A 575000-nucleotide genomic window follows, 5' to 3' on the forward strand; every position below is an offset into this window, starting at 1 on the left:
AATGCCAAAGTGGTTGGCACATGAATCGCTAATTGGGCTTTGTTCAACTTTTGTGACCGCTGTCGCGAGCCCTCCTAAATCCATCTGGACCAACGCCTTCACAATAACACGCCGGCCACAAAAACAGTTCCATCTCTCAAAACGGCTACTACACTCACCAGGAAAGTACAGGTCGCTACACAAACGACGCCGCGCTCCAAGACCATACAACTGAAATTTATATTACTAATTATCACTTCGTTGCAACATCTGACGCATCCACATCAACGTGAATCGCATTTGCACCATTCACTGACTTTGAATACAATGATTCTGTTTGCATTTATCGAATGAATTGATAATGAAGCCACACCCAACCATCAGTAGACGCCTTAGTTGTAAGATATCTAGTGCAGAATCTGTTTATTCAAGGTAAAGCTAGTCGTACAATCAGTTTGAATACAAACTATATGATTATTTTCAAAAATATGCTAGAGATCAACATCAGATAAGCTTACTGGCACGCCAAATGTTCCCTCGGTAATAGTAAATATTTTTAGAGGCTTTTAACGATGCAACTAGTTACACCTTTGGCTATCTATTGATAGATTATAAAACCACAACCCCGATATATTTTAAGACTCAGAACCGGCTCTGATATCCCCACAGCAGGTTGTATAACGTTCCTAGAAAAAGGTGTAATAATGTCAAACCGAATGGAGAGGAATTTTACATTGTTAGACATGCTACATAAGGCATCACCCCGAGAGCGAGGTGTCATTGTGAGCAACGCTAGTCCAGACTTTATTAATGCCCTTTGGGTGAAATATCTTTGAATGTCTTACAAGGTCACATACCGTTGTCTAATATTCAGTACAAGCTGTTAAAGAAAAAAGAAGAAAGTTATTAGACTGATAGCTGATAAAAAAAGTTAAACATTATAAAAAAAAGACAATCAATCAAACAGGAGGGTTTCTACTGCCTCTACTGGGGCTGCTATCCCATTCATAGCAAGTCTTATCAACAGGAGTTGAGATGGAACACACTCAGAAAATGTTTTGGTTCCACAAAATCAATTAGCAGCATTACAGCATCCTCAAACATCGGACTCCTCAAATGTATCTCTGCGACAGTCTGTACAAAGTGAATTGGACCGAGCCATGAGTGATATATTGAAACAGCAGGACATTGATGTATATGAAAAAGCTAAAAGATATTCAAGTATTCTACAGAGGTACCTGGTCATGATAAAACAGGGTGAACGCGAGAAACGTGTGATTACATTATCAATGCCTGAAGTTGATTCAAAGGATTCAAAAGATGAAGAAGAAAATATGTTAAAAACAGAAGTGTTGAAACATATGCCTATAAGAAACAAAAGAAGTGCGGAATACATATTGGATTCATTATCCCGACACAATGACCAGATATCTTGGACAGATCAAGGGGAAATAGTTGTTGGAAATAAGAATGTGCCAGGTAGTCATCTGTATGATCTGCTGAAAAGTGTCACAGCCCATAATAATGTTGCAGACCGTCTCTAGACCAAAAGGGTGGGGAAACATATTTTTTAAAAACGTTAGCTAGTTTAAATGTGCCAATATCCGTAATCCCAAACACAAGGGTACGCCGTTCTATTGAGGCTTTTAAAACAGATACATCATCTGGAAGTAATACACAAACGCCTATGATGGCTTTACGATCCCCGCGCACTCCTAGAGCATTAAGAATGGCCCCTGTATTTAATACACAAACGGCATCTGATTTACGCGCAACTAGTACTCCTAGAACCTTTAGTATTACACCATCCATTACTAAGACCTCGGTTGGGGTATTTTTAATCTTTTCTATTATTACACTAATTTTTATATTTTACTCTTTTAAACCTATTTTTATTATTTTTTATTATTACACTAATTTTTATATTTTACTTTTTAAACCTATTTTTATTATTATTTTTCTATTGAGATGTGTTTTCTATTGAGGTGTGTTTTCTTTATTCAACTATGCGAAAAGTCAGTGTTGTATGTAAACTGGTGACATTAAATGAATGTTTTACATAAATTTATTTTTATTTTTAAATCTGTTTTTATTATTATTTTTTCTATTCAGGTGTTTTTTTCTTTATTCAACTATGTGAAAATGCTGTGTTGTATGTTAACTTGTGACATACATTTTATATTTTTTTATTAAATTTTTTTTTCCATTGAGTGGGTAATTTCTTCAGGCATATGAAAATGCTGTGTTGTATGTAAACCTGTGACATTAAAATGAATGTTTTACATTAATTTTATCTATTGAATGCATTTTTCCTGTATAATTTGTTTTAAAAAATAAAAAAGGAATGCAAAAATTGAGACATCGTAAGACATGTATATTCCACATTCTTTATTTTTTGAAAAAAAAAAAAACATCATTACACCATTTTTACACAATTTTTTACCTATAGGTGGCGCATGAACATTGTACACATTTAAATTTCTGATCATGACACACATCTGGATGTATTCTGCTAACAAAATGACTAACCATTGTATCGTTGCATACAAGATTGGCCCCATACATGCTCAATACTTTTGTATAAGGAATCTTTTTCTGAATGTGACATAAAAAGAAAACACAGTGCTGTCCACATGTTGTAGAATAATTATTTTGAACTTGTTTTGCTGGAATGGCACATCTCCACACTGTTTTTAAAGAGGAAATTGCTAATTTCCTGAGGAAAAAAGGTAGGTGGATGTCCAAAGCTATCAAAGAACAAACCATGCTTGTTCTCTGTAATGTAAATACCTAGCCAGTGTTCACCGGGCATATTACTGGGTTATGTATTACACAACTAATAAAGCGTGTAATTTACAAAACTCACGGTTTTTGGGAGATGATCACATGGCATTACTCCCTAAGAAATTTGTGTCTCTATTCATTCTTTTTCTGAGTACGCTAGTGAGTTCTATCGTATTCATCTTTAGTAATGATCCAATAGGACTTGCCTTCTGTTAGATATTTCGATTACAGAATCAAAAACGGAATAGCAGATAAGGGTCACAGTCCTCGGAAGGGGTTTCTGAACCGCGTTTCCGCTTAACGTTGCCGTTCTTAATCAGTGAAACGTTTCCCGACCAACCACCGTCGGGTTCCAAATTAAAACAAAATAGCGATAACCAGACCCAAAATCAGATCGTGTTATGGCTAGGGATCGGCCTTTTATGAATTGCGTCGCCTGTTGATTCAATCAGTTGATAATATTCCGTGCATATTGTCCTCTTTGAAAAAAGGGCTGAAAAGGACGGGCTGGGTGAGGCTGTCCATCTGCATAAAGGCTAATAAATTCTGTATTATAGTTTCCAAAATTAAAGGGGGTTACGGGCATACGATCCTGTGTATGCTTCATTATCTACGAAAGCTATGACTACAAATTTAGGAATCTGTCCTATGAACAGGTTTTCTTGGTTGCAAACACGTGTGCCTGTAGGTATTGAGAAGGTTTTAGAGATACTCTGTCAATAGCATATTTTGCATTAGTATGCTGTAAGGCACGACTATGAGCTAGTCTTACAGTTGGTGCCACTGTTATTTTCTTGACAAATAGACTAGCAGACATTATTTTCACAGCGAATTGGACATTCCCAGGGGTCATTAGTACAAAGTCGTCTTTTGAACGGATGAATTTCAAAGACATGTCAACACCATTTAGCAATAGTTTTTCTTGAAAAAACAAATCTGCATGTACTGGTGCTATTAATTCCACAATATGGCTTTCGGATGTGTATTCACCCCTTTGTGCCAACCCCTCATTATCGCCTGTGATAGATGTCTCATCCATTTTGCCAGCTGTGTCCTTACAAAATAGCCCTGTGCTAAATTGCGTAGCCAACGTGTCCTCTCCATAATTCAGAAGACATTCTATAAGGGCTCTATAAGGATACGTATTTGAAGACTGTGTGATCAGTCTATCACCCAACATTATATCTACTTGTGAAAAAAGACTGCATCCAGGATAGTTTATAAAACCTACATCAGCTGCGTTAGCCAACAATGTGCCATCAGGGTTTGTAATCCTTACACGTGTATACAAGTATGAATCGTTAAGGTCTAGATAATCCTCTCCGCTAGCCGAAATGAAAAATTCAATAGGACCGGCGTCCGTTAGAGCTGACATTGGGGGGATTTCTACAAATGTTGATTTTTCGATAGATGTTTGTGTGTACGGTACTGTAAACAGATCCAATTCTGTCTTCACACACTCTTCGGACTGATTATGAATAAACGCCATGATTGATTCTGTAAAATTAAAATATGTCTTTTGTCAGGGCCAGAGAGCGACGGTTCGGAGCTCTACGCCTGCTGACAGATGCCTTCTTTTTGACAATCCTTCGTTTTTTGGTGGCGTTTTTATGCTTTTTGTTCACAATCCGGTTACGCCCACATCCTGGTGGGGCTCTTTTTAATGCTTTGCGTCTGTACACCATTAGCCCATTTCCCTGTTGTCTGGATGCCACGGCATTCCTGACATTAGTCACAACATCACCAATAAAACCACTTGCTGCTGTTTTCAGATGAGGTTTGGCTATATTAAACCCCTTTTTTAAAAGGGGGACAGCCATTCGAAATAAATTTCTGAATATCCCCCCTAATCCATGTCCGTATTGTGTGCTGGAGCCTATGAATCCCGGCAACTCTCCACCAGCTTGATTCATGTAATGGTGCATATATCTTCCATCATCGGATGTATACGCTTTCCTCATCATTTCAATGCTGTTTCACAGGTCTAAAATGTAGTTTGACAATTACTTTTCCGTATGAGAAAGGGATGTGTTGGTTCTGATCGTCTCGTAGTTCTATTTGAATATCAGTAATACTCGAGTGCCAACGATGTGTAGTGAGGACTGTCGTAACTGTAGGGTGGGCATACGTTTGCTCTCATCAGAGATATTTATAAACGGAGTAGGGGTACATGACTATCACCGACTAGCTGGTAGTCCACAATGTCACTATAAATAAATATATTATAACGACCCCCATGAATGTCTTCCGGGTGTGGAGCTGCACATTTTAAATGAGGGCCAATGTGAATTCCGAACACAGAGTCTGGAATGGACCCCAAGAATTTCGGCCAGACGCCCTTAAACACAATATTCCAACCGTCTCCTCCCGTGAAAAGAATCTTATTAGTGATAGGATTGTGTGTCATAGTTATGTGGGCTAGGGTTGGGTTAGCAGCACATTTCATATTATATTCTTTAACAATGCTGTCGTCGTATTATAAGAACCAACTGTTAGCCTTAGCTTGTTGAACATTTTCGTTTTCGTTCGATGAAATCAACCTTGGCATCATTCTCAGTGAAACTATTCCAGACCCTGGGGTATTGAATTTCAATAAGACCAACTTCATACGGCTCTTGTAATATGAGTGGTTTAGCCAGTTTTGTTCTGAATTGCCAAATCTTATTATTTGGATAAACTAATTGTGAGGCATTACTAGGCAGCGTAACAAAAATCCGTTCTTATTCATAGCTCCAATACCTTTCACTAACAAAACACAATGACTAATATTGACTGGTACAGCTTTTATCTTACATCAACTATGTCTTTTTCAGAGAGCCATGAATTGAATTTCTGAGGCCATCCTAACCATTTCACAAGTACAAGCTTTTTCGTCCTGTTTTCTTTCGAGCCAGCACTTTCTCAATTTTAAACACTTTGTTTTTGTCTACAATTACAGACTGTAACTTCGGCTCGTAAAGGTACCTGTCACCGGCTCCCCACTATTGTCTTTCAGTATATAAACAGGAGGAGTTCTACCTATACGTTTTGATATTGTAAAAACTCATCTGTAAACGTCTGTTCGTAACCTTTACAACGCCTCTGTGCTTTGATATCCTAACGGTGTCCCCCATCTGAAATTTAAACAGCACTGTTCCATGTGGTTTCAGTTTGTACAGAGTGTTAAAGACAGTTTTCTCATTGTCTTTACATACGGAGGACGGAGCCATTTTTATTGACCTATGGTATGCAGAGTTGGAAAACCGCAACCATATCTTGTACTACCTCAATATAGCGGCGAGTTAACAGCCGTTAAATATCTCCACATTCTGGTTTTGAAAGTCCTATTGAAACGCTCAACAACACTTGCTTTTGTTTTGGTTCGATGTGGAAAAATGGTGAATTTTATATTGTGTCATCAATTTTTGAAAAACCTTATTATAAAATTCTTTTCCAGAGTCTGTTTGAAGCTTCTGGGGTATCGTCCTTGTTCCAATATTTCCTTAAAGGCACTTGTCACGCTAGGCCCCGATTTGTTTTAAGACATATTACCCAGGCATATTTAGAAAACACATCAATACATGTCAATAAATACCAGCATTATCGTTTTCCGTTGAATATTCAGACATATCGACCAAATCAGCCTGAAATTGCTTATCGATACCATTAACAATCACTCTGTTTCTTGGGAAGTGTTTCAATGCAGGGGCGTGCAGTGTATATGCATCCTGCCTCAGCAGAAACTTTTTAACCGTGGGGATAGTTGGAGACAAGCCGGTACATTCTTTGGCGGAATCCGGAGCCTCTGTACACCTCCTAACCCTCCTGGGTTGGACGGATCATAGTATATTTTGTGCATAACCTTCTCCATGATTCATTTAAAACACAAGTGAACACATTAGAGTTATGTCATTCTTTTTATTTTTACAAAACACACTCACACAGTCCTACATATGACAGTTATGAAGACAGTGAAACCTATTCTATCATAGATAGCATATTGGCTAATCGGATACATTGCTTTTACTGATTATGAATATATGCAGTTTTTGCAAATCCTGTAAGACATCGGTATACTGTTTTTCTTGCACATACAAACTCACGGTGTCTACAAGCATTGTATACATAGTAAGCAGGTGATAAACTTTCAGCATCTTAAAATTACGTGTAATGTTGGCTATGACATCACAAAATGTTTCCACTATGCTCTCACGTGTCATTAACATTGATAATAACATCTGCAACAGATCCTCCCAAGAGGAGGGTGCTATGTTGTCTTCTTACAATCACCATCAGTTTTTCTAACCTACTCACAACTGTAGATCTACATCGACACTCTTACATTGGTATTTTTCAACATCGTTCACATTATTAGCAATGGCTTGATCTAAAATACCAGATAAATGCGATACGTGGTATCGCTCACTGATATGGTTATACATTACACATAAACAATTCCCCATATTTTCACCCTGTTAGTTTTTTCTAGCATATAAATCTCTCCAATAGTCACCAATCTCTCTAATTTCGGCTATTTTGACAAGATCATTCCCTATCATAGAGTCATACATAGCACTGATTTTAGTCGTAACATCTTCAGACGTTTTCAACTCGTACAAAACTGTTTCAGATACTCCCCTGATTCTACCCTCATCAGCCGTGAGATGTTTCAAGGACAGAAAACGTTGCACGACACCAATGAATTTATCAGTCAGTAGTCTTTTCATAAGCTGTTCAAAGTGGACAGTGTAGAAGTGTTCTGGTAGCCCCTGTAAACAGGCATGCTGTTTCTGGCTTGGATGATTGATCTGACACCCCGAACAAAGCTCTTCCAAATACTTGTAAAGAACTATGTTAAGAAGATGTAGAGAAGCTGTTTTAACGCTATCTATAAACAAAGATGACACCACACCATCAGTCTGATCAGGCGCCTCTGTGTCCGAACAATCAGCAACACCTCCCTGTTGTAATACAGCAGTTGTTGAGGGTATAGCTTGATATGCACATGTCTGAGGGGGAAGTGCCCCAAACAATAGAGATGGTGGCAGAGGAGGTGTAGGTGGGGGCGGCAGGAAGTGTTCCGGCGATAGAGGTGGCGATGATGACAATGATGAAAGGGGTTGAGGAGATCCGGATGCCGTTAGGGGTGCAAATAGACCAGGGGTGTTAGGAGGAGTACCTGAGGGGGTTGAATGAAACCACTCCAGATCCTCTGGGAAGAAAAAAATAACACATTACAATCACAGTAGCATGAAAAAAGAAAGAAAAGAAAAGCATTTTAACTATTTTGGCAAATAATTAGCATATACAAATTAGACCCACCGTTTTGCTAGTCTTTGTGTCTGATGATTTTAGGTTTGTATAGGTTCCGTGGCATGGGCAGAGACTGTTGGTCAGTGTCCCCAAATATCAATCTTTTTCTTATGTTCTCATAAGAACTCCTTATTTTGTCTCTTCTGATGACATAGTCGATGGTGTCAAACTGTTTCTTCAAAATCTCCCAGTCACACCATTGTATAAAGAACACATTTTTAAACCATTTGTTGTATTCCTCGTTAGATACAGGATACGGTTTTAACTTCCATTCTTCATGACCGCGGGTAGCAACTAACTTCTCCCTTTCACTGCATACGCTAAGGAAAATAAAATCCTCTGCAGGCCTAGTGAAACGGTCTGCTTCCACACGATAGATACTAGAGCCATCACGACTGTCCCATTGAGACACATACACCAGCTCAGGCAAGCCAGGATTATCAAGGTCCAGAGAGACAACATCACGAAAAAGGCCCCAGTCTTTCACAGAAATTGTACAGGCTGTTTTGGCTTTGCTAGATAGTTCTACAGCAACACTAGTGTAAACAGCTAATGTTACGTATCCTGCACTGTATTGAATTGAATAACGGTATCCATTGACACCGACATATTCCAGATCAGATGTACATGGCTCAGTCATGCTTGTAGGAAAGATCTCCGAACGGAATCGCTTCTTTCGAGGGGCCTGACTCAAACTGCATGTTGTTCCAGTATCAGTCTCACCGCATCCCCATAGCTCTTTTTGGCGGGTTAGTTCGCATACCAAATGTAGTGGCTCCGTTCTAGATGTCTCACCTTCTTCAACAAAAGATGATCCAGATTGTTGTCCAAATGCGGGGAAAGCCATGGCTGAAAAACGATTCCTCTTTGCTTTTCCCAAAAAAAAGAATTAAAAAAGTGAAAACTCCAGAGTACTTTGAGGAAGTCTGAGAAAACGAGGCAGCAAGCGAGCTAGCAGAACAGCTAAAAATGGTGGATAAAAAAAGTGAGCAGACAGCCTTGAAACAAGGGGTTTTAAACACCACAAACCCCACCTGTAGGGCGTTTTAAAATCAAACCAATAGCAAACCCATTCTTAACAGCTAACCATTGGTCTATCAGACGTATTAACACCTTTTTTTTACAAAATGTAAATGATGCCTCACCCCCACGTAAACCATGACGACACGCAACCGACGTCATCACATCCGCTAGATGCGTTGCAGCTTCGACGATTAGATGCACTAACATATTCGGCCACTAGATGGCGCCGCGGGTGCCGACGTTCGATCCGACGCTATCACATCCGCTAGATGCGGCGCGCAGCTTCGACGATTAGATGCACTAACATATTCGGCCACTAGGATGCCGAAAACTAACGCGCTCGATCCGCGACGTCATCACGCACGCTCATATCATCAGTTGGCATGGCAGGTTTGCGTGTGCGTGTGAGATGACGTCACACATGCACGCGCAAAACCGCCATCTTTATACTACTGATGTTCATTATTGCAGTGGACCAGATCATCGTTCCAGATTATGTTCTGCTCGAATTACCTGCACAACGTTGACTATCCTTTGGAACTTTCAGCTACACTAGAGTTTTAACAGAGGTAATTATTCAGTATTGCTTTAAGATGTGGTAGAGTGTAATGCCTTGAAGGTCATTTAGACATTATTTTTTATCCCTGCTTGTAAAGGGGACTGTTAGGATGGCAATGTCAGTTTAATTTATTTCAAAGTTAAACTTGATATTTTATATTTAGATCATTTTCATTCTAGTGGCGGCCATGCACTGAATGTAAATAATTTTTGTTTTTAGATAGTGGGTCATAAGTGATGATTGAGAGGGATTACTTTTGCATCAGTCTTTACATTGTTTTCTCAATCAATTCACAATTGTGTCTGTATTTAAGTTAAACTTTATCTATTTCATTATATATTTGATCTCAATGTTGAATTGTTACACAGCTCTGTTACATGTTACACTTTATTATAGTAGATCTTTACTTGTGTATTTATTTATACTTGTTTTTATTTCGCAATACCCTTTTTAATTAAATTGGGAGAGACAGATGGACAGAGAGAGGAAAAGACAGACAGACAATCAGACAGACAGAGTCAGACGCAAAGAGAACAAACAAAACAGAGACACTGTGGGAGACTACCTTACCACAGTAACAAATACATAATATAGTAACCGTATTCACTGACAAATAGCTTAAATTGTACACACACAAGCTCTCTGTCTCTTATTCTCTCTCTAACGCTCACTCATTTAAAGTGATGGTTCAGAGTAATTTACCCTAGGGTCCTTTGCACCATGACCTCGAGCCAAACACCCCCCCGGAAGCTTTTTTCACCTGGGTCTAACATTGGGCGAGTTAGCGTAGAGTAGCGTTAGCCGCTGAATAGCTTAGCGCGGGGCTAATGGACCCACGTTTGTATCTCTTAAATGACCCCACTAATAATGCCCGAAATGATACCAAAGGTCTACACTAGTATATATAGGTTATGCACTCATAAAACGATGGATTGGAAAGTTTGTAAGTACACCAGAAGTTTATGACCACTTGCCTGCTCTCTTCTGCTCTCTGTTGCTGCTGCTGCTACCTGCAGTTAGACGAGTGCTTAGGGCTGTCTACAAATTACTACACCGAAAAGAGATACAACAAAAATATGTATTAATTTAATGATTAAATAAGGTAATGTCTCCAAACTTACCTCAATTATTACTTGTCTCCTGCTAGTTATATTACAGCACTTACTTTAAAAAATAAGTTAAATTAAAAAATATTTTTGTTGCATCTCTTTTCGGTGTTATAATTTGTAGACGTTCCTAAGCACTCGTCTCACAGCAGCAACAACAACAACAGCAGAGAGCAGAAGCCAGCAGGCAAGTGTTATTTACATAAACTTCTGGTGTACTTACAAACTTTCCAATCCATTGTTTTATGAGTGCATAACCTATATATACTAGTGTAGACCTTTGGTATCATTTCGGGCATTATTAGTGGGGTCATTTAAGAGATACAAACGTGGGTCCATTAGCCCCGCGCTAAGCTATTCAGCGGCTAACGCTACTCTACGCTAACTCGCCCAATGTTAGACCCAGGTGAAAAAAGCTTCTGGGGGGGGGTTTGGCTCAAGGTCATGGTGCAAAGGACCCTAGGGTAAATTACTCCGAACCATCACTTTAAGTTATACACACATGTTATTACTCAAAGGAGTTCGCTACTTGTTAATCCACATATCTTAGTTTAAAAAAACCTTCCCACATGCTTAGAACCAGCGGGCGCCTGCCGGCGTTACATAAAAGCCGATAGCAGCACCATTTGTTCAGTTCCTCTGTCCTTTATTAGTTTACAGAACAATAGTAAACCAAGGTGCAGATTTAAATGCTGCTTGAATGCGCTGTAAAATGCATTCAAGGAGTCCTTGGCAGAAAGAACCTCTCCCCCCTTTCCTGTTGAAAACTATCCTATCAATTAAAGGCCATTAAAGACCAAAAAATTATCTAAAAATAAATAAAATAATGCATCCTTTTCTTTAACATCTTCCGTACTCATATTTTGGAATACCATTTTTGCAGTTAGCAATACAAACAAAGAAAAAAAGGATTTCTTTTGTTTTTTCATCTAGAGCATGTCCTCTGCCTATCCGGAAGCAGATTGTATTTTTAACTTTGATAGAGATAAATTTGAAATTTGGCAACTGATGATTGATTGTTTGATTGATTGACATAAACTAAAGCAATTTTCTTCACCTACTACTACAAGTGTATTGCTTGTGTACGTCTCAGGGATGACTTCTACTAAATCATGTATTGGCATTGATAAAATGTTGAAAAACACGTATACCTATACACTTATACTTGATATAAACACCTGTTTCTGTATAGGAAAGAAACAACAATTTTAAAATGGTGGTGGAATCAAATTCAGTTGTTTCTTCTCTTTCCTTACAGATATCTGATATTTGAAATGGATCCATATCTGAATACCTCATCAAGTATTTGGTTGAAATCCAAAGTTATGTATTGGTAGGTCTTCCCTTTTTTGGAGGGATTGGTTGGAAAAGGGAATTGTTACGCTGGGGGATCTGTATCTTGGTGGCATTTTGAAATCCATGAGGATGTGTTGCAGCAATTTAGAGTACCTAGGTCTCAATTTTTCAGATATTTGCAACTTCACTATCTATTAGTGGGGATTTTTGAATCCAGTTCTTCATCCTCAGCAGCACCAGAATGTTTGATAAGGTGTTGTTGAAATATGGAAAGGGTCATGAGGCTCCTGGGTATTATTCTATGCTTGTGCAGAACCTGGGAAATGGAGCCCGGTCAACTCTCAAGAAAAAATGGGAAAGGAATGAGTATTACACTGGATGATGAGGAGTGGCACAGAACACACGCACATTTTTGTAAATGTAAGACCGAGGACGGCCAATTACTTCATGTCCGATGATCCTGTGATAAGGTCCAGGAATTTTGGACCGGATGGAGTAATGAAGGGGTGCCGTCAATCCAAGAGTGTGCTTTTGAGATGGCTAGGGTGAGAGCATTTTGAAAAGATTTCATAAAAACGGTTTGCCAGATTGGATGTCTACACTAGAAAATGGGGAAAGTACCTGAGATTTCTGGAGGGCTCCTAAGAAACTTTGTGCTGGTGTTGGGAATAGGTAAGGTACAGGGGTACGCGAGCTGCCACCAGGGGGTGTGCAAGAGGAAAAATGTAATGGCGGTCTGTTTTTTTAAGTGGGATTTTTCCATACAATAAAAAAACATGAACAGTAAACATTTCCTTTGTAATTGCTTTTATTTTAAATAAAAAAACTATAATTTATTAGTTTTTGATAGAAACGTAGAAGAAGACAGCTGCTGCTTAACTGGCTGAAATCAGGGAAACTGTCAAGTGGGAGGTCTTATGATAAAGTTGTTAGTCACGAAGGAGGAGAGGGACCAAGAGAGAGGATTTGGAGGCAACAGAGACGGAGAGAATAGAGAAAGAAAATGAGCGGGAGTCAGAAGATGCGCCGGAGGAAACCGAAGAGGAGGGAAGGAGATGGCAAAAAAGAGGTGATGAGGGTGAACACCAGATGGGGAAAAAAAGAAGGAAATATGATGACAATTATCTGGGTCTGGGCTTCACTTGGATCGGCGATACAGATTGCCCGAAGCCTCAGTGCGTGTTGTGCAGTGAAGTTCTAGCAAACAGCTGTCTGAAGCCGTCTTATCTCTGTCGTCACCTGCACACGAAACATGGCAATTTAAGTCAAAAGCACCTTACATTTTTTAAAGCAAAGTTGGAGGAGTTGCAGGAAAAGCCCCAAAAAAATGCAGTTTCATTCATGTGTTGGGTCTACGAAAGACGCATTACGGGCTTCATATCTGCTCAGTTACAGAGTAGGGAGAAAGGGGCTGCCACACACAATTGCCGAAGACATGTGTTTGCCAGCGGCCAAAGAGATGGTGCCGTGTATGATTGGAGAGAAAGAGGCAAAAAAGTTGGACATGATTCCTGTGTCCAATAACACTGTGTCGCGCGGCATTGATGCCATGCCTGAAGACATCCTGGCTACACTAGTCAGCCGTGTGAAGAAAAGTGAGTTTTACTCTCTGCAAGTAGACGAGTCTACAGATGTTGCAAATCTGGCCAATCTTCTTCTGTATGTCCGTTACCTTTTTGAAGGAACGGTACAAGAAGATTTTTTGTTCTGTCGGCCCCTTGCTACCCGAACAAAAGGACAGGAAGTCTTCAATTTAATTGACGTTTTTATGAGGACCAATGGGATCGACTGGGAGCGCTGTGTGGGAATTTGCACAGACGGGGCAAAATCAATGATGGGGAAACACACGGGGCTTATAGCTCATAATAGGAGAGTCTGCCCATCCATCAGCTGGTTACACTGCAGTATTCACAGAGAGGCCCTCGCAGCCAAAAACTTGCCAGCTGATCTACTTGCAGTGCTGAACGATGCAGTCAAACTGGTGAACTTCATTAAAGCTCGTCCGCTAAATTCACGAATATTCACACTGTTATGTAATGAGATGGGCAGCGAATACAAATCACTGCTGCTGCACACAGAGGTGCGTTGGCTGTCCCGCGGCAAAGTGCTGACAAGGCTCTTTGAACTCCGGCACGAATTGCAGCAGTTTTTTGAGGAGAATCCGTTTCATTTGGCCTCCAGTATGCATGCACGGCAAGATTTTCTGAAAAGGCTCGCCTATCTAGCGGACATCTTCTCAGCTCTGAATGAACTCAATCTAAGTCTGCAGGGAGTCAGTGTAACTGTGTTCAACACACAAGACAGGATTGAGGCCATGATAAAGAAGCTACGGTTCTGGGCGAGTTGTGTGAGTGGAACACACACCTGTGTTTCCCTACGCTTCACGAGTTCTTGGGGGAAAATGACGTGGACCTGGGTGAGCATGTAAAAAGTCTCATAATTGAACAGCTCAACCAACTCGCCGAGCAGCTATGGAAACACTTCCACCTATGGACACATCTCACGCTTGGATTCGCAATCCATTTGAAGTTTCCCTGCCCGTCCCAGCTGTCATTTCACGAGCAGGAGCAGCTGATCGAGCTGTCATCTGATGGAGCACTGCGGTTACAGTTCAAACGAAAGCCACTTGTGAATTTTTGGGCCGAGTCACTGACATCATACACAGTCTTGGCAAAGCAAGCCTTGAGAGTTTTCATGCCCTTTGCCACAACTTATCTCTGCGAGGCTGGTTTCTCTGCTATGGCAGCAGTTAAAACTAAACATCGGCAAAAACTGGATGCTGTTGAGAAGGAATTGAGGCTTCCCAGCACCTTGACATCAATTTGACATCAACAAATAGTCAAAATTTTGACATGATGTATGACATGCATGAATATGCATATTTTCATTATATTTTGTAATTATTTCCTTGTGGTTGTAAAGAGGCCCAACAAAGGTATCAATCAGACATGTTTTTTCTGGTCCCTACATCTCAGGTCAATATTATTGACATTAAATCGATGTTGATTTGATGTCAGGAAAATAGACGTCAAATTGATGTGAAATTTATGTCAAAACAATGTCTGAAAAAGTATATTTATTACTCATTGTAAATCAATGCGACTCATTTTCAACATCTAAAAGACCTAGCCTGAATGATCTTGAAAGTTGTAGGCCTAGGTCTATGTATTTTGCATGTGTGTTTTTATTTATTTAAATCCTAGCATGTTTACATTTACTTCACATTTAAAATGACAGCAGACACTGTAATTGCATATACGGTAAATTAAATCTGATATTGAGCTGATTTTTTAAAATAATCATCATGGACTACAAATTTACTACAAAAAGACGTCACATCCTGGCCATATCGCGCGGAAAAGTAGCAGATCTGCATAACCGCTCTCACACTGTCTGCTCAACTGCCGGAGATCTTCAATTTCAATTTCGAAATTAAAAATTAAAAATCCTTCACTTCCAAATCCTGGTAAGTAACCAACTAGCATGCTATTGTTGTTATTATGTTAATATACCATATTATACACAGGCTACTTAATTTTAATGGGTGTAATTTTCCGAATTATGTCGAAGAATTTCACAGCCATGTATGCCTTTACCTGAGCTAGCTAGCTAGCTAACTTAACCTGAGGTTAGCTTAACTGTAACGTTTACATTCCGGTATGATGGAAGAAGTGTCTTTGTATACTGTCTGCCATCGTATGATTTTAACAATGTGTCTCGTGTGTGTGTGTGTGTGTGTGTGTGTGTGTCAGTGAATCGTAACGGTCTGCGTCTGCATAATCTGTGCAGCCAGCGTTACTAGCGCTGGGTGGAAATGTTCGCGCATTTTCAAAAGCAGGGAGATTCCGTTCAAAAATGTAGCTAGCTAGGTCTCCTTTGTCAGTTTGCCATGTCTCTACCGGGCACAAATGCTCCCGTTGAGCGGATCCTTTTGCTCATGAACAACACTGCATGACCAATCCCACCTTAACCTTTAGCTAACACTGTTTGTTGCTACCCCCCTTAATTTACTGTTCGCGGTCAAATTTGACGTGTGTGTGTCTGTTTGTGTGTGGATGTGTTTCTGTGCGTGCATGCGTGTGTGTGTGTGTGTGTGGTTCACATTAGTGACACAGGAATCAATTGTCGCTCCCATCCCATCCCGAGTGTAAAAATAAATATAATTTTAAATATAGCCGTCCTCTCTCTCCCGCTGCAACGTGAAGCTCGGGTCACGGCACCAATGTAACCATACTCAGTCGCACTTCTATGACTGGCTGGTTTGAGCAAACCCCTCGAATCTGCGTTGTGTGTAGAGTGATGAATGACGAGCGGGAGGCTAGTGGCTCTTTACGCCGCGATGGGCCCGTTTATTATCTGAGTAGGAACAGAGTATGTAAGTCATACAGTTGGCTCATAGTAGCTTACACGCAGCACACTCTGGCACGTCTCTCATAACTGGCCATGAATACACAACAGCCAGTGGCATTTAACTACAAATACAAACAAATACAATAATGTGAAAATATGTACCCATATAGCACACCATTCCTCACTGTCAACTTGTCCCAATCTCTCAGTAGCTTGATGGATCCAACTGCTTCCCTAACACGTTCTCTTCTTGAAGGTCTCCGTCCTCTCTCCACAAAGAAGATCACTCTACTGAGAACATTGTCACATCGCTGCTTCTCCATCAATACATCATGTGAGAGCACTTCCGAGCCAATACGCTCTGTTGTCAGCACAGTCTGAGAAAATTGGGGTAACAAAAGTGCATGCGGGCACACCCTGGAGTCCTGCAGGTTCTGTGCCTGGAAAACGGCTGCCACCTCATGTGATGTGATCGTTCCAGCCAGTGTAACTGAGAGATGATGGGACGGCTGTCTGTTGGGGCCTCACCGAATGAGCGTGCAGACCAGCGGAAAGCCTCCTGCACTCCATGTGCGCACAGTGCTGTAGCTTCAGCCAGTAGTTCCTCATAAGGGACTCTCGTCAGTCGATGGAATGTGCTGGGCTGCACAAAGGGCTCCCTACTCAATGTGTCAGCCACCACGTTTCTGGAACCAGGAATGTACTTAATGTCAAAGTGAAAAGGTGCTAACTTTGCCACCCACCTCTGCTCACATGCATCTAGTCGGGCCTTAGACAAAATATAGGTCAAGGGATTATTGTCCGTCCACACGGTGAACTGGTGACCCCTCAGCCAATGGTGGAACTTGTCACACGTCGCCCACTTCAATGCAAAAAACTCCAGCCTGTGTGCAGGGTATTTGGACTGTGCAAAACTGAGCGACTTACTTGCAAAGGCGATTGGCCTGGCAGTCGATCCACCAGCAGGAACCTGGGACAGCACAGCACCAAGACCATTACTGGAAGCATCCACTGAAAGCAAAAAGGGCTCGCTAAAGTTTGGATGAGCCAAAACGACTTGGTCCATTAGAGCTTGCTTCAGCTGCTGGAAAGCTTGTCTGCACTCATCTGTCCAGTCATCAGCACTTAGCTTCCTCTGAGCATGTTGTCCCTTCCATCCCTTCCCACGGGGACCTTTGTTGCCTGTCGTAAGCCCAAACAGAGGTCTAGCTATTGAAGAAGAGCTCTCAATAAACTGCTGGTAGAACACTACCATTCCAAGGAATGATCGAATCTTCTGCTGGGAGGGTACATTTGTACCTGGTTCCATAAGGTCTGACTCTGTCAAAGAAGTGATGGATGCCACCTTATCTGGATCGGACATTATACCATCAGCACTAACAACATGTCCCAAAAACCTCACTGACCTCTGCAGGAAGTGGCACTTCTTTGGAGCGAGCTTGAGATTACAAGCCTTGAGCCGCTGAAAGACCATCTCCAGTCGTTCCAATGCCAAGTCCTCTGTAGGAGCGAAGACCAGCACATCATCCTCATGAAAGTTGCTGGACTGTTGCACAGTCCCTGGGGCATTCGATTGTACTCGTACAAATGGGGATGTAAAAGCAGTGTATTTCCTGTCGTCCTCGTGCACTTCGACATTGTAGTACCCAGGGGTGAGGTCCATTGTGGAGAAAAAGGCGTTACCCCCAAGAGCAGCCAGAGCATCAGCCGGATGGGGAAGAGGATGAGCGTCCTTTATTGTTCGAGCATTGAGCCAGCGGAAATCATTACAGATTCTCATATCACCCGACTTCTTCTAGACGAGCACTAAAGGTGATGCATACTCACTGCTGGACTTCCTAATGATTTCCCTCTCCTCCATCTCATCCAAAACTTGCTTGAGTTTTCATAGTGAGTGGGTGGCATACGTCGACATGGCAAACCCGAAAGGGTTTTTCATCAACTACTCGAATCCGGTGGAGGCAACCTGTAGCCCTGCCACAATCCAACTTGCCCCTGGAGAAGATGGACTGATACTCAGCTATGAGATTGACTAGACTCTCTTTGCCAGCCGATGAGGCTTCACAGGAGTCTATGTCTATGTCAGACAATCCCATTTCATGCAACACTGAATGGAGTTGATCAGTCTGACCACTTGGTTTCTTCGGCAAGGGATGGTCAGGTAGACTGGAGACCTCTGTAGTTAGGCTCTGTTCCTCATGGCAACAGACGGAGCTGGCTGTCGGCAGCTGTACAGTTTGCTGCATGCTTAGTTTAGGGTTGCTAGCCACCATGGGACTGCTAAAACTGTCCAGCCCCACACATTGATACACGTCGGCCAGCTTAGCGTTCCGTTTAAGAGTGATGGACTTGGCAGAGGGGTTTATCACTTTTAGCGGCAGCCACCCATCACCACTCAGCAATGCCACAGTTCTTCCGACTATGACTGATCTTGGCCTTGCTCTTGCGCTTGTAGGCTCCATCATAACTGTGCTGCCTGCTGTCACGCCACCAACTCGCTGCAGCTTGCCCCAAACCAAGTGCTCAGTCATAGGCTCTAGGGTGATAGCTCTCTTTATTTTGACAGTGCCAACCTTGTCAGGGACGTCCGCTTCACACTCGACTCCAGCCATCAAACTCAACAATTGCTTCCGTTGGTCAGTTTCGCTACTGGGTGTGGTGGGCCGGTATTCCAGCAAACCCCTTTCCAGCTTCAGGTTATGGATGAGATATCTCAACAGGTTGCTCCCAATGATAAGGTTGTCACTCTGGCCCTCAACCACTAGCGTAGGCACGATGACCTTACAACCACAGACTTCCACTTCTAGGTCACACAGACCTAATGGTATTGTCTTTGAGCCACCACATCCTATTAGAACGACATCGGTGGGTCTCAAGGTGGGATTCATTAACACTGCTTGCTGCAACAACTGTGGCATGACATTCGAACTCAGCGTGCAGGCCATTGACCCACTGTCAAGCATAGCCTTGACTGACACTTTCCCCGCCAAGATCACATCTTCATAGAACAGTTCATCATGTGGTTTCAGTCTGTGTATGTTTTGGAGGATAGGTCTGCGTCCCAGTTGTCTCTCCTCACACACACTCAGGTAGACAGACTCCAAGTCCTCGTTATCATCAATTACAGGGGGATCCCACACAGGCCTAGCATTTGCCCCCACCACATGCAGGCCATCTAGTTTTCCTCTTGCTGAGATGCGGGTCTGGGGCCGCTGAACTTGGCAGCTCCAGCTCTAGGACACTGGATACGTGTATGGTCAGGTGCATAGCAGACAAAGCATAGGCGATTGGCTCTACAGTGGTAATGTGTAGTATGTCCGACATCCCCACAAATGCAACAGGGCTCAGAAGGTTTGATTTTGCCCATCTGATTCTGGCGAGCACGCACATCACCCCTGCTGAACAACCCTGCTTGTTGCGGCCGCTGCTCCAGAACACGCTCCAGCATAGCTATTATGTGATCGAGGCGATCAGCGGACCGCTCAGCCTGCTGCCCTGGTGATGGTGCGGAGACTGGAGCTGGTGATGCTACAACACGCTGATCATCAGGCACCACATGAGGCACAGAGGAGTCCACACCCTGTTGCTGCGAAGTAATGGCAGTGGTCAATCTCACCCTCGGTGCAAGGTTTTTGATCTCTGCTGTGTTCAACAAGTTTCTCGTGCACATCAGTGACTGTCCATTGTTGCAGTGGCTTGCACTTGAAAATGAGGGACAACTCTGGGTCGGGGCAGTGACGTATGAACATGGCAGTCAGGTCACGCGACAGATTATCAAAGGTCTTATTCTGCGTCTTAAGCCAGTCTTCAGTCACCTCCATAGCTCTGTTCGACCTCAGCCAGTAGTCAAAGGGGTGTTCACCTGAGCAGGGCATTGTGGCATAGAAATCAGCTAGTGGCATACCAGAAGAGACTGTGTCACTAAAGTGCTGCTTTAATATTTCAAAGATGGGGTCTGGGCCTCCCGACAGGGACAGTGATGGCTTGCTACGTATGCCCACTCTAACAACCTCACGTGCCCTCCCCCCGAGCTTACTTAGCACCTCCTCAGCTTGTTCTCCTACAGGAATCCCCCTCTTTTTCATATACGACACCATTACAGACTCCCACTCCTGAACTGTATGTGTGTCATGACCATCCCCTTTAAAACTTGCAGGTTCTCTAACTTCCGACCTGACAACTACATTTAACAGTGAAGGATCCGCTAACGCATTGCCCACAGTCCCAACCACACTAGGCCCCACCCCTAAACATGACTCAATGCAAGATGCTATGCTTTCACCTATGGAGAGCCCAATTTGCGACGCAATACCTGCCAAAGAATTGTAGAGCCTGAACTACTGTGAGGGCGTCCATTAGTGGTGTCACCCTCAGTCACAAACTCATCAAAACTAGGTTTAGGAGTAGAAGAATCTGGGGCCAACAAAAATCCAGGCCTATCCCTGTCAGATCTGGGTACCGGAGTGAATGTCAGCGAACCCCTCCCCCTCCCAAAGTTAGTACCACTCGCCATGGCTCAATCACCAAACGACTACTGAGGCCCTGTTACCACAATATGAGTACTAAACAGGAGAAGAAAAAGAATGGGCAAAAAAAGAATGGGCAAAAAAAAATAAAAACACAAACAATGACGATGAGCTGTCAATCAAAAATAATAATAGCCTAAACCCAATGCTCCATTAACAAGGCCTGGAGGAAAATTCTATGAGCCGGACAAGTCCACCAAACAGTACCCAACCTAACCTCCACAGATATTAACCCAACCAAAATCACATAAAAAAAAAGAATAAAAGAAAAACAATTAACTACTCTCTGGACATCAGCTCCACACAGAGATTAAGCCTAATTCACACACCCGGTTTAATCACAGTTTCACATAACAACACTGCCACCTAGTGGCTAAATGTCCTACTGTAGCAGAAGATGATCCGCTAAGCACATGGAAAGACTCCGCACAGCTCCACGACCATGTCCAATCCGAAGCCTCCGGGAAATTGCCGTCCTCTCTCTCCCGCTGCAACGTGAAGCTCGGGTCACGGCACCAATGTAACCATACTCAGTCGCACTTCTATGACTGGCTGGTTTGAGCAAACCCCTCGAATCTGCGTTGTGTGTAGAGTGATGAATGACGAGCGGGAGGCTAGTGGCTCTTTACGCCGCGATGGGCCCGTTTATTATCTGAGTAGGAACAGAGTATGTACTGGTCAGTCATACAGTTGGCTCATAGTAGCTTACACGCAGCACACTCGGGCACGTCTCTCATAACTGGCCATGAATACACAACAGCCAGTGGCATTTAACTACAAATACAAACAAATACAATAATGTGAAAATATGTACCTGAGTAGGAACAGAGTATGTACTGGTCAGTCATACAGTTGGCTCATAGTAGCTTACACGCAGCACACTACAAAAGAATAACAGCGCGGTGAAGTTGGCTGGACGTTTGATATTCACTTGATATTCGATTTTAACTTCCTGTTCTGTTGTTAGGTTCTGTCTAAGGGGCCGTCTACAAATTACCATTTTGGTAGATTGCAAAGAATTTTCTCAGACATATATTCACCAAAAATCAATGAAAGGGACTTTTCTCATTCTGATTGCTGTAGTAGCTGCCAATAGTAAGCCTTTACTTACTACAGGTCATAGTTGTCTCATACGTCACATGATGGTGAAACAGTATGCAATTAAAAGTTTAAAATATTCACCAAAAATCAACCAAAAGACATTTTCTCATTCTGATTGCTGTAGTAGCTGCCAATAGTAAGCATTTACTTACTACAGGTCATATTTGTCTCATATGTCACATGATGGTGAAACAGTATGCAATTAAAAGTTTAAATTATTCACCAAAAATCAATGAAAGGGACTTTTCTCATTCCGATTGCTGTAGTAGCTGCCAATAGTAAGCCTTTGCTTACTACAGGTCATAGTTGTCTCATACGTCACATGATGGTGAAACAGTATGCAATTAAAAGTTTAAAATATTCACCAAAAATCAACCAAAAAGCACATTTTCTCATTCCGATTGCTGTAGGAGCTGCCAATAGTAAGCCTTTACTACATACTACACGTCATAGTTGTCTCATACGTCCCACATGATGGTGAAACAGTATGCAATTAAAAGTTTAAAATATTCACCAAAAATCAACCAAAAGACATTTTCTCATTCTGATTGCTGTAGTAGCTGCCAATAGTAAGCCTTTACTTACTACAGGTCATAGTTGTCTCATATGTCACATGATGGTGAAACAGTATGCAATTAAATGTTTAAAATATTCACCAAAAATCAATGAAAGGGACTTTTCTCATTCCGATTGCTGTAGTAGCTGCCAATAGTAAGCCTTTACTTACATCTGATGGAATACAGTCTTCAACTTCAGCATTAGTTTTGCTTTCCTGTCTATGCACCCTGTCTCTAAGACCCCTCCTGTTGCTGCTCCATATTACCCACAACCAGTGTTTTTTGGAATAGTTTTTAATTCCAAAAAGTGAAATGGACAATTCTGACCATAGATCTGAACTGTAAGTGGCACCTCTCAAGTTAACTTTTGAAAATTCCCTCACAACAGCCTCCAGTCCTCCTGCTTCCTCCCATAAATCTTTCTGGGATCCTCTCTTTCCCTTTCTCAGTTTTGGCATTTTCCTAAACAAATTCAAAGGACAATTTAAAATGTAATAGTTGATGAAAACGTAATACTCAAAGACACAAACAGTATTTTTTATAGATAGACACCAGTAAAATGCTCTTGAAGGTGGTTCTGTCTGTGATGTTTTTTTTTTACCACAAAAGTTGCTTTGTTAGTGATTAATTTATTCTTTGTTATTGCAAACATAAAACTAGGCCTAGACTTTGTCTCACTATAATAATTATAAAGTAATATATAATATATTAAAGTAATTAAACATGATAAGTTAGTGTTCTATCATCCTGTCTTTTGTCAAGCTCTTGAATGAAGCACATAGACCTAAACCCCCATCTCAAACCGCTGTAAATTTTGATATAATTTGACCACAATTAAATGTAGCTCACCCAATATTTAAGCCCACCTTAATATACCAGACCACCTTAAAGTGCTTATATTGTGCTTTTTGGCTTTTCCCCTTTCCTTTATTGTGTTATATATCTTTTTGTCCACGCTATAGGTTTACAAAGTGAAAAGCCCAAAGTCCCCCCAAAGGGCCCTTACCATCTCCAACAGAAAACACTGTTCACAAACTGCTCCAAACAGCTCTATTGTAGTCCAGCCTTTACTTCAGAGACAAATTGCGTCACTTTGAAACACCGTTATAATGCTCGGCCTAGCTGCAAGCGTGGCACCGTGCCATACTCTGCAACTGACAAGCTAGCAGTACTTACTGAGCATGTGCAACTCCCAACAAAGATTGTACAGAATTGAGATGTCTCACTCTGTAGCTAAAACTGAAAGCTCAACACACAGGGTGAAAAGAGGAGCTGCAGCAATGTCCACTACAACAAATATATGGTGTTTTCTGAAAATTAAACCACATAAACCTATTCTGCTACAACCTCAAAATACTATTATGAACCTGAAAATGAGCAGAATATGAGCACTTTAATGTCTCCCCCTCCAATGTATCAATCACTCTGCTCTACTGTCCCTAATGCCGCTCTCCCCCCGATACCCCAGTTTCTTGCAACATTATCAAATTTTCCCACAGTGAAATGAGTGCCAGCCTCACTAAACACAATAAAGTAATAGTCCTAAACTGTTTTTGCATTTTAACATGCTTGCAAATACAACTTTAGGTATCACATGATAAAAAACATGTTTTCCCTTCCCTACAATGCACTGCGCACCAAGCATTTACTTCATAAAAACTCAATAAAATATGTTTAAAATTTGACATGTTTACACTATTCATCAGTAACCTATTGTTGTATTTTACCTTACCTTAAAGCCAAAACCTTCGAATAATTCCATATATTTGAGGAGATAACTGCATTTGCATGTGCATGTGTGTTTCTGTCTGCATCACAATCTTCAGAATAAACCCTGCCCCCACCAAGCACATGTATATGTAACACTTATTTTGTTCCTCTAGAAACAAGAATTCTAACTTTGATTCCTTTGACCAAAATAGAGGAGGCAAGAACAAGGCCTGTAAATAGATGCTGTTTACAAACATGGTGTTTCACTATCATGTGACATATGAGACATATAGGACCTGTAGTAAGTAAAGGCTTACTATTGGCAGCTACTACAGCAATCGGAATGAGAAAAGTCCCTTTCATTGATTTTTGGTGAATATTTTAAACTTTTAATTGCATACTGTTTCACCATCATGTGACATATGAGACAAATATGACCTGTAGTAAGTAAAGGCTTACTATTGGCAGCTACTACAGCAATCAGAATGAGAAAATGTCTTTTGGTTGATTTTTGGTGAATATTTTAAACTTTTAATTGCATACTGTTTCACCATCATGTGACATATGAGACAAATATGACCTGTAGTAAGTAGGACGCTTACTATTGGCAGCTACTACAGCAATCGTCGGATGAGAAAATGTCTTTTGGTTGATTTTTGGTGAATATTTTAAACTTTTAATTGCATACTGTTTCACCATCATGTGACATATGAGACAAATATGACCTGTAGTAAGCAAAGGCTTACTATTGGCAGCTACTACAGCAATCGGAATGAGAAAAGTCCCTTTCATTGATTTTTGGTGAATATTTTAAACTTTTAATTGCATACTGTTTCACCATCATGTGACATATGAGACAAATATGACCTGTAGTAAGTAAAGGCTTACTATTGGCAGCTACTACAGCAATCAGAATGAGAAAATGTCTTTTGGTTGATTTTTGGTGAATATTTTAAACTTTTAATTGCATACTGTTTCACCATCATGTGACATATGAGACAAATATGACCTGTAGTAAGTAAAGGCTTACTATTGGCAGCTACTACAGCAATCGGAATGAGAAAATGTCTTTTGGTTGATTTTTGGTGAATATTTTAAACTTTTAATTGCATACTGTTTCACCATCATGTGACATATGAGACAAATATGACCTGTAGTAAGTAAAGGCTTACTATTGGCAGCTACTACAGCAATCAGAATGAGAAAATGTCTTTTGGTTGATTTTTGGTGAATATTTTAAACTTTTAATTGCATACTGTTTCACCATCATGTGACATATGAGACAAATATGACCTGTAGTAAGTAAAGGCTTACTATTGGCAGCTACTACAGCAATCGGAATGAGAAAAGTCCCTTTCATTGATTTTTGGTGAATATTTTAAACTTTTAATTGCATACTGTTTCACCATCATGTGACATATGAGACAAATATGACCTGTAGTAAGTAAAGGCTTACTATTGGCAGCTACTACAGCAATCGGAATGAGAAAAGTCCCTTTCATTGATTTTTGGTGAATAATTTAAACTTTTAATTGCATACTGTTTCACCATCATGTGACGTATGAGACAAATATGACCTGTAGTAAGTAAAGGCTTACTATTGGCAGCTACTACAGCAATCGGAATGAAAAAAATGTCTTTTGGTTGATTTTTGGTGAATATTTTAAACTTTTAATTGCATACAGTTTCACCATCATGTGACATATGAGACAAATATGACCTGTAGTAAGTAAAGGCTTACTATTGGCAGCTACTACAGCAATCAGAATGAGAAAATGTCTTTTGGTTGATTTTTGGTGAATATTTTAAACTTTTAATTGCATACTGTTTCACCATCATGTGACATATGAGACAAATATGACCTGTAGTAAGTAAAGGCTTACTATTGGCAACTACTACAGCAATCGGAATGAGAAAAGTCCCTTTCATTGATTTTTGGTGAATATATGTCTGAGAAAATTCTTTGCAATCTACCAAAACGGTAATTTGTAGACGGCCCCTTAGACAGAACCTAACAACAGAACAGGAAGTTAAAATCGAATATCAAGTGAATATCAAACGTCCAGCCAACTTCACCGCGCTAAGAAAAACATGTTATGTTAGCACAGAGGCTAGCTAGAAAGTGCATTATGCCGCTATTTTAACATTCTGGCACTTGAAAAAGGTACAACAATCCACTTGTAACTCTTATTATTGATCTGGTCATAAATCACAGTGCACATGTTCATACAATGAATATGCGGACATAAATACACAATATCTGTACTCCGTGCTGCTCTCAGCAACTCACCTCGGGCACGTCTCTCATAACTGGCAATGAATACACAACAGCCAGTGGCATTAAACTACTGCAGAGAGGGGGCGCCCTTGAGCCAATAATTCAGAATTACTATTAAATACAATAATGGCAAGTGGAATGGCATAATACGTAAACCCTGTTACACGAGCCCACGAAAATACACCGTTTCGTTCCCTACGTTGTTTGTAAAGTTATCAATCTGTTGCTGACACGCGCTTCACACCGCGAGCAGGCTCACGTGCCACTCGGCGGAGAAGAGAGAAAGAAAAAGAGACGCTGTGGACGTGTGTGTGTGTGTGTGTGTGTGTGTGTGTGTGTGTGTGTGTGTGTGTGTGTGTGTGTGTGTTTGTATGCGCGCGCGCGCGCACACACACACACACACACACGTCCACAGCGTCTCTTTTTCTTTCTCTCTTAGAATGGGCACACAAGCACAGGAAAGTTGTAGGAGTGTGTGTATGGAGATGTCTTTCCCATTCATTTCCTGTGGCAGTCATTTTTTACGTAAACTAAAGAAGTGACCAAGTTGAATAAATCACTCAAAATTCAAAGAAAGTAGTCACAATTAATTGTATGTGTTAAAATGCCTTTTGTGAAGGATATCATAAGGTCGTGAGGCAATCTGATGAAAAATGCGATATTTTATTTTATTAAATTGTGTCTAATCTGTCCGTGTCTATGTCTGACGTAATAAAATATCCATATTATGACTAATAACACTTGAATTGTACAATTTTGTAAGAATTGTTTATTTTAATAAGGAGTTAACAAATTAACAATGATTGAATGTAAAATTATTTCCTAAGCATGTGCAATATTTTCAATTGTTTTCAGCGTACCAGCACCGGAAGCTGTCACAGATTTGAATAATAGGTAAGTTGCAATGGCAGCCATCCATATACTATCCCATGACATTTTACATATTCCTTTCCTTGTTCTACAACAACCAAATAACATCATCATGCTGATAGCTTTTGCTCTTCCCAAATACAAGTAGCCAGGTGAGATGTTTGCAACTACATGATTTTTATCAATCCAGTTGCAATAGGCCAAGTTCCAAACCATGAACTGTTTAATGAATGAATTAATGAACTGCCCTATTTGTGATTTTAGAGGTTTTATACCGATCACTGCATGAAAAGTAGGATTTTCGTCAGTATGCGGCACTGTAGATTGTCGTGGAACTTCAGGTTTACGGCTGTACACGGCAATTTACAGGCAACATCGAAAACTGCCGAAAATTGTCGGAAATTGACGTGGGCCTTGCTTGGCAGTTGTCCCCCCATGACCCCCCCTCCCTCTAATTCTAGGGGAGGCTTTCACATGTAAATGAAAATGCTGCTATACAAATGCAAATCAGGGTAGCAGGGGGAGTTTTACCCCAGGTGACATTTTTCTAAAAGGTATTAACTTAATTTTAAGAAAATCTCTTAAAATAGATCAGACTCAGTATAGCCTAATTGTAGACTCTTCAATTTTAGCTTGAATTGATTTATTTAATGGAAGTATGCTAGATTAATTACTTTGTATGTCATTAGCAATGACCAATGTTATGTAAAAAAGATACACAAAATAATTTATTTCAACAATTAGTTTTAATCAGGTTTGCCACAAAGGTAAAATGTGCATTCCATGATTCATTCACAGTCTCCTCGAGCTCAACCACTGAGCATAGTGACATGACTACAGTATTTGGTCTTGCTCATCCAACATTGTCTGGTGGAATGGAGACAGAGCCTCCACTGTACAGTTTTCTAAGAGAAGTCTTTCTGCTGACACCAAAACACTGTGCTTCACATAAAGCATATCAGCTTTGTCATTGCATGACAAGGTCCCAACCATTTCTCTTCTTAAAATACTGGCAAATTCAGCACCATATTCACATGTCCATGGCATATGAAGCGGTTGGCTCTGCTGAAATGGCCTCATAATCCAGACTTCAATTGTGCTTTTATTAACATTTCCCAGTAATCCATTATAACTCACTGTAATTCACCTCCACACCAGTGTGTGCGCTGTTCGCGCCCTGCTGGTTAATCTGCTCCACGGTCTCTCTCTATCACTCTGCCCCGCCCTCTACCCCCGCCCTCACTGCTTCCATTTGAAAAAATCGGCGGGACATGGGAGATGAGTCTGAGAGTTGGAGCAAAAACTTCTGAAATATGGGAATATTTCAGGCCAACTGGTAAAAGAGTTGTCGGTACACTCTCCAAAGATGCGCTCACAGAAAAGAAGAAGACAACGTAAGTATATGATTATTAATGAAACGGCGAGCTAGTCTGTACTGTTTATTAACTCTTGATCGTACAATGACTGTCTTTGGATGTTAAACAGGCTACTTAAACTTGGCAGTAATGTTTTAAACCCCACCAAGTTTAAACGCGAGCAGCACAGAGCTGTGGCTGCTTTCAGCGCCATTCATTACATAGCTAAGCTGGTGATGTTGTTTTATAAAAGTGTATTTTTTTTATCTCGTAATTTACAGGAAGCAGTCCGCCGTCTTCACAACTCTGAGATAAACCGTAGCAGACACTACGAACCGGAGCAAGGGTAAGATTTAAAGAATATGCTTTCATTGAATGAATTTCATTAACTCTTCTGTATAAGGACATAGATACGTTAATAGATACCGATCTTAACCATAGTTTTTATTTTTTTTTACAGACTAACCTCGCCTCATAACGAGGCTGTGACCTATATTTGCTCGGAGCTGTCTGCAAGTCCAGATTACATGACGCTGATAATGACGCCATTGTGTGTAAGTAATTTTTTTCATCTTTCCTTGTTTAATTTTACTGTGACTTATGTTTTTTATTCATGCCACTCTCATCTAATTGTTTTCCAGCTGCCTGTAAGACATATTACGAGACAGCACGCAGGAGCTTCAGCTAGAAACAACCAGATGTGGCATCGCGGGCAGAAGCTGTGAAGAGCTCAGCTCGGAGTCGGTCGAGAAGAAAAGAGGGTAAGACTAGATCCGTTTGGTTAATGTGAATATTTTTCAGGTGCATTCATAGATGTGTTGTGTCCATACGCAGTGCATTGCGCAGTACTGACTGTCTTTATTGATTGATTTTACAGCTGCTGGAAGCGAGACAGAGTATGCTGGCTTCGGGTGAGGTGGGCATTTGGAAGTGCGCCACATAGACATCCAGGACAACGCACCACAGACGTCTGCTAAATAGACAGAATGCTGCCGGTTACCTACAGCTCCGAGGCAGCCGCGAGTTAGGTGTGGACGGTGCTGCTTCTCGTGAGCGAGGGATATTTGTTGTGTGTGCTGTGTGTCTCCTATGCTTTGTACGCAGTTTTTTTTCTGTCTGTGTTTTGTGTCAAAGCTCTATCTTTGAATAAACAGCACGTTCCTGGCAAATAATTTTAACTATGATAATCATGACATGAATATACAACATAGCATATATGAAATAAATATATATATATATATATATATATATAAAATTTTATTATTATAATAATGATGGCCCAGGTTGACCAATAGCCTAACCCGTGACAGACCTGTGAACCAATCACGAGAGATTTTTCTTGTTTAAAAGTAGTGGTTTCATCCAATAGCAAGTGGGGAAATTCCAGCCAGGCCAGACGTTCTCTGGCCTGGCGCCTATTCATATTCTAATTAGATCCATTAACACCTCCGCGGGGGCTCTCCACATACGTCATGGTTCGTTTCCGACAATATGTGGCACAGACGAACGTGACGTTCACAGCCTGTAAATTGTCGATAACTGCCGAAAATTGTTAGCCTAGCTGTTAGCCACACACATGTGCGCACACAGGCATGTACCTCTGGACATTATTTCACATTTCTTGCTGTACAGCATGTATAACTTGTTTGTTTATTCCCATTTTTATTGACAGAGTGCTCACAAATAACCTCGTGTCCATAATGAACATGGATGTGACAAGCTGCCATTCAAAAGAATGGAACTTTATAAGGTCATGATAGGTAATTATATTTTCTATTTGTGCACCTACAACACCTATAGCTCTATTCTCTACATGATTTTTATTTTGATCAGTATGTGCAAGATAAATGGCAACTGCTGTTAAATTTAGGTGCCATCCAGAAGTCACAACCCGGCATCACAGAAGCTTCCATTGGTAGCCTGATGGCCAACCATTTGCGCGCTGCACCGGACAGAAGAAGGGGCACTGGGTGCTGGAAGGTAGGAGCTGCTGCAAACAACAATGTAGATTTAGGGCCCTATCTTGCACTCAGCGCAATTGACTTTGTACACCGACACATGTATCATTCCTATTTTGCACCTGACGCACAGCGGACTTTTCCCTCCACAGACACACGTCGGTAAATTAGGGAATGTATTTTGCGCTCCCGGGGGCGGTTCAGCGAAAAGAGGAGGCGTGTTCAGGCGCAAACGTTCCCTGGTGCTATTTTGCAGTTTCAGAAAACAATTCCGCCACTGACCAGGAAAAACCTGGTCTAAAGTCAGTGGTGCTAGTCTAAAGTCAGTGGCGCATAATTCCGATGCTATTTTAGGGGCACATGCTTGGCCATAATGTAGCGTGCGCAGGCAAATCCGCCGTCATAATAGCAATCCGCCATGGAATAAGCGCGCCTTCTCTTAAAGGGAATGTGAGATGACGCTCTGATTGGGTATTTTCACGTTACGCCCAAACCACACCTAGCTACTTCAGACCAACCCATTTTAGATTTGCGTCGGGCGCAAGACTCACTTATCCCGCCAGTATAATAGCAACAGCGCCAGAGATCCGCCCACAAAGCTACTTGCATTCTGCGTTTCATACTTGCGTTTCAGATCGTTAAAATAGGGCCTTTAGGCCCAATCTCATTTCTCTGTTTTTATCCTTCCCCTTCAAAATGTGGACTGATTACTATCAGTAATATGAGATCCTGACATATGACACTATTAACAGATATTAACAAAGGGTTTGACTCAATCCTTTTTCATATATTAGTACACATCTGCACCTCTCACAACTGCATGTGATTAGGCTATAATGTGGGTTATGTTTTAGTTGTCTATATACTGTAGAGTAGCCTACTACTGATGGGTACTAAGCGTGAGTTATGTTAATGGACAGGGCCCATTTTAATATTTGCTTTCTTGTTCTCTTGTTCCCTTTTATAGGCACTTGAAATCTCTGGAAGTGTGAATGCATAGCGCCCCCACTGTATTACACTGCTCAAAAAAATTAAATAAAAACATATCAGATCTCAAAATATGTGTATGTTGTCAGTCATTGTACATTTAGGTTGAAATTGAGTGATGCTTGACATTGAAATGATATCAAAATATGTCAATACATTTTGATGTAATTTTGACATCAATGTTTGATGTCACATTTATGTTGAATTGATATCGAAGCTTGATATTGAATGATATCAAAATAGCATTAAAATGACATCAACATCATGACATCCTGACGTCAAATAGATGTAGAATTGACATCAAATGCTAACAAAGATTGACATTGTAATGACATCAACATCATGACATCTTGAGGTCAAATAAATGTTGAATTGACATCAAATGCCAACAAAGCATGACATCAAAATAACATCAAAATGACATCAGCAGAGGTCAAAGTATTGACATCAAATTGACGTCAACACTTTGACGTCAGTTTGACTTTCATTTTTGACCTATTTCGTGACGTAATTTTGACGTCAATGTTTGATGTCATATTGATGTTAAATTGACATCAAATGCCCACTGGGTTAAACTGTCTTCCATTGTGCCAAACTTCGGAGGAGCTTTGTGCCAAGATGCAAGCCCACCCGTCGCATTAATATGGGTAAGTATTTGATATTATTGCTACACATATAGGCCTACTGGGAACACATCCTCCTCCCCATTTCCCACCCCCCTCCTTCTCTCTCTCTCTCTCTCTCGCTGCAGGCTGAGCGACTTTTGCGCTGCACTTGAAAAGTTCAAGATGGATCCTCTTTTATCCTCTTAATTTATTTTATGTTTTAGCCTATGCTCTTTGTTACTTAATTATGTTGTGGATCGTGTGTAGGCTAATTTTATTGTCGCACTTGAAAAGTTTCAGATTGATCCTCGTTTTTATTTATTTGATCTATTTCGGAGCCTATTCTCTTTAATGTTGTGGATCGTTTGTAACTTCATTGCAATTTAATTCAATGTACTGCCGTTCTAATTTCCATAACCGTTGTGTTATGATGATGATGATGCTAGATGCTAGGTCATTTAATAGGCCTAGCCTATTGCTGCAATGTTTCTTTTACGCGGCTGAAAATAACTGTGCTTTCTGTTACTGAGCCTGTGTCTGTCACTCGTCCTCTTAAAAGTGGAAGCTTGTGCGTAGCTTTGTTGCATTATATTGAAACTTTGTTGATGTTGTTATTGTCATGCGTGTTCTGGTTATTTGCACATTATTAAAGGGGTGATAGAATGCAAAACCGATTTTACCCTGTCATAGTTGAATAACGACAGTTCGGTGGGTAAATAGGACATACATAGAAGCTCAAAGTCCCACTGACACCCCTTTACTATGAAAATCTCATATTTTGAAACTGCCGCTGAAAACGGGCGAATCCCAACAAAGCTGAGTTGCTTACGCAAGCATCTCAAAATCCGGAACCTTAAGAGTCACGCCCCAACATTTACATAGGCTACACAACTGACCTGAGATCAGGTAGTCTTCTGAATCTAGCTAGGTCAGCACGAACCTCTGCTATTCCATTACAAAATTCACTTCTGAAACTTTTTTATGCGCGAATCAACCATATAAAGCTCAAATATGGGCCGTTTACGCGAAAATGGATGGCATAAGTACAATTTTCTCCGACTGTGTGTCGGAGTTTAGTGCCGGTGTTGGTGCTGCCTGGGTTGCTACATCGCCGCCCTGACCGCAGTGTCAGCGAGCTTGTTACGCCCGCAATCTTTTACCGCAGCCCGCAGGTTCCAGTAAATCTTATAATGGGTATGTGTGTTGAGTTATTTAAACAAACAATCGGGGAAATAAAGCCTCTTTGGCTGCGAGTCTCATTGTTAGAGCCGCGGTGAGATGGAGTCCATCAATGAGAGCTAGCTAGCCTCCTCCTAACTCTGACATTCACAAAAATACATTCAATTGAAATCAGAAATCGGACAAGTGTTAGCTAAGCTTTGTAAGACCTTGAGGAACCTGTAATTTTCATGCCGTGACGAAATTCAAACTGTAAATATACTTTAGTTATGCGAAAGTGTGCAAGCTGCAATATTTCCCCATTGTAATGAATGGGACATATAGCAAGCAGCTGCTCGTCCTACAAAGACGCCTTGCGTTCATAAAAATGCCTTAAAATCAAATCGGACACAACGGTTAGCTTTATAAGACATTGGGGAATGATGTAATATAAGAGGCGTGACGAAATTCAAACTGTAAATATAATTTAGTTATGGCGACAGTGTAGCTAGCTAGCTGCGGTATTTCCCCATTGTAATGAATGGGACATATAGCAAACAGCTGCTGGTCCTACAAAGACGCCTCGCGTTCATAAAAATGCCTTAAAATCAAATCGGACACAACGGTTAGCTTTATAAGACATTGAGGAATGATGTTATATAAGTGGCGTGACGAAATTCAAACTGTAAATATAATTTAGTTATGGCGACAGTGTAGCTAGCTAGCTGCGGTATTTCCCCATTGTAATGAATTGGACATATAGCAAGCAGCTGTTGATCCTACAAAGACGGCTCGCGTTCATAAAAATGCCTTAAAATCAAATCGGACTCAACGGGTAGCTTTATAAGACATTGGGGAATTATGTTATATAAGTGGCGTGACGAAATTCAAACTGTAAATATAATTTAGTTATGGCGACAGTGTAGCTAGCTAGCTGCGGTATCTCCCCATTGTAATGAATGGGACATATTGCAAGCAGCTGCTCGTCCTACAAAGACGCCTCACGTTCATAAAAATGCCTTAAAATCAAAGTTGCGTGACGAAATTCAAACCGTAAATATATTATAGTTATGGCCGGCAGCGGGCGGCGGAGCCCGTAGTGCAGTATCCACAAAGGGTGACTTTGGCCTGGGTATGGAGCCCAGCAGGCTGCCGCTTCTCGTCGAACTGTGTGGAGCTCCTAAAGTCCGACACGTCTTACCAAATTTGCAATTAGCCATCAAATTTTGTAAAACGGCCCATATTTCAGCTTTATATAGTTGATTTCTCGCTTAAAAAGTCTCAGAAGTGAATTTGGTAATGAAACATTGCAGTGTCTGGAATATGAGATTCTGTCGCTTCTCTAATGTATGTGTATTGGGGATTCGCTCAACCAATCAGCGCGCGTCTCTAATATGTGCGTATGGCAAGTCGCTCAACCAATCAGCGCGCAGCTCATCTAAATATTCATGACCATACCATATTTGGAAGAAAAGCTCTTGTTACAAATAGGGCCAAAACACATGGATGCATAAGGGCCAATAAAATATCAATCAGGCCATTTTCAGCCCAACCAATGTTACATACCCCATTAGGAGACCATAAGGAACAGTGTGAAATACCCTATATAATCATTCTATCACCCCTTTAAACAAAGCTTTGGGAACCACTGTTTTTTAAAGGAACAAAGGCAAGGGTGAATCCAAGCACAGACCTGTTTAACCAGCTTGTTATTACAATAGATACACAAATAATCACAACAACTGCTATTTAAAGTATAGTAGAATGTATTTAACTTCAAAATTATCAATGGCCGATCAATAATTCTTCAATCATCAAAACCTATATACCTTTTACAATCTACAACCAAAAGCAACAAACAACAGACATGTAGCAGGCATGTGTGTGTGGGTCTGTGAGTGAGTGAGTTTGTTTGTTTGTTTGTTTGTGTGTGGTGTGTGTGTGTGTGTGTGTGGGTGTGTGTGTGTGTGAGTGTATGAGGTGGAGGGGGGTGTGATGAAACCGGGTGGTTGCTAGGCTACGCCTGAAATTAGCCGTTAGTTTGTTCAAGCTAGGCTATGTGCTAGCCAATTAGCTTATCTGTGAATGACTGTGGAAGGCTAGCTGCTAAAGCTAACGTTTATGAAACTTTGTAGCAGCGCCACGTGTGGCTAGGGTTCTAGCTGTTTAGTTAGTGTGAAACACAAAAGAACACACTACGGAGCACAGTTGTGAAGCTGTGTTACGCTCTCACGTCACTATGTTGGCTGGCGAGGCCAGCTGTACAAAATGCCGTGCGTATGTGTGTGTTCGGTTAGTGTGTAAAAGATGAGAGAAGACACTTTGGATTTTGATTATCGATAATGACTCGATAGGACTAATGTGAAGTTAGGGCAGACTCTGAGATTTTTGTCTGAACAAGGGGACGTTCATTATACACACTCTGGTGAGCTAAAACAGCTGATTCTTTGTGGAGATAAACATGGCTCCGTCGGTCTACACAGGACCGCGGGGTCTCATCACCATCTTTAGCCAGATGGACCAACGGAGCTTATTCTCTCACTGAACAGTAACTAAACTCCTCCGCAGTGGAAGAAGCAATGTAGCATTTACAGTTTCACAAGGTATAGTATTCAATACAAAATCATCATATCCCATAATCTAGGACTTTCACAGAAATAGATTTGACTCGGTGGTCACAATCACAGATTAATAATTAAGGCGCACCGGTAGAGCTAATTAATCAAATCACATTAATATCATGACACAGTTGCAGCATTAGCGGTCATTACATCTCGTCAGGGGTGTGTGGAAAAGCTTGTTGACCCCAGGGCAGCGGAGAATAGGGCTGGGCGATAAAACGATAACGATATGTATCGCGATAGACACGTAATCAATATCAATAGAAAATGCGTTCGATAAAACGTTCGATAACTTGTTTTTCTTCTTCGGAAGAAACCAGAAGTTGCGAAGCAAGTTTGGTTGCATGAACAAAGGCACTCACTCTCTGGTAACCTAGCAACGTAGGGAGTGACACTCTGACAGCCAATCATGTAACAGTATCAAGTTTGGTTGCGCCACATCGCTGTCTCGTGTTGGATTCTACAATAACAGAACCGGCGGCGTGGAGCAATAAGTGGAAAGTGAGTGCCGCAGCGAGCGAGGAAATTGTTGATAAAACAGGAAAAGTCAGTATGGCAGTTTTTGGGATTTTATAAGTCTGACCGTCGTCCCCACCAACACTACCGCAAACTTGTTTTACCATCTTAGCCGCGCTCAAACTTTGGAGCACAGCCGTATTCGCCATCAACGTCCAACAACATCTGCAGCTGCTACACCGCACAAGCAGCAGACCGCCATGGAGAGGTACTCTGCATCAGCGCCTTACTAAACGCTACAAAGAAATAATGGAGGCAGACGTGCTGAGCACTGTCCAGAAGCCAGGTTACCAACCTAGCCATAAACCTGCAGAAAATAGTTCTTCTCAGGTTTCAGGTTTCTCTATGTTTATATTTAACACTTTGCACCATTTTATTACACCTTATTAAGCAATTCTTACTTATTCTTTCTGTGTGGTTTCCATGGTTGTGTTGACATTTCTGCTTTTATAACTGAGGGGATTATAATCAGAGGAAGGTTAAGTTTAAAATAAAAATGTTTAAATTTAATATATTTTTCTCCTGGTCCTTATTTTAAATAGGTCATAAAAAATATCAATAATTATCGATATCGACCGATATGAAACACTTATATCGTGATACAGTTTTCAGCCATATCGCCCAGCCCTAGCGGAGAACAAGCTAGATTCGACTTTGAAGAAACAACAGTTGTCCGATTTTCTTCTAGAGAAACTCCAGGGGCGTTTAGGAGTTGCCAGCGAATGGGAACTCAGAGTGTTCTTGAAGGTGTTAGAACTACAAGCCTGTAGTTCTTAGACTTCCGGTCATTGTGAGGCTCTTTCCCTCGTGACTCAGACTTTTTTTTTTTACATAGTAGTGTGACTTTTGTGGGCTTTTGGGTTGACTGAAGGTCCAGCTCTTTGTCTGAGAAGGCCATGTGGTGGCCTTCTGTGCCCTCTTTGTCTTTGTCACAGTTCCTTTGTTCAAGATCAGTTTAATTCTTACTTTCCTCTGTCCCAACACTGGGGAGATACTTGTGGATACTCAGACCCCAGGTACGCCACACACTAGACCCACTACAGTTTGCATACCAGGAGAAGGTCGGCGTGGACGATGCCATCACATATCTACTGCACAGGATACATTCTCATCTGGACAAGGGGAAAAGTGCTGTGAGAATCATGTTCTTTGACTTCTCCAGTGCTTTTTACGACCATCCAACCCCTCAGACTGGGAGACAAGCTTCTGCAGATGGGTGTGGACACTTACCTGGTATCCTGGATTACAGACTACCTGACAGAACGGCCACAGTTCGTCAGGCTGAAGAACTGTCTTTCTGACACTGTGATCAGTAGCACTGGAGCTCCACAGGGAACTGTGCTCTCCCCAGTCCTGTTTACCCTGTACACGTCTGACTTCTGCTACAACACAGACTCATGTCACATGCAGAAGTTTTCGGACTATACTGCAATTGTGGGGTGTATTCGGGATGGACAGGAGGAGGAGTATAGGAGCCTGGTGGATTTCCGTAGGTCTAAGCCCGCTCTGCTGCCCGTCTGCCCGTCAATGTGGAGGTGGTTAACACTTACAAGTATCTGGGAATACACCTGGACAATAAACTGGACTGGTCAGCCAACACTGAATCACTCTACAAGAAAGGGCAGATCTGGCTGTACTTTCTGAGGAGGCTGCAGCCCTTTAATGTCTGCAGCAAGCTCCTCTGGATGTTTTACCAGTCTGTTGTTGCCAGCATCCTCTTCTATGCTGTGGTATTCTAGGGAGGAAGCACTAAGAAGAGGGATGCTGGGCGACTGGACAGGCTGGTAAGGAAAGCTGGCTCTGCCGTGGGCGCTGAACTGGAGTGCATCACTTCAGTATCAGATAAAAGGACCCTGAATAAACTGCTCAACATTTTGGACAATGACATGACAATGTCATCCACTCCACAGCACTTTCACAAAGCAGAAGAGCATGATCAACTCAAGACTACGCACACTGCCATGCACAACTGACAGACTGAGAAAGTCATTTGTCCCCAGAGCCATACAACTCTACAATGCTTCACAAAAAGGAAGAGGAGAGAGAGACTTCTCTGCATAGTCTGTCTGCCTCTCCTCCCTCTCCACCACTTCCACTACCTCTTATAAAAACAGTTATGTACTGACTGTCCACTGGCCCACTGTTTATGGCTTACACTGTTTACACTGTTTACTGGCTATATTAGCCCATATGCACAACCCCTCCCTCCCTCCTTCCCCCAGCATGGACTGAGGTCTAACTTAATATTTGAACAATGCCTGTAACTTCAAACTTCAAACCTCTAATATTGACTGTTGATTTGTGTCTATCCTACTGTCTACTTTATTCCCTTATAATGCCCATATTTAATGCTTATCATCATCATCATCATCATCATCATCATATTCTTTATTCAGGACACACACAAATGGTCCATAGCACAATACAAAAACATAGCAAAATACAAACAGATACAAGATAAAACACATACAATAAGAAATGTCTACAACAGTCAAAATTCCACAATACACAAAAAAGTGTTCAGATATTAGCATATAGATTAAAACGCCAGTGGTTCCACAATCTTGAAGTGAACCTAACTGCACTCAATGCAGGGTTCACTAGTGTTGCAATGATGCTGTTGTATGACTCCATTAGTCTACACATACATCTGAACATGAGATTCCTGAGTACAGCAGGACAGGTGAATACATTAACACTTACAAACATTTGGCTTGCACTGCTCCATCGTGGCATTTTACGCAGCAGCCTCATGCCATCATTATATGCCACATTGAGTTTCTGCATACTGCTTTTTTTATAGCGCCACAAAATGGGCAGTATACATTGGAGTACAAAAAGCTTTAAAAAGCGTGGTCTTCACAGACAGTGAACACATGCTAAATTTGCGATTCAGCATATTAGCTTGTGCATACAACATGCAATATTGTCTATGAATGTCCCTATCATCAGACAGGTCATCAGTTATATAGTGCCCTAAGTATTTGACCTCAACACACACTTTAAGGACAGTACCAGAGAGAGAGAAATGCTTATAATGCCCATATTTAATGCTGTCTTTTGTAAACTTTATCCTTGCACTGCTATAGTTTTTATATTACTATGTTTACAGTATTCTCTTATATTGTCCATATTTAATGCTGGTCTCTAGACTTTATCCTTGCACTATTGGAACTATTTGCACTACCACCATGACACACACTCATACTGAATCACAGGGTCAGTTCCTGCCTTGTCACTGCAAGTGTCTCATGCTTATACATCCCTTAGTACATTCATGTGGGTTTCTTTATTTTATTTAGCATTTTTTATTTTATTGTCCATGCTATTCATGTGGATTTGCTTTTGTATCATCCTGTTTGTGATGTATGTGAATGTTCTGTGTGGTCTTAAGCTACTGGGACCTTGAATTTCCCCCTGGGGATCAATGAAGTATCTATCTATCCATCCATCCATCCATCCATCCATCCATCCATCCATCTATCTATCTATCTATCTATCTATCTGATGGGTTTATGGAGTTGTCATTATACATATTTTTATTTGTTTAGTGATCTGTTACTCTGCAGCCAAGGACAAGGGCATACTGCAGCGTATCATCCTCTCTGCTAACCCCGGATTGGAAAAGGCGGCGTAGTCATTAGGTTTCCATTAAAATCAATGTGTGTATTTCCACTGGCTGCATAACGGCTGCGTTCCGACTCCAACACAGCTCCGGCGGTCCGCAGCCCTCCGGAGCAGATACGCTGAGGTTCTATTTTTGCCGGAAATAAATACAAAGCAGTACTTTGAAACTGGGCAAAACAACCAGCACAACTTGTATTTATAAAGAGCAAGATAATACAAGATTCAAGTTACAAACATAATAAGATAGTGATTCTCACTGAGTTTTTTTAACTCACAACAACAGAGTAACTTTGTTTAACTGTAGTGTTATTTTTTTTTTCCTGTCTTCATTTAACTCGTACCTTGGGCATGAAACAAATTGCACCCACAACCAGTACTACTTTAAAACTTGAGATTATGCAAAATAATCTTTTACCAGAAGTCTAGCATGGCTAAACTAAATGATTCAGTATGGTAATCAAATTTAGATAGGCCAATTAGGGTGACCCAATGTACTCAAACCACAAATTAAATATCAAAAACCCAACAAAGAAAATAAAAAAAATATAAAACCAAATTAACCAAAAACTGAGATCTCTTATTTCATAGCGATAACCAGGGGAATACTAAATCAGTCTTTGTTTGTTCAACCCTGTTTCATTAGTTTGAGTGCACTCAAGTTCCTACCACCACCCTTAGCAGGTAAAACTGTCCATCCTGGCTCCTCAGAGAATAGAGTAGGGAAACGACGGGAAAATCCTGTGAGTAGTGGAGATGATGATGGCGAAGATCTAGTGAGCGGTAAGAAGATGGTAATAATGAAGATGAAACCCAGGAGGCAGTATGACGGCGGTGACTTGAGCAGCACAGTTCTGTCTCTAGTAGAGTCTCACCAAAAAAACAGCCTGCACAAAACGTGCAGAATAATCACTCAGTTGTCCATAATAACAGTTCACTTGTGTTTCTCCTCAAGATACAACATATTCTTACATACTACACATTTTAACCACATTTCACTTAAACATTTTAGCTTAAACTCAATGTTATTTGTCCATCTTAATTGACTAGCTTACAGAAAACATAGCAGTCACAACTAAAGGACGGAAAATACATACGTGTCTAGCTGAATTAACCAACAGCTAAGTTAACATTTTCCTAAATGTACAATGACAACAATTTCAATATTAACCATACCCTTTTATCAGGTTCATCAGGTTAGCAGCTAATTCCGACTGGCTTTAAAACACAAATCAAGCAACAATTCTCAAGGTTAACAACACCGATAGTAGTAATTTGCTGTTAGCTAGCTAGCAGCTAAGATAACTCACCGGAATATTCAATTCACACGCCGTTTGGATGGGGTCGGCAGCTCCACAACGTTGTATAACTTCTCTTTCACTCTTTCAAGAATCTCTCCTTGTTTATTGTTGCTAGTTTTCTACTTTAATCAAAGTGGTTATACCATTTCAACAACACAAGAGCTACCTGCTGGCGCTACTATTGTGTCCACGTTCTCTCTCCAGTAGCGGCCAGTGGAAGAGTTGAATGACAGGTGTTGAGAACCTATCCGATTGGATAAAATAACATGTCTCCAATTCTGATTCGCCAGGGACGCAGCGAGGTACGTCCGGAGGAGAATCTTTAAGAAACCAATTAGAGACCAGCTTCAGGTCACATGCTGGCCGAAAGTTTAAGGACTCACATACACATCCATTTGGCCGGTGTCCCCATAGATATATATAAAGGCTCGTCTCGTCCGCACCTGGCGGCCATCTTGCCACAGTCAGCTCGCTCACTCGTAACATTGTGTTTTAATGGTGCATGTACTTTTTAAATAACCATAACTTGATCAATTTTCTACCAATTTTCAAACTGTTTGGTTTGCTATAAACATCAGAGAGGTAGTTATGACACTGCATAGGCCTAATTAGCCTTTCACCAAGCCCCGACCCCCTTAGTTACTGTTGCTACGTCCGACAAACAAATGGTCAAACACGACCAGCGCGACAGATTGCCATGACGGGAAGAGGTATACCCGTGCGTGTCAGTGACCTTTTTTGGAGCAATACCTCTGCGATATCCTCCAGATCGAGGCAAAAGGGGTTACAGTATGCAGTGGAGGGATGTATTCAAATGTTTGACTTTGTTGTAAACTGACGAAAAATAAAGTTGGGGAGCTCAAAGACCCAACACAACAGCAGCTAATGTAGCTAGCGTTAGCTAACATGTTAACTAATGTTGGCTAAAGCTAAAGGGCTCGTTAAACTTAGCTTAGAGAGGAGGTTAACATTCTGGCAATGATATCCATGGTAATCATAACTTTGGTCCAATTTGTGTTCTTGCCTCTAGTTAGTAGATCTAGACAACATGGTAACTAGTTAGCTGTTAGCCTTACCTTTGAGCAGACGTATTTATGCTTCGTAATGTTCAACACATTTAACTGGGAGTGGGGCCGTCCACACTGTTTTATCCACTGTAGGCACCGCTCACGTTGGCCCTCATTTATGAAACGTTTTCTCTTGAACGTGAACGATTTATTTGTACCATTGACCGAGTTATTTCGGCTTGTTTTTCCAGCCCCTCTGCTGTCAGAAGACAGGGTCCAGCACGGGGGGCGGAGGACACGAGCTCTCCCTCAGCTGTTGCCTCGTTCTGACTCATGAAAAAAACACGAGTAAAATAAAAGACACTGCATAAACTCAGCTACTGTGTGTTTATTTAAATATAAGTACACCTACATGTAGGCCTAAGAGATTGCAATATAAGCCTGTATATTACTATTAGGACTATAGAATATATGTGTCAAGGATGTAGGCTATAAACTTCAGCTGGAGTCCGATTTACTACGGCAACACTGTTGACCGCATGATCTCTTTTCATTCCGCATTCTTTCTACAGCCTTTAATAACAGTTTCCAGGCTGCCAAATAGTAAACACGTTAGTGCAAATGAATCCTCCAGACAATCGGGGTATCTAGTGTCCGATTTACAAACGCCGTGGGCGCACCGCTTCACCATCTTGCTTGTAGTCAGTGTTTGTCGGACCTGCTCACATAGTAACGGTTGCTACGATGTGTGATTAGACAATTGCCGTTTTGGGGGAGGGGCCGGCGAGAGGTCAATTATAACCATGGACTTCCATATGAAAATAACATTAAACATAACAGATAGGTGCAATGAATGTACACACGCACAAGGTATTTATGTTAAATCAATATATAGGCAACTAAAACTCAGTGTACAGAATGGCAACATGATATATATATATATCTTATGAATTTTGAAATATATATATATATATATATATTTTCAAAATTCATAAGAATAACTCTGAGGACATTACCAGACAAAATTGACTCAAAGTCATAGCGCCCCCTAGTGGCAACAGGAAGTAGGCCTAAAAGTCAAGGTGCTATACTTTAACGAATCCGGTGGACTTCAAATTTGGTCTGTGCCATCTCAACACCTTAAAGATGAAAAATTCTTAAAAGAAAAACTTTTCGTCAAACGGTGTGGGCGTGGCGGCCATTTTTAGTGTTTAGCAATGAACGTGAAAGTGGCTGTAACTACAGTGTACATTTAGCCTGTTTGACAACAGACCCTTCTCAGTTGTAACTGAGAGTGGGTCTGGGAAAGGTTCATTGACAGTTAATTTCCAAAGGGGCGTCACCAACGGACGCCGCTCAAATGCCTCTGGGCGCATTGGATAGTCCTTCAACCAATCAGACCAAGGATCCGAATCTGAGCTTCGTTAGCCATCATGTTGAATGTAAACAAAAAGCTGCGTGCCGTCGCCGCGCTATCGTCGTCACGTAAAGCCTGCCTCAACGGTTGTGATTGGTGCCTCGATTTTGGGGACATTGTAAATGGGTTTGAATGCGCTCTTCGCCAGACGCACCTGTTTGCCATCCCATCATCACCTCTCTCCAATTCACCATGTTCGCTTGATCGTTGTCTCAGCCACACTGTCATCTTCCACCTTCCCGTCTCCAGTCAGCTGGCTCCACCATCCAGTCCCCCCTCACGGCTCCCTGCTCCATTCCACCTCCAACTTCGCTTCCAGCTCCTCTGCTCCCTGGATTCCAGTGCCTCTTCCTCGGTTTCCCCGCGCTCCCCTGTGTTCCCTCGCCATCCTACCCTGACTATCAGTCCCTCCCCATCCCTCGCCATCCTATCTTGACTATCAGTCCCTCACCATCCTACCTCTGCCCTCCTGCCCTAGCACCTGTCCCTGGCATCTGCCTCTCCATTTCCTTTTTTTTTAATTTCATTCCGATCAAACGTTGTTTTGAGAAGCCTTGCACTTGGGTCCGTTCTGTCCCTGTGATAACAGAACGATCAAGCCAACATGGACCCAGCAGGCTCCCCTCACTCCTCCGCCTCAAGATCTATCATTCGCTGTGGCCTCCCAGGGAGCGTTGCTCGGCCAGCATGCCTCGGCCATTCAGAACATGGTGGAGGCGCTTCACTCCCTGGCCGAGGAGGTCAGGCAGATCGGTTCTCAGTCTTGTCGCCCCGACCCTCTCGATTCCTCCGGTAATGTTCCTCTGCCTGCTTCCCCACCTCATACTTCCGCAACCAATTGTTAATTGCTGGTGTTGCCCCCTCTTCCCTTGAGTCTCCTGCACCCCGCATTTTGGCCGCTAGATCGGGCTGGAAAAGTCCGGCTCTCCAATGCGCGTTCCTGGCCGGCCTCAGTGAGCGGACGAAAGACCTATTAGCCACCAGGGACGTGCCGGAGGATCTCAATGACCTCATTGAGACAGTCATTGATCTACATAATCGAGAGAGAGCACACGCCCCGCGACTCCTCTTCATCCCGGTCCTGCCCTCCGCCATCGTGGGCCTCTGCTCCCCCGTGTCCCCAGTTACGGTCAGTAATTCCCCCGGCTCCATCTGAGCCCATGCAATTAGGCTGTGCTCGCCTATCCGCCGAAGAATGCGAACGCCGCTGTCTTGCGGGCGTTTGTATATATTGCGGCAACCCCGGTCACTTTACCTCTAAATGCCCTGTTCGCCCAAAAGATCCAAAAAACTCTCCCCTTCCCCGCCTCCTGCTGGAGGTCGTCTTGTCATGGCAGGAGGTGACACTTCTCCTGGGAACGTTGGTCAACTCCGGGGCTGATGAAAACTTTTTGGACACTGAAATTGCCCACCAACTCTCCATTCCCCAGATTCCCCTGGACACCCCCCCTCCATGACACCAGTCTCAATGGCCAACCCCTCACCACCGTTACTCACTGCACCCCTCCACTCCACCTCCTCACCTCCGCCAACCATCATCAGTCAATCTCTTTTCATCGCATTTCCTCTCCTGCGTCCCCCATTGTCCTCGGTCTCCCCTGGCTCACTACCCACCATCCCAACGTGGACTGGGCACGGGGGAAGATCCGGAATTAGAGCAACCATTGTCATGCGTCCTGTCTGTTGTCTGCGCCTGCCCCTGGTAAGCCCCTCCCGTTCCCCCTGATTTGACTTCCATTCCCGCTGAATACCACGACCTTGCCCTGGTGTTCCGCAAAGATCAGGCTCTGTCCTTACCCCCCCCCCCACTCCATAGCCCTCCTCCCCAACGCGCCCCTCCCGTCCAGCCAGCTGTTTAATCTGTCGCGTCCGCAGAGAGAGGCTATGGAGCAGTACATGAAAGACTCTCTTGCCTCCTGCATAATTTGCCCCTCCTCGTCATCTCTAAGTGCGGGTTTCTTCTTCGTGACCAAAAAAGACAAATACCTTCGTCTGTGCATAGATTACTGGGGCTCAACGCCATAACCATAAAAAAATAAGTATCTGCTCCCTCTTATGGATTCCATGTTCGAGTCCCTCTCCCGGTCCACCATTTTTACGAAGTTAGACCTTCGTAATGCCTGGTGCGAATCCCGGAGGGTGACAAGTGGAAAACAGCCTTTAATACTCCGTTGGGCCACTATGAGTACCTGGTGATGCCTTTTGGTCTCACAAACGCTCCTACTGTTTTTCAGGCCCTGGTAAATGACGTCCTTTTGCACCACTTCATTTTTGTCTACCTGGACGACATAGTCCAACACACCGAGTTGGATTAGTGCTGCAGCGGCTCCTGGAGAACAGACTGTTTCTTAAGGCAGAGAAATGTGAGTTTCACGTTTCATCCATACGGTTTCTGAGTTTCATTATTGAGAGTGGGCGGGCTCAGGGCAGACCTGGCCAAGATCCAAGCCGTAGTAGACTGGCTCACCCCTACTTCAGTTAAACAGCTGCAGCGCTTTTTGGGTTTTGCCAACTTTTACCCCTGGTTTATTTGCAATTACAGCTCCCTGGCCGCCCCTCTTACCCGCCTCACTTCCACCGTCGGTCCCCTTTGTCTGGTCTCCGGAGGCCGCTGCAGCCTTACCCCTCCTCAAGTCCCGGTTCACTTCCGCCCCCATTCTCACCAACCCTGATCCCTCACTTCAGTTCGTGGTGGAGGTGGACGTCAAACCAGATGCCCTGTCCCATCTCCATTCCTCTGATGACCCGGTTGACCTACCAGACACCATTCTTCCCCGTTCTGTCCCCGTCATTACATCTTTCTTTTAAAGATTATGTTATTGGGCCTTTTTAGGCCTTTATTTATAGAGGACAGCTAACATAAAGACATGAAAGGGGAGAGAGAGGGGGAATGACATGCAGCAAAGGGCGTCGAGGAGTAAACCTCTATATATGGGCACCTGCTCTACAACGTGAGCTACCCAGGCGCCACTGTTTACCATTTTTGCACACCTGCAGAAAACCAGACAGCCTTCTTCTCCTTTCTTATACATAATTAGTGTCTTACATCTTCTTGACTGTTGCAATACTTTGCTTTATTGTTTGTTTCCTTTTAATGTTTATTGTATGCAGCAAACACACCAAGGATAATTCCTTGCAAGTGAAAACTTTGGCAATAAATCTAATTCTTAGGTTCCGAACCATATTGGAAACCTGGCTGCTGTTTGATACAGTTGAGGCGTGGTGTGAATGGCCAATGTACATTACATTCTCCCATTCTCATGTTGGTTGAAAAAAGTCTGATTGTGAGTGACACACTCACTCACAATGCTAACACCCACTTTCTTATAAAGCTTGTTTGTAAAGTCAGTTTATATTGTAATATATAATAACACCACAATGTTTTTTGCCAGATTTTCTCACAAAACTAGTAGCTACTTGCCATATAGTCTGCTGCACTGTGGCCTTTTTAAACACCTGACCATAACTGTGACCCATCCACCATCCCAATCTGCCTCTTTACACGGAATTAGGCGCTCTTATACTTTTTAACTTTATATTCATCCTTTGCCACGGCGATAATTACTACGCCGCCTTACAACAAATATTAATAAGGGTCGTTATAAGCTACTTGTGAAATGGACCTAAATGGGCGTTTTCTGCATGAGGACAGTCTGTTCATATCACATATTTTCATGCATCAATCAGAATTAAGCAACATTCAAATCAAATCAGATAACAGTTGGGGTTGTTTGCTCATGTTGCTAGGCCACAGTCAATCAAATGGGATCGAACCACATCCACACAGTCCTGATGAAGCAGATTAGCAGAACATGGATGAATCAGACAGAGCGTGTTTGCAGGTTGCACTGCTAGGCAACCACAGAATAAGCCATCATAGTTATTTTGCTGTGAAGTTTTTTCAATTTGAAGCGTTCAAGGTGCTTCTAAAAAAAAAAAAGAGGCGCATACAGCAGAAAAACGTTCAAGCAAGCAAAAGCAACGAGCAAAGCGCTTTCCTTTTTTTTCAAACAATTACAAAAAGCGCCCCAGGCTGCTAAAACACACTCTATCTGACCAGGGCCTTGCCTGGTACAGACGACAGGATAATTAGGCCGATTTTAGCCCCGATTCACCCCTCCCGACAATCTTAAGGATGCTCCGATTATCGTAAAATAATCTGATCAGATATTCCTGCCGTGTGTTGGGGGGTTAAGACTGCTCTCGTCTGCTCGGAAGGACGTCGGGACCGCTCCGATCTCAAATCGGGGATATCCAACATGTTGGATTTATTTGGCCCGATTTCTCCTCGTGTGTGGTGTCCCCCGGGGACAAACGAGCACGCAGCTTGTGTAAAATAAATAAAGTTGATGGGCATAACTACATCCACAACTGCAGTCCACCAGAGTACATGGAAACGAATATATGAACGTTTATTAATCTGTGTAATAACGACATTTCTATGAGAAAAAAACAAATCACCTCCATATCATGATGTAGCAAGTATAGTCCATGCTCGCGTTGTCTTCTTTGACCATCGCCTTTTCTTTTGATAACGTTTCTTTTCAGTTAAAAACACACTAAAAACTATCGCCACTGCATCCTCTTCGTCCGCAATGATTGTTTACTCTGAAGTCACGTTTGATCTCGAGGGATTTTGCGAGATTTCCCGTCTGACCTGGGAATGCTCGGGAGTCAAATCGGTTCGTGTGTGATGTGTTGATTTTTCCGTGAGCTGCGCACCACACACTGTACGACCAAAACTGTTAGACCCGTGATTTTTTATCACCGTGTGTGGGGTCTCTCAGGATTGGAAAATTGGCGACAATTTTAAAATCGTCCCGTGTGAACCAGGCTTTAGTCATTCATACTTATTTTTTAAAAATAAACTTTAAAGCTAGCCTCATTTTCTCTCTCCTGCTGAGTCAAATGCTGCTTTTCCATTGCATGGTACAGCACGGCTCTACTCAACTTGACTAATCCTTCTTTTGGTTTTTCAATAACAAAGGTTGTGTATAGCACCTGAGACCTGGTACATATTTTGGTATCACCTCCGTGGAGCTTCCAGGCAAGCCACTAGAAGGTGGAGTTTAAGCACTGCAGACCACTGATTGGTCAGAGAGAACCATCATTAGTGCTGCACAGGACATCATGCACCACGCTGTACAGTTGACGAAGTACAGACATTGTTGCCGATGAAAAAAGAGCCAGTCGCGTTGAAGATGATGTCACGGCAGTCTTACGCGGTGTTGCATGGTTATCAGCTGAGAAGCCCGCCTACACTCGAGCTAAACCATGTAGTGGAATGCAGACTAAATTATTCTATGGTGGAAATTAGGGCAAATGTTAAAGTGGTACAGTATTGCCATGAGTAATTGCATAACTGGATTTATCCAAGGACTACAATATAACTTCAAAGAAAGAATGTTTTATTTGTTATCAAACTGATGAAAAAAAGGTTATGAAAAGTAACAATTTTAACACAAAAATATGAATTTCAGGCAAGAAGACTGCACCTCCACATCATTAAATGACAATGGCAGATAATGGAAACATAAATGGACAGTAAAAAATTGGTAATTAATGATAAAACGGTGACAAGACAATGATTTGAGGTGACCAGTCCCACTTTAAAAACAAAACACGCCATTTTAGCTCTTGAACTGTGAACCCCCATCCATTATAACCTCTTTGTCTTTCTGTATTTGTCATAACTTTGACTTTATTCTTTCAAAAAGAAATATCACTAGTGTAACCCAGAACAAGAAAGCCATGATACAGAAGGAAGGGCACCTTGTATTTGTTGGACAACTGCAAGTAGTTAAATATTCATGCAACTTTAGAAACATCTCTGGTTAGATCTCTAGGCTAACAATACATTTTATTCTTTATGAAATATTAATATAATTCTCCACATTCCCATTAAAGTTTTTCTCCATGTAAATTAACAGTTAACAGATTCTGTCATGAAATACGCTGATAAACCATATGTTCAGTCTGTACAATAGAGGTACTAAAAATTACAACTGTCATGGTATATGTACAATTTCCTACCTACAAAGTACAACAGCTAGCATGTAATAAAATATGTAAACAAATTTCTTGTTTCTTGACACAGTTGACTGTGACAGCAGATAGAATTCACACTTTCAACATTTGATTTATTTCTTTATACACATTTGTTAACAGTGTTGTAGTACTGCATTTGTCTTCCTCCTGACACCTCCATAGAAAAAGAGAACAACAGGCAATGAACCAACAAACAGTTTTGCAAAAAGATAAAACCACCACTAGCTGTGCATCAATAACAGACCTTTTTTTTTTTTTTTTTTTTTAAAAGACTGTTTTTTTCATGGTTAACATTTTTGAGAGGAGTTCTGATCTGATATGAACAACTGTTTGGCATTAATTAAGAGAACATGGTCCAAGTTGAACACTGTATACTTGACTTTTACTGTACTGAACTTTACTGTAGAATTAGGATGGCATGCATTTTACAATCAGTTGCTTTTTACCTAGAGAGTGGCCACTTCTTCCCACAAAGTGGGTCACTCTTTCTGTCAAACAATGAAAATAGTTGTGGTGAATCGGATGCCAGAGCAAACAGATTTTAGGAGATCTTGCCCCTGGCAAGTTCCTTACTTGGAATCATTTTATACACAGAAATAGTTTTCTTTTCTTACTGTTCTTTTTGTCATTTTTTCCCTTTTGCTTAAAGCAAATATAAGTTAGACACCACACTTGTATTATGTATAAAACATAAAAATGTGTCATACTCTGATACAGCAAGAGTCCTTTTTTACTTCTACAATGATGGTGTGCCTGACCCTCTTGTTAAGCACTACATGTTGCTTACATGCTGAAAATGTATAAGATTATGAGCCTTTTGTAATTAACAATTTTACAAAAAAGTTTTTGTTTAATGCTAAGGATCACATAGCTCTAAAAGTCACTTGGGAGAATGATGTAGCTGTGAAATATTTCTATACTGATAACGTCTCTGACCAGATAGAAGAGTAAGGTCTCTAAAGTTGCTATTTAGCCTTGTTGTTATGCTTACAATAGTAAGTGTGCTTTATATTACAGTACATATCATCAGTTCAACTACTCAGCACAGTATAAGATTATTCAAGTTCCATGTTATACCATCATTTGTCATAGCTCCTTGCAAGGAAACTGATAAGTCAATGTTCTCTTAGTGCTTTCTTTCTTCACTCTCTCGTGTTCACGAAAGTCTCACAGTCACACATAATACTCCTTATCCTTATTTTTCTGCTTCTTGTTGCTGCCTTTCGAACTCTGCTGTTTGTCCTTAATGACAGCGCCGTTGCTTTGCACAGCTGAGTTGGTTATGTAGTTCCTGCTTTCGTCCACCTGGTAGGAGCCTTCATCCCTGTTCCTGTACTTATACATGGCATACAGAAGGATGAGGATGCACAGGGCAGCGGCCGCCACTATTCCGATGACCATCCCGGTGGTGCTGCTAGATTCACGGACCACTTCCGAGGGCCCTGGAACTCGCCTGACGCCCGGCTCTGTGGGGAGTGCTGTGGGTATATTACGGAACATTGGGGAGGTTATTAATGGGCCCCTCAGCTTGCTGCTGTCTACCTCAAAAGTTGTGGGCAATGGAAGCAACACTAGGTCGGGCTGGGGTTTTAGCTCGCGGTTATTCATTATGCCAGCCGGCTGTTTGGCCGGAGCATTGTGGAGGGTTGCGGTGGAGGCAGAGGTGGCGGTGGTGGGGCTCTGGTCGGCGGTTAGTATGGCGGTAGTGGTAGTCCTACTGCGTCTGGAGATTGAAGGTTTGTTAGGTCTAAAAGTCTCGTAGCCACCTTCAAAGCCTGACGTGGATAAGGTCTTAGCTGTTACCAAGGAGAAGGTCGTGTAAAAATCTTCATCACCAGTAGGGGGCAGGTTAGACTTGAACGCTTCCCCAGAGCCAGACCCCGATATCACCAAGCCATCATCATCACAATCATCGCTGCCTCGGTCCGACAAGCAAGGTACCCCCGCCTCAGTGGCCTTGGACAGGGACTCTTTGGTGGTCTCAATAATGGTCAGGAGTGGGTGGTGGGTTGAGGGAGTGGGAATGAAGGGTGCACAAGTAGCTACGAGGGGTGCGCTAATGGATCCTGAAGTACTGGGATGACTAACTCAGCTCCTGGGGTTGGAGACAGACAGGCAGTCATGTTAGAGGACAGCTTTAGGGTTTTATGAAATATACTAAGTTACTGTACATACATCTGGACAGAATACCAAAGCAGACAACCAAAACCAACCAAAACTTGGCATATCAATTCAAGACTGCTAGATTAAGGAAAGGAAAATTGGCATATTTTATATATTTCAAAAGGCTTAAGAGGTGTACAAGGATGAGCCAGAAATATCAAGCAAAGTTTGCTTCAAATTCAATGTGCTTGCTATAGTTAAGTATACTTGATTCTTCCTCAATATAATTCAAGCAAAGAGCAATCTGTAAAAAATGTAAACTAATAAACTTTATTTGCTGAATACAAATAAATGAAAACCTATTCATAGTTAAAATCAAAATATACTATAGTTGTTGTTACCCCCCCCCCATATTAAATAAGAAGGAAAACATCTAATATTAAAAATTACTTTAATTTCACATCATCACAACATATACAGTAACATGAATTTGGTTAAGATAAAATGTATTATCCAAACTACAGATTGCTGTTATAATATAAATAACAGCAATGTTTACAGCTCAATGGCTCTCCAATCATCTTAAACCTTTTGCCTTATTTTGCTAATACAGAAAACTATAGTTACAGTTCTACAAACATTTCTCGGATACAGAGCTGCTCTGGATGTAAAGGGGATCTCAATCTTAAAGTTAAATTACAGTGAGAGGAAACAAACAACAAGTTTGTGTAGCCACTTGAATAGTGAAGGTGGAGCTGTTTGTAAAAAATTAGATAAATCCTCAATCAATGAATTCATGCAAATAAATGATTTCTTTATACTCACTTTGGTTAATCAGGACTGATATTAAACTGGATGCACATTCCAAGCATTTGTCATGTGCAAACCATTGGAATATCGTTACTTAGAGTTCACTACCAACAAATGTGTGCATATTAGTTGTATCAATTTGTTTTCACAAACTTTTCTAACTATATACAGACTGTATCAACAAGCCAGAAGCTAACGTGCTATTTCCATGAAAGATATTCCAGATAGTGGAAGGTTAACCCTTGTCTTAGCCTCGGGTCAAATTGGACCCGTTTTTAAAGTTGTTTTTATATCAGAAATACATTTCTTTCAATGAAATAAAAAAATAACATGGGTGCACGTTGTATTGAACCACAACGTTGCATGTAAAATTAATGATTACTTCCATTGAATTTTCGGTGTGTAATTCAAATTTATAGCATTTGAAAAATAAAATGTTTAAATGGCTACATGGTTTACAGAGAGGTTTTGTCAGTTTATTATAATGTCATTCAAATGTTGATTGCTTTTTTCTGTACTGTGTCTTGACAAGATTTAAAAGAAAAAAGTTTGTTATGGCTCATTAATATTTTATTCAACAAGTGACAATGATCTGTTTTAAGAGCAGCTCTGTGATACCAAGAAAACACTGTTGAACTATAATATATCTTAGTTCCTACCATGTCAATGGCAGAGTAAAGTCACCTGAATGCTCACCCTTTGTGGAATACTAGCCTGAGTAAAAGATGTCATGCCGTGAACTCTCCTTTATTAAGTGTTTAACAGCTTCATTTTACAGTTAGCCTCTTGCTCACCAGAAGAACAGGAGACCAGGTCCTCTAACAAATCTATTTCAATATATAGGCTACATGCTCATTATACTACTTTATACTACAATAAAAAATGTGAAATATAAAATCAGACCAATTCTTTGCAAATTTGTCTGAACTCAAATCTAAGCTTGATGAATCTGCCACAATGGAAAGCTACAACTGTCTGTTGAACTTTTTGCTTATCACTTTCAGTTGGGTACGCTAATAATAAGGCTTTCTAGAGATGTGCGCACCATAACATTTGAAATGTTCTTCCATGATAAATAAGAGCAAGAAACAGTTTTGGTAAATTGAGTTATTATTGAAGATGCAGTTAGTAAACCTGCTGTACACAACACAACAATATCAGTTGGTACTCCCTAACAACCGACAATTGGCAAAGCATTCAAACTGTATGATGAAAAACTGTATAACTGCTTGTTAAACCAAAGTCTGGTTGTCTTTTGCTGTATTTGTTAAAAACCGAGGCTGTAACATGGACGCGTGGCTCTTTGACAGAGCTTGGCTTAGGAACTTAGCCCACACTGCATTTCAGTAACAACAATAGGCTTCAAACTATAACATTGCTTACCCTCTAATAATGTTGCTCTCTATTTTTCCAAGCTAAATCCTCATGGCAGATTATTTATGACTTGTTGATCAACTTCAGTTCTAATCTGTGACATCTGCATTATTACCTTCAATGTTGATCCACACATTTATGCAAAAAATAAACAAAAAACAGTAGTACAAATTTTTAAGGAGAAGTGCAAAGAGTTAGATTTATTCTTAATGTAAATGTGATCTCAAGCAGGAGTGAACATTCAAAGTGCCATTGACATGGAAAGTATCCACTGCCATCAAGCGTGGGCATACTGAATCTTAAAAGCACATTGTATATCAATAAAGCAAACTGTTGTGTAACTCACAAATGATCACAAACACAAACATTCACAAGCACACAAGTCTGTAGATCAATGCAAATGTATTCTATCATTTCAAACAATAAAACATTGTTAAAGACTCATTCAGTTGTCCACAGCTTGATCGGAGATGCAGTTTGTAGTGCATGTTGTGTTCATATCGAGTAGGACTCAATAATGAATAGTGAGTCAACCTACACCATGGGATTGAATTGTGTACCTTAACATAGGATCTGGGAGTTGCTTATGATTCTACATGTAGCACCTACCATATTCATTACGTCACTTTGCTTTCATTGTGACATACACAAGAATGACATTTTAGTCCATTCCTTCATATTCTACAAACTGCATCTTCAAAAAAACAAAAACAAGAGTGTAAACATATTGTGTATTGTCAACTTACATCAACAAATTGCCCACGTGATTTAGGCATGAAGAAAAGAATTTACAAAGGAAAAGTCGTGTAAGAATGTTGGATAGCCACTTGGTACCGTTAAAGATCATTTTATCCACTGTAGATTGTGTTCTATCTTAAAACACGACGGTACAGGGAGGCAACAACACATACATCCACAACACATAACATAAAAAATAAACACCATAATTCTGTTTTTTATGTTTTGTTTTTTCCTGGTAAATAATTTGTTTTTACAAAAGAATGTGTATCTACATAGTTTTCATTGCAATAGACTTCAATAGAATCTAAATCTATCCATGTTACAGTTTTTGCTTGAATTGTAATTTGATCTTTAGTGTAGAATGGATGGATGACTCTATACTTTAATATCTCTAAAGACAAGGGAGACAGTGAAGAAGGGCTGGGACCTATGAACATACTACAGAGGAAATGAGGGTGATGAGGGTGACAGTGTAAGTCAGTTGCCATGTCCATGTAAAGGCAGTACGAAGCGGTCGGGCGGCATTAGAGCTTTTGGCTGTAAGGAAGGGATGGGGATATACAAACAATGAGCAATATACATGCCCATCTACAGAAAAGAACAGAAGAACTCTAACACTGACAAGTCTGACAAACCCTAAACTGCAACTTCTTAACCATGCAATTCATTTGTTTTTTGTCTTACAAAAATATTCAGCAAAGATCAATTTGTATGTCAATTGATCTGGAACTGCTTCACCTACTAATCTGTGGGCTTCTGCATACGTTTACAAAAATGCCTGAAGTTGAGTTGATTGTTCAGCTGTTGTTGTTTTGAACATTTACTTCTTTTTTTATTCAATATTTGCCAGAAAAGCATACTGCAGGAAATATAACACACAAGTTAATCACTAAAGTAGTTCCAAATCCACAAAAAAAGTCTAAATATATCAAAATATTATTTCACACTGTGATTTAAATGTTATCTGATTGACAAAAAAACAAACTAAACATACTTCATAAGCCAAAAACCATAATTAGAACCAAAATGCCAGTGATCAATTGGATCAATACAAAGAAATATGAGCAGTTAAAACCAAATCAAATGAAAAATGTTAGGATGAAAGAACAAAGCCAAAATTTTGCACACACTACAACCAGATGCACACAATACAAAACAGACAGTGTTGAGAGAGGCACTCGACTGGAGGCCGGGCTCCTCTCTCTTGTGTTCCAAATCTATAAGTATTTAAACATGAAGCAGCCGTGCATTCTGGGTGTACATCAGAGAGAGAGACGCTACTGACTGACAATGGGTTATTTTGATTATTTTCTGGCTATGTTTTCGTTGTACTGGAGGATGTTGATGCATGCTTAAAGTAAGTTGCATTTAGGGAAAGTATAAAATAAACCACACAGCAAACTGGGAGCAGGTAAGACTGACCAATGTTGGACAAATAGGAGACAGACACTGTGTCCCAATCCCTTACTATATGCGAATAGTGAAATTAAGTAATGAAACAGTTTGTACTGCAAAAAAACAACATGTGATACTTATGATATACATGTGTGCAGGCAGATGTCAGGCAAACGGCAACTTTGTTAAAAGCTCGAACAATTCTCCTCCATTTCTGTTAAATGCACCACTCAACATCAAGTGAATTCTGTTTGCAAATTGACATGTTTGAGTAGTCATCATTTTGCCACTTTTCCACTGTAACCCCCCCCCAAAAAAAACAAATTTGTGTGTAGTATGCAATTGGGACACAGCTCGAGTTTAACTAATAACAGTGGGGAAGAGAAAGAAAAAAAAACACAAAACATACATAAATAATATTTTGTCATGGACTATATGTGAAATGCAATTTGTTCAATATTGAAATATGATATGATAAAGAGTCAAAAGACAAGCTTAAAGCTGATATCATTAACATTGTGCATGTTGTCGTCTGTGCAGTGGTGGAAGATGAAAGTGGCAGCTGCAGTTTATCTAAACCTGCCAAAGCAAAACTAAGGACATTAGATTGTTGGCACTATCCACCATGACAGGTGTGAACCAACCAGCTAACCTATATTTAGTTAGTAGTTTAAAGAGTGTCCAAGAATGCTTTCACACTGGCATTTAAGTTCAAATTTTAAGGAGTGTGGCAACACATTTTGTACCAGAAACAAATTTTGAAAATAAATGGGGACTGTGATCTGTCTCCCTTGAACTGTGGAATGGTTTGTGTATCTTCGGAACGCCATCAATTTTCCCACTATAGGAGGATTAGTAAAATGACGTAAAAGCTAAGAATAACTCCCCAGCCCCAACCTGATACTACACAATGTTTTTTTTTTGTGTTTTTTACCTAGGCACAGCACCACTGTCAGGGGAGGGGGTCAAAGTGTACAGATGGCCCGGCCCAAAGCCCAGGGGGGCCATGCAAAGCCTCAAGTACCCTGTCAAACCTCAGCTGTGGTTTGTATGTTTTACAATAACTCCACCACCCCGAAGGTTATATAAACACAGATACCAGCTTTAACCCCATAGGGTCTTTTGACATATAATTTAATATTTTGCCTAATGTAACCCACATGGTTTTTCAATGTAGATAAAAATGTAATCGGAGAGGAATTCCATAAGATGGCAAATGTCTGACTAGTGTTATTATGGATCCCACGCAACTTCTAGGCAAGTACCGCCCTTCGAAGCAGCCTGATTGGTTGGGGTTAGGCATTGACCTCAAGTAGTTAAGGTTAGGATAGCCGACTGGTCAGGGGATAGGACAAATCAGCATGAGCATGGACACCTAGCCAATAGTAGCGTGTGAATGCTATTGAAGGGCAGGTCTTGCATAGATGTTGCGTGAGATCCATAATAACGCGTCTGACTAGTCTGTGCTCAAAGGAAATTAAATGGAGACCAGTGGTTGCCTCGAGGCCAGAAAATGTATTTTAAAAACATCAAATCAAGATCATTTCAAGTGTGCTTTGTGATAAATTGCAGATCCTTTAGTCTTTAAAAGGCCAATACTTGCTGTTGTTTGTGTTACACGGCAACATGTAGCCTATCTACAACCAAGCAGCAGGAAAGAGTTGCAGATACACGGCTGAGGTCAGATTCTTATTATATTATTATTATTATATATATCTTATTCTTATTATATATATATATATATATATAATTATGTCGTCTAACTTAAGATCTATATGTTCTATACAAAGTGCAAGTAAAACTGCTACTCCCTACCATTGTCATTCTTCATATTACGTCATCTTACAGTGCGGATTGGTGATCCAATTTCCCAATAGATGATCGTTGCCTACTTTTTACAACTAGGAGGTAGTGTAGGGCCATACTGCATCATATGTATGATAGTGATAACAACACCCATTCAATTGGATGATAACATTTAAAGTGGGTGGTCTGCTCCACCAAATGTTTCAATGATTTCTACCATTTCTAACACTCAATAAAATATAACTAGTTTATCAGACTTGAATGAAAAACAGAACTGAATTCAAATATTTGAAACTTTTCAAAAATTATATGGGCCCGCGTTTATTAGGCTGGAGGCACGAAGCTGTGAGCTGTGAGTCACGAAGCTGTGAGAAATGAGCTGAAAACTTCAAAGATGTCAAATAATGTTCAGTTGTGGTCAGCCTGCAGTTTATAGACTAGCGGCATCCTGCTTCATGATGCACCCATTTGGAAGTGTGCCATTTTATTTTTTTATTTCTTCATGGTCATCTCAGTGCTATGAGGCAAATGTTCAGTTGTGCCGATTTAAATTTGTGCCCGACTATCAATTGGACTATGAGACACTGATAAAGTGAGTTCCATGACAAAGTGGGAAAACTCACATTGATATTGTCTCCTAATGTTTCCTCAACCATTGCATCCAACATGCTTGGTTATGTGATCTAAGGGGCCTTTCACACCTAACTCGTTCTGGTCTGTTTGATCCGAACCAAAATTACAGGTGTCAGTTTGTTTTGAATAAACGCTGTAACTCGGCAAAACCAAAGTAAAGTTCCTTTGTCTTGCTTCTCAACAGAGCATCAAAACAAAAAGAACCACGGTAGCACGGGGAGAGCATGAGTCAGAAAAACTTCTGACACCAGAGAGAGAATACGAGAGGATGGGGAAGCCCGACGTGGCTCACATATGTGATGACAACAGAACGTAGTTATGTCATGTAGAGTTCTTAAGTGCGCTTTCATATCTGCAGTGTGAAATCCAAACTAACCAGATCAAATGTATACAATATCTTGGAGCTAGCGTGCAGCAGATATACGTTACGTTAGTGTTAGGTGTAGGTTATAGATTATGGTCAGCTCACCAGACATTTCTTAAAAATAAAGATTGTTTACAAGTCCCGCATCTCAAGTCTGAGTCGAGTCTGAAGTCTTTTGAGGACAAGTCTCAAACTCGAGTCCCCATCTCTTATACAATGCAACAAAAACATGAACCTGGGATCTGACTTTTAGGTGTGAAAAGGCACTAAATGGTTTATGATGGACATTCAGGTATCTGATCTCATTCAGCTACAGTGGTACCCCTTTGCATGTTACACACAGCTGTCTCTCTTTTGCATGTCAGCAAGCACGGAACAGATGGTATTAACATGTGTTTTGATATATAATGGTGCACCTCTTGGAACAGCTGTTTGGAGTAAACAACGCTTGGCCTTTTGTTATTAGTTTAGGCCATTGACATAATGGGGGAGGGTATTGCATTCAACATGACATTGACAGTGACAGTACTCAGGTTAATCTGTAAAGCTGTACTACTTTACACATTATGGGAATATTTTGTATTACTAATCATTGGCCATGGGGTGTTTTTGTACCAATATCATATTGTATGTATCAGAATATTTAGTGTCTCCACAAGAAAAATAAATAGAACCTGTCTACTTGGTCATCAAATATCAGTTTACAGTATGAGCTATTCAAGAACCATTGCCATCTTATGAAATTAATTGAAAGGAGAACACAACAGATTTACAACAGAGAACAGAATCACTTGATAACTTCTCCAAACTGACCAGAAAGACAACAGCCACATGGCAAAATAAAGACGGTGTGGGGTAAGATAGACGGCATTCGATGGTGCGACCGCAAAAATGGTTTCCAACTTAAACACAATTGCAAAAAAAGCAACCAAGTTAGTCTAAATATGGGGGCATGGAGTCAAGACTCAATCAAAAAACATGCAAATAAATTATCAAAGTTCACCCTGCTTAAAGTGAAACTTTATTTTCTTCAATTTTCAATCAGCTCTGTATCACCCCACACAGTGTGATGAACACTGTTCATCTGCATATACTACCTACACTGCAATGAAACAAAGCTGATTGAAAAACAGAAAAGTATCCCTTCAAGAGAAATAATAAAGTGGAAAATACTAGAATTTGTGGCAAAACAGTTTTATGCCATCTACACTAAAATAGGTTAAAATGCATTGCAAATGCATTTAGTCATTGAGCAAATACATCATTAGGTGGAAGTTGGCAGGGGAAGGAAAGGGACTGGAAGACTGACTAAAGAATTAGAAGGGTACACTTTTCAAATACAAGTGCCAACAGTTATGTAACTTTTCGTATTCAAGATGAAAAAAAGTTGAAGGGAAGAAAATATTTTTTCTTGCCTTTTGATTTGCTTTGAAAACCAAGAGAGGGATCTTTTCAGTAAAAGCTGCATGGTACAAAGCTGCATGGAACCCCGAATATATGTGGAAATAAATATCACCCACCAACGCGTCATGCCACAAATGTGTTTTTTTGTTGGTTGGCGAATAGACGAGAATGATGTCTCAATAACAAAACTTAGAAAAGACAAAACAAAACAGGAAATAGCATTGACTCCGGAAATAATACAACAAAGGAAATTTCAAATAAAAAGCATGCCACTGTCAAAGTGATGTTAGGGTTAGAATGGTGTGAATTTCTGTGTAAACACATGATTGGATGACTGGGGCCCTGTCTTTGTCTTTCTTCATAAATCCCCATAAATCTCAGGCTACACATCACATCTGTTAACCCATTTAGACCACAACCTTTCACATACTCTGAAAAAATTTGGGAATGACCTTTAAAAGGGAGAACCTACTGGTCTGAATTTCTGGATGTTACCAGTAGGCATTAGACTATACATATTTCACAATCTGATGTTTATATATATGACATAAAGCAAAATATTTATTTTCTTATGAAATGTCATGGAGTACAACTTAGCAGTATAGTTCAGCATTGTTTTAGACGCAATTGTTCTTGAGCTAAAAGTCCGGTTGTATGGTGAATAGGGCCTTAATAGAAAAATATAATGGTTTCCTGACTAGGCATTATAAGCAAACTGGTCAATTAGTTATTCACCGTTTTATTTTTAATTTGTATAATATATAATAATAATATAATAATAATATGTCCTAGTGTTTTATATCATCTGTAAGTGACAGGAGTGGAGTGTGTGAAATTTACTGTAGCAGGAAGGTTTGTACAGGACAGCTTGTCTTTATTGCCAACATGAACAAAATACTGATGCTGACATGTCATTTACACCAACAGCAATACTTAAAAGGTGTTCTGTTTGCTGTCTGGGTACATATCATCAATGAAATTATGTCTGAGAGTATTCAAATAAGCATTGTATTTAAAAGGTGATGTATTGTTTAATGGTACAGCTATAAACAAAAAAACATGAACATGTTCAGCCTAAAAAATCTTTTAAAAAAAGAGATCTGTCATGCCCTTCAGAAAGGTGTGTGACAGTTTGATTATTTAGTAAAGAAGTGACAACACGTCTGTTTGCTGTATCCTACAAAATAAATGTTGCTGAAATATGGAAATTCCCAAATTCTTTCAAACTGATTCTCTAAGTTATCACAAGGCTTGAACATTTTAGAATTTTTAATATTTAGATACAAAAAAGACAGAATAACATGTACATCTAAAAGTAAAAGTATGACCCAAAAAAAGAAAAGAAAAACTTGTACACAGAAATTCAATGATATCTGTTCTCTATTACATGTAAGCGAATATGGAAAAAACAAACTAAAACAAAACAACACTGTTATCTAGACAACACTGACTTTTAGCTGAAAAGAAATTTAAAAACAAAGACTGTCAAAATGTATTGTTACAAAATGGAAATTGGCAGAGCAGTGAATGGCAGGAGCAGTGGACTCAAACACGATGTGATACATTTTGCAGCATCAGTGCAGAGAACATCGTTCACCATCATACAAATTTTGCACATTTGTGATGACATGTACTAACCCTTATTATTCCTCTCAGAAAACAGAATTTGTATGAATATTGGTGACCATGTTAACTACTTTGGTAGACCCCATGTGCAAGTGTAGCTCATTATAGTAATGGTTTCTGGGTAACTGAATGGAACTGTCTGTTCTGGTTTCTTTTTTCAATTTGAATTCTCAATTTGCATTAAATAATCCAACTTTTCTTTTAACTGGGCAATGTGCAAGTAAGCTATGCTTACTTTTACTACATTGGCTGTTTTATGAAGTTACACTTTGTTTAACCATGGGGGTGTGATGCTTTGAGGATACCTTGATCCTCTGGTGCAGATGAGTGAAAGCACAAAAAAGCAAGCAAATGCAAACTAACCTAGCCCACCTGCATGGATAGTTTCACACTCCTCCAGGTCTTCGTCATCACTCGAACACTCTGCAGATGACACAATTTCATCTGCCGTATGCTTCATGGGCAGAACGTTGGTCATCAGAGGTCACAGCCACAGCAAAGATACCCAAAATACAAAGAGCCAACAGCAAAAAACAAAGAAGACACACAAAGACAAGTAAAAATATACTAAATGAGTTAGAAGATGAGCATGAAAGTTTTTTTTTTTGACCTTGGAAACAGTAGTGTGACAAAAACAACTAACTCAAGGTTCACTTTTTTCAGAGCTTTCAACTGGATCTCACAGTCTCCCTCATTTTATGTGAGTTGGCTTAGTTTTCATATAGATGGCTCAGTTGCTGTCATGTGACCTAAGTATCGATCAAATGACAACAGGTGGTCACATACGGGTGGAGATGGTAATCCCTGTCTCTGTTTAGAGATGGTGTCTGATGTGAATGTCCTACTTGATGTTTCTCCTGTTGTCCGCTGACATCTGGTCTATGATTTTTGACCCCTTCCCAGTGGATGCTGTGAGTAGTTTTAAACCTACTAACTTTATGTGGTTGGTATCAAGACATCACTGCCTGATGGCTTTCTGATTGCTTTGCCCATGTAGTTCAGTGTAGTGCAAAGTAATTGTCTCATATCAGTCTTGAAATGGTGTATGCTGGGTTTTCTTGTGGAACATTTGGATTTATGGATATAAAACTTGCTAAGTAAAATATTAATATAAAGTATAAAAACATCACTTTAGTCCATATAATTTAATGTATATTTTCTCTAAATTAATCCTAGTTCCGCACATTGTATATACATGCTTTAAAAAGCCTATACAATGTTATATTCCTGTGCAGGTATTGTAAAACCATTTTTTTTATTTACCAATTGTGATAATATTTTATGTGTGATCTTTTATGTTGTTAGTGGTGGTTAGAGTTCACACTGAGCTACTAGTTTGTTTGAGTGGGTTTCCTTCACACTGTGGTCTTTAGCCTATGCTCAAACCCACACAAACACAGGTGTCTGAGAAAGACCACGGTTGAAAGCTCGAGGAAAAGCTAGTAATTGGACCTTGAGTTACGATTTCTTTGTCAAAAAACCTGATAAGTAAAACGTAATGCATGACAAACAAACTTTGAACAATAGCAATTCTACCAAAGAATGCATTTTCTAAAGCCTCCAATTTGTTTGCCACTGGAAAGCTTTTAAAGTGAAACAGCAGCTGTTCAGTTTGTATTAGCAATTAACAACTCCAGTACAGCTGTGAGAGCAATCAGTAAAAGTACTGTAATTAGACTGATATCTGGAAGTATGTGAGCCCTGTCCCTGTCACTCCTGAACCAATCTCACTGTCACTCAAGAGACTGTAAAATCTAAATAATATGAACAGACATATAATAACAATAAAATAACCAAATTGGAAGATTTTGGGAATATGATTACCATGCCATTGTATAGCCTGGGCACCAGTCCACATCTTCATCTTTACTTAATGTGGTACAGTTATAAGGGAGACACCATCAGTGGGAATTACAGGGCAGGTTCCCTTTTTCAAGTGTGTCTTTTAAACAATAGTCAATGCCCATATGTACGTTGAAACAGATTTTGCTTGCTGTACTAATTCCTACTGTTCACACTGGCCATTAAAAGATTCCCTCTTAAAGGGTAACTACTGATTTTTTCAACCTGGGCTATTTTCCTATGTTTTTGTGTCTAAGTGACTGATGGGAACAACAATCTTTGACATTGGTCCAGTATTAAGCAAGAACGCTGCAGTCGGCAGCGGCGAAACAAGCTACAATATAAGTTAATAAGGCAACATTATGGAAAGGATCCATTCAGAGATAGACCTTTAAAACCTCTTTGAGACCTTTTTTGTTTAACCAGAAACAGCTCTGAAGTCGCTAGCGCAAAACCCACCAGACTCCATTTAAAAAAGCAATACTTTTAGTGTGTGAGCCAACATATTTTCACATGTAAATCAGTAAACTATGTGTTTATTTCAACCAAAACTAAAGTTTTGATGGTTGGAAAAGTGGAAAGACGACCCAAAATGGCTTTTTATAGTTTTCAGTCAGTCAGACACTTAGAATATTAATCTGAGCCTGTCAGTGGCAAAACGAGTACTTTTGCGAAGGTAAATACAAGCTATACAATTGCCCCATAACTTACATTGTTTCGCCGATGCCGAATCCAGCGATCTTGCTTAATACTGGACCAATGTCAAAGATTGTAAATAGGAGGAAAAAAAGGAAATTACCCTTTAAAGGACAAATCCAGCACAAAATGAACCTTATGGTTAATAACACATGTCCCTTTCTCTAGGATACGTTTTCATGCTAATCGAATGTGACCAGTTTTATCGCAAACTGCTAATTACCTTCCGGAAATGACGAGCGGAATGAGGTGACTACAGTCTCTCAAAATCTGATGAAAATCTTTTAAACTGACCTTTGTTGAGCTGAAATGAAGACAGATTCAGCAACTGCATGGCCTATTTCTCGCTTAAAATATTTTCAGAAACACATTTCAGTGAACTATTTTAGTACAATATGAGATCGTATTCTGAACGGCCGCCATGACAGTCTGGCTCTGAATTTCCGGAGAAAACAAACCCATGTGACGTGTTCGTCCAATCAGCTGCCGGTTTTCATTTCTTGGGCAACATTACACATTAGCGCCGCCTGCTGTTATAGAGATATATTATGTCTCGTCTTTTTGGTCTGTTCTGTGGCAGTTTTTTGGACCTCGGGGACGCGACTGATCATATCGACGGGGTTTTCTGTCAACAGTCGCCCGTTATATGGGTCTACACCATTAATACAATTTTAAAAAAAAAAACTGATGACGGCTCTAGGGAATAACAGCCTGTAAGCTTGGTTCACTGGTGGAATTACGGAAGAAGTATGGAAAATTGGAGTAATTCGCTTTTGTAACCGATGACTAAGAAAGACAAACTTTTGTACTCGTTGCCAAGGGCTGGCAAGCCACAAGACTCTCTTGACGGACACTGGTGAGTGGCCGTGCGCCATCTTGGTTTGAAAGAGCCTGCATCCAGGCAGTCTGGTGGTGGGTCTGTGGCACAGGGTGGGTGTGATTAAAGGCGCCGATCACTATAAGCTGAAATAAATGATCGGAGTAAGGTAATCAGGGTAAATGCCGATCCCAGAGAAGTTAAAAATGCCAATATCGGCTCTGATCCGATACTTGCGATTGGGATCGGGACATCCCTATATGGGATACATTCTGTATGTTGCCAGTAGTATCAAAGAATCCAATAGAGAAAAGCGAGGTGTGTTCAAAGAAAGGTTGAAGGGAAGAACAAACTCCCTGGAAACTGGGCTGACTTTTTATGTGATCCAACCAACAAATAGGTTTGCATTCTTGACTAACAAAATGAGCTCTGTGAATTGCCAATGAATCATCACAAAATCATCATCACATCTGATGTCACTGCTTTTATTTGAGGAAGAAATCGATACATGTCACCACGGTATCACAAGGAAGCAGATAAAAGGCGGCTCTTTCACATGCAGAATGCCCTTTTGAATGGCTGTACCAACTGTTGCGTGTGCACTGTTGACACTGATGTTGTGGTGATCCTAATTGGCAAGTTCCATCACATGGTCCCCCTGTGCCAAGATGTGAACGTCTGGGTTGATTTCTGGGTTGCTTTCAGTACAGGCAAGAGCTAACCCTAACCCTTATCACCAAATCAATGCCATCTACAAAGCCCTGGGTAGAGAGAAATCACTAGCTTCCACAATTCCACAGGTAACCTCTAAACCTCACAAAAAAGGAACTATGAACTTGGAAATCTACTCTTAACTATTCGATGAATACATTAATATGGTTTTAACAACGTGAAGGGAAAAATGTTTCTGTCAGGAACTTAGTTTGTGTTGTTATTGATGAGCACATGGTTGTTAACGTAAACAACAACAACAACAAACCTCTTTAAACTTTTTATGTAGTGTGTGAGCCACTAGCTCTAGTTATTTGTCGCCATCTGCTGGGTGTATCAAAGTACTGACACTAATGAGCCTAAATCATCAAATTTTAAGCTAGTAAAAACAGAGCACAAAGGAATGTCATATGCTGAAGCTGTTTAAAGAATGGAGGGAAACGTATTGCCATGGTTATAACTTGTTCTGTTTAAATACAGGAAAAGTCTGAGAAGATTAATATTGTGCTGGACCCTTCCAGATGATTTTTGAATAAGGAAGACGTAACTGGAGAAGAGCTGGACACTACGCTGAGAAAGGGATTTGCACCAACTTGGACAACGTGGTCTGGGTTACAGAGTGGGCAACACCGATGATGGAATCACTTTAGGTGGGCAATGTGTAGTTTGAACTGTGAAACTGTTACAATCACAGGGCCCTATTTTAACAATCTGAAAATGCAAGTATCAAACGCCAAACGCAAGTAGCTTTGTGGGCAGATCTCGGACGCTGTTGCTATTATACCGGCGGGATAAATGACTCTTGCGCCCGACGCACATCTAAAATGGCTTGGTCTGAAGTAGCTACATTACTAATAGGTGTGGTTTCGGCGTAACGTGCAATAAACCAGTCAGAGCGTTATCTCACATTCCCTTTAAAAGCAGGCGCGCTTGTTCCATGGCGGATTGGTATTATAATGGCGGATTTGCTAGGCGCACGCTCTTAATACATCTATGGGCGCACACCAGGAGCGGTTCACAGCCGAGGAGACCGACGTTTGCTATTGATTTTTCTTTTTGACAAAATGTAAATAAAGAAATGTCACATAAACATACTTTCCGATGTTTTGGACTCACTCTCACTGAATCACGAGGTTATGAATGCATGGTGATATTTTTGCAATGTAGTCTAATATTAGACTGGGATTACCTCACTATAGATGATACAGCTCTTCTGTCTCTCCTCTCCCGTGCTGCTGCTGGGGCATTTAGGTTAAGTGGCATCGGCACATGCAGTTCAACATCACATCTCCTTAAGTCCTCTAATATTTCCTTATTTATGTCATGATTCATGGAAATGTTGTGTAAAACAAGGTCATATTTGTCCTTGTATTTATGTATGGTTTGCAAAAATGGGAACTGCTGGGTCCGTGAGATGAGAGAAGCAAAGTGTACGCACGGTGTGCACACTCTACATTACGGCCAAGCATGCCCCTTAAAATAGCATCTGAATAACGCACCACTGACTTTAGACTAGGTTTTTCCTGGTCAGTGGCGGAATTGTTTTCTGAAAGTGCAAAATAGCACTAGGGAACGTTTGCGCCGGAACACGTCTCCTCTTTTTGCTGAACCGCCCCCGGGAGTGCAAGTTCATTCCCTAAAAGGACTCAATGTTGAATGACCAATTTGGGGCATTCATGCCAGAGTTTCCTCAGTGCAGGTGAGGAGTGTTTGAGGCAACCTATCGGTGGTCTATGAGCACTGTCCTCTAGCCATGCAATCACTGTAGTGAGACATTCATACTCACTTTGCTGTTCTTGCAGTTTTCCCAAGTCAATTGACAGTGTGTGGCTGGTTTAATACTGACCTATCTGATTTGTTAAAGGAAAGTAACAAAGCCTGGTCCCTTGCTAGAGGCTGTTGAAGTAATTCCAATTGGACTGTTTTAGACAACTCAGAAACAGATGTGCATCTATGGTAAGGAAAGCCAAATCTGAGTACTTTCTGGACTCAAACACTGCAAATTTTTGGAAGGCTGTAAATTCTATGTGAAATTTTCTTCTGTGAAATGTAAAATCAAAGCCACTCAACCTTCTATCTATCACCACTTTTCTTGGCTCCGAGATTGAGTCTGTTTCTCAATACAAATATCTAGGTATTATAATTGATGATTCTGTCTCTTTTAAGCCTCACATTCAGCAATTGGTTTAACATTGGTTTATTTTAGGAAAAAGTATTGTTTTCATTTGAGGCCAAAAGGAGACTTGTTGCTGCCACCTTCATGTCTGTGCTGGACATGAAGGTGTTGATGTTACATACCTGCATGCATCCATACAAAGTCTACATGCGTTGGATACTGTTACCATGAAGCATTGAGGTTTGTTTTAAAACTTTTTAAAATCCTTAATCACCATTGTCCCTCCTAGTGTGCTTCCATCTTACCTACAGCTCTATATCCATAAGAAAAAACAGGAAGTTATTGTCTTCGTTCCCAGATCTTATTCCGGTTATCTGTCCCTAAAGGCCGCACTGAATTGGGTAAAGGGGCCTTCAAATATGCTGCTCCCTCTGTGTGGAAGAATTTGCAAAATTGCCTGAACCTTCGTGAATTGGTATCATTAGATGTAATTTTTTAACTGACATGGAGGCAGGCATCTGGCTGTAAATGGTTTTTACTGATTGATCTGTTTGATCTCTGATGTAGATAACTTCTGACGAACAATGATGAATATTTCCATATTTTATGATCCAGTAATTTATTATGTATTTCCATTGTGAATTAATATATGTTTTATGTCTGCAACTCTGTTAAATGTGCTGCTACCTGTCTTGGCCAGGACACTCTTGTAAAAGAGATTCTTAATCTCAATGAGTCTTTTCCTGGTTAAATAAAGGTTTAATAAATAAAAATAAACTTGACTTCAGTCCAAAATGGCAGCAACTCGGTTCGGCGACCTCGCAGAGATGTTGTATTGGCTACCCAATGGAGTTTTTATTATTATAACCTCTTTGACTCTGCCTTGAGATTCATAACCGGTCATGTCAATGGTACACATCATTGTATTTTATAAGAAAGTGTTGGGTGGTCTTCTCTCTGAGAGTAGTATCTATAAGGCTCTTATTGGAAAACTACCAAACCTCCTTACAGAGCTTCTCTGTTACTCAGAGGGACATTATCAGACTCGCTCTGCTGAATGGCTTTTGCTTCATGTTCCACAAGCTCGGTCTGAACTTGCTTTTCACTTTAGTTCCCCTGACCCCTGGAACAAATTACAGCACTTTATTAAAAGCAACTTACTTGCACCTTTTGGACACTTTATAAATCTGGTTTTAAAATTACAATCTTCTACTTGTAATTGCTTTACATACTGTACTTGTACTTTCTTTTGTATCCGTAGTATCCCAATTTACTTATCAAATTTAATTTTTCAAATCTTTAATTCAGATACTTTTATTGTCTTTTTATCTTTATGATGGTGTATTCTTTTCTATGTTACTGTTTTGTTGTTGTCTTTGTAATTACTCAATGTCACTGTAAATGAGGGCCGCCCCTCAATGATCTCTCGAATTTAAATAAAAGTTGAATTAATAAATATCAAGTGTTATGTGTGCAGCATTTGAGTCCAAGGCAAATATCCGGCAGTAAAATAAAATACGCTATAGTGTATCTCCGAGCCGTCTCCAATGTAAAAACTAAAACTTAAAACAAACACATTGTTGGAAAGGTCTCAACCGTGGAGAGTAACATCACTCAACTGAAATATTGACCTCTGAACCTTCAACCCAATACATGTTTTAAGGCTTGTCATTTAGCAACAGGAGGTGTTACGGACATAGGACCAGCTGTTATGGAAAGCTGAGGAGTCACGTGACCTAATAGCTGTATAGACTCTTGGAAAGACTGCTCTGTTTTGCACTGATACATTTATCCTTTTAGAGATAAATAGCCAAAAATGTGTCACCTGTGAAGATATTAACAACTAAATGCAGTGCAATCGCTTCAGAGCTAAGAGGGCAAAGATACACAACATGCTGATATTGTGACGCCGGCAGACATTGGTAAAGTATTTGCAGCACTGGAGAAGATTTTGGCCGATCTGGAGGGTCGGAAGGAAATCTGTTGCTCCATCCTTTCAATGGAGTCAAAATTCTCCACCCTAATCACCAGAATGGATGCAGTTGAGAATCACGTGGAAAGTCTTGTGACAGCCGAGAAGGAAAGACAGGATAATCCAGCAGCTAGCAAGAGAGAGGTGCATATGCTATGGGAAATGTCTTAAATTTTGTGGGCATTCCCGAGGGCAAAGAAGGAAGAGATGCATTCAAGTTTTGGGGGAGCTGATTCGGGAATTGCTGGAGATTGAGGAAAAATATTAGACTGAATGTGCACATAGAAACGGCCCCAGGCAGGAGACAGACCCAAAACAATTCTAGGAAGATTTCTGAGCTCATCGGTGAGGGACTGGTGTTGCGAGGAGCAAGGGCAAGCTGAATTGGCAGAATAAAAACATAATGCTTTTCCCGGATTACTCCAAAGCCACACAGATGAAGCGTGACAAATTCATGGAGTGTAAGAAGAAGCTTCATGAGCAAGAGGTGAGATTCAGAATCCTCCATCCTGCCAAACTGAAAATAGACACCAACGATGGCGTGAAGACATTTGAATGCAGTGATTCATTCGCAAGGGAGCTATAATGATGGCTCAACATGGAATTTGCTATTATGTGCTGCTTGCTGCCTCCGTTTAAATTTTTTGGCTTTATCCTGGGAAGGCACATATAATATAGGATATAATAATATAGGACACTGGCTACGACTCTGGTTGAACACATGTTTTTATTTTTATATTAATGTGAGATGTTCGAGTCAACCTGTTCTCACTCCCGCTTGGTCAGTGGCTCTCAGGTTCACATGCTAACGCAAAGTCTGGCACATGGGACTTCTATGATTGGTTGAAGTCGCGGGAAACTCTGATTATTGGTCAAATTTGCGGAAAAGTTGCGGTGATTTAGAAAATTGCGAGTCACACTGAATTCATGGTGATTGGTTGAATTCACGTGAATTGTTGCCATCGCGACATCGCGAAATCCTGGAGGGACTGACTATGTATTTGTTATGGGCCATCAGACGATGGCTGTGATATTTTAATATATAGTTATGTCGTCTTAAACTGACTCCGCCGGATGGATTGCTTCGCTCGGCATATATATCTGGGAACTTTGGGGAGATGTATTTACAGAAACTGCAGCTATTAATAACATAAACAATGTTACAGTGATCTCTATAGGTCCTTTACTCTACTGATGAAGAAATGTGTTCCTTCATGGATTAGGACTTCCCAAACGAAGAGCAAAGAGAACTCCTTGATGCAGATTCAACTATAGAGGAAATAAAGAGGTAATGGGGGACCTGCCTGCAGTAAGGCCCCAGGGCCCGAAGGCTTCAAAGCAAAATTCTTTAAGAGTTTTGCAACTGAACTGGCTCCACTTCTGTTAGAGGTATATAGAGAGGCACTGGAGAAGGTCACACAGCCATCAACATTTAGGTGGGTTTCGATAACTTTGGTTCCTTAAAAAGGTAAAGTCCGAGGAGACTGTAAGAGACTGTAAGCCCAATTTCCTTAATGCAGTTAGATATTTTTTGGGCAAATAGATTAAATAAGGTTATTAGTTCTTGTTATTTACGGTCATAGCTTGTCAGATAATATTAGGTTTCTCATTAATATTGCATGGTCTGTAGCTGATAGACAATCCCCAATAGCTGCTATTTCCCTCAGTGCCGAAAAGGCATTGTTGCCTTTGGCTGAAAGAGGCTATATGTTCACAATTCTGGAAATGTATGGGTTTGGCAGGATTTTTATAAAGTGGATTAGGTTGCTGTTAAGCACCTAGCGGCTGCGGTGCAAACTGGTAATTTCAGAATATTTTGCTCTTGGAAGCGGAACAAGTCAGGGCTCACCTTTTTCTCCTTTATTGTTTTGTTTAGCCATAGACTCTTTGGCAGCAGCAATAAGGGGGGAGACTAACTTTCCAGGTGTTATGGTAGGTGGGGTGATGCACAAACTTATGCTTTATGTCGATGATATATTACTTTTTGTGTCCTAACCTAGCAGATCAATACCCTGTCTACTCGGGACAATTGACTCTCAAAATTTTCAAATTATATGGTAAATTGGTCTAAGACAGAAGCGTCACCTTTAACAGCTCAGTGTCCCGTAACAGCCTTCCAATCAGGTACATTTCAGTTGCACAAGCAAGGTATCGTATATCTGGGTATCTTATTGCCTCCCAGTTAAAAGACCTAGTTTAAGTAAATTTGGATCCATTATTGAATAAAATATCTTGTGGTGTTAAAAGATGGGTGACTCTCAATAGCTGGGAAGGTCATTGTTATAAAATGGCTTGTGTTCCCAAGCCATCACTTCCTCTGGATGTTCCTTTGTCACATTGGAAATGGTTTGACGGGATAAGAAAGACATTTTAATACATATATACACACATACATACATATATATATATATATATACTAAAATGTAGCCGGTTGGAGCCAGATGAATGAACGCCCTGTTGCGACATTACACCAACCCAACCACACTGATCCTGGCTGAATCAAGGCTAGTTGCCCACCTACTTCTGAAAATCCACTCTGCCACAACGGAGAAGTAAGGGGGCTCTGCTCACCAAGTTAGTAAAAAACTGAACTGGTAAAGCCACGGCCTAACCTTGCAGGGGTTAAAGTACAAGCAAAAGACATGCTGCACACCACATCCGTTTTCACTAGTACTGTCGTTCCAGCAAGCACAGACCCTGAAAAAGAAGCTTGCCATGTCCAAGAAATGGAATCGTATAAATGGACAGGGCGTAGACCATTACACTGCCGTACATAAGTCCTCAACATTCACCCCACCAAACACAGCCGCCAACACTGCCAAGCCATGTGTGGAGTGTGCACAGACCAAAGTGGGAGGTCGTCTTCCAGCCTGCGTGTAGGCTGTGGAGATGCACTCACAAAGTGTAAGGCACTTTTTGGACAAGGCTACCGACCACACCATTCCCGAAGCACACGCACAGCCGTGTCTGATTCACGGCCCAATCAGACACTGATTGGGCCGTGTGTTAAGCATAACGTTCCAACGTATAAGCTGGGCAAAGCAGATGCAATGTTGCTGACATGAACCCTGCATGGGCTGGACAATAAAAACCATCTAACTCATTAACTCTCAACCTGAATTCACTTCTCAAGTTCTTGGAAACAAAGGACGGATTAGCCACGCTGCGGTCACCATGGAGAAACAAGCAAACAGGGTGCACCGACATGGCTGTCAGTACACACACCCTATTAGCCGAATGACAATGCCTTCAGAGAGGAGAAGGCTCTACCTAACACACCATCCTAAAAGCAAAAAAACAGCCTTTCCACATAACGTGCCAACGCAGGAGCTGGGTAAAGCAGATGCAATACGTATTTGCAGAATAGCACAGTCTGTCCATACATTCCATTAATAAACAGTTGCTCTGCCACTTGCCGTAAAACTGTGTTAGGGTATGAGCAGGCAGCTGCAGAGCGGCAGCTAAACAGCTGTGATATCCTAGCTCTGCCCTTGAAATGCTGTTGTCTTCTTCATCTGCAAACAAAGCCGCTGACTCAATGCAGATTACCACAGGCAGCGTTGGGGTGTCCTCGGTTGGAGCGGCGGTCTGGACGTCGGTCTCAGACTCCGGCCCGCTCACATCGCACACAACAGACAAAAAAGGCATATAGACACAACACCAGATCTTCACAAGGTCAGCAAGATGGTTTGTTCAGCAGTGCTATGGCAGAAGGGACAAAACTTCTGCCAAAGCGAGTCCTTCTACACCTCACAGTTCTGTATCTACGGCCAGATGGCAGCAGTGTGAAGTGTGGATATAGAGGGTGATTGGTGTCATTGACAATGGTGAGGGCAAGGCAAGTATTACCCATAGAGTCCAGTAGAGGGCGGAGCCTTTGAGATAGAACTGTAGAAAGCGGTGTTTTGTCCAGTGTACTGACAATGGCTGACCATTTACAAAACTCAATAAGTTAGGACGCATGGGGATGCAATTGTATGCAGAACTATCCAAAGGCCTATACTTACAGACACTCCTTGGGAAGGCTCCATGCAAGGTTGATCTAGACGCTGTTTGCATTGAGCATTGAACTAAGCAAGAAATCAACTTCAAGCAGGCCAGTTTAAAATTCCCACTGCCATATTAGATTCTCTGTAGCACTAATAAGAATTATCTCAAACCATCCATTTTACATGCGTCTTACAGGTTACTGAAAATGTACTGAATTGAGTAAACTTGTATGACATGTACTACATGGCTCAAAGTATGTACTGTACATTGCTGGGATAAAGCCTGACATAACACGCGTGATGTTCCTCTCCTATTGCTATCTTCGCTATCGGGCATAGCGCCGCCCAGAATGGTTGTGATTTGTTTAAAGAAATACAAACAAGCCAGAGTGTTTCTTCCCCTATTCCAGAATAGATAGGAGGTGTAGCCAAACTATACTCCAGCGCTGACACAGAGCTTTGGAGATGGTCTGGCAATGTGAGACTATGTCTTTATCAACCTTTTGGGTTGCAATAATTATTGATGCAAATTTTTTGAGTATGTCTTATGTTCCCTATATGTATAGTTATTATAGAAGTATATCCATACCTGTACAGTTGAGGAGGATCTGTGTTTCCGTGTGGTAGTGGTAGACATCATGGTTGTAGTCTCAATGAAGGTAGTGGACATTTCTGGAGACATGGCCGTGGTCCGGGCTGAGCCTGCCACACTGGGAACATCACCTACCAACCTCACACTTCCATTAATCTTGATGTTGGGGTTGCCCTCAGCAGCCATGTTCAACACTTTGAGGCCATTGTAATAAAGGCCAGACAGTTGACCCTGAAAGGGCCTGCCATAATCACTACCGCCAATTCCGACTGTTGCTTGAGTGTTGAAAATGGTTAGCTGCCGTCCTAGAGGAGACATCAAGATGTAAGATATTGTCAACAGAGAAAAGTACATTTCATTATACCTTTTTAGCTGCACTATTAATTTACATCAAGACCAAGGGCCTTATTTTTGTGGCGGCGGAACGACCAGCGCAAGCAGTATTTCAACAGTTGGGTATTTTCCTAATGAAATTTGTCTTGACCATCTGTGTGGTATTTTGGGTATTTTGAGGGTGGGAGGAGAGGCGCAGACACATGGTTGGTACAATGGTTGGCAATCATGGAAATTAGGTCTTAAGTGATTTTCCCCATGGAGGTTTTTAATGCTTATATGAAGAGTTTTAGGCCTGGAACTAAGGCAACCAGCTACAAGATAAGATAATAATACATTTGATATGATGCAAAATACTGTACAATACTGTACAACAGGTTCCAACAATCTTTGCTGTTACGCTTATGATTGTGGGTAGTGTAGTACTCTACGGTATTGCAAATAAAACATGTTTTTCTTCTGGTAGATATCATACAGACTTTTGCTTCTACAGGAGCAGAAACCTTTGTTGGTCAGTCTACCCTGGATGGTTTAGACGGTCGGATGGTTAATAATCAAAATGAATGAGATTTTCACTTCCTGAACCACACTGTCTATTACACACAGCCATCCACCGTGTGCCTTAATTAAATCACCAGCAAATGACACTAGGCTGCATCAAAATAATGACAGACACCCCTGCACAATAGACCATATATAAAGATGGATAACACATCTCCACTTCCCCCCCATGTACAAATGTAAAGCCACAATATCCAGAGACTGCCAGCTGTCCAACATGATGTTTGACCCCGTTTTTATAGCATCAAATAACAAATAAAAACCAAACTGATCAGAAAAATCAACACTTGAACAAACATCAGCATGATCAGGATGGCAGAAACCATCTTTAGGAAAAAAAATATTGTTGTTGTACTGTACTTACTAAGATGGAGGGGGTGGACTTATGACCTATACTGCAGCCGGCAAGGGGCCATCCAGATGTTTTGGCTTCACATAGGCTTTCACTACATCAACCCCTGGTCTACACACATGGAACTGGTCAGTTAGAACTCAGTATTCTGACGGTTAATGTTGAAATTATCAGATTATATAGGCTCATCAATCCTGTGCAACTTTATTTTAAGCGAAAGTAGAGGTTTGACCCCACATTATCTACATCTGATTCCATGCAACCACAACCATATGATTTCCTGGAAGGATCTCTCCATTTGTTGAGTCATACTTCACTGTGACAGCTTGGCTTAGCTCTTTCAGAGCTATAACAACAGTAATTTGTGACTGGCTGAGAGCATCTTAATTACACCACATTGAGCTTTTTTGCACATTGCGTTGCTGAACATACATGAACCAAAATAGCAGGTAAGCTTTAAAATGCCCACAATCTTTGCGCTGGTCGTTGCACTTGCACGATTAAAATAGACCCTCAGTCTACAGCCATGCCAGTGGCTACATGAAAATTCCATAAAAATGAGAGATTTCTCATTACTATAACTCATTCACATGTAGTATATATTTAATTATTTTACTATTTATTGGCTTATTTATTTACAGTTATTTAGTTTAGTAGTTAGAAATGGAAAAATATTTTGGTCTGACAACTTCAAAAGAAAGTTGGTATGACTTACATTATTGTGGTATCTTCAGGGACAAAGTAAGTATTTTGGAGTACTTAAATCAAATACAGCATTGTTTTTGAGACTCAATCACATAATTCATTTAAGCCTTAAACGTATAATATGTAATTTTCTGCTGCTAAGGGTCTCTCAATCAAAACCATAGATTTAAACTAGGGCTGCACGATTTGGAGAAAAAGTCATATTGCGATTTACAATACTGCGATTGTGATTGGGATATAATGGTATCATGAATCTACTGTACTTGCTTGATTATTAAGGAAAATGCACAAAATACAAACATTTTGAAATGTGTATTTCTCAACTTGAACATACAAAGTGAAACGAGAATAAGAATAAATAAAATAAATAATACTTATAATAAAATAAATAAAAATCTTTTCAAAATAGACATTTTTGCTTTGCTCAACCGTACAAATGAAATCAATAGAACAATTGATAGCAACAATACTTATTATTTTTAATAAAATAATATAATAATTTTGTACACCCTTATAAACAATGACATTTTAGATGGGTGTAATATAATAACTAGTGATAAAGTTAGAAAATATACTTTGTTAAAGTCTGCATGCTCTGAAACCCCTTTACACTTCTGATACTCACTGGACCATACATGACACACGCGCTACTGCCTAAACAGAGACTATGACAAAAGATATATTTTTTGGATGTTGTTACGAGGGTAGTGCTTAATACATGGGGTAGCGTAATTCAGAAGGCAGATTCAACAAAGATTCAACACAGAACCATAAATCGGGCATTAGTGAGAGCGAGAAAGGCAGGTGCTGAGTGAGTGACATCGATGTTTGAGTGGTAAAACAGTGGCCTCATCTGTTGTTAATACTGTTGGTAAAGTGAAAGGTGTTCCAATGTGGAGACTGCAGTGCACACTAGAGTGTCACACACACAGCACACCTCTGTGTGCGGTTATGTAATCGCACACATTGGGATTGTGATAACATTAATCGTGCAGCCCTAGTTTAAACACAGACTTTAAACACGTCCTGAAGTTGCGTGCGAGTGGTTTCCTTCATTGTTAACCTCCATTGCATTAAAATGCATCTTTTCACAGACAAGTTAATCTATTAGTTTTATTCAGGTTAGGGTTACAAACGTTTATTCATGTCATTCTAATGAAATCGCCGCTGTTTTTACCACATAATTACTTAGATTTGTGGTTGTAGCTGATCACTTAGCAAGCAAGCTAACATTAGCCAGCATCTAAAACCACAATATCACGTACGGTTTAGCCACCAATTATTAGCATGTCAGTGGATTAAGTCTCTGCTGTATTACTGTGTTGCAAAGTGGCATGTAATTCATGAAAAAAAAGATGCTGTGTGGCAGAAGAAAAAAATCTGTATTACTGTTGCTTAGCATAATTCTTTGACATTGTTTGATTTACAAATATGCTCTGATCCATGAATCATCTGTTTTCTGTGTTTGAACAGAAGTTAGCAGCTAGAGGGGTCAAAGCGTATCTGGCGCCAACGAAAGGCGACCAAGTAACATGCTGTGTCATCGATAAATATTACAGATTTCTCTCTCTTTAACATTGTTAGAAACTTTTGAGATAGTACACAACTATAGCTAAGGTAAAGTCGTTTTAGACATTTTAATGCAGAAATATTACATATTATATCTTTAAATAGAGACAATGAGCATTCATTTAATCTTTTATGTGCAGATGAGTTTTTCACATATCAGGATAGTAAAAACATACTGTAAGCATAGAAACATTTTTTAAATAATTACCTTTCTCTTGTAGCCACTCTTCTACTGGTCTGGCGTATTTGAAAGGAATTTTCTTATTGGCCATTTGATAGCGTTCAATGTCACTGTTCCCTTTAAAGTTTAAAAAGACATTTATAAAGACATTTATTGAGCATCAGCATCATATCACCAGGAGAAAATATCTACATTTACTATGGTTTAAATGATTTTAGCTGATTTAGAATACATTTTTAGAAATAAAAAAAATGTAATTACAGCATAACTAATGTTACTTTCTTAATGTCCCTATTTGTGAACAAAGATAGATACAAGATATAACACTGTTATTATTTAATACATGAAGCAAATCAAATGTAATATGTCACCATTCCACATATCATAACAAATAGTTTTGCATCATTCCATAACCCCACAAAATGACTGGTTTCACTATCAGAATATGATACATTCGGTCCAGCTGAGCCCGTACACAAACACGGACATAGGACTGAAGCGGGAAAAACAGAGGACAACAACAACAACAGAGTTAACAACTAGCGGACTATTAACAGAGGACAACAACAACAGAGTTAACAACTAGCGGACTATTAACAGAGGACTACAGAGTTAACAACTAGTGGACTATTAATAGAGGACAACAACAACAGAGTTAACAACTAGCGGACTATTAACAGAGGACTACAGAGTTAACAACTAGTGGACTATTAACAGAGGACTACAGAGTTAACAACTAGTGGACTATTAATAGAGGACAACAACAACAGAGTTAACAACTAGCGGACTATTAACAGAGGACTACAGAGTTAACAACTAGTGGACTATTAATAGAGGACAACAACAACAGAGTTAACAACTAGTGGACTATTAACAGAGGACAACAACAGAGTTAACAACTAGCGGACTATTAACAGAGGACTAGAGAGTTAACAACTAGCGGTCTACGGAGAACAACAGAGTTTACAATCAACTACTACAGAGTTAACAGCTAGCAAGATAGCAAAGCTAAATGACAAAGCAAAAGGTTTGGGCGTCAGTAAATTGGTCTACACTTTTACAGAGCTATATTTATTTATGATTATATAATGTATATTCATATCAATGTTCTCTGTATCTTTGAAGCTTAGCCAGCTGCAGCTCAAAAATCTTTACTTCTGTCTTCCAGTAACATGACTGGAGGACAGAAGAACTACAAGGTACTTCAGCGGTGGTAGCCGGTGGCGCAATTAGGGTGACCAGACATCCCGGTTTGACCGGGACAGTCCCGATTTTCAATTGTTTGTCCCGAGTCCCGACAAAAGCCTGTCGGGATGCTAAAATGTCCCGGTTTACAGCAGGAGCGGAGTCAGCCGATTTTGCCGGGTCTTCAGCCCCGAATTTTTTGAGTTTAGCCCCGAATGTAACTTTGTCCAGTTTATTTTTAGGCGAATAGAACGGGCAGCTACCTGCGGGGTCTGACCATGCTGTTATTTGTTGCTATCACTTAGCAACCGTCTCTCCGTGAGGAAAGCTGGGTGAAGTTTTGGGAGGAATCATAGCCAAATCAGTGTAATACATTGATGCCATCAACACAAAGTTTAGGAGCGCAATGCTAATGATTTAGTTTGAAGTTCCTGTGACGTGACTTTTCCAGTCTACTGTTCAGACTCAGACACACGGAGCTCTGAAGCAGACCTGCTTGTGTCCACTCTCTGTATAATGCAGCGCAGCTTCAGGTTTATGGACGCGCTCAGCTGTGGACATGCTGCGGTAGATGTGTTGCGTTTGTGCTCCGTGTATTTCTGTAGTTTCCGTTTTCCACCTCCGATGTAGAGCAGCGTTCAGTTACTTCTCTAGCTAAACTATTTGTCTCATTCAGAGACCAGCGACCCAAACGGGGCTCTGTGTCTGTCAGAAGGTCTGAGATCTACCGTATCAGCAGAGCAATCACGTAATGCACAGCAGACTATGGTGCAGGTATAGATTAGTTTCTGAAATATAGTGACTTGACCAACAGAGGTCAACAGAGTTCAAATATAACACAATAACCCATTAGACCAGGGGTCTTCAATGTTTTTTCAGCCAAGGACCCCTTAGCTATATAAAATTAAGTTGCATATTAAACTGGGCCTACAATAAAGTGTGGGCGGCCTAAAGCATATATACATACCTTTCAGGTGCATAGAATACTAAGCTATTAAAATAATAATTGTTGGCATAATTTTATAAATCATGTTTTAATGCTAAACATTGAATTGAAAGTACAGTGAATCCTTAGGACTAACTGTATATGTAGATCTGTGGATGGCTACCTTAGCGACTGGGCCAGTAAGCCATCATTCATGTTTTTTTTTCACAAATAGGCTGATTTAAATTTGCTTATATATATAATATATATATATATATATATATATATATATATATATATATATATATATATATATATATAATATATATAATATGTTGGATTCATGTTAAGAAATTTAAATATTTTGAAAACAACTCAACAATAAATTAATTAACAATAAATTGGTGCCCCCCCCTGCCTTAACTCTGAGGACCCCGAATTTAAGAGCTCTGTGTTAGACAGTTAATTTAATGCAAATTTAGTGGGATTGGTTGGACATTGGCTGTATGGACAGGGTTTTTTTGTGGGTGTTTTACTCCTTCAATCTTTTACTGCACTGACAGATATACTCCATCATGTGTTCACTCAAAGAATTTTAAAGCACTGTTTAAATGCTTAAAAGCTCTAGTTACACACAAGGTGAAAACAAAAGCAGGACTCAATGAATAATGAATAATGTTACTCTTCTGTTGGAAGCAGATGCTGCCCAGTGACCTTCTCAACTGTTTCATAATGACATGATCCTATTACCTTTTTTACCCATATTGTTATACTTTCAGTAGTAGGTTTTCATTGTTAACTGATACTGTCAGATTTGCAACAATTATGATTGCCAACATATTTCTACAGTAAAAATGTAAAATAAAGATTAGTTTCAGATTAGATTGATTGATTAATAGATGTTGTACCTGTTGGAAAGTGTTCATTGATCGCCCAGTTATCCACCTGCAGTGTAGCATTGCCACCATTCCTTGTGAAGCGAACAACATGATACTTCCCATCATTCACTGGGGTACTGCTCTCCTGCACACTGATATCCACTGTGCCAATGTTAAATGTCACTCCAATTTTGCCTTGTTCCTGAAATGATAAAACACAATTATTAATTTATATCAATCAAACTTACATTTGAACTTCAGCCAAACACACTTGCTACAGTCCTTTGTATTCATTTGGTTGAAGTGGTTGAAGCATCTGCAGTGTGTTATGGTGTGTATTATTGAACTATGATCACTGTGTGGATATCTAAAGTTTTTACATCACAGATCATTATTGTGACTATAATTGCCACTGTTCATCACACCCCCAACCGGCACCGTCAGATACCGCCTACCAAGAAGAACCTGGGTCTGTCCCAGGTTTCTCCCTAAAAGGAAGTTTTCCTCACCACTCAAGGTTTCTGCCTAAAAGGGAGTTTTTCCTCGCCACTGTCGCACTAAATGCTTGCTCTTGGGGGAATTACTGGAATTGTTGGGTCTTTGTAAATTATAGAGTGTGGTCTAGACCTACTCTATCTGTAAAGTGTCTTGAGATAACTCTTGTTATGATTTGATACTATAAATAAAATTGAATTGAATTATCATGGTAGATGCCAGTAAAGGCATTCAAATATGAGGGTGGTATGGGTGCTCTGCTGCTGACCTGGACTGTAATGTAACTGTAAGATAAATTAATAAAAATACATTTATCACAATGTTGATTACTTAAAAAAGAAAAAGAAATCTATGTAATGCTTATAACTGTTTTATGAAGAGCTGTTTGTGAGTCACCAAAACAAATATGTAGTAATACTGTAACTTTCTTATTGCATTCTCTTTCTTATATTTAAAATGTATTTTTTATGTAAAGATGTTTGTATGCACAGTTATGTACCAAGTAAGTAGCTTTTGAATGATTTCTGAATGTTTGATGCAATTCAATAAAAAATAGATGAGTATATCTCAGTGGCAAATTGAAATCCTTTGAGGATGTGGTACAGCAATTTGGAATCCCTAGGTCTCAAGTCTCTGGGAACCATCACCTTATCGTGGTGGAGAAGTTTGTGTGTCTCTATGAACCTGAGGGCTGGGTTGTCTGGAGCTTTGTGCTCCTGGTAGGGTCTCCCAAGGTAAAGTGGTCTCAGGTGAGGGGCCAGACAAAGAATGGTTCAAAAACCCTATGAGTGAACGAGGTAGAGATGGAGTGACCCTGCCCGGAGGAAGCCCATGGCCCCCGTCTGGATCCAGGCCCAGATGGCGGGCTTGTCAGCCCGAAAAAGCTACGTGGCTCCCACCTCTCCAGCCCATGGGCCCACCACCTGTGGGAGGAACCGCTGGGGTCGGGTGTGCTGCCACATGGGTGGCAGTGAAGGTCAGGGGCCTCGACGGACCAGACCCGTGCAGCAGACGCTGGTTCTGGGGACGTGGAACGTCACCTCTCTGTGGGTGAAAGAGCCGGAACTGGTGTGAGAGGTGGAGCACTACCAGTTAGATCTGGTGGGGCTTATCTCTACGCACAGTCTCGGTTCTGGAACCATACTCCTGGATATGGGTTGGACTCTTTTCTTCTCCGGAGTTGCCCAGGGTGTGAGGTGCCGGGCAGGTGTGGGGATACTCACAAGCCCCCAGCTGAGCGCCGCTACGTTGGAGTTTACCCCGGTGGACGAGAGGGTCGCCTCCCTGCGCCTGCGGGTTGTGGGGGGGGAAACTCTGACTGTTGTTTGTGCATGTGCACCAAACAGGAGTTCAGAGTATTCGGCCTTCTTGGAGAAACACCATGTTCGAACATAGGGATGCTCATAAGTGTACTTGGTACCAGAGCACCCTAGGCCAAAGGTCAATGATCGATTTTATAATCGTTTCATCTGATCTGAGGCCGTATGTTTTAGACACTCGGGTGAAGAGAGGGGCGGAGCTGTCAACCGATCACCATCTGGTGGTGAGTTGGGTCAGGGGGTGTGGGAAGACTCTGGACAGACCTGGTAAGCCCAAACGGGTAGTGCGGGTAAATTGTGTGGAGGCTGGGGGCATTGAACCCGAGTGGACAATGTTCAAAGTTTCCATTGCTGAAGCTGTGGTCTTAGGGTCTTAGGTGCCTCAAGGGGCGGTAACCCACGAACACTGTGGTGGGCACCGGTGGTCAGGGAAGCCGTCTGACTGAAGAAGAGTCTTTCCAGGATATGTTATCCCAGAGGACTCTGGAGGCAGTTGCAGGGTACCAAAGGGCCCAAAGGGCTGCAGCCTCTGCCATGAAGGAGGCAAAGCAGCGGGTGTGGGAGAAGTTTGGAGAAGACATGGAGAAGGACTTTCGGTCGGCACCAAGGTGCTTCTGGAAAACTGTTCACCACCTCAGGAGGGGGAAGCGGGGAACCATCCAAGCTGTGTACAGTAAGGATGGGACACTGTTGACCTCAACTGGTAATGGAGGTAATAGAGCGGTGGAAGGAGCCCTTTGAGGAAGTCCTGAATCCGACTAATACGCCCTCTATGTTAGAGGCAGAGCTGGAGGATGATCGGGGATCGTTGTCAATTTCCCAGGCGGAAGTCACTGATGTAGTCAAACAACTCCACAGTGGCAAAGCCCCTGGGATAGATGAGATCCATCCAGAAATGCTCAAGGATCTGGGTGTGGAGGGGCTGTCCTGGTTGACACGCCTCTTCAACATTGCGTGGAAGTCTGGGACAGTGCCAAAGGAGTGGCAGACCGGGGTGGTGGCTCCCCTTTTTAAAAAGGGGGACCAGAGGGTGTGTGCCAATTACAGGGTTATCACACTTCTCAGCCTCCCTGGTAAAGTCTACTCCAAGGTGCTGGAAAGGAGGGTTCGGCCGATAGTCGAACCTCGGGTTGAAGAGGAACAATGCGGATTCCGCCCTGGTCGTGGAACAACGGACCAGCTCTTCACTCTCGCAAGGGAGTTGGGAGTATGCCCAACCGGTCTATATGTGTTTTGTGCATCTGGAAAAGGTGCATCTGGGAGGTGCTGCGGGAGTATGGGGTGAGGGGGTCTCTTCACAGGGCCATCCAATCTCTGTACGACCAAAGTGAGAGCGGTGTCCGGGTTCTCGGCAGTAAGTCGGACTCGTTTCAGGTGAGGGTTGGCCTCCGCCAGGGCTGCGCTCTGTCACCAATCCTGTTTGTAATATTTATGGACAGGATATCAAGGCATAGTCGAGGTGAGGGGACAATGGGGCGAGAGATTGGTCGGAGAATCGGCGCAGCGGGTGCGGTATTACATTCAATTTATCGCACTGTTGTGACGAAAAGAGAGCTGAGCCAGAAGGCAAAGCTCTCGATCTACCAGTCAATTTTCATTCCTACCCTCACCTATGGTCATGAAGGCTGGGTCATGACCGAAAGAACGAGATCCAGGGTACAAGCGGCCGAAATGGGAAAAAAATTTCCTCAGGAGGGTGGCTGGCGTCTCCCTTAGAGATAGGGTGAGAAGCTCAGTCATCCGTGAGGAGCTCGGAGTAGAGTCGCTGCTCCTTCGCGTCGAAAGGAGCCAGTTGAGGTGGTTCGGGCATCTGGTAAGGATGCCCCCTGGGCGCCTCCCTAGGGAGGTGTTCCAGGCACGTCCAGCTGGGAGGAGGCCTCGGGGAAGACCCAGGACTAGGTGGACGGATTATATCTCCAACCTGGCCTGGGAACGCCTCGGGATCCCCCAGTCGGAGCTGGTTAATGTGGCTCGGGAAAGGGAAGTTTGGGGTCCCCTGCTGGAGCTGCTCCCCCCACGACCCGACACCGGATAAGCGGACGAAGATGGATGGATGGATGGATAGGTCTCAAGTTTTCAGATATTTGCAACATCTGTTACTGGGGATTTGTGGATTTAGTTCTTCGGCCCCGACGGCACCAGAATGTATAGATATGTGTTGTTGAAATATGGGAAAGTAGCGATGGGAATTATATCGGTTTATACGGTATACTGGTATTTATTTCCTATATGATATGAATTTTTCACACAATAGTAATAGTATAGTAGTAATACCCCAGAGTAGCATTGCTGCGGAGAGCGCTACGGCTGAAGTTACAACAGACCCCTGTTAACGGCCTACCTTTCTCACTCATGGTACTAATTTTGAAACACAACAATTCTAAGGTATCTTAAGTTATAACTATTTTGTTTTGAAAAGGAAGCGATGTTAAAGTTGTTGATATGTGTACATATTTGATTTAAGTTTATTTTACTGCTTTGTAGTTTGCACAATAAAAATAGTTTAGATTCTGTAATTGTTTCATGCATTCTCCTTCATATAGCATTATTATTTAGTAATCAAAGCCTTTAGTAAACTTTTTTTTAATATATTTTATGTACTCCTGACAGTAGCATGAGCCATTATAAACCAAATAAAGGCCCAGTCACGCAAAAGAAAATAAATACCATGATAAACCGTGAAACCGCCAGAATCTTAAAAAGTACCATGATACAAATTCCCAGCACTATGGGAAAGATCACGAGGCTTCTGTTTATTAGTCTATGCTTATGCAGAACCTGGTGGATGGAGCCTGGTCAGCCCTCAAGAAGACATGGGAAAGGGATCTGAATACACTAGATGATGAGGAGTGGGAAATAGAGATGGCCCGATACCATTTTTTGCTTCCCGATACCGATTCCGATACCTGAACTTGCGTATCGGCCGATACCGAGTACCGATCCGATACCAGTGTGTCATATATTTTATTATGTTTTAACAACTGTATAATACTATCCCTGTATGGATGTGATATGATTTCTATCTTTGTTGTCGGTCTGGCTCAGGTTAAACTCTTTGTGAAACATGAATAAACACAAACAGTGAATGCCACAGAACTTTCTTTTATAGTTATAACGGAAAAAGAACATAAATAAACTACTTTAACATAGATTTTCTTTAGGACTTTATTATGCGGTATCGGATCGGTGCATAAACTCCAGTACTTCCCGATAACGATACCAACGTTTTAGGCAGTATCGGAGCCGATACCGATACATTTCTAGTGGGAAATAAGGAAAAGCTGAGATATTACCAACATAAATGAGAAAAACTGTGTGTGTGTGTGTGTGTGTGTGTGAACTTACTATGTGCAGCATAAGATAGTCCCCCAGACCTGGTGCACTGTCAATCCTGACCAGGATGCCATCTTTCAGGGAGGTGCTGAAGCCGACAGTCAGCCTGTCCGTCCTGGTGCTCGGTCTCTCATTGGCTGGCCACTTGAATGTAATAAGGCCTCCTCCTTTGCCAAAGATGTACGTTGTCCCAGCTGAACAGAGCAGGAGGAGGACATATTAATAATAAGCTTAACTCTGAACTGATATCATGTAGTGGTAAGGTGCTGTATAGGGCTGCACAATATCGTTTCAGCATCGAACATTGCGATGTGTGCATGTGCAACGGTCATTTCCCAGGACGTGCAAAGTTACAACTTTTTTGCTGCTTGATACAAAATTAAAACTAACGGCTTTAAAAGTAGGTATGACAGTACCTAGTGACATACCGTAATTCCTCAAATAAAAAACGGTAGTCAATTAAACACCGGGATAGTTGCCGGGGGTCGAGGTCAACACGTGTGGCTAACATTAGTGTGGATAAGTGCCTTTCATATAATATTAAGTCAAAATAAAATTCATGTTCATCGTAATGTACATTTCTACCAATTTAATGTATTCATGCTTTTTTCTGGATTATGGTACTCATGTAAAGTATTATTGTCCTACCGGTATTTTAGTCAATGCGGCTGTATGTGTTACTCAGCCAAGTGCAGTTTGTAGTAACATACAGGTGCCAATAGATGGCAGTAGCTACATTGGATGTATCATTTAGTGTGAAAACGAACTTGAGGAGCATGGCACCCAGACGAGAATTTGATTTAACGACGGTGGTTAACAACTAGTTCAGTCAACCCAGAGTTTCCCAACGCAACGACGTGCAAGTTCACATAAAAGAGGCATTGTTTGCACAGCATGACCAACCCCAAACATTTACCAGAGCTGCATATTTTAAATAGGAAGTGCAAACTATAATTCTAGATAAATATGAAGAACACAGACACGGTTTTATAGGCAAAATGCAATACAGTCGCTGCTTCCTAAAACAGGAAGGAAAGCTGGCAAAAAAATAGCCAACGCTGTAAATGCGTAAATCACAATGCTTATCAATATCGCTGCCCCATCAGTCAGGCACAAGATCTGACCATAATTACACTTGATCCATAAACTGTTGTTGCTTTAGCCTATTATTTCAGTTGCAACCCTGGCAGTGGTAAGCGATCGTGAGAGCAAATAAAAAAATATAAAGACATAATTCTAACCAACGTGCGCATTGGCAGCACACGGCTCAAGAAGCCAACAAATAGCCGATATGTAATTACCTCTGCTGAAAATCTATATCTTTCATAAAAATAACCAAAGTGTTGGGGTTGTCGTCTCTAAATATTTTAACTTTTATGAGCGCACCTTTCTCTCTCTCCGCACACCGAGCTCCACCTGATCTTCTAAGAACGGTGACGCCGTTATCAATCAAGTATTAATTGGTCAGTAGGTGGTACTTTAACACCGGTTCATCTCTAATCTCCAATATAAGATGCTCCTGAGCAGGTTAGGTGTTCAGCATAAGTTACTAGGGGTGTCACGATACTAACAATTCAGTAGTCGGTGCCAATGCCAGTAAAATAACACGATTCTCGATGCAGATTTCGATACAACGATAAAAAAAGAAGGATTTTCTAAGATTCCATGTACTTTAACTTGAAACATGAACTTCTTTATTAAAATATTTGAAAAAATCAATATCAAAATGTCATAACAAAACATACAAAACATGTGCAATAGAGCATAGAACAACATAATAAAGTGCAATTAATGGTCATAGTGCAACAACTAGTGTCCCCAGACACATTCCAGACTTACAGGCATCTTTTCAAAAGGTACTGTGCAAAAACAACAGTGCAGAACAAGACAGACTTTCTAACAGTTGCATGACCAGAGACGTTACAAACCCCGGGAAAATATTGGAGATGTATTTGAAAGATGGAGACAGCTTAGAGCCCAAAAGGAAGCCGAGTTGGCTAATTTCCTCCTGAACAGGTAGCTAAGCATTAGCTTCAGGCTAATTTCACAGCTACAAGGGACGGGCATTTTATGTCATTTCAACATTTGTGTACTCACATTGAATTATATAGCTATATTGAGTACCCGAGTTGGTTACTCACAAAAACAACTGAGACACAGCCAGTAAAGTGATCTTGACTGGTCCTAGCTAACCGTGGCTAACGCCGCCATGCTAACTGCTAGCTAACGTTACCGGCAGGCAAGCGGCCACGGCTGTTTACAACGTGTAGCCTGTTCAGCGGCTGTAGGCGACAATGGGAGTTATTTGAAGCCAAGAGAGGTAATGTGTAATCTGTAAATATAAAACACATTCCACAAATAGAATATATAAAATATTTAGCAAGTTATAAAAATGGATTTACAAATACAGAAACAAGTTCCACAAATCCCCCCAAAAATCTGTATCACACACATCTATAAATAAAGAAAAAGCATTTGAACATTTGTACTTCAACTTTCTAAGAGGCTTTTGTGAATCCATGTTTTATGTGTGAATTGAAAAGGCATTTGTGGATCTCAATTATTTGCATGTGGATCTGCATTTTACACATACCCAGTTCTGAGACAGACTTTCCGCCAGTCTGAAGGAAAATGTAATGTCCAACTATGTTGGACATGGGGTGTCGCAGGATGGTATAGCAACTAACCCATCCACGATAGAGGCTGTCAGGCCTAACAAAATTAATTGTTTGGTTCCGATTTCCGACCGACCCTGTCAATTAATGTGCGACCCAAATTTATTTTATGAGATTGGGGAAGAAATTATACTAATTAAATAAATACACAAATAAAAAGTTTAAGGCGAACTATAATTACATTTTTGTACAGCACTCTTGCGATGCAAGATGCCCGTTTTCCTCCAGCAATGCTGGAAGAGGACCCGATGTCGCCGCAGCGGCACTTAACGTTGCCGTGTCCAGTTTTATTACGGCAGCAGCAGCGTGAGGACGGCGCCTTCAAGCAGCCCTCACCGGCCACGGCGGCCAGCTACAGCGCTACTGCGCCGCCGGGGAGCTTCAACACGTTAAACAGGGCCGATGAAACCACTCATGAACAATATGTTGTGTTTAATGTTGTTCAAGAGGATGGCAACGCAGCAAGCAAACACGATCAAATGAAAGGTAGACACCCTTTAGAGTGCTCTAACGTTACAGTAAGTTCCGTGGCTCAATGGAGGTGGCTAACAGCAGTGAAGCTAATGACAACTTCACAACACAATTCATTTGGATACAAGCGTTGCATTATGGAAGATAGACGGGATTGTGAACAGCGATGCACGCACACACACGCACACCCACACACACAGCAGAGCCGAGGTGTGTGCGTTACTTCACGCAGCACATGCAACTGGCTGGAAACGATATCTACAGCTTATACATTATTTACTTCCGCTGGCGCAGATGAATTAACGCTACACTCGTTAACTGTAAGAAGCCTAGCCTACAATAAACCCTCCATGATTAAAGAGTCAATATTCAATACCCACCTACCTGTTCTACAGGCAAATTTAAACTTGTAGAAACCGATATTTCAGTCTGCTCTGCATGCGCTGTCCACTCTTGTCCACCGCGCTGTGCAAACAAAGCTCTACTCTGCAAATAGCGACTTTACAACAAGCTAAAATGAAAGATGTCAGTTTGTAGTCTAACTGTTTCTTAGTTTGCAACGAATCTTGATTTTTGGACAAACTCTTGTAAACGTAGCTGCTTTCTAAACGAACCATCCTCTCCGCTGGAGCGGTAAACCTGTGGCTGTATTATAAGACCAAAACAAATACATGTGGCTACTTAATATGCACGTGAATTACATGTTTTCAATTTATTAAGCGACAACTGTACATGTAGTAACAGGTAGGCTATGTTATGAAAATATTGAGTATCCATCGCTACTGTAAAGGCAAAAAAAATCCTACCTATCCCTTGCTGCCGCTGGGGAAAATAAAAAATAAAAAATTCCCTATCGACCCATGACCTCAACTGACAACAAACCGGAACCAAACAATTTTTTTTTTTTATGCCTCATCTCTTGGCCGAGACCCCAAACTGTGACAGAGCTCAGATCCTTCCTCGGATTTTGTAGCTACTATCGCCGTTTTGTGAAAGACTTCTCCAAGCTCTGCCGCCCATTCAATGGACTTCTCCAAGGGTATCCTTCCCGCTCCCACTCATAAGTGAGTACAAATGCAAAGCCACCTCACAAGACTTACTTCAAGCCTTCTGAACCCTTTGGCTCTCGGTGGACTGAGGAATGTGGGAAAAGTACTTCATTCACTACGGCCTTCCAAATCACACACATTCTGACCAAGGCCGAGACTTTGAGAGTCAGTTGGTGAAAGAGATGTTGACCATGTTGGGTGTGAGAAAATCAAGAACTTCACCATACCACCCACAAGGTGACCCTCAACCTGAAAGGTTCAATATAACTCTTTTGAACATGTTAGGAACACTTGAACCCAGTCAAAAGTCAAAAGAGTCAGCACATCGCTTATCTTGTGCATGCATACAACTGTACACCCAATGAAGCCACCGGGTTTTCACCCTACCTTTTAATGTTTGGAAGGGTAGCCCGACTTCCTGTGGACGTTTGCTTTGGTGTGTCAGCTGATGGAACTTTGACAACTTCCTACATGAAATATGTGTCCACCATGAAAAAAGAACTACAAGCAGCTTATCAGTTGGCTCAAGCTACTTCTACCAAGTTGACCAAGGTAATAAAGAGAGATATCACCAGAAAGTGCGTTAACATTGCTTGAAACCTGGAGATAAAGTCCTTATTCGAAACCTTGGCCTGAAAAGAAAGCAAAAGCTTGCCGATCGCTGGAGTACAACCCCCTGTGGTTGAGAGTCAAATGTCTGATCTTCTAGTCTATAGCCTTATGCGTGCAAGTGGTTCAGGACCCATTAAAGTTATGCACCGTAATCATCTTTTGACCTTAGGACAAGATGTTAGACTAAGCCCTGAGGATGACCTCAAACCTCCTTTCTCTCCAGGAGCCCTCAAGCGCAGAAAAGCTAAGGGGAGGAAGCAAACTCCCAATGTTGACAAAAATGATCCCCCAGTTGATGTGCCTTTGGGAGAGCAGTACTCTACAGACTCCGAGTCTGAGTATGGGCATTACCTTGAAAACCTGATAACAGACAAGTCAGAGCAAACCTGTGCTCAGCCAGAAGTAGATGTAAGGCCTACAGAGTCCAACACTCCTCCACACATGCCAGAAGTTGTTGTGAGTCTACCACCTTGGTGGTGTAACTCTTTTGCTCAGTACAAGTCACTAAGTAACTAAGAAATCACTTGTTTCACCCGCTATCATACCAGTTGTCACACTGTCAGGGCCCATTTATGGTGTAGAGCCCAGGGATTAAAATGACTGAACTTTTTTTCAGGCCAAGTCATAAGCTGTTCACATCTAGCTATACAGAAAGCACACCTTTTGCGATCGCGCACTATTGGTTTTAAATGTACAACAACATGTAAACAGCAAAGTAAAGGGAGTATTGCGTGTGTTCTCTTTTCCTGATGAACAAAACAACATTTCAATACATCCCACAACTAACCATTGCTGTTCTTTTCTACTGCAGCAATCATATTGTAGAAAGGCTTTACCTTACGCTCTAATTACTTCAGGCCAAAAGTGTTTAAAGGGAGATTTTTTTTGTTACTATGCAATTCAACACCAAGTCAAATCTATAAAATTAAGTTTGCAAGACTTCACTGTTTTTATTCAAGGGCTACTAATAATGAAACACATATAACTTTTCAGTGAAAGCTTTTTTTTTATTATTTAAAGGTACTCTAAGCGATGTCACATGTTTTTTTAGGCTACAACATTTTTTGTCAAATACAGCAAACATCTCCTCACTAGCCGCGAGCTGCCTGTCCCCTGAACACACTGTAAAAATACGCGGTCTCTGTAGACAGCCCAGGGTCCACAAACGCCAACAAAAACAAAGTGGCCAACCTGGACCACAAAAACATAACAAACCATGTTCCAGCGTTCAGCCAATAACTGACAAGAAGGATTTGGGGTGGGGTTCGCTGAAGCACGGAAAGGAGGGGAAGGGGATGGGATGAGGAGAAGGGAGGGACGAGCTAGTCTCGTTTTGTTTGAAAATACTTTGAACGTCAACAAGAATAACATCTCCCAACATCGCTTAGAGCACCTTTAAATCCAAACTAAAAAAGTTTTGTACAATAACAACAAATAAACACTGTTTTATCTATCTCTGACACGTCTGTGCCTTCCTTTAGCAACAACGCATCCATGACGGCTAGTGGCCTTGCCAAATAGTTTGGTTACCAAATCACACAAAAAAAAGGTGTTTGGTAAAAAAAAAAATATTTTAAAAAAAAAAAAAATTTAATATAATAATTTTATTTCAACTTATACAGTCATAACCTACGGTCATTAAAAGTGAAACCAAAATAGGCTATAAGGCTGTCTGTGCGTCATAGCACAAACACAATTGACCCGCTTACACAACGGTTTGCGATAATGACAAATAGTCTATTGCATGATTGTATTATTATTATTATTATTATTATTATTATACGTTAACACGCTTATTCAAAACCTTCCGTTGCAAATTATTAAAGATTGTGGACATGTCTTAACAGACGGGATAATAAATTGCATTCGGTACAGTTTATACAGGGTACCCCCAGGATTCTTCAAGTTAAATGTAAGACTTTTTCAGACCTTTATAATACCACCTAGGATGGAATTTAATGCCAACTTCACAGCCATATGATGAAAAATCTGTGTGGATTTTAGGCCTGAGAAAAGAATGATTTACCAGGTAATGACATTTTATTATAATACTCAACAATCATATTTAGTTCACAATAGCTTTGTAAGGCGTGTTTGTAATCTAATAACATCAAATAATAAAGTATTTGTTGCATGAATCGCTCTTATGCTATGAAACTTAACAAACCAAAATAAATAGGATGATAAAAAATAAAATGTGTGCATTATAGACCGTCACAATTAGTTCCACCTTGGCTAGATAAGACAATATGTAATGTAATATAATATGCCAAAGTAAATGCCAATTACTTCAGTGATTGTTTCATCCTGTTCTACTTGCGTCTAAAGGCTACTGCGTCTAAAGGCTGCTGCAGCTGGAATAAAGAGTTGGGCTCAGGTTTTTTTTTCTCACCCCGGTGTTCTGGGTGATACCATCAAATGTGCGTTAGCATGTTGGCTGCGTTTCAAACATACCCTAGGTGGAGCACTGCCAACATTGTCATCGTCTTATTAACAACCCTCTCTCCATTGCTAGCTGATCAGGAACCGGCAGGCTTGTCTTCCAGCTCCCCCGTTTCATTAGCAGTACACTGACTTGCACGCCGATCCGCTTGTTGTGCTAACCTCAGCCACATTGCTCAGCCTCGTCCGACAGCCGGTCCACATCTTCAGACCTTCAGACACTTGCCCATTCTAACCGACGAGCTAACGTTAGCTTGTTAGTAGCACGGTGCGAGACGTTTTGTTTTCTTTCTTGAAAACTGACTGATATGCGCCCGAGCTTGGATGTTTAGAGCCAGAGCTTTCTCACCATGTCCACGGATTTAAGATAAAACACCATGTTACTGATTATTATTTTTTTTAAATAAACTTAGCACAAAAAGTAATGAAATTTGTGTTTGGTAGATTATTTCTCTGTGGTAACAATGTTTTTTGGCAATAAATCTTATACCGTCGGAAAGCCTCTTTAGTTCCCTTTCAAATGGTGCCCCATTTGTAAGGAAAATGCATTAGTGGGATGAGCAGCAGCGCTGAGTATGTGGGTTGCACCCATGAAAAATTTGCCAAATCTTCTCTGCCAATGCCAAACAGCTTATTCTGCCATTGACTCATTTGGTGTTTGGTGGATTGGATGATTGAAGTTTCAAGAAACAAGACATACTGGCAACAGCCTGGCACCTCCTCCTCATGCTGGTCACCAGCCTGGTCGCACACTGCTGTGTGATGGCATCCCATTCTTCAACCAGCATTTGTTGCAGGTCAGCCAAAGTGGTTGTGTTGGTCAATCTGGCACGAACAGCACACCCAAGCTGATCCCACAAGTGTTCAATGGGGTTGAGTTCAGGACTTCTGGCAGGCCATTCCATCCTCTCCACTCCCACATTCTGGAGGTAATCTCTGATAAACCCCGCCCTGTGGGGGGCAAGCGTTGTCATCATGGAGGATAGAGTTCAGTCCCAGACTGTGAAGATATGGGATTGCCACTGGTTGCAGAATCTCATCTCTATATCTTTCTGTACTGAGATTTTTCCAGTGAGGGAGATGCTGCCCCACACCATCACATTGCCTCCACCAATAGGTGTTACTCTATCGGTGCAGCAATCAGCATAGCATTCTACGCGTCTTCTCCACACTGACCCTACAATCCAACTGCCGTAGTCAGAATCTGGACTCATCACTGAACATAATGTTCCTCCACATGTTCAGGTTCCACTGCACGTGTTGCCGACACCAGCGCAAATGGGCCTGACGGTGAAGGGCAGTCATGGCAGGACTCCTGGCAGCCCTATGAGACCGGAGATTGACTGCGTGCAGTCTGTTCCGGATTGTCTGGGCAGAGAGCCGTCGGCCATATCGCAGCACCTGGGGGTACCAGAAGCTCAAAACAAGTGTCAATAGCAACAGCAAAATAACCTGTTTGGCAATGGCAGAGAAGATTTGGCACATTTTTCATGGGCGCAACCCACAAATGCATGTTCCTTACAAATGGGGCACCATTTGAAAGGGAACTAAACAGGCTTTCAAATGGTATAAGATTTAGTGCCAAAAAAGCATTGTTACCACAGAGAAATAATCTACCAAACACAAATTTCCTTACTTTTTGTGCTAAGTTTATTTCATGTTAAAGTGAACTGTTTAATATTTGATAAGCAAACATCATTTGAAGCATTAGTTAACTCTGGTGTGTTTTTTTGAGAGAAAGAAAAGAGTTTATTTCATTTTAAAGGGTACCTACGTGAATTCTAAGTCTACTATACTGTAGTTTCATACTTAAGTGAAAAGGGTTAAAGGACATTTGCTTGAAACTATTGGTAGCTATTACTTTCTTTAAAGGATTTCAAGTGCATTGGCACAGGTTTCAATTTTTTTTAGAGACTACTCAATATGCAAAGTGGGAGTTATTTCAGTCCAAGGTTCCCAAAGGACCCACTCATTTTCTGAATTACCAACGTGAGGTGACTTCTTTGATACAAAGTCGTAGGTACAAGCCAAAGCCAACGACAACTAAAAAACACATCAAATCACAGAGCTTAAAGGTCCAATATGTAATATATTTATTGTATTAAATCAAAAAATGACCACAATAAGTCATCAGATTTAAGGAAGCATGCTAAGTTAAAATAATATCGACATTTGTTGTGATTATGGTGCGTTCTTTTTGTCCACCGAAGTCGTTTTACGAGTTGTTTTCCGGAGTTACGACCCGGAAGTTGCAAAAAGAACGCCCCCAAGGTCGTATTTACGACTCGTCAAGTCGTCTGAACTCAGAGGACCCCGAGCTCACTTTCAAAGATGGCTACGTCGTGCATCACACGTAGTAAACATTGTGGTTATCTACAATTTTAAGCACTTTTGTCTTTGTTGTAAAATGAAGAAGTCGTACACATAGCACTGTATACTGCTACCTATAGGCATGTCGCTACAGTCTTATTATGAGTTAAATACCGCCTAATTAGTTATTTTGTAGCTTGTGCAGCTGAAATTGGCTAGAGACACTCGGATGCTATATGACAACAATGGCTTTAAGCCGAGTCTTGAGCAGAAAGCAGAGCAGTAGCCTAACGTTAACGTTAATCAAAACGTAATTTTCATGTATCAAACTGTGAAATATATGTGTGTAATATGTCAATAACTGGGTGAATAGAATCCTAAATGTTACTAAAAATGTTACAAAAATCCATCTTTTCTCCGACTCGTAGTATTGTGTGACAAAAAGAATGCAACAACCCGCGGTTATTCGTTTTTCGACACGGATGTGACGTCACGCTCGAGCTACTAGTCGCGATTACAAGACAAAAAGAACGCACCATTACTTACCTTGATCCAGATCCAGTCAGAGCAGTAGTCAGTAAATTTAGATTTTTAGGCTACTTATGCATTCAGTCGGTCCGTGATCGTCAGCCTCGCTTTCGCTCGCTGTTTCATTACAGCGGCCGTGTTTTTTTTCTTTTTATACAAATAATGTGTTTCACATCTTAATACTTCCACAGGAAGCTGCTGCTCCCTCTGTATAAAGTATCTACAATGCGTATTCTCCATTTTGGCATCAGTAAATCTGGGATCGACCTTGCGGTCTTTTGAGGAAAGCCGTGGACGCACATCTATCTGAATTACTTCAGCCTGGCTCGACCTAGTCACTCCTCCTCAGCCTGGCTTGGCCTTCGTGAAACGCACCAAGCCAGGGTGCACAGATTAGACTAGGTCAAGCCTCGCTTTATCAGTTATCCTGGATTTATATATTCTGCTTTTGTGAAACAGGCCCCAGGACAGAATGTCTGTTTTTGTTTTGGCCTGTGTATTGTTTCAACTGCTCATTTTGACACCGGGTTGCCAGACATGAAACGCAGACACGTAAAAACATCGGTCTGCAGCCATGGTAGATGCAACTGTATTAAAAGAGTTAGATTTATTCTACCCGATCTTTCTAAACAGCTGCATAACCGGAGACGTGGTAAAACATGAGTAAAGTATGGAGATGCATTTAAAAGATGGAAACAACTTAGAGCCCAAAGCCGTAAATTTAACCTGAGAAAGCATGGCTGTCAGTCGGGTATAGAGCTCCACGAGAGCACAGGCTTTTACGACAGTCAGCATAGCCAGCATCTTATGTTAGCTACTCCGCTGCACTGTGGAGTAATGTCTGGCAATGTGAGACTAGCATCTAGCTAATATTGACATTGTGGGATGCTGCATTCTCAACCTGGCAACCTCCGTCAACTAAGAGTCTGGGGAGGAGGGGCCAGAGGAGACAACGCTCTCCAGTGTTTTGAATTTGGATTGCAGTTACCATTTTATACACTAGCTGTCAGTATTAAATATTGCAGCTTTAATATTCTGTTGTGTGTGCCACTGACAGTGATCAGAGGTTAATAATTGCACTGTGTAGCAAACTTGAACTGTTTAAATAAGTTAACTTTAAAATTTTAAAATTCAGTTTTGAATGGCAACATGTTTTGTTTTCAATTGCATTGTCAAAGCTGAACATGGACTGGCTTGCACTCCGATACCCAGTGCTTAATTTGTAAAGTGGGAGGTCCCGGAGCGCAGAGGGGGGGTGGATCCGACGACTCAAAACGGGGTTTGGAGGTAACAAAAAAAAAATATTAATTACACTGCCTACGTAGCTGACTAAAAAAACCTAAACAACGCTGTGTGTACATCAGGGCAATGTTTATTTTTATTTCAGAACACGCACTGCATCGGTGCAAAATGTAAAAAAAGAAAAAAAAATACACTGCAACAATCGTTTTCACAAGCAGCAATTATCCATTGGTGATCGGACTATTAAATTAACCAAAAAACCCACCGTGGTCTGCACATTCTTGATCGGCAGAAACATTTTTTGCTTGTTTGGGATCCGACTGGCCATCGTATTTGAAAAAGTTAAGCAAACTTTGTTGTCTTTTTGACATTTTTCCCTTGACTGAAACGAGGCTATAACAGCAATCTCAAGCAGCACAAGTGCTTGTGTCACTAGAAGTGCAGCGCCGTGCTGTTGAAGTGTCTCCCCTCCCTCCGTCTTACCCTGAAAATTCACCCCAAAACGCATCACAAATGCAAACACAAGATTTTTGTGGAACTTCAATGGGGAATAAAGACTAACAAGACAGATAACAACATTGAACACTACACAAACAGTAGTTTATTTTTTTAATTTAGGCGATTCATTTTTCGTTGTGACACACGAGGTGCCGGATCAAATAAAAAAGGTTCCGGATCCAACTTCACTCAAATTAAGCCCTGCCGATACCTCGATAATAGTAACAATACTTAAAACTGATGATCATAACATAAATCATAACATAATCAACTGGAGATTCCTGTGTTTCCGTGTCGATGAACAGAAAACTTTGAAAAATTTACAGTGGGAAAAAAATCCTTCTGGTTTGCTTAAATTAGTTTGTTAGTATGCCTGGTAAAAACTTTGCTGTTTATTAAATGTATACCACTAATTCATGTCTGTTCATTTTTGTCAATTTTTCTCTCTTCTGGTTAATTCTAGCAAGGCTAAACCGAGTACAGCGGTTGTTACCTGTCCCCTTGAATACGTGCCATTTTTTTTAGCTTAAGACAGTGTGACCCAGGGCTTGTTATTAGGACAGAGTCTGACCTGTTTAGTTGGAATGACTCTGCCAGCGCAAAACTACATGTATGAGCAGATGGAGTCATTGCGTGTTGCCCAGTCAGTGAGCTGGGGGTGGCAGAAGCTCAGTCTGTACACTTGGCTTGGGACCAGAGGATCACCAGTTCAAGTCCCCGTGCAGACCAATTACAGAGTGTGGACTTGTAGTTGGAGAGGTGCCAGTTCATCTCCTGGGCACTGCCAAGGTGCAAGGCACTGAAACCAGAGTCGATTAAAAGTCATTACATGTTAGTCAAAATGTTTGTTTTGTTTTTAGCAAAAAGGTCTATCTCTGTATCTCTGTTTCCATTATGTCATCAGTCACTTAGAATAATAAGCTGAGCCTGTTAGTGGCAAAAACAAACTGATGGTAAACATTTTTCCTGTAGGGTTCATTGCAGCCCAGCTCTTTTTATAACGTAGTTCAGTGTTCTAACTACGGAAGCTCCAATGACACCACGTCTGTCAGTGACAGACAGGTCGAACTGTGCTTGGACCACGCACCCTCATATAATCACAGTCGACCAGCTCCTTACAAATCGTTCTGGCTTTTTTCCTGTTAAAAACTGTACTAAGTTCCCTCAGCGCTTCTAGGCTAGCTGCTAAACATTTCACAGACAAACCATTAAAGACTACATCGCCTAATGCAGTTCCCAACCCAGTCTGGATTTGCTGAGTAAGTACTTCACAAGAAGTTTTACCTTGTTGTTATGCAGTTTTAAAGCAGTGTCAGCGTCAAGGCAAGCTGATCATCTGGCTGGTTGATTTTTGTTTAGCGGTAGCGTTAGCTATGTAACTTTTACCTTCTGTGTAACTTTTAACACATTACGGCGAGCCTTCCTGGGTTCAGTTAGCATTTGTTTGTTAGCCGGGCCAAGTACCTGGAGTGAGCTACTGTGTTATGACGAGCAAACTCTTTCGGTACACTGTTAGCTTGGGCTAAACCCCTTGTGCTAACGCATCTTGCAGATGGGCTAACGTTTCACGACGTGCCTGCTAAATTTATGTGGCGGAATGCTGGGCTACGCCTCACACTTTTGTGAAGTTTTACAGGCTGGATTATTCTGGCCCATCCTTGGCACTAGCTGTGCTGGAGGCAAATGCGCCGGGGTCAGTGTGACTCTAGGCTCGATATGATTTATGGCTTTGGGAGATTCATGCAATCCGGGAGTGGTCTACATCTCCCATAGTGAAAAACCGTATGAAGAACTTTGGGTTCCTAACGTAATCTCCGGTTCTTTGATAAGAGTGAGGTGTTTCACCAACTTTTACCTCCTTGCAGAGATATGGAAAGAAACCGGTCTAGAATGATTTGTAAGGAGCTGGGAGTTCAAAGACCAATGGTTGACCAACGCACACTGTACCACTTAACTAAACTCCCAGCCAATTCTGAACAGGCAAAGAAAATAACTAGATCAATCGGATATTTTATTTTAAAAGACCAGAGTCCATACAGCACTTTTGACAATGAAGGCTTTAGATTCATTATCTGATAAGCCAAAGTATACATACCGTTATACATACTTTTTTTTTTACTGAGAAAGCAATACCAGCTTTACCAAGAGACAAAGGTAAGATCGGGGAAGCCTTGACCAAGGCTTCAGAGTAGCTCTTACTTGTGATGCTTGGACATCAAAAGCAACCCATGTCATTCATCACATTTCCCGCACAGTACATCATGGATGCCTGGCAGCTCAAGTCTTGTGTTTTACAAACTAGGGTGATGCACGAAAGCCATGAACGCGATGTTCCACTCTGTCGCAGATGAATGGAAGCTAACAATCGTGGATTTAGTGATTGTTACAGATACTGCGAACATGCTTGCTGCTGCCTAGAGCTGTAACAGTTCCACATTTTGTTATATAATTATTTGGTCAATTTAAAAAAAAAAAATTAAAAATTATTATTATTATTATGACTTTTTCAAATAAATTAAAGTTTTGAATGATTCCCAGGATATATATTTTGGTTATACCACTTGTATGTGTTTATGTAATAACACAGCCTATGAAGTGAGCTTGACAATACAACATTCATTTGGCATATCTAAACAAAGTCAACATTTACCATCAACAGTCATACCCCTTAGGACAGTGATCTTCAACAGGGGGTCCGGGACCCCTAGGGGGTCCTCAGAGTCACTGCAGGGGGGCCTCAAAATTATTGTTAATTTTTGAAATTGTTTTCAATTAAAGTCTTAACATGATTCCAACATATTATTAGCAAATATCCACAGATACAGTTCATCCCAAAGGATTGACTGTTTCACATTTGTTTCACATTTAAGGGTTAACATTAAAACATGATTTATAAAATAATGCCAACAATTATTAGGCTATTTGAATAGCTTAGTATTATGCAAAAAAGTTATCTATAAACGCTTTAGGCTGCCCTAAAAGTTATTGTAGGACCAGATTAATATGCAACTTCATTTTATACAATATATGTAGTAGGGGGTCCCTGATCCGTCTCTCTTTCAGTTAAGGGGTCCTTGGCTTAAAAAAACGCCTTAGGACCTTAACAAATGTTAGCAAAATAGTTGTAATATACAAATTTGAAAAGTTAGAGCCCTAATCCCCTGGGAAGTACGCTAGCATAATGTTAATTAATGTTTCTGGTACAGCGTCGTCATTTACAGAAACGTTATTAATTTAACAAAGCAAAATAGTAGATTAAACAATAGACTGACTAACTACCTAAAACACGAATAAAGGTGCTTTGGTAGATATTTTACACTTGAAAGCCGACTTGACTTGCAACTGCGGGTGGGGCCTTTGGTAGGAATCCATAGGATCATATGCTCTTTGGTACTACAACAGGCATGTGGGTACTGTAAATGTGAAATGTAAAAATTTAACCGCGTTTAATTGCAATTAAACAAAGAAACCACGATTCTGTAAAAGAATTGCGGTCATACAATGATGTAGTAATTGTTACAGGCCTACTGCTGCAAGTTGGGCAGGCAAGACGCTCCACTTCTGGGAGGCATGGCGCGTGGCGGAGGACGGAACAAAGCCGCGGTGCAACCGGAACGCAGCGCAGGAGCACCTAGTGTAAAATAGGGGTAACTTTTAAATGCTGTAGCTGAAGTTATTGTTGCTCATACAATTTATTTCTCCCTCTGAAACAGTGAAAGCATGTAAACCACCTAAAAATATACGAACAGCTGACATCAACAAAGAGAAAAAGGGCTCCAGAGACTCCCCCCACCACTTCCATCCACCATCAGGCAGACCACATTGGTGAACACCAGGACTGTGTCTCAGGGGTCCATTGAAAAAGCTATCTATATATGTGGTTCAAGGACTTCTGCCATTCCATGTTGTTGAACAACAACCATTTCAAGATTTTCTAAAGACTCTGCAGCCTAATGCAAGAATTATGTCACGGCTGACCCTGCGCTCCATGATTGATGATGCCTCCAGGGGAATGAAGAGGGCATTGACTGAGGCCCTGAGGGGAATTGACTATATTGCCACCACTACTGACAGCTGGTCTGCCAGAAGGCGGAGCTTCACTGGAGTCATTGCCCTTTGGATTGACCCTGACAGTCTCAAACAATGCTCAGCAGCCCTAGCATGTAAACAGCTGAGAGGTTCACACACATTTGATGTTTTGGCAAGTGCCCTGAGTGACATCCACTCTGAGTTTGAAATTTGGGGGAAGATTGTGTAAACAACAGAATTCTTCTCTGCCAGCAGTCAAAACGCATGATGGCACCAAACAACTGGATAGGTATTTGGCTTGTTCAGTAGATCACATTGGACTCACAGAATCTTTTCCCAGCAGTGTGCAAGCTTTCCGTGAAGCTGAACACTCCTCTACCTGCGATCAGGCACAAGGAGAGAGAGACTGGACAGACACACACACACACACACACACACACATATTCACGAGGGAGAGTGAGAGAGAGAGAGAGAGAGAGAGAGAGAGAGAGAGAGAGTTCTTAGAGTGGAGAGGAGAAAGATCGCTTTGAAATATTTTGAGTTTAAGGAGAGAGACCAGGCTGAGAAGAAAGCATATTAAAGACCATGTTAATGCCAAGCTCTACAGCTTGCGAGAAAAACAACAACTGAATTATTACTTTTTTATTAGTTATTTTAGGCAAAGCATCCCAATCTAAGAAATAATATGTTTTTTTGTCTTCCACGATAAAACAAAAGCCCAACTTCCACTGTCAAAAATCTAGAAATTGTATTCTTTTTATTTGGTAAAGAAAGTTGGTTGGTCTGGAATTGACCACACAAACAGAATGATTCTTGGTTATGTCAACACACATAATTAGAGAATAATAAACGTAATTATAATTATAAGAGAAATAATCAGAGGACGTCCTCTTCTATAAAAATGAGTTCCTTCAGGGCCCAGTCTAAATCTCTGGGGTGGCTGTTGATACCAACACAGTTTTATCAAAGCAAAATTAAGCACCAAGACGGCGCCACAGCAGATATAAACAGCAAGGCCTGTCACACATGCTCTTCAGAAATGACTAGCCTCTTTACTCTCAGGAATTGGTTAAATGACCTATCCAGTGTGATGCATGGCAAACTCCCCCCACCATTTACTCTTTAGTTCTTGCTGTCTTGCTTTTTTTTTACCTCTTGCACTCAATTAATGCAAGGCGGAACAGTGAGGCGCAAAGCTTACACAAACAAAGACCAAGGCAGACGGGCAAGGTGAAGGTCAACAAACACATTATCCTCCAATTATCAACAGTGTATTAACACAGAGGCAAACCAGGTCCCATCATCCTCTCTTATCTGCACCAACCAGGGAAAAAATAAAAAGCTAAAAATATAAAAAATATAAAATTATATTAAGCTTTATATCCTGCCCCTTTTCAAACTGCTGCTATCCTGCCACTCTCAGACCCATCCCATCATCAGGTCAGGATTAAAGTTGGGGCTGCTGTGCATAAAGACTATAGACTTTATAAAATATGGACGTAGTCTCCCTGAATGAAGCTGAGAGTGGGAGGCTGCCATCCTGGCAGTGCCTGACGTTGCCTAACTCACAGCTAATCTAAAAATGGGCAGGAGGTGGGGCATAAGTGGAGCTGAGGCAGAATTGTTTTTTGGCACTTCCACATTGATTGATTTTTCAGCACCGGAGATTGTCACTTGATAAAGACACAGCTCAATGGCATGCACTTGGTGCTGATGGTTGGGGTAGGGGAGTGAAGGTTGGGGGATCGATGGGAATGATCTAGCATGCAGCAGGGCAAATATAGAGACCAGTGAAGGAGAAAATGGACTCCCTGTCACACCACCAATTGCTCTGATTGCTTGCCAGCCTGCTCCCTTGTGACCAGAAGGCCCACCCCCATCAATGCTCAGCAAATACATCTAAGACCTTCTGTAAGACCCCCCCCCACACAGTAAACAAACAGTTATACCCTATTTAGACACCATACACCTAAATTATGCCGTAATTAGTACATTAGTAAGATGTAATAAGCCTTACTTTGTATCAAATTAGATGAAAAACTTAAAACTTAACCTGAGAATGGTTATACCGTAATTACAGTAGACACCATACACCTAAATGATTATGTAATCAGAAACTAAGGATGCACCGATACTACTTTTTTAAGACCAAGTAAAAATACTTACATTTGGGTTATCGCCAAAAGTACCTATACTTAATAATCCCTCATGGGTCCGAGGGTGTTTTCACACACACAGGCCTGCTCTGATATTTAACTTTACAACAAACCCCTTTTCCCCTGGTGCTGAAAACATCCCAAAGGTGACACTGACATCTGAAATATATTGTGATATTGGGGTTTTAGCGGCTAGCTAATGTTAGCTTGCTGCTCGCTAACTGGTCAGCTAAACAAATCTTTTCGCTTTTAGTGGGTGTGATTTTATCCACTCTCTGTCATACATGTGTGAAATTAGATATTTAATTAATATATTAATAGATCAGTACTCACGGTCATTGCACTGTGTACCAGTGTACGAGGTCATGGAGCAGTCACAGGTGTAGTTCTCCCACTGCTGGATACAAATCCCCATGTTGGCACAGGAGTCCTCCTGACAGGTGGTGCTGGGACCTGTGGAAATCCAGCCATCCACACACACACACACACACACACACACACACACACACACACACACACACACACACACACACACACACACACACACACACACACACACTGGAGGCTTAACCATAGTCAGTACATGACTAAACTGAACCAGAGATGGTTTAGAACCAAGACGAGTGACTTCCTGTTTCTGTGTCATGGGGGGTCCGCCATTGCCATGCCTCTTTAGGAGACTGGCGACAGGTCCTGAGTGGATCAATTCCAATGGGAGAAGTGAACAGATTCTGAGCGATCCCATAGTCACCAAAGTAAATATCTAATGTTAGCAAAAGAAAATATTGATGAATTATACAAATATACCTTTTCGTCCATCCATAAAATGTTCACTACATTTTCAAACAAGGCTATGCCCATTTAGGAGACAGGAAGTGTGTACTGTTTCATACCACTAGTTAGAGAGAATCTTTGACTGAACCCAGAGCCTTCTGGTTTAGAACTCTGATTGCACTAGTTTCACCCACACCCACCACCTCTTGACTATATTACGACATGGTAGGGCCATTGTAAGTACCAAATTAAATCAAATTAAGGAGCAGTGGTACCATGGGGGAATAGTCCATAAAATGTTGGTTTTCATTTACATAGGGTGGAAGTAGCTCGTTCCATCGGGGCTTAGCTTGGGAACCTGCGGGTTGCTGGTTCAGGTCCCTGCATACACCACCTGGAGAGGTGCCAGTTCACCTCCTGGGTACTGTTGAGGTTCCTTTGAGCAAGGCACAGAACCCCCAACTGCTATATGAGGCAGCCCCCTCGTTCTGTCATATTTCCGTGCATGTCTGTGCGTGTGTGTGTGTTAAAGCTTAGATCGGACCCAAAAAATCAAGCCCGACCCTACCCGTCATATTAACTGTAATTATGAACCCAACAATTTTTTAATACGTGGGCCGTTATAACTGATGTTCTCAATTACAATTCCTTTTACCTGTGGGTAACAGATCAAGGCAGCAACATAATCAAAGCCCTGGAACCATGTAGGAGACTTTCTTGTCTTGATCTGCCTAATTAATACTGTCCTTCGCCACGGTCTGCATGCCGACGCACTGGCCGACATTGCACTGGATATAGGATCATATCTGCTGCTAAAGGACTTGTGAGATATCTGAAACAATCTGGCTTGGTTGCGCAATTATCGAAGATAGTGCTACAGTTTACCTCCCACTCAAGTCAGTGCAGGACATACAGTATACCCAGAGCTACGGGAGAAGCTGGGGAGGCATAGCTTTCTCCCCACCCAATTAGGCTAATAAAGTAATGATTAAAAAAATACAAATGCTTGATGAAGGGCCCGGCGGGACATATTGGCCCCGCGGGTCGGATCGAGTTCGAGCTCGGGCACGGGCACGGGCAGAGTATCTAAACTCTAGTGTGTGTGTGTCCACAGAACGATTACACCTTGTTTTTTATCATCCTCCCAAAACACATTTTCTCCCTCATTGCTACTGGGATGTAGCCTAGAAATCTAGACGCACCCTAGCGGCAGCAAATTTAATTTGCAGCGAGGGGGTCTAGGCACACTCTAGTCAGGCCAATCACATCTTGTATAGAGTCGGTGGGCGGGCTTGATGTGGGTCTGGCTTGTCAGACTAACTGGGATGCATAAAAACAAGTCCATGCATTCGTTACTTCGAGGCTGGACTATTGTAATTCCTTATTTTCAGGTTGATCAAACAAGTCCCTTAAGACTCTCCAGTTGATCCAGAATGCTGCAGCGCGTGTACTGACAAGAACTAGGAAAGGAGATAATATTTCCTCAGTATTAACTTTAAAACAAACAAACTCTTATTCTTAATTGTCAACTACATTGACAATGTTGTGTAATCCCAACCTGCATTAGATTATTTTTTTGGGCTTTTCCACCTTTAATTTTTGACAGGACAGCTAGGTGAGAAAGGGGGAAGACATGCAGGAAATTGTCACAGGTTGGATTCGAACCCTTGACCTCTGCGTTGAGGCATAAACCTCTCAGTATACAGTATGTGTGCCTGCTCTACCACTGTTCCAATCCGGCCACCATTTAACCCCTTCTTAATATTAGTAGCAGTGGACAACTACACATACAGCATCCGGGGAGCAACTTGGTGTTCAGAGTCTTGCTGAAGGACACTTTGACATGTGGCCGGAGGTGGCTGGGAACAACCCCCAATCTTGTGGTTGAGGGCCGACTCTCTCTATATTCTGAGCCATATGCCCCCCGCCAACTTCTCTGCATTGGCTTCCTGTAAAATCCAGGATTGAATTTAAAATCCTTCCTCTGACCTACAAAGCTCTTAATAGTCAGGCACCATCATATTATATTAAAGAGCTCATAGTACGCTATTGCACCACCAGAGCACTGCGCAGGGTTACTTGTGGTTTGAGTCTCCAAACATAGAATGGGAGCCAGGGCCTTTAGCTATCAGGCTCCTCTCCTATGGAACCAGCACCCAGTCTGGGTTTGGGAGGCAGACATCGTCTCCACGTTTAAGAGTAAGCCTTAAGGCTCAAAAAAAAAAAAACACACCGAAGCGACACCGACTTCAACGTACGTTCTGCGCGTGCGCGAGACGTAATACGTCTTCAGGCAGCGCTAATCTGTATTGTCGGCCAAAAAATTTAAACCGGAAATGAGTGAACATCTCTCTAGACCTAGTAACACAGAGCATGCTGTCATCAGTCATTGTTTTCATCAGAGAGTGTTGATAGTAGTCAAGAAGGATCATTGTTGTCATTACTCGCTGAGAGAAAGAAAATACGATGGCTATTAATAAGAAGATACTGGGGGTGTCAGCTCCGGTTTTCTCATGCACTGATTCGCTAGTCAAGGGTTAGCACTCCACCAATCAGATTGGTCATTGAGTCCAACTGCCCACTAGCCGATTCAACAAGTCAAATCGGCCAAAATGAACGCCGACGGCTCCTCCGACTGACAACGGCCCGGAACAAACCGAACAGACTCCAGTCACCGACCTCGCCATACTGTCCAACGGCCGATAATCGGGTTGGTGTGTCAGCGCCTTTAAACTCTCCTCTTTGATAAAGCTTATAGTTAGGGCTGGTCAGGTTTGCCTTGGACCAGCTCTTAGTTTTTATGCTATAGTTTTACACTGCCAGGAGACTTCTTATTACCTTGGATTGTGGTGGCACCTGGATCATGGTTGCAGCTGCTGTAGTGGTCCTGCTCGACACCCTGCTACGCCCTGCACTGCTGCTACTTTTAATAATAGTAATAGTTACATTATCTTTAGTGAAGACAGTGCTTAAGCAATCAGAAAAAAACACTGTACATTTTATTTGTAATGTATTAAATGATGATAATGAAGGCCATAAGTTGAAATATGTAGTTAAAACAAAGTAGTTCAGCATACTACAAATGGAGTTTTTTTTTTGGCAGACTTTTTCCCTTCTCCGTGCACCTTGGAAGTAGGTGAAGTTGTATCGTTAATCCCATCTCTGGCTCTATAATTATGATTATGAGATATATCTGCTTTAATGTACATTAATCTTCACAACAGCATGTGGACTGTCAGCCTGTGAGCACTCATCTAACTCTAACCGGCTCAGTGTGTTGACTGGAGACTTACCTGGTAATCTGATGCAAGCTGCTCTGTTAAAGGAGCTGTTCAGGTGAATTGAAGAGTTGGAGGAGGGAACTAACAGTGACCTATAATGCAGGAATATCCTGCAGTTGATCCACTTATCTGGTTCAGGATTTAATGTATGATGTACCTACAGTGAAAAACCTATTCATGTTACTTCTGCTTTTTACTGTTCTGTTACAGTAAATGTCTGCCACAGAAAAGACAGCATCACCATCTAGCGACAGTACAAGGTGTTGCCGACTCAATACTCATTGATTGGCTTGTATAAGGGCTCACTGGCTTAATAAACACAAATCGATTTTATGTGATGAAGGCTTGTAATGAAAAGCAGGCGTTACATGGCATCATAGCTTAAATGACTAATCAACTGATCATGATACATCAGCAAAACAAACAAAAAAATCACACAAGCACACATACAAATGAGACAGAATGCCATAGACAAGACCAACAAACTGTGATTGATGAGATTTTATTTGGAAAAAAATAAGTCAAGCATAACTTTCTCTCAGTACATACAGTACAGTTAAAAAACAGTGTTATCAAACCCCATTCAGATTGTCACAGCGAGAGGAAACAACAGTTACAATGTTGTTGTCTGTTTTGATTCAAATGAAGCATTAACTAACACATGTATTTGTCTAATGGGGCTCTGTTAGTTGATGTTAAAAGCAACAACGTATAGTACACTCAATGTCCAACTGAATGATATGGCAGGAATCAGAGAAAACAGCTGTACAGAAAATGATTTCCATGCAACAGGTTGTGGGAGTACAGAATCATAAGAAGATGACAAAAACAAAGAATGCACAACTTGCACAGGAAGATGGAAACATTTTGTCCATTGTGACATATCCTAGCTCCTGCAAAATGTTTCAACAGCCCATTTTGATGTAGCTACAAAATATGTATGACGGTTGGACATCAACACAAAACAAATTAAACACTGATACACACAAACGGTATGGACTGGAATTGCGGGATGGCTTCATATCGATTTCCAATGTAACTGCACTTCCACATTCATAGACCTTTTGTGACGCTACAAGTTTGTTATAGGATTTACATTGGGTTTTCTTTTTCCACCCCTTTAAGTGGCCGTTTGCTAAACCCCTATCCCAAACAATGATTGTCCAATCATTGCTAAGCAAACATAACTAAGCGCTGCTTAGTACCTAGCGTAAGAGATATATAAACAGAGATGTGAGATGTGTCTTTGCCGCAGCCATCTGACCGTTCTGTATGGAGGAAATATTTATTCATAATTCAAATTGAAAGTCCAAAGAGAAATTGAAAGTCCAAAGAGAAAACAAAGCGAGATCAAATTAAAAATGTTATTATATTTTTTAAATTTTCCATTTGGCTTTGGCTTTTGAATTTAATATTTGGCTTTTGAATTTCAATTTAACATTGGCTTTTAATTTTCATTTAATATTTGGCTTTTGAATTTCAATTTAACATTGGATTTTAATTTTCTTTTAATATTTGCCTTTTGAATTTCAATTTAACATTGGATTTTCATTTGGATTTAATATTTGGCTTTTGAATTTCCATTTAACATTGCCTTTTTGTTTGGACTTGACACATGTCAATGTAAATGAGGAGGCGTGGCCCAAAGGCTGGTGGGAGGGTCTGAAATGAAAGGGGTGCAGAGGCACCTTATGAGCAGCAGGGGGAGCAGACCGCTGAGGAGCGTCTGTCTGCAGCTTCTCGCTGGCTGGCCTCTTGTTTCACATGATAGAAAATGATGATGTAGGCGAAACACAAACAACATTTCATGCAACAACAGTGAAGTTTTCATGTAGTTACTTTAATTGGGCCCGTGTTAGTGAGGACTAGATTAGGACTGTATTTAAAGCTGATTCTGGTTCCCAACTTCGCCCCACCTGTGTCGGTTTAAAACACGACTCAGACAACTTCTCTCTTTTGATGTTATATTTAATTAAGCAACAGTAGAAACATGGGTGTGGGTAGCTCTGCTTACGTGTGTTTGTGTGTGGTCAGATCTCGAGGACACACACACACACAACCACACACACACACACACACAATCTCAACCGGATAGTTATCGTCCGAACTGCGACCTCTCCTTTTTATTTCTCTCACTTTTTTCTCCGGGTGTGAGGTGCGTGTCCGCGCTATTCTCCAACATGTAGCCTACTGACAACAATCACTCCTGATTGACAGCCTTTTGTACAGCCCGTGTAGGCTACTTTTTCAGACTTCCAGCTAACAGCGGTGTCTGTGAGCATCACTGGCCGGCCAGCAGGGAGGCGATCCCGGCCTGAAGCTTCTGACAACATCGGAGAAAATGTGCAGTTGGCCATCAACGTTTGTCAAACTGCCCATATTCAAACTCTACACAGTTAATTTATCGCATAAAAAAGTCTCAATATTGAATTTAGTGGTGAAATAGCAGATGAAAATTGTAAAAAGTTTCCAGCTATTTGCTGCTACTACTACGGCAAACTCCCGATCTAGATTATAGAATTGATTGCTTTTTTATAATTTCCATCTGCTATTTCACCACTAAATTCAATATTGAGACTTTTTTATGCGATAAATTAACTGTGTAGAGTTTGAATATGGGCAGTTTTACAAACATTGATGGCCAACTGCACATTTTCTCCGATGTTGTCAAGCTTCAGTCTGACGGGACAGCCAGCTGGTGGTGGCCGGATCGCTCCCTGCTGGCCGGCAAGTGATGCTTACAGACACCGCTGTTATGTAATACAAAGCTAAACACGGTTTCTGAATAGGATGGCTGTTGTCAGTAGGCTACATGTTGGAGAAGCTGAGACACGCCGCCACCTCACACAGCCCGGAGAAAAAGTGTGAGAAATAAAAAGGAGAGGTCGCAGTTCGGACGATGACTATCCGGTTGAGATTGTGTGTGTGTGTGTGTGTGTCCTCGAGATCTGACCACACACAAACACACGTAAGCAGAGCTACCCACACCCATGTTTCTACTGTTGCTTAATTAAATATAAAATCAAAAGAGAGAAGTTATCTGAGTCGTGTTTTAAACAGACACACGTGGGGCAAAGTTGGGAACCAGAATCAGCTTTGAATACAGTCCTAATCTAGTCCTCACTAACACGGGCCCAATTATAGTAACTACATGAAAACTTCACTGTTGTTGCATGAAATGTCGTTTGTGTTTAGCCTACATCATCATTTTCTATCATGTGAAACAAGAGGCTAGCCAGCCTGAAGCTGCAGACAGATGCTCCTCAGCGGTCTGCTCCCCCTGCTGCTCATAAGGTGCCTCTGCACCCCTTTCGTTTCAGACCCTCCCACCAGCCTTTGTCCAAACGAAAAGGCAATGTTAAATGGAAATTCAAAAGCCAAATATTAAATCCAAATGAAAAGGCAATGTTAAATTGAAATTCAAAGGCAAATATTAAATGAAAATTAAAATCCAATGTTAAATTGAAATTCAAAAGCCAAATATTAAATGAAAATTAAAAGCCAATGTTAAATTGAAATTCAAAAGCCAAATATTAAATGAAAATTAAAAGCCAATGTTAAATTGAAATTCAAAAGCCAAATATTAAATGAAAATTAAAAGCCAATGTTAAATTGAAATATAAAAGCCAAATATTAAATTCTAAAGCCAAAGCCAAATGGAAAATAAAAAAAAATATATATATATATATTTTTAATTTGATCTCGCTTTGTTTTCTCTTTGGACTTTCAATTTCTCTTTGGACTTTCAATTTAAATTATGAATAAATATTTCCTCCATAGTTCTGACCATAAATACTTAGAGAAAAAATATTTTGTGCTGCTTTTGGAGGATGTTTTCATGTGAAAGAGATGCCAAACTTAACTAAATGGAATAACATTTCACAGGTGAAAAATGTGTTTTACAATATTTTAGGCCTACTGTTAGCAACCTGTTGAATTTAACGTTAATCCTTCTTTTTAACATAAAGTTAAGGTACTGTCCTGATATTGAATCAAGCTAATTCTAGCTTTTTTTTTGTCGTGTGTGTTATTGAACTGCAGTTTCTCAAGTCAATCCCCATAGACCCCCATTTTAAAAAATCAGAAATTCTCAGCAGAAATAAACATGTTTAAAGCCTGGTTAAGATCTCTAAGTGTTTAAATTATATTAAGGCTTAAGCCTACAGTTACTATCTATAAGGAATTTTGATATGAAACCCTGCATTTAAAATTTTAAAGTATCTTTTATCATAAATACATGTCTGGCATTTGTAGCAAAGCAAACCGCTTGAAAGTAGGTAAATAATTCAGCCTGAAATGTTAATGTTATTGTGGATAGACCTCCTGCCTCAATAGACATGCATTAGGAAGCATGCACTTGTCCATCCCAAAATGGCGGCCGCATCGTTGTATTGCTCCAGTGGATAGCAGCGGCCAATGAGGAATCTACGGATATATCTATGACCTAGAGTAGTCAACCAGAGTCAGTTCCAAGGCCAAAGGTTAAGGCTTTAGGTAAGGCGTTCCAGTATGTGTAAGTGTGACCCATAGTGTATATGAACCTTTTAAGTCTATTTTTAATGGAAGGCCATTCAAACAAATAACATATATTTCGTGTTAAGAACATTAACACATTAAAATGTGCCTTAATACAGTTTGTTTGTGTTAACACGCTTCATTTTTACACGTTAACACAACAAAACTTTTGAGTGCCTGTAGTTACCTTCATAATGATGACGCGCTGTTAGCCCATTCAATTTCAATATCAATTAACAGTCATATCCTAATCTGTGTCTTCTTGTACTGTTACCAGTCCTACTACTAGGCATCACTATGCACATTCACATGTCTGTGCCATCAATGAATCAGGATAAGTGACCAGCAAGTATGAGCACCATGCATAATGCTGTTTGCCTGATCTTTTATTTTATTTATAAAGATCTTTTTTTGGATAGGACAGCGATATGAAAGGTGAGAGAGAGGGGGGAAGACATGCAGGAAACCATCACAGGTCAAACTCGAACCCTGGACCTACGTCAAGGAATAACCCTCTACATATGTACACCCACTCTACCAACTGAGCTAACCTGGCCACGCCTGATCTTTAACATGGAATTCATTAAACATGGAATTTGGGGAAGTTTACCTGAGACGACTTTGCCAAACTCATAGGTAGGTCCTCATCCTCAAAGCCTTTTATCATGTAAAGTGAAACATATTGCCTGACAATACTCAACACATAAAAGTAACTTATCACTTATTTCTACTGTAAACATTCAAGATTATTTGTCACATGTTCATGAATAGTGTTACGTTACAAAGAGGCAGTGTTTCTTAAAATACTGCACTTTAATACAGGACGAACAAGCTACCCTGTAATACAAGATCAGTCCTATATTCCCATCTCATCATGCATCATGCATCATTAACTGGTAATTATGCAGATGTTATTTGCCTGGGACCTATTAGCATTAGCATTAGCATTAAGTGTTTTTGCATCATTATATGGCACTGAGTTAACATGACATAAACATAGCCATCAAATGCATATTTCTGATACTGATAATACTTAATGCAGTACTGGAATGGAAAGCTTGACAAGCATAGTAACAATAACTAAGGGGTGCGAGGCTTACTGAATAGTCAATTAAATATGTAATAGTTTTTTTTTATTTACTGGAGTATTTTACATTTTTGAGAAACTGGAGATTTGAACTGGAAAATATTTGTATCTTCAATAGGGGGACCCTGCAGAAAATGTTTGGGAACCACTGTCTTATATGACATTATTGATTAAGACTCAGAAATTCAGAAATAAAACCTTGAAACTTTACAAAAATAAGAGATAAAAATGGCAGCATTTTCTGTCACTGCACTGGCAACAACTGCTCTGATGGTGATCGCAACAGCACTGGAAGTGGGCGACCAATGTGGCCGATAACATGTGGTGTTGTATGTAGGTGTAGGAGATTTTTGGCCTGACTCTAGCAGTGGGTAAGTGAGGCAACAAGTACAGTTAATATAATGGATGGGCTTCCATATGGATGCAGGACTGTGGAGCTACTGTTTGCATTGAGCAGGAAGAAAGGGCTGCTTGAGTTGGAATTGGTGTTGAATTGTGTGTTGTAGTAGTCTAAATCAGGCTCGGATTTGAGGGACGGTGTACCTTCACATCCACGCTCAATCTGCCCGCTGCGAAACAAAGCGTCATTGAGGAGATCTGGCAGGCGACCGTTGAGGTCTACCGATGCCAAACAGCCCTGGTAGCCCTCTCTGGAAGCCACCAGTTTAGGCAGGCTGCCATACATCCCTGGACCAAGTCCTGCGATGAACAGATCACCTGGGATGTAGAGATAGATAGATAGATAGATAGATAGATAGATAGATAGATAGATAGATAGATAGATAGATAGATAGATAGATAGATAGATAGATAGATAGATAGATAGAAGATTTACAACATATATGACAGGCTGATCACAATGACAGACTCCATACAAGATATTTAAAAATTGTTGTAGCCTTAGGGCTTAACAACAATGCTAAAGCCAGTATTTTCTCCTTTGAAATTTTCATTCCATGACGGAATGTCTGTATTTGTTTTGGCCTGTGTGTTACTGTCAACTTCCCATCTTGACACCCAGGTTGCCAGACATAAATCGCCAAAAAAATGGGGTGCAGTGATAGTAGTAGCAACCAAACAAACTGTATAAGATAGATTCATTCTACACAACCTAGAAAAAACTTGGCATCTTTCTGAACAGTTGCATAACCAGAGATGTGGTAAAATTGGAGATGCATGTAAAAAATGGAGACAGCTACAGCCCAAAAGGACGTTAAGTTGGCTAATTTCCTCCCAAACAGGTAAGCATTAAGCTTCATTAATTTCTATCATGCTTAATGTAGTAGGTATGGTCATTTTCATTAATTTCCACATTAAATTATGTAGAGTTCCCAAATTAGTTACTCCAAAAAAAAATTGAGACACAGCCGGTGAAGTGATCCCAACTTGTGCTAACGCCGCCATGCTAACATGCAGGGGCGGTGAGTTCATTAGGGCGACATGGGCGACGCATTGCCAAACGAGAAAAGGAAGGAAGGGATTTTTTTCTAAACAATTCTATCAGTGTTCTAATCTAGATGTCTGATCTGCCACTAAATGTCCAATCAGGCTAAAGTCGTGCTTCAAATGGCCCCACCCCTTTTGGGGCGATTTCAGTCAGGTTGAAAATCGCCCCAGAAGTCTCTCATAGACTCTCATGTAAAATAATTTTTTTTTCAAATATCAGAGCTTTCAATACAATCTCTATGGGTTCCAGGAGGGCTTGCACTTACACGCTTTTGTCATACGTAACGTAACCATGAACATAACTAAGAAAAGAGCGGGTAGGAGCGTCAATCAATTTACTTACTACTGTCAAGATGGCTAGCGTTCAGTGCAACTTGATTGTCTCTTTGAAAGAAGTTCCTTTTAGTCGGCGAACAAATCAAGATAAATTGAGACAATTAAGACCTCCCAGACCAAATGTAATCATTCAACAGGTTTCTACCAAAACGGGAACGTCCTACACCCGAGGATTTTACAAAAATTGGTACGAACGAAAAACCTGGCTAGCAGGCTGCGACGTAGCCAATGCAGTCTTCTGCTAACCCTGCCTACTCTTTCACCCTGAAGGCGGCACGGCAGACAGCACTACTTGGACAGCGACTGGTGTATCTTTCAGAAAAGATAAAGAAACATGAGCTGTCAAAGACCCACATGGATAGCTGTTTGAGATTGTCTGCTTTGGGGAGAGTGAACATTGCCACTCAACTGGATGAGGGATACAGGTTAGCTGTCCGTCGCCACAACGATGAGGTTAGCAAGAACCGCTACATCCTCAACCGGCTAATCCAGTGTGTGAAGTTTTGCGGAGTGTTTGAGTTAGCTTTGCGAGGCAAAGATGAAACTGAGGGCTCCACCAACCCTCGTATTTTTCTTGGACTGGTCAACTTTGTGGCACAGTTAGATGAGGTGTTTGATTGAAGTTTTCAAGGGCACATCAAAGACATTTCAAAACGAGCTATGGAGTGTATGCTTATGAGGGAACATATTGTGGAAGAGGTGAAGTCGGCGAACTTCGTAGCCATCCAAGCTGACGAGACCATGGACGTTTCTACACAGACACAGCTGGTGCTTGTGCTGAGGTACATCGATAGCAACCATAAACGCTTTTTTGAGTTTCTTCCCATCTCGGAATCAACCTCAATCTCAGTCGCCAGTGTGCTTTTGGAGAGACTGAACGGTCTTTTTGCCGACGATGAGAAAGTCAAACTCATTGCGCAAGCTTACGATGGAGCCAGTGTGATGAGGGGAGAGAGGGTTGGTGTGCAGCAAAAGCTGCATGAGCATTTCAAGAATGCCCATTATGTGCATTGCTAGGCGCATCAGCTGAATTTGATCATGCAGCAAGCTACTTCTCGCATCAAAAAAGTGAATATTTTCTTTTCCGATCTGGGCGGCAACTTTCTTTTCCCGGTCACCCAGTCACCAGCATTCTTGACTAGACTGTTGCACAAAGACTGCCCAGAGCTTCATCCACACGGTGGAACTTCAACAGCAGAGTCGTAAACACTGTCTACGAGAATCCAGATGACCTTGTACAATGTTTTGAGGCCATCAGGACAGGCCAGTGGTGTAATCTAGCTTACTTTATATACTGTGTATACTGTGCTGAACATCCAGGCTAGGTGAGACACAAAGGCTAACTTAAACACTAAACTTTATGCATCCCTGCCCATTTTAAGTGGAACTGAAATATTTGTACTATACGTGGATAAATTGCATATACCTGTGCATCACATAGACTACAGTACTGTACATAGCCTAACAAACACATTGGTCTGTTTGCCTTCAAGTAGCAACAGGAGCCAAAAGACCCAGAATGGCTTTGAGAGAAGAGGAGAAGCAGAGGCTGTCTGAAGAGGTCTGTGACACCATCCTGGATCACACCAAAGCAAGGTTCTCTTTCACTGGCCACCTTGTGAGTGCTACCTTACTGCAAGCAGATATGTTTGAAAGGTACTGCCATTAATTTCCTGATGAGGCTATGAATGCCACTACCCCATGCTGAACAAGGCAAAGCTCAAGACAGAACTCTCTGATCTATGAGAATCCTGAATTCAAGGGCTGCTGTGGTGCACTGGCACTGTACCAGGTTCTCATGAGCTACAACCTCCAGGAGAAATTCTCTGAGACTCTGTTGAACATCCTCATAACTACTTCCATGACAACAGCTGAAGCTGAGAGATGTTTCTCAACTTTGACACGAGTTAAGACATTCCTGCAAAATTCAATGGGCCAGGAACGTTTGAATGCACTGGCCATGCTTTCCATGGAGAGGGAACTAGTCCTCAACATGCCTGATCTCAATGAGAAAGTCATTGACCGCTTTGCTGCATTGAAAGAGAGAACAGCATAGTTTCAGTACAAGTAATGTAATCTATCTCTCACTCTGTCCCTCTCTCTCTCTCTCTCTCTCTCTCTCTCTCTCTCCCTGTCTCTCTTTAACACACACACACACACACACCCCAAATCAGTTCACAGTTGATGTTGTTTCAAATAGTTATTTTTCATTAATTAAAAAAAAAAAGTAAAAAAAAAACCAAATCTATACAATTGGCCAGAATATGGTTGCTCATTTTTACAAATCTATACAATTGGCCAAAATATGGTTGTTCATATTTACAAAGCCATACAAATAGCTGTGTTTACCTTTCTAGAAATTATTTTCAAATGCTGTTTTCAGGCAAAATGTCTATCACTGTTCATGTTCATTTTCACAAATCTATACAAGAGAGCAGAATATGGAAGTCTATACAAATTGCTTACTACCAATAACTTGCATCAATGTTTTCAGTAGCCTCTATCAAAAGCTCCTGCTCACTTGTTGTGAATTATGCTCTGGTGCTTCGGTGTACTTTTTGAAGTAAGTAATTAATTAAGAATTCTTCAGTTAAAGTGCCCATATTATGAAAAAAACACTTTTTCTGGGATTTGGGATGTTCTTTTGTGTCTCTGGTGCTTCCACACACATACAAACTTTGAAAAAAATCCATCCATGCTGTTTTGAGTGAGATACAGGTTTCTGAATGTGTCCTGCTTTCAGTCTCCTAGTGAGCTGTTCAAAATCGGCCTCGGACTGTGACGTCACAGTCCGAAATGAGCTGGCTAACCACAACGTCGTAAGCGTAGCGCGTTAGCGCTTAGCCGGCTAACGCTAGCATGCTACGTTGTTCTCAATAGCAAAGCACTGCTACAACACACACAAGTTCACCATAATCTACAAAAGAACTACTTACATGTGCGCCCTCATTTAGAAGTCTCCCAGCTAATCCTGCCTTGTAACTGACCAAAGTTGAAGAAACAGCTTTCTTTTACTGTCTCTAGAGTTAGCTAGCTGACATGCTCTACATCTGAGCTACTGCGCATGTGCGAGTGCAATCAAAGATAGTAGTGAAGAAGAAGATGAAAAGAGGTCTCACTCTGTAGCTCAAACAGAAACCAGGTGAAAAGAGGATCTGCAGCAGTGAGAGAGAGCTGTGCAGTACAACAACAATATGGTGTTTTTTGAAAATTAAACCATGTAAACCTATTCTGATACAACATTAAAATACAGTTATGAACCTGAAAATGAGCATAATATGGGCGCTTTAAACTTCACCTAAACTAAACCTCACCATTCTGGTTTGGTCTTCAATGTGTAAAGCCAAGATGCACAGACCACACTAGGTCAAGCCTCACTTGTTCATTCACTTATTTGGGATGTTACTTTGCTTTTATTAAATAGCACTTTGGTGATATCCTACTTTCCAGAAAATGTAGTTCTAAAGATCCACTTCTCTCAACAATTTGTCTAATATTAATGCTGTTACTATTTATTGTTTAAAGTGTGTACTTCCCTTTACTCTAAAAGATTATTAGGCTGCACTACCTTTGAATATTGTATATTCTTTGCAAATGTTGCACTCAACCCAGTGTTTCCAATACATAGGTTCTATTTGGGCGCCGCACCCAGGTAGATTAAGACCCGCCGTTAGATAAAATCCGAATTACATTTTTTCCCCAATCAACAATGTATTTTTTACAGCGCACCCAGACCAGGGGCATACAGCCCCTCCCCCTCGTGAAGTCGCGTGTTCATTAGACATCGTCATCATTCACTTCAGGCTCAGAGGCTTTATGTTAGTAGTAGCACCATGCAGCTAGTGTTGTTGTGGCTTTCCGGATTATTTCTACTGATTAACTGTAAAATCATTCACAATAGTTGTGTACAAGCATGATTCTATGGTAAATAAAGATTGGCCTTCATCTTAGTAAAATGTAAAAAGAATGCATGACTCATGCTGTAAAATAGACATATAGTAATGCACAATACCAGTTATTGCAAGTTTTTTAGTAGTTCAACAATTTACTAGACATGAGGAGCTGTAAACATCTAACAGGTGTCAGGTCCTTTACATACCTTTCAGGTCCAGGTTCTTGGCCCCGTTGATACTCTGACTGGTGGCTGTAGCATCTACCTTCAGTGTGTGGGTGTTGCTGTTGTCCCGGGTGATGGCCACATTGTGCCACTGGTTGTCATTCAATGCCCTGTCACTTTTGCCCTTGATGAGGTTGGGCCCATTTCCCAGGTCGAAAACATAGTGGATGTATCTGCAAGAGAAATGTTATTGAGAGTGTATACATAAATACAGCTATGTATTCTAATTAAGGCGCAACAGAGCATGTACAGTGGAGCACGGTGCAATCTATATCAGCATGTTAGAAACTTGTGCAATAGGGCGATGTGCAATAACACTAGCACTCTAGCACAAATATTGGTTTGTTGTCTGTTTGTTTATTGTACTGTTTTACTGTTATTTTTCTTATTGATTTCATTGTGTTGAAAATTAACATCAACACGGGCTATAATCTTGCATATTTACAAAATGTTCATCAATATGCACTTTCCCTATTTTAAATAAATAAATCTAAAATCTCAGTTACAGCTTTCTGCCTTTGAAGCTGTTCCCTCTCTTCTCTGTAGCTTGCTCCACCATATACCATGCTCGCCGGCGCTTGTTAAACCTCCATCTAATACTCTGCCATTTTGACCAGTTGACAGTTTGTAAGATAGAAATAATGTGTAATGAATCTGGGGATGTTAAATGTCTGATTTTTCATGGAACTACCTGTTTTCTCCCAATAAGTCAATACACAGCCTATTATGATATAAATATCAACATATTGCTGTAAATAAAAATGTAAAGAGAAAGAAGCTTTTAATAAAGGGTGAGGCTATTTGCACCCCTGGCACAATTAGAAGAGCTATTCGTACCCTGTGGCAATTAGAAATGAATGCTATTTGTACCCTGCCGGTGCACACAGCAATGTGTTCTATTAATACCCCGTCTGGTACAAATATCAATGTATGCTATTTGCACCCTGTGCATTTACAGTACCATGGCATATATTTACACACAGTTATCCATACTACTCATGTATTACACCTTTTTCGAATATCAACTTACCCTAACCATAACCAATCCCACTTCTCTTGCCTAAACCTAACCAACCCAACCAGAGCAGGCATATTCATGAGTCTTCCCGTACCACACTGCAAAAAAACAATTCGCGTTCGCGGGCCCTGACTTGCGCAATTGCGCGCAAATTATCCAATCCAAAATGAAAAAAACTAAATCACCTCTCTAGGAAATTGAACTCCAGACTCCCAGACCAAAGCTCAGTGTTCTAACCACTCACCTAGCAATTCTTACAGAATGATGGACAACTGTTTACCACTTGGTGTCTTCAAGCCTCGGTTGCTAGGTAACCATACTGTATACAAAAATATGTACTAACTAACAAACTAACGGTTGTATGCTTTCACTGAAGACAGAAAGCGCAACTGTGGTATCCATTTTCCACTAGGAATTCAATTGTTATAAACTTTAGAGACAAAACTTTCCTAATATGCCAGTTTCTGCGGTGCTTTTTGTTGTTACATCACAGGGTGTGAATAGCTCAGCTGTGTGGCCGAGGCTATTCGTACCAGGGGTGCAAATAGACACTCCGTTTAATAAATCTTTTTAAAGTGCGTGAATAAATCCAACCGCCCCATGACAGATTTAAGATCACCATTCCTGACTCGTGACCAATGGTTTGAATCCTTTGTTGCATGGTGTCCCCCAATGTCTTCAAGCTATCCTGTCAATTAAAGGCCATAACCAACCACTTGGGGGGCAGTAGAAACAATCATCCTTAATAGTTAATATGGCCAACATGTTAGCAAAAGGTTGCTTATTTATACATCCAGCAGTTGAAGAGCAACATGATCATTCATTTGTATTGGTGTTTGTGTCCACCAAGATGCCAATGGAGTGGAGAGAGTGAACCGAAACAGTAAGGTTTCAGAGAGTTAAACGATGAGCTGAAACTCACTTTATAGCGCCTCAAAGTTGAGAGGAGCTGCATATTCAGCTGATCATTTACTGTAGGTTCATCACTATGAGCGACTCCTTTCACATTATCATTATTTGGTAGACAAATAGTGCCAGGTTTCAGTTTCCAAAAGGGTATCAAAACATCAAAACAAAACTTACCCTTTAACAAGTTCTACAGCGATAAAATCATTGCCATCTCCAGAGTTGAAGATTATGAAGCCGTCTGGGGAGGTGGTCTTGAACTGGAAGAAGAGGTGCATGGATGTGTAGGCCTGTAGGGTGGCCAGGCTCAGATAGCTGCTCTTGGATTTAAAGGTGACAGGGTCGGCAATAATAGAACGAATCCCAAAGCGGGCATTGAGCTCGCAATAATCAATGTCACCATTCTTGCACAGGTCGATGTAGAGCATGCCGTTAAATCTGAGGAAATGACAGGAACAGGCACTTGATATGATTGTGTTAAAACATAAAGTCTTACTTGTTCTTTAAAGTCTGAAAAACATACATTAGTCAAGAATAATTGTAAGTAAAGACTATAATGTTTGAATATGGGAGACCCTTAGCATCTACAGTTAATGCATTTTTTGTTTTGTCATTTGGGGGCAACTCCAATTCCAGCTAGCAAACACACTGCCTGATGAATCATTTCTTACAAATATTTCATTATCTGAATTAACTTATTCAACTGACACAGAGAAACAGTAGCATTAATTTCGTGTTGTGTTTAATTCCGCTGGACGAACTTAAGTCCAACAATAACTTTACAATCTGGTTTGGTCTCCACCAACTCCTGAGGAAAATATTTGGCTCTTAAGTTACTAAATATTCTTTACCAGCTACTCACTAAATTTGCCTTCTATACATGGGGAGAGTGCTGAGACTGGACCAAACAGTAAATGTGCTGTAAAACCAAAATAATTACCTAAAAGAAGCAAAATAATTCTGTAGCGCTACAGAATTTTGGTGACAACCCTCTTTGGATTTGTTACCTTGTAATGTGATTTATTGCTAAAATGAAAGCAATTACTGTAAGACGTTAAACATACATCTACATTTCAAAAGTGAATTAAAAGTAAGCACTTGAGTACCTAAGGCTCTGCAGATGACCAATGAAGCTGGACGGGATGCTGGAAACAAATCGACGCTCTGTCATGGTGCCTGTTTCGATGTTGTGGAACTCCAGGCGAGTGTGGTCGCCCACCATTTGGCCTGCAGACGGGGAGGGTGGAGGGGATGGGTTGAAAAGAAAGACAAAAACAAAAAGAAAAGAGAACACTGTCTGACACTAACACAAAAGGGCTGATTTAAGGAGAAAATTACATTAACATTAGATGAATGCAAACTGTCACTAAAGGTAACATATCATGCTTTCTTTGTAGCAGAATTACATACTGATCAATCTCTATGGCAACACACCACAGCATGGTGTAATACAAGGCACCACTAAGAACATTTCTTCAAGCATGAACCGAGTTAATGCAGGTAAGTACCTTCTGCTACATCATCGTCAACAGTTAGCTTGTAGGTTTTGCCGCGACGCACCACTCGCACTGTATGCCATTCATTATCATTAAGCTTTTGCCCGGCATACAGGGTCTCCGGTCCCTTGCCTGAGAACAATAGTCAATCACAAAGTTAAAGACATCCTGAGCCTAAAACCAAACCTTTGTTTTCCCACCTGTCAACCATTGAATCATTGGCAGAAATCCTACAAGCAGCTTAGTAGCTTGACATTTTTAATTAAATTGCCTTAAAGTTTAGTTTTCAAACTAGAACGTATACCTTTGGGAAACAAAGGTTTGGTTTAGTCAGTGAAATACACAGAGAAAAAATATTTCAAATTTCAAATACACCTGACCACAATGCTGCAGAACAGAGTCATGGCTCTCAAATAGTTTGAACTGAGAAAGGGCAACTACAGTAGAAAAATTGCTTTTACTCATTAAGGCTTAAAGAAATCTTTTCCTTTCCCTTGTTCCTTTACTTCCCTAATCAAAGGGAAGCTTAAAGAACTCTGAGGTGAGATATTAAAATGGCTTATGCAACCATGTCCGCGTTGTTACAAAATCTTGGAGTTGCGCAGCTCGGCGCTTAGACCATCTGCGCACAGTTGCCCAGGCTGCGTTTGCGTCATATCGCTGTCCGCACCGCGCCGACCGCACTGAAGGCAAGAAGCATGAAACAGCTTAAGTCAGAATCCAAACAGCTCTTCAGTGCCCTATAAAACCCATAATGATTTCCTTCTTTCACACTTTTACCCACATAAATGTTTTCTCATCTGATGCCTCTATTGGCAGGGGGACATTGTTTGTCAGTTCCTTCTAAAACCGTTTTAGGGTTTAGGCACAATAACTACTTGTTAAAAGTTAAAGAAACAATCATGTTCAAAAGAAACAACTTTGACTGTTGGTACAAGGTGCAACAGGACTATGGTGTCGAAGTCAGTTTAGAAAAATCATTCATTTACAATAAGAGAATATGTTACAGATGCATGTGTTGCATACGGTACCTTAGCCTACTTTGGAGCTAAACCGGGTATTACTTTCACTGTATCACAAGCCAAAGCATTAAGAGTTTGTTGTAGCAACCAATTTAATAATAACTTAGATTAATCTAGTGCATTTCATGAAACCCAAGGGCCCTTTCCACATGTACAGGGGGACAAGGGAAAAGAAAATAGTTGGCCAACACAAACGTCGGCTCCTGGCGTACAACCACATCTGGCATTGTAAAGTTATTTTATGAATGAAATAGACATACAACATACCTGAGGGCCAATTCAGATTGGTTTTGAATCATTTACAATCCCATAATTGTCTCCATCTGTTTTCGCCTGTTGTCTGTTACTTTCCCTTTTATCCCTTTATTCCTGTGATAGCCTTGCCCCAGTATCAGCCATAACTACAACAGATAACTTTTAAAATAAAATGTAAATACAATTAGCCCTATATAAAGACATTTCCTTCTGAATATTTTCTGTAGGCTATATTTTGAATAATATTAATTTAGTTGCTTAGCATGTTTTTCATGTGCAAAATGTCTTCTTATGCCATTTAAAGCCACAGTACAGTATAGTTCAATTTGATGATATTCTCATGCTTTTCAATGGTTCTCCTGTTTTAATTTGCAGCACCACCTGCTAAATTGCCTTTCAAGCTGTCTGAGAGTTGCCACTATGGCTACGGATAAAAAGTGTTCCAGTGCTGGAAATTTAGAAAACATTTCATACAAAAATCTAAGAAGGGTTCAAACATAACAATAAGAATGTTTGCCGGCAGTCCAAATTATATTGACGTAGTTTTGTCCAGTAGCTTATATTTAATCGCCATAGTGTGATATTTGTTTTTTTATTGTTGTGATTTTAAATCTGTGACCTCAGAATGATCTCATATTAAAAAAGAGGTGCCGAAGTCAGACTTTGGACTGGCTGTCAAAATTAAATTATTATTATGTTAATGCATGTGATGAAAGAAAATGATAACAGTTGAAAATATTGATAAGATATTTAGAAAAGTAATAACAAAAAGTAATTAAATTGAATAAGTTACATTACTTTGATAAAGTAATTGAAATAATTACATTACTATAACATTTTATATAGGGTAACTTGAAATCGGTATCCTATACCATTTCCAAAAGTAAACTTCCCAACACTGTGAATAAAGCATTCAGTTGCTATATTCCACTAATGTAGCAGCTTGCTAATGCCCCTATGTTTCATACTATATTGGTTACCACCACAAAGAGAAAACACTGTGGCTCATTCATTACAATGAAATTACATAAAGTGAATAAATGTTCATGCCAGATAGATTTTAATTGGCAATAACTCCCACGATTCCACACTACTTCACCACAGTGTCTTTTTTTTTTTTTTTTTTTTTCACCGTGGGTCCTGGTGTTGGAAATAGCTCTGATCCTGAAACTACTGTGTCAGGATCAGTCAGGATCAAATGGTAATTAATGTTAAGTATTTGTTCTATACATCTGACAGGTAGGATATTACATACAGTTTTCAGGTATATCCAGTTAAATAAAGCAGCAGTTCTCAGGATGATTCCTGAGTTCCATCAGATAATTTTTACTTCCAGTGGCTAAAAGTCCAAAAAATTTTCCTCTGGGGGAGGCAATGCTCTCCTTTAAAGTTTATCATTACAGTTTTCAGTTTTTCTGCTTAAATGTATTGCCTAAAGCTGCATTTTATCTACTTTCCAACCCTACTGGCTCCAAAAAGAAGTCTGTTTCTATAGAAGTCTATGGCAAAATGACCCTCAATGGCTAGTTTCAAGTCTTCTTCGATACAGCATGATGTTCATTTTGTAAGTTATGATCCAATTTATTTTAAAGTGCTCATATTATGCTCATTTTCAGGTTCATAATTGTATTTAGAGGTTGTACCAGAATAGGTTTATGTGGTTTAATTTTCAGAAAACACCATATATTTGTTGTACTGCACATTGCTGCAGCTCCTATTTTCACCCTGTGTGTTGAGTTCTCTGTTTTAGCTACAGAGTGAGGCATCTCACTTCTGTACCATCTTTGTTGGGAGTCGCACATGCACAATAAGTACTGCTAGCTAGTCTAAGGGAGTGCCATGCTAGCAGCTAGGCGAGTATTATTACGTGTGTTACAAGGTGACGCACATTCGTCACGGAAGTAAAGACTGGACTACAATAGAGCTGTTTGGAGCAGTTTGTGAACAGTGTTTTCTGTTGGAGATGGTGAGTCCCTTCGGGGTTTACTTTGGGCTTTTTCACTTTGTAACCCTATAATGTGCACATAAACACATATAACACTATAAAGGAAAGGGGAAAAGCCAAAAAGCATAATATGAGCACTTTAAAATAGACCATCAAGCAGGGGATGCTTTAGTATTGTCAATCAGGACAGGCTTGGCAAAGTGTATCCATGGCAACTGTATACATTAAAATAGACCTTAACTCCCATCTAGCGGTGAAATTGTATTTTGCATTCAAACGAATAGTGCTCTAATTGCTTTTTTGGCAACGAGGATTCCTTCTCCTGTGGCTCGGCATAAGTATGATCCTCCATTATGAACTAAAGTGCAGTGCAGGCTTTCAAATTTGCCAGGGCAGTGACAAACGCCTCTCACTGATCTCCTTCTATGTTTCAGCTGGTTTCAGTCATGGGACGCTGGCTCTGAACGAAAACATGTTGTGGATTAGCTAGACAGGTATAGTGCTTTATGTCCCTCTCAGCGATTATAGTTTTTCAAAATGGCGGAATGACATGGAAGCCTCCTTCAGCTTGCCCGTCCAATGTAAATACAGATAAGAAATTCTTTTCTTACAAGGATAATTCAGACATTTGGCAGAGGTAATTTTATACCAATGAGGACATATTTATGAATGAAGACTACTGATTTTAGCTAATAAAATATTTAAAACACTACACAGTGTACATTTAAACTTTGACCCCTTTACTGTGTGTGACCAAGATGTGTGACCAACATTTTCCAGTCAAATTTGATTGGAACATGATTGGAACATTTTGGCCGCCTAAAAATGTTGTGTTTAGTGTTCTGTAGCACCTTGCTAACCAAAGAAAGCTAGCTAGCCCTAGCGGTGGTAATTCAAGTGGAAGTCTGACGATTTTCAACCAGTTTTTTCAACCTGCGTACTGCAGTAGCCTACATACAGATGAACGGCACCACTACCCGGAGGTCCCTGTTGACGCGCCGACAAAACTCCGTTGGATGACTCGCGTCGGTTGGTTAAAACTCTGCAACTTTCCCTGTTTAGCATTTAGCTTAGGGCAGCGCTATTGTAACCATACAAGACACGTGCCATCCTCCCAGCACCTCTTTTTCAAATATAGTAAAAATAGCAGTCCGCACATAAATGGGTGACGTCCTGACCAGCACAGTCTCACTCCCAGTCTCATCAAAAAAGGACACTTGGGCAGGTGCTTTTGGCGTTAGCTACTGATGCCAAAAGTGTCCTTTAGCGTCTCAGTCAGACGCTTTCAGGGGGCTTTCAACTAATTTCATTGTAATCCTATCCGCGACGATAATTGACGCTCTGGGTACCCTTTGCATCATTTTTCATTCATACTACTCGGTACCATTGTTGCTCTCCACACTACGTCATCCTACAGAACCGCGGATGCTCAGTGGGTCCCATACAGACACTAAAGGATGCCTTTTGCGTCGGTATCTGACAAAGAGCCACTGACCAAGCCTCAATTTTTTACGAGTTTCGAGTGAGAGCGAGTTGTACTAATGTTACGTTCATTATTTATACAGTCTACTGTATTGTCTCACATAGCAGTAGCGGCATGGAAGTGTAATAACATGTCTGTGAAGTAATCACAGACATTTGCCTCGTTCATGGACTCATTGCTGTAGACGGCGATGTGTCTCTTCATTATTAAGGTTATATGGTTAAGTTGTTCAGTTCCAAACAGGCTTAGTGGCTTGACGATTATAAAGTAATGTTAAAGCATGGATTTAATTAGCGAAGGTGTTTAGCTGGGGGTAATGTTATTAGTGTTATAAGTTATGGCAAACAGTGTCGTCACCACTAGAAACTCGCTTAGTTTTTTCAACCTATATTGTGTGTTTGCTTAGTTCATATTTACTTCCGTTTGTCAGTATGCTGTGTGAGCGTTTTATTCCTTAGTGTGCGGTTCAGGCAGAAGGACGGACTGTCTGACAGCTGCCAGACGGACACAAATTCCTTCCTTTTATATACATTAAAATAACAGATTTTAAGGCAAAGATCTCCATGGCCTCATTATGGGTAAAAGCAATCTGTAGTTATTCATGAAAGCCTGACAACTGCTACGCAACTGAGACACTATAAACAACTTTATTAAGCAGCAGACACACTTGTATTTGCATACAGAATCACCATTCCTAAACTTAGAATGTGTAGAAAGTAACTTGACAAATTTTTCTTGCAACTATCTTGTATATTCTGCATATTTCTGGAGTCCAATTTTGATAATAAGTTTTTTCTGACCTAACTAACTAACTTTTTTCCTATGTTTTTGTGTCTAAGTGACTGATGGGAACAACAATCTTTGACATTGGTCCAATATTAAGCAAGATCACTGCAGTCTGCAGCAGCGAAACAAGCTACAATATAAGTTAATAGGGCAAATGTCCAGCTTGTGTTTACCTTCACAAAACTGCTTGTTTTGCCACTGACAGGCTCACATTAATATTGTGTCTCACAACATTATGGAAAGGATCCCTTCAGAGATAACCTCTTTGAGACCTTTTTTGTTTAATCAGAAACAGCTCTGAAGTCGCTAGCGCTGAACCCACCAGACTCCATTTAAAAAAGCAATACTTTTAACGTGTTTAGATCGTATTTTCACATGTAAAAACTTTGAATGAAGTGTATTTTATGATGCTAAAATTACTGTTTATTTACATGGATTCTGGTGGGATTAGCAAACACGATTTCACGGATGTTTTTAGGTTTAAAAAAGGATCTTACTCTTTAACAGAAAGGTCAACCTCCTGACAAATTAGAACATTAATCTAAGCCTTTCAATGGTAAAAAGAGCACTCTTGTGAAGGTAAATACAAGCTTGACAAATGCCCCATAACTTACATTGTAGCTTGTTTCGCCGCTGCCAACTGCAGCGAATTGTTGTTCCCATCAGTCACTTAGACATACAAAGGAAAATAGTCTCCAGGTTACCCTTTAAGCCGCCTACACGTGATCTACTGTAAAACTGCTCTGCGCTGGCCGTTCCGTTGTTTTGGGAGAGTGGTGCCGCCCGACTAGGCTACCCTTGGCGTTGCGCACCACCGGGAATTGCCGCCATGAGGTTCGCTTTGCCTTTCTGCTCTGCGCCTTACCTCGCGGTTTTGCCGCGGATTATGTGTAGGTGGCTTTAAGCCATGTTAATACTGTATGATGCCTTTTCTTCTAAATAACAGCTGTCTAAACAACTGCATTGTGGTAGATATTTTGGTTGAATGGAGTGGCTTCTAGTGGTTGATTACTTGAAGGGTTCTTGAAGCATGAAGCAAGTACTGTTGCATGAACTACTTGCCAATTTTTATTGGTGTGCTTTATTAAATTCATACCAATTATAAATTCTTTATAAATAACTACTAAATGAAAGGAATTATGTTACACATTCATGTTAGAAAAGGGGGGTTCTAGAGGATTACAAATGGGGTCAGGGTTAAGGTTATTTGGCCTGTGGAGGTCCAACAAATAGGTGGACAGTGCTGAACATCTACAGTAGTAAAAGTATTAATAGAATTTTTAAACTAATTGTGTCAATTACTAGGACCAAAGGTGTTTGTGTATAAAATACATTTGATTAGAGTCACTCTCTCTCTCTTTTTGTACTTGTAGAAAAAAAGGAATCACCACTCATTCCATTTGACTGAGGATATTTCTCTTGGTTTCCGTTGAACTCTGGGTAGTCAAACCAACTGAGCAAACCCATCCTCTCATTGGTAGGCTTAAGAGAAAGTGGAGGGCGGTGCAGGACTCACATTTTAGAATACATTTCCTTTTTAAAAAACAACATCCATCAACATAGAAAGCAAAATGAAACTTGAGTGTTAACTTACTGGAGTTACAGATTATCCTGATACAGTCTAGATGGGGAAGAATAAATGACAGATGAAATTGCATCCTTCAAGGTTACTGCTGCAGACATCCAAAAACAAAAAGTCCACCCTTCCGGGGACGTACACATGCAGGAAGGCAGCCATTTTATTCATTTTGTATTTATAGTTAACTTAGCTAAATTACCTTAAAATAAATGAGGTATCTTAAAGATTTCCCAAAACATGATTTAATAGTAAATAAGATAATAATGGACTTCTCATAGAAATGTGCTCGTTGCAAAAAACTGCTTTTCTAGAGCTTGTGCTCTTTTTTTAACCCATAGTACCAGAATTCAAATTTACTAATTGTTTAGGCACAGTATTTACAGTAAAATGGCCACTTGTAGTACCAGCTACATGAGTTTTCCAACCCAACAATGCTGTTCCACTTTAGGTTTGAATATTCAGATTAGAGAAGTCAAAGTCTCTGGCTCCAAAGCCTCTGCACCAACAAGGTGGTAGCAGCCATCCATTTTAGAGCCACGGATCTTTGAAAAGCAAATTTGATTTGCTATTAAAACAGCATAAAAGCTTTACATTTGTAAGACAGTGGTGTGTTGGAATTTGTAGTAGAAAATCTAAAGTATGTGAACAGTCACATTGAGGCCAGAATAACTGCTGTATGCAGCTGTGAAGACAGTGAGGGTTGGTCAACATGTGGCTGGTGGTTTCATGTGTCGTCAACCGCAACAGAAAAGTGGGAGCAAACAGCCACGATCCAATCAGCACCAGCACCATACAGAGGCACAGGAACCCCAACCATCTGATCTGGAGAACTATCTTATGAATACATGTGTCACTAAGCTAGATCAGAGGCTACTGTAGATCTACAACATTTTAAAAATGTTCTGTAGAAAATCACACAGATTATCATAGACTAAGAATTCATAAGAGCTCTGACCAATTAGAGATGCACAACATGAACATGTTGACTGAAATATGGGATCAAATCAGTGAATGAATTATCTGAATGTGCCTAGAATGACCAGCTATCGTCTGCTTATATTGCCATTACTCTTACATTTTATGATTTTTACTATTCATACTGTATATACAAGATATCACTTGAGGTGTGACTCGTTTTTCCTACTTCCTACAAATTATTATTGGGAGTGTTTGGAGGTATTTGGGGTTGCAGCCAGCTGTAGGTTTTGCTGGGCTCTGTTCTCGGGCTGTTTGCCTGACGGGCCGCAGGCTAAAGGCCTTTGAAGGGGTGAATACCATCTTTTGACAAAGCATGATGGAAAATGGAGTTGACAGGTAAACATAAAAACAAAACACAAAAAAGCATTGACTTCCAGAAAAGACATCATCAATAGCAAAGAAAACAACCACCTAGAAGAATAGGAAGGTGACAGAGAAACGACTTGATGTCAGACACAAAAATGAGGTTAGTGAGAAAGACAAGAAAAATTCCTTCTAATGTCCTGTTGAATGACAGACTGAAGATCAGTGGGCATACTTGGTGGAAGTAACCTCCTAGAAAGTCTCAGCACACTTAGTTCTTTAAAAATACTTTGTTAGAGACCAGACTTTAAAACCCAGTATCTCTACGTCATAATGTATATTCTGCTTATTGTGCTGTGACTATCTCAAAAGTTCCGTAAACAATAATATGGATATGGTTTGTTTCATAGATGGGCCAAACATGTTTACCATTATAATAATATAAGTTATGATGTGTAAGCCTAATATGTTATCCAGTAAAAAGTTGAATTCAGTAAGCAGTCCATGGTTATCTGTGTGCACAAAACCGCATTAACACCCATGCAAAAAGAGATAACCACTCACTTCTCTATTTTTTAAATCTGGAAGAAACCTTTAAGGGATCATAGTGATGTGTAACTGATGAAAAGATAGAAGTGAAAGGAGAGGTCACCGCTCAATGGTGAACCGTCTCACAGTGAAGGTGGTGGTGTGGAGGCAGATGGGGGGGGCCATACGATACCTAGGTTGACCGTGAGTTTGACGCGACCCCCATCCAACTCCAGCCTGAGTGTGTCGGCTGAGTCTCGGGAGGTGGTGGCCATGAGGAGGCCATAGGCCCGCTGCGAGCGAAAACGCAGGGAGACATCCTCAGCTTCAGTGTGCATGATGGTTGGCATCACCACCTTCATATACATGCTGCCATCATAGGAGAGGATGGACGCCTCTGTGTGATAAAGTCAGGAGCATGGAGAGATGTTAGCCATATTTCATGTCAATATTATCAGCTGGGACATGATACTTTGTGCAAATATTAACTTTTTACTTTACTCTTTTAAGATTATTTTTGGGCATTTTGACCTTTAATTGATAGGATGCGATCGATAGGATTGCAATCGAACCCTGGGCTGCTGCGGTAAGAACTGAGCCTTGGTACACAGCGCACGCTCTACCTGGTGAGCTATCAGGGCACCCCAAATATAAAATTTTTCATGCAAATGGCTCTACGGCTGACGGCTGACACTGTTCATGTCATTCCATCATACCCACTGTCACTGTGAGTATTATAAGTCATACTGTATAATTATTTTAACCCTCTCTCTCTCTCTCCCTCCCCCCAACCGGTCGAGGCAGATGGCTGCGAACCAAGAGCCAGGTTCTGTCTGTAAAGAGTCCTAAGTTAACATCTATTATGATTTGATACTATACATACAATTGAATTGAATACAGTACTATGTGGTCCTAGGTTTGCTGTGTGGTAATTTAGACACTTTGAAATCCATAACAGCTAGGTTTTAAAGCCTAAAAACAGAGTCAAAAGAAGGAGCAGAAGTCTAGTTTTCTCTACACTTAAATTATAACATGCTAAAAGGCTAGAATGGCATTTTTACCCAACGGCGCCAAAAATATACTGCCTACCACAGCTTTAATGTCCAACACTGCTTTGTGCAATCACTCTGTGGGATCTAGTGACCATGTTTGCCAACAGTGTTGAATTGTAATTAGGGCTGTCAATAGATTAAAATATTTAATAGGATTAATCGCATGATTGTCCATAGTGAAGTTAAATGCAAATTAAAGCTATAATTAAATGCAAATTAATCACACATTCTCTATCTGTTCTAAATGTTCTTCAAAAGGGATATTGGCGAGGGTTCTCTGCATCAGCCCTATGTTTGGCCAGCAAGTGGTGTTTGTGACTCAACATACTACAGTGGTTACTCAGTTTACATCGAGAGTACATGTAGACACGCCCGCCGATAGGGGGGGACAAACGGGTCTGTTGTCCCGGGCCCACAGTAGGGGGGGGGCCCAGAACTGGGGGCCCAGAACTGGGCCCTCATTAAATTATGGAATAATTGAAAAACATTTTTTAAATAGGCCTATTTGTGGAAAAAAAATATGTAATATTTGAGTTACATAAAAGCTTTTTATTTGTTTCTTCTTCCTAATTGTCCTTGAAATAGTGGTCAAGAACCCCCACCCCCAACAAAAAAATGGTTTGGCAACTTATCAAAAGTTGATGTTGTTTTCAGTAGATTTGAAGTTCAGTATGCTCAAAATGTACGGTCCGTCACATATCCGGTGCTCAGAAAAGAGAAAAGAGAAGAAGAAAATAGAGGCCGTAGAGATTTTCTAAAACAAATATATTTTTAAAAAAAGGTGGCGGGTGAAGCTGGAACCGTCGAACGCAGAGGTAAGAAACAAGGCAGCCAACGTTTACGAGCCATGTAACGTAAGCTAACAGGCCAGCTCTCATGTTAACGTCCATTAGCTTGTGTAAAAGCCTGAGACAACACGTTCTCTTTTACAGAAATAGTTGAGTTTGGTAGCTCCATCAGTAAGGATGAGACAGAGAGGAGAGAGATCCAGCTGCTGTCAGGTGACAGAGAGAGTGATGCGGGAGGGGCCCGCTGCCTCGCAACGGAGGGACAGAGTCAGGCTACCGCTGAGAGAGAGAGAGAGAGAGAGAGAGAGAGAGAGAGAGAGATGGGAGGGGCCCGCTGCCCTGTCGGAGAGTCTGAGCAGGATGGATCAGAGACTGATCACATTAATTTCAGTGAGAGATGTGAGGAGAGGAGAGGAAGATCAGATTAGAGGAAGATCAGAGGAGAGGAAGAGCATAGGAGAGGAAGAGCATAGGAGAGGAGCAGGAGAGGAAGAGGATAGGAGAGGACCAGGAGAGGAAGAGCAGGGGAGAGGAAGAGCAAGGAAAAAGGAGAGATCTGGGCGCGGGGGGCCATCTAAGCTTATCTCGTCCCGGGCCCAGGCAAGACTGTCAGCTGGCCTGCATGTAGATTACTTTAGTCTTGTGGAGAGAACCATCTGCAAGGTCTTTGAAACTCAACTTGGCATTCAAAAGACAATTTTCTTTATCAATTTTCTGTTTATGCTAGCCATCCACAACTTTACTGCTGCATCCCTTACTGATTTCACAAACTACGGAGCGGCCCGAGGCCCAAATCACAATTTTTAATTGTGCAAACAAAATAAATCAGTGGCTTTAAAATGAATTTCTGCTAAACTTGTTATTGTCGCGTTAAAGCTATACTCGTAGTTTCTGTCGCCCCCGCAGAAAGTGCCACAATTCTTAGCCTAGTTTCCCAGGCAAGGGAGATCTGGTTTGCTGCAGTCATACATCACATTAAAGGTCACATTCAGACCTTTACATTGATACCAAATATGTTGATTTTAGAACAACCAGGCTGCTCATAATCTAACATCTAGTGTGGTCAACACTGGGTGGTTTACAGGCGTAGCATGGCTATGAATTCAGGACTGAAATGGCCTTCATTTGCATGGCTGTCTTGAAGCCACCTTAAAACCAATCCCAGCATGTGATACACCAGATTAAAGTTCAGGATTTTCAGTTTCCAGTGAATGTCACATGTTTCAACATCTAGCAGGTCCTGAGAAACACGTTGTAATAATGTCATTGTTTGGAGATGTGACAATCATTCATGAGTGGAAGGAAATCTCCAGATGTTTTGCCAAAACAGTGTTGCACATGTGGTGCTGGTCAAATGATTTGGTGTTAGGTCTAGGGGATTTAAATACTGCTAAGGCTGTACCAGTGGCCATCACTGTCTAATCAAAAAGTCTTTATTTGCTGTCCGCCACTGTCATCCGTCCATATCTCTACTCTCCTTCCTCTGGCGTCTGCCTTCATCAGGTAAGACCTAGTCCGAGTCAACGACAGTACATTTCCACGATAATGACAATACAAACAGAGCAGTGCTAGAACAGCTACAGCATTTATGGTGTGTGTATGTGACCAGTGCCTTTAAAGTCATGCAGGGTTGCAAACACAACTGTGTTGAGGTAGTATTGACAGAAAGAGTGAGGTCCTATTACACAGAGGCTGCTCCCACCGCCCAACAGCTGATCCCTGCCAAAACATGAAGTTGTACAGCGCACACCTCATTTATTTGGCTGCAGGAGTTACACATTAACCATCCCGCATGACTCTTTTTAGTCTGTGTCCTCATCTGACTGCAAACTGTCGACACACTTCCCTGTTAGAGCATGCTGTGGTTGGGTGCTGATTTTACACTCAGTGTGAGATAGAGTTATCATAGACATGTGGATATGTTGATCATGGTGATTGCAAGGAAATCATAGAGCGCTCAAACTCATACACACTCAAAGAACATACACACATATACAAAGAACACACAGAGTGTAACATCAGGACTTAATTTGAGCCGGAACATGTGCACCTCCGACGTTGGATCCGGAACCTTTTTTATTGGATCCGGCACCTCCTGTCTCACCAGAAAAAATGAATCGCCTAAATGAAAAAAATAAACTACTGTTTGTGTGGTGTTCAATGTTGTTATCTGTCTTGTTAGTCTTTATTTCCCATTGAAGTTCCACAAAAATCTTGTGTTTGCATTTTCGATGCGTTTTGAGGTGAATTTTCAGGGTAAGACGGAGGGGGGAGAGGGACGGAGGGAGGGGAGACACTTCAACAGCGCGGCACTGCAGTGACACAAGCGCTTGTGCTGGTTGAGATTGCTGTTATAGCCTCGTTTCACTCAGGGGAAAAATGTCAAAAAGACAACAAAGTTTGCTTAACTTGTTCAAATACCAACCAGTCGGATCCCAAACAAGCAAAACCCGTTTCTGCTGATCAACAATGTGGAGACCACGGTGGGTTTCTTGGTTAATTTAATAGTCCGATGGATAATTGCTGCTTGTGAAAACGATTGTTGCAGTGTATTTTTTTTTTTACATTTCGCACCGATGCAGTGCATGTTCTGAAATAGAAATAAACATTGCCCTGATGTAGGCTACACACAGCGTTGTTTAGGATTTCTTTGTTGTTCCGTTACCTCCAACCTCCGTTTTGAGTCGCTGGATCCATCCCACTTTACAAATTAAGCACTGTGTAACATGTTTTTGTGTTTGATATCCCAAAAGCTAAAAGTACCCTTACCACATTGTAGAAATACTCTTTCCTGCATTTACATTTTTTTAAAGTATATATATATATATATATATATATATATATATATAATTTATTATAACTACTTGCATCAAAATATGCTTTTGATGCAAGTCTGGGTAAAGCAAAATCAGTGATTTCTTTCCAAACACATTATACAGAAAATATATTTAAAGAGACTGTAAACTGTCGTATTGATGGAGTTAGACAGTTGCCTGATTTTAACCATTTCTGTTACCAGGAGTTTTGATTGAGATGTTGAGATGTGGTGAAAAGCAGCACAGAGACAGCTGTGCGACACATACACAGATGTGTGATGCAGCCATACATATGGATATGAAAACATACATACAGAAATTATGCGTGTTCACATTTCTGCATTCAAATACTGTAGGATTCCACAAAAATTAACTGAGCATTTAATATGGGTAAGCTGCATATAGGAGAGAAGCATATACAATTATATAAAATAATAGTAAACAATAGCACTTTATATTTTGTTCACACACACACACACACACACACACACACACACACACACACACACATGTTTATATTAATGATAAGGTGTCAACATCAATATTAGTGTGTGTTCTTTGTTCACCTGTACATGTGTCTGGGTCCGTGCTCAACTGTACATGAAATAAATGGCTGTGAGATCACAGGGATGCTTAGGACTGATGTGTAATTGACAAGGTGTCAGATTACAGCATGGTTTGATATACACAATTTCAGTTCTCATTACAGCTCCGGGCTGGGCTGTCAGATTAACTCTGACATGTTATATTTCTTGGACATAAGTGTGTGTGTTAGTGTGTGTGACATGCATGTGAGATGGTTTTAATAAAGTGTGTCCAAAGGATTGATACACTTTTAACTGACTGACCTTGCCACGTTAAAGAAGACCTTAATGCGTTGTATGAAGATACTGCATCTCTGACCAGTTAACTTTCCTTATCTTATTTTTATTTTACATTGGACACTGTTCAGCTCAGTGACATAGCAGGAAGAATGAATTCTTTGTTTTCAACTGCACAATGAGGATCAGGTAAAATTGTTGTCATAAAACCTGCAATATGACAAAAACTCACTGTGTCGCACTTCAATAATGCTGCTGAGAGGAGCAGGGAAATAATAAATACTGTATTGGCTCGAAGATGAAATTGTCACATTTATATCTAACTATAAATCATTCTGTGTGTACAAAAGACGTCACACGCAGCACGCTGTTGTACGAGCCTCTGCAGTGCTGCCAACTTAGCCACTTTGTTAATAGACTTACGCCAGGAACAAACCACACGCTGAAGCACCGTGAATAGCTGTGAAGCGTAGATTCGTGCCTGATCGTGCGCCTGGCTGTTCATACAGTCGGTAACAAAGCCATCCTTCTCTTCTCCACACAGCTCTCTCTATCTCTCTCTCCCAGTGTGTGTGTGCGTGTGTGTGTGTGTGTCTCTCTGGGCCGAGTACCGTTACTTCTTACTGTTACTTCTTACCATTACTTCTTTTCGTTACTTCTTACTGCGTACCACCACCTCCTGTGGTGAGTAGGTACGGTAGGGTCCGGTAGATAGACAAATTGCTAACTCTGGTTCTACTAAGGAGCTGTGCATTCTACCTGTCAAATAAATACATTTAAAATAATAAAACATTTCCTGCAATGTTCTAAAGTTGTTTTATCTCGTCGACACCTCAAGTCAAAGGTGTGTCTACATTATTTAAGAAGCAGACACTTCTCTCATGTATGAATCTGCGGTAATTAAACCAGGCTCATGAGACCTAAAGGAAAATGTAAAATAAATATATAAATATATAAATATATAAAGAAATGAAAAATATATTATGCAATCCTGATATGGCTCCTGGTGATGATAGGCCTATTGCAATATTTCAATAGATTGTCTTGCAAATAATTCAGGGTGAAATGTACACCCCATATCAGATTGAACCACTGATGTCCTACAACTTTTCATTTCCAAAGTAAAAAATGAGATTTAGAGGAAATGACCATGGCCCACTGGATGAATAAAGAGAAAAACTGATAAAGATACAGAGATATTATCAGTAAGCTGTTATTTGATATGTTAAAATTAGTAGGAGCAATTTGCGAGGGGTGATGATGTTTTAATTGGTGTCCAACTCTGATCAGTCTTTATTAAACTGTCACAAACTGCACACCATAATGGAAAACCAGTCAGAAGTGAAATTTTCTCTGTACGACAGCTGCGTATTTGTGAAGATGGGCGATGTGGTAGGAGAACCTAAACCTGAACTCTACCCTTACTATGCATTCTACAGTCAAGTTTACCAGACTTGGCCGCAATATCTTGGAAGTAAAATCAGAATCAGAAAGGGATTTATTGCCAAGAAAGTAACACAAGGAATTTGCCAGTACTGGCTGAAATCAGCACAGAGTTGGGACAGATGTGCTTTCATCCCAGGACTTCTGTCAACATCAGTAGTGGCAAGATGGACACCAAGCAGTGGGGCACAGCTCCCATCTCCATCCTTACATTTCCTCTCCCATCATTTTACCTTCTTTATGAATCCATTCACTTTGTCATACATGTTAAGGATATGTGAGTCCTTGCCTTGAAGTAATAGCTTGAGGTCCTTTAGTTGAGTGAACACGAGCAAGATATGCCAGAGGTGCAACCCAATCTGCATCCTCAAACACTGCAAAAAGGGGGTGCAATTGCTCTTTCAGGAAAACAAACGCCTCAGTGCAAAGTCATGTTTTGCCATGAGACAGCCAGCAAATGTCAGAAATAAGCAGTAGAAGCAGTAGCTGCTTATGACCCGCTGTCATGACAAAGATTTTGAAACAGCCTATGATTCATTGGCCTGGACTGAATGAAATGACTCACGATGAATCACTTTAACTGCATGATCCAAAACATGTCCAAAGATATTCAAGATATTCACCTTAAAGCAAGCCTCCAGTTTTCACAGGCAGACTTATCCAACTTGCAAGCGAAGCCAAGCATGCAGCACTGGAAAGATCCAAGTTATCTCTAACAGCCTTGCTGATTATCAAACATCCATAAATAATCAGTTTACAAAAATGCATTATTTGGACAATCAGTCAAGAAGAAACAACTTGCTGATAGATGAAGTGCCCGATTAAAAATCTGAAAACTGGAGTGAGACATAGATCAAGGCAAAGACAACACTATCTAAAATAGACTCCAAGCATATAAAAATTACAAGATCTCATCAGACTGAAAAATATGGCCACGCTGGACGTCACAGAACCACTGTGGTAAAACTGCTTCTTCGATACAAAGACAAAGAATAAATCTGAAGAGAACCAAATCCCTTAAAGGCACCAACATCTTCATTAATGAGACACAGATAATATTTGCATGGAACGCGAGGAACTGCTACCAAACAGAGAGGACAGAAGGAAGGGGAACATTGCCTTCTTGAAATATGATCAGTATGATCACTAGTTCGTGCACCATCCCTGTTTCAGCTGAATGTCCCCTAGTTAACACTGATTTATCTGGCTAAAGGTACAAATGTTCTAAAAACTTTTCATCGGAAACATTTGCAGTTTACCAAAATCTAACCCTACATTTGTCATATTTAAATCACAGATTTTCGGTGCTCAATGATGATATAGTGTCTCTTATCTCAAAATGTTATAATTAGTTGCATTTATTGTCCTGATGTTAGTATGTTTCATGTTTCTGTTTTCTACTGTGGAGCTGATAAGTAATAAGGGAAAAGTATTCATTATCCTTGGTCTTCTCAAATGTGACTCCAAATGAGTTCCTCAATATTCTCTATGCATCTTACCTTTATCTTCTCATCTACAAGCCAACTAGGAAAACAAATACGTCTGCAACTTTAAATGACAATTTATTTACAAATAATTTTAAGCATCTCATATTAATTCTAGTTCATTGCTTACTGATACCTCTGATGCTTTTTCAATATTTCAGATCTTAACCAAAACTGTTCCACAAAATAAATCTGATGAGAGGATAAAATGCCATAAGTTCTCTAATACCCCTTTTCCACCAACAAGAACCAGGTGCTGGTTCAGAGCTAGTGCTAATGCTGGTTCGGAGTTGGTTCAACTGACGAGCCTCCAAAGAACCGGTTTGCTTTTCCACAGGCTAAGGAGATGGCACAGAGCCAGGTCTTACGTCACTGTATACGTCTCATCTTTCCCAGCAACATTAGCGTGGCACCGCCAAACACAAACACACCATCAACAATGGCGGACGTTGCTTTCCTATGATACATCGGCATCCAAATTTGGCGGATCCAACGTGTTCGCGCGGCTCGCCTTTATAGTGCAAGAAAGCAGCTTGTTTCCTCCTCTGTCCACTGTCCTCTGTGCTATTGTTGTTTAAGGTCACTAACAATAACTTTAAAGATCTCATAAATCATAGTGTCAGTGATGTAAGTCTGTTGAACAGGTGAGGCGAACATAACGTTGTTGGTCGACTAACAGTTACAACCAGGCTCGGTAGTGAACTACTGGCTGATTCAGTATCTTTAGCTGAGCTGCACCACAGAAGTTTGCTGGAAGTGATGTAATGTAGAGTTTTATGTGGAATGAGCACTGCGCCGGACGTTTAAAGAATAGCCTTTTAAATGCTAAATTGCTCATATGGAAATAACGAGAGTAACACATGAACCAGCTTTAAAAGTGAAGTATTCCCTCCCCCCTTTTCTAGGACTGGAACGTTTTATTTAAAAATACCAATGATTGGGAACCACTGCTGTAGGCCACCACTGCCTCACGATGTTATTGTACAGAACAACTGCACTGTAGCTACAACAAGCATGACACTGACTGCTAGAAAGTCCCATATATACTGACAATATCAAGCACTAAACATTGCAAGGGAAAATTGTGTGTGTGCGTGTGTCCTCTCTGTCTTTTTCTCTGTCTCTTTACCAACTGCAACTGCAGTCTGTGTGTGTGTGTGTGTGTGTGTGTGTGTGTGTGTGTGTGTGTGTGTGTGTGTGTGTGTGTGTGTGTGTGTGTGTGTGTGTGTTTGTCATCATGGCAAAATGTGTATAGGAGACACATACTGTAGTTGAAACTACCACTAAAGCAGATTTAAGTACTTTGTCTGCATGATACACCTGTTTGAATTTGACCTCCAACAGTTAAAAAAATACTGCCAAAGAATCAAAATGCTCAATCCACAGAGAAATGCACACAGCCAGTATTCAGAAACAGTGCCTTTCCGTGCGTTCATGGACAATGGAAAAACGTTTTTCTGAATGAAAACGTCACCATTCACGTAATGTCCTGTGGGAATCAGAGGTGGGAAACTCGGGCTGGATTTTGATAACCTAGTTCCCCAGTTGGTGACGCGTTGTTGACAACTGACGTTTGATGGAGGCGACTTTGGTTCACTGAACATATTTTAATGACAATAAACTGTTTATTGTGGACAAATGCCTCTGCCAAGAAACATACACAGACATAACATGTTTCAAATTATTCATAAATAGGCCTATGTATAAAAAAACAACACATTATCCGTGTCTTTTCCCGTTCGTTGTCCTCCAGATAACACAAACAAACACCTGGCGATGTGCTGTTTGGATGCTCGTATAAGAAAACTTATGTAAATCTTTTGTTACTGTGGCCTCCATGTTTTCACACACCTGATGCTCTCGGCTACGGCCAACCGTTGGTGGCAGTCATGCAAAAAGTTGTTATGCCAAACGCCAATATAACAGAAGAAGAAGAACACGCATCCCGACCATGTCGGAAAAACAACGTAACCAGGGGGGCGGTGCCTGTTATTCCGAGGTAGCATGAACGCAGCATTTAAACGAGCCACAGGACTTCCGACTTCTGTAGGTCTGAATCAGCTCAACCGATTGATTATTCATTTCAGATTATTCATTTCATTTTAAAGCTATTATCTGGTAAAGTGCATCAACTGTCATGGCCCTCTAAGATGTTACAAGTTGCCAAGGTAAAGGCAAACAGCCCACTTAGTCACAGCCAACTGGGGATGTGTGAAGAAAGACTCAGTGCACAAGCAGTAGTTTAATAATAAGTAAGTAGTTTAATAATCACGAGTTGGGCACATGTATTACCCAGGGAAAGGTTTCTGTGGGACACCCTGACAGCTGATAGCTAATTAATTAAGATCTTTCTCAAGATCTAGTCAACACAATGTCAGCCACTGTCAGCTCAGCAGTAAGCACAGACCTTTGTACCTCTTCTTAATATTGGTACAGCAATATGATGAAGAGGTACAAGGGCAATTCATTGCTGAGGCACTTTTCTGTTCATGTCACATAGGACTATATTGTATCAGTCATTTTCGTATCTGTAACCTTGAATAATATGTAGGAGTGACATACTGCCCAACTTTTCATACTGCCGGTCTCGTTTCAGGGGCCACCTTATTCATATACTGCATTTCAAGACTGGATAAGACATAACATATCATCAAGACAGGAAGAGGAAGTGCGCCAGGCTTTAAAACCAATTTGACATAGGGGCCAAACAGTGGAATAATAACTTGTGTGTCTGTCAGGTGATGCCATTGGGCCCAAAAAGACTTACATGGTGAAAGACATGTGAGTAAATCAGTTGATACATTTCTTTTGAGTGTCACAACCCTCATGAAGTGACATGTTTCACTATCAGAATTTAATCCCCATTCATTTTAGTGAAGTGCTAAACCGGAAGTAGCCAGTTGGGCCGGCGGAGGTCTCTAGTGCACATGGTCTATGGGTCATGCCCAGCGGCGCCGATCATCCAGGTCATTTTATACACAGAAGTTGAACTTTTTTGTCTTCATGTGCCACTGAGCAACTCTCATAGTAATAAATGGAAGTTTTTTTTTATACATCCATGGTTGTAAAGACTTGTCTAAATGCGGATCAAATATGGCCTTCTTCTGTCCACATTTGGTGAACACATATACTCACATTCTTTGTGGTTCTGAATATCCCCAAATCTACTATACACCAGGAGATTTTTGGGATTTGTTCTCTGTGGTGGGGCAATTGGATTTAGTATCTGTCTCCCACTACTACAGTTAGTCTGCAAGTAGGACTTCCTTTACCAGTGTTGTGATTACTGTTTCTCCCTTGCTTCTCCAGTCCTCAAGTCTCTCTGTTGTTTTAGACCCCATTGCTTCTGCCTTGGAGAAAGTATCAGTATGTTCTAAGATTTATGCAAATTAAAAAAGCATTTACCTCTTTCACAGGTGCGTGACCAGAAGCCAGTGCCAGTGCAGTCGCAGATGAATCGATTCCAGCCTTCTTTGCAGACACCTCGGTTCTTGCACGGGTAGCTCTCACACTGCTTGCCTGGTTGCTTGTTGCAAGAGGGTTTGATGCCAGCGCCATTTTGTGCCTCAGCAATCTGACGGATGTCTTTGCTTCGACCGTCAATGAAAAGGTCACGGATACAGCCCACATATCCATAGTTGAGCATCGCCGTCCAGAGCTCGGTGGGCAGGATGAGGTTGGTGCGGTCATTGGGAAGTCCCCCTAAGTACATGTCGCCCTCTAAGTCCAGAATCTCGCTCTCACCACTGGCTGTGAACGGGGTCCTTCTGCTGTTTACGGAGATGGTCCCTGTGGTGGGGATGGAGGGAGTAGGGATCAGGTACAGGTAGGGGTGGGAATCACCAGAGGTCTCACGATACGATATCATCACGATACTTTTTCTTAATTGATTTTGAACATATTGCAATATTCTGCGATATACTGCAATTTATTACCTTTTTTCCAACTTCAAATTCTTCCCAATTACAAATGATGTCCCCAAAGGAAAATGTTGTCAACATCTGTTTTATCTAAAAAGATAAATTTCTCTTTTTGTTCATCTCACTTCAATTTTATTGCTGCAAAATGGGATTGTCAAGCAGACAAACTGACCAACACATCTATCATAAAAGATCGATACTTGGCGTCTGTGTATTATTATACAGTATTGCCACGAATAATATTGCGATACTATGCTGTATCGATTTTTTCCCCCACCCCTAGGTACAGGGCTGAATTGGTCTTTGTAAATGATAGTGTGGTCTAGACCTAGTGTCCTGAGATAACTCCTGTTATAATTTGACACTAGAAATAAAACTGAATTGAATTGAATACTATTATTCATCATGAACTTTCTAAGACATTTGTTGTACTGTATCATGTATTTTAGAATGAAATCAAATTGAATTCATTCAAGTTTATGTTTTTTAAGGAAAGGCAACAAATCTTCGGCAACAACTTCTTAAAGGTCCCATGGCATGAAAATTTCACTTTATGAGGTTTTTTAACATTAATATGCGTTCCCCCACGACCAAAGTGGCAGTTGGTCAAGGCCACACCCCCACCCTCCACCTTGCCCGCCCCCCCTCTCCTCCTCAATAGCTACAGACACAGAAATGGCACGTCCTAAGGAAAACTCATTGTGGGACTGGCTCTAGTGGCTGTAATTCTGCAACAAGGCTGAATTTAGGGAAAGAGACTTCAGATACAGTATTAGGGGACCACTAAGGTCTATATAAAAGAGACTTCAGATACAGTATTAGGGGATAATATAGTATAATAGTAGTAGTAGTAGTAGTAGTAGTAGTAGTAGTAGTAGTAATAGTATAATTCATGAAAAGTAAAGCTTTTGGTTTACTTTTGTATTTTGTTAGGACAATTGTAGATCTACTGGAGTTCATGAAAATGTGATTTCTTTTAAATGTATATACTTCAAATAGGGTTTTTTATAGAATTTGTTTATTTAAATTCCAGGGAGCTCATTCCCTGGAGTCCGTATATTTTCTCGCCTTGCAGTTTTCTTTGGATTAGGGTGGCACCTAAATTGTGGTTTCAGCTGCCGCTGTGGTCCTGCTCGGCACCCTGCTACGCCCGGCTATGCCCTGCTACATCCTGCAGTGCCTTCTACGCCCTGAACTACTACAACTATTATTTCTAGTCATAGTTGCATTATCTTTATTGTTACTATAATTGACACTGTTCATCATAACCCCAACCGGCACAGGCAGACACCAGCCTGAAGGTCTGTCCAAGGTTTCAGCCTAAAAGAAAGGTTTTCCTCACCACTGTTTGAATTACTGGAATTGTTGGAATTGTAAATTATAGTTTGTGTGTTTGTGAGTGTGGTCTAGACCTACTCTAGCTGTAAAGTGTCTTGAGATAACTTGTTATGATTTGATACTATAAATAAAATTGAATTGAATTAAATTAAAATGTTTCATGATTCACCAAAGCAACTGACCTGAGCGTCCATCTCTCTGGATGTCCACGTGAAACCAGGCACCATCATTGACCTTTGTCTGCGTGGCCTTCACCTTGATAGTCCCTGAGCCCATGTCCAACAGAAGGTACAAGCTGCCATCCAGCAGCTCCACTGCAAAGAAGTCCACCTGCAAAAGGTCAAAAGAACACATCAACAGATCAATCAACCTGCCTTCTCTGAAAAAAGGAATGCAAGATGTGGTTCTTGAAGTGGCATGTCTATTGAGAAAAGGCAGGACATGTGACAAATACACAATTAGAGAACTAATGTTTTCTACTTGAATCCCTCATTGTACAGTAGGCTCTCTGCAGCATGCAGTTCAAACTGCTGGCTGCAGAAACCGAGCAGAGAGAGAGCAAGAGCAATCTGTCGGTATGATAAATAAAGCTTATGTTATGATTGTTTCACAGCAATTACGGTCTAAAGCGCAAATAAATAGCCATCAAACATGCCTCAAAACAAATTATAATGATGTATTTTGCATGTGAAGGTCATGCAGGTCATAGAATAAGTATCAAGTCAAATGCAACTGATTTAGCCTTTTTCTCTTCAAGACTTCCAAACAGCAAGTATGGTTTCATTTGACCTAATATTTGCAGACTTCTTAAAGCAGAGTTGAAATGAGAAAGTGATCTTTGGGATTATGGACTGACCTTGGTGTTCTTCTGGCTGCGGGCAGTGTCTTTGCGCTCCTGAGGTTTGCCATGGGTGAAGAGGATTAGGCCGTTGGGCTCAGTTGTGCGGAAATCGAAAGAGATGGATCCCATCCGCTTGGTGTTCCACTTTGGGAGGCTGATGTAGGCCTCGGGAGTCTCGAAAGAAATGGGGTCCAGAGTGGCTACATTTTCACACTTGTAGGCCACTTCACCCTGGATTTTCATCTTAGGGTCCACAATGCGAGCCAACCGGGACAACTCAAGACGGATGTCATTGTTCTTATACACCACCTGTGATAGGGCAAGGATAGCATTATGATTATTCTTCTATTTTGCTATTGTCAAAGATAGATATCTTTCCTCTTGTCACTTAACCAAGTACCTCTGGTAACACTTGAGAACAAATGAGGATAAACATTGGTTAATACATCAAGTGGCTATGTAATTTTTCTTACCAAACCAGAAAAAGACCTTAAAATGAATTAAAGTGGATATGAATTTTGACTCAAACTCATATATTTCCAAGCCTGTCAATTGAGACTGAAATGTCCTGTATGATGATTAAAAAAGGAATCAAGCTTTAAAGAGAGTGCTCAACTTATTTAGATATTAACATATGATGAATGTGTCGGATTGATTCTAACACAATCCTTTCTGAGCTACTTATCTCCAGCTGGCTAGCCGGTTTCTCTCTGGGACATCAATGACTAAACAAAGTTGTTTAATGCAGTGTTGAGGAAGACGAAACAGCACTGTCCGCCTGACGCTGGTTACTTGCCGATTCAACTGCAATTGAGTATCCACATTCACATCCAGATTTGTATTTCCCTGCACAGCCAGGAATGGAACATTTAACCTACAGCAACAGTATGAAAGCAGTGAGAGTGAACCAAAACAGGAAAGTTGTGTGCCGGACAGCCAAACAATAAGCTGGAGCACACTATAAAGCTCCTTAACGCCGAGCAGAGCTGCGGATTCAGATGATAATTCTCCGTCTGTTCATCACTACCAGATACACCTTTCATATTACACATTGTTTCCACATTGCCATTTAATACATTGTTGTTATAAAGAATGTTGATTGTCCTCGCTTTAAAGGACCAGTGTGGGCAGAAATGCAATATAATATTCATAATTATGTTTGTATTAGTGTATAATCACCTGAAACTATTAACTGTTTTTGTCAGCTTAGAATGAGCCCTTCATAACTACATAGGGAGAGCGTTCTCTTCCACATGGCCTGCCATATTGCACCGCCATGTTTCTACAGTAGCCCAAAACTGATAACCCAAACACTGGCTTTAAAGAGGCCTTTCAGAGTTTCTACATTACCTGAAGTCCACTATAGGTTCTACTACACACTTAGAAAGGGAAGGGTGATGCAAGGGGTTGGTTCAGTTGGTTGCATTCTGCAACCTCACCGCTAGATGTCACTAAATCCTTCACACTGCTCCTTTAAGTGCACAAAGCACATGATGAATCCAAACACTCTACAGAAGCACAATCTGGGCAGATAAATCTCGGTAAGGCAGACTTTGTGTTAATAAAGCTCAAATGAAAACCTACACAAACTGCAAGTAGTAGTAGTAGAGTGTGAAGCTATTCTGTGAGCTGACATGGTCTGACATGGCTCAACAACACACACACATACACACACACACACACACACACATACACACACGCATACAAACAGCAATGGTGCTTGGCTTTATTTATCTAATAAATCAGGTAGCCTCTGTATGTGTGTGTGTGTGTGTGTGTGTGTGTGTGTGTGTGTGTGTGTGTGTGTGTGTGTGTGTTGTGTGGTCTGTCTTTGAAATATCTCATAACCCGTTCATCCAATCTACTTCACACTTGGTTTCCTGGGTACCCAATGAACTTGGGGTTTGGATTTTGGAGCATTTGAAGCAATCTGGACAGCATTGGATATTGGATATTAAAAAACTGTGAATAAAACTGAACGGACGAACAATAAAGGTTGAGGAAAAAATTGACGTTTAAAAAAAAAAAAAGACAAAAAACTGCTGACGCAGCATGCAGCACGCAGCACGCAGCGCTGTACAGCAGCGGGTGTGGGGGAGGTTTACCGGCTTTGACTGCGGTTCACTTTTTGATGCTTCCAACGTTACATGATTGCTGGATATAGGTTACCAAGCAAACTTTTCTTCACTTTCCTGTTCAGCAGATAGCTGACAGGAACATTGCAACTGTTTGCTGAACCCTGCAGCTTCCCGCTACATCCAGTCACTGTTCCATTATTAATGTGACTACTATCGCCACTGTTCATCACACTCCCAACCGGCTCGTCAGACACCGCCTACCAAGAGCCTGGGTCTGTCCGAGGTTTCTTCCCAAGAGGGAGTTTTTCCTCGCCACTGTCGCACTGCTTGCTCTTGAGGGAATTACTGGAATTGTTGGAATTGTTGGGGCTTTGTAAATTATAGAGTGTGGTCTAGACCTACTCTATCTGTAAAGTGTCTCGAGATAACTTATGTTATGATTTGATACTATAAATAAAATTGAATTGAAATTGAATTGAATTGAATTGTATTGAAAAAGGTTGGAAAAAATCCGTTACCATAACGCTTGCTTATCCGTCTCTACTCTTCACAATAAAAGCCCAGCTTAACTTCACTCAGAGCAATAAGCTAAATATATGAGGTAAATAAACTCAATAAAAAGCCATTTGGTCCCTGGTCACTACACTTTGCATTTACCTTTATTCTGGACTATACATCTGCCCATTGCACATGCTATTCTTTGCAATTCTGCACTCAACCCATTCAGCCTCTTTTTGTTATTTTGTATGTATTCTTTTTGTATATTGTTTATTTCTTATTAAGGTTTAATATGTTTGTTTGTTTATGTATGCACCAATCACCAAGGCAAATTCCCCATAAACCTTTTCTGATCCTGACAAAACAAGGAACAGCTGATGCAGCAGTGCTGCATGCCATATTTAATTGACGTAGCTTTCAAATGACACATTTGAGGCAAAGATAACTCATGTTTGTTAAATGTCTGTTGCCTCGACTCCTCTCTCCTCGAGTCATTTCCTAGACTCCTCGGCTCCAATCTGTCCAAAATAGGAATTTGGAAAGGGCTTTTGTTAGTCCTACTAAGGGCTACTACTTTCCCCAGTGTTCACTTTATCCTTATGAGTGCTAGCTTTAGCATTAGCATGGTAAGCTAGCGTTGCATCAGTTTAACTTGCTTCATTGTAAACATGAATCACAACCAGTTGGAAGAAATATCAGAAAGGTCCAGTTAGGCTCTGAAGAGCAACACAGGTGTTTCCAGTTCATCAGGGTGATTAGACAGTAGAGACTGGGATTAAATGACATCTTCCTGATGCCAGGATGTGCCGGTGAAGTGCTGTGAAGCGTACATTCACAAAGCATCTCTCGCCTCTCTCTCTCTCTCTCTCTCTCCTCCTGTGAGTGTTTGGTTGTGTGTGCATGTGCATGTGTGTGTTTGTGTGTCTGTCTGTCAGTCTCTCTTTGTGTGATTGATCGTGTCTAGCTGTAGACACAGCTGAGAAGTTCAAGACAGCCAAAATCACCATAAACCTGGGTGTTTTATTTTGAAATTTGTTTTATTTCGTTAAGTATTCGGCTGCACTGTGGCCTTCCTGTATGTTATACCAACCTGGCATGACATATTCGCTCACAGAAGAAATAGAGGAGAGCCGAAACGATTGCTGCAGCGCGCAGGCCAGCGTGGCCGCTCCGCGCCTGATTGCAGCCGGTATGAACTGACAGATTAGATAACATACAAATAGCTTCGCATCACGGCGCTTCCGCGTCCTGTGTGTTTTTGGCTTAAGTTAAGGCTTAAGTGTTGACTTTCTTTACTTATTATTATTATAAGAATGTCAGAGGTAGTATTTTGTAAAATATATATGTAGAGTGTGGATTTGATATGGCAAGAAGGTTTGGAAAGGAATTATACAGCCACTTTCCATGTCCTACATTGACGTGAACAAAATAAGTTCAACTGCAGTTTGGAACCAACAGCAGCCCTTTACAGTTAGGGTTTAAACTTATGTATATATACTTATTTAAAGCCACATATTAAAATCATGTTAACTGTAATCCTGTTGTATTATTAACAATAACAAACACATATATTATTGCCATTTATTTTCATTTTTACATATTTTTCATTACTGTATATATTATGTTTATGCTGTATCATACACATAGGTAACTGTAACTTCTCATATACTGGCTCCTACCAAACCCAAATTAATAAATAATAATAAAAAACAATGAATAAAGAAATGACTGACACTATTATTATAGAATTGGATCCCCGGTCCGGGCAGGGCCTTTCTGTGTGGAGTCTGCATGTTCCCCCCATGTTTGTGTGGGTTTCCTCCCACCATGAAGACTTGCATGCTAGGTGACTACAGTTGAAAATTAGCCAGCTGGCTAACACTGGCACATTTACAGAAATGTTGATTAATGTGCACTTTCCTCATCAATAAATACATTATTTGTTTATCAAAGTTGTTCTCCGCTTATCGATTCAACACTACAGTTTATTGGCATTAGGCAAAAACATGGAATAAATGTTGAGGTTGCATTAACAGCAAATTAAAACAGGAACATATAAAAAAAACAGGAAGGCTTCTCATTAAAATGTATATTCACGCCTGTTGTATATACTTAAAAAACACAAAATTAGTTTAAAAAAATGTCTGTCTCTAACATAAGCCTGGCTGGGTCGCTCTGGAGATGATGTAAATAAAACACTATATGATCATCTTTAAAACAAAAGTAAAGTGTAAAGGGTTGGATGGCTTTTCAAAAGATTTTGGCAATTCTATTTTCAAAAATGTGATGGTGCTCCTGCTCTATCCAAAAAAGATATGTTATAAAAAATGTAGTATCAGCCACCGTCTTTATTCTCCTAGCTACTGAATTAGTCTGTGCTTCATCCAAACCCAGATACACAGTTTACATCCTCGCCATAAAGCTGCTTTGTATGAGACACTGTCCTGTATGAGCAAGTGTCCTGCCAGTGATGGAAAACAAATGAATGAAAACACTAAGTGGCCAATCTTTTATCACAGCCGCCCTAAATGCTATCAATAACAACGGGAGGATGGAGTCACGAAGGGGATGTGTGTGTAAATTGAAATCTGCTCAAGTGGAAAATTGAAGGCCTTTTTTTTCTCTAATTCTCTGGGCAGAGAAAAGCCCTCTGTCTGCCTATATGGCCATATATATATATATATATTAGGGCTGGGCAAGTTAACGCATTATTATCGCGTTAACTCATTAATTAATTAACGCTGCATTAACGCGCACGCCGTTTTTATTATTTCTTTTATTATTGTAAAAGCCCGTTGCTCCCAGGCTTTTATTTTGTAAGTGTCTGTGCTGACTGCTGCCGTGCTTACAGGAACCGGAAAAGAAAAACAAAAGATAAACAAACCAACAAACATGGAGAATGGGTACGGACCTTTGTATGGCCATTTTCATTTTAAAGTTCTTCCAGACGGCGCAGTCGACAGAACCAAAATTATTTGTAACCACTGCAAAGTTGAATTTTCTTATCACCGGATTACTTCCAGTCTGAAATATCACCTAAACGCAATACACACCGTTGATACCAGCAAATCATTCAACGAAACAAACAGTGGCGCGAGGCTTCTGCAGACTACGATAGATGCAGCGTGTGGGAGAAGTATAGATAAACAAAGGCAAGAGAAGCTAACAAATGCCATAGCGAAGTGGATAGCTACAGACTGCAGGCCCATTAGTGTTGTGGAGGACGTCGGTCTGAGAAACATTCTGAGAATCGCAACAAATGATGACAGGTATGAGATTCCCTCAAGATGCACCATCACAGGAAGAATACACAAGTTGTATGAAAAGGAGAGGACTGCAAAAGCGACAACTTTACAACGTGTTCCTCTCATTGGGGACTCTGGACATCACTGGGTAACCAGAATTACCCCGGAGTTACAGTGCATTATATTGATGAACAGTGGGCGCTGCATTCACATGCTCTGACTGTAATGAAAACAGAGGAGAGACATTATGCTGAAACGTTTGTGCTTCACCTCACTCTAACAGGGACGTTTGGTACTAAACATAGACTGGTTATGCTTCTCCCTGATAAAAGTAAAAAAATGTTTCTGCTGTTATCTCAGAAATTGCCTGTTCTAATGTTATGATTGTGCCTCAGGATTTTTTGGGCAGTTTTATTTTATATATAACAAACAGGATAACATGAATGCCCTAGCAGTGGCAATAAGCTTTAATTTTGTATTTGCTTTGATTACATTGTTTAAGTTGAGACTAAATATTTTATTTAAAGTGATGGTTCGGAGTAATTCACCCTAGGGTCCTTTGCACCATGACCTCGAGCCAAACACCCCCCCAGAAGCTTTTTTCACCTGGGTCTAACACTGGGCGAGTTAGCGTAGAGTAGCGTTAGCCGCTGAGTAGCTTAGCAAAGGACCCTAGGGTGAATTACTCCGAACCATCACTTTAACTGCTACTGTATAAACAAAATGCTGATGTTAAAGGTGTTCTAAGTGATGTGACGTGTTTTTTAGGCTACAACACATACAGCAAACATCTCCTCACTATCCACCAGCTGCCTGTCCCCTGAACACACTGTAAAAAAACGCGGTCTCTGAAGACAGCTCAGGCTCCACAAACGCCAACAAAAACAAACTGCGCCAACCAACTCCTTCTTGTCGGTTATTGGCTGGAACACTGTTTGTTATGGTTCGTTGTGCAGGTTGGTGCAGTTTGTTTTTGTTGCCGTTTGTGGAGCCTGAGCTGTCTTCAGAGACCGGGTTTTTTTAGTTTATTCAGGGGACAGGCAGCTAGCGGATAGTGAGGAGATGTTTGCTGTATGTGACAAAAAATGTGTCACATCACTTAGAGCCTCTCCGGGAACCATCACCTTATCGTGGTGGAGAGGTTTGTGTGTCTCTATGACCCTGAGGGCTGTGTTGTCTGGAGCTTTGTGCTCCTGGTAGGGTCTCCCAAGGCAAAGTGGTCTCAGGTGAGGGGCCAGACAAAGAATGGTTCAAAAACCCTATGACACAACGAGGTAGCGATGGAGTGACCCTGCCCGGAGGAAGCCCGGGGCCCCCGTCTGGAGCCAGGCCCAGACGGAGGGCTCGTCAGCGAGCGTCTGGTGGCCGGGTTTGCCACGGAGCCCGGTCGTGCACAGCCCGAAAAAGCTACGTGGCTCCCATCTCTCCAGCCCATGGGCCCACCACCTGTGGGAGGAACCGCTGGGCCGGGTGGCGCTGCCAAATGGGTGGCAGTGAAGGTCAGCCTCGGCCGGACCAGACCCGGGCGGCAGACGCTGGCTCTGGGGACGTGGAACGTCACCTCTCTGTGGGGGAAGGAACCGGAACTGGTGCGGGAGGTGGAGCGCTACCGGTTAGATCTGGTGGCGCTTACCTCTACGCACAGTCTCGGTTCTGGAACCATACTCCTGGATAGGGGTTGGACTCTTTTCTTCTCCGGAGTTGCCCAGGGTGTAAGGCGCCAGGCGGGTGTGGGGATACTCACAAGCCCCCGGCTGGCCGCCGCTATGTTGGAGTTTACCCCGGTGGACGAGAGGGTCGCCTCCCTACGCCTGCAGGTTGTGGGGGGGAAAACTCTGACTGTTGTTTGTGCATATGCAGCAAACAAGAGTTCGGAGTATTCGGCCTTCTTGGAGACCTTGACTGGAGTCCTGCATGGGGCTCCAGTGGGGGACTCCATTGTTCTGCTGGGGACTTCAACGCGTGCGGGCAATGATGGAGACACATGGAGAGGCGTGATTGGGAGGAACGGCCTCCCTGATCTAAACCAGAGTGGTTGTTTGTTGTTGGACTTCTGTGCTAGTCATGGATTGTCTATAACAAACACCATGTTCGAACATAGGGATGCTCATAAGTGTACGTGGTACCAGAGCACCCTAGGCCAAAGGTCAATGATCGATTTTATAATCGTTTCATCTGATCTGAGGCCGTATGTTTTGGACACTCGGGTGAAGAGAGGGGCGGAGCTGTCAACTGATCACCATCTGGTGGTGAGTTGGGCCAGGGGGTGGGGGAAGACTCTGGACAGACCTGGTAAGCCCAAACGGGTAGTGCGGGAAAGCCTGGGGCCCTGCCCGGAGGAAGCCCGGGGCCCCGTCTGGAGCCAGGCCCAGACGGAGGGCTCGTCAGCGAGCGTCTGGTGGCCGGGTTTGCCACGGAGCCCGGTCGTGCACAGTCCGAAAAAGCTACGTGGCTCCCATCTCTCCAGCCCATGGGCCCACCACCTGTGGGAGGAACCGCTGGGGTCGGGTGCGCTGCCACACGGGTGGCAGTGAAGGTCAGGGGCCTCGATGGACCAGACCCGGGCAGCAGACGCTGGCTCTGGGGACGTGGAATGTCCTCTCTGTGGGGGAAGGAGCCGGAACTAGTGCGGGAGGTGGAGTGCTACCGGTTAGATCTGTAGTATCGGTAGTGCGGGTAAATTGGGAACGTCTGGAGGAGGCCCCTGTCTGACAGACTTTCAACTCACACCCCCGGTGGAGCTTTTCGTGCATCCCTGTGGAGGCTGGGGGCATTGAACCCGAGTGGACAATGTTCAAAGTTTCCATTGCTGAAGCTGCGGTGAGGAGCTGTGGTCTTAGGGTCTTAGGTGCCTCAAGGGGCGGTAACCCACGAACACCGTGGTGGACACCGGTGGTCAGGGAAGCCGTCCGACTGAAGAAGGAGTCTTTCCGGGATATGTTATCCCAGAGGACTCCGGAGGCAGTTGCAGGGTACCGAACGGCCCGAAGGGCTGCAGCCTCTGCCGTGAAAGAGGCAAAGCAGCGGGTGTGGGAGAAGTTTGGAGAAGACATGGAGAAGGACTTTCGGTCGGCACCAAAGTGCTTCTGGAAAACTGTTCGCCACCTCAGGAGGGGGAAGCGGGGAACCATCCAAGCTGTGTACAGTAAGGATGGGACACTGTTGACCTCAACTGAGGAGGTAATAGGGCGGTGGAAGGAGCACTTTGAGGAACTCCTGAATCCGACTAATACGCCCGTTATGTTAGAGGCAGAGCTGGAGGATGATGGGGATCATTGTCAATTTCCCAGGCGGAAGTCACTGATGTAGTCAAACAACTCCACAGTGGCGACAAAATAACGCCAACATGTTCCTATTTCCATGTTGTGAAGAATATAGTACTTGGGCGGAGTGATATGCTCGCAGCAAGCCTGTCTGAGAATATAGTTCCCGGTTTGTTTACGGATAGAAGATGGCTGTGTCTCATGTTACATTGTTTTTTGTACATGCTGTGACTCTACAAATCACAACATGTAAATAGGAACATGTTGGCGTTATTTTGTCACTTTTGTCACAATTCGGAGCAGTAGGCTAGTTGGAACCAGTTACCTGCAGGATCTGTGCTTGGCTAAGCTAATGCTGGAGCCGTCAGACAGCGTTACAGCACGCACGGAGATGAGAAGGGTATGTATCAACTTGTCTTACTCTGGGGGTTACGGTGAATAAGCTAAATTCCCAATAAGTCGGTGTGTTCCTTTAAGTATATACAGGTGAGAAGTTATCTTACGAAACATCTAGAAGAGGATATATAAATTTAAAAAAATACTTATTTCATGATTGAAAATAAAAGTAAAGTGAAAGAAAAGCTTTCAAATATCTACAAAATATTGCAACAGCTCACCATTGTAATTGTAAAAAATAAATGGGAAAAAATAATTACAAATGTATCAGCAGAAGATTGGTCCCAAAGAGTCCCTAACTGGAACCTTTCAGACATCACAATCAAAATTCTGGAGGGAATTTGCCTGAAAAGTGAAAATGAGATATTTGTATGATGCCTTATAAGCATGGAAAATGTTCCCCCTTAGCAGGGACTAGTTGCTGGACAGGGTGTGGAGAACAAGTAGCAAATTATACACACACATCCTTTACATGTGTAATATTAATATCCTTTTTGGGAAGAGGCTGACCAAACCCTAAAGTAATTTTTTTTTTTATTTAAAGAGCCTCTGAAACTAGAAAATATTTTGGGTATTAATCTAGTAGGAAAGATAAAACCAGTGGACATGCATCTTTTTAATATGTATGGGTGACAGCTATAAAGCAGGTGACAAGGAAACAGCCAAATCCACCAAAATGAAATTCATGTCTATCAACAATAGAACAAATGTTGGACTCTCTAAATCCAGACAGCTAGGTAGACTATCTGTCTAATCTGAGTTGTCTTTTTTTTTTTTATTATTATAATTTTTTGGGCTTTTCCGCCTTTATTTGATAGGACAGCTAGGTGAGAAAGGGGAAAGAGAGGGGTAATAGGAACAACCCGAGCCCCCTTCGGGGGGGGGGGGAGAAAGGGGGGGGCAGCCCGCCCCCCCCCCTTTCCTTCCCCTCCTTCTACTTTTTTTCCCTCTTTATCTATCTACTAATTAGGGATGTCCCAATACCAAAAATCTAGTAGTCGGTACCGATACCACCAAAAGTACACGATAGTCGATACCACAGTCGATTCCACTGTGTGTAAAAGAAGAAAGAAAAAAAGACTAATACGTATACATTAATTCAATTTATTTAAACATTTGAACATTATAAAAATAACACAACAATGGTGGCAACTACACATATTGCATGATACTAGAAATGTAATCATCGATACCAATACCAGTGAAATTTCATAATTCTTAATACCTAATTTGATACCATAGTAAAAAGCAAAACAATAAATCCCCAATCCCCACACAGTACAAGTCAAAAGTTTGTATTATAGGATAACACTTGAGGGGAGGGTTCAGTGTCAGTTTTGTATTTTTATTCGTTACTGTTTTGGTGTGGAGTGGAAGTGTTTGAGTAGAGGGGGCAAGGAGAGCGTGATTTACATGTAATCTGGAGAAAACACCAGTCTTCTGGACCCACAGCCTGCTGCTCTGATGCCTGGCATCACTGCACAGCCAGCGTACGGTAACATCTTCCATGAGTTCACCCGGAACTCCCAGACAGCAAGCATGTTTAGTTACGTCTGTTTCTCTCTGCCGTTGTGGTTTTTCACATAGAACTGGCTGGTTAAAGTTAACTTAACTGACGTTATAGAGGTCCCCCAAACACAAGCACTAAAGGTAGCTAAATGTCAGCTATCGTAGCTAACGTTAGGCTGTGACAGCCAACGGCAGAGAGAAACAGACTTACTTTCTGATTGGGAGCTCCAGGTGAAGTCGTGAAAGCCGTTGCTGTATATGTAACGTTACAGTAAAGCCGTGCATGGAGATAGGCGCTCTGTTTTTCTGTGCTGGTCAGCATTCATTTTCTGCCCCCGTCAGGTCCGGAAGAGGCGCAGCACCGATGCTAACACTGGCATCGGTGCTTACGGTGCTTCAAAAAAATTGGCATCGTCGGTTTTAGAATCTAAAGGTATAGCAAGTATCAGTTCTTGTGACATCCATACTACTAATTTAAATTTACATCCCTCTCACTCGCAGGGCGGTTCAGCGAAAAGTGGAGGCGTGTTCCGGCGCACACGTTCCCTAGTGCTATTTTGCAGTTTCAGAAAACAATTCCGCCACTGACCAGGAAAAACCTAGTCTAAAGTCAGTGGCGCTACTCTAAAGTCAGTAGCGCGTTATTCAGATGCTATTTTAGGGGCGCATGCTTGGCCATAATGTAGCGTGTGCACAACGCGCATACACTTCTCTCATCTAAACAGACGCAGCAGTTCCCATTTTTGCTAACCATACATAATTACAAAGGAAATTAAAGCTGCGAGCAGCGATGGACGGGCCCTCGCGCCTCTGCGCGCGTCGGGGTTACCGGCGGACGCCGCTCCTTGCGACCGTGCATTCGTGCGGCACTCAGATGCCGCAAATCGTCAATGAAAAGGGAACTCCCTGCCGAGTTCAACGATAGCTCACACAAGACTCTACGTCATACGGTTCATTAGCTGTGAAAAGGGGCGTGGCAAAAGCGTAGGGGGTGGGTCAAACCATCACCAATTAAAAAGGAAGTCTGTGCTGAGTTCAATGATACCTCACATAAGACTCTACCTTAAACGGGTCAAAAGTTATGAAAGGGGGCGTGGCTTAACCATAGGGGGCGGGTCAAACCATCACCAATTAAAAAGGAACTCTCTGCTGAATTCAAATTATACCTCACACAAGACTCTACCTTAGATGGGTAAGGTTTTATGAAAGGGGGGGTGGCTTAAGCATAGGGGTGGGCCAAACCATCACCAATGAAGAAGGAACTCTCTGCTGAGTTCATTGATACCTCACACAAGGGTCAACCTTAAATGATTCAAATGTTATGAAAGGGGGCGTGGCTTAAGCTTAGGGAGCGGGTCAAACCATCACCAATTAAAAAGGAAATCTGTGCTGAGTTCAATGATACCTCACACAAGGGTATACCTTAAAAAGTTCAAATTTTATGAAACGGGGCGGGGCTTAAGCATAGGGGGCGGGTCAAACCTTGACCAATTAAAAACGAAGTCTATGCTGAGTTCAATGATACCTCACACAAGGGTATACCTTAAAAAGTTCAAATTTTATGAAACGGGGCGGGGCTTAAGCATAGGGGGCGGGTCAAACCATGACCAATTAAAAACGAAGTCTCTGCTGAGTTCAATGATACCTCACAGAAGGGTATACCTTAAAAAGTTCAAATTTTATGAAACGGGGCGGGGCTTAAGCATAGGGGGCGGGTCAAACCATGACCAATTAAAAACGAAGTCTCTGCTGAGTTCAATGACACCTCACACGAGACTCTACCTTAAATGGTTCAAATGTTATGAAAGGGGGCGTGGCCTGAGTAAGTGGGCGTGGTCATATTATAGGGGGCGGCTCAGTATCACATGTAGACCACACATTCTAAGTTTCATGTAAATCGGATGATGTTTGTCATATAAGGCGCATTTCCTGTGGCCAGCGGGGGGCGCTATGACCAAAAGTCAATTTTGGCCTGTAGGTGTCCTCAGGCCTGGACCCTTGTCCATCGTGAGAAATTTCGGGCAGATACGACAACGTATTAAAATAGGGCCCTATAGCTTTAACATGAACAGTCTTTTCTTTGAATGTAATATTGCCCACTTCCACAATTTATTTTGGTGGCCCCTGTACATAGTTTTTGTTTGATGTTTGTTTGTTTTAATCTTAATTATTTATTTCACAAAGTTGATAAAAAAAAAAAATTCAAGCTGAAATTCAAATTCAGCTGAAGGCTGTGTACCATTTGAAAATAAATCATCAGTATCTTGCAAAACTCTTACAAAAGACAGTTACAGAAATGATTAATACAACAGTTTATACAGATAGTTTCTATATATATAGTTAAGGTATGGTTACATTTAGGCAAAAGTCCTCCTGGTTAAGCTAATGTTGTTTATTGCTAGGGTGCGCAGGGTTGTGCGGGGGATGGAGTGTCACTGATACGGCCCATTTGTGGGACGTCCTGTTGTGTTTTTTAACCCCACAAATGTCGCATAAGTAGACTTTACTTTTTTCCCTCAGATCATTTATAGATCTCGACGTTACTGACCACACTCGAAGGCAGTTTCATTTCAGGTAGAAAGAGAGAAGAAAAGAGATGGAATGACTGTGCTTCGTGCTTTGCAGAAAACAGCTTGATTCACAAACTCCTGGGCAGTTCAGTGCATTAGTGTTTGGTGTTTTAAAACTTTCTTATGGCAACGATAAAGTTAGTGATGTTTCCTGTTTACTATACGGGACTCTCACACCGCCTCAAAACACTGACTAGTCTAATCCGCGTACACATGACTGAATGAATCCCTCTCAACTTTTCATTGCAGGACGCTGTGGTGGTTTTTCGGCTCCCCCCTGCAGCCGCCACCGCCCAAGTGGTTAGGAAAACTTCCTTTGAGGGAGAAACCTTGGATAGACCCAGGCTCTTAGTAGGCAGTGTCTGACGGTGCCGGTTGGGGGTGTGATGAACAGTGGCAATTATAGTCACAATAAAGGTAATAGAACTATGACTAGAAATAGTAGTTGTAGTAGTTCATGGTGTAGCAGGGTACTGCAGGGTGTTACAGGGTGCAGCAGGGCGTAGCAGGGCACTGCAGGGCGTAGCAGGGCATGGCAGGGCACTGCACGGCATAGCAGGACGTAGCAAGGCGTAGCAGGGCATAGCCGGGTGCAGAGCAGGACCACGGCGACAGCTGCGGCCATGATTTAGATGCCACCCTAATGCATTATCCACTCAGACTTTGCATTTACAATACTTAGTTCACCCCCCTCTCTTTTTCCCCAGCATTTAAACACAATGCATTTATGGATCAGAACCTACACACGTGTAACTCAATCCAAATGTGTCAGGCAATCCTGCACACACATTTAACAATCATGTAGATCATGAAACAAAACCTCTCCGGGAACCATCACCTTATCGTGTTGGAGAGGTTTGTGTGTCTCTATGAACCTGAGGGCTGTGTTGTCTGGAGCTTTGTGCTCCTGGTAGGGTCTGCCAAGGCAAAGTGGTCTCAGGTGAGGGGCCAGACAAAGAATGGTTCAAAAGCCCTATGAGTGACCGAGGTAGAGATGGAGTGACCGTGCCCGGAGGAAGTCCAGGGCCCCCATCTGGAGCCAGGCCCAGATGGCGGCTCGTCAGCGATCGTCTGGTGGCCGGGTTTGCCACGGAGCCTGGTCGGGCACAGCCCGAAAAAGCTACGTGGCCCCCATCTCTCCATCCCATGGGCCCACCGCCTGTGGGAGGAACCGCTGGGGTCGGGTGCGCTGCCACACGGGTGGCAGTGAAGGTCAGGGGCCTCGACGGACCAGACCCGGGCAGCAGACGCTGGCTCTGGGGACGTGGAATGTCCTCTCTGTGGGGGAAGGAGCCGGAACTAGTGCGGGAGGTGGAGCGCTACCGGTTAGATCTGTAGTATCGGTAGTGCGGGTAAATTGGGAACGTCTGGAGGAGGCCCCTGTCTGACAGACTTTCAACTCACACCTCTGGCGGAGCTTTTCGTGCATCCCTGTCGAGGCTGGGTGCATTGAACCCGATTGGACAATGTTCAAAGTTTCCATTGCTGAAGCTGCGGCGAGGAGCTGTGGTCTTAGGGTCTTAGGTGCCTCAAGGGGCGGTAACCCACGAACACCATGGTGGACACCGGTGGTCAGGGAAGCCATCCGACTGAAGAAGGAGTCTTTCCGGGATATGTTATCCCAGAGGACTCGGAGGTACGTAGGTACCGGGGCTGCAGCCTCTGCTGTGAAAGAGGCAAAGCAGCGGGTGTGGGAGAAGTTTGGAGAAGACATGGAGAAGGACTTTCAGTTGGCACCAAGGTGCTTCTGGAAAACTGTTCGCCACCTCAGGAGGGGGAAGCAGGGAACCATCCAAGCTGTGTACAGTTAGGATGGGACACTGTTGACCTCAACTGAGGAGGTAATAGGGCGGTGGAAGGAGCACTTTGCGGAACTTCTGAATCTGACCGCCCTCTATGTTAGAGGCAGAGCTGGAGGATGATGGGGATCGTTGTCTATTTCCCAGACGGAAGTCACTGATGTAGTCAAACAACTCCACAGCGGCAAAGCCCCAGGGATTGATGAGATCCGTCCAGAAATGCTCAAGGCTCTGGGTGTGGAGGGGCTGTCCTAGTTGACACGCCTCTTCAACATTGCGTGGAAGTCTGGGACAGTGCCAAAGGAGTGGCAGACTGGGGTGGTGGTTCCCCTTTTCAAAAAGGGGGACCAGAGGGTGTGTGCCAATTACAGGGCTATCACACTTCTCAGCCTCCCTGGTAAAGTCTACTCCAAGGTGCTGGAAAGGAAGGTTCGGCCGAGAAGAACAATGTGGATTCCGTCCTGGTTGTGGAACAATGGACCAGATCTTCACTCTCGCAAGGATCCTGGAAGGAGCCTGGGAGTATGCCCAGCCGGTCTACGCGTGTTTCGTGGATTTGGAGAAGGCATATGACCGGGTTCCCCGGGAGATACTGTGGGAGGTGCTGCGGGAGTATGGGGTGAGGGGGTCTCTTCTCAGGGCCATCCAATCTCTGTACAACCAAAGTGAGAGCTGTGCCCGGGTTCTCGGCAGTAAGTCGGACTCGTTTCAGGTGAACGTTGGCCTCCACCAGGGCTGCGCTTTGTCACCAATCCTGTTTGTAATATTTATGGACAGGATATCAAGGCGTAGTCGGGGTGGGGAGGGGTTGCAGTTCAGTGGGCTGGGGATCTCATTGCTGCTCTTTGCAGATGATGTGGTCCTCACCTGTGACCTTCAGCATTCACTGTGCGGTTCGTGCGCGCGCGTGTGCAGGGCCGCCTCTACAAATCTGCAGGCCATGGTGGCTGCCCACGCCAGGTGGCGGAATGCGTTCCTACCCCGAAAGTGAAGGAGTTCAAGTACCTTGGGGTTTTGTTCGCGAGTGAGGGGACAATGGAGTGGGAGATTGGTCAAAGAATCGGCGCAGCGGGTGCGGTATTACATTCAATTTATCGCACCGTTGTGACGAAAAGTGAGCTGAGCCAGAAGGCAAAGCTCTTGATCTACCGGTCAGTTTTCATTCCTACCCTCACCTATGGTCATGAAGGCTGGGTCATGACCGAAAAAACGAGATCAGGGACACACCGATCCGACTTTTTCAGTCCCGATACCGATACCGATGCCAGGGCTTTGTGTATCTGTCGATACCCGATACCGATCCGATACGTTGCTGAATTAATAATAAACTGTATACCTTCCACATAATACCTTCCTTCCACCATGTGGGAGACACTAAAGGCACCAGACCTTCCTAACTAAACATTACTTTCCTAACTAAGACAAAATAACATAGATGTAATGTATTGAATTCTTATTTATTTGTTATTTAAAAAACAATTGTGCATTCAAATCGAAAAAATAATGTAATCAAACTTCTTAAAATAAATTTAAATACATAATAATGGGCCATCAATAATGGGTCACCTTTATATAGGTTTATAATGGCTTATTCTACTGTCAGGAGTACATAGAATATCACAAAAACATGTTAATGTCATCATGTTTACTTAAAGCTTTGATTAAGAGTTTGCTTGGCTCCACGACATTATACAATAACTTTGTATGAAGGGGAATCCATGAATCAGTTACAGAAGCTAAACTATTTGTATTGTGCAAACTGCAAAGTAGTAAAATAAACTCAAATCGAATGAATAGCCTACACTTACAAACAACTTTAACACTGTTTCCCTTTCAAAACTAAATAGTTGTAAGCTAGTACTGTACATAGACTGTTAATGGTACTGTATAACCACTACCTTGGCCACAGGTAAGTTAGGTTGTAGTGTGGTTGTAGTGTGGGACTGAACGTAGCTCCGCTGTCAGCCTCCTTCGCTGTTTGAATAACGTTATTAGGTTGGCGGACGTATTTCAGTGAGGCAAGACATCTTAAATCCAGAGTTTTAGTCATTGCTCTGAACCCGTCTTTCTCAACGGTCTGTAGTGGGACCGGAGGTGGATTGCGTTCATAACGTTGCTCCGCTGCATGCTTGAAGTGACAGGTCTTTAACGTTAGCACAGTAACGTTAGCACGGCCGAGTAACATTAGAGCGACGGGCAACAACAGTGGCTAAATTATGTCCGATTTGTTAGAAAGAAAAAACTTGGGAACAACAGACGGCTCCTCTCTTGAGCACACGTTGTTCTGGTGTATCTCCGGTCTTTCTTCATCCTCTAGCTAACTTTCTTCTCGGTTCTTGTGCAGTAGCGACCGTAGCCTCTCCCAGCTTAACAGACTGTTATGCTACCTGGCTAGCTAGGTTAGCAGCTGTAATGTTACCCAGCATGCCATTCGGCGGTGTAGCTACATTTGTAAATGTAAAATTATTAGTGTTAGAAACTGTTTAAGTCTCAAATTGTTATGTGCTTTGGAGTTTTATCCTTTTAAGAGAGTTAGTTGTTTGTTATTAATTGTTGTGTTATAAAGTTACAACCATGAGTGAGAAGGGTACGCAGTTAACAGGGGCCCCGGTCCTGCGACGGAGTGTAAAAAAAAAAAAAACTGGATCGGCCCGTAGATCTGTTAATTTTTCCGATCCAGCTATTTTTGCAATATCGGGGCCGATATCCGATCCTAATATCGGATCGGTGCACCCCTAAACGAGATCCAGGGTACAAGCGGCCGAAATGGGTTTCCTCAGGAGGGTGGCTGGCGTCTCCCTTAGAGATAGGGTGAGAAGCTCAGTCATCCGTGAGGAGCTCGGAGTAGAGCCGCTGCTCCTTTGCGTCGAAAGGAGCCAGTTGAGGTGGTTCGGGCATCTGGTAAGGATGCCCCCTGGGCGCCTCCCTAGGGAGGTGTTCCAGGCACGTCCAGCTGGGAGGAGGCCTCGGGGAAGACCCAGGACTAGGTGGAGGGATTATATCTCCAACCTGGCCTGGGAACGCCTCGGGATCCCCCAGTCGGAGCTGGTTAATGTGGCTCGGGAAAGGGAAGTTTGGGGTCCCCTGCTGGAGCTGCTCCTCCCATGACCCGACACTGGATAAGCGGACGAAGATGGATGAAACATGCATTTGTTGTTGTTGTCATACTAAGACTAATTTCTCTCCACAGTCCTCGTCTTCAGTGATAGACTCTGCTGGGGGAAAAACGCGGATACATGGATTCCGAAGAGGTTTTTATATTAAGATAAAGGTTACCAAATCCTTAGCCCAACCCTGCCCGAAATATATAATTCCCAAAAAACTGAGGCAAAAACTGAACAGGAATGATGAGGATTTCATGGTGTTTTTTTTTTTAACATTTAGTATTGTTACCAAAAACAGGATGGTGCCTTTTGTGGGATATGACAATGAGAATATGCTGCATGGACACAAACACACACACACACACACACACACACACACACACACACACACACACACACACACACACACACACACACACACACACACACACACACAGACAGAAGCATTTGATGTGGTTACTGTACACATTTGCTTCTGTTACATGCTTGCTGAAAAAAGAGGGCATAAATCATATGAAATGTGGCTTTAGACATGAAGGGGAAGGGGGTATGGCAGGGAGGTGGCGGTGGTAACGGCAGGTGTAGCTGACAATTTGACAAGTCACTTTCAGGTCCCTGCTACCTCTGAACAATAAAAGCAAAATGGCCTTTCAACATGCAAAGGGAGCTTTATCAGCAGGCTGCAGATGCAGGCTGCAGGTTAACATGAGAATGAAGCATTAGCAGAGACTGATAGCAGGCTGAAGGATACCCAACACACACACGCACGCACACACACACACACACACAGTATACATACATACACACAAACTGTATAGAAGTATGTGAGTATCTGTGTGTTGGTGTGTGAGTGAGTGAGAGTTTGAGTAACAGAAAGCAATTGAAAATGTCTGACAATGGCCAGATGATAGAAATCCATCACTGCATTATCTCCTCAACCAGGCCTCTAGGACACACACCATTACACACACCATTACACACACACACACACACACACACACACACACACACACACACACACACACACACACACCCACACACACACACACACACACACACTCTTATCAGTGTGTGAGAATGAGCACAATACGACTCAGGCTTGAAATTACCTTTTTAGATTGCCAGCCAATATAGCTAGCAGATTTTTTATGTCACTACTCCCTACAACAGAATCATACTGATTTAGCCCAACATAATACTAAAGCATTGGACCTAAGGAAAAACATTTGTATTCTTAGAGCCTAAAAAGGTGCTACACATATTTCATTGTGGACTGTCCATTGTAATTACTTGTGAGGAAGTGGGAATTTTTATATGGTATATATATATTGTGTGTGTGTGTGTGTGTGTGTGTGTGTGTGTGTGTGTGTGTGTTTGTAGGCACTGAGGGACACAAACATTTATTATGCCTAGATATCTGCCTTGCCCATAAATCTCTGGCAACTGACAATGTATAGAGGGTGTGTGTGTGTGTGTGTGTGTGTGTGTGTGTGTGTGTGTGTGTCACATGGTCTTGCCATGAGACACTCATTGGATTTTGCAGTGTGTGGTTTTGCCCACAGGGTGGCATCATTTCCTTTGCAGAAACCCAAAATGTACTGGGATTCTCCTAAGTCAGTGTAGTTAACTATATATGAAGGCTGTTGGTTCTTTCATACAATGATTGATTAGATAAAGACAAGCTTTATAGCTTAGTTATAAATTCATGACAAGACGTGCTTTACTGTGTTACAAATAAAAAGTTGGGCGTGGAATTTGCATGTTTTAATACAGTACAGACCATTCCTGATGTGAGGGAAGTATATAGTACACAGTATACGTTGGTCCAAAGGAGACCAGAGGCCCGTTTCAGAAAGCAGGTTTAGTGAAAACTCTGAGTTATTTAACCCTGAGATGAGGGAAACTCTGGGTTTTCTGTTTCAGAAAGGGAGGTTAAGCCTGTGAACCTAACCTGGTCAGGAGTAGGTTTTCTTCAATAAACCTTGAGTTTCTCTCAGTCTCCTCCCAATGACACAGAGCTCTTTCATTTCCTCATTCATTTATTCAGTCTGTATCAGGCGCATTTTAGTGCAGTTTGTTATCTGCATGAATAAAAAAACAGGGTTGGTTTATTACTGTAACTGTGTTAGGCAGACTATAAAACTTTTTTTTCTCAAAACATGGCATTTTCTTTTGTCGATGATCCCGTTGATTACTTTGCAGGGAGTTAAACATACTTCAGGAGGTGATATTGAGGCCCCGACTATAGATGCATTTCATTTCCAGATACTAGCCTACCTATTTGAGTGATATCATTTTTCTTCCCGGTCTATCAGTTATGTAACCTACATAACCTTATCCGTCCTCATATCACTAACGTCACCCATCGTGGACGTGCTCTTACATCCCAGCAGATTCTTTGTGTCACATTAAAATTTTTTGCAAACGGCAGTTTTCTTTACAACACTGGTGATGCGGAGCATATTAGTAAAGCCACTCTATAGCAAAGCGCCGTCAGAAGAATGTGACTCGCTCTGAAACGTTTCTTAAATGTTTTTGTAGTGTTCCCTGGACACAAACCAGCAAGAGCCTTTAAAAAGATGTTCCACATTATTGCAGGTGAATGATGTAAACCCTTTGAAATCAAAGATTATGAATTATAATTCTGTTAATAACATGGTGCTGCAGCCTCAGAATGGGTTTAGTAGGCCTAGGACTTTTTCACCCACAGGATTGCACCTAAATGAAATAGATTATAGGTTCAATACCATTTCACCAGTAATATTATACTCATGATTAAATATGAAATTAAAACACTATATTGTAACTTATGCATTTACTCTTGCAGCAATTTTCTCCCACGCAAATTCTCTCTCTTTTGCAGCAGCCACTGTGTTACTTTTTTATCAAAATATATGTTCAAACTCACTGTATGTGCACAGTTCCGCTGACCAGTTTGTTTGTGGTTGTTACCATGGTGAATCGTAGTATCATTGCTCCATTCATGCTGCTTTTTTATAGTGGTGATGCACACGCTTATCTCTGAGTGAACCTACTCTGAGTTGATTGAACCAACTCAAATCAGCTGTTCTGGAACCAAAAACTCTGAGTTTCCCATCTCAGGGTAAATCAACTCAGAGTTCAGGGTTAGACTCAGAGGGCTAGATTTACTAACACTAGCGCAGTTTGCGCTGCGTCCGTTTATGCGAGTTCGGTAATAGCGCACGCTATGCTTCCACATTTTGCGTAGTATTTATCAACCCTGACACCCATCAGGCAATCAGCGTCTTTCTCCGCCCACTATAACCGTAAATTGTGCTGTAGCAAAGCGGTACTTGTGCTATGATATGGCTGAGTGCAGACTGCGATATTCCCACTGCTGATGCTATGACTGTTTGAAATGATCCTGATGCCAATATTTGTAATGTAGGGAGGAGTTTAACAACTGCTGGAATGGGATGTGAACGCTGAGTGGGAGATTCAATTTCATCTTTGATTTCTTCCAGTAACTCTAATATTGCATGGCTGCTTGATCCGTAACGCTAAATGATGTTGTGTTCACTGACAAAGTGTGATTCTTGTGTTTAAAAATATTTTCAGCCTTGCCTATGTCTTCGTCTTGCTCAAATTACTGTTGCCATTTCACCAGCGGCATAAAGGTCTACGAGGAAACTCGATTGCAGCTGGTTTAAACCTGCTTTTAAGAGGCGGAGAATTTTCTCCGCAGAATAGAGGCGCGCTCTTACTGACAGTCTTTGTAAATACCACGGAATATATAATTAGGGGCACTTTGCGCTTATCTTTCCACCTTTTTGGGTGGAACTCCCACTTTCCCCACGACCCTCCCACGAACGCATATTGAAAGCGCAACTTGTCTCTTCTCGCTCATGTGGCAGACAATCTGCGATTTTACCCAAGTGCGCCCTGTTTGTAAATAGCCCGCATCGGTTACGTCCGTCTTTGCGACCAATTAGCGCCTGGAAACAGGCGCAAACGGCTTGATAAATCTAGCCCAGAGTTTGTTAAACCTCCTTCCTGAAATGGGTTCCCAGATGCTTTGATAGGTGGGGATTCTGTCATTATTCTGCAATGCTAAGATGATAATGATAGCTAATGATTGGTTATGATTTTAAAAAGTAACAGAACTATAAAGAAGTAAGTTGGGTTTAGGTTAAGAAAAAACAGTATAATAACTAGGAGCACTTTAGAATGATGCATATGCAACATAGACATTTATGCAACAGTGTGCTTTATTCAGAGCTTTAAGGAAAAAACACAACTAGTGCATGATAATTGCTTACTTATAATAGCTTCCGGGGTAACCAAGTATGAAGGAAATAATTTAAATAATCCATAAAATGCAGTTAAAAGGCCCCACTGTTATATAATTCAATTCTCCAAATGTTTATACAGTAAACTTCTAGCACAAAAAAATGGATATGTAAAAAAGCCCATTATAGAAACAACATAGCATACTGTCAGATAAATATCAAGTTGTGAAATGTGTAATGTGAAATGTGTCGCTTATTATGACGAACCCAAAAACAAAAGCTTTTTAGCCTCTTTTAACTCCATGTTCTGGCCTGCCACCTCACAACATCAACCTCATTTCCAACAGCTGACAGCTGTTTTCAGTGGAAAACGCTCTAATCAATCAGAAAACATTATTGCTCATTGCAAGGTGATGGACATGTGTCTTTAAGTATTGATTCCTTCATTGCTAAACCCACTGTTCTCTACCTGCTCAGCAGCAAACAGCAGACTGTCACAGTTAGAGACTAGCTATTAAATAGATATATTAACACAGTAGCATGTGATGGTTGGGGTCGGCTGGCTGTGAGTTTGTTTTATTTTCTCTGCATTTCCTCTGTTTTTTTTCTCCTTCCCCTCCTACCTGCTACTGCAAGCTTACTACACACACCTGGTCATCGTTCCATCATCCCCCCTCCTGCCGCGCTCACCTGCTAGTCATCTACTCCAATCAAGCTCTGCATTTAAACCCCAGATCCACTCACTGTCTTTGCTGGATTGTTGTTTCTGTCTTCCTTGGTGATACATGCTACAGCTCCTCTTAGATTAAGCATTGCTTGTAAACCCTGTCAGTGCTGTGTCTAATTTCTCTCTGTGTCTGCCCTCTGTAGTTATCATCACCTCATCTCTGTACCCAGTCAGCTGGCCTCGCCATCCGGTCCCCTCCTTGCGGCTCTCAGTCCAGCCTGCCTCCAACCGCTCCTCCAGCCTTCCCCCGGCGTCCTCTCTGCTCCCAGAGTCCCTCTTCCCCAGACTCCCCATTTCGCCCTCTCGGCTCCCAGAGTTCCAGTGCCTTTCCCCTGGCTTCTCATTCCCAGCTTCCTCTTTATTTTCCAGCCCCTTTCGTTACTTCCCTCCTTTTTTTTCTTCCCTAATAAAAAAACCTTTTTTCCCTATGTCTCACTTTTGGGTCTGTTCTGTTACCAGTGTCACAGTAGCAGCTTATGAGACAGATACTTTTCTCAAAGGTTGGTGGTGACCAAACTAGAGTTAAAAAAGAGTGAATATTGGACTTTTGGAGATTTATCAAGTTGACAAAAACGTGTCTTTGATGGGATGACAATGTAAACAAGGTGAGATAAAAAAAAATAGTGCATGTTTCACTAAACCTCTAGAGGCATGGGTAAGAAAAAAGGAACATCTTCTAATGCATGATATCTGTGTCTCCCATAATAGCTGCTCATCGAGTTTGACACCAAGCAAATTTTCCTCTTGAGCCTGTTCAGAATTCATATCATTCTTTACGTAATGGGCACAGTTGATTATTATTATTAATGGCATGCCTTGCCCTAAACATAACATTTTTGGTCTGTTCTCACATATCCAGTCAAGTCAAATAGTTGCAATTCATGTTAAAGCGTTCCTAAATTCAGTTATTTTAGTTATAGTTAGTATAAATATATAGTCGTATCATCTGCAAAGAGATTAGCACTGCACCTACAAATCCTAAAAGTGGCCCAAGGAAACTTCCCTGGGGCATGCCACACTGGTTAGGAAAAACTACCATTAAAAAATACAGACTGCTTCCTACTGGGCGATTGTGGTTCAGGTGGTAGAGTGGCCTTCTACCAATCGGAAGGTCGTTGGTTTGAGCCCTGACCCCTGCAGTCTACATGTCGAAGTGTCCTTGGGCAAAACACTGAACCCCGAATTGCTCCTGATGCTGCTCCATTGGTGTGTGAATGAAGGTTTATCTGATGAGCAGGTGGCACCTTGTATGACAGCTTCGGCCAACAGTGTATGAATGTGTGTTAATGGTGAATGGTACCTGTACTGTGCAAAGCGCTTTGAGTGGTCGTTAAGAATAGAAAAATGCTATTTAATGCAGTCCATTTATTGGTTAAATAGCTGATTTTGGACTTAACTCATATGCAGTTAGTTGTGTTAATTATAAACTGGTCTAAAAAAAAATGGTCTACAATATTAAATACTGCGCTAAAATCAAGTAAACAGTTCCAACCATAATTTTCTTGTCAATATAAAACAACTATTTATCTGTCATATTTGTCAGTACTAATATCCATGCTGGAAATAGGCATGCTGGAAATCAGAGTTTTAAAAAACTAAATATTATGTATGACCTCTTATACACTACTTTAGGCCCAGCTTTGGGGGTGTGTTTTATTCTTACCATAGTGGGATTGCTACATCTATAACTACTGCCTTCTTCTGCTGTTTGTCAACCACCATGATGTCCAGTTGGTTAGCCATCACCATTTTATCAGTCTGGATGTTGACGTTCCACAGGATCTTAGCTCTGTCATTCTCAGCCACCTTTTGAGGTGCCTTCCACTTTGACCTTGGGACTCGGCACAGATGTTCCTGTATACTATGCCAGCCACTTGGTTATAGCGTTCTATTTATGCTGTACTTGCCTGCATCTTACACCCCGCTGTAATGCACTGGACAGTCTCAGGGGCATCTTTACACAGCCTGCATCTGGGGTCCTGGTAGACTCTGGCCTCTATTGATCTTATAGTTAGCGCCTGCTTTTAGCACCAGCCTTTTCCAGCCACTGGCATGATTTCTCGATATCAGCAACTTCTGTCGGTGGTACATGCCATGCAGGGGCTTGTCCTTCTATGATGGTCCCTCCTCCCCACTTGCCTCCTCATCATCAGATTTTCACTTAGCAGGTAATCTATTGGGGCCATCTTTCTGATGTACTCCTGGATCTTTGTTGTTTCATCCTGGATAGTGTCTTTGACGCTCACTAGTCCTTGGCCAACCTCCTTCCGATTAGTTTGTAGTCTCAGGGGTTGGACTTGCGTTGTCTTAAAATCAATAGCCTTTATCTCTTCCTTTGGCCAGGTTAATATACCAACCAAGTATCAGTTGGCCGGCAGTGCGTATGTGTTGATGGTTCTGACCTTGTTTCTCCCATTCAGTTGACTCTTCAGGACATGCCTTACTCTGTATTGGTACTTGGCTGCGCCCACCTTCCTTGCGGCTTCCTTGTGATTTCCAGTTGCTTGTGTGATTCCAAGATATTCTTCATTCTTATTCACTCTTACTGATGATCTGACTGAGGGGTTCAGCCCTATGCAGAACAACAGTTAGGACAGTAAATATGGTATATGCCCTACTTGATGTTAACCTGTGCGTTTGGATTTGAGTTGGCCTCTAGAGTCGTCTTCCACAGTCCCATTGAGTTCTTGCTTGTAGTGTCCTGTTGATGATGTACAGTTCCAAGCATTCCAGTATCCATGAGTGCGGCATCGAGTCATAGGCTTTTTTGTCTTGCTTTCTTGATGATCCAGGCAGTGCAGTCTGTTTGTTCTGACAGTCTCAATGACTGCTCTGCCAACCAGTAGCTGGTGTTTGGCTACCCTGGTGATTACGCCAATTAACTTGGTAACTCAATTTATATTGACAGTACTTGCATTGTTCAGAGACCATCTGGATGGGCTTTGAAACTAAACTTGCCATTTAAAAGATGCTTTTCTTTATCCATTTCTGCTCAAGGAGGTTTGTTTTACAGCGTACGCCTTCCTGATTTCCCAAACTACTGGAGCAAAAGCACAGAATGCACATGCATTGATCGCACGTCAAAAAATGATTGCCGTTAAAAGGAATATGCGTTAATTTGTTACTATAAATTAAATTTTTCCTAAAGAGATATATATATATATAATATATATATATATAAACTTAGCACAAAAAGTAAGGAAATTTGTGTTTGGTAGATTATTTCTCTGTGGTAACAATGCTTTTTGGCAATAAGTCTCATACCGTTGGAAAGCCTGTTTAGTTCCCTTTCAAATGGTGCCCCATTTGTAAGGAACATGCATTTGTGGGATGAGCAACAGAGCTGAGTATGTGGGTTTGCCACATCTTCTCTGCCAATGCCAAACAGCTTATTCTACCATTGACTCATTTGGTGGATTGGATGATTGAAGTTTGAAGAAATAATACATATTGGCAATTTAACAATGTATTCATTTCACAAACAGGAGCCTCAGTAGCGTGTGGAAGAACCATACACAGCCACAACAGCCTGGCACCTCCTCCTCATGCTGGACACCAGCCTGGTCACACACTGCTGTGTGATGGCATCCCATTCTTCAACCAGCATTTGTTGCAAGTCAGCCAACGTGGTTGTGTTGGTCACTCTGGCACGAACAGCACGCCCAAGCTGATCCCACAAGTGTTCAATGGGGTTGAGGTCAGGACTGCTAGCAGGCCATTCCATCCTCTCCACTCCCAAACTCTGGAGATGGTCTCTGATAAACCCTGTTCTGTGGGGACGAGCATTGTCATCTTGGAGGATAGAGTTTGGTCCCAGACTGTGGAGACATGGGATTGCCACTGGTTGCAGAATCAGGGGGTACCAGAAGCTCAAAACAAGAGTCAATAGCAACAGCAAAGAAAATGGGCGCAACCCACATACTCAGCTCTGCTGCTCATCCCATAAATGCATGTTTGTTACAAATGGGGCACCATTTGAAAGGGAACTAAACAGGCTTTCCAACAATATGAGACTTATTGCCAAAAAGCATTGTTACCACAGAGAAATAATCTACCAAACACAAATTTCCTTACTTTTTGTGCTAAGTTTAGTTAACTTGCGATAAATCGCACAATTTTTAATTGTTATAAAAGGGATATTTTTTACGTTTTTAATGCTCATTTCAACAAGGGAGTGGACAAATATGCTTGCTATATGCAAATGTTTATTATTATAACTCAATTCACATCGACAGAACATGCAAATAACTTTATTTTGTCAAGAGAACCATATGGAAGGGCTTTGAAACTGAACTTGCCTTTTAAAAGACCCTTTTCTTTATCCATTTATGCTCAAGGAGCTTTTTTTCTACTAGCCACAAGACGTTACTGCTGCATCGCTTCCTGACTTCGCACACTAGCCCGAGGCCCAAATCCCAGAATGTGTGTGCGTTGATCGTGAATCAAAAAAATGTGTGGTGTTAAAAGGACTTTGCGTTTTCTCGTTATTATCGCGTTCATTTTGACAGCCCTTATATATAGAGTATCAAAAATCGTGGAATTTCACTGGCATTGGTATCGACTACTACATTTCTGGTTTTGTGACATCCCCAGAATGACCGCAGCAGAATGCTAGTATTATATTGCTGGATTATTTTTACTGATTTGTGATTGCGTTTAACTGTATTAAAGCTACATTTACCTGTTTATTAACACTAATTACATATACTGTTAAGGAGTTTAATCTATAACAATGCATCCTATTTTATGATCTATTTTATTTTGTATATAAAATTGTAAACAAAGTTTTTTAATCATACATTGTAAAAAATAAGTTACAGATACTGTAAAATAGATATAATGGATTAAAAAGCACACTATTATGAAGTAGAACGTTTTTTAAATGTAGTGGAAGAGAAATCAGACAGAATAATACTCATTAGTGGTACAAATGCTATACAAATATTTAATTACAGTAACAAAGTACTGTTACTACCAGAGGAAACTGAGAGAATTACTCAATGCTGTTAAGCTCATCCTCATTGTTCAGTCTGTGAACTCATCATTTATGTTTCTTTGTTGGCTACAGTCATATAGGCACAGCCAGAAGTCTCCATATGAGTGGTTGATGGAGGTGTAATGACAATGACAATGATAGCAATTATGTGTTATTGTAGGCCATTATGTATTTTGTAGGGTTTTGAGATGTAGGCTTTCTCTGTAATTGCTGGCTTATAAAAGGCATAATAAGCATGGGGCAGCCAGCCATGGGGGCTACCAATGGCGACCAGTACCTGGTGCCATGGTAACAAAACATTTATCATAACGCTGCTCTGTGGATGGTGAGGACAAGAGCATTGGCAGCAGGCAAATTAGCCCTAATGGCAGGAAGTGGAGGACGCGAGGGTGCTGGACAGCAGACAGATGGAGAGCTGGTGGGTGCTATGTATGTGTGGGTAGGTGGGTTTAGATTAGGAGGTGGGCAGAATGTGTGTGACTTAATGACTGTGTTTGTGACCAGTGTGCATAAATGAATGCCTGGGTATCTGTGTATTATTTTGTTCTGTGGGGAATGAAAGGCAGTCCGTTTTCTGACTTTGAAGCTTTGATAACAATGGCTTTGCAATAACTAACTAGTGTGTGACAGGATGATATGAATGTGAACAGATAATGCTTTCTGAACAGAATTGTTCCCACTTATTCGTCAACTGATTGACACAATTGGAAAACTCTTATTCCCAGAGTCTATTGTATCTATATCCATCCAGGATGAATTCCCTAGTCCTGCTTAGAAATTAAATATATAAAGCACTTTAGATCTTGCCACCGTCAATCAGAATTAAAAAAGAGCTGTTCATAGCGAGGTTTGCTAGTCGCGGGTGAACGAGCTGCAAGAAGTCTGATGAATTGATTCAAGAGATGTCACACCTGAGTTGCATTGTGGGTAGTCCGGATCAACGACAGTTCATTTACCAAATAATCGCTGGAATCGCCATTTCCTCACCTTGCAAATCTCCGTTCATTTCAGTAAACAACAAATTTTGAGCTAGCAAACTACACGTTGAAAATGTCAAGTTTTGTAGAAAATGTGGATCACTGTGGACAAAGTAACGTTAAAAAGTGCAATACACTGGTAAGAGCAAATGATGTTTAACCATGTATCTAGCTAATTTAAATAGGTCATGTTACTGTATTGTGTAAACAGTTAACTTCATTTAATATTGTATGTGGCGTTTTCTTTTGTGGAGTGCAAAGGTTCCACCAAAAAAAAAGTTCTTTCCCGAGACTATTTTACAGATCCACTGTGCTGCGTCTGCAGATTAGCGGCGCCCGAGATGATTGTGATTGGTTTAAAGAAATGCAAACAACCCAGAGCATTTATTTATGTGTTGAGGAGCCAGATGTTCCTCAGCAGCGCTGTGGAGTAAGGTTTGGCAATGCGAGACAACATTGTGGGTAATGTAGATATGAGGTTTTGACATGAAAGATGAATGTTTGGAATAAAAAAGACAATATCCCTGATTTGGCTGCATCTGTCTTTATCCCTTTTTTTGTTTTTGCGGTCTATTGTGAGTCTGACAGTTAAAGGAGTGCACTGTTAAATCGGCGAAGTACTCATTTAAGAACTAATGATGACAAAAAAACCTTTATGCAGCTATAATAATTGACTAACAATTTAAAGGTCTTTAAAGGTGAAAGGTAAAAATGTATTCCCAATTAAGTCAAAGCAAAGTATGAACTACTAAATCCTCTTTATTTACATACAAACAATTTACACATGTCCACTGTTGTATGTATGTGATATTCATATATGAGGGCTCTTTTATCAATATGGTTTAAGATAATTTACTAGTGTGCTACATTATTTTGGTAGCAAACATGCATTTATTTGAAAATGATGAATGCATATGTGACATATGCTGCAGCCTGTTTTCATATCCCTGTGCTGCTTGATTTGCAGATTACTGAATTCATAAATCAACATTGTAACTGAAGTTTTATTAAGGAACTGTGTGAGTCAAGGTTATTATAGTTTTGAATTTTCAATTACCATATTGGCCCGAATATAAGATAACCCTGATCATAAGACGACTATTTTTCAAGACTAAATTTTTTGAAAAATACATTTCGGATACCAAATCTTGTTTTAAGAAAATTATTTTATTTTTAAATAATGATAATAAAAACACATTGAATAAATCACGGTAGGCTGGTGATTTAACATTTTGAATCATGTTTTAGAATTTTTTAGATGAAATTGTCACATGTAAATAAAATAAATTGTAATCACATTTAAGTAAATAAATTACCGTGAGTACCATAAAAATGAAAATTAACTGTAGGAATCTCTGGAATGACAAGGCCAGTAGCTTCTCTCTGTGGCTGCACACCTCCATGGCTGTTAATTCACTAATAAAACCACCAGCAGTTGTTATCACATCCATTTTATCCCCCCAAGATGGTGCACTGTCACCATGGTTACATAGCATTCTCTTTAAGGGAAAGACTGTGAGAAATATAGATATAAAACCATAGATGTGACATTATGTCATAACTACTGGGATAACCGAAATGTACAACTACATTATTATATAGGTAAACTACAGAAAGGTCAGTCAACTATGTAATTTTAGCATTAGCTACCATCGGACCAGCTGAGTTATAAGTCAAAGTTGTTGCTGATTGCCAACATTAGCTCTCAACAGCATTGCTCTGTTAAACAGATCATTTATGACCAGCAAAGATTGCTATGCTAACTTAGCTCAAAGGTACGCTTATTAACTTAAACGTTATGGCATAGTTAATAATATTACTATAAACATTTGATTCCACTCAATCAGGTGTAAACATACCGTGTGTGTAACAACAAGGAGAAGTGCTCGTCTTCACTCCTAAAGCGTGATTTATGGTTCTGCAGAGGCTCCATGCAGAGCTTTCGCCGTAGCCTCTCCATGCAGAGCTTTCGCCGTAGCCTACGTAAGTGGCCTGAAGTTTATACTTGTGCGTTGGTGTGAGCATCGATATTTCTTTAAGAGAAATAAGAGAATAGCAGGGCCGGCATGTATGTGTGGTAGAGAGAGTGAGAGTGACGGAGATTAATTTTGGAGCGAGTAGCGACTCTAGAGTCTTAGTGAGAGAAACAAAGTGTCTCCCCTGTTCTTTCTGACCACGGTGGGAAATCTGTAGCAGGAAAAGTTAACCCTCTCCTTGATTTCATGTTGTTTATGGAGAAGGAGAACCAGGAAATGAGTCGGGGGAACTACAATGCTATCAAGCCACGGCCGAGAGACGTGCGTCGCCACGACATGAAGTTACATTTTATTGAGAGGTGACGTCAGCCTACGCCATAGGATTCATGCCTCCACGTACCTTCGTACGTAGCCATGGCATAGATTTAACGCAAAAGCATAAATTATAATTGATTTTCATTATATAATCTATCTCAAGACCCAATCCAGCCAGCTGCGTTACCCAACAGTAACGTTAACGACATCACAACAACACGGAACACTAACCGACCACACAATTATCTGAGAACTCGCACTAAACGTTATGTTGACCACATCTAGCTGACCCAAAATTAGCTGCCTTCTGCAATCAGTCATCAGTTATTAACATTGACACATGGACAGAAATAGGCGTTTACCTCCCGAGCCGCACTCTAGACAGCGTAACACAAACTCAGTGCTTCACTTTACAATACCTGCTCGGGCCGGGTTTTGGACATTAAAAGCAGAATGTGTGTCGCGTTGTGGTCGGGCTCAGTCGGAGTGAAGAAATACGGTTCACTGTCACTGTCGTCACACACATTAGACGTATTTCCTGGGAAAGAAACCCATCTTATATTAAGTTACAGCTTTACAAAAATGTTTAGTTTTTATAGTTTTATTTATATATTTATTATTATTTATTTATAGTTTTACAGTAGTTTGTTTTTGTTAGGGCCAGATTTAATGTTTCAGAAGTGTGTAGCTATATATACATACAAAATACATAGTTGGAGAATGGCCTTAAAGGAGATCTATTATGCTTTTCTGCATTTTCTGTAATATCTATAATGATACACTGTCGGTGCCCCAAGGTTATAATAGGTTTTACATTTTCAATGATTTTTTTAAATTTTATTTAAATTTTGAATATTTCATTTTAGTTAGAGTAGAGAGTTAGAGTATTTCTTTTTTTTATATATATTTACCTTTACAGTAGTTTTAGTTAGTTATGTATCAAAAGTATGTAAAACAAATACATACATACAAAATATATGGTTGGAGAATGGCCGTGATCTTTAATTTGAAATCTTTGCGCTACTTAGATCACTTTCTGTGGTTCAATGTCACAAGAATTTACGTAAATTGACGCTGTCTTCTTTTTGTCAGTAGTGATATATTATAGCTAAAAAACTAAAACTGAAATGATTCATGTTCATTTTTATTTTATCTTTATTAGTTTTTATAACCTGGCAATAGAGTAGATTCAGTTTAGTTTCTTGAAGGATTTAGTTTTTATTCCGTTTCAGTTTACTAAAAATATTTCTCCCTGCTTATTTTCGTTTTAGTTTACTTTGTAAATCTTTACAATAATTCCCCGAAAGAACAAAGCAGGCCTACTTTGTTGCAAACATTTTCTTCCAAATTTGACATGTTTAGCATGTTGCTAGCTCGAAGTTTGTAGTTGTTTCTTCGAAACAAAGAGAATTTGAGAACGGTAACGCACAAATGGCAGAAGGGGAGGGGCTTTATCCCAGCAATGTACTTCCATTGACTCATAATATTTTCTCCCCAATTTCAGATCAGATTCCTGCTGGAACATGTCCGGTTGTATAGTTTTTGGTTTGGATACGGTGATTTTTTATGGTAGAAAGTGCTGCTCTACTTCATTACAGTCCACTGCTAACTAGCTACATGCTAACCCCAGGGAAAGCTTTAATTCTGGCTGCTGATGTTAATTTCTCCCCGATTTTGGATCAGATTCCTTCTGGTACGTATAACCTCTTACCTCGTTTCCACTAAGAACGCGGCCGGCCCGGTCAATACCCACTAGGTCCGGATTTGTTGCGGCACGGCTGCGGCCATGACTGACAGCTGTAGTCACGAGTCGCGAATTCAGGTAGAATAGAACCACAAAACCAACAACAGTTTGTTTCCATCCAGAGGAGTAGAAGGGAAACTTCTCTGTGCTGCGTTTTCAAGGTGTAGTGCAGGGAAATATGATCCGCCGTGTATTTTATTTTGAAAATTAACCGGATGTTTATTTAGTTTCTGTGCTCGACTTCCTGACCCGGCACTATCAGCCGTGTGCTGAATTGCTGCGGGGCTCTCCGGCGTCCGTTACACAGCCGTTACGCAGCCGGTGGAAATTGGGGGTAATATTTGGTTTTGAAGCCTTTATGGGTGATTTTTCCACGGTATAAATTCCTGCTGTATACTCTGTTGCAGTCAGTCTCAGGCTGCAACGGACTGTACAGAAGCAGCGACACTACTTCTAGTGTCCCATTTTTATATAGTTCCAGTTTACTAAAAGCATTTTACACTGCTTATTTTCTATTTTACTATAATAACCCTGGTGTGAGTGTGTGCAAAACACCACAAGGAAATGTGTTTGTGTGTCTCTTCTATTTGTTATGTGACACCACGTTTATCCCTCATATCTCTGTGTCGTGATGAGGAAATAAAGGACTCCAACCTAATGTGGATGCTTAGGTGTGCGTTTTTCTGTGTGTGTGTGTGGGGAGTACAGGGAATCGCAAACCTGCCCAGCATGGCACAGAGCAGGAAGTAGGCCAGAGGGGGATTAAATGGCTACTGCACCACTTCCTCCTTCTCCTTGATGCTGTGTTTTCTGTGTGCTCTGTGTCTGTGTGTGTACTCTGTGTGTGTGTGTGTGTGTGTGTGTGTGTGTGTGTGTGTGTGTGTGTGTGTGTGTGTGTGTGTGTGTGTGTGTGAGTGAGTGTGTCAAAGTGTGTGGCGTACCCCTGTGGGGCGCAGAGGCATTACAGGTGGGGTGCGAGTGACCAGAGGGGAAATGTGATGTGGAACTAATGTTTTGAGGTTGGAATGTTTTTCACAGCAGAACAGTAGTGTTAGTGTTGTGCAGGAAACATTCATATAATATATAAAAAATGAACATACATTGTCTTCATCCAAAGGGGGGAATGGTAGAAAAAGTTTGAGAACCACTGGGTTAAGTCGCGAAAAGAGACCATATCAGATCCCAGGCACCTGAGTCAGAACAGCGGCTATCCGTACATCTCATAACGTTACCGGTGTTTGCGCCGAAAATTTCCTCCCTACCGAAAATCTCCTCCCCCTTCGTGTTAGCTTTCTTCACAGTATATTTAGTCAATAAAAAGTTTAAACACCAAAACGACTGATTAAGGTTACAAAATAGTAAAGGGGGAGATTATTCCAGGCAGCTGGGATATCTTCTGCACAATATCAGCCATTGGACAGGCTCTTAATGACATGTAGATTCATCATATGGTTGAATGCCACTGCTTTCATCAGTCCCACTTTCAGACACTGCAGCAAACAAGCTCTGATAAGCCCCCTGTACACTACCTACCCGGCACCAAACAGTACACAGGCAATGTTAAGTCACTAGCTGGTAAAGAATGTGGAACATCTAGCAGCTAAACAGCCAGATATATTTCTCAGAGACAGCATGGACAAATGAGCTGTTTAGCAAGTAATGATCAGGCCAGTGCCACATTTCACGCCAACAAACAGTAAACAATGAATCAGGTACCGTACCTCCTTGAGACAGCCCATGAAGTTGTTGCTGACTGGAGATCCAGGCAGGTCAGCGGTGCTGGGACTGCCACCCACATAGAAGAAGTCATCAGAGCCCAACATGGTGTAGTCTTCCTGGGTGTAACCCGTAGTGGTCAGAATCCCATCCACGGATATTGTCACCTGACATTAAGGGATGAATAGTGAATGTAGAAATAAAACGTATACTTGGATTTCCAGGATAGAAGGTGGCCTAGTTTTCTCACTCACTCAGGTCTGTGTGATTATTAATCTCAGACCTGGTGATGTGTTTATTGTGTTATGGATCAGAGAGAACAAATAGTAATTCTGACAGCCCATCATTTTCTTTATTTTTTATGTACGCTAGTAGATGCTAATTGTGGGAGTTGAAACTGTTGATAGGTATGAAGAGTTAGTAAAATGTCAACAGAAAGATGAAAACTGGGTAAATTTAGTCACAGACACTGACACTAAGGCCTAGTCCACACGTACACAGGTATTTTTTTTAAACACTTTGGCCTTTCTTCCACACGCAAAAAGCCTTTTAGGTCACTGAAAACAGAGCTTTTGGAAAACTCTGGCCAGGGTGAAGATTTTTAGAAACTTTGTTTTGGTGTTGTCGTGTAGACAGGCGAAACAGAGATTGTGACTTGTAACGTCAGAGTGTGCGCCGTTATCCTGTGACACGTCACAAATGAGGCAACATTTTTTGCAATAGAAGACGTGGCCAAAATAGTGCTGGTGACAGGCTTGCTAGTAGGACTTTTTACATGTTTATACATAAATGTACAGTTACTCTTCCATTGTGTTGTGGAACGGTGGCATCAGAATGCGCTACGGACATCACTGCTACATAATCCAACACTGCCACTACAAAGCCAACGTCTTTGTCTTCTCCGAGAACAGCTTTTTTTCAGGCTTCTGATTAGCATCTTTTTCTTCAGGGTTTATATTGCTCCTGATTATGTATGCTCTTGACAGCCCCTCAATTGTGTTTTTGCATTCTCATATGGGTGGAGACTTTTCTTAACACTGCATGTGTGGATGAGATTTTTCTGAGAACGAAGGAGGGAAAAAAACAAGTTTTCAAAGTGACCAGCGTACATGTGGACTAGGCCTAACAAACATGCACTGATTTTCATCTTCATGTAGTACTCATAATGCACAAACCAAGTGGTTTGCTTCTTTTTTTATCTCCTTTTTTGTTTTAAATATGTGAGGGAGGAAAGAAACTAATAAATATAACAGAAGTAACATGCAGGAGCTGAAAAAAACACAAATCAAAGATGAGGAGGGAGGATTTAGTATGACACCACACAAAATTGAATGCAAACATGAAGGACACAAAATGGCAGAGTACACAACCACACTGCCATGTAGTAAAAACCTCCAATCTTTGACAAGCTTTTTATTGGAAGTGAAAGTCTTACCAGCAGAGGTGGAAAGTAACTAAGTACATTGATTCAAGTACTGTACTTTACTACAATATTCAGGTACTTCTACTGAACTTGAGTATTTCATGTTATGCTTCTATATATTTCTTCACTACTACATGTATTTAACCAGTTACTCTACAAAAACATAATGATTCATTTATAAGATATGAAACATTGTTATAGCTTAAACTACCCTAGTCTCTATGTAATTACAATAAAGAGTACAAATTTGCCCAATCTAACCTCAACTTAAAAATAGTTTCTCACATATTGCAACAGTAATAATTAAATCTCGCATTTAAGCAATAATTCAAATTTTTATTCCCAAATATACATTTTGGTGCTGGTAATTTTAAAAGTGCATGCACGAAGAAAAAAGTATTTTGAGCCCTGGTAGAATAGGTATCCAGTGTTCTACTGCAATGTGGGTTGCCTTGTATTTTTACTTGTTCAGGAGTGTGAATGAAGATGAGAGTCTGGTGCAAGGACGATTCAGTCCATTTCAGACCATACACATAGTGCACAGGACACAATTGTCCAGTGTGTCTTTATCTTTGTCTTTAATATGAGTCTGGCAATGTCCACAATATCATCACCAAAAACATTTAACAGGAAAATCTGAAATCTGGAAGCAGATTTAGTAAAACCCCAAAGAAACAAAAGTTGTTTGACAAAAAAAGAGGAAGAAAAAAGCAGAAAAGCAACACAAGTGGATGAACCAGGTGAATAATAGAAGGATAGGAAAAGTGAAGCCAACGTGAAAGCTACAAAATCCATTCTTTTTTGGGAATGGGATCTTGATGTACTGAAGTCCAAAAAGATAGAAAGGGGAGAAGTACACAGCAAACCAAAAAATGACAATAAAAATTATATCTACCATAAGATGGAGTATGTTTACCATAGCACGTCCCATGCTTTTTTGCTTTGCAGAAAGGTGGGGTAGGTAAGAAATGAAAGCAGTGGGTTTGTTAATACATTAAAGTATATAAAATTAAAAACAAAAAAGTTGAATGAAAAGTTAGGGAGTTAGTACACACATTAGTGAACAATGGTTCATTTTATTCCTTCAGTCACTACTTACTTACAGACTATAGTAGAGGTTAACAGGTGGAAACTGTTTTAACGGATGGGAAAAGAAATCAGGGCAAATTTGGCCTTTGTTTCAAAAGGGCATCCAAAGGTAAAGATGTTTGTGATGGCCATCTTACCGAGGTTCAAACATTTGTGGTGACTTTCTCAAAAGTGTGTCTGTTGTAGAGAGCTCCCAAGCCGACCAAGGTATAAATATATTTCATGGATTTGTACCGGGTGAAATAAATGTAACTGTGTTTTGTCCACTACAATCTGAAAATGTTGGATAGCTGCTCTTTTTGAAAAAGAGCTGGCCTCTACAGTGCAGCATTTAACTCACATATGAGTTAAAATCAGAGTATGTAAATGTCAACAAGTATTTGGGCCCACAATGTGCAAGTGACTGTGTTCTGACACCTGGAATGGCAAAATACTGATTTTGCACATCCATTATACAATCTTTACACTGTTGATCTTTGAAGGAATGGGCTGAAGAGTCCAAAATGAAGGAACCTAGTGGCAGTTAGCAATTTAACTGACAATTAGCAAGCCAGCAAGCTTAGCAGGCTGTTGTTGCTGGCTAACAGCATGGTACTGGCTAGCTAGCATGTTACAACTCAACTGCTATACTTTACCATCACAACACATTCTCACTCTCAAATCACGTAAAATTGGGACATTTAGTCATATGCGTTTGGCGTTTGTTATCCATGCTAAAAGTCTGCTTTAGCGTCAGGACTCTTGGCGTCACTTTTGACGCTCTGGGTTGGGATGTACTGACTGACAAGTGGCACAAGAACGGGACAGGTTTAGGAAAAGATCGTGGCCGGGGTTATAAAATGTACATTTCTGTGACACGTGGTACAAGAACGTAACAGTTAAGTTTAGGAAAAGACGGTGGGTGGGGTTATAAAATGTATGTTTCTGTGACACACGGGACAAGAACGGGACACAAACCCCGGTCTCCATGGTGAAAAAGTCCTGTGTTGTTTGACCCATCCACCCCCCCAACCAACCTCCTTATGCGGCATTTCGATCTTTCATACTACTCGCTACAGTTGTCGCTCTTAATCCTACGCCATCTTACAGTGCTGGGGTCGTGCTGTTGCTCTGCCCGGTGCGTTCCATACGTACGCTGAAGGGGGCTTTTTGCGTCGTAGCTGCGTCGACGCTGAGAGCCACTGCCCAAGCGTCCGTATTTTTTGAGATGGGAGTGAGAATGGATTGATCATCAAAACCAAGCTTTAAGAAAGCTTTACACATCCACCTTTGTGCCTTACCTGCCGGAGGTTGCGGGTCACTTTGACATCATGCCACGAGTTGTCGTTAAACTTCCCATTGACTGGCTCCACAATGGCCTCAAAGGCTCCGGAGCCCAGGTTGATAACGAGGGAGACAGCGCCGTCCTTCAGTGCCAGGTTGACGTAGTCAGCTGACTTGCCGGTATGAAGGATAAGGCCGTTGCGCTGCCACGTCTTGAAGGAGAGCGTAATCTCGTCGCTGCTGCTCTGGATGGGGTTCTGGGAAAGATCGTAGCAGAAGTACTCCGAGCCACGGAAAGTGGCCACATTCTCTTCCCTCGCTGTGGTGAGAAGAAAAAAAGTGGAAAGGTGTAAGAATATTTTCAGTCATCAGACAGCATGACAGATTCAAATTAGGCCCAAGACCTACTATATCTGTTATATGTTTATTTATTGAACAGTACAGTAATAAATACAGCTGTTTGTATTTTAATATTTTCGTCAGCATTATGGCTTCATATAAATGCAGAAAAAGAGCTATTCTTGAATGGTGTTGGTGAAAGTCCAGGTTTAGACTCAAATGCTGTTGAGTCTTTGAGGGCAAGTCCAAGTCAAGTCACAAGTCTTTATAAAACAATTGCAAGTCAGTAGCCTATGTCTTTTAGGTCTGTGAAAGTTTCATTATTAAAACGACATGGCATTTAAACATGTTTCATCATTTAATTCGTGGGTGGACATTAAAAGAGAAAAAATCAGGTTTGTGAGTTTAAGACCACTTATTATTAAAAATGAACATGAATCAAGTAATAATCACCATGCTATTTAGGGCATTTCCGACTGACAAATAAACAGCCACACTGTCCACAAAAGAGCCTTCAGAAATATTCAACACGTGACGGAGAGGAATGCAGGCAATGGGAGAAATAAAAGGAGCCGCAGATAGCTATCATCTTACAACATCAAAGGCCTAATCTTATGAGAGAAATTGCCATTTTTCTGTCAAAAAGCCACCTTGTGACACAGTGGTGATGCTTGTGATGAGACAGAGAGAAGCAAAGATGGGAGGGACGCCACAGAGAAAAGCCAGGATAGGGTGCACTGACTGTATTTGTGATCCTATTAAAAGAAGCACAAGAAAGAAACAGTGATGTGCTGAAATGGGCCCAGCAGAGCTGAGGGATAACACAGATAAATGGTCCAGTCAGGAGTGGTTATCTGTGAGATCATCTTCAATTAACTCACTGTGGTTTAAGCAAAAATACTAGACTGTGGGCTCAGTCACAACACAGCAATCTATCAGCCACCAAGACACTACAATGTCCTCTGCAACAAGCCCCCCCAACAACCCCCTTGCCCACCCACCACCCCACACTGAACAAGACTACATTGAAACCTAGTATATGGCTGGATTGTGTATTGTCACTCAGCTGAATTGTGGCCATTGTAGCATATTACATTACATGGTTAAGCTACGTTCAAGTCAAATAATTGAGGACTGCTTTCATTTAATAAATTCAACAATATAATAATGCTATTGATGCTATTAATGCTAAATGTGTTGTATCTCGATTTTTTATATAAAGTGTTATTGTCCTATTTCATTCACATATTATTTCTGCAAGATCCAGTAAGAGTCAACCTCATGCTTTCACCTTGCCTTTTCTTGTTGTTACTAACATTACAAATGAGGAAACATACCTCTTTAAAAGTATGACATAGGCCAAAGTTAGAGACTAGTAAGCAGGGCTGGACTGGCCATCTGGCATACCGGGCATTTTCCCGGTGGGCCGACGGACTTTTGGGCCGAATCGCCGATATAAATAGGCCTTTTTTTATTTTTTGGCCGGGCCGGCCCATAAAGAACTCACAGCGGCCCATTGGTTAATTTTCTTTATTGGCACTGGCCTGACCCAATGAAATCCAGGAACCCCCTTCCCCACTCCGGGCCGCAAATTTACGAATCCCACTCTGGCCACGCCTCCCGGCCCTGAGACGTGAGCTGTAATAGTTATGCTGGAAGTTTAGCATTTACGTTAAAATGGACAAACGACCACCAAGTGCAAGGGAGGGGCAAATAAATTAGAGGAGAAAAAGATTAAGAATCTACAGGCGGAGTCCTCAAAAATTTCGGACATGTTTGGGTCTGTAGTAGCTGCTTCAACATCAGCATTACCTGAAGTAGAGGAGGAGAGGTGGCTGGCTATAGAAGCAGAAACAACGATGTCAGGGAAGAAGGCGAGGAGGAGGCGAGTGAGGAAAAGATGGAAGAGAGAGTAGATGACGATGTGGTAAGGAGTAGGCAAATTAACACAGACTCTCAGGAAGGGAAGGAGGCTGTGTGTGTGTGTGTGTGTGTGTGTGTGTGTGTGTGTGTGTTCGTGTGCGCTCACGCGCGCTCACGCGCGAGTGTGTCACGTCATAACGACAACAAGCAGTTTGGCTGTAACATTAAAGTTAGTGGCTGTCAGGTAACCTAACAGCTTAAGCTTACATTGAAAATGCTAGCGGTTGGCCTGTTGGGTAGCTGAAAAGTCTGTGGATCTATAAAATCAGTGATGATATAAGCATCAGTGTTCCTTGAATAGCTTAATTAGCTTCTCTTGTATTGGTGCTCTTTTCCAGGGCATATACTACTCTCAGCTTTATTGTAGCTTTTAGGAAGGGTTATAGTTATGGTTATTGTATTTAGCAGACACTTGTGTCCAAAGCGACAAAATATGAATCTTACAATAGTTAAAATTAACAGTAAACTGATTTTAAAGTTGCTAAGCCAATATTAAGCAAAATAGTAATAATAAAAATAATGACAATACAATATCAAATATCAATAATAAAAAATTATAAAAATACCATAAATATACAAATCATAACTCTAAGAATGAATGAATTATTTAAGTGTAAGATCAACAGATAAGTCTTGAGTCCCCTCTTGAAGGATCCAAAATGATCACATGAACGCTGAACACTAGGCAACTCATTTAATGGAACGCACGCATATTTTAAGAGTACTGTCTGCAGGGAATTTGTCTGACCAATCATGGTGGGTGTGGGCCGCCTGGCCCAAAAATGCCAGGGCCGATTTTTTGTCCCAGTCCAGCCCTGCTAGTAAGCTGTTAGCTTACATTATAAACTGGGAAATACACTTAGTGAATAAGCTGTGTCCACATTGGCTGCACAGGTGGGGGTGTTGGGGGAGTACCAGCTGTATGGTCAGATGTACTATACGTACTGCAGCTATTGTGCTTTTTTTTCCAAGAGAGGATAATTATGTCCTTATTGAACCTAATTGAGGAAAATACGTCTAAAGCCTTGAGCCTCTGGGTTTCCTTTGGCCAAAATGGAACGAGTTATCTGACCCACCCCTACAAGCTAATTAATTCATTCTTTTTTAGTTTCAGATGTGGCTAAATGACCACCTACTCTATATAAGGAGTCATGTGTCCTTAGCACTCAGAGTAACATGCAGAGTGCATTAATCACAGGGTAAGCTACTGTTGTCTGGCCACTAGGTTCAAACCAGCAAGCAGTCTGTTAATATCAGTTTGGCTGTTAAAATTGAAGTAATACATATTACAGCACCAGCATTGTCAGACAGGCGAAATAATCCAAACCCACTGAACAAGATATGGTGCTGCAGAACAAAATAAAATTGTCTTCCCAAAGTAACATTTTCCAGTTTCCTCTCATCTACCTTTTGGGCTAGCAAAGTCAAACTGCATCTTGTCTCCAGCATGGCCCCCCTAAGATGAGAGAACATTCCTGCCTCTCTCTTCATCTACAACCCACTGCAAGGAAAAACACTGCTTAATCTGTGTGCCAGTGGAACCATGCTAGTTCATCCATTAGGGAGTTTACCTGCAGGGCTGGTATGAGAACACTGCCCTGCTTCAGATGGCAAACACACATGCAAAAGAAAAGCTGAGGAAAGGCAGAAGTTTACTAGAAAAATAAATCAATATTGGCAGGTTTCAAATGATTTTGTTATGCTCTATAAACACCCGGATCCAAACATACAATATATGACTATAATACTTATGTTTTATATGATAGTGGTGATATACAGAAACGCCAGATTACAGCCACCCAAAGAGATAGTCATAGCGGTTTTGCTAAAATATGGACTGAAATGAGGATGATGTGAGGAGACTGTTAACAGCCCATAATGGTTTGAATGGCATCCATATGCCATTCCATTTGGAGCCTGTATTTGATGAATGAGCTTGGATAAGTCCTGCAAGAGGTCATCCATAAAAATGTCACAAGGAGAAGTGGCATCAGGAAAAGTTATGGCCACAGTAAATCTCTCTTATATTTGTAAGGTAAGGGGACGCTGTATGTTCCAGGTGGCAAAGATCGGAATTTGTGCCTTTTTCTCCAACTTTTCAGCAAAATCTGCTATTAAATATGACATAGTTTATTCTCTGTAAAACTGAGCTTCTGGTTTGGTTAATCAGTTTCTTTTTTTTTGCAGACAGAATATGTTGATTGTTAATGACTCCCACAACAACGGCGATCATTTTAAACACGTGACCATAACACGTGACCGTAACACTTGACTGCGGTGGCAGTTTTATTCATGTGGCTGATCAATTTTACCTAATGTTCGCAGTTTTAAAAACATAGTTACATCGTGAAATGGAACTTAGTGTTTCCCATACATAGGTTCTACTTGGGCGCCCCGCCCAGGTAGATTTATACCTTCCCAGATAGATGAAATCCAAATTACATTTCTTTTCCAATCAACAATGTATTGTACACAAACCAGTGGCCTCCAGCACCACCCCCTTGTGAAGTTGCAGAAGCATGCTGCTTGTGGTTTCCCGTGGGATTTACTTTACTGATAAACCGTAGAAACACCGCTGTGAAAGCGCCACGAACTTCATTTATTAGAGTCTGGTTGTTCACCCTCACCGCGGCAGTGTGTTGGGCTTGAGCTGATCTATATTTGGAGTTAACTGGAGCTTACCAGAGCAAACCGCTAACTGGAGCTAATTGTTGTTAAGCCTTCAGTTCTCATTCTCTCTGTGCCCGTACCCATCAACTGTAACATGTAGTCATTCATTTCAATAAATAGTTCTTTCTTTGACTAGTTTATTACTGAACCCAGCCATCACACGCCGCAGCGTCACATCCTGCGAATACTGGCAACAGTGACGTAACTGCATCAAGGAAGTAACTCCGTCAAGGACAACACAAATTTCGGGCTCCTGAGTAAAAGTTCTGTGTTTATTTGACCCATTCACCAGCCCAACCCACCTCCTTACACGGAATTTGGCGCCCTTATACTATGTCACCTCTCTTCCTCGTTTGCTCCCACGATAACTATTACAGTCATGGGAGGTCGCCGCCTAACAACAAACGTAAATATGGGACGTTATAAGATGCTTGCACAATCAACCAATATGGCCGTTTTCTTTTTCTTTAAAGATTATTTTATGGGCATTTTTAGGCCTTTATTGACAGCTGAAGAAATGAAAGGGGAGAGAGACGGGGAATGACATGCAGCAAAGGGCCGCAGGTTGGAGTCGAACCCGGGCCCGCTGCGTCAAGGAGTAAACCTCTATATGCGCTGGCTCTACCAACCGAGCTATCCGGGCGCCCTATAGAGAGCCGAAGTCACGCCCTTTCCGGTGGACCTCATGGGACCTTAATTCGGAAAAAAATATGAACAGTAGTGAACGGGGAGAGGCAAATTATCTTTTCATCCCGTTTGAATTGAGCCATGGATTACACATATGATGTTCGTCAATTTAAAAGAAAAATTTTCAGCCAAAGAAAGTCTCAGTTAGCCGTAGGTTTGTCATATGACCACTTAGTTTTGTGTGAAACCGCCCAGTGAACTACATCTCTCGTCTCACACAATTTACGTCACCTAGCTTGATGCTCAACTTGCTCGCTAGCTTAGCTCTGTTCCACAACACATGTAATGTTATCTTACCTGATGTGTTTTATCCAGTAAAGTGTTTTCAGCAGATAAGCAAAAGAACAAGCAAGATCCTCTGCTCATTTGAGTAACATTACATCCCCGGTACCATACACACAGACATCGTAGCTTCAGCGAGACGTAATCCATGCAACTTTGAAGTGTGTAGTCTTTATTTAATATAAAGTCTTTAATTACGTATTTTCACAGTCTTATACTTCAACAGTTTAACAATAAACTGAGACTTTCTTTGGTTGAAAAATTATCTTTTAAATTGACGAACATCATATTTGTAATCCATTGCTCAATTCAAATGGGATCAAAAAGTAATAATTATCTCTCCATTGACCCTCGTTCATAATTTTGCCGGAAGTAGAAGGGCTTGTGACTTTGGCTCTCTATATGGCCGTTTTCTGTGAGAGGACAGTCTGGTCAGTGCTACATAACTAGAACAGGTACTTTCAAAATACAACTATAATCCAGCTAAATAGTTTGTAATGAGTGTGAGAATTTAAGAAATGTATAGTCAGATTTCTTGTCATTTTCTTGGCAGGCTTTTTCAAAGTTGGCTAATATTTTCTGATTTTGTGAGCTTGTACTACATACTCACTTTAGAAATCTACATAACCTCTGACAAATGAATAATATGGATTGTTTTGTATAAATCATTAATATTACGACAGACCTCAGTGGCACCAGGCTAATAGTGAATATAAATCTGCAATAAATAAGTCATTGGCTCATACATAACTGAGTGACATCATGATTTATGATGTGTGGATTTTCTTGCAGACATGGCTGACTGTCTAAATCTAAGTGACCATTTTGTGTCACTCAAGTAACAGATTCACTAAAGCCCTGCTCTCCAATACGAAAGAACAACGAAGAATCTTAGATCCAATCTTTTCATGTCCATTTGGCCTGTTCAGTATCTGTTTATGCAGCAGCGAGAACAGCAGCATTCTGGTCAAAAACCTTACTGCTGATGGTAGAAACAGTAGCATTCAGATTATTTCTTTCTTTTGTTCATTTTTCTTTCTCTCTCTCAAGGTGAGGTGTACTAATCAAAAGATATGCCATGTCTGGACATGGTATAGGGATTGTTGAGATCAGGGCAATGCCATTCTAAACTAGTTGTAAGCAAGAAAGAGATGACTGACCACAGAAATAAAATGGATAGAAAGGCCATTTTCATTCAAATCAACGTAGCAGAATGGTCAGAGCAGCAGCCATTTTTATGTGTACTATTACTATGCTAACGTATAAACTTCCGATAATAAGCCGACTTCAGGCCAGTCGCGGAGCTCAGGTTTTACAGTAACGGACAAACGAGCAGTGGAGTAGTAAGGTTACGAAGCAGAAAGCCAGCCGCTGAATGAGTCAAATTAACTTCATGCTTCATCCACACAAAGCACGTTGCTATCGCCACGAGATTATTCTGCTCGTTTTCTGTGAACGATGTGGCGAGGGGGTAACGTTAAGGCAGAGTTAGAAAGCTAGTTAGTGTTAACCAACTAGTTAACACCGGCTGGTTTGCTTGCTGGTTCCGCCGTACTTTTATGCTGCATCGGTTACAGAGAATGAGCTGAACAGCGGGATGGGTCTAACGTTAGCGGCCCGCTGACCCACTGACTCTGGGTCTAATGGCATTTTTCCATTACATGGTACCTGCTCGACTCGCCTCGACTCTACTCGCCTCGACTCAATTCGACGCACTGTGCGTCCGTTTTCCATTGCAGATTTTAGTACCGCCTCAGCGTGGCTGGTCGTCATAGCGACTGCCTTTGGCGTGGCTTGGTAGCGGTGCATTTCCCCCATCCACTCATTTCCTGGTTCTTCGTCTCCGTAAACAAGATGAAATCAAAGAGATAGTTAACTTTTACTGCTCCAGATTTCCCATCGTGGTCAGAAAGAACAGAGGAGACACTTTGTTTCTCTAACTATATGACTCTAGAGTCACTACTCGCTCCGAAGATAATCGCCGTCACTCTCACACTGATCCCTCTCTCACCCACTCCCCACACACACATGCACACACCAGCGCACAAGTATAAACATCAGGCCACTTGTATATAGCATATGCTACGGAGAAAGCTGGAGGCAGCAAAAAACCACCGCTGGCTAAACTATTTAAAAACGCTGGGTTGGTCAGGACACCCCCATCAATGCAGTGATCAGTGACGATTCTTTCCGACCAATCTGTAGCCTGCAGGTTTTCACGTCACCTTTTCGGCTCGCCTCAGCTCGCTTGGAACCTTGACTGAGGTTGTACTAAAAAAAGTACCTGTTAGCAGGTACCAGGTACTTTTTTTCGTAATGGAAAACCAAAAAAGGCGAGTAGAGTCGAGGCGAGTCGAGCAGGTACCATGTAATGGAAAAGCACCATAACTGTCCTTCCTCACTCCCTGCAACTCAAAGAACATCTCCCATCTTCTCCCAGCGAGCTGTGACACAGTTTACGGCCCCACTGACGCAAATTGTCACTATGACAACTAACAACAATCGCCATTTTGTTGTGTACCAATCAAGTGCCACGGGAAAAAGTTCAATGACCTTTCTATCCATTTTATTTGTATGTGACTGACTGACTCCCATGTTAAGAGATCAAAGCATGTAAAACAGTCTGCAGACTGCCAAAAGAGAAAAAGGGGTTTCTTTTTGCAATAGATGTAATGTGGACAAAGCTATTACTAACAACAGAGTTTATTTATTTTGCCAACACATTTTAAAGCAGAATCAACTTTTTAATACCAAACTATTTGTTTGCCGGGGCCATATTACAGAAGCTTCTCGCCTTGCAGATCCTATGGTAACTGCAGGTAACCACGGTAATTAGGGTTAGGACCTAATTAAGGAAAAATACATTGCAGATTCAGGTCCTAAGTCGATGTTCCTATCCTAACTTAACATATGAAAAGTGTATTACACAAGCATCTAACTTCCCAAAATCTTAAATAAACTCTCTCTCTTTCTTTGGGAGACCAACCAACACATCAATATCACATATCATTATCAGACATTTCACAGCATCCTGACAGGGTAGGGTAATCATTACGAGTTTTCTTAGGTGTAACAAGTCAAAGGGTAAATATATGTTTCACCTCAAGAATGACGACTGTTTGGGTAATCATTTTACATGTTAACATGTATTTTCAAATGCAAATAACTCTTTTGAACAAAGCTGGGGATTTCTTTTCAACCTGTGTGATCGTCTGGCTACTCCCATTTCGTGACCTGTCAGACTTTGTTGTTGTGATGTCACCATGTTCCAAGATCTCAAAATCTCATATTGGAATTATACTTAAAGTCCTCACTATGACATGTTTAACAAACTCTTTGCAAAAGCAAGACGATGCACACAATGTATAAAATAAACAATACATAACTGAAGATGAACAAACACACACACACACACACACACACACACACACACGTAGACACACAATTGACGGAGGTGTGATCTGGCATAAGTGAGAGCATTTAAACTCCTGGGCGGAGTTCCAACTCTCTCTCTCTCTCTCTCATTCATTCATTCATTCATTCAAGTTTCGATTACTGATACTCTGCTTGCTTGGCTCTGATGTCATGTGCTCTTCCTACATAATGTATATTCTATGTTGAGTTGTCACATAATGTACACATGACCGTATTATATCATATTCTATTTTCCCTAAGGCAATCATAGTTTTGTTCTGAGGAAATTATGATTGATGCCTTTTCTGTCTCCATGGTCAGAGAGATATTCTTTTCTCTTTCTGACTTTTGGGTTTTGTGACGAGGTTTGTCTTTCTCTTATTATTATAATAATAACAAAAATAATAACTGTAAGCATCAATGCATCAGTGTTTTTGTGCATTAGCTATGTTGTGCTTGTTTGAGTGCTTTCAGATGAATTCCACGACATCAGCAGGAAAACAGGTTAGTTTGCAGAGGGGCTCCATTGTTATTTAAATATTGAGAGAGAGCAGTGGTGAACATCATGGTGGGAGTGGGGAAGAGAGAGGAGCAGTAGAGTGAGAGGAGCATTCTCTTTGGTCGGGTTAAATAATCCCTTTCTCTCAAGAATAGGGACTGTAACTTAGAAGTGAGTGAGACACAAGTAAAACAGCACGTACGCTTCTGCACTCCAGCTTATCAAATGGAGTCGTCCGCCCACACCATAAAAGAGGAGGGCTCATGCAAAGCCAGTGGATAGGAAGTGCACACATTGAAACGGCACAAAATGGCTCCCTGGTTCATTCATTTGTAGCTCTCTAGATTACAGCTCCACTTATACGTAATATTGAAAGCATTTAGGAGGGGATTGCATTATGGAAATAGTATCCAGTGTTTTTGGAGCTTGACTCATTCTAGGGCCTAAAAGTCAGGATATCTCTCGACTTCTACTGCTTCAGTTCAAAAAAAAATTTTTTCCTTGCATCTGTCTCTTGAGAGTCCCCCATTTTATGGAAGTTCAATGCTAAATACATGAACTATCCCGTTAAAGTCATAGCAGGTATTGTGAAATGGCAGTTATAGCATCTTTAAGGGCTCAGAATGGTCATCTCTTCTGCAGCCATGTGCCCACTGTCTACCATCATTAATGTGTATATACTTGCACTCTCCTCCATGCAATAGAGTTGTCATTGCACCCTGGCACTGTAGTTTGTGCTGTGTACAGATCTACAGGAAGCAGACCAGTAAGCCTTCACATACAGAGGCTTCACATACAACTGTGTTTCTGTTGTTGTACAATTCAGATTATTTGATGCAAAACCAACGTGTCTTCCCCTACTCTGTCTGTGGCATTTAGCTCCCAGCCCATTGGTTAAAATGGCTCACAAATATAAAAGCCTTAATAATTTCCCAAAACAGCTGTAGTTTTAAACAAAGGTTACTCAAACGGGAGGAAATAGTGCATTTGTTGGGGATTATTTTCAGTAACGGATTTGGTGCTTTTCTGAGTGCTTCCAGCAGGGCAATGAATGTGTGACTGAGTCAAACTAAACGCTTTAATTATTTTTTTCTAACTAACACAAAAAGACCAGTAAGCGTTATCATGCAGAGGTCCTTAGCTTCTGTAATGTGATTTACTTCCAAGTGAAAAATAGGGCACAAACAAATACATTCTTAAAAGGGATTTGATCACATCGTTCAGGGATTTGATCGTTCAGGATTAGAACTTGGAAAATGTTGCCCAGCGATGTTCCCCTGCTGTTCTCTATGACTCTTAGAGTTCTGTAAACATATCTACAATGGCCTTGTGAGGTCAAAGATATGGTTCTTGGAACATTGCAGTTATAAACACACAGGTTCAGTAGCGCAATCATAAACTAATAAAGAGAGAGAGAGGAAAAATGTAAATGACAAGATTATCCATTTAATAGTCTGCTGATTCTCTGTCTCTCCCTATCCCTCTCCCCACAGATGAAAATTGTTCCTTTTTGTCAGAGCTACAGGTCACAGAAGCCGGCAGAGTCACTGCCAAGCAGCTGTGCTCTCAAAGCACTTTCATAACCAGCTAATTTGAATTTTTCATCTTCTGGCATTAGCAGTATTTCATTAATTCCATCATCTTTTCAATTACAGGTTCATGATGATAGCAAAGGTGAAGGGGAGGTGGTGTTGATGGTGATGGTGGGTAGGAGTTGGGTAAGACTATTACACAAACACCCCAAAAATCTGGTAAGTATTAGCAGTGATGTAGTACATATACAGGAGGTTTAACTATGACCTCCAGTCAGTAAACTGCTGGAAGCCAAATACCTGTTTAAAGAAAGATGTTAAAAAAGCCACTCATTTATGCCTGTCCTTCCTTAAAGGATAGGCTTGGATTTCCAAGTATATATTAATACAACACTCAAATGCCAAATGTATATTTAAAGATTTATTAGTTTCTTATCCCTCCTCTCCATAGTGGCTGTGAAGTGATCCCTTCATAGTGTGACTTGAATGTAAGTGTCAATTTTGTGTCAGTCGGTGGCCAGACCGACTCCTGCCCCCTGTGTTCAGTTGATGGCCAGACAGACTCCTGCCCCGTGTCCAGTTGATGGCCATCAGACTCCTGCCCCGTTTCCAGTCAGTGGCCAGGCTGATTCCGATTCCCCATGTCCAGTCGGTGGCCCTGCCAGCACCAGCAACTTGTTTCCAGATGGTGGTCTGTCGACACAAGTTCCTGTGTCCCTGTTGCAACAATCCCAAGTTCCTGTTGAGCTGCAACAGCCCCAAGTGTCTGTAGAGCTGCAGCTCCACTCTCACTCAACTATGCCTCAGCAACCCCTTGTTTCCCCAGTGGCCCCGTCGCCATGCTCCAGCCCAGCTGCCCTGTTGTTGCCCTGATGCCGGCCTCCAGCTCAGCTGCCCTGTTGTCTGTCTCCAGCCCAGCTGACCTGTTGCCGGTCTCCAGTCCTGTAACAGTTTTCGGTGGCCAACACAAAGGCTGTACCTTTCTCGCCTGCCTCCAGAGGGTCTTTGTCGTCGATCTCCAAAGAGGTCTCATCTTCATTGCCGGACTCCAGATGGATTCCGCCCTCGTTGCCATTTGGTCTTGCCTTTGCCACGGGCCACCAGACAGTTTCAACCTTCTTCGTGAGCTTCTGTTGCCCCGGAACCTCTGTTGTCCCCTGAGCCTCTGTTTTTCCCAGAATCTCTGTTGTCCCCAGATCCTGTGTTGCACCCAGTTCAAGAGCCTCTGTTGTTCCCAGTTATAGAGCCTCTGTTGTTCCCAGAGACTGTGTTGCCCCCAGAGCCTCTGTTATCCCGAGTCCCAGAGCCTCTGATGTTCAAAGTCCCAAAGCCTCTACTGTCTTCAGTTACAGAGCCCCTGCTGCCCCCAGTTACAGAGCTTCTACTGTTCCCAGTTCCAGCCACCGGCAGCTGTTTCTGACCCTAGTCCCTACGCCGTCCACCAGAGGTGCTCCGCCCATCTTTCTCCGCTCTGTCTCTGCGTCGAGGGACGTCACCTAAGTGAAAAGCTTGTAGTTCCTTTTTAGCAACAGTTTGCTTCATTTGCAATCGTTTCTCAAAAGCATCATATGTCTTACAATTACAATCCAGTATATAATGTAAGTGTCCCTTCTCTGTCCATTCTCACAGAAAGTTTTTGGATCAGAATTAAATCCGTTTCAGCCCTATGTTACTACTGTGAGTCCGTTCAGCTTTACAGATTTCACACATAGCTAATGAAAAATTCCAGATACACATCACATTTTCACTCACTATGACCACAACTACTATCATTACTACACATTGTGCCAAAATATGAACAATAACGTCACAAGTGGGCTTATTTGCTAACGTTAGCTACGTTTACCTCCCAAAAATCGAGCAAATAGATGGTAACCTAGGATACCGTTACCTGAAACAGGTGATTTAACCATTCATTTTACACACAGTTTAGCAACAAAACGTGAGGGAACATTACTACTTTTTTATTTTTGTTTTTGAGCGGGATCTAGCGCCACTAACCTGGAAACAGTTTTAAACGGTAACATTAATACAGCGTGTTGTGGAATACGTCTCCTGCAGTGATGAATCAGAGGGACGGCAGCGTTTGCTAACGTTAGCTTCTTGTCTCATCTGGGGTCTAATAAACAGTGAAATCATCAAATTCCGTGTCCATTACACTATTTTCATTATACTGTAGCTGTCATATTTCAAAGGACCCACATGAGTGCGGTTTTCATGTCTAGGCTTTCGTCGCTGTTTGTCACTCTGCCTGAGTAAACTGCTGTACTCATGCTGTTGTTTATTTGGTTGCCATGACTGATGACATCATGTGACTGTTCAAGTTGCTCACCCTCAAAGGGGAGAGACAGCGGATGACTGTTCACTTGAGCAGACGGCTCTGCAGAGTCGTGTAATTACGACTTCATGACTTTTCATAAACAGCTGAAATTATATCCGTGCACATTATTTTAGTCGGTTCACTCGCATCATACACTTTGTCCATGCAACGATGCAAATCAGTGAATCTTCCCATCCCTAATATTATGCATGTTTAATGTAATAACAGTAATAATAGAATGATAGGTGGAGACATGTAAGAAAAGGATGATTCTGCTGGATTTACTAAGGTCACCTGTAGTTGCGGGGGAAATCCTCTGCTTTTGTAGAACAGGCATAAATATAAGCCTAGTGCATATGGGAACAGCCACGTAGTGAAAGTAAACATGCATTAGGTAAAATATAGCCTTGTATAAAACTAAAAACTGATTAGAAACTAAAATAAAGCTAATAGGCTGTTAATAAACATCTGATTACTGTAACTGTTTTAGTTTGTGTTCATCAAACAGCTGACTGTGTAATGAGCCGCTGTCTTAGAAAATCAGGTGTGGAATTCACACAAATTGCAGCCACAAACTCAATAAAAACAGCAGCTCACCGCCATTTTCTTAGTAAATCTGGCTCACTGTCTTTTAGTACCAAAATCAGTGGAGCTGCAATGAAGGCACATACCCTGGCAGTCACAGGGTAGTTTTTTTTTGCCAGAACACAGCACCAACAATAAACCTACAAGCAACCACTAGGTAGTCATAGCATACCCACTTTGTGTCGATAACATATAGGAATATAATTGAATTTGTCTTCAGAATTGTTGTTTAATTTTCATTGATAAGGCAGAAATAAGGACCATGGACAAAAAGCTAGCTAATAATATGGAGAGAAATCCAAGATAGACAGAAAGCAGAGCTGGACAAGTTCCAAACACGAAGGCATGCCACATAAAAAGAAAACTACTGCCTTATTGTCTGCAAAGGCAGCTTGCATTGGATGATGTTGATGTAGATCAATAGAGTCATGTATCCAGCATTCTGTAGACACACTCACACATACACACACACACACACACACACTAGGCATGGACACACCAAATAAGTCATTACGCGCCCCAATGAGTGCATTATGATCTCACACCTGCATCATGACCTCTGGTGCTCAGATGGCAAAAAAGAAAAGAGGCTACGAAGCACGAGATGTAGAAGATAACTGCTGCTGCCAAATTAAGCCTGTGATGTCGACATTAATTCCTCATGTGCATATGCGTGCACTCATGCGCACACATGCACACAGAGATTATGAAATGAACGTCTGAGCATATGAGGTGAAAAAATCTAAGATAAAACATACTCCCTAAAACCTAATGATGGCCTCACTCTAATTAGCTTGGGATTTTTGGTGTTTTTTGTTTTTTGACTGATGTCCACTCATGAGGGGATCAATCTTATGATACTTTAATATCTTAAATGTAACTTTATTTAGCTTCTCTCAACTTTTCCGTGTCATGTCCCTTAACATCATGTGTGAATTAGTATCTGTACATGAACATTGCTACCTTTTATGTCTTATAGTTTTAACCATGTTCAGGATATGATATGGAACAACTGTACTAATAATATAATACGATATCTACGAATATTTCAGATTTCATGATTCAACAGCAATAATCAGTCAACATTATGAGATGTGTTTTATTATTTTATCATAACTTTAATAGAATTGGCACCAGTACAAAATTGCTTCTTTCTAGTTTCCTTGGGAAATGTCGCAGTCAGACATCACATTTTACAGTCACTCTGACATTAACTCTTTGGTCAAATATGCTTATTACTCAATATGAATTGTGTTTATTACTATATCAATGTTTTTGGAAGTGTTATGCTATTTGTAACATGGCTGTTAGTAGTAGTAGCTATTCCTGATTAATTTTGGGTATGTTATTTTAGCATTTTTTTGGTGGGATAGGGCTAGGGGGCAAGGCAGATCTGTTCTTGGTTTCTACTTACGCAAAAAAAGTAGTATCTAGTTGATGTTCAAGGAAAAACTATTTTTTTTTACATTTCAGCCAAAAGCATTACTGTATTATATTTAGTGTGATCCTCTGTCATAAAGACTATGCATCTCTATTGTGAATAGCGATAGTGTGTGAATTGTGAATCAACATAATCATCCAGCTATCAGCATCTGGAAAGAAAATAAATGGAGAGAGAATAAAGAAAAAAAGGGCGAAATGAATTGAATTGAGTAAATCCTCAGCCTGTGAATACTATAATCTGAGGGGAGGCTGGTTGCTAGAGGATGGCTGAAGGAGACAGAAACACAAGGGAGGGAATCAGTGAAAATGGTACTGGAAAGGGGTTGGGAGCTACAGAAGATAACTATCTGTAATTTCAGTGTGTTGGCGGATTTCCATTTGTTTGGTGGCTTGACCAATGATGCGTTGAGATGTCTGCACCAAACGGCGGTGTGGACTGAAACACAGAGTGGCAGTGGGGTGGGTGGGGGATGGAGCCACTGAGGCATTAGCTCTGGGGAAGAAAAGAAAGAGGTGCTGCCATTTTGATGGCGTCCAACACACACACACACAAACACACACACACACACTCTCTCTCTCTCTCTCTCTCTCACACGCACACGCACACACAAACACGGATAAAGATTGATGAACTGAGTTAGGTATCAGGGTCCACTGATACTGGATATCATTGGTTCAGGGGTCACATTCATTCATTCATTCATTCATTCCAGAGGCTTCATTTATAAAAGACTGTGCAGCTTTCAAACTAAAAGATGGTGTACAAAAATAAAAATGAAAAAGTACGTACACACAGAATCCACAAAATTCCACAATCAATGTGAAATAGACCACACGTGAACAAGCCACTTACCCTGTCATGCCTCCTCCCATAAATTTCTATGCAAATGATCATAAATGAGCCCCTGATAATAATAATAATTACTTTTATTCATATAGCGCCTTTCATGAAACCCAAGGACACCAATACAGAATTACTATGGCTAGGCTAAGGGAGGTTGTAGGCTGTGATAAACAGGTGGTGTTTCAGGAGTTTTTTTTTAAATGTCCAGGCATGTAGCATTTCGGGTATCTGCAGGGAGGGTGTTACAGAGGGATGGGGCTGCAACACTAAAGGCTCTGTCTCCGAAGTACAGAGTCTGGTGTGGGGAATGGAGAGCAGGCCAGCGTCGGAGGACAGCATGTTTCAGGGTGGGGTGTATGGATGGAGGAGGTCAGAGAGGTACTGTGGGGCCAGGGCACGGAGGGATTTGTAGGTGAGCTGGAGGATTTTGGGAGCCAGTGACGGTAGATGAGGGTTGGGGTGATATGCTGCCAGGTCTTGGTGTGGGTAAGGACTGTGGCAGCAGAGTTTAGGACATACTGAAGCCTGTCTAGGGTTTTGCTGGGGACCCCAGACAGGACTCCGTTGCAGTAGTCCAAATGTGAGGTAATTAAAGCATGAATGAGGGTTTCTGCCACGGAGTCAGAGAGCGATGGCTGGAGTCTGGAGATATTTTTAAGAAGAAAAAACGCGGCTTTGGTGATGGATTTGATTTGAGTATGGAAAGACAGGGTGGAGTTCAGGATTTCCCCAAGATTGCGGACCTCAGAGGATGGGCAGATGGCACACCCATCAACATCCAGGATGACATCTCCAACCTTCTGCAGCAGCACCTTGGGGGCCACAACCAAGAGCTCTGTTTTATTGCTGTTCATTTGAGTAGGTTGGTTGACATCCAGGCTTTGATGTCATGCAGACAGTTGACCAGGGACAGGGGGGGGGAAGCTGAGTGGAGGGTTTGGTGCTGATGTAGAACTATGTATCATTGGCGTATGAGTGGAAATTAAGATTGCCTGATAATCTGACTAAGGGGGAGCATGTAGATTAGAGCTGTAATCGGGCCTTAAAAGTACGGCCCGAAAAGGCCCGAGCCCGACAGAGTTCGGCCCGAGCCCGACAGAGTTCGGCCCGAGCCCGACAAGTACATTTTGATTGACAGCTTTTTAAAAGCCCGAACCCGTTTACAGCCCGACTGTACAAAAGGCCGTCTATCAGCAGTCATTAGAGTGTCGGAGAAAAGCGCGGACACGCGCTTCTCACCGCGAGCAAGACCAGCCTCCGTTTCACCTCCTCAGGATCCATTTTCACGCTAATCGAAACGCATCAGCTGACCGCTCATTTACCATGCAACCCGAAGTGCAAGCCCGTGTAAAATAATAGAAATTAAGACCGAACCCGTCGGGTCCTGTCGGGTCCCGTCAGGTTCGGGCAAAGATCTTCAGCTCTAATGTAGATGGTGAAGAAGATGGGTCCAAGCACAGAGCCTTGGGGCACGCCTTGGTTGACTGGAGCTGGGTCAGAGCGGGAGTTGCTAATGGTGACAAATTGCTTCCTGTGTGAGAGGTAAGACTGAAACCAGGAGAGAGCTGTGCCAGTGATACAAAGGTGATGGGATAGGCTGTTGAGGAGAATGGTATGGGAGATTGTGTCAAAGGCTGCTGCAGAGAGGTCGAGGAGAATGAGTATGCTGATGTGTCCAGAGTTAGCAGTGGTGAGTAGATCATTTGTGATTTTGATGAGGGCAGTCTCTGTACTATGATACGGTCTAAATCCTGACTGAAGGGGTTCATAGAGCTATGAACCCCTAGAGATTTTACTTAGTAATGGAAGGTTGGAGATCGTCCACTAGTTGTTTGCATCCTCCGGATCTGAACCTGTTCTATTTAGAGGTTTTGTCATCTGAGATAAGCAATAAAAGAAACTTTGCAGAGTGGCAAATGGTGACAGGGCGGTGAATGGCAGAAATAATAAAAGGTCTGATGTTGAAGTGGAAATCAAAAGAGCCCAGCATTCGGCCCAATGTTGGGCCTGTGTCAGGTTAATTTGCTACTGTTTACATACTTGTTTCTTCATGGGGTGATGTATACTTGCCTCCATTTTTCCGTGCCGATCTTGTTGTTGCACAGTGAGTAAGATATTTTGTCTGTGGGAAATAAACTGGGGTGCGCACAATATAGCCATATACAGAGGGTTACTGTATGTATTTCCTAAATGGAGTCTTCATTCATTTGACACACTCAGTCAGCCCAGAGGAAGCTACGTGGCACCCCTTTCTCCATCCCATGGGCTCACCACCTATGGGAGAAAATGTTGGAGCCAGGGGTGGTGGGGGGCATTGAACCGAGTGGGCAATTTTAAAAGCTTCAATTGCTGAATTGAGGTGGGGAGCTGTGGTCTCAAAGGTCTTAGGTCCCTGAATGTCCAAAGTGAGAGCTGTGTCCGGGTTCAGACATAAGTCAGACTTGTTCCAGGTGGGCGCCAGGGCTGTGCTTGGTCACCAATCTTGTTTGTGATATTCATGCCCGTCGGATATCAAGGTGTAGTCGTGGTAGGTAGGGGTTGCGGTTTGGTGGGCTGAGGATATATTTTGCTGATTCTCATCCCAGCCGCTTCACACTCGGCTGCGATGAGGATCAGCAAAATATATCTATATTTAAGGCTCAGCAGGAAACCGATGAAGTGTCTAATTCAGGTGGGGAATGAGTTCTTACCCTGAGGAGTTCAAGTACCTCGGTGTCTTGTTTGTGAGTAAGGGGACAAAGGAGCAGAAGATTGGCCAGACAACCAGAGCAGCAGGAGCAGTATTGCATTCACTTTACCGCACAATTGTGGCAAAAAGAGAGCTAAGCTGGAAGGCAAAGCTCTCATTCTATGGCTCAATTTTTTCCTCCTACCCTCACCTATGGTCATGAAGGCTGAATCATCACCAAAAGGACTAGATCCCGGGCGGCTGGCGTCTCCCTTACAGTTACGATGAGAAGCTCAGTGATCCGTGATTAGAGCCGCTGCTTCTTTGCGTCAAAAGGAGCCAGCCGAGGTGGTTCAAGCATCAGGATACCCCATGGGCGCCTCCCAAGGGAGGTGTTCCAGCCACATACAGCTGGGAGGAGGCCTAGGGAAAGACCCAGGACTAGGTGGCGAAATTATATCTCCACAACAGCCTGGGAACGCCTTGGGATCCCCAGTCAGAGCTGGTTAATGTGGCTCGGGAAAAGGAAGTTTGTGGTCCCCTGCTGGAGCTGCTGCCACACGCGACCCAACCTTGGATAGCGGTTGAAGATTTGGATTATGGCCTTTTGATGTGAACATTATCCACATATATGATCAAACTTAAATGGGGTATCAGGGGATATATTTTTCATAGACATCGTCATAGACGTATGACAGTAACTGGAGTGGAAACCTTTTTTGAAATATTTGGCAAGTTTCAGTACTTTTCAATTTGGATTCAGTGTGTGTGTGTGTGTGTGTGTGTGTGTGTGTGTGTGTGTGTGTGTGTGTGTGTGTGTGTGTGTGTGTGTGTGTGTGTGTGTGAGACCGGATATGCGAGTGAGGCATGTGTGTACATGAGGCATGTGCACATCTTCCCACATATGCAGAAGCAAAGGATAACCCCATCAACTCTCTGAGGCATGACAGCAAGGTTGGCTTCTTCCCCGGGGGCTTTCATTTACTGCCCAACATAATGCCACATCAAAACCCCCAACCTCCATCCCAAACCCCCCCCCCCACACACACACACACACACACACACACTCCTTGTTGGCTATTATCTGGGCTGTTGGAGCCTATCTTGATACCTAATGAAGGGCCACAATTGCCATTTCTCAGCTGACGGTCACCATGGTTACAGGAGAACAGAGGAAGAGGAGAGGGGGGAAGAGGATGAGAGAATTAATTTATTTAAAAGCGAGAACAGTGCAGTGGGATGGAGAGAATTGGAGGGGAAGTATTTCAATATTAAATGTGATTCGCTGCTTCTGGACCAACAGAACAGACAAATTAATGTTTCTCAAGTGACAGCATGGTAATAAAGATGTGATGACAGAAGACTACTGAAAAGAAGTGTTTGACAAGTAGTTTTACATTTAATTCAACCAGTTTGCTTGATAACAAGATAAAGTATTAACTTAAAAGCATGATTTAGAGTCCTAACACATGGGTCTTTTTTTCCGTAGTTTTGACCATCTAGCTGAGATGTAGAACTACAAAAGGTTTGAAGATATGTTTAATATAAAAGAACATAATTTTCAGTAGGGTTGGGCTGTGCTTTTTTTGCTTTGGAGATCCTGACCACTCTGTATTTGGCCTTTAAAAGTTTGACTATTAGACTTTTTTGTATTTGTTTCTATTCTCTCCCACACATCTCTCTGCCTCTCTTGTACAGTAAATATACATTTCTAAGTGATCCCCCCAGCTCCTCTTCCAGTGCCACTCACAATTTCTGTCTGATCTGTTATCAGGCTTCATCTGATGGACGCTTTGTCCTTTACCTCAAAGACATAATTGCATTTTGAGAGAGACAGAGGACATGAAGGGCCAGATTAATCACAACCATAAACTCATTTCTGAAGGACAGTTGTTCCACACGCTGTCTCCAAGCAGTAGTGTACATCTCCAGCAATAAGATGTGGCAGGGCTAATACTGCGTGCACACTGTGGCCTAATGAGAAGACGCTCAGGTCAGAGTGATGAGATGCCTGTCAGCCTCCTCTGAACAGCAACAGGCTGTGTGTGTGTGTGTGTGTGTGTGTGTACACACATGTAATCTGTCTGTCTGGGTTTTGGGCTTCTTGATTAATGTGGTAGGATTTCAAATAAAGCAATTTGCAATATGTTATTTTGAAAAGGTTGCTTTTATCCTGTCTGTTTAATCATTAATTTCATCATACATTATCATTCAGGTTATAGAATTAACAACCACACAACCTTGTTTAATTTGTTTGTTTTACATAGGATTATAATATCTAGAACCCTTATTGTGTGTGATGTTGTTAATTAAAATGATTAAGACTATAAACATAACACAGGCCAACTAACATACTGAAACTCAAGAGTTACACACAAACTCAAACATGCTTTTGTGGATCATATTTCATCATCTCACCGGCAATCAAAGCTAGGGATGGGGATTTTATTGATAGTGATAATGCTTATCGATAACGATACTCTTATAAATTATACTGTATATAATGTGATGCAAAAAATAAGACATAAAAAAGATTCAATAGTTATTTTATTTTTACTTGTTTACAGAAATAAATTAATTGTTTGCTGTGTTTCCTGTATGTAAGGAGCAATTGCTACAAGTATCTGGTCTAACAACCATAATACAAAATGAGTTTTATCTCTGTCTATAAACAGCATGCACATCATGTTTGTATTTATTTTTGTAAAGTTGTTATTGTTCTCAAACATATTTTTGGGATTGCCCAATGTTAGATTCATTTCGGCCATATTTTTGGGCCAAACTTGAAAACAGCCACAGCCGGGAAATTAAGTGGAAGTGGAATTAAATTCATGGCAATTTAAAGAAATTCCACACAGTCACACAACAGAAAGAATCTGTTGAATCTCACATACATTCAGTGTTAGGAAGGTTACTTTGGAAATGTAATTGCTTACTGTTATAAGTTACCCATGGTTGTGGTTTGGATTGCTTTATTTTGATTACTTTATTAATGCAAAGCAATTTCCTTTTAATTGGATTAGTAACTAATTGAATTACACATTTTACCTCAGTAATACAACTAACATTAATTCCACAATTGACAAGAAATGCTTTTTTGATTTACAATAAGTATATGTGTGCTTGCATGCTTTTAAACAGATATCTATTTAGATATCCAGTGTTGGGAGTAACTCCTTACAAAGTAATGCCATAATATAATAACATTTGGCTGTAACTGATTAATGTAACACATTAATGTTACTGTTACTGTTGTGTTGTGAGTTGAAGGTGTGTTTAAAGGTCCAGTATGTAACGTGTTTAGTTGTGTTTAGTTAAAATCTGTGTTGCCCATTCACAAACTTGTCCTTTTCATGAATATTTACCTCGACCATCAATTCCAAGTATTCTTTTTGGCTTGAAATTTTACATTTGCATTCACATGAACTGGGACGCTCCATATTCATGCGCCATCTTGAAATACATTAGCCAATAAGGGACATACAGGACATGTCACATGATAAACTCACAGGTTCTGCTAATGCTACTAATGGGTATCGTAGCTTCCCGGCCCCGGCAAGTTTGAAGAAGGAAACATGGAGGACAACACGTATTCAAAATCCAAATTTCAGGAACCGGAGTCTTCTTCTTCGCCCAGAAAAAGAAAAAGGATATTGAAAAGAGCAAGAGACCGGTATTTTGAAGCGTGAAGGCTACCGTAGTTGTAATACGTGCTTTGAACTGCGTGGTGCGAGAGAGCTGTTTGCGATATATGATCTCAACGCTAGATGGGAGAAATTCCTACACATTGGACCATAAAGCCCTTTTTTGAGCTATATGCCAAGCTCTTGCTGTGTTGCATAAAAACAGTAATGTAATGAGTAGAGTAATGAGTTACTATCCATAGAGAATAACAGGTAAGGTAATGCATTATGGGTTGTTGTTTTTTAAAGTGAATAATGTGTATCGCACGTTTTTGAGTAGTGACCCCAACACTGATGATATCAAATATCAGTAGCATAATACCATCAAGAGAAGGTTTTCAAAATAAAAGACTGTCTGTCTGTTAACAGTCTGTAGCCTGATGGAGCTACAGACTGGAGCACTGCAGTGCTTGCATATGGCTCTGTGGTTTCCAGGTGTTCTTGTTGGAATTGGTTCTTCAAAATGAACTGGTACAGATTACCTTTTAGGCCTGCTATTATTTTCCATGTTGCTGTTATTACAGGTATCAAATCTATAAACGTTTGTAATCTGAAGTTGTAAGGGACTTCTGAAACTTAAAAAGTCCTGTATTGACCATCAAATTGTGTAGAAAAGAAGCTTTCAAACAATGTCCACCTCAAATCTTTTGGCAACCATTTTAAATACTTGGTTAAAGTAAAGCATTCTGGGAAATGGAGTCATGTTCCATTATGTTCCACAAAATTAAAATTACAATAAATCCAACTTAATTATTTGTTCTGTAACTAGAGCTTTTAACATTCATTGAAATTCCTGTTGATGTAATCTGTACATGTAGTTCAAACTAATATAATTTATAGAATATGTAATGCAATCATATCGGACATATACTGTAAAGCTTCATTGTTAAACACTTCACTGAAATTATGTATATGAATTTCTTTGAATTTTTATTGAATTGCAATTCTGCTTCCTTTAATTCAAATTCGATTTGTAATTCTAGATCCTGTTTTTGACATCAATTCAAATTCAATTCAAATTCAAGAATTTAATTGGAATTTAGGTGTCATTCTCAATTCAATTTTGAATTGTGCTCAAGCCTGCTAGAAATGTACCTGGTACCAAGAGTGAGTTGAGTGCAGTGGAAATAAGGCATTAGACACAAACAGAAATTTACATAATATTACTTATTATTTACTAAACTTTTTACTAAAGGTGACAATGAACCTTTGGCAAAAACACAACTGCATTCCACGGAAAACAATTGCCTTTTTACAACCGTGTTTATCTCCACACGCATGTAAGCCTTTGTGTCAGCATGAAGCTGACAGCAGCAGGGGGGTATGATGGGTTGAAGAAAATAGAAAGTGATTTTGGCTGGGAAGCCCATCACTTATACAAACCCGCCAGCTGCGTGCGCGTGAGCACACACACACACACACACACACACACACACACACACACACAATGGGCCTCGGCAGGCTTCCTGAGGCTAAGTGGCATTAACCTCCTTCTCTCGTGGGGCCCAGACAAAAGCCCCAGAGGAGCGCTAATAATCACCTCTCTATCTGCCCCCTCCCCCACAACACACCAGCTCTGGCCCTCATGTCTGGGCTCTGCACAGTACAGCACCGTATGGGGGAAGTTTTCCCACAACATTTTATCAAAACACAAAATGAGCCCATACAGTTTTGTGAAAAGTGAAACTGGAAAATGTGAAAGCTTTTCTCCACCAAATACTGACTGGACTAAAGTTATTCCTCTGGAAATTTATTTATAATAATCTAAAATTATATTAAATAATAAAAAAATTATGTTTTAGGCAGTTTTAACTGTTTGGTTTGGTTATAATTTGACGCTGGTAAAGGTTAAAATAGATCATCTTAATTTAAAACTCACACGTGAAAGACAAAGGCAGATATCAAAGAACAAGAACAGATCACCACCCTCTTCTCCAACCAGAGAGGTGGCCGTCACAAGACAAAACACAAGATTCATAGATGTAGGCTCATACTATAAAATATTTCTCACTTGTACTGTATTTGTATGTGTGAGTGTGGGCGATACCCGTACTGTGTAGGTGGTAGTCAGTGTAAAGAAACACCAGCTGATAAATGAGTGTGTGTGTGTGTGTGTGTGTGTGTGTGTGTGTGTGTGTGCGTGTGTGTGTGTGTGTGTGTGTTTGTGTAGAAGGTTACTGAACAGCTGAGGGTGGGGGAGGTATTGAAGTGGGAGTCACTGGTGTGTAACGGCACACGCTCCACCTTGATTGGCTGTCCCCCACACACACAGCGCCTTTTTCCCCACTATTCCCTATTCTCCTCTTGAAACAATGGGTTAATTTCACTCCTCTGCTGTCCCTCCTGTCTCAGAGGGAGTGATGGAAAGCAGAAAGGGGAGGAAATGTAATGAGGAGGGATAAAAAGAGATCAAATTTGGTGAAGAGGCGTAAAGTGGTGAAAGAGTTTTCTTTTTCACTTAACCTCAAAAAGAGAAAAATTAAGAAAGAAGTCAAACTCATTCAAATTGTAGATAACAAAATGGAAACTAGGACATAAAGTAATGACGTAACAGCTTGAAAATGTACAACTATAAAGTAGTCAAATGTTTGTATCTATCTGTCTACATACAGTATGTATCACTGCATCTTAAAATGACTTTTAAAATGACTAGCCTGAAAAGGTAATATCATCTTTAAATCATTACATGATTGTTGTGATGAAGCAATCCTGCAATAAAGATGAAAAGGGGAAAGGGGTGAGGAAGGTGAGATTGCAGGATCTGGAGAGAAAGAGATAACAGCTCTCTCTCTTTCTGAGTTGTCATGTGAGTGGCGTGTCACAGTGAGCGACTGGCCGACAGAGATAGGGCCAGGGCCCACCACAATAATCTGCTCTACAAACACACACACTCACACACACACACACACACACACACACACACACACACACACACACACATACACACACACACACACACACACACACACACACACACACTCAAATCCACAAAAACACACTTTATCAACGATCAGATTTACTCAGGCGAGGTGTTCATCAAAACCTGTATGCTCAGTAAGCCCCCACTATTAATCCAACAAAGCACCATTTGAGAGAATTAGCTCTGAACCTGTTTGTAGGGAAGTTACTGCAGGTAAATGGTATGTACAACCTTTATAGAGCGGTTTTCTACAGAGAAAGCCATTTACATTTTGCCTCTCATAATTTATCATTCATGCACAAACACTATCACACTGAGGGCTCTGGCCTGTCCATTGGCAGCACTTGGGGTGCAGGGTCTTAAGGGCTTAAGGACACGTGGAGAGGAGAAACCAGGGAACGAACTGACCCTGTGACTACTGTAAAGGGACAACCCGCTCTACCTCCAGAGCCACAGCTGCCTTTCAGGTACCTGCAGTATGGGGATAACACAGGGGACTGGCTGGTTCTCATCAAGCCTGGCTTCTACGTTAACTTGTAAATCTTCTCTTTAGGCATTTGACAGACCAAAGAATGATGTTACAGATTCAGGTACAAAAGAAAGTGTGATCTTTTGTCACACCAACAGCACCTCCGGTTCTCAACAAACTAGCACTCCAGCCTGAGAATAGCGATGTCAGTACATTTCTTTTTTGATCAGGGGTTGATAAGTGGCCATCTTTACTTCTCTCTTGTTTCAAGAAGTAACAATTGTGTCAAGGTATCAACATTTTCTCACTTGCACACATGCAGTTCTGTGCATCTGTGAAGTCTGGAGAGCCAAGTGCCCACATCCACAATTTATCAGGTTGGCCAAGGCGTGCTGACTTCATCTGAATTTGGAATTGTTGGAAGATAATTCATAATTGTAATATAAATACAAAGTTCTTAATTTAATTCCTTCTCCCCTCCTCCAGTTTGTTGCTTCCGACTTTCCTTTTCTTACACATCTCATTAGCACCTCTTTGTCAACTGACTGTTTCCCTAACTCTCTCAAAGAAGCAAGAGTGACCCCTCTCCTCAAGAAACCCACCCTGAACCTGTCTAAACAACTACAGACCTGTCTCTCGTCTTCCATTTCTCTTCAAAACACTTGAGCATGCTATTTTCAATCAACTCCTTATCTTCACCAGGACAACCTTCTTGACATCCACCAGTCTGGTTTCAAGGCAGGCCATTCAACTGAAACTATCCTCCTTGCTGTCATTGAGTGACTTCACGCTGCTAGAAAAGCCTCTCTCTCTCCTCTGTGATCATCCTTCTGGACCTTTCTGTTGCCTTTGACACAGTGAACCACCAAATCCTCATTCCCACCTTTCAGGATCTGGGTGTCTCAGGCTCTGTACTCTCTCTGCTCACATCTTAACTCAAAGATCACACCTACTGGGTAATTTGGAGAGGATCTGTGCCAGAACCCTGTTCACTCATAAATGGGGTCCCTCAAGATTACATCCTGGGTCCCCTCCTCTTTTCACTGCACAGTAACTCTCTCAGTTGTGGTATTCACTCTCATGGCTTTTCCTACCACAGCTACGCAGATGACACCCAACTAATTCTCTGTTTCCCCCAGTCTGAAACACAGGTAGCAGAATGTATCTCTACCTGTCTGACTGAATTCTTTCATTGGATGTCCACACACCACTTGAAACTCAACCTTGACAAGACCAAGCTGCTTTTCTTTCCAGGGCTCTCCCACCCAGGACATTACTATCACCACTGACAAATCTGTGGTAGTCCACACCCAGACTGCTGAGATCCTGGGTGTTACACTCAACGACCAACTCTCCCTAACTGCCAACATTGCTGCAACAACCCAATTGTGTAGATACATGCTGCACAACTTCAGAAGGATACGTTGCCTTCTAACCCAGAAGGCGGCTCAGGTTCTGGTTCAGGCTCTTGTCATCTCATGTCTAGACTACTGCAACTCCCTTCTGGCTGGCCTGCCTACAAGTGCCATCCGACATCTGCAGCTCATCCAGAATGTAGCAGCGCGACTGGTCTTCAATCTACTAAAGTTCTCTCACACTACACCGCTCCTCCACTCCCTTCACTGGTTACCAGTTACTGCCCGCATCCGCTTCAAGACACTAGTACTTGCATACCGTGCTGCAAACGATAAGGCCGAACTTATATCCTGGACATGATCAAACTTTACACCCCAGCCTGTCCACTCCACATCAGGCAATCTGCTTGTTGCTCCTGCACTGCGAGGGACACCTAATCACTCAACGACATCCCGACTGTTTGCTGTCCTGGCTCCTAAATGGTGGAACGAGCTCCCCATTGACATCAGGGCAGCTGAAAGTCTACACATCTTTTGCTACAGGGTACAAACACATCTATTTCAACTGTACCTTAGCTAAGAAGATGATGGCTATCAAAAAATTTGCACTTTCATGTGGCATTTGTAGTTTGGCTTATTTGACACTAATGTAGTTCTTCTATGTGATTCTTGTTGAGTTTGTACCTTCATACTTGAATGCACTTATTGGAAGTCGCTTTCAATAAAAGCATCAGCTAAATAAAATTATATGTAATTTTATATATATAATACCATATATTAGATTTAAAAAATTGTAAATTACATTTAAACAAAGTGTCCGGAAAGTTTATTCTTGACCTTGGACATAGTAGTATTACAAAATAATCTTGGCTCAAGAAATATATTCTGTCCTTTTTTTTCCAGAGCTTTTAATGATGTGACTAAAAGAAAAAACTATTCCTCAAAACATGTCCTGGCTTTAAATATTTATCTCAGTGTGTACTATATTATGTACAGTGCCTTGCGAAAGTATTCGGCCCCCTTGAACGTTTCGACCTTTTGCCACATTTCAGGCCTCAAACATAAAGATATAAAACTGTAATTTTTTGTGGAGAATCAACAACAAGTGGGTCCCAATTATGAAGTGGAACGAAATTCATTGGCTATTTCAAACTTTTTTAACAAATAAAAAACTGAAAAAGTGGGCGTGCAAAATTATTCAGCCCCCTTACTTTCAGTGCAGCAAACTCTCTCCAGAAGTTCAGTGAGGATCTCTGAATGATCCAATGTTGACCTAAATGACTAATGATGATAAATAGAATCCAGCTGTGTGTAATCAAGTCTCCGTATAAATGCACCTGCTCTGTGATAGTCTCAGAGGTCCGTGTAAAGCGCAGAGAGCATCATGAAGAACAAGGAACACACCAGGCAGGTCCGAGATACTGTTGTGGAGAAGTTTAAAGCCGGATTTGGATACAAAAAGATTTCCCAAGCTTTAAACATCCCAAGGAGCACGTACGCCAAGCGATATATTGAAATGGAAGGAGTATCAGACCACTACAAATCTACGAAGACCGGCCGTCCCTCTAAACTTTCAGCTCATACAATGAGAAGACTGATCAGAGATGCAGCCAAGAGGCCCATGATCACTCTGGATGAACTGCAGAGATCTACAGCTGAGGTGGGAGACTCTGTCCATAGGACAACAATCAGTCGTATACTGCACAAATCTGGCCTTTATGGAAGAGTGGCAAGAAGAAAGCCATTTCTTAAAGATATCCATAAAAAGTGTCGTTTAAAGTTTGCCAAAAGCCACCTGGGAGACACACCAAACATGTGGAAGAAGGTGCTGTGGTCAGATGAAACAAAAATCGAACTTTTTGGCAACAATGCAAAACGTTATGTTTGGCGTAAAAGCAACACAGCTCATCACCCTGAACACACCATCCCCACTGTCAAACATGGTGGTGGCAGCATCATGGTTTGGGCCTACTTTTCTTCAGCAGGGACAGGGAAGATGGTTAAAATTGATGGGAAGATGGATGGAGCCAAATACAGGACCATTCTGGAAGAAAACCTGATGGAGTCTGCAAAAGACCTGAGACTGGGACGGAGATTTGTCTTCCAACAAGACAATGATCCAAAACATAAAGCAAAATCTACAATGGAATGGTTCACAAATAAACATATCCAGGTGTTAGAATGGCCAAGTCAAAGTCCAGACCTGAATCCAATCGAGAATCTGTGGAAAGAACTGAAAACTGCTGTTCACAAACGCTCTCCATCCAACCTCACTGAGCTCAAGCTGTTTTGCAAGGAGGAATGGGCAAAATTGTCAGTCGCGTCCCGATGTGCAAAACTGATAGAGACATACCCCGCGCGACTTACAGCTGTAATCGCAGCAAAGGTGGCGCTACAAAGTATTAACTTAAGGGGGCTGAATAATTTTGCACGCCCAATATTTCAGTTTTTTATTTGTTTAAAAGGTTTGAAATATCCAATAAATTTCTTTCCACTTCATGATTGTGTCCCACTTGTTGTTGATTCTTCACAAAAAATTACAGTTTTATATCTTTATGTTTGAGGCCTGAAATGTGGAAAAAGGTCGAAAAGTTCAAGGGGGCCGAATACTTTCGCAAGGCACTGTATCTGTGACACTGTCACACATTCTGGGGTGTATGTTTTTCTATCTTAATAGAAAGATAATGAAGAATGTAAAAGAGTTAAAGAGACATTCCTGCTATTTAGACAGTCATCACCATAAATTAACAAAAAACAATTTGAGACATTGAGACATTGCCACTGTCATTTCAACCATTTTGGGATGCAGTTATTACAGCAAACAGACTAGAGGCTTGGCTGCTGCTTGAATAATGAACCACTGAAGAAGGAAATAACAGACAACAGGCTTTCAGATCTAAATAGAGTGGTCTGTGGCTACTGGGGAGTCACAGTACTGAAGTTAGACTGGGATCAACGTGCTTCTTTAAAATGATAGAACACCACCACTGTCCTACATATGAGACCCCCTCTTCATATACACACAGAGCTTCATCAGGCTCATAATTGCATCAGCCTAGGAGAGGGAGGAGGGCAGAGAAGCACTGATTACAGATTGCCGTCTGCAATTGGGCTAATTTGGCTCCTTGGCCCGACTGTTTCCATCAACCTTAGAAACCCAACCACACACACACACACACACACACACACACACACACACACACACACACACACACACACACACACACAAAGTAAAGCCAGCCCTGCAGCATCCTGACACACAGATAGTGTCTGGACAGCCTCGGTCCCTGCCACTGCGCCCTGACTGCAGGCCTTGACACCAGATGAAGCCACTGATACAGTTCACAGAGGTCCCACTGAGGACAGAACAATGTGAGGACAATGAAATGGGGTTGTGCTGTGACGAAGATGGCTGACACCGCATGTCTTTCAAGAGGTGAAACGTGTGTGCGGGAATTTTCTTTTCTTTTCTTTTTAAAATGAATCTTCAGGGGATTTAATTCCAAGCACCACAAAGGAGACCAAGCAAGTAGTGTGGTCAGCCATTGTCATTGCAGTGTGTTGGACTCTGTACTGCCACATTCAGCCTGGGGGCATGTTGTCTGCATAACCAATATGACATGTGTCAGAACACACACACATACACAAACACACAGGACCTATACTGTACACATGCATTCATGTATGCAGAGATGTCAGAGCGAGGGGCTGCCTCTTTGGAGGCACCCCGAGCAGTTGTCTGAATGGACAGAACCTAAAAATGAGTATTAAAAAACATTAGTCTACTCACATAGAGCTTGTCTCAGTGCACTCAGTATTTCAGTGGAGATGATTGACAGTGAATGCAGATTCTGTGCATTAGTGAGTTACTTCCACACAGTTCCAGGTTTAGTACAGAGGCCCAGGGTATGACTTATAAACCTCTGAACTGCTGCTGGAGGGTCAACAAGGTGCAGTGCTCTGCCCTGGGCTCTGCATGTGGCTATGTCTCACCTATAGCGTCACTTTGCATCATGTCATGTCAAAACAGCCTGAAACAGCAACTATCCAGGCAGAGCTCTGGTACAACAGCAGAAACAAATTTGGCTTTTAAATTACAGGTTTAAAGAAAAGGCTCCAAAAAGCACTGGTGAATTATCAAAGCCAATATAAAGTGCTTTGGAAAATAAAAAGGAATGCTGTATAGACACACAGACCCATGTTGGAACCATCTCAGAACATACCCACCTGGGACCTGAATTCAATTCCTTAAGACTTAAAGTCACAAGGTGCAATTTGTATTATTGATAGTGATGTGCCACTTGGAAACCGTATGAGTGCAAATTACACAAAAAACTATTCTTGCATAATACTGCTTTAAAGAGAGGCCTGGCAATATCTTTGTTTTTGTAGGTAAAAAAAAAATTTAGGTAAATAAAAAGTATTTAAATAATTGTATAATGTTTGCCTGTTGAACAGGCCCAGGCACATGTAATAACCTGGCCAACATGTATCCAGAGTGCATTTCATTCAGTAATAACTGTATGTGTATAGTTTAATGTTTTTACATTTTGGCAATATTAAAAAATAACCATATTTCCTCTGAACATGTGTATTTCCTAATATCTAACTCTTCTTGTTAACAAGGTGTCCATCACAATGATGCAGCACAACAAACAAAATGTGTGTGTGTGTGTGTGTGTGTGTTGTTTTGAATAAAACACACCTAACACAGATGATTATGTACTCCAGCTTTGGCTCTAACTTTTACTGCCAAGACAGCTGACAGGGCATTTTTAAATACTGACCAATTATAATCTGTGTCATTATGGATGAGAAACGACGGCCTCTCACAGCCAGAAATCACCTCCCAGAGTAACAGCAGGGGAGGAGGACATGGTGGGCCATGAATCTTGAAGAAACATCTGCAAGACCAAAGACATACAACAGAAGTACTAGAAGAGCAACGCAATATTAATATTCCATCCACGTGAGAAAACGGACCTCTTATTTGAAAACTAATTAAAGATTAAAATCAGAGCACTTCCTCCGATTCCATCTGTCAATACAGATTTCAACCAAAAGGATAATCATTTCTTCATTAACCAATCACTGCTGGTAGTTTAATGTTGCATTCAACTAGGACTAATTATTAGATAACAAACCCTTCGGTATGATGGAAAAGTAACATTTTCACTCTAACATCTGTCTATGAACTAATCTATAAAAACACATGATCTAACTACAGATGAACAGAAAGTGCACTTGTACGTCCATGTGACAAATTCACATTAAGCTAGGTCCATGCTCACATAAAGCATCACGCCTCTATCAGAAAAAAATAACTCTATTAGAAGCCAGCAAACAGAGCCAGTGCACCCAGATATGAAGAGCCTATCCATCACTCTCCTCCCTCTGCAAATGAGTGTTGTTGTACAGGAGAGAGTGCAGAAATCTCAGCCCCTTAAGAAAACCTTTCTCTGGAATAGGAAGAAGATACTGCCAATGATGGAGGCGAGGAAACATGAGAGCATTATATGAGTCATTTATTTTCAATCCCCGAAAGGAATGGAGAAAAATGCTGTTTTTTTTATTACAAATAATTTGCGCAGATGGGAAATCTGAAAACCCACTTGCACCACCTACAGGTTTGATACATTGAGTACATTTACAAAACAAAAGCGTTAAATATGAAAATCCCTTGGAGACAAGAAAAGGTATGTCCTGGTACTAGTAAAAACACCATTGATCCAGTGAAATCAAAATGGTTTTATTCATTACGGAGGAACCTCTTGGGCTGCTCTAATCAATATTTGGATATAAACAATGACTAGAGTGAGTATGTGTAAAGCAAGACTACATCTGTAAAATCTATTTAGAAGCAGGTGTGTGAATAACCTGACGCTTTACGCTATTTTCCAAACTTGCCGTTTTTTGCAGATGCAGCGGCGGATACATTTTTGTTTGAATTTGTTGTGTTTCTGTCTTTGTTACTGGAGCACATAAGTTCGTGTCTCAGAGGAAATGTAACCACACTGTTGGCCGCTTTCGGCTCGTCATATTATATTGCAGCGAGCCTGCAACTGCAGTTAGTGTTGTCTTCGCAGGGTTTTGAAAACCACTTTATCAGCAATGCCTGACTCCCTGAACAAGCTGCAGAGGCGACGCTGTCTTGCTCCATCTCTCTGCTGAGTAATCCTAATTGTATTTTACACTATAAAGGTTCAACTCACTGACAATTTATTGATCAATAGAAAATGTATTTCAAAATAGAAATATTACACTTCATAACATAACATTTTATATTCCTAACACATTTGTATTGTACAAATTAGCTACACTGTACACCAACAGTAATAGCAGTTACCTTATGTAAGTTACTCTATAGCTGACTGGATTGAATTCTCCAGGGGTTTGTCTGGATTCAGTGGGACACTTAAAAAACTTCCTGTAAAACACCTCAATATTTTTTTGCTGTGCTGCATAACAAAGAAAACTAATAGACTAATACATATGATAATAAAGAGGCAAATCTATATTATATATATATATATATATATATATATATATATATATATATATATATATATATATATATATATATATATATTACAGAAACGCTAAGGGGTTAACATCTCACTGGAGACATGCCATGTACCAACGCTTCAAGTCCTCCACCATCATCCCTGTTCCCAAAAAAACAAGGTTCTCAGGACTGAATGACTACAGACCCGTTGCCCTGAACTCTGTGGTTATGAAGTCTTTTGAGCGCCTTGTTCTGTCACACCTTAAAGGTGCTCTAAGCGATGTATCGCGTTTTTTAGGCTACAACATTTTTTGTCACATACAGCAAACATCTCCACGCTATCCACGAGCTGCCTGTCCCCTGAACACACTGTAAAAAAACTGTCTCTGTAGACAGCCCAGGCTCCACAAACGGCAACAAAAACAAACTGTGCCAACCTGCACCACCAAGCATAACAAACAGTCTTCCAGCATTCCAGCCAATAACCGACAAGAAGGATTTGGGGGTGGGGGTTGGGGAGTTAGTGCACAGAAGGGAGGGAGAGGGGACGGATGAAGAGGAGGCAGAGGCGAGCTAGCCTTGTTTTGTTTGAAAATACTTTGAACGTCAAGAAGAAGTGCCGTCACCCAACATCACTTAGAGCACCTTTAAAACCTTCACTGACCCACTCCTGGACCCCCTGCAGTTTGTCTATAGAGCCAATAGTTCTGTAGGCGGGACCAAAACCTCACGCTTAGCAGTCAGCCTCATTAACAAGGCCTTGGACCCCCACTGACATTGACTCTTAATCCTACATCCTGGACTATATACCTTTCCTCTGCACATTCTGCATATCCTGAACTTTGCACATCCCTCCACATTTTTGCACATCCTGCACCAATCAATCAATACAGCCTATTTTTTCTTAATGTTTCTTGATGTTAAATAGTTGTATGTATATGTTACTTGTTTCTGTTTTGATTGTTTGTTTATTTCATATTAATGTATAATTTGTTTACGTATGCACCAATAACCACGGCAAATTCCTTGCTACTTACTTGGCAATAAATCCTGTTTTGATTCTGATTTTTATTAAGGTTACAATATGCTGAAAGATTATTTTTTGCCCAATGATGCCAAAAATAAAGAGCCTACCCTTGCTTTAATATACAGTATTGCAAAAAAAGTTTCTCCAAGACAGAGGACACAGAGATACTGATCACACTCTGATTCTACACTGACCTCTGAGAAATTAATCCCTCACATCTTTTCAGGCATCAAAGCTAGTGCCTCACTGTAATAAGCATTCTGCATGACACATAATGGACTTATCTTATCTGAGCCTATACATGTTAAAAAGCTCAGTGGGCCTGGTGGACAGCCCTGAGGTATATAAAAAAGCAATCTTATTTCCAAAAATAGTACACAACTCAAATGTTTTATACACATCTTTCTCTTAGGGAATTTGCATTATCTTAAAGGCTTGTAACAACACATTATGTAATAATGCATTATGTAATAAAACATCAAAATGTAATACATTTTCACTTCATTAAGTCATAACACCTGCATTATGTGATACTCTGCCACATTTTTTGATAAAAACCCTGAACGCAATATGTAATACATTTCTCCGCATTTTGTAATAAATTATTACATAATATAGCGGTTCTTACAAAATGCGAGGGTTGAACTTTTTTTTTTTTAATATGGTGCAAAAAAATGTCTTTATTCATTTTTTATAACATTGTCATCTTTATTTAAGGAATTTTATTGTGAATCAAAGATAGTATATCAAAGAAAAATATACCATTTGTCTTTTCATTTACGTTCCCATGTTAATGGGTTAGACCGGTCATACTGCCCGGTAATAAAAGCTCACAGGAGGGATGCAGTATCCGTGTCCAGCAACAGCACAAAAGCCTGTTTGAAGATTTAAATAATGTGGGCCTAATTCATCAAATAAAGAACCTGTCAAAAAAGGACTCGCTATTTAGACGCACTCATATACAGTACGCGCTTCACGTGACAGCCTCTTCTCAGAAGGGATCATTAGAAAGAAAAGAAGGCCTACTAAAACGAGATGGCCCACAAAAAATGCAACTGTTGCTTCACTGTGTATAGCATCTCAAATATAAGAATGTAGCTTCAAATTCTTTACAAGAAAATGACACGCAGTGGTTTTGTTTGTTTCCTTCGTTTGGAATGTAGGTTGTATTGAGTTACATTGTGATGTGTTCAAGCAGAGTTCAGTAAAGATGAGTATTTGGCAGCGGGAATGTAACTTCATGGTGATTATTTCTCTTTCAGAAACTAAAACAAAATGGCTACAGTTGAAGTAGAAATATGTATTACCCAACTGTAATACCATTGGGTAGAGCATACCGCACAAATCTAGTTGTAAAATAAATGTTATTAATCTTCAAAGCAGGATTTAGATTTAGAGAAATTTGAATATTTACACATACACATACAGTACATGTTTACATAGCTCCTGACAGAAATTTTTTTCCTTAACTCTGTTTAAAACCATATGAATGTATTCATCTGAATAGTTCAGAGTAAATTTTCAAGTTCTTCCAAGTGATTAATTGACCTTTTTTGTGAGGTTTAGAGAAAACAATACTTAAATGTACTACTTTTTTCTACAGTTTTCTGCAAGTAACCGTGATTGTGACCATCACCCTTTGGGTCTTGGGTATGGGGGTTGGAAAACAGCAATTAATGTCAGAGGATGTCTACACAACCCATTCTCACTCCGATCTCGTAAAATACGGACGCTTGGGCAGTGGCTGTCAGCGTCAGATACGATGCAAAAAGCCCTGTTGAGGGACTTCCGGTCTGAGCGGTGCCATGGGAGGACACGTTCTTACTGAGCTCCTCGCCAACACTATTAATAAATATAGAAGCAGCTATTTAATGTAAAGACCTTGAGTCACGCTCATGATCGAAGCCAAGGTGTCGCACCAGGCTTAAAATTTTGACCTAACCCTCGCTGAAAATGTCTAAAAAACCCCAAAAAGCGCCTGATACAAGGATTAGCTCCAAGGCTAGCCCAGAGGCTAACGCTGCACTGGAGGCTGTACCTAATGCCGCACTTGACCGCGGACCCGGACATGAGGCCATCCTCCTAGCAATCGCCGAGTTGAGGACTGAATAGCTAACCAAAGCAGAGGCACAATCCGCTGAAATTCGGAACAAGGTTCACCAGCTAAGAGCAGAAATTAAACTAGCCAACGATAATACTAACGCCAAGAGTGAAGCCCTAGATAAACGGGTGGTCGCCCTCGAGTCTGCAGCCGACAGTCACTCCGACCTGATTGCTGCTCTGGAGCGGGACATGGCTAATGTGCGGAGGGAGCTCGCTACCCAGACAGCACGAAATGAGGATTTGGAGGCACGGTCATGCCGCAGTAACCTGCACATTACCGGGATAAAGGAAAGACGGGAGGATGGGAAGCGCATGACGGATTTTATATCTCAGTGCCTAAAGGAGACGCTTGGTCTCGATAAGCCCCCTTTATTGGACCGGGCACACCGTACGCTGCGCGAGACCGGATAACAGTGACCCGCCGAGAGGCTTTGTCATCAGATGCCATTATTACCAGGAGAAGGAGGAGATACTAAGGAAAGCTGGGCAGACGAAACAACTGACTACGGGGGACGGTGATAAGATCCGCATCCAACCAGACTACACACAGGCAGTAGCCAAGCAGCAGGCAGAGTTCAATGAAATGCGGGGCCTTTTAAGGAGCCGTGAGGGAATCCGCTACGGCCTGTGGTACCCAGCGCAGCTGAGGATAACAACGCTGGATGTCGTGCGCCAAGCTTTAAAGACCCAAGACAGGCCAAGGATATCATAACGAAAAACCTGAAGTGCGCAACCTGAAGATGTGACAGCGTGGAGTGACGTGGTTTCCCACATCCTGTATACAGAGGTATGTTTGACTGACAGTATCCGGACTGCCATCCTGATAAAGACTTTGTTTAAGTAAAGGGGATCTTAATATCTCCAATCATCAGCCAAAGACCGTCAGTTAATGTGCAAATTTACGACAAACTTTCTTTGTTGGGGTGATTTGGCCTTGATAACACATAAATGGTTGACTTAAAATGTATACTTCCTTAAACCTCTTCACTGTTCATTTTTGGCCGAAGGCCTTGTTAGCATAACTGGACGGTTTGGAAACTCCACCGAAAGTTAATGTTGTTCTATTGTGTCCAGTATGTACCAGTAGAGATTTCATTTTATATTTAATTTTGTTTTTGAACTGTTAGGGCCCTAATAACGCATGACTGGTTGGTTCAGAGACTCTGTCTATGTTGGTTAAGGTTACTCACATAAAGTGGAATATAAATAGGGTGTTAGATTGGAAATGTATTGAGTGTGTACTGTATTTGACTACAGTTAAGATCAGCTGCAACATGTTATTCTGTCATTAATATAGTTTTGGTGGGACTTGGTCTCACGAGGTAAGCTTTGTTATGTTGTGCGATAGTGTACGACTGGGGGAGTATGCAGCCTTTCGTTTAGGGAGAGGCCAGCAATGGGGTTTTGTGAATGATGTGTTTGAATCTGTGTTTTTGTATTTTCTGTTGTTTTCATGTTTTTTATTAGCGATTTTAATTGCACAATGTCTACATGGAGATCTGTCACTTCTGAAAAGGCTTTATGATCAGGCTGTTTCTAGGCTGGCTGCTGTCAGGTCATTTCAGATACCAGAATATGGGGACCCCTAATGTTAGTGGTTCGGGGTGGGTAAACACTAAATTTACAAACTGGAACACCAAAGGTCTTAACCACCCAGTAAAGCATAGTAAGGTGTTTTCTCATTTGTCAAAGCTGCAAACAGACATAGTATTCTTAACTGAGACACACCTGCTTGATAAGGATCACTCCAGACTTAAGAGAGCGGGCTTTTCACTCCAAATTTAACGCTAAATGCCGTGGTGTGGCCATTCTCATCCATAGGGAAGTGCAGTTTGTACAAACAAATACGATTCAAGATAAAGACGTTCAGTTTATTATTGTTCAAGGACATTTATTTAATTTACCAGTGGTACTGGCCTGTGTTTATGCTGCAAACTGGGATAATGCTACATTTTTCACTGACTTTTTCTCACTCCTTCCAGAATTAAACAGTCACCAAGTCCTCGGGGGAGATTTAAACTGTGTTCTAGATCCCACTATGGACCGTTCTAGAGCTGTACCGGGAACACTTAGTAAATCACCAGAGACTATTAACGCTTTTCTCCAAGCGTATGGGGTGATTGATGCATGGAGATATAGAAATCCAGTTTCTAGACAGTATTCTTTTTTTTCTCCAGCGCATAATTCAATACAAGAAACTCCTCCCCCTGCTGAGGTCTAGTGAATATAATAGCATCATTATCTCTGACCATAGCCAGTAAAAATGGTGCTTTGCTTTCCAGATAACAAGCCTCCACAACGCACTTGGAGACTTAACCCAAGTCTTTTGTCCGATGAAGATTTTGTTAACTTCCTATCTGCCCAAATTGACTTCTTTCTAGAAACAAATCGATCAACAGACATGAGCCACTCTAACCTGTGGGAAGCAATGAAAGCGTATTTACGTGGTCAGATAATATCTTATAATGTAAGGATGAACAGAAGACGGTCAGCACGCCTTAATGAGTTGATCTCTTTGATAAAGAATGTTGACAATAAAAATTCGGAAGCTCCATCTGCGGATCTTAGTAAAGAGAGAATAGAACAGAATTTGATATCCTCGCATCTGGAGTAGCTGAGGAGCTTCATTTTAAATCTCACCAAGAATTCTACGAGCATGGGGAACGAGCCAGCAAACTACTAAGCCATCAGCTAAGGCAATCTGCAGAGGCTGGATTTATAGCAGAGATAAACACTCCAGAAGGGATAACCACAGATCAAAACAGCATAAATAAACAATTCAGAAAATTTTATGAGGAACTCTATGCCACTGAAAATTGTGATAGCACCAAGTTAGCTCAGTTTTTTGATAGTCTTGAGATTCGACAGCAACATTTCAGCAGCTGAAATTGACTGGGCAGGCTCCAGGGCCGGATGGCTTCCCTATTGAATTTTTCAAAAACTTCTCATTCAAACTAAGCCCTCTTTTAAAACGACTACAAAATCTTGACTAGTAGATTGGAGTCTGTTATGCATACAGTGATACATCCAGATCAGACTGGTTTTATTACTGGGCGGCAGCTTTTTGGCAACATACGCTCAACATTGCTCTCCCTCGATGCTCACAAAGCATTTGACCGGATTGAGTATGAGTATCTTGTTGCAACTCTGGGGAGGTTCGGTTTTGGACCGGCTTTTTGTTCGTGGGTAAGGATCCTGTATGCTACACCGCAGGCCTCCGTCCGTACTAATAAAATAACTATTTTCCTATACGTAGGGGGGACAAGGCAGGGCTGTCCATTGAGCCCACTTCTGTTTGACCTCGCCATTGAACCACTAGCGGTTGCACTTAGGAGTGCCGAGGAGCTCATGGGTGTTGTTAGGGGGGGTCAAACTCACAAACTGTCTCTATACGCGGATGACCTGGTACTTTACCTGTCCGATCCTTGCACCTCTATTCCTAAGGCATTAGAAATTATCTCTAGCTTTGGGGAGATTTCAGGCTACAGAATCAACCTTACTAAGAGTTTGCTGTTCCCTATTAACGACCAGGCTCGACAGATGTCTTTTGAGGCATATCAACTAAAAGAAGCTTGTGACACTTTTACCTATCTTGGCGTTTCAGTAACCAGCAAATACAGTGATTTATTAAAGCATAACTTTAAACCAGCCCTGGAAAGGGCCAAACAGGACCTTATCCATTGGTCAGCGCTGCCTATATCACCTGCTGGCAGGGTTAATTCCGTCAAGATGATAATTATGTCCAGGTTCTTATTCTTGTTTCATACAATACCTGTTTTTATCCCAAAGTCTTTTTTCAGAGAGCTAGATAAATCTATATCTACCTTTATCTGGAATAATACCATCCCACGAATAAGGAGGGCACATCTTGAGAAAAAGAAAGAGGCTAGAGGCTTAGCACTGCCGAATTTTTTTACAAAATTACTGGGCAGCTGATATTTATAAACTGATATACTGGGTCTCTGCGTCTTACGAGGGGGGTGGACCTGTATGGGTTGAAATGGAACAACATTCCGCTCATCCGGTGTCCCTACCTTCTTTAGTCTGTGCGCCATTGCCACTCAGTCACAAATAATCTTATTGTGAGTGGCTCACTTCGAAAATGTTCCCAATTCAGGACCCACTTCAAACAAAGACAGGCTATGCCCTCTCTCCCAATCTCGGCCAATGCACTCTTTCCACCCTCACTCATGGATACAGCATTTAAGTTTTGGTTCAGGAAGGGTCTGTAACGGGTGAAGGATATTTTTAAGGACGGTGTGTTCATGTCGTTCGAGCGGCTGGTAACTGAGTATAATATCCCCAGTTCGCATTATTTCAGGTATCAGCAGGTGCGTGTCTTTGTTCAGAAACATTTCCCTTCCTTTCCGTTACTCTTGCCAAATGACTGGATAGATGAGTGGTTGGAGGGAGATCTAAATCAAAGAGGAGGAGTGAGCAGATTATATGAGGATATCCAGGTGATCGCCTCGCCATCACTTAGTCATATTAGGGCAGGATGGGAGGGGGAATTAGGATTTGAAATGTCGGACGTCTCCTGGAAAAGTGCAATTAAGAGAATACATTCAACTTCGATTTGTATCAGACATGGGTTGCTTCAGTTTAAGGTGCTCCACAGGCTTCATCTATCTAGGAGTAGGCTTGCCAGGATATATCCAGATGTCGATCTGACTTGCTCCCGATGCTGTCAGGCTCCGGCTACCCTTTATCATATGTTCTGGGCTTGCCCAAAGTTGATACAATTTTGGTCTTTAATTTTTGACACTTTTTCTTGCATCTGAGATAAGCCGTGTTCCTGAAATTGCAATATTTGGTGTGACCCCTGCTGGGATGGCAATATCTGGTGCACAATCAGACGCTATTGCGTTTTCATCTCTATTGGCCAGACGTCTTTTTTGTGTAATTGGAAGTCAGATATGCCTCCCACACACAGGCGCTGGGTTGAGGATGTAATGGCACACTTGAAACTTGAGAAGTTGAAACACACGATCAGGGGTTCAACCCAGAGATTTTATAAGGTCTGGCAGCCATTTCTGGATTATTTTAATTTACAATTTCCTGCTGGAAACACTGGGAGATAATTGATTCACAGGCTCTGTTACATGTCAGTTGTTTTCTTTTTTTTCTTTTATTTCCTCCTTTTTTTGTGTGTTATTATTGTCAATGTATTATTGTATATGTTGGGGTTGCTGTTTGGGGACTTGTTAATTGTTTTATAAGTGTTTACAATTCAAAACCCAATAAAAACATTTGAATAATAACAAAAATCCCCGTTGAGCGTGTGTGTAGAACGCACCAGGGACAGAAGCAGCTACTCGGCGCTTGAAGATGACGTAGCATTAAGAGTGACAATGGTAGCAAGTAGTATGAAAGCCCGAAAATCCGCATAGGGAGGTTGGTTGGGTTGGTGGATGTGTCAAACAACATAGGACTTTCACCAAGGAGACCGTGGTTAGTGTCCCGCGTGTCACGCTTCCTAAACCAAACTGTCGCTTTCTTCTTTTACTAAAACCAACTGTCCTGTTCTTCTTTTCCTGAACCCAACTGTCCCGTTCTTTTCCTGAACCCAACTGTCCCATTCTTCTTTTCCTAAACCCAACTGTCCCGTTCTTCTTTTCCTAAACCCAACTGTCCCATTCTTCTTTTACTAAACCCAACTGTCCCGTTCTTCTTTTCCTAAACCCAACTGTCCCGTTCTTCTTTTCCTAAATCCAACTGTCCCGTTCTTCTTTTACTAAACCCAACTGTCCCATTCTTCTTTTCCTGAACCCAACTATCTTGTTCTTCTTTTCCTAAACCCAACTGTCCCGTTCTTGTCCCGTGTGTCATGGACACGTAAGCCCACCCACAACCTTTTCCTTAACCTTACTACATCAAAAGTGACGCCAATAGTCCCGACCCAGCGGATTTAGATAAAGCATGCTTAGATATGACGCTAAAGGAGACTTTTAGCGTCAATAACAACGCCAAAGGCACCTGACCAAGCGTCCATATTTTATGCGATGGGAGTGAGAATGTGTTGGTCTACAATGTCATAGTTAAGAAACTAAAGAGAGGGTTTGATGTTTCCGTAGCCTAGCGTACAAGAACGCAACAAAATGCTCTAGTGAGACTGTAGCGGAATAGAGATCTGTATTCTCTAAGCCAGGATGGACATACATTAGTTTGTGTGCCGGGAGACCAGTCGCTGAAGTCTAGAATTGTTGGCGTAGTAGAAAAATGTCTACCATGCCAACAATATCATATATATATATATACATATACAGTACAGGCCAAAAGTTTGGACACACCTTCTCATTCAATGCGTTTTCTTTATTTTCATGACTATTTACATTGTCGATTCTCACTGTAAGCATCAAAACTATGAATGAACACATATGGAATTATGTACTTAACAAAAAAGTGTGAAATAACTGAAAACATGTCTTATATTTTAGATTCCTCAAAGTAGCCACCCTTTGCTTTTTTGATAGCGCTGCAAACCCTTGGTGTTCTCTCAATGAGCTTCATGAGGTAGTCACCTGAAATGGTTTTCATTTCACAGGTGTGCCTTGTCAGGGTTAATTTGTAGAATTTTTGCCCTTATTAATGGGGTTGGGACCATCAGTTGTGTTGTGCAGAAGTCAGGTTGATACACAGCCGACAGCCCTATTGGACAACTGTTAGAATTCATATTATGGCAAGAACCAATCGGCTAAGTAAAGAGAAACGAGTGGCCATCATTACTTCAACAAATGAAGGTCAGTCAGTCCGGAAAATTGCGAATGTGTCCCCAAGTGCAGTCGCAAAAACCATCAAGCGCTACAACGAAACTGGCTCACATGAGGACCGCCCCAGGAAAGGAAGACCAAGTTCATCCAAGTCACCAGCCTCAGAAATCACAAGTTAACAGCAGCTCAGATTAGAGACCAGATGAATGCCACACAGAGTTCTAGCAGCAGACACATCTCTAGAACAACTGTTAAGAGGAGACTCTGCGAATCAGGCCTTCATGGTCAAATAGCTGCTAGGAAACCACTGCTAAGTAGAGGCAACAAGCAGAAGAGATTTGTTTGGGCCAAGAAACACAAGGAATGGACATTAGACCAGTGGAAATCTGTGCTTTGGTCTGATGAGTCCAAATTTGAGATCTTTGGTTCCAACCGCCGTGTCTTTGTTGTGGCAACGCAGAAAAGGTGAACGGATGGATTCTACATGCCTGGTTCCCACTGTGATGCATGGAGGAGGAGGTGTGATGGTGTGGGGGTGCTTTGCTGGTGACACTGTTGGGGATTTATTCAAAATTGAAGGCATACTGAACCAGCATGGCTACCATAGCATCCTGCAGCGACATGCCATTTTTGCGTTTAGTTGGACCATGATTTATTTTTCAACAGGACAATGACCCCAAACACACCTCCAGGCTGTGTAAGGGCTATCTGACCAAGAAGGAGAGTGATGGAGTGCTGCGCCAGATGACCTGGCCTCCACAGTCACCGGACCTGAACCCAATCAAGATGGTTTGGGGTGAGCTGGACCGCAGAGTGAAGGCAAAAGGGCCAACAAGTGCTAAGCATCTCTGGGAACTCCTTCAAGAAAACTTCTACTGTTAAAACGTATTGTGTAGGTGTGTGTGTATATATATATATATATATATACACACGGAAGAGGATTAGATAATTTTTTTCACATGTGGCTTCTTCCGAATATATCATTCGGTAGTATATTTTGAAAATAAATTTTGACTCACTGTGATTCATGCTAGAATTCATAAAATAAACATGACGATATTATAAAAAATTAATAGAGACATCCATTTTGCTTGGGTATTACATAATGCACCATATTATTACATTTTCATTAAAAAATACGTTACATTATATAATAATTTATTACAAAATGCAGAGAAACGTATTCCATATAGCGTTCAGGGTTTTTATTATAAAATGTGGCAAATTATTAATGAGGGTGTTATTACTTAATGAAGTGAAAGTGAATAACATTTTGACGTTTTATTACACAATGCGTTGTTATAACAATGTGTTACAAGGCTTATTGGAATATCTATTAGGGATAAATTATGCTGACAGGGAATTACATGAGACGGAGGTAATCTAGGAGCGAGATTAATTTAGTGATAGGCATTCACCTCCTATGTATGTTCAGCCAGCCTGATGTGGTGTGTATATCCTCTTAGCCTTTCTCCATCTCATAGCATCCATCTAGAATGCTTTAATTTGCTGACCCATTATGCCGAAACATCGGAGGTCACCTTCAACACTGCTTCCCCAGTTTTTCTTTTCATTTCTAAAGTAATGATTCCTCTGGATTTGAATACTTTCAATAGCAGCCAGTCGGACTTTAAGAATATCAAAGGCCAGTATTTCTCTGTCATAACTTTATGATTGCTGCATTTATTGTTGAGTAAAAGCGGATCATCATTTGAACTCAGCCATGTGGAAGAATGCGAAAGCTGAAAAAGATGGGGAAGGCACATTCTGACTGTCAAGTCAGAATGTGCCTTGTTTTTGGTGCATTGGCAGTGAATGAAGCAGCTTTCACTTTTTGATGACCGCTCCCTCAGTGGGAATAAACAACAGCTGAAAGACATCATCAAATACTCTGTTTCCACTTTCACTGAGAACTGAAGACACTTAAATAATTGATTAAATCCTTCATCTCTACTGATCTTCTCCTGGATAACATATACATATTTGATCTATCCAGGCAGGTATCGCAACCGTGTTAAAAAAAAGAAGTTTTTATGAATTGATAAATACACTAGGGCACATTTTGTGCAGAGTACTGAGGTCTAAAGGTGCATTCCATTTGTGTCCATCTCGCAAATGTAGAATCAGTCTCTGCAGTCATCTCAACCATCAAATCCCACTTTTTTTGGATTCCCGGTGGAAACAATAAATGGTAATAGAGTGACAGACAAGTATGTAAACTGTATGTAAACAGTGTAGGAAGATAGTGCCGTACACCGCGTCTAACACAAGCACTATTGTTGGGGACCAAGAAGCTGGTTAAATCTGATTTTAACAAAAAGGCCTCAGATTAAACTGACCTCTGTATACAGGACACACATGTGCTCAGAGACAAAGTAACATGTGGCCAAGACAAAGGAATCTTGGCCTGCATGTAAACCCCAAAGCCGGGGTAATTCACACCTCTATGCGAAAGTGCCAGCCAGAAGGGAAACGCCTCACAACTGGCAGGAAGTCAAAGAACTACAAGATTGTAGTCTTCACCCTTTCAAGAGTTTCGAGTATTCCTATTGGTTCAGCGGGACCATAAACACAGCAGGGGGTCTTAACCTATAAATAACCTGATCCTAGGAAACTCCCTCGTCTTCACTTGCAACTCACGTTGCTAACAGGAGGCGCGCAAGCGCTTGTGCTGAACTTCCATTTTCTGGAGAAAGTGGATTTTATTTCGGTGGATCCTTGAAAACGCACCAGTGTTTTCATATCTGCAGTGAGAAGGAAACGTTTTTCTTCTCAAAGTCGACTAAACTTGCCCCCTTGCTGCCTTTTTGGAAGGAAGTTTCTCCGTGGCTGCTGACGAGCGCCAGGGACCCGCTCTGTTTAATTTCTGTGGAAATCTATGGACAGAAACAAATGGACTGAACACACCATAAGAAGGCTTACGTCTGGGCAGAGATAAGTAGTGTGTTTATTAATGAGCAAAGGGTTCGCTACCACTTGTTGCCATTAAGGTGATCTGATTTAATCATGTACTGGTCCATATGTGATTATTAATCTGTTCTGTGAATGTTTCAATAGATCATGGTACTGTTGATGTTGTGTTAAGTAGCTGGGTATAACTGTAATTGCTACCTGCTTAATCACTCCTTTCACGGAGTTGTAATTACTGTCGGCGAGAAACTCGCGAAAATCAGCTGTTAGCCACTGGAGTGGTTATAGTGACGTTTTCCTCAGCAAAACAAAAGTCTCAGAGTCTGTCCTAACTACACGTTAGCCCAGACCTGAGTGGCTGAGGGGAACTGGGTCATTATCGATAACTAAGATCAGAGTGTTTTCCCTTCTTTCCCCTGTCTCCTTTTACTAATTATACACACACACACACATACACCTACACGGACACAAGCTAGCTTGTAGCTCCCGAGCTAACGGGGCTAGTTTCACACGTGGAGTCGGCATCACCTTGTACAGAGCTAACACATGACCTAGCATACTAGGCTAAGCGTGCGCGTTGGCTAGCAACCCCCTCGGCTTCTTCAGCCCCTCCCCGTGCAAGCAGCACGACTACCGCCCTCTTGAGGCTAAATAGTTTTGTGCAGCTCACAGGAGTAGCCAGTTTGGTTTTTGTGTTAGGACTACATTTTGACACCACCCCTCCTCTTTCGCTCTCACACACACACACACACAGACGTGTCCATGACACATGCTGCTTTGTTTTTGCTTTGTTTTGGTTGTGATATGGTAAAAGATATATAAGTTTATTATTGAAGGATTATTGATTAGCTACTGATAATTGTGACGTTAATAAATCTTATTATACTTAATTAGCAGTTGCTTGTGATTATTTGTGTACTTGGTCCGTGCTTGGATTCACCCCTTCCTTTATTTCCTTTTTAAAGGATTACCACAGAAATGAGACTGTTCCACAGTTTGATTATTGGTCCCTGACTTGCAGGGTGGTGCCCCGTTTTGATTGTTTGTCGATTTGATAAAGTTATTAATAACCATATTCATAACTTTATTAATATTGATAAAACACCTTTGATAATTTGCCAATGATCAAATCTGTACCCTACGAGAATCCTACACTATGCAAAGACATCTGCAGCACCACCACAGCACTCTGCTAAAACAAACCATTCATTGCAGCTGATATGAGGCGATTTTCCGTTGTGAAAAATCATTGATTTAGGCGACTTCTCCACACACTGGAACCGAAGTACACCATCCCGCCACACGTGTATTTTACTTGCACAGTGGTTCCTAACCTCTACAACGAGTCCAAGGCCAATGTTTGAAAGAGGCAGAAAGCATCGCCATAACAACCGACGGTTGGACTTCTAGGAGTATGCAGAGGTTTATAACAATAAAGGCCCACACAATCAACAGCAACTTGGAAATTGGTCAATTTTGTACTGCAGACTCGGCCACTATTTGAGTCCCACACATGGACAAACATAGCCAAAGTTTTACAAGGAGCTGTCACTGACTGAGAGCTTAAAAGGCCATACCATGATATCGCTATAGTGACTGACAATGTGCGTAATATGGAAGTGGCTGTGCGCAAAGTAGGATTAGAGCCGCACATAAAGTGCTTTGCGCACATGATTAGCCTTGCTACCCAAGCTGGCCTTCGTATTGCGCGCCTCTGCGATGTGTGGCTGCTTTTTTTCATCGCAGTTCAACAGCTACTGCGTTGTTAGTGTCCAAGCAGAAGCTGCTACAACTGCCGTCACACGTTAATTATGGACGTTACCACGCGATGGAACAGCACCTTGGATATGCTGGGTCATTATCTGGAGCAGCAAGCCACGGTAGCAGCAGCTCTTACCAGCCCTGACATAATACAAAACGCCAGAAACATCGATATGCTGGACATCTGCGACCTCAGGAATGCCGAAGACCTGGTAAAGCTGCTTAATCCTTTGAAGACACCCACCACAGTCTTATGTGACCAGAAGAGCCGCACATTATCTCTTATTGTGCCACTGAAGAGCATGATTGAACAGAGCATGACACCAAGCGATGGCGATTCCATCACAATGGTCGACACGAAGAGCGTAATCCTCCATAATATTTGGGGCAGATACAGTGGGGATACACACAACTATCTACTGGAGAGCACGGCGCTGGACCCAAGGTTCCGGACTTTACCGCAGCTAGACCAGCTAGACCAGCTAGACCAGCTGAGGAGAGTGAGGTAAGGGGGGGAAGAGGCAGCAGAAGGAGGCTTTGGGAGCTGAGCTGGAAGAGAACCTGTTTCCAAGAAGACGGCGCTTGAGGATCTGATAGGGGACTCTTTCTCTACTGCGCCAGACCAGCACAAAAGAGGGGTGGAGATGGAGATTCAACACTACAGAAGAGAGACTTCTATCTCTCTTAGTAGCTGCCCTCTGAAGTGGTGGAGAGAAAACTGCTTTCAATATCCTTTGCTGTCTCCACTTGCCAAAGTATACCTTTCCCTCCCTGCTACCTCCATTCCAAGTGAGCGTGTCTTTTCAACTGCAGGAGACATAGAATGTGCCCAAAGGTCTCAACTACTGCCAGAAAAAAAACATGACCTTATCTTAGGCTGAGCAGTGTATCATGTCAGTCTCTGTTTACAGTTTGATTTTGAGAGAGATATACTTTGATCATGGTTTGCACTTGCAAAAAAAGACTAAAAAAACTTTTTTTTATCTGACATACATTGTTAATTTACATTGTTGCTTTTAGCTGATCTATGTAGGCTACTTTGTACAATGTGTGGCTGTTGCTGTAATGCACGAGCTCCATTGTTTGTGTGTAGCTGCTGTTTAGTTAACCTTTCCAAGTGTAAAGTGGGACACTACATTGTGTTAGTATGACCAAGTAATGTTCCATTCAGGTCAATATGGCCATCTGTTGTTGCTTGATGGGCTTGAGTTTGCCATGTTATGCTCTCAGCATATTTTTGCAGCATAACAGTACCTTTGAGGTTATTCTGGAGAATATTCTAGACGGTATTTGTCATTAAATTGGATTGTTGCAATAATTAACATTTGCATAAAGCAAGCATCTTTGTCTGCTCCCATGTTTATAAGAGCATTAAAACCTTGAGAAATATCCCTTTTAAAGTACATTTAGAACATATAGCAAATGCGTTATTACTTTGCGATTAATCGCAAGTTAACTATGGATTAATCGCTATTAAATATTTTAATCGATTGACAGCCCTATTTTAAACAAAAGATAATATATATCCTTGTCATCCAGTGTCTCTAACCCTAACCCCAAGCTGTATACATGCCTCTTAAAGATGCTCCATGCAGATGTATTTTAGCCCACCACTACATTTCAAACTTAAAAACACATACATTCAGTGAATAGACAGACAGTGCTTCAGCTGATGCCCAGTAGGCTCTTTATTTCTTTATGGCTGCTCCCTAAACACTCATAAAATATAATTTCCTTCAAATGTGGCCAGCTTGACCAGGATTCAGTGCTGTGTAGTCATCACTGACTGAAGGCCATTAAAAGCCCATTAAAACACTGATATACACAGTGAGAGACGGTACTCTCTGGAAATTGATGATGGAGATGCTCACAGATGACGACTCTGATGATTTCAGATTATAGGCAGCTTTATTCAATATTGAACAAGATTCCATGAGGGAGACCACCTAGCCATGCAGCGTTGCACAGACCCAAGTGTTCTCTCCGAACTTCGGATAGACCTTACAGTCTTATAGATCCTGAAACTCACATCTGGAAACCCTTATTCATGATCTCATCCTATCACTGTGAGGGTCCCATGCTCGGATAGACTCAAGTATCCTGTAGGCCCCCCCCAAAGGTCATAGGTGAACATTACATCAGTTGTTATTCAACTATATGCTTTCAGATTACATAACAACCCTGGACATCTAATCAATCAGGGCCTCTAACTTGTTATTCTCAGAACTTAGAGTTCACATCTGAGAACTTCTGCATCGGTCTCAATGCACCACATTATAGAATCTATGAAATATGAAAATACATTTGAGTAAATGTAGGCTTGATTATTCCACCTATTACATAGACACCCAGTTAACAAGTAGACCAGTCACACACACACACACACACACACACACACACACATACGGATAAACAAAGGCAAAGAGTGTATGAAGACAGTGTTTACAAATGAATAACTATGCAGGCAGTGTGATTGCACTTCATTGGATTCCAGTTGCAGGCCATGGACCACGCCCAACACTGCTGTTGAACTGTATTGTATTATACTGACAGGTGTTTCTATTATTTTGTCCACCCAATTTATATCAATGAGTGTAAATAACAGAAACTCCTCTCTGTGTAGTGTCAATCAAACATGGTCATCATGTGAACAGAGACAATGAGAGATGGAGAGCAAAATATTGCAAAAATACAAATCATAAAATAACAGGATATAAAAGTAGAGGGATATATTAAGATATAAAGGGAGAGAGGTGTTCAGAGTAAGAAAGAAAATACAGAAAGAGAGGGTCCCAAAGACCTCGGGCCCAAAGTGGGAAAGATGAATGATGGAGTCTAAATGAAATGTCACTCCCAGTAATGGGAAAAAATTCCCTGCCAGAAAGCAGGTCACTTAAACTGCCAAACATATACATAAGCAGTGTTGCCTGGAGCACAGTGTGCTTGACAAAACTGTTTACAATAACTTTCCAAAATCAAAGTGAATGGAGGAAGGACAGAAGGGGAAGAAAAGGGAAATCAAAATGCATTGCTTTTGGTCTGCAACCTGTGCAGCCTGGCTGCTGTCACTGGGGTGGTATTGGCACTGGCAAATACAATGCTTATGGGTGAGACACACACACACACGCACGCACGCACGCACGCACGCACAGTTAAAAGAAGGCATCCATGCAAACAGACACCTTTGCAAATATGGGCTAATCTCTGTCATGCATATCATATGTCATCTATTTGTACATGTGGCTTTTCAGCATTAAAGCATAAGCCAAATTGAGTCTGGCAGCTCTACTGTACATTGTTTCTTAGAGCTCAGCTTTGTTGGTGATTTTGATGACTATTTCAATAGTTTGTTGACTGCCATAGTCACGTCCTCCATGAATGAAAAATACAGCCTCCAAACCGGCATTACTGAACACACTTTTCCTGTGAAATACACACACTGCCCCTGCCAGAAATCAATAGGAGGAGGATAAAATGCAATTCCATTTAATTAAGATAACCAGCACATTCTCGCTCAGAATCTCTGTCTTTCCTTCTCCATCTCTCTCTCCCTCCATCTTATTTTCTGTGCCAGCTACCCGTGTCATTCCCCTCTGGGGGCGGGGGGTGAGAAATGTTGTTGGTAGGAATCTGGATTTAATCGTTTCCCAGATCGACGCCATGTTTTTCTTCCCCTGAAGCATGTTCTCACTCCCCCACCCCCACAACCTCCTCTTTGAAATGTCGTCTAGGGAGTATTCTGCAGCCGAAATGTGTTTGCTCCGGGGCAATTGGACTATTGGGGTTGACATCTTTAGCTGAACGGGTTACAATTCACTGTGGGACAATGCAGCAGTGCTCTGCCTGACTTTCTTTAGCTGCATTTTGTAGCAAATAAGTGCTGCTTTGGCTTCTAAAGATTTGGTTTCAACATTATAGCCAAAAAAAAAAATTCCCAAGGAAGGTGCCTATGTAAATACAGTAAGATCATACTTCTCGTAGGTGGTAATCATACGTAGATAACTCGAGGGCGTTCTGGGGAAAGCCTGGTCTGATTAGGAGAGATGGCATTCATCCCACTTTGGACGAGCCGCTCTCATAGCAAGAAATCTGACCGAGTCTATTATCGGTCATAAACCATGACAACCCAAGGTTGAAATCAGTAATCAGAGGTGCAGTGCTACACACAGTCGCCCACTCATAGTCCAATAACCACGGTGTCTGTACCCCAACCAGATCAGGTAAACAAAAGAGGAGCTATACTTACAGTTTTTTTCAATTGCTTACACACTAAAATTAAAACTTTCCCACAATTAGCAAAATTGCTATTTCAAAGTGTAACCCGGTTGAAATGTATTCATTGTTATAAAATATACCAGCTTGAATAAATAATTTCATAGTTTAATAAATATAATTTAAGGTTAAAAAGTTAAGATTATTTGACCTGCAATGAAGTTATTATTTGCTCAAAGAGAGAAATGCATATTGGGTAATGTTCATGTTTTACTGAATATAGCATTTAAAACGTTAAATATTTGTTGTGCAATAATGTATGTGAAAATGCTTTGAAAATGCCTTTAAGAATAGGAAGAGTTACACAAATGTTTTGTGAATTTATTTCATTTGTGAAAGTTTTGTGAATGAGCCAATCACATTTGAGTTCAAAGTAACAAGGAAGTGAGTAGAGCGAGAAAGATGTTAACGTATGAAAACAGGAAGAGGTAGAGAGAAGAAACGAGTAGGGGAGAAGCGTGTTGTCTGCTGTATGAGAAATACTAGAGTGCACCAGTTTAGTGAGAGTGTTATACCAGGACTCTTATACAAAACGTTAATGGTGATAATTCTGTCTGTTTGAGTGGACTACTCAGTACAAGAAGACCGAAAGAAGTTTAAGTTAGCTGCCGGCTAAGTGGCTAATGCTTTCCTATGGACTTTGCTAACAAGCTAGCGGCTAGCGGCCTGTACTAGTTAAGTCTGTGTGGAATTGCAAAGACCCTGACAGAGCCGGATAGCGTTACAGAGTGTGGACTTTGCGTACCCGAGCTACATACAGGCCTGCATCATTTGGACATTGGAAGGGTATTTCAAATTAGGCTAAGTTATTGCCGGCTATTTTATTTTCTTGGGCCCTTATGTTTTGAATGTGAATGTGACTGCATGTGAGATTTGAGTAGTGATTTTGCAAGATACATTTAATTACAAAATAAAATAAATAAAACGTAGTCGTCTGGACTAAGAAATAGTCGTCTGGACTATTATCAAAATAAAATAGTCGTCTGGACTATAAGAAACGGGATGAGAAAATGTTTCCGGGTTTTTAATTGTTTTTACCTAGCAGTACCTAACAGTGCCTAACAGTACCTAGCAGTACCGAACAGTGCCTAATAGTGCTTAACAGTACCTAATAGTGCCTAACAAGGCCTAATAGTACCTATAACAGTGCCTAACAGTGCATAGCATTGCCTAACAGTACCTAGTAGTACTAACAGTGCTTATACTGCACTGTCAATTTTATTCTTGTCTTTTAATGTTTTTTAAATTGTTTTTAATTGTTTTGTAACTGCTCTTTCATGTTTCTCTCAGTTCTTTAAATTCTTATACTGCACTGTAAATTTTATTCTTGACTCTGAATGTTTTTAATTATTTTCTGACTGCTCTTTCATGTTTTATGTAAAGCACTTTGAATTGCCCTGTTGCTGAAATGTGCTATATAAATAAAGCTGCCTTGTCTTACTAACCTACTTTTTTCTAAATAAATCTTTGATACTGTTTTTATATAAAAAAAACAGTTGTGGTTAGTGCCTATTTTTAAATCAACATCTTTTTTATTTAGTTTCCAGTGCAGCAACGTACAAAGCTGTCGACCTGTCAAGGACAGGTTGTATGTAAGGAACAAACAGAAAACAGTGTATGCCATACAAGTCAAACCAACAACATCAAAAGAAAGACCAAAATACTCAAAGTAATCCCTCCCAAATCACTGCCAGTAAGCAAATGTCAGTATCCGCCTGTCCCAGTGACACTGTAATTCCATTAAACTGTGCTTGATTAATAAATGTTTATAAAGCCTGGAATGAGTTCAAAAAAGGTCCTCATGCTTTTCCGAAACCTTGCATTTGAATGCTGAAGCGAGAACCTGATTATTTCAAGCTTTAGGCAGGACATAATGTCTGTCAGCCATTGTGTATGAGTGGGTGGGGCAGATTCCCTCCACCTTAGCAGAATTGCTCGTCGGGCAAGAAGAGAGGCAAAAGATATAGTACGTCGTGTATCTGCAGATAATCTGACCTCGTCTTTAATGACCCCAAAAAGAGCAATTAGAGGGTTTGGTTCTAATACGATTTTAAACACCTGAGATAATGTTTGGAAGACCCCCTTCCAGAACTTGTTAAGGCCGGGACATGACCAATACATATAGATAAGAGAGGCTTCCGACATTTTACATTTAACACAAAGTGGGCTAACGTCAGGGTACATAGTAGATAGTTTGGCTGTTGAGATATGAGCCCTATGGACCACTTTGAATTGAATAAGGCAGTGGCGAGCGCATAGAGAGGTGGAATTAACCAGTTAAGGAACGGAACTCCGTGTATCTTCCGACATTGAGAGGCCCAGGTCTTTTTCCCATGCCGCCTTGATCTTGTCCACAGGGGCGTGCCTTAGATCCAGCATCCTGCCATACAAGGCAGAGAAAAGTCGCTTTTGAGATGGGTTTAAAGAAAGAACCATATCAACAAGGGAAGTGGTTGCTGATATAGAAGAGCTGGACATCTTAGTGTTGGGGACCAAGAGTCTGGTTAAACCTGATTTTAACCAAAAGGCCTCAGATTAAACTGACCTCTGGATACAGGACACACATGTGCTCAGAGACAAAGGAATCTTGGCCTACATGTAAACCCCAAAGCCGGGGTAATTCACACCTCTATGTGAAAGTGCCAGCCAGAAGGGAAACGCCTCACAACTGGCAGGAAGTCAAAGAACTACAAGATTGTAGTCTTCACCCTTTCAAGAGTTTCGAGTCTTCCTATTTGTTCAGCGGGACCATAAACACAGCAGGGGGTCTTAACCTATAAATAACCTGATCCTAGGAAACTCCCTCGTCTTCACTTGCAACTCACGTTGCTAACAGGAGGCGCGCAAGCGCTTGTGCTCAACTTCTATTTTCTGGAGAAAGTGGATTTAATTTCGGAGGATCCTATGAAAAACGCACCAGTGTTTTTCATAACTGCAGTGAGAAGGAAACAACGTTTTTCTTCTCAAAGTCGACCAAACTCTTCCCCTTGCTGCCTTTTTGGAGGGAGTTTCTCCGTGGCTGCTGACGAGCACCAAGGGATTTGTTCTGTTTCATTTCTGTGGAAATCTATGGACAGAAACAAACGGACTGAACACACCGTAAAAAGGCTGACGTCTGGGCAGAGATAAGTAGTGTGTTTATTAATGAGCAAAGGGTTCACTACCATTGTTGCCATTAATGTGATCTGATTTAATCATGTACTGGTCCATATGTGATTATTAATCTGTTCTGTGAATGTATAATCGATCAATTATACCGTTGGTTTATGTTGTGTTAAGTAGCTGGTTTAAAACCGTAAGCGCTACCTGCTAAGTCATTCCTTTCATGGAGTTTAGTTACTGTCTGCGATAGAATCGCGAAAATCAGCTGTTAGCTACTGGAGTGGTTATAGGGACGTTTCCCTCAGCAAAACCAAAAGTCTCAGTCTGTCCTAACTACACGTTAGCTCAGACCTGAGTGGCTGAGGGGAACTGGGTCATTATCGATAATTAAGATCAAAGTGCCTCTTTTCTTTACTCTTCTTCTCTTTCTCCTCTTACTAACACACACACACACACACACACGACACAGGCTAGCCGCGTAGCTCCCGAGCTAACGCTGTAGGCTAGCTTCACACGTGGAATCTGCTTACGTTCGTACAGAGCTAACACAGGAACTAGCTACCATACCGGCTAAGCGTGCGCGTTGCACTTCTTCAGCCCCGGCCCATGCACCCAGCACCACTACCGCCCTCTTGAGGCTAAATAGTTTTGTGCAGCTCACAGGAGTAGCCAGTTTGGTTTTTGTGTTAGGACTACATTTTGACACCCCCCCTCCTCCTTCACACACACACACACACACACACACACTAACACACACACACCCACAGACGTGTCCATGACACATGCTGCTTTGTTTTTGCTTTGTTTTGGTTGTGATATGGTAAAAGATATATAAGTTTATTATTGAAGGATTATTGATTAGCTACTGATAATTGTGACGTTAATAAATCTTATTATACTTAATTAGCAGTTGCTTGTGATTATTTGTGTATTTGTTGTAATAATTGCTGGTCGATCAGGTCCGTGCTTGGATTCAGCCTTTCCTTTATTTCCTTTTTAAAGGATTGCCACAGAAATGAGACTGTTCCACAGTTTGATTATTGGTCCCTGACTTGCAGGGTGGTGCCCCGTTTTGATTGTTTGTCGATTTGATAAAGTTATTAATAACCATATTCATAACTTTATTAATATTGATAAAACATCTTTGATAATTTGCCAATGATCAAATCTGTACCCTACGAGAATCCTACATTAGACAACACAAAATGTCTTGTTTGCAAATATCTGAAAAAATCTGACTTTGGAAGACTGAATTTGTCGCTTAGCTGTTCGAATTATGCTAAAGTGTTACCTATAAACAGGTCCTTGAAGCGAGCCAAACCCTTCCTATGCCAGTCTTTAAAGACCCGATCCTGCATTGATGGTTTGAAAAGAGGGTTCGATGCAATAGGGCTCAGTAGAGAGAGGTTATGCAACCCAAAACATTTCCTTAGTTGAACCCATATCCTTAAAGAGTGTTTAACCACCGGATTCTTAAAAAATGTAATCGAGGGGAATGGAAGTGGGGACCCAAGTAGTGCAGGTATGGATATATTTTCATCTGTATAGATGTAGATACAATGAACCAGATGGCAGGCCGAAACAGGTCTGTGCAGGTTGAAAGTGGCTAGTGTAAAATAACGTGCTTAAATATATTGCTAAAGTGTTACTGGCAGTGACGTTAGTGCTTATTTTAATATTTTGAGTTAATTAAGAAAAGAGTATTTTTGGTTTAAAAGTGGAAGTGCTTAAAGGTTAAAAGTAATTAATATACATTTCATTTCATGTTAAAGTGTGAATAGTAATGCTTAGATGGTGATTTAAAGGGACAGAATATTTTATGCAATAAGTTAGTGAATACACACACACAAGTTAATCACTGATAAGGTTATTAGTGAAACCCCACTTATTTGAGTAATTGGATAGAAGTTTTAAAGAACTCAGGATAGCCAACTCTCACTATAGCCAGCCACGCTAGAGAGGCGCTACAAAAGCAAAGGCTTTCACATGAACCAATTGGTTAAACACAGCCACCAGGTATGCAAACACATGATTGCTTAATTGTAGACACACCAATCAGGTTTAAGCACTATATAAAATGCAGCAGGTAAGTTCACCTGCCTTCAACCAAAATGGAAGGAGTCAGAAGAAGAAGACTGAGAGTGAGAGGAGGAATCCACAGAGGAGGAGAAGGAGGTAGAGGTAGAGGAAGAGGCCCAGCCAGAGGTAAAGGCCGAGGTGGAGGTAGAGGAAGAGGGAGAGGGAGAGGAAGACCTGAAGAATATGCACAAAGAAGAAGAGGACCAAATTTATCAAATGAAAGACGCCTGTGACCAAGTCGACGCCCCAGCTGTGCAAGGATGGATTCGACATTCAAGAAGGTTGTCTTGCCAATGAGGATATTGCCTGTGATGTTGATGAAATTCTCTGGCCAGATCCAGCTAGGCGAAGAGATAATGTCTAGTATTTTCTGTACTTTTTCAGATCATTTTTTTGTTTGTTGTTTTTTCTGTGATTGTAACCTGTACTGGATACTGTATTTTATGTCTGTTGTTTGTGGTGCTAACAGTGTTATGCACACTAGTAGCATGAAAACTGGGACTTGTTTTGTTGTTGATTCTCCATGTCGACATGTTGACTGATTTGGGTATATGGAGAGAAATAAATTATATTTTCCTCAGTCTGCAGCATTGATCTTGTGTGTTTGATAAACTTATTGTATATTTGTACTTTCTCTATGTACTTCATTTACAGTAATCACTGAGAAGTAGAATTGCTAAAAGTGTTTTAGGTTAGCAACAGCAGTGTGCATCTGGTTCAAACGTAATTAAGTGTTTCATTTTGCAAAGGGTCTGAGGTGTTCTGCTAATTGGGTGTGTGGTTGTGCTAACTGTGTGTAGTGTTTTGAAAAAGACCGTCCCTGTTTTCAAAATTGTGCTTAAGCATTTGAAAAAAACTGTGAGAACCTAATTAGAGCCCCAGCAGTGAAGGCCCTATTGAAACTGAAGGAATTATTTTTTTCCCGGCCTTTTTGAGGGGCTTAACATACTCAAAAACTCACCAAAATTGGCGGTCGCATCAAGCCTGGTGAATATTTACGTATTATTATATTTAATTTTTTTTAAATTTTACGATTTTGGCCATTTCCACATGTCGTACTTTAACGAACTCCTCCTAGAGATTTCATCTGATTGACTTCAAATTAAGACATTAAAGATGGAAAGTCATTAAAAGAAAAACGTTTTGTCATGGGGCCTGGCCGTCGCGGGCGGCCATTTTATGCGTTTCTCCAATGAAACAGGAAGTGGGTGTAACTCAAGTGTACATTGCCCAATCAGTTCAAAAATGTTCAGGATTCATAAGAGTCCAACCCTGACGATACCTAGAGACAGATATTTACTCCAAGTCATAGCACCCCCTAGTGGCAACAGGAAGTAGACCTAAAAGTCAAGGTGCTATACTTTAACGATCTCATCTAGAGATTTCATCCGATCGACTTCAAATTTGGTGTTTGCTATCAAGACCTCAACGAAGAAAAGTTATTAAAATCAAGACTTTTTGTTGAACGGTGTCACCGTGGCAGCCATTTTGAGCGATTAGCGATGAACGAGAAAGCTGTTGTAACTCGATTGTACATTTTCCAATGTGGACGAAATTTCCCATGATCAACAAGAGTCCAGGCTTGAGGACATCTACAGGCCAATATTGACTTTTGGTCATAGCGCCCCCTGCTGGCAACAGGAAATAAGCCTTAAATGACAAACATCCGATTTACATGAAACTTAGAATGTGTGGTCATATTTCTGCAGTATTAGCTTCTCTGCATTGGCTTCCTGTAAAATCCAGGATTGAATTTAAAATCCTTCTCCTGACCTACAAAGCTCCTAAATATCTTCAAGAGCTCATAGTACCTTATTGTCCCACTGGAGCACTGCGCTCCCAGAATGCAGTTACTTCATAGAGTCTCTAAAAGTAGAATGGGAGCCAGAGCCTTCAGCTATCAGGCTCCTCTCCTGTGGAACCAGCTCCCAGTCTGGGTTCGGGAGGCAGACATCGTGACCACATTTAAGAGTAAACTTAAAACTTTCCTCTTTGATAACGCATATAGTTAGGGAGTGAGGAGTTGCAGCATTTGCCTAGATTGCGGGGGGGAGGGCATACAGCTTAAGACATGACACCCCTCCTCTTCTCTGCTTCTCTTCATAGTCGTCAGATTCATCTACCAGCGCTTATAGAACTGGCTCAGGTTTGGCTTGCACCAGCTCTTAATAATGCTGTTATAGTTTTAGACTGGGGGACTTCCTTTGACACACTGAGCTCCTCTCTCCTCTCTCTAGAAATGCTTGTTACTAACTTTGCTCGGGGGAGCTTATTCCCCAGAGTCCTTATGTTTTTTTCATCCAGCAGTCTTCCTTGGATTAGGGTGGCACCTAAATCATGGTTGCAGATGTCGCCTTGATCTGGCTCCACGCCCTGCTATGCCCTGCTACACCCTGCTATGCTCTGCAGTGCCCTGCTACGCCCTGCTACATCCTGTTATGCCCTGCAGTGCCCTGCTACACCCTGCAATGCCCTGCTGTGCCCTGCTACACCATGAACTACTACAACTATTTTTTCTAGTCATAGTTCCATTATCTTTATTGGGACTATTATTGCCACTATTATTGGCACCGTCAGACACCGCCTTGGTCTGTCCGAGGTTTCTCCCTAAAAGGAAGTTTTTCCTCACCACTGTCGCACTAACTGCTTGCTCTTGGGGGAATTACTGGAATTGTTGGGTCTTTGTAAATTAGAGTACTCTATCTGTAAAGTGTCTTGAGATAACTTGTTATGATTTGATATTATAAATAAAATTGAATTGAAATTGAAATTAAATTATGTCACTGTTCATGCCATGCATGAAGTATTTTCAAGATACAATACACTTTGGATTCATTTATACTCCACTGGTAACAACTTGAAAATATTAACTGAATAAAGGGACCTCTGAAAATGGAAATACCTTGGGTAATAACCAAGAGGAAATGATACATTCAGAAGAATCTCATTATCATACTGCGTGTGACCGCCATGAAGCAGGTGACAAGGACATGGAAACAGCTAAATCTACCAAAATTAAATTCATGGCTGTCAACAATAGAGCAAACTTTAGACATGAAAAAAATAACCTTATGTTAGTTGTCATTGTTACAATACGCGTCAATGGGGCCATAAACTGTCGCAGCCACCCGACACAGCTTGGGAAACATTTTCGGAACTGCGGGAAATGAGGAGGAGAAGACAGTTAGACCCAGCAGCAACGGGTCTGCAGACCGCTAACATTAGACCCAGCCAACTGTTCAGCTCATTCTCTAACCATAGACTGTAAATATTAAACAAATGCAGCATAAAAAGCATGCTGAAACCAGCAAGCCAGCCAGCCGGTGGACGACTTGTTAGTTGGCTAATATTAGCTTGCTAACTCTGCCTTACCCCCTTATGCCACATTGTTCACAGAAAACGAGCCGAACAAAGCTGTCACTCATGTGGCGATTGTCATTCCGTTCTTCACCGAACAGCGAGAGACTGGAACACGAGCAGATTACCAAGGTACCTTGCTTAATTTCATTGCTCTTTTTTGAGTAAAGTGGAGGAAAAGACAGTGGACTTCTCTACCCTCAAGCTTTGCATGCAATGTTGCTTATCCTACTCAGCTTCCTTCCGTTTTCATCTTTCTCGAGCATATCTATTGCCAGTGTCTTGGACAGTGAGACGATACAAAGTGATGGATCTCATTGGCAAGCTTCAGGCTCTGGCCTAAATCATCTCTGCATGTATCGTTTCCCTATATGTAAACGGTCATTTCCCAGAGATAACAGGAAACTTTGCTGGCATCTACTTGCAGTGCACTCTTTATCTGACAGTCAGGATTATACGATTTTCTACAGTCAAAATGGCTGCCAGCGGACTTACCATAATCTGAATTCCTCCTCAAGGCATCTTTCAAGAGAGCATTTATGCGCAAGCAGTTTGTCTAACCAGACTTCAGACTATACAACCATCATCATTGCTGAAAAAGATGTGACACCAGACACTGCAATATCAATATGATATGATTTTCTCACATGGTGTACAGACAGACATACAGAACATAGATAGTTGTTTTAATAACAACAAAAACTGATGAACCAACCATAAGAGAAATTGCTCATCTCCTTCTGCCAGTAGCTTTTGTACAGGTCGTGTGAACTTTTTTGATGATCACTTCTATGCTGTTGATAGACAGAGTTGATGAATTTAAACTTGTACAAATTCCTTGGGATTTGTCTGATTTTAGACCAATTGACTTTTATACATAGGGGAAATTAGATCTATATAAACTCAAGATATTTACTTCTGTGTTTACAGTAATGAATTCTAAATGAAATGTTGAAGATGCTTGGAAAAATTTCCAAATTTGTTGCCCCGTAAACACATAACTATTAGTATTTACACATTATTACACATCTATGTGTTAATCTAGCTTGCACAGAAAATGTGTTAATATCCTTGACACACTTAATGTGTCAAAATGAACATAACAAGTGTTTCCAAATTCAACTAATTGATGGTTGTGTTAATTTTAACACATACTTGTTAAGAGTGTACATCTATGGAAAGAGAGAAAAGTGTGGATAGTATGAGGACAAAAAATGACTCCCTGAGAAATGTGTTTGATATAGTCCATGATGTGCAAGTTGAACATTTTGAACGAAGTTGTAGTTTCATTTCATTCCATCCAAAAACAATGCAAATCTAAGGATACAATTGTTAGTGTTTAAGAGATTGATTTAAGCTAATCTTTACAATGTTTATGCAAATTCTTGTCGGGAGGAAAAAGATATTGTACAGTATTATACACATGTAGAGGTCTAAAAGAAAAGCCCCAGCATTTTAAGCCTTCATAAAATAACATCTAGAACACTACCGATAAACACAATGTAATTAGAACCAGGCAACAGTGGCATATAGCCAGTATGAAATAATAATACTTGGTATGGCTGATAATAGATTATCACAGATATATCATTATTAGTGTATGTGTGTATTGGCTGAGTCAAAGATACGTTTTAGGGTAATTTCTTTTCTATCACAGATTGTCCACCAGAGAGCACAGTTTCTATTCCTGTTCTTACTTTTAATAGTTTAATTCTTTTCTTTAATAAGCTAATTTAAGGGCTCCTAAACAACAACAAAAATGTGTTTTCATGTAAAGTGTCAATGTTAAAAACTAATATTGCCCAATATGTTATCAAATGTTTTGTGTTTGCTATTAAGTGTCAGCCAGGCTCTAAATCAAACTGGCTCTACTAATGAGCAAGCCTGACTTGATTAGCTTATACCATGCATTCACATTTTAGTATAAGGCAACTAGATGAGTGACAAAACCAATCATATGCAACATTAGGAGTCCTAAGTCTATCAATAAGGGTTTTAAATTACACACCTGTGTTATCTCAAGAGAGAGAGAGAGAGAGAGAGAGTATAATAATTTTTCTATGATTTTCTTGTTTTATTTGAATTTTTTATGAATGTACATATTTTAGTTTGCTCAATGAATTGTATACAAGTATTTTTATCATCTTGTTATAATTGAATTGTATTATCCTTGATGCTTTGGCAATATTGTTTTCCTGAAATTCATGCCAATAAAGCATTTTGAATTGAATTGAGAGAGAGACAGAGGTAGAGAGAGAGAGAGAGAGAGAGAGAGAGAGAGAGACAGACAGAGAGAGACAGAAGCAGAGTTTTCCCAGGGCTCATCATCTCCTGATTATCAATGTCTCCTTGAGGTTAGCGAGCATACACACCTCTGTCGTTCAATCAAATCTGATTACCTGATTAGCATACTACTTGCATAATGTCGCCACAATTCATCACCCATTGAGTGAGTTCATCGTCGCTCCCCAGGAAACGTTGATCCTTCCTTCCACACACTCATGCACACAATGCATACATACAGAAGATACACACACTGTGCCAATGATCAAACTATAAACTGGTGGATTTTTCACACATAGTGATGTGTGATAAACATTTACACAAGATTTTGAAGCAGACAGAAACTGAAGAAAGACAGAATTTAAAATTGGACTAAAACTACTATTTCATATCATCATAAGGCATCAACAGAGCCAAAAAGCGTCCAGACACTATAGTAGTGATTAGTATTATTGTTCGAAAACCGGAGTGTTGAACGTCTTTCTGCCCTCCCTGGCAGTGAGAGTAATTACACAAATTTCAGTTGTAAAAATAATTTCAAACCTATTTATCCTATTTACTTAGAACATTGTGTTGTTTATTTAGAAAATTTTAAAATTATTATATATTATAAAATATTATATTATAATTATTCATTTCTACACTGCAATATATCTTTTATTCTTGTATTTGTATCTTATTCTATTTTTGCCTGTTTTTACTTTCTCTTTTTGAACTGCTCTTTAATGTAAAGCGTTTTGAATTGTGTTGTTGCTAAAATGTGCTATTGAAATAAAACTGTCTTGCCCTACAACCTCAGCCTGTCAGTCAGTCAATAGGGCATAGTGAACACTATGTTTCCTGACTGTCATAAAGGAAGTCTAATGTTAACCCATACGCTGTCTGCGTGGAGTTTTGAAAAGTCTAACCACACTTGCAACCGCTTTACAGGCATTGCCATGACTCACTGTGACTTTAACAAACTGCTGAGTCGACATAGTTTCGCTCCGTCCGCACCACAGCTCTGCGTGTGTGTCGGAGCTGCGCTCTCAGTCAACATGCAGAGAGGACAGATATGCTTGTGCTTATGCGCTCTCAGGATCCGAAATTTGGCACCGTTTGATTTAACGTGAATCAGTCCTCGGTAGTACCGATGTAATTCGGTCGGTACCCAACCCTAGTCGACGTGCTTAAGAAAAGCAGTGGGATTCTTAATTACACTGTGGTCTCTCCCTACTTCCTGTCTGCCAAGTTATTTGGTAATACAGGTAGCCTGACATACCATGTAACCAATCAGAGAGCCAGAATAAGCACCTACGCTTTAAAAAACTGAAAGTGAGTGAGCATCGTTCGTTGACGGCACTTTGCGTACTGCTCATGTAACGACGTTGTGCCGTTATAATACTAGTCGTTTTGACTACAATCAAAATCAACTTTATTATATCACAAGGTGGGAAATGTGTCTTTGGCACTTAACCCATGCTGCAGCCATAAAGAAACACACAAACAACATGTAAACATGCAACAATACAACAAACCATAGGGTGCTGTTCTGGCTTTTATCTGCAGCTATTTAGAAGCTTAACAGACACAGGAATAAATTAGTTTTTCAATCTGTTTAGTCTGCAGCAAGGAACTCTAAACCTCCTACCGAAGGGCAGCAGCTCATACTCTGTTTGCAGAACATCAGCCTGTTCATAAATACTCTGCAGTTAAGTGCTCTTTAACACCAATGCTTTTCCATGCAGTATGAATCAATCAGAACAGTTTTAAGTTTTTATTTAATGATACCGTACCTAACCAGGCCTCCAGGACTGCTTGATAAAATATCACCATTCATTTTTATTGACACCATGAACACGCAAGCGATGTAATAAATTCAATTCAATTTTTCAATTCAATTTTATTTATAGTATCAAATCATAACAGAGTTATCTCGAGACACTTTACAGATAGAGTAGGTCTAGACCACACTATAAATTCCAAAACCCCAACAATTACATTAATTCCCTCAAATGCAACCGTAGATGTCGTCTGCAACAAAGGCTATCAACATGTGTGCTTTAGGTTAGTGACTCGTCAGTATTAAGGCCCAGATATTTGTATGAGTGGGTCTGAGCAATGGTTTTCTTGAGGATGAGAACAGGCCTGTGGTCACCGACTCCCCAGGGGTCAAAAACCATCTCTTCAGCCTTGGAGACGTTAGAACAAGGTGGTTATCGTCACACCAATTCACAAAAGTTTTAACTTCCATAAAGTAATCAGATGTGTAGCAGTTCTTCTTCAACAGAGATAAAATTGCAGTGTCGTCTGCGAATTTAATGACATGATTATTTGGATAAAAACTTGTACACTCATCTGTGTATAAAGTGAAAAGGACAGGTGAACTTACACAGCCCTTGGGGGCTCCTGTGCCCAGAGTTTTAGGTTAACTTAAACGATTTCAAGTATTTAGTTGTTTATTTGTACATAATTTAGGCTTCCAGCTCATAAAACCCATGAAAACAGGATTTAAAAAAATTAGAACACTGTGAAGAAATCACCATAAGAAGGACTGGACTGTTGGCCAGTGGTCTAAGGTCCTCTTTTCCGATGAAAGTAAAGTGTGCTTCTCATTCGGGAATCAAGGTCCAAGGGTTTGGAGGAAGACGGGTGAGGAACAGAACCCAAGCTGCTTGAGGTCCAGTGTGAAATATCCACAGTCAGTCATGATTTGGGGTGCAATGTCCAGTGCAGGTGTTGGTAAACTCTGCTTTGTTAAATCCAAGGTCACCGCATCAGTCTACCAGAATGTTTTAGAGGACTTCATGATTCCTTCTGCTGAGGAGATCCTCAGTATGGAGATGCAGATTTCATCATCCAGCAGGACCTGGCCCCTGCCCATACCGCCAGAAGCACCAAAACCTGGTTTGATGCCCATGTCATCACAGTGCTTGACTGGCCAGCCAACTCGCCAGACCTAAACCCCATTGAGAATCTATAGGGTATTATCAAGAGGAAAATGAGGGGCACCAGACCCAAAAACAAAGAAGAGCTGACAGCAAGCATCAAGGAAATCTAGGCTTCCATAACTCCCAGGCAATGCCACAGGCTGATTGCCTCAATGTCACGGCGCATCGAGGCAGTGATTAAGGCAAAGGGATTCCCTACCAAGTATTGAAGATCGTATCGTTTTGAAAGTCCCATATTTTGATTGATTTGATGTGATTCTAATTTCTTTTTTTTTCTGCAAAAACTGAGAAGTAAATGGTGATTTCTTCACAGTATTCAAATTTTTTGAAATCCTGTTTTCGTGGGTTTTATGAGCTGGAAGCCCAAATTATGTACAAATAAACAACTAAATACTTGAAATTGTTTAAGTTGTGGGCCCTGAATCTATAATTTATGGAAGTTTAACGTTTTGAATGGAATTATGGAAATAAATAAACTTTTCCATGATATTCAAATTTTTTGGAAAGGGTCTGTATTTCCTAGGGAAACCGAATATTTGGGCGGTAAATCATATGCTTCGCATTTGATTAGATCGCTTTAAAAAGTGGGTGGGTTTATAGTTTAGCTCAGTATGGAGCCACAGAGGAGTGTTAGCAATGGCTCCACACATATGGCCTATCCCATTCCTGATTCCTCTCCTTGATTTCTCTCCAACATTTCCTCTCCTTGCGTCTTAGTCCTGCCCACAGGAGATTTGAGCGGAGGAGACGAGGAAGAGACGCAAGGAGAGGAGTCTAGGTAACAAGCATTTAACAAAATTTATATTTTTTGTATTTAATACACATGCTCGCACTAAATAAAGTATGTAGCCTTTAACCTGTTCGAATCCACCTCTTTTTGCTTGATTTTCATCTATTTCCCTTTCCCAAAGGGAAAAGCTTATAACGGAAGAAAAGCAAGGCCAGAATGCATGTATGAGGCTTCATTTGAAACCTAAATTCTTCTAGTTTCTAAAAATGTGCTTGATTAGCGTGTGATTAGAACACAACATACACTACAGCAGTTCAAACATGGTTCAAAATAGTTATTTTGGTCCCGTTTAAAAAAAGTAATTTTTTAAAAGAAATAACTAAAACATACTTTGTGCCACACTATGCAGACCACAACACATACCTTATACACCTTGTAAACAAGACCTCTATAAAGTTTCAGAACTCTAGTCCTAACCTAATGGGAGCTAGGGAGTTTTCAGTATTTGGTATTAAAGGTGTCACTGGTGTGCCAAAACCTCTCCAAAACCAAATTTTGCTAAATGCTTCTACTCACTTCTATGCTATTAGAAAAAAACATACTAAAGACTTAAAATTACTTACAAAACATTTTTACATTCATTCAAACACTGTTGAACATATTGTTTCTCATAAATCACTTGTATGTGCTCTGGGAGGCGAGACTTAGGTCTGTTGCGCATTCATTTGGATTGGCTCCCTTTGGATGTTCCTATCATGTTATATACCGTTGGAAAGGGAATGTGATTGGCTACAACTGCCATGATTGACGTTTTGATAGCCAATAACAGCTTTTTCTAAGATGGCTGCTCAGAGAGATGACACAGCATATTGACGCTCCACTGAAAACTAAACAGAAAAAGGTGGGGATAGTTTAATTGGGTGTATCGCGATACTATTGTATTGATACTACTGTATTGATTTTTATCCCCCCACCCCTATTTCTTACCATTTCAGGTGGTATTGTTTTCACCTCGCGAGTCTGTCTGTCTACGCTGTCACAACCACTGTCACTGCTGTTGCTAGCTAGATAGCTAATGAATCGATAGCTCTTTGCCACAAACAGCTGCAGATTGATTGACGGGTGGATGTCCTATTATTGGTTGAAATTGGTTGGTTCCAGCCTACGTAACCAACAGCATTTTACAGGAAGCAAATCGGCTTTGATATAAAAATACAAGGACATTCATTTTGTTGGCATATATTGTTATATAGGTGCACAATATGGGGATGTGATCTAAAAGGTTTAAAAAGCCGGGTTTTTTTATCTGTCCTTTAAATTAGCTAAGACAAAGGAAAAGGAGGGAAGACGAGAGGTAGACAGGGAAGGACATGGGGAATACTTAATAGTGTGGTTTATCAGTGCTGTGCTCTCTCTGTTTTGTCTGGGTCTGTTGTTTTTGTTGCCACTGCTGTTTGTTGGCATATGATCTCTGCCAGCACAGGCAGCAGCACAGTATGGGACAGCATGAACAGCTCGGGCGAGAGCAGCTCGCCAAGAGTGGCTTTGATACTATATACTTAGTACAGTGAAGCACATATGCTCACTACGAATGGTATATATTCACATGTATCTCTGAACATTGATTCATTCAGCGCCTAAAAACATGCATTATATCCACCCATAAAGGATACATACTGTAAGTATATTATAGTCAACCACTGTAAACTTTGCACACTCATGCGTCAGCAGCGTCCACACACAAGATAGTTAGTGGGGGCAGAAAGTATAAAGCTAGTTATAAAACTAGACCAGTTTCCAGACTGGGGACCTGTTTATGTGACCAGATGGGACTGCAGAAACTGGATGTCAAATGTTACAGTACACACTGTGCGGAATAGACTTGATTGTAAAGTCTGGGAGGACAGGAGTGGTATGGTCCATAATTTTAGAGACTCTGGGCCAGATGTGCTTTTGCGCCCCCTTCAGGCGTATTTGTTCCGCAATGTGCGCGTAAAAGCATGGCGAGGTATGTACAAACAGGGCGCACTGAGGTAAAAGCGCAGACTGCCTGTCGCGGAAACTGAAAATGGCAAATTGCGCTTTTCCGTGTCATGCATATGCATTCACTGGTGGGTCAAGGGGAAAGTGGGAGTTTCCCATAAAGAGATGGGAGGGGAAGCGTAAAGTGCACCTAATTATGTATTCTGCAGTATGTACAAAAACCACCCGTGACAGCTCGCCTCTATTTTGCGGTGAAAATGCTCCGCCTCTTAAAAGCAGCTGTAAACCAGCCGCAAGCGGGTTTCCTCGCATATGCCTCCTGGTGAAATGGCAGCAGTAATCCTAGCAAGATGAAGACATAGGCCAAGGAGACGAGCTGAAAGGATTTTTGCCACAAGGATCACACTTTTTCAGTTGAGTGAACACAAAATTGTTAAGCGTTACAGATTAAGCAGTCATGCAATATTACAGTTACTGGAAGAAATCAAAGATGACATTGAATCTCCGACTCAGCGGTCATTCCATTCCGGCAGTTGTTAAACTCCTCGCTACATTACAAATATTGGCATCAGGATCATTTCAAACAGTCACAGTATCAGCAGTGGGAATATCGCAGTCTGCACTCAGCCGTATCATAGCAGTACTTAACGCTTTGCTACAGCGCAATTTACAGTATGGTGGGCGGAGAAAGGCGCTGATTACCTGATGAACTGCAGGTTTGGTAAATACGACGTATGCTGAAGTATCACAGCGTGTGCGGGTTGGCCATGGCGCTGATAACGCTACATTCGCAAATGTACATACATCTGGCCCTCAGTGCATGTTGCAGATGACTTGGCAAAATTCGAACAGGCACTCCACAGAGTTTATCAACTCAAGGTTAAAACATACCTTCCTCTTTGGCGTCCCCAGAAATAATAGTTGTAGCAGTTCAGGGTGTAGCAGGGGGCGTAGTAGGGCTACAGGTCGGGCGGACGCAAATGCGGTCCCATGCATAGCTTATTGGAGAAGGTCCGCAACGGTTGTTGGTATTTGTATTCCTTCAAAAGATTGCGGATTTCCTCCTTTAACACTCTGTGCTCTAACTGTTCTCATCTTAAATTATGAACCCGCCAGACCTCTTGGGTATTCTAGGACAGCTCTGCTTTCTGTCCCCAGAGTCAGAGCTAAACATTGAGAAGCAGTTTTCAGTTTTTTTGCTCCACATATGTGGAATAAACTCCCAAAAAACTGCAGGTCAGCTGCAAATCTCAGTTCTTTTAAATCAAGGCTATAAGTAATTAATTTCTTACACTGCACTGTAACTTTTAATTTTGTATTTCATACCTGTATTATTAGAATTTAGGGGGGTTATACGTTGTTTAATGAATGTTTTTAATTGTCTTAACTGCTTTTAATGTTTTATGTAAAGCACTTTGAATTGGCTTGTTGCTGAAATGTGCTACCAGCTTGAGGAGCATACAGTTCATATGCCACTAACTGGACCTGAGTGTGAAACAACTGGAGCATGTGCAGTAGGCGCTCTTGCTATGTGTACAGTCTGCACAGTCACTCTTTTGGGCTGCACCTGGACATGGGTGGATGGCGACATGCCGTTTTATTATTTTACTACAGAAATGTTATCGTCATTTCCCGTGAGATGGTACCGTACATCATGGATGCGTGAAAACTTGCAATGGTTGGAAAATGTTGTGCAAATGTTGCTCAAGAAATATATATCTAATATGCCACATGGTGACACTGTAACATCAATTTTACATTTTCGCAATTATCTCTTAATTCTTTCATTGGTCTTCTGCTCTGAATATGACATGTGACTTTTTCTCAATCATCTAAAAAAAAAATGAAGTAGTTTGAGACCGTTGGGCCAATAGTTTGAAAAACGGCATAGGATAATCTATGGACTCCGCTGAGTTTAAATGAAAGAAATTTTGATACATCACTTTGTGTTGATTATACAAGCCAAACCATTTTTATCAAAAATGGTCATTTAAAAGAATTAGCTCATGAACTCTTTGAGATATCAACCTGAAATTCAAGACATGTTCACTCCTCGCAATCCTCTGTACCCGACTGACAGCCATCTTTCCTTGACTTAAAATTACCGCAACAACCGGTTAAAAGACAGCAAGCTCGCGGTCGTCTGTACCCACTGTTTGTCGGCTAAGGCCGCTGATCAGAAGCGGGGGACGTATTTCGGCAGGGGGAGATTCATTTCTACTACTTTGTTTCTACTACTTTCCAGCCCCCGTAATACAGCATAAATTAAATATACATATATCAACACCGGGACGTACAACAGTCAGTCACTAAAGCTATGAGCTAAAAGACACAAACTAGCACTATGGTCAGGCTGTTTTCTCATCTGTTTTTGTCATTTTACAGCAATTTACTGGTGAAAGAAGTTATTATTGTTACAGGTTATTGTTACATTTTTAATAAATCATTTAAATTCTCCCCATTTTTCTGATCCGAAAATGTATCCGATCCGTGACTCAAAATCGTGATCCGATTCGAACCGTGAGTTTTGTGATCCGTTGCACCCCTAGTCCCAGGTCAACAATTCAGGCTCCACGGTTGTTTTGCTAAAGTTAAAATGCATGTTTCCATTATGAGGAAGTCAAACTCACGGTTTCTGTCATATGTCTTTCACGGTGGTTGAAAACAGTTTTTTTTAAGGTCAAGTAGAATGAATCCAACTCTGTTAATCCAGTTGCTTCTACCATGGCTGCAGCCCATTTTTATTTAATGCAGTAAATATATTACATATTGGACTATTAAGTTTAAAACAAAAATAATATATATAATGCGTAATTCAAATTCACTTTTTTACTATTCAGCAAGTCAAAATTGAGCTCAACAGAGACCATCGCTGCAGTTATTTCAGATCACAGGAGTGGTAACTACCAATGGGGCTTTAGACATGTCTGTTTGATGAATAAATGAGTCAGTGTGACAGGTCCGTTAACAGCCATATAGGCATGGTGGTGTTACTGGGCATTTGGACATTCAATTCAAGTCAATTTTATTTATAGTATCAAATCATAACAAGAGTTATCTCAAGACACTTTACAGATGGAGTAGGTCTAGACCACACTCTATAATTTGCAAAGACCCAACTATTCCCCCAAGAGCAAGCATTTAGTGCGACAGTGGCGATGAAAAAAGTAGAGAGAGTCTAACAAAAAGAAAAAAAAAAGATTATAAAATGAGAAGAGAAGCATGCTGTTTCAGCCCATGACAGAAGAATATGACTTCTCAATGGCAGAGACACAGTTTACTAATATCACCATCTCTCTCTATCTGCCTGCCTGCCACCAGTGAGCCTCCATGCAAATAGAGCCAGATAGGAGCCTCTTGTCTGCCTAACAGGATGCGACAGGGAGCCTGATGCCTAATAATGTCTACCATCGCGCTCAGGGATTAGACACAGCAACAAGGGAGAGAGACAGGTGGTAAAGGGAGAGGAATCTCCAGGAGCTTACACAAGCTTTGTTCTGTAAATGGGGCAGGCTATTACAGGTTTACACAGCAGGCTGCTTCTCAAGGCAAACACCCAAAGACAGATTTCTGTATTGGAGCTGCTACTCTGCACTCAAACCTACTAGGACCTTTCAATTTCACACTTTTTAATGCTAATTTAATTTGTGTTCATCACCACAGTATGGCACCGCTGTTTAAAATGTGTGTACATTTTAAAGGGGCCATAGTCGAAATAGTGAAAAACAGCAGGCAAGGATTGCCTCCATGCGGCTCTCACAGACCACTCCCCAATATGTGAAATACCTACGATTTTCCACAGCCAGACCAGTACGTGTGGCCAGACCGGCTACCAAAACAAAGAACAGAGAAACTCAGATTACAACATACACAGATGGAGTGTGACTTAATTCTCTGCTCAGGATGCCATTACTCCCCCATATCTGTAGATAGAAAATATTTCTTTGCTGCTAAATTAATGTTCTGAATGTCGACTACAGCACCTTTAACTCCCCAACCCCCTCAATAAAGGCAGTAAAGTAAATAATATACTGGTTGGTCATTTAATTCATAACGATTCATCCTATTTTATAAACTGACCACATGTCAAATCTAGATATGCAAATTGACTTGTAATTATAGCTGTCAAAAATGTAGTGTAGTAAAACAAAAACAAAAAATATTTGCCTGTGAAGTCACACCTGTAGCTCCAGAAGAAAGCACAAAATGCTACATTCAATTCCTTTTCAGGTTTACATGTGTAAACATGAAATGTGTTTTGAAAATCGACTTCCAGCTAACTCATTCCTTCGTTTAAGACAGTGCTTGTCAGTTCTGTTGCTGACATGTCACTGCTCCCATCAGCCAGTAGAAATAATTAATTCTAAATGCTGTCATTTGAACTCGTCTTATGTGTACTGAGGAAGAGGGTGGAGAGGCTGGTTTTTGTGAAAACTGAACCACAGTGACTGTTGTTCATAAATCTATCTCATGCTGTCTCTGCATACACTGCATGGTATTCTAACAAATTACAAAGCACACACAGCAAAAAAAAACAAAGTGACACACTTTTTTTTCTTCTCCTTCAATTAAGGTCGTCTTAATTACTCGCTTAATCCGAGCTCCCTCTGTGAGAAACCATTTCAGAGGAGACACTGAACACAGACAAGTCAACACATTAAAGCATCAATCACATTACACTACACTGCTCTCAAACACTCACAGAGCAAGCGGCGCTTTTCATAGAGGCGGAAAAGTAAAGATTTCGAAAAAGCTGTACCTTTGCTTTTAGCTAGAAGAGCAGGAGGCGAAGAGAGAAGAGAGGATCCACAGCCGAGAGAGCCCAGGCAGGGAGGGAAAAGAAGAGGAGATGTAAGCTCAAATTCTAGCAGACACCCAACCTATCAATGTATGTATGAATACATGTCATGGGAATAAATCAATGTACAATAGCAATTGTAATGTGACTGTACAACACACAAACACATGCAACTGCATTAGGCATACAGGTTTTCTGAATGTCACAACCATTCTGCCACACAAAGGCAGAGCGCACTAACTACACAAATGGTGGAGTGGCTTGGTGAACTGTATAACAGATACATAGTTTGTATTACCTTCTTTTAGGACGATAATATTACTAAAAATATCTGCATAGTCCATAATACCTTCAAGAAAAACAGTTACTGCATTTAAATAATCATACAAGAGGCCAATGTAAGAAGAAAGACTTTCCAGCTTTCTTTTCTTTTCAAAGTAGTTTATAAAAGATAAACTAGAATAGACTTCATATTGAATACTTTTTTTTTATAAAAAAATAAATGGATCGGTTTGTCTAACATTTGTTACTCTTTATATTGAGATTTAGAACACTTTTAAATGTATGTACAGTATATATAAATATATTTTAGATTTAAAGTTACTTTATGCTGTATACACGCAATGTCACTATAACAGGAAGAACAGGAAAACCGTTTTTCCAATTTAGGAGCATTCAGTATTCCACAACGGTTATCATTCTATGCTAATCACCTACATTAAAGGTCCCATATCATGGTAATTTTCAGGTTCATACATGTATTTTGGGTTTCTACTAGAACACACTTACATGCTTTAATGTAGATGTTTAATGTTTCTGAAACGCTCCGTTTTAGCGCCTGTCTCTTTAAGCCCTCCCCCTTAGAAAAAGCCCAGTCTGCTCTGATTGGTCAGTGTTTCCGGGTCTTTCGCATTTGCGCTCTCGGACTCTCATGGCAGCCGGGAAATGACTGTAATGGCTCTGTAGCGGCACTTTCTACCTATATATAGTGTACTTGTGACATCACAACCGTACAGAAGTCCTAACGGTTCGTTTTAAAGGCACTGTTTGGGCTGTGTGCATTTCTCTTTGGATTGAGTGTTTTGATACTTTTACAGTATATATAGAACCTCAACCTGCTATATAATACAAAAGACATGGACATCTTACTTTTCACAATAGGGGACCTTTAACTCCTTTGCTTTGTCACATATTTGTAGTGGTTCATTATCAAGTGAAACCAGATATAAACAATGTATATGTGACGCAATGTGTGGTCACATTATGTGGTTTTATTATGTATATTTTGAATTGTTGGCATATGTATATTGCCCTTATAAGGGCCTCATTTCTTTCATTTAGTGTAAATTAATTTTGTAAGCTGTATTCCAAATTTCCATCACAAGGGGGCATCGCCTCCCAGTGAGACGGCATATTGTGGCAGTAGATCGTCTTTAGTCTGGCAGAAGCGAAAGAAGAAAACAATACCTGTTGCCGGTCTCATCATTTTCCTGATTTTTTCAGGTTAGTCACTAGCAAAAACACACAAATGTGGTCAAAGTAATGTCAGTACAATGTATGATTGCTTTTCATGTTTTATACTGGATTGTAGTTAGTGTAAAGACATTGTTTATGTTAATAAAGTTTTACATCTCAGTGACCAATCAGAGAGCGAGCTGCAAGGCAGCCACTCCTCAAAGAACAGAAAGAGTTCAGACAGCAGATGTTATGTTTGCAGTGAGACAATAAAGAAAGCCAAGTTAAGAGCAAATAAACTGTATTCACCAGCAGTATTATATGACATGGTGTCAGAAGTTTTCTGAGAAAGAACCAACGTGATGGCAAAGTTTAAACCACCGGAGAACTTCAATTTTGGAAAGCCTGGTGAATGGCCTGCGTGGACAAAGTTAAGCTATGAAGCTATGGTGTTCAGGTTAGCACAGTCATTTATGCTATGGGCAATGAAGCCTAAAATATATTCAAAACATTCATCTTTACGGAGGAGGAAGATGAGAACCATTATGAAACGGTGCCCGCGAAGTTTGATGAATACTTCGTACCGAAGAGAAACACAATACACAAGTGGGCGAGCTTCCACCAAAGACAACAGAAGCCAGGCGAAATGGCGGAGATGTTCATACGGGCTCTGCATGAATTGAGTGAAAACTGTGACTTTGGTGAAAAGAAAAACAAACACATTAGAGATAGACTGGTTGTGGGAATCCGTGACAAAGAACTGTCCAGACAATTGCAATTAATGTCTGACCTCACTCTAGAAAAAGCAGTGATAATGGTGAGCAAGCGGAAGAAGTAGCACAACAGATAACCCAACAAGAGCAGCAAGCACAGCTCACCGTGCAAGAAGTGAAACACAGGCACCAGACAAAGAAAGGATGGAGAAAACCTCGGACAAAAGAGGGGAGCGACGGACAGCACTACTCAGGGGATTTCAAGTGCCGTTGATGCGGGAAAGAAAACCACAAAATCACAACCAAATGCCCAGCCTTAGAGTCGGAATGCAGAAAATGTGGGAAAAGAGGCCATTGGAAGAGAAATTGTTTTTCTAAGTTAGTGAGGGAAGTCACTCAGAACAAGGAAGAAGAGGAAAGCTTCCACCTAGGGGCAGTAAGTAAAACAAAGCAAAGTAGTATTGAACAGTGGACTGAACAGATTCATATAGGACAAACTCCTGTCAGATTTAGAATCGATACAGGAGCAAATGTCACTGTAACGAACGTGAAAACATTTACAGCTCTTAAGCCTGAAAGAAAGCTGGAGGCGCCCGATGGACCATTAGACAGCCCAGGGCTGGACACTTGTTATAATGGGCCAGCTCACTGCTAGTGCACTGCATAAAAACAAGAAATACATCTTCAACATATACGTAGCAAGAGGGCCTACAGTTAGCAACCTGCTAGACAGGGAGACAGCGGTAGAGATGGGGATGGTGGTCAAAACCGACCCGGTGAAGATCCACCTAAGAGAGTTGGCTGTCCCATACGCTGTACACACCGCCAGAAGAGTCCCTCTGCCACTTCTTCCCAAAGTCCAAGCGGAGCTACAGCGAATGGAGGAACAGGGCATGATCGTAAAAGTGACTGAACCAACAGACAGGTGCGCATCAATGGTGCCAGTTATGAAACCTACAGGTGCCATCAGAATCTGCGTGGGGCTCCAAAAACTGAATGAGAACATAAAAAGAGAGAGATACCAACTGCCCACAACAGATGAGACACTAGCCAAGCTAGCTGGATCTACGGTCTTCACGTCACTTGACGCTGCGTCAAGTTTTGGGCAGATACCGCTGCATGAAGAGAGCAGCACCCTCACCAACTTCATAACACCTTTCGGCAGGTACTGCTTCAAGCGGCTGCCCTTCAACATCGCGTCAGAAATATTCCAACGCAAGATGAACAAAGTGCTGGAGGGTGTAGCAACATACATGGATGATGTGATTGTTCATGGAAAGGAAATGGCATCACATGACAGATACCTACAGAACACACTGGAGAGAATGGAGAAGGCAGGCCTTAAACTCAACAAGGAAAAGTGTGTATACAGCCAACCAGAGCTGCAATTTCTGGGCCACATAGTGGACGCCAATGGGGTAAGAGCCAACCCAGACAAAGTGAGTGCCATTATTGAGCTACAAGAACCCGCTAATTTATATGAACAAATACATACCAGATATGACAACGGCAGTGGGCCCCCTGTATGAGCTTCTGAAAGAAAGGACCGCCTGGACCTGGGACCAGCCTCAGCAGCAGGCGTTTCAGCAGCTGAAAGTAGCCCTCATCACCTCACCATCACCTAGGAGGCATTCTGCTGCAACTGGATGATGAAAGCTGGAAGCCAGTTGCCTACTGCTCAAGAAGATTGTCAGACGCAGAAACCAGGTATGCGCAAATTGAAAAGGAATGTTTAGCAGGAGTATGGGCCTGGGAAAGGTTCGAGAAATACCTGGTAGGCATGGAGAAATTCAGACTGATCACAGATCATAAGCCACTGGTACCACTGATAAATGGTAAAGATTTAGATGCAGTACTAGTGAGGTGTCAAAGACTCTTGATGCGGATCATGCGATTTAACGCAAAAGCTGAATATGCACCGGGAAAGACACTGGTCATCGCAGACGCGCTGGTCATCGCAGACGCCCTGTCACGCAGCCCCATCAAGAAAAGAGACAACACAACAGAAGTGATCATCGCTTGCCATGTGAATGCAGTGGCTCACAGCTGGCCTATTTCACTACACAAGCTGGACATGATCAGGACAGCCACATAAGAGGATGAGCTGCTATAAAAAGTTCAGAAGCTGATCAGAGATGGATGGCCCAAGCATGTGAGTAGCATCACAGACAGTGTGAAAGACTATTACACAATGAAAGACTCTTTGTCAGTGTGTGAAGGTCTCATGACAATAGGTTGTTGCATCGTAATTCCACAATCCATGAGACAAGAAAATATTAGACCGCATACATGAGGGACACCAAAGCGTGTGAAAATGCAGAGAACATGCACAGGAAACAGTGTGTCCTTTTGAAACTAAATCTGCTTTCTGATCTTAAAACGCTATGGTTAGGATTTGGCTAGCTTTTGGGAAAGATCATGGTTTTGGTTAAAATAAATACTTCGTTTAGGTGGAGTTAGGAGACCTTTGTTGTCATGGGTACAATGGGTAGGCCAGGGGTGTCAAACTCATTTTAGTTCATGGGCCACATACCCCTAATTTGATCTGCCACTCCAGAAAGATCAGAAAGACTCTAATCTGTTTCTTGTCAGCTGGATCTTGGCAAACGCAAGTTGCTACTGCTACGACAACGTTCTAAGGCCATTGTAGGAAAAAAATAATGTTATGGACCCAGGAGAGAGGGGTAATATTCTGAGAAAAAAATATGAATTTCCAAGAATAAAGTCGTAAATTTACGGGAAAAAGAACTCAGATATTTTAGATTAAAGTGGTAAATTTGGATTTGGAATTAATTACTTCTCTGCAATTTTCACACTTTGCAAAGTCATCCAGTGGGCCTGATTGGACCCTTTGCCATATGTTTGACACCCGTGGAGTAGGCAATTTGAGGGGCGATGCCATGGCACATATTTTCTACTTTGCACTGTGAACATTTGCACATTCCTTGGTCAATATTTTGCACATTCCATCCTCTGTTTAAACACTGTACATCTTTTTTAATATATTCTTTTATAAATGTCTATTTCATTTATGATCTTTACTTAAAGGGGTGATAGAATGCAAAACCGATTTTACCCTGTCATAGTTGAATAACGACAGTTCAGTGGGTAAAAAGGACATACATAGAAGCTCAAAATCCCATTGACACCCCTTTACTATGAAAATCTCATATTTTGAAACTGCCGCTGAAAACGGGTGAATCTCAACAAAGCTGAGTTGCTTGCGTAAGCATCTCAAAATCCGGAACCTTAAGAGAACGGTCACGCCCCAACATTTACATACACAACTGACCTGAGATCAGGTAGTCTTCTGAATCTAGCTAGGTCACGCAGATCTCTGCTATTCCATTACAAAATTCACTTCTGAAACTTTTTTATGTGAGAAATCAACTATGTAAACCTCCGATATGGGCCGTTTTACAAAAATGGATGGCTAATTGCAAATTTTGTCCGACTGTGGGTCGGAATTAAGCAGCCGGTGCTACCTGGGTTGTTGCCTCGCCGCCCGGCCTGCTGTGAGCTCCGTTACGGCTGGCAGCCATACCCGCGCCGAGTCACCGGTAACACCGCTAATGGACCACTAAACGCCGCGGCTCTGACAGAGCTCCAGGGCCTGCAGCTCCCCTCTTCCTGCTAGCTAAATGCCCGGTATGTGTGAGTGAGAGCGCGGTCAGCGAGCTTGTTACACCAGCAATCTGTTACCACAGGTTCCAGTTACTCTTTTAAATGTGTGTAATTATAATGTGTTGAGTTATTTAAACAAACGATTGGGGAAATAAACGCCGCTTGTCCGCGAGTCTCATTGATAGCGCCTGCGGCTGGATGTAGCTCTATCAATGAGAGCTAGCTAGCCTCCTCTTAGAATTCCTCTGGAATTCACAAATATTCATTAACTTGAAATCGGACACCGTTGTTAGCTTTATAAGACCTTTAGTTAGATGTTGTGTAAGTGGCGTGACGAAATTCAAACTGTAATATAATCGAATTAAGGCGAAAAGGAAGCTAATTATCCGTGATTTGTAGCTAGGATTGAAGGGACAGTCACAGCTAACGAAACACCTAGTCTTCACAAATATTCATTAACTTGAAATCGGACACCGTTGTTAGGTTTATAAGACATATAGTTAGATGTTGTGTAAGTGGCGTGACGAAATTCAAACTGTAATATAATCGAATTAAGGCGAAAAGGAAGCTAACTATCCGTGATTTGTAGCTAGGATTGAAGGGACAGTCACAGCTAACGAAACACTTTGTCTTCACAAATATTCATTAAATTGAAATCTGACACCGTTGTTAGCTTTATAAGACATATAGTTAGATGTTGTGTAAGTGGCGTGACGAAATTCAAACTGTAATATAATCGAATTAAGGCGAAAAGGAAGCTAACTATCCGTGGTTTGTAGCTACACATAGCTAGGATTGAAGGGATAGTCGCAGCTAACGAAACACTTTGTCTTCACAAATATTCATTAACTTGAAATCGGACACCGTTGTTAGCTTTATAAGACCTTTAGTTAGATTTTGTATAAGTGGCGTGACATGTGTGTAACATGAGGTAACAGATTGCTGGTGTAACAAGCTCGCTGACGGAGCTTTCACTCTCACACAACGGGCCATTTAGCTAGCAGGAAGAGAGGAGTTGAAGGCCCTGGAGCTCTGTCAGGGCAGCGGTGTTGGTAGTCCCTGCTGTGGGCTGCCGTGACGGCGCTCCAAGCACTCATAGCAGGCCGGGGTCTGTGAAGGAAGGCAGGCTGGGCTGCGAGGCAGCACCGGCGGGCGGCGAGGCAGCACCAGCGGCTAAACTCCGACACACAGTCTTACCAAATTTGCAATTAGCCATCAATTTTCGTAAAACGGCCCATATTTGAGCTTTATATAGTTGATTTCTCGCTTAAAAAAGTATCAGAAGTGAATTTAATAACGAAATAGCCCGATAAACAATGTATAACTTTGCAATGAGACCTGCTGTCGAGTCTCCCATGAGTTTCTATGTAGTTTGCTCAAACCAATCAGCGCGTAGCTCAGTCTGAATATTCATCAGCATACCATATTTGGAAGAAAAGCTCTTGTTCCAAATAGAGCCATATTCACAGGGTAGTTAAGGGCCTAATAAAATATCATTCGGGCAATTTTCAGCCCAACCAATGTTACATACCCCATTAGGAGACCTTAAGGAACAGTGTAAAATACCCTATATAATCATTCTATCACCCCTTTAAGCTTATCCTGCTTTATTGTTATGCATCAAAATACCAAGGCAAATTCCTTATATGTAAAAACCTACTTGGCTATAAACCGGATTCTGGTGTTTTTGTTGGATTTTAGAAGATTGTTGTGTGTTTTTTGTGTATTAAGTACAATATTGCTTTCTGAACTGTAGTGGAGTAGAAGTATAAAGTAGCATAAAATACAAATACTGAATAAGTACGACCTCAAAAAGTTTACTTAAGTGCAGTACCTTGTTCTTTCTTCTATTCACCATGCTAAATCATGTTAAATTCCACTTGAGACTGAAGCTAAGATGGTAAGTGCTGCTACTCTGCTAAGCAACGCTGGGTTCACACTGGACACGGAAGTGCTGCGAATGGCCATGAAGCACTTTTCCGCTGCCTTTTAGCGCCCATGGTAACCAATTGGGCTGTTCACACAGGAGGCGCCACAGCTCACAATCTGCAGCAAAACATAGTTTAGCAGTTTGGCCTATTTTTCTGCATGCCGCTTGCAAATCTGGCAAGAAAACGCACTGTTAATCTATTATGAACAATATAAAGACACATTATGTATGATATAAAAGATCTGATTCTGATAAATAATAAAATATGTATCCAAAGCTGGCCAAACCTTTGGATTTTTTAAGTTTCAATTCCCCGATTTTAACCCCTCACTTGATGACATTTCAGAAACTACCCATCCGTAAAGTATGTATTAAAATTTTGTCCAGTACCACTGCTGTTTGTGATTGTGTGTTTTAAATGATGTACTTACTCCACATTTGTCACTGACAGAGCTGAGCAGACACACACAGACAGAGATTAGCTACATGTGATTGGAGATGAGCAGAAGCTTGTTGACCGGTGCGGAGAAAAGCCGGGCTACTGTTCGCCGAGAATTGACGGGTGGTGCTTTGTAGTGCTGCAGCCTCCAGTGTGAATCTGGCGTAAGGCTAGGCTAGTTACCTTTAACAATAATGTAAGCAGATGCTACTATACATATTCTCCATCAGAACTGCACTTAGTTACTACTCAGTCAAACACTGAGTAAATGTAGCTTTAGCAGACAATTTTTATCCATTTTGTCCAACAGAGTGAGTCAGATATTAGCCTCTACACTGTTTTGACCAAATACGTAGTTAGTGCGTTTTGGCTTCGTAGGGCAGTACAGCACAATTATAAAATGACACTGTATATCAAAATGTATATAGAATCATGCACTTTCACATTTATTCCATACCAACACCAAAACATGCAGCTCCACACTACAATCGCAAAACAAACAAAGACATGACATTGAAAAGGGAAGGAGAGGCATACCTTGTTCTGCCATCATATGTGCAAGGCCTTGAGAAGATAAAAGAGAGATAAAAGAGAGGGAAGGAAAGAATGACAGAACTCTTGAGAAAAAGTGCACACTTAGTTTCAATACTTTTTGGTATTGTGATGATACATGTTTATACCCAGGAGGGAAAGCATGACATCAGAACACACCAACATGTCACACAAAGCTTCCTGTGGCTTTCTTGAGAAGAAATACCAGCAAGTTAGAAGAAGTGAGAGCCTGGAGGAAACATTTCACCTCATCCTGAATTCAATAACAGAGCTCACAGTCACTGACCTGATGTATGGACCTAAACCTGCAATAACTGATTTTTCTGCAACAATAAGCTGTGAACACATTGACATTCAGCCTTTTAAGTTGATGTGGTGAACCTGTTAGCAAACAGCAGCTTATTTACACATCCAGCAGTGACGGAGCAACATTATCATTTATGCCGAGTCGTGGTTCTGTCCACCTGCTATATGTTAGTCCAATATTTACTCTTTTAGCTCCGTTTTTGGTCTCTACCAAACTCCTATTCTAAATAATTTTAAATATTATCATATACAAACATACTGGCGCTCTGTTGCACCCTCATCTTCCGCAATGGTTTAATGGCTGGAGAATTAGTCCTAACAACTGTTTATCTCAATTAAACCAATCCATATATTTTTTAAAACAGTACATGGAAATGTGGATTACTTGACATTTTCCAACCCAACCCAGCATGCACAAATTCTAATGGGCTTGACACACAGTAGGTGATTTCCAATAAAACCAGTGTGAACGGGTGAATTCTGTTCATTTGAAATATGTCAAATTGCATCAAGACAATGACAAATAATTTGTAGTTGCATTAAATAACTTGCTTGAACAGTCACTCACCAGGTGCCTTTCCAGGCAGCCACAGTTAATGTAATTGCCCAGTCTGGAAACTGTGAGATAAGAATATTTGTTGGATCAAAGTAACCTATTACCATGAACAAGAAGCTGTCTTCATTTTTGTGTCAAAGTTCTGTTATGGTAACATTACAGTATTACAGTTGTGAGCAGAGACTAAAGCTACAGTTTTCTGAAAGCTAAAGTAAATTAGCTGAAGGAAATCCATCTAGGAACTTCCAATCCCAAAGGAATAAGTTACAGAGTACATAAATAGTATAGTATTTTGTAATTAAAGGGCAAATGAATCCAAGCACAGTTTTTTTTATATCTGCAGCCTGTTTCTTGTTGCATCTTCTATTATGTACTTTTTTGCACACTACTTCATTGTAGTTTCTTTTTGGCTGCTTTGTGTGGTCAGAGCTGATACTATGTTTGTGTTGACCTAGCCTGTCTGGAAATCTGCAGCTACGCAAATAATAACAGTTTTTCATATATTTACATGTATTCATTGAAACTCACCTGGCATATTGTTGTTGACCTCTGGAATACAAGGAGACAGAGAAAATAAACAAACAAAGCCAGCATTAGAAACACTCATTACTTGCATGTTGACTGTCATGCAAAATATTCATAGTCCATACAGAGGGCTGGCAGTGGGCACAGCCATGTGTATGTCAGTTACAATGCAGAAGGTTTTAGCAACAAGGTGTGAAAGCAGCAACATTTGATTTGGAATTATTATTATTATTGGAATCATTCAGTCCCATTAGATTTCATTCAGAGAGAAATATCCAGCGGGAAGACAAAGGCATCTCTTCCCTCCATCTTTAAACACATTGAAGACACAGACTAAGTATTTCTGGTATATTTCAGTGCAGACACATGACGTCATTTGATCAGTATACTCAGGTGCTGTTTAAATTATAAAGGCATACAACAAGGCAACCCAAAACCCCAAATAAGGTTATCCTTTAAGTGACTTGTGAGTTTTGTTACCATAGTCCAAGGAATGAAAGAACAAGCCAACAGACTTAAAGCATCTGTCCCAAGAGGCTGAGATGTTGTGTAAAGTGTTGGACCAATTAAACACCATACTGATGATTTTGCTATACTTAGAGCCACTGCAGTGTTAAAGTGTCAAGGTTGTTAAAGCAATGGGGCCACTAATATAAAAATCCAGGATTCCCCTGTAAACAATGAATATTCACAGTGAAACCCTGGAAAATATGAACTGCACTTTGATCTTTTAGCATAGATTAATGTGGTAGCAAAGTGGAAATTCTGACACGATAAAAAGTCTGGGGTCAAAGAAATGCTCTCTGAATAGTGTCCATTTCTAAGCAAAGCCACGATATCGCCCTCTGGACACATGAAAATGATGGTCAAAATTATCAAAATTACAAAATGTAAGAAGTCCAGTGCTTTAAAGAAACTAATGGTTTGCAGGTATTTTATAAAAAATATAACTGAAGAAAGAAAATTTTTATTACAAAATAAATGTAAATGGACTGCATTTATATAGCACTTTTCTAGTCTTAACGAGCACACTAACCGCTTTACACAGTACAGGCACCATTCACATACACATTCACACGCTGGTGGCCGATACAAGGTGCCACCTGCTCATCATGTGAACATTCACACACATTAACACCCCAATGGCGCAGCATCATAAGCAATTCAGGTTCAGTGCCCAAGGACACTTTGACATGTAGAACCACTGACCTTCTGATTGGTAGACGACCGCTGTACCACCTGAGCCACAGCCGCCCATAAATAAGACAATGTATCTGTTCCATTAATTTGTGATACAGAAAATTATATATGAACTACAGACTCCCATATGCAAGCTTTTTGATTTAAATTGTTAAGACTGCTTGCAGCTTTCTTGAGAACCGCGTATAGAACTTCACACTCTTAACACTTTACACTGCTTCCTTGGGTCCCGTGCAACACACCTGCCAAGGCATAGTTGTGTCACATACCCAGGTCACGGCTAATCCCGGTCAGAAACACCAGTGAAATGCATTAATGGTTCACAGGAAAAAACACCCCATCATTTAAATGACTTATCATTAGACAAAGTAGCCAACTGCCTGCGGCCTCCAACAAAAAGGGCCCCAAACAGCTGAATTATTATGTATTATGTTTAGATATAAAAAATATTGAATTATGTTACTATCCTAACTAATTATACCCAGGTGTTGTGTCGATATCGAAGATCTGCACCAGGTGCGTCTCCCTCTTCCCTCCCAAACAAAGAAGAGTCTTCAACTTTGTTTGTTAACTCCATCCTTCTGGTTAGTGCTAGCTAAATCCCGGGACCCGCAGTTTATCTTTTAACCACCTGCTTCTGTGTTATATCAATGCAGACGTCAGCAAAGATAGGCAGCAAAGATAACAAAAACAGGGATTTATTCATCATAACATATCAGGTATGGAATCAATCTGCAGATGATCCAGTTCAAAATGAGACCAAACTTATACAATCCCCAATTCCAATGCAGTTGGGAGGTCAATACAAACAGAATACAACGATTTGCAAATCATTTTCATCCTATATTCAATTGAATACACTACAAAGACAAGATATTTAATGTTCAAAGTGATAAACTTTATTGTTTTTTTGCAAATATTTACTCACTTTGAATTTGATGCTTGCAACACGTTCCAAACAAGCTGGGACAGGGGCATGTTTGCCACTGTGTTACATCACCTTCCCTTTTAACAACACTCAATAGGCGTTTGAGAACTGAGGACACGAATTGTTGAAGCTTTGTAGGTGGAATTCTTTCCCATTCTTGCTTGACTTCAGTTGCTCAACAGTCCAGGGTCTCCGTTGTCAAATTTTGCGCTTCATAATGCGCCACACATTTTCAATGGGAGACAGGTCTGGACTGCAAGCAGGCCAGTCTAGTACCTGCACTCTTTTACTATGAAGTTACACTGTTGTAACACGTGCAGAATGTGCAACCCTAACCCTAACCGAATCCATGATATTTTCCTAACTGTAACCAAGTTTTGTTTGTTGCCTAACATAACCACATAGTTTTGTTCCCTAAACTTAACTAGTTTCACAAATTTAAATACTTGTAGAACGGCCAGGTGTTGTGGTCACGTGATTAAAACAGTCACTGTGCAGCTTTTTCATGTTAAATAAAAGGGTCATATATGTTGTTTTGGAGTCATTGGCAATTGCCCTATTCTGTCATTACGGTATGAGGGGGTGTTGAAGAAAAGACATATTTTTCTTCTGACAGGAGTCAGGGTTTTATTTTATGAAAACAAAAATATTTATCTTTATTACAGTGAGGGAGTTGCCAAAGATGACTTCTCTACCAGGAACCATGAATATTTCTGACAAATTCTGCTATAAACTGTGCCATGGAATTTGAGAAGATCCATCCATCTTCATCCATCTTAGTCCGCTTATTCGGGGTCGGGTCGCGGGGACAGCAGCTCCACCAGGGCACCCCAAACTTTCCTTTTCCGAGCCACATTAACCAGCTCTGACTGGGCAATCCTGAGGCGTTCCCAGGTCAGGTTGGAGATATAATCCCTCCACCTTGTCTTGGGTCTTCCCCGAGGCCTCCTCCCAGCTGCATGTGCCTGGAACACCTCCCTAGGGAGGCGCCCAGGGGGTATCCTTACCAGATGCCCAAACCACCTCAACTGGCTCCTTTCGACGCAAAGGAGCAGCGGCTCTACTCCGAGTTCCTCACGGATGACTGAGCTTCTCACCCTATCTCTAAGGGAGACGCCAGCCACCCTCCTGAGGAAACCCATTTTGGCCGCTTGTACCCAGGGCCCAGATTTTCAAAAGTAATCCAGTGGGATTTCAGATCACGGATTGGATCAAATCTTGGAAATGGGTTTTTCAAAAGCAAAAGAGGGATTCCGAACGAAGATCAGACCATGTAATCCGATCTCACATTTGATCTGAATCAAACCAGCCCTTTGGGTTTTTCAAAACTTTGAACTTGGTTTGGGATCTATTTAATAAAAAAAAACAGGATTATCCTGATCCCATCAGAAGGGTGGATTCAGTTGTGATTTTCTGAACCAAATAAAATCAGAGTGTTTTTTGAAGTGAATGATCACAAAATCAATGTTTACTGATGATATATACATTTCTTCATATTTGAAGCATGTCACATCTAATGAGATATGGTAAACAAAAAAACAAAAACAAAAAACACAACAAAATAAAGAATGTAAAATGTTTCTGTTTATTAAAATTAAAACAAACAGTGGCTATTTGTGGCCACCGGTATTTTGCCTACCTGTTGTTCTTTGCTAAGCCAGTAGGCTACACTGTTGGTTCCATTTAAGGCTCTAGTAAACAGGATTTGGTAATCCTGAAATTTGGTATTTGGATCACACTGATCCAATCCAATGTTCCTTTAAAAAACTTGCATAAAAGTAAGATGGATCAGGTGATCCTGGATAGCAAAACATGGGATTTCCAAATCTGTATCAATTTAATCCAGATAAAAATTTTTGAAAAACTGGGCCCTGGATCTCGTTCTTTCGGTCAAGACCCAGCCTTCATGACCATAGGTTAGGGTAGGTGCGAAAATTGACCGGTAGATCGAGAGCTTTGCCTTCTGGCTCAGCTCTCTTTTCATCACAACAGTGTGATAAATTGAATGTAATGCTGCCCCCACTGCGCCGATTCTCTGACTAATCTCCCGCAATGTTGAAGAGGGTGCCATCCAAGACAGCCCTTCCACAGCCAAAGCTTACAGCATTTCTGGACGGATCTCATCAATCCCCCAGGCTTTGCCAAAGTGGGGTTGTTTGACTACCTCAGCAACTTCCACCAGGGAAATTGACAACAATCCCCCATCATCCTCCAGCTCTGCCTCTAACATAGAGGGCGTATTAGTTGGATTTAGGAGTTCCTCAAAATGCTCCTTCCACCGCCCTATTACCTCCTCGGTTGAGGTCAACAGTGTCCCATCCTTACTGTACACATCTTGGATGGTTCCCCGCTTCCCTCTCCTGAGGTGGCGAATGGTTTTCCAGAAGCAACTTTGAACATTGTCCACTCGGGTTCAATGACCCCAGCCTCCACGGGGATGCACGAAAAGCTCCACCGGAGGTGTGAGTTCAAAGCCTGTCCGACAGGGGCCTCTTCCAGACGTTCCCAATTTACCCGCACTACCCGTTTGGGCTTACCAGGTCTGTCCAGAGTCTTCCCCCACCCCCTGACCCAACTCACCACCAGATGGTGATCGGTTGACAGCTCCGCCCCTCTCTTCACTCGAGTGTCCAAAACATACGGCCTCAGATCAGATGAAACAATTATAAAATTGATCATTGACCTTTGGCCTAAGGTGCTCTGGTACCAAGTACACTTATGAGCATCCCTATGTTCGAACATGGTGTTTGTTATAGACAATTCATGACTAGCACAGAAGTCCAACAACGAACAACCACTCAGGTTAAGATCAGGGAGGCTGCCCCCCCAAATCACGCCTCTCCATCATTTGATCATTGAAGACCCCCAGCAGAACTATAGAGTCCCCCACTGGAGCCCCATGCAGGACTCCATTCAAGGTCTCCAAGAAGGCCTAATAATCCAAGCTTTTGTTTGGTGCATATGAACAAACAGTCAGAGTTTTAAGTAAAAGGTAATTTAATTGAGATGCAATGCAAATAAAACATTGGTCATGGTTTAACACACAGTTTCTTGTCCAATGCTGTAATCTTTCTGCTGAAATTTGGTTTTCCACTGCAGATAGTACCAGTTCAGTGTATGCGGGATTCTTAGCTGGTTGTCGTAGCATCACATTAATGGCTTTTATGGTGGAGCGACAGAAGGGAGACTTCCAACCACTGGGGACAGAGTAGATAAAAAGTAGTAACAACAGGGACAACAGATTAACAAAATAATCTTTCAGTTCTCTCCCCCACTTCTCTTTGACTTTCTGACTAATCCATCATTCAAAGCTCAATCTCTCTCTGTCCTGATGATCAGCTGTATTCACTCGCCATCATTATTTTGTTCTCTACCATGACCTACTTCCTTTGACTATTTATTTCCCCTGTATTTCTATTTGTGTTAGTGTGAGAGTGTGTGTGTGTGTGTGTGTGTGTGTGTGTGTGTGTGTGTGTGTGTGTGTGTGTGTGTTGTCAGGTTTAACTCCCAGTGGCAGGCTAGCCAGCATTTAACTCAATATGATTTCTGTACGAAGGAGTTCCGAAATATTTTTCTTATGTAGTTATAGTTATATATATATATATATAGTTATATATAGTTATATAGTTATAAATGTAACAGATCTATATCCTCCAGTTCTCCTCAGAAATCCCCCCCCCCCCAAAAAAAGAAAAAAAAATAAAAATAATTCATACAGATCAACTATTCTTTGGGGTGACTCAGTGGTGCTTTGAAAAACATATTTATCCCTCAGTGGACACATAATCTAGGTAAGAGTATGACTCTCTTTTAATTCAATACCAAAAAGGTAACGTGAGGATAGCGGGGGATTAGAACTCAAAGTGGATTACTTAAAGGGATGATTCATGATTCATGTTGGATAAAGTGGGAGAGAACAGTGATTAATGAGGTATTTCAAATTCTGCTTACTTCCATCAGTGCTGGCTTATTGTTTCCTGCACGTTATTCACATGGAAGGTAAATCGGCACATGGAAGTAATGTGCACACACACACACAGGAAAGTGATAAAGGATTGAGTCAATACAGTGCTAAGGGCTTGATTATTAGCATTTTCATTATTAATATTGTTACAGCCATAATCTCCTCACTGACAGATTTCACTGGCAGCCATGATTCATGTTGATATGAACATACGGGTGGCTGGAGAAACAGCCAGGCAGGGCTGCTGAAGCCATCTGCTCATGTTGGGGTGTCCACGGCATACTGCTGGTAGAGCGTCAGTGACTTGTCAGAGAGGGAACCGAGATAGAAAGACGTTGTGTTTCCTAGTTTCTGAACAGAGGTGCTGTGAAAAGTAAAATATAGTTACAGGTTGTTGTTTGCTAACATGCATTGGTCATTGGACTGTTAAAAAGCATTAAAAACTAGGGGTGTTTTTATAGCTGCACTTTCATATGGCTCTTTGTAGTTTGGCTTATTTGAAGCTAATGTACTTGCACTTACTTCTTGTTGTCCGGAGTTTGTACCTTCAAGGTTGAAAGCCCTTAATTGGAAGTCACTTTGGATAAAAGCGTCAGCTAAATGACATGTAATGTGATGTAATGTAATGTGTGAAGAGACACTCCGCTCACGAGACAAGACGATACACGAGATTGGTATCACAAGAACGAGACAAGATTTTAACACTATGACTACCTCAATGACAAAATATGACTGGAAAAATAGTCTTTTATTCTGTGAAAGGTTTTAACACAAACTCGAATGGCTGGCTTCTCTTCTGTATAACTAACCTCTTCAGTAAGCGTCTAACTTCTAATTGAAGCTGTGTGTGACCTTCTAACTGAACTACTTTAGGCATTTTTTTTGTTTTAGTTTTTTAAGTGCAAACCATAATCAAAGTAGTACCCTCTCAACTATCAAAGTGCAAACAGAGACTAACAAATTTTTTTCTTCATTCGTATGATACACTGCTGAGATATGGTCATGTTCTTTTTTTAGGAATATGAGCATGTCCACGTTTTCTGGCAGTAGTTGAGACCTTTGGCCACTAACAATGGCTGAATCTCACTTTCTTTATTTGATATCTCCTCGCTCCTCGGCTGAACCAGAGTTTGTTCTGGCCCTCCTTCGTGAAGGCTGTCTCAAAGCTCTTATTCCTGCCCTGAGGACCGAGGATGGATATCTGAGGAGGGAGGATAGAGGATGGATCTCTGAGGAGCTATGAGCAAGGATACAAAGAGCAGCCTTCCTGGAAGCCGAGCTCCCTCGGTGGGATGGACTAAGATGGCAAATAAGTTATAACTTATTGTTACATGTGTTGTGGCCATACTGTTGTTTGTGTTAAATCATCATCCTCACTGTAGAAGATTTAAGTGTTAGATGTGTGATCTTAACAAGTTGTACATATTCAGCTGCTAGTGTTAGCTCGGCAACGTAGCGATCAGCTGATCATTGTCAGCCAGTAATGTTAACAGAAACGTAATGTTATAACGTTGTATCAGCTGTTTCTGCCTTGATCTGATGTATATAATCCATCTCTTTAGGGACAAACGAGGACTAGAGGTCCCTCATTTAGGGGCGACGATGGCCATCAGACCGTAGAAGGATCCCCAGGGCCCAGTTTTTCAAAAGTAATCCAGTGGGATTTCAGATCACAGATTGGATCAAATCTTGGAAATGGGTTTTTCAAAAGCAAAAGAGGGATTCCGGACTAAGATCAGACCATGTAATCCGATTTTATATTTGATCTGGATCAAACCTTCCCTTTGGGTTTTTCAAAACTTTGAATTTGGTTTGGGATCTATTTAATCCCAAAAAAACTGGATTATCCTAATCCCCTCAGAAGGGTGGATTCAGTTGTGATTTTTCAAACCAAATAAAATCAGAGAGTGTTTTTTTTTAAGTGAATGATCACAAAATCAATGTTTACTGATGATATATACATTTCTTCATATTTGAAGCATATTTGAAGCATGTCACATCTAATGAGATATGGTAAACAAAAACCCAAAACAAAAAACATAACAAAATAAAGAATGTAAAATGTTGGTATTTGGATCACAGTGATCCAATCCAATGTTCCTTTAAAAAACTGGCATACAAGTAAGATGGATCAGGTGATCCTGGACAGCAAAACATGGGATTTCCAAATCTGCATCAATTTGATCCAGATTGAATTTTTTTGAAAAACTGGGCCCTGGAGACTGAAATACACCCTCATGTCACTTTCCCCATCAAACTAGAATACAGTGCCACCACTGGGACTCTATCGTTCAGCTGGCAGTAACGTTACGGCCTAGGGTTTGGAGTCTGTAGAACTATAAACACAGGACCGTCTTTTAAATAAAATTCTGTTAAATGTATTTAACATGTAATGTAATTTAATGTATTTTGCATTCCACTTTGCATGACTGTTGCAAGCATATAACGTTAGTGCATAAAAGAATAGAAGAATGGGATCAATTTAAATTGCCTCTCTTGTATTGTCACTGTATAAAGACCATTTAGAACACAGAAAATTATGACTTAAAATAATAGCTTATATGATAAACATGATATCCACCTTGCCGAAGTAACATTACAGGAATTTACTATGACAGTTGATAGTTCACCTCGTAGAGTGTGCGCCCCATGTACAAAGGCTCAGTCCTTGTTGCCGTGGTCGCAGGTTCAACTCCGACCTGAGGCCCTTTGCTGCATGTCATGCCCCCTCTCTCCCCCTTTCACATCTTCAGCTGTCGTATATAATATAGGCCTAAAATGCCCCCAAAATGCTCAGTCTAGCTAGAAAATTATAACAAAAATTATAAGTTTTAATAATGGTTTGTCTATTACACTCTAAAAAAATTATAGTGGAACAACTTAAAAAAATTAAGGTAACAATTTGCATGGACTTTATTAAGTAGTTCCAACTCAGCCATTATTGAGTAAATTCCGTGATTCTTTTATAGTAAAGCTAACTCAATTATTTAAGTACAATCACCATAACTAACAAGCTTAATTAAAGTAAATCTACTTAAATTTCATGAAAATGTTTAGGTTATATTAAGTTGTCAAATTACTTAATTTAGGCTATTTTAACTTATTTATTTTACCGTCATTCTACTCAGAAATGTCCGTGTAAATTGTTACCTTAACTTTTTGTTAGTAACTTAATTAACTTTATCCAGAATAAAATACACATAGCAATTCCTTTTTTATGATCAAACCTTTTATTGTAAAAGCAAAATAAACTCATAAACTATATTATTATAGTATTATTTTATAGCATATAAACAAAATAAACATGCCTACTTAGACAAAAAATAAATAAATAAATTCACACCCAAATCAGTTTTAACGGGAACTTCAGTATTTTTCAACCTTCTAAGTCAATTACTTGCAGGCTTTTACAAGGAAGTTGCCCTTAAAGAAATTTATGTAAATTTTGGAGGACCAATCCCCTGAATCCAGTGCTTCATTCTCTGTGCATGTTAAAGAATACAATAAAAAAAAGCACCATGTGAAAAGGAATACATAACATGTTGCTGGTGTTGGAAAAAACATATTAAACAGCTACATGTATTCTCCATGGCGAATATAGAGGCATGTTTTCCAAGGGACTTTGTAAATAGTGTCTGATACATATTAACACTTTCAAAAAACTGGCAAGAACCAAGGTTATTATAGTTTTGCAGTTTTGCGTTTTTATTTTTATTTCATTTTGACTTTTTGTTTTCAAATTCAGTTTAGTTTTAATTAGTTTTTAAAGCAAGTTTGCTAGTTTAGTTTATTTTTTATTTTTTGAAAATGCTTAGTTTTAGTTTAGTTTTTATTAGTTTTAGTCTTAGTTTTTGTCTTAGTTTTAGTCTTAGTTGTAGTTTTTTTGTAATATGGATTATTTGTCAAGGGCGAGATTCAAAAAGGTCAGAAAAAAGTATTGTGTAATAATAACAAAAACATCATAACATTTTAGAAATATGTATTCACAATGTATCAATGTAACACTAACACCAGTACATAAAATGCACATATGATGATGAGCACAAATATGTAAACAGTCCACACAAGATACAGCAGTGAGTGCAAAATGTGTTAGTAACGTGTACCAGGAAAAAACCTAAATAGCCAACAGACTAAAGAAGACATGGTGTTTTTAACTTTGGTTCGAGTAAAGTGGCGAACTTTTTGAAGTCAATCGACTCACAAAGTTGTGTAGCTAGACATCCCAGTATCAATACACATATTAACCCACGCTTCCTCACGCTTTTAGTGTTCCTGCGTATTTACTAACCAGCAGCTATCGGGTCGCTGGTGAAAGCACGCCTGTAGTGTTCTCTGTCCGGCGGTTGTCTCCATCATGCTGCCTGGCTCTGTACCCATACATCCATGCCCTGTACTGGCCCGGGATTATCTTCTGTTTCGGGGGAAGGGGGCTTTGCGTTCTCCTTGCCCTGTCACTGCTTGTTAAGGTAAGCTAAGCCTCCTTGTGCGCGCTTCTCAAATGCATTTTCAAATTTCTGGGATTTTCCCCTTAATTGTCCACTTATTTTACCACCTTCCACTGCGAGGCACTTGTTTTTATCTGACACAGTCATCAAATAAGACTCTGCCGCTTTCTTCCGACTTTCGGTACTGCTATGATGGGGCATGGACTAGGTTGTGTCAATTTGACATGGAATGTCAGAATTTCTGGGTTCCCAGTCGGAAACTATAGGTCTACGGTATAGACTGAATAAAACATGTCTATGGTCGGAAATGTCAACTCTGAAAGATATAACGTTATTTGCTCTGTGAAAGACATTGACAAAGACGAAAACTAAGGACATTTACTCGATAATTTTATTTTAGTTAGTTTTGCAAACAGACATTACAGTTTTAGTTTAGTTATCGTTTTTTTGTAATGCCTCGTTTTTATTTTTATTTCAGTTAACGTTTTTTCCCACCTAGTTTTCGTTATTTTGTTCGTTTTCGTTAACAATTATAACATTGGCAAGAACACTAAGCATTGTAAGTAGGTGTACCTAATGAAGTGCCGACGATGTCAACATTACTGTTATTTCTTGCACAACAAAACTTTACAAACATAACAGTGCAACATATCCTGTTGAATTTGAGGACGGTCTTATTCTTCACATTTTTAGCACAGCAGTTTACTTTTTAAAGACATTACCTTCAGACTGGCTTTCAGCCCATCCAGCTCAAGGAATATCTTTTGAAATACCTCAAAAGTATTTTTCAGTTCTTTTGGGTAGCTGAGGTTGAGTCCGTTTAAACCCCCTTTAAAAAAAAACACACGCTTTCTCCTCCCCCCCTTTTTTTCCTTTTTTTTTTTTTTTAAAAAAATTTTTTTTTTTTTTTTTTTTTTTTTGTTCTTTCTTTTTTTTTTTTTTTTTTTTTTTTTTTTTTTTTTTTTTTTTCCCTCTTTTTTTTCCCACCACGAGCCTAGGTCAGAATCAATGCCAGTGTTTTAGTCATCATATTTAAAATCAAGAGTAACACAAAGTATAGTGTGTCTGAACTTAAGTGTCTGATTTTACCTACCAACTGCTCTTTGAAGAGATCATCCTCCTTTTCTCTGAGATACACCATTAAGCCACAACAGCAACCTCTCTCCTTTTTTCCACAGACTCAAAAAATAATTAAAAAACATAGGCTAAACTGCTCCTCTATGAATTTGGGTTTTTAATAATTACATCACTAGGAAAAAAGACCAAAGAATGAGGTTTATAAGACTTGGACTGTACAAATTACCAATCTGTATTGTTTTTAATTAAAATCAAATAATTAGTTGATCATTTAAAAAAAAAAAGCCTTATAAATAATAAATCTGTTGGCCATGTCTAAGTCTATAAAGTTTTAAGAGATCAGTCCTTATTCGTGTTTCAAATTTGGAAATTTTACAAATCCAATTCATTTTAAAACTAAGAAATCTGCTTGCAAAAAACTGCACAGAAATGGGCTTTAGTCTTACTCTTACAAACATTAATAGCAGTTCAGTTCCAAATAACATTGTTAAGCTACCACTGCAAACAAAAGATACAAAAGACTGCTCTGAAGCATTGTGCTCTTAAGACACTAGCTAGCTGAAGGGTGCTAACTCAACAGTCGGTGAATTAGTTTAGGACAAGCTACAACTTCAATTTGTGAAAACAACTTCTGTATGCTGATAGAGTTAGTACATGTTGAAATTAAAACAAAGAAAGATACTCACCAGCAAAACATGTCCAGGCATGTTTAGTACTGAACTCAGCTTTTGAAAGATGCTCAGTAGAATGACAAGTAGCACTAACTCAATCCTTTTCTTTTGTTAAGAAAAGGTAAAAGTGTTTATTCATAAATCGATATATATTTAAGTTAAGACACTTCATTATTTTCATTTTGATCTACTTCTTAAAGCTGCAGTAGGTAAGATTGTGAAGAGCCAGGACTTTGCCAACAAATTTGAACATCGACAACTTCTCAGTCCCTCCTCCCTTTCTGCTGCAGCCCAAACCGTCTCCTAAGCCCCTTCCCACACAACGGAGTTTGACAGAACTGCCGGTTATTGACATGTTCAATAACTAAACACTAACACAACGTTAACTTTACTCACCAACAGTAAAACGATGCTAACTAGCAGGCTACCGTTAGCCATTTCAGCATCATATCAGACCGACCACTGTGCTAACGTTACTATCATCCTCACCAACGTAGCTTTGTGGACTTTTGACTACTAATAACCAAGTGAAAGATAAATCATTCATGGTAATTTGTTACCTGTTGAGAGGAAATGTGGCTACGTCTGCATCGTTCTTCAGATCTTTAAAATCCTGCAGCCACGCCACCTCTGAAAAGCCCCCATTATTCACGGAGTTTTGGAAAACTTTTCTGCAGCTCGTGCCCAGGGAGGGGGGAGGGGAGAACGCTCTTATATGCGTGTGCCTGAGCAGTGATTGACAGGCAGATAGACCCCCCCTGTGGCCCTGATTGGAGAAAATCGACCGGGAGCGGTGGAATTTTGCCAATGGCACTACAGGCTGTAGGAGGTGCCAGAGGAGCTGTCTTTTTTTTTTACATAATTCATGTAGTTCTACTGGAACATAGGGTCAGTTTCAGCAAATATGACAGAAAGTTAGTTTTATAAGACTTACCTACTGGATCTTTAAAATAAGTTATCAACTTACTAAAACATGTATAAGTAACAAATTAAATTTTTTATGCTGTAAAAGCTCATGATTTTAAGCTTTACTTACTGATCCCATGAAATCCTTCACAACAACCGTCTTATCTATGGGCCGCAAGGATTTCTCATAAAACAGTTGATCATTACAATTACTACTCAAATGAACAGTAATACATTAACCAGAAACATAAAATATACATAAAAGAGAGGGGTCAACAAGAATAAATAGAATTAATTATTTGAAAACATTGAATAGAGAGCAATAACCAAAAAGAATATTACGATAATGTTACGTTTTCTAGCTAATAAGAGGCGGATGACACGACAGCATTTTACAGAGCAAATGCAAGCAACAATCAATAAAATCACATTTATTTTTATGAAAATATCAACAAATATATCAACAATATCAACAAAGCAGGAATGTATTTTTTGCGGAAAACAATAGGTGGCTGGAATGCTCTCCCCGGGTGAAACTCACAATTTTACAGAAGAAGAAGAAGAAGGGGTGAAATGTTGTGATCGTCATTTCTGGTAAGTGCCTAACGGCTGTGCGCGATTTGAGACAACACTACAAGTCAGTACGTAGTGTACAAAGTGTACTGCCATTCGTGCGCGGTTTGAAACACACTATATGTCTCTTACAGTTGAAAAGACAAGCATATGAAAATTCTGTCCTGGGTTTTAACTTATTAATAATCCAAAGGAAAAATAACAAAAACACTTAACGGTCATGAAAATTCATTTAGATTTAGCTATCTGATGATGAATCCACCTTAATTATTGAAAAGTATCGGTGATACTGGCCCTGTATTTACTTGGAATTGGATCGATAACTAATTTTGCAGTATCGCACACAACTAATGTATTATAAGACTAACCAGTCATGCTGGCTGCTGCTCTGCACTTGTGTACTGATATCGTGAGAGAACTTTTTACCCCGACGAGAAATATCGTCAAGTTTTAACATTGTCACACCTCTATTAAAAACATTCTGTGCATTTCTACAGTAACCATATTAAAATATATAGAAAAACATATGTACGATAAAATTAAATAATCATTATAAACACAGCTGATCACAATTTTAAGCTGAATGCAAAGACATAAGATGTGATGTTGAAGAGAACTTGTGGCCAAATGCAGCAGAGAGGGAGGAACCGTCACAGTGCTGGACAGGAGTGATTATACCATACATGTTGTGATTGGTTTCATGTATTTTAGATTCCTATTCCACAATGTATGTATTAACTAGCAATGTAACAATACTTAGCTGAGGTACATGTAACAATCATATAATCAAAATATCTTCTGAACAACAATACATGGTCATTAGAAAGTACTTATTTTAACCCAAGCCATGATCTTTCCCTAAAACCGGTCGTTTTTGTGCATCAGCCTAACCCCTACAAATGCATATAAGACTGACTCACTTAAATAAATTACTTAATTTCTATTCTCTAGTAGGCTAATATTATTAGTGCAGTTAATTGCTTTACGGTAAACAGCCAAATCTGGAGTTTTATCATAGGCTCTCTCTTACATCATCAATTGTAACAAGCAATTCTTCTCATTTCTTGTTCACTCTGACTTTTTCAATGAATGATTAATTAAAGATGCACAGCAGTGTAAAGTGGGTTCTCTACAGGTATGTACACAGCTGGAACCTATAATAAAGGTTTAAACTGTTAAACGGTTAATGGGCTCATTAACAAAGAACTGAGAGAATTTGTAGAAATCCCTTGGGAGGATTTTCCAAATGCCAACATGGTCAGATGTATACATGTAACAACATACAATGTCATGGAACAGTCAAATGAGAAGGTAGTCTCGCTTTGCCAGACCTTCCACCATGGCGCTGCGGAGGAGGGTCTGGCTAGTTCACACAGCATTCCAGGATCGGAGAAAAATTTGCTCTGTTTTATTGGCATTTCTTTAAACCAATCACAATCATCTTGTGTGGCGCTAAGCACTGGGCAGAGCCACGGTTCTGCTGCAAAATAGTCTTGGGAAGGAACTTGTTTTGGTGGAACACGTGTACGTTCAAAAGTTGTTTTAGTCGTGTAACAGAAAACTCAGATTGGACAGATAGTCTAGCTAGCTGTCTGGATTTACCCTGCAGATATCTGAGGAGCAGTTAACCATAGTCCTCACAAATCCACCGGAGTTTAAAACTCAGGTGGTACTGTATCTACACTATGGGAAAGACAGAGCTTACAAAGGCAAAGTAGTCAGCGCACTAAACATTCTAAGCTCCCAAAAATTGTATGATGCAACATTTCAACCTTCAAGGTCTTAATCAGGTATACATTCTACAATAAAACTAATACACATGGTAGCAGTTTTCAGTATTTAAAAAATTGTATTCAGTGTTTCTCACAGGTTGAGAATTTACTTGTGGTGGTGGGTTGCGTGGGTTGTGATAGCTGGGTTCAGTGATAAACTAGTCAAACAAAGGTGTATGAAGTATTTAGCCTATTGAAAGAAAATGACTATTCAACAAAGTAATTTAGAAAGAAATAACTATTTATACTGTATATTAAATCAACCAGACTAGAAGATGATACAGATAAAGTGAATTATTTGCACATATAGTGGGTCATACTATGACCCACTATATGATGTATCCAAAAAGCAGGCAATCCACCTAATCCAGCTTCATTAAGCATATTATTTATCCCTTTATCAACGAGCCAAGTTCTCTCTGGGCTGCTCGAGTTCACTGCTTCCACTCAGCACTCACCAGGCAGGCTGGCGAGAAGAGGGAAAGCCAGACAAGAATCAACACTGGGAACAGCTCCCATCATGGAGGCTGTACATCACAGTTGGGAAAGGCGGCCTATCAACCTACAGGGTCAACAGTGCCTTTGCATGGATGCCTCGCTGAGTCACGCATCACAGCACTGAGGGTGGTGGGATGGTGTGTGTGAGAGCGTGAGGGAGTCAGGAGGGGGAGGACATGGCAATACCTATAGATGACAGAGCTGGAACACCATTACTAAGAATGACTGAAAACACCATATTTACATACATCTCAACTAAAAGAGTCCAAAATAGCGCCAGAAATTTCCCCTGGGAGAAACCCTGTTGCTAAGCGAACCAAGCTTTTCCATTTTAGACATTCCATTACTTTTCTTCCTTGGGTCACTAAAAGATGATCTAATAAGGAAATCGCCATGAAACTCCCATTAATGACCCCAGCTTACCTTTAGAGCCAAACTCAGGATAATGTAGACATTTTGGCCCCATTATTGGTAAGAGCAAGCAAAGCAAAATCATCAGTATGTCATCAGCTCTGTCAAATCCTTTGGTAGCGTGAGGTGTAATGAACCTGCTATCCTCATTCTAGACTTTGCAGGCCTTTATTGTCACAGCGGTGTGGAACGGTTTTGGCAGGAACATCAGCCTGAAATGTCAGAGCTAACTAAAAACAAATCATATTTGCTACTGATATCATGAACCTCATCACAGCTTTAACAAAGTCAATCTGTTAAATTTCAGTTCAACACGAGCTACATCAGCCTGCAGATTAACCAATATTTACCTCCATCAGCTGAGCGTAAGAAAACACTAAGTCCACTACACTGTCTTAGTTAATTTCCTGGTATCTTCTGTGCCTAAAAATATCAAATATATTTCATGTAGGTAATAGATGTGTTATAATATTCGGAAGGACTGGATGAAAAATGAAAGCAGTATCAACATATACTGAAACAAAAAATATTAAGAGAACTAGTTCACTTCTGTTATTCTGGAGAATATTGCTACAGGGACTGAAAACATGTATCTGTGTCTGGTAGGTTCAGTGCGTTGCATTATTTTATGTGGCCTAATTCTTAACATCACTTCAATACTTTGTAATTCCTAGTATTTGTCATCAGTATTGTATTCATACCATGTGACTTTCTCCACAATTATCTTACTCATAATTCATGAAATAGAGATATACATTCTGTTGTAGCAGTGAGTGGCTGAGTTTATGATATTTCCCTCCTATATTAAGTATACACATCAAGTGTAATAGTATGGGAAGTGTCAGTAGGTAATCCTGTGCAGAAACTCTCCAGATAACTAGGGAGAATATTCCTACCACACCCCCTTCCCAACCGGCGGTGTGGACCTTAAGCAGGAGAACAGCTGCTGTGGAACTAGAGGCCTTCATCAAAGAGCACAACAAGATTTAAAGAAATGCACACTAACACACTAAGCTAAATAAGACTTGTGATGTTTTACGTTAGGTAAAGGAAAAAAATATATAAAAAATTAAGACTCATCATCCAGTGGAATACAGCCAAAATAATAGAGACTCACAGACAGGACAAGTGAAACAGACAAGATAAGAAACAAAGCATTAATAGTGATGAGAGAGAACACTTAACTATTGTGATGCATGATTAGCTTTCAACAGCTAAGATAAGAGCCTGGATCAGAGCAGCTAGTGGATGTGAGAGGCCTGGAAGATGGGCCAAACAATCACATCGCAGACCATGTAATACTTTAATAACAAATCAGATCCACTTATATATTTGACTGGTAGTCAGAGCAGAGAAGGCTCCTCCTCCAGATTTTCTTTAATACTTTACACACCAGCAAGTCATCTGCTGTTCTCATGTGTCTACAGTGAAAGACAGCTAAAAGAGAGGAAGTGAAGCACGAACATGTCTATCCTCAGAGCCCAACTTGTCAGTTAAATGCCACCCAATCAATCAGTTGAGCAAAATCAAAGCAGCTCAGCTGCCACCAATACACAGAGAAGAGGACAGGCACAGGCAGCACCCCTCCACTCCATCCTTTTCTTTATTTTAAACACTGGCAGAGATAGATGAAAAAAAAAACCTAATCTTTAAATTCCAGATTCCCTGGCCTTTTGTCTGTGTGCCGCAGATTTGGCGTCAGCCCAAATGAGATGTAAATTCCATATTTGTAAGAGGTTAAGCAGAGGACTCGAAAGTCAAAGATGGAGGGGAAAAATAGCTAAACAAATAGATTAAAACAAATACCTCTGATCTAAATTAATTAAATTGAAAAAGACTCATCTAAGTGGTATTGATTGTCTCATAAGGAGTCAAATTACAGTGTACTTCTCAGCTGGAAGCTTCTAGTTTGGAAAGCCTGAAAAATGTGCATTGATTGTGAATAATTAAGCACATGAGAAGAGTTATTTCAGACCACAGAGAAAGAGCAGAGGTGCCTGCCTCGATCCATTTCATGTGCTGACTGCATGTTCACCAATTACTACCACAAAACAGGCATTATCACAGAATGTTCTGTGCTCGGGATTCATCAAATCACAGTAAATCAAGTTTTTACATAAAGCAAGTGAAAGTGCCTTTTATTTGGCCTGCAGGGAGGAAATACATGGGGGAAATGAGTAAAGAGCTTTCTTTTAATAGAAATCAATTTTGGTCTTGGTACAGCCAGCTGTAGAGCAATTGAAACACAGCTCTGGCAAAATTATCAGCACAAAAGGATGTGATATAAAACACCTGCCATCTTGTGATTGGGTGAAGAAAGGGGGATCAGGAGGCCCCCATTCTCTCTATTGGTGTCCTTATCGCTGCCGGCAGGGCCCATGCCATTAACCTGTGCCCCACTGGCTTAACCATGCTTAGATTAGCTTTCTGATTTAAAGCATGCATGCACGCACGCATGGTACCATGACAAATGAACTTACACTGGACGGGTGAAATCAGCTGGATCATTGCACAAAAAGGGGGAAACAACAACAAAACCAAATGTGCTTTTCCCAAGCCTAACTGGGGCAGCTCTCCAAATGTGAAAGAAGACTCAATGATGCTAGATCTTGTTTGTGATAGTTTATTTGGATGATTTTGTCATTTTGCTTAATTCTTCACTAGCTTGAACTGGCTTTGGTCCCAGACCTCTTAATTATTGGCCACATCTCTAATCTGTTCAGCATCTCAAATCAAGGCAATGTTGGTATAATGCCTTCAGTTGGAATTGCAATAAATAGAAATGTAAAAAGGTTGAAATACAAAACAAACTACCTAAATTTTAAGTCTGTTTCACAGTTGGGAGTTCTGCCAAAGTCAGCAGTGTCAGAGACTTTAAAGGTATGAGTTACCTTCACTGCAGAAGCGGCCCTTGTATTCGGTTTTGGAGCAGTCACAGACTGGCTGTCCATCCACCACTGAGCATGTACCGCCATTCTCACATGGGTTCACTGTGCACCACCCTTCTGACTCCAGGGGCACCATAAAGCTTCCCAGGAACAGGGGCTGCGAGATGCCATATTTGAGGTCTGTAATTGTGCCCCTGAAGGGCTGCATGTTTCGCACTGTAGGCAGTGTGAGTGCACCGTTGCGGATATCCTGAGGCACTCCACCCAGGAACAGATCGCTGACTATTTTCATGAACAGACGCTGAGGTCGCACCTCATCTGCTTTGGCCTGGCCATCCAGTACCAAAACTGTGCGCAGGTTGTACCTGCTCAGAGTGGCAGAGTGCCAGCTGCCATCGTCCACCCGTCTGTCAGACACGACTGTGGTCTCAGCACAGTCGATGCTGAAACCCAGCTGCACTCGGCCCTCCACCACCGATAGCTGCAGAAAGTCACAGTAGCCTCCATCATCAAAGTACAGCAGCAGCGCCTCCGAAGCCTCCGTCTTGAACTGGAAGCTGAGGTCACCACGGGTGCTGGCGTCCCAGCGGAGGTAGCGTGCCCACTGACCTGGTGTGCCTAAAAAGTCCAGTCCCAGACACGTGCTGAGGAATACTTGCAGTCTGATAGAAAAACCTACAAGACCCATAGCTGCAAATAAAAAAAATGTAATCCAAAAAAGGGATGTTAAAATCTTAGGATGGGTCGGACTGAATTTCAGTGATCCACAGTTTTATCCACAGTATGTGCAGAGATATATTCTGATAAATATTTCTTAGAAAAATATGTTTTTAAAGGGAAAAGGGCAGAAGCAGGAGAACAGTCGAGGTTAACAGTCTTAGGGTCAGTATGTTTACATCAGTAAACTGTCCATTGGTTGCAGGGCAGTGGTCGTATGGAGGAATTGTCGTTTTCCTCCGTAGGGTTAAAGAGAGGACCGATAGGAGGAGGTTATTCCTATATATGTTTTTTTACACTTCAGAACAGATGCTATCAAGACTCATAGTGTAAGGTCTTATGGAATGGACTTCTCTGACTGTCAGGGCGAGAGGAATTTCCTCCTTCATGTTGTCCGCTGGGAATTGGAGCTGACAAGGGATCCACTGGCCTCTCTTAGTTCCATCACTGTCAGAAAAAAGAGAGGCAGAGTTACAATGGGTCCATCAGCATTGTTTTTTACTCCTACTAATACTACATCTTGCATCTAAATCCCATGATAGCAGCACATAACGTAACATGCATGTGTACATCTCAAGACGTTACATAAGTGAAAATGCCCCGAGAGAAAAAAACCAAAAGCATCAGTACTGTTGCTGTGGTTACCCACATATTGTACCCAGTGGTACCTTAAGCTTTTAAAATGAATTGCATTGGTATAGATGAAACAGGGAGGCCTTTAACATAAGGCGGGTAGGCAACTGCCTGGCTTTAAGTGACTGTAGGCATTTAACTATTCAAGTTTAACAATAAATTGTTTCACTAGTATATACTGTTTACTGCCGGGCAGTTTAACTTATGATGCATCCTATTTGATCAGTTGATATATTTGTGTATCTAAAAGATTAATCTGCAAATGTTGTGTAGTAGAAATATAAAGTAAAAATATAAGGTAAAGTACCTCACAATAAAATAGAATAGATTAAGCTATCCAGCAGTATATAAAGTAGTTAAAATGAGCTCCACCTTGAAAATACTTGGAGTAAGTGTGGTATTATTAGTTTTTTACTTTTTCTACCACTGCCAATAATACCACAATCTCAGTTAGAGAAAGGGTAACAATACCTAGCTTTACCTAGGGACCCCCTCACTCAGCTCATTAGACCAAACTACTTGATAGTATATAAAATTAAATAAGACAGACTTTATTGATCCCACACTGGGGGAATTCACTCGTCACAGCAGCTCAGATGCAACACACCAAATAAGAAAACATGTTTATTAAATATAAATAGAATAGAAAAATACACACAAAAAGAAATAAAAAAATAAGAATAAAGAAATAATGGTAATATGTACACTATAAACACTTATTCTATACTATAATATGTACAGATATACAAATGTATATACAGATGAATATGAATTGGCATATTGTGGAGGTCATAGTAGGAGGTACAGAGTAATAAGTAAATAACTACACAGTGCAGAATATTTTTATGTGTTGTTATTGTACATCTCGATATCGACACCCTGGATGTTCACTGGTGTAGTTAAAGCTAGTAGTAATGGCAGAATGTTACATAACCATTGATGCAACAGTTTTAATAATCTAACATTGTATATACTGTATAATGTATTACTCATAGCTCTTTTTTTTGCAGAACTAGTAATTTGATTTGCTAAGAATACTACTGTACTTTTAGTTAAATAACACTTTAACAGTTTTTGTATTACGAAATTGTGGCTGCTTTAATATTGTCTTTACATTTTATTTCCTAACAGCCACTTCCATTTCCTCTGAAAACCATGCACCTCCAAATTATCAAATCATTTCATTTTTATATTTGAGACATGCATGGTGAGATGCATTTTTGGGATAATCGAATAGGTTTTAAATAGTAGCGGAATAGTCTGAAAAGACGGTTTAAGGACATTCAGGTCTGTAGCCACTGAGCTAAGAGACATTTAATGTGGCCAGCATTGGTTCACGAGTGTCTGGTTGGGAATTTCTTGTAATAATGTTTTGTAATGCTGTTGGGATTGCGGATGGTGTTCTCCATCGTAGGAATTTAGTATTGTTGCTTCGGGGTGTTCGTTTAATTTTTGTTTCTTTTTTTTTCCTTTGTGTCTACTTTTTACAAAGTGTAAAGATCATGCTACAACTGGTCTTTTATCTCTGTAACATGTGCATCACTTTTGGCCTCTGCCCAGGGACTACAGATGTTAATTGGCTTTTAGCTACAGTATATCTGTTATATCTGCATTGTCCCTGCTATATAATCAATAAACACAAATACAAAGGATAAAATTGGTGAGAAAATAAAGATTTATTAATTTATTGGACTAAAAGAAGAATAAAATCAGCCTAATAAATGTCTTTCAATGTCAGAATCAGAGTGGGGTTTATTACCAAGTAAGTGTTCAATTCACATTCAAGGAATTTGCCTTGGTTTTTGGTTGATGCAATAAAAATAAAATGAAGTACTGCAACAGTCAAGAACATAAATATAGAACAGTGTCTTTGTCAGTGGTGGGCTTTTTAATGAGGCTGACTGCAGAGGGGAATAAACAGTTTTTAATGGTGTAAGGTTTTGGTCCTAATGGACCTCAACCTCCTGCCAGAGGGGAGGGGTTCAAACAGTTTGTGTCTGGGATAAGAGGGATCGGTTACAATCTTTCCTGCCCGCCTCAGTGTCCTGGAGGCGTACACGTCCTGGAAAGATGGCAAATAGCAGCCAATCACCTTCTCAGCAGAGCGGATGATACGCTGCAGACTGCCCTTTGACTAAGCAGTGGCAGCAGCGTACCAGATGGTGATGGAGTAGGTGAGGATGGACTCAATGATGACAGTATAGAAAGTAAACTCCCCACAGGTTCCTAAAACCCCAAATTCCCCAATTACCAATTACCCTCAGAGACCTAGTCTAATCTGTGCATCCTGGCTAGGTGCGTTTCACGAAGGCCAAGCCAGGCTGAGGAGGTGCGACTAGATCGAGCCAGGCTGAAGTAATTTGGATAGATTTCGTATAGATTCACGGCTTTCTTTAACAGACCGCAATGTCGAACACAGATTTCGGATTTACTGATGCTAAAATGGAGAATATGCATTGTGTATTCTTTACACAGATGAGCAGCAGCTTTATATGGAATTATGACAAAGTGAAACACTATTTGTAAAAAAGAAAGACAGCCGCTGTAATGAAACAGCGAGAGAAAGCGAGGCAGACGATCACGGACCGACTGAATGCGTAAGTAGCCTAAAAATATACATTTCCTAACCACTGCTCTTAATTGAAACCGCCATACAATTCAAGGAGTTAGGCTAATTATTTGCACAAATGAGCAGTTGTACTCTTTGCCTTGAAAGTGAGCAGAAGATTAATGTTACACAGGAAATTTACCATTAAGATCAATTACAACCACTAATCTACAATGCTAGAATGTGATGCGTACATATCCCTCTCTCTCACTCTGTCTCTCCCTCTCTCTCGCATGGGCTAAAATATAAAATACCTAAGTAACATATTTACTTCTACTGCTCGCTTTTCAGGCAAAGTGTACAACAGTTCGTTTGTGGAAATATTTAGCCTCACTCCTTGAATGGTTTCATTTAAAGTGCTCATATTATGCTTTTTGGCTTTTTCCCTTTCCTTTATTGTGTTACCTATCTATCTACCTACCTATCTATCTTTTTGTGCATGTTATAGGTTTACAAAGTGATTACGGCCCAATTAAGGCCCACAGGCAAAACAAACAATTAACAAAACCAAAATTAAACAAAAAAAAGAAAAAAATACTTCAAATTGACGTGAGAGTCAAAAGAATTATTAAATGATACAAAGATACAGCTGTATACAAGTTGACTTTTTTTTAAACTAGTCACCAGAGCCGTCCAAAGACTTATATAGACCTGTAGCGCGCCCCTGGAATTGGAACATACCAACAAAAAAATAAAATACAGGGGTGGCTCAGGAGAGTAGACAATAAAAGCTCAAAACAAACAATTAATAGATCTATTAGGCTAGAAATATACCAAAGATTATTTACATGATTCACAAAAACATTTCACAAAGCCACAAGATACCTTGACGGCCAATAAAATAATTGCTCATAATTCCGGTAACTTCCTGTTACCCTGGATGTTCTAGCGTCATTTAAACTCGCTGATCGTGGCAAACTTTCCTTTATAAACAAAAGAGAGCAGACGCCAGTAAACCACACAGATTACATGTTAACCTCTGTTACCTTATAAACTAAATAAACAGCAATGTAGTTAACAAAGACATAAGTGTTGCATGATTATTATAAATGGTGATGTTTGTGACATAAACGGTATGGTTTTAAACAATAGAGAATGATGTAGTGTTGGATGTAGCTATAACTTATAAATCACCGCAGTATTAGATGTTAAATATGTGCACAAGAATGCTACGGGATTATTGTGGGGAATTTGATGAATGGCTAGTTTAACAGAGGATTTGAAACCAGTATGACAAGTAACAGAGCATATTGACACGCTAACCTCTTGAAATTGCTCATTGTCGTACATGATTTCATCTCTTCACTGCAGCTGTCCCATAAATTAAAGAGGCGCTATGCAGTTTTGGCCATTTCTTCGCTTTTTGCTCACAGGTTTCTCTATAGAGCTCCCCCTACAGCTTCGGAATAGATATTTGGCAGCTCCTATGTTTACTTGTGTCTGACTCCTCGCTCGGGCAGTCTGCCGTTTCCTCTTTTTTTGTTCCTCCGACAATGCTTTCCTAGCTTTCTGCTTCTTTTTTGCCGGCTCAGCCATGACTATAGTGGGAAAAACTCCATCACTACCTTGTTAGCCGGGTTACTGAATGGGTGTACGTGTGCAGTGCCGTGAAGCAATTAGTTACGTCATGAGACCTGATATCACGCAATACTTCCTGATGCTGCTCTCCGGCCAAAAGTTGCAAGGGTGGTGTTTCCGCTCACATGTACTAGGGGGAAGCGAGATGACCACCATCCAACTCGAAAAAAGTCATAACCATTCAAATGACTCAGTTCAGTTCGGTATTTAAGGAATGGAAGAAAATAGAGGAGTGTCCTGTTTTTATTCTTTGTTGAGGGGAGGATCACCCAAAGTTTTCACAAAGATCTACTGATTGCTGTGGATTCATGTGGTCATTGGATTACGGCAAAATACGGATCTTTTTTCTTAACGTTTTATGGTGTGATTGCAGTTCGTTTCTGCGTTTGGAGAGGAATCTCAACAGGGTCGAACACTGATTGTTCACGGTTACATGAGAATGAGAATGTAAGTGTCAGGGCATTCCGCCACGGTCTGTCTATTGCGTTCCAAGACAGCCATGCCGCAATTAAATTGTTTAAAATGTAATTTAAAATCTGCTTTAAAAATAAACATATGTTTTGGATAATGTTCAGCTTTGGGCAGCTTCACCTATATGCTAAAATATACATTGACTGAGGAAGCCTAGTGACGAGTCCATAGCAACCAGTTTGTGTGTTGAATTTGTTACCCAGTGTGCTTTGTTGAATGGTCTCAATGTTTCATTTTATGTGAATACTAGTTTACTAGAGGAGTGTGATGCATAAGATGAGAATGCAGAGGTTATGTATGCGATGGCTGTAAAAAAAACAAAGGGCATCTCTACATCTTTGCCAAGCACAAACCAGTACAGAAGGTATCAATAAATTGTTGGGGAGGGTCATGTCTCTTTTCCAAATCATTTTGAAGGGTCATAGAAAATGTATCACTGGCAAAGGGAGGGTCAAGTCTATTTTGACTAAAGATCCCAAAACTCCTTCGGTGGCCCCTTAAATAAATAACGAACAGTCCCTAAGGTAAATTAAGCTAAAAAAAAACAAAAAAAACTGCATAGTTCCCCTTTAACTCCGTTGGTTGTGATACAGTGATATTTAGCATTTGTTCTTACAAGTTTTTTAAATACATAAGTTCCTCTTAATTGATGTTTGCTCTCTCTCATTTGAAACAACCCTTTGATACGTCAGAAAGCTTTGATTACTTTGATCATGATTTGTGCAGTTTTAAAGTCATTAAGTTCTTAAAATGTTAGTGCTTTTAGTTTGATGAAGAGAAGATTAGTTGGTGCTCATAAGTGGTTTTTATTTACAATTCTTATAGTTCTCTTTTGAAGAATGAATATAGGTTCAGTGTTTGTTTTGTAAGTGTTTCCCCACACTTCCAAACAGTAAGTAATGTACGGCAGTATGAAGGAACAGTACAAGGTGTATAATGAACATTGATTTAATAGGTATTTGGTGTATTGCAAATGATTTGGATATTTTGGCCTTAATATAATTTATATATGGCTTCCAACATACATACATATATATATATATATATAATATTTCATCGATTATTACTCCCAAAAATGTTAGTTATTTCACTTTTTATCATATTCATTTGTCATAATTCTTTTAGTGCGAATTTTGATTTTGGTTTTGCAATTCAACATATTGATTTCAGTTATGCAAGTAAGCTGATTAACTCCATATTTTTGAAATATTCATTATTAAAGGGGTGATAGAATGCAAAACCGATTTTACCCGGTCATAGTTGAATAACGACAGTTCGGTGGGTAAATAGGACATACATAGAAGCTCAAAATCCCATTGACACCCCTTTACTATGAAAATCTCATATTTTTAAACTGCCGCTCAACAAAGCTGGAAGTTGACGTCAACCTCCCAAAAACCGGAACCTTTGTCAGCCCTTGGGTGTATTAAGAGAACGGTCACGCCCCAACATTTACATAGGCTACACAACTGACCTGAGATCAGGTAGTCTTCTGAATCTAGCTAGGTCACGCACATCTCTGCTATTCCATTACAAAATTCACTTCTGAAACTTTTTTATGCGAGAAATCAACTATGTAAAGCTCAAATATGGGCCGGTTTACGAAAATGGATGGCTAATTGCAAATTTTGTCCGACTGTGTGTCGGAGTTCAGCGCCGGTGCTGCCTGTATTATGCCTTGCCGCCCGGCCTGCCTTCCTTCACAGACCCCGGCCTGCTGTGAGGTACTTGGAGCACTGGCAGCCCACAGCACTCCATACCCACGCAAAGTCACCGTCTCTTGGGCTTATGACAACCAAATGCCCCTGCCCTGACAGAACTCCAGGGCCTGCAACTCCCCTCTTCCTGCTAATTAAAAAGTCAGTTGAATTTTGTTTTTTCAATTCACAATGTGACAATAAACATCCAAACAAAACACTTTTTTAAGGAAATAAACCTTTCAAAACTGCCTATTCAGTTTGTATTGGAATGTGAAGGATTAAATGAATTGTCGACCTATCAGAATCAGAGTCCGGATCAGGCCAAATTTTTCTGTCCGAACCCGGCCCGAGCCCGACATGCATTAAGAAATTTGTGTCCGAGCCTGACCCGAGCCCGACACAGTTAAAATCTCATTTGTTTTTCCTCATACTAATGACACATGTAGGCTACGTTTGTGGAAAGCTTTTATTAAGCAACTGTAGCATTCGGAAATGTCAACAGATGAGCGCACACGGGGCAACAAGCGCACGTTAATCAGCTGTTAACATGTTCAATGCGTTAACCTTTCCAGATCGCTTCGTTTCCGACTGTGATCAGAAAACCAGGAGAGACTCGTTACCTCCAGGGCCGACGTTATAACATGAATAACCACTAACTCTGCTCCGGTTGCATGATCTACAACACGCATGCTTCCTCTTTCTCTAGGCTATCTCTCTTCTGCCCACTTACCTCACACACTCACACACACTCACTCACACACACACACACACACACTGAGCTCTCTTAAAAGGAGCCGCAGCACCATTTTACAACAAATGCCTTATCGCGCTGATGTGACCGAGCCCGACCCGACCATCATTTCTAAATATCTGTCCGAACCCGGCCCGGCCCGTCGGGTACCGTCGGGATCCGTCGGCCTCGGGTCGGGTATCCATGCCTTAATCAGAATGTTGCTGCCTCTGCTGTTGCTAGGAAGAAGATGTGCTTTCAGCTCTGTGATTGATGGTCCAGCTGTAAATTTATAGAGGGCCAAGCAATAGTTTTCAATGAGAGAGTAATTTCAAATGAATCATGAGTCAAATTGACCAATCATAGCTTCACTCTAATGGTCTGGCTTTGTTATCGTTAACTTTATGACAAGTTTTGCTCACTGTGGGTACAAGCCAGACATATATACACAAGCTAGCACTGCCAATAAACTAGGCTAGCTAACGTTAGCCAGCCTGCTGGTTCATGATGAAAGCTGGGAATAATGTTATTGCTGCTGAGGAAGACCAAAGCTATGAGGAGGACATCGTTGCAAATGTATTATTCACGCATTTGTTTTTTTTGGGTGTTTTTAATGATCAATTTATTTTTTGAACAAACAACATACAGAGCAAACAAATACAATGGAACAGGAACTAAAAACACTCGCCCACCCACCACCATCTGCGGTTATTCACGCCGTTTTTAAGATTAACGTTAACTTTTAATGAAAAGGTGGAGTCGGCAAAGAAAAACCTGCATCTGAGCTTCATTTGAAAATCCGAAGCTTTAAAGAGGCATTTCGACTTCAGCAATTAACGTTAAACATTTTGTTTTCAAGTAAATCAATCATCATTAGTAGGTTAAGAATCTAAAACGTATTTTATTCTGGCCGCCGCTGCCACTGTTTTGTATACACTACCGGTCAAAAGTTTTAGAACACCCCAATTTTTCTTGTTTTTTATTGAAATTCTAGCAGTTCAAGTCCAATGAATAGCTTGAAATGGTACAAAGGTAAGTGGTGAACTGCCTGAGGTTAAAAAAAAAAAAGTAAGGTTACCCAAAACTGAAAAATAATGTACATTTCAGTATTTTACAAAAAGGCCTTTTTCAGGGAACAAGAAATGGATTAACAACGTAAAGCTGTTCTGCAGCAATGGAGGTTGATCAAGCTTTGAAAGTTGGTGCTACCAATTCCCACAGGTGTTCCAAATCGTCTGGATTACTTACAACCCCCTCTGTTTGTAAGTTTCTGAGTCAATAGCTTGCGTGATAGGCGGCTCACAGGACAACAGCTTCAAGCACAGCTTAATAGTGGTCGTAATAAGCAAATCTCAGTTTCAACTGTAAAGAGAAGACTTCGAGCTGCAAGTTTGATAGGTCGAGTTGCAGCAAGAAAGCCATTGCTAAGACGTCAGAATAAGAAAAAGAGGCTTGGCTGGGCCAAGAAACATCGTCAATGGACTACTGAAGACTGGAAGGTGTTATGGACTGATGAATCAAAATTTGAAATCTTCGGTTCATCACGCAGGATTTTTGTACGCAATCGAGTAGGCGAAAGGATGGTTCCTCAGTGTGTGACATCAACTGTCAAACATGGAGGAGGAAGCATGATGGTCTGGGGCTGTTTTGCTGGATCCAGAGTCGGTGATTTGTACAGAGTGAAAGGCACCCTGAACCAAAACTGCTACCACAGCATTTTGCAGCGCCATGCAGTACCCTCTAGTATGTGCTTAGTTGGTCAGGGGTCTCTCTCTCTCTCTCTCTCTCTCTCTCTCTTTCTTTCACTCTCTGAGTTTGTCAGTACGAGTAAGTCCTTTACATTGGACAATTTGTGGACTGTGACAACAATGTTTTTTCTTATCTTTGAAAGAGTGCTCTTGACCACTCGTAAAATGTTATCTTAACTATCCCAGGAATCAATGGGTACTGACAAAAATAAAAACAAATGTGTTTGCATATCGGTTCCTACGTCAGAATATTAAGTTTACGAAACACAAATGATATCAGTACAAAGCAGTCCTCAAAAGCACTCCCCAGGTGAGTCGACCATAATATTTTTCATGACCAGGTCTCTTCTCTAAAATTTCGAGGGGCAAGGAAAGGCTGAGCTAATCAATGCACTGCGCACACCTCTACAGTGAAATAAACAGGGAGTGTACAGATTTTTTAGACCTTTTCCACGGAAAATATCTGCCTGCTGCAGCCCGCAAACAAATGCTATGGGAGCGGTGAGACTGGACAAAAACAGTAAAGTTGCGGCCATACAGATAAATCTCTTGAGGTTCATCACTATTGGCAACCCCTTTCACATCGTCACATTATTTTCCTATTGTCAGTATATTGTCACAATAAAAATTATTTTAGCAACTTTCAGCTCACCAGGGTTCAGTTTGTTATGTTTATTTTATTTTCCTCAACTTATGCGGGACCGCGGTTGTTAGGTTAGGTGAAGCCGGGTAACAGAAATAAATCCAGGGCATGTTGAGGTTGCTTCGTAGTACTGCTGGTCGTCTAGGCATCAGTTAATGGGGAACGTTCATCCCAGAAATTGCTATCACTTAACCCACCACACTCCATTTAAATAAACAGTAATGTTAGGCCTATTATCGTAAAACACACTTCATTTAACATCTACAAAACAAAATCAAACTATCAAACTTGGCTCGTCTTTCCACTGTTCCAACAATCACCACTCTGGTTTGGTTGAAATAAAAAGATAATTTACCGATTTACATGTGAATATATGCTGGATCTATACACGCTGAAAGTATTGTTTATAAAAATGTCTGGTGGGTTTAGCAATTTCTTTTCATTTTGTATACATTTGTTTCCGTTTCTGTATTTATTGTTTATTTTATATTTCTGTTTGTTTATGTATGTATGCACCATTCACCAAGGCAAATTCCAGGTAGGTGTAATTTACCGTGGCAATAAACCATTTCCTGATTCTGATTCAATAGCGCTCTCTACGCGGTTCTTGTTAGACAAGAAGGATCTTACGCTTTAACAAAAAGGTGTATCTCTATATGGATCCTTTCCATAATCTCAGATTTAGAATAATAATCTAAGCCTGTCAGTGGCAAAAATAGAACTTTTAGCGGACGCTAACTGACGCTGAACATTTGTCCAATAGGGTTACATATCAGACATATCGTATTCACTCAATACTGGACCAAAACTTCAAAGATTTTTGTTCACCAGTCACACGAGCGCATGGGAAAATAGGATCCAGTTTGATGGACCAGTCATTCTCATTTTACTGAGCAAGCTGCTCCTCCATGTTTTGCTTTAGCGATCTCTCCTTCGCTGCAACCAACAACCACTAAGCTTTATGCAAATAATTGTGCAATGACATCACCAATATGCAAATAAGAGTATGGCGTTATCTGCACCTAAGTGCTCTAGAATCCCAGGGAAAATCCAGCAACACTGTTGATTTCTTCCAAGAAGCCAATTTAAAAAACTATTTTGGCTCATTAAATATCTGCTGCAGCCTGGTAAGGGCAGGCTAGCCAGCCGCTGTCCACTCGGCTGCTAATTGATGGGCAGAGATGGAGTCAGTGTATGCGGCAGAACGCTCTTAAAAAAACAACAACATTGAAACTTTAGAATTCTAATTTGGACGTTGTTTTCATGGCAAAAGTCGAAGCTTTGAAGCCTTTAGGTCATCCCTATTTGAGAGCTGAACAGCCATAAAGCGAGAACAAAGAAACTCGTGCTCAGATTGATCTTAATCTCAATCATCGGGATTAGCACGGAACAATTTTTGAACATTGCCATTACTGAGGTTTTAGTCAACCCTTTGCATTGATTGCAAAAGGGATTGCATTGGTGATCTGACACCATTCTGCCTTACAGCAGCCAATTAATATTGCTTAATAATACTAGAGGATAGGAGTGCAGTACACTCAGTTCAGAGGGATAAAATAATCAAGAAAAGGTTCTAGTTATGGAGGAAACACAATGAGCTGTCAATTTCTAGAGAGGAGGGCTGCTCAACAAAGACTTAGAGTGCTGGCTTGCACTATATAAAGGACAAATATACTGACTACCATCAGCAATGTTACTGGGTGTAATTAAGTCAGTGTGTGGACGTGTTTGGAAAAAAACTGAACAGGAGAGAATGACCTACCAGAGGATGACTTTGCTGGACTAATACAACCCAACCAGGACCAAAGCTGAGTCACTGGATCAGTATGAAATATTGAAATTGGAGGTGTGGCCACCGTGAGCAGTTACATGAGGAGCACAGGCCCTTACTGTGGTTTGAACCACACCTACTCACAGCTCAGCTTTATGGCCAGTGTTAAGTAAGGAGCAACTGCTGGTCAGTGCAGTCCCGAACCGTTTCAGTACTGGACGTTCAGTATGCACAACCCAGTCTCACGGCAGTTCGTGAAACGGTAACGTTATTTAATCTATTGATTCGTGTTTACGGGGACGTTTTTTTCATGGTGGCCAGCACGAAAATGTAAACTAATGTATTTCCATGGGAAGGATATGTCGTGATCACAGCACGACTACGGTAGCGAGTAGTATAAAATGCCGAAAATCCGCGTAAGGAGGTTGGTTGAGGGTGGTGGTGGAAACAATTCAGGACTTTCACCCCGGAGGCCGGGGATTGCGTCCCGCGTGTGGCATTTGCTTTCCGTGTTAATCTCTGTATAGACCATTTCATGCTAGCCACCACGGAAAAATACAACCAAGATTAACATGTTGTTGTATACTAATCAATAGATTAAAAATAACATGACAATTTCACGAACTGCCATGAGACAGTGTTGGTATGCAACACTGGTTCAGTACGCCTTGTGACTCGAACATCGTCATAACAGTCTACGACGTCAACTACTCGCACATGCGGAACAGAAATTCTTGAACGTGAGTTTACACGGCAAGTTTTGGCAGTGCACCAGTTGCTGTCTATCAGCTGTAGCATGCTAGTCGACTTAGCCCAATGGACAAAGATTTGTTTCAAACTGCATGCCGACATTGTTCATCTGAAGTCGGGTATGTATGTGGAAACACTTAAGAATTTATTTTACGACGCCATCCCCCGAATGTGTCAAAGATTAATTTCTGTCCCAGAAAAACTGTATTTTGTAGTAACGTACAAGTGCCACGAAATGGTAATGGTAATATTTGAAGTACCGTATAGGAACTGCAAGTCACAGAATTTTCCAACACATGTTCAAATATCACACAATAAAAGCCTCGTTAGAAAATGAAGGGATTTTGTCCAATGAAAGGGCTTTTAATTTGAAAATGATACCGAAAGTGTTGAGCTTGTATTAACAGTAACAAATGTTTAAACATGGCATATGGGAGCAGATCAGAAAAGGAGGATGCTTCATACTAAAATACTTATGTTTAGTATCAGAGTGAATCAGAAATGCGGGCCTATGTCTTACATAAGCCTGCTGCAAGTCAACCTCTCTATTTAAATAGCTAATCAGAAAAGCTGGATGGAAACAAGATATAAATATAACTTTCACAATATCGCTAAAAATGTTTTACACTTGCTTGGCTTTTTTTTTCTCCCCCTTTTGTCAATAAAGAGTTAATGGCACAAATAGGGGAGGAAATGTGATGGCAACGTGTATATAAAATAAATAATGATGTAGCATATAAAAACTGCAATATCAGCCATTTAGCACAATTACTACATTTTGAAACATCAAATCCAAATTTAGTTTAAACATACTGAAAGGACTGTCTGTACATGATCTGCACCAAAAATACTTTACCCAGAGATGTTAAACGCACTGCTGCTCCTGTAGGGGAGACTCTCTGCTATAAATCCTGAGACCTAAAACCAATCCTTCTACATGTTTAATCCATTATTATAAATTGTCAATAACAATCATAAATGGAAGAATTGGCCTCTATTTCTACACAGATACACATCTTACAGTGTTAAACCTATAATTTACCTATAATTATTTCCAAGCTGTCCAGATTCACATTGTAAGAGACCTATTTCCTCCACCAAAACACATTTTAAAAGAGATTTATTTTCTGAACTGTTATCAAACCACAGCAGACCCTGGTCTCCAGTGCCTCAGGGTTAGATATATGCATACTGAGCTGCTTATCAACCATCTGTTAATAAGAGATATCGGCTAATCAATGCTGTCCACATTACAAAGGTTCCTCTTTAACCACAGCTTGTATGTATAATAATAAATAATAATAATAAAATTTAATATTGACCATGTTTACACTACCCTAATCTATCAAATTATTTAAAATCAGACTGTTTTTTTATTTACAAACATAACATTTTTATACTGCCACTGACTGAAAATATTAGTTAACTGTGACACTTAAATTTGCCATTATTCAAAAGAGGTTGACATTTGCTCTCTCTCCAATTTGATATATTTTTCATTTAACAACTGTGCTTAATTGTAAAGCTAGAAGTTCTAAAAAGCTTTCTGCAGCTTCAGTCCAAAATAATATAAGCAATGGCCTCTAAGAATGCACTTGAGCCCAGCTTTATTAAAGCTAAAGCTCCCTAAAAAGAATTTTTGAAATGTATTTCTTTTTTTGTTAATTTTTGACTTACATGTGTGTTTCTCTGCAGCAACTTTGCATTAAGTACAGGCCTATTTATTATTATTATTATTATTATTATTATTATTATCATCATCATCATCAGGACTTTCACCCCGGAGGCCGGGGATCACGTCCCGCGTGTGGCATTTGCTTTCCTGTTGATTGATGTCAGCTAACCAGATAGGTATTACTAACTTGGCATACACATAATTTATTGTCCTACTCTGCATTCAAACTTTTTTTTTTTATTGTGAATAATAAACTCATGTTTACAGATGCAGAATTGTTCTGAATTCAGAATTGTTCATTATCAGAGTGTGTGTGTGTGTGTGTGTGTGTGTGTGTGTGTGTGTGTGTGTGTGTGTGTGTGTGTGTGTGTGTGCGTGTGTGTGTGTGTCTTTTGTTGCAGTACAGGGATCGTCAAGGGTTAAAAGGCTAAACGGCATGGATCATTGTTCTCGGTGAAAGGCTCCTTTGACGAACCCCACAGGGACGAGTCCACGTACACACACTGACAAAAGGCAGCAGCACTCTCAGTCCTATTAACAACCACACAGACTGGGGCGGAGGGCGTGTGTGTGTGTGTGTGTGTGTGTGTGTGTGTGTGTGTGTGTGTGTGTGTGTGTGTGTGTGTGTGTGTGTGTGTGTGTGTGTGTGTGTGTGTGTGTGTGTGTGTGTGTAAAAGCAAATAAAAGCAGCCCACCGGTAGGCCGATTGCCTTTAAATGGATGCCACTTGCCAGTAATTTTACAGCAGGTGCCATGATCACACACTCGTCACACAAAAAACACACATGAAGTAACGCTGTCCAGATGCAGTGACAAAATGTCCTCCACAGCTTGCAGATGATAGCTCAAAAAGGAAAGGCTGCAAATGTTCCTGATATGCTCGAAACGATCACAGCGAGGCCCTCCAAATATGCACACAAACACTGATGCTGCCATTTACATCCCACAACAGATCAAAAGAGCTACCTTCTTTCTTTCTTTTTTTGCCCATCTTGGTTGCTGCAGTGGTACACTCTGAAATCATTTGACCAGGACATGCAACATGACAGTGCAGAGGAGGAGGAGAAACGGCAGAAAAAACGATGAGTGGAAACAGAGGGAGAGAGGGAGCCATGTTCCGCCTTATCCACTCCCACTCACAGATCGCATGAAACACCCCGACAACACTCTTCCTCTTCTCTCTTTATCTCTCTCACACACACACACACACACACACACACACACACACACACACACACACACACACACACCTCAAGTCAGCCAAAACCTGTCTAGGAACATCAGTTACCCACCATCTCCCATCTGTTTTGGCTTATTTCATCTAAAAAGGACCTAGGGGTGGGTGATGCTAATAACATTCTCTATCATGGTATAAACTGTATGAAATGTTGTATCACTTTATTAATACATTCATTGTATATATTGTGATATAGTAAAGTCTCTGGAAAAGCTATTGAGACTTGGGTTAATGGATAAATAAACGACCAAATAAACAATGCAACAGCATCTACAATGGCCTCATGCACCCAGAGATTTTTTTAAAGAGCCACATACTTTATATACTCACACATTTATAATCGTGTCATGGTATGTATTATCATATCGTCCTACCCTAAAATAACTCTATAACGTGGTTAGTCATGACAACACACCTCAGCAACTCCTATGCATTACATTTAGAAGGCAAGATGGCATTCATCAGCAGAGGGACAGTAATTAAGAGACTTTTAAATTAAGAAATCCTTAACTAAAATCTTAGAGGGGAAGTATCATTTGTTAGCAGAATGATTATTTGTAAATCAGTGCTGCTCATTTTAAAGAGACAAATAAAAATGACTAACAAAAAACAGGTGAATGTTAAATGAGAAGATGAGTGAAAGGGAGGGATGGAGGGTGTGTGTGTGTGTGTGTGTGTGTGTGTGTGTGTGTGTGTGTGTGTGTGTGTGTGTGTGTGTGTGTGTGTGTACGTGTGCGTTATTTTGGCAGCGGGTGTAGCGTGGGCACCGTGTTGTTATCCAGCGACTCTGCAGGCAGGACACGCCTTCTCTGGGCTCGGTGGTTCTGCTGCAGCACCCTTCACGGCATTACATCACCCAGTTAGAAAGCACCCTACAAACGCCTGCATACGCACGCGCACACACACACACACACACACACACACACACACCAATATCTGCATACACACCTTGCCAGAATAAACGTCACACACATTGCCAGCATACACACAACATAACGATACACACCACACTGACTGTATGCACAAATGACTGCAGACACACAAACATTACACATGCATGCCAACAACCAAAGGATAAAACACACACACACACTTTCTCAATGTGGTGTTGACTTTTATTTGCTTTATTCCTTATTTGTTTTTCATATTTTAATCATCTTGACTTTTTCACAATACTCTAACTGCTCTATCAGTAGAAATTAAAACGGTATAAGATGCCTGTGCATTTTCAGGCCTAAATAAATCTGAAATAATTGCAATAAAAAGGGTAATTATTTCCTTCCATTTCATTTACATTTGAACTCCATAGCCTATATCTAAAAGAATGTCTATAAAGATGGCACAGGATATATTTTCGATATGATATATAGAGAATATTTCTGGCCCAGCAATGTTACATACTATTGCACCTTAAAAAAAAAAAAAAAAAAAAAGGTGTCGCAACGCAAAAAAGTCGACCAAATCAAAGAAAAGCGCATTCTCTAAAACCCTGCGTAATATTCTCCCCGCCCAGAGGGATTAGTGTTACCTTGAGAGCCCTTGGCTTTTTGCGCCTGACTTGTCAACGCAGTTAATCGGCTGCCAACCAGAAAAAAAAAAAAAAAAAGCAGGACAGCCATATTACCCAAAACAGCCCCCATCCTACCACGGCCCGAATAACCCCCACCCAGACTTAAAAATAGGGGGAAAGAAAACGAGAAGGAAAATTATATCGGGAGGGTTTTTTATATTTTGTAGAAAATACGCACCTTCCATGTAGACGATAATACAGTGATAGCATATTTACATTAGACGTTTTTTGCATTTAAAAATAGCAGCTAATCATTTAATAAAAAAATAATTCTCAGCAATGCAGCAAAAAAAAGGTTGTTTTTTTTCCAAAAGGAAGGTAAAAAAACAACAACCTTACAATCGTTTTGGACCACTGGAAGCATATGCCAAGCAGTTTTCGGTGCTTTGATGTTGGAAATGATTGTCTTAGAAGCAGGTGATGAAGCACCTTTGGGCCCTTTGCAGGGAAAAGAGACGCATTCTCGGGCGGGTCACGCCCATTATGAAGCCCGTTTTTGGAAAAAGCCTGATTAGGAATTCCCTCTGTATAAATGCACAAGAATGATCTAATCCTATTAACTATTAAAATCCGACACATCGAAATGTGTGCTGCAGCGATGAATAAAAACCAGAATTGTCATCATCTTGCCCTTTGTGAATGCGCGCCAATTTAGACAGTTACATCATGTTAAAACTGGAGCTGCTGATCATGTTGTATACAAGTGTGAGTTATTACATATATCTCACGAGGGTGAGGCCTGCTTACTGCTTATTTCATGGCGGATTTCTATGGCGCACTGCATAAGGCCTCATATTTTCCTGCAATGAAAATGGGGAGGAAAAATCTGCTGTATAAATGGGACATCCTGCTTTCGTTGCAGTGTAAATGACAGCCACAACAAGGCAGCGATCATTTAAATTAAAATGCCTGTCTGTAAATGGATTTGAGCCTTATCTGCAAAGCAGGCCCAGACTGGCTTTTCAAAAATGTGGATTGATGAAGGGGTGTCAGCTCTCCGTGCACCATAAATGCAGTTTATAGGGAGCAGAGCGGTCGCCATTTGGTACTCAAACTATCCAAATCATCAGAATCATCCCTTCACTCAAATTTGATTCATCCGATCATTCTAACGTCACCTTTAAAAAAATAAAAAATAAAATACTAACGGATTGGTTGCCTTTATTTCGTTATTTCGAGCGAATTTTAATATGAATAGAGATGATTTTATTTTTATTTGTTTAGACCTCAACGTTGTAGTTTAATGGAGTTTCAGAAATGCAGAAAACAGTGACATCCGTTTGATTTATCTGATAAATGGGTGGAAAAACAGCAGCTGGATTTGGGAAACCAGACACACGGAGAGGAAGAAGGAGAATGGAGGAATGTGATGATGGCTATTACATGGCGAGGAAGTGTGCAGCCTGCTGCTGCATGCTGTCCATCTCCGTTAACACAGAAGGTCATTTATCGAACTGCCATGTCATACGGCTCGAATTACATCAAAAATATGCATCTATATTTAAAGAGTGTGTTTGCAGGGTGTAGTGGGGATGGGGGCGCATGCGTTTGACATTTTAACATGAAGCTCCAGACGAGAACAATGCGTGGACACTGGACACCTGCATGGCGTTCGTGCCATTTATTATTAATCACCCTTAAAACTAAAAACAAGGTGAAGGAAATGTTCAGTCTGCTTTTAAGTCTTTTTTTTTATTTTTTTTTTTTAGGGTTGATGCTTTTCATATTTGATACACATGCGTGGTTCAAACGCTGCATGGTCGTATTTGCAGGATACTAAAAAGAAATAGACCATTCATATAGTAAACATCGCCTCAGGGGAGCGGAGAGGACGTGTGTAATTCTATACCCGTCTGCCACGGTGCCTCTGTTCCACAGGGAGAATTTAAAAGGCCAACATGGCAGAAATTCCCATTTTGAATCCCTCAAACGCCGCTGTTCCTTCAAGGAGACTCACACCTGCTCTGGCTCGCCATATCCACCGTTCCGGTGCGCACACACTAGAAAAAGTCCTGGAAAAGTGGCAAGTTCCGCGATACCTGTGCGTCAGGAGTGGAAACTCCAGCCTTTTTATTCCTCATATTTCCCCCCGGCACCTGCTCCTGTTTCACTACGTTAAATGCATAAGGTTGTTTCTACAAGCAACGTGAACAGGTTGGAATAAAAAAAGACGACGCTACTGACCTTAGTTAAACACAACGCCAAGAGTATCCATCTGCTAATATCCAGCTGTAAACTCCACACAGCCGTAGCTTTTAAAATCCAGGATGGTGCTAAAAAGCAGTCAAGTGTTTACGCTGCTGGCGGGGAACACAAGGCGGTACCGGCCGGGCTGGCTTTAGCGTTCCTCACAGGTGCGTCCACCACGGTGCATCATACTCACAAAAGCCGCGGTTAGCTCGGTGCGACTTGCAGCGGCTGCAGGGAAGAGGCGCACGCACGCGCCACTCGGGTCCGCCCTCTACTCAGCACACTCTATTTAAAGGCGTACGGCTCGTAAGCGGGGCCGACACACACACACACACACACACACACACACACACACACACACACACACACACACACACACACACACACACACACAGAGGTGCTGTATACGCTTCAGTGCACTTTTTTGTACTTTTTGCACTAGGCTATAACTTCCTTGTGAATTTCCCTGCTGTGGGATTAATAAAGGATTTTGAATATTTGAATCTAGGCTTTTAATGGTAACACTTTACAATAAAGGTACATTACTTAGCATTAGTTAATGCATTAATAAGCATTAACTAACCAATATTAAGGGTTGAATAAAATGTCTAATAAACATTTATTAACAATGCTCATGTTACTAAGGTATTAATTGATGCATTATTTACCATTAGTTGATGCCTTAAGTAACCGTTATTAAGGGTTGAATAAATTGTCTAATAAACATTTATTAACAATGCTCATGTTAACTAAGGTATTAATTGATGCATTATTTGCCATTAGTTGATGCCTTAACTAACTGTTAATCACAGTTAACTAAGGTGTCTATTTTACCATTAGTAAATGCAGTAATAATCCCTGATTTACTATTAAAAACAGTTAATTAAGGTGTCTATTATATCATTAGTAAATGCAATAATAAGCCTTGACTAACTGTTAATAACGGTTAAATATTGTGTCTATTTAACCATTAGTTAATGCAGTAACAAGCCTGGACTGTTTATAACAGTTAACTAAGGTGTGTATTTTACTGTTAGCTAATGCAGTAACAAGCCTCGACTAACTTTTAATCACAGTTAACTAAGGTGCCTATTTTACCATTAGTAAATGCAGTAATAATCCCTGACTTACTATTAAAAACAGTTAATTAAGGTGTCTATTATATCATTAGTAAATGCAATAATAAGCCTTGACTAACTGTTAATAATGGTTAAATATTGTGTTTTTTTTTAAACCACTTTTTTTTAAAAACTAAGGTGTCTATTTTACCATTAGTCAATGCAGTAACAAGCCTTGACAAACTGTTATTAACAGTTAACTAAGGTGTATATTTTAACATTAGTAAATGCAATAATAAGCCTTGACTAACTGCTAATAATGGTTAAATATTGTGTCTATTTAACCATTAGTTAATGCAGTAACAAGCCTGGACTGTTTATAACAGTTAACTAAGGTGTGTATTTTACTGTTAGCTAATGCAGTAACAAGCCTCGACTAACTTTTAATCACAGTTAACTAAGGTGTCTATTTTACCATTAGTCAATGCAGTAACAAGCCTTGACAAACTGTTATTAACAGTTAACTAAGGTGTATATTTTAACATTAGGTAATGTCCTAAAAAGCCTAAACTGGAAATAAAAACTAACTAAAGTGTCTAATGGCGTTTTTCCATTACATGGTACCTGCTCGACTCGCCTCGACTCTACTCACCTCGACTCGACTCGGCGCACTGTGCGTCCCTTTTCCATTGCAGATTTTAGTACCGCCTCAGCGTGGCTGGTCGTCATAGCGACTGCCGTGGGCGTGGCTTGGTAGCGTTGCATTTCCCTCCCGACTCATTTCCTGGTTCTCCTTCTCCGTAAACAACATGAAATCAACAAGATAGTTAACTTTTAGTGCTCCAGATTTCCCACCGTGGTCAGAAAGAACAGGGCAGACACTTTGTTTCTCTCACATATATATGACTCTAGCCCTCATGCCCTCTTCGGTCATTTTTGTACATTTTTCTCAAGTTTTTTTTTTCATTTCGTGATCATTTTTGCTGTGTTACTTCTTATGGCATGACATTTTGTAGGAATCCTTCTTTTCAGTCAAATTTTTTAAATCCAGTGTTTTTTACTCTTACATGTCTTTTATACTTAAATGATTCATTTTGTACCCTCTGGACACCTTCGAGGCAAAAATGTCCACGCACCAAAAACTGTTAGTAAATAATCATATATCAATATTTTTTCTGCTTTTTTTCATGAATCACTTAAACAACTTCTTACCTAATCAAAACCACCAAACATTCAATCATTTTCAGGATTTTAACCCTTTAAATGCCAGTTTATGTATTTGAAGTATGTCATTTTTTATAAAAAAACACAAAAATATTTTTTTCCCAATAATGAATAATATGTAGATGGGGCTTTGGTGGTGATTAGAGGCTTGGATATGTCAAAGATAAGCAACAAAACTTATTTGATTGCATTAGTATTTTTTATGTAATTCCAGATACTCCCTCTGGACACCTTCGAGGCAAAAATGGCCCCCGCGCCTTCCATTATCACCACATGTTTTGATCTCACTGCCTTTACAGTATAAAACCATGCATTCTGTAATATCAGCATTTCATTTGGAAGAAAACTAGTCATATTTGACATTTTACAGTATTTCACCAGATTCAACCATTTTGCCCTTGTAGGCCGATGCATGAAAATATAGTTATATTATGGAGCTGTGTGTGTGTGTGTGTGTGTGTGTGTGCGGTGCGGGTGTGTGTTGTGTGTGTGTGTATATTGTGTGTGTATGTGTGTCTGTGTGTGTGTGTGTGTGTGTGTATATGTATATTTGTGTGTGTCTGTGGGTGTGTGGGTGGGTGGGTGTGTGTGTGTGGGTTGGGTGTGTGTGTGTGTGTGTGTGTGCGTGTATGTATGCGAGTGTGTGTGTATGTATGCGTGTGTGTGTGTGTGTGTGTGTGTGTGTGTGCATGCATGTATGTATGCATGTCTGTGTGTGAAAGAGTTGAAAAGTTTGTGTAAATCTGTAAACAAACAATGATAATTTTAGTGGTGAAAAAAGCGCACCTTACTTTAGCCAGTTATATTATGGAGCCGTGTGTGTGTGTGTGTGTGTGTGTGTGTGTGTGTGTGCATGCATGCATGTCTGTGTGTGAGAGAGAGTTTGTGTAAATCTGGGTGAAAAAAGGGCTTCTTTTGAAGGATGCATTTCATGTGTCTTTGAAGACGTGCTTGACTAAAAACATTGTTTCCTGCATTTGTTGTAAACAAAAACCACTATTAGTGTGTTTATGCACCTGGCTCTAGAGAAGGAGAAAGACCTGGAGCAAAGAGAAGGAGCCTTTATCTTCCAGCCAACTGCAGGACTCATCTGAAGGTGACACAAGTTTCTGGAGTCTGACAAAATGGTCACTGGTGTCCTCCAACTCTGTGAGTGCCTCTAACCCTTCCTCTGAAAGTGGAGAGGACACTGAAGATCCTGTCCATCCTAACATTGAATGGACAGTGAAGAATTGGCAAGTCTGGTCTCCATCTAATACTGAGACGCTGCGCAACATTCAAGCACCGACCGGCATGATGTCAGAGCCCACGAGATATGCCATATCAAGAATCCATGATGTGGCATCCTCTTTCGACCTTTTCTTCACTCTTGACTTGATCCAGCTGATTCAGGAAATGACAAACCTACACGGGAGGTGTTCAATCTCAGAATCAGGCTTCAAAATTAACATTTTCGTCTACCAGCCAAATGGCTTATGAATGTTCAAATATTACCAGCCATTCAATAGATTACCATTGGGTTTTTTGGCTGGTGAGTGAAGCAAATCTACCAGCCACTTGCATATTTCACCAGCATTTGGCTGGTAAACGGTGCTAATTTAGAACCCTGCTCAGAATGGAGTGATGTGGATGCTCAAGAGAGTTGAACATACATGGGACTTCACACTTGGCTGGTGTGTACCGGTCCAAAGGGGAATCCACCCGGAGCCTGTGGGATGTCCATAGTGGGAGACCAGTCTTCAGGGCCACCATGTCCCACAAACCATTTGAAATGATAAGCGCCAGTTTACAGCACATGCAGGAGACAATGTTTTTATTCAAGCACGTCTCCAAAGACACATGAAATGCATCCTTCAAAAGATGCCTTTTTTCAGCCCTAAAGTGATCATTGCTTGCTTACAGGTTTACGCAAACTCTCACACACACACATACACATATACACACACACACACACACACACACACACAAACACACATACACACACACAAACACAAACACACACACACACACACACACACACAGCTCCATAATATAACTATAATTTCATGCATCGGCCTACAAGGGCAAAATGGTTGAATCTGGTGAAATACTTTAAAAATGTCAAATATGACTAGTTTTCTTCCAAATGAAATGCTGATATTACAGAATGCATGGTTTTATACTGTAAAGGCAGTGAGATCAAAACATGTGGTTATAATGGAAGTCAATGGGGCCATTTTTGCCTCGAAGGTGTCCAAAGGGAGTATCTGGAATTACATAAAAAATACTAATGCAATCAAATCAGTTTTGTTGCTTATCTTTGACATATCCAAGCCTCTAATCCCCACCAAAGCCCCATTCCCCTATGATTTATTTTATGGAAAATAATTAATGTTTTGTTGGGTTTTTCATAAATAATTGTTACTTCAAAGATTTAAAACTGGCATTTAAAGGGTTAAAATCCAGAAAATTATTAAATTTTTGGTAGTTTTGAGCAATTTACAAGTTGTTTAAGTGATTTATGAAAAAAAAGCAGAAATAATATTGATATATGATGATTTAATATCAGTTTTTTGGACATGTACATTTTTGCCTCGAAGGTGTCCAAAGGGAGTATCTGGAACTATGTAAAAAATACTAATGCAATCAAATTAATTTTGTTGCTTATCTTTGACATATCCAAGCCTCTAATCACCACCAAAGCCCCATCTAGATATTATTCATTATATGGAAAAAAAAATCATTTTTTGTGTTTTTTGTAATAAAAAATGAAATACTTCAAATACATAAACTGGCATTTAAAGGGTTAAAATCCTGAAAATGATTGAATGTTTGGTAGTTTTGATTAGGTTAGAAGTTGTTTAAGTGATTTATGAAAAAAAAGCAGAAAAAAATATTGATATATGATGATTTAATAACAGTTTTTGTGTGCGTGGGCATTTTTGCCTCGAAGGTGTCGAGAGTAAGTTTTTTTAAGGAGGGCATGAGGGCTAGAGTCACTACTCGCTGCGGAGCTAATCGCCGTCACTCTCTCACTTCTCCCTCGCTCACCAGCTACACACACACACACACACACACACACACACACACACACACACACACACACGGCGACTCGACACACACCAGCGCACAAGTATAAACATCAGGCCACTTGTATGCTACGGAGAAAGCTCTGCGTGGAGCCTCCGGCAGCAAAAAAATACCGCTGGCTAAACTATTTAAAAATGCCGTCTCTCGCTAGCAATGGAGTGATCAGTGACGATTCTTTCCGACCAGTCAGCAGCCTGCAGGGTTTCACGTCACATTTTCGGTTCGCCTCAGCTCGCTTGGAACCTCGACTGAGGAGGTACTAAAAAAAGTACCTGTTAGCAGGTACCAGGTACTTTTTTTCGTAATGGAAAACCAAAAAAGGCGAGTAGAGTCGAGGCGAGGCGAGTAGGTACCATACAATGGAAAAGCGCCATAAGTAAACCCTTAGTTGATGTTGATGAAGGTATTTCCTAATATTACTAGGTGATTTGATTGCATGTGTGTCTTAAGGTTCACGGCCAAGTCATGTCATTATGAGAAAACTTTTTTCATTGTTTATTTACGGGTTATGATTGTCCACATACCTTTGTTGACTATATTTGTCCATCCTCCAACATATGACTTACTTTTGGTAGAGGGTGAGATCAGGGAAAATACTCCATAGTCTCCATGCAGAGGTTTGCTTCCTTTGTCTTCATGTAGACATTAACTTAAAGCCCAACCTATATAAATTATTGAGCATGCTATATAAGCATTACTTAACCTTAAATGGTGCTTTAACTTATTGTAAGTAAGAACATATGCACCTTAACTAACACTTAATTAATGTGTAACAATACTGAATAAGCCTTACTAAACCATCAATTAACAGTTATTAATGCTCTTTGGTAGACTTATTGTAAAGTAGAGAACATATGCACCTTAACAAACATTTAATTAATGTGTAACAATACTGAATGAGCCTTACTAAACCATCACTAAACAGTTATTAATGCTCTTTGGTAGACTTGCGATGACGGGCCCTCACTTCTTGCCCCGGGGGGTACTGGCAAATGCAACATCACATGTAGACCACACATTCTAAGTTTCATGTAAATCAGAATAACTTTTGCTAAGATAGAACCGTTCATGTCTCGACACCCACCTATAGGAAGTTGTTCCTCCATAACTTGCGCATTGTGTTAGCTATCAAAATTCTTTTGATAACTTTTAAAGCGAATTTGCGAATTTGCTAATTAATTACAGGAATTAAAACCGCGCCATCTAAAGGCTAATTGACGCCATATTTGGCAGACAGCCTCATTGGCATATGAGGAACAACAGTTTTAAGTTTTGTGTCCATCGGAATAGCCATTGGCAAGATACAGCCATTCCTGTTTCCACACCCACCTAGAGGAAGTAGGTTCTCCATAACTTGCGCATTGTTTTAGCTATCACAATTCTTTTGATAACTCTTTGTCACGAGGGTCCTCCGAGTCTGTATGCAAGTTTTTGTGCCGATCGGACTCGCGCCTCAGGAGTAGTTAGACAGAGTAGGTTTCCCATATATCAATATTTTGCGGATTAATTAAACAAAATGAAAACAGCGCCATCTAATGGCCGATTGCCGCCAAGTTTGGCAGAGATGCAAATTCTGCCATGAGAAACGACCTTTGTCAGTTTCGAAGTTCGGGCAATCGGAATAATTGTTGCCAAGATAATGCAACTTCCTGTTTAGACAGGAAGTTGCTATAACATGCGCATTTTTTCAACTATCAAAATTCTCTGGATAACGTTTCGTCATGACGGTCAACAGATACTACCTGCAAAGATTCAAGAAGATTGAAAACACGGCCTAGGACAAGTTCGAAAGAATGTAAAACACCTGAAAAATGCATAATTAAAAATGGCCGCCTTCCGGTTGGGCGGAGCTAATGAATGTAAATGAGAAATATGTCCGCAGTGATAAGTGCAATATGTGTATTAAATCTGGTGAAGATTTGAGCAACTATGTCCAAGTTAAGGCCTTCCACGCATTAGGGGGCGCTATGGAGCCCGCTTACAGGTATGAGCAAAATCGCTGTACAGTCTCGCAAAGCTCCCAGGTGTTTATGTGGGCGCCAATTTTTGTGAGTTTTCGTGTATATTGAGGCCGTCAAAAATGTTCCCAAGGGCTAAACCCAATTAGGGGGCGCTATAGAGCAACCATACCACTCTCAAGCCTAAATTTGTATTCAGATGAAAGAGTTTAATATTCTGCACATAGCTGCAACATTTTAAGAGTTTGCATTCATCCTAAAGTCCTCAAACAAGTGTGCGTAAAATGAAGATTATTGCACGAAAACCAAGATTTCGGAAATTTTTGAATTTTGTAATTTTTTTCTAAAATTAGCTCCATGGAGTTCAAGATGAGACCTATGTTCCCTCAAAAGTTGGTATATTAACTTATTACTTTTTTCGGAATTAAGGCGCACGTTAGGGGGCGCTATGGAGCCCCCTGGCAACACCCGAGCCCAATCACTACATAACTTTGCAATTTTCACCAGTTGTGAAATGTGTGCAAATTTTTGTGAGTTTTCGTGCATGCTAACCCCCTCGCAAAATGCGGCGAGACTCGGAAAAATAATAATCTGATCGAAAAAAACCCCCCCTTTTCCCCCAACCCCCTTTGGGCCCCCCCTTTTCTCCCCGATCCCTATTTAATTAGCAACAAAAGGCCAAATTGGATCTGGAAAAAGCAACTGTAGAAGCTGACCTAGAAGCACTAGAATTTGAAAAGGCAACTGCTGCTGCCAATGCTGAGGCTGAAGTTTTAGAAGCTGCTGCTGGAGCAGTAATTGAGGGTGTGTCCAGCATCAGGAGCAGCGTCTCACCACAGACAATCAGAGAGCGAACAGAGGCATACCTGGAAAATCAGGCTCAGGTCAGTTCCACACCTATCCAAACACCCTTAGCCAAACCATCTGCTCTCTCTGTTAAAAAGACAAAGTAGGAAGACTCAAGCCTAGCCTTCCACCATGATGTCTCGCCCACAATTCAATTTCAATTTTATTTATAGTATCAAATCATAACAGAGTTATCTCGAGACACTTTACAGATAGAGTAGGTCTAGACCACACTCTATAAATTCCAAAACCCCAACAATTACAGTAATTCCCTCAAGAGCAAGCATTAGCAGTGGCTATTGCGACAGTGGCAAGGAAAAACTCCCTTTTAGGAAGAAACCTCGGCAGACCCAGACTCTTGGTAGGCGGTGTCTGACGGGGCCGGTTGGGGGTGTGATGAACAGTGGCAAATAATAGTCACATTAAAGATAATGGAACAGTGACTTCGAAGGTCATCGTGGAAGTTCATGTCATAGCAGGGCACATCATGTCATACTGAGTAGTGCAGTCTCCTATACTGGATCCTGACTACTCTGTGCATATGAACATCACAGCAGGGCGTTGCGGGATGTAACGTGGCGCTGCAGAGCATGGGTGGATGCGGCGGACACAGCAGGACGCAGCAGGACGCAGCAGGACGCAGCAGGATGCAGCAGGACGCGGCCGGGAATTGCGAAGAAGAAACATAAGGACTCCAGGGACTCCCCAGAGCTAGGTTAGTAACAAGCATTTCTGGGACAGGATGCATAAAAAAGGAAACAAGTAGAGATAAGAGAGCAGCTCAGTGTGTCATAGGAAGGAAGGAACTTCCCCGGCAGTCTAGAATTATAATAGCATAACTAAGAGAGGCAGGTTAAAGAGCGTTGCCTGGTCGGGCTAGAACTATCCCCAACCGGATCGGGCTGTACTGGCCTGCCTCCCTCTACTCTCGCTATATTATTGATTATATAATAAATAAAACTGATGACTACGAAGAGGAGCAGATGGGCCGGGTTAGGTGGACGCTGCAACTCCTCACTCCCTAACTATAAGCTTTATCAAAGATAAGGGGTTTTCAGTTTACTCTTAAATGTGGTGACGGTGTCTGCCCCTCGAACCCAAAGTGGGAGCTGGTTCCACAGGAGCGGAGCCTGATAGCTGAAGGCTCTGGCCCCCAGTCTACTTTTAGAGACTCTAGGAACCACAAGTAGCTCTGCATTCTGGGAGCGTAGTGCTCTACTAGGACAATAAGGTACTAAGAGCTCTTCTAGGTATGATGGTGCTTGACCATTTAGAGCTTTGTAGGTCAGGAGGAGGATTTTAAATTCACAGGAAGCCAGTGCAGAGAAGCCAATACAGGAGAAATATGATCTCTTCTCTTAGTTCTCATCAGAACACTGGATCAGCTGGAGAGTCTTAAGGGACTTATTTGAGCAACCTGATACTAAGGAATTGCAGTAGTCTAGTCTAGAAGTAACGAATGCATGGACTAGTTTTTCAGCATTGTTTTGAGGCAGGATATTCCTAATTTTGTCAATGTTACGAAGATGGAAAAAGGCTGTTCTTGAGGTTTGTTTTAAGTGGGCATTGAGGGATATATCCTGATCGAAAATAACTCCTAAATTTCTGACAGTAGTGCTGGAGGCCAGGGCAATACCATCCAGAGTAGCTATATCTTTAGATAATGAAGTTCGGAGGTGCGTTGGTCCCATCACAATAACTTCAGTTTTGTTTGAGTTTAACATCAGGAAATTGTGGGTCATCCAGGATTTTATATCTTTAATACACGCTTGAAGTTTAGCTTACTGACCACTTTCGTCTGGCTTAATTGACAGATATAATTGGGTGTCGTCTGCGTAACAGTGAAAGTTAATTGAGTGTTTCCTAATAATATTACCTAGAGGAAGCATATATAAGGAAAATAGAATTGGTCCAAGCACTGAGCCTTGAGGAACGCCATGGCTAACTTTAGCGTGCTTGGAGGGTTTATTGTTAATGTTAACAAATTGGGATTGCTCAAAGAAATAACTTAAACCAGCATAGTGCAATTCCTTTAATGCCAACTAAGTGTTCCAGTCTCTGTAACAGGATGGTATGGTCAATAGTGTCAAATGCAGCACTAAGATCTAGTAAAACAATAATGGAGACAAGTCCTTTGTCTGCAGCAGTTAGAAGGTCGTTAGTAATTTTCACCAGTGCCGTCTCTGTGCTATGATTCTTTCTAAATCCTGATTGAAAGTCATCAAATAAACTATTGCTATGTAGAAAATCACATAACTGATTAGCAACTACCTTCTCAAGGATCTTGGATAGAAAGGGAAGGTTAGATATAGGTCTATAGTTTGCTAAGACCTCAGGATCAAGGGTGGGTTTTTTCAGAAGAGGTTTTATCACAGCTATTTTAAATGACTGCGGTACATAACCTGTTAATAAGGACATATTGATTATATCTAGTAATTAAGTGTTAACCACGGGTAACGCATCTTTGAGTAGTCTCGTTGGGATGGGATCTAAGAGACAGGTAAATGGCTTAGCTGAGGATATCTTTAACATTAATTGTTGAAGGTCTATAGGATAAAAGCAGTCTAAGTATATCTCGGGAATAGTCGTTCTTACTAGCGGTCCTGCGTTTAAAGGTGAACCGTTAGAAGTTGAGGGCAAAAGGTGATAGATTTTATCTGTAATTGTTATAATTTTATCATTAAAGAAGCTCATGAAGTCATCTCTACTCAGAGCTAGAGGAATAGATGGCTCAGTAGAGCTGTGACTATCTGTCAGCCTGGCTACAGTGCTGAAAAGAAACCTTGGGTTGTTCTTATTTTCTTCTATTAGTGATGAGTAATAGTCTGATCTGGCCTTTCTTAGGGCCTTCCTATAGGTTTTGAGACTTTCTTGCCAATCCAAACGAGATTCTTCCACTTTGGTGGAACGCCATTTACTTTCGAGGTTTCGTGAGATTTGTTTTAATTTGCGAGTTTGGGAGTTATACCAAGGTGCTAGGTTCCTTTGCTTAATCATCTTCTTTTTGAGGGGAGCAACGGAGTCTGAAGTCATCCGTAGGCAGGTCGTAGCACCGTCTACAAATGTATCAATTTGAGAGGGACTGAGGTTAACATAAAGGTCCTCTGTTATGTTAAAGGTCCCATGGCATGAAAATTTCACTTTATGAGGTTTTTTAACATTAATATGAGTTCCCCCAGCCTGTCTATGGTCCCCCAGTGGCTAGAAATGGTGATAGGTGTAAACCGAGCCCTGGGTATCCTGCTCTGCCTTTGAGAAAATGAAAGCTCAGATGAGCCGTTTTGGAATCTGCTTGTTATTAGGTCATAACAAGCAAGGTTACCTCCCCTTTCTCTGCTTTGCCCGCCCAGAGAATTTGGCCAACCCATGAGAGAGAGACATCATGGCTTTCAAATGAGAAAAGTGGCAGTTGGTCAAGGCCACACCCCCACCCCGCACTGTCAGATAGGCATCTAGTGTAGAAGCTTTTATCTAATTTAGTATAGTCAGGTAGTAAGAATTCTAAAGTAATTAAAGAATGATCTGATAATACCGAATTCTGCGGAAATATTATTAAATCCTCAATTTCAATACCATATGCCAGCACAAGGTCAAGGGTGTGGTTAAAACAGTGCGTCGCCTTGTGCACACTCTGACTGAATCCAATAAGGAGTTGAAAGCAGTGCACAACGTCCACATGGATATTAAAATCACCTACAATAAGTACTTTGTCTGATTTAAAGACTAAACATGATAAAAACTCTGAGAATTCAGATAAAAATTCAGAATACGGACCTGGAGCCCTGTAAATAACAACGAATATAATTGGCTGTAATGTTTTCCATTTTGGATGTTGAAGATTAAGAATAAGACTCTCAAACGAGTTATAATTTAGTTTAGGTTTAGGATTAATTAATAGGCTTGAATCAAAGATGGCTGCAACTCCCCCTCCTCGGCCTGAGCTTCTAGGAATTTGAGTATTAATATGACTGTGGCTTCATTTAGACTGACATATTCTTCATGGCTCAGCCAGGTTTCAGTAAGACAAAATAAATCGATTTTATTATCTGATATCAAATCGTTTACCAATACTGCTTTAGAAGACAGAGATCTAATATTTAATAATCCACATCTAATTTTCCTATTTTGTTCTATTGTTGCAGTCGTTTTAATTCTAATTAGGTTGTTAAGTATAGCGCATCTTTTGTTTACCTTTGATTTAACCGATCTGAGCCAGGGGAAAGACACTGTGCTTATTAGACTATGAGTGGGCGACTGCTCCAACGGAAGCACAGAGGGGCGCGTAGCACTGCACCTCTGATTACCAATATCAAACTTGGGTTGTCATAGTTTATGACCGATAATAGACTCAGTCAGATTTTTTGATATGAGAGCGGCTGGGATGAATGCCGTCTCTTCTAATCAGACCAGGCTTTCCCCAGAACGCCCTCCAGTTATTCACATAGCCCACATCATTAGCTGGGCACCACCCTGACAACCAGCGGTGGAAGGATAATGTACGGCTGCACATTTCATCACTGGTCAGGTTTGGCAGGGGTCCAGAGAACACTACTGAGTTCGACATTGTCTTTGCGTATGCACAAAGTGACTCAACATTAATTTTAGTGATCTCCGATTTACGACCATTACCACCTACGTGAAATATGATCTTACTGTATTTACAGTTGTTTTTAGCCAGCAGCTTTAGATGGGATTCTATATCGCCCGCTCTAGCCCCGGGGACACATATGACCGCAGCTGCTGGGGCCGCCGGCTTCACATGTTGCAGTATAGAGCTCCCAATAACCAGAATTGGCTTCTCAGCGGGTGTATCACTGAGTAGGGAGAAACTGTTAGAGAGGCGAAGACGGTTTAGAGCGACCGTCATCATGTGCACTCCCTGGTTTAGATCTAACGCTACGCTTCCCTCGGACAGTCACCCACTCGCCCGGCTGCTCGGGGCCTGCCGGGGGACAGCTAGCAGAAGCTACAGAAGCTACAGTATGTTGGCCCACTTCAGCTATGTGGCGCTGGCTAGCTACGGAAGCATATGATTCTGATTCCATGATGCGGAGCCGTGCCTCAAACTCACTAAGCCTTGCCTCCAGAGCAGCGAATATACTAATTTATAACATGTATCGTTATCACTAAAGGAGGCAGAGGAATAACTAAACATTTGACACAATTTAAACAATAAAGCAGAGTTGAGTAAGCTTTTGCTGGAGCAGCAAACTAGCGTTTGGAACACGGGAACACCGGAAGTGACAATACGCTTACCGTACACGTCAGCACGTCAGTCCCTCCGTCTGTCATCCTTTCATGCAAAAGTGCCAAGTAATACACAGCATTTACATGTGTCAAAGCAGCAGGCACACCTGCCTCAGCACCCTAGCTCACCTCCTCACCCCACACATAAGGTCAATCAGAAGCAGGGTACCATTCCATTCAGACGCGCAAGTGGCCCAGATTGTTTTCCTAGGAATAACACTCAGGATTCCGCAATTACTCCAGCCGCCCACATGATAGAAGTATTTGGCGCGAAGAGAATTGGTGACCACAGGGCTTTGTAAATTTGATGATCACTCTGAAAGCTATAGAGCGTGGCAGTCCTCCTTCTCAAATGCCATCGAGGGCATAGAGCTGACAGCCAGTGAAGAGTTAGATTTATTAGTAAAATGGTTAGAGAAAGAATCAGCTGAACATGTTAAAAGAATTAGAGCTGTCCATGTCACTGACCCTCAAGCTACACTTCAGTTATCCTGAAGAAGACTCCAAGAGTGCTATGCCAACCCTGAAGTTATAGAGAGCGCTCTCTTTAAGCAAACTTTCTTTATCTCACTATCAAGGAAAACGTCAAACTAAGAGAACTTGGTGAATTACTCGCAGCTAAGGAGGATTGGTACTTACCTGGGCTTATTTACTTTGATACACCATGGGGTATTAATCCCATTAAAGTTGCCACCAAACCTACAAGAGAAGTGGCTCACTTTTGGTTCGAACTATAAAGAACACTACCAGGTTTGTTTTCCCCCCATTCTCTTACTTTGTTGATTTTGTCTGCTGTCAGGCAAAGGCAAGAAACGATCCTAGTTTTGCCTTGACACACAGCAAACACACTCATCACCGCAATGAAAGGCTCATGGCAAGGCATGATGGTGTTAAAAACGCTATATCTGTCCACAGGACAGACATGTCAGAAACAGCAGATTTAAGTGGAACACACAGAGAAGGGATGGACAAAAGAAATAGCAGTGATCCAAACGTTGTCCACTTCATAACAAACCTCATCCTTTGGAGAAATGAAGAGGCTTCAGGATGAAGCCATTGACAGAATGCAAGAACTTGCTGAAAGAATATAAACATTTCAGGTGCTGCTCTGCTACTCACATGGCTAGAAATTGTCCAGTAGAGATAAAGTAGAGCATTGTCTCCCACGACCGATGCATGCATGTAGCAGGAAAACCGCTCTCCTCCAGAGGTAACTTCAGTGTGCACTGAGGTCTGCGGAGAAGTTCTCCCGGCACGATCTTGTGCAAAAATATGCTTGGTGAAAGTTTACTCACAAGGACAAAGAGAACGCTCAGTCAAGATGTACGCATTCCTTGATGATCAGAGCAATCGCTCACTAGTCAAATCCGAGTTTTTCCATCTTTTTGGCATCCTAGGTACCCTTTCACCTTACCTCATGAGGACCTCTGCTGGTACCACTGAAATGACTGGAAGGAAGGCTATGGGTTTCCAGATAGAAGCACTGAATGGTAAAGTGTGTTTGGACTTACCCCCACTCATCGAATGTAATGAGATCACGAGCAACAAAGAAGAGATCCCATCACCAGAGGTTGCTCTTTCCCATGCTCATTTGAAACCTATTGCACCTTACATCCCAGTGATTGATCCTGAAGTGCAGATTCTCATCTTGCTTGGAAGAGATCTCATTTGCGTTCACAAGGTGAGACAGCAAATCAATGGGCTCCACAACGCACCTTTCGCCCAGCATTTGGATTTAGGGTGGGTGATAGTGGGGGAGGTCTGCATCGAGAGTGCCCACAGGCCTACGGTATCTGTCTTCAAGACCAATGTCCTGCAGAACGGACGTCCTTCTTTTCTGACACCATGTCAGAATCACATCTCTGTTAAAGACAAAGCAAGCTACGGCGGGGAGAACAGGCATGAGATCAAGACAAGCTATAGTGGGGAGAACAGGCATGATATCTCCACTTATTTGCCTAGCAATCTTGATGCCAGTGTGGCGAGTGGGACTCTTTTGGTGTGGAGCGCCTTTTTGGCCCCCTCAACACCCAGACCCAAGGAAGACACCGGCAACGCGAGAATAGGATTTGACTAGTTAAATAGTTAAACCACCAAAATACAGAAAGCACACAGGTTCGATTTATGCATGAAGCCAGAGACGTAGTTCCGTCAAAAACAATGATTTTATTAATACAATTACGAAAACATCAAATATAAAATACCATTTAAAATACCAGACACAAAATATGGGAAATAAGTGCTGAGGCCTTACCGGTGGAGGGACAGGGTCAAGGGGTGTGGGATCTCAGGAAAGGATCACCCCAATTACACGTGAGCGTGCACACACACACACACACACACACACACACACACACACACACACACACACACACACACACACAGTGGTGAAGAACTCAAAATAAACCAAGGGGGAAAACACAGCACACAGGAGGGAGACACCATCGCCGGGGACACAGACACCACCACCTTCGGCACTCAACACCTATGGGAGAAGAACATTCAGTTAATGGGGGGAGAACATGAATCAATAAACCAAAAATAAATAAAAAACAACTTCAATCTCAGGCAAGTCTAGGCAGCAAAGGCAAATAACAAATAAACCATAAAGGTTTCAACAAAAATGAAAGTCTTTATCACAACTTAAACAACAGAAATAAACCAAAAATCACTTAATCCTAGCGGCCTAGAGCCAACAAAAATAACCAAGATTAACAGATAATAGAATTTCAACAGAAATGAGTCTTTTTATCAGAACTTAAACAAAAGAAATATAAATTAACCAAAAATCACTTAAATCATAATTTGACAAATAAACCCATAAACATAAACCCCAATCTCCATACACATATTAGCAAGCACGAGCAAGCCAAAAAAGGCAAAGCTATAGTCCGTGTCACAATCACTCAAATACAGCCCTGTCGGACACTTTGGGCAACAGATCCTGGCGCTGTGAGGTGTGTAGAGACGTTCAAAGCCTGGAGTGAGCTTGGACAACCCGTTGACAGTGGTTGAAAGAGAAGTCAGTTGAGACAAAACAGCAGCGTGGCAGGGAAAGGAGGGGCTAGTGCAGATACCAGCGCAAGCGAAGCAATTTTACAACCCCGTCAGGGAGCTTCGCACCAATACACCGACAGTGCCGATAGTACAGCTACACAGAGCCAGCAGCAACACTCAACCCGGTCCCGTTACAGGAAGGATCGGGTTTGTAACAGGGAGACACTGTTGCACAACAGTGACTGCACCACGGACGCAAAAGGACCCAAAGCGGAAATGTGCTTCCAGCAACAAAGAGTAAAGAGTGTCAAGAGGTCAAACCCCCTGCCTATATAGCATGCAGTTACTTCCTGGTTGGTCCAGAGAGAGTGAGTGTGATTGAAACCACCTGCGACCAATCAACCTGCTACACCAGTGTACCTGCAGAAGAAAAATTGGACAAGGTTTATTACAAGAGAAAATGACAACACACATGCTTTGTCTTTTGAGGATGAGACATTTCTGGACATCTTGCAGAAGGAGTTCAAGCAAGATGAGCAAAACAGCTGGATTGCTCCTCTACCATTCAGGTCTCCTAGACCAGTGCTTCCAAACAACCGTACTCAGGCCCTCTCCCACCTCCACTCACTGCAAAACACCCTTAACAAAAATCCTGAAATGAAAGAACAGTTTGTTGAGTTCATGGAGAAGCTCTTTGAGAACAGACATGCAGAGGAAGCTCCTTCCCTGCATGACAATGAAGAATGTTGGTACTTGTACCATCCCCAGAAGCTGGATCAAATACATGTTGTCTTCGACTCGAGTGCACAAGAAGGTGGTCTCTCTCTTAACAGTATCTTGCTATCTGGCCCTGACTTGAATAGTTCACTGCTTGGAGTTCTGCTAAGGTTCAGAAGAGAACTTGTGGTGGTAACAGCGGACATCCAACAAATGTTCTATGGGTTTTTTGTGAGAGAGGACCACAGAAACTATTAAAGATTCCTCTGGTACAAAGATAATGACCTGACAAAAGAGATGGCAGAGTGTGAGTGCATGTGTTCGGGAACAGCCCTTCACCTGCGGTGGCTATATACAGCCTTCAAAGAGCAGTCCAAGAAGGTTTTGTTACGTGGATGACGGTCTCATCTCCCTCCTGTCTGCTCAAGCGCACTCAAGCCTCACTGGCAGAATAAAATCTCGAACTGTACAAAATTGCCTCAAATAGTGTCAAAGTGATGCAAGCTTTCAAACCTGGAAATCTGGCTGCAGGGATAAAAGACCTGAGCCTTGGTGATGAAGCTCTGCCTGTGCAAAGAAGTATTGGGTTGTGCTGGGACATTGACTCTGATATTGATACTTTTACATTTAAAGTAGCAGTCAGCAACAAGCCGTTTACCAGACGTGGAGTGCTTTCTACCATCAATAGCCTTTTGAAGTTTTACTGCGACAGTAAAGTCGTCCTTGGATATATACACAAAGACAACAAGCAATTCTTTGTATACATGCATAATCATGTTCATCATGTGCCTACAGATCAAAACCCAGCTGATTTGGCTACCAGGTCTGTCTCTGCATCTCAGCTCACAGACACAAAACTGTGTGGTTTACAGGTCCAGATTTCCTTCACAAAACCCATCAATCTGAAGCAGATGAGTCATTCGAGCTGGTGGATCCTGAAACTGATGTAGATGTGAGACTTTAGCTGACCACACTTGCCACTCATGTGAAGTGAAGTTCAGCTTACCCCAGAACGATTCCAGCACTTTTCCACCTGGGAATCTTTCTTTTTTGGTCCCCCAAAGTCGTTCATACAGGGCAGATTCATCAGGCATCTGTAAAGGATGGCATCAGCGCAACAAACTTCGTAGCCCAGGAGAGCTGGCTGTAGCGAAGTTGGCCATACTCAAATCTGTCCAAAGGGATGCTTTTCTTGAAGACCAGACCAGAACAGACCAATCTCAAAATCTAGTGCAATCTTGGATTTGACAATTTTATGTGTGATGGTCTCCTGCGGTTTGGGGGGCGTCTAAGACATGCATCAATCAACTCTGAGGAGAAAAACCCAATCATTCTACAAAACAAAGCCATGTTACAAAATTACTGATGAGCCATCCCCACACAAAGGTGGAACACCAAAGCCGACAATTCACAGAGGGTGCAATCAGGGTTGCTGGGCTGTCGATTGTTGCTGGCAAAAGACTGATAGGTTCCGTCTTACATCATTGTGTTACCTGCTTCAGGCTTAGAGGGAAGCTTGAAACCCAGAAAATGTCTGACCTCCCTCCAGAAGGCCTCAGCTCCTCCCCACCATTCACATATGTGGGATTAGATGTTTTTGGTCCCTGGAATGTGATCACCCAATGCACCCAGTGTGATGTGGCTCAAAGTAAGCGGTGGGCTATTTTTTTTACAAGCATGAGCACTCGAGCTGTGATGGGAAGGTCCGCAAGTTAGAAGTCAGAACAACATCACAAAGCAAAGTGAAGACATTCTTGAAGCCCATTTCGGAAGTTGTCTTGCTTTTGCTGAGCAACAGTTGAGGTTCAAGTTATTCTGATTAAGTTTCAAGTGGCGTCAGTAAATGCCAGACGGGGAGTGTTCTTCCCAAAGATGTTTGTGGTAAAAAAAGAGACACTAAGTTGACTGTTAAAATATGCTTTATTGTTAAGTATACTGTTGAGCTTTTATTCTGAAACGAAAACCTAGAGAGGAAACAGGAAGTAGAATTAAGAGACCTGTCAACAACATGGTCAACAATGGGAGTGGCATGGCTGCATTCGCTTAGTGCCTGAAGTTGAATCCAGAGCAATCCTCCGCGTGTAACCCTCAGAAAGCAATGGCTGTAAGCATTTTCCTTTACATGTTTAACAGATTATATTGATGTTTCTTTTAAGGAAATGTATCTGAGTTTGTACGATTTAAATGCTATAATGTGCTGAAGCCTGCAAAGTTAAAGGTCCCATGACATGGTGCTCTTTGGATGCTTTTATATAGGCCTTAGTGGTCCCCTAATACTGTATCTGAAGTCTCTTTCCCATAATTAAGCCATGGTGCAGAATTACAGCCACTAGAGCCAGTCCCAAAATGAGCTTTCCTTAGGACGTGCCATTTCTGTGCCTGTGGCTATTGAGGAGGAGAGAGGGGGGACAAGGTGGAGGTTGGGGGTGTGGCCTTGACCAACTGCCACTTTGCTCGTTTGAAAGCCATGATGTCTCTCTTTCCCATGGGCAGGCCAAATTCTCTGGGCAGGCAAAGCAGAGAAAGGGGAGGTAACCTTGCTCCTTATGGCCTCATAAGGAGCAAGATTCCAGATCGGTCCATCTGAGCTTTCATTTTCTCAAAGGCAGAGTTGGCAATGTATGGTCCTGCCTTAAATCGACGCCATGGGTGCGTACGTAGGTACGTGGAGAGGCCCTAACCTGACATGTGTTGTAGCTTTATGTACCTTAGTATTACAGTTTGTGGGTTAAGGTACTATTAATGCATTTAATAATATACACGGAGGCAAGGCTGCGGTACAAGCACGTCTTTACTTGCACTTTGACATCCGAACAACGGGACAGTAATCACTTCCAGAACACCATGTAAAAACATTGACAGTGCAACATAGTCGAGCACAGAGTGCTCAATCTAATATACCACATCTCTCTTTTCCAAGACTGGGAAGTGGTCACTAAACCAGCTATTTAAACTTTAGCCATTAACTCTGGTGTATCAACATGAAACATACCTCTTTTCAACATGCATATTTCAGTGATCAATAAAGCATGTTTTCAATGAACCAATGGCTTCCAATAAATCACCACAAACCACTTTTCTGTTCTGCATTCTGTTGGATAAAGCATATAAACATTTTGAACATTCTAAAACATTTCAAGATAAGCACTCCTTTACCCCTCCCCCTTTCAGCTTTAAGAGTGGTGATTTTTTTCTTTTCTTTTTTTTTTTTTTTTTATCAAATCCCTCAATAATAACAACATGAATTGTCCATGAACTCAGTCTCTGTATCTGGCAGGGCGTCTGACCGCTCTACCACCTCTGGTGTAGCATGTAGGTCTACTGTCCATACTCACAAAGGGAGTATCTTGTGGTGGTGTGTCAACTGACTCACACTGCATGAAAAGTGGGATTTCCGTCCCCGTAAATGCCTGTAAACGCCCGGAAATCCCCCTAATTTTCGGCAGTTATCGTCAATTTACAGGCTGTGAATGTCACGTTCGTCTGTGCCACATATTGTTGGAAACGAACCATGACGTATGTGGAGAGCCCCCGCGGAGGTGCTAATGGATCTAATTAGAATATGAATAGGCGCCTGGCCAGAGAACGTCTGGCCTGGCTGGAATTTCCTCACTCAAGATTGGATGACTTTTAAACAAGAAAAATCTCTCCTGATTGGTTGGCAGTCTGTCATGGGTTAGGCTATTGGTCACCCTGGGCCATTATTATAATAAAATTATTTATATATATATATATATAAATATATAAATGATTTGCCAGGAACGTGCTGTTTATTCAAAGATAGAGCTTTATTGACACAAAACACACACGCAATCAGAAAAAAACTATGTAGCTTACAAAGCATAGGAGACACACACAGCACACACAACAAATATCCCTCGCTCACGAGAAGCAGCACCGTCCACATCTAACCCGCGGCCACCTCGGAGCTGTAGGTACTGTGGTGCGTTGTCCTGTATGGATATGGTGGTGCACTTCCAAATGCCCACCTCACCCGCAGCCAGCCCACTCTGTCTCGCTTCCAGCAGCTGTAAAATCAATCAATAAAGACAATCAGTACTGCGCAATATACTGCTTACGGACACAACACATATGAATGCACCTGAAAAATATTCACATTAACCAAACGGATCTAATCTTACCCTCTTCTCGACCGACTCCGAGCTGAACTCTTCACAGCTTCTGCCCGCGATGCAACATCTAGTTGTTTCTACCTGAAGTTCCTGCGTGCTGTCTCATAAAAAGTCTTACAGGCAGCTGGAAAACAATTATATGAGAGTGGTATGAATAAACAAAAAAAAAAACATAAGTCACAGTAAAATTAAATAAGGATTATTTACATTACATTACTGCCAAGTCTAAGTAGTCTGTTTAACATCCAAATACAGTCATTGTATGCTACTTCTCAAGAATAAACAGTACAGACTAGCTCGCCGTTTCATTAATAATCATATACTTACGTTGTGTTTTCCTTTTCTGTGAGCGCATCTTTGGAGCCCCGGAGGTGATATGGAGGAGAGAAAAAAACCGCTCCAAACGTCATGAACAACTCCTGTGTGTTTCCAAGTGAAGTTTGACAGAGTGTACAGACAACTCTTTTACCATTTGGCCTGAAATATTCCCATATTTCTGAAGTTTTTGCTCTAACTCTCGGAGTCATCTCCCGAGTCCCGATGCTTTTTTTCAAATGGAAGAATAGAAGCAGTGAGGGCGGGGGTAGGGGCCTGGGCAGAGTGGTAGAGAGAGACAAAGAGGAGCAGATCAGGGCGCGAACAGCGCACACACTGGTGTGGAGGTGAATTACAGTGAGTTATGATGGACTACTGGGAAAGCTTAATAATAGGACAATTGAAGTCTAGATTATGAGACCATTTCAGCCGAGCCAACAGCTTCATATGCCATGGACATGTGAAAATGTTGCTGAATTTGCCAGTATTATAAGAAGACAAATGGTTGGGACCTTGTCGTGCAATGACAGAGCTGATATGCTTTATATGAAGCACAGTGTTTTGGTGTCAGCAGAAAGACAGTTCTTAAAAAAACTGTACAGTGGTGCCTCTGTCTCCATTCCACCAGACAATTGAGCTCTAGGAGACTGGGAATGAATCATGGAATGCACATTTGACCTTTGTGGCAAAGCCTGATTAAAACTAATTGTTGAAATCAATTATTTTGTGTATCTTTTTGACATAACATTGGTCATTGCTAATGACATACACAGTAATTAATCTAGCATACTTTCATTAAATAAATCAATTCAAGCTAAAATTAGCAATTAGGCTATACTGAGTCTGATCTATTTTAAGAGATTTTCTTAAAATGAAGTTAATACCTTTTAGAAAAATGTCACCTGGGTTAAAACTCTCCCTGCTGCCACCCTGATTTGCATTTGTATAGCTCACAGCATTTTCATTTACATGTTAAAGCCTCCCCTAGAATTAGAGGGAGGGGGGGGGTCATGGGGGGACAACTGCCAAGCAAGGCCCACGTCAATTTCCGACAATTCACGTCAGTTTTAGGTGTTGCCTGTAAATTGCCAATCTACAGTGCCGCATACTGACGAAAATCCCACTTTTCATGCATTCTCCAAAATCACTCTCCTGAAGCTCTGGGGTATGACGATTTTGTCTCCGACCATTACAACGTCGTTTTGTATGCATGGCGTGTTGGTGCATAGCTTTGACGATGGCTCGTCTAGCTTGAACTGCCAGTATCCATCCTTTTCGTCTAGGATGGAGAAGATGGATTTCCCAGCTAGTCTGCTGCACACATCTTCAGGAGTAGGGATGGAGTAGGGATGGAGTAGGGATGGAGTAGGGATGGAGTAGGGATGGAGTACGGATGGAGTACGGATGGAGTAGGGATGGAGTAGTGCTGGCGCTTGACTGCCTGATTCAGGCGCACCGTTTTCCTTCTTTGTAGCAACAAGACTGTTCACCCATTCTGTTGGCTCATTGACAGGCGTTATCACCTTCCTTTTGTGTAAGTCTTTCAGTGTCTCTCTCAGTGAGTCCATGATAGAGAGGGGTACGTTTCTGCATGCATGAATCACAGGTGTGGCGGTTGGGTCAATGTGGTGGTGAACTCCGGGAAACTCACCCAGTCCTGTGAAAACATCTGTGTACCTTTCTATCAGCTCCTCTTTGGTGGCTGGTGGCTTACCTGGCTGCGGCAACTTTGCTGTGAGTGTCTCAACCCTTTTCACCAGCTGCAGCTCCTCACATGCGTCTCCGCCCAGAATCGGCTTGTCTGCCTGGCTAGTCACATGGACGTCTAGCATTAGGCTCGTTCGAGATGAGCCAGATCTGCGCAGAATCGATCACCGGCGATCGGCGCCCAATGCATGCCGGTTATATTTGCGTCCGACTTGATCCCGACTTGCTCTGACGTCATGCACACGTGGGCAACGATAATCTCACGAGACCAAGGCAGCCGCAGTTCTGAGACGCAGGTAGCGCAGTTGCTTTTCACCAACTGCAAGAGCCAGGCGGACGCAGGTGGACCCAGGGCATGCTGGGAAACGCCGGCCTCTCAGCTGATCGAACAGCTGATTGGTTCAGAATCGACTCAACATGATGACGTTTTATATAAACTTTTTATTGATTTTGAATCGGAGGGATTTTAACTGCGATTGTCTGATTTAAAAGCTTATTCTGTACAAAACACATCTAGTGTGGCTGATAGTTATGTTTAGAAGTCAGAGAGACTAAATCTGTTCAGATTACGGATCACCTACAGTCTGTTGTTTATTAAAATCAGAAACAGATCACATGTAGAGAATTTTGACAGCTACTCTGTCATAATAAAAACAACTGGAGACTGTGTAGGAGCTGATATATGGGTCTGATAACATTTTATTAAATCGGAATCGGACCTGACCCGACCACAGTGTTTGTGTCACTTCCTGTTCAGCCTGAAGGCTGCTGGAGTCAGCTGGAAAACTGTCCGACTTGAGAGCGGATTTTTGTCCCCGCCCCCCGCTGCTGCCGCCTGCTCTCGTCTACTTTACAGGCGAGGCGCAGTTCATCTCGAACGAGCCTATTGCTTCACTTTTGGTTGTCCGGCATCCTAGAGACACAACACGGGCTCCACCAAAGGAAATCAACACAGTCTGTGTGGGCCTCATTTGAATGGGACCTGGTAGCTGCCGGTACATGGACATGGGAAGCATGTTTGAATCAGCACCTGTGTCGAGCTTGAAATGAATCGCTACGCCTCTGATTATTATGGCTGTTTCATGCCACACAGTGCCTTTCGTTTGGCGTGCTGCTTCGTTGTTGTCATTATGAACCATGCCAATGTACAAAGAGTCCACTTCTCTCTCTATATTATTTACAGTTTCTGCTGCTGCTTTTTTCAGTGCCTGCTCTACATACCTTTGAGAAATGGTTGTTTTTCCCACATTTGTGACACACTGCTCCATAAGCTGGGCATTGACGAGGCTCATGCTTGTTTCCACATTTATGGCAGACAATTGTTGCTTGCTTTTTGATGCTTGTTTTGCTTTTGTTCCAGCTACCCATTCATGTTTGCCCTGTTGCTTTCCTTAATGCATCCACTAAGGTGTCATGAGCAACAGGATTCTGCATCACCTGTATTTGTGTTTTTGCAAGCTCTGCAGATCTACATATGTCTACGGCCTTGCACAGAGTGAGCTCATTATCACGTAGCAGTCTCTCTTTTAGACGAGTATCATTTATGCTCAACATTACTTTATCCCTAATCATGTCAACTTCATTTCGACCAAACTCACAATCTTTGCTCTTCTGACGTAGCTCCGTGATGAATCTGTCCACCGCTATTCCTGTTGACATCGTGTGTGACCAAAATTGATGACGCTCAAAAACAACGTTCTTTTGTGGGCTGCAGTAATCTTTGAATGCTTTAGAACTTCTCCATCGTTGCATTGTCCCCAGCTGCGGTCATTTCTAGTGCTTCTTCGCCAACATTGTGAAGGAGAATGGCTACTTTGACTGTCTCTTCTGTGGCCAACGCACCTGAAGCGACTCTATACAGCTGAAAGCTATGTTGTAGTTGTAGTATCAGCGGCGACAGGGTTTGAATTGCTCCATGTTCGCGCCGTCTGTTAGCTGTCAGCTAATCTTCAGTTAGCTTGCTAATCTTCAATTAGCTTTCTCACAGTACCGTCCTCGGCTTACTCCATAACGCCAACTTCTGACACCATGTTGTAGCTTCATGTAATGTTTACTACCTTAGTATTACTGTTTGTGGGTTAGGCTACTATTAATGCATTTAATAATACGATGTGCTCGTAATAGTGCGAGCACATCTTTACTTTGACATCCGAACAACAGGGGACAGTAATCACTTCCAGAACACCATGTAACAACATTGACAGTGCAACATAGTCGAGCACAGAGTGCGGAGGAAGAAGGCTCTTCAGCTATGCCTTTCGATTTTGAAGGATTTAAACGTGAACTACGCAAAGACCTAGTTGGTGCAATGAAAAAGGAGGTACTCGAAAGTGAACTGGGATTTTTCAAATCGGAGGTTCTGTCTCTAAAATCAGGTTTGGAGGAATTAAAAAATACAACGAACTCAGAAATAGCCGAGCTACGCAGCACACTAGCTGGCACAAAGCACAGCCTGTCCACATGTAGTGATGATGTAACTACACTACAACGCAATGTGAAGTGTTTGACAGAGCTGGCCGATATCCTTCAAAACAAATGTGAAGATTTAGAAGGGAGATCGCGGAGGAATAATGTAAAGATCGTTGGAATACCAGAATCTCCTGGCAGTTGTTCCACATCAGCGATTTCAGCTTTGCTCCAATATGCATTCAACCTGGAGAAAGCACCCCTTGTCGATAGATTGCACGATTGCCAAAGCCACAATAGTCGTTTGTGAGGACTGTTAAGGTGATATATGTTTTCTTTATCCACTGCAGTATGTTTGTTCTTAATACAAGCTAATTAGATAATAAAGACTGCCAAAACCATGATAGTCATCTGTGAGCACTGTCAAGGTGATATTTTTTTATTTCATTGTTATTACTCTCCTCACTGTGTGATGGTTGGGGTTCGGCTGGCTGTGAGTTTTCTGTTTTGTTTACTATTTTCTATTTGGGTCTTTTCCACTTTTAGTTTCTCTGTTGGCCCTGCCCTTTTTGTCTCTACTGTGTTCCCCCTTTCTCCTCCCGCCTGCTGCTGCCAGCTGATCGCGCACATCTGGTAATCATTCCACCATCACCTTCTCCCGCCACACACACCTGCCTCCCATCTACAATCAAGATCAGTATTTCAACCCCGGCTCAGCAGACCAGCTTTGCTTGATCGTTGCTCCAGTCACCCTGGTGGTACTCTCAGCAAAAGCCTCATCTTTTCCCTGTTTCTGTGTTGAACACTGACTTACCTTTTTGTGTTTCTCCCCTGCAGTCATCATCTCCTGATCTGTCTGTCATCTCCGGTCAGATGGCTTCACCTCTCGGGCCCCCTCCCACGGCACCCTGCTTCAACCAGCCTTTCCTCGCTTCCCCTGCTCTCCAGCTCTAGTGCTCCTCGGTCCCGGCTCGCCTGCGCACCCCTGAGTATCCTCGCCCTCAAGTTTCTCCATCTCCCTAGTCGCTGCTTCCCTGTCCCTGGCATCTGCCTCCCCACTTCCCTTTTCCCCATATTTACAATAAACCTGTTAATTTGTGAGCCTTGCGTTTTGAGTATGTTCTGTTCCCCACGTAACAGAACGATCAAGCCACATGGACTCAGCAGGCTCACCCCTTCGCTTCCCCAAGCCACATGGACTCAGCAGCCCCACCCCCCAACCCCTCTGCTTCCCCGCCTCAAGATCTCTCTTTCGCCATGGCCTCCCAGGGAGCTTTGCTCGGCCAGCATGCCTCACCTATTTCCTCCATGGCTGAGGCGCTTCGCTCCCTGGCCGAGGCGGTCCGGTGACTGGGCCCCTGGTAACCTTGCTCCGTCCGCTTCCTCTGCTCACTCCTCCACGATTAATTCGGCTCCGCCCACTCCCCTCGAGTCTCCAGTTTCTTCGCCTGACAAATTCTCCGGTGTGCTGGGAACGTGCGAGGGATTCCTCATGCATTGTGCCCTGGTATTCAGAAGGCAGGCAGTAACCTTCCGCTCTGACGACGCTAGAGTGTGTTTGCTCCGCGACCGGGCCCTCTCTTGGTACACCTCGGTGAGTGAGGGACGGCCCGCCTTTGTGGAGGAGATGAGGAGGGTATTTGATCGCCCTGTGCGGGGGACCAAGAAAGATTCCCGTCTCATGTCTCTCCATCAGGGGGATTGCAGCGTCGAGGAGTATTCGGTCGATTTCTGCATTCTGGCTGCTAGATCGTGCTGGAACAGTCCGGCTCTCCGTTGCGCTTTCCTGGCTGGGCTTAGTGAGAAGACGAAGGATCTTCTCGCCCCCAGGGACAAGCCGGAGAGCCTTGATAGTCTTACTGAAATTGCTATTGACTTAGATAATTGCATCCGGGAGAGGGAGAGAGAGCGTGCACCCTGCGGCTCGTCCTCTTCCCGGTCCTACCCTCTGCCATCTCCCGTCTCTGCTCCCTCGCCTTCCCAGCCACGTTCAGTTATTCCTCTGGCACCCCCTTCTCCACCTCCTCCTGAACCCATGCAACTGGGCCAATCTCTCCCCAGAGGAATGAGAGCACCATCGTCTTGCCGGGATTTGTATTTACTGCGGCAAACCCGGTCATTTCATCTCCTCCTGCCCCGTCCGGCCAAAAGTGTCGGGTTGGGAGAGGTTCGGCTCACCAGAGCTCCCACTGCTACTGTTTTTTGGGTTTAGCCAATTTTTACCGCCGGTTTATCCGTAATTATAGTTCCTTGGCCGCCCCTCTCACCTGTCTCACTTCCACTTCTGTCCCTTTTGTTTGGTCTCTGGAAGCCGCTCCAGCCTTTTCTCTTCTCAAGTCCCGGTTCACCTCTGCCCCCATTCTCACTAACTCTGAACCTTCCCTTCAGTTTGTGGTGGAGGTGGACGCCTCGGACATGGGCATTGGGGCCACCCTGTCCCAGTGCTCCCCTTCTGACCAAAACCTTCATCCCTGCACCTTCTCCCATCGCCTGACCCCTACTGAGCGGAATTACAACGTGAGGGAGCTGCTAGCCGTCAAACTGGCCCTCGAGGAATGGAGACACTGGTTGGAGGGCTCTCAACAGCCCTTCCTAATCTGGACAGATCATTAAAACCTTTCCTACATCCACACCGCCCAGAGACTCAACTCCCACCAGGCTAGGTGGGCCCTGTTCTTCAACCGGTTAAATTTCACCTTGTCCTATCGCCCTGGATACCGCAAAACCAAACCCGACACCCTGTCCCGTCTCCATTCTCCCGATGACCCGGTGGACCAGCCAGACCTCATCCTTCACCGTTCCTGTCACCCAGGTACAGCCAGAACCCTGTTCCTGCTCTGCCAACAGTTCTGGTGGCCCACCGCTGAGAAGGACTGCCGGGACTTTGTGGCAGCTTGTGAGGTATGCACCCTCGCCAAGCCTTTCCATCCGCCGCTCGCTGGTCTGCTCCGACCCCTCCTAGTCGCCGGTCCCACATCGCCCTGGACTTTGTTACCGATCTGCCCAACTCCCAAGGCAACACTGTCATACTCACCCTTGTGGACCGATTCTCCAAATCAGTCCACTTCATCCCTCTGCCCAAGCTGCTGGGGTCCCTGGTTGGAGACGATGTCCTGGGGATGTCCTACTGGTGCACCACGTCTTCTGCCTCCACAGGATTCCCCAGGACATCGTCTCCGACCAGGGACCCCAGTTCACATCACGAGTCTGGAGGTCCTTCTGCCAAGCCCTCGGTGCTACAGTCAGCTTGTAATCTGGTTACCACCCTCAGACCAACGGACAGACCGAGCGGGCAAACCAGGATCTGGGGGCGTAGGTGTGTGGCGTACCGTATCCACTCCTCGTGGAGTTCCCACCTCCCTTGTCATTCTTGTTTTACGTTTTCTCAACTCAACGTTTGAAATGTACCTCTGTTCATTACCATTTCCAATTCCCTGCAGACTGCATACTAGTTTAGCAGTTAGTGCTATTACCTCTCTTTAGGGGTTGTTTATGTGATCTCCAGTTTAGGGGGAGGTCGACATAGGGGTATAGGGTACATATTAACCTGTTTATTTTCTTCACACAGCGCGTTTTGTGCTTTTTGGAATGTATGTTTTCTGTCTGCTCACCACTGGGACCTTTTACTACTAAATCACCCAAGTGTTCACTTAAAATACTGTATGGCTTTACAAAGTAGCTGTGCACCCTGCGCCACACATCTCATCAGCTGGAATATAAAGGGGATGAGCCACCCAATTAAACGTACCCGTGTTTTCACACATTTAAAATCCTTAGGCCCAGATATAATTTTCTTACAGGAGACACATCTTTTGGCTGCTGAACATTCTAAATTAGAAAGAGGCTGGGTTGACCATATATTCTGCTCTAACTATTATGTCTTTTCCACCAAGCCAGTTCGGTGCTGATTCTACTCGCCAATATTCTAAGAACCAGCTCGATTTTCCACAGACTGAGAGCCACAGTAGGGCTACAAACGAACGTCACTGTATGCAACTCCGTTGTCATAGCAACGCGTCATGACAATCACAACAACAATGGAGGACTACATACCGGTACTTTTGCTCCTGGCTTTACAAATTCACACTGGAATTCAAAGACGTGCCTTGACAGCTCTTCGTGACCGCTATGGACAGAGGATACGTTCAAGAAGAAAGGAAATTATCTTGCATGTTTTGACTGTTATTATATTTTTTGCTGGCTTGCGATGGCAACATCCCTGTTAACTTACTGCTCATAGTTCAAGTAGTTTATTGTCATGTACTCATAAAGGGAATTATAAGTAATGAAATGAATGCTGTGTGTTTAATACGGTTAGGGTGAACAGACGTCCCGGTTCGACCGGGACAGTCCCGATTTTGAGTTGCGTGTGTCCGACAAAAGCCTGTCGGGACCATTGGGTCGGTACGCTAAAATGTCCCGGTTTACACCAACCACTATGAAATTGTCCCGGTTGTCGGCGATTACATAGCCGATGTGGTCTTATTATAGCCCGATCATTAACTAAACCCACGTAGAAAGACTAATAAAGCATCCAGCGTATGATTTTAACAATGTGTGTGTGTCAGGCTATCGTAGCGGTCTGCGTCTGCATAATCTGTGCAGCCAGCGTTACAATGTAGCTATATTTGTAAACATTGTTGCAATGCCTCTTCTTATGTTTCATTTTAACGGTTAGAATATATCGCTAGCCAGGGACGTGCATGTACAAAAAAGGCTTAATAGTTAATAAGTAATTATTCATATGAAATTTAAACAAATCACTGAATCCGATTAAATAAAGATGATCTGAATCTGTTAACACAACTCTGACTACCTTACCAATTTATCTTATTTCCCTTACGCAATTGTTTAATAGTTTTAGTTAACACTCAACAAAATAATCAGTTCACATTTTTTAGTATTAGTGTTCACCAGGTTCATCACAAACAGCAAAGGAAACTCTGCCACAATGTGCATGTTTTCTATGCTACTAGTTTCAAGTATATATTTAGAACAAGTGACTGCACTAAGGAGGGAGACATAGTTTCACTAAGAATTTTTTTATTTTGCAATCTTCTTTATAAAAAATCTCAACAAAAATCTTCACACTAAACTGAAAAAGGCTGTTGCAGCAATTTTGTTAATTTTACAGGAAAAAACCCTGTTATTGTTGGATGTGATACTGTACAATACCATGTACCTGTAAACAAACCAAATGATACAGTATTTTTATTTTTGCAGATTGTATTATGGCTGAGGGCAAGGCGGAAGAGGACACATGTTGTTTGGGCATACCACCGATCACACTGTTGGTGGGACACAGTTGTGCCGGAATTCACCCCAACGCAGTTCGTTCAAAACTTCCAAATGTCCCAGGAGTCTTTGGAATACCTATGCGATAAAGTCAGGCATCTCATGGGCAGAAGGAACACAAATTACCGTATGTCAGTTCCAGTTAAAAAACGTGTAGCAATTGCTCTCTGGAAGCTGGCTACCGGCATTGAGTATAGGACCATTAGCCACCTTTTTGGGGTAGGTCTGAGCACAGTGTTTAACTGTGTTCAGGATTTCTGCAACTCAGTCATAAGGGTCTTGCTCCCTATACACATCACCACTCCAGATGCTGCTAAGCTGGTTGATATTGCCACCTTCTTCCATAACCGCTGGAGAATACCACAGTGTGTTGGTGCAATAGATGGAAGCCACATCCCAATCATTGCACCCGAGGAGTATCCACGTGACTATTTTAACAGGAAAGGGTGGCACTCAATTATATTGCAAGGAGTTGTGGATGGCAGAGGCCTGTTTTGGGATGTGTGTGTGGGATATGCAGGGAGTGTGCATGACGCAAGAGTACTAAGGCAGTCGCATTTATGGGAGCAACTAAGTGATGGGGAATTACTTGGACAAAACAAAAGGATCATCTCTGGCATTAACGTTGGACACTACCTTATCGGTGACCCTGCTTACCCAATGCAGAATTGGCTTATGAAGCCCTTCTCCGACACTGGAAGACTGTCACCTGAACAACACACCTACAACTACAGATTGAGCAGTGCTCGTTCGGTTGTAGAGATGGCTTTTGGAAGGTTAAAGGGCCGTTGGAGATGTCTCCTCAAAAGAAATGACTGCAAGCTGGAGCTCAGCAAGAAAATGACATTGACCTGCTGTGTGCTTCATAATATTTGTGAAGAGCATGGTGACAATTTCATTGTGGAGCAGGGAGTTAAACCTTCAACCTCCGGGTCAGGCATTACCTGAGCATGGTGAGCCAGAAGGGGCAGATATTAGAGCAGCCTTAATAAACTATTTCAGTAGAGAGGAGTGATTGTTTTTACAGTGATTGTTGTTCATCATTAGTGCCAGTTACCTGTTTCCGTCAACATTACCTCTAAACTGCATCTAACAGAAAAAAAACATTCAATATGCATATGTAATGGTGTTTATTTGACTACACTTTGTCTATTTGCATCTGTATATTTCTTCTAAATGCACCAAAAGTTGGCAGTGGTAAATGCCTTATTTGCATATTTAGACATGAGAAATTTCAGAAAACTTGTAATACAAAAAAGAATTTTGTGTTACATGTATCGGTTGATTATCTCTGTAATTTTGGAGAGGTAGTTAATGTGGAATACATTCATCAAATTGTATATTTTAACTGGTTGTGCCTGTGTGTGTTCAAATTCAAAACTGTTGTTTTTCTACATCTTTTCAATTAGTATCCACTCTGGTATTGTATTATCCAACTTGTTGGAAAAGGAAAGGTTGAGAATGTTGTAAAATATATAAACATTTGTTTATTGGCATAGACAATCAAATATTAATAAATAAATAAATAACATGTTAATTGAATTAAAACCCAGTCTATTTTTTTGCTTGCGCCTCCATCACTGCCACCATGCGCGCCATGAGCCCAAGCAGAGTGCTTGTGTTTGTCTCCATCTTTGCTGTCATGTCCTTGTTGAGCTGCAAGAACTTATCGTCAGCCTTCTCCATGTACTCCAACAGCTCCTCATTTTCACCCTGTCTTTTTCCTGTGTAGAAAACAAACAAACAAAACCAAAATGTGTGATTACATGACAATGTCAAACTATCTATATACCTGTGCACTACTAGTTCAAGTCCACACATTACTGCAGATAAGGTACAGTTTTTTTTATATTGCCTGCCATCATTTAATCTAACAAGTTTTCTGCAAACAAAGCACCTGCATGTTGACCATAGTTGACCTATGGTTTCAATAGGACATACCGACCCTTCATTTTGGGAGTTAAATGCTTGTTGGAGAAAATGTAAGCTATGAGGCTATGTAGAACACGTAAACATTAAGGAAACGCTTAATACATAGCACAAAACAGCTTACCTCGTCTGGCTTGCCGTGATGACACGGAGGCAGATGGTACCGGTGAGCTGCAGTCCTGTGGTGATGGTGGTGGTGGTAGCTCCGTGTCATCGTCAACATCCCCTTCCTCACCAGTGACAGAGAACTCTATAAACAACCAAAACAGGGAGCAGGTTTAGTTTATAAAGCTCATTCAAGACAGACTTTTCACAATAAGACCTGAGTCACCTTTATGAAACATCCCTCTTTTTCTTTGGCCTAAAAAACATGAGGTGATTTAGCTGTTAAGTGTCATAAATAATAAATCTTCAAATTTAATTCTCATAACAGTAAATAAAGGCGGTTGTGTGTTTACTCCTCCTAATCATCCCCTGATGTAAGCTGCAGACTGCATAGAGAGCATTTATTATTTTATCAGTGAGCAAACTTCCCTGCTGAATGTTGTTTTGGCTTTTAAAAGTGTTGCACAAACAAGACATTTTGTTGGCGAATAACCGTCAAATCAAAACTCAAAAAGTTGATGAGTACAAAAGTCAAAAAGTAACGTTACCTGAAAACGGCGTGTGGTTAGTTTAAGCATCTCACATCACACTTTCAGTCACTATAAGACCACTACTACGGTCAGAAACATTGTGCCAACACATGAACAATAACGTCACTGTCAATGGGCTTATTTTAGCTAGCTAGCTACCGACCGTTAAACGGTTTTAAAACAGTAACGTTACTTCAGCGTTAACGTTTAGCTAACATTCTTTTTTACATTCCCCTAACCTTTAAAAAATTTTAACAACTGGTACCAAAAAATACTATATATATATATATATATATATATATATATATATATTAAGATATCAGAATCAGTTTTATTGGCCATATATACACATACTGTACAATAGAGTCAACATACAATAGGCACATAAATACAATATACAAAAAATACAACTATAAAAATAGACATAATAATCAATACAAGTACCCATGGAGTGGGATGTAGAGTGCAAAGTAATAGTGCAAATGTAGTGTGCAAGATGCATTTTAGAATGATAAAGTATGTAATATGTAGGTGAATGGCTTATCAGCAGTTCAGGAGAGTGATGGCAGTGGGAAAGAAGCTGTTCTTATGTCTGGTTGTTTTTGTGTGCAGGGATCTGTAGCGCTTGCCAGAGGGGAGGAGGCAGGAGGATGGCAGCAGTGTAGAAGATGGCCAATAGCTCTTGTGGTAGACCATGCTTCCGCAGTTGCCATAGGAAGTACATCCTCTGCTGAGCCTTTTTAAAGGATGGTGTTGATGTTGGACCTGAAGTCCCACTTCAGGTCCTGGGAAATGATGGAGACCAGAAACTTGAATACGTCCACCTTTGACAGTGGGCTGTTCGATACAGCACTGTGGGGTCCTCCACGTCTGCTGCAGTCAGCGTGTGGAAGTTTTTCTGGGAGGCCGCTAGAGTAGCAAGTAGAAGCAAAGTTACCAGTCAAATTAAAACCTTATCAGCCAAGCTAAGCATAATACTGATGTGAACAATAAAATAACACCTGCCTTTTATAACCCTGTAGATTGTCAGGTCCTGGAAGGCCTTCTTTGTCTTTCTGCCCCACAGGCTATACGGTTTTAGAACATCATTGGTTGCCACTCGCAGTAGCATGTGACGGATGGCAGTACCTCCGGTTGAACCTCCAAGGGTTGTCAGGAAAAGTTGCTGTAAAACATATAGAAATACAAATTACACATGTAGAACAAAGTGGAGAGCTTGTACAATCTAATTTTGTAAGAGAAGTCCGTTCATTTATGATATTTGAATTTATGCAATACATAGTGTTATCTTAGGTCAGGGTAGGGCCACTTAATTACCATTTTATTCCTCCTCTCCTGTTGACTGAGACTCCTGTCGAACTCCTGCAGCTTGGTGACTGTCGAGCAGGCCGACAGCATCATGTCATCGACTGGAGCAGAGGGAGGTGACTGGGAGCTCCTTAAGAGCATGAGCAGCTCATCCATCTTTTCCTGAAATGTGTCCATCCGCTGTGCCATGCGGGTAATGGATGTCCTCATGGCTATGGAATAATTAATGGTTTTAGTTGTTATACATTATATACTTGCATATGTGAACAACTTAAGTGAGTTTTCTTACCTCCCTCTGTGATGACTTCTGCTGTTTACAAGAACAAAAAAGTTAAGTTACTCTCAAGTTCCTTCTCATGAAATTGTATGGAAATGGAAAATTCAAAGCCACTTTACCTTCACCTGGGTCCCAAGATGAAGTGGCAGGCCGAGCTTGTGTTACAATAGACCCATCAAAAATGTGTTACTAACCTAGCTCTGGGGAGTTTACTCCCCGGGGTCCTTATGTTTCTTCTTCGCAGAGCATAGCTCTGCGATTCTCTGCAATTCCCTGTGTGTCCTGCTGCGTCCGCCGCATCCACCAATGCTCTGCAGCACCACGTTACATCCCGCAACGCCCTGCTGTGATGTTCATATGCACAGATTAGTCAGGATCCGGTATAGGAGACTGCACTACTCAGTATGACACGATGTGCCCTGCTATGACATGAACATCCACGATGACCTTCGAAGTCAGTTTTCCATTATCTTTAATGTGACTATTATTTGCCACTGTTCATCACACCCCCAACCGGCCCCGTCAGACACCGCCTACCAAGAGTCTGGGTCTGCCGAGGTTTCTTCCTAAAAGGTTTTTCCTTGCCACTGTCACAATAGCCACTGCTAATGCTTGCTCTTGAGGGAATTATTGTAATTGTTGGGGTTTTGGAATTTATAGAGTGTGGTCTAGACCTACTGAGATAACTCTGTTATGATTTGATACTATAAATAAAATTGAATTGAATTGAATCAAGCTCTGGGTGACCGGCTGGTTTCCTGTGTGGTGTTGACTCATCTAAAAAGAAAGAATATTGGTCAGTTAATTTATGGTAGGTTTCTTGCACATGCCATGCAAAAGATGAACCTATGCTGTTACATTAGACAATCGCTAAAAAAAAAAACTTACATGCAGGTGGTGGAGGCAGTGATATCTGCTGACCTGAAAAAGGGCAGGAAGAGACAAATGCATCAGAACAGTTACATGAGATATGCACCAGGTTGAATTTCAGTAGTTCCATGGTAGGAAATCTGACTCTGGTTTCTTAAATGCATGCATAAATGTTGACTTACGCACAGGGCTTCCAGACACACGCGCCGTCCTGGAATGCTTTCTTGCTTGTGGAACGGATTCATCTGATATAAAAGACCATACAATTTGTACTGATTGCAAAAAGAATATTTTAATTGTGTAAATAATGTAGTCCGTGTAAATAATGTAGTCTGTACTTCTAAGAGGTCTTACCATTATCTAAATAAACAATGGATGTATTTAGACAACAAAGGAGGTGTAATCATTATGTCGTGCTAGGTTAGCCTGCAGTTTCGTGAATAGAGCTTCTCTTAATACATCCATGGCTTTATCTCTCATCCACATTACAGGCTTTACAGCATACAGCCCTCAGATGTATCATAAGATAAGTGTTAAACCCTAAACCCACATCGGCTCTTAGGGACATATAAGATATTACGTTAACATTAGCTAGCTACCTAGCTAACTAGCTCCATTAGTTAACTTGAGCCAATAGCCCCGGCAGTTTTGGGAAATGCTAATGACGTTACATCCATGTAACATTTAAAAAAAAAAAAAAAAAAAACCCTCGATGAAAAAAAAAATGGACTGTGATTCAGACTGAGTACAACTCGACTTCGCGTATAATGCCATGTCGGAGCTTTCTTTAAGTTGTTTACAAAAGTCTCCCACCTTGTTGTCCAGGTTCCTTATGGCGGCTAAAACATTGCCAAGGGAAGACTCAGTCTTTGTCGCCAACTTTGATGTATCCATAGGGCTAGCAGCGCTCGCGGCATAGCTAGCTGTGGAAAGCTAACTTGTTTCCCGCGTTAGCATTCAGGCTAGCAGTCTTGAGCGGAGGAAAGTCTTTACTGTTGACAGCCGACAATGTCTTTCTTGGTATCTTTGTCGTACCTTGCGTTATAACACCGTCGGTGAAGTGTACTCAGCATATGTTTTAGTCAATGGCAGTATTTCAGTTTGAATTTGGGACCAAACAAACGGATCTTAAAACCTTTTGTGTGCAACAAAATTTTTATCAGCCTAAAAATAAATATATTCTCTTGCTATGTTGTTTATCTTACTAAGGGTGACCAGACGTCCTGGTTTGACCGGAACAGTCCCGATTTTGAATTGCTTGTCCCGAGTCTGTCAGCCTGTCAGGACGCTAAAATGTCCCGGTTTACACCAGGAGTGTCGTGAGCCGATTTTGCCGGGGCTTCAGCCCCGAATGTTTTGATGTAGCCCCGAATGTAACTTTGTCCAGTTTATTTTTCCGAGGCGAATAGAACGGGCAGCTACGTGCAGGGTCCGACTATGCTGTATTTGTTGCTATCACCTAGCAACCGTCTCTACGTGAGGAAAGCTGTGAAAGCCGGGTGAAGTTTTCGGAGGAATCATAGCCAAATTAGTCTAACACATTGATGCCATCAACACAAAGTTTAGGAGGGCAATACTAATGGTTTAGTTTAAAGTTCCTGTGACGTGATATTTCCAGTCTATGGTTCAGACTCAACCACACAGAGCTCTGAAGTAGACCTGTGCGTTGCTTAGTGTCCACTCTCGTTTGTGCTCCGTGTATTTCTGCAGCAGTAGTTTCGGGTTTCCACCTCCTTTTACACCACCACAGGTATGACGGATCCATGTTCTCATTCTGTTTACGCCAAATTCTGACTCTACCATCTGAATGTCTCAACAGAAATCGAGACTCATCAGACCAGGCAACATTTTTACAGTCTTCAACTGTCCAATTTTGGTGAGCTCGTGCAAATTGTTGCCTCATTTTCCTATTTTTAGTGGAGATGAGTGGTACCCGGTGTAGTCTTCTGCTGGTGTAGCCCATCCGCCTCAAGGTTGTTTGTGTTGTGGCTTCACAAATGCTTTGCTGCATACCTTGGTTGTAACGAGTGGTTATTTGAGTCAAAGTTGATCTTCTATCAGCTGGAATCAGTCTGCCCATTCTCCTCTGACCTCTAGCATCAACAAGGCATTTTCGCCCCCCAGGACTGCAGCATACTGGATGGTTTTCCTTTTTCAGACCATTCTTTGTAAACCCTAGAAATGGTTGTGCGTGAAAATCCCAGTAACTGAGCAGATTGTGAAATACTCAGACCAGCCCGTCTGGCACCAACAACCATGCCATGCTCAAAGTTGCTTAGATCACCTTTCTTCCCATTCTAACATTCAGTTTGAAGTTCAGGAGATTGTCTAGACCTGGACAACACCCCCAAATGCATTGAAGCAGCTGCCAATGTGATTGGTTGATTAGATAATTGCATTAAAGAGAAATCTTACAGGTGTTCCTAATAATCCTTTAGTCATGCATATGACACTTGTCAAAACCCACGCAATCGACATACACACACTTGCAGAAGGCATCTTGGAAGTTTGTGATCAATACGTCGCCTCTGGTCATCACCAGCAGCCAGCTAGCGACGATGTATGATGACGTAACCGTAACCAAGTGGTGTCTCATTTTTTCTTTTTTTTTCAGTGTCTCGTTTTCACCCCTAGCCATTACCACTCTGTTTCGAGGGACAAGGGCTAGGGGTAAGACGAAGGGGTAGGGGAAGGTGAAGAGGTAAGACAGAGAAATGGGATTCAGCCTAACCCCCAATTTCCACCGGCAGCGTAACAGCTGCGTAACGGCTCCAGAACGGCAGCTTCCATTAGTCAATGTGTGTATTTTCACTGACTGCGGAACGACTGCGGAACGACTGCGGAACGACTGCGGAACGACTGCGGAACGACTGCGGAACGACTGCGGAACGGCTGCGTTCGGCGGATCATATTTCCCTGCACTACACCTTGAAAACACAGCACAGAGTTGTTTCCCCTCTACTCCTCTGGATGGAAACAAACTGTTGTTGGTTTTTTGGAAATCCGGAGTAAGTTACCGTATACAACACTTGAAATGCAACGATGCATCTGTAACGTATTCTCTTACTGTAAATGAATGATTTTATGTCTGAGCAAAATATTCATCACAACTATATGACCTTCCCCTAACACTAACTCAGTAATCTACAGTGGGCAATACGGCACCGTAAAGAAAAGATATTTACGACAGCAGGTGTGTTAAAATCAGTTCCACTTTTGTCCAAAGCTGGAATCAACACAAACTGAAAGTTACAATTAGCCACTTTATGTAAAGGATCTAAATACTTCTTACACCACTGACAGTGTTAACACAGTCAGATACATTTTTGTGTGTTCAATTAGTGTACATTATAGCACAGTCAGTGTTCAGTCATTTTGTAAAACAAATTAGAAATTTCTGATGTGAGCTGTCAGAGCTGCTAAGGAGCTGACAGCAGTTTGAACAGAGGGACATTGTCTCTGGGCTGAGGTTGAATGATATGATACAGTGAAACAGCATGTAATCCATACTCTTACTAACACAGGCTACTTCCATCGATCCAGGTATATTTATTTGTTTATTTCTTTCTTTCTTCTTTGTGTATTTATTTCTCTATTTATTTATTTTTATGTAGGCTATATATTTTTCAATCCGTAATTTATTTGTAAAAGTACGTAAAAGTAAATGTGGTGTGTGTGTGTGTGTGTGTGTGTGTGTGCTCCATGCTTTTATTTTGACACATTTACTTTTATGTCCCATCACCTGTCTTGATTTTTTTTTTTTTTTAATAATTTGCAATAACCAAAATTATACTGTGTTTTGAATTAGGTTTTCTGGTTTTTCATTTGGAAACAAAAAAAATATATACATGTTTTTCATTTTGTAATTACAAATGAATTACAGATTATCCAACGATACCCTGACCTTTTATATGTTCTATGTATATGTAATTTGTTTTTGTCATGTTATTTCACCAATTAAGAAAGTATGAGTAAGTTGTACCTTGTATCCTGGAGTAAAAAAGATTCCCTTTTGTGTTGAAAGGAGGTGGTTAAGATGCGTTGTTATGGATCCTACGCAACTTCTAGGTAATTCCCACCCTACGAATTGGTTGGGGTTAGGCATTGACCTTGAGTAGCTAAGGTTAGGATAGCCGACTGATCAGACAATAGGACCTGAACAAATCGGGTTCCGTTACCTTGCATAAGCATGGCCTGGCCAATAGTTGCGTGTGAATGCTATCGAAGGGCGGGTCTTGCCTAGAAGTTGTGTGGGTTCCATTATAACGTGATCTGAAAAGGATCATCTTGAAACATCTTCCTTGCGTAGTTGCCCTTGGAGAGACATATTTTACAGCAGGGAATGGAACACTCACTAAGGGACAGCAATGGTAATAAAGATAAGGTGAAATATAGAGAGAAGAAGAGAGAGGATGAATCCATTAGGATTTTTACTGCCCTCAAACAGTATATATCCTAAGGGCACAGAGGTGGAGAGTGGTTGTCACCAAAGTGCTATTGATCACATCACTGTGTTGTCTTCTCCCTTTGAGAGTTTTTAAGTCAAGTCTGCCTGCAGGGAGTATTGTGTGAGTGTATTTACTGTATATGTGTTTGTTACGACGGGTATCAGCTGCGTGCGTGTGTGAAGCACATATCGACAGAAACAGCTTGACATGTCAATGACCTGCAGTGTCAAGTTATTGAGCTGGTCCATAATGCAGAGTGATTACGCAGCAATGTTAATTCACTCTAGTGAGTGCAATACTAACAGTGTCACCATGTACTTTTAGTCAATTGTGATTTGAAATAAACAGTTCAGCGGATGTTTTACCAATCTTTGACCAACCATTCTTCATCAGAGAGATTTATTTGCAATCTGTAAATAATTCTCATGAATCAACCACAGTACAGAAAACCTCCTGCTTGCCTAAGAAATGACGACCCACCGCTCTGAACGACTACAGAACTGTGGCACTCACATCACATGTCATGGAGACTATATTACACCATACATAATAGTGAAACACTGACAGGGAACATTTTACTGCACAAACAATATTTTACTTTAGGTAGCCTACTTACAGTTTTTGCCCATTGCTTACACACTTGTTGCCGAATGTGGCTCATTGTATCAAAACTCTTCACAGAAGTTGGCTTCTGTGAAGAGTTTTGATAAGACACAACACTTGGAGATAAATATCTCACCTCCATGTCAAGATTTTTCCTCGCCACTGTCGCAGTGAATGCTTGCTCTTGGGGGAATTACTGGAATTGTTGGGTCTTTGTAAATTATAGTGTGGTCTAGACCTACTCTATCTGTAAAGTGTCTTGAGATAACTCTTGTTATGAATTGATACTATAAATAAAATTGAATTGAATTGAAATTGAATTGAAGATTAAACTCTGCAATCAAAAAGTAATAATCCTTTTTTTAAATAGCCTTTTTGCAACAAAATGATGCACACAATTCACTTGATTTACTCTTTCAATTCAGCAACAACACACTGTGTACTTTAAACAAAACACTGCTCTCTTTAGTACTTTGTATACCTGTTTTCTCATATAGGCTTCTGTGAAAGTTTGTTCCAGTACAGAACATCTACATACTGCATCAATGCAAAAATAGAAAGGATTCAGAAAAAAATACATAGTTCATTTTTTATCATTGCAGGTTGTTACAACAAAAATCACAAAGTAAAATTACAGTGCAGTAATCAATACAATATAATAATTGCAGTAAAAATATGAAATTCTTTTTTTGTCTGTTAGGGTCTGGCCACATCACCCAATTCACAACACAATCATCCCTGACCAGGGTTCAGTAATAAAATTGTCAAACAAAGGTTTATGAACTATTTATTGAAAGCAATGACCACATAACATTAACAGATAATAATAAAAAAATTTTTTTAGAATATATTAAACATATTAAACAAATCCAACTTAAAGCTAATAAAGATACAGATGAAGTGTAGCCATTATGTGCTTTGTCAATAAAATCTGGTTGGTTTATCAAATGTTACCCAGAGCCCAAATTATTATATATATTAACAACCTAACCTTAATACTATACTACAACCCATACAGAAAGTTATTATAAATTTCAACACTAGACAAAGGTTATCTAGAGTTATCTAGAGTGGCATCACGGTGGCTCAGTGGTTAGCACTTCTGCCTCACAGCAGAAGGTTCTGGGTTCAAACCCAGGTCGTCCTAGGTCTTTCTATGTGGAGTTTGCACGTTCTCCCCATGCTTGTGTGGGTTTCCTCCAGGTGCTCCAGTTTCTTCCCACCACAAAGACATGCATGTAACTAGGACTACAGTTGAAAATTTGCCGACTAGCTAACACTGGTGCATTTACAGAAATGTTGATTAATGTGCATTGTCATAAATAAATAAATCTTAATTCTTTTTCATTTTGTTTGGGCATTGTTCGTCGAAGTTTTTTAAAGTGCCCATATTATGAAAAAATCACTTTTTCTGGGATTTGGGGTGTTCTTTTGTGTCTCTGGTGCTTCCACACACATACAAACTTTGAAAAAAATCCATCCATGCTGTTTTGAGTGAGATACAGTTTCTGAATGTGTCCTGCCTTCAGTCTCCTAGTCTCCTGTTCAAAATCGGCTGGCTAACCACAACCGTTAGCTCGTTAGCATGCTAACGCTAATGCTAACGCTAGCATGCTACATCGTTCTCAATAGCAAAGCACTGCTACAACACACACAAGTTCACCATAATCTACAAAAGAACTACTTACATGTGCGCCCTCATTTAGAAGTCTCCCAGCTAATCCTGCCTTGTAACTGACCAAAGTTGGAGAAACAGGCTTTCTTTTACTGTCTCTAGAGTTAGCTAGCTGACATGATCTACATCTGAACTTCTGAGCATGTGCGAGTGCAATCAAAGATAGTAGTGAAGAAGAAGATGAAAAGAGGTGTCACTCTGTAGCTAAAACAGAAACCAGGTGAAAAGAGGATCTGCAGCAGTGAGCGAGAGCTGTGCAGTACAACAAAAATATGGTGTTTTTTGAAAATTAAACCATGTAAACCTATTCTGGTACAACCTTAAAATACAGTTATGAACCTGAAAATGAGCATAATATGGGCGCTTTAAGCCATGTTGTGGGGATCCTAAACACACTGTTTTGTACTATACATGCCCGTGTTGCATTCATTACGATCTCATCTGAACATATTTATGGCATTCAAACAACTCTGAGTTGTAGTTCAACTTAACAAATTTCAGGGTACATGACTGTCATGGTTGTGGTTTTCTGTTATAGTTTTTCCTGTTTTATTTTGTTAATTCATTCCCCATTTCCTTGTTGTTTACTGTCTCTTGTGTTCTCTGTTGCGTTTTACCCTGTTTTCATCCTTGTGTATGTTTTATTTTGTAGTCTGTTTCTCCCACGTCATGCTTACTTTCTGCCTTGTGTTTTCCCGCCTTTGTGACTGTCTGCCCCGGCCTGATGTGTTTCTCGAGTTCCTGAGCCTTCATGTCACCTGTCCCGTTTCACCCTCGTTACCTTGTGATCATTGTGATGTCCAATGACTTTGCCGGTGTCTGGCGACTCAGAGACTTCTACATCTCAGAGACCGTGTTGATGAGCAGCACTCAAGAGCCTGCACTGTTGCCCACCAACCTCGAGCCCACAATGCCCAGCAACCCTGAGGCTCTGCAGCCCAGCCTGGTGAAAGATGTCACCTGGCTCCAGCTGATCTTTCAGCCCGGTCTCATGGAAGTTCGTGTAAATGTGACGTTATTTGAATCTATTGATACGTGTTCACGGAGACGTTTTTGTCGTTTTTTACGTGGTGGACAACACGAAAATGTGAACTAATGTATTTCAATGGGAAGCATATTTCGTGGCCACAGCACGAAATTCTAGGGAGTAATATAAAAAGCCGAAAATCCGCATAGGGAGGTTGGTCGGGGTGGTGGATGGGTCAAACAACACAGGACTTTCACCCGGGCGAGCGGGGATCGCGTCCCGTTTGCGGCGCTTTGTTTTTCCCGGGGATGGCTTCCCTGCGTGTGGCGTTTTGTCTCCCGGCGTTTAAGGCGCCCTTTCCCCGGCGTTTAAGGCACCCTTTCTCCGGCGTTTAAGGCGCCCTTTCCCCGTAAGTTTTTTCCTAAACCCAACCTCCGCCATCCCGTTATTGTGGGGCGTCCCCAGCGGGCCGCCTCGCGGGCCGTCTCGCGGGCGCCTCCCGGCTTATGGAGCGTCCTTTTCGGCCGCCTCCCGGCGGGTCCCCAGCGGGCCGCCTCACGGGCGCCTCCCAGTTTATGGAGCGACCTTTTCGGCCGCCTCCCGGCGTCCTTTCCCCGAGAAAATAATGTGACATTTACACGTAAAAAATAACGTGACAGTTACACGTAAAAAATAACGTGACAGTTACACGTAAAAAACAAGAAAAACGTCTCCGTGAACACGTATCAATAGATTAAGAATAATGTGGACATTTACACAAACTGCCGTGAGACCGGGTTGGATCTTTCGCCTGTTCAGCCTCCAGTGACACTCAGCCTTCGCCAGCCTGCCCAGACTCCAGAGGGTGTCACCCTTCACCGTCCTGCACAGGAAGAATTTAGCTAGGAAAATAACAAATATAGCAATCTCAACTCCTGTGCCCTATATTCCCTTCTTACTTTCCCCTAGGATAAGATGATCCCAATTGTTTGCTTTCTGTCCGGCCTCCAGAGGGGCTCCGCCTTCGCCGTCCTGCCCGGCCGCCAGAGGAACTCCACCGTAAGTTAAGATACAGGGCTAACAAAATGCAAATAACAGTGCAGACGGTCTGTCGAAAAGATCTGATTTTAAGAAAAAAAACGGATTTGCCTGCAGCCTTTGACTTTAACATGCAAGTGTGTGACCTTTCATCCTCCTTCAGACCACTTCCACAGAAAACGGGAGGAAGAGAGGGCTTTGTCTAAGTGTTCATTCTTCCTCTTACTTTGATAAAAGGAGAGAGAGAGACAGATCTCTTAATAGCCATGGCATGCCTGGGTGGATGTGTGTCATAGAGATGGATGGTCCTCCTTGGCTAACACAAACACACCAATACTATACTACACATCTATTGCTATCAAGCTCATCAAGATCAGACACACTTCGTGCTGAGAAAACCCTTACTGCTCTGGGAAACAGTGGAAGCAGGTTGTGTGTTGATGATGGCAAGGATGGAAGAAATTAGCAACGGTGTATATTTTGTGTGTATATGTATATGTAGCTTGTGCAACCCCGGTCAAATCCAGATTTACAAATTCACAGCATGGCTGTAAGAAATGTGTCCCTGACATGTAGAGGCTTAAGCCAACAAAACTGAAACTAATTTCAATTCACCTGATGGGGCATTGCAAATAATTTTTTTTTTTTTTAAAAAGCCACTATCCTGTTAAAATACCATTAGATCGGTTTGGATGGCCAACTTGTGGTTGAGGAATATTTACCTACTTTTGCATATTTTTGCAATTATGCACTTTGGGTGGGTGAACTGCACAGAGAGGCAAATTATCAGCAGCTTGAGTGTGTCTGCAAGATTTGCTGCTGCAGGGATTATTACATGTGAGGCTGGAAATGAGAGGCTGATATTCAGGTTCTGGGCTGAATTTGAGAAGAAAATGGAGCAATACAAGTTAAAAGCCATTTTTTTCATCTTGTCTGTTTAGAGTCTACAAAGGTTGAGACAAACGGTTATGTACTGCCTTGGCCTTTCACTGAGCTTCTTAATCATAATTTTTCATTTAGTTTGGGAAATCTTGGGATCACAACATTGGTAGGTTGGTCTCACACTTGGGTTCAACTGAAATATCTCAACATCAAATTTAATGGACTTCCATAAATTTGGTACAGACATTCATGTTTCCCTCAGGATGAATTGTAATAACTGATGTGATCCCTTAGGTTGTCCTCTTTCTGCCATCATCAGGTCAAATACTTTTTGACCAAATTCCTACAAAACTAATGATATTCCAATCAACCTCATAGCTAATCTAAAATGGAGATCATTGTAAATATCAAACCTGCTGCATTGTCAGCATGGCATTATCTTTAAGCTCAAAACCAGAGCCGGCCCTAGACCTTTGGGGGCCCTATGCAAAATTTGGTTGGAGGCCCCTTTGACCATTTTAAGTAAGGCCTAAAGAAAAACAATGACTACCTAATAACTATACGGTACATATTATTATTATATCTACTATGTTTGATGTCTAACAGAAAACATTATGATACCACTGAGCTGAGTGGCAGTGCAAGACTGAACACACACTGATGAACTTGCTGAATAAAAAGATAAAGTGATTTTCACTGACCAAATATACATTTTTAATTGACAACAGTTTAAGAGGCACAAGCATATATATAATTTAAATTAAATAGAGCAAATAGAATAACATTTAAATAAAATATTATATAAAATAATAAATAGAACATTCAAATGTTAGAATTTTTCAAATAAACAAAACAATAACATCGAAAACACCACAAACAAGATCAATAGTAACAATAATAATATATAACTGGCAGTTGTGACAGCCTCAGCTTTCGAGATCCTGTGTATTACAGTTTCTCTCATTGAATTGACCATCACAACTGTGCTCTGAAGCCACAACTCCATAACAGAAAGCATGGCAGAAGGTGGAGATGGCCATACTTGCTGCTGCCTCAAGCTTACTTTCCCCACAAAACAGTCCTCTCAGTCAGCCAATGGTGAAGCTAACTAACCAGGCTCCCATCAGCACCGGTTCATAACAACACAACAGAACTAAACTAATTTGTATCTGCTGTCTTAGTTTGTAATCCCCTGTGTCTTCTTGCTGATAACAACTGTTTTCGTCTTCTCTGAGGTGATTTTTCGACCGTTTTCGACGCACTTTCGACATTCTGAACTACCGCGGAAATGTCAGAGCACGTCACGTGACGATTCTGAACGAATCACGTTGTCAGAAATTGGCATCAGCCAATGAGATTGCGCATTTTGAGTTAAATCCCCCCTTTTACTTTCAAGATTGGTTGCTGATGAATAGGAAATGACTATATTTGGATCCGACAGCATTGTAGAGGAGAGAGAGAGCTTTCCAACAGTATATGTCATGACGGGGCAGACAGCGATCGCGGAGCAGCGGGATGATTTAGAACGCCAACTAGCTAGCAGTGACTCTAGGGGGCCCTCTGCTGGCCACGGGGCCCTTTGCAATTGCAAAGGTCGCTTAGTGGCTGGTCCGGCTCTGCTCAAAACACAAAATTAAAGTCTCACAGAGTTGCCAATGTGGCTGTAGACTCTTAAACTGACTATGTCATGGTAACAATGAACCAACATGAATCTCATGAACAGGTTTGCATGAGGCTTTCTCTTAACTGGCCATGCCTGGAACACCTCCCCAGGGAGGCGCCCAGATGCCAGATGCCCAAACCACCTCAACTGGCTCCTTTTGAAGCAAAGGAGCAGCGGCTCTACTCCAAGTTTCTCACAGATGACTGAGCTTCTCACCCTATCTCTAAGGGAGACATCAGCCACCCTCCTGAGAAAACCCATTTTGGCAGCTTGTACCCGGGATCTCGTTCTTTCGGTCATGACTCAGCCGCAATAGGTGAGGGTAGGAACAAAAAGCCGTTCTGAAAACAATCTGCCATTCTGTCAATTTCTTATGTACTACTTTCAGAGTGTGAATGTCCAGAAACTGGATAAAGACTGTGTATATTACTTTTTTTAACCACTCCAACGCTTCTCTTATCTGTTCACCTTCATTCTGTTTGTGATTGTTTCTGCCTCTCAGTTGGCCCGTTATTGATCACCTTCATCTCCTTACAATGTCTCATCTTTTCCCCTTCCTTTCTGCTACATCCCAATTTTTTTTTTTTACAATTTTGGTGTGCTATTTTATCACTAAATTCACTTCTGAGATTAGGCGAGAAATCAACTGTGTAGATTTTGAATATGGAAAATTATACGCAAATTGATGACAAATTGAAAATTTTTGGGAGTTGAGAAGCTCCTCAAACTGATGCCGCAGCCAGCTGATGTCTCCTGGGGTCGCTGGCCCGCTCTGAGCTGGCTGGAGATCTCTCAACAGACTTGTGGACAAGAGGCATTTTGTATTTCCCTGTTGACGGATCGTTTGTTTAAATAATACAACACAAATATCCATTATAAGTTAACGAGAACCTGTGGTTACCTGCCTTTTCGAAGTTAAAAAGCTCCAAAAGCGATTGCGTTTGTAACAAGCTGTCAAACACGCACACGCACACACACCAGCTACAGAGCAGCGTCTCACAGGGCTGAGAGATACCCGTCTCTTTCTGATTTGCAAATACATTATAACATACGTTTGATTTATTATTTCAGTTCATAATTATAGTTTGTTGTATTTGCTTATTTTACATGAATAAATATTTAAGAAATTGAATTTCAGTACATAAATAAACAGTTAGTACATTACATGATAACATGCTATGGCATATGTTATGGGAGAAGTTTATACATTTTCATTCAGTTATTGATTTATTTAAAACAGTATACAATAAATGTATTGCACCAAATATATTTCATAAATATATCACAATGCTAATTTCCATCTGTAACATATACAGTACACATGTAGCCTATATAAAAATTTAATTACATAACTACATATGACAACTACCTTAATGACAACATGACTCTTTCTTAGTTTTAAACTGACTACAAATAATGCATTAATAGTTGCAGGGATATCATTCCAGTTTTGTTCATGTATATGAACAAGGAGTTTGAGCTGTTGTCGATCAATGTTCCCTTCATTGATGATCTTGTTTGTCCTATTTCACCACACGTGTGCCTGTGTAAATTCCTGCAGGTCAAATTTTAATAAATGTGGCAGCTGCGCTGGCGTTTTCTTTTCTGAGCCTGCTGCAGAGAGAAATGACATTAGTTATCTCTCTGTAAGAAAATGAAAATATTAATCAGAGTTAAATATGGTAATTTCCGATGACGACTGGTAAAAAATGTGGATGGCACTTCCACCAGCTCACAGACATGGAAAGACTTGGGCTGGAAGAATTTATTTAATGGATAATTGATGTACCATCTAAAACACAAATGACATATCCATGACCAATAACTGGAGAAAATGGACTAAATACATTAAAAGCAATGCCAACAAATAACTGGACTATCTGAGAAGGACTAAGACAGAATCTATTCGCATTCCTGAAATGCCCCAGAAAAGATTTGTTTATGTTTAGGTTCCATGTTGAAATTGTAATGGAAATACATTATATGGATGTACGTGATGTAAACTAAAAAATGAAAATAAAAACAAAGTTTAAAATTATTATTTTTTACTATTTATTTATTATGTTTCACTTTGGCAGGTGAGACAAGGGAAAAGGCAGTGAATAAAACGGTGAGAGAGATGGTCATAATTAGATTGCAATAATGTCTGAACATTTTAATTAAACATTGTCAACATTCATGTTCAGTCGTTTTGTGATCTTTTTAGCTTCTTAATTCACGCAGCCTTTTAATTTAGCCTGTATTTCCAGATTGTAGTCTGGATCATTCATGGTAACATTTAACCTGATTATCATGTGCTTGACATACCTGTGCTCACTAATATAGTTTTTTAACTATTGTTATCCAATTTTTGCTTAAAATGCACATATTTAGATTAGGGAAATCCCATAGAAAGACCACCCTAGTATGGTCAGTCTTTGGACCTTGGTATTTCCTAAACTCTGCTTACGCCCATGTTCTCATCCCCTTGTAAAAGCTACATAACTGCAAAGCAACAGACTTTTGCCTACTGGAATAAAATCGAGTCTCCAATGATAAATAAAGTTATCAAGAACTGCCCACTATGATTGCTAAAATACAGTGGGCAGGTCAATGGTTTGGTGTTACATCATTAGTTCTGAAATGGTGCTACTTAACAAACATATACTTTTCTTGACTAAGCGAAGGCCTCACAAGGTAAATGTGAAGTGTGGTGAGTTACAACAGTGACAGAGACAAAGATATAGAATTTCAGACACTTTCTGAAAAAAAGATTCAAAACAAGTCAGAGCCAGAGAGAAGAACCTTTATGCAGAGCCACAAATCAGTTGTGTTAACTTTTAGACCAATCACAGTCTAACTGACTGTGTCACAAATTGGGGTTGGTGCGCAACTACCTGCCAAATTTTGTCTCAGGAGCAGCTGTTAAGAAAAAAAAGAAATAACTATTTCTGATCAGAGTGACAACACTTATAGAATTTATAATAATAAAGAGACTGAAACATCTAACATCATCCAGGCAGGAACACTACAGTTCAGATCTACAGTGACTAAAAGTCAAAAAGTCCTCTCACATAGATTTTTTCTTCATGAGGGCAGCAGCCTTCATCACGTTGTTGGTACATAGTGTGCCTGAATTTGCCTATTTGGTCATGAGACAAAAAGAAAAAGGTGAATTGCATCCTGTGACCACCTGCACCTGTTGCATGCTTGTCAGTGCACTCTGGTACCTTTGTGTATGACTTACACAAAACTATGTTAAAAAAAAAAAAGGTATCAGCTGATGCAGTGCAATTTGGAGCACCTGGGTCAACAGGAAATAAAAGTTCTGTTCCTTTTTGCATTACAGCATCCTACACACATTTTACACACATCCACATGAACACTACTGGTGTTACTGATTTCCACACCTTACACTTGTATTTAGTTAGACCTTATATATATATATATATATATATATATATATATATATATATATATATATTATATACTGTATTATTAACATATTAACAGAAGTGGATCTTTAGTGTGTGTGTGTGTGTGTGGGTGTTTGAGCACATATTCAAAATGTGTTAAACTGCAGTGCATTACAAAACCCTTGAGAGACAACAGCCAGCCTGTTGTTAATGTCCCAGTGCAATGTCCAGATGTGTCTCAGTGCAGAAATGCCAGCAGAGCAGTGAGCCAGTGACCCAACGTGGAGCCCTTCACCCACAGAAGCAGTTCATACATAGTGAGTCTCCACAGGTTGAGAGACTCTGCCAGTGTGATCTGTAGATGCCTCCTCCTGGACTGAGCCTTACTCCTCTTATGCCTGTCAGCCAAAGCAGCAAAAGAAGAAAAGGGTCAGGCACAATTTGGTAGGTATTGGGTTGAATCATCAGCTTTTTTACAAATGTACTTGAGTTTTCCAGCTTTCTGGAAAAAGCTGACAAGACTTGGATAATACTTGTAGAATGAAAAAAACAGCTTAAGATGTAACAGAAAATATATCTTAAAAATGTAGACGAATAAGGGATCTATTGCAAACAATTCCCAAACGTGTATATATTAAAATTCTTTAACTTGGGTAGGGTAGGGTATTCTAAAACTAATATGAACTCATGTTAAGAGAAATGCTGTAAACTAGAGTGAGTTCATCCTCTATGTGACATAGACATGCTCAGTAAATTTCAGTCAAAGAAAGGCCTCCAAAACATTAGGATTCATCCTCTCTCTAACTATCATAAATACAAATAGGAAGTCCATGGCTTTATGGCTATTAGTTTTAAGCAACACTAGCAGCATGTCTCCAGGATGACCATGCCATCTAGACTGAAATACCTCAACAAATACTGGATTGAGTTTTTTGAAATCTTATTTCATTCACAGTGCCAAGAGGGCGAGGCCCTCTTTTTTTGATGATACTTTGGTGATCCAAACCCATCCTCTAGTCAGGGGATCCATCCACAGGCTGACATTTTATTTAAACAAATACTTTGGTTTATGTCTAAATACCTGCAAAACTAATAACATTAGCTGTGATTCATGTCTAGTGCCAATTCGCAAATGTGAGCATGTTACCATGCTAAACTTTATTTTTTTCTTAGGGACTAATTACTGTAAATATGCCAGAATTAGCCAGCACACTAGTTTCCATCCGTTGTACTTGGCCAGGTTTGAAATGATCTGCCTAAAATCAATCAGGTTTAAAACAATTTTCATGATGTAAAACATATATCAGTTACAGCAGAAGTGAAACACAGACAGATATAAGCAGAACACAGACATGGGCAGCAATAAAAGAGTATATTATGGTTCAACAAGGCAAAAACAAAACAATTACAGAACGTCTTTAATTACAGGGCAGTTCGCAAAAACAGATATGAGCAAAAGCAGAGCAGCAGCACTAAGGTACTGTAGTCAAGCAACAGGGCAGTTAGCAGCATAAAAGTTGCGTATTGACAGACAATCTGCCACGATGAAGGCATACAAGCTAGTCCTGACAGATTTGGTGGCTTGTAAGCCAAGTTTATCTGCTACGTAGGAGATAAACTTTAGGGCTTAATTATGCTGTTTTCAGAGTAAGAAAGCTGTGCAGAATGAAGTGCGTAGTAGGGTTGTGCCGATGGACGATATCATCGTCCATCGTGATGGTTGACCGGCATCACGATGGAGAGCCAACATTGTGATGCCACGCCCCCCACCCTAGTGGACGGGAAATTGACAACTTAAACTAGCAACTAGCTACGTGTAACCTATTTGTAGTGATACAGTCTCTCTCTCTCTCTCTCTCTCTCTCTCTCTCCCTGTCAGTATAGCAGCTCGCTCTACCTGGACTAGTAACGTATCAGCATGCGGTAACCATGCTCTGCGCCTCAGCTTGGACACAGCGGTCTCGTGCGAGAGAGAAAAGGCGTTAACGTGGAACGCTATCACACTTTCCTTTATCCCCTCATTGGACTAACTTGTGGATACTACTGTGTGCCTGCATCAATAAGTAAGTCTGATGTCCTGTGGGTACGGACAATGTTATGTAGGTTTTATGAATGTACGTTAGCAACAGCAGGCTAATTCACGAGGGTGATATTTAATCTGTTCATGTGCATAGTTATGTTTCTGTTTATTGAATGCGTTATTTAGTGCTAATATAACCGAGAATGTAGTTTAAACTCAGTAATGATGGTATATTATGTTATTACTGTCGCTCTGTTAAAGGCAAACGTTCCACTGTACTGTTGTTAAGCAGATCACAGACATCTGATTCAGTCTAGACTTTACGGCACCGTAGTTAAGTGAAAGTAGGTCAAGTTGTAATTTACTGCCTCTACCAGCGGCAGCATTTAATACTGTCTATTTACAGAGGGCATTTAAATGTATGTCTGATTGTTCTATGTTAACTGTTAGCCCATAGTAGTAAAAAAAAAAATTTAGGTAAAAAGGAAACAACGCGGACATTGCCATTCATATGCTGTCCATCTTCTAAAATGCAAAACTTCTCCAAATGAATTATGCTAGAACATACATTGCATTTTGTTTGCGTTAGCATGGGCATTATATATATATATATATATATCCCCTTGGTAGTATCCACACAATAATCAGCAATAGTCATATCTGACTACTCCACAGTTACTTTCAACCTTTACTTTGACCGTAACCCTAAGGATCATAAGATATGAATATTTCTGTACACATATCTTGGAAGCTATTGAACTCTTTTTGGAAACCAAAAACACTGAATACATCTGCCCTATGCTATTATAGGAAACCCTAAAGGCCTTTTGTTAGGGGTAAAATGATTTCATATACATCTTATATTAATAAAAGTTGCAGAGCGCGCCAAAAAGAACTGGAAGAATCTATCGCCATTTAAAATATCGCTACTCAAACAATCACCTCGCCTTTAGAAGGAAAGGTTGAAACTTACGACTGAACTTGATCTTTTGAGAACGAAAGAGGCTGAACAACTTTTGCTCCTTTCCCGAGGCACTCTGTATGAATTTGGAGATAAGGCTAGTCGGTTATTAGTCCATCCATCCATCCATCCATCCGTCCATCCATCCATCCATCCGTCCATCCATCCATCCATCGTCATCCGTCTCTTCACCTAATAACCTATTGTACATGGGTTATAGCCCACCAGCTGAAAACTTTGGCTGCTTTCAAGCAGATTATTCAGATCCGCACGACATGTGTGCACTTACATCCGACGACGTAGAAATTAACAAAGGTTTTAAAACATTCTATTCTCAGCTTCCTACATCAGAGACCTCCAATAACGAAGCTCATTTGTCTGAATTTTGCAGGACTAGACAAAACAGCGATTTCAGAGGATTACAGACAGATGTTGGACAGCCCTTTGCAACTTTCCGTGATTACCGAGGCAATCAATCTGATGAATAATAATAAATTACCCAGACTGGATGGTTATCCGGTGGAACATATTTCAGAAAAATAGCCTCCATTAATAGTGAGGATGCATTATCCACACCCGACTCTCCCCTTCCGACCCAGAAAAAATCATATTCCTTGATGCCGAGAAAGCCTTTGACAGGGTGGAGTAGTACCTGTTCACCGTGCTGCAGCACTATGGCTTCAGAGGCAATTTTGTATCTTGAATTTGATTGCTCTACACCTCCCCTCAAGCATTGATGTGCACAGATTCTTACCATTCTAAACCCCTGGGGTGCCCGCATTTTGCTTTGTCTCTCTATTCATATGGGCAGGTAAAAATCATAGAATCTGTAAAGCGGCTCTGCAGCGGAGTAGACTTTCAGGTGGACCTGGCTTACCAAACTTAGTATGTTATTACTAGGCAGCAAACGTGAACAAACTCTCACTCTGGTTTACGTCCCCAGAGAACAGCTTGTGTCAATTGGAGTCTAACTTATGTACGTCCTCATCACTGCAGGCTTTGGCATATGGTATCCTACTTGCATTACTCACAGTTCACGTCTAACTCCATTGTCGTTGCCAGTCTGAAAGTCTAGGCTCAAGAAGAATTGATCCGAGGTTCACGTCCTTGGCTGGAAGGGGTCTGCGTTAATTGAAAGATCTCTATGCAGAAGGGTCCTTTGCGAGTTTCAACCAGCTACGAGCCATGTCTGGATTTACCAATTCAGACTTTTTTAGATACTTCCAACTATGTGATTCTGCAAGAACTTATTCACTGACATTTCCGCTTATCCCACACTACCACTAAAGGTCATGTCTCCTGTCTGAATGACCTGTTGCTGGCAAATTAATTGACTATTGAAAAAATCTAATTGGACTGGGAAAAAGAGCTACAAGTTTTTGATTACAAATATACAAATATCAAACTATCCTCTCCATGTATTCGGTTTAACCTTATTCAGTTTAAAGTGATTCACAGCTATGTTTTCGTAGCCATTTTTGGAAGACTTCCACATGATAGTCACAACAAATATTCAATCCAATATGATTGCTTTCTCTTCCCTAATAGCACGAAAGAAAGATTCTACTGTTGTGGAAATCTATGCTCCCCTCATTTAAATTTTGGCTTTATGACATCCTGTCCTTTTTATAATTGGAAAAATTGTATTTATTATTATTGTAACTGTTGATTAGCTATTTTGAATGTCTGCCTGCGGGTAAAATTGCATAGTAGAATCCAAAACATATATGATGAATCTGTCAGCTGCTTTCCTGTAGAAGTAATGTGCATGTTAACACAGTTATTAACATGTCTTTGATTGCTCTGCATCTTTTATAGGATGGCGGTTGAACCCAATTTTACTGCAACAACTTTAATATGAGCATTATACAGTGAGGAGACACAGTTTTGTTTTTTGTTTCGTTTCTTATCCTATTTATGTATTTGCTTATATTTTGTTTTATTCTGTCCTTGTCTGTTTGCTCTTATGTCTTTTTTGTTACGGAAACCTGTAGGGAAAAGGGGGATGTGGCTTGGAGGGATTAAGAAGTCGTACTGACTTGGAAACACTGAAATGCCTTCTGCTTTACTCGTTTGTGTATGTATATCATACTGCCAGATTTTCTTGAATAAAACGTTTGAGCAAAAAAAAAATTCTTTACATCTTGACTGAGCTGGGCCAATAAAAGTGTTGACTTATACATTCCAAGGTATTTTTTCCTATCCAAATGACCACCGAGAGATGACTCATGCGGCAGTTGCCACACCACAGGACGGTACGCAGACCCTCAACACCTTCTCTTTCCTGAATATGAATTCTGCCATCAGGGAGATACAACATCTAACTTATTGAAGCATCTCAAACGGCAGCACAGCAATGGGAATCTTCTCATAAGAAACCCTGACGATTACAGGGAGACCTCGTAGACCTTTATGCCGCTGGTGAAATGGCAACAGTAATTTGAGGAAGACGAAGACATAGGCGAGGCTGAAAATATTTTTAACACAAGAATCACACTTTGTCAGTGAACACAACGTCATTTAGCGTTACAGATCAAGCAGCCATGCAATATTAGAGTTACTGGAAGAAATCAAAGATGAAATTTAATCTCCCACTCAGCGTTCACATCCCATTCCAGCAGTTGTTAAACTCCTCGCTACATTACAAATATTGGCATCAGGATCATTTCAAACAGTCATAGCATCAGCAGTGGGAATATTGCAGTCTGCACTCAGCCATATCATAGCAAAAGTACCGCTTTGCTACAGCGCAATTTACGGTATAATGGGCGGAGAAAGACGCTGATTGCCTGATGGGTGTCAGGGTTGATAAATACTACGCAAAATGTGGAAGCATAGCGTGCGCTATTACCGAACTCGCATAAACAGACGCAGTGCAAACTGCGCTAGTGTTAGTAAATTAGGCCCAGAGAGTGAACAAGATCTGAAGAGGCATGTTGCTGGGTATATCGTGGAGGAGATGTTACTTATTTCCACATTTGAGTCACGCTCATTTTCGATGTACAATAAAATATCCACAAAGAGCAATGTCTAGCTACCAAAGAGAAAAACGTTTGCTGGCATCTCGAAAAAGATTATGCGGTGATGGAATCAAATTTTAAAAAAATTCCAAGGCGTTTAAAGTATATCAGCCTGTAAATTTGGTGTCTGATTCTGAACTGGAAGAAGACAGTGAGGAGGATATCACTTTTAAATATCTCACAGAAGCCCTCTCCACAGAGTCTGACGCTCAGTTTACTCTTCCCCCACATTACAGCTGTGCATGTGCAATATTCAACTTCAAGCACAGAGACCAAGGCCGTGGATAGGTGTAGCGTAGCGAAATTCACAGCCCTTTTGACCAAGGCGATCTACATTTGCAGCAGATCAAGTGGAGGAAGATAGCTGCAGAAAGCTACTGCTACCAGTTCCTGCAGGAGTACGTCATCAAGCCTCTTCCAGCAGCACTGGACATTTTACAAAGAGATAAGTGTTGTTATGGGACTTTATTACCAACCCCCGAAGTCCTGATGTCAAGGACATTTGCTTTGAAAGACCCCTCTCAAAGATGACAGCTGGTCTTCCACATATCATTGTGAAGGTATGCCTATATTCTTAAACCTCTTATCTTAAATTTATTTGGGCAGATTTGTTGCAATACACCACAGCGGAAAAAGATCTTACTGCAATATTTGTTTTTTAAGAAGTCAGTACAACTAGATACCCAGATAAAATATAATTCAAATGACAAATTAAATAGTAATTATTTATAAAACTACAAGATTTAGGTAACATAGTATTTTCAGGCCATTCAGACTCGTTTTGCTCGTGTACTAGATAGCAAAGACGCACTTCTTGCAGCTGCCAATTGCCCGAAGTTCAAACTCAGATGGCTGTGAGATGAGGGTGGGAGAGAGCTTGTGAGGGAACTTCTGACGCACAACTGCTCACTGCTGACGTCTGTGTCCACGACCTCAGCCAGCCAACATGAAATGGACTTCTTGCATTTGAGACCGAGCCAGAGGACTACTAAGCAGAAAAATAAATGGACTGTATTTATATAGCATTTTACAACGTAGTACAGGAACCACTGCCATGCCATCTGCGAACCTCACAATATGATTGCTCGGCTACCTCGCTGAGCAGTCATAGGTCAGCAGTGTGTACAATAAGGGACTCAGGACGAGATGAGATGAGATGCTTTGGATTCTAACAAACTGGAGCCTTTTTTTCATGATTATTGGAGTGAGTGCTGTTGAGCTCTTTGGGAAAGGGATCTTTGGGACAGAGATAATAATGGCAGTCTAAAGGTATGTTAAGCGTGGCAGTATCTATCTCTACACATCCTTTGCTTTTGATGTTTTGTTTTTAAGAATTATTAATTTTAGTCCGTCTTCCTCAAAAATAGTTCTTTGTAGAAAGGTGGTTCTGCAATCTCAAGTAGTGTTTGTTTGAATCACAGAAAAAGTCAATAGTGTGCAATAGTGGCCGACATATCAAGCTATAATAAAGGCAACAATGACTCTATCAATTACCTCACTATGATGATGCAGATGCAGCAGTGACGTAGGCAGAAATTGTATTTTGGGCAGGCCAGTTCAAAAGTGAGTGGGCCTATAGTTTTTCCCAGAAAAGAATGACTTAAATAATAATTAAACCTTAAGAGAGTAGAAAAAAGAATAGACAAACTGCAAAAACAGTGACACCTTTACTTTGCAAAATTCGGCAAAGGCAATAACAACAAATTTGTCTAAACATCATGTTGAACCAACAGAGCTCAATAAAGGCTGGACAAACCACCATAGACAACCTGTCTATTTTATTCAGGCTAGTCAGCAGTGCAAAGACAGTTCACCCGAAAAAAAAGTAGGCTAAAAGTAAAAGAAATTCAATGAAAACTCTTAACAGAGCACGGTTTGAAATAAATAACAACGCACTCCATAATTTCTGTTAAATCAACCATATACAATGCAATCAGCCTGGTGGAAATTAAGATTTTGTGCCAAAAAAATAGCAACTCATTTAAACTAAACAATGTAGTCTATAAAGCATACAGCTATACACAACACACCACTTAGTTAAATTACTTCACAGGCAACTATGAAGGAAATGAGTTAAACAACAGGCCTACCTTTGTTGTTTGCATTGTACGAAACAAGACACAAGCTCCTGGATTTAGTGTTGAAAACAGAGATGATCTCACAGAAGAGTCACAGAGTTCTTTTTCAAAGGACAAAAGGCAGAGGTTGTTGAGGAGGGGAGTACTCATGGATGCTCTGAGGTCCGTTTTTATCCTTCCTGCAGAACAGTCTCTCAACACTACAAGAAGTCATGGGAAGGGTGATGATGACTTGAAGTAGTTTGTCGAGGTTTGGAAATATGTCACTAGCACAAATGTCCAATACTTCCATGAAGGATGGAAATTCCAGGCCATTTCCGACGCAGTTGCTCAATGAATACTGTTAGTTCAGTATCCTTAACCAATATATGAAAGTGATCACACGGGGCCCGCAGAGAATCCTTCTCTTAGTCTTAGACTGTCTCAGAATGTGGGAGAAAAGTTGCTGCTGCCCTCATTATTCCATACTGATCCTCTTGGAAACCGTCGGCAATGCAGACGCAGAAGAGGAGGAACACCCCTGGCCTCATATTGAAAGCATGTTTAGCTTAGTAAAAGTGCAAAACAGCAGCTACATCATGCGGTGTCTTCTCTGTCTACCAAAACAAACAGACATTTCAGCATTCAAAAACTCAACATCTAACTTGAGGAAACATGCAGCGGTAAGTTTCCTAAATTCTTTTTTTTTTTTTGCTGTGGATAGGCCAATGTTTGTCTTTTAGGTTACATATGTTTTAAACATTTCCTATATATATATATATATATATATATATATATATATATATATATATATATATATATATATATATATATATATATATCCAAATTTGATGTCATAAGTCTCTTTTAATGTCTTGATCTCCCTGTAGCCTCACAGATTATTTTTTTTTATCCACAGAGGGTTCACCCCAACAAACTGTCTAAGTACACAGACTTACTAGGGAACCACAGAAAGCGCAAGTCCTCCTCTTCCAGCGATACTCCTGTGAAAAATGCAAAAATCACAGCCTTCGCTGCCCCAGGGCGGGTAACACAAGCAACACTTGACAAGCTGGTGCTAAATTTTGTATCTGACGCCATCCTTCAAGACTTTGACAGAAATCTTGCAGCCTCATACAGTAATGACAAGGAAAACATTATGCACAAGAATACAAGAAGCTGCAAAACACAACAAGAGCATAATCATCAAAAAGCTGAGTGCTGTGAACTATGTTGCTACCACAACAGACTGCTGATCTGCCAGACAACGTAGCTACTTAGGTGTCACCTGTCACTGGATAGACAACACATCACTGGAGAGGCACTCTGCTGCATTGGCTTATAGACCTGTCAAAAGCTTGCACACATTTGACGTCCTTGGTGCTGCATTAGAGGAAATACATTCTGAGTACCACATCAGGGAAAAAGTGACCAGGACGACAACAGACAGTGGCTCAAACTTCCTGAAGGCCTTTCGATTATATGGTGAGGAGAAAGAGGAGGAAGCTACCAATGTACAAGAGGAGAGTGACTCCACCCTTGATGATGCAACAGAAGATCAGAGTGAGTCAAAGGCAACACAGTCTCACTCCCTACTCGTCAAATGTATGACGCATGGTCAAGGACCCTGGCGTCAAGTTTCAACGAAATAGGGGTACCCTTGACGTTATTTTTCGACGAGGGGGTCAGATAGACATTCATGTTATTCCCTCACCGTCGGATAACGACGAAAGAAAAAAACACACCCCCCGCCCCTTAACTCAAAACTATGACAGTTATTATTGTTATTTTTAGCCCAATAACCACTGTTTTAATCAACATTATTCACGAGATATTATCATGGTTTATATGTATTTATTTTGATGTTATTATTTCGGTCTATTTCGGCCAGGGAAGCTGGGTTGCTTTTTTGTTGATTTATATTTTTTAAACTATAACGCTACATCTATCAACATTTATTTAGATGTTATCATGGTATTCATTTCTTTATTTTAATAATATTATTTCGGTCTTATTACCGGTGAAATATTACAGTATATGCTGTAATACAGAACATTACGATATGATCCTAGCAGGACGCATTCAAAGCCGATATCCCCCAATGCAATGCGGCCATTCATTTCAAAGAATCGGGCAGCGATCAGCGGGTATTTAACGCCAGGATCGCTTCAATATACATACATACAGTCAGTGATTGCGTCACCAGCAACAACACGTTGCTCAGTTTTGTTCCAGTAAGTTATGAACCATAATAACGTTTAAACGAATCCGCGGAAAACTCCGGAAGTGACGTAGTACGTCCCGCTCAGCGGATACGAAGATTAAAATATATAATATTCGTAATATTGATGTTTTTTTTCTAACGTTGCATTTGAGGAGTTACACAATAAAGACAGCAATAATAATAAAATACAGTTTCATGTATTTGTCTCATGTAAAGTGTGCTCGGCCGGCCGGCGGGCGGCCTCAATCTGAAATGGAATCAAGCCATTTTACGGCAGACAGACAGAAACACAGGAGCCGAACGAGTCCCCCCACCGACCCCGGAAGAACTACAAGTGCTCAAGCTTTGTAACAGCTTCTGTGGCGTTTCTTATGGGAGTTGTAGTTTTAAAGTATATTGGTATATTTCTCATAAGTAGAAGTTGGCAGTGTATAATTTTGGATACACCCTGGGTTTTTTGCGATGGAGAACACACTGGTGTCATCAGATTTTAAAAATCGAATCGTTAAATAGGTGAAAATAGCTTATTACCATATTTGACAGTGCTTACAGTAGGTACAATTTGGTGACCACAGCTACATGATAGCTGAGGTCCAGAACTTTCTAGAACAGCTGGTCTTATGTGTGTAGCACCTTCTGTTGCTAAATGACAAGCCTTCATACATGTGCTGGGTTCAAGGTTCAGAGGTCAATATTTCAAAGCAGGAGTAATGTATCCTCTTCAGACTGACATTACTCTCCAGGTTGAGACCTTTCCAACGATGTGTTTGCTATAGTCCCTATGACAACGTTTTAATTTTTACACATCATGGAGACCACTTAGCAGGAGATACTTTATTATCCCCAGCGGGATATTTGCCTTGAGTTCAAATGCTTCACAAATAACACTTGACATATTGTTTTATCATACAGCTGACATACTTACAATAAGAAACAACATGAACAAAGTGATATAGGCTAGACTGAAGCACATCACACAGCAACAATCTATTGCTCATCGTTCACAAACAGTGACAAGAGCAACGCAACCATGCTTCATATCATGAAGCTATTGCACACCCTCAATCTCAAGCAAAATTATTTAAAGTTTTAATTGAGGTAGGTCCATATTAGGCCTATAGTTTAGAAATGTTAAGTTTACCCATATCTTCTGCCAGAGGATAAGAGCTCATACTTGGCATGGAGAATAAAGATAGAGCAGACCATTCTTGCCTGGAGAGACTGGTTTCTATTCCTCTCCACAACCTTCATGACAGTCATATTAATATGCTCTGTAATGCAGCCTGTATAATAAACCTCTTAATCTGATTCACCATGAGTGTCTGCTCTAAATGATAAGACACACTTTCAACACGGGCCTTCCAGCCAAAGGTGTTGTCCATATGAACACCATTGGGCCTATAGGAGCAGAGCCGATGGATTGGTTCATTATTTATGACCTCTGATATCCTCTGACCCAGCTCTATCTCGAGAGTTATCTCAACTTCAGTTTCAAAGGGGCAGCTTTTCTTAGACATGAGTAGGGGGGACACCAAGGAAAAAAGGTTGGGAACCACTGCTCTGACCCATGTCATGACCCTTTTCTCAGCTTGTGAAATGGTTGAATGAGATGTGTGAGTTTTGTCTTTGTGCAGTAGGGCTGAGGTAGAAGTGTGCCAAAAATGCCAAAACACATGTTGTATATGTATACATACCAAAACAAAGCTATATACATCTTACTCTGTGAACAAAAACCTCAGCAAAAATCTGCTTATCCTTTTAATTTCCTGAAAATGCTTCCTAAAACTAGTCCCTTCTTAATTTTGAAAAGGTAGTCTCAGTAAAGGCTACAAGCTGTAACCACGGTGATTGATATGAGGATCATCTTCTGAATATAATAATTAATATGTTAGGCCTACCATAAATTGATATTTCAAAAAAGTAATTTATTTAAAACAACTAATAATGCAGTGTGATTTTAAATCAAACTAAGTTCCACACATAAATATACTCATGTTTTTCCCCTTTAGTCTTTGCTATTAATATTCATCAACTGCAAAATTAGAAAATTGCGTTTTTAAATAACTATGCATGGAAAATAAAATAAAAAATGCTTCTCTTTGTATATAGTTTATTGTTTTTCACAACAGTACAATTCAAAACAAATGGAAATGAGTCAAACAAGCCATTAGGCTGTATTAATAAACTACTCAACTGTAGGTTTTTTATATAGTATATATAAGGCAAATCAAAGTGCTAAATATAAAACACCATTTTTTCATTATTAGTATTTTATTGTGTAAATTCTCACGTACAACGTGGAACATTCTTTCACAGACGAGGTTGTGGAATTTCCACGTCACTTCCGCGGATTCGTTTAAACGTAGACAAATAAATGAAACTGTATTTTAATATTATAACTATCTTTATTGTTTAACTCCTCAAATACAACATTTGAAAAAAACATTAATATTACGAATATTATATATTTTTATCTTCGTATCCGCTGAGCGGGACGTACTATGTCACTTCCGGAGTTTTCCGCGAATTCGTTTAAACGTTATTATGGTTCATAACTTACTGGAACAAAACTGAGCAACGTGTTGTTGCTGGTGACACAATCACTGACTCTATGTATGTATATTGAAGCGATCCTGGCGTTAAATACCCGCTGATCACTGCCCGATTCTTTGAAATGAATGGCCGCATTGCATTGGGGGATATCGACTTTGAATGCGTCAAGCTCGGATCATATCTAATTACAGCATATACTGTAATATTTCACCGGTAATAAGACCGAAATAATATTATTAAAATAAAGAAATGAATACCATGATAACATCTAAATAAATGTTGATAGATGTAGCGTTATAGTTTAAAAAACTATAAATCAACAAAAAAGCAACCCAGCTTCCCTGGCGAAAAGAGCCGAAATAATAACATTAAAATAAATTCATATAAACCATGATAATATCTCGTGAATAATGTTGATTAAAACAGTGGTTATTGGGCTAAAAATAACAATAATAACTGTCACAGATTTCGAGTTAAGGGGCGGGGGGCGTGTTTTTTTCTTTCGTCGATATCCGACGGTGAGGGAATAACATGAATGTCTATCTGACGGACCCCCTCGTCGAAAAATAACGTCAAGGGTACCCCTATTTCGTTGAAACTTGACGCCAGGGTCCTTGACCATGCGTCATACATTTGACGAGTAGGGAGTGAGACTGTGTTGTCAAAGGTGGAGTATCAAGATGTGTCTGCTATTCTGGATGACAACACAGGCCTTGAGTACCAACTTCCAAGGCACCAAAAGTGTGCATGCCATCTCTTCAATCTTCTCTATCAACAGTTGATGCCACCGCTGCAGGAGGAGCTGCAAACGAAACCTACAAGAAGCTGTCTCGGTCTGCTTTTGCAAAATGTCATGCTCTTTGGAATAAAACCAGCAGGTCAACCATGGCTCATGAAACAATGAAACGTGAATGCAAGCTGCAGTTTCTCCGACCCAATCAAACACGCTGGAGCTCCCTGTTCCTCGCTGTAGAAAGGATTGTGCGCATTCACAGTGAGCAAGGAGAACAAGCAATTCTTAATGTCTGCACAGCATTAAAGATAAAGATGTAAGTTGACAAAATGTATATTTTGTTTTTAAAGAATAATAAAAATAAATAAGACTTGCTGATTAATGGGTGAATCCACTTGTCTCAAGTAACTAAGTTTTCTTTGCATGTTGGTGTGACAATTGTGGATGACTTGAATGAAATAATTTAACTAATTTATTTTATTTTTATTTATTTGTGTATTTAACATGTACAATGCATAACAAAGACATTGTACCAGAAATAGCTATAAGTCATTTTATCTTTTATAGGTTTAATCCAGCTGAAATGGGGTTTTTGGTTGAGTATGCTGCTGTGATGAAGCCTGTTGCCATGGCCCTTAATATCCTCCAAGGGGAATCATCTGTGCATATGGGCCTCCTGCTGCCAACACTTTACCAGTTGCGGGACAAGCTGAAGAGGTTGGAGTCATCTTGCAAAATGTGTACACCTCTTTTTCACGCCCTGCAGCAAGGGATCCAGAAACGTTTTGGAGACATCATGAAAGAGCCTGAGCTGATTGCAGCAGCAATACTCCTACCAAGATTCAGAACATCCTGGACCACAGAGGAGAACATCTTAAATGCTGGTAAATATACTTGTTTATCGATTCAAATGTGAACCAGTAGACATTGACCTATATAAATCGGTATAATGTTACTGTCATTTAGGATTATAGTGTGTCAGTGACAAACCACAGGGTGGCAATATAGTTAGAAGCTCAGTTAGCTTTTAATGTCAAACATCAGCAGCTTGACAGCCTATACAGTAGAAGGGTAAGAATAATGTGCAGACCTAATTATTTTGAAAAACAATTTATCTTGCCACAGGCCTTGACTACATCAGAAATCACCTCGACACCGACTTGGATGATGTCACCAGCACAAACAGCAGCCTCTCTGATGAAGACGACTTCTTTGCATTCATGGAGTTGGGAAAATCACAAGTAGGAGAGCTGGAGAGGTACCTTTCATGTCTGTCCCCTGCAGGTATGGATCTACTCCACACCTTTCCTCACATCAAGAAGCTGTCACTCAAAGTCAACACAGGTCTTCCTGCATCTGCAGCCTGTGAGAGACTTTTCAGTCCTGCAGGACTCCTGTTCACTGCTAAACGATCACAGCTTCACAGCAAGAACCTTGAGAGCCAACTACTGTTGAAGCTTAATAGTGACATCACTGAGTGATTCTTTGGTGAAATTGTTTGTTTCTGCATGTTTTAACACACACACACAGACACACACACACACATTTGTGTTACTTATTATTATTTTATTTTTTAAGTACTTGAATTTACCTGGATTATTTTAATTTGAGATATTTTGTAATTAATTTTAATTTATTTATTGATTGGATGAACTATAATTTGCCTAAAGATGATTATTTTGAATTTTTGTCTGTCTGATTAAATGTTTGTGTTAAAAAAAAAAATCAGACGTTACTCAACAGTTACTCAGTACTTGAGTAGTTTTTTCACCAGGCACTTTTTTACTCTTACTCAAGTAATTATTTGGATGACTACTTTTTACTTTTACTTGAGTCATATTATTCTGAAGTAACAGTACTTTTAGTTGAGTACAATTTTTGGCAACTCTACCCACCTCTGCCCACATTTTTCAGAGACTGACAATGATGGGCTTTGTAAACCCTGTGTGGCAAAATCGCTTGTCTGACATAATTTTCCATTTTCCAAATGTGACAAGTAAAAATAATAACTTTTTTGTTTGGATTTGTTGCAGCAGGGACTGCTCAGCAAGCACTTCTAATTACATTGAGTAACATCAGTACTTTGCTCACAGTGTGTGTCTGTGGATCGCTCAAGTTCCAAGCATGGGCGTCCTGCTTGGCACAAAACAACACAATGTCTAAAACGACTTTTAGATTGTCCCGATTCCTTTCAATAAATGAATAGTCCATGGCATCATGGCTATGCACCTGAGATGAACGTTATGACATTTCTTAAATTTTGTTATGGTGTTTACTGTTTAGTTTTCATGTTTTCTGTCTGTTTTTCCTGTTTCCTGTTTTATTTTGATAGTCTGGTTTTCTGTCTTGTCTAGTTTACTTCCTGTGTTTTCCCGCCTTTGTTGAATGTCCTGCCCCGCCCTGATGTGTTTCACCTGCTGTATCACCTGTCCCTCATTTGTTCATTACCTCATGTATTTAACCTATGTGAATCCCTTGGTGTCTTGTCAGATTGTTTTGTGTCTGTACCCTTGTGTTGCCTCCCTGTGCCTTGTGTTCCTGCGTGTGTCAGTTTGCTCTACCTGTGTTTAGCCTGTCAGTTTGTGCATTTCCCTGTGAGTTTTCCAGTCGTTGTACTGCCGCTTTTTGTTCACATTAAATCCCTGAGTCGCCTCTATCTCCTGCCTGCCTGCCTCTCTCTCTCTGCGTTTGGGTCCACATTCCCTGCTCCCTCAACAGATTTTTGCTATCTAAAATAGCCATTATATTTTCTTGTAAATTAAATTTTAAGTCTCCTCGTTCGTCCACTTATATCTGTGTTTGACACCCGCCATGTCTGCAATGAAAGCAGAAATACCTGGCGGAAATGTCCTAAAACTTAATAGCTGGTTGCAACTATAAAATGACCTAAAACGTAATCGCAATGCATTATTTATTCAGCAAATAACGTTTCCTTATCGCATAAGCCGTTAACCGATTTAGATTGTCTGTCTGTTGTGGCTTTTGCCACAACAGACCGCTAGCTCACATACACTATCTAAGAACCTGTGTGTTTAGGTCTGTTAACACAACAAAAGCTGCTGGGCCTGACCGAGTACCATGGCATAGTACTGACACACTCCACGGTCCCATTCTGTCTCAAGTCGGCTACCATAATCCCAGTCCCCAAAAACTCAATCAGTAACCTCAGTAACTATAGACCAATCGCACTAACATCAGTGGTTGCAAAATGCTTTGAGGGACTCATCTCACAACATATTAAAGCCTGCCTCCCCCCTGTATTTGACTCGCATTAATTTGCATACAGAGTAAAAAGATCTACAGATGATGCTATTTCCACAGCCCTCCACACTGCTATCAGTCACCTGGAACATCCTAGAACCTCTGTTAGAATGCTGTTCGACTACAGTTTGGCCGTTAACACCATCATCCCCGACATTCAAGTGAAAAACCTGGCTGACCTGGATTTACCTCCTGTCACTTGTGCCTGGATTAAGGACTTTTTGACAAATCGCCCGCAGTCCGTCAAAATCGGCACCCACGGCTGGCCCCTACCCTCCCTTGATGCCATCGCCAGCTCTCGTTGCCTCTCCAGATCTTAAAAGATTATCCATGACCACCTCCACCCTGGACATCACCGGCTCAGCCTGCTTCCCTCTGGGAGGAGGAACAGGCGCATAAAAACCAGAAACACTCAACACACATCGAAACCATTAACTTGCCTTTATTATCACGCAATAATATTACAATAATCATACACCATGTGCAATATTTTTCCTGTGTGTTTTTATGTCCTAAATTATTCTTGTTTATAGCTATTTATTGTCTATCTTGTTTTTTGATCTATAATGTACCTTCAGTTGTGGCACGCACAATTTCATTGTATGGGTCTCTGTGCAATGACAATAAAGGTTTATCTTATCTCTTATCTTATCGAAAAGATCTAGTCTGCATAAACCCTTCACCAAATGACTCATTAACACTTCTCAAAGATCCTGATTTTGACAGTTTTAGAGCAGAAAAAGAAGATGAACTGGAACAAAATATTAATACAAGTAGGTAAGTTTTGTGGGCATTCCCAAGGATAAAGAAGGAGGAGATGCAGTAAAGTTGTTGTTGTTGAGCTGATTCGGGAATTGCTGAAAATTGAGAGACAACGTGAGATTGAATGTGCACATAGAACCGCCGGCCAACAGCCTGGGGCTGGGGACAGACCCAGAATCATGCTGGGGAGATTCCTGAGATGCTCGGACAGGGACCTGATACTGCGTAAAGCGAGAAATAAGAGCAAGCAAAGAGCAAGCTAACCTGAAAGCAAATCAACATCATGCTATTTCCAGACTTCTCCTGAGCTACACAGATGAAGCATGACAAATTCAAGGAGTGTAAGAAGAAACTTCATGAGCGAAAGGTGAGATTCAGAATCTTGTATCCTGCCAAACTCAAAATAGACTCTTAGGATGGAGTTTGACATACAGTAAAACAGAGCAGCTATAAGTACAAAATGCTGGAATTGAGGTGTGGGGACGAGCTGGGACTGCAGGACCTAGTGCCTGTAATACATTACTACCCATGGCACATAAGTTGGTTAATATTTTATAAGAAATACAGACAAGCTCTACCACTGTCAGCAGTACAGCACCAGGCAAGGCAGAGACCCTTTGTGTGTGTGTGTGTGTGTGTGTGTGTGTGGTGTGTGTGGGTGTGTGTGTGCGTGCGTGTGTGTGTGTGCATGTGTGTCCAAAGCCCTGTCCCTCAGCCATCGCCTGAAGTGACAGCAAAAGTATTTATGATTGAAATAAAAAAAGTGTATTTGTACTATTATTATTATTATTATTATTATTATTATTATTATTATTTTCACCTTTTCTGTCTACTTTACTATCTAATATTGTATGTGCTGTCTGGTTGTTCATGGTGTGGGTTCTGTTATTAAGTTTTTTACTGTTTCTAGGTTTAAAAGCAAAAAGGATATTTTTTTAAGTTTAATGTTTTATCTAATTCATGTAATTTTAAAAATGACTTTATTTGACAGTGGAAACATTGGAAAGTGTAAATTATAAGGTTTCTGTCAATATGGTAGCCATGCTTGTATGATAAAAACTTGTAAAGCTATTAATCTAAATACATGACAAATGTATCCTAATCCTGCAATGCTCCACCTGCAGAGCTCTGGACCCCAGAGGGTTAACCCTTGTGTTGACTTCGGGTCACATTGACCCGTTTTCAATTTTTGTTTTATATCAGAAAATATGGGAAGTAGAAATAAGCGCTGAAAATATGTAGAAGGAAAAATGTAACAGTTTAAAACGTTGGAAAAAGCAAAAACAAACTGTGAAGAAAAGGTGTCAAAAACGTCAAAAAGGTTGACGGCAAGACAACACAAGGGTTAAGACACACCATTACGAAGGCACATGCACAGGCTTATCAAGCCAAGGTGTGTATGGCTTCACTGATTAGCATTGATTGGAACGGTTACCGAGCAGCCTTGTCCTGTAGATATAGTCTTTTCATTTATAGAACCAAGGTTACTAGGTAACCAACAATCCAGGCATCCACAACTCAATAACCTAGTCCTGCAGACTGGTTGCAGGTCTGTAACAGACAAAGAGCTGGTCTGCAGTCCTGTGGGCATGTGTCCTGTGAAGATACATTGTTTAAACCCATTCAACCCTGCTTTACCATCCCAAGAAGGGTGGAATGGGTGCTGCTAAACTGACTGACTGGTGTCTGACTTTGATCAGACCTTAGGGTGGAGTACAGGGTTTGTACAGGGTTTCTTCCCCTCAGCAGTCAGCCCCATTAACAAGGCCCCGGACCCCCACTGACATTGAATCTAATCCTTCATGCTGTCCTCTGCACATTCTGTTTATCCTGAATTTGCACATCCCTCAACATTCTTGCACAGCCTGCAATCCAGACAGCCTCTTTTTTTTTCCTTTCTTAATGTTATATAGTTATATGTATGTGTTATTTGTTTTCGAGACGAGAATCTCAACCCCCCTCTTACCCCCTTCAACCCTTTCTACCCCCCCTCACCAACACCAAGGCCTTTGAGGATCCATCTCCTTCACTGCCCCATACCCCACCCATGCCACTGCTCTCTCTGTTCACCCTTTGGCCTCTTACCCCCTGTCCCCTGTTGGAGTTCACTGACCAGATGAAGGAGCTGGTTAATGCTGGATCAAATTTACCCCCCTTCTCCCATAATTTACCCCTAGCGTCCACCTGTCCCTGTTTTGATACATTCACCAAAGGTAAAACGCCAGGCGCCTCTGCCCCCTCAACAACGGCAGCTAACTCTGTCTCCCTACGCTGATAAGGATGCTGTACAAAATGCAGTGAGCTTCAATTGATAAGTGCTGAGTTGATAAGCCAAGCTGCATGCCTAGTGGCACTCACTTCCCATGACAAGCCTGGGCCCTGTGTATTAAATTCTTCCTCAATTTATGTTGTGATTGGAAAAAGTGAAAAGAATGGTGAATCCACTAAGTAACAAGACACACTCAACTGCAAAGTTAGCACATTTAGCATCCATTCCTTGTCAGCCACAGCCTGTCTCAAAAAATGAGGCAGATAATTGTTTTAACACACCAACACTAGCCTTACTATATATTATATATATTTATATTATTTTTATGGCCATTTCCGCCCTGATATGGGATACATGCAGGAATTCGTCACAGGTCGGACTCAAACCCTGGACCTTCTGCGTCGAGGAATAAACTTCTATATATGTGTGCCTGCTCTACCAATTGAGTTAACCGGCTTTTGTAGCAAAATTACTTATTCAGATCAGATGTTCAAAAACGTAAACGTGCATGAAACAAATCTACCTGTATTTCTTTTATTTGAATATTTGTTTGCAAAAGTTAAAATGAAGCAACGCCTTCTGGGAATTTCAAGACAGAATCGAGTAGACCGCGTCTGCGTCTTTATACAGTCTATGGTGTGCGTCAGCGTGGTTGTTGGAAGTTGAAAATTGCAAGTTGGAAGCTATGGTTGGAAGTTGGAAGCTATACTGTTGACAAAAAAATTAATCGAGGCATCAAGCGACACAAGGGGGGGGTGGGGGCAGAGAAAAAGAGAGAGAAATATAAGAGAGCACTGTTGGCTGACGTTGAAAAATGCTGCAAACTGACTGATTTGTTTTTAAAATCAAGTACAGCTTCAGCTAGATTTAGCGCTAATACTGCTAGCATGTTAGCGACACATCTGAGCAAGCACACCAGGGAGAAAGACAGGACAGTGAGGAATATGAGGAAGAGGAAGAACAAAATGAGCAAGAGGAGGATGAAGAGCTAGACATGGATAACGAATCTATGGAACTAACCAACACAGAACAACAAGCCTGCTGTGGGTATGAATGTGGATTACCAGAAGCAACAGAGATGGAGACCAATGCTGCAGGAGGTAGTGTAGGTACAGTAAGTTTGGCTACTTCAGAATATTATATTATTATGGAGCAGCTGGCTCTCATGATTTATTAATGCTTTTTTATATATGTTTATGTTTTGCTGCAGTTGTTTATAGCATGGGAGTTTACGTTCACCATCACTGGGGCTATCAAAAGTGTGTGTTCTTTCCGTGCGTCAAAAGTTCTATCTGCGACCCCTACAGTATTTATATAGAACCTCATTATAACCGCTATATAATACAAAAGACATGGACATCTTACTTTTCACAATAGGGGACCTTTAACTCCTTTGCTGTGTCACATATTTGTAGTGGTTCATTATCAAGTGAAACCAGATATAAACAATGTATATGTGACGCAATGTGTGGTCACATTATGTGGTTTAATTATGTATATTTTGAATTGTTGGCATATGTATATTGCTTTATAAGGGCCTCATTTCTTTCATTTGGTGTAAATTCATTTTGTAAGCTGTATTCCAAATTTCCACCACAAGGGGGCCTCGCCTCCCAGTGAGACGGCATATTGTGGCTGTAGCTCGTCTTTAGTCTGGCAGAAGCGAGAGAAGGAAACAATACCTGTTGCCGGTCTCATCATTTTCCTGTTCTTTTCAGGTTAGTCACTGTTATTGAACATCTCCCAGCTGTCCGATCTCCCACTTCACTTTTCTGTAATCTTAACAAGCTATTCGTTTTGGTGCTTAACCCACCTTTTGTCAGGTTAATTTAGCTAGCTAACTGTAAAGACAGGTAAACGCGAAGGGGGGAGAAATTCGGCAGGGAGGAGATTTTCGGTAACGCTAACGGAGACATAGCTAGCTAACATTATGGATCGCCGATGTTGTAACTAGGATGCCTGGGTCTGATATTCTGTTTCCCAACGCTTCATTAAACTGCCGTTAGCGTCGTAAGCACACGGCACCGGCTTGGGCTAACGGTAACTCTCTATTGCTACATGTCCCGGCTGTGTCAGCTATCATCCCGAATGAAGTCTCTTTGTGCCGGGGGAGTGAGGCAGGCAGACCAGAGTGTGCTAGCTGGCTAAATTAGCATTAGATTAATCGTCTATCTATACAGCTAACGTTAACGTTACTAGTGAACGTATTCGTGGGTTAGCGCAGTGCTGCTTTTATCCATGTTCAAAACAATCATACTACTAATAACTTTATGACCGTGTTGAACGATGCTGTAACCCTATAATGTGTCCACCAAGCATTAGCTAGCATTAATGTTAGCTACTTGTCAACCAGCACATACACTGTAGTAACATTAAGCTGGATTAATATTGCTATGTAGCAGTAAATAAGGTTTCTGCTGTATTACTGTGCGCCAAAGTGGAATGTAATTAATCACAAAATGATGCCTTTTGGCAGCAAACGCTGTGTTACCAGTATTTTTTTCTGTGACATTGTATGATTTACAATTACTCTCGAACGTAGCATCTGGGTGCTCTGTTTTGACGGAAGTTACGAGTAACTAGATGGTGAAAGGTTATGACGCCACTGACGGGCGACTAAATAAAACGCGACGTGTCGGAAAATAAAATAACAGATTTCTCTGGGTTTGCCATTTGATGGAAACATTTGGGATAGTGTAACTACACAACTAAAACAAATAAATAACATAGGTATGCTCGTTTTTAGACATTTTAATACAGAAAATTTACATATTGTACCTAAAGGGCCAATTTTGTCAGAGAGTTGTTGTTATGGACAAAATGGGCTTTATCTACATCTTCAACATAAACTTTATTCTAGTCTTGTTTTATTAGGTCTTATGCCATCAGATTTTTACTAGAAGTCACTTGAAGGGATGGCTCACTGCGTCATGTTCCAGTGTCACTTCTGATGTCACTTCAAAGCAAGACAAAATGTCTCATGAAGATAAAAATAAAAAAGATTTACTGGTACGAGTTCAATCTTTCTGACCTGGCCATGGCACGAATGCAGCAGCGGGACATGTTGATGAAGGACGAGGAGGAGGCTCTGGTCTGTAAGGTCGTCTCAATTCCCCTCAGCAGGTCGTTGGTCTTCAGCAGCAACAGCATCTGCCGGGGCACTCGATTCAACAGCTCGCTGATCTGTGGGAGGTATAGAGCCGCATTGGTCCGTATCTCAACATCCTGGTAAGGGAAACAGAAAGAAAGACAAGCCATCTATTTACTGATTACATTATGTACAAGTCAAAGGCCCTGTATGGCCATACTGATGTTTTTCACTGATTTTGACCAACTAGATGTCTTCTGGGTGAATGCACAGGCCCACCTTTCTTGACTCTTCAAGGTTCGTTATGGCAGGACAACATACTGTTTGCCTTTATGATTTTAATTAGTTTATGAGGAGTTTGTGTGTTCATGTATGATCAGTGTGGGAAGTTGAATGTGTGAAATGGATTCTTTACAGATGTTGTGCATTTGAATCATAAGACTAGCTAACATGGTGGGGAAAAAGCATAGGGAAGTTTTAAATGTACAATTCTACTCAAATACTGTTAATAACACCTGACCATTGGACTGAATTTTTTTTTTTCTTGAGTGATTGCCTCTTTGGTTATTTTCGTTTGGCTACAAAACTCTGATTGCTTGGTTGCTGTTTCACAAAAGCAGAATTTATAAATCCAGGATAACAGGATAGTCTAATCTGGACAGCCTGGCTTGGTGCGTTTCATGAAGGCCAAACCAGGCTGAGGAGCACTGACAGCCAGAGGGGCCGCGGGCCCTCGTGGGCCGTTTGGACCGGCCGGCGAATCAGCGAGCCGCATAATTGTCAAAGCCATGCGGCCACTTCATTGTAAACAGCGGCCCATATAATTTCTCTCGGCAATAATAATGATAGTTGGCTAACCGATAGCCAAACTTGTCCAAATTCTTCACTCCTAGTGGTGATGTAATCTCATCAGTATTTATACCACATGAGTCTTTCGATATCACAGTCATGGTTACAGTCTACAGTCACAAATGTTTACGTCAGTCTGTATTGTTTTGTAGCGAAATTACTTATTCAGATCAGATGTTCAAAACCATGCATGGTTTGAAATAAAACAAATCTACCTGCATTTCTTTTATTTGAATATTTGTTTGGAAAAGTTAAAATGAAGCAATGCCTTCTGGAAATTTCAAGACAGAATCGAGTAGACCCCCTTTATACTGTCTATGGTCTGCGTCAGCGTGGTTGTTGGAAGTTGGAAGCTATGGTTGGAAGTTGGAAGCTATTGTTGAGAAATACTCTAAAAGACGTGTTCGTTTGATTTCTGAGGAGGAAGGAGAGGCCAGGGTTGCATTGAAAGATTAAGCAAAAGGTTTAATGAACAACACGATGAAAACGACATGACAAAAACAATCAAACATAAAACATGAAACACTGCCAGCAGTGGACTACAAGACATGCTTCCCCTTGTGGGGTCACAGTTTGCAGCCATGCAACATGACAAAACAATACACTGTAAACAGCGGACTACAACATGCTTCCCCTTGCAAGGTCACAGTTGAAGCCCTGAATCCTTCTCTGGATTCCACATTTATTCCCTACACCTGGATGGTTCCTCAAATGAAATCTTTCCCTATTGGTCAGATGTCTCTCAAAAGAAAAGGTGTACGTTCCCAATCAATGTGTCTTGAGGCCACACCCGGTCACAGGATCTTACCGAGGCTATGACAATTGTTTCCAAACTACAGGAATGCACATTCTTTTTCCTAATCAATTCTGGCTCAACAGGGGATGGCTCCCCAAAAAGCAGGAACAACAGTTACCTTTTCTGTGAGGACAATGAGTCTTCTACAGCATCTACTTTCATGCTAAATAACAGACATGACCTAATTAATTCTTTAGAAGCTTGAGAAGGTGTGAGCCAGACAAATGCTGATTAGGCTTAATCAGTATTGCAACAATCCTTTTCGACTCAGTTTCAGTGTCACTCAGTCACACAACAGTTTATATTTTTAAGTTACATTTTTTACCTAAAAGTATATTGTACTAAAACATAAGCATGGTTTTAACTTTTTTATCTTCAACACTATACTGTTGTCGTGGGGCAGAGAAAAAGAGAGAGAAATATAAGAGCACTGTTGGCTGACGGTGAAAATGCTGCAAACTGACTGATTTGTTTTTAAAATCGAGTGCAGCTTCAGCTAGCATTAGCGCTAATACTGCTAGCATGTTAGCGACACATCTGAGCCAGCACACCAGGGAGAAAAACAGGACAGTGAGGAATATGAGGAAGAGGAAGAATAAAACGAGCAAGAGGAGGATGAAGAGATAGACATGGATAACGAATCTATGGAACTAACCAACACAGAACAACAAGCTTGCTGTGGGTATGAATGTGGATTACCAGAAGCAACAGAGATGGAGACCAATGCTGCAGGAAGGACTGTAGGTACAGTAAGTTTGGCTACTTCAGAATATTATATTATTATGGAGCGGCTGGCTCTGATGATTTATTCATTTATTTTTTGATATGTCTATGCTTTGGTGCAGTTGTTTACAGAATGGGTTTTTTACGTTCACCATCACTGGGGCTATCAAAAGGGCGTGTTATTTCCGTGCATCAAAAGTTCAATCTGCGAGTTACGTAAACCCCCCCCCCCACGGTGCACCGCTGGTGGGTGGAAATGCCAGGGCCGTTTTTTGTTCCCAGTCCATCACTGCTGAGGAGGAGCGACTAGGTTGACCCAGGCTGAAGTAATTCGGATAGATGCGTGTTCACGGCTTTCCTTAAAGGAACACGCCGACTTATTGGGAATTTAGCTTATTCACCATAACCCCCAGAGTAAGACAAGTTGATACATACCCTTCTCATCTCCATGCGTGCTGTAACGCTGTCTGACGGCTCCAGCATTAGCTTAGCCCAGCACAGATCCTGCAGGTAACTGGTTCCAACTAGCCTACTGCTCCGAATTGTGACAAAAGTGACAAAATAGCGCCAACATGTTCCTATTTATATGTTGTGATTTGTAGAGTCACAGCGTGTACAAAAAACAACGTAACATGAGACACAGCCATCTTCTATCCGTAAACAAACCGGGAACTATATTCTCAGACAGGCTTGCTGCGACCATATAACTCCGCACAAGTACTATATTCTTCCGCCTGAGAATATAGTTCCCGGTTTGTTTACAGTTAGAAGATGGCTGTGTCTCATGTTACGTTGTTTTTTGTACACGCTGTGACTCTACAAATCACAACATGCAAATAGGAACATGTTGCCGTTATTTTGTCACTTATTCGGAGCAGTAGGATTACTGGAACCATTCACCTGCCTGTTCTGTGATGGGCTGATGCCGCTGGAGACGTCAGACAGCTTTACAGCACGCACGGAGATGAGAAGGGTATGTATTGACTTGTCTAACTCTGGGGGTTACGGTGAATAAGCTAAATTCCCAATAAGTCGGCGTGTTCCTTTAACAGACCACAATGTTGATAACATAATTGATACTAAAATGGAGAATAGACATTGTTCATAATTTATACAGCGTGAGCAGCAGCTTCTTGTATGATAATGTGAAACACATTATTTGTAAAAAACAAACAAAAAAACAACACGGGCACTGTAATGAAACAACAAGAGAAAGCATGGCAGACGATCGTGGACCGACGCATGTAGCCTAAATATATACATTTACTGACCACTGCTCTGAATTGAACCATAATCATACCACCAGTCATAATCATACCATTCAAGGATTAGGCTACTACTAACATTCAGTCGGTCCACTATTATCTGCCACGCTTTTTCTCACGTGTTTTACAGAGGAGAATAGAAGAGAAGTTTCCTTCTTTACATATTATATGATTTGCTTCCTCGTATATATATGGACATAGAAAAGACACTGAAGAAATTGGACTCTAAAATCTAGAAACTATAAAGAGAATTAAGTGACAAATTCCATGCACACTGTAAACATTAATGTAACAGAGTGATATTATTTCCCCCCAGCAAAATATAAGGTCAAAAACCATTGAGGTGTCCTCTCCCTGTTGTTACATGAATGTACAGTAGTCTACACTATATAGTTAGTGGTTCAGTGTGTTATGAGGGCAGCTGTTCTCTCCCGTCCTGTGTGTGTCTCTCCCCTTTTCCCTGTTGGGTCTGTGTGTCTGTCTGTGTGGTGTTGCTGCCACTGCCTGAAAGTAGGTCAAGGGGCGTGGCCGGGCAATCTACCTACCTGCACAGCTGCTGGTTATTCTGCCAATCTCGACCTGCTCAGCTGCTGTCGATTCCACTAACCACTGCTGCAGTATTTAGACCCTGGCGCCAGATCGTTGAAACTACCAATGTAGTAAGTTGGCTCCCAGAGAAAACCTTGTCACTCCTTGTTTAGTCCTGATCTCGTATTACTCGAGCTGTGTACTTCCTGCTTCTCTGTCCAGACCTACACCTCAGACCTGCTGCCGTTGCCTGCTGTTCTGCCAGCTCTACACCACTCAGACCTACACTTCAGACCTGCTGTTGTTGCCTGCTGTTCCCCCAGCTCTACACCACTCAGACCTTGCAACCTCCCTGCTCGGAATCTAAAGAGAGAGAGAGAGTTTGGACGCACCTCTGCCTGCCCGCCTCAGCCACTTTCCAGTCGGAGTCCTCCAGCTCAGTTCTTTCTGTTCTTGGCTGCTTTAAGTAGCAGGCTTTCATTAAAACGTTTATAATTATTACACTGTGTCTGCGTGTGGTTCTTTGTGTTTTGGGTCAGAGCCTCGGCCGTAACAGAACGATCTGGCCATGGACCCTACAGAGACACCACACGTGGTAAAAGAGGATGGTGTCCAGCGTGCTATCCAGTCCCAGAGACTTTTGTTAGGATAACATGACCAGTTAATCCGTACTTTACTGGATAACAATCAACAATTGTTAACTCAGGTCTCCCAGCTAACCACCCAAGTAGCTAATCTGTCTGCCTTCAGTTCTCCAACTCTCTCTACTCCTCAGCTTACCAACCCTCCACCAACTCTCTCTACTCCTCAGCTTCCCAACCCTCCACCTGTCTCCTCAGACATGGCGGCGGCTCCGTTTCACCGGGAACCCCCAGTTACGTCGCCAGAGCCCTTCAGTGGAGAGTTAAGTAAGTGCCATGGATTCTTGCTTCAGTGCGGACTGGGTTTTCAACAAAGGCCGCTGTCATTCGCTACAGAGTCTTCTAAGGTACATTATGCACTGGGGTTGCTTAGAGGGAGAGCGTTGGTGTGGGCTGAGGCTGTGTGCTCTAACCAACAATTGACTGGATTAACCTTTGCTGATTTTTCTATAAAGTTGAGAACTGTTTTTGACCATCCAGACCATGCTGGAAACGTGTCTAAAAGACTGTTAAATCTGAGGCAGGGCACGGACAGTGTGGCAGAATACTCTGGACTCTGGCGGCAGATTCCAAATGGAACGAGGAAGCACTACAAGGAGCATTTTTGAATGGTTTGAATGAATCAGTTAAAGATGAACTAACAACCGGTGATGAACCAAATGACCTGTTTTGTCTCGTTTCTCTTGCTATCAAGCTTGACAACAGGTTGGGGGAGAGGCGCCGGGACGGGTTACAACGCTCTCTACCTCCCGTACCTCACCTCCCTTGGGACGGCTCTCATCTTCACCAGACTCCATCACGAAGGCTGAGGAGGAGCCGATGCAACTGGGTTGTGCTCGGCTTTCCCCTACAGTTGCAATGCCTCCAGGTGGGTGAGTGCCTTTACTGTGGGGACACCTCACACTTTCTGGCTAAACGTCCGAAACGACCAAAAGACAAGGCTTGTTAGTAAGTGTGGGTCTACTAGCGACCCCGGAATCGGATCCAGAACCCACTATTCCCCGACTTCAAGTCCCTGCTACTTTACAATACCAAACTCTGTCATTGCCGCTCTCTGCTCTCATAGACTCTGGTGCTGAGGATAATTTCATAAATCAAAACCTAGTAACTTAAGCCAGTGTTTCCGTTGAGCCACTCCCAAAAACCCTCCATGTAACTTCTCTAGACGGACACCTCCTAGCGGAGATCACACATCAAACCGTTCCCGTTACATTAGAGAAGAACTATGACGTAGGAAACAGAGAGCTACTGGCGGTGAAACTGGCATTTGAGGAATGGTGGCATTGGCTGGCCGGAACAGAGCAGCCATTTGTGGTCTGGACTGACCATAAAAACTAGGAGTACATCCAATCCACCAAAAGGCTCAACTCTCGACAAGCCAGATGGGCCCTGTTCTTCAGCAGGTTTAATTTTATTTTGACATACAGACCTGTGTCCCGTAATGTTAAACCTGATTCTTTGTCCCACCAGTTTACTGACTCCGAAGAGACCGGCGAGTCTTTAGCAGTCCTACTCTCCTCATACGTCATGGTTGTGTAGTTTGGTGGGAGATAGTCACTGGTGAAGACGGCTCAAGCTACGGACCCTGGACCGGGAGATGGAACACCTAACCTGCTCTTTGTTCCTGAGGCAGTACGGTCTCAGGTGCTGTATTGGGTCCACACCTCCCGCTTCGCATGTCACCCTGGAATGAATCGAACGCTGACCTTGTTAAAGAGACGCTTCAGTTGAAGCAGATGTCCGGGCTTACGTGGTGGCTTGTTCTACCTGTGCTCGAGGTAAAGCCTCTTACCAGTCTCCCTCAGGTCTACTGCAACCTCTGAAGGTAATGATACTATACTTAACATCGTGGACAGATTCTCTAAATTTGCCCACTATATAGCATTACCTAAATTACCGACTGCCAGTGAGACAGCGGACCTCGTAGTCCAGCATGTATTCTGTTCCCATGGAATACTTGTGGACATCGTCTCTGACAGAGGCCCACAGTTCATTTCTCTCCCGTGTCTGGAAGGTTTACTGTGCTGCTCTGGGTGCATCTGTTAGTGCATCAGGGTTCCATCCCCAATCCAACGGTCGGACTGAGAGAGAAAATCAGGACTTGGAAGCGTCCCTTCGCTGTGTGGCTGCTCAGCATCCGTCCTCCTGGGCCAAACATCTCCCGTGGATTGAGTATGCCCACAACTCCCTGACCACCTCCGACACCGGCCTCTCACCTTTCGAGGTAGCCCTGGGATAGGGAAGGGTTATGTGCCTGAGGAGAGGACCTAGACGCTTTATTTTGGATCCTCAGTTGATCAGTTCAGGGTTGTACACAACAAATCTTGTGATATTACAACATCTACATGTTGTTGCAAGCGATAGAAAAAGTGACGTGCTGACCTTGACGGTAAGCGTATTGTCTCACTTCCGGTGTACTCGTGTTACGGACGCAAATCTGCTTTATTGTTTAATTTAGCGACTACAGACCCTTTCCAAAAAATTAGAATATCATGGAAAAGTTCATTTATTTCCATAATTCCATTCAAAATGTTAAACTTCCATAGATTATAGATTCAGGGCCCACAACTTAAATGATTTCAAGTATTTAGTTGTGTATTTGTACATAATTTGGGCTTCCAGCTCATAAAACCCACGAAAACAGCATTTCAAAAAATTAGAATACTGTGAAGAAATCACCATAAGAAGGACTGGACTGTTGGCCAGTGGTCCAAGGTCCTCTTTTCCAATGAAAGTAAAGTGTGCCTTTCATTTGGGAATAAAGGTCCAAGGGTTTGGAGGAAGACGGGTGAGGAACAGAACCCAAGCTGCTTGAGGTCCAGTGTGAAATATCCACACTCAGTCATGATTTGGGGTGCAATGTCCAGTGCAGGTGTTGGTAAACTCTGCTTTCTTAAATCCAAGGTCCGCATCAGTCTACCAGAATGTTTTAGAGGACTTCATGATTCCTTCTGCTGAGGATCTGTATGGAGATGCAGATTTCATCTTCCAGCAGGACCTGGCCCCTGCCCATACCGCCAGAAGCACCAAAACCTGGTTTGATGCCCATGCCATCACAGTGCTTGACTGGCCAGCCAACTCGCCGGACCTAAACCCCATTGAGAATCTATGGGGTATTATCAAGAGGAAAATGAGGGGCACCAGACCCAAAAACAAAAAGAGCTGACAGCAAGCATCAAGGAAATCTGGGCTTCCATAACTCCCAGGCAATGCCACAGGCTGATTGCCTCAATGCCACGGCGCATCGAGGCAGTGATTAAGGCAAAGGGATTCCCTACCAAGTATTGAAGATTGACGTATCGTTTTGAAAGTACCATATTTTGATTGATTTGATGTGATCCTAATTTCTTTTTTTTCTGCAAAAACTGAGATGTAAATGGTGATTTCTTCACAGTATTCTAATTTTTTGAAATGCTGTTTTCGTGGGTTTTATGAGCTGGAAGCCCAAATTATGTACAAATAAACAACTAAATACTTGAAATCGTTTAAGTTGTGGGCCCTGAATCTATAATCTATGGAAGTTTAACGTTTTGAATGGAATTATGGAAATAAATAAACTTTTCCATGATATTCAAATTTTTTGGAAAGGGTCTGTATTTGCCTGGTTTGAACTTAAACTACACCAGTTTTACTCAAGCACTTATAGTTCTCTTCTCTTACACCGACTTCCTCGCTGATCTCACAATTGTTAAAACGCTGTTAGCTACTTTAGCTTAGCCATTAGCAATGGCTAATTCCTCTCCCTCTCATGCTCTCTCTTACTCTGTGTGTCAAATGTTTAGCTATTCCTCTGCCTCCTTTAGTGATAAAGATACATGTAATAAATGTAGTTTATTCGCTGCTTTGGAGGCGAGGCTTAGTGAGTTTGAGGCACGGCTCCGCACCATGGAATCAAAATCATATGCTTCCGTAGCTAGCCAGTGCCCTGTAGCTGGTGCGTGCCAACATACTGTAGCTTCTGTTAGCAGTCCCCCCGGCCCACTCTTAGTCTAATAACCACGGTGTCTGTCCCCCGACTCAGATCGCTGAAATCAAAGGTAAACAAAAGAGGGGTTATACTTACAACCTAATTGGAATTAAAACAACCACTGCAATGATAGAACAGAATAGGAAAATTAGATGTGGACTATTAAATATTAGATCTCTGTCTTCTAAAGCAGTATTAGTAAACAATTTGATATCAGATAATCAAATTGATCTATTCTGTCTTACCGAAACATGGCTGGGCCATGAAGAATATGTTAGTTTAAATGAAGTCTTCCCAGTCATATTAATACTCAAATTCCTAGAGACTCAGGCCGAGGAGGGGGAGTTGCAGCCATATTTGATTCAAGCCTGTTAATTAATCCTAAACCTAAACTAAATTATAACTCATTTGAAAGTCTTGTTCTTAATCTTCAACATCCAACATGGAAAACAGTACAGCCAATTAAATTTGTTGTTGTTTACCGAGCTCCAGGTCCGTATTCTGAATTTTTATCTGAATTCTGAGTTTTTATCATATGTAGTCCTAAAATCAGACAAAGTACTTATTGTAGATGATTTTAATATCCATGTGTACGTTGACGACAGCCTTAGTATTGCTTTCAACTCACTACTAGATTCAATTGGTTTCAGTCAGTGTGCATAAGGCCACCCACTGTTTTAACCACACCCTCGACCTTGTGCTGGCATATGGCATCGAAATTGAAGATGTAATAGTATTTCCGCAGAATCCTTTATTATCAGACCATTTCTTAATAACTTTCAAATTTTTACTACCCGACTATACGAAATTAGATAAAAGCTTCTACTCTAGATGCCTGACAGTGCTATAGCTAAATTTAAAGAAGATATTCCAACAGCATTTAACTCAATTTCGTGCCTTAATATAACAGACGACCTTTATGTTAAATTTAGTCCCTCCCAAATTGATAATTTTGTAGACAGTGCTACGGCCTGCCTACGGACAACTTTAGACTCTGTTGCTCCCCTCAAAAAGAAGATGATGAAGTTAAGGAAACTTGCACCTTGGTATAACTCCCAAACTCGCAAATTAAAACAAATCTCGCGGAAACTTGAAAGTAAATGGCGTTCCACCAAACTGGAAGAATGTCGTTTAGATTGGCAAGACAGTCTGAAAACCTATAGGAAGGCCCTCAGAAATGCCAGATCAGACTATTACTAATCATTAATAGAAGAAAATAAGAACAACACAAGGTTTTTTTTCAGCACTGTAGCCAGGCTGACAGATAGCCACAGCTCTACTGAGCCATCTATTCCTCTAGCTCTTTGTAGTGAAGACTTCATGAGCTTCTTTAATGATAAAATTATAACAATTAAAGATAAAATTCATCACCTTTTGCCCTCAACTTCTAATGGTTCACCTTTAAACGCAGGACTGCTAGAAAGTATGACAAGACCTGACATATACTTAGACTGCTTTTTCCCTATAAACAACTACTGTTAAAGGTCTCTTCAGCTAAGCCATCTACCTGTCTTTTAGACCCCATCCCAACGAGGCTACTTAAAGAAGCGCTACCCGTGGTTAACACTTCATTACTAGATATGATCAATATGTCTTTATTAACAGGTTAGGTACTGCAGTCATTTAAAGTAGCTGTGATAAAACCTCTTCTGAAAAAACCCACCCTTGATCCTGAGGTCTTAGCCAACTATAGACCTATATCTAATCCCCCCTTCTTCGCCAAAATCCTTGAGAAGGTAGTCGCCAATCAGTTATGTGATTTTCTACATAGCAATAGCTTATTTGAGGATGTTCAGTCAGGATTTAGAATGCATCATAGCACAGAGACGGCACTGGTTAAAGGCTGAAAATGACCTTCTAACTGCTTCAGACAAAGGACTTGTCTCCGTACTTGTCTTACTAGATCTTAGTGCTGCAATCGACACTATTGACCATACCATCCTGCTACACAGACTGGAACACTTAGTTGGCATTAAAGGAATCGCACTAAGCTGGTTTAAGTCCTATTTCTCTGATCGATATCAATTTGTCCAGGTACGCTAAAGTTAGCCATGGCGTTCCACAAGGCTCAGTGCTTGGACCAATTCTATTCACCTTGTATATGCTTCCCCTAGGCAATATTATCAGGAAACATTCAATTAACTTTCATTGTTATGTGGATAACACCCAATTATACCTATCAATTAAGCCAGAGGAAACCAGTCAGTTAACTAAACTCCAAGCATGCATCAAAGGTATAAGAGCATGGATGACCTACAATTTCCTGATGTTAAATTCAGACAAAACTGAAGTGATTGTACTGGGCCTTAAACACCTCCGAAACGCATTATCCAAAGATGTAGTTACTCTGGATGGTATTGCCCTGGCCTCCAGCACTACTGTCAGAAATCTAGGAGTTATTTTTGATCAGGATATATCCTTTAATGCCCACTTAAAACAAACCTCAAGAACAGCCTTTTTTCACCTTCGTAACATAGCCAAAATTAGGAGCATCCTATCTCAAAACGATGCTGAAAAACTAGTCCATGCATTTGTTACTTCCAGGCTGGACTATTGTAGCTAATTCCTTACTATCAGGATGCTCAAATAAAACCCTTAAGACTCTCCAGCTGATCCAGAATGCTGCAGCGCGTGTTCTGACTAGAACTAATACATCTTATTTCTCCTGTACTAGCTTCTCTGCATTGGCTTCCTGTAAAATACAGGATTGAATTTAACATCCTTCTCCTGACCTACAAAGCTCTAAATGGTCAAGCACCATCATATCTAGAAGAGCTCTTAGTACCTTATTGCCCCACTAGAGCGCTGCGCTCCCAGAATGCAGAGTTACTTGTGGTTCCTAGAGTCCCTAAAAGTAAAATGGGCGCCAGAGCCTTTAACTATCAGGCTCCTCTCCTGTGGAACCAGCTCCCGGTCTGGGTCCGGGGGGCAGACACCGTCACCACATTTAAGAGTAAACTTAAAACTCTCCTCTTCGATAAAGCTTATAGTTTGGGAGTGAGGAGTTGCAGCATCCGCCTAACCCGGCCCACCTGCTTCTCGTCATAATCGTCAGATTCCTATACCATATAATCAATCAAAGTAGAGGGAGACAGGCCAGTATAGCCCTATCCGGTTGGGGAGAGTTCTACCCCGACCAGGCTCCTCTCCTTAACCTGTCTCTCTTAATTACGCTGTTATAGTTTTAGACTACCGGGGATTTCCTTTGACACACTGAGCTTCTCTCTCCTCTCTCTTTCCATTTGCATGCTTCCATGTTCCAGAAATGCTTGTTACTAACCTATCTCTGGGAGCTTATGCCCCGGAGTCCATATGTTTTCTTTTCCCCCAGCATGTTTCCTTGGACTAGGGTGGCCCCTAAATCATGGTTGCAGCCTGTCGCCGTGGTCCTGCTGCGCGCCCTGCTATGCCCTGTTACAACTGCTACGCTCTGCAGTGCCCTGCTACGTCCTGCTATGCCCTGCAGTGCTCTGCTACGTCCTGTGACGCCCTGCTATACCCTGCTACATCCTGTGACACCCTGCAGTGTCCTGCTGTGCCATGAACTACTACAACTACTATTTCTAGTCTTTCCTTGCCACTGTTCATCACACCTCCAACGGGACCGTCAGACACCGCCTACCAAGAGCCTGGGTCTGTCCGAGGTTTCTTCCTGAGAGGGAGTTTTTCCTCGCCACTGTTGCACTGAATGCTTGCTCTTGGGGGAATTACTGGAATTGTTGGGTCTTTGTAAATTATAGAGTGTGGTCTAGACCTACTCTATCTGTAAAGGGTCTTGAGATAACTCTTGTTATGAACTGATGCTATAAATAAAATTGAATTGAAGACTTTCATCACGACCATCCGGACAAGCCTAGCGGGACGCCAGGAGGCGCCAGGTGAGGGGGCGGTACTGTTTTGGGGGCAGCTGTTCTCTCCCGTCCTGTGTGTGTCTTTCCCCTTTTCACTGTTGTATCTGTTTGTGTGCTGGCGCTGCCTGAAAGTAGGTCAAGGGGCGTGGCCGGGCGATCTACCTCCCTGCACAGCTGCTGGTTATTCCGCCAATCTCAACCTGCTCAGCTGCTGTCGATTCCACTAACCATGCTGCAATATTTTGACCTGGGCGGAGCTTACCTTCGGTGCCAGATCGTTGCACCTACCAATGTGGTAACTTGGCTCCCAGAGAAAGCCTGGTCAGTCCTTGTTTTGTCCTGATCTCGTATTACTCGTGCTGTGTTTTACTTCTTGCCTCTCTGTCCAGACCTGATGCCTTGCCTGCTGTTCTGCAAACTCTACACCACTCAGACCTACGCCTCAGACCTGCTGCATTGCTTGCTGTTCTGCCAGCTCTACACCACTCCAACCTCCCAGCTCGGATTCTAAAGAGAGATAGTTTGGACGCACCTCTGCCTGCCCGCCTCAGCCGCTTTCCAGTTGGAGTCCTCCAGCTCAGTTCTTTCTGTTCTTTGCTGCTTTAAGTACCACACTTTCATTAAAATGTTTGTAATTGTTACACTGTGTCTGCGTGTGGTTCTCTGTGTTTTGGGTCAGAGCCTCGGCCGTAACACAGTGAACTAAGACTATTATTCACACACTACGCTCCGATCTGCACACTACTGTTTACCTTTTAGAACATGCCCCCACAACTGGCATTTTAGTTAACTGGGAGCTCTGGCCATCAGCTGCAGCAACTTCACTTTGCTAGCACCGATTTTGTTCTTTTTTTTTCGACAGTACTTGGAGACATCTAGCAATCAAGATTCTGGTAAAAATCGGCCGGAATTCTCCTTCAATCCCTTATGTTGGTTTTGTGAAACAGCATTTAAGGAAAATAATCTTCAATGCAGACTGATCTCATAAAGTGGCGTATGTATGACACGTCAATTCGTATGCCGTTTTTGCGTGTTATCAACACGCATAATTGATCTTTAGCGTGTTCATCAACGCCATTCGGCCGCCATTGACCTACATTACGTGTGAAATTTCACCGTAGCGAGTAGTATGAAAGGACGTAAGTCTGCGGAGGTTGGTTGGGGTGGCAGAAGGGTAAAACACAGGATTTTCACCCAGGAGAGCTGTGATCGCGTCCCGCGTGTGCCGTTTTTCTACCATTTATTTTTTTGTTAATTTTTTTAAGCCTTCCCCAATGTTTCTTTCCTAAACCCAACCGTTAATTGTTTTCCTAAGCATGTGACGTTGGTCACCGTCATGTTTTTTATCGTTTTTTGTGTGCTACTAGAGCCTTTTCCCAATGTTCTTTTCCTAAACCCAACCTTTTTTTTTTTCTTTTTTTTTTACACGTGTGACGTTTTTCTCCTGATAGTACGGCACGTTTTCGCGATAAGACGCCACTTGGCAATGCCATGTTGTTCAATGAGCACAAACCCAAACCAAACCTGTTGTGGGCGGTAAAAGGTGGTGATCAGGTCCGGCACCATAAGTGTTTTTAAGAGCCTTGACAGGAACCAGAGGTTGAGAAAACCGTGACTTCACCCATTGGTTTCTGAAGAGCCTAAATTAAGCTCTTAATTGGCAGTGCAGACTTCAGGAGGTGAGGCTGAGGCAGCCAGGACGGCCTCGAATGAAACCCGGTTGCTGAAACTCTGCCCACCTAGCTCGAAGCTCCCAAGCTAGCAACGGCTAAGAAGTTAGACTACGATAAGCTACTCTGTTGCTAGCCCTGTGGTAATGCTGCTCGCTCGGCTACTGTAGACAACTTTCTTCCAGATTATAATTTACTCATTCGTCCCAGCTTGTTTGAGGTAAGTTAACCCAAAATTATATAACAAAACCTAATATAATTATTTGTTATTTAGATACTAACGTTATACAAGCTTATAAACAGTAAAACATCCATGCCCTATAACATTAGCTAACTTAGCTCACCTGCAGGCCCTCCTCCCGAGGAGAGTGGTCAGCAGCCTGGAAGGGCCTTCTATAAGATGTTTATCTATTTCGGTCCTTGTTGAGGTCATAGCCACTTGTGAAACCTTCATCACACAGAATTATAAGTAACAATATTGGCTACTTGACTTTAGACAGCGGTCTTCAAAAGGACAACAAAAAAGTATTTACTATCATCTATATTTTGAGATATTTAGGCTCCCTTGCTCCTTTTTATCCTACACATGATACATAATGATATTGTCTACATAAACATAGCGCTACCTTTATATTTTTTATTATCTAAAGCATTTATTACGCATTTAAGTTTTATCCAAAAGTCAGTGTGGATCATTATCTCATCATCTCTAACTACTCCCTGCAGAATTACAGCTCCAGGTGTCCTCATGTGGCAGCAACCGCATCTAGCCATAGCTGTCAAGTATCCCGTTTTGGCCGGGAAAGTCCCGTATTTCTTTCCCGCCGTCCTCCCGTATTAGTATTTTCCCGTAAATCTCCTGTATTTTAACCTGCGTTATTAAAAATAATAATACCCCGGGCCCGAGCGGAGTAAAAAAAACATTCCCAATCTGAGCTCTGTCAGTTGTCGCAAGACAGAGATGGTGCGCTACCAAAACTTATGAAGGCTTTACTATGCATTCCCCATAGCAATGCAAGTTCAGAAAGGGTGTTTAGCATGGTACGAAAGATTGTTACAGAGAATAGGATGACGTTAGACAACAGAACTGTTTGCGCTCTACTCTCATGTAAAATTAACCACTCTGGCCCAGCCCACAAATACACTCCTTTCAAAACAGTCTTAAAGAATGCAAAGTCTGCAACAAATTTGTACAATAACTCACTAAGAGTAAAGAAAAATTATGTGAAATGAAAAGAAAAACTGTAAAAGAAAAGCAATATGAAATGAAAAGAATGTGTGGAATGAAAATAAAATGTAAATGTAAAGACAAGCAATGTTATAAATTGTAAATGTTTTCAGCATTCTGCATCAAGTGGTGATTTTAGCTTTCTTGTACACCTGTCTTAAAATGTAAGGGATACTGAAGCTTGGTTGGGGTGGTGGGACTGCTCGTGGTGGGCGCCTGAAAATTTCCCTTATTTTCAAATCCAAAACTTGACAGGTATGCATCTAGCTGATCCCCGTGATGGAGAAGGACAAGCTTCACCATCGACACCCTGGCATGAAGATCATGTTTTTTTTACTGCCCCAAAAGTGCAGGTGGAAGGCTGGCTGGAAATTTGTCAACAGTGTTATACTAACACGCTACATTTGTTTGTGGCTTAAATTGTGTTTTCATGTTCAATTTGATTGTTAATTAAAAAAAATATGTAGCATAACACTGTTACCACTCTTCCACATCCCTGCAATCACACACTTTATCCCATTTTTTTCTCTATAGCCTAATGGACTCTCTGGGCCCTCCTAGTGGTAATATTACCACTACCACTACAGGCTCATTATGTTGATCTGAGGTAACTGATGCGAGATGGTTTACTGTTGTACAGTTTTATAATAAATTATATTTATATTTGGCAGCTTTCGTCTTTACTGACTAAAAATTTTAGATTTCACATTCAGATCTGTCAATTCAATTGTTTGGCATGACACTCTGTGACAAAGACTCATCCGTAAACTCGAAGCACTGTCTGTTGCCCGACACCTCCTATTGTTACTCAACAAAAGCATAATTCAACACATCCTGTTGTATTGTTCCCTGTTTATTCACTACGATCTCCACCAAAATCATTAGCCTCTCTATCTGAACACCCAGACCTCAACAACAGAGCCATTACATTAACCAACTTTACATTAATCATTACATTAGCCAAAATAGAGGGCTGCATTAGCATGAGCTTTGTCCCTTTTCTCTTGGCAGTCATAATAAAATACCGCGATAATACGTATAGATGTGTGTGTATATAATTTATGTGAGCATGTGTACTCATGTATGCAAGTGTAGTGATAAAGGAAGGGGGCATGAATGAGTATGTATAATCGATGTCCAGCATAGTATGTTTTTTTGTCAGACATGGACTAAACAAATTTCTCTCCTGGGACAAAAAGATTATTCATCTATTTCTAAGTAAGATTTAGTGCTAATTACAACCGTGTGCACAAGGTGTGTTTAAAATTCCAGACAAAGTAGTACATGGGAAGGATAAGGGGATTAAACAAGAATAGCACTGAGTTTTGCCTCAGTAGAAATGACAACATACTGTAAATGACAGAGCATAGAAAAAAATAAATGATGAAGGAAGAAAAAGAGAGACAGAGGGATGATGTTTGCCTCCATGATGACTATTTGTTCTCTTTGATGTTGAAGATGGCTGCTTGAGTCTCCATGTGAGCGTCAGTGTCCTGCTCTCCTCTACTTCAAAGGCCTTTCCCTGTTGCACATCAATAGGCATAAATTGCACTATTAGTCATGGAACAAAGTGGAATGCAAGCTTACAAACTCTTAGTCATTTGGCAATCTTTAGACAGAAAGTTAAATCAGGAGGTGCACAAAGTGAACTGAACAACTGTGAAATTACAAGCTAATTGGAAATATGAGTGGAGAAATACCTTTTTACAACATCTAACCAGAGTCTTCAAGTCAAAAGGAGTCAGCACTAACCACAAACCATTCAACATCTTAAAGGGACAGTTCACCCCAAAATCAACAATAGATATTTTTCCTCTTACCTGTCGTGCTATTTAATCAATCTAGATTGTTTTTGGTGTGAGTTGCCAAGTGTACGAGATCTCGGCCGAGATGTCTGCCTTCTCTCCAATATAATGGAACTAGAGGGTACTCGGCTTGTGGTACTTAAAGCGCCAAAAACTTTGATAAAATGTGATAAAGTCAATAGCAATGTCTTTTTCCAGAAAACATGATCTAGTTACTCAAGATAATCCACAGACCTTTGATAGACATTGATAGCTTGTGGAGATTAGTTTATACCCAACGCATACTGCTAGTTCAACCAGAGCTAGCTAACGCTACAGCTCAGCTGAGAAGTTCGCCATTATTGTTTACATTGTATCTTCACGGCCAATATCTCCAACACTAGGCAACTTACACCAAAACAATCTAGGTTAATAAGTAGCACGACAGGTTAGAGGAAAAATATGCATTATGAATTTTTTGGTGAACTGTCCCTTCAAGATCACTTGGATTATATATATTTAAAAAAAATTTAAAATATACGAAAATGTACTGTAAACTAAGTGAATGAATTGCAATAAAAGTATCAACAAGTATTTACAATTTATAAATACAAATCCAATAATTTAATTTGAAGTTTATTTTGTAAAACAACAATGCGTATAAACCTTTTCATAGCCTTGTATATGAATTTCTACATACTGTGTGTGTACAGTATGTGTGTGACAGCAGCATTGTCAGAGCTGTCAGTCCAGATAAACAGAGAGTTGACAGGCAAACAGAGAGACAGACAGCTAGTCAACATCCTGACACAGATAAACTCTGTCTCTGCTCTCTGTCTGTGTCTCGTGCCCACAGGAAGTGATGTGAACAAACAACACTGATGCAGCAAACAAACAGCATCTAGAAGCTCAGAAAGTTGGTGCGAGTCCTGAAGTCGGAGAGAGCAGCAGATGAGCGAACTGTCAATCACAGCTGTCAATCAGCCCACGTTGCAGACATCAAAGCATGCTATAAGCCTTGCAATATAATTAATGGGGGAATTATTTCCAAAATGACCACCAGCAATTGAGACCATAGAAAAAAATGTATTGGCTCAGCAGTTCTAGAGAGAAGTTGATACTTTCTGAATTGGAGTCAATTGGAGCTGGGATTTGTTGGACCCAAGCACCCAGCATCTAACAGCCATCGGTAGTATTGGACATTATGCTACTTTTCACACTGGCTTTTTTCTCTTCCTGCCCCCCCCCAAGTCCAAATAACAGGGGACTGGGTGTTCTGAAGTGCTCTTGTCCTGGTTGGGGAATAACAATTAGTAGCAATTATAGGAGGTTTTTTGCAGGCCTCACAGCTGTCAGCAGGACACAGAGAAGGTAGCAGTGCTCTCATTTGCATCTGAAAGCTTCAATAAGGACATATTGTATTGTGCGATAATAAGCCGTGCAAAAGCCAAAGGGAATGTGGGGGGAGGGGGTGCTATCACCAATGCCATTTTTATTGTGCAGAGGTAGGAAAATGTAACTGTACTCAGGGCAGTAAATTAATTGTACTAAATAAATACAATGTTGACTACTATTGAAGATGCACACTAGGTTACATTGCAGCTCGGTTCGCGCCGTTCTCAATACTGGACCAATTATTTTGGTACAACAGTCTATTAGACACAAATTCATGGGGAAATGGGGTCCAGGTTGAAAAAGACCGATTAAAGGCCAAATCTGGCGCAAAATGAACCTAGGGGTTAATAACACATGTACCGAGTCAACCGTTCTCTGGGATTTGTATTCATGCTAATCGAATGTGACCAGTTTTAGCGCAAACCGCTAATTAGCTTATAATGCTAGTCGTCGGGGCAAGGGTAAAGTAAAAAGAAATCGCTATTTCTATACCACTAACAAAGCTCAAAATAGCACCACACTTCCACGGTAGCATAATGGGGGTCCCTACATGTAAACCGAAGCATTGAGAACTTTGTAAGTATACAGACAGTTTATCAAAAAGATAGTTTATAAAGACAATACCGTTCACGTATACCCCTTAAGTGAAGGAAAAGGTCGTGGGTGGTATGGTTCTGGATCTTGACTGTCTGAAAAGTAATCCTCTTCGTCTCTCACAAAATCCGCCATGTTCATCGCCATTCACTGTCTACTGTAGGAAAAATAGCCATCTAATATTCACGGAAGTTGGGGGGTTTCAGGTGCTGCGTCTCTGCGTCTCTGCGCCCATGTAGCAGTGCTTCGGCTGTACTTCCACCCAATATAGTCCCAAGTCAATATCTGCCTAGGAAATCGTCCAGTCAATATCTGCATTGCTATTTGTACTCGTATCAAGACAACAGGTAAACATTGAGGAAATCTTGAGTTTGGATTAACAACAAAAGGAGCAGATCAGAAAACATATGATAAAATATGCTTGACTTGTCAAAACACCATCTGGTTAAATGTTTGACTGATTAATTTGTTTTCAATGTTTAGTAGAGAAACATTCATTAAAAACATCAATACCCCTGCTTGCATGTAAAAGAAAGGCAGCAAAAAGCCACAGCTCTAAAAGCACTTAAAATTTGCTTAGTGCACGTGATTGCATTAACATTAATGGAATGCATCATCCGTTGTTAGAAGCAAGATGTAAAAATAATCCACGCATAAGAGAGTGGATAGAGAGGAAACACGAGGAGAGAAAGGACAACAAAGAACAGAAGAGAGGAGATGTCAGAATGGATAACAAAGACAAAGCAGATGAATGGTTGTGGCCACAGAAATGAATTGAAATGTCTTTCTAACTCCAGAGTGCTACACAATCAACAAGTGGGTTAAAGTAGAGTCTGCCTAACGGTGCATGCGTGCATACGTGTGGCCAAGATTGATAGGAGAGCTTTCATCTCAGATAAAGTGGTAAACAGAGGGAGGGAGAAGGGCATGTCTTACTAACACATTTTCTCACACTGGAATACAACTATGATGCATTAAAATGCATGTGCAAGTGCAGTCTGTTCCCTAATAATGGCAATGAATGAATGAACACAAATTTGGAGCAGCATGCACTGCTCCATATTAAACAGTGTACTGGATGTACAAAAGAAACTATAGATAATAGTTTTATTTATTGTGACAAAACCTTTCAGCTAAAACAGTCAATACAAAGAAGAAAACTATACATTTTAGTATTCTTATTAATAGTGTCATTTTTTAAATACACATATACATAAATTAAATGTTAATAACATAATTTGTCCTCACTGTTCTGTCCTCACCCAAAAAAAACATACATATGACTTCACAGACGTGTGCATGGAGGGAAGTGAAGAGAGATCGGGCTAAACACACAGTTCCTTAAAGTCTGGCAGCATGACCTGCAGAACACACTTTCTCTTGTCTGTCAATATTTAAATTAAATCATTTGATCCTCCATTCAGGACATTTTTGGTTATATCCCACCTAGTAGTTTTTTATAGTCGACTATGACAGCCAGGGAGAATCCTGCCATTCTGAAAAGTCAAGTTTGCAATGTCATTTTCAAGTTAAGCTTGCACTTTGTTTGTTCATTTGAAAATGAGAGTGACAAATCCATTTCACATTCAATTTTATTAACATATTGGCAAAGTTGTGCTTCAGAGTACACTGATTCTCATGTTGTTTCCTTTTTCATTTTCAGTTTGGTGGTGATTATGCAGTCTTAAATATGAATATGAAAAAAAGGGAATTTTAAATGTGATTTGTCATGAAAAAGCAAAACAGATTTAAAAAAAAGAAGTAATTTTAATACTCATTCTCATGTTGTTTTCTTTTTAAATTTCAGTTTGGTGGTAATTATGCAGTTTTACATATGTATGAATTTTAAATTTCATATAAATCATAAAAATGGAAAAACTGATTAATTTTAATACTGGTATCCCTGCACTTATATACTACTATATTATATAACTTTTTTTCTGCATTCAGTTAACTGGCTGAATGTTTCATCCATTTTTACAATGCCCAGTATTTAATGCAAATGCTGTTTACTCATTTTACTGAGTGAAACAATAAAATGCTACATTGAGGCCAAAATGTCTTGTCAATGCCTATGCCACTGACAGATGGTCATAAAATGTACTGATCACATCCCTGATCTCCAGAGGATGAACCCTTTTGATTTTAATGTCAACAACACCATGACCTGTCCTCTAGCACTACCCTCAGATCAATCTTCACATTACCCCTCATAGTAACAATGCTCAGAGAATCTCTACATTATTCAGTGTGTTATTTGTTCTACCTTAGATTCTGCAAATATATAGATTTCATTTTTTTTTATACCAAAAAAGGCAAAGGGAGTTATTATTGTGATAGTCCCTGCTAAATCCTGCCTTGTACTGCCGGGGTTGTAGCCGACTGTAGTGTAGTACTTTTGCCTCCTTCAAAATGTTGCATAAGGGAGGTATAAATAAACTCTCTCTTGAGCACAGATGGCATTGTGGAACCCCTGTGGGTAATGGGACACTTGCAAACACACATATACCAGTATTATGCCAGTGGATTCTAAAAGCAGTCTTATCTTGAATCAAACCTAGTAACATTTTATAATAACTGCACACCATGAAGCATTAGTTAAGCATCAGTAAATACTTTATTTATAAAGCAGTGTTCCTACATTAATACACGTAAGTATGTAACTGATAAACACAGTTATGACTGTTTTATTCTTGATTAATAACTTCATCTATAATGTGTATGTATAATAATGATTGTATTTTCAAACTTTATGAATGATGGATTCACCATTTCTAAATTAGATACTATAACAATTACAAACCAGTTATTTAAGAGTTGTCAGTTGTCAGGATAAGATCATTTAGAAAGTGCTACTCTGAATTTGTAGAAATAGAAAACTAAAACTTGGCCTAGATCAGCACTGGTACTCTGAAATATTTGAAATATATAGGATTTAGTTCAATTTTGACACTGAAAGATTTTATTATTTATATTATTATTATTAGATTATTTGTGTGGTATTTTGGCACTTCTCTGTGATCCACTGTTGGTTTGGTGAATTTGTAATCAGCTTTGTTTACCCTTGACAGAAATGTAGAGTTTGTTTTTCATTTTATATGAACATTACAGTTGTACAGTTACACATGTTTTGTATCCAGCCATGTTCTCCTAATGAATAAGTGTTTTTTTGGTTTTAGGATGTTTGTATTTCAAGAATACATTGTTTGCATTTGGCTCTACATATGTATATGTTCTATATCACTTTGTGTTACGTATGTTTCCTTTTTCTGTTTAGATGACAACTGACACTTTTGTGAGTGTTGAGGTATTGCTGGCCTTTAAATCTCATTTGTAAATGCTTGGTGAGGCAAAGATAGTTCTGCAAATTTCCGTGTAGCCACTACGCCAAAACCACTTCACAGCCGAGCTCTGTTCTTGAAGCCTTGGGGCAAATATAAAGAGTGCAAATACAAAAGTCTAAGACTACAATAACAAAAAGGTGCAAATAAGGTGTAAAGCCAAAATCAGGTTAAATGAATGGATCATAAAAATATAAAAAGGTTAATGTTAGGGATCAGTCTATGGGGTTGCATATAGATATCTATGGACAGTATCAGATCTGACATATAGGTAGTGTAAGACTACATAGCTAATACAGAGTGTTCCTGATTATGATATTGTGACTTCGGGCCCTATCTTGCATAGTGAAAAGACCGACGCAAGTGTCTTTGCTGGTTTAAGACTGAGGCAGTTGTCAATTTCCCGTCTAGCGCCCACATCGTTTAAATAGCAAATGCACCTGCACCCATCTGTGCGCCCATGGGCGTGCTGGTCTTACAGGGAGCTGTGTTCAGGTGTATTCTTGGCTTATTGCTATCTTGAGGCAGCGGAAAGTGATCGCACCACTGACCAACAAAAACCTGGTCTAAAGTCAATAACGCAACATTTCATTGTTATTTTAACACCTGCTTCACCTTGTGGAGTTTTGGTTGCATAGTGCTCATGCCATATATGATCTGCTTGCGTGCTTTCACTTCACACATGAGCAGATCAGTTTCTTCTCCTGAAAATCTCTCCTTCCTGCTTAGCAAATCCGCCATCATAATAGCAATGCGCCAAGGTACAAATGCGCCTGGCCTTTAAAGGGAATGGGAGATGACACTGATTGGTTTATTGCATGTTACGGCCAAAACACACCTATGATTAATCAAGACACTAAGTACAACCCTTTTGAACCATGCGCCTGGCACACGGACCCTTTTTCTGCCGTTAAACTAGCATTTGTACACGCCCTAAACGCACCTGCGCCAGGCTACCATAGACTGCTAGAACATCCTCAGCATAGTACTGCAACCACTGAATGAGCAGAGCCTCTGCAGAAAGTAGTGTCGGCTCTGGTCCAGCCTGTTTTCCATGTGAACTTCCAGGTACTTGTCGTCCCTGGATGGAAATAGGTGTAGGGCCTGTTTTCCGCCTGCTAAAGTCCATCACCAACTACTTTGTCTTGCCACTGTTAAGATGCAACTGGTTCAGCTCACACCACAAAGTAGTTCTTGTACTCAGCCAACCCGTTCTCACTCCCAACTCGTAAAACACTGATGCTTGGTCAGTGGCTCTCAGCGTGTTTGGCTGTTTAAATGTTTTTAGGTGTTTAAGGTAGTGCCTGAATTATTTCATGAACATATGTGAAGCACTTTGTAACATAAAGTCTACCTTTTGAATGAATACTATCCGTCCGTGTGTGTGTGTGTGTGTGTGTGTGTGTGTGTGTGTGTGTGTGTGTATATGTGTTTGTGTGTGAGCTCATACAGTACCTCAGAGTGTGTGACAGACACAGAACTGATGCCGACATTGATGGCTGCCCAGGAGCGAGCGGTGAGCACGCAGGCAAACAGAGGGTAAAGATCTCCAGCTCCCAGTCTGAGGCTGTAACGCTCCACCCCGGACATGTCACCTTTAATCAGAGCCTGCCACAGCCGACAGTAGTCCAACCTGAAGTCTGACTGCAGGACCTGGAGGGGATTAGTTGTCTTTTGTTAGGATTCTATCTACTTTATTAATCCTTTATGGTCAACTATAAAAAACCATATTTCACCAATAATCTCTTACTTTTGAGATGCCAAGTCAAAAAACAACCTTATATTGCATTTAAAACTAAATTGGAAGTTATTCTACTGTACTGTTTTTTTAGATCATGAAAAATTCGATCCAAGTGTTTTGTGGTCTGTATCCTATCTACCGGCTTCACCTCTCTGAGTTGACTCATTTTAAAAATGGCCATGGCAGTTTTTCCCTTGTCAAAATGTATCTTTGGAGCGTTTTTCAACCCCTTTTTCCAAAGAGCTAACATAGTTGGTACCAATTAATTCCTTAGGTCTTCTAGTTTCATATAATACATGCAGATGATTTGATATTGGATCTTTTAAATGGAAATTGATTGAAAATCAATTTTTAAAACCCAGCTCTAGTTCACAATGTTTGAAAGGTTAAATGAGACACACAATATATACATTTTCTACAAATCGCTCAATTCACTTCGATGACATGAGAGTAGATAGATAAGAAAGAGGCTCAATGGGAAAGGAGAACTGATTGAACATAGGTCCATGCAAATCAATCTTCAGAAAGGAAAACAAATAACAATTAACAAGTTATTATAGCTAGCTCCACACATTCCTAATTTCCTCATATTTGAACTGTTAATAGGTTATACAAATTTCAAAGGATTCCTGTTAAGGATGGCCCTGACTATATTCATGTCAAATTTCATGCAATTTGTATTATTATTGTGTGTGTGTGTGTGTGTGTGTGTGTGTGTGTGTGTGTGTGTGTGTTTGTGTGTGTGTGTGCACACGTGCGTCTGTGGTTGTTTGTGAGTTTGTGTTTGTGTGTGTGTAGAACATGAGAGTGCACATATGATTGTGCCTGCATGATTAAGTCTGTGGTGTACCAATCCAAACACAGCATACTGCACCCTGCTAAGAACAACATTAAATGAGTTGTTTATCAAAAAGCTTTTATCCTGCTGTAGCTCTAATAAAAGTGTGTCTGCCTATGAAAGTGTTTGTGGCATTCAAGTTTTTATGTGTATCTTGACTGTGTGTTTGTGCTCTACGCATGTGCTCAAGGCCTAAGCCAGCAGCATGAAAAATGGACTGCAATTTTAGAACAAATGGTGTTTTATTTATGTGCAGGCAGCCTGGAGATTTCTCACCTGATAAAGGCCGTGATCAAGCAGGATGATCTCTGTCTTCTTGCTCTGGGGACACTTTCGGACCAACACGTTGCCAGGGTGTGGGTCACAGTGTACAAAGCCATGGACGAAGATCATTTCACTGTACATCTTACCCAGGTTCTCTGAGATCTGTTGGGGACATGACACAGAAAAAAAGGTGAAAAAAGCAAAAATTTACAAAAACAACATTTAGAAGACAACTCAGTTTCAAAAATATAAACTACTGGTTGAATGCCTGATCTAATTGGTATGGTCTCACGTTTAGAAAGTGTAAAAATATTAGTTTATCGTTTATGCACTGTGGTTTGTATTAGCCACGAAGGACTGTATGATTCCTTATTGGCTTAAAATAGCATAGTCATGGTGGGGAGGGTTTGTTGGGCTGATGATGTAGTCCTGTTGGCATCATCAGTCCATGACCTTCAGCACTCACTGGATCGGTTTGCAGCCAAGTGTGAAGCAGCAAAATATCTCTAAGGCCATGGTTCTCAGTAGAAAACCGATAGAATGCCTACTCCGGGTAGGGAATGAGTCCTTAGTACCTCTGGGTCTTGTTCGCAAGTGAGGGGACAATGGAGGGGAAGATTGGTCAGAAAATCTGAGCAGCAGGGGTGGTATTACATACTAGGTGTGTGACGAGACACCCAGCTCACGACATGAGACACGAGATTGGGTTCGGGAGATCAAGATGATACAAGATTTTAACACTATTTTAAAGAAAACTTCAATGAAGAAATAAGACTGGAAAAATAGTCCCTTATTCAATCAAAAGTCACACAAACCGAGCACTGAAATGTTTTGCCACAATCTCAAATGACTGGCTTCTCTCCTGTATAACTAACAATAACACCGTTACTTATTCCATATATACGGTGGAAAGATAGTCTCTTCACTCAGAGAACCAAGGTTACAATGTAGCCAAGCGTTTTCTGGCAGTAGCTTAGACCAGTTGTTTTGTACTTGAATTTGTCATTGTACAATAGACAGAGAGAAATGAAGCTTATTTTACTATTGTTTCACAGTGATTACGTTCTAAAGCACTAATAAATTACCATCAAACACTCAACAGATGATTTTTGTGAAGACAGATGCTCTTTTCTCCTCTTCATTTTATTCATTGCAGCAGAAAACAAGTAAGTAGGCTACTCTAGTATCGATTTATAACCATTATAGGATGAAGGGAGAACATTTCTCTTTGTTTAATATCATTAAAAGTAAAGTTAGCTTTTGCTGTCCGCTTCCCGACTCATTTTAAAAAGGGCAGAGAAAGAGAGAGATCTGCGCGAGACAGCACCACAGTGAACTGTATCGGCCAAGAGAGGAGGAAAGAGAGAGCGGCGGTACTCTCTAATGTTCTAACGCTGAGTTTTACAGGCAGCCTTTTTCTTCCACTATAGCTCTGCAAAAGTTCACTCAGAGTCAACTTTGGAGAACAGGCGGGGGGATCTATGTTAATTTCGAGGTCAAAGTCTCGTGAAATCTCGTGCACACATCTCTATTGCATACACTTTACCCTACTGTTGTGGCGAAAAGAGAGCTGAGCCGTAGGGCAAAGCTCTCGATCTACCGGCCAATTTTGGAGGATGGTCTGGGAACGCCTCTGGATCCCCCAGTCAGAGCTGGTTAATGTGGCTCGGGAAAGAGAAGTTTGGAGTCTTCTGCTGGAGCTACTGCCCCCACGACCCAACCCTGGATAAGCGGTTGAAGGTAGATAAAATGTATGATTTGTGCATTGTCATGGCATTGGTATGGTAGCGTGATTATATGTGATTCTGTAAATGTAATGGTACTTTACGTTTTTGGATTGTCTGTGTATATGCATGCATGTTGTACCATGATTTTAAACCTATATTGAGGTTAGTAGAACTGAGGCTTATCAAGTTTGTTCTAGTATTCATCAAAGTGAAGATTGACCAGAATTACAAGTTCTCCATATCATGCATGTAGTGCTGAATATGGCCACCTGGCACAAAATTGAGGTATTGAAAAAAAAGAAGAGTGAACTAAACCTACTGCCTTGCAGTTGTGTCCCTTTAGCTTTATCAAAGACTTTTAAGCTTACTCCTAAATGTTGGTATGGCGTCTGCCAGGACCTTGGTAGCTGAAGGCTCTGGCTCTCATTCTACTTTTGGGCCTCTATGAACCACTAGTAACTCGGCATTCAACACAGTAGGGCAATAGGGTACTATATAGCTGTTTAAGATATGATGGATTAGATTGAAGATTTCATTTCAGCAAGACGTATCCTGATGCTCATACCTTGACTGGTGTCAATTATCATTGGAGGAAGATAGCCTAGTGTCACACATTTTAAAAAGCTCTGGTAGGGTTTTCAGTAAATGCGGTCATAGCTTAAATCTCACCAATATGGGAGAGAATGCAAAAAAAATCCGCACAGACCATTCTGGTCATGTTAAGGGGTGGAGTTCAGAGGAAAGTCTATTTGGTCCATCATCCATCTTGTCATCACAGACAAAGGGTCCAGCATGCACCAGTGCCACCTAATTCTATCCATCCTGTCCCTTTGTGTGTGTGTTTTATTATGTCCTCTATCTATCTCATCAGCTGTCTTATAATACTCATCACTGCTTAATGCTGTGTCCCAGTCTGTATTTGTGTGAGTGGGAATTTGTGTTCCTGTGCACATTGGAAGCCCAATAAATTATTTAAATAAGCATTGCATTAGTTCATGCAGGACATGGAAGTCAAAGGCCAACTAATTGAATCATTCTAGCCAGTCACAACCAATCACAGCCATTTTCACATCAGGCGGTCCATTTAAATGTCTACCTATTCCTCTCTGCTTGCTGCTACTCCAATGCCGTCTCACACCGCTGCTGCTGGCAAAGCTTGCCTCCACCACCCCAGTCTCTACCTTCCCGGTTTTGAGTGTCATCATAACTATTTGAAATTGTTCTGATGTCTTGGATTGGGCCTACTCTTGTGTACAGGGGGGTCTCAGCAGCGTGCTCCCTGTGTCATCTTAGCATGCAGCTTGGCTGACTTTACCTTCTTTGGTAATTCAAGTAAGTTGCCACACAAGTTCAGGTTTCATGAACATAAATGTATGTGTAATACCAGCATTATTGTCAAAGCAACAACTATACAAGTTACTTTATCAATTCTATGAATAGCTAATAATGAAAAAAATCTATAATATTGTGGGTCAAGTGGGAAAGGTGCCAATTTGTAAGTCAATTTGGAGAAAAGGGGTGACTAGATGAGAGCGGTGGAAATAATACAGGAGCAGCTAAAGCAGCATCAGAAAAAAGGTACCCCGAGTTGGGCCGATATGAAAAATGACAAACCAAAGGAGAATCCTTTTGCCTTTCACAAACGTTTGACTGAACTGGATGAAAGGAAATCAAGAGAGCGGAACATCGTGATGTTTGGAATAAAGGAGAGAAGAAGAAGAAGAGAAGAGCCACATCAAAAAGATTTAGACGCCTTAAAGGATGTATTTAAAACGTGCAAGGTCCGCACAGCCGGGGATTCATTCGTGAGAGTGGCCCGGCTTGGAAAATACAGCAGGAGCGAGGGTACGGATGACCCGGTAAGATCGGGGAGACCTGTTCCGGTTACACTGGAGAGTAGGGAGTTAAAGATTAGCCTGTTCAGGAAGATCTCTGCGCTGCATCAAAACGACAAGTATAGAAACCTAACAAAAGCAAATGATCTGACTGAGAGAAAAGGAGAAGGAACAATATAAAAAAGCAAAAGAAATACAGCGGAATTCATCGGGAGAATACACCTTCAGAGTCCGTGGACCTCCCTGGGCAAGGAGAGTGGTGAGAATCACCAAGACTGAGTGACTTACTCAGACAGAGTGACTGTCTCCGTTAAAGTAGCACAGGAATGTAAATCTCTGCCAAGCATCTCATGTTTATATACCAATTAGGGGTGCACGATTCATAAAATGTCACGATTCAATTAGATATTGATTCTTAGGCTCAAGATTCGATTCAAAAACGATTTTCCATTCAAAATCGATTCTCGATTCAAAAAACGATTCACAGTATATGTAATGTAGTTACTTTTCCCATGTGATTGCAGTAGACATACATTTTAAAAGAAAGAAATACAACACATTAAATGTAGTTTGAATAAATACATTTAATTCAAGTATAAAATAAAACTGTTAAATAGAAAGAGCTTTTCGTTCAGAGTTCGGTGGGAGTTTAGAGCATTGAAAGAGAGTGCGTTGGTTGACTGGCATGTTAGGTACTTTAAGTTGTTGTCTTTAATGTTAATCTCTGGGTGATGGCGTACCATGTGAGTTCTCAAGTTTGTGGTGTTTCCAAAATACTTAACTTTTGCATTGCAAAGCCTGCATATAGCATGATTCCTATCAAGTTCCGTCTTCCCCTCAAGGTTATAAAAGCCGAAATGTGCAAAAAACTCTCGCCTTCAATGAGGATGGAACAGGTTGAATAATTCTTTCTGTGAGGTTTGCCATTGTTTGTCCATACATACATACATACATACATACATATATATATATATATATATATATATATATATATATATATATATATATATATATATATATATATATATATATACATATATATATATATATATATACAGTACAGGCCAAAAGTTTGGACACACTTTCTCATTCAATGCGTTTTCTTTATTTTCATGACTATTTACATTGTAGATTCTCACTGAAGGCATCAAAACTATGAATGAACACATATGGAATTATGTACTTAACAAAAAAGTGTGAAATAACTGAAAACATGTCTTATATTTTAGATTCCTCAAAGTAACCACCCTTTGCTTTTTTGATAGCGCTGCAAACCCTTGGTGTTCTCTCAATGAGCTTCATGAGGTACTCACCTGAAATGGTTTTCACTTCACAGGTGTGCCCTGTCAGGGTTAATTAGTGGAATTTTTTCCCTTATTAATGGGGTTGGGACCATCAGTTGTGTTGTGCAGAAGTCAGGTTGATACACAGCCGACAGCTCTATTGGACAACTGTTAGAATTCATATTATGGCAAGAACCAATCAGCTAAGTAAAGAGAAACGAGTGGCCATCATTACTTTAACAAATGAAGGTCAGTCAGTCCGGAAAATTGCGAAAACTTTGAATGTGTCCCCAAGTGCAGTCGCAAAAACCATCAAGCGCTACAACAAAAGTGGCTCACATGAGGACCGCCCCAGGAAAGGAAGACCAAGAGTCACCTCGCTGCTGAGGATAAGTTCATCCGAGTCACCAGCCTCAGAAATCGCATGTTAACAGCAGCTCAGATTAGAGTTCTAGCAGCAGACACATCTCTAGAACAACTGTTAAGAGAAAATATATATATATATATATATATATATATATATATATATATATATATATATATTAGTGCTGTCAAACGATTAAAATATTTAATCGCGATTAATCGCATTAATGTCATAGTTAAATCGCAAATTTTTATCCATTTTAAATGTCCCTTGATTTCTTTTTGTCCCATTATTTTTTCTCATTTTAATGCTCTTATCAACATGATACGATACTTTTAAAACGGTGCCTGAACTGAAAGATATATATATATATATATATATATATATATATATATATATATATATATATATATATTTAAAAAAGGAGCACCTTGTTCAATTGTATTTGTCTGTTCTGTATGTTCAAAAATATAAAACAATAAAAAGTTGATCTAAAAAAAAAAGGAGCACAAAACGGTGAAAACAACCACTGGATGGGAAAAGGGTATTTTACAATTACAGTGAATGCACCACGAGGCTGGCGAGGCGAGCAACATAGCATCATGACTGTGTTTTTCAGACAACGGCAGCTGCAGTCCGGTGTTGGAGTCCTCTCCAGTGAAATACAGACACACTTTACACCGTTTAGCTGTAAACATTTTAACTGTGTTTAATCCAGCTGCTAGCTAACGGTAGGCTAACGTTACCTGCTGCTAAGTGTAGTGTTGACTGGCCTCCTGTGCGGCAATTTTTCAGTTCCCTCTAACGTCCGTTTTCGGACCATCAGAAAGAAGCGCAGGCATCTAAGTGGCACCTAAATAAGGCACCGAAATCCGCGTTGCTATTTGGTCTGGTAGATAACGGTCGTTAAGGCACCGGTGCCGTATTAGCACCGGGTCTCGGACCCCATTCAAACCGGCGATTTTCGTGACTAGCGACTAGTTTGCAGGTATGTACTACTCTTTGGCCGGCTCGCAAGCAAGTGCAAACAAGTGTGTGCAGCGTGCATGTTGTTTTGTTTCCGGTCTAGCTAGATCCGGTGGTGTTGTAGTTTTTCTAACGTAAAAAAAAAATATATATATATATATATATATACATACACACACGTGTGTGTGTGTGTGTGTGTGTGTGTGTGTGTGTGTGTGTGTGTGTGTGCACACAGCCTTAAAGGTGCAGGCAGGGCAGCAGGCAGTACCTCGTTGACATTAATGCTGTGTTTTTTCATGTAGTCCCTGTCGTTGACCTGCCCCCCTTCAGCAAACTCCATGGTCAGGATCCTCTTTGTTGACATATCCCAATGGATGATGGGAATCTGTAGGGAGAGGGTTATCAGAGGAGGAAGAGTACAAAATCCAACACATTTTCACTAGATTTCATTTCATTCTCCTGTGCAGCTGTGCATTAGAATATGGGTTCGGTTTCAGATATTTGGCTCTATTGCGGATCTGCTTTCACGCTGGCAAAAAAAACTAAACAAGAATAGATTAAGCTTACTGCCTAACAAATCTCTATCAAAAGCTTAGTCTTCTCATTTTTAATAGCAAAGAGTCGACAAAACTTTCTGTAGCCTTTTAACTAAATAGAAAATATACTATACTTGTTATCGATTCGATAAAATGCTGTTGAACTTCAACCTCATTAGATTGTAAACAACAACGGAAAGAAACACATCAAATCCCGTAAGGTTTAATTTGTATCACTGTAAGGTAAACACTCACACACAACTGCACTGGCTCTATTAATTATTAATTAATTATCTTAATTACTTATTATCAATCATCCAGACCAGTCAGATGATCTGGAATGTGAGGGAAGAGCTTTGAAAAACGTACATGCAGACTGTGGAGGAGCCCTGCACCTCATCTCACTCTATTAAAGTGGGCTTCAAACAGTCCTCCTCTGGGACTCCGATTAGTTTTTAATCCACCAACTCACATTATGTAAGTTTTTTCTACTTTGCAGTTTGCACAATAAAAATGTATTTAGAATCTTTAACTGTTTTATGCATTATAATTTCCTTCAAATATTGTATAATGTTGGGGTAGTGAAGCCATCCATTAAGTAATCAAAACTTTCAGTAAACATGATGACATTAAAATGTTTTTTTTTTTATATTTTATGTACTCCTGACAGTAGAATAAGCCATTATAAACCTATATAAAGGCCCAGTCAAGCAAAAGAAAGAAAATACTGTGATATATTGTGAAACTGCCAGGATCTTGAGAAAAATACTGTGATACAAAATGTTGGTCATACTAAAGTACTTAGCACTAATTCAAATCATTTGTATTTTTTAAAGCACTGTATTTCAGATATTACAAACATCTTCATTAATCACAGCACCTGTTTAAATTGGTAGAATACAGCTGCTCTGAATCCTACAAGGCTTTGCTAGTTAACCTCATTTAAAGGTCCAATATGTAATATATTTACTGTATTAAATCCAAAAATGACCACAATATGTCAACAGATATTAAGGAAACATGCTAAGTTGAAATAATATCTTCTCTGACAACAATGACTACGTTTACATGCAGCCAATAACCCGTTCAAAACCGGAATATTAGCAATAACCCGGTCGCGCACGGCCATCTAAACACCGGTAAAAACCTGAATATGCTCATATTCCGGTTTTTAAAAACCCGAATATGCTACCTGGGTTACCCCTTTTCTAACCAGAAATTTTGGTCATGTAAACGCGTATCGGCATATCCCCATCAAAAGGAACATTGATTTGTGTTCTGCACATGTTCTATTCGCAAGGAATCTTGGTCTTTTGAGTAGAGGAACTTCTTGTATGCGCCAGAAAACATAGTTAGAATAATAATTATATACTATAATAATATAGTTATATATATATATATATATATGTCAATGCAGAAAACCTGTGCGCAGTATACCGGAAGTAAACAAGAAGTAGAGGTAAACATGGCGAGACGCAGCACAGCACCACACTTTTGGAGCGAGGAGGAAACCAATTTCTTTATTAGTGTGGTGAAAACCATGAATATAATGTCTTTTGTTGACGGCAGAAAGTACCGAGATAGTGAGATTTATAAGAAGGTGACCAACAAGTTATTGCATCTTAAGGTTGTCCGTAGGCTACGTCCAGACGCTAACCGTGCGTCGCCGTTTACGTCGGGATATTGCCAAATGATTACAAATTCCATGTATACAGGAGTAACTCTCTCTGCTTACGCATGTAAACGGGTTATTCCGAATGTTTCAGAAACCCGAATAGTGACCTTAACCCGACCATAACCCGAAAATTGACAGCTTGTAAACGTAGTCACACTGCATGAAAAGTAGGATTTTCGTCAGTATGCGGCACTGTAGATTGTCGTGGAACTTCAGGTTTACGGCTGTACACGGCAATTTACAGGCAACATCGAAAACTGCCGAAAATTGTCGGAAATTGACATGGGCCTTGCTTGGCAGTTGTCCCCCCATGACCCCCCCTCCCTCTAATTCTAGGGGAGGCTTTCACATGTAAATGAAAATGCTGTGAGCTATACAAATGCACATCAGGGTAGCAGGGGGAGTTTTACCCCAGGTGACATTTTTCTAAAAGGTATTAACTTAATTTTAAGAAAATCTCTTAAAATAGATCAGACTCAGTATAGCCTAATTGTAGACTCTTCAATTTTAGCTTGAATTGATTTATTTAATGGAAGTATGCTAGATTAATTACTTTGTATGTCATTAGCAATGACCAATGTTATGTAAAAAAGATACACAAAATAATTTATTTCAACAATTAGTTTTAATCAGGTTTGCCACAAAGGTAAAATGTGCATTCCATGATTCATTCACAGTCTCCTCGAGCTCAACCACTGAGCATAGTGACATGACTACAGTATTTGGTCTTGCTCATCCAACATTGTCTGGTGGAATGGAGACAGAGGCTCCACTGTACAGTTTTCTAAGAGAAGTCTTTCTGCTGACACCAAAACACTGTGCTTCACATAAAGCATATCAGCTTTGTCATTGCATGACAAGGTCCCAACCATTTCTCTTCTTAAAATCACACCATTTCTACATTACCAAAATTCAGCACAATATGAAGGTGGCAAACGGTTGGCTCTGCTGAAATGGCCTCATAATCCAGACTTCAATTGTGCTTTTATTAACATTTCCCAGTAATCCATTATAACTCACTGTAATTCACCTCCACACCAGTGTGTGCGCTGTTCGCACCCTGCTGGTTAATCTGCTCCACGGTGTCAGTACCCGATCCGTTCCACCTGCACAATCCGTTCTGCGCATGTGCAAGATGACACGTATGCCATGACGTAGGCGCAGATGATAATGCTGCGTTCATTCCACCACCACCTTGGAATAACGGCACCGCTTCCACCTGCACGATCCGTTCTGCGCATGCGCAAGATGTTCACACGCTAGCCTCCAGCTAACGTTAGTTAGCTAATAGCTAATTCGGCGGACCGCTAGGTGATTATAGCGGTCTGCCGTTAGCCTCCCCCGGGAAGCTAACGTTAGTTTAGCTAACGGTTAATTCGGCGGACCGCTAGGTGATTATAGCGGTCTGCCGTTAGCCTCCACCGGGAAGCTAACGTTAGTTTAGCTAACGGTTAATTTGGCTTACCGCTAGCTGATTGCAGCGGTCTGCTGTTAGCCTCCACAATTAAGCTAACGTTAGTTTAGCTAACAGCTAATTCGGCTAACCGCTAGCTGAGACAGCATGTAAACTTTAAAAGACCCTCAAAATAAAACTTGAAAATAAACGTTAACATATATAACAGCTGTTACGTAAGTTCTACTTTACTTGTGCTCATTTAAAATACAATCACTCAATACTTGTCTTTATTGTTATTACTGTAATGTCTTAATTTAGCTGTAGCTTGCTTTTCCCATTAAGTTTAACTTAACGTTATTTTAGACTGAATCTAGCTGCAGAAACAACGTAACCAGTGGGGCGGTGCCTGTTATTTCGAGGTGGCATGAACGCAGCATTATCATCTGCGCCTACGTCATGGCATATGTGTCATCTTACACATGCGCAGAACGGATTGTGCAGGTGGAACGGATCGGGTACTGACACACGGTCTTTCTCTATCACTCTGCCCCGCCCTCTACCCCCGCCCTCACTGCTTCCATTTGAAAAAATCGGCGGGACATGGGAGATGAGTCTGAGAGTTGGAGCAAAAACTTCCGAAATATGGGAATATTTCAGGCCAACTGGTAAAAGAGTTGTCGGTACACTCTCCAAAGATGCGCTCACAGAAAAGAAGAAGACAACGTAAGTATATGATTATTAATGAAACGGCGAGCTAGTCTGTACTGTTTATTAACTCTTGATCGTACAATGACTGTCTTTGGATGTTAAACAGGCTACTTAGACTTGGCAGTAATGTTTTAAACCCCACCAAGTTTAAACGCGAGCAGCACAGAGCTGTGGCTGCTTTCAGCGCCATTCATTACATAGCTAAGCTGGTGATGTTGTTTTATAAAAGTGTATTTTTTTTATCTCGTAATTTACAGGAAGCAGTCCGCCGTCTTCACAACTCTGAGATAAACTGTAGCAGACACTACGAACCGGAGCAAGGGTAAGATTTAACCCTTGTGTTGTCCTTCGGGTCCCAGTGACCCGAAGGACAACACAAGGATTATGTACTTCCCTTTACTTTGTTGAGAATTGCTCTCCAAACAAGGGTTAATACAGCACCTTAGTTCTTGTTTGTACAGCATTTTGGTCAGCTTAAACTGTGTTTAAATGTGTTCTAGAAATAAACTTTACTTACTTACTTTACAAGAAACAGGGTTTAGAGAGCAATTCTCAACAAAGTAAAGGGAAGTACATAATCCTTGTGTTGTCCTTCGGGTCACTGGGACCCGAAGGACCACACAAGGGTTAAAGAATATGCTTTCATTGAATTAATTTAATTAACTCTTCTGTATAAGGACATAGATACGTTAATAGATACCGATCTTAACCATAGTTTTTTTTTTTTTTTTACAGACTAACCTCGCCTCATAACGAGGCTGTGACCTATATTTGCTCGGAGCTGTCTGCAAGTCCAGATTACATGACGCTGATAATGACGCCATTGTGTGTAAGTAATTTTTTTCATCTTTCCTTGTTTAATTTTACTGTGACTTATGTTTTTTATTCATGCCACTCTCATCTAATTGTTTTCCAGCTGCCTGTAAGACATATTACGAGACAGCACGCAGGAGCTTCAGCTAGAAACAACCAGATGTGGCATCGCGGGCAGAAGCTGTGAAGAGCTCAGCTCGGAGTCGGTCGAGAAGAAAAGAGGGTAAGACTAGATCCGTTTAGTTAATGTGAATATTTTTCAGGTGCATTCATAGATGTGTTGTGTCCATACGCAGTGCATTGCGCAGTACTGACTGTCTTTATTGATTGATTTTACAGCTGCTGGAAGCGAGACAGAGTATGCTGGCTGCGGGTGAGGTGGGCATTTGGAAGTGCGCCACATAGACATCCAGGACAACGCACCACAGACGTCTGCTAAATAGACAGAATGCTGCCGGTTACCTACAGCTCCGAGGCAGCCGCGAGTTAGGTGTGGACGGTGCTGCTTCTGGTGGCGAGGGATATTTGTTGTGTTTGCTGTGTGTCTCCTGTATGCTTGTAGTTTTTTTTCTGTCTGTGTTTTGTGTCAAAGCTCTATCTTTGAATAAACAGCACGTTCCTGGCAAATAATTTTAACTATGATAATCATGACATGAATATACAACATAGCATATATGAAATAAATATATATATATATATAAATAAATATATATATATATATAATACATAAATAAATATATATATATAACATTTTATTATTATAATAATGATGGCCCAGGTTGACCAATAGCCTAACCCGTGACAGACCTGTGAACCAATCACGAGAGATTTTTCTTGTTTAAAAGTAGTGGTTTCATCCAATAGCGAGTGAGGAAATTCCAGCCAGGCCAGACGTTCTCTGGCCTGGCGCCTATTCCTATTCTAATTAGATCCATTAACACCTCCGCGGGGGCTCTCCACATACGTCATGGTTCGTTTCCGACAATATGTGGCACAGACGAACGTGACGTTCACAGCCTGTAAACTGTCGATAACTGCCGAAAATTAGGGGGATTTCCGGGCGTTTACAGGCATTTACGGGGACGGAAATCCCACTTTTCATGCAGTGTCAGTGTACAACAATGAACTTTGAAATTTCCATTCCAGTCCGGAATGTCTGTTTTTGTTTTGGTCTGTGTTGCTGTCAACTGCTAATTTTGACACCTGGGGCCTGTACCATGATGGTAGTTGAACAAACTCAGGGTTGCAGGATTGGTTTAGAGTTGACAAAACCAAACCGATGCAATCAGGCTTTATTGGTACCATGACGCAGCTTATCAACTTTCTCTCTTAACTCAGGCTTTGATCCTTAAACTCTGATTACTCCCCGCGCGCGTGCACATAAAAGAGTGACGTAGAATATAAAAATGTTTTTCAAGCACGCAGTAATACCGTCTCTGCTGCCAAAGCAAGAGAACAATCTTGGAGGAAGATTGCTGATTGCGTTAATGCGGAAGTTAAAGAAATACATTCTATAGGCCATTAATGTGAAATTATGAATATAGGCTAATCATATTAAAAATGTATTAAATAAAATGAAAATGTGTGTATGTATATATATATATATATATATATATATATATATATGTATGTTTGTAAAATGTGAATGTATTAGCTTTGACATCCTAAGAAAGATTAATATTAATTGATTTTTAGATGCAACCCCAACTCCAAACGTTCTTGGCAGCAGATCAAGACAAAATATAAAAATATAATTCAAAGTGGTGAGTATTTATCACAACCTTTTATTATTTTTGTGAATATTTTATCACAAACACTTCTTTGCAGCAAAAGGTGAAGCCATTGCAATGATTGCAACAGAGAACAGCAGCTGGGAATTAATTACGTCACCTATATTTTTCTTTGCTCACCGCTGATTGGTCAAACTTCAGACTGAGATCTCAAATCCAGAACATAACCTGCCCCGGAGCAGGTTAGCCGTGCAGCGTAAGATACCATGGCAACGAAAACCGATTAAAGCCGAGCTACTTTCATAGTACCTAAAACCCAGGGTTGGTGGAAACTAAACTGAAACATAGCTGGCTAGCCACCTAAACCAGCTTCATGGTATAGGCCCCTGGGGTCCGTTCCAGAAAACAAAACTCTGAGTTTGTTAACCCTGAGATGACGGAAACTCTGGGTTTTCCGTTTCAGAAAGAGAGGTAACTTAACCTCAGAGTCAGTTACTATGGTAACTGAGCCTGTGAACCTAACCTGGTCGGGAGCAGGTTTTCTTCAAGAAACCTCGAGTTTCTCTCAGTCTCCTCCCTCTGACACCAGCCCAGCCTGCTGACACAGCGCTCTCTCATTTCCTCATTCATTCATTTAGTCTGTATCAGGCGCATTTTAGCGCAGTTTGTTATCTGCATGAATAAAAAAACAGGGTTGGTTTATTAACCATGTTAGGCAGACTATAAACATGGCATTTCCTTTTGTTAACGATCCCGTTGATGAAAAAGCTGCTTTACGTCGCAGGGTGTTATATGTCGGGAGATGATATTGAACCCCGACATTTTAATTTTTAGATAACTTCCTATTTGAGCGGTATCGTCTTTCTTCCCAGTCTGTTATGCAGCCTAGGCTACATAACCTCATATCACTAACTTCCCATCTTGGACATGCTCTCCCAGCAGATTATTTGTGACACATTGTTTTGCAAACAGCAGTTTTCTTTACAACATTGGGGATGCAGAGCATATTAGTAAAGCCACTGTAAAGCGCCGTCAGAAGAGTGTATGTGACTAGCTCTGAAACGTGTTTTAAATGTTTTTGTAGTGTTCCCTGGACACAAACCAGTAAGAGACATTAAAAAGGAGTTCCACAGTAGGCTATTATTGCAGGTGAATGATGTAAACCATTTGAAATAAAAGATTAAGAATTATAATTCTGTTAATTATGGTGCTGCAGCCTCAGAATGGGATTAGTAGGCCTAGGACTTTTTTGCCCTCAGTATTGCACCTAAATGAAATAGATTATAGGTTCAATACCATTTCACCAGTAATATTATACTTATGATTAAATATGATATACACTATATTGGAATATGCACATTTACTCTAGCAGCAATTTTCTCCCATGCAAATTCTCTCTCTTTTGCAGCAGCCGCTGTTTTTTTTTAAACTCGCTGTACGTGCGCATGAGTATTTCCGCCGACCCGTTTGTTTGTGGTTGTTGCCATGGTGAATCGTAGAATCATGGCTCCACTCATGCTGCCTTTTTATTGTGGTGGTGCACGCGCATGAACCTACTCTGAGTTGATTGAACCAACTCATATCAGCTGTTCTGAAACCGAAAACGCAGAGTTTCCCATCTCAGGGTAAATCAACTCAGAGTTCAGGGTTAGACTCAGAGTTTGTTAAACCTTCTACCTGAAATAGGGCCCAGGAGTGCCAGACATGAAATGCAGACACGCAAAAACAACGGGCTGGCCTCAGCCATGGTAAAAACAAGTTAGAGTTAGATTCATTCTACCTGACCTGAAAAAAACTCTGCATTTTTCTAAACAGTTGCATGACCAGAGATGAGAGCAAACACAGGTAAATATTAGAAATGCATTCAAAAGATGGAGACAATTTAGAGCCCAAAAGGACACAGAGTTGGTTAATTTTCCTTAAACTCTATACGTTTCTCCACCTGGAATGTTAATTGTGTGGAGGATGGGTTGGATATGTGTTTCATAGTGTGGGGTCTAGCAGGAGCAGGGGGGTCGTTACACTGATTAGCAAGTGATAGTTCACCTTTAATCCTCGGCTTTTAACCTTCTCTTTTTAATAAATCGACAAAAGAGGAATTAGATCAAATTAGTAACAGACAACCACTAAGCTTTATGCAAAAAAAATGTGTGATTACATCACCAATATGCAAATGAGTATGACTTGTGGTAAACCCTGGAACATCGAACAAAGAAAAGCAGTGGGGAAAAAGAAGTATAATTTCCATTCAACAGAGCTTAAAAGTTCTCAAACAAAAGGTATTACGAAAAAGAGAGGAAAATAAATGATTATGGACATGAAGTCTAGCTTCGTATAATAAAGGAAAATTATAGAGCGTGGTCTAGACCTACTATATCTGTAAAGTGTCTTCAAATAACTCTTGTTATGATTTGATACTATAAATAAAATTGAACTGAAATATAAATTGCAGCGTTCTGCTTATCCTACTCTGTTAAAATGTAGTAAAAGTCGACAGGCAGCACAGAGAAAGCGGTCATACTCAATGTAAAGATCTGACCTATGTTAACTGTATTAAAAACTAGGACTTTAAGTTGAAACAGATTGTCTCTTATGATTCTATTGTATTCTTATTACCAGCTGTTTACTAGTATGTGGGCTCACATGGGACCAACAGGGTCAAAACTAAATCCCACTATGGACTCCTCGCCTGCCTGTTATTATAAAAGGAAGCCATGTAGCAATGTTTGTACTGTACTTAGCGTGTACCTTGAGAAAGGGGAGGTGGGCCAGCATTTTGGCCAGCCTCTCAGCATTGTGTCCTTCATTAAGGAAGTCCAGCTCTAGCGGCATGTTCTTCTTGGCTTCTTCCACCAACCACATAAAGGCAAAGTCTGGGAAGAGCCAATGGACCGCCCTCAACAGCACCTTCAAAACACAAATCAGATTCAGTCTCACTTTCAAGTATAATAAAACAGGCATGTGCTGTACATATACAGTGATGTCCTGTCAATGGCTGACATTTTGCTGACAAGTGTAGTTGAAGGGATTCAGTCCGCATCTGGCCAAACTTATTTTAGTTAGCAGCAACATCAAACCAGATGTGTTTCATCACCTGTGGAAGAGACCCTCTAGATTTTACAGATCTGGATCAGTGTATCAATCACAATTGGTATCACTCAGCATGTGAGACAGTTTTGTGAAATCTGATGATGTTTTCAGCATTATCTCAGTTTGGGCTTAGAGCAACCATATCGCCAGACAATAATGTTGACTTTGGATAATTCTGCAAAGTCTACCGAAGCTCGAAAAGGAAAGTGAAAAAAATAAGTTTCACATATGTACGGCATAGTATCTCGTACGTATGAGATAAACTTTTACTTCCTAATTTGGCTGTTTGGAGGATGAGAAAGCTGTGCATGTTAAAAAGGGAGTTGGAAAGTTCAGCCAAATGCAGCATAAACAAAAAGTTTTACCTTCTTAGTTAAAGGTCCCATGACATGGTGCTCTTTGGATGCTTTTATATAGACCTTAGTGGTCCCCTAATACTGTATCTGAAGTCTCTTTTATATAGACCATAGTGGTCCCCTAATACTGTATCTGAAGTCTCTTTCCCGAAATTCAGCCTTGGTGCAGAATTACAGCCACTAGAGCCAGTCCCACAATGAGCTTTCCTTAGTATGTGCCATTTCTGTGTCTGTAGCTATTAAGGAGGAGAGAGGAGGGGCAAGGTGGAGGGTAGGGGTGTGGCCTTGACCAACTGCCACTTTGCTCGTTTGAAAGCCATGATGTCTCTCTCTCATGGGTGGGCCAAATTCTCTGGGCGGGCAAAGCAGAGAAAGGGGAGCTCCTTATGACTAGAGGTCGGCCGATTTTTTGGCATTTTTTACATAATCGGCATCGGCCAATATCAAGCCGATTAATAGGCAGGCGCATCTGCGGGCAGCCTGGTGTTGTTGTTGTGGAACACGTGTTCGACACACGCTCAATTACCAGCAGAGTGAGCAGACCTCATCCAGTGCCTAAGGAAGGAGCTGTTCCTCGTTTATTTATACAATATATGTTTTTACATTATACATGTTTAATGTAAGTATACAAGTGCAGATTGGTGTTCAAGTGTTCAATAAATGTTTTTGTTGAGAAATTTTGGGTATCTTAAGTACTTATTAGTGTTACATTTTATCTTTCAAATAGAGGTTAAAAACAAGCAAATATCAGCCAAATATCGGCCAAAAATAATCAGTAGCATATATCGGCCATCGGACGACCCGGATTTCAAAAGATCGGCATCGGCCTGAGAAAACCCATATCGGTCGACCTCTACTTATGACCTCATAAGGAGCAAGATTCCAGATCGGCCCATCTGAGCTTTCATTAGGCTCATTCGAGATGAGCCAGATCTGCGCAGAATCGATCACCGGCGATCGCCACCCAATGCATGCCGGTTAGATTTGTGTCCAACTTGTGTCCTGACTTGCTCTGACGTCATGCACACATGGGCAACAATAATCTCACGAGATCAAGGCGGCCGCAGTTGCTCTCCACCGACTGCAAGACCCAGGCGGATCCAGGGCATGCTGGGAAACGCCGGCCTCTCAGCTGATCTAACAGCTGATTGGTTCAGAATCGACTCAACATGATGATGTTTTATATAAACTTTTTATTGATTTTGAATTGGAGGGATTTTAAATGTGATTTGTCTGATTTAAAAGCTTATTCTGTACAGAACACGTTGTGTGTCTGATACTTATGTTTAGAAGTCAGAGAGACTAAATTTGTTCAGATTATGGATCATCTACAGTGTGTTAATTAAAATCAGCAACAGATCGCATGTAGAGCATTTTGACAGCTACTCTGTTATAATAAAAACAACTGGAGACTGTGTACAAGCTGATATATGGGTCCGATAACATTTTATTAAATCAGAATCGGACCACAGTGTTTCTGTCACTTCCTGTTCAGCCTGAAGGCTGCTGGAAACGGCTGGAAAACTGTCCGACTTGAGAGCGGATTTTTGTCACCGCCCCCGGCTGCTGCCGCCTGCTCTCGTCCACTTTACAGGAGAGGTGCAGTTCATCTCGAACGAGCCTATTTTCTCAAAGGCAGAGCAGGATACCCAGGATTTTCATGCCATGGGACCTTTAACAACAAATGTCTACTGTAATACATAATGGAACTGTGTATAAGCGACTTGGGTTGAACAGTGTAGATAGGCAGTTTGGTGTGATTGATAAGAGCCATTTCCGGCACAAAAGAAATGTTATAGTAATATTGACTTTAAATAATTGTGAAATATAGTCAACTAAGTTATCGTTTATATAAAGTATCTGTTAATGTCTGTGTTTGTTTTGTTTCTGCATCAGTATAGGAGAGGAAGAATGGCTGGTGGGTGGAAAAGAAAGAAGTGGGTCTTTGGCATGTTGGCCATGCCATTATCAAGGGCAAAGAGCTGGAAAGCCTATTCCACTTCTTGTGGAAAGAAGCTCTCCAGGCATCTAGTCACCCTGATTACCCATTGTGTAGTCCTGCTTTGCCAGACTTTTGGCCCATTTGTGTAAGGTCCTGTTGTGTTCTTTAACTTGTGTTCTTTGTGTGTATCTCACAAATGCTGTTTTCCGTCAGATTATTTATAGATCTCAGCATTTCCGACCACACTTGAAGGCAGCTTCATTTCCCGGAGAAAGAGAGTAAGAAAAGAGACGGAGGGACTGAGAAAACAGTCGGCTGTTCCACAAACTCCTGGGCAGTTCAGTGCTTTGGTGTTTTAAAACTTTCTTGGGGCAGCGATAGAGGCAGTGATGTTTCCTGTTTCCTGTTTCCTGTACGGGACTCTCACACCGCCTCAAAACACTCTGACAAGTCTGATCCACGCTGACTGGCCACCATTACATTGTTGCGTTTCTCCAAAAGTTGCATGGTTAGGTCATTAAGAGAAAATAACATACATCATATTTGAGGCCAGTGTTTGACAAGACTGTGTTTCAACACTTCTTTTCTTCAACAGACACAGACTCACCTCCATCACCGCTATGTCCCTGGACATCTGTCTCTGGACTTTAGGGTGTTGGACCTTGATGGCCACTGTCCTCCCATCATGCAGCACTGCCTTGTGGACCTGGGCTAAGGAGGCTGCACCCTGAGGCTTCTCTTCAAAGGAGACAAATAACTCTGACAGCTGCAGGAGAGACATAGGGATGAAGAAGAAAAGAGTGCAGAGCACAGAGTAAACAGAATGATAAAGAAGATGGGATGGAAAGGGGTGTGTGGAGTTGGGATTGGGATAGGAGTCTGATCATCAATCTGATCATCTTTATTTACAAGCTATTATTAGATATTTTACAATGAAAGAGGTTAAACAAATTACAGTGGGTATAACTATGATTAATTATGTCCATTTCTGCTTTGGCCAAGTATGGATTTGTTATGCCATGGCAATAACACACCAAATCAACTGAAGCAAGGGGAGCTAATTGATATGCAATAATGTAATGATGATGGTTGTATTAGGCCTGTGTTTGAGACTACTGACCTGAAACCAAACTGACTGAGACCAAGAAGAGGAAACACAAGAGGCGCAATAGGATTTTTTTTACTGATACTATGACAACTGTGAATTCTCAAATAGCGGTCTTTATTTACCTCAACTGCCGGGCCTTTATCTGAGACAGGCTTATATTAGAGATATAGGCCATTAACTGTTATAAGTATCCTTTATCATCATTTAGTAAGAAGCCTCCCTGTTTAGTGTTCTCATCTGTTTTAATTAGCTGTTAATAGAAGCTCAACACTTCCTCTGTGTTTACGTGTCCTCTTGTACTGTATAATGTATTTCAGTATATTGTACATTTCCACAGCACTAAGTCCATCAGCACAAAAACTTGTCATGTAGTCTCACATTAATAGATGTCTCCACAGTGCTGTCTCAGAGCTGGAGTAGGGTCTGGCAACATTATAGTATACTGTAAAAAAACGCTGTTTGTATTTCTTTAAACCAATCACAATCGTCTTGGCTGGTGCTAAGCCCTGGATGCAGCGACGGAACCTCTGCAAAATAGATAAATAGCAGAAGGGGAGGTGAATGCCTGACACATGACAGAGTTCCTCCAACACAGCAAATGTCAGAGCCAACTCCTGAGCAGGTTCTCTTGACACTTGCTGTGACACCTCAACTTCCACCTGCACAGACTCTTACACTCAGAACTAGATCTGGTAGAGCCATTGTTCCACCCGGAAGACATAATAACCTGTAAACGGGAAAAAGTGAAAAATAAAAAGAGTGTTAAATTAAGTTTTTGTTAATGGGATTCAGTTTTGAGCACTTAGGAGGAATAGAGAATTTCACAGTATTTTGTTTGTAGGAATTACTCTAGTGCCTGAGTTTACACTGTATGGACAAAAGAGGCAGAAAAATCCTCTAAGGTCTGACAAGTCAAAGACAGTCTACCCTTTGTTCGCTAGAAAGGGGGGATGTGGTATTATTGCATGTAATATTGTAATACACGTGTCATTCACATAATGACACATGTATTCCGATGTAGTCAGTTGTATCAAAAGGGGACCTAATGTGATAGGAACATATATGAAGGGTAGTTGTGTATAGGGGGGACTGCTGTTGAGATGCTGATACAATAAAGTAATAATAATAATAATAATAAATTGAATTTATATAAAGCTTTTCATATACTCAAAGTCGCTTAAAGTGGTAGTTAGTTAACAGTTGACTCATGCTCGTTATTGTATGAATAACACGACAAAGATCTATAACCCCACTCCAATCCAGTAAGCCAGACTACATTGGTTACAGTCAACATGCAAGCAAGCAAGCGAGATGCACGAAGCAGAAAAGAAACAGGCTAATGACATGACAATATATTTTTAAGTAATGAAGCTCAGCTCAAATTCTTTCAGGAAGACTTCTAATTACTGCAATCACCACTATCTCCCTAAATATTGTAAGCTGTTAAGAGGTGTTCACTCTTCAGTAAACCAATCAGAATTGGCCACAAATTCATGATCCAATCACAGCATGACATCCTGCTGTAAATGTCTCTCTCCTTGCTATCAGCTGGCTTCTCAGGCAAACGTGCAACCCTCCTCCTCTCCTCCCACCTCCGGGAGTCATCATCCACTGCAACTGGAGTCCCTTTCCGGCAGAAAGGCTCCTTCGTTCGGCCTCCTGGTTCCCTCTCAGCCATCACCAGTGTCTAGGCTCCATCGGGGGGGAATATGTCTGTTTCTTTACCCCTTTAAATATTTTAATGATGGAGTCTAATCCCCAAAGACTTTGTACATTATATGTACATTTCATATTATGCTTAGCTACAATAAATATTTGCATATCTGCAACGAAGTTTCACCTGATTGAAATACATTTTGAGGCCGCCGAGAGGGAAAGAGAGAGGTCGACGTGCTCTGGGAAAAAATTTAAGATTTTGAAAATCAATCCCAAAGCAATAATGTGCGTTTTACGGGCATCTCTGAGAGTAAAGAAGGAGGAGATAGAGTGAAGTTTTTGGGTGAACTTATTCGGGAGAGAGATCGAGGGAGAAATTGAGATTGAGCGTGCACACTGAACCGCTGGCATGCAGCACCAGGCAGGGGGGCCGATCCAGGACCATTCTGGCGAGATTCCTAAGATCATTGGAAAGGGATCTGGTGTTGCGGGCGGCGAGAGGCAAGGGCAAGCTGAATTGGCAGAGCAACAACACAACGCTTTTCCTGGATTACTCAACAAAGACACACAGATGAATAGTGACAAGTTTCAAGGAGTGTAAGAAAAGGCTTAATGAGAGGTGACATTCAAAATCCTGTATCCTGCCAAACTTAAAATGGACCGCAAGAATGGAGTTAAGACATTTGAGGCTACAGAAAGGCAATGGCATTCATGGAAAATATGGAGTTTATGGTTAAAGTTGGTGGCCGGGTTAGCTCAGTTGGTAGAGCAGGCGCACATATACAGAGGATTACTCCTCGATGCAGCGGCCGCGGGTTAGACTCCGACCTGCGGCCCTTTGCTGCATGTCATTCCCCCCTCTCTCTCCCCTTTCATGTCTTCATCTGTCCTGTGGAATTAAAGGCCTAAAATATATATAATATATAGTATAGATATAATGGTTAAAGTTTTTCAGGTTAAACTTTGAAGCAAATGGGCTAAAGCAGCAGAAGACCACACCGGGTACCATTCCTGTCAGCATTATTATGGAACCCACTGCAGCTCTAGGCAAGACCCACCCTTCAATAGCATTCACGCGCTACAATTGGCCAGGTGTCCAATGCTCGTGTGAGGTAACGGAACCCGATTTGTTCAGGTCTTATCCCCTGACAAATCGGCTATCCTAACCTTAACTAAAAAAACAGGGTTTAATTGTGTTTCAACCAGCAATGCAGTAGGCCTGAGGAAAATCTGTAATGTGCCACAACAATTTATTTTTAATTGAAATGTCAATACAATGAACAATATTCCTGACATTGAAAAAATTCTGAGTGAAGTTGAGAAAGAATGAATATTTAAGAGATTTGTGTGAAATCAGTCAGTATCAGCCATTCCTCCTGTCCTCTGTCCCGCTCGCTTTGCTGAGGTCCGATGGCGTCATGTCATTGACGTGCATTATAGTTAACCACTGGGATTCACGCTCAAAGAGCTAAGTTTACAAAAATTTGCCAAATTTTAAAGTACGTGGAAAACTAAGATAAACTGTTCTTCAAAACAGACTTCATACACAGCTTTTTTTTTAGCTTGTCAACAGTGCTTTTAGCCGATCTAGCATGCTGTGCTCGTGTAAAACATGATGGCAATGGATGAGCAAATTGGACAGAGCAGATTAAAATATTGCTTTCTACATGTCTACATGTTTACACTTGTTAAAGTAAAGTATTCTGGCGAAAATATTTTGTATTTTTCTCGCCCAAATAATCACATTACAGGTATACAATCCACTATGATCAGTGCAGCGGGTGCGGTATTACATTCAATTTATCGCACCGTTGTGACGAAAAGAGAGCTGAGTCAGAAGGCAAAGCTCTCGATCTACTGGTCAGTTTACATTCCTACCCTCACCAATGGTCATGAAGGCGGGTCATGACCGAAAGAACGAGATCCAGGGTACAAATGGCCGAAATGGGTTTTCTCAGGAGGGTGGCTCCCTTAGAGATAGGGTGAGAAGCTCAGTTATCTGTGAGGAGCTTGGAGTAGAGCCGTTGCTTCTTTGCATCGAAAGGAGCCAGTTGAGGTGGTTTGGGCATCTGGTAAGGATGCCCCCTGGATGCCTCCCTAGGGAGGTGTTCCAGGCATGTCCAGCTGGGAGGAGGCCTCGGGGAAGACCCAGGACTAGGTGGAGGGATTACAACTCCAACCTGGCCTGGTAACACCTCGATCCCCCAGTCGGAGCTGGTTAATGTGGCTCGGGAAAGGGAGGTTTGGGGTCCCCTGCTGGAGCTGCTGCCCCCCCAACCCGACCCCGGATAAGCGGACGAAGATGGATGGATGGATGGATGGAACCTCCACCCCGGTCTGCCACTCCTTAGGCACTGTCCCAAACTTCCACGCAATGTTGAAGAGGTGTGCCATCAAAGGCATTTCTGGACGGATCTTTGCCACTGTGGGGTTGTTTGACTACCTCAGTGACTTCCACCTGGGAAATTGACGACAATCCCCCATCATCCTCCAGCTCTGCCTCTAACATAGAGGGCGTATTAGCTGGATTTAGGAGTTCCTCAAAGTAGTCCTTCCACCGCCCTATTACCTCCTCAGTTGAGGTCATTAGTGTCCCATCCTTACTGTACACAGCTTGGATGATTCCCCGCTTCCCCTTCTGAGGTGGCGAACGGTTTTCCAGAAGTACCTTGGTGCCGACCGAAAGACCTTCTCCATGTCTTCTACAAACTTCTCCCACACCCGCTGCTTTGCCTCTTTTACAGCAGAGGCTGCAGCCCTTCGGGCCCTTCGGTACCCTACAACTGCCTCTGGAGTCCTTTGGGATAACATATCCTGGAAAGACTCCTTCAGTCGGACAGCTTCCCTGACCACTGGTGTCCACCACGGTGTTCGAGCGTTACCGCCCCTTGAGGCACCTAAGACCCTAAGACCACAGCTCCCCGCTGCAGCTTCAGCAATGGAAACTTTGAACATTGTCCAATCGGGCTCAATGCCCCCAGCCTTCACAGGGATGCACGAAAAGCTCCACCGGAGGTGTGAGTTTAAAGTCTGATCGGACAGGGGCCTCCTCCAGACGTTCCCAATTTACCGCACTACCCGTTTGGGCTTACCAGGTCTGTCCAGAGTCTTCCCCCACCCCCTCACCCAACTCACCACCAGATGGTGATCGGTTGACAGCTCTGCCACTCTCTTCACCCGAGTGTCCAAAACATATGGCCTCAGAACAGATCAATCGACCGTTGACCTTTGGCCTAGGGTGCTCTGGTACCAAGTACACTTATGAGTATCCCTATGTTTGAACATGGTGTTCTTTATAGACAATCCATGACTAGCACAGAAGTCCAACAACGAACAACCACTCGGGTTTAGATCAGGGAGGCCGTTCCTCCCAATCACGCCTCTCCATGTGTCTCCATCATCGCTCACGTGCTCGTTGAAGTCCCCCAGCAGAATTATGGAGTCCCCCACTGGAGCCCCATGCAGGACTCCATTCAAGGTCTCCAAGAAGGCCGAATACTCCGAGCTTTTGTTTGGTCCACATGCACAAAAAACAGTCAGAGCCCCCCCCCCCACAACCCGCAGGCGTAGGGAGGCAACCCTCTCGTCCACTGGGGTGAACTCCAATGTAGTGATGCTCAGCTGGGGGCTTGTGAGTATCCCCACACCCGCCCGGCGCCTCATACTAGGGATGGCCAAATTAAGCTTTGTGAACCATTTTCTCTTTTTTCTGAGCCCACTAGATGGGGCTCTTTCTTCAACAAAGGGTTGAAAACACACTGAATTTCCATTCCTTTAACCTTTTTCTTTGAACAGAGACCACCATCTAGTGAGCTCAGAAAATAAAGTAAAATGGTTCACGAAGCTTCATTTGACCATCACTACCTCACACCCTTAAATGATTTATTTAAAATGCAATAACTTATAACAATTTTTGCTGTTACTAGACACTAGATAGCAGAAGGGTATTTTACAACAACATTGCAACACAAGCTTACAGAGCAGGACCTGAACGTACCAAGAGGTCCCGTCTCTGTTGGTTATCCAAAGGCGGTCGTCAGTGTCCACAGCATTTTAACCGTGTTTAAGCCAGCTAACGTTACTCGCTAATGATAAAAAAAAGGCTAAAAGTACCTGCTGTTTAATGTTAGCTAGCATAATGCACTAGGCTGTTTAAAAATTAAATTGTGATTCATTTTTTATCTCAGTCGTTGTAATCTTTACACATTTAAATAGATTTTTAACTGATTCACAATGCACCGTTACATCCGTAATACTGACCATTCTATATAATCGATTCTCCTCAACTTTTTTATAATGCAGAGGCTGGAAACAACTGTGTTAAATCCTCTCATCATCATCATTATCATCAGAAACCTCACCCCATGCAGATTACTGACACCTATATGATGAATGTATGTATCAAATTGACTGCCAGGATCATTATAACTTTATTTCATCAGTCCTCAACAAGCTCAGACTATATATCACATTTAAATATTGCGTATAATATGATAATAAGGCAGCTGTGGCTCAGGTGGTAGAGCAGTCATCCACCAATCGGAAGGTCTGTGGTTCTACATGTTGAAGTGTCCAAGACATTGAATCCTGAATTGCTTCCGATGCTGTGCCATTGGTGTGGGAATGTTTATCTGATGAGCAGGTGGCACCTTGTATGGCAGCCTTAGCCACCAGTCTGTGCATGTTTGTGTGAATGGTGCCTGTACTATGTAAAGAGTAATCAGTAAGACTAGAAAAACGCTATATAAATGCAGTCCATTTACATTCACATTCACTCTATACAATAATAAACATAGGAGTAACTGTAGCGATCACAATGAAATCTGCTGATGAGCTCCTTTTGTGCTATAACAGTCATTTTCTTGAACAAAATGTGAACAAAACAAAGGAAATGGTATTTGACTTTGAAACCAAACAAAACAAACCCATGACAGTTCTTATAGAGAGGAAAACACCATGTTAGATAGTCAGAAAAAGACTTTGGATCATATCATAACCTTAACATACAGAAACAGGCTCAGGGTTTGATGCAGCTACTATAAATATGCTCTTGCCTTTTGATACACTCTGCCCACCCACAAACCTCTATCACAGCACTGTGCATTAAGCACCCAGTGTGCCCTTTGAGCAGAGGTAGTTCCTCATTAGCCTCCACTCATCTCTGTGGACACACAGAACACACACACACACACACACACACACAGGAATTAGTGTGTAGGTTTGAAGGTTAAAGAGGCTTCCCCAGGGACCTGAAGTCATTAGAACAGTCTTATTGTATGCTTTGGAACCTCCACACCGCACTGAGGCTGCCCTGCCTCATGGATACAAACCTGTTAACTGAACAAGAAGGCAGCCTGAAGCTTCTACTTTATGTAGTAGTAAGTGTTATGTAGTATGTAGAAATTGACAAATTCAAGGAACAGCAAGAGACTCTGATGTATATAACCAAATGGGATGGATAAACACATAAGAAGCTGGGTCCAGATAGCCAGACAGATTATTTTAAGAGGATGGAAGAATGAAGGGGTGCCGTCAATCCAGGAGTGCGCTCGTGCGATGGTTAGGGTTGTGGCTTTTGACAAAATGTCATATAAACGGTTTGCCAGATTGGATGTCTATACTATAAAACGGGGAATGTACCGGAGCATATACATATGTTTATTTGGTTTAATGTCTATTTTGTTACTATTTTGTTGAATTGTCGTGTATTGTAGTTACTATGACATCTTTTCTTGATTTTTATCTGGGTGGGTGGTGATGACGAAGGGGGGATGTGTTCATTTTGCGAGAACAAAATTGTTAATCACAAAAAAAATATTTAGTTTGGAACACCATTTCCTTTTAAGTTTTCTCGATGCTTGCTTTAATTTGTGTGTTGGGGGCTATTATACCACGGAGCAGATGTAGCCACCTAGAATTTCTTCACCCAACCAAAGTCCTTCACCAAACCAAAGGCCTCACAATTGTGAGGTGCTTGTACTTTACTTTGTAATATTTCCATGTTATGCTACTTCATACTTATACTCCACTACATCTCAGAGGTAAACAACATTTATTTTAAAGCTTTAGTTAGACTAGTAATCAATCAAAGTGAGTAATAATGGGTGTGGTATGTGTCCCCTTTGGGGCATTATACTGTCTTGGCTTCATTCTCCCTCATCTACTGCATTGTAATATTCAACATGCTTAGCTTGTGCTGGATTTGGCTGGGAGAAAGACTTCTTTCATATTAATTCTTCAAACTGTACCATGGGGGGGGGAATTCCCCTGCTGTTTGTACCTAGTGAAACATAAAAAGAGGCTAATTTGAACACGATTGTTGGCCCATCAGGTAGAGGCTGAACATGAGCCCTGTAGAAGATGCCACCAGATGATAAATTACGCAAGCAGCACAAGATCCTGTGTGGGAACAGCTGAGTTATTCATTATGCAAATATGCTAAATGGAATGAAATTGTCTGCACTCACCAGTGTCTACCTACTACAATGATGAGCATCCAGTGGGATCTGACATGCAAAGACTGCTTTCACGGGTTAAGGATACGTGTAATTTCTCAGTTGGGCCTGTCACTTTAACTTTTAGATACTGTTTAAAGAGGAAGGTTGGCACTAATAGTCAAAACACTTTGTCATGTTTGCTGTGTTCGTAGTCCTAGCTGTGTCACCAGTGCTTGGCCTGTAGCCTCTGATTCAAACACTATTTTATCACTGCTTATATTAATGTCAGCTGTGGAGTTAATAAACATGGTAATGTATGCGCATGGGCCCCGCTCCCAGAACATAGACCCGCAGTGACATACGTTTCCTGAAATGAGTTATGGCACAAATAAAATGGCCCCTGAGGCCTCTCAGTTGTATAGCAACACATCAGTGTCTGTGTCAGCAAGCATGTGGCCATTTTGGATGCTGGCAACCGGCCACAGCCCCAGCTGGATGAAGAGACATTACTCATTACAGCACAGAAGAGAATAAGTGAGAGAGATTGCTTTAGTGGAGAGAGGAAATCAAAGTTTCCATTCTAACATTTCCAACTGTCTTAATGTACAGCACAACTGCAGAGGGAACCAGGCCTTTAGTTGAAACAGGCTTGTGCTAGGGACAGACCTCTCTTTAAATATTTGATCAGATTTGATCAAGAAGCCTCCTTGTTTTCTGATCTTTTTCTGTTTTGACTGATGCAGAGTCATGTCACACTCCCTGCAGTTCTTGGTTTCTCCCCTCTGACAGAAAAACTGTTTTCATACACTAATTACTCCCAATCACTTCCCTTTTGCCTTTTTTTGCCTTAGAACCCTGGTAAGATAGTGTCAATGAAACTCAACAAATCATATAAAGTGATGATGGAATAACTGTTGTGGAGATGTACATTAAGCAAAATGTACAATGAGAGATTTAGTATAGGTTAACCCATCCCATTATCCCCACTCTAATATTTATTTTTTGCCTGGCCTTAATTAGTCTGTGTTGGAACAATAACTTACTCAAAAGTTAAGTTTAAAACTGCTTTTAATGTTTAATGTTTGTACTGTGTCTAATTTATCATGGCTACTATTGGCATTTTCAGTCATTTCAACATTTGTGTACTAACATTGAATTATATGCTGTAGAGTACTCAAGTTAGTTACTCGCAAAAACAATTGAGACACAGCCAGTGAAGTGAATTCGACTGGTCCTGGCTAACACCACCATGCTAACACGCGATAACTGCTAACGTTACCGGAGGACCAACCAACGGTGAGTAATTTTAAGCTAAGAAAGGGTGGCTGTAAGTCGGGTAGACAGGACTGGGAGTTTGCTGTGTTTTAGCGGTTGTTGCCATCTGTCAGTCGGGTAGAGAGTGGTTGATGCAGTAATTTTAAGGCAAGATAGGGTGGCTGTCAGTCGGGTACAGAGCTCCGCGTGAGCACGGGCATTTATGACTGTCAACATAGCCAGCATGTAACGTAATTTAGCCACTGTTGTTGCAAGGCGTGCTAATGTTACTCTGTCACAGACTACATTGTGCAAGTGTGCTAACTTATAACACTAATAACCTCTGCTGGTTAAATTTATACTTTAACCAGTCCCTCCAGGAATTCACGATGTCGCAATCAACAGCAGTGCGACTTGCAATTTTGTCCAATTACTGCAACTTTATTGCAAATTTGACCAATAACCAGAGCTTCCCGTGACTTTCAACAATGACAGCAGTCCCCCGTGCCAGACTTTTGGTATCTGACGCTGAGAGCCACTGACTAAGCGGGATTGAGATGTTGACGTACGTCGCCAAATTCATTTTCTTGTTTCTGGTATGAAGATGAGACGTGGTTGACCCAAACACCATTTACCAACAAACACACAGGGAAAAACTGTGCAGAACAATTCAGACCGTCCAATCTGTAAATAATTTAACATCAAAGTATGCTGTAAAGATTTGTTACTCTAAAGTTGCTAAAAAATGCTGTTTCAATCCTGTCTGCTCGCTGCAGCGGGTGGGGCTGCTGCTCAGTTCTCCCCGCAACAGAAACACACACACACACACACACATACACACACACACACACACACACAAAACAACTTATCGCCTTTTGCCTTTCTTCTATTTATATAGTGTGCTGATATATAGCCTACACTGACAACTATGTGAAAGACAACAGAACATGGATTTTATTAAAAATCTCCTTTACACTCCAGGTTTACATAGAATTCAAACTGAACAATCATGATCTGGCCATGTTATTATGGGTATTTACTTCCATAATTGTTGGATACAGAATGGCTTGATGGCATGTTAAGATTGAATAACACATCCATCCATCCATCCATCCATCCTGTGTTATATTGCAATATTAAAGTACCCCTTAATGTCAACAAAAAGTAAGAGTTAGCTGAAGTTGCTGCCATACTAGTTATTTCTTATTTTACACGTCATTTAGCTGACGCTTTTATCCAAAGCAACTTACAATTGCTATTCAGAGGCCACACGCCTCTGGAGCAACTATGGGTTAAAGGTCCAATATGTAATATTTGTACTGTAATAAATCCAAAAATGACACCAATGCCTCATCAGATATTAAGGAAACATGTTAAACTGAAATACTATCTTTTCTGACAACAATGCTAATTTCAGTATTTTTCTTTTTGAAATTTACATTCCGTGACGGAATTTATGTTTATGTTTTGATCTGTGTGTTGTTATCAACGGCCCAGTTTGACAGCCAGGCTGGGTTGCCAGATATACCTGTAAAAACGTAAACCCAGCACGCTACAGCTGTAACGGTAGTACAGCCATGAAAGCAGCAAACAAACGAACAGGATCAACAGAGATAGATTCTACCCGACCTAAAAAAAAGAAAACAGCATTTTTCTAACAGTTGCGTGACCAGAGACGTAACAACCCCCTGGTAAATATTGGAGATGTATTTGAAAGATGGAGACAGCTTAGAGCCCAAAAGGACGGAGAATTGGCTTATTTCCTCCTGAACCGGTAAGCATTAGCTTCAGGCTAATTTATCACAGCTACTAGGGGCATTTTTTGTCATTTCAACATTTGTGTACTCACATTGAATTATATAGCTAGAGTACCGGAGTTGGTTACTTGCAAAAACAATTGAGACAGTAAAGTGATCCCGACTGGTCCTGGCTAACGCTGCCTTGCTAACCCTGCTTACTGCTAACGCGTTCCGGGGGGACCAGGCAAGCCCATGGCTGTTTACAGCATGTAGCCTCTTCAGCGGCTGGAGCCGACAACGGTGAGTTATTTTAAACCACGCAGAGGGGGCTGTAAATCGGAAAGAGAGGACTGTGAGTTTGCAGTGTGTTTAGCGATTGTTGCCGTAATTCTAAGCCAATGAAGTGTGTTCCGTCGGCAAGGTAGTGGTATATTTAGCGTTTACGTATTGTAATTCTAAGCCGAGGAAGTGTGCCTGACTGGTGTGTGGAGGACGGTGAGGTTTTGTGTGTTTTTAGCGGTTCATACTGTAATTTTAAACCGAAAAAGTGTGTCTGTCAGTTGGTTACAGAGCCCCGAATGAGCACGGGCTTTTTATGACTAAGAATCTAACGTTAGCTACGCTGTGCTGTGGAGTAATGTCTGGCTATGTGAGACTAGCATCTAACGTTAGCTACTCTGCTGTGCTGTGAAGTAATGTCTGGCTATGTGAGAAAAGCGTCTAGCAACATTGTTGTGAATGCTGCGGTCTCAGCCTGGCAACCTCCGTGAACTTCGAGTCTGGGCAGGAGGGGGCGGGGGAAACGACTCTCCAGTATTTTGAATTTGTACTGCAGTAACTATTTTAACTGCTAGCTGCCAGTATTACACACAATATTACATATTGCACCTTTAAAGGGGTGGTTCAGAATTTTGGACATAAGACCTTATTTAGTGAAAGTCAACAGTATCTCTCAACTCCACAGTACACCAAAGGCAAATTAATTATAAAGCCAGACTATCAATGTAAATGTCTGTTAATAGAATAATGTTAGAAATAAAACTACCCTTGCATCGCAATGCAATAGTTATACTTTGTTCTCTGTAGCTGGTAGCATAAGCTACAGCAGCGGCGGAGTGATATTACCTAGGCAACTGAGAAAGCTGGTTCACATGACAATCACGCAAGTTTATTTACCTGCCAGAGGCTACAACACACATAATGTTACCGGTACATGAAAGCACACGGGCTAGCAATTTGCATGTAAAATGTCTGAGTTTACATTACTTTTTTGTCAGCAATTACCTAAAGTTAGCGGTTAGCCCAGCCAGGTATCTACCAAGAGCGTAGCTATACCGTACCGTTGTACATATTGTCTCTCTCCACAATGCATTAAACTGTAACGTTATTACTACAAATTCGCAACTTGAGTAGAGTCTCGGCCGGTGTCTTGATGTCCAAGCCAGCAGCAAGAAGCCACAGTTGTTTCCTTTCTGGATCTCGCAATGGAAATTTGTGGAAACATTGTGGTGCCCATCTGTTTGATTTATTTTTACAATTTGTAAATGCACACTGAAACACTATGTTGCCTAGTCCTTAGCTTCCAATCCAATGCTTCAATACCAATGTACAAGGCTACTACTAGCTAGCTAGGTGTCCCGAGTGTAGTGCGCTTTTCTGTTTACTTTTTGGCGCAGTACTACTAACCGGAGCAAAGTAAAATTCTGCCGCTGCTGAGAAACTAGTCCCTCAAAATGTAATGCGATCATTGAGATGCAAGGGTAGTTTTATTTCTAACATTATTCTATCAACAGACATTTACATTGATAGTATGGCGTTATAATTTATTTGCCTCGGGTGTGTGTTTTTAATGGCAGGCTAGCATATACTGTTGACTTGCACTAGCCTAGCACCAGCGAACTCTGCAACTGGAAGGACTGGATGAAAAGTGTTGAAAACTGTCTCCACTGACAAATAACACACTGGCTAACTTGGAAATAAGGTCTTATGTCCAAAATTCTGAACCTGCTGAACTTGCTCAGGGACACATTGGTTGATATATCGCAGAGGGAATCAAACCCGGGTCTCCCACAAAGGCATGTGTCATATCCACTGCGCCACCACCACCCGCCCAGCTCTTCCTGGACTAATGCTGCTCCTACTTCTAAGTGGTTGACAAAGATGTTGCAAATACAATTACGTCAATATGAGAAGTGCCTTTATTACGGTGGCCGACAGGGGCAAACGCCCTGCAACTTAAGAAAACACATGCAAATAGACAAAACACAAGCAAATTAAGAAAACAACTTAAGGGAAGGCATGAGACGGGAGTTATCTTTTTACTATGCAGCCATACCCGACTCTAATAAAAAGGCAGAGTGCTCTCTCCCCGTGGTGTCGAAAATCAAGCTGTTCCACTTAGCTGCTCCCTCTACAGGCCTGGAGAACTTACGTTGTGTAATCTGGATGCATCTGCATCGTTTTTTATTTGCAGCGAGTTTGAGTATTTGGTTGTGTTGGTGTGTATTTGCAGCGCGTTTGCTGAATGCTGCGCATGTGTTGTCACATTAATGAAGTTGTTTTTCTTTTTACATCGCTTCTTTTTTGGCGGTTTGTGTGCTTTTCTATTTGCATCGTTTTTTATTTGCAGCCTATTTATGTATTTGGTTGTGTTGTGTGTATTTGCAGCGCGTTTGCTGAATGCTGCACATGTGTTGTCAAATTAATGAAGTTGTTTTCTTAATTTCCTAGCTTCTGGGCAGTTTACTCCCCGGAGTCCTTCTGTTTTTTCCCCCAGCGTATTTCCTTGGAGAACGTTGGCACCAAGACCCTGGTTGCAGCTGTCGCCGTGGTCCTGCTGCACTCCCTGCTGAGCTCAGCGATGCCCTGCAATGTCATGCTGCGTCCTGCTGAACCCTGCAGCTTCCCGCTACATCCAGTCACTGTTCCATTATTAATGTGACTACTATCGCCACTGTTCATCACACCCCCAACCGGCTCGTCAGACACCGCCTACCAAGAGCCTGGGTCTGTCCGAGGTTTCTTCCCAAGAGGGAGTTTTTCCTCGCCACTGTCGCACTGCTTGCTCTTGAGGGAATTACTGGAATTGTTGGAATTGTTGGGGCTTTGTAAATTATAGAGTGTGGTCTAGACCTACTCTATCTGTAAAGTGTCTCGAGATAACTTATGTTATGATTTGATACTATAAATAAAATTGAATTGAATTGAATTGAATTAATTTGCTTGTGTTTTGTCTATTTGCATGTGTTTTCTTAAGTTGCAGGGCGTTTGCCCCTGTCGGCCACCGTACTTTATTTTTGACAGGACAGCTTAGACATCAAAGGGGAGAGAGTGGGGGAATGACCTGCAGCAAAGGGCCGCAGGTCGGAACCGAACCTGCGGCCCTGTGTCAAGGACTGAGCCTCTGTATATGGGTGCGTGCTCTACCAGGTGAGCTACCCAGGCACCTGCTTATATATAATTTAAGCAGGATAATCCAAAGTGACCTATGTGGTTACAAAGCATAACACAATCAGCAGATGTTAGTTTTTTATGGCTCATCATGTTCAATCTCAGTTTGATTATGCACGTACTGCCTGAATCTCCATGTGCACTTATGCCACCCTGCCTTGACAAAATCCCAAGTACCCATGATGCACTTTTGTTTTGCCATAGCACCAACTGCATGTAATGTTTGGCCAGGAAACAGATTGTCTTTGGTAAAACAACATATTGCACAAGCTGGCCTTTCAGCAGTTTCACTCTCTCTGCTCTCCAAATCCATGCACAGTGTGAATGCATATGTCACAAATGGTGCTGAAAACAGCATGGCACAACTCACTACTCGACAATATCCAATATGAGAATGCATACACGTGTTTAAAAAAAAGCCAAACGGAAATTATGCTAAAACTGCTCCCCTGACTCCAGAGCTGCCTGGCAGTGCTCATCAGTGTCACTTCTTCTCCTGCCACTCCATGACGGAGGAGGGCTGATTCATTCTGCTGCCCTCTTTGTAGACAGAGGGGTTATATTACCATCTTTTCAAGGATAATGATATCCCCCACAGATACAGGAAGAAATCAAACTGAATGCACACCTTAATTTAAAAAACATTAATAAGAAAGAGAAAAGTCTTTGAATTACAGGGGAGCAATTTGAGTTGACTGTGCAAGTGCTCTCTCTCTCTCTGTATATATATATATATATATATATTTGCATTTACAGAAATATACCACGTGTTTGTCGATGACTCATTGAGACCTGCTTCTTTTACCTCTTAAGTATGAAAATGTGCCCTATCAGAAATCAGATATTGAGAATACGAACCTAATGGCAGACAGAAAAGCTGAGAATTCAACAATTGGACCTGAACATTCATGGTGTACACTGAACTGAAAGGCATATCAGAGAATCAAATGTAGCAGTCAATTTTTGGCTGAAAATGACTTTTCCACACTATACATACATTTTTCATACAGTCATTGTGAAAGGAGTTGGTACACTTTAACTTTTCTTTGGAAAGCAGAAACTGTATAATTTGCCAGCAAATCAATAAATCGATCAATTGATTATTTGTCACCTGAAATAATATAAAAATACATTTTCAGTGAAATGTAATAATGTTTATTCAAATTATGCAATAAAATCTTAATAACAATAAATATATATGTGTATGATGGGGAGTCTTAGGCAGTGAATCGTGTTTGGTGCTTTTTCTGTACTAATGTGATCAATTGTAAGATAGATAATATATAAATGTGTAAAAATTACACATTTCACACAAAAAAATTTAAAGATAGAAACCACAAGAATTTAGTTTTTTTGTAATTTCTAGATCTTTAAACTGTAAATCTTAACTTAAAAGTCTCGAGTAAGAGATGTATGAGAAGAAATTTACAAGAAAAGAAGAACAAAAATCTGCTGCTCTGCCTTTCATATTTTGGAAGGGTCTTCAAGCCTTAGATGTGATTGCAAATCATTTAGAGGTCATTTTATGATATTTTTGCTTCTATCTGGCCAATTCCTGCTTTGTTCAGTATCTCCTGTGTTTGCCCCTTCATTCACACTAGGGATGAACGATTAATCGTTTTCAAATTAACATCGCCATTTGAAAGAATTGCGATTAGCTAATCTAATCGTGAAGACCGCAATTATTCAAATGTGAAATATTTAGTTGAATGATTTAACATTTCTTATTCCTCTTTTTTATTATCATACTTAAATGGGTTTTTTTGTGTATTTTTTATTACTTTATTTAACATGATCGTAGAAGGTGCAATATGTGGCTAAAAAAGAAATCGCAAATCAAATCAGAATCGGAATATGCAGCAGGAAAATCGCAATTAGATTTTTTTCCCCAAATCGTTCAGCCCTAAATCACACACGGATTAACTTTTTTGATACTCTGCAGAATCACTCAGGAGCTTTTGTTTTAAATAAAGGTCCTTATTATATCACCATTTTGATCTCCTTTAATAATTCATTAAGTAAGTCGTACATAGAGAAATCCATGACATCATCATATAAAAAGCAAACATTGCCACAGAACAATATCTCTACAACAGAATCAGTGATTTGCAAAACTAGCCAACATTGTCATTAAAAGTTTAGGTACTTTGGTTATAAACCGCATAATGCTGCACAGACTGGATCTCTGTCGTGTGGGGAGCAATTTGTTCACTGTTCCTGTAATGTATAACTACGTATACCAAACCATTTCTTTAACATACACACACACTGGGGGAGTATGCAGTCGAGGGAAAAAATATCTTTTCCCTTGACTGCATACTCCCCAGTGTTGTGTGTATGTTAAAGAAATATTAAAGAAGTGTTAAAGAAGTGTTAAAGAAGTGTTGTGTGTGTGTGTGTGTGAGTGTGTGTGTGTGTGTTAAAGAAATGGTACTCTGAGAATGACAGCACAATGCCTTGCCTCCAGCAGCCTCTAAAAGGCTGTCATAACAACTAGTTTGAAAGCAAACTCCATGCTTTGTACTAACTGCAGCATTATCAGCTGCATTAGGAGTATGGCTTGGTTATGAAATGAAATGGGGATAGAATGTCAGACATATCCACTCCTGCTTTATTTGCCCTTTTTCCTGCTTGCTGCGAAGCACACATGCAGGGACAAGCACATGCGCTTACCTTCAGAGAGAAAACTGTGAGCCTGGCATAAACTACAATCCAAATCAAACAATCAAACTATAAACCCCAAATCCAATAAAAACTAAATAGAAAGCATACATTTAACATTACAGCATATGTTTAGTCTAGGCTATGCACGAATCAGCCGTGAGTGCTTGGGCATTCACTTTGATTATTCAACTGATGGAGCCCCAACAGAATTTAATTAGTAAAAAAAAATTGTTTTTGCAAATCTTTATGAGCACCTGAAATTACTTCAACAACCTAACTTCAACACATAATAAAACATTGAAAATGAATATTTTGCTGTTTTCAATGTGTTGCCTGATAACTAGGACAGGTGTTCTTTTCTTGTTACATGAGATTCTTAGTTTTGAAAGTAGAAGTTCAATGCCATTGTATGGAGAAATTAAGTTCAGGTTTAAGTTGCCTAAGACAATGGCTAGATTTGATCTTGTTACAACTTTCTGACAGATAAATAGTTAAACATAATTTATCAGTTTTTCTACAAAAACACTGCTTGTAATTAGGGCTACAGCTATCGATTATTTACCAATTATTCCATCGATTAATCAAGTAATCGGATAAGAAATACTTTTGTTTTATTGAAGCGCAATAATATACAATAGTTTGGTTTAATTTTCGGAAAAAGCAACATTTGTATTGCCTAGACTGCTTACAATATCATCTCTGAAAAAACTAAATATATTAAGTGCATTTAAGTGCCATATTACATTGTTTTTAAAGAAAACATTTTCTGAAATGCAATAACCTCAAACTAAACATTACCTTAAGTTGTGCAACTTAACTTTCAGAACTACAAGTTTCAACCTGAGACTGACCTGTATATATGCCTATATGTAAATATTAGTTATACTCAACCTGTTTTCATTTATATATTTGATTACGATGTCACACAGCTCTGTTACACTTATGCTAGTAGATCGTTGATCAGCTGTTTCTCCGTGAAGAGAGATAAATGGTGCGCAACAATCAGCTGTTTTTCCGGCTCTTTAGATCAAATTGTGGTCACCACTACATATTTTCTTGTCTTTAATTTTGGTAGTTGTTGTGTTTGGTGTAGTTTTCATCGTCCCTACCATGTGATTTACTTTTGTCGGGTCCGCTTCGTGGAATGGATGATTAAGTTAGACTCAATGTTTTCTGTTGAGATGCTGAAGCATTGACATGGTGCTATTATTGTGGTAAGTTAGTTCGATTTTGCAGTAGACACACTGTACAGAGTTTTCGTTTTAATTATGTTTAAACTGATTCCAAACTTTGGACGCTTTCTGTTGTTTTCTCCAGCCTGTCTCTTCTCTTAGCCCCTTACGCTCTTTCTTCATTTTGTAATCAGTCTTCATGGCCTGTGTCGCCAGGACACATTGCATCGAGGATTTTTAGTAATCAAATTATTCGAGTTACTCAAGGAATCGTTTCAGCCCTACTTGTAATATAGCAAATTTAGACAAACTAGTATTTAAATCAGAAAAGATCTGATAAAAAAGAATAGTAATAACACAAGGCAACAGTCATTACGGCAAAATGTTTTAGTTGAGGTAAATATTTGTCGGGAAAAATGCTGAAAAATGTATGTGCTCAATTTTATGCTCAAATACAATCACAAAAATGTGCATAGAACACAAAAAGTTTAAGTTTCACATTCACTGATATTTAGGCCCTAATGACGGACGGATTTAAGCGTGCATTTCCAGTTTTGCTGCAATCTCCAGCCAGCTCCGGCGGACTTGCAGGTCACAGTTCATCTTTAACTCAGTCAGTCAATACAAACAATGCTGCGCTGTGAAATGGAGCAGTTAGTATTATAGTGTGTTTCATCATCATTTTTAGTTGGTACTCACATTAAACATTAAAACTGTAGCATCGATCTCATACACACTCGCTCTGATTAATATTTATCTATTACCGACAATTTCCCAGGCGGAAGTCACTGATGTAGTCAAACAACTCCACAGTGGCAAAGCCCCTGGGATCGATGAGATCCGTCCAGAAATGCTCAAGGCTGTGGAGGGGCTGTCCTGGTTGACACGCCTCTTCAACACTGCGTGGAAATCTGGGACAGTGCCAAAGGAGTGGCAGACCAGGGTGGTGGTTCCCCTTTTTAAAAAGGGGGACCAGAGGGTGTTTGCCAATTACAGGGGTATCACACTTCTCAGCCTCCCTGGTAAAGTCTACTCCAAGGTGCTGGAAAGGAGGGTTCGGCCGAACAATGCGGATTCCGTCCTGGTCGTGGAACAACGGACCAGCTCTTCACTCTCGCAAGGATCCTGGAAGGAGCCTGGGAGTATGCCCAACCGGTCTACATGTGTTTTGTGGATCTGGAAAAGGCATATGACCGGGTCCCCCGGGAGATACTGTGGGAGGTGCTGCGGGAGAATGGGCTGAGAGGGTCTCTTCTCAGGGTCATCCAATCTCTGTACGACCAAAGTGAGAGCTGTGTCCGGGTTCTCGGCAGTAAGTCGGACTCGTTTCAGGTGAGGGTTGGCATCCGCCAGGGCTGCGCTTTGTCACCAATCCTGTTTGTAATATTTATGGACAGGATATCAAGGTGTAGTCAGGGCGGGGAGGGTTTGCAGTTCGGTGGGCTGGGGATCTCATCGCTGCTCTTTGCAGATGATGTGGTCCTGATGGCATCATCAGCCTGTGACCTTCAGCACTCACTGGATCGGTTCGCAGCCGAGTGCGAAGCGGCTGGGATGAGGATCAGCACCTCTAAATCTGAGGCCATGGTTCTCAGCAGGAAACCGATGGAATGCCTCCTCCAGGTGGGGAATGGGTTTCCTCAGGAGGGTGGCTGGCGTCTCCCTTAGAGATAGGGTGAGAAGCATCCGTGAGGAGCTCGGAGTAGAGCCGCTGCTCCTTTGCGTTGAAAGGAGCCAGTTGAGGTGGTTCGGGCATCTGGTAAGGATGCCCCCTGGGCGCCTCCCTAGGGAGGTGTTCCAGGCACGTCCAGCTGGGAGGAGGCCTCGGGGAAGACCCAGGACTAGGTGGAGGGATTATATCTCCAACCTGGCCTGGGAACGCCTCGGGATCCCCCAGTCGGAGCTGGTTAATGTGGCTCGGGAAAGGGAAGTTTGGGGTCCCCTGCTGGAGCTGCTCCGCCAGCAACCCGATACCGGATAAGCGGACGAAGATTGATGGATTACCAACATCAGCAATACGACATCATGTAAGAAGCTGGAATAGACCCACTGAAGGCGGGGAGGAAAAAGGAGACACTAGAGGCATTGATGGGGGCAGCACCTTCTCTCTTTTCTTGTTTTCTGTAGCATGCTTACTCTGACATGCCTACCTTGTAGAACAATAAATCATTATGTTAACCCCCGAAGCAGGCAGAGATTAATTTAGACAGATAAGCACTGTAATGTTAAGTTTATGTTATAGTCCAAGAATATCTAGAATCTGTTTAGTGCTCACCTGAATAACAGAATCCGACCGGTTACCATTATATTCAGGGCTGGACTGGGACAAAAAATTGGCCCTGGCATTTTTGGCCCAGGCGGCCCACACCCACCGTGATTGGTCAGACACATTCCCTGCAGATAGTCCTCTCAAAATATGCAGGCATGCTATGATATGAGTTGCCTAGTTCAGCGTTCATGTGATCGTTTTGGATCCTTCAAGAGGGGTGTCAAGACTTATCTGTTGGTCTTACACTTAAATAATTCATTCATTCTTAGAGTTATGATTTGTATATTTATGGTATTTTTATTAGTTTTTATTATTGATATTGTATTGTCATTATTGATATTATTACTATTTTGCTTAATATTGGCTTAGCAACTTTAAAAACTGTTTACTGTTCATTTTTAACTATTTTTAACTATTGTAAGATTCATATTTTGTCACTTTGGACATAAGTGTCTGCTAAATAATATAACCATAACTATAACTATAACCCTTCCCAAAAGCTACAATAAAGCTGAGAGTAGTACAGTATATGCCCTGTAAAAGAGCACCAATACAAGAGAAGCTAATTAAGCCATTCAAGGAACACTGATGCTTATATCAACACTGATTTTATAGATCACACAGACTTTTCAGATACCCAACAGGCTAACCGCTAGCATTTTCAATGTAAGCTTAAGCAGTTATCGTTATGACGTTGCACGTGTGCGCACGCACGAACACACACACACACACACACACACACACACACACACACACACACACACACACACACACACACACACACACACACACACACACAGCCTCCCTCCCTTCATGAAAGTCCCTGTTAATTTGCCTACTCCTTACCACATCGTCATCTACTCTCTCTTCCATCTTTTCCTCACTCGCTCCCATGGCCCTGTCATGGTCACTCGGCTTCTTCCCTGTCATGATCTGTTTCTGCTTCTCTGTATAGCCAGCCACCTCTCCTCCTCCTCCTTCCTCTACTTCAGGTAATGCTGATGTTGAAGAAGCTACTACAGCCCCAAACATGTCCGAAATATTTGAGGAATCCGCCTGTAGATTTTTAATCTTTTTCTCCTGTAATTTCTCTGCCCTCCCTTGCACTTTGGTGGTCGTTTGTCCATTTTAACGTGAATGTTAAACTTCCAGCATAATATTACAGCTCGTGTCTCAGGGCCGGGAGGCGTGGCCATAGTGGGATTCGTAAATTTGCGGCCCAGAATGGGGAAGGGTGATCCTGGATTTGATTGGGTCAGGCCAGTGCCAATAATGAAAATTAACCAATGGGCTGCAGTGAGTTCTTTATGGGCCGGCCTGGCCAAAAAATAAAAAAAGGCCTATTTATATCGGCGGTTCGGCCCAAAAGTCCGTCGGCCCACCGGGAAAATGCCCGATATGCCAGATGGCCAGTCCAGCCCTGATTATATTAGAGACTGAGTATATTGGAACTTACCTCCTTGCTGAGGTCTTCTCTAATGACCTGCTTGACCTCCTCCATGCTGCTTTGAGGAGCGTGGCTGTGGAGCACCTTCAGTGTGGATGTGTACTCCTGAGGCAGCAAGTAGTCTAGAGCACCAAGATGCTGGCCCACCTTGATAAAAGTACCCCGGTTGGCACAGCACAAGTCTCGAAGACGCTCCGCCGACCTCAGATGCACCTACAGGTGATGGACAAAGAAAAAAAAAGAAAAAGTCAGAAACAGGATACAAAGTCTCAAGGACAGCAGAAAAGACTGCGGGGTTCATTAAAATAGTGCACTAATCAGATTTCATGGCATTCTGACATGAAATATCTGATATGCAATTTTAACATTTTTCTCCTGAGGATGGATCGTTCAGAAAGCTTTATTGCAATATGTCCACTGAGACAGCCCTGTTAATAAAAATAACAGCAATGGTCATTTCTACAACCAGCTTAATGTGACTTTCAACCACACACTGATTCAAAGCAGGAGATAGTGTGTTGTTCTTATAAGAACAGTGAAAAGTTGGAGGGAAAAGATCTGTGTGTACTACAACTTTAAGAGCTTGGGAAGACTGGAAAGAATTTATTCCCTTATTCTAATACAGCACATCTAAAATGTTGCAGTCATGAAATTAGAACTCAGTCTCACGGCACTTCGTGAAATAATCACATAATTGAATCTATTGATTTGTGTACCTGGACACGATTTTCCCGTTTTTTTTAGTGACATTCAGCACGTTTCTTAAAGTAATGTATTTCAATAGGAAGCATCTTTTGTGTTCACAGCAAGATTCGGGCTGCAGAAGAGAAGCTGTATTGCTTTGCCATTATTGGCATTTTTAGCTCTATAACAGCTGTTTTAATCAACATTTATTCATGAGATCATGGTTTACATTTATTTCTCTTAATGTTGTTATTTTGGTTTCTATTACCAGGGCACCTGAATTGCTTTATTCTTTATTGATATTTTTAAAACTATAACGCTACATTAATCAACGTTTATTTACAACATGTTATCATGGTCAATTTCTTTATTTTAATAATATTTTTTGGTCCGGTGAAGTATGGACAGAACACTACAGTAGGAGCGGAGCCGAAATCCCACAATGCAATCCGGTCATTCATATCATAGAATCGGACAGCGACAGTGAACAGGATTCACAGGAAGTGTGTGAAAATTTAATAATTTTCTAAGTATTTATAATTTTAACTGCTTTAAACTGTATATGGTTCAAGGTTCATCCAATATCATTGTACAACACAGTGTTGCACAATGAAATGCAGTTGTAGTCTCTTTATGCTACACAAGAAAAACAGCACAAAAATAGTAGTGATTTCCTGTAGTGCATTTTCTGAATATGCATAACGAGGAATGTCAACAGCAGCAACAAACACACTGGTAAATTCTTTGGACAGATATGGTTCTTAACATAAAAAATTCTACATCAGAGACACATTGTCCATTAACTTTTTTTACTGAGTTTTAGCATAACTGATGTAAACATTTTCTATTAAACTTGTACAGAATGCAGGCTATGTACACAAGTATTTGGAATGGGAAAAATAGTGTGCTTTATTTTTGATCTGTTTATTATCATATGTATTAGTCCATAAGGGCCTATTCGTTTTTTTTTATAATTCTTTTATCACAGCACAAAAATAATTAAGATGTTTTAGAGGATGTTTTCAAGTGTCCCACTAAATCCGAGTTATGAATACAAAACGTCATGAACAGTAATGTTTTCTATTTGAAATACATTCTATTGATCAATACATTGTCAGTGATGGACCAATAAAGACAAGTTAAAAAAGGAGTGATGTATTCAAACCTTTTGGTTTTAGTTAACCCTTGTCTTGTCCTTTGGGTCCCGGTGACCCAAAGGACAAAACAAGGGTTAATGCAGCAACTTAGTGCTTTTTTGTACAGCATTTTGGTCAGCTTAAACTGTATTTAAATGTGCTCTAGAAATAAACTTTACTTACTTACTTTACAAAGACACAGGGTTTAGAGAGCAATTCTCAACAAAGTAAACAGAAATACATAAAATTAAAATTCTAGCTGCAGCATTTGAATAACCTGTAGTTTATTTATCACCTTCTTTGTCAGTCCAGCAAAAAGTGCATTACAATAATCGAGTCTGAAACTGAAAAAAAAAGCATATTAGATATTAGATATGTGCTTCTGGAAGTTAAGATAATCACACCCAAGTTTATGGCATGCTCACATGGTTTAACCGACAGGGACGATAACAAAGAATGAATATGGTGACTCAAAGCCTTGGGACCTATTAAAAGAATCTCTGTTTTGTCCTCATTTAACTATAAAACGCTTTTGGCCATCCAATGCTTGATATCAGTAATGCACTGGATGCGGTCATTTACTGGGCTAAGGCAGTTGGCAAACAAACGATATATATATATAAACAGTGTTCAAGGCGCTGAAGAATTATATGGTCCATTGTGTCACCAAGGTCGAGAATTACGAGAACAGAAAGTTTATGGTTGTCTTAGCTAATTGAAAGGTCATTGACAACTCTGACCAGGGTAGAACAAATTGTTATATGACCGATACATATGTAATGGTAATTGGTAATTGGTAAACAAGCTTTTCAAAAATAAATTCTCAGGAATAAAAGGTTTGAGATTGGTCTATAGTTCTCATAAACAAATGGATCTGGGTTACTCTTTTTCAACCGTGGTGTAACTAAAGCATGTTTGAAACGTGGGGAAATTCCAGAGAGTAGGGAGGTATTAACAATATTAGGACATCATCTACCAAACAGCTGAAAACATTCTTGAACAACTTAAAGGTCCCATGGCATGAAAATTTCACTTTATGAGGTTTTTTAACATTAAGATGCGTTCCCCCAGCCTGCCTATGGTCCCCTGGTGGCTAGAAATGGCGATCGGTGTAAACCGAGCCCTGGGTATCCTGCTCTGCCTTTGAGAAAATGAAAGCTCAGATGGGCCGATCTCGTTACCTCCCCTTTCTCTGCTTTGCCTGCCCAGAGAATTTGGCCCACCCATGAGAGAGAGACATCATGGCTTTCAAATGAGCAAAGTGGCAGTTGGTCAAGGCCACACCCCCACCATCAACTTTGCCCCCCCCCTCTCCTCCTCAATAGCTACAGACACAGAAATGGCACATACTAAGGAAAGCTCATTGTGGGAATGGCTCTAGTGGCTGTAATTCTGCACCAAGGCTGAATTTCGGGAAAGAGACTTCAGATATAGTATAATGGGACCACTAAGGTCTATATAAAAGCATCCAAAGAGTACCATGTCCATGGGACCTTTAAGGCATTAGGTCAAGAGCACACCTCCTTGTAGTTCACTATGTTGTATAGGCAGGGAGATGGAGACAGTGCAGGCAATAATGGCATCGAGTGGAAGAACAGTAGTCACACCCACCAGCAGAGGAAGCAATAATAATATTCCTAATGTTGGAAATTTTGTATTTAAAGAATGAAACAAATTCATTAAATTTCTCTGAAATATGGTCTGGTATTGGTATTGAAGGTATTGGTCTAAGAGGATTAACCAGTTTATCAATTGTGCTAAACAGAAACTTAGAATTATTTAAATTTGTGATAATCAATTAAGAAAAGTAATCCTGTCTGGACATTTTCATTTCTTTATTATATTTGTAGTGCATGTCCTTATAGATATTATAATCAACCTGCAATTTGATCTTACACTACTTGTGCTCCAATATGTGGCAGGTTTTGTATTTTTGATGTGTTACTTTATGCTTTATAAACGATTTATTAATCATAAAGATAATAAATGGTGATCAATGGAGGCTAACTCACCCTTGATCTTGGAGATAAACGAGGAGGTAACCATACTTTGAAGTATACTTCAGTTTCTCCAGGAATGACACCAGTGAGGAGGTAAGCAACCAGGAATACTGAGAACTAAAAGACCAAAAGTCCATGAAAGTGCTAAAAGCTTAACGTTAACATCCTCAATGCAAGTAGCCTAATATATTGTGAAAACAGCTATTACCTCATCGTTATAATTACCTCATTAATATCACCATAAAACTATTTCAATGCAAATATTGCAATAAAACCTTTTAGGTTGTCATACTGTTAACAAAATATGACTTTATCATTACTTAATAGTTTTGCCTCATTGCCATTTTTAAATGTGTTTCCCCATTATTACCCTATGTTTTAGCCTCTTATTGGCCTCTGTTACATACATTTCAGTCTAATATTAGCCAGATATTAACTCTTTATTATCAACTCTTTATTATCAAACAATTACCCCAATATTACCATGCTATTACCGAGCTGTAAATGTATAGGTATGTAAAGTGCTACCCTTTTCTTTACCGACTACTCAGTTAATGCTTACAGCATACAAAGATATTTTAGTATATATATATATATATAGTTATTTTCCAACTTTGTGACAAGAGTTAGTGTTAGTTTGTGTTTGTCCCTTTTCTAAATTTCCTTTCCATACAATCTCCTCAATGTCTTGGTCTACTGGGTCACACACTGTTATTGAAATTAAGATAAAAAAGAAGAGACAGAAAACTTGAAAACGGGAGTAAAATATTCATGTTGTATAAGTCAAAATGATTCAAAGTTGAACAAAAGTATTACTACAATACTAACAATACAACATATATAACACATATCTAAAAATGTGTATTAAGAACAGAGGTACATAATCAAATGACAGACTGTTCTGATTAAAGGCCCTGGATGGTGTGTGTGTGTGTGTGTGTGTGTGTGTGTGTGCGTGTGTGCGTGTGTGCGTGTGTGCGTGCGTGCGTGCGGTATGTGGCCCCATCCCGTCTGTCCCATTAGATCCAGCTGGAAGTGATAATGCTTATAGAGAGCTCATCTCCTGAGACCAGTACAAATGAAAAGCCGTGAAATTAGCTCCCTTTAACCTCTGTAACATCAACTACACACCATAAAAAAACAAGGTGCACACACACACACACACACACTCATATTCCCACTGGACCATTTGACATGAGTGTCATCTGGGCAATGACGACAAAGCAATGACAGAAAGAAGTCGCCAGAGATTACCAGATGAGCCTTGGTGCTTGAAGATGCAGTATGAAGCCTTTTTATAAAACCTATCATGACACCATTAGAGCTTTGTACTCATGTCTGACCATATGGAACAGTAATGGTAAAAGCTTAACACATAATTGGTAGAACCGTTAATGTGGTTTACCAAACAAGAATGCATCCAAATTAGATTTTTGGGTTCAACCATGAATTCCTATCCTACTTTATTAGTAAAACATACTTTATATAGCTCTTAATCCAAAACAAAAAATGTGTGTCTATTTTAAGTCAATCCAAGAAGTAGGCTATCAGGGCCAGCAAGGCCTTCTCTGCTGGCCAATAAATTATATTTTTTATCAACACATACACACATATATATATATATATATATATATATATATACATATATATATACACACATATATATATATATATATATATACACACACATATATATATATATACACACACATATATATATATATACACACACATATATATATATACACACACATATATATATATATATATATACAATTTTTTAAACAACATACAAAACATACAACTCGCAACATGAACACATTCCTGGACCTTATCACAGGACCATAGGACACGAAGTAATTGGCCGTCCTCGGTCTTACATTTCCAACAATTCTAAAACAATCTGGAGGGAGCCCAATAGAAGCGATGCATAATCTTGAACTGAATGAGGTGCACCCTCACATCGCGTGACATAGTTTTAATATTCCTACAGATTCAGTTCCACTCCTCATCATCCAATGTAATACTGAGATCCCATTCCCAAACCCTTAGCCAAAAAGTGTGTCCTTATTAAGACAACTTGACATTAAACAGGATGACATTATGTCAAGCTGTCATGACCAAGACAACTTCTGGTAATGTCACTTTGATTAATGTCAACTTGTCATAATCAAGACAACCCAAACAATGTCAACTTGTCATGACAAAAGCCGAATGACACTTAATGACAGAAGTCATAAACGTTTATGACACGTTCATGACAGTATCATGTCATAGTTATGACAGTGTCATGTCACGATTATGTCGATACCTTCAAGTAAAGTATTACCGAAATTTGATTAAATAATGGAACCAAATTAACTTTAACTAGGTTGGGGGAGGGGACAATGGAGCGGGACATTGGTCGGAGAATCGGCGCAGCGGGTGCGGTATTACATTAAATTTATCGAACCGTTGTGACGAAAAGAGAGCTGAGCCAGAAGGCAAAGCTCTCGATCTACCGGTCAGTTTTCGTTCCTACCCTCACCTATGGTCATGAAGGCTGGGTCATAACCGAAAGAACGAGATCCAGGGTACAAGCGGCCAAAATGGGTTTCCTCAGGAGGGTGGCTGGCATCTCCCTTAGAGATAGGGTGAGAAGCTCAGTTATCCGTGAGGAGCTCGGAGTAGAGCCGCTGCTCCTTCGCGTCGAAAGTAGCCAGTTGAGGTGGTTCGGGCATCTGGTAAGGATGCCCCCTGGGCGCCTCCCTAGGGAGGTGTTCCAGGCACGTCCAGCTGGGAGGTGGCCTCGGGGAAGTCCCAGGACTAGGTGGAGGGATTATATCTCCAACCTGGCCTGGGAACGCCTCGGAGTCCCCCAGTCGGAGCTGGTTAACGTGGCTCGGGAAAGGGAAGTTTGGGGTCCCCTGCTGGAGCTGCTCCCCCCGCGACCCGACACCGGATAAGCGGACAAAGATGGATGGATGGATAGGTCGGGGGAGGGTGGGAGGGGGGGTCACATGGCCAAGACCAGGATGGTAGCTTAGTGAGGAGGCTCCGAGCAACCGTACACAATTTAACCTAAAATCCCCTAATATATAGTGCAAAATTTCGACCGAACCTTGACGCTGATATGGCAAAACCTCTTGCAACCAAACAGTGTGACATTTTTACTCGAGGACGCAAGGCCAGTACTAAAACTAACGTTACTCCGCCAAGTCCATCGAGCAACACATAAGCTAACATGGCTAGCTTAGCCGAAGTCCTGAGTGAGTTGAGGTCTCTCCAGTCTGACTTCGGAAAAAAGTTGTACGGTATCGATAATCGTTTGACTGGCATGGAGACCTCAATTGCTGCGTTGGAAAGTAAAGTGACAGAGTTAAAATGATGTCTCCTCCATCTATCCAGGAAGCTGAACTTCGCATCCACGAGACAGAGGATACACTTGAAAAAGGAGAAACTGCATTAGACTCGGCCATCAAGCATATCACTTACCTCGAGTCTAAGACCGATGACCTTGAGAACAACCTTTGGCTCTATGGTATAAGAGAAGGGACTGAAGGCCAACAAACACTTTTTAACTTTATCAAAAAATTTAAAAAGCTGAGACCAAACTTAAATATTGACCCTGAAAAAAATATGTGATCTATGCGCTATGACAGCTAACTACGATAAATTAACCACAGATACCAAGCGGGAGTGAGAGAGAGCTTTTTTCCGATACGAAGAAAACACTCGAACATCTCACATTTACTAACAAAACTTACAGCGAAAGACTGCCAACCTGCATACATTTTAACATCAATGTACGCTGTAACATTTTTTCACTCTAAAGTCAGCGGCTGCTGTTTCAATCCAGTCGGCTGTCTGCAGCGGCTGGGGGCGGGGCTGCTGCTCAGTTCCCCCCGCTATTGACGCGCACACACACAAACACACGGTGGATGCAGGAAAAACCAGAGATGAGACGACACAATGACCTAAATTGAGGACAGTTACTCCCGTTATTGTAAGTGCAATGATAAGTTAAAGTCCAATAAGTACTTTATCAAATTGTATGAATGTGTGTCCCAGGCCAGGTTAGGAAATTAACTAACAATGTAAAGATCAACAAGCCACTGACACATATGTTCAAATTTGATTAATTCAATAAATTATTATTTTTGTCTTAAATCCACCAGCCATTTTCATATTATACCAACATTTGTAGCATCCTGAGACTTTTTGGTAAGGTTACTAGGAAAACTCAACCCAGAGTAGTTGTATTCTCCCCGAAAAAAGTTTCCATTTTATTTTTTATCGCAATTTTTTACAAAAGCTCCCGCAAAATCAGGCATTTTGGGCCACAACAATCTCAAAAAGGCAGTGAAATACTGGAACTAATGTCTAATGTCAGAAAATGCTGGTACAATAGCATAGTAATCAATGATCATGCTGCAGTGTCTATGGAGTTACATTTGGATGGGGTTGAACGTTGCTTTAGATGGAGGTTGCAAGTATTTTTACTACAGGACCCTGGCTTTGTCAAATTTGTGGGGAGCTGCATTGATAAATATTTCGAACTAAATACAGACAAAACTACAGCTAGCATTAGATGGGAAGCATTTAAAGCCTATACAAGAGGAGAAATTATCAGCTACACAAGTTCAAAAACCAAACGACTGAACCAAGAACATGATAACATTAGAAAACAAAATTAAAAAAGCTGAGACCAAACTTAAATATTGACCCTGAAAAAAATATGTGATCTATGCGCTATGACAGCTAACTACGATAAATTAACCACAGATAAGGTGGCTAAAAGTCTAATGTGGACTAAACAAACATACTATGATGAAGGGGAAAAAGTAGGAAAATCACTGGCCTGGAGGATAAAGAAAATGCAAGCTGAAAGAACAATTAGCAGTATAAAGTCTCTGTCCAGCAGCTTGAAAATGGAACCATTAGAGATAAACAACACTTTGAGACTTTAATAAATTGCTATACACATCAGAATATACAGAAAACAGTAAAGAACAGAATACATTTTAAAAAAAGTTAAAATTTCTAGACTGTGCATTAACAATAGAACACCTTTTCGAGGCTATAGGGGATATAAGTAGCGGGTAAGCTCCTGGATCGGATGGGCTACCGATTATGTAAGTTTAAGTTTTATAAAACATAAAAAAAAAAACTTGCAAGACTGCTTCTTGATATGTACAAGGAATTGTTTATTGAGAGAGAACTTCCAGATTCATTAAGATTAGCTACAATAACCCTAATATTGAAGCCAAATAAGCCTCCTACCAGGGATGGACTGACAATCTGTGCGTTCGGGAAAAGTCCAGAACGGCCATCCAACCGATGGCACAAAAAAACTCTAATAAAGCGATATTAACAGCCGACAGTAGGGGGCGCTAATAGGATCACTTATATGCTATGTGTATAAAAAAAAAAAAACTGAGGAAGAAGAGTAGGCCTACATCGTTAGACGTGACAATGGCTAGTAGAAAACGTAAGGAGAAAGGTGGATTCAAAAAGGGCCAAGTCTCTCGAGATTGATGCAGCAAAATGCAAAAAGCTCACAGAGCAAGAGGCTTTATAATAGGCTGACTTTATCCCTATCTTAGCGAATTGCGTCTTAGCGTCAGCTATCAACATGCGTGTGCATCATGATTATGAAAATGAACGTGCCATTTAGTGCTGTCAAACTTAAGGTGTTTAATAATTTCTGTTTTTGAAACAATTTGAAACATTAAACGCGTTAGAAATTAATCGCGGGTTGAACGCGATTTCACTTCGTTGTATATGAGAGGTTGTAGTGAGCTCACTTTTGCTGCTAGGATGAAGACTATGGTATTGAATTAAACGGGAAAACATCAGGCATACATTGGTACTACTATAAACGTGTTAACAAACAGGGAAGGGGGCTAAATAATTCACCAAATTTAACCAAAAGTTTAACCAAAAAATCCTAGCTTTCACTTTCTGTCTGTCTTCCATCAGAGTGCAGTTTTTCCTTGTCTTTCATATTCGCGTTTACTATTGTGGAATTGGCAAAGACCTGGTGGTTGTTTGTGAAAGCTTCACAGACAAAATTGGTCATTTTCATCATTTCACAGCCTAAATATGAATCAAAAGTGTAATATGACATTGACAAAATATTAAATAGGTTATTCAATGCTAATTATTTAACAAAAAGCTAAACATACACTATTACATCATCAATAATAGCTAATAACCTATCTTTAAAATCATTTGTTTATTGAAGGTTGAAGATAGTTGCAGCACAAATGTGCCAGGATGTCCCAGGATGCTCTACATCACAATATTTCAAACGGCCCAAGTCCGATAGTCACAGCCTGGGACAATTTCTTACCAGCAAAAGCCTAAAAACATGTTTTTAGATTAGATGTTTTATAATTATTTTATTTTCAATGCAGATGTAATGGCATTGTACATTTTTTGTTTTTATTTGAAGGCTGAGGCTTCATTAATAAACACAACCCCAATTATCATAATTGGTTTTGAGATGTTACTTGCTGTACCTTGTCTGATAGTATCAGGACATTCTGGCTAGTGATGGGCCTATTTGGGAGAAAGTCCAGGGCTGTTTTTTAGCCCCAGTCCGTCCCTGCCTCCTACTGAATGTTCTTCCTACAGACCCATTAGCTTAATGGGATGCAACACTAAAACACTCTGTAAGGCGCTTTCTAGAAGACTACACCGACATCTCCCTTGGTTAATTGCTGACGACAACAACAAGGGTATCACAACATCAGAAGAGTCTTAAATATACTACATGAACGTTAAACGCAAAAGATACAGAAATCTTATCATTGGATGCATGTCAATCATTTGATAGGATAGAATGGGGTTATCTCTTTGATGCACTCCTAAGGTTCGGACTAGGCAAAACTTTTCTTCAATGGATAAGATTATTACATACAAACCCGAATGCTGAGATTTTAACTAATGGTAACATTTCGCGACCATTTAGTTTACAAAGATCCACCCAACCGGGGTGCCCCTTGTCCCCAATGTCATTCATACTAGCAATTGAACCCCTAGCCATGGCCGTGAGAGTAAATACAGAACTGTCAGGCATTACAATTGGGGTGGGGGATGATAGATCATCGTATCTCTTTATTTGCAGATGATATTATATTTTTCTTGACAAAGAATATAGTAAATATAGTATTCCCCCTCCGAAAAGCTTTTAGTAGCTTATTTGGGGTTCCCCATTTCACGCGGCTTACATATGATCCTTCTGAAATTGTGTTTAATTTTACATTCATGACGTGTGAATGATGACATTAATCAATAATTTTGGTGAGTTCTCCGGATATAAAATTAACAATCTTAAATCAGTTTTAATGTTTCTTAATAAGGACGAAAGACTTAGCCCCATTGTAAATCTCCATTTGTGACGATTACCGAAGGTTTTAAATACTTGGGTGTAAAGATTACTCCCAAACGCAGTGACGTAATGTCAGCAAATTATAAGCCCCAGATAGACAGAGTAAGCGAAACATTCGCTGGTCCAACCTCTACGATCGGTCGAATAAATATATAAAAAGGGCTGTCAAACCATTAATGTTTTTTAACGATTAATTGCTGAATTTCTATAGTTAATCGTGATTAATCGTATGTTTATCACATGATTAAAATTCTATTATTTTGCATTTCAGAACAGTTTTTAAGTACATATTAACAATGGATAGCAATTCTTACCAGTGTATCTTGATTGGGAATCAAATGAATGCAAGGAAAGTTACTTTATGAACTTGACTTTAAGATTTGTATTTGTTTATTATGTATTTACTGTAAACAAAAGACAAATTTGTGAATCTGTCATTATTGCACAATTCCTCCAAGTACCTAACTAAAAAACTAAAAATTCCTATCAAGGGTTGGGTATTGTTTTGGTTTTTTCCGATACCGGTGCTAAAGCATCAGTCGGCGACTTGTTTATTGCTAAGGCCATGGTAAAAATTAAAGATTTAATAATAATGTAATAACTATAACTTATAACAATAACTTATTTCACCAGTAAATTGCTGTTGAACGAAAAAAACAACCACCACGAGGCTACCTGTTTTGTGTGTTTAATTCCGACAATGGCAGCTGCTGCGCTGCAGAGCAAGACGGTTACGTCCAAGTGAAATACAGTCACACTTTACACTGTTTAACGTTAGCTGTCAGCATTTTAACCGTGTTTAATCCTGCTGCTAGCTAAAGGTCGGCTAACGTTACCTGCTGTCAGGTGTAGTGTAAAGTCAGGCACCAAAATGAGGCACCGAAATTTCCATTCTTATTCGGTCTCGTTACTGCTCGTTCGGTACCCAACCCTACTTACCAGAGTCAATATGTGCAGTAACTTCTAAATAATTTTGATTACTCACTGACGTCCAGTGACCACCGGTTAATGAGACAGTGTTTGCACTTTGCATCAGTTCCAGTTGGGCTGCTTTCTCCGTGCAGTACAGGCTGTGTGTGCATGGTCTTTTACAATGCTGACAGGTCTGCAGTTAGTTGCCACCCATTTCGCAAGAGCTGTAGTAATTTTTTGGGATTTAGTTTCATCAACAGGTCGGCGAGTAGCACCAAAATAGTGCTTTGCCTGAGCCCACTAGCATTAACCTGAGTCACGTTAACTGTACTATGCTTAGCTTGTAGGTGGTAGCTCAAGCTTGACGTGCTTCGTGATATTTTAATTTGGCTTTACGCAATGTGGATATGGCTTTCGACTTGTCTACGAGCCGTCCGGGAGTCAGCGCCAGTCCAAAAGCGGCATTCAGAATTGTGTTGCTGCTTTCTCATGCCTGCAGCAGCAGGAGTTGTTACGAGGAAGTATGGCAGCTTGATGATAAGTAAAGGTGCGGAAAAGGGTCAAAATAGTGTCCTGTTAGGCACGACGCAAAGCAGAGTGAAGTGTAAAATAAATTAATAAATGGCGGCATGCGATTAAAAAAAATCAACGTGTTAATCACATTGCGATTAACGCATTAATGCTGACAGCCCTAATTATTTTCAAACACTCGCACTGCAACTACCGACTGTTTTATGACAGAATTAACAAGTTATTTGCTCAATTCATCTGGAAGAATAAAAAGGCTAGACACAGCCTCAAACTATTATACTTACCCTATGAGAGGGGAGGCCTTCAACTTCGCTGAGCATTGAGCAAGGGTCTGTCCCAGATTTATCATTGAATTTGTATCTTTATTCTTCAGATATTAGGAACTCCTTTTCACTCCTAGAGGAAGTCACACTTTCCTTTTCTTAAAAATACAATTTTATTTTGGCATGCTACACACAAGCATGTCGGTGGTATACCTGCGTTGTCTCAATTTACTCCTATTTGGGGTAACAAACAGTTTGCACCCGGTAAGAAAGATGGAGGATTTAGAATATGGCATATAAAGGGTATCCAGAAAGTGATGGACCTCTATGTAGATGGGGTTTTGTTTTCCTTACATCAATTATGTCAGAGATACCAGGTCCCGAAAAAACATTTCTTTAAATATTTACAATTAAGAAGTTATTTGTCATCCAAATTTAAACAGATAATGTGTCTATCAATACTTGAATAAATAACTCTTTAGAATTTGGGAGAGAAGGGCCATGTATCTAAATACTACAATATGTTGGTGGCACACTGCACGAAATCAACAATGGATAAACTAAATGCTTGGAAAATTGATATACACTAAGATATTGATGAGGCGGAATGGAGTGGGGCTTGTTTAAAAGTGCAGAAACAGACAATAAGGCCAAGGTTTAGGTTACTTCAATATAAAGGCCAAAGGCTCTATAGCTAAACAAAACAACTAAGGAGAAAGAGATGAACCCTGTCTTGTTCCCTTTGCAAGAGCAAAATATTCTGAAATTAACCAGTTAGTTTGCCCTGCAGGCTCTGGGTGCTTATACAGCACCTTATTCCACTTTATAAAAAATGCTGCCATACATTTTAAAATTTTTTTAACACATAGCCCTATATTTAACCTTAACAAATGCCTTTTCCGCATCGAGGGAAATAGCAGCTATTGTGGGTTTTCTATCAGCTACAGACCATGCAATATTAATGAGATGCCTGATATTATCTGCTATGCCCTCAAATAAACCCCACCTGATCAGGATGAATTAGAGAAGTAATACCTTATTTAATCTATTTGAAAAAAACAATAAGTACTCTTAACATCTAACTGCATTAGGGACATTGGGCGGTAATTCTTACAGTCTCCTAGGTCTTTACCTATCTTAGGAACCAAAGTTATCACTGTTTAATTTCCTCTATAGTCAAATCTGCATCAATGAGTTCTCATTGCTCTTCTGTCAGATTGGGAAGCCCTAGTAGCTCTATGAAGTAATACTTTCGTTCATCAGTAGAGGTAGATAATGACCTATTGAGATCAGTGTAACATTCTTTAAAAATCTTGATAGCTACAGTTGCTGTAAAAACATCTCCAGAATTGGATCTAACTACAGAAATAGTGGAAGCTAATTCCCTCTGTTTTATGTATCCTGCTTAGTCCTGGTTCAAAATAATTTTGTCTTGCCCTAACCTTCTGAGATAGAATATTATTATATTGGTATTTTAATTGAGTGAGGTTTCTCAGGCCATCCTGTGACATTCTTTGCTTAATCTCAGCGTGTTTGATTTTTCTTTTTAATTCTAATAGTGCTTTAGCACTATTGCTCTCACGAAATGAATTATGTTGTATAATGCGCCCCCTGATCACAGCCTTCAAGGCCTCCAATGCCACCCCTGAAGATGACAAGGAGGACCAACTGATCGCCAAGTAATCTTTTAGCTCAGACCTAAGCTATTCTATATTTTCTGGTTCCTGTAAAAGGGCGTAGTTAAGGCGCCACCTATAAGAGCACCTTCTCTCACTTTGAGGCAGCAGGTCTAGGCACAGTGCTGTATCTATCTGCAAATATCTGTATATCTGTATCAGTGTCTCTGTGTCCCAACTGGCAGCGGCAGATGTAAGCCGACCAAGAGTCAGGGTCTGTCAGAGGTTTCTGCCTGTTTAAAGGAAGTTTTTCCTTGCCACTGTCGCACCAAATACAACAGGGTCTTCAAGGTTTTATAGGTCAAGGACCGCTTAACTGTGAGAAATGGAGCAGGGACCCCTTCTACATATATTGTAAAAAATTAACTTGCATATTAAACTGTCTCTACAATAATGTGTAGGGTGGCCTAAAGTCTTTTTGCATACATAGTACATAGAATACTAAGCTAATAAAATAATAATTGTTAGCATGATTTTGTAAATCATGTTTTAATGGTCAGCATACATGTGGCACTAGGGTTGGTACAGAACCCACAGTTCGGTTCGTATCACGGTTTAAGGGTCATGGTTTTCGGTTCTGTACGGTTCTTGTTGTTATTGTTTCTTTAATCTTTAACACTCCAGAAATATACTTCAGCATATGATATATAGCTTAATTATCCACAATGTAGGATACAGTATTAAAACATAGTTCTATCTTGTAATCATGCACAAACGGAATTTGACTTTAAGCACATTATTGGGACCATCTCTGAGGAAAGCGAGGTGAGATTTTGATACAGCAAGAGGGAAGTTGTCTCTAGAAGAGATGCAATTGGAAAAAAGCTATCTGTAAAAACATTATAGAGTACCGCCGCTGTCTCTCTCTGCTCTCTCTCACACGTCTGCAGCCTGCAGTTCAGTGTGGCACTGACTCATAGAGATTGCTCTCTTTTTGTCTTTTTTAACTTTACTTTTAATATCACAAAAAAGAGAAATGTTCTCCCCTTGTCCTAAAATGGTCATAAATGGATACTGGAGTAACTACTTCCTTGTATACTGCTGCAATGAAACGCTTGGTTACAGTGTAACTTTGGTTCTCTGAGTTTATGAGACTCTTTCCACCATATATGGAATGGTGGATAATTAGTCTCGATCCGATAGAGAACGTTATTATTTTTTTACTGTTTTTGTTATTTGAGGAGCCTTAAGTAGTTTAGTGAGAAGGGCCACATACAGCTTCAATTAGAAGTTAGAAGCTCACACCGCAGTTATTAGGCCTAAAGAGGTTAGTTATACAGGAGAGAAGCCAGCCATTTGAGTTTGTGATAAAAACCTTCACAGAATAAAAGACAATTTTTCCAGTCATATTTCGTCATTGAAGTTTCCTTTAAAATAGTGTTAAAATCCTGTGTCGTCTCATGAACACAATCTTGTGTACCGTCTCGTGAGCTGTGAGAGTGCCTCATCACACCCCTATTGAGTACTGGTTTGTCAAGCACTGGTTTTCAAAATAAATCAATGACAAAAACATAATTATGTCTAATCATCTCAGTCTGATCAACAAATCAGGAATTTCAATTAAAAAAAACAACAGACTCTGCCTTTCCCACACCCAGATCATCAGAAGTCACATCACATGCTATTTCTGGCAGAATGTGTTAGGAAGCCGATTTGTGTGGCTGATCAGTGTGAAAATCTGGTATCAGTTTGCCCACGGTTCGTAGCCTAATCATCAGATTCATCATCAGTCCTCTCTCTCCTCTCCAGTAATCAGTATGCTTTGTCAGATAGAGGGCTCACAGCTTGAGGATGACATCACCATGGCAATGCTGCTCACTGACAGCCTGAGGGCTACGCTGCTCTGGGATTGGCTAACGCTGGCCTCCGCCCACCATCTTCACACAGGCGTCATCCAATCAAATGGACCACAAGCGAATTAGACACACGGGTTAATGTGTGGTACAACACAAAGACAAGAAGCTCTGCAGAATGCCTCTGGGTATCTCTACACTCATCCTCTTCACATAGTTGGCAAGGACAGTAAAAGCAGTAAACGCTGGAGGAGCATGTGTGTGTGTCTTATTTCCCCCTGCTTTTTTGCTTTTTGCTGGCTGTTGTTGTGTATGATTGTGTGTGTGTGTGTGTGTGTGTGTGTGTGTGTGTGTGTGTGTGTGTGTTGGTGCGTGCGTGCGTGCGTGCGTGCGTCAGTCGGCCCATGTGTGTTGTGTGTGTTCTAGAGGTAAGCTGCGCCTTTGACTCCAGCCTAGAGGAAGCCTTAATGATTAAGATTAGAAACAAAAAAAGAAACAAGGTCATTAAATACTAACTATTCCTAAAAGAACATCTCAGAGTTGGGTTATAGGTGCATGCTACTTATTTTCATATTTGGAAACCTAGGACACACCACAGGTTGGTCACAGAGTGCTTCTACAACTTGGAATGCCAAAAAAGACCTTTCTAGATGGCACGGAACTCTCCAGTTGCTTCTCCTTCGGCTCTGCAAAATGTATGCTGAATTGTCTATTATACAAATATGAGTTGAGCTTTAATGTGGTTAACTTTGGGACAGTGATAGCATGTGGATGAGTCCCTCATCAGGATCGGGAAATAAACCTGCCAGTCTCTTGCCAACTCTGCTAAACTCTGGCCGACTCTGTTACTTTAGTTACTTAGTCAATTAACATGTTGGTTATGACCTCTATGTAAAATGAATAATAGTTTTATGTTTTGGTACCATTTCATTGCATAATCAGGTATCAGGTTCCCAAACGAATGCAAGCTTGTCACATCCAATTCCCACTCTTAGTTCATGTTTTGTTTGTTTCCCTGACTTCCTGTTTTATTTTGTTAACTCACCGTCTGTCTCGGTTTCAGGTCACTTGTCTTCCCGTCTTTGTCATTCTTCCCGCCTGTGTGATTACCCTCCCTTCCCTAATGTGTGTCACCTGTGTGTAATCGTCTTCACCTGTCCCAGTGTATCACCTTGTGTCATTTATCAGTTGCCAGATTGTTGTAGTACCTTGTGTGTCTCACTCTCCAGCATTATCCCTAGTGTTTGTTTCCCAGTGTTTTTGTAGACCTCTAGCTTGCATTTTTGACCATGTATTTCTAAATACACAAGGATATTTAAAAGGGCATAAAAGAAGGAAATAGATTAAAATACATTTAGCCTCATAGTAATACATTTTACAAAATAGACAACATCTGAAAATGCTAAAAACGTCAGAAAAGCAGTAAAAAAACAAAGTGTCGGGAGGGTTTCTATGGCGATTTAGTACTACGAAGATTTAAAGATTAAAAGCTTTCTTCAAAAGGTAGGTCTTTAACATTTTTTAAATGAATTGACTGTGTCTGCCTGTCGAATGTGGGAGGGGAGGGCATTCTAGAGTCTGGCCCCCATGGTGGAGAAGCGGAATGTGGGGGTGACAAGGAGGCCAGTCGAGGAAGAGCGGAGGGAGCGAGCAGGGACATAGCCTGGTAGGAGGTCAGAAATGTAACTAGATGTGAGATTATGGAGTGCCTTGTAGGGGATGAGGAGGGTCTTAACAATAAAGCTCCATTACCTTTTACTCTCTGCTTGGAGTCGTGCATTTGGGTCCACTGTTGCTTTGTGACAAAGCTAATGTTAGTAAAGTATCAGTGCTATCGTTATTCTGTATATTGTACGAGATTAATAGTGTAAGGCAATGTTTACAGCACAGGCTACATATTTTTCTCCATGAGCAGAGTCAGAGATCAGTTGATGCGACGGAGGTGCGAGGGAAAGCTAAAGGAACTCCTAGGCAAAGAAAAACTAAAGAGACACTCTCCAAAGATGACGAAGAGAGAGTGGAAGCCCTTCAAAGACAAAGGTGAGAAGCAACGGAGGTTTGTGTTTTTAATATATTTCTCTGATGAACAACGTCATTGAAACCAAAATTAGATCTTAGTATCTCCATCGTCTACACGCAGCTGTTCTAGCTGTAGCCTAGTCTGTGTTACAACTGCATGACGTGAGTTGTCTGCCAGGGAAATCACAACGTTATGCACAACCATGCTATAGTTAGCTAAGCAACTATAAAACTTCGAATTTACACAGGCTGAATTACCTTTGGCATCCCTTTTTAAAATCCTCCTCATGAGATATTTCCATCTTAGAAAAGCCACTCCAATATTAACTTTTGCGTTGTCGTTTTAATTCTTTTTTTCGCTTCCTTGGCGACTCAGTTACATGTCCTCAAGAATAGGTGTGATCCTCCATCTTCAACAGGCTTTCAAATCTGCAAGCAGTCGCAAGTAATCTCCCCCTGGCATTCGTCACAGTGCCACTGAGTGTAAAAGCACGAAAGGCAGAGCTTGAATTTCCAGGTATGTCCCTCTTTGGCTAAAGTATTTTAAAGATGGAGGCACAACATGGCTGCCGCCATTCGAGCGACTCGCTCGTATGTATTCTGAACAGATTCTACACTTACGAGAATACTTTGATTAGTTGGTGGAAGTAATTACACATGAATGACCACATATTTGTGAAAGAACAAAAGTTTTTTTTGCTAAGAATCAACTAAAATAATTACACAATGTAGCTTTAACGTTAGGTAGCACATTAGCACCAGTGTAATATAGTAACAGGCTAAATAGATGTAGATCATTTCTTTTACCTGTATTTTCAGCCTGTTTTGTTTTTTTGCATCGGATTTTTTTAATTTATTCTGCTCTGGAGTGGTATGAGCGCTTAATCTTCCCTCATTAGGTGTGGACTCTGAATGTCTTTACGATACACTAACGTTACCTTTGGATAATGCTAAATTTCATTTGTTTCAAACCAAGGACACCCCTGCCTAAGGCAAGCTAAACTGACTTGTATAATGTCATCATGCCATGACCGAACTAGAGTTGAGCTTTTCCACTAAAAAGTCAATAACTCTAAAAAAAAAAATACAGTATATTTAAAAAGCACCATCGCATGGGGGCCCTTGGTGGTTACGGGGCCCATTGCAGTTGCTTATAATGTATACAGGGAAAAATGGGCCTAATGCAGACCATGGTAAAAATCAGACAGTATGTGGCTATTTCCACAGCGTATTAACTGACATTGTTACACTATGGGGGAACTAAAGATTAAGTTGAAATTGCATAGCTATCCAACCAGCACAAGAAAGTGACTAAGTGTAAATGGGTCCAATGAACTTGAATCTTTTAAGATTAACAGTTTTTATTGACTCACAACATAACCTTTTCAAACTCTGCCACTCTAGCCATTTCCCAAGCCCAGTCTTGGATTGAAGGCACCCCTTCAATTAATTTGCCATTTTTAAAAACTAGAGTATTATCTGAAACTTTAATCCAAAAATATCCTGCTCAGTTTTGAAAAAGAATGCTATTGTTTGATGAGGACTGTTTCAAAGCAGGGCTTGGCTTCTAGCTCTTTTTGTTTCTTTTTAACTCTGTCAATTTACGTGTGTAATTAAAGCATTGGCCCCAGGGTCAGTTCCCTGTAGTGCAGGTCGCTGGACAGCCTTCCGATGTCATTAAGCACAGATGGCAAATTGTTTTCTAGGAATCACTCCTTCCCTCCCTTTGTGCTCTTTGATTGTATGCAAGGGTTGCAGGGAGAAGCAGGGCCACAAACCCTGAAGATTACACACAATGGTTAAATCAATTCCACACAGATCCTCACTACAGATAGACACAGACGGGTTCAACTGGCTTAACCGAACTGCTTATAAAAACGGGCTTAACCAAACTGCTAATAAAATACTTTCAAGGCACACAACTAAATTGTGCTTATGTATTTTTGCTATATTTTTCAATCATTGTATGATACACCTTTGATCAATTAACAGCATTGTTACATTATCAGGGGTGGGCAATAACCCCCTATTAACTATTACACCACCGAACGGCATGCTCTGTACAGCTTGCTCTCCGTCACTCACATGAAGAAAACTGAAGTAAAGGAGATCAGAGATGTTGCATTGTAGCAAACTCAGACATGTCAAGCATCAGCGATGTAACTTTAGGAATGATTTTTTCTTGTAAAATAGCCTGGCCTGAATAGCTAGCTGTTACCAAATGATGTGTTGCTCTAGCATTGTTTAGGGATGCAACTATGTCTTGGCAGGTGTATTGCTCAGGACCAAAGGAAGCACAGTGTAGAGTGTGAAGTTGTTTGGATGAGCGTTTTTCGATAAAGTTGCAAGCATCCTACAAAGCAATCGGCCCGTTTTGAACAGACACGTTTTGAACAGGAAATGCACTGCGCTGACGTGAACAGTACTTGTAAGTCGGAAACTGATAATTACATTGACTCTGTTGTGTCTTTGATGCCACTTTGAACTCTCACTGCCTGGTTAACACCCGCATATTTCATACTGATACACATCTCACTTTATAACTCAGGCTTTCTATTATAATTTGGAGTTTTAAAGCCTTGTCTGAGATAACCCTGATGACATGCCAAATAAGACCATTAGGGTTACTTTATCAGACTTTACAAAGATCCTCCAGAGCCACAGAGGGCATTATACAACCGTTGTTCCAGACTGAGTAGTACTAACCATGACAAGTAAACTGACCTTCATATATTTACAGTGCTAGGTCTAAATGAAATACATCATTTTTTACACATTTAGAATTTCAGCTGGTTTTTGATTCTCTGATTTCTTAAGTTAACTAATATTCCAAATAATTAGAAATATACAATAGATAAATAATGCATTATTGTGGAGCAGGAGTCAAAGGTGTGTGTTGCATGCAGCTGGACGGCAGAAAGCAGGATCCTATTGGAGCTGGGAAAGCAGCTGCTGTAATTGATTTCTGCTGCCACACCAGGGCTAAATGACTGGAATTAGTGGACTATGAACAAGGCCTATTATTATTGGGATGCTCATGATTAGCTCGTTACTCAGCTCACTGAGACTCATCTAGCCGCCTGACACAGAAGAGATGGGGCACTGTATGTGGATGTGTGTTTGTGTGCAGATATAAGCCTGTGTAGTCAATAGGCCATGTCTACAAGTATGAAGCGGCAAAGCCTTAGAAGTTAGCAAAGCCATTACAAAAAAAATCCTCCAGCATTCAATACCATGAAACACAATGTATGGTATCTAAATACACTGAGGCTCAGCTTAGGCCCCTCTGCTGCTTTACATATTTAACATGTAAATTATTTTAACACAGCCCAACAGAAATACAACAAGATAATAATAAAAATTAAAGCTGCAAGCAGCAGGCCCTCGCACCTGCTTGCATGTCGGGGTTACTGGCAGATGCCGCTCCTTGCGGCCGTGCATTTGCACTGCAAATCCTCACCAATGAAAAGGGAACGCTCTGCTGAGTTCAATGATACCTCACACAACACTATGTCAGTTCATTAGCTGTGAAAGGAGGGCGGGCCAAACCATGAGCAATGAAAAGGAAAGTCTCTGCTAAGTTCAATGATAAGACTCTACCGTAAACGGTTCAAAAGCCATAAAAGGGGGCATGGCCTGAGTACATGGGCGTGGTTGAAGTATAGGGGCCGGCTCAGTATCACATTATAAGTTTAATGTAAATCGGATGGTGTTTGTCATATAAGGCGGATTTCCTGTTGCCAGCAGGGGGCGCTATGACCAAAAGTCAATTTTGGCCTATATATGTCCTCAGGCATGGACCCTGGTCAATCGTGAGAAATTCCGGGCAGATATGACCAGACGAGTATAAAGTACTAGAGACCCATACTTGAGTAAAAGTACAAGTGCTCTATCAAAAAAGTGAGTTGAGTAGAAGTAGAAGTGCTCTTTCAGCACCACACTTGAGTAGAAGTACTAAAGTATTCAACATTTTTTGTACTTAATTATTGCAAGTAGTTTATTTTAAAATGTACTACTCAAGTACTGAAAGTAAAAGTACAAGTATTGTGTTATTTAGTTATTAAAGAAAGCAGTCAAAAGTTTGAATATCATATTGTTTATATTATGTCAAATGTTTAGCCTAAGGCTGTAGCCAAAGGAATTAACAAATATTAAAAATAACAAATATTAACATATTGAAATAAAATGTACATTTATCACTTGAACGTAAAATGAACATCCTCTCCAGCACAGTAACTATTAAAGCCCCAAAAATCGTATCACACACTACCTAGTAACATGTGTGATGTACAGGAAAGTTAGCAAGCTAGCAAAATACAGATAAACTAGCAGCTTCACATCACAGGGTCAAACGGTTAACATTCAGTACTCACTGCAGACTCAAACAACTCCAGAATAGATTACTCTGCTGCAACAATAGCTAAATAGAAAGAGTACTAACTAACTTACATCATCTCTGACTTCTGAACGGGCAACCGTAATGAAAAGAAACAATCTCTGGGATTTATTATGTAAATTACGTAATTAGTGTACATAACTAACGTAGCCATAACTAACATAGCCGTAACTACACACACTGTAACCTACACAGTCTCCGTAGCCTGAGGAATTCACAACAGTAACAAGTAACGATGCAGCACATAAAAAATGTATCAGAGTAAAAGTATTTCATTCATCGAAAATATGTACTCAAAAAAAATAAAAAAATACTCCAGTAGATCACAGATACAGCCTTTTAGTACTTAAGTAGAATAGTGAAGTAGTTCTACTTCGTTACTATACATCTCTGGATATGACAATGTACACTCAAGTTACAACAACTTCTTCGTTCATCGATAAATGCTCAAAATGGCCGGCACAAAAATTGAAGCTTTTAATAACTTTTCATCGTTATGGTCTTGAGATGGCACAAAACGAATTTGAAGTCTCTAAGAGGAGTTCGTTCAAGTATAGCACCTTGACTTTTAGGCCTATTTCCTGTTGCCACTAGGGGGCGCTATAACTTTGAGTCAATATCGGCCTGTAGATGTCCTCAGGGTTGGAATCTCATGAATCCTGAAAAGTTTCGAGCCAATTGGTGTGTATAAGTAGTAATGTACACTCAAGTTACACCCACTTCCTGTTTCGATGGCAAAACACACAAAATGGCACAGCTAGGGCCTATGATGAAAACTCAAGCTTTTAATAACTTTTCATCTTTAACGTCTTAAGATGGTACAGACCAAATTTGAAGTCGATCAGATGAAATCTGTTCGTTAAAGTACGACATGTGGAAATGGCCAATTTCGAACTTTCAATTCAAAATGGCGGACTTCCTGTTGGGTTTACGGTATTACTCCAATGAGCTTTTTTGTACGTCTTGACATGCTACATATGTGTACCACGTTTCGTTAGTCTACGTTAAATGTACTGCAACGGCTCAATTTCTTTAATTTTGAAGGGGGCGCTAGCGAGTCATTTTTGTGCGCCTATTCCCGAAACCCTTAAAATACGTAAATGTTCACCAGGCTCGATGCAAACGCCAATTTTGGTGAGTTTTTGAGTATGTTAAGCCCCTCAAAAAGGCGATTCACTTAACGTTATAATAATAATTAATTAATCCTTCAGTTTCCTAATAAAATTTGGAGAGCACTTTTTATTGTTAAAATCAATCTCAATGTGCTACAGAGTAAAACAAGATTAAAAAAAGGTTAAAACAGAAGAAAAAATTCATAATTTACGATAATATTAAAAAGAAGTTTTTAGGCCCTTCTTGAAAAAGTCAGTGGTTTCTGGAGCCCTCAGGTGGTCTGGGAGGCCAGATCCCCCCATGATGCAGAGATTGGTCCATGGAGGGGGGGTGAAGAAGGGTTTTTGTTTTCAGAGCAGAAGTTACGTGAGGAGGTTTGTGGTGCAAGTAGTTATTTTAGGTACGGAGGGGCATTTTCATGGATGCACTGATGGGTGAGTAGGGAGATTTTGTACTCAATCCTGTATGAGACAGGAAGCCAGTGGATTGAGTGAAGGATGGGTATGATATAGTCGTATTTTCGTATTTAATTAGGATCCTAGCTGCACTATTACGTATTGTAGTTTTTGAAGGCTCTTGCTAGGAGTCGCGATGAGGAGAGCGTTTCAGTAGTCCAGCCTTAAAGAGACAAAGGCGTGGACAAGTTTTTCAGCATCTGACAGACAGAGTATGGGACGGAGTTTGGCAATGTTCCTGAGATGGTAGAAGGAGGTCTTGCACAGATGTTTAAAGTGATGGTTCGGAGTAATTCACCCTAGGGTCCTTTGCACCATGACCTCGAGCCAAACACCCCCCCAGAAGCTTTTTTCACCTGGGTCTAACATTGGGCGAGTTAGCGTAGAGTAGCGTTAGCCGCTGAATAGCTTAGCGCGGGGCTAATGGACCCACGTTTGTATCTCTTAAATGACCCCACTAATAATGCCCGAAATGATACCAAAGGTCTACACTAGTGTATATATAGGTTATGCACTCATAAAACGATGGATTGGAAAGTTTGTAAGTACACCAGAAGTTTAAGGAGAATGCACAAAATATTGAGTTAATTATTCTTTTGTGGTGCCTAAATTTATGCACATGCCTAATTTAGTTTAAATAATTCTTGCACACTTTCCATAAATCATATAAACTTTATTTCACTTCTCAAATAGCACTGTGTTTGTCTCCTATATGATATATTTAAAGGTCCCATGACATAGTGCTCTTTGGATGCTTTTATATAGACCTTAGTGGTCCCCTAATACTGTATCTGAAGTCTCTTTCCCGAAATTCAACTTTGGTGCAGAACTACAGTCACTAGAGCCAGTCCTACAATGAGCTTTCCTTAGTATGTGCCATTTCTGTGTCTGAAGCTATTGAGGAGGAGGGGAGTGGGAAGGCGTGGATGGTGGGGGTGTGGCCTTGACCAACTGCCACTTTTCTCGTTTGAAAGCCATGATGTCTCTCTCTCATGGGTTGGCCAAATTCTCTGGGCGGGCAAAGCAGATAAAGGGGAGGTAACCTTGCTTGTTATGACCTCATAACAAGCAGATTCCAAAACTGCTCATCTGAGCTTTCATTTTCTCAAAGGCAGAGCAGGATACCCAGGGCTCGGTTTACACCTATCACCATTTCTAGCCACTGGGGGACCATAGACAGGCTGGGGGAACTCATATTAATGTTAAAAAACCTTATAAAGTGAAATTTCCATGCCATGGGACCTTTAACTGAAATTTCTTATCCAGACAACCATTGATTTATAAAGGAAAAAAAAAAATTACAGGAATGCCCAAACTTTTGCCACTGTAAATACTTGTCCCCGCCACTCAACCGGCTGTTTCCAGAGGGAAATGGCTGACAGCTAAGTGTTGTTGTTTTTTTTATAAATATTATATATAATCTTCACCTTTATCACTAAGGCTTGTTTGGATATAATATACACTACTGGTCAAAAGTTTTAGAACACCCCAATTTTTTTAGTTTTTTATTGAAATTTTAGCAGTTCAAGTCCAATGAATAGCTTGAAATGCTACAAAGGTAAGTGGTGAATTGCCTGAGGTTAAAAAAAAGTAAGGTTACCCAAAACTGAAAAATAATGTACATTTCAGAATTTTACAAAAAGGCCTTTTTCAGGGAACAAGAAATGGGTTAACAATGTAAAGCTGTTCTGCAGTAATGGCAGTTGATCAAGTTTTGAAAGTTGGTGCTACCAATTCCCACAGGTGTTCCAACTTGTCTGGATCACTTACAACCCCCTTTGTTTGTATAAAAGTATTGTTGGAACACACTGTGGTACCATACCCTCGTGAGCATTATTTGAACGGTATTGTACTGCAGGAAGTAGTGTGTTGCAATAAAAATGGCAGGAAAAAAGCAATTAACAATGGAAGAGAGACAGACCATCATAACACTTAAAGGAACACGCCGACTTATTGGGAATTTAGCATATTCACCGTAACCCCCAGAGTTAGACAAGTCGATACATACCCTTCTCATCTCCGTGCGTGCTGTAACGCTGTCTGACGGCTCCAGCATTAGCTTAGCCTAGCACAGATCCTGCAGGTGAATGGTTCCAGTAATCCTACTGCTCCCAATTGTGACAAAAGTGACAAAATAACGCCAACATGTTCCTATTCACATGTTGTGATTTGTAGAGTCACAGCATCTACAAAAAACAACGTAACATGAGACACAGCCATCTTCTAACCATAAACAAACAGGGAACTATATTCACCTGCCTGTTCTTTGATGGGCTGATGCCGCTGGAGCCGTCAGACAGTGTTACAGAGAAGGGTATGAGAAGGGTATGTATCGACTTGTCTTACTCTGGGGGTTACGGTGAATAAGCTAAATTCCCAATAAGTCAGCGTGTTCCTTTAAGAATGTTGGTCTTTCCTACAGAGAAATTGCGAAAGTACAGTATTCTTCACCATCAAAAGGCACTTAGAAACTGGGGGAAACTCTGACAGGAAGAGGTCTGGCAGACCCAAAGCCACAACAGAATCAGAAGACAAGTTTCTGAGAGTCAACAGCTTGCGTGATAGGCGGCTCACAAGACAACAGCTTCAAGCACAGCTTAATAGTGGTCGTAATAAGCAAGTCTCAGTTTCAACTGTAAAGAGAAGACTTCAAGCTGCAGATTTGATGGGTCGAGTTGCAGCAAGAAAGCCATTGCTAAGACATCAAAATAAGAAAAAGAGGCTTGCTGGGCCAAGAAACACTGCCAATGGACTACTGAAAACTGGAAGAAGGTGCTATGGACTGATGAATCAAAATTTGAAATCTTTGGTTCATCACGCAGGATTTTTGTACGCTGTCGAGTAGGCGAAAGGATGGTTCCTCAGTGTGTGACATCAACTGTCAAACATGGAGGAGGAAGCGTGATGGTCTGGGGCTGTTTTGCTGGATCCAGGGTCGGTGATTTATACAGATTGAAAGGCACCCTGAACCAAAACGGCTACCACAGCATTTTGCAGCGCCATGCAGTACCTTCTGGTATGCGCCTAGTTGGTCAGGGGTTCATCCTACAGCAAGATAATGACCCAAAACATAAGTCCAAGCTATGTCAGAACTACCTTAGCAAAAAAGAACAAGATGGTAAGCTTAAAAACATGGAGTGGCCAGCACAGTCACCAGACTTAAACCCCATTGAGCTGGTTTGGGATGAACCGGACAGAAAAGTGAAAGCAAAGCAACCTACAAGTGCCACACATTTATGGGAACTTCTGCAACAGAGTTGGGATGAATTTTCTGAAGAAAATTTGATTTCCATTGTAGAAAGAATGCCACGAGTGTGTTCAGCTGTTATATCTGCCAAAGGGGGCTACTCTGATGAGTCAAACATTTAGAATTCATTTTGATTTGTAAATTGATTCCATGATTTCTTTTTTAACTTACATTGTTCATTTGTTCTATTCTTTCATTTCAGAGTACAATAAGACATTGAACTGCATGAATTTCAATAAAAACCTGGAAAAATTGGGGTGTTCTAAAACTTTTGACCAGTTGTGTAGTTCTGTTAAATCTAGGTCTGGTATATCGAAGCTGTCCCCAAGTTCCGAAATGCAGGGGCGGATTGGCCATCTGGCAATTCTGGCAAATGCCAGAGGGGCCGGACCATTTTTTTAAATGTGGGCCAGTCCGATTTTTATTTTTTAATATACAAATAAATTGTCTTTACAGGCCGACAGCGCATAGGACAGGTTTTTAATCGCTTGCACAATTTCACTATGGTTATAATAATTATAATAATAATAATAATAATCAGGGTTCGAAATGAGGGGGGTCATTAGGGACCCCCTATAAGAATTTATTTTTAGATTTTGGGGGTCCCCAAAATTTTAACATTTAAAAATGATTTTGAAAATTATAGGTCTTTAGTGACGTTTTATATTTATAACAATAATTTATTTATTTCTACTGATTACAAATCAGGCGTTAGAATCACCGCCGTAATAACAATACATTGTTGCGGCCGCCAATGCGTACAGTCTATAGAACCGCATCTGTTCATTGCTTCAATACGGCGCCCCAAAAATACCGCCGTCCCATGCGTTACCAACGGGATTAGCTAAGCTGATTAACACCGGTAAAATGCTGACAGCTAACGTTAAACAGTGTAAAGTGTGACTGTATTTCACTGTGGAGGACTTCAACAGCGGAATGTAACAGTCTGCACTGCAGCGCAGCAGCAGCCGTTGTCGCAATTCATAGATATACAGTATGTTTATATGGTCGGAATTAAACAACACAGACGGTGCGTTCACTTGCAGCTGCCGTTGTCGGAATTAAACAACACAGACGGTGCGTTCACTCGCAGCTGCCGTTGTCGGAATTAAACAACAAAGACGGTGAATTCACTTAAAACAGGTAGCCTCATGGTGCATTCACAGTATTTGTAAAATACCCTTTTCCCATCTGGGGTTCAACAGCAATTTACTGGTGAAATAAGTTATTGTTATTGTTATAGTTATTACATTATTATTAAATCTTTAATTTTGACCATGGCCTTAGCAATAAACAAGTCACTGACTGTTGTTTACTACCCTTATTTTTTTTCTTCTTCTTTTTATTTTTAACTTTATTGAAAAGTACCGGTTCAGGCACCGTTTAGGCACCGGCACCGTTTTAAAAGTATCGATTTAGCACCGGAATCGAAAAAAAACCAAACGATACCCAACCCTATTGTCCAGTCAGTGATTTTGAATAATGTGGTTACTATTGGATTATTGTCATTTTAATGGCTTTCAGTCATGTTATAATATCTTACTTCTTTTTTTTTTTTAAACGTGTCCCTAAAGATTTTAGTTCAGGTTATAGATTGACTACTTTAAAACAAAGTAAACCATCTAATGTAGGTACAGTCTTTATAGACATCCTTATTATTCAATCCAGCGGCTAGTTGTTTTACAAATTCCATTAACATACCCTTTGAAGGTGCATGGTGCTGCCATAATGAGTACACCTGGTGGATTTAGGTAACTTAGTTAACTTCCTTGCTCAAGGAAAGAATGACCTGTTATCCACTTTGTCATGTCAGGGATTTATATAAGGTGCTGTAACTTTGTTGCTCCAGAATTAGAGGGTTACCTGTTAGATTATAGCCAATCCACTTCTCCAGACACCACTACAATACTGGGACTAGCCCAAACCATGAAAAACATCCCAAGACCATTATCCCACCTTCAAAATATGTCAATATAATTTTGCCTGCAGTATATAGTGTAGCAAGGTAGTCTTCAGTATCTTTTATAATTACATTTTAGGGGACCCCCCAAGAGTCCTAAGTCATTTCGAACCCTGATTAATAATAATAAAAATTAAGCATTTGGCAAGTCGGCAATGGCCGGCCTGGTCCCGAGATGGGCCGACCGAACCATCAAGGGGTTACTCAAATTGGGACGTTCAGTCAAAATCAAACACATCACCTTCAAACGGGATCTCTGTTTGCAGGGTTCAGGCTGTACCAGACCCTCCCGGTGATCATACTGCTCTGGGGGACCGGCTGCGCAGCAAGAAGCCGCTGCTGACGGGCGCAGAGCTTCACCGGAGCTCTGACTGCTGTCTGTCCGCGCAGCCGACAAGTTTCATTACCGGTTTTAACGCCTGATGTGAAGTGTAGGCCTATAGGAGTGCACATGAAAACCCTGAACAAGCAGGGTCGTTCTGCTCCGTCTTTCTGCTGTGCCCCATTGACGTAGTGTTTAGTTTTATACTATGTAGGTTAAACTCTGCAATTAATCCATGGTCCACATGTATGCATGAACTATGGTGGTCCATTACACTGTAGGCTATACCTATTCAACATCACTGATCATTTTTGATCAATAAAATATAGAAAACATTACACTTCACAATGTTTTGTATCCATAACATCATTGTGTTATTGTACAATTTAGCAGTAAAAGCAGTAGCCTATGTAAGTCAATCCTAAATTTTTCAACTTGGGAGCAAAATGTGCTCCTTGGGGGGGAAGCCATAATGCCCTGTTCATGCTATTTTAAACAACTGGATCTTGGGGTCAAGTGTTGTCGTATCCGGCCCCAGATGTGAAAGCCCCCTTACTGGACTACTGAATACAATAATATTCCATTATATTTTGTATTTTGAATTGTTACCTGGCGCCAGAATTTTGTGATTGCCTTGCCATAAATACCATAAATTGGTGACTAAAAATGTATCAGAAGTCTTTTACCCTCAAAAAAGGAAAAACCCTGAAGTATAATCACAGCCATAAAAACATATTTAAATTGCAGAATTAGAGAGTTAAAACAGATGAAAAGATGGAGAACCAGACAGACAATATGTTCACTGTCAACACGGACAATCGAACAGAAAGTGACAACAAAGAACAACATGCTGTAGAGAATGACCGTAAAAGCATACAAACGGCATTTACAGCATTTGTGTAAATTTGTTATAAACGTGTGCTCTATAAAAAGTAGTAAGCATTGTTTGCCAGTTACTTACATTAAATGTTTAAAAATCTGTTACATAAAGGTACTGCTTATATTATTCCACCATCTGTACACAAATGTAATTAGTCAATGCATTTGACCATGGGTGGGGCTGCATGGGCGTGGTGATGTGGGCTGGTGTGGCTACAGTGCCAGGGCTGAATTTTTGCCCCTGCCGAAATGCCTGCCGTTTTGGACAGTATAGCCTATTATTAAAGGTGCTGTAGGTAGAACTGGGAAGATCCAGGACTTGGTGTTAATTTCGTCAGACGAGACGAGACTAAATATGTTCGTCAACGACCTTTTTTTCCATGACTAAGACGAGACGATGACGAGACTGCGCCAATGTCCAAAAACGCTGACTAAGACTAAATTAACATGCATTATTGTTGACCGAAAAAGACGAGACTAAAATGTTTTGCATAAAATAAAAACTAAGATAAAATCTCTCTTCATTTTCGTCTACAATCGTCTCTACTTTTCATCATGAGATAGAATATTCAGCTGTTACCGAGACCGGGTGCTACGGCACCGACCGGTGCGCCCTAACAACCATTATCTACCGGACCGAATAGCAATGCAGATTTTGGTGCCACTTAAATGCCTCGCGCTTCTTCTGATGCTCCTAAACGGACGTTAGAGTCAACCGAAACATCGCTGCATGGGCGGCTAGTTAACACTACACTTGGCAGCGAGGTAACGTAGCATACCGTTAGCTAGCAGTTGGAGTAGCTAAACACGGTTACAATCATTGACATATATAAAAGGGTTACAATGCTGACCGCTAACGGTGTAAAGGTTTGTCTCTATTTCACTATGTAAGATTCCAACACAAGACGTACGACAGTCTGTAGCTGCCGTTGTCTGAAAAACAACACATATGTTGCGTTTCGCTTGAAATACGCCTCGCCAGTTTCCTGCCTGCATTTATTTTATTGTAAAATATCCTTTTCCAATGCAGTGGTTGTTTTTGTCGTTTACTGGTGAAATAAGGAAGACGCTCAATATTTATATAACTTTATATAATTTATTTATTTTTATAACTATTTGACTGAAATGGTTATCAGAAATAATTTATTTAAAAAAAGACTAAAATGTTTTGACTAAAACTAGACTAAAATGACGAGACTTCTAGTCGACTAAAACTTGACTAACAAAAATGTTTGGCACAAGACTAAGACTAAGACTAAATTAAAAATAGGTGACAAAATTAACACTACCAGGACTTAGCCAAAAGATTTGAACATCAACAACTTCTCAGTCCCTCCCCCCTTTCTGCTAAAGCCCAAAACGTTCTCTTAAGACCCTCCCCCCACAAGGGAGAATGGATGTGTGTGCATGAGCAGTGATTGACACAGTTAGGGCCGGGACACATATAGCCGACGGCCGACCGTGGACAGAAAACCCTGTCGATATGATCAGTCGCATCCCGAGGTCCAAACAACTGCCACAGAACAGACCAAAAAGACGAGAGGAGACGAGACGTAATACATCTCTATAACAGCAGGCGGCACTAATCTGTAATGTTGCCCAAGAAATGAGAAACGGCAGCTGATTGGACGAACGCGTCACATGAGTTTGTTTTCTTCGGAAATTGAAAGCCAGACTGTCATGGCGGCCGTTCAGAATATGATCTCATATTGTACTAAAATAGTTCACTGAAACGTGTTTCTGAAAACATTTTAAGCGAGAAATAGGCCATGCAGTTGCTGAATCTGTCTTCATTTCAGCTCAACAAAGGTCAGTTTAAAAGATTTTCATCAGATTTTGAGAGACTATAGTCACCTCATTCCACTCGTCATTTCCGGGTGAGTCCCGACTTCCCTGCCGCCGACCGAACATGTCAGGTCGGCCCAAATGAACGCCGACAGCCCCCCAGACGGACGACGGCATGGGACACACCGAACAGATTTGAGTCACTGACCTCGCCAGACTGTCGATAATCGGCCTGATGTGTCCCGGCCCTTAGACATCCCCCAGGCATATAAATGAGACCCCAGGGTTAGACCCATATGTAGGACTGAGGGGCCTAGCTCTGGATTTGGAGTTTTTTATCAGGTGGACAACATGATAGAGTAACTCAAAGTAGTTATACAACACACCACACAGATAGTTCAAAGTTCACATTACTACCCAGCAAAGACTGTCTGTATTTTTATGGATGAATTTACATCACTTTCTCGCATAAAAAAAGTCTCAGAAGTGAATTTAGTGACGAAATAGCAGACAAACAATGTATACAATTTCTGAGATCTGCGCGACCTATTCAGAAGTGGACCTCGGAGAGATCCTCCCCAACCACGATGGATCCTTCCAGATGAGTCTAAACATTAGATATGTTTTTGCTGCATGTGATCCATCCAAGTATTCACATTGTTGCGCATATAAAAGATCTCTCACATTAACCTCCATTTGAATCATATCAGAGGCCTGTACTACGAAGCAAGATCAACATGCCTTGGATTTATTTCCATTAAACCGGCTTCACCAAACCTAACAACCACGGTGGTTAACAACTTGTTCAGTCAACCCAGGGTTTTCCAATCCAGTGAAGCGCGCGTTCACATAAAAAAAGGGGGTGTTTGCTCCATATGACCAATCGCAAACAAGTCTACCAGAGCAGCATATTTTACATAAGATGAGCAAACGATAATCCTACAGAAATATGAAGAACACAGACACGGCTTTACAGGCAAAAGCAATATAGTCGCTGCTTCCTAACCCAGGAAGGAAAGCTGGCAAAAAATAGCCAACGCGGTAAATGCGTAAACTACAAGACTAGAGATGCTACGTACCAAGTTTCGTGCAGCTTGGTCGCACAGTCTAGGAGGAGTTCGAAAAAGTAAGTTTATGATAAACTCCCCACCATGTACGGTTTAGGCTGTAGCGGGAATTTTAGGCGAAGAAGAAGAAGAAGAAGAATCCTTAGAAAAACAATAAGGTTCCACAGCTCTGTTGTGGGCTTGGACCCCTAAAAAAAATTGTAGTAATTTTTAGGACATTAAAAACTTCCTCTCTGTTTACAGCCGCAATCAGTCCTTTCAGTCATTATGCCTCAAGTAAACAGTCTTAGGAACAGTTGTCGCGAAAACTTTTATGTTGAACAATATAGTAGTACAGTAAATGCGGTAGTTTAGCAGAAGTTATCTACTTTTTGTGGCAGTATTTGCCACCGCAAATATGCTAAAACATGTTGAATAAGCTATATAGAAGTGAAATAATGTGTACGGACTGAAAAATAAAAGCTGCTCTTTTTTTTTTATTTATGACACATCAAGTTTGAGTGCCCTGGGTAGCACAGAGAGAACGGAAGTGAAAGAGCAATGGAGTATTTCTGCTGCTGCTGGTGATCAGCTTGTCAGGGATGATCTAACTACAGCAGGCAGCTGGGAAGCAAATGTTAAACGCTCCCTCCTCCCCATGTCCCTTTAGGATTTTCCCACCTCAGACTTGTTTGGCTGATAAGCTGCTGCCATGAACTGGTCAAGGTCAGCAGTTATCTAGCCCCACCCCAGTGTTTATATAAAAGAGCCGCAGCTCAAGGAGTGCTGGTGGGCACTTCTCTGAGCGGAGCAGCCTCCCTTTTTTTCCGTGGGAAAACAGTGCTGATGTACTGAGGGATAGGTTCAATGCTGACATCTGCTGGTGCAAAGGTGAAGTGTGTCCCTGTCTGATATTACAATCTGTAGAATGGTTAAGTTGTTACTGGTTACTACTTTTACTACTACCACCAATTAGTTTTTTTATTTCCATTCTTTTAAACTTTACATTTTACTCGGCTATATTTCAGAGAAAATATTGCAATTTTTAGTGCACTATGTTTATTTGGCCAGTAGTAAATGTTTCATCTGGTAAACACTGGACATTTATAGGGTTATTTACCATGTAACGTTACCTGAATTTAATAAAACATTATAATACTCCACAATCATATTTATGTGTTTGTACTCTAACATGACATAATAAAATTTAGCATGAAGAGCTCTTATGCTATGAAACAAAAAATACAAAATATATAGGATAATAAAAAATTGTATGTGTGCATTTTGAGGTGTTGCAATTAGTTCCACCTTGGCTAAATAAGATAATATAATATGTAATGTAATATGCCAATGTAAATGCCAATTGCTTCAGTTTCATCCTGTCCTGTTTTTATTTAAGCGTGATTTATGGTCCTGCAGAGGTTCCACGCAGAGCTTTTGCTGTAGCCTATTTAAAGCCAAAATGCAACCTAGAGTCTTTTTGTGAATGTACCCGAGTCAAACATTCATTTAAAAGCATATTTAGGACGGAATTGCCACTTTTAAGATTTACCGTATTTTAATTTTTTTGTCAAATGGCCTTTTGAATGGGAGTGGTAGGGACACTTTTATGCTAGCCTCAAAATAGCCATTTTTAAAACACTAAGAAGTCTTGACACAACATGAAACTTTGCTCGAAGTATCACCAGGGGCTCTACACCTTAACGAAAGCATTGACAACATTGTTTGTGTACCCAGAGTTTACTAAAAAGAATCGTAGCTCTTGTTGTTTCCGGCTGCAGCCATTTTATCAGTCAAAAACAATCGATTTCCGATTGCAACACAACAGGGAGGAGAATAAAGATGGAAAGCTCCTAAAGCTTAGCTCCATATAAATGCACGGATTATTTCTTGTTTTGTCGTTATTGAAAAATAATATTGACCTTGTAGTTGAAAAAGGAGCCTCAGTCCGTTCATTCGCATTCCGATATCGATTTGACTGCTGAGGTGGGAGCAGCCGGAAACAACGAGCTACAGTGAGTAGCAGGAAGAGTTAACCCATTTACTGATGATACAGTCAGTGAAAAAAATTCACCTTTTAAAAAAAAAAAAATTTTGGTTATTTTTTAAAAGGATTTATTTATCGAAATGTCAAGACTAAAATACATGATTATCAATTCTATGAGCTTACAGCTCAAGCACTACACAAAAAAATTATGGAACCATTATTGATAATACACTATGTTTTGAGCCCAACACAGACACTGTTTGTAAAAAAAAAAAAAAAAAAAAAAGTCCGGCTGAGGGTCTTCTTTTTGAGAAAAATGAAGTTGTTCAATGTGTGCAATGTTTTAATGACTTTGTTTTACCAGTGTTTAATTGAATCTGTCCTTGCATTTTGCATGGTGGCTTGGTCTGGCAGTCTTCCATTGGCCAGTAAAAACAGGCTAGCAAGGCTGGTCTAAGTGTCAAGTAAGGGTGCAGCAAGCCCAGCTGCAGGATATCTATAGTAAGCGTGTTACCTGCAAGGCTCAACAAATTCTCAACTGCCCTAACTACCCACTGTTTAAGAAGTTTGGTCTCTTGCCCTCTGGTCTCCATTTCAGAATGCCTAGAAAAAGAACAAGGCATGCCAGGGCTTCTTTTTTCCCTATGGCCATTGAGAAGCTTAATTTACTTCTTTAAAGCAACACTATGTAACTTTTCCCGCTTCGGTCCCCTACAGGTTGTCTCATTGGAACTACAGCTCGCGCTACCATAGTGTTGCTTTAACTGCTGCTTTTATGTGTATATGTGTTAGATAGTTGAATTAGCTTTACCTATTTATTCCATTCAATTTTTGTCTTGTCTCTGTACAGCACTTAACATGTATTTATTTACTGTGTTGTTTCTAATGTTTCTAATGTAGCTTGTTTTTTAGCTGCTGGTTCAGTGTGGCAGGTGTAGCCTACCTTGTTTTCATTTGGGGTGTGGAATGTTTCTGTGTTTGTTGCGGTTGTTGTGTTGTCAATATTTTGTTTGTCATGATCCTTAATGTAATTTGATGTCTGCTGCAGATCAAATTTCCTTCGGGATAATAAAGTTGAAAGTTGAAGTTGTGTTAGTCATATTAGCCCAATGCTAATGCTAGCTTCCCTATCAATCTAGGCTACTAGCAAGCTATATTAGCTGACATATGTTTACATATTCCTATCTAACAAGACGCTAGTTTGTGTAACATTATATGGTTGTCAGGGTCTAAACGTGTTATTTACAGATTTTCTTTTTACAAATGTGCTGAAGCTAGGTCTGCATTTTTCTTTTTATTATTATTTTGTAGTTATGACAAGGATAATTTGACATTGACACCGTGGAAAGGCCTGTAGCTTGATGCAGAAGTGAACCTGGATAACAATACAGTTCTCTTTGATGGGCAACACATACACAATGAGTTATTTCAATGATATTGGTACTAAATATTTGCGCCACAGAAATGGTAAAGTTACTGTTGTGGGTGTCTCTCTACGTATATTCTCTCTCAAGGACAATCACTGCCAGAGTAGTTTACCACAGCTAATGATATTGCCACTTCCCGAGCCAGACCTGTCTGCTAACACTGGATCTCTGGACAAAGTTTTGATTACTAAATGATATTTACAGGTGCCGTGCCACACAAAATCGTTTTTCCTTGTATTTTTTGAAATATGTTAGGTCCATATGTGTTTGTGTTATGTGGTGAATTTCCACAAAAGATTTTACAGAGTCCATGGTAGAACTTCAGACATCACCACAAAGTAATGAAATACGTGTGGCAGGGCACCTTTTAATATTGTTTATATAAAAAATTAACGAGGTTCACACCACATAGGTTGTTTTTATTTTGTGCAGTATGTGCAGAGATGAGAAATGTAATGTCTTGATAGTTAAAGATGCAGTAGGTAAGTCTTATAAAAATAACTTTCTGTCATATTTGCTGAAACTGACCCTATGATCCAGTAGTACTACATGAATTATGTAATATAAAAAAATCCAGCTCCTCTGGCACCACCTACAGTCTGTAGTGCGATTGGCAAAATTCCACCGCTCCCGGTTGATTTTCTCCAATCAGGGCCACAGGGGGTGTCTATCTGCCTGTCAATCACTGCTCAGCCACGCACACGCATATAAGAGCGTTCTCCCCTCCCCCTTCCCCCGCGCACGAGCTGCAGAAAAGTTTCCCAAAACTCCGGTGGTGAAGTGGCTTTTCAGAGGTGGCGTGAGCTCCGGGATCTGAAGAACGATGCAGATGTAGCCACATTTCTTCTCGACAGCTAATATAATTACCATGAATGATTTATCTTTCACTTGGTTATTAGTAGTCAAAAGTAGAGGTTGACCGATTTAATCGGTATGCCGATTAATCAGCCGATTTTTTGGCTTTTTTTTACATAATCGGCATCGGCCAATATCAAGCCGATTAATAGGCAGGTGCATCTGCGGGCAGCCTGGTGTTGTTGTTGTTGTGGAACACGTGTTCGACGCACGCTGCCCCTAGAGTCAATTACCAGCAGAGTGAGCAGACCTCATCCAGTGCCTAAGGAAGGAGCTGTTCCTCGGAGAAAACGGTAAGGATTAAATTCTTATAAGTCGTATATATTTAATGAAAAACGTATGACATGTTACTGCCAACTTCGAGAAAAAACATGAACAGGCGACATGACGTTCGGCTACTTTGGATATTGATAGCGGTCGTGTCATGCTGTCATGTCACAATAATTAAGCTAGAATTTTGCAATCACAGACAGTGGATCTGACACTTTTATTATTTGTTCGGTTTGTGTGTCTATATTTGAGAGGGTTGTCAACTCAATGCAGAGAAAGAAGTTGTAGTTAAAAGATACCACCGCACCATAGGCTAGTGAAGGACTGGCTTTGCTTTGCTAGCGTCGTTGCTAGGGTTGGTACAGAGTAGACCCGCTGCTAATATGGCACCTGTGCCTTAACGACCCGTATCTACCGGACCGAATAGCAGCGCGGATTTCTGTACCTCATTTCGGCGCCCCTGATATGCCTGCGTTGCTCTCTGATGCTCCGAAAACGAATGTTAGAATAACAGAAACATCGCAGCATGTGACGCTAGTTAACATTACACTCGTCAGCAGCTAACGTTAGCCTACCATTAGCTAGCAGATGGATTAAACACGATTAAAATGCTGACAGCTAAACGGTGTAAAGTGTGATTTATTTCACTGTATAGGATCCAACAGCAGTATCTTAAGCAGTGTGCTGCTGCCGTTGTTTAGCTACTTGTCCGAAGAACAACACAGACGGTGCGTCACGGTGCATTCAAAGTTGTTGTAAAATACCCTTTTGCCATGGTGGTTGTTTTTGTCGTTCAACAGCAATTTACTAGTGAAATACGTTATTGTTATAGTTATTACATTATTATTAAATCATTTCATTTTGACCATATGGCCTAAAGTTGTTTCCCCCCCTTAATTAGGTTTTGTCCATTTGGCTTTGTCTGTCAACAAACAAAACAAACCAAAAATACATGTTTCAGGACGGGAAGATGATAGAAACTTTTTAGCCTTGTATCACTTACAATGCACTGAATTATTAGTTGATTTATAAAACAAATGTTATATTTTATATCTATACCTATCTATAAAATGACTTGAAGAAGATACTATACAAAAATACTAACTTAACCTTGTATTTTCCCCCTTTTTTAGTCATTAAGTCTGATGGCTGAAAAGAAAACCACTTGCTGTAGCGCGCGCTTCACCCAGCCAACACCAAAACAAAGAAATGCTGCTGGTTGCTACTGTGTGTCAGCACTACTATTGTTAAAATGGTCAATTTATTTTATTGTTCTCAGCTGTTTGATAAATGCTGCTAAGTGCACTAAACTTTATCTTTTAATTGAAAAGTTTATTTGACAAAGTTAAATTTATTTTCTTTCTTTCTTTTTACCCGTTTTGTTTATTTATACAATATATGTTTTTACATTATACATGTTTAATGTAAGTATACAAGTGCAGATTGGTGTTCAAGTGTTCAATAAATGTTTTTGTTGAGAAAGTTTGTGTATCTTAAGTACTTATTAGTGTTAAATTTTATCTTTCAAATAGAGGTTAAAAACAAGCAAATATCGGGCAAAAATAATCTGCAGCATATATCGGCCGACCCGGATTTCAAAAGATCGGCATCGGCCTGAGAAAACCCATATCGGTCGACCTCTAGTCAAAAGTCCACAAAGCTATGTTGGTGAGGATAATAGTAACATTTGCACAGTGGTCGGTCTGATATGATGCTGAAATGGCTAACAGTAGCCTGCTAGTTGGCATCGTTTTACTGTTGGTGAGTTATGTTGGTGAGTAAAGTTAACATTGTGTTAGTGTTTTAGTTATTGAAAATGTTGTCTGACATGCAGTTCTGTCAAACTGTTTGGGAGGGGCTTAGGAGACGGTTTGGACTTCAGCAGAAAGGGGGGAGGGACTGAGATGTTGTCAATGTTCAAATTTGTTGGCAAAGTCCTGGATCTTCACAATCTTACCTACAGCAGCTTTAAATGGGAAGTAATTTATTATTTAGAATTTTTATATTCAAACAAAATATGAAAACAAAGGTTACCTTGTACTGTTAATTGCTCCTGGGAATAAATACAAAATTGAAAACTATGTAAATTGTGTAGTTTTAATATAAAATGAATCATTCTATGTAAAATGCAGTAGTTTTGAATAGTAAAATTGGGGTCCTTTCTCCGCTCTGAGGCTCATGCACGTCTGTGTGTGGGGGGAGACCCGAGGGCAGGGGGAGGGGTTAAACAAAGCCCCGAGGAGATGCTACTTACAAATCTTGCTAGCTTATCAACATTACCATATAGCGGGTCTGTGCTCCGTGATAACATCTAGGGGATCACCAGACCCGCCATCCGCTGTCTGGCTTGATGCGGAGGAGTGAAGCGCATCTCTGGTCTGATCTACAAGGATATATAAACAATAATAAATATCATATAGTACACAAGTTTGTCCAGGGCTCCAGGTTTAGCAGCAGACAGGTCTAACTCTGCATGTGGCATGATCAATCACGTGATTTCCATTCATCGCAAATTAATCGCACATTTTTTATCTGTTCTAAATGTACTCAAGCCATTGCCAAATTAATTTTTATAAAATAAATAAATAAATAAATCTGATCTAACAGTAGGGGGGGACAATAAACATAAAATTTCTGAAGAGCAATTTTTGAAGGGGACACAAAAAATACAGCCACAATTATACTCGTAGAGAACATGTGTACACAGAGGAAAGCCTTAATACTATCATTAGTGTAGCATGGAGACTTGATTCAATGAAAAAGCTGACTAAATTGACCAAAATATTCTTCATTAATACCATGTATTTATTTTTAAGTTGTTTACAATCAAGCCACAAAAATACCTTAAAACATAATGACTTATTTTGAAAAAGTGTCCCCATATAAAAGAAATACAATACTTGTTAAATTAGCTGATCATAATGTAAATTAGTGAGCCACTGGTAAAGCTCATCTGCTAACCGTGACAGCCACACACCTCCAAAAATATGAACTAAGCTCAACACACTTCCCTGAGACTCTACACCTGACTGTCCCTGAGGCCTGTACTACGAAGCAGGATTTGGCGAGCTAACTTGGCGAGCTAACTTCAGGTTCAGCCCAGGATTTTCTGTATCACTTGTTATCGGGTTCAATCGCCGTGGTAATGCATGCTGAACGCCTAACCTGGTCGGGAGCAGGTTAAATTGGAGATTATAGATCCAACTGACCAATCAATACTCGATTGATAACGGCGTCACTGTTCCTAGAAGATCAGAGAGAGAGAGAGAGAGAGAGAGAGAGAGAGAGAGAGAGAGAGAGAGAGAGAGAGAGAGAGAGAGAGAGAGAGAGAGAGAGAGAGAGAGAGAGAGAGAGAGAGAGAGAGAGAGAGAGAGAGAGAGAGAGAGAGAGAGAGAGAGAGAGAGAGAGAGAGAGAGAGAGAGAGAGAGACTCATAAAAGATAAAACATTTAGAGACAGACAACCCTGTTAACATTCACTGATGGGTATCTTTATGAAAGATATCAATTTTAAGAGGAGTGAATTACATATAGGCTATTTGTCGGCTTCTTCAGCCGTGTGTTGCCAATACGCACATCGGTTAGAATTATGTTTTGATTTTTTTAAATTTTCTCTAACAATTGCTTACCACTGCCAGGGTTTCACCTGAAATAAAAGGCTAAAGCAACGACAGTTCATGGAAAGCAAAAGTGTAATTATGGTCAGATCTTGTGCCTGACTGATGGGAAAGTGACCAGTGTAGTCTAATGTAGGCTATTATAGTGGTTGTACTGTATATTGGCCAGAATCTGCCTTTGGGGGAGAAGGGGGGCATATCATAGTGGGGGGGCCTGGGTGTCCTCCCCCAGGGAAGTTCAACGACTTCATTGCCTGCATTCCGATACACTTTAATGCACCAATTTACGGTAAAAAATACCTTTATTCAGCCTATACATTAGGGCTGGATGATTAATCGAAAAATAATCGAAACCGAAATTCAGAGCCTATAACCGACGTAATTTTACCAAGTCGGTTATTTCGGTCTTTTAATCCTATTAATATTTCCGCACCCGCCCACTGTGTGTTAATGTACTTTCCCCTTAAAACATATTACGGCCGCTGCGTGTGTAGTCACGTGACTCCGCCCCCTCCAGTCTCCGACATTGAGGCAACATGGAGGAGAACTCAAACACGAGTCAACTCAGCAACAGGAGCCGGAGCTGCTTGTACCAAAAGAAAAAACACGCAGTGTCCGTTGTTTTGACACATTTTGGTTTCAATAAAGACGACACCGAACAAACTCAAGTCAAATGCAAACATTGCAGAAAAACTGTTATAGCGACCAAAGGTAATACCAGCAATCTATTTCAACACCTGGAGTGTAATAACATTACCGAATATGAACAGAGAGAGGCTGACAATCGCCCAGCAACAAGTGCCTCCACAAAGCAGGTGTCGATAACAGCAAATACCGCTTCTTTTATGTGAACGTGCGCGCCGCTGGATTGGGAAACCCTGAGTTGACTTAACTAGTTGATAACCAGCGTCGTGATACAGCTTATGCGGGACCGCGGTTGTTAGGTTAGGTGAAGCCGGATAACTGAAAGAGATCCAGGGCATGTTGATCTTGCTTCATAGTACAGGCCTCTGGTCTCCCTGTTCCTCAGTTCTTTCTGTCTTGCTTGCCCATGACATAGTGACGTTAGTATTTCCCTAAGCACCCATTCTTATAAAGATGTTACCAAATTGTCTAGATATTACTGAAAAAGTATTACTGAAAAAGGATCTTATGTCCGTTTTTCTTATCTCTGTCATTTTATCTTGACAACAACAACAACACAAATCTTTAATGTCAGATGTGTGAATATGAAGATTCACCACGCGGCCATATTATAATTATAAAATGATCTTGCGTCCTCCACAGAAATATTAGGTTTCGTCTGGGACAGAAGATATATATTTAACTGCAGCAAACCCTCTGATCAGCCACTTCAAACACAACTCTAGATCTTCAATATTAACCCTAATATCAGTTCACACACATAACGTTAGGCTTATCGCCATGGTAACGTTAGTTGTAGTGGTTGCATTTCTATCCAACAAGCTATTAAACAAGCAAGGTAATGTTACATTATATTACACTAACATAGCGAAATTTTTTGTCATGACTAATTCATTAATTACTCAGCATCATTTCTATTTGAAAAAAGAAAAACTTCATCCGATGTTTAATGTGAATGAAATAGCCTTAAACAGCCTACTTACTATATTCCTGTTACTACTCGATGTGACTGTGAGTCGAGTGCAGATCCTAACGTACAGCATACAGTGGACCAAACCACTGTGAGGCAAGGGAGGGGGAACACAAAGAGAGAACTGGATAATGTATTGGGGACGCTAGCCCTAAAAAGGTTGAGAACCATTGCTCTAACCTGTTCACACACTCTGTGGGTAGGTGAGTCAGTTAAATTACGGATATACAAAATCAAAATATAGATCTTATTGTCACAGTAGCTTATGCGAAAAGGATGTTTACCTCTGGTATGAAGTCACTAATCACCATCAGCAGAGCTTTTCATTGCCTTCCACACGTCACCTTCATATTACTATGACACCCTTTACACACATTCACTGTAATAGGAGCAAGAGACAACTCTCCTTATCTCTCCTTGGGGTCGTGTTGAAAGAAAATATTAATGGTAATATGCAGATGTACTGAGTGAATCCGTGTTTTGTTCTCAGATTCATCTGAGCCGTGAAAAGCCATCCTCAAAATGGCTGCCTCCCCAAATCGGCTCAATGCTCCTGCCTTTTTCTCATGCAGCTGTAAGGGGGTCATAACACATTAGTATCTGTTTGTACTCGCTGTCACCATTTCAACATCCCCTCCCATATCCTCGTCTTTCTACCCAATCCCCTTGTAGTGCAATCTTCCTTTCATGAGGCTGCTTTCAATTAAAAACTATCTTTTTGTACGCCATCACAGTCTTTGCCCAAACTACTGAGGTTATACAGATGTTTCATCATTTACCAAACAAAGTAAATGCCAACATTGGTGTTAAATTGTGATTTGTGGACTATGGGCATTTTTTAATTTTTAAACTACCAAAAAAATAATACAAATATACTAGAGATGCACCGATTACAATTTTCTAGGCCGATTCCGATTTTTCATTGAGTTTGACCAGCCAATACCGATTTTAGCAGATTCCGATTAAATTTTTTCTAACCACTTTACAGCACACACAAATATTTATTTTCTATCTTTTCTTTAATAGAAAATGTTACATTTTGCATAGAACATACATAGAACATTTTTTTAACAGATAATCGATCGCTATAAAATAGAACTATAAATTACTCCTGGTGTGGGAAATTAACACACATTTAAAGTGCAATGTTATGGGAGAACCATTTCCTTCTTTTAACATCCAATATCCAACTAAAAAATTTTTATATATTTAGCAAACTAAACTTCTGTATGTATGAAAACAGGGAAAACAGGTAATGGCAATAAAATAATAGATAAATAACAAATAAAAATAAAATAAATATAGCCTTAATGCAGTATAAAGATATTTCTCAAAACACACAACCATTCCCACTAACCTGGAAAGCATTTTAAACAGTAACGTTAATACAGCGTGTCGGAGGAATACAGCGTCTCTTTTTTTTTTTTTTTTTTTTTAAACACAGCGGCCAGCGGGCGTCAGAGGCAGAGGGCCACAGCGTTTGCTAACGTTAGCTTCTTGTCTCATCTGGGGCCTGATAAACAGTAAATTCATCAAAATCAGTGTGCCCAACGCTATTTTCCAATAAACTGCTCTGTCATATTTCACGGGACCCGCGTGAGTGCAGTTTTCATGTTCCAGTTTTTCAGCCTCAGAGGGGAGAGAGAGAGCGGCTGACTGTTCACCTGAGATCAGTAGAGCAGACGGCTCTGCAGAGCCGTGTATAATTACGACTTTATGACATTTCATAAACAGCTGATTGAGCGGCAGAGCGCCGCTGCTACATGCATATAGCGGAAACCCTGCATGTGCACGTGTGGTGCTGATGTTGCACGATGTTAATCATGCGGCGCCCGAGTGAATTTGACCGGCATAAAATCGCCATATGTCAGACTGACCGGCAGGTCGCCGGTCATGGCCGATGACGTCATCGGCCAATTCCGGTCACCGGCCGGTCAATCGGTGCATCTCTAAAATATACCATAATTGAATTAGAAATATTTGACAAATTCTGACACGACTACTTTGGGCTTAAAGATAAAGACTGGTTGTGGAAGGATTTAGAATGGATCAGGGCTGCACAATATCAGGAAAATATGCGATAATGTTAAAAATCGTGATAACAATATTAGTTGCGATAAATAAACAGAGATTAAAGTGTACTCAGTTCTGCATTTCTGCTGCTTTTAGTATTCTGCTAAATCCCGATCACAGAGGGTTCTTGGGGAAACATCAAGTCTAGCACCAGGAAGACTAACAGGCAAGCAATGCACTTTAAGGGGAAAATATCTACTGTACCAGTAACCTACAATATGAGCTGTATTGCTAGATACTAGTGTGAGGGAGAGCAACTAGCTTAAAAGGAGCAATTTGGACTCTACAAAACCAATTCATGTTCCTTAACAATTAACATAGTGGTTATTGGCTTCTAGTTATTGACTCCTCATCTGCATTTAATACTATCCAGCCTCATCTAATTGCTGAGAAGCTTCTATATTATTTTAATTTGAACATACATCTTGTTGGCTGTATTGTGGATTTCTTGTCAGACAGGTCACAGTGTGTCAGGGTTAATGGTGTCTTTCCTCTAAACTATTTTCTTCCACTGTGCCCTCACAAGGATGTGTTCTTTCACCATTGCTTTTCACTTTATATACTAATGACTGTGCGAGTACTTATGATGATAATAGGCATTTTGTGAAATTTGTGTCATTGTGAGCCTTTTAAATAATGATGAGGTAGGGCATAGTCCTGTAGTTGATGGCTTCATTTCTTGGTGCAAAGAGTTTTATATATCAATTAATGTGTCCGAGACTAAATACATGATTACTACAGATACTGAGATTGTTTCTCACTATAAATACTTAGGAACCATTATTGATACTACATTATCAATTATTATAGGTGATCTGGGTGCAGCATGCCCAGCTGCAAGATATCTATCAACCTTCAAAACACCCATAGGACTCATGCATTATTCATGTAAGTTAAGTAAGCTACATTTAATTTCCCAATCATCTGTTGGCATGGCTTGTAATGATATGCTAATAGTGGAAAAGCCTGAACTGAAAGGAAGGGAGAATGAGGGGAAAAAAAGAGGAAGAGAGAGAGGAGAGGTGTTTAGGATTGCATAAGCAGTCCAGAGATAAGGACCAATCTCCATCACCCAGCACTCGCTCATGTTTTTTGCTTTTGTTTGGTTTCTATTTATGTGCATTTTAATTTTGCATGTGCATTTTTTAAACTCATTCTTTTGTCATAATCTGCCGCATCAGCAGGGCCGGCCCGTGGCATAGGCAGTATAGGCAAATGCAAGAGTCCATAGGGGGCGCTGCTGGCGCCCAAATTGAGTAAGGAAAAGATTACAATAATAATAGCTGTTCAACTATTACTTAATAGTGTTATGTTATAGGCAAGGCCGCTTTATTTGTATAGCACATTTCAGCAACAAGGCAATTCAAAGTGCTTTACATTACACATTAGAGAGCGATTTAAAACAGTTAATAATGTAAAAACAGATAAAGAGAATAAAAGTTACCGTGCAGTATAAGATATTAACAATTCTTTAAAGAAAAGCAACATCAAAAAGAAAGGTCTTCAGCCTTGATTTAAAGGAAGTGATAGTTGCTGCGGACCTGCAGTTTTCTGGGAGTTTGTTCCAGATATGTGGAGCATAAAAACTGAACGCTGCTTCTCCCTGTTTAGTTCTGACTCTGGGGACAGAAAGCAGGTGTGGCTGGTCTGGCTGGTTCATAATGTAGCAGATGGATCAGAAATGTATTTTGGCCCGTAAACGGTTTAGTGCTTTCTAAAGTAACAGAAGTATACAATTTTATGCTATTATTTTGTAATTTCACTGAAGAAGCCAAGAAAACAGAATTATATCACCTATTTAAAAAGACCCAATTTTCTTGGTTTCCCCCAGCGCATCACACCCCCGCTTCTCGTTACCTGCCTTATAATGGTGGAGGATGGCAGGTGAGTTATCAGAAGTGAGTTACACGGACCATAATTAAAAAACGGTTTATAACTAGCTAACGTTATGTCAAAAAAGACCAAAGCCCTCAGCAACACAGTGAAGATAAAGAAGAAGAGAAGGGAAAATGTGCTAAATCAATTATTTATCTGTTGCAGTTAGCTTGTTATGGATGGGTGTTAGTCATGTCATGTTTCCTAATTTAGCTAATTAATACCTAGAATTAACGTAACAATAACTTACTGCCACTGTATTTTCATTATTAAGCTATTCATGTGTTAGGAATTTCTTTTGTGAAGTGTGTTTGTGACATACGACCTACTTGTTTATATTATTTATATATTATTAGCCTATAATTTCCATCAACTGTTGTAATTAATAGTTTTAAGCACTTGCATTTAAATTTTCAAAGAGCATGTATGCATTTTGTGCAAGAATTGTTCACAAAATAGTTATTTGTGCGTGGTGTGGGTAATGTTAGGGTTGTAAGGCTGAACATTTTGGCTAAGCTGAAAAACTATGCTGAGGCACTCAGACACCGCAAATAGTCACCAATGAAAAGGGAACTCCCTGCTAAGTTCAATGATACCTCACACAAGACAGTTCATTAGCTGTGAAAGGGGCGTGGCTAAAGCACAGGGGGCAAGTGAAACCATCACCAAAAGTCAATTTTGGCCTGTAATGTCCTCAGGCCTTTGTCAATCTTGAGAGTAGTTTGTTAAAGTATAGCACGTATAGTTTGGGCCTACTTCCTGTTGCCACTAGGGGGCGCTATGACTTTGAGTCAATTTTGGCCGGTAAATGTCTTATGAATCATGAAAAGTTTCGAGCCAATTGGACAATGTACACTCAAGTTACACCCACTTCCTGTTTCGATGGTGAAATGCACAAAATGGCCGCCCCGCCACGGCAATGCCCTAAAAGTTTTTCTTTTAATAACTTTTCATCTTTAACGTCTTAAGATGGCACAGACCAAATTTGATCGGATGAAATCTCTAGAAGGAGTTCGTTAAAGTACGACATGTGGAAATGGCCAAAATCGTACAAATTTCGAACTTTCAATTAAAAATGGCAGACTTTCTGTTGGGTTTAGGGTATGGCTCCAATTAAGTTTTTTGTACGTCTAGACATGCTACATATGTGTACCAAGTTTCGTTAGTTCACGTTAAACGTACTGCAGGAGCTCCATTCTTTAAATTTTGTAGGGGGCGCTAGCAAGCAATTTTTGTGTGCCTATGCCCAGAACCCTTAAAATACAATTTTCACCAGACTTGATGCGACCGCCAATTTTGGTGAGTTTCTGAGTATGTTAAGCCTCTCAAAAAGGCAATTCATTTGCCAGAAGAAAAGAAAGGAAAGGAAAAATTCCTGCAGTTTCAATAGGGCCTTCGCCGCTGTCGGCAATCAGGCCCTAAATATTAATTTGAATGAACCCAGTACAATGTAAGAGCAGCATTGTAAAAGGGGGGTTAGTTGGTTATCTATCCAGTAAGTTATTAAATTTTTGCATACACATTCATTAGAGTCCGTCAGCACTGTCAATCTCGCACTTCCGGCATGGCGCCTGTGTTTGGCTTCGCCGCTGCTGCTGGTTGCTCGTCCCGTCTTGTTTTGTTTGTTTCCTGTGCTATATTGCTACTGAGTTTGTCAACAAATGTTGTGTCAACGGTGTGGGTTTATGATCGCCAAACACTGCTGCTGATCCGATCCTCTATGGGGGAGTGCGGTGGTGGATGCACCTGGAGTGTTACGGGTGAGTTTACAGCCCCGTTTGTCTGTCCATCTGCATCGGCTATTTGTATGCGGCATGGAGAGGGCCAAATACGACCCTCTCATAAACGACAGAGGAAGCGAGGAAAAAGGGCAGGGAGACAAGTTCAGCTAAAAAAGCTCCGGAAGCTGGGGGTCTTTGACTGTGACTCCAGGCCGTCATGTCTCCGCTCTGTCTTCCCAAACGCCCCCTGTGCTCCGGTCCGGGTGCCCTGCAGAAAACCTGCCTCTGGCCGCAATGTGTGTTCCGTGCATCTGAGGTCGCTGCCGCGAGCCTCTCTTTCTGCTTCAGGTGCTCCTGCATCGCTCAGGATGGGTTTAATAAATGCCTGTTCAATTGCAAATAAGTCTCTTTTGCTCAGTGATTTATTAACTTCCAAGAACATGGACTTTATGTTGCTTACGGAAACATGGCAACGGGATTTTGAATATTATCACTTGAATGAGCTCTGTCCTGTTGATTGTACTTTTATCAGCACCCCAAGACTCACAGGCCGAGGTGGAGGTCTTGCTGTGGTTTTTAAAAAACATTTTATCTGCCAGTCATTGAGCGCGTCGCAGTGCGCTCTTCCTTTGAACTACAGATTACTAAAGTTGGTTGGTTCCAGTTCATTTTATTGTATTTTAATATATCGGCCACCTGGGCCAGTGGCATCTTTTCTTAATGATTTTTCTGATTTCTTATCATCCACCATTAAGCTGGAAAAAGTGATTATTGCTGGTGATTTTAATATTCATGTGGACGATGATACTTGCAAAAATGCTGTTGATTTCGTAAATATCACTGAATCTTTTAATTTTACTCAGCATGTGTTGGGTCCCTCGCACAGCAAGGGTCATACGCTAGATCTTGTTTTTCTCATGGTTTGAACATTAATAATGTTTGCATCGATGATGTATTTGTTAGTGATCACAAATGCATCTCATTTGATCTGTTTTGTAATGTTGATCCTGTGCCTGCTAAACGGGGCGTCCAGCTCACGTTTTATTAACCGGCTCACTGTTGAGAAATTTTCAGACGCATTTGATTTAAGCTCAGTTTTTATTTCTGATGATGTCGATGCTTGTGCACAGTCGTTTCTTGATCATTGCACCCTGCTGCTGAACAAAGTGCGCCTCTTAAAATTAGAGAGAATTACCCTCTGTTAATACAACTCCGTGGATGAATGATGCCATGCGTTGCGCGAGGCGGTATCTGTCGGAGAACTGGAGCGTTTATGGAAAGTAACTCAGCTTCAAATATCGCCCGCTTGTATCTTAAAGAGCTTTTAATTGACCTAAATGAAACAATCAAGGAGGCTAGAGCCTCTTATTTTACTAAGCTGATTTCTTCCTGTAAAAACAATCCAAAAGCTCTGTTTGAGACTATTAACAACATTGTTTCTCCTATTACGTGTACTGTCCCTGTGTTTTCAAATGTGGACTGCAACCGTTTTTTGTCTCATTTTCAATTCAATTCAATTCAATTTTATTTATAGTATCAAATCATAACATAAGTTATCTCGAGACACTTTACAGATAGAGTAGGTCTAGACCACACTCTATAATTTACAAAGCCCCAACAATTCCAGTAATTCCCTCAAGAGGACAAGGTTAGTGCTATCAGGGCAGGCATCATTCCATCAGTAAGCGCCCATATTGTTACTCATCAGACACTTTCGGTACTGGACTCCTTTTGCCCCTTGTCCCTGAATGACTTAATTAAGCTAGTGGGCTCGATGAAACCTTCCCAAAGTCCTGTTGATATTTTACCAACATCTTTACTTTTAAAAACATTACATCTGCTGGGACCATGTTTGGTTTCAATTTTAAATTTATCTCTTCAGCTAGGCCAGGTCCCTAGCTGTTTTAAGCATGCTGTTGTCCAGCCCATATTGAAAAAGAACAATCTTGATGCAGCTTTGTTTAAAAACTACAGGCCTATTTCTAAATTGCCTTTCATTTCAAAAAATTTAGAAAAGGTTGTTGCGAGCCAGCTAAATAGAGTTTTGGATTCTAATAATATTTTCGATAAATTTCAGTCTGGCTTTCGAAAAAACCATTCAACTGAGACTACTCTCCTAAAAGTCTCTGACATTTTGATGGCTGCTGATGGGGGTAAATGTTCTGTTCTAGGTCCTTCTGGATCTGAGTGCAGCGTTCGATACGGGTTGACCACTGCACTCTGATTGAAAGACTGAAAACAACGGGGGGGCATTACTGGATCAGCTCTGGACTGGTTTTCTTCATATCTTTCAGACAGGAGTTTTTCTGTGTCTATGGGAACTTACTTGTCAGACTCTGCTCCTTTGTCTTGTGGTGTGCCCCAAGGTTCTGTGCTTGGCCCTTTGCTATTTAGTCTTTATATGCTTCCTCTTGGTAAAATTATTAGTAGTTTCGAGGTATATCTTACCATTGTTATGCTGATGATATCCAGTTATATTTATCTTTTAGCCCCGATAAGCTAAGACAAACTGTCCTTGTTGCACAATTGTTTAGCCTCCATTAACAAATGGATGGCTGACAATTTCTTGCAATTAAACTGACAAAACTGAGGTGATGATCTTTGCCCCAGATAACATTACCCCTAGGATTAGGCAGGCCATTGGGTCTCTATCAGTTTCAGACTGTAATGCGTACGCGTAATCTGGGTGTCATTTTTGACAAATCTATGTGTTTTAACAGTCATGTGAAGTCTGTGGTTCGTTCCTGTTTTTTCCATCTCAGGAACATTGCTAAAATTAGATCTGTGGTTTCTCAAAGAGAGATGGAGATGCTTGTTCATGCTTTTGTTTCCTCTCGTTTGGATTATTGCAATGTACTATACACCTGCTTAAACAAATCATCCTTGGGCTCACTGCAAGTCGTATAGAATGCAGCAGCAAGACTTTTATCTAAGACCAGCAGGAGGTCGCACATTACTCCTGTGCTTAAGGCTCTTCACTGGCTACCGATTGGTTTTAGAGTGAATTTTAAAATTTTAACTATTACCTATAGAGCCTTACATGGCCAAGCTCCCTCGTACATCCAGGAACTACTGCCACGCACACTCCCTTGCGCTTGATTGGGGTCTTCAAGCCAGGAGCTCTTAATTGTTCCTAGAACACGTTTTAAAACAAGAGGTGATCGTGCATTTTCGGTGGTGGCCCCAGGGCTCTGGAACTCTCTCCCTTTAGCCTTGAGAGCTTTGGATTCTCTGGAAACCTTTAAAAAACACCTGAAGACTCATCTTTTTAGACAAGCATTTTATTAGCCATATAGCTTTGTATGTGTTGTCTTTGCTCTGTTTTTGTTTTACTGTAAAGCACTTTGTGACCCCTTTTGTCTGTGAAAGGTGCTATATAAATAAAGTTTACTTACTTACTAAAGTTTACTGAAGTGCGTTTACTGTACTGTATTTTTGGCATGATGTTGTTTCTCAGAACAGATATGACGTTTTTCAGAAGTATTTATGTAGCGAAACATTATCTTGAGCTGAGTTTTTCTAGCTATTGTCTAAATACTGAAATTGTATTGGTATAGACTGATTCAAAAACAAGCACAGTTTTAGTCAACAATAACACTGATGGGATATCAGCATCCAGAATGCCAAAATAAATCTGTTTAATTATTTTTTCAGCTGTGACCCCTCCTGCTCCCTCCAACTCTGCACAGCCAAGTGATGCTGCATCAGGAATACTTTTTTATTACATTTTGTTCAAAGGAAATGGAGACATAACTATTGTATAGGTCTATACAATAGACAGTTACAGTTATTTCAGCATAAACATGTATTTTAAAAGATCTACATACCTACACATTACAAAATAAATCCATAAAATACACCGCAATCAGGTATCTTTGTAATTGGTTTGTAATTTGGTCATAAACAACCGGGTCTCTTGCCTTTCCTTAAATTTGTCTGACGGTTTTGGCACACCGACTGAAGTTCCCGAATCGCCTGCTTGTCGTCTCTCTAGTAAGAAATTTTTGCTGTTGTCTTTGTAGGGTCTTGCTTCACCCTGGTTGTCTGTTTACCTCTGATATTGCCAGCCGCATGATAGGAACTCGCTCAGGCTTGCTGTAAATTCTCTGGACGACCGGCTTGGTTTAATCGAACATTACACAGACAAGGAGCTAAACATTCAAGGAGCAACCGCCCAGGACATGCAAGTCAGACAGCTGCAGTAGTGCTGCTTTTTTCCCCAATCAATTATTTTTCATATTCAAACCAAGGTTATTATAGTGAACTAAAAGGAAAATATGCAGTGAAATATTATTTTAGTAAACTGGAACTAAATGAATCATGACCATTGCTATACAGTTCTCGAACCATGTATTTTGTATATATAGCTACATACTTTTAAAACATATCTGGACCAAACAAAAAAAAAAAAATTTACTGTATAAAAACTAAAATTAAATATTTCTGAAAAACAGAAACTTAACTAAAACACACTGAAAACTAACTAAAGCTAAACTAAAATGCAAAGTTAAAAACTAAAATAAAAACTAATTGAAAATTAAAAACTATAACCTTGATTCGAATGTCTGTTTTTTAAATTTGAATATATATTCAAATTTAGAATATTCGCTGACAGCCCTTCTAGAGAGGATATCTGGAAACAAAAAACTCATCACAAGAAAGGAGAGTAATCAATGTGATGAGTTTTTTTGTTTCTAACGTTTGGACACATTTTGGCTTCAGTAAAGACGACACAGAAGTAGTAAGTTTGGCCAACAAAAGGTGACTGTGAACTGGTTACCAATCCCAGCGAGGTCCTGGTCATTTCAGCATTCTTTACAGTTAAGTTTAGCCGACAAATCGTGACTGTCGTGCGGCGACGATAGTTACATTTAGACACCAAAACGACGAGAAAGATTACAAACGCCCGTTTCCTGGGCGGAAGTGTTTTCCGGGACATGAACTCCCCTCCCCCGCTTGAAAGTTAAGATGGATTTAGTCTTGCGACGCCGTCGGCACAGGTTGCTAATGTAGGCTACTTCTTAATTTACAAGAATGTGTCATAGTGACAAATGTCAGTTTAACTGGTTAGGATAAAATCAAACCAGTTTAGCCTTGTACACCGGACCAGACAAACCAGAAAAAGACCCAACTCTAGAGTGGATAAATTACATCCAAACAAGTGAACATGTAGGTGTAACATAACCCAGTACACGCCATCATTCTCATTTTGTATAAACTTAAAATGTGGGCAGACATAGTCATTTCCCATTACGCAGGCTGTTGTGATTAACTTCCAGGTGAAGCTCAGTGACAATGTATAGGTAAAGCTTTAATCCAACTTCTAACTTATGCACACAGCAACTCATTCTTACTGTTTATCAAGTGTTTACAACAGCATGTTCCTTTGCTTGAGAGAAATCACAGCAGAGCTTAGCTAGGTTCAGAGGACTAAAAGCAGTCCATCTGTTCTGTCATTGCAGGGCAGGTTTCTCCACTCATTTGGCAGACTTGAGTGTGCTCCCATGCTTGTTCTTTGATACACTAATTGGCTGTAAATGGCCCCTCGGTTCACTCAGGGCAGCCTTTGATGAGCTTGTATGACTGGCTGCTTAAGTGGCTTTTGAGAGAACCTCTTTACGAGAGATGGCTGAGAGATGAACACAGGGTGACACGCTAACTGGGCGATGAGGAAAATGAGATGCAGAAACAAGAGGTCATTAACTGTGCAGTCAAATGAGCCCCTGTTGACAAGAAACAAACACAGTTGCAGGTCAGAATACAACCAGCACAAGCGCAACTGTCATTGCTAGTTGAATCTACACCGTAGGTACATACATGTATGTGTAGATTCAGACACTACTCCGTACCCTACTTTGTAGCCCGTTTTGCACCTCCTCAAAAATGTAACTTCAAATCATGGCCACGCAGACCCAACAACTGTGATTGGCTTTGGAGTGTCGCATTTCCTTCTACTCATATCATTCCCTCCAGAAAAACACGATTATGCGATCGCATAATTCAATGCATAATCAGCCAAAGTCCGCATATTTATGCGGGGGCCGCATTTATTCAAATACGGTGCACTTTCGCTGCATCAATTGCCGATTTCTGCGCAAAATATGCGGGGCTTGCATGATTTCATAATCCCCGCATTTTCGTTGCAAAAAAGTCATATCTTAGCAGAAAGTTGAAAAATTTTGCGTTTACTTCACACAAGAGCAGCCATTTTCCCCTGTTGCCATGGGAACGTTATAAGTGATGTAATTACGCGATGTGAACATCATCGAAAAGCAGGGTGTTGGAGATTCACTTTTTTTCTATTTCATCAAACCGAAGTTTTTGCAAGTTCCCGCATTTTTTGCAAGTTCACGCAATTTTTGCAAGTTCCCGCAATTTCAACGCATTTTTTAAGAAAACGTGCCACATAATCAAGGATTTTTGCCCGCAACAATCACAAAAAAACTCCGCATTTTTCTGGAAGGACTGTCATATACGCGTTATCATTCTCCGTAAACATCAAATCAAGGAGAGGGTTAACTTTCTTGCTACAGTTTTCCGACCATGGTACAAAGCACAGGGGAGAAGCTTTGTCTCTCTGCCTCCACCGCCGATGTCGGTTCTCGCCCTGGAGCTAATCCCTGTCACTTTCCCTCTCGCTCTATCACATTCTTCCTACATACACACACATACCGGCTCTGCTATAAGAAATAAGCTAGATCGACGCAAAACCTACGTACAAATATAATATATTCTCGCAACGGCGTAGTCCACTTACGTAGGCTACGGCGTAGGCTCTACTATACTACTATAAACTCTGCACCCAGATTATGCACAATTTAACTAGCAGAGAGGACAAATCCTAAATGCACCTGCACCAAGCACTTTATACCATGCACTAGGCAAAGGCTTTGAATATAATTTTGGGCGGCTGTGGCTCAGTGGTAGAGCAGTCGCCTGCCAATTGGATCAATCCCTGCAGTCCCATGTCGAAGTGTCCTTGGGCAGGACTTGCGCCTGATGCTGCGCATCAGATTGTAAATGCGTGTGAATGTTTATCTGATGAGCAGGTGGCAACTTGTACGGCAGCCTCAGCCACAGTGTATGAATGTGTGTGAATGGTGAATGGTTCCTGTACTATGTAAAAGCACTTTGAGTAGTCGTTAAAATAGAAAAGTGCAATATAAATACAGTCCATTTAATTTAATTTTAAAGGGGTGATAGAATGATGATATAGGGTATTTCACACTGTTCCCTATGGTCTCCTAATGGGATATGTAACATTGGTTGGGCTGAAAATTGCCTGGTTGATATTTTATTGGCCCTTATGCTTTTCTTCCAAATATGGTATGCTCGTGAATATTTAGATGAGCTGCGCGCTGATTGGGTGAGCGAATCCCCAGACACACACATTAGAGACGCGACAGAATCTCATATTCCAGACACTGCAATGTTTCGTTACCAAATTCACTTCTGAGATTTTTTTATGCAAGAAATCAACTATATAAACCTCAAATATGGGCTGCTTTATGAAAATTGATGGCTCATTGCAAATTTGGGAAGACGTGTCAGACTTTAGGAGCTCCACACAGTCTGACTAGAAAGCGGCAGCCTGCTGGGCTCCATACACAGGGCAAAGTCACCCTTTGTGGATTACTGCATTACCGGGGCTCAGCCGGCTGCCAGCATAACTATAATATATTTACAGTTTGAATTTCGTCACGAAACTTATATCACAGCTACCCCAAGGTCTTATAAAGCTAACAGTCTGATTTGAATTTAAGGCATTTTTATGAAGGTGAGGGGTCTTGTTAGGAGGAGCAGCTAGCTAGCTATGTGTGCCATTCAATACAATGGGAAAATATCGCGGCTAGCTAGCTACACTTTCGGCATAACTATAGTATATTTACAGTTTGAATTTCGTCACGCCACTTACGTAACATCTACCCCAAGGTCTTATAAAGCTAACAATGGTGTCCGATTTCAATTTAATGAATTTTTGTGAACACTAGGGGTTTCATTAGCTGCAACTGTCCCTTCAATCCTATGTGTACAGATTGCGGCTAGTTATCTTCATTTTCGGCGTAATTAGAGTATATTTACAGTTAGAATTTCGTCACGCCACTTATGTAACATCTACCTTAGCTTCTGGGGAGTTTACTCCCCGGAGTCCTTTTGTTTTTTCACCCAGCGTATTTCCTTGGAGAACGTTGGCACCAAGATCCTGGTTGCAGCTGTCGCCGTGGTCCTGCGGCACTCCCTGCTGAGCTCTGCGGTGCCCTACAATGTCATGCTGCGTCCTGCTAAACCCTGCTGCTTCCTACTACGTCCATCCATGCTCTGCTGGGCCACGCTACATCCTGTAACGCCCTGCAGCGCCCTGATATGACATGAACTACTACGACTACCATTTGATGTCACTGTTCCATTATTAATGTGACAATTACTGCCACTGTTCATCATATCCCCAACCGGCACCGTCAGACACCGCCTACCAAGAGCCTGGGTCTTTCCGAGGTTTCTTCCCAAGAGGGAGTTTTTCCTCCTACGACACTGTAGCACTGCTTGCTCTTGAGGGAATTACTGTAATTGTTGGGGCTTTGTAAATTATAGAGTGTGGTCTAGACCTACTCTATCTGTAAAGTGTCTCGAGATAACTCGTGTTATGATTTGATACTATAAATAAAATTGAATTGAATTACCCCAAGGTCTTATAAAGCTAACAATGGTGTCCGATTTCAATTTTATAAATCTTTGTGAATTTAAGAGGAATTCTAAGAGGAGGCTAGCTAGCTCTGGAACCTGTGGTAAGGGATTGCTGGCTTAACAAGCTCGCTGGCCGCGCTCTCACTCACACACACCGGCCATTTAGCAGGAAGAGGGGAGTTGCATGGCTCTGGAGCTCTGTCCAGGAAGCGGCGTTTGGTAGTCCATTCACCCAAAAAAACGGTGACTTTGCGTGGGTATGGAGTGCCGTGGGCTGCCAGCCGTGACGGAGCTCAATCTACCTCACAGCAGGCCGGGGTCTGTGAAGGAAGGCAGGCCAGGCGGCGAAGCAGCAACACAGGCAGCACCGGCCGCTGAACTCCCGACACACAATCGGACAAAATTTGCAATTAGACATCAAATTTCGTAAAACGGCCCATATTTGACCTCTACATAGTTGATTTCTCGCATAAAAAAAGTCTCAGAAGTGAATTTTGTAATGGAATAGCAAAGATCTGCACGACCTAGATTCAGAAGACTACCTGATCTCAGGTCAGTTGCCTATGTAAATGTTGGGGCGTGACCGTTCTCTTAATACATCCATGGGCGTGACAAAGGTAAAGGTCTTGGGATGCTTACGTAAGCTTCTAGCTTTGTTGAGATTCATCTGTTTTCACCGGCAGTTTAAAAATATGAGATTTTCATAGTAAAGGGGTTTCAATGGGATTTTGAGCTTCTATGTATGTCCTATTTGCCAACCGAACCGTCGTTATTCAACTATGACAAGGTAAAATCGGTTTTGCATTCTATCACCCCTTTAAGCCCTGTTGCTGATATATACTAAACTAATGCAATATAATGTAAGATATTAATTTTGTCAAACAAGGATCATTCTTTGAAAAGTACAAGATAGGTGTCAAAGGATGAAAATCTCATTCTGAAGGAAAGCCTTTCATTCCCACGTTATTAACAGTTTTCAAAGGGCAGATAATTTGCAGCTTAAGTCAAAAGCATCACCTAAACCTATCAAACATCCATTAGACATCATTTTTAATCTCAGTCCATTGATCCAGAGTGCCACAAATCAACAAAATAAACAGCTATTAGATTAAAAAGGTTTATACTGGATGATATTGGTTATATACATATATATGGTGAAAAATTACAAATTTACTTTACTTGCATGACAAAAGATACAAGGTAATCCCGATCACTGTCTGAAGATAGAACAGACACCTTGTCCCTACATCCCAATTGACAAACTTTGCACCTTAAATTTGGACATTTCATTTTCCTGGGCTTTGCGAAGGACAGTTCTAATGTGCTCTACTCCTCTAGGCTCGACCCATTGATAGAGACCCTCAAGCAGGCCGCCAGGTTCTCTCCTTGCAGCCTGTTACGAAGATCTGATTTGACCTCAAAATTTAGGTAAATACAATCCGCTAAATTAATGAAAATAAAGGTGCATTTGGAGACACGGTTGCCATGGCGCCAGTGAGTGCAGCAGCCTTAGTACCTCTCCCATCTGTTTTTTTCCTGTTCTTTTACCACATCTACTAATCTAACCTGAGCTATGTTACCTACATATGACAAAAAGACACTAAATATACAGGACTCATGCCATCTCACTAAAGTTTCACTGCCGATCCAACCTGGCCCAGCGAGATCATGAGGAGAGCAGACAATAGGCCCCTAACAACAACAACAACAACAACAACAACAACAACAACAACAGACGCACTAGCAACAGGTCACGGAGAAGGCCTAGAGGTAAACTGGCAGGCAACAGAAACAGGCTGATGAATAGGGCATCCTTCTAGCTAGCCAAAGAAAACAAGCAAGCAGACTCTCAGAGTCAGAATTAAATATCAGAAGGTCGAAATAATTTAAATATTGAGCCACGGCACTAACTATCTTTAAGATAACAGGAGCCTATCATTTCTGTAGCCTACTCCGAAACAACAGACTCCCAGAACGCCTTTTTCTTGACTTGCGTTCCACTCTCCACACAGCTGTCTTCGGACAAGACGTCAACCTTGTGAGATCTATAATGTTGTCAGACACTTTTAATAACAATCTGAGCCTGTCAGTAGCAAAAAAAATAATCACTTTCAGTGGACAAAGATCAAGGCTGCCACTGCCCCATTAGGTTACATTGCAGCTCAGTTCGCGTCAGCCCGTTACTGCAATCTCGCTCAATACTGGACCAATTTCAAAGATTCTTGGTCACATCAGTCTATTAGACACAAATGCATGGGGGAATGGGGTCCAGACTGAAAAAAAAGCAGGTAGACTGAAAACTATCGCCGTTAACTAACACATCACTTAGCTAACTGTGTAACTGATGGCTTATGCAGTAACGCTATCTGTTTGCTGTCATACATTGATAATAATAAACTTGTGTCTTGACTAGTGGATAACTGCAGTGGATACTATGACGATAAATTAGACTATGGCGGGGCGCCACAATCCAAGTGATTAATGGGAAACGCTGTCCTACAGACACAAGGGTTTAATTTTAGAGCTGTGTTCATTCTATTGACATAATATTTAATGAATCAATAACTGATATCAACCCTCCATTTAACTCTCGGTAAGACAGCAAGCATGCCAGTTACTGAATCTGTGTAAGTCCCTTACACGACTTATAACTGTAATTTGTTCACACTGGTTCAGCTGCTAGAGAGCAAACCTAACCTTACAAAAGGAAAAAATCTAATTATAGTTCTAGTGTAATAACTAAAGTGTACTTTGTTTTGTTTTTGTCCACCCCCCCCCCTTAAAAATGCTGTGAAAAAGGATTGCCGCATTGATCATGCTATAGGTGTCTGCAAGAAGCTGGTGAGCCACTTCTCTCACAGCTGGAAGGTCAGAGATGCAATTGCAAAAGCCCAGAAGGAACTCAATCTACCTATATCTAAATCTATCACATTTCCTCATATCAGAATGCCAAACAAGATGATGATGATCAGCAAGATATTAGAGCAGCAGCAGGCTTTAACTCAGGTCCCGTCTGCGAACAAGAAGCTGCGGCATCTAATTCCAACCTGGCAAAATACGGATGTCTTGGAATTTGTCAGCAAGTCACTGGGCCCAATGCTGGATTTCACTGATGCACTTTCAGGGGGACACAGACCTGAACAAGAATATAAAGAAGATGATGCTGGACTACCTCAACGAGAAATACTCACGAGGATACTCAGAAGCTGCTAGATATGGACCACCCGTTCAAGATGGACTTCATCAGTAGAAGCCCCCAAGTTGAGACCAGAGTGGCATCACAGATGATGGAATGCCAGGAGACATCAAGCTGCAGCACTGAAGTGGTGCCCAACGCACCCCAGGCAAGGAAAGCCAAGAAGTCCTTGGGAAGCTTCTTTAAACAGAGTGAAACTGTAGCAAAGGGTGATTCCTCTCTGACCTTAAAGGATATTGCAGAAGCAAAGTTAAACACCTACATGCTATCACCTTCAATAGCCAAAGAGAAGGATCAATTTGCATGGTGGAAAGCACACAAAATAAGCCTTCGTTGAGTCGCAACAAGCTCGCTGTTGGAGAGCCTTTTTATCTAGTGGCAACACTGTCACTTGTCAACGCACCTGTCTCAAGACTACAAAGGTTGATAAACTTATGTTCTTAGCTAAAAACCTTGCGTAAGCAAAGCATACAGCAGACATACAAGAGTTGATATTTATTTATTCCAAGTTGCTTGTTTATTTTAAGTTTTGTTAAATTTTGTAAACCAATGATTGATTGATGCTGCTGATGCTGCCGATTTAAAATGTGTACTGCTTTTGTTAACATTTTTTTTTTATTTTATAAAATATTAAGTGACCTTTTTGTCACTTGTGTTAATTCTCTATTGTGGTAACGAAGCTTGTTTATTATTAAAATTAATATCATGAAATGGTATTCATTGACTTTAGCCTGGATGGATCGCAATTTTGCAGTATATATCGCAGGAATGTTATTTTTTACCAATGTCATGCAGCCCTATTTCATTTCATTTAGCTGATATCCATTGCTTATATCCAAAGCGACTTCCAATTAGTGCATTCAACCATGGAGGTACAAACTCTGAACAGCAAGAATCACATAGAAGAAGTACATTAGCTTCAAATAAGCCAAACTACAAGTGCCACATGTAAGTGCAACATGAAAGTGCAATTTAATTAATTTTTGTATAACCTTCTTAGCCAAGGTACAGAAGAAAGAGATGTTTGTAGCCTGCGGCAGAAGATGTGTAGACTTTCAGCTGCCCTGATGTCAATGGGGAGCTCGTTCCACAATTTAGGAGCCAGGACAGCAAACAGTCGGGCTGTCGTTGAGTGATTAGGTGTCCCTCGCAGTGAGGGAACAGCAAGCAGCAACCATAAATTCTTAGAATGAACTGCGAGGCTTAATTGGCTGTGGTTTCATCTAAAGTGGGATGAAAAAAAACAGACGACACAGCTACGCTCACTTCCTGCCACCAGTTAAGCTCCACCCACAAAACATGTAATCACCATTTACAAACGCATAAGTGAGTAGTACGGTAAATATTAATAGTCTGAATTTGAGCATTAAATATAATTTGAATATTTAAAAAGAAGGAATTAAATTTGAATGGTACAGAGGAAGATTACCAGCTCTACATCACAGTATCTATTAAACGTAAAAATCGTCATCTCCGTTCTTTGATTAGATTGAAAAATACACTGCATGAAAAGTCAATAGAAAAAAGGCACTAAACAAGCGTGGAGCTGCTGTGCTGTGGCCTCACCTCTATGACTTCATAATAATTAGGAGGCGAGCCTCCTCTCTGTACTAAATCAGCACCTCGCATTAATTCTAATCAGCATGTGTAGCCAGGCTTGACCAGCAGAGCCCAATGGGCTGAACCGAGTGTCTGTGTCTGTGTCTGTCTGTCTGTGTGTGTGCATGCATGCGTGTGAGCGCACGTCACATACACAAGGCCAGGCATGCTGAACCATGCTCTTCAAGGTTCACTGCAGTTCTCTTGCTGCAGCAGAGCTCTCTGTGCACTTTTTGTCAGAGCAGTTGGTCTCTGACCTTTCCAGCAGCGGTCTTCTGAGTGAACCTGACTGAGCTGTGGCCTTTAACAAACAGCAGCACAAATCACTTAATGCACATCAGCACACTGTTATTACCTCTAGCCTTCTAACAGGATTTTCCCTACACATTTGATCCTGATTGGTGGATTTAACTACGAATAATAATGCAATCTGATGCATACAAAATGTATGCTGCTCGACAGTCTCGTGTCTACTTGAGGTTAATCTCAACCGGTTTTGTTTTCCTTGCCTGAAACTTTTTATTTTTTATATTTTTATTTCTATTTTAGTTCATTCTCAATACTCTCATCAAACTGGTTTAAGGGAGCTGTTTGAGGGAAAAAGCTTAGCACCAAACAGCAGACAGACACAGAGACTAGCAGGTGAACAAAGTGAAGATAAATGAAAGTGAATTTTGGACGTACATTCAGCAGGTGAACACAAACACACACAAAGATCATGATGTTTTTCTGTGTCTACTGGATGTCTAATGAAGCAGCTGCATGCTAACAAATTTACCACATCAATTTGAAAGTGATTTTTATTTTGCGTTTAGGAGATTGGATTTAAAACACAACATTTCAACACAAAAGCAGTTGAGACAACTCAAAAAAAATCAGCAAACACAAGATAGGAAGCTTTAGCCATGCATCAAGTGACTGTCTCCTTCCTAACACCAAGCTGTGTCTTGCGCTAAACTGATTGGTTTAACATGTGTAGCTGTGCTAGTGACAAGAAAAAAGAGCCATAAAAGCTTCAGTACTTTTATAACTCGCAAGTAAATCTTGGTGGTTTAGAATTTTTTTTTTTTTTTTGTTTGTTTTTTAACTCCAGTCTATTTATGAGGACTATGATTAAGTGCTCCTCAGATCTCTGCAGAGTAAATCCAGACAGCTAGCTAGACTATCCAGTGTTTCCTCTATGTTGATTGGCAAGTGGCGGTCCGCCACGGTTAGATTTCTCCCACCACGGTATCAGAAAAAAAACGTCTATCAGCAGTGATTGTTAGAGTCGCAGAATAGCGCGGACATGTGCTTCACAACGCGAGTAGGCACGCATGCCACTCAGAGAAAAGGGAGAAAGAAAAAAAGAGACAGGCTGTCCAGAGGACCCGGTTGAGATGGCATGTGTGCATCCTTGAGAACTATAAGTCCTATAGCCTAACTTATGGCGCTTTTCTATTACATGGTACCTGCTCGACTCGCCTCGACTCTACTCGCCTTTTTTGGTTTTCCATTACAAAAAAAAGTACCTGGTACCTGCTAACAGATACTTTTTTAGTACCACCTCACTCGAGGTTCCAAGCGAGCTGAGGCGAGCCGAAAAGGTGACGTGAAAACCTGCAGGCTGCTGACTGGACGGAAAGAATCGTCACTGATCACTGCATTGCTAGCGAGAGACGGCATTTTTAAATAGTTTAGCCAGCGGTGTTTTTTTGCTGCCGGAGGCTCCACGCAGAGCTTTCTCCGTAGCATACAAGTGGCCTGATGTTTATACTTGTGCGCTGGTGTGTGCATGTGTGATGTGTGTGTGTGGGGAGCTGGTGAGCGAGGGAGAAGTGAGAGAGTGACGGTGATTATCTCCGCAGCGAGTAGCAACTCTACAGTCATATATATGTGAGAGGAACAAAGTGTCTCCCTTGTTCTTTCTGACCACGGTGGGAAATCTGGAGCAGTAAACGTTAACTATCTCTTTGATATCATGTTGTTTACGTGGAGACGGAGAACCAGGAAATCAGTCGGGGAAAAGCAACGCTACTAAGCCACGCCCACGGCAGTCGCTACGACGACCAGCCACGCTGAGGCGGTACTAAAATCTGCAATGGAAAACGGACGCACAGCGCGTCGAGGCGAGTAGAGTCGAGGCAAGTCGAGCAGGTACCATGTAATGGAAAAACGCCATTATATTGTCAGTTCATTTAAGCCTGTATTAGTCTATAGTGCTTGCACATTTTTTGTTTCACCTTCACCTGCTAGCTAAATTGCACGTGGCTGTTGATTCAATACAATGACCTTGATATCATATCATGGCATAGTAGGCTAAACTGTGATTATTTCATACATTCATGTCCCAAAACATATTGGGGGAAATTCATTCAACATAATTCCAGCCAAATAATAATTAAAAGTAGGCTATGTTATTTGAACATTTATAACCTAACCTAACTGGCACTGCCTACGCAGCTCGGACCATGCACTGCTGCCCTTTATTCCTCCATAAACTCCGCTCTCAGCTCCTGTGCCAGTTGCTGCATGAACTTCTGAACTGCATGACATTTTACAGCTGGTGCACTCCTTGGAGAGGATGCGTGTAATGATTCCAGCCAGTTGTAGCATGTATAAAGTTATATGAACACATAGACAGCTACCAGCCATCTAGGCTACGTGTAGGCCTACGGCGCCTTTCGCAGAGCGAGCGCCCGGTGCTTTTCTTCTGATTCAGAACAGAGTCCATCCACGCCTTAGACTGCGTTACCGACTCTGGCTTTGCCTTCGGTCCATCTGTGATGCCCACTAGAGTCCGGATTGGGCCGAATTTTTCTGTCCGAGCCAGCCCACGTCCGACAGAGCCATGACCGAACCCGGCCCGAGCCTGACAGGCATTAAGAAATTTGTGTCCGAACCCAACACAGTTAAAATCTAATTTTTTTCCTCATACTAATGACACATGTAGGCTACGTTTGTTTGTGTAGAAAGCCCTTTTTTATTAAGCAACTGTAGGAAGGCATTCGGAAATGTCAACAGATAAGCACATCAGCGCACCCGGGGCAACAAGTGCACATTAATAAGCTGTTAAAATGTTCAATGGGTTAACCTCTCCTGATCGCTTCGTTTTCGACCTTGATCAGAAAACCAGGGGAGACTCGTTACCTCCAGGGCCGACGTTATAAAATGAATAACCACTAACTCTGCTCCGGTTGCATCTACAACACGTCTGCTTCCTCTTTCTCTATCTCTCTTCTGCCCACTTAGGCTACCACCTTAATGCCCTTAATGCCCACACTTGTTACTCAAGACCGCTAGTTACGTTTCTCTGAGAGAGACTAGGATTATTACTAAGCAACCAAGATGCATCTTCAACCACGCAAAAGATTAAAAACAAAACCGCGAAAATGGCCAAAATAGGTAAAAGTGATTGTATTTTATTTGCCTTTTGTGTAATGTATATAGCCTAAAAACAATTTTAAATGAAAATACAGACTCTTTTAGGAAAAGTCAGGTACCAGCAGGATTGTATTTTTTTATTTAGCAAAGTTATTACACATATAAATTTCAAAACGGTCAAAATGACCGTCCAGGCCACAGGGGTACCATCTAGCAGCATGTATGCTACTCAGCATTAATGGGCCACCTCTTTCTGAATTCCCCTATAACCGAGCCTTGGAGTTATTTTTCCAAAAGCCAAGAAAAATCAAATGCACACAGCAAGGCGCTACCATGCTACTGCGGCAAAGTATGCAATTAGTTTCATTATGAATGGTTTCATACTATAGCCTACTTTGGGTTTTGGTTTCCCTATGAAGAATTTCTTGTAAAATTCATTTTGTAGACCTACAGTTCCTCAAAAATACAGTTCAATCAAAACAAAATGAAAATATGCCTCATTGTGTGTGAATAGAGGTGAATAAATATATTTGTTTGTGTTGCAGCGAAGTGTCAGTTCCATTTAATAGGTAAAACATTTGCGGGCGGGGCGCAGGACTGGGGCGGGGGGGGTTCCGACAAATCTGCCCCCACTGCTAAAAACAAATCCTAGAGGAAACACTGCTATCTGTCCAATCTGAGTTTTATGTTGCACGACTAAAACTACTTTTGAACATACACCAAAACAAGTTCCTTCCCGAGGCTATTTTTGCAGCGGCACCGCCATTGAGTACGGCGCTTAGCACCGCCCAAGACGATCGTGATTGGTTTAAAGAAATGCCAATTAACCAGAGCACATTTTTCTCCGATCCCTGAATGTCGTGTGGACTAGCCAGACCCTCCTCTGCAGCGCCGTGGAGGAAGGTCTGGCAATGCGAGACTACCTTCAGACCCCACAGGGAATAGGAAAATATTTGCAGAACACCATCCAAACTAGAGTTATTGTTGTTATTATTTACAAAAAAGAAACTAATCTCAAAAATGTACCAAGCGTTACAACATGAACATAGGGATATCAACATTGATGTGAAGGAAAAATGGGAATTGCAAACAAATATAATCAGGTGAAAACTGTGAGGAAACATTTAAAGCAGGACATAAACAAAACAAAAAAACACTGCCTACATGGCTGATTTGTTTTTCATACATACATTTCACAACTTAATAGATGGTTGGGACTTACCGTATTTTCTGGACTATAAGTCGCACTTTTTTTCCTACTTTGGCTGGTCCTGCGACTTATAGTCAGGTGCGACTTATATATCAAAATATATATAATTAAACATGTTTTTTAATGTTAATTCATACTGAAAACCTTACCGTCTACAGCCGCGAGAGGGCGCTCTAGGCTTGTAACAACTAGAATGCTGCTCCTAAAGACAACTGAGAAAGAAAAGAGATAAACTGCAGGTAGTAAAATATGCAGCCGAAAACGGTAATCGAGCAGCAGAAAGAAAGTTTGAAATGAGGGAGAAACTTGTGAGGGACTGGCGAAAATGTTAATCTTACTGCAATGAAGAAATCAAAGAAAGCTAATCGGCTAATCGCGGGCTGAAAGCAAGGCCAGAGCTGGAGGAACAAGTCTACAGGTGGGTGCTTGAACAACTTGCTGCCGGGAGGGGCTTGTCAACGGTGCAGTTACATCTCCACGCCCTGTTGTTCTGTGTGCTATTATATAGTTGAATAACTGTTAATGTGTTACGTTAACATACCGGACACCTGCCGTATTCAGCCTGTTGTTGTGTGTGCTATTGTGTAGTTGACAGATGAAAAAGGCTGTTTTTTGTCTTTGAGTTTGTGAAATCAATTTCTAAATAAATGCCACTTATAGCCCGGTGCGACTTATATATGTTTTTTTCCTCTTCATGACGCATTTTTTGACTGATGCGACTTATACTCCGGAGCGACTTATAGTCCGAAAAATACGGTAGTTTTAACATAGGAAAGCATTAGACCTGTTTCAGTTAACCTGTGACTTTAGACAGGAGGGGCAGTTTTGAGCTGGAGTTTTTGTGTGAGCTGCGTTTGATGCGGCCACGTATCTGGCAGAGAGGGAAGATGGCATTCACAGCCATTCCCCATCACGCGGGGCTCGAGACAGGGATGCCCGCTGTCTCCCATGCTATTTGCGAACTCTCTTGAACCGTTAGCCCACGCCATAAGGCAAAATAAAATATGTAATGTCCAGATTAAATCCAATAACAACTCAATATCGTTATTTGCAGATTATATTTTGCTGTAGATATCTGACCTTGAGGACTCTGTTCCAAAAATTCTTAAGATCTTTAACGAATTTGGCTCAATCTCCGGCTATAAAATAAATTGGAATAAATCTAATCTTCTGTTGAACAACAGACAGGTGACATCAGCTATTAGTGACACAATACCAACCCAAAGCAAAATTACATATTTGGGCATCACCATTCACGCATCGCTACAGCGAGTTGTCCAACAACTATAAAACTATACTAAGTAGTGTTCAAAGGGATCTGGCCAATTGGTCTGCGCTGCCGGCATTACTACGGTCCAGGATTGCTGTTTTAAAAATGAACATAGTTCCTCCTGTGAATTTCTTAAGTACAATGATCCCCTTACCCCCACCAATAAATTTCTGGAAGAAACTTGATACCGTAATTCGGCAGTATATTTGGAATAATAAACAACCTAGGCTAAAATACCCTACCCTACAACGTACCACAAACATGGGAGGCCTGGCCCTCCCCAACCCACGGTATATACAGAAATCCTGGAGATAAATTCAATTCATTTCAATACCATTTTAATACCTTCTCAATATTTTTTAAAACCAACACGCTGGTGAGTTGCAGGTTTATACGGCAACATGTTTTCTAACCATTAAACAGAGTTTGAGATTTATAAAAATACACCCTCTTGGCCAATAGAACAACGCAGTTAGGGAAAGTCAACAGATTAGATTAGACTCACTGACTTTGGATACATCTTGCAACCCTAACCCATCTTGCATTCATTTCACCTTTAGAATGAAATTAATAGATGAAATAAAATGATAAATTAAAGCAGTTCAAAGAAACAAGCATTCGCTGATGCCATTATAACCACTTAAAACTAAGTGAACCTTCTTCTGTATATACAGACACGCAAATGAGTACACAGAAAATATTACATGAGGCAAGTGAAATACAAGAAAGCACACAGACATGCATGCCATTATAACCATTTAAAACTAAGTGAACCTGTGATCTCATGGTAAGTGCTTCAATTGAATTGCTTTTTCTTCCCCACTAGGGGTGCATACCGCTCAAAACCAACATGAAAAACTTAGCTAGTGTTCACTCAGCGTTTTGTTTTGTTGTTAAAGTGTAAATTGCAGGTTACATTTTTTCATGAAGTTAAGCAATGTGCTTATTAAACAAAGATTGCTTTTTATAACAAAATCCTGAATATAATATGAAAAGTTGGTACTTTTTACAGTGGTTTTAAGCACTCCCCCTCCCTTCCACTAGGCTGGGCATGACGTCATAAGAGGGACTCCAAGCCTAGAGTTACCGGCAAGTAGGCTAGCAGTTATACTGGAGACCTAGAAAAAATGGTTAATTATTGTGTTTGTGCGGGATGTACGAATACATCGAAAACGGGGCAGAGGCTCCACAAGTTCCCCAAGGTCAAACGGCTGATTTGTGCCTGGGTGAAGTTTGTGGCTACGAAGCGGGCAGATTTTACTACTGCCTCTGTGACAAAATCAGCCATCATATGCGGCGAACACTTCACTGCTTTGGACTATGACCCTGGAGACATGCGTCGGTTCAGTATGGGTTTTAAACGCCGGGTACGACTTATTTCCTGGGTGCTCGCCGAAAGCGAGAGCTGGCTACGGTAAGTCAACAATTTTACAATGTAGCTAACGGCTGTCTCAACTATTTTACTATGTAGCTAATGGCTGTCTCAACTATTTTACTATGTAGCAAGTAAATGTTAGCATACCCGAGGCAGGCAGACATCACACCTTAGCTAGCCATCACTGGTGCTGAAAGTTAGTAGTATATATATATATATATATATATATATATATATATATATATATATATATATATATTTTTTTTTTTTGTCCGTCTACATGAGGCTCTTTTAGTGACCACTGTGTTAGACAATGTGCTAGCTATATAAATACATGTTTAATTACTTTGTTACTCACTATGCTTGTGATTCTGCCCTGTTTTCACCGGTTTTCATACAAGATTTTGGAAAATGCAACACCCCAAGAAGAAAATCCTGATCCCAAAACCCTCCCACCTGCATCTGGCCTATGCCACACTGGGTCACAGTGTGATTTGAAACCCGATGGAAAATCCTTTGGTAGGTCTAGGGATAGATTTTAGTCTGGGGTTCAGGGCTGTAGTGGAGCCTAAACGCTAGAAAACATATTCCAAAATCACACTATTTTATCCACATTCATTGATATGTACACTGATCAACAAGCTAAGAACCATTTAGTACCCCTGGTATTGTTATAAATGTTGGACAATAACATCCGCCATGTGTGTGGATAATTCCACACAATATTGTTTTTGATTGTTTAAACCAAATCATAGCAGCATACTGTACCATTATTGTCATTGTGGCTATGTTTGTCTTGTGCTTTTCTGACACAGCTGTGCAGGTAAGGCCCAAGATGGTCAGTGTGGGGACACAGACCACAAGAATGAGAACATCTACACCCCTTGCCAGTCCTGAAAACAGCGATGAAGAGGCCTCTTTCACCACAAGTGACACCTCTTGGATGCTTGATGAAGAGGACGTGTCCTCAGATGAGGAGGCATTGTAAGAGGAGCCGCCACCTAATCCAAGTAACCCTGACCTAAAGTGAGATGATAAGTCTCCCTACTTTCAGCACTAGTGATTGCTAGCTAAACCGTGATATCTGTCTACCATTGCACACACTCTACCATAGCACCTTGTCATGGTCAATGTATCACAGGGTCAGTCCCTACCAGGCCTTTGTAATCACTTCACATGCTCTTTACTTTTTACATTTCTGCGACTAATTTTTATTTTCATGTGTGTGAGATATGTTTGTATGTGTGTTGTGTTGTCGTCGTATAAGCTATTGTAAACATAAATTCCCCCTTTGATGAATAAAGTATCTAATATTGTCTCTTGTTTGCCAGTGGTCTGGATAAATACATTGTGTGTAAGCACCAGCTGATGGCCCTGTTCACCATTTGCCCTGCCTGTTGTGGCGAATCTAACGGTATGGTGGTGCAGCAGGGAGGCACATTTATCAAAATAAAGCAGGTAAGTACATGTTAGAAAAATTATATAGATTGAACCCTACTTGTTCCCCAGTGCCCTGATGGTGTGCTGATAATTTCTAATTTCTGCATATGGTAGGTCTGTGCAACATGTGGCTTCCAGCGGTTCTGGCAAAACCAGCCAATTTTGCACAGAAACATGCCAGCCTGCAACCTACTACTGAGTGGGGCAATTCATTATTCGGGATGTCTGCCCACTCAAACTCTGAGAATGCTGACATTATTTGGTGTTACTACACCATCCCCATCGTCATTCAGGCCTGGCAGGAAGAACAAGCAACCATAATTAGCGAATTGAAGGAGATGGGCGGTGGCCTGATTGTAGCAGGGGACTGCAGGTAATGCACAATTTGCCTGATGTTAATATGAGAAATGTTTACAAATGACATGGTCTGATGTGCTATGTTGTGTCTTTAACATAATTATAATTTATAATCATACCCAGGTCAGACTCCTGGACATTGTGCGAAATATGGGACCTACTCACTGATTGAGGAGAGAATTAACAAGGTCGTCGACCTTCAGTTTGTCCAGGTAAGTGTGATGTTATCGGACAAAGAAATAAGCTTTGTGCACTTTCACCACTTACACTGATTGTGTCATGTTGCAGTGCTCAGAGGTCCCGAATAGCAACTCGTGCGAGGGTTTGAAGATGAGCATAACCCTCCTCAGGGGGCAGGATCTTCAAGTGTCAACACTCCTCACTGACAGGCAACTCAACTCAACTCAACTCAACTTTATTTATAAAGCACTTTCACAACCACAAGTGGAACCAAAGTGCTGTACATAACGTATAAAAACATAAAAGCCAAAACAATACAAACAAAACAAACAACTTACAAAGCATTATCAAATGCTAAGGAAAACAAGTGAGTTTTAAGAGCACTCTGAAAAACCCCCAGAGAAGGACAGGTTTTTACAGACAGAGGAAGGTCATTCCAGAGCCTAGGAGCTGCAACAGAGAAAGCCCGATCGCCAGGTTAATACTCTAACACTGACAAAGCATATCAGACCATGTAAATAGTGCATTAACTACAGTGACCTGCAACAATTAGGTCACCACCCATCCCCCTGAGGTCATTGCTGACCACAGCCTGTTCATTCTGCCAGGCCTGAATGATGTGATGGTATAATTACACTAATGCCAGAATAATGTACTCATGCTGATGTACTGATTGCAAGATAGTGCAAGCTTCCTAAAACTTTGTTTATTACTTTTTAAGGTTGGAAAGTGGGTGCGATAGGAGATGTGTCCTGAGGGGACAAGGCATTTCTTTGATGTCTGGCATGTCGGGAAAGGTATGTATTCCAATGTTGGAAGCTTTGAGGTAATTCTTGAAATTGCATTTCCATCAATATAATACTTTCCATTTGTTGTAAACAAGGTCTCAGCAAGGCTTTGGATACGATGGCCAAGGAAAAGGACTGTGAGGACCTGAAATTGTGGAGGCCTGCGATTATAAACCACCTCTACTGGACTGCAGCCTCCACTCCGGATGGCAACCCAGAGGTCATGGAGGCCAAGTGGAAGAGCATGGTGAACCACATACAGGACGTCCATGAGCATGACACTCCTGCCTTTCCCTGTTGTGCTCATCCACCTCTTGAGGGGGAGCAACAGAAAAAGGAATGGCTAGAACCAGGTATACACCATAAAATGTGTACTCTATGGTTTTATGATGATGTGACCTGAAAGATTGTTTGCTGGAACCTGTATTTTAATAAATGTTAATCAGGATAAAATGTTTTGTTTGGGACTTTTTTTTTTTCCTACAGGCTCAAAAGTTGCAGTAAAACTGGAGAGTGTTGTGACAAAGGCATCCTTGCTGAAGGATGTAAAACAGTTGTCTCCACAGCACCAAACGTTTTCCCTTGAGGCGTTTCACTCCCTCATCCTGCTCTTCGCTCCCCAACATACCGGGTTTTCTTACCTTGGGATGTACAGTAGGTCAGTGTTGCGCAATGGAGTAATTACATGTCATATTATCATATAATACAGACACCTATTTCTAGCTCAACATCTGCCCTCATTATGTGATTTTTCTATAGACTTCTGTTGGCAGCTCTGCACTACAACCATAATGGCAGCCGCGAAGTTGCGCGAACAACTGATGACGTTGCAATACATGGCATGCAATACCCGAGGTTCCGGAAAGGTTAAATTAAATTAAACGGAAGGCCTCATATGGTAAGCAGTTTCAGGCAGTTTCCATCATATTTGGATATATATGCATGAGACCTCGGTAATCAGTGAATATGATCTATATGTTTTTTATTTCCCCAGGTTATGCATCAGCACTCATTCAGTCTCTGCAAGAAGGCTACACCAGATCGCCTAAGGCTCTACGAGAACCTAGTGCTTCCTTGAATAGCAATGCACCTGCCCACATCTCCAAATCATTTAATCAAATTCCAAAACAGGAAGCAGTTAACTTTTATCTCACACAGAAATCACATTTCAGCAAAAGCTTAATTTAGAATCTTGTAGTGGTTGGTTGTTAGTTGCACCTTCTCCTTCTTTGTTTGTTCTGTAATTTTACTTGGTGGTGGGATCCTGTCACTGCAATTCTGCATGCCGCTTGCCATGGTCTCCAATTGTGTGCTGTCGTATGTTAGCAGTCTTGTTTAAAGTACTTGAAAGCCATACTTGAGTAAAAGTACAAGTATCTTACCAGAAAATGACTTTGGTAGAAATAAAGTCTCCTTTTAGAATATTACTTGATTAAAAATGTTAACGTATCTGATATTTACTGTACTTGAGTATCAAGTCATTTTCTGATATTAAATGTACTTAAGTATTAGAAGTAAAAGTAAAAAAAAAACATTGATTGGGAACTTTATGGCCAAAGGTGTGCAACGTTATCTTCATTGTGTCGTCGGGGTGATCATCGTCTGTTACCATGGCAGCAGAGCCTGCACCAGGTGCTTCCATGACACTATCAGTCCTTACGCTTCCTCCTCTTCTTCTTTAGTTTTTTTTTCTTATTATAGTAAGCCATAAAAAGTTATGCTATAGTATGTGATAAAAAAGTCATAGTAACGTATGTCAAAAAAGTCATACAAATGTCATAAAAATGTCAACATTATACCTAACTACAGCTCAGCCTTTAAACTGTTGATATGTCAGCTTGAATAATACAGGTATGTTACTATCAGTATGTATGTTGGTAAGTGATAAGAAATTGAAGTACAAAAATGACAAAGATATATTTTGGGTGATTTTTAAAATGTATACGTTTTATTTAAAAAAAAAATTGCCGCTTTGCAACAAATAGGCATTAGGTCACCAACTGGAATGGAGCATGCAATATATTGGCAAAGTAGGAGCAATGATTTGCAAGCCTACTTTTTTCCAGTGTAACAAATTTCTTCTGATTTTATTTTGTAGTAACGAGTAACGAAGATGCTCAGGGTAAATGTAAAAGTATACCATTTATTTGGAAACTGTAGTGGAGTAAAAGTTTCCGGAAATATAAATAATGAAGTAAAGTACAGATACGTAAAAATTCTACTTAAGTACAGTAGCGAAGTATTTGTACTTTGTTACATTACAAAACTAATGTTAATGTTGCTTTGTCTTTTGTTTGCTTGTAATTGTACCTGTTGGTGTGAGCTTTTAATTGTGATTTTGTCATGGGTCACTTTGCATGCATTTGTGCATATGTGAGTAACCTATAAACTAATTTTATTGAAATGAAATTCATGTCTTCTGTTTTTTATATTCAGTTATTTATTTCATTGAGGGGGTTGGGGATGTAAGCTCACAACAAAACAAACGTACCACTAAACTGTTAAAAAACTGAAATATGTAATTAAGCTAATCCTCATCCAAACGAGGCCATTCAAATCCTTTGTAGGCACCTGCTTGGAAGTGATGTCGGATGGCTGAAACCAGGCAGGACAGTATCGGCTTCCGTATGTGCCTCCCCAGAATGCCATATGCCCAACGTACAACCTGCCTGTATGCTGTATACCTGTATTGCCTAGGGTAGTAGAAACATTGTTTATATGTTTTTTTAGAATCAGAAGTGATGAATGAAATAACTCAATTGTAAACATACTCATGTGTGCTGGCTTTAAGAGGACCGTGATCCTGCCAGAAATGAGAGTAATCTATTCATAAAACAAACTGGTTCAGGCAGCATGTGTCAAAACCAGGATGCTGCGTGAGGCACGTCAGATCTGCCGGTCGCGGGTTGAGCTGTTCCACTAAACTCCAAAACGCGTTTACCTCACGGCAGCACATACTCTCCACTGCCGATTCCATTGGGTGGCATAGCCCACAAAAATACCTGTCAAACACAGCGATAGGGACATCGATCTCTCTTTTTCTTTCTGACAATGAGCATCGCTAATTAGTTGCGTTTTAGCACATGCAATATCACGTTCTGTCAGCAGATGCCGGCAATAGCGCCATTGTGCCTGTGCAGTGTGTACATCTCTACAGCTCTGATTAGGACTACTGACACCATGTAAGTAAATGTCTTCAGTCATTGTCCGTCCTTGCTATTCTACATGACAGCAAGATTTTGAAAAGACTTTGGCTTGTTCCCTAATGTTATCCGGGATAGCACCAGGCTAACCTAAGCTAGCTCTAGATACTCACCAGGACACCTGGCCAACCCTCCACTCATTCTCCTCACACCAAGCATTTATAACTCTTTGAGGGCCATGATTTCTGGCAATTTCATCCCCTCTCTCACGCCTGAAATTGTAGGGCTGTGGTCCATCAAGAATTTGATGGTTTCCCACCTCCTCAGTCTCCCAGTCGTTCTCCATAGTCTAGCCACAAACCGTAGGAATCTAGCAGAGTATGGGTTGCTATGGGTTGCTACTCCCTCTTATGAAGTCATCACCCAGTTACTGTAAAAAACATGCTACCTTGGAAGAAACCCCAATAAATGTTATTTTAACGCATTTTAAGACAGAAATGTTTACATATATACATATTGAGCACTTTAATTTACACATTAATTGGTTGTGGTGGTTAACCTGCAATTTACACTTTAAACTGTGTGTAAAATGAGCGGTGACGTTAATCACCGGTTTCAGGTAACGGCACCGTCTATTTGCTGGATGGTTTAAAGCTAACGGTCGGTAGCTAACGTTAGCAGATAAGCCCGTTGACAGAGACGTTATTGTTTATATTTTGGCACAATCAACGTTTCTGACTGAAAGTGTGATGTGAGATGCTAAAAAGAATCTACACGCTGTTTTCAGGTAACGTTACTTTTTGACGTTCAACACCCCCACCCCCGCTGCTGAAAACAATTCTAGAGGAAACCATGTCAACCATCACAGCATCTACATTGAGAGCTAGGAGTACATAGTATATTTTTTCAGAACTTGTTCAAATAAATTATTTACATAAAAGCAATGACACTTCCACACTGTTAAGAGAATGCACAAAACCACCTTGCACACTGAGACCGCTAACACATGTCATTAATCAATCTGAATAAACCATCAACTTCTACTGTCCCTATACAGTATTATCTTACCAGCTGAGATGCCACCTGCCAACTGCTTGCCCTGGAGGAATGTTTGCACTATACTCTTCATCTGTGCGATGCACAAACAACTGGAAAAGAGCTGCTGCTGCTGCTGGCTAACAGCGGTCTTCGGAATCAGCTTTGGCCGCGACTCTGGAAGACTTGGAGTTAAGCTTTTCTTTGTGAAAAGAATAAAGAACGGCACTAAAGTCATTCTTAAAAAAGGAAGATGTGTTCGGAGTTTTGCCGACCCGATACGGCAAAAGCTATCTTCTTCGTTGCTCTGCTTGGTTGTAGCGTGCAGAGGGAATTTGAAAGACAACAGTTTATCCCGCCCCTCGGATTGAGCCCTGCCAATGGTGAGTTCCCAGACCCAACATCTTGATGTGGGTCTGCCTTGGCAGGCTAAAATAGGCTATCACCCGATGTGGGATAGGATATAATATCACACAAACTTTACAAGATCAACTTAAATAGACATAATTAAACAAATGGACAACTCATAGTTTGCAAATAAATCATTCAAAAGATTAATACCTCGTAAAATGGCGATTAATAACTGTTAATACCTTTTAATGGCCTTCATTTTTACTAATTTGATTTACTACCTTTTAATACTTTTTAAAAACCCTGTGGACACCCTGCCAACCTTAAAGTGTACCACAGAGCCTTTCAGCTACGGGCCCTCAGAGTGTGGATGGACCCCTCATCTACAGTCCCATGGAGAGAAATAGAGCAAAACCTCACTGGAAGTCTAAGACTGCAAGACCTTGCCTTTGCAAGTGTGTGTCCAAAAAAGTGTATGCTAGCCTATCGCCCTATTATGACCAAAACATTGACCAACTTTAAACAGGTGGAAGAGCAACTACGCTACACCAATAAGTCGCATTTGAACACCCCAATTTGGCACAACATACACTTAATGTCTGGTAGCAAACCTTTTGTTTATAACCAGTGGAGTGACAGAGGCATTTATACTCTAGACCAGCGATTCAATGATTAAGGTATGTTAAGTTTTGAAGACCTGAGAGATAGCTTTGAGGTCCCTAGGACATCCTTCTTCCTTTATCTTTGCTTAAGATCCGCCCTAAATGTTATGGAGTACCATGGGGGAACAGTCTTGAGATGCACCCAATCATTAAATGGCTTGTTGATTCTCCTGTGAGAGGATTAGTGTCCAGGATTTATGCTAAACTGATGCAAGTATCCGTAAACTCCCAATAGTAAAGAAATGGGAGCAAGAGCTGAGCCTGGAGAGGAACCACTTCAACATATGCCATAGGACATATTGGACTCTTCAGAAGAGATATGTCTCTAAAGCCATTCCTACTCCCTATTGCACGTTCTGCCAACCTGAACAAACTGGAACTTTCCTGCACTTCCTGAAGTTACCTCGTTAATGCCAAATCCTGCTTCGTAGTACAGGCCTCCGTTCACACTCCCAGACCATGGCGTTAACGAGGTAACTTCAGGTTCAACCAGAGGTGTCAAAAGTATTCACATTCATTACTCAAGTAGAAGTATAGATACTAGGGTTTGAAAAGACTTTTGTAGAAGTTGAAGTATCAACTCAAGCTTTTTACTCAAGTAAAAGTGTAAAAGTACTGGTTTAAAAACTACTTAAAGTATAAAAGTAAAAGTAATGTAAGGAAGAGATCTTCAACAAGGGGTCCTCAGAGTCATTGCAGGGGGGCCTCCAAATTATTGTAAATTTTTTAGTAAAAGTAAAAGTAAAATGCCTTAACATAATTCCAACATATTATTAGCAAATATAAATTCCCACTGATGATAAGCTTACTGGCCTAAAGGTAAGGTAGTCACTAAGATATCAGCCCACAAATACAGTTAATCCTAGATTTACTGTGCCACATATGTAACATTAAAATATGATTTATAAAATCATGCCAACAATTAATATTTTAATTGCTTATGAAAAAAGGTATGTAAGAAGGCTTTAGGTTGCCCTTACAGTTATTGTAGGCCCAGTTTAATATGCAACTTACAAACTTACATATTTAATATACAATATGTAGTAGGGGGTCCCTGCTACATGTCACTTTAAGTTAAGGGATCCTTGGCTTAAAATTTTTTGAAGACCCCTGATGTAAGCGGGGAAAAAATGCCATTAAGGACAAAAGCTTAGCCCCAAAACGTGGGGACAATACTTTTCTAAAGTCATAATGTTATATTAAAATCATACCTGCAAACTCAGAAGGGCTCTTCTGTGTTTTTCAGACAACGGCAGCTACAGTCTGGTGTTACAGTTCTCTCCAGTGAAATATAGACACACTTTTGCCCCGTTTAGCTGTCAGCATTTTAACCGTGTTTACTCCAGCTGCTAGCTAATAGTAGGCTAACGTTACCTGCTGTCGAGTATAGTGTTAACTAGCGTCCCGTGCGGCGATGTTTCAGTTCCCTCTAACGTCCGTTTTTCGGAGCATCAGAGAGAAGCGCAGTCATTTAAGTGGCACCTAATATAAAGCACCGAAATCCGCGTTGCTATTCGGTCCAGTAGATAACGGTCATTAAAGCACTGGTGGCGTATTAGCACCGGGTCTGTGCAGGTGCAATTGATCGCGTTCAAACCAATAGGGTGTCGGAATGGTACATCTTTATACTTCTCCTCCAACCACAATCACATTCACTCTCTCTGGATGGAGCGATATGGATAGGTTTTTCTTGTGTGTGTGTGCGTGTGTGTGTGTGTGTGTTTTTGAACGATGACGAGCCGGAATGAAAACAAGCCGAACTGAAATAGGAGTAACGAGGTTATTTTTAAAATTTAAGGAGTAATTAAAGCTGCGAGCAGCGATGGACGGGCCCTCGCACCTCTGCGCGCGTCGGGGTTACCGGCGGACGCCGCTCCTTGCGACCGTGCATTCGGGCGGCACTCGGACGCCGCAAATCGTCACCAATTAAAAGGGAACTCCCCGCCGAGTTCAACGATACCTCACACAAGACTCTACGTCATACGGTTCATTAGCTGTGAAAGGGGGCGTGGCTAAAGCATAGGGGGCGGGTCAAACCATCACCAATTAAAAAGGAAGTCTCTGCTGAGTATAATGATACCTCACACAAGACTCTACCTTAGATGGGTCAGCATTTATTAAAGGGGGCGTGGCTTCAACATAGAGGGCGGGCCAAACCATCACCAATGAAGAAGGAAGTCTCTGCTGAGTTCAATGATACCTCACACAAGTGTTTACATCAATCGGGCCATTAGTAATAAAAGGGGGCGTGGCTTGAACATAGGGGGCGGGCCAAACCATCACCAATGAAGAAGGAAGTCTCTGCTGAGTTCAATGATACCTCACACAAGGGTATACCTTAAACGGTTCAAATGTTATGAAAGGGGGCGTGGCCTGAGTAAGTAGGCGTGGCCATATTATAGGGGCCGGCTCAGTATCACACGTAGACCACACATTCTAAGTTTCATGCAAATCGGATGATGTTTGTCATATAAGGCGCAACACTCAAAATGGCCGCCACGCCACGCCCACACCGTCTGACGAAAAGTTTTTCTTTTAATAACTTTTCATCGTTAAGGTGTTGGGATGGTACAGACCAAGTTTGAAGTCCATCGGATGAAATCTCTAGGAGGAGTTCGTTAAAGTACGACATGTGGAAATGGCCAAAATCGCACTAATTTCGAACTTTGAAATCAAAATGGCGGACTTCCTGTTGGGTTTAGGGTATGGCTCTAATGACGTTTTTTGTACATCTTGACATGTTACATATGTGTACCAAGTTTCGTGAATCTACGTTAAACGCACTGCAGGGGCTCAATTTTCATAACTTTCTAGGGGGCGCTAGCGAGCCATTTTTGTGCACCTATTCCCGAAACCCTTAAAATACGTAAATTTTCACCAGACTTGATGCGACCGCCAAATTTGGTGAGTTTTTGAATATATTAAGCCCCTCAAAAAGCCAATTCATTTGATGGGAAAATAATAGAAGAAAGAAAGAAAGAAAGAAAGAATAATAATAATTCCTTCAGTTTCAATAGGGCCTTCGCCGCTGTCGGCGCTCGGGCCCTAATTAAAGCTGCGAGCAGCGATGGACGGGCCCTCGCGTCTCTGCGCGCGTCGGGGTTACCGGCGGACGCCGCTCCTTGCGACCGTGCATTCGCGCGGCGCTCGGACGCCGCAAATCGTCACCAATTAAAAGGGAACTCCCCGCCGAGTTCAACGATACCTCACACAAGACTCTACGTCATACGGTTCATTAGCTGTGAAAAGGGGCGTGGCTAAAGCATAGGGGGCGGGTCAAACCATCACCAATTAAAAGAAGTCTCTGCTGAGTTCATTGATACCTCACACAAGGGTCTATCTTAAAAAGTTCAAATTTTATGAAAGGGGGCGGGGCTTAAGCATAGGGGGCGGGTCAAACCATAACCAATTAAAAAGGAAGTCTCTGCTGAGTTCAATGACACCTCACACGAGTCTCTACCTTAAACGGTTCAAATGTGGCCTGAGTAAGTGGGCGTGGTCATATTATAGGGGGCGGCTCAGTATCACATGTAGACCACACTTTCTAAGTTTCATGTAAATCGGATGATGTTTGTCATATAAGGCAGATTTCCTGTGGCCAGGGGGGGGCGCTATGACCAAAAGTCAATTTTGGCCTGTAGGTGTCCTCAGGCCCGGACCCTTGTCCATCGTGACAAATTTCGGGCAGATACGACAACGTACACTCAAGTTACAACAACTTCTTTGGTCATCGCTAAACGCTCAAAATGGCCGCTCCGCCATGCCCACACCGAGTTTGAAGTTGATCGGATGAAATCTCTAGGAGGAGTTCGTTAAAGTACGACATGTGGAAATGGCCAAAATCGCACTAATTTCGAACTTTGAAATCAAAATGGCGGACTTCCTGTTGGGTTTAGGGTATGGCTCTAATGACGTTTTTTGTACATCTTGACATGATACATATGTGTACCAAGTTTCGTGAGTCTACGTTAAACGCACTGCAGGGGCTCAATTTTCTTAACTTTCTAGGGGGCACTAGCGAGCCATTTTTGTGTGCCTATTCCCGAAACCCTTAAAATACGTAAATTTTCACCAGACTTGATGCGACTGCCAAATTTGGTGAGTTTTTGAATATATTAAGCCCCTCAAAAAGCCAATTCATTTGACGGGAAAATAATAGAAGGAAGGAAGAAAGAAAGAAAGAAAGAAAGAAAGAAAGAAAGAAAGAAAGAAAGAAAGAATAATAATTCCTTCAGTTTCAATAGGGCCTTCGCCGCTGTCGGCGCTCGGGCCCTAATTAAAGCTGCGAGCAGCGATGGACGGGCCCTCGCGCCTCTGTGCGCGTCAGGGTTACCGGCGGACGCCGCTCCTTGCGACCGTGCATTTGCGCGGCACTCAGACGCCGCAAACTGTAACCGATGAAAAGGGAACTCCCCGCCGAGTTCAACAATAGCTCACACAAGACTCTACGTCATACGGTTCATTAGCTGTGAAAGGGGGCGTGGCTAAAGCATAGGGGGCGGGTCCAACCATCACCAATTAAAAATGAAGCCTCTGCTGAGATGAATGATACCTCACACAAGACTCTACCTTAAATGGGTCAGCATGTATGAAAGGGGGCGTGGCTTAAACATAGGGGGCGGGCCAAACCATCACCAATGAAGAAGGAAGTCTCTGCTGAGTTCAATGATACCTCACACAAGTGTTTACATCAATCGGGCCATTAGTAATAAAAGGGGGCGTGGCTTGAACATAGGGGGCGGGCCAAACCATCACCAATGAAGAAGGAAATCTCTGCTGAGTTCAATGATACCTCACACAAGGGTCCTACCTTAAACGGTTCAAATGTTATGAAAGGGGCGTGGCTTATGGCATAGGGGGCGGGCAAAACCATCAACAATAAAGAAGGAACTCTCTGCTGAGTTCAATGACACCTCACACAAGACTCTACCTTAAACGGTTCAAATGTTATGAAAGGGGGCGTGGCCTGAGTAAGTGGGGGTGGTCATATTATAGGGGACGGCTCAGTATCACACGTAGACCACACATTCTGAGTTTCATGCAAATCGGATGATGTTTGTCATATAAGGCAGATTTCCTGTTGCCAGGGGGGGGCGCTATGACCAAAAGTCAATTTTGGCCTGTAGGTGTCCTCAGGCCTGGACCCTTGTCCATCGTGAGAAATTTCGGGCAGATACGACAACGTACACTCAAGTTACAACAACTTCTTTGGTCATCGCTAAACACTCAAAATGGCCGCCACGCCACGCCCACACCGTCTGACGAAAAGTTTTTCTTTTAATAACTTTTCATTGTTAAGGTGTTGGGATGGTACAGACCAAGTTTGAAGTCCATCGGATGAAATCTCTAGGAGGAGTTAGTTAAAGTATAGGGTAAACGTACCCATTAAGCCCACCAAAATCTGAGTTCAGTTATTTTTCCTACATACTGACATAGTTTATTAACATAATCATTTCTTAAAATGTAAGATTAATCTCTCATTTGAAAATAAATTTATTTATTTGTGTATTTTTTATCATATAAAATAAAGATATTTTATGAATAAAGTCAAAAGTCTGGCATGGGCTTAATTGGTACCGTGGCACCATTTAAGCCCACATGTGTTCCAAATAAGCCCACAACAAAAATTATTGACAAAATATAAGTAATTATTATTTTATAGTTAGTGAAAACACCAAATATTTATTCAATAATATGTCTTACATTAACAAGTATCTAAAAAAACCATTTCATGTTATGTTTGGCTTGCTTTAGCCAATTTGTCACTTGAACCAATAACAATCATCATCAAACCACAAACATGACTTGAAGAGCAGCTTGTGAAAAAAGATCAGACTACAATTATTATTCTGATAAGTTACATTCATAGGTTTTATTTATTTTTTTAATGTTCATAATATAACAATTTTAAAAGTAGTAAAAACCCTGACACTAAGTCATTAACCTTACATTAACATTTACGTTACATTATATTAAGTATTTAAAAAAAAGTTTGTTGGCATGCTTTTGCCAACTCATCATCACCTGCACTAATAACATTTTAACATCAGATATCAAACATGACTTGCAAAACAGCTCATAAAGTACAGCATTTTGATTTCTTGGTGGTTTGCCAGGTGAAAAGGGTCAGCACCCTGCAGGTTAGCCCGACAAAGTATGAACCTCTGACATGCCTGATGATTTTAGGACAACTGCTGTAATTCTTCCTTTTTGATGTCATTTTTCTCACTGTAAACAAATGATTATGCAAATTAGGTTACATAACAATACTTCTGGCCAGTGTGTGATCTGTGATGTACTCTTGTTAATGACGTCAGTAAGGTAAAAGAACATCAAAGTCACAGGATTACAGTAAAAATGACAAAATTACAAATCTTTACATCGGAAATTCCTATCAAACTCATAATTTCAGGAATTTCCTATTGAAACACATGAGATGGGCTTAAATGGAACATACTGGGCTTAAATGGTTCTACAGTGACTACCGGGGAAATAAAGATGATATGTTAACACCAAAATGAAATAAATTTATAAAGATATGCCTGGAGCCTAAATATGCTGTAAACTTCCCATCATAGTTGTCTCTCTGTTGCCAAACCTTCAGAATTATCAAGGTATTTTCATTCAAAGTTGGCTTGCACTACCTGCTTTTTAGCTCACTGTACCATTTAAGCCCACCTTGAAAAAAAAGGCATTTTTAAAAAATATTTAGCCCACCCAAACCATTTATTGTGTCTTAATTTGTAGATTGATATAAAATGAATAAGAAAACATTTAGTGTACATACTTAACATTTTTAATCCTTCGGCAGTGTATCTATCAGTATGGTTATATTTTGACCTTGTGATTCGCTCGCTACGCTAACTAGCAAAACCCATCTTTCCAAATGAAATCAAATAGTACAAATTGGCAAAAAACTACTTGATAATACACAACAATCAAATCACTAATCTCTCAATTTCCATAATATGAATGTACTTACCAAGTTAGTGGATGTAAATTGTTGAAAATAGATTCCTTCTGACACTCATGTGTAATTAAGAACTTGTTAGATTAGATGAAATAATGAGTAGCGTAAGACAGCCACCTCTTTTTTTTTTAAATTGACTTCAAAGTTGCAAGTGGGCTTAAATGGTGCCTGGGCTTAATGGGTACGTTTACCCTAGCACCTTGACTTTTAGGCCTACTTCCTGTTGCCACTAGGGGGCGCTATGACTTTAAGTAAATATCGGCCTTTATTTGTCCTCAGGGTCAGACTCTTATGAATCCTGAAAAGTTTCGAGGTAATCGGACAACGTACACTCGAGTTACACCCACTTCCTGTTTCGGCGGCGAAACGCACAAAATGGCCGCCCCGCCACGGCCACGTCCTATGACGAAAAGTTTTTCTTTTAACAACTTTTCATCTTTAACATCTTAAGATGGCACAGACCGAGTTTGAAGTTGATCAGATGAAATCTCTAGGAGGAGTTCGTTAAAGTACGACATGTGGAAATGGCACTAATTTCGAACTTTGAAATCAAAATGGCGGACTTCCTGTTTAGGGTATGGCTCTAATGAAGTTTTGTGTACGTCTTGACATGTTACATATGTGTACCAAGTTTCATGAGTCTACGTTAAACGCACTGGAGGGGCTCAGTTTTCTTAACTTTGTAGGGGGCGCTGGCGAGCCATTTTTTTGCGCCTATTCCCGAAACCCTTAAAATACGTAAATTTTCACCAGACTTGATGCGACCGCCAAATTTGGTGAGTTTTTGAATATATTAAGCCCCTCAAAAAGCCAATTAATTTGACGGGAAAATAATAGAAGAAAGAAAGAATAATTCCTTCAGTTTCAATAGGTCCTTCGCCGCTGTCGGCGCTTGGGCCCTAATAATAATTCCTTCAGTTTCAATAGGGCCTTCGCCGCTGTCGGCGCTCGGGCCCTAAAAAGTACAGATAATTGCGTAAAAATGTAAGGAGTAGAAGTAAAAAGTCTGCTGTAAAATAATTACTCCAGTAAAGTATAGATACCCAAAATTTCTATTTATGTAAGGTAACAAAGTATTTGTACTTCGTTACTTGACACCTCTGGGTTCAACCCAGGGTTTTCTGTACCACGACAGTGGATTAGTTGTTACCGGGTTCAATCACCGTGGTAACTTATGCTGAACACCTAACCTGGTTGGGAGCAGGTTAAGTTGGAGATTAGAGATCAACTGGTGTAAAAGCACCGCCTACTGACCAACAATACTCAATTGATAACAGCGTCACCATTCTTAGAAGACCAGGCGGAGCTCGGTGTGCAGAGAGAGAGAGGGAGAGAGGGAGAGAGGGGGAGAGGGGGAGAGAGGGGTGCGCGACAACCCTGTTAACATTCACTGATGGGTATCTTTATGAAAAATATAGATTTTAAGTGGAGGGAATTACATATAGGCTATTTGTCGGCTTCTTCAGCCGTGTGTTGCCAATACGCACATCGGTTTGAATTATGTTTTTATATTTTCTCTCACAATCGCTTACCACTGCCGGGGTTGCAACTGAAATAAAAGGCTAAAGCAAAAGTGTAATTATGGTCAGATCTTGTGCCTGACTGATGGGGAAGTGACCAGTGTAGTTTAATGTAGGCTATTATAGTGGGTGTACTGTACTGTATATTGGCCAGAATCTGCCTTTGGGGGAGGAAGGGGGCATATCATAGTGGGGGGGCCTTGGTGTCCTCCCCCAGGGAAGTTTTAAGCATCAACTAGAAAATGCATTTCCTGTAGAAAATGCGTGGGAATGCTGAATAGCTGAATTGCTAAAGCTAACTGGATGAATAGCTCAAATCCGTAAGAAGAAGTTGAAATAGTGAGAATATTAGAAAAAGTGGAAATCGTTAAAAAGTTCAAAGTTGACGCTAAACTGAATTGTTGGCTTTAAAAGTAGAAAAATGACAAAATATGTAGAACATTGTGAGGTCTTTAGCTGAAGCTGAAGAATAGTTGAAAAAGTGGAAATTGGTTCAATAAGTATGAATTTCATTGAAAAGTTGAAGAACACCACTAATAAAATATAATATAATATATAATAATAAAATAATTTCTTGAAATACATTTGTAGAAAAGTGGTAAGTTGACTAAAAGACTTATTATCAGCTATATCCATTGCATAGAACAAACAAGAGAGAAGAGAGGGATAGAGAGGAGGAGAGGGGAAAGAAAAAGAGGGAGGGAGAGATGGATGGAGAAGGAGGGATGAGAGAGAAGGAGAGAGAGAAAAAAGAAAGAGGGAGAGAGAAGAGAAAGGGGAAGAGAGAAAGAGGAGGAAAGAGAGAGGAGAAAGGAAGAGAGAGAGGAGAGAGAGAGGAAAGAGAAGAGATAGAAGGGAGAGAGAGAAGACAGACAGACAGACCAGAACAAGAGAATAGAACAGAGAAGACAGACTAAAGTTCATATCCCTGCCTGTAGTATCTGGGTGTGTGTCTGTTGTCATGGTAACGACTGGCCAGTGAATGTTTGGTGTAGTGGAAGTAGTGAGAGTAGAAAAAGTGGAAATCGTTGAATAGAGAAGTATGATTTCATTAAAAAGCAAAAGTTGACGCTAAACTGAATTGTTGGCTTTAAAAGTTTAAAAATGACAAAATATGTAAACGGGAGGAAGACAGGAGAAGAGAGAAAGAGAGAGAGGGGATAAAGAGAGAGAGATGGAAAGAGAGAGAAGAGGGAGAGAGAGGGGAAAGAGAGAGATGGAGAGAGAGAAAGGAAAGGGGGGAAAAGGGAGAAGGAGGGATGAAGAGAGAAGGAGAAAAAAAAAAAAAAAAAAAAAAAAGAGAGAGAGGAGAGAGAGAGGCAGAGGTAAAGAAAGAGAGACAGAGAGTGAGGGAGGGAGATAGAGAGTGAGTGAGGGAGACAGAGAAAAGAAAAAGGAGGGAGGGATACAGACAGAGGGAGGGAGGAAGGAAGACAGAGGGAGGAAGGGAGACAGAGGGAGGAAGACAGAAGTAGGGCAGGAGACAGCGAGAGACGGAGAATGAGGGAGGAGGAGGGAGACAAAAACAAAAAACAGAGGAGGGACGGAGAGAGAGAAGGAGGGAGGGAGGGAGACAGATAGATTAGGAGACAGACAAAAGTGGAAGGCAACAGATCTAGACTACTGTTCATATTACTGCCTGTAGTATCTGTATAGACTACTGTTCATATTACTGCCTGTAGTATCTGTATAGACTACTGTTCATATTACTGCCTGTAGTATCTGTATAGACTACTGTTCATATTACTGCCTGTAGTATCTGTATAGACTACTGTTCATATTACTGCCTGTAGTATCTGGGTTTGTGTCTGTGAAAGTGTTGTCATGGTAACCAGTGGCCTGGAAATGTTTATAAACATGTTTATAAACATGCTAGTTTTTTTTTAGATTCAGAGCCTGTCAGCTGTGCTGTGCTTCAGCTATTGATAGACACTGAGAGCGAGCTCTCAAATAAAGCCTCAGAATAGCAAAACGGTAACTGCTATCAGTCAAATGACGTCATCCTGAGTACCACAAGGCCTTTGTGAACGTATCGGTATAAAATTTATGTTGATAAACTTAAAAATGTGGGCATATAAGCGATTTAAAAAAGTGGTTCGCTGTGCGTTTCACTGGGAATTGTGGAGCATTTTTAATATGGGAGCCAATGGAGGAAGATTTCAAACTCTTGTCATTTGGAAGCTTGCTGAGCCAAAAGCATAAGATGTATCACAAAACTGAGCAGATTGGCTGAAACGAGACAAAAATACCTACGTTTTGATGTATAAATTGTGTATGACAAGTAGAAAATGTGGGCGTGAGAGCAATTTATAGAGAAGGGACAAAGATATTTTTTTTAAGGCTCTGTGCTCTAGCTATGATGTCATCCACTCTAAGCAGCGCAATACACACTGTCTAATCGATAAAATTTCCTGAAATGATCACTAAACTTAAACAGCTTTTTCACAAAAACTGTAAAAGATATCAAACTGAAAAGCCATAGCCTGATAGCTGAATATTTTGTGAACATTTTAAAGTTTGTTTGGCGTCTGTAGGTGAAAGTGTGAAGGAGCTGAAAATTTTGGGAGCGGAAGAAGATTTTAAGGAGTTGAAGGCTGCTCTCATTCACTTTAATGTAAAAAGAAAAAAGTGCTAAAAAGCTTAAAGTGCCCATATTATGAAAAAATCACTTTTTCTGGGATTTGGGGTGTTCTTTTGTGTCTCTGGTGCTTCCACACACATACAAACTTAGAAAAAAATCCATCCATGCCGTTTTGAGTGAGATACGGTTTCTGAATGTGTCCTGCTTTCAGTCTCCTAGTGAGCTGTTCAAAATTGGCTCGGACTGTGACGTCACAGTCCGAAATGAGCTGGCTAACCACAACCGTTAGCTCGTAGCTAACGGTTAGCATGCTACGTCGTTCTCAATAGCAAAGCACTGCTACAACACACACAAGTTCACCATAATCTACAAAAGAACTACTTACATGTGCGCCCTCATTTAGAAGTCTCCCAGCTAATCCTGCCTTGTAACTGACCAAAGTTGGAGAAACAGGCTTTCTTTTACTGTCTCTAGAGTTAACTAGCTGACATGCTCTACATCTGAGCTACTGAGCATGTGCGAGTGCAATCAAAGATAGTACAGAAGAAGAAGCTGAAAAGAGGTCTCACTCTGTAGCTAAAACAGAAACCAGGTGAAAAGAGGATCTGCAGCTGTGAGAGAGAGCTGTGCAGTACAACAACAATATGGTGTTTTTAGAAAATTAAACCATGTAAACCTATTCTGGTACAACCTTAAAATACAGTTATGAACCTGAAAATGAGCATAATATGGGCGCTTTAAATAGTAGAAAAAAAGTTGAAGAAGTCCCATCATTAGCTGAAAGAGCTGAACAGTAAAAAAAACAAAAAAAAAAAAAAACCTTATCTAGCCTATAGATGTTAAGAAAAAAGTACGGATGACAATTCAAAATTTATCAAAAATATAATGGAAAGTATGTTGTTACGTGTCATTTGAGTGGGTATATAGAAATCCTGGAGCTTACTTAGGGCTGGGCATCGTTCAAAATCTTTCGATCCAGTGCCAATTTCGATACCTCAGTTTCGATGCCGGTTCCTAACGATACTTTTTTCGATACCATATGTTTTAAAATCCATTTCAACATCAACAAAAATACATTAAACACAAAGCTTTTATTTTCCACCTTAATTGTTAATCAAAACAGTTATCAAAATTAAAAAAATTCTGGTAAAACTGCTCACTCAGAGTAACATTATTAAAAGTGCCTTGCCTTGCAACCTCAGCCTGTCAGTCAGTCATCAGAGCAGAGAAACCACTGTTGTGCCTGCTTGTCTAAGAGGAAGTGTAACAACAGCACCGCGATCGCTTTTGGCTCGCCATTAACATCATATCGCAGCAAGCGCTGTCTTGCTGAAGTTTTGAAAAACTGTAACCACACTTGAAACCACTTTATCGGCATCGCCGTGACTCTCTGTGACTTCAACAAAACTGCCTGACAGATTTACTCCGTCCGCACCGCTCTGTGTGTGTGTGTGTGTGTGTGTGTGTGTGTGTGTGTGTGTGTGTGTGTGTGTGTGTGTGTGTGTGTGTGTGTGTGTGTGTCCGTTGGAGCTCCGCTCTGTGTCAATATGCAGAGAGGACAGATAAGCTTGCGCTCAGACGCTTTTGGAACCGAAAGATAGATAAAAGATAAATAATTTTTTCGGTGCCATAAAAGTATCGACGTTCAGTACCCAGCCCTAAGCTTACTATCACGTAGACTACACCACTGGAAGTGATATTGATTGCGTTGTGATTAATTTAGTACAAATACTTCGTTACTGTACTTAAGTACATTTTTCACGTATCTGTACTTTACTTAAGTACAATCAATAGTGCATACATTTGACTTTTACTTCGTTACATTTTGCAGCAATTATCTATACTTTCTACTCCACTACATTTCTACAACGTTCCGTTACATTTTCTTATCAGTTTTTCCCCCTACCAAAACGTCTTCCTGACCGTCACACGTTTGCAGTCCGCAGGGAAGCCTTCAGCAGCGGCTGTCCAGCTCCCGGTGCCGCTCGTGATATTACGAATCCCACTATGGCCACCAAGACCCGCCCTTCAATATCATTTTTTGACAGGGCGCGTACCGCTCCCGACACTACCGCTGCTCCCGTTACTGCCGCTGCTCCTGATACTCTGCTTGGTCATATGTGAAGCATCCGTTCACATAGGGTTAATACACAACCCGTATATTTATCTTCAAAACACTCCCAGTCCTCCTCAGCTGTGAAGCCACGTACTTGTTGTCCAAGCCTGTGTGTTCTCGCTAGATAAATGTGTGCAGCATTCACTGTCCCGTGGGAAATAATGCAAAGTCGAGCTTCATCCAGATCACCATGATAGATAACCAGAATTGTAAGTCAGAATGTAAACTGGGCCACAGATGGTAAGCACAATTACATTAACCTAAAACTAACTTAATTAAAATGCCACAGCTCATACTATTTTTTTTTTATTATTATTATTATTATTAGAATATAGACATTAAGAGAATAAATTGTTATGCAAGTACTTTTACTTTTAATACTTAAAGTACATTTAAAATCAGGTACTTTTTACTTTTACTTAAGTAGGGTTGTCATTGTTGTACTTCTACTTTTACTAAAGTAAATATATCTTTGGTTATTTGTACTTTTACTTAAGTACTGAGATTCAGTACTTCCTCCACCACTGCTAGGCAAGGTGTGATTTCTGATTTGTTTTTGTTTATTTGTTTGTTTTTGTTTTCCTTGAGACCGCAGAGGGTGGGGGGTGGGAGAGGGTTGTTGTTCTTGTTCAATTGTGTTTGTCTGTTCTGTATGTTTAAAATATAAAACCAATAAAAAATTGATCTTAAAAAAACCTCTTTGAGACCTTTCTGTTTAAACAGAAACAGCTCTGAAGTCGCTAATACTAAACCCACCAGACACTGTTTAAAAAGGCAATACTTTTAGCGTGTATAGAGCCAACATATTTTCACATGTAAATCAGTAAACTGTGCGTTTATTTTAACCAAAACTAGAGCTGTGACCCAAAACGGCTTTTCATAGTTTTATTTTGTTTCTGTCAACTTTGAATGAAATGTATTTTACAATGCTAAAATTACTGTTTATTAACATGGAGTCTGGTAGGTTTAGTGATTGCAATTTCGTGGATGTTATGTTTAAAAAAAGGATCTTACTCTTTAACACAAAGGTCGACCTTTCCATAACGTCAGACACTGATACTGATTAAACAGAAAGGTTGTCAGATACTTAGAATATTAATCTGAGCCTGTCAGTGGCAAAACGAACACTTTTGTGAAGGTAAATACAAGCTGGACAATTGCCCTGTTAACTTACATTGTAGCTTATTTCGCCACTGCCAACTGTAGCGATCTTGCTTAACACTGGACCAATTTCAAATATTGTTGTTCTCATCAATCACTTAGACACAAAAACATAAGAAAATAAGGGTGAAAAAAACGGTAGTTACCCTTTAATGTGTGGAATAAAAAGTAAGTTAAAAAAAAAAAGAATAGGGAAAAAAGATAAAACATCCCTAGTGATTTTGTTGACCACAGCATGGTTGCCTTGCTCACAGCTTGAGTCAGTGCAAGTAGCCCAAACCCCTATAACAAAGTATTTACCTACCTTGGACCTGAGTGCCCAGTACTCCTCTGTGCCATATTCCACATGTTTAAAGGCAGTCAGATAGTTGAAACTGATGACCGCCGTCTGCAGACAAACAGAGCCGTGACATGTAAGGAACTGAGGAGTCAGCAGGGACATTTTTCTTTGAAATCCACTGTGCAAATGATCAGAAAATGAGCAAAAGCAAATTTAAGTTTGGAGCGCCACCATGGAAAAAGACATTATCGCTGATAATGCTATATTATAGCATAATGCTATATTATAGCATTATCAGCTATAAAGTGTAAGAACTGTTATGAAGAAGATAACTTGGTTTGAAAGGGCTGGGTGGAAACACTTGGAAAAATATAAAATTGAAAAAATTCAATATAAAGATAAGTGTGTGTTAAGGCCAAATATAAATCTTAACTCGCTAATTTTGCTTTTAAATACAGGACCCTGGTCGAAAGAACTGACAAAATGTCAAACATAAAAGCATTGAAACAAAAACAACATCTAAACTGTGGGGGTGCATCAACTCCCCAATCCCCAAATTCTAGGGGCAGGGTGTGTAGTAACTTACGGTGGCTGCAGCTCGCCCGAAGCGAATGACAGTCAGGTCATTGAGGTTCAGCTGTCTGTTGTAGAGGTAAAACCCAGAGGAGGCAAACACTGCTGTGGCCAGAGAGGATACTTTGAGGAGTTGACCAGCCATCAGAAGCACTATGGGTTCAGTAAGAATGAACATCAGAATCAGAAAAAGATTTATGGCCAAGTAGCACTTACTAGGAATTTGCTTTGGTTTGGTGCAAACATAAAAACATATTTGAACATCAATATAAAATAAACAAGCAATGGTAACACTTTATTTGAAGGGGTGTGCATAAGACTGACATGACACCGTCATTATTATGACATCACACCTGTCATAAATACAAATTCAATTCAATTTATTTCAATTAGGAGTCATTTTGAGTATTCATGACTGTTGTCATTAAAAGGAACCCCGACTAGTACGACATGTTGGCCTTATAAGATTAACGTGGGCGTTAGCTATTAAAAGGTGATACAAAAATACTCCAAATGTTTTGTTTTTTGTTAAAAAATGCAGAAAATCTGTTCCCTCGTAGGCCGCCATGGTTATTTACTCCTCAATGCATTCTGGGGTAGTGACGTGTAATGGTTGTACCCCAACGTACCGGCTATTGACAGTACAGTAACAGCGAGATGAACATGTCTGCCATTCAGTCTTCTCAGTTTGACCGTAGGCTTAAAGGACGAACCTAGGGGCTAATAACGGATGTGTACCCACTCTGTCGTTTTCTGGGACATGTTTTCATGCTAATTGATTGTGTTTGGAGCTTCAATGAAGCTAGCGCGGACCGCTGGTTAACCTAGCTTACAACGCTAGCTAACGTTAGTATTCGGGGCACAGAGAAAGTAAAAAGAAATCGCTATTTATACCACTAAAAATTCTCAAAATATCACCAAACTTCAACGGTAGCATAGTGAGGGTCCCTACATGTTAACCGAAGCATTGAGAACTTTGTTTAGTGTACATACGAAGAGCTGCGGGAGCTCCGTCCCAATTATCAAACATTAATAAACTATTTAGCTTTATGTGTTATCATTACATTAATCTGTCATTAAGAGGTTGTTTTTTTATATTGGCTGTCGTGAGAGCATTATTGTTGTGTCATGAATATTTTTCCTAGTGAAGTGAAACAATTTGGACCTACTGTATTTTCAACATGGACCCTATTTTCTTATGTTTTTGTGTCTAAGTGACTGATGGGAAAAACAATCTTTGACAGTGGTCCAGTATCAAGGAAGATCGCTGCAGTCGGCAGCAGCAAAACAAGCTACAATGTAAGTTAACAGGGCAATTGTCCAGTTGTATTTACGTTCAGAAAAGTGCTCGTTTTGCCACGGACAGGCTCAGATTAATATTCTAAGTGTCTGACAACCTTTCTGTTTAATCAGAAACAGCTCTGAAGTCGCTAGCGCTAAACCCACCAGACTCCATTTAAAAAAGCAATACTTGTGTGAATAGGTGCATGAGTTCTGGCATAAAACACCATCAATACTATCCAGGGCTCGAGAGTGCGACCAATTTGGTCGCAAATGCGACCAAAATTTGTAAGGGTGCGACCAAGATTTTTCCTAGGTCGCACCGGTGCACCTAACGTCCTCGCATCCGCTGCCTCTCCAATAACGAAGCAATGTTGTTTATATCGATATGGTTTAATGTTGCGTTACATGACCCATTCCTTCTGGAAAGCCGTGCCTGTGTTTGGATTTGGATCTCTCCTCCGCGCAGCCCCGCCCCCATTCACTCACACACCGGCCGGCTCACCTGCAACATGGAGAGACACAGCGCCGCTGGTCCAAACTCCCGACATTTGTCTACAGATTTAATTGTTATTAACACAGCTGTATATTGTTAAGTATGAGAGGGAAACCTGTATTGGTACCAGTGTTTCCGCTGGTAACTCTGTTACTGCGGCCGCCACGGCGAAAAACACATTATTAAACTAACTTCAGTTCGTTGAGTAATAGCGTGACGGAGCATGCTGGATCATAGTTCATAAAAATGCAGCGCAGTGACGATACAGACATTTCATAGCCTAGACAAGACTGGTGTAACGCGGCTAATGAGTCAGCCGTCACTCTCTGAGTAGCCTAGCATACGCTTCAGTCCATCGCACTCCCCCTGTCTTTCGGTCGTTCTTTTTTTTTTTTTTTTTAAGATTTCGGCCTTTATTTTGATAGGAAAGCTGAAGACATGAAAGGGGAGAGAGAGTGGGGGGATGACATGTACAGACATGAAAATCACTCACCTTTCGGCGAAATTCGCCGTTTTGAAACCAAAATAGGTGACCTACGTGAATCTTGTAGATTTGATGAGAAAATGTTTAAGGGGGGAGAGGGGGGGTGTAAGTACTCGGGCCTGGTGCCGTATGACTATTTTAGAAAAATAAATAAATTAAAAAGTCCACATGGGATTTGTTTTAATGCGCTGGATTTAACCATACTGTCTATGGATTTGACCAATCATCGAACTTCCACCAACCAATGAAACGAGTTCCGCCAACCTTCTGCAGCGCATATTCAAGGAAGACGCCAGCAGCGGTAAGACAGGGCTTGCTAGTCATTAGATGCTAGTCACAAAGCTTCGGTCCGTGCACTCTGTAATACGAGTACGTTACCGGCAACGACCGCTACCGTTAAGACTGCGACTGTTCCTTTACTGACCGACCGTGATACAAACAATACGTGTGTGCACGTTCATAGCGGATCATGATTTGTAAAAGCTATCTGAAGCCCAAACTGCCTTGATAAAGCTGTCTGTTTGTTTCATGCCTGTCATATAGGAAAGGGCTGCAGGTCGGAGTCAAACCTCTATATTTACCAACTGAGCTATCCGGGCGTCCTCTCTCTCTTTTAGTCAGTCTGTTATTGTTGTTGAAAGCTTATGAAGGAGCTTTCTTAGGCTATTTATTTTAGATAACTTTCATTTACATGTGTTGCAGCTGTATATTTTCAAACTGGTAAAGAAAACCCTGTCTTTGCATTTTATTTTAATCACAATCTGTTTTAATAAAAGAGCTTGTGAAAAGTGGCTTTGACGTAAAACTGAACATTTAGCCCACTTTGTAAAAAATACAGAGCTATATATCGTGTATCGCCATTCAGCGTTACGGCGATGAGAGGAAAAATTTGGGTGCACCTAAATTTTGTGCTGGTGCACCTAAATAAAAAAAAGTTAAGCGCACCAGTGCAACCAAGGCAAAAAGTTAGTGTGGAGCCCTGCTATCTGATGTGATAGGATATCTAATCCCAAAACTAGAGCGGTGATTGTTTGAAAAATGGAAAGACAACCCAAAACGGCTTTTCATAGTTTTGTTTTAGTCGACTTTAAATGAAGTGTGTTTTACGATACTAAAATTACTGTTCATTTACATGGAGTCTGGTGGGTTTTAGCGAATACAATTTCGTAGATGTTTTTATGTTTAAAAAAAGGATCTTACTCTTTAACAGAAAGGTCGACCTCCTTAGAAATAATTTCCATAATGTTGTCAGACACTTAGAATATTCATTTGAGAAAAAGCAAAAGGATTTCTTTTCCGATAACTGGATTAATCGATGGAATAATCAGTAGAATACTTGATTACTAAATTAATAGATAACTGCAGCCCTAGTCCACTTCCATCTCCACTGTCTTTAGGGCGTTTAGCTCCAAGTTGTTCTGACTGCACCAGATCACCAGGTAAAAAAAAAAAATCTGAATCACGATAATTTTGGTCAATATTCATCACAAGTATTCAACACGATTACTCATCGACTTTTGTTAAGATGTTGCCTTTACTGAATAAAAAAAAAAAAAAAGAAAACAGTGAAACAAATCAACAGTGAAATCACCTTGAACTCTGAAATTTCCCTTGATACTTTTACCATTCCAACTTCTTTTTCATTCAGAACATAAGCCACATTAGGAGTTCACCTGCAAATCGTAATGTGCAAAATAATGGTTTTTCTCGATTACTCCGTTTTTGTGATTGAGGAGCTGATATCACAATCGCGAGGGTTGAAAATTAGCGGGGATGCACTTGTAGCTACACTGCCGGCCGGCCACAGATGAAAAACATTGTAGGTGTTATGGGTCCTGAGCATGGTCCCATATGAACAGATTATGTTGAAACAGATGAAAAAAGTTAAAGTAACCTATAGTGAATACAGAGTGTAGTTTCTTTTATCAACAGTTTGATATATTTGCAATGGTTTAATGTCTTACAAATACATTCTAGGATATTGTGCTATTGAAAGACATAAACTCACCTAAAGGATTATTAGGAACACCTGTTAAATTTCACATTAATGAAATTATCTAATCAACCAATCACAAGGCAGCTGCTTCAATGCATTTAGGGGTGTGGTCCAGGTCTAGACAATCTCCTGAACTCCAAACTGAATGTCACAATGGGAAAGAAAGGTGATCTAAGCAACTTTGAGTGTGTTGTTGGTGCCAGTCGGGCTGAGTATTTGACAATCTGCTCAATTACTGGGAATTTCACCCACAACCATCTCTAGGGTTTACAAAGAATGGTTTGAAAAAGGAAAAACATCCAGTATGCTACAGCCCTGGGGGGCAAAAATTCCTTGTTTATGCTGGAGGTCAGAGGAGAATGGGCTGACTGATTCAAGCTGATAGAAGATCAACTTTGACTCAAATAACCACTTGTTACAACCAAGGTATGCAGCAAAGCATTTGTGAAGCCACAACACGCACAACCTTGAGGCGAATGGGCTACACCAGCAGAAGACCCCACCAGGTACCACTCATCTCCACTAAAAATAGGAAAACGAGGATACAATTTGCACGAGCTCACCAAAATTGGACAGTTGAAGACTGGAAAAATGTTGCCTAGTCTGATGAGTCTCGATTTCTGTTGAGACATTCAGATGGTAGAGTCAGAATTTGGCGTAAACAGAATGAGAACATGGATCCGTCATGCCTTGTTACCACTGGGCAGGCTGGTAGTGGTGGTGGTGTAATGGTGTGGGGGATCCCTTTCACCTTCAGAACTTCCTTAATTCTTTGGGTCATTGATTCAACATATTGATAGGATAGGGTCAAACACGGTATTAGTATGTAAATGGAATGTTTTTATATAGCGCTTTTCTAGTCTTAACGACTACTCAAAGCGCTTTTACATAGTACAGGAACCATTCACTATTCACATATGATCATATTTGTATAATCTTTTTAATTTTCATTGAAAATATTAAAATATAATTTAAATTAAAATGATTATTGTGTGATTTTTGAGAGGATCTGTACCAAACAAAAGATTTTTTCTTCAGTTTGTAGGATACGATTTGTAGGCCAAACAAATCACAGCAACACAATTTCTTAATTCAGAATGTTTTTTTATATTATGCCTTTAACAAATATTGCACACACCCCTCCCTGCAATTTGGATATTGCACTAGTCCATATTGCCATTTCAATAAATTGTGATTTATTGTGCAGCCCTATCTCAGATCACATTTTCACTGTCAATGACCACTACTTCATTACAACACATTATAAAAGCATTTCTCCTGGCTTTATACTTGACAGGTTAGTCCATATTCTTCTAACAAATTCAAAACAGTATAAAACTAAGAAGCAAACATAACAAAGTGGTTATATCAAGTAAACTCAGCCTTTACTTTTTCTTGGCCAAAATTAGGTTAGAATAACAAATAAAACCGTAGCTTCACAAGCCTAAACAAAAGCAAATGAACTGTATCACATACTGTATTATTTACAAAGAATACAGTATATGGATAGGGCATTTGACATATACTAAACATTGACGCCAAAATATGAACAATAACGATTGTCTCGGTCGGGCTTTTAACATATGGAGACAATTAGGGGATTGCATATTATTCAAAACTGACCCCAAATTATGTAATATGTCTATTTCATTCATAAAATAACTTTACAATGCACAATGTGGTTGTACATCAGTAGCAGACATTAAATTACATCCCCCTACCATTGTGCCAGAGTCCATGTTTTTATTTCTTTTCAGTTGGCCTACTATTTTCTTTTCCCTTGTCCCCCTGTACACGTGTAAAGCATCCGTGGGTTTCATGAAATGCGCTATATTAATCCAAGTTAGTATTACAGTGGTTGCTACAACAAACTCTTAATGTTTTGGCTCATGACACAGTAACAGTGATACCCGGTTTAGTTCACGATACATCCAGGCTAAGTTACCGTATGTAACACTTGAAATGCAACAATTCATATGTAAGGTATTCTCTAACTGTAAATGGATGATTATCTGTATGAGCAAAACATTCATTGCAACTATACGACCTTTCCGTAACACTAACTCAGCAATACAGTAGGCAATACAGCACTGTAAAGAAAAGGCCTTTACGACAGCAGGTGTGGTAAAAACAGTACCGCTTTTGTCCAAAGTGACTGCTAGAATCAGCCAGACAGATTATTTTAAGTGGATGGAAGAATGAAGGGGTGCCGTCAATCCAGGAGTGGTCTTATGAGATGGCTAGGGTGGCAGCGTTTGGAAAAATTTAATTAGTAAAGGGTTTGCCAGATTGGATGTCTATACTAGAAAATGGGGAAAGCAACTTCACTTTCTGGAGGGCTTCTAAGAAGATTTGTGCTGGGGAGAGACGTGTATGATGGACTTATGGTGTCATTTATACATGTTTATTTGGTTTATGACTTATTGTCTAATGGGGGAGGTTTGTTCATGTTTTGTATGTTGATAAATAGAAAATAAATTGTTAATCACAAAAAAGTGTTTACATTTTATCTTGTTCTTATGAACCCAATCTCATGTATCGTCTCGTCCAATACACATCAACAGTACACGCAAATAACTTTAGTCTTGTGGAGAGAACCATCTGGAAGGGCTTTGAAACTCAACTTGCCATTCAAAAGACCCTTTTATTTATCCATTTCTGCTCAAGGAACTTTGTTTCTGCTAGCCATTCACTCCTGTTCATGTGTGAATTATAAGACCCGTAAGACTTGTATGTGCTGCAGCCAGCAGGTAGCCCCCCAGCCCTACAGACTGCCTGCACAGTGCTGCTGCGCAAGAGAACAGAGAGGGAGAGAGAAGCACTGTTAGTGTTTAACGGAGGATCTATGGACTGCATGCATGGGAATTAATTACAATAGAAATATATTAACAAGTATAATATCAAAAATAGCGAGAAAGAGAAAGTCAGCAAGTTGGCAACACAACGTTACTGCTAGTGGTGGGCGGATCGATCCAAATATCAATAATATCGATACCAACGTTGGTATTGATATAGATCAATGTAATGAGACTGATACTTTAGTTTCAGTTTCTCTCCAGTATGCACTGCTGCGGTTTCATCAAAAAGGCAACCTGGCTGTCTGTGTCTGTCTAAGTGCCGCTGCTTTCATACGTCTGCTTTTCCCCGGTCACAGCACATAGCAGGCACACGTTGCTCCTCCTCCCCCTTCTGTGATTTGATGTTGTATCGTCACGTGACTCAGCGGCGCCAGGCAAACAAGCAAGCAAGTAGCCAGGCCTGGGGGTGGCCAGCAGCACACACACACATAAGCAGGACTGAGACAGAGCAGAAGAATGGCAGAGAGGAAGAGGAGCGCTGTGTGGCCATATTTTCAGGCCGAAAACGAAACGACGCCAAGCTGTATAATTTGTAAAAAGGCTGTAAGATACAGTGGTAACACAACAGATGTATTCAAGCATATGGAAATTCTTTCCTGGGTTTTAAGTAATTAAAAGGGCGCTATGCAGTTTTGGCAATTTCGCTTTTTGCTCGCAGGTTTCTCTATAGAGCTCCCCCTACAGCTTCAGAATAGATATTTGGCACCACTGTTGTAAAAACTTGTTCGCAACTTTCCCCCCTCCCATCTTCTCCCTCTGGCGAACTCACGGAGCCATTTTCACTGAAGTAGACAGCTAGTAAGCTAGCCAGTAAGCCCGTAACGGACAGCGATCATAATAAAAACCTTTACAGACAATAGCAAACATCCTGAGGTCACGATAACAAAAAGATTAAACAGAGTTTATCCCAAAGATACTTACAAGTGCAACAGCAAGAATGCCAGGTCAGCATCGGATTTGCAGGCTTCTGTTAGTCTCAGTTCTCGCCATTGTGAAACGATGTTTACTTAAGTCTGACTCCTCGCTCAGTCAGTCTGCCGTTTCCTCTTTCTCTGTTCCTCCGACAATGCTTTTTCGCCGGCTCAGCCATGACGATAGTGTGAAAAACTCCATTGCTACCTTTTTCTTATAGCTAGCCAGTTCCTGGATGTGTGCAGTGCCGTAAAGCAATTGGGCGGGATAAGAGGTTGATCCACGTACGCACACTTGTAGTCAATCTGTGATTTATAAAAGGGAACATTGCTTACAGGTGTGCGTACGCACGGTTTTATAAATCTGACTTTTTTTCAGCGTACGCCAATTTGGGCTTTTGGGCGCAAGTACACTTATAGTAAGGATCCTACGCACAGTTTTATAAATGAGACCCCAGAGCCGCATATTTCAAACAAGAAGAGCAAACAATAATTCTACATAAATATGAAGAACACAAACACGGTTTTACAGGCAAAACGCAGGAAGGAAAGCTGGCAAAAAAGCAGACGCTGTTTTGCGTTAATCACAACGCTTAGCCTATCAATATCACTTCCAGTGGTGTAGTCTACGTGATAGTAAGCTCCAGGATTTCTATATACCCACTTAAAATGCACAATGACACGTAACATACTTTCCATTATATTTTAGATAAATTCAAAATTGTCATCCGTGCTGGTGCATGGTGCTTAAAACTTCCCTGGGGTGTCCTCACCCAGGCCCCCCCACTATGATATGCCCCTTTCCTCCCCCAAAGGCAGATTCTGGCCATTATACAGTAAAGTACACACACTATAATACATTAGACTACACTGGTCAGGCACAAGATCTGACCATAATTATTACACTTTTGCTTTCCAAGAATGCCGTTGCTTTAGCCTTTTATTTCAGTTGCAACCCCAGCAGTGGTAAGCGATTGTGAGAGAAAGTAAAAGAATATAAAAACATAATTCAAACCGATGTGTGTATTGGCAACACACGGCTGAAGAAGCCGACAAATAGCCTATATGTAATTCCCTCCACTTAAAGTCTATATATCTTTCATAAAGATACCCATCAGTGAATGTTAATGGGGTTGTCGGTCTCTAAATGTTTTAACTTTGATGAGCGCACCACTCTCTCCCCCTCTCTCCCCACCTCTCCCCCTCTGTCTGAACCCGGTAACTAATCCACCGTCGTGGGACAGAAAACCCTGGTTTGAACCTGAAGTTACGTCATTAACGGCAAATCCTGCTTCGTAGTACAGGCCTCTGATATCACGCGATACTTCTGACGCTGAGGCCGGCGGCCCGCCAGCCCAAAGTTGCAAGGGTGGTTTTTCCACTCACAGGCGATAGTGGGAAGCGAGACAACCACCATTCAACCTGAAAAAAGTCATATAACCATTCCAATGACTCCGAAGCTGTTCAGTTAAGGTAAATTAAGATTTTAAAAGCCTCTAGCTCACTGAGGCTGAGTAAGAGTAAGCTGGCTGGGTTTGGCTGAGTCCTGCAAAAATAAAAATAAACTGCATAGTTTCCCTTTAATAATCCAAAGGTAAAATCTCAAAAACACTTAAGGTCATAAAAATTCATTCAGATTTAACAATTTGATGATGCATCCACCTTAATTATTAAAAAGTATCGGTATCAGCGATACTGGCCCTGTAATTACTTGGTATCGGATCGATACAAAATATTGCAGTATCGCATGCCACTAGTTACTGCTGCAGCTTCCTGATTTCCCAAACTACGAAGCGAAATCACAAAATGTGATGCGTTAATCGTGCATTGAAAAAATGTGTGCCGTTGAAAGGAGTTTGCGTTAACTCATTATAAACGCGTTAATTTTGACAGCCCAAGTTTTGTTTCCTTTCTGTCACTTCAAATTCAGCTTACATGTGTGTGACATTTGTATACGTACAAGTTCAGATTTTTGTTCTGTAGTTCTCACTCTGTATTGTACAAGTGCTAACTTCAAGTCTACAAGCTCTCACATTATGGATCATATTTACCTACATAATGGCCTTTCAGCCAGCTAGTTCGGGACTGTCCACAAACACAAGCAGAGCCTAGACAGACCCCCAATTAGACTTCAAGGAGAACTCCTCCTCCATTGGATTGTTGTCGGCCGCGGTAAGCGAGGAGGGCGGGGAGGAAGCAGAAGCAAGGACGCCGGCCGGGCCTGCTAGCCCGGCTACGGAAACCACAACGATCAACACTGACAAGACTCCTACTCACCAACGCCAGATGGATCACACACAAAATGAATATATATGCTACAAATACAGACAGAACTTTTGCTTGATGATTATTACCGAAGCCTACCTGGCTGAACACACTCACTCATCCCAGACGGCAGCTAGCAGCTAACAGGATGGGTGAATTTAAACAATGTGTGAGTTGAAAACGCATCTTGTTGTCATGTAAGGGTCCTGTTCATGTTGCACAGACATTTTAATTGAATTTTGTGTCTGTTAAGAGGCACAAAGGCACTCTTTATCTTATGCCCCAAAAAAGTGTCGTTTAAGCTAAGTGGGAGCTCTCGCCATTAGCTGCAGCAGCTCCGTGTTGCTACCACCGATTCGGCTTGTTTTTTTTTGCTATCAACAATACTCACATAAGTACAGTGATCAAGATTAATGTAAAAATTGCCCGGAGTTCTCCTTTAACCAACTTATAAGAAAACAAAAAATTACTTTACACATTGAAGAGAATCAACCAAAATGCAATGCCCTGAACAGAGAATCCACAGTGGCAGAATATCTAAGCACTGAGAATGATCTAGAACTGAGGAAATCCTTAACTCTGTACAAACCCAGCCTCCCCATCCAGAGGTAGACCTGGCTTTTCCCTCAGCACACAGCGGTGTCGCGTGCATATAGGCAGTCTAGGCAACACTTTGGCAAGGTGGCAAAATGTGGGCTATAAAAAAAAACAATTCAACTGTTTTGTTTGGCCCTCATTTTGTTGCCTCTTGCAGTCCATTAGTGATGAATGTGTGTCTGTCAATTAAAATGACCAATCAGCGCCCCTATGCCCCACCCCCCATTCCCAAGGTTTTAACAAGGTCAGAGGTCGGAACACTAACTGTACAGTAGGCTACACATAAACATATAGCATCGCCACCTGTACATTGACAGGTGATGAGGATATGAAAGATAAACTGTAATTGCAAAGAAGCAAGCGCTCTAAAAACTAAAGAATTCTTTATTGAAATATATTGATCCCGATGGGAGTAAAAACATATCAGAAGGGCTGAAAAAGGTGACACATCATCACAAACAGTACATACATACATACATATACAAATATATATAACTTTTTTTTTAAAGTGCTGTAGAATAACTAGCAGGAGACAAGTAATAGGAGAGGTAAGTTTGGAGACATTGCCTTATTTAATCATTAAATTAATAAATATTTTTGTTGTATCTCTTTTCAGTGTTGTAATTTGAAGACGGCCCTAAGCACTCATCTAATTGCAGGTAGCAGCAGCAGCAGCTAGCAGAAGAGAGCAGGCAAGTGTTCATAAACTTCTGGTGTACTTACAAACTTTCCAATCCATTTTTTTTATGAGTGCATAACCTATTTGTACTAGTGTGGAAGTTTGGTATCATTTCGGGCATTATTAGTGGGGTCATTTACGAGATACAAACGTGGGTCCATTAGCCCCTGCGCTAAGCTGTTCAGCTGATAACGCTACTCTACGCTAACTCTCCCAATGTAAGTATGTATATCCAAGTTGCTGTTCGGTCCGGTAGATAACGGTCGTTAAGGCACCGGTTTAATTAGCACCAGTCTCGGGTCTCGGACCACCCCCCAAAATAAAAACTCTTCGGATCTACACGATTCACGTGGATGACATTTTCCCATTCAAAACGGCGATTTTCGAAGGATGCTGGCCTTTCCAGAGCCCCGGAGACGGGTGTAGCCACCAGTGGCACAAAAGGTGGGTAAGCGCTATATGCGGCGCATAGGGGTGCAGCACCATGGGGGGCACCAAAGCGATAAAAGGTAAAAAAGAATAAAAAAAAAAAAAAAGAGCAGGTACGAGTAGTGAGTTGTCGTCTATGGAAAAAGATGGATAAAGCAAAACAGCTGTTGGGGGCTAAAAATAGAAAAACAAAGAGGGAAAAGGAGATGACATGTCAAGGGATGCGACAGAAGTTAAATAAGTGGATGGGGAAAGGCAACAGGTAGGATTTAAAGTGTGACGTCTGTGCTTGGAGGCTTGCAAATATTCCTGTTAACAGACTAGCTAGCGTTTGCTAACACAGGGAATGTAGCAGCCAAATGGGGGTTCACAGCTAGGTAAGAATATGCAAAACAAAGTTGCTGAGATGAAAATATAGGGTAGCATGTACAATAAATGACAAGAATCTGGAAAACATAACTAATGCAATAACTCTGGTTTACCATGGAATAATGCATAGATGCATGGAGGGGGGCGGGGGTGGCGCCAAAATTGTTGTTGCATACCCCTCTGACACTGGGTAGTTGCGCCACTGCCACAAGTGCTACTGGGAGCAACAGTGACTTTGAGGCCGCTGAACATATAACATTTGTGTTGCTACCTGTAAACGGACAAGGTAAGGAGGATATGGAAGATCCCAGCAAACAGCCAACAACAATAACCCAAGAACTAATAGACATTATTATATTTTGACAGAGAGAGGACCATATCAGGTTAGAGGAATTGATTTCCCCAGAGATGATACGCACAGAAAAAAAGTAATTAATAGAGCTTTTTTTCTCTAGTGGTTTTAAGTTGTGAACCTGGTGATATGCGCCTTGCTGCACACTTGTTTAATTGTGTGTGTGTCCGCGTGTATTACTCACAAGGTTTTGTTTATATAAAGCTTTGCAATATTATTACAGTTGCTATTAGGGCTGCAGCTATTGATTCTTTTTGTAATCAATTAATCTAGCACTTTATCGATCGATTAATCGGATACATTTTTTTTGCATTTTTAAACAACCCAAACTAGGGAAAAAAGCAACATTTTCGGAAAAAAGCAACATTTGTATTGCCTCCATTGATTACAATATCATCTCTCAAAAACTAAACATATTAAATGCATTTAAGTGCCATATTACATTGTTTTTAAAGAATTTTAAAACTACAAGTTTCAACCCGAGACTGATCTGTATATACATTTGGCCCATATGTAAATATTAGTTATACTCAACCTATTTTCATTTATATATTTGATTATAATGTCACACAGCTCTGTTACACTTATGCTAGTAGGTCGTTGATCAGCTGTTTCTCCGGATGGAGAGAGAGAGAGAGAGAGAGAGAGAGAGAGAGAGAGAGAGAGAGAGAGAGAGAGAGAGAGAGAGAGAGAGAGATGCGCAACAATCAGCTGTTTTTCCGAAGGGATAGTCAACGCGTCAGCTCTTTAGATCAGATCGTGGTCACCACTACGTATTTTCTTGTCTTTGATTTTGGTAGTTGTTGTGTTTGGTGTAGTTTCATCGTCCATACGACTCTGTGATTTACTTTTGTCGGGTCCGCTTCGTGGAATGGATGATTAAGTTAGACTCCATGTTTTCTGTTGAGATGCTAAAGCACTGACGTCGTACTATTATCGTGGTAAGCTAGTTTGATTTTGCAGTAGACACACTGTACAGTTTTAGTTTTAATTCCTTTTTAACTGATTCCAAACTTTGGACACTTTCTGTCGTTTTCTCCAGCCTGTCTCTTCTCTTAGCCCCTCACTATTTACGCTCTGGCATGTGTCGCCAGCAGCAGACTGAGCCGCGTCTGTGCGACAGTAATAATGCTCCGTGCGGAAACACCGTTCATCAGCGATACAACGTTTGTAATTGTAATTGATTTAACGAAGCTTCGAGGCAAGTCATTTTGCATCGAGGATTCTGAATGACAAGCACACTTTCGCACTCCTGAAGGCTAAACTTACTCAGCCAACATTTGAATGTATTTTTTTATATTATTTATTTTAAGGAGCATTCAAAAAGTTAAACAGGAAAAGTATTAAAGTGGTCATATTAAGCTTTTTGGCTTTTCCCCCTTTCTTTTATTGTGTTATATATCTTTTTGTGCATGTTATAAGTTTACAAAGTGAAAAAGCCCAAAGTCCACCCCAAAGGGACTTACCATCTTCCAGAGAAAACCCTGTTCACAAACTGCTCCAAACAGCTCTATTGTATTCCAGCCTTTACTTTCGTTACAAACATGCGTCACTTTGTAAGTTGCCTCACTCTGTAGCTGCAACAGAGAGCTCAACACACAGGGTAAAAAGAGGAGCTACAGTGCAATGTGTAGTACAGCAAAAGTATAGTGTTTTTTTAAAATTAAACCACATAAACCTATTCTGGTACAACCTCTAAATACAATTTTGAACCTGAAAATGAGCGTAATATGAACACTTTAAGGGAAATTACCCAGTTCAAGGTGTTTTCACTGTTTCACTGTTTAAGTTCAATATATGCAACATCTTTCGAAAAGTCAATGAGGAATCGTAATTTCAGTAATTGTGATTTTAGATAATCAAGCAACACTACTGTATGCATATATGTATGCATTTTAAGAGAAACTTCACAATTTTGTTTGTATTTCTTTTAAAAGGTCCTATGGCATGAAAATGTCACTGAGGTTTTTTTAACATTAATATGTGTTCCCCCAGCCTGCCTATGGTCCCCCAGTGGCTAGAAATAGCTATAGGTGTAAACCGAGCCCTGGGTATCCTGCTCTGCCTTTGAGAAAATGAAAGCTCATGATGACTCTCTCTCATGGGTGGGTACAATTCTCTGGGCGGGCAAAGCACAGAAAGGGGAGGTAACCTTGCTCCTTATGACCTCATAGAGAGTAGGGCTTTGACTTTTGCCCAAAAATCATATTCGAAGTTCGTTTGTTTATTAATATTAATATTCGAATATATTCGAATATTTATTAATAATATTTTGACCATTAAATGCCTTCAGTTTAAAAAAAAAATTAAAAGTCAGACCCTGGATTAAACACTAACAGTATGCTTTCGACAGGAAGTTCGGAGCTTTCACCGTAGCCTACGTAAGTGGTCTGATGTTTATACTCGTGTGCTGGTGTGTGCGTCGAGCCAGTGTGTGTGGGCGGTGTTGCCAACTTTTTCACAAAAAAGCGACTAGCGACAAATCTGGCGACTTTCTGTAGAAAAGACAGCGACTTTCTGTAAAATAAAAAAGAGTCGCCAGTATTGTCCAGCGAGCACGCAATGTATTTCTCTCCTGTGGCTGCCGAAACAGTCACCTTTCTCTTCTGTTCTGTGACTGAGGAGCAGCCCCTCCCCCCCTCTGTGCTCTCTCCTCATGTGCAGCAGCACTGAGCAGGCAGGTAGGAAAAGGGACAGAGTGCGGGGCCGGTGTAGGTAGGAGAGTCAGCGGAACGTGACGGGAGAAAGACGCCGCTGAGCTGGCCTGGCCCTGAGCCAGCCTGCCTTCTTTGAGAATTAAGGGGGAATGCAACGCTACCGAGCCACGGCCGAGAGACGTGCGTCGCCGTGACGTGTAGTTACATTTTGAAATGCAAGGCCACACCCCCACCCTCCACCTTGCCCCCCCTCCTCAATAGCTACAGACTAAGGCATGGATACCCGACCCGACAGGACCCGACGGTACCCAGACGAGCCGGGCAGGGTTCGGACAGATGGTCGGGTTCAGGTCGGGCTCGGTCACATCAGCGTGATAAGGCATTTGTTGTAAAATCGGGCTGCGGCTCCTTTAAAGCCCATGTTGCAGGATTTATTTTCTAACGAATTTTTGCAATTTGCTTGTTGGTATTAAACATTTAAACTAGTGCTGTCAGTTTAACGCGTTATTAACGGCGTTAACACAAACCCATTTTAACGGGGTCAATTTTTTTATCGCGAGATTAACGTTCTTTTTGGCTAGTTTTTTCACATGCTGTTGCAACAACTAGTAACGTTTGAAAAACGTCAACACCACACCGGATCTAGCTAGACCGGAAACAAAACAACATGCACGCTGCCACTTGTTTGCACTTGCTTGCGAGCCGGCCAAAGAGTAGTACATACCTGCAAACTAGTCGCTTTTCGACAAAAATTGCCGTTTTGAATGGGGTCCGAGACCCGGTGCTAATACGGCACCGGTGCCTTAACGACCGTTATCTACCGGACTGAATAGCAACGCGGATTTCAGTGCCTTATTTAGATGCCACTTAAATGCCTGCGCTTCTCTCTGATGCTCCGAAAACGGACGTTAGAGGGAACTGAAACATTGCCGCACAGGAGTTCAGTCAACACTACACTTAGCAGCAGGTAACGTTAGCCTACCGTTAGCAGCTGGATTAAACACGGTTAAAATGTTTACAGCTAAACGGTGTAAAGTGTGTCTGTATTTCACCGGAGATGTTTCCAACACCGGACTGTAGCTGCCGTTGTCTGAAAAAAAACAGTCATGATGTCATGTTGCTCGCCTCGCCAGCCTCATGGTGCATTCACTGTAATTGTAACATACCCTTTTCCCACCCAGTGGTTGTTTTCACCGTTTTATGCTCCTTTTTTTTTAGATCAACTTTTTATTGTTTTATATTTTTGAACATACAGAACAGACAAATACAATTGAACAAGATGCTCCTTTTTTAAATATATATCTTTCGGTTCAGTCACCGTTTTAAAAGTATTGTATCATGTTGATAAGAGCATTAAAATGAGAAAAGAAATAATGGGACAAAAAGAAATCAAGGGACATTTAAAATAGATAAAAATGTGCGATTAACTATGACATTAATGCGATTAAAAAAAGTAGTACTATTTTACAGCGGTTTGCAATGATTCTCCTTTCCCCCACAATGCATTGCATGACGTCACGTTGGGGAGACGACAGGCGAAAGCCCGTCCCCGGTTCACTGTCACAGTCACGGTTTCTGCCAATGGTCTGGCAAAATATGGCTTTTGGTCTCGACCGAGTCAATTTGTCTTTATTAAGTGTATAATAATATTGGAGGGAAAGTGAAACACTGCTTGGACGGGAATGCGGTTCGGCTTTTCACAAGTTTAGACAGCTATCTAACGCTACGCCGACGTTTGCTAACGTTTGCGCAACAGCATTAGTCTAGACTGCTAGTTAAATACCGGTATTACAACTGCCTTCGGAGCTGCGTCCACGTTGTCAACATAAGACGTGGCGTTTAGGGCTGTGCTCGATTAAAGAAATTCTTAGTTGACCAACACTCATTCCACGGTATCAACTAATCGATTAGTTGATTTAATCGACAGATCTGTAAATCTGAGTTTCTCCGCAAAGAGTCATGCAAAAGCACCACTTTAATTCTTGCGTTTACCAGAGATGCGCTCGTACTTTCTTGGAAATAAGTCATTCAGCATGAAAAAAGCATAAAACATGACTAATCGACTAAAGAAATCTAAGTTGACTAAGACCAAAACGACCGATTAGTCGACTAATCGACTAAGAGGGAGCAGCCCTAGTGGCGTTAGTGCTCCTTTTGTATCATACTTTAATTGAATGAAATATTAAGCTTCGCTCCTACGAGATAGGTGTTTTTTTGTAACATTACACACAAAGCTAACTGGCTATAGTTAGCTTGTACGTATGCTAGCGGAATTAGCTAAAGTTGCGTAGCCAGCCAGCAACTTCGGCAATCAGCAGTAGTTTCGGCGAGCTAACCACGACAGTATGTCGCCCATAATCAACCTCTGCTGCTAAAAGCAGTCAATCTGTAGTGATGTTTGAAATGGAGACACATGGTGTGTTAGCTGTCGTGGTTAGCTCGCCGAAACTACTGCCAAAGCTGCTGGCTGGCTACGCAAGGTTAGCTAATGTCCGCTAGCATACGTACAGGCTAACTATAGCCAGTTAGCTTTGTGTGTAACGTAACAAAAACTCACCCATCTCGTAGGAGCTAAGTTTAACGTTTCATTCAATAAAATTATGGTACAAAAGGAGCACTAATATCCCAGGTCTTATGTTGACAACGTGGACGCAGATATAGGAAACTGCTGTTGCGCTAACATTAGCGAAACGTCAGTATAGCATTAGCTAGCTGTCTAAACTTGTGAAAAGCTGAACAGCATCCCCGTCAAAGTAATAAACACTAGGTAAATATGTTGTTACTGGAGCTAGTAGGCTACCATCAAAACGTGAGATATCTAATCAATATGTGTTTACAACCGTCGGGGGATTTCACAGGTGGGACTGGCAAGTTAGCCCATAGCTAGCATGATGCCTTGTATTTTCTAGATCTAGATAAGTTTACCGGTACTTATCTGAACAAACGACATGATCACTGTCACTAGATATAAATAAAACATTGACTTTCACTTGGTGCTATTCACTGACAGTAAAAACACCTCTTCCTCATCCCACTCAGTCACCATAGTTCTAGTACTAGGCTGATACACGTCTCCACAACGTGACGTCATCACCGAATTGCGTTAAAAAAAACACTAATACCAAAAACGTGTGTGTGTGTGTGTGTGTGTGTGTGTGTGTGTGTGTGTGTGTGTGTGTGTGTGTGTGTGTGTGTGTGTGTGTGTGTAAAGTGGGCAGAAGAGAGATAGAGAAAGAGGAAGCAGACGTGTTGTAGGCAACCAAAGCAGAGTTGGTGGAATAAGGTTAAGTTTTGTACACAGTGTGTGCAGTGTCCGAAATAAACCCCAGACTGAAAGCCAAGCTCATTCATTTGCTCACCAGAAACAGGATTTTAACCCTGACGTTATTCATTTTATAACGTCGGCCATGGAGGTAACGAGTCTCCCCTGGTTTTCTGATCACGGTCAGAAACGAAGCAAGCAGGAAAGGTTAACACACTGAACATTTTAACAGCTTAACGTGCGCTAGTTGCCCCGTGTGCGCTGATGCGCTCATCTGTTGACATTTCCGAATGCCTTCCTACAGTTGCTTAATAAAAGCGGGGTTTCCACACAAAAAAACGTAGCCTACATGTGTCATTAGTATGAGAAAAAAAAATGATTTTAACTGTGTCGGGCTCAGGTCGGGCTCGGACACAAATTTCTTAATGCCTGCCAGGCTCCGGCCGGGTTCAGCCACGGCTCTGTTGGAAGCGGGCCGGGCTCGGACAGAAAAATTCGGCCCAATCCGAACTCTACTACAGACACAGAAATGGCACATACTAAGGAAAGCTCATTGTGGGACTGGCTCTAGTGGCTGTAATTATGCACCAAGGCTGAATTTCGGGAAAGAGACTTCAGATACAGTATTGGTGGACCACTAAGGCCTATATAAAAGAGCCTTCAGATACAGTATTGGGGGACCACTAAGGCCTATATAAAAGAGACTTCAGATACAGTATTGGGTAGAGCTGGGCAATATATCAATATTATATCGATATTATATCGATATCGTGATATGAGACTAGATATCGTCTTAGATTTTGGATATTGTAATATCGTAATATGGCATAAGTGTTGTCTTTTCCTGGTTTTAAAGGCTGCACTACAGTAAAGTGATGTCATTTTCTGAACTTACCAGACTGTTGTAACTGTTCTATTATTTGCCTTTACCCACTTAGTCATTATATCCACATTACTGATGATTATTTATCAAAAATCTCATTGTGTAAATATTTTGTGAAAGCACCAATAGTCAACACTACAATATCGTTGCGGTATCAATATCAAGGTATTTGGTCAAAAATATCGTGATATTTGATTTTCTCCATATCGCCCAGCCCTAGTATTGGGGGATCACTAAGGCCTAAATAAAAGTGACTTCAGATACTGTATGGGGGGACCACTAAGGACTATATAAAAGATACTTCATATACAGTACTGGGGGATCACTAAGGCCTATATAAAAGAGACTTCAGATACAGTACTGGGGGACCACTAAGGCCTATATAAAAGATACTTCATATACAGTACTGGGGGATCACTAAGGCCTATATAAAAGAGACTTCAGATACAGTATTGGGGGATCACTGGCCTATATAAAAGAGACTTTAGATACAGTACTGGGGGACCACTAAGGCCTATATAAAAGAGACTTCAGATACAGTATTAGGGGACCACTAAGGTCTATATAAAAGCATCCAAAGAGCACCATGTCATGGGACCTTTATTTTATATATTTGATTACAATGTTGTAATGTCACTTTTTACACTTTTTTTTTTATAGTGGAACTTTTTGTATGTGCATTGTTGTTTTTATTGTTTTGAGGCTCCGGTCCATCAGGACCAAAAACTCACGCCACAAAACAGAATATTCACGCTCAGAGACTAGCTAATGTTAGAACAGCGGCCAGTGGCGAGGGAGGGAGCAGCTGTCTTCAAGAGACTTGAGACCATGAGCTGTTTGAATAAATAGTTTAAAGTGATGATTCGGAGTAATTTCACCCTAGGGTCCTTTGCACCATGACCTCGAGCCAAACACCCCCCCAGAAGCTTTTTTCAGCTGGGTTGAACATTGGGAGAGTTAGCGTAGAGTAGCGTTATCAGCTGAATAACTTCTACAGTAGTACAAATAGGTTATGCATTCATAAAACGATGGATTGTAAAGTTTGTAAGTACACCAGAAGTTTATGTAAATAACACTTGCCTGCTGGCTTCTGCTCTCTGCTACTATTGTTGCTGCTGCTGCAGGCAGTAAGACGAGTGCTTAGCTAAATATTTATTAATTAAACTTTTTTTTTTTAAAGTAAGTGCTGTAGTATAACTAGCAGGAGACAAGTTATAATTGAGGTAAGTTTGGAGTCATTACCTTATTAATCATTAAATTAATAAATATTTTTGTTGTATCTCTTTTCGGTGTTGTAATTTGTAGATGGCCCTAAACACTCAGTAGCAACAGCAGCAGCAGAGACGAGAAGCCAACAGGCAAGTGTTATTTACATAAACTTCTGGTGTACTTACAAACTTTCCAATCCATCGTTTTATGAGTGCATAACCTATTTGTACTAGTGTAGAAGTTTGGTATCATTTCTGGCATTATTAGTGGGGTCATTTACGAGATACAAACCTGGGTCCATTAGCCCCTGCGCTAAGCTATTCAGCTGATAACGCTACTCTACGCTAACTCTCCCAATGTTCAACCCAGCTGAAAAAAAGCTTCTGGGGGGGCGGTGTTTGGCTCGAGGTCATGGTGCAAAAGACCCTAGGGTGAAATTACTCCGAACCATCACTTTAAGGGTGTTGGAGCTAAATCATGCAGTATGCAGTATCTTATAAAGTAAACAAGCATTGGTCATAAACAAAACAAAATTCAAAGCTCAATAAGTTTAATTTTTAAGTAATATTATTTCAGTGGCATTAGTCTGTGGTTTTTTGTCTGGAGCTTCAAACTGTTTATAAAGTGGTTGTATTGTTGCGGTCTTCATTTCTGCTTTCTAGCCGTAATTTTGGAGCACTGCCTCTGTGCTGGCGGTATTGCGCAATACGCGCATCGTCTCAAACTGTCAACAGCGTTCTGTGTGCTCGTGACCTTGCGAGTTCATTCTTCCAAGAACCCCCCCAAGAACATAAGTCCGTTCTTTGCATTATTGGGATTGAGAAACACCCATAGTATTAAAGCAGTGTGCTTCATAGGTGTGGAACTAGCTTCGGTATCATCCACCTATCTCTAGGGTTAAGGTTAACGTTAGAGTTTGAAGGGGTCTCACGTTAAGCTAATTGGTAAAAGAGCACTTTAAGGCACAGTACCGGCTGTTACCTAACGTTACATACCACTTGTCTAACGTTACTTGTGTTATGCACAGACTAGCTGGCCTTTTGTGACGAGTGTTTTGTGTGATGTCGACAAAATTAACGTTATACCAAACAGTCAGACTGCCACAGACAGGTTCACACAGAATCGTCAACTGTCAAAAAAACAACAACAAGCTACCTTTTTAGGGTCCACGCGCGTTGTCCTGTTCTGTTTCTCTTTGCTGGTGTTCGACGTCAGAGCGAAGCATTCTGGTTAACGTAGTTTAAAGAGATGAAGGCTAAGTTACTAACGTTAAATCAGATGTCCTAGCACGAAACTCTGATAACGTTGTATAGAGAGATTAGCCTACCTTTATGTTTCCAATCAATGCAGTCCGGGTGTATGCGTTAATTTAATAATGTAACGTTATGTCCCCCTTGATTTTCGCTTTTTATGATGATTTTATGATTTAAAACTACACTTCGACCCAAGAGTATCCTCGTGCAGGCGAATTCGCGTTTCCTAGGATAGCGAAGGCATGTCCCGCCCTACTTTGCCTTACTCTGCCTCTCATTAGCTTACCCTGGTATTCTTAGCCTAACGCTGACCAATCTCACTCCTCATGCCTAAACCTAACCAATCAAACCAAAGAAGGAAACGAGTACTAAGCCATTCAGAGACACAGAGTGCGGGTCATGTCTTCGCCATCCTTAATTCTCGTTAATACGTCCATGGCATTCCTGCCATGCGGCTCCTCTGTGGGGTCGCTTTAATATAATACATCTGTGGGTGGCTTCTGTCGCAAGCTTTGCTCTCAAGTCAGCTCCAAGGGAGATAGAATAGAAATAGATGATATATAGGCCTATTTAATTAATTTATCAACATTGCAACGGGAAAAAAATTAATTACAGTAGGCCTATTGATTTTGCCTCTTCTGGTAGCATGTACGGTGGGTATCTGTGCCAGTGTAACATATCATGTCGATTCAATAACACACACACACACACACACATTCATAATAACACCTCATTCATAATTTCTCTTTAAAGAATAATATACCAAGGCATTTTACCTCAATAGCTGAATTTAATATGAAAAAGTCACACAACTGTGGGTATATGGCACAAGAAGCTAATGTGTCTACTTGTGCTGTAAACCTGGAGATCTTTAGGATAGATATACCATACCAGTAGGCCATTAAATATTTCAACTATTCAAGCATTCAAGCAGAGTGCAATAATATGTAATTTTATTTTATTTAGACAGTGACAGTGCACAATTAAACATTAACCTTGTATAAAAACAAAAGAAGTATTGTACCAGGTTTTAGCACAATTATTATTATTTTCTGCCAGTAGTCCCTGTCCCACAACAATATTAGAAAGTGCATACTAATTGTATACACAGTGGCCACAGCTCTGCCTGGGCATTTCTTTGCCTTTTCACACAGGATGCCTTTTTAGCCTTGTCATAAGGTATGTTAATGAATATTTAAAATTCTAATATACTTTAAAAAACAAAACAAATTAAAGCTGCAAGCAGCGATGACGGGCCCTCGCCTCTTGCCCCGGGGGGTACTGGCAAATGCAACATCACATGTAGACCACACATTCTAAGTTTCATGTAAATCGGAATAACTTTTACCAAGATAGAACCGTTCATGTTTCCACACCCACCTACAGGAAGTTGTTCCTCCATAACTTGCGCATTGTGTTAGCTATCAAAATTCTTTTGATAACTTTTAGTCACGAGGGTCAACCGAGTCTATATCCAAGTTTTCGTGCAGATTGGACTCACGTCCCAGGAGTAGTTAAACAAAGTATGTTTCCCATATATCGCGATGTGAATAATTAATAAAAAAAATTCTAACAGCGCCATCTAATGGCCGATGCACTATAAATTTGGCGTGGATGCTCAAACCCCTATACGGAACAACTTTGTCATATTTGGTGTCAATCGGGAAGCCCCCTACAGGAAGTTGGTCCTCTGTAACTTGCGCATTGTGTTAGCTATCAAAATTCTTTTGATATATTTTTGTCATGAGGGTCCACCGAGTCTATGTGCACATTTTTGTGCAGATGGGACTCACGCTCTAGGAGGAGTTAAAAAAAGTAGGTTTCGCTCAAGCAAATTAGCTAATTAATTGAAAAAAATTAAAACAGCGCCATCTAAAGGCCAATTGACGACATATTTGGCACACAGCCTCATTGGCACACGAGGAACAACTGCTCTAAGTTTTGTGTCCATTGGAATAGCCGTTGGCAAGATATAACCATTCCTGTTTCCACTCCCACCTACAGGAAGTTGGTCCTCCATAACTTGCGCATTGTTTTAGCTATCAATATTCTTTTGATAACTTTTTGTCACGAGGGTCCTCCGAGTGTATATGCAAGTTTTCGTGCCGACCGGACTCACGTCCCAGGAGTAGTTAGACAAAGTAGGCTTCCCATATGTCAATATTTTGATGATGAAATAAAAAAAATTAAAACAGCGCCATCTAATGGCCGATTGCAGCCAACTTTGGCACAATTGATAAACCCGCCAGGCGGAACATCCTTGTCAAGTTTCGGGGCAATCGGAATAATTGTTGTCAAGATAACGCAACTTCCTGTTTAGACAGTAAGTTGCTATAACTTCCGCATTTTTCAACTATCAAAATTCTCTGGATAACTTTTCATTATGAGGGTCAACAGATACTACCTGCAAAGATTCAAGAAGATTGAAGTCACGGCCTAGGACGAGTACGAAAGAATGTAAAACACTTGAAAAATGCATAATTAAAAATGGCCGCCTACCGGTTGGGCGGAGCTAATGAATGTAAATGGGAAATATGTCTGCAATGATTAGAGCAATATGGGTATTAAATCTGGTGAAGATCGGAGCAACTATGTCCAAGTTAAGGCCTTCTACGCATTAGGGGGCGCTATGGAGCCCGCTTACAGGTATGGGCCAAATCGCTGTACAGTCTCGCAAAGCTCCCAGGTGTTTATGTGGGCGCCAAATTTTGTGAGTTTTCGTATATATTGAGGCCGTCAAAAATGTGCCCAAGGGCTAAAACCAATTAGGGGGCGCTATAGAGCAACCATACCACTCCCAGGCCTAAATGTGTATTCAGATGAAAGAGTTTAATATTCTGCACATGGCTGCAAAATTTTGAGAGTTTTCGTGCATCCTAAAGTCCTCAAACAAGTGTTCGTATAATGAAGATTTTTGCACGAAAACCAAGATTATGGAAATTTTTTAATTTTGTAATTTTTTCAAAAAATAGCTCCATGGAGTTTAAGATGAGACCTATGTTCCCTCAAAAGTTGGTATATTAACTTCTTACTTTTTTCGGAATTAAGGCGCACGTTAGGGGGCGCTATGGAGCCCCCTGGCAACACCCGAGGCCAAGCACTACAGAACTTGCAATTTTCACCAGTTGTGACAGGTGTGCAAATTTTTGTGAGTTTTCGTGCATGCTAACGCCCTCAAAAACGCGACAAAAGACTCGGAAAAATAATAATCTGATGAAAAACAATAGGTTCATTCGCACTTTCGTGCTCGGGCCCTAAAAACATTTAAATATAAAAAAAAAAGTTAAGATTGTGAAAAAAGCAGCACTACAACAGCTTTCTGCCTCATACGTTCTAACCAAGGATGTATAATAAGACCTGGATACAGCGTTGAAAGCGGAGACCTTTCAGGGTTGCTCTGGGGTGCATGAAGCCATCATGTCCTTGGAACATTACACCTTTATTAAAGGTGCTCTAAGTGATGTGACGCGTTTTTTAGGCTACAACATTTTTTGTCACATACAGTTAACATCTCCTCACTATCCTAGCTGCCTGTCCCCTGAACACACTGTAAAAAAAAATGCGGTGTCTGAAGACAGCCCAGTCTCCACAAACGCCAACAAAAACAAACTGCACCAACCTGCCCCATAACAAACAGTGTAACCGACAAGAAGGAGCTGGTTGAGTCATGAATACGCATTGCGGAAGTAGCCTACGTGCAGATGGCGCGTTCATGCCACCTCAGAATAACAGGGACCGCCCCCGTGGTTACGTTGTTTTTCCGACTGGTAGCGTTCACATGGTCGGGATGCGCTTTCTTTTTCTTCTGTTATATTGCCGTTTGGCACAACAACTTTTTGCATGACCTAGAGTATCAGGGGCCTGTTGCACAAAAGTAGAATTAAGACATCCGGGATAAATGACTCAGCTGAGCTCAATGAAGCCAAAACATGTGCGTCCAGGCTTAATTGGTTGCACAAAGACCAAGCCAGGATGAGCAGACACGGATTCATTAAGCCAGGTGAAACCAATCCTGGATAGGTGCGTCCGGCCCACTCAAAATAGACCCCGCCACAGATAACAGATTAACTGATTTACCATGGCAACTAGAGCGCGGCGTACTTTTCCCCGTCAGAAGCACAAATCCTCATGGAGGCATACGGAGGTAAAAGATATAATTAAGAAGAAAGGCAACACCGCCACAGTGATAAAGCAAAGAGAAAAAGCGTGGCAAAGTATTGCAGACCGCCTGAATGCGTAAGTAGTGCACAATTACACACTTACCGCTCCGCTCAAACATCACAATTACAATTCAAATATTTAATTCACATCTCCAAAAACGCAGTTGTACTGTAATTATGACACGGTTAAATTTGTAATTGAAATGCACTGCAGATATGAGTGAAATTGTGTAAAGTAACTCCATCACACTGTATAAAGCTATGATAAATTATTATTAAAGCCTTACATTATTATTTAACGTTACTACGCTCAGTACGGTTTAATCTTAGCCGTTGTACTCTGCTTCTTATGTTGTCCACTGTTTTTTTTTGTGTTTCTCCTGCTTTTATTAATGTAAAGTTGCTTTGACAGAATGAAACAATTGTGAAAAGTGCTATATAAATAAATTTTAATTGAATAAATAGATGAGCTATAATAATAATCACTTTAATTTATATAGCGCCTTTCAAAGGACCCAAGGTCGGTTGCTCACTGCACTGCAAAAATGTCTTTCTTACTTAGTATTTTTGTCTTGTTTTCAGTAAAAACAAAATATCTCAAAAATATCTTAAATATTTTCTTGAGCAAAATTACCTAGGAAAATAAGCAAAAAAATCTGCCAGTGAAACAAGAGAACTTTTCTAAAATTAAGTGTTTATGGAAAAAGTAAACTTATTTCAAGAGAATTTTTCTTATTATATTGACAGATTTTTTATTTTTTTGCTTGTTTTAAGCACACATTTACTTAAAGTTTATATTTTTTGTCTAAACTATACTTATTTTGCTAGGTCATTTAGCAAATCAAGAAAATACATCTTTATTTAAGTTTTTTTTTTTTTTGATATTTTTACTGAAAACAAGACAAAAATACTAAGTCATTTTTTGCAGTGTGACTCCATTAAATGTTCTTGTGATAAAGAATGTGTGTGTGTGCGTGTGATGTAGATTAAACATGAACGGGCCAAAACGGACATGGCAGCAGGTCAAAATCAAATACAAGAACATTCTGCAGAATGGTATGGTTCCTGACTGATATTTAACAAAGCACAAGCATATATTGTACCCAGAAGGTGCCTGCTCACACATTGTCTGTACTGTTTTAGCAGTGAAAAAGAATACCCACAGACAAGGCACGGGTGGTGGGTCACCAAAGGCTGACCTTACCCCAGCAAAGGACATGGCCTTGCAGCTAAATAAAGGCAGGCCCGTCTTAGAGGGGATCCCTGGGGGGAAAGAGACGAGCATAGGTTCCTCCCAAGATGCCACCCGCTTCATTCAAGGTATGTCCTTCCATCTCTACATGGGATACAACCACATTCATATTGAATCAATTTGGACTGTCTGACTTTGGTTTACCTATTGCCTTGCAGGGTCTGGCAGCACTGTGTTCCTGTTAGAGCCACCAGCACAAGCACCAGACGATGCTGATCCAGTGAGTACTCCATCAAAGGCATACTGTAGGCCTGGCATGTCTTGTCTACTAGCTTCAATATGATTCCGATTAAATGTGATAGGGTGAAGGCCCCAGTGCAGCAGCAACAGCACATGATGGAGACGATGATGAGGAGGAGACCATCTCTCTGGATTCCGGAAGGCATGAGGTATCATGTTAAGACTGTGAAAGTACTATTTACTCTACAATGGTGAGGAGTCCTCATCAAAATCAAAAAATCTAATTTCTTTTACAGGACCCAGATGCTATACAGTGGGAAAACCAGCCTGGCAACATAGTGCGTACAAATAAAAGGACACCACATCCTGCCAAATTCCAGCTGCGCTAATTGTATTGTGTTCACAGAGCTCACAAGCTATCAGAAAGTTGTATGGCAACCACCTCCGGCGCCAAATAGAACTGGCAGACATAGACATTCAGTACAAGAAGAAAAAGATTGAAAATCTTGCACTGGAGTCCGAAATAAAAAAGAGGACAATTAGGAAACTGGACCTTGAAATAAAAAAACTTGAGAGGGAGGTGAGATATGCCTTCAATGTACACTGTATGCTAACTGTAACACAAATGTATTAATCATTATTTTTCTTTCCTCCCCCAGCTCCAAGAAGATGACACAGCTCAAAATAAGAATTAGGTATATTCTCGTAAAGTCAAGTGAGCCATGACATATGAGCTCTTATTGTGAGCACACAGGACGGTGGCATCTTTATAAGGTTTTTTTTATTTTCCCAGCAATCAGTACAACCAAGTCATCGTTATAAGGCATCGCCTCTTCTTGTCCACCCGCCCAGCAGCCCAGGTGTGGCCACTAGCCTATATGAAGGCCCAAAATTGTGTGTTCCTTTCTGCTCTGACAATGGCATGCCCATTCTTGCGAGATGTGGTGGATGAAGAAGCACTTGTGCTGAGGAGAGCCTTGGCGGCGAAAGGGTCTTCAGGGACCGGTTGGACCCACTGGCCTTCCCTGATGACCATCTATATGAAAGATACAGGTTTTCTGCAGATGGCATCAGGTATCTATGCAGACTACTGGGTCCCAGGATTAAGCACCGCACTGCACGGAGCCATGCACTGAGTGTGGAGCAAATGGTTTGTGTGGCCTTGGCGCTTTTTGCTAGTGGAGCCTTCCTGTACTCAGTGGGGGATGCAGAACAGCTGAACAAGGCCACAATTTGCCGCACAATAAGGAGTGTGTGTCTGGCTATCAAAGCATTAGCAGATGTCTTCATCTCCTTCCCTGGCCACAGAAGACTCTGTGACATCAAAGAGGAGTTCTATAGGATTGCAGGTAAGAGGATCTACAAATTACAGGACAACTGTTAACACATAGTAGGATACTCATTACTTTGTGTGACAGGTTTCCCCAATGTCATTGGTGCAGTGGACTGCACACACATAAGGATAAAAGCCCCCTCAGGTGCCCATGAGGCCGATTTTGTGAATAGGAAATCCTTTCACAGCATTAATGTTCAGGTGAAATACATAACTTTTGATATTGTCCATTGATGAACACTCTGCATTGCCAGTGATGTGCATTTATTGGTGTAATATTCCTCATCTTATGATTTCAGATGGTCTGCAATGCTGACTGTGTGATCAGCAATGTTGTGGCAAAATGGCCTGGCTCAGTCCATGACTCCAGAATCTTTCGGGCCTCTGAAATCTATCAGTGCCTATCACAAGGTAAGCCACACAACCCCTATTTATAACCATCATGGCTGTGTCAAGAATATCACTGTGTTTATGAGGTAGTAATGATGAGATTTTGTGTTGACAGGTGAATTCTCTGGTGTGTTGCTGGGAGACAGGGGGTATGGCTGCCAGCCTTTTCTCCTGACACCTTTCACAGACCCCCAGGAAGCACAGCAGGCCTACAACCATGCCCATGCCAGGAGCAGGGCCAGAGTTGAAATGACCTTTGGCCTCCTGAAGGCACGCTTTCACTGCCTTCACAAATTAAGGGTCAGCCCTGTTAGGGCATGTGATATTACTGTGGCTTGTGCTGTCCTCCACAATGTGGCCTGCCTGAGGAAGGAGAGGGCCCCCAGAGTGCCACCAGCCATGGACTGGGACAATCCGGCAATCTTCCCTGATGACGACAGTGGTCGGCTGCTGAGGGACCAATATGTGTTGAATTATTTTAGTTAGTATGTGTGCTTTCAATTTTGGTAAAATATGTCCTGCGGTGGCAGAGGAATTTGGGTTTTTTTGGGTTTGTTTTTTTACGAATTTGGCCTCTTATGATGTTTGTGCGGTATACTGTGTGTAATACAAGGCTGCAGGGAGGCTACTGCATCCATTCATTTGTCTGTTCAGTTGATGTGTATGGATTTGTCCTGCATTTATTTTAGTGTGCAGACATGCAGGGTGTGTTATATACAGACCTTTGAATGTGTATGTATCATTTTGTATAATATGCTTTGATTCTGTGCTTTCCATCTTGTAGAGTCACTGTGACTTCAGTTTCGAAAGGAGCTGATGGTTTACCTGCTTTGTTTTGTCCTTATTCAATAAAGGAACATAATGTTACACATTGTGTTTTTATATTCATATGGAATGTGTATTTGTGTATTTGTTTATATGACAGAGTACTAGGGCCAACACCGGAAAAAAGGATAAAGTCATAAATTTATGAGGCTGGTTCTTTCTGCAGAAAAGCTACATATTCTTTTTACAGTTTTGATACTTATGACAATGTGATACTTAATATTCTGGCACATCAGCATGTCTTTGTTTATGAAACCATACTGAAGTACAATTTCACGAAATGCCCCACATCTGTCATTTTAGCAACTGTCCTCCTTTAAAACAACTGGTTACAATAGTATGACTTGTCTTTTTTTTCCCTCTGTGGCCCTAATATTCTATCATTTTATATATAGCCTTATAGTCTATGGGAAACTGTAAATTATCTAATGATAGCAACATCATCTAAAAATCATTATTTATCCAAAATCATTGAAATTAATGATCACAAACGTTTAAATAATGACAGTGGGTCTAGTTATATGTGATAACAATGTATAGTGAGCAGTGAAATAACTATTGGTTTCCATTTGTGGTGACTGCTGACTGACATTAGGGATGAGATTAAATAGATCCTGGAATTTAGCCTGGTCTGGAGCAGGCTAGCTCCACAGAATAAATCTCCATGGTAATTTATACCATAACATATCCTCCTGCCCCCTATCCAGCTTTAGTGCAACCGGATTACGGATCAATTGAGCCAGGATCACCAAGATATCCTGGCTTAATCCCTTATCCTAGTTTTGTGCAACAGCCCCAGGTGTGTGAAAAAATGGAGGCCACAATAACAAAACATTTGCTGCGGTTTCCTTACAAACAGCACATCGCCAGATGTTTGTTTGCGGTATCTGCAGGACAACGAATGGGAAAAGACACGGATAATGTGTTGTTTTTTTATACATAGGCCTATTTATGAATAATTTGAAACATATTATGTCTGTGTATGTTTATTGGCAGAGGCATTTGTCCACAATAAACAGTTTATTGTCATTAAAATATGTTCAGTGAACCAAAGTCGCCTACATCAAACGTCAGTTGTCAACAACGCGTCACCAACTGGGGAACTCTGCTATCAAAATCCAGCCTGAGTTTCCCACCTCCGATTCCCACAGGAAGTTACGTGAATGGTGACGTTTTTCCGATGTCCATGAACACACGGTAACGCTGCTGGAGTGATGACTCAAACAGCTCCTTCTTGACGCTACATTTGTAGTCCCTACATTTGTAGTGTGTATTTTTTACAGTGCATTTTTAATTAAGGATCTGAAAACGTCCGCCACCACTGCAGAGTTTATTATCTTCTGGTGCCCAAGCATTTAACCTGCTCAAGCCAGCTAGCAGTGTCATTAGGCAGTTCACACTTGGTTCCTTTACTCAAGAAAAAGTAGTAAAACCACAAAATAAAATACTATATTACAAGGAAAGAATTTAACAACAACGTAAGACACAATGGATTTAAACTTTTTATTGC

General features: G+C 41.0%; 5 protein-coding genes, 3 long non-coding RNA genes and 1 pseudogene across 18 annotated transcripts in view; 6 read left to right on the forward strand and 3 right to left on the reverse strand.

Moving 5' to 3' along the window:
* Positions 1-31795, forward strand: part of LOC120549660 — a 57151-nt gene extending 25356 nt beyond the window's left edge. The window contains exons 2-5 of the mRNA XM_039786714.1: positions 27417-27455; positions 30459-30546; positions 30657-30766; positions 31712-31795. The gene's annotated coding sequence lies outside the window, so the exon portion shown is untranslated. The remainder of the gene's footprint in view (positions 1-27416; positions 27456-30458; positions 30547-30656; positions 30767-31711) is intronic.
* A 17868-nt stretch (positions 31796-49663) lies between these two features.
* nrxn3a (neurexin 3a) lies at positions 49664-310049 on the reverse strand. The gene is given in 25 exon segments (XM_039786713.1): positions 49664-52076; positions 52079-52123; positions 62648-62738; positions 75017-75324; positions 78748-78837; positions 81739-81910; positions 86868-87049; positions 105201-105320; positions 115068-115241; positions 120406-120596; positions 122525-122785; positions 123454-123574; positions 123856-123975; positions 130929-130955; positions 132916-133119; positions 144532-144915; positions 146567-146714; positions 147241-147534; positions 182394-182555; positions 186181-186482; positions 260251-260319; positions 269045-269071; positions 270450-270470; positions 289786-290946; positions 309798-310049. Coding segments are annotated over 24 exon segments (5073 nt in total). The 5' UTR covers positions 290471-290946; positions 309798-310049; the 3' UTR covers positions 49664-51201.
* On the forward strand, positions 188391-198030 carry LOC120549661. The gene is made up of 3 exons (XR_005637414.1): positions 188391-188429; positions 197633-197728; positions 197961-198030. It is a non-coding gene; the product is annotated as an uncharacterized LOC120549661 (long non-coding RNA).
* A 49769-nt stretch (positions 310050-359818) lies between the features above and the next one.
* Positions 359819-565607, reverse strand: adck1 (aarF domain containing kinase 1). 6 transcript variants are annotated; one of them, XM_039785552.1, is made up of 12 exons: positions 565425-565604; positions 565253-565323; positions 543383-543522; positions 542821-542904; positions 450494-450697; positions 427896-428054; positions 424649-424807; positions 415311-415427; positions 408880-409029; positions 407480-407677; positions 383336-383529; positions 359819-360842 (listed from the first exon to the last, which is right to left on the reverse strand). In XM_039785552.1, exons 3-12 carry the CDS (start codon positions 543512-543514, stop codon positions 360683-360685), a joined length of 1557 nt encoding a protein of 518 aa, XP_039641486.1. In that variant the 5' UTR covers positions 543515-543522; positions 565253-565323; positions 565425-565604; the 3' UTR covers positions 359819-360682. The 6 variants fall into 6 exon arrangements, with proteins under 6 accessions (XP_039641486.1, XP_039641487.1, XP_039641489.1 ...); XM_039785553.1 differs by lacking the exon at positions 565253-565323 and having other exon boundaries at positions 565425-565605; XM_039785554.1 differs by lacking the exon at positions 359819-360842 and having other exon boundaries at positions 383040-383529; positions 565425-565605.
* Positions 427503-429163, forward strand: LOC120549012. Its single transcript, XR_005637302.1, has 2 exons — positions 427503-427796; positions 427884-429163. It is a non-coding gene; the product is annotated as an uncharacterized LOC120549012 (long non-coding RNA).
* LOC120549011 lies at positions 468045-512106 on the forward strand. 3 transcript variants are annotated; one of them, XR_005637300.1, is made up of 5 exons: positions 468045-468357; positions 468770-468894; positions 469293-469390; positions 509538-509627; positions 510999-512106. It is a non-coding gene; the product is annotated as an uncharacterized LOC120549011 (long non-coding RNA). The 3 variants fall into 3 exon arrangements; XR_005637299.1 differs by lacking the exon at positions 509538-509627 and having other exon boundaries at positions 468047-468357; XR_005637301.1 differs by lacking the exons at positions 469293-469390; positions 509538-509627 and having other exon boundaries at positions 468048-468357.
* Positions 565608-569490: 3883 nt separating the features above from the next.
* Positions 569491-571767, forward strand: LOC120549013. Of its 4 annotated transcripts, XM_039785559.1 has the most exons (7): positions 570261-570566; positions 570654-570830; positions 570921-570982; positions 571065-571151; positions 571239-571280; positions 571349-571522; positions 571602-571767. In XM_039785559.1, exons 1-7 carry the CDS (start codon positions 570503-570505, stop codon positions 571635-571637), a joined length of 642 nt encoding a protein of 213 aa, XP_039641493.1. In that variant the 5' UTR covers positions 570261-570502; the 3' UTR covers positions 571638-571767. The 4 variants fall into 4 exon arrangements, with proteins under 4 accessions (XP_039641495.1, XP_039641496.1, XP_039641492.1 ...); XM_039785561.1 differs by lacking the exon at positions 570261-570566 and adding an exon at positions 569491-569586 and having other exon boundaries at positions 571349-571767; XM_039785558.1 differs by having other exon boundaries at positions 570258-570566; positions 571349-571767.
* Positions 571768-571804: 37 nt separating this feature from the next.
* LOC120549015 lies at positions 571805-573555 on the forward strand (annotated as a pseudogene).
* A 1423-nt stretch (positions 573556-574978) lies between these two features.
* The window catches only part of LOC120549016 (SRA stem-loop interacting RNA binding protein), a 14589-nt gene continuing 14567 nt past the window's right edge, over positions 574979-575000 (reverse strand). Inside the window, exon 4 of the mRNA XM_039785564.1 lies at positions 574979-575000. This exon is cut by the window's right edge and continues 392 nt beyond it. The gene's annotated coding sequence lies outside the window, so the exon portion shown is untranslated.

The sequence above is a fragment of the Perca fluviatilis genome, chromosome 20 (assembly GCF_010015445.1).
Source record: "Perca fluviatilis chromosome 20, GENO_Pfluv_1.0, whole genome shotgun sequence".
NCBI lineage: Eukaryota > Metazoa > Chordata > Actinopteri > Perciformes > Percidae > Perca > Perca fluviatilis.

Bases quoted from the DNA above. Each gene is read 5' to 3' on its own strand.
- LOC120549013 (XM_039785558.1), top strand. From the start codon at position 570,503: ATGAACGGGCCAAAACGGACATGGCAGCAGGTCAAAATCAAATACAAG. The intron at 570,567-570,653 runs GTATGGTTCCTG...GTACTGTTTTAG, and splicing joins CAAGAACATTCTGCAGAATG to CAGTGAAAAAGAATACCCAC. The intron at 570,831-570,920 runs GTATGTCCTTCC...ATTGCCTTGCAG, and splicing joins TGCCACCCGCTTCATTCAAG to GGTCTGGCAGCACTGTGTTC.
- adck1 (XM_039785553.1), bottom strand. From the start codon at position 543,514: ATGGCTGGTCAACTCCTCAAAGTATCCTCTCTGGCCACAGCAGTGTTT. The intron at 450,698-542,820 runs GTAGGTAAATAC...CATCACCTGTAG, and splicing joins ACTGGGCACTCAGGTCCAAG to GTGCATCTGAGGTCGGCGGA. The intron at 428,055-450,493 runs GTAAGTTCCAAT...TCTCTCCTGCAG, and splicing joins GAGAAGACCTCAGCAAGGAG to CTGTCAGAGTTATTTGTCTC.